Consider the following 576,716-nt stretch of genomic DNA (forward strand, 5'->3'; position numbering starts at 1 on the left):
CAGACATGCAGTCTCTAGGACCTGAAAGGCAGTGTTTTGGACTTGGTAGACAATCTGTAGGACCTGGGAGGCAGTCAACACTGAATGCAGGGCTGGCAGCCCTTTAAATATGGCACCAACACATGGTGTGGCATCAGCTGATGCCACTATGAATGCCTCGTTTGCTGCCACTGCACTGTGAATGAACGGCCCCCACAGCCCCCCTACAATGCCCCAATCTTAATTGGCCTGCCCCCATAAGATTGCGTGCGGCCAGCCTCTCAACGCCTGAACAAAGACAGCACCCACTTCTGATCCCAACATCAGGACCTGTGGCCTAGTTGCAAAATTCAGCCCCATATTCCTGAATGGTCAACAATATGGCTCTGAATGTTTAGTTAACAACTGAATGAAGATGCACAATTTTGGATTCCATTCTCAACCTATTGGCTGGTATGTATAATTTATTATACAATACCACTGCACCCTCCTCATCTGCTCTAAGGTCATTTCCGTCTTAAATCTGTTGCCAAAATAAATTAAGGAATCTTTTCTTATAATCTGTAACATTCCATTTTTGTTTCACAAACTTTTTGTAACCTCAGAAAAGATAAATTTATCTTTCTTGATTTGATGGTACTGCCTGCAGTGATGAGAGCAAATAGACAGAAAATAATGGAATTAATCCTTTTGCGGGTTAGCATTTCCTAGGGCTTTTATTGACCTTCATCTACTCATTTTTAATGCTCTATTTTGTAGGGGGATAACTAGAAATAAATGAGATAAACAGGCACAAAAACTGAGTGTATTAGTATTAAGATAATATGTGCCCACACAAGAGTGCGTATTCTAAAATAATGAGCACAGGTACTTTGCCTTTCCTAACCCCGTGACCAATCCGTTACTACTGCTCCACCTTCCTACTCTTCAAGCTTCCTTGGCTAAGCTGACATCCACTCTTTGCGCCTGTTACAGCCAGATGAGTGGGGAGGGGTCTCAGGCTCCCCTCTCGCCCTTCCTCTTATTTGACCACAACAGGTTTATTTCCTTTTTAAAAACAATGGTTGTGCTGACCACCTCAGTGAGTATTTTACCATTTCCTTTAATCTGATTGCAAAAGAACAAATCGGACAGGTTTTCTTGAGCATAAACAAGAAAGAGGTAAGTTTATTACACTTAACACGCCAAGCCGATTTAAAAATATTAGAAAATATGCTACATAGAAACATAGAAAATAGGAGCAGGAGTAGGCCATTTGGCCCTTCGAGCCTGCTCCGCCATTCATTATGATCATGGCTGATCATCCAACTCTGTAGCCTGTTCCCGCTTTTGCCCCATACCCTTTGATCCCTTTAGACCCAAGAGCTATATCTAACTCCTTCTTGAAAACATGCAATGTTTTGGCCTCAACTGCTTTCTGTGGTAGCGAATTCCACAGGCTCACCACTCTCTGGGTGAAGAAATTTCTCCTCATCTCAGTCCTGAAAGGTTTACCCCATATCCTGAGACTATGACCCCTGATTCTGGACTCCCCCATCATCAGGAACATCCTTCCTGCATCTTCTCTGTCACGTCCTGTTAGAATTTTACAGGTTTCTGTGAGATCCCCCCTCACTCTTCTGAACTCCAGCGAATATAATCCCAACCAACTCAATCTCTCCTCATACGTCAGGCCCGCCATCCCAGGAATCAGTCTGGTAAACCTTCGCTGCACTCCCTCTATAGCAAGAACATCCTTCCTCAGATAAGGAGACCAAAACCGTACACAATATTCCAGGTGTGGCCTCACCTTCTTCTTCTTTGGCCTCCTTGTCTTGAGAGACAATGGGTAAGCGCCTAGAGGGGGTCAGTGGTTTGTGAAGCAGCGCCTGGAGTGGCTATAAAGGCCAATTCTAGAGTGACAGACTCTTCCACAGGTGCTGCAGATAAAATTGATTGTCGGGGCTGTTACACAGTTGGCTCTCTCCTTGTGCTTCTGTCTTTTTTCCTGCCAACTGCTAAGTCTCTTCGACTTGCCACTCTTTACCCCCGCCTTTATGGCTGTCCGCCAGTGCTGGCGATCACTGGCAACTGACTCCCACGACTTGTGTCAATGTCACAAGACTTCGTGTCGTGTTTGCAGACGACTTTAAAGCCAACAAAATCGGAACTCAGTGATGCCATAGATTCTCTAGCCAGTGGAAAAGCTTCTGGAAAGGACGGCATTACCGCTGAAATAATCAAGAGTGCCAAGCCTGCTATACTCTCAGCACTCCATGAACTGCTTTGCCTGTGCTGGGATGAGGGAGCAGTACCTCAGGACATGTGCGATGCCAGTATCATCACCCTCTATAAGAGCAAGGGTGACTGTGGTGACTGCAACAACTACCGTGGAATCTCCCTGCTCAACAGTCTTCGCTCGAATGGTTTTAAAAAGTCTCCAGAAGCTGGCTGAGCGTGTCTACCCTGAGGCTCAGTGCGGCATTTGAGCAGAGAGATCCACCATTGACATGCTGTTCTCCCTTCGCCAGCTACAAGAGAAATGCTGTGGACAACAGATGCCCCTGAGGCTGTAAAGTGTCTAATCATGCTGACATTGAGCTTCATTGGAACAGTTAAGAGGCCGAGGACAGAAAGGTCAGAATGGGAGTGGGGCAGAAAATTAAAATGACAAGTGAGACAATGTCACAAATGACATCCTCTGTGACTGTGATCACAATACACGATTCTTCATGATCTTTCTCAACCTCTCTTCAGTCTTTAACCACAACATCCCCCTCTCAACTCTCAGCTCAGTGGGACTGTCCTCTCTTGGTTCCAATCTTACCTATCCGATCTTTGCTAGAGAATCTCTAGCAATGGTGCCATAAAGAACTGGGCCATTTTAACTTCCCACCTGCCCAGTTTCTGCTGAGCAGGTAGGGATACAATCACTCCTATAAACTCAAATGCCTTATTAACAAAAGTAAATAAATGCTAATAGAGCAGACAAATGACTAAACTATTGAATTTTATGAAGAGACTGTTACATGCATCTTGTGGGCTTTCAATTTTGAACCAATCAGTCAAATTGGGCAAGTAAAGACACCTTGGTGAAAAGTATATTAGTCAGGTTGTGTAAATGGTTTTCTGAGCAGTGTTTACCTTGACGTGATGTAATCTAAAAGCTTTTTCAAATACTGGACTCTCAGTGCTTAGTTGCTATTCATGCAATATACTCTAAATCAGGAAGTACAAGCCAGATCATCTCATATTTATATCCTAATAATGGTTGGAAATGAAGGTTGAATACGATAAATCTCTTTCGCATTAAGTTGTATCTCTGTGGAGCTTTCTAAAGAGAAATATGTCTGAACATATTGGAGATTATCTAAACCCAACATATTTGTTGTTTTTATAATTTAAAACTCTACTTTTATCCATATTTGTGTGTCTTTGCTGAAATTTCAGAATTCTTCCTCTAGTTTTATTTAATCAAAAACATTGCACTGCTGATAACTGTCAGCTGCAATATTGTTTAGTATTTAATTTGTACATATTTCCTCTGCATCCTCATAATCTCTATATGTTTACATGCAATACTTCCATCTGTGTTTTATTGATACATTTTCTCAATAATAACCTGGTGGAGAGGTGAAACTGCTTACAACTTTCCCAAGGCCAAAATCGCAGTTTTTTTAAGAACTGATAGGTACTGTGGATATTATTCTTCAGGCTTTCTTTGTGTTACTGTACAGATTTTTACGAATTTGATCTTAACATTGCATGACATGAAATAGAATTTGTCGGAAAAGACAAGAAGATAAGAAATAGGAGCAGGAGTAGGCCATTTGGCCCTTCAAGCCTGCTCTACGATTCAACAAGATCATGGCTGATCTTTATCTTAACTCCACCTTCCCGGACTATCCCGATATCCCTTAATTCCCTTGGTACCCAAAAATCTATCAACCTCTGTCTTGAATATACTCAATAGCTGAGTACCTGCAGCTCTCTGGGTAGAGAATTCCAAAGATTCACAACCCTTGAGTGAAGATTTCTCCTCAGCTCAGTCCTAAATGGGCCACCCTTTTTCTGAGACTGTGACCCTGTGTCCCAGCCAGGGGAAATATTTGCTCAGCATCCAGCCTGTCAAGCCCCTTAAAAATGTTGTATTTCAATTAGATCACCTCTAATTTCTTTAAACTCCAGGAAATATAGGTCTCTGCTCATGGGACAATCCCTCCCATCCCAGGAACCAGTTTAGAGAACCTTTATTGCACTCAGTCTAGGGCAAGTATGTCCTTCCTTAGGTAAGGAGACCAAAACTGCACACAGTACTCGCCAATGTCCTGTATTATTGTAGTAAGACATCCTTACTCTTATACTCCAATCCCTTTTGTAACACCATCTAGATTCCATTTACCTTCTTAATTGCTTGCTGTACCTGCATGTTAACTTTCTGTGATTCATGTACAAGGACACCCAGGTCCCACTGAATACCAAGATTTCTCAGTCTCTCAACATTCAAAAAATATTCTGCTTTTTCATTTTACCTACCAAAGTGGATAATTTCACAATTCACCACATTGTATTCCATCTGCCATGTTCTTGCATGCTCACCAACGTTCAGAATTTTCCCATGGGCATTGGGGGTCCCGAGCCTGAACTTGCCGACAGAGTGCCCACCAGCGCAATTTTACATGAGGCAGCCTCCTAGTTGGCCAACTCTACGTTCAAGGCCCAATAGGAGGGTCCACAGTGACGTCTGGCCGGCAGCCCCACCGGGAGAAGTGAGCAGTGCTGGAGAAGAGGAGACCTAGTGGTGCCTCAAATGGAGGCTCTCATGAAGGCCTCCTTCTTCAGCTGAAATACAACAAGGCACAGTACTGTGAGGCCTCAGAGTGGAGGGATAGCCTCTTTGGAAGAGAACCTGCAGCCACTCCTGGATCCCCATGAGCCTTGTGGCCTCCTGATGCAGCCATTTAATGCAGCCTGTGGTGGCCTGCCGACCTCCCAACAAGAGACCATCTCCAAGGAGCTGGCGGGCTCTGCACTCAGCAGGAGATCATTCTTGCCGTTGCCTTTGGAAAATAGCCCCTAATTAGGGCCTTAATTTGTCCAAATTTGCTGCCCGCCTCTGCGGAGCAGGCTGTTGACTTTGTTCCCAGCACACACCCGGGTAATTCTGTCGGAGCTGAGAAGGTGTCAGGGAGCTGTCCCGTTGCGGTTCCCCCCTATTTTCCCAACCCCCTCCGCCTCCAAACTCGTCTCCACGGGACCAGCAAAATTCCCCCAACCTGTCTATGTCCCTCTGCAGCCTTATTGCATCCTCCTCACGCTTATTTTCCCACCTAACATTATATCGTCAGAAAACCTGGATATGTTACACTCAGACCCTTCTCAAAGTCAATATTGATTGTAAATAACCGAGGCCCAAGTACTGATCCTTGCAGTAACCCACTAGTTACAGCCTGCCAACCTGAAAATGTCCCGTTTATTCCTACTCTGTCTTTTCTATCCATTAACCTATCATCAATCCATGCTAATATATTACCCCAATCCCATGAGTCCTAATTTTGTGTAATAACCTCTTCTGTTGAATGCTTTTTGAAAATCCAAATACACTACATCCACTGGCTCCTCTTCATCTATCTTACTAGTTACACCCTCAAAATACTCGAACAGATTTGTGAAAAATGATTTCCCTTTCATAAATCTGTGTTGACTCTGATTGATGATACTATGATTTTCGAAGTCCCTGTTACCATGTCTGTTATAATAGATTCTAGCATTTTGCCTACTATTGATGTGAGGCTAACTGGCCTATGGATCCTCATTTTTTCTACCTTCCAATCCTTGGGAACTGTTCTAGAATCTAAGGAATTCTGGAAAATTAAAACCAATGTATCCACTATTTCTGCAGCTACCTGTTTTAAAACCCTAGCATGCAGGTTGTCAGGTCCAGGAGATGTGTCACCACTTAAGCTCATTAATCTCTCCAGTACTATTTCTTTAATCATACTAATTTCTTTAAATTCCTCATTCTTGTTAGATGCTTGGTTCCCCATTATTTCTGGAATTTTTTGTGTTTTCTACCATGAAGACAGATACAAAGCATTTGTTTAATGTCGCCACCATTGCCTTCTTCCACATTATAATTTCACCTGTCTCTGCCCCAAATGGCCCACATTTACTTTCACTAATCTCTTCCTATTTACATACCTATAGAAAAATTTACAATCCGTTTTTTGTCTCTTGCTAGCCTACTCTCATATTCTCTTTTCTTATCAATTTCTTGGCCCTCCTTTGCTGAATTCTAAAATCCTCCCAATCCTCAGGCTTACTATCTTTTTGGCAACATTATAAGATTGGATAGGCTCGGGTTGTTTTCCTTAGAACAGAGGAGGCTGAGGGGTGACTTACTTGAGGAATACAAAATTATGTGTGGCCTAGATAGAGTAGACAGGAAGGACCTGTTTTCCCTAGCAGAGAGGTCCATTACCAGGGGACACAGAGTTAACGTGATTGGTAGAAGGATTAGAGGGGACATGAGGAAAAACTTTTTCACCCAGAGGGTGGTTGGTGTCTGGAATTCATTGCCAGGAATGGTGGTGGAGGCAGAAACCATCAATTCTTTTAAAAGGTACCTGGACATGCACCTGAAGTGCTGTGACCTGCAAGGCTACGGACCAGGTGCTGGAAGGTGGAATTAGATTGGGCCGCTAGATGTTTTGGCCGTCACGGACACAATGGGCTGAATGGCCACCTTCTGTGCTGTAATTTTTCTATGGATCTATGGTTCTAAGCCTCTTTCTTTGATCTAATACTATCATTAACTCCTCTTGTTAGCTGCGGTTGGACCAGGTTTTCTGTTGGGGTTTTTGTACCTTAAAAGAATGTATATTTGATGCAAATTATGTATTTTTAAATGCTAGCCATTGCTTGTTTACCATCATACCTTTTAATGCAGTTTCTCAATCCGCCTTACTCGACGCACCCTCCACACCTACGTAGTTTAGATTTAAGACCCTAGTTTCAGACTGAACTAAATCACCTTACTTTTACTGCAAGTGATTTCTTATGTGAAAATTATGATGCAACGTCTCAATAGTGAAACAGTTTAATGGGATTTACATTTTTTATTGTAGACAATAATTATTAAATATTGAACACACACTATAGATGATTCCTGCTGGGAGCAGGGGAATGTCATCGATGAAAATGCAACCAGTCACTGTTGAGTAAGATAAATTGTGATGTTTTATTACGTACTGGAAACTTTACTTGATTACCTTTGGTCTTTAGGGAGAAATATCAGTTTTATCTTCATTTTGGAGTATTACCTGTGGTTAAACAAGTCCACAATAACGCCAATTGTTCCATGGGTTAATAGAAGAAATGACTTTGAAGCCAGCATGCTTTTTTTACGTTGTCTATTTCCCTCACTGATACCATGTCATTGTCTTGTTAAGGTTTTGGTATTAATCCTTCCCAATACTCACATGTTCCATGGGGTAGGTGAGAGGGCACGGGGGGGTAGGGGGAGAGGGGTGGGTGCAGGTAATGATGTGGCATCATCTGCTTCCATTCTGAGCTTTCCTTGAATCATTAGGATTGTTCTGCAATGTCAACAGGCCATCTTGCACCTGAGGCTGCCTGCACATGGCAAGTGTCTATCCTTGGTTTTGGGTCCATTGCTGAATTTTATGGGTGCCCGGAGATGGGCTAGGATGATTGGGGCCCACAGAATTGTGATGGGAGGTGGGGGGTGGGGCCAGAAGGCCTGTTGCAGCGCAATTTAGTCGAGGTTGGGATAGGCTGATAATGGCCTTCCTGCCCAGAGGCCAATTGAGGCCCTTAAGAGGCCATATCAAATGACCTCCCTGCTGGCTTGGGGGGGCGGTCTCCTCCACAGGCAATCTGTGGCCCACGGAGGGCCTCCGCCAGCAAACAGCCCACCTCCCAACTCCCCCTTCCCCTTGTACTCAATGCCTACCCTACCCCCTCCATTGCCAGGGCCTGCTGAACTGGTCCTGGTGACACCACCCACCACCCCCCCCCAACTCTCACTTACCTCAGGTCTGGGTCGCCATCCCTGGCCTGGGTCCAATGCCTTGTGCAGTACTGGAAGTTGCCACTGCTCCCAGTGATTGGCCAGCAGCTCTTGGAGGCAGGATCCCCATGCTGTTAATTGGCCTGGTGCTGTAGTATCGAGCCGGGGGGACTCCGAATGGCTAAGGTGGGATTCGCCCCATCTTTTCAGCCGAGCGCTGGGAGCCCTGCTGGCACCACTAAATTCAACCCTTTGAATTGTCTTCAATAGAGATTCATCTTCACCATCAAAGAAAGTTTTCCACTCTTTCTTTTTCTTAATTCACTTGTCTTAGAATTTCATAACTGTCCTCATATAGTTTCTTCAAGAAACTTTGGAATTTCTTCTCAGATTTTCTAGCTCTCGAAACCATACAAAATACTCTTTAAACTGCTGTTGAAGATTCCCGTCCTTGCCCTCACTATGAGTTCTTGGTACCTTCCCACACCTATCTCCATCCAGCAGTATTTAATTTCCTAGATATATCAAATTATCCACATATGCTAATTGTAAATTCTCGATTGTATCAGGGTCTTATCAGATGCTTTTCTGTTCATAACCTTAATCTTCCTATTAATGACAGTAATCCAATCAAAAGAGCTAAATTCTAGAGGTGAAGTGAGAGTGGCTGCCCTTGATGGCAAGGCAGCATTTGACCGAATGTAGCATCAAGGAGCCTGAGTAAAATTGAATTCAACGGGAATCAGAGGACAACTCTCCACTGGTTAGAATCATACCTATCACAAAGGAAGATGGTTGTGATTGTCGGAGGCCAATCATTTCAGCCCCCAGGGCATCACTGCAGGAGTTCCTCAAGGCAGTGCCCTAGGTCCAACCATCTTCAGCTGCTTCATCAATAACCTTCACTCAATCATAAGGTCAGAAGTGGGGATGTTCACTAATAATTGCAAAGTGTTCCATGCCATTTGCAACTCCTCAAATAATGGAGCAGTTTGTGTCCACATAGACCTGGATAACATGAAGGCTTTGACTGATAACTGGCAAGTACAATTCCTGCCACACAAGTGCAAGGCAATGACCATCTCCAACAAGAGAGAATATAACCACTTCCGCTTGACATTCAACAGCATTACCAACATTAAATCCAACGATCAACATCCTTAGGGCTACCTTTGGCCAAAAACTGAACTGGATCAGCCACATAAAATACTGTGGCTTCAAGAGCAGGTCAGAGGCTAGATATTCTATGGCAAGTAAGTCACATCCTGACCCACCATCTGCAAGCCACAAGTCAGGAGTGTGATGGAATACTCTTCACTTGGCTAGATGAGTGCAGCTCTAACAACACTCAAGCAGCTCGACACCATCTAGGACAAAGCAGCCCATTTGATCAGCACTCCATCCACCACCTTCAGCATTCACTCCCTTCACCACCAATGCACCTTGGCTGCATTGTTTACGGTCGACAAGATGCATTACAGCAACTCAACAAGGCTCCTTCAGCAGCACCTTCCAAACCCATGACAGCTACTGCCTAGAAGATAAAGGGCAGCAGACACATGGGAGCACCACCCATGCAAGTTCCCCTCCAACCTACACACCAACCTGACTTGGAACTATATTGTCATTCCTTCATTGTTGCTGGGTCAAAATGTTGGAACTCCCTATCTAACAGCACTGTGGGTGTACCAACATCACATGGACTGCAGCGGTTCAAGAAGGTAGCTGACCACCACCTTCAAGGACAATTAGGGATGGGAAACCAATGCTGGCCTAGCCAGCGATGCCCACATCCCAAGGAAGAATAAAAGAACATTTTAAAATTACTGCAGGGAGCAGCGGAGAATTGGTGGGGAGAGAGGCACAGCTACATCACCTGATCCCTCTGGAAGAGCTGCTGCCCTGTATTATGGGGCTGGCTTAGATTGAGACCTTTGCTCACCACTGCCTTCTCAGGAGCAATTAGGGATGGGCAATAAATGCTGGCCTTGCCAAACATGCCCGATTTCATCCATAATCATGTAGGTTCCTCATCCTCAAGAACCTGTTCAACTCCCTTTTAAAATTATTTCTGGAATCAGCTTCCACCACCCTTCCAGGTACAGTATTCCAGATTCTGACAACTCTGCGTGAATAAAATTCTCCTCATCTCCCCTCTCGATCTTTCTACAATGATTTTGAATCCATGACCTCTAGTTGTTAACTCACTCACCAGAGGGAATATGTTTTATTTATTTTTTATTTTATTTTTATTTAGAGTTACAGCACTGAAACAGGCCCTTCGGCCCATCGAGTCTGTGCCGACCAACAACCACCCATTTATACTAACCCTACAGTAATCCCATATTCCCTACCACCTACCTACACTAGGGGCAATTTATAATGGCCAATTTACCTATCACCTGTAAGTCTTTGGCTGTGGGAAGAAACCGGAGCACCCGACGAAAACCCATGCGGTCACAGGGAGAACTTGCAAACTCCGCACAGGCAGTACCCAGAATTGAACCCGGGTCCCTGGAGCTGTGAGGCTGCGGTGCTAACCACTGCGCCACTGTGCCGCCCATCGCCACTGTGCCACCCATAACTCTAACTACTCTATCAAAACCTCTCATCATCTTAAAACCTCTCTTAAGTCACCTCTTATCTTCTCTGTTCCAAGGAGAACTGTTATAATTTTTTCAACCTCTCCTCATAACTGAAGTCATTCCTCCCTGGTAACATCCTTGTAAACCTTCTCTGTCCCCTTTCTAAGGCCTTTACATCTTTCTTGAAATGTGGTGTGCAGAATTGTCCAAAATACTCCAGCTGAGGCCAAACCAGTAATTTATAAAGTTCCAGCATGATCTCTTTGCTTTTATATCCTCTATTTATAAACCTAAATGACCTATATGCTTTTTAGTCACCTTATCAACTTGCCCTGCCACGTTTAAGGATTTGTCTTTTCAAAATCCTGTCATTTACAGGACACTATCTTACCCTATTAGTCCTCCCAAAGTGGATCACTTGACACTTCTCCACATTGAACTCCAACTGTCATGCTTCTGCCTATTTCACCATCCTGCCTGTGCCATCCTGAAGCCTATAACTATCCTCATCATGATCTATTACTTTGCCAAGTTTTATATCATCTGTGAACGTTATAATACTGCACCTGAATCTAGGTTGTTTATAAAAATTGATGAGTAATGGATCCAAATCTGACCCTTGATAATACCACTGCAAACCACCCCCCCCCCCTCCCCCAGTATGAAAAGCATCCATTCACCATGACCCATTTACTTCCTGTCAGTGAGCCAATTTTGTATCCACACCAAGACTTTCCCCTTAATTCCATGGGCTTCCATCTTCTTAATAAGCCTCCCGTGTGGCACTTTGTCAAATGCCATCTGAAAGTCCATATATACAACTGTTGCACTATTTGATTAAACTTCTCTGTTACCAAATCAAAGAATTCAATTCAGTTAGTCAGACACAATTTACCTTTAACAAATCCATGCTCGTTCTCCTTCATTAACCCATACCTTTCCAAATGGTAGTTTCAAATAGTAGTTTATTTTGTCTTTGATAATGGTTTCCAATAACTTCTCTACTACTGATGTTAGGCTCACTGGCCTGTAGTCACCGGGCTTATCACTCTTTCCATTCTTAAATAGAAGTAGAACATTAGCAACACTCTCGTCCTCCGATCCTACTCCTGTATCCAATGAGGATTGAAAGATTGTGACCAGTGCCTCTGCAACCTAGGATGCATTCCAACTGGGCCAGGTGACTTACCAAATTTCTGTAATGCTAATCTTCTTAGTAGATCTTCTCCATCTATTACTACCTTGTCCATAATTTCCCTCTCCTCTTTTAGTATAACCTTCGCATCATCTGCTTCCTTTGTGAAGACAGATGCAAAGTATTCATTTAGTACTTCAGCCATGACCTCTGCATCTACATGAAGATTTCCCATTGGGTCCTTAATAGGCCCAACTTCTTCCCTAGCTAGCCTCTCACACTTTCTATGTTTATAAAATGTCTTAGGGTTCACTTTAATGTTTTCTGCTAATCTTTTTTCATAACCTCTCTTTAATCCCGTATTATTTTTTTCAATTTCCTCCTGTACTTTTCATAATCTTCCAGGTTATTTATTGAATTTGCTCCTGACATTTGTCATAAGCTTCCTTTTTCTGTTTTCTTTCCTGTGTTATCAGGGTGCATTGACTTTGGATGCTCTACCTTTTCCCTTCAAAGAAAAGTTTGAAACTGAACTATCTGTTTCCTGAATGCCCTCCATTGCTCCGTTAATGCTTTATCTTGCAATCATCTTTTCCAATCTACCTGTGCTAGGTCCCTTCTTAAAATTGCTGAAATTAGCTATTCCCCAGTTGAGTATTTTATCCTTTGATATTTTCTGGTCTCTTTCCATAATTACTTTAAATGAAATTATGTTGTGGTCACTGTTGGCTTGATGATCTCCTACTCTGACACATTCCATTAGCCCTACTTCATTTCCCACAACCAGATCCAACACTACTTCCTTCCTTGTTGAACTGGAGACATGTTGATAGAGAAAGTTTTCCTGTGCACATATCAAAAATTCCTCTCCTTTCCTGTCCTTAGCATTATGTTTTTCCCAGCCTAAAGTCTCTTAATATTACTGGTCTATTTTTGTTCCATGCCTTTGAAATATGTCAACAAATGTACTCATCTATCTCCTGCTTGGGAGCGTGATAAAAACAATCCTAACAATATTAACAGCTGATCCTCAACAAGCAAAATAGATTCAGTCCTAGAACCATCTGGTATATCCTTTCGATTTAGAACTGTTACATCATCCTTAATAAATACTACCAAACCCCCTCCTCTTTCATCTTCCCTATCATTCCTGAGTACCATAAGGATTCTATTGACCTTCACGCAGTTCTCAATATTATTACAGAGCACTTTCACAGCACTAATCATTTACACAGGTATCCTATAACAATGCTAAATGTCCCAAAGTGCAGACTGGCGTACCAAGTCAATTTTTTCAAAGTCAACAAAGAGAAACAGGTTTCTGCAGTCCATTGTATTGGTCAATGACGTAACTGAGAATAAAATGATCTTATTCCTACTTCTGCATAGCAGATTACCAAGTGTACTTATAAAATGTGCCAAGTTAATCATTCATAACACTTTTCCCAGGAAATATGTTAACATTATGCTTCTTCAATTACTTGGCAAGTGACTCACCTCCTGACTCCCCATAGCCTGTCCACCATCAACAAGGTACAAGTCAAAAGTGTGATGGAATATTCTCCACTTTCCTGCATGGGTGCAGCCCCAACAACACTCAAGAAGCTCAACATCATCCAGTACAAAGCAGCTTGCTTGATTGGCACCCCACCTTAGACATTCACTCCCTGCACCACCAGTGGCAGCAGTGTGTACCATTTACAAGATGCAGTGTAACAACTCACCGAAGTTTTTACAACAGCACCTTCCAAACCCGCAATCTCTGCTACCTAAATGGAAAAGGGCAACAGACACACCACCAGCTGCAAGTTCCCCTAAGCCACACACAATGCTGACTTGGAAATATATTGTCATTCCTTCACTGTCACTGGGTCAAATTCCTGGAACTTCCTTCCTAACAGCACTGTGGGTGTACCTACACCAGATGGACTGCAGCAGTTCAAGAAGGCAGCTCACCATCACCTTCTCAAAAGCAATTAGGGATGGGCAACAAATGCTTGCCTTGCCAGCAGTGCTCACATTCCACAAATCACAGAATTACAGAATCATTACAGCGCTGAAGGAGGCCATTCAGCCCTTCATGTCCACACCAACTCTCTGAAAGAGCAACTCCCTCAGTTCCATTCCCCTGCCTTCTCCCCATAGCCTTGCACATTCCTCCTTTTCATATAACTGTCTAATTCCCTGTTGAATGCTTCAATTGTATCTGCCTCCACCACATTCTCAGGCAGCGCATTCCAGACCTTAACCACTCGCTGCGTAAAAAAGTTTTTCCTCATGTCACTTTTGCTTCTTTTACCAATGACTTTAAATTTGTGCCGTCTCGTTCTCAATCCCTCAGCCTTCTCTTCTCCAAGGAAAACAGTCCGAAATTCTCCAATCTATCTTCATAACTGAAGTTCCTCATCCCTGGAAACATTCTCGTGAATCTTTTCTGTACTCACTCCAATGTCCTCACGTCTTTCCTCAAGTGCAGCGCCCAGAATTGGACGCAATACTCCAGCTGAGGCCGAACTAGTGTCTTATATAAGTTCCACATAACTTCCTTGTTCTTGTACTCTGTGCCCCTATTAATAAAGCCCAGGATACTGTATGCTTTATTAACCACTCTCTGAACCTGTCCTGCCACCTTCAATGACTTATGCACATATGCACCTAGCTCCCTCTGCTCCCACACCCCCTTTAGAATTGTATCCTTTATTCTATATTGTCCCTCCATGTTCTTCCTACCAAAATGAATCACCTCACATTTCTCTGTATTGAACTTCATCTGCCACCTGTCTGCCCATTCCACCAACTTGTCTATGTCCTTTTGAAGTTCTACAATATCCTCCTTGCAGTTCACAATGATTCCAAGTTTTGTATCATCTGCAAACTTCGAAATTGTACCCTGTACACCAAGGGTCCCAATATTGATCCCTGCGGAACTCCACGACAATCCATACTCCAGCAGGAAAAACATCCATTAATCACTACCCTTTGTTTCCTAAAATAAAAGCAAAATACTGTGGATGCTGGAAATCTGAAATAAAAACAAGAAATGTTGGAACCACTCAGCAGGTCTGGCAGCATCTGTGAAAAGAGAAGCAGAGTTAACGTTTCGGGTCAGTGACCCTTCTTCGGAACTGACAAATATTAGAAAAGTCACAGGTTATAAGCAAGTGAGGTGGGGGTGGGGCAAGAGATAACAAAGGAGGTCTAGATTGGACTAGGCCACATAGCTGACCAAAAGGTCACGGAGCAAAGGCAAACAATATGTTAATGGTGTGTTGAAAGACAAAGCATTAGTACAGATTAGGTGTTAATACACTGAATATTGAACAGCAGCAAGTGCAAACCTGAAAAAAAACAGTGGGTAAGCAAACTGAACAAACTAAGATGAAATGAAATAAATGCAAAAAAAAGATTGTAAAAAAGAATGTAAACAAAAATGAAGAAAAAACAACTAAAAATGAAAGTAAAATGGGGGGCTGTCATGCTCTGAAATTATTGAACTCAATGTTCAGTCCGGCAGGCTGTAGTGTGCCTAATCGGTAGATGAGATGCTGTTCCTCGAGCTTGCGTTGATGTTCACTGGAACACTGCAGCAATCCCAGGACAGAGATGTGAGCATGAGAGCAGGGGGGAATGTTGAAATAGCAAGCAACCGGAAGCTCAGGGTCCTGCTTGCGGTTTCCTTTCACTCACCAATTTCATGTATCCATGTTGCTACCGTTCCTTTTATTCCATGAGCTACAAGTTTGCTTATGAGTCTGTTGTGTGGCACTGTATCAAACGCCTTTTGAAAGTCCATGTATACCACATCAACAGCATTGCCCTCAACAACCCTGTCTGTTACCTCTTGAAAAAACTCCAGCAAGTTAGTTAAACATGATTTTCCCTTAAGAAACCCATGCTGGCTTTCCTTAATTAACTCACATTTGTTCATGTGACAATTGATTATGTCCCAAATTATTTTTTCCAGAAGTTTTCCCACCACCAAAGTTAAACTGATTGGCCTATAGTTGCTGGGCTTATCTTTACACCCTTTTTTGAACAAAGGTGCAATATTTGAAATTCTGCAGTCCTCTGGCACCACTCCCAAGTCTAAGGAAGACTGAAAAATGATGGCCAATGCCTCTGCGATTTCCACCCTCACTTCCCTCGGTATGCTTGGATGCATCTCATCCGGCCCTGGTCCTTTATCCACTTTAAGTACAGACAGGCTATCTAATACTTCTTTATTAATTTTAAACCCCTATAGGTCTGACTTACCTCCTCTTTCAACATTGCCTGGGTTGACAAACGCAAAGTATTCATTTATTACCTCAGCTATGCCGTCTGCCTCCATGAGTAAATCTTCTTTATGGTCCCTAATCGGCCCCACGCCTCCTTTTACCACCTTTTTACTATTTATATGCCTATAGAAAATTTTGGGATTTCCTTTAATGCTAGCTGCCAGTCTCTTTTCATGCTCTCTCTTTGCTTCTCTTATTTGCTTTTTCACTTCCACTCTGGACCTTCTATATTCAGCCTGGTTCTGAATAGTATTTTCTACCTGGCATCTGTCATAAGAACACTTTTTCTTCTTTATTTTAATCGCTACATCTTTTGTCATCCAGGGAGCTCTGGATTTGTTTGCCTTACTTTTCCCCTTCGAGGGAGCATACCTTGACTGTGCCCTTTTTTTATTCATTCCTGGAATGTGGGCATCAATGGCTAGGCCAGCATTTATTGCCCATCTCTAATTGCCCTTGAGAAAGTGGTGGTGAGCTGCATTCTTTAACCGCTGCAGTCCATGCGAGGTAGGTACACCCACAGTACTGTTCGGAAGGGAGTTCCAGGATTTTGACCCTGTGACAGTGAAGGAACAGCAATATAGTTCCAAGTTAGGACAGTGTGTGACTTGGAGGGGAACTTGCAGGTGGTGGTGTTCCCATGCATTTGCTGCCCTTGTCCTTCTAGTTGGTAGAGGTCGTGGGTTTGGAAGGTGCTGTCTAAGGAGACTTGGTGCGTTGCTGCAGTGCATCTTGTAGATGGTACATACTGCTGCCACTGTGCGTCGGTGGTGGAGGGAGTGAATGTTTGTGGATGGGGTGCCAATCAAGCGGGCTGCTTTGTCCTGGATGGTGTCGAGCTTCTTGAGTGTTGTTGGAGCTGCACCCATCCGGGCAAGTGGAGAGTATTCCATCACACTCCTGACTTGTGCCTTGTAGATGGTGGACAGGCTTTGGGGAGTCAGGAGATGAGTTACTCACCTCAGGATTCCTAGCCTCTGACCTGCTCTTGTAGCCACGCTATTTATATGGCTACTCCAATTCAGTTTCTGGTCAATGGTAGCTCCTAGGATGTTGATAGTGGGGGATTCAGCGATGGTTTAGTTTAGTTTAGTTTAGAGATACAGCACTGAAACAGGCCCTTCGGCCCACCGAGTCTGTGCCGACAATCAACCACCCTTTTATACTAATGCTACACGAATCCCATATTCCTACCACATCCCCACCTGTCCCTATATTTCCCTACCACCTACCTACACTAGGGGCAATTGCTCATGGCCAATTTACCTATCAACCTGCAAGTCTTTGGCATGTGGGAGGAAACCGGAGGACCCGGAGGAAACCCACGCAGACACAGGGAGAACTTGCAAACTCTGCACAGGCAGTACCCGGAATTGAACCCGGGTCACTGGAGCTGTGAGGCTGCGGTGCTAACCACTGCGTCGCCCTCTGCCGGTTAGATTCTGTCTTGTTGGAGAAGGTCATTGCCTGGCACTTGTGTGGCGCAAATGTTACTTGTCACTTATCAGCCCAAGCCTGGATATTGTCCAGGTCTTGCTGCATTTCTACATGGACTGCTTCAGTATCTGAGGAGTCACGAATGGTGCTGAACATTGTGCAATCATCAACGAACATCCCCACTTCTGACCTTATGATTGAAGGAAGGTCATTGATTAAGCAACTGAAGATGGTTGGACCTAGGACACTACTGTGACGAGCTCCTGCAGCTCAGATGATTGACCTCCAATTACAACCATCTTCCTTTGCTCTAGGTATGACTCCAACGAGCGGAGAGCTTTCCCCCTGATTCCCATTGAGCTCAGTTTTGTTAGGGCTCCTTGATGCCATACTCGGTCAAATGCTGGCTTGATGTCAAGGGCAGTCACTCTCAGCTCCCCTCTTGAGTTCAGCTCTTTTGTCCATGTTCGAACCAAGTCTGTAATGAGGTCAGGAGCTGAGTGGCCCTGGAGGAACACAAACTGAGCATCGCTGAACAGGTTATTGCTAAGCAAGTACCACTTGATGGCACTGTTGATGACAGCTTCCATCACTTTACTGATGATTGAGAGTCGACTGATGGGGCGATAATTGGCCAGGTTGGATTTGTCCTGCTTTTTATGTACAGGACATACCTGGGCAATTTTCCACATTGCCGGGAAGATGCCAGTGTTGTAGCTGTACTGGAACAGCTTGGCTAAGGGTGCGGCAAGTTCTGGAGCACAGGTCTTCAGTCCTATTGCTGGAATATTGTCAGGGCCCATAGCCTTTGCAGTATCCAGTGCCTTCAGTTGTTTCTTGACATCAAGTGGAGTGAATCAAATTGGCTGAATTCTGGCATCTGTGATGCTGGGGACTTCAGGAGGAGGCCGAGATGGATCATCAACTCGGCATTTCTGGCTGAAGATTTTTGCAAATGCTTCAGCCTTATCTTTCGCACTGATGTGCTGGGCTCCCCCATCATTGAGGATGGGGATATTTGTGGAGCCACCTCCTCCAGTTAGTTGTTTAATTATCCACCACCATTCACGCCTGGATGTGGCAGGACTGCAGAGCTTAGATTGGAACCGTTGGTTATGGGATCGCTTAGCTCTTTCTATTGCATGCTGCTTACGCAGTTTGGCACGCAAGTAGTCCTGGTTGTAGCTTCACCAGGTTGACACCTCATTTTGAGGTACGCCTGGTGCTGCTCCTGGCATGCCCTTCTGCACTCTTCATTGAACCAGGGTTGGTCTCCTGGCTTGATGGTAATGGGAGAGTGGGGGATATGCTGGGCCATGAGGTTACAGATTGTGGTTGAGTACAATTCTACTGCTGCTGATGGCCCACAGCACCTCATGCATGCCTAGTTTTGCATTTCTAGAACTGTTTGAAATCTATCCCATTTAGCAAGGTGATAGTGCCACACAACATGTTGACTGTGCCCGAACTATCTCTTCATTGAAGCTAGCCCATCGTTCATCTACTGGTTTTCCTGCCAGCTTTTGTCTCCAATTTATTCACCCCAGCTCCATTCTTACCACATTGAAGTTAGCCTTCCCTCAGTTAATTATTCTTACCCTGATTGCTTTGTCCTTTTCCATAGTCAGTCTAAACATTATGATACAATGATCACTCTCCCCTAATTTCTCTCCAACTGATACCTGATCCACTTGGCCCACCTCATTCCCAAGAACCAGGTCTAGCAGTGCCTCCTTTCTCATTGGACTAGCAACATACTGTTGTAGAAAATTTTCCTGAACACACTCTAGGAACTCTTGCACCCCCCACCCCCCCCCCCCCCACTCCCTTTACACTACTATCATCCCAGTCTATGTTTGGATAATTAAAGTCCCCCATTATAACTACCCTCGAATTTTTGTATCTCTCTGTAACTTATTTGCAAATTTGTTCCTCCATGTCCTTCCCACCAGCTGGTGGCCTACAGACAACACCGAGCAATGTAACTGCACCTTTTTTGTTCCTTAGCTCTAGCCAAATTGATTCTGTCCTCGACCCCTCTGGGACATCCTTTTTCTCCAGCACTGTAATGCTCTCCTTAATCAATACTGCCACCCTTCCCCCTTTTTTCCCTGTGCTATCTTTACTGAACACCTTGTATCCAGGAATATTTAATACCCAGTCCTGCCCTTCTTTGAGCCAGGTCTTTGTTATTGCCGCAACATCATATTTCCACATGGAAATCTGCGCCTGTACCTCACTCATCTTATTAACCACACTCTGTGCATTCACATACATGCACATTAACCCTGATTCAGACTTTATTATTTTCTCCCTTACTCTGATCCCACCTAATAACATACTATTCCCTACTCTTGCACTATCTATCTCCCCCAGTATTCTGTACACCTTGATATTCCTCTCTAATACTTGGTCCTGGTTCCCACACCCCAAACAAGTTACCAGTTTTGCTTCTGTCCAATCTGAGCTCCCTCTCAGGTTCCCATCCCCCTAGCAACTTAGTTTAAACCCTCCCTAACGGCACTAGCAAATCTCCCTGCGAGGATATTCATCCTGGTTCTGCTAAGGTGCAACCCTTCCATCTTGTACAGGGCCTACCTGCCCCAGAACTGGTCTTAATGCCTCAGAAATCTGATGACCTCCCTCCTACACCAGTTCTCCAGCCACATGTTCAATTGCTCAGTTCTACTATTCTTATGTTTACTTACACGTGGGACTGCGAGTAATCCTGAGATTACTGCTTTTGAGGTCCTACTTTTTAATCTCCTTCTTTGCTCCCTAAAATCTGCTTTCAGGACCTCATCCCCCTTCTTACCTATGTCATCCAGTGTGGACCACGACCTTTGGCTGTTCACCCTCTCCCAAAAGAATATTCTGCAGCCTCTCTGAGACATCCTTGACTAGGGAGGCAGCACACCATCCTGGAGTCACGTTTCCTGCCACAGAAACACTTGTCTGTTCCCCTAACTAATGAATCCCCTATCACTAATGCTCTTCCTCCCGTCCTGTGCAGCTGAGCCACCTGTGGTGCCACAAATGTGGCTCTGACTGCACTCCTCTGAGAAACCATCCCCCTCACCAGTATCCAAAATGGAAAACTGATTAGCGAGTGAGATCAAATCATGGGACTCCTGCACCACCTGCCTAGTTCTCTTAGACTGCCTGGTGATCACCCATTCCCTATCTGCTTGCATGCTCCTAACCAGTGGTGTGGCCACCTCCCTAAGCGTGCTATCCACATAGTCCTCTGCCTCACGGATGCACACAGTGACTCCAGCCACCACTCGAGTTCCGAAACCCAGAGCTCAAGCTTCTGCAGGTGTTGACACTTCCTGCAGATGCGTTTGTCTAGGGAACAGAGTGCATCCATGACTTCCCACATGTCACAGGCTGTACATTCCATTCAGCAGAGTTGCCTGCCATACCTTAACTTTACAGACAATTTGTTATAAGTAGAAGAGCTTACCAGGTACTCACCAAACAGCTCCTTCCACTGAACCAAAGCAGGAACCAAATACTGGAGGGTTTAAAAAAAGTAGAAAAATGGAGCAACTCATCATTCACCAAACTCAAGTCTCTACACTTAGCTTGCAATCTGCACTGCGTTTGCAAGCTGTACTCAGACCTCTGTATTTATGCCTTTTGAAGCTGAAACTGCAGCAACCAGATTTGACTGGTCATCTACTTCACCACTCAGCTACTCTGCAGTAGAGCCTGTTAATCCCTGCCTAAGACTGTAAGAAATTTACTTTACTTTCTTAACCCTACTTTACTTTCTTAACCCTACTTTATCTAGAGCGTAAATCCCAGTAAAATGCTAACTGCAAACCAGACTTTTATAAAGATTAAACACTTAAAATCCCCACTCACCAAACTCGAATCTCCACATTCAGCTTGCAATCTGCACTTGCAGTTGTTGAAATCATTATTAAATACTCCATCAATTTACTTCAATCAAAACAAAGATTCTAAAAGATAAACCTTTTAAGCAAAGGCCTTGAAAATATAAAACGTCTGCTTTTTTCCACACATTTTTTCCCATTATGCATTGTGTTACGACCAGGTGAGAAAGGTGTCCAGGTGTCCCTTTTAGCCTTCCCTGGTCTTATTGTAACAGGGTTTAATTTTTAAACATACTGTGTTTTGAGCTCCCCCTTGGTGAATCCTTGTTCACTGCTTTCCAATTATAAGGCAAAGAAATTAGCACAAATAGTCCTTCTTAGGTTTAAAGAAGAAAAGTGAAATTTATTAAACTTAAACTCAAACTCTAAATTCAGCTAAAGCCTATGGATGCACGCCGCGCCCCACGCTAGCATGTGTACGCAATATGCACATGCAAATAAAGACAGAAAAGAGCAGAAGAAAAAGAGGTTTGAGACAATATCGGAAGAGTTTCTTGTTATTGTGCTTCAAGCTCACTGTAGTACTTTTGCAGGTAGTTCTTGCTTGTAGGTAATTCTTGCTTTTCGTTGGGGCCCAGTATTCTTCTGAAACCTTATCCACTGTAGGAGACTTTTCTTTCTTGGGGTTCATGTGTCTTCATTGGGTCTTCGGTTCCATGAGAAAGAGATAGGAGCAGACAGGAGAGATGTTCTTAGTCCAGGAGCAAAGAGTTTTCTGAGTTTTCAAACTCTATGGAAAGTTCAAATTCAAAAAACTCCCACAGCCAGTTAGTCATGTGATGAAATTTGTCTGACCACGTCTTCTGTGTATTGGGGGAGCAGGGACTGGTTCCTTTGTTCCAACACTGCCTGCTGGTATGCAAAAAAGGTCTTTCCGGCGAGGGGCCTGGCAATTCCTTGTGATAGGCCCTCTTTACTTCCCAGCAACAATTTTAAGTTTTAATGTTCATCAGGTGAAATATGTGTCTCATTCTTGGCAGGTGGGGGCCTGCATGACAATTGTCTCTTAGATGCAGTGATTGCTATTGTACATTTCCAAAATAACTAATATTTAGACTTAAATTAAATAATGCACCATGTTTATTTTCAAGAAATTGTTGCTTTTAGAAAAATTAAGTCTCACTTGTTTCTATGGTTACTTTCATGGAAAATATGTCATTGCATTTGAATTCTATTTGTTAATTTATGTAGCACTGACATGCTCATAGTTTAATACAAGCATTAGTTTGAATAGTAAAACCTTTATTTCCTGCCTCTTCTAATCTGATTTTCCAGCTCAGAAAGCTATGTAGAGCTGCTTGGTGACTTTTCACAATGTTGTGTTCATTTACAACAATGAACGATAACGAAACTTAATCTACTCAAAAGGATGATTTGGTCCGAGATATGACAGAGCAGATTTTTAGATTTAAACCATTTTACAAATGAGCAAATACAAATTCTAAAAGCATGAATAGAATATCCTGAAATAAAAACAGAAAATGCTGGAAATACTCAGCAGGTCTTGCAGCATCTGTGGAGAGAAAAACCGAGGGCTGCATTTTCAGGCCCCACCAAGGTTGGAAATGGAGGCGGATGGACCCGAAAATTGCAAGGCCAGACGCCTGGCGGCTTCTTGACCCTGTTCCTGACGTGGTCATTTTGGCATGAGACACGCAGGCAATTAGACTCGTTAAGAGCCTTGTTAAAAGTAAGTAATGGAGGCCGACTTAAATTTTCCAGTCAGCCCCTAGTTTCCTGACACAACGCGGGGCAGTTTAACTGCCTGGAAGCAGTTCCTTCCATTAGGAATCTGGTTCATGCAGTTTATCAGCAGGGAGATATTCACACACATTGAGCTTCTTGTGATTTGAGGGTTGTGCTTAGCTACCAGTATGTCCATGAATAAACCTACATTCTGTAATGAGCATGTTCATTCTCTGCAATCTTTTCATGCACAGATATGGAACTTAACTAGATCTGGCCAGATCGGGGATACCCACCCCAAGAACCAATCCACACTAATGTCCTTTCGGGAAGGAAATCTGCTGTCCTTACTTGGTCTGGCCGACATGTGACTCCAGACCCACAGCAATGTGATTGACTCTTAAATACCCTCTGAAATGGCCTAGCAAGCCACTCAGTTGTACCTAACTGCTACGAAGTCAATAAAAAGGAATGAAACTAGATGGACCACCCAGCATCGACCGAGGCACCGGAAACGACAACGGCAAACCCAGCCCTATCGACCCTGCAAAGTCCTCCTTACTAACATCTGGGGGCTTGTGCCAAAGTTGGAGAGCTGTCCCACAGACTAGTCAAGCAACAGCCTGACATAGTCATACTCACGGAATTATATCTTACAGACAATGTCCCAGACACTGCCATTACCATCCCCGGGTATGTCCTGTCCCACCGGCAGGACAGACCCACCAGAGGTGGTGGCACAGTGGTATATAGTAGGGAGGGAGTTGCTCTGGGAGTCCTGAACATCGACTCCGGACCCCATGAAGTCTCATGGCATCAGGCCAAACATGGGCAAGGTAATCTCCTACTGATTACCACCTACCGCCCTCCCTCAGCTGATGACTCAGTACTCCTCCATGTTGAACACCACTTGGAGGAAGCACGTAGGGTGGCAAGGGCACAAAATGTATTCTGGGTGGAAGATTTCAATGGCCATCACCAAGAGTGGCTCGGTAGTACCACTACTGACCGAGCTAGCTGAGTCCTAAAGGACATAGCTGCTAGACTGGGTCTGCGGCAGGTGGTGGGGGAACCAACACGAGGTAAAGACATACTTGACCTCGTCCTCACCAACCTGCCTGCCGCAGATGCTTCTGTCCATGACTGTATTGGTAGGAGCGACCACCGCACAGTCCTTGTGGAGACAAAGTCCCGCCTTCACATTGAGGATACCGTCCACCGTGTTGTGTGCTAAATGGGATAGATTTCGAACAGATCTAGCAATGCAAAACTGGGCATCCATGAGGCGCTGTGGGACATCAGCAGCAGCAGAATTGTACTCAACCACAATCTGTAATCTCATGGCCCGGCATATCCCCCACTCTACCATTACCATCAAGCCAGGAGACCAACCCTGGTTCAATGAAGGGTGCAGGAGGGCATGCCAGGTGCAGCACCAGACATACCTCAATATGAGGTGTCAACCTGGTGAAGCTACAACACAGGACTATCTGCGTGCCAAACTGCGTAAGCAGCATGCGATAGACAGAGCTAAGCGAACCCATAACCAACAGATCAGATCTAAGCTCTGCAGTCTTGCGACATCCAGCTGTGAATGGTGGTGGACAATTAAACAACTAACTGGAGGAGGTGGCTCCACAAATATCCCCATCCTCAATGATGGGGGATCCCGGCACATCAGTGCAAAAGCTAAGGCTGAAGCATTTGCAACAATCTTCAGCCAGAAGTGCCGAGTTGATGATCCATCTCGGCCTCCTCCTGAAGTCCCCAGCATCACAGATGCCAGACTTCAGCCAATTCCATTCACTCCGCGTGATATCAAGAAACGATTGAAGGCACTGGATACTGCAAAAGCTATGGGCCCTGACAATATTCCAGCAATAGTACTGAAGACCTGTGCTCCAGAACTTGCCATGCCCCGAGCCAAGCTGTTCCAGTACAGCTACAACACTGGCATCTACCATGCAAAGTGGAAAATTGCCCAGGTATGTCCTGTACACAAAAAGCAGGACAAATCCAACCCGGCCAATTACTGCCCCATCAGCCTACTCTCAATCATCAGTAAAGTGATGGAAGGTGTCATCAACAGTGCCATCAAGCTGCACTTGCTTAGCAATAACCTGCTCAGTGATGCTCAGTTTGTGTTCCGCCAGGGCCACTCAGCTCCTGACCTCATTACAGCCTTGGTTCAAACATGGACTAAAGAGCTGAACTCAAGAGGTGAGGTGAGAGTGACTGCCCTTGACATCAAGGCAGCATTTGACCGAGTATGGCATCAAGGAGCCCTAGCAAAACTGAGGTCAATGGGAATCAAGGGGAAAACCCTCCACTGGCTGGAGTCATACCTAGCGCAAATGAAGATGGTTGTGGTTGTTGGAGGTCAATCATCTGAGCTCCAGGACATCACTGCAGGAGTTCCTCAGGGTAGTGTCCTAGGCCCAACCATCTTCAGCTGCTTCATCAATGACCTCCTTCAATCATAAGGTCAGAAGTGGGGATGTTCGCTGATGATTGCACAATGTTCAGCACCATTCGTGACTCCTCAGACAATATCCAGGCTTGGGCTGATAAGTGGCAAGTAACATCCGTGCCACACAAGTGCCAGGCAATGACCATCTCCAACAAGAGAGAATCTAACCATCTACCCTTGACATTCAACGGCATTACCTTCGCTGAATCCCCCACTATCAACATCCTAGGGGCTACCATTGACCAGAAACTGAACTGGAGTAGCCAATTAAATACCGTGGCTACAAGAGCAGGTCAGAGGCGAGGAATCCTGAGGCGAGTAACTCACCTCCTGACTCCCCAAAGCCTGTTCAACATCTACAAGGCACAAGTCAGGAGTGTGATGGAATACTCTCCACTTGCCTCGATGGGTGCAGCTCCAACAACACTCAAGAAGCTCAACACCATCCAGGACAAAGCAGCCCGCTTGATTGGCACCCCATCTACAAACATTCACTCCCTCCACCACCGACGCACAGTGACAGCAGTGTGTACCATCCGCAAGATGCACTGCAGAAATGCATCAAGGTTCTTCAGACAGCACCTTCCAAACCCACGACCTCTACCAACTAGAACGACAACGGCAGCAAATGCATGGGAACACCAGCACCTGCAAGATCCCCTCCAAGTCACACACCATCCTGACTTGGAACTATATCACCGTTCCTTCACTGTCGCTGGGTCAAAATCCTGGAACTCCCTTCCTAACAGCACTGTGGGTATACCGACCCCAAATGGACTGCAGCGGTTAAAGAAGGCAGCTCACCACCACCTTCTCAAGGGCAATTAGGGATGGGCAATAAATGCTGGCCTAGCAAGCCATCCCTGAATGAATAAAAAAAAGAACTGCCTCCATTCCTAGTAGCTCTAGTGCAGCCATCCTCCATTACCAGCACATGTTGTCTGAAAAAATGGGAGAGGTAGTAATGATCTAAATTTGTTAAACTCAGTGTTAATGCCAGAAGGCTGTAGAAAGAAAGATGAGTTGCTGTTCCTTAAGCATCATTGGAACATTGTAGGAAGCCGAGGTCAGAGTGGGAGTTGGATAGACAATTAAAGTGGCAAGCAATCAAAATCTCAGGGTCATGCTCCAGGACTGAACAGCAAAGTGATCATCCAATCTGCGTTTGGCCTCCTCAGTGTAAAGGAAGCCAACAATAATCCATCCATTGCCTCTTTTGGCCTCCTTCCTCACATTCGTTCCTGAAGATTTATGGTCGCACGCAGTTCCACAGGGAACGGTATCCCTGTGGTACCTCAATGAGACACCCATCATGGTTGAACTTGGACAATATGGACGAGAGCACCACAACTGAACTGAGCTAACTCCTTGCCTAATCCAATATCCACACTTGCACAATTGTAATAAAGGGTCACTGGATAATGGCTAGGAGTAGAATGCTGCCTTCCCCAACCCAGAGACACCAAGATCACCAATGTTAGTAAAGACTCAGAGCCTAAATTACCATTATATTTTGGAGGCAAAAGTGGTGTTGGCTTGACTTGGTAGACTAGGGGGAAAGGAGTGATATGAAGCCCAGTTCTCTTTACCTGGGTCTCATTTAAATCAGTTAAGGGCGACTCTGGCCCGAGCTCGGCATCAATGATGTGGTGCTGGTGGGTGAACACGGCATGTGGTCATCAGTGGGAAGCAGAAGATAGCTGTGCCCGATTGCCCAGCTTCCAGTTAGTTTTTGAGATCTGCCCTCACTGTGCTGTATTTTCTGCTTTTACAAATGTTTTAATTGATTAAAGATTTTAATCTCCCCAAATTTTTTAATTGAATTTAGACTTAATCTGTAGCAAAAATTGAAATAATCAGGTAAGTTTTCTGAGACTGCCCTCCCACTGTAGAATCTCATTCAAAGGAGGAGAAATTCAACCTGGTTTTGCCCATTTTTGGAGAGATGAACTTCAGGTCATAATCTCTTGAATGGGACTCAAGTCATTGTCTTCAGACGTTCATTTGTATCATGCCACCCATTTATCCCCAAATAATATCACTGATCAGAGAATTGGTCACAGAGGTCAGCATCTTCAATTTACAGTTATTTATTTGTTTGGAAGAAGCTTCAGAAAATGTTTCAAGCAGAGCAAAGTAACATGTGCAGAAAGTAATAATTTCTACAGTGAAAGGTGAAAAATTATGAATAAATATGTAATTGTTGCAGCTGCGTTTCTAAAGGTGTTGGCAAGAGCAAGTAGAGATAAATAAGATAAATCTGTCCCCACAGATGCTGCCTGAGCTGCTGTTTCCAGAATGTTCTGTTTTTTATTTCAAATTTACAGCATCCACAGTATTTTGCTTTTGAAATAGATGATCCTTTGCACAATTGATACTGATTTTTTTTAATGCAGGAAAGGTTGTAATTGTGGAGCAAATTTAAATGTTTTTTTTACACATATCAGAGGAAAATTATGAATGATTCTCTGATACTAAAAGGTCACTTTCTTCAATTATGTTAGAAGGAGTGTATGGAGACAGAGCTAAAATAGTCACATGTTACTTTGTTCCAGAAATTAAATATTTATGAATGAATTTGCAGAGCACTAATGCTCAGTCAAATCCTCGGTGTTCTAATGTCCTCGACACAATGCCTGAGCAAGCACTACAACAGCTGGCAAACCTAACTAAAATAAATGTTTCTTCCACTGGGAATCTGGTTTCTGCAATTTATCAGCAGGGAGATATTCACACACATTGAGCTTCTTGTGATTTGAGGGCTGTGCTTACCTACCAATATGCCCATGAATAAACCTACGTTCTGTAATGAGCATGTTCATTCTCAGCAATCTTTTCATGCATACAGGTAGAACTTAAACAGATCGTAGTGCAATACAATATACATCGAAACATAGAAAATAGGAGCAGGAGTAGACCATTTGGCCCTTCGAGCCTGGTCCGCCATTCATTATGATTATGGCTGATCATCCAACTCAGTAACCTGTTCCCGCTTTCGCCCCATATTCTTTGATCCCTTTCAACCCAAGAGCCATATCTAACTCCTTCTTGAAAACATACAATGTTTTGGCCTCAACTGCTTTCTGTGGTAGCGAATTCCACAGGCTCACCACTCTCTGGGTGAAGAAATTCCTCCTCATCTCAGTCCTGAATGGTTTACCCCATATCCTGAGACTATGACCCCTGATTCTGGACTCCCCCACCATCGGGAACATCCTTCCTGCATCTACCCTGTCTGAACTCCAGCGAATATAATCCTTACCGATTCAATCTCTCCTCATACTCCTCAGTCTTATCAGTCCCGCCATCCCAGGAATCAGTTTAGTAAACCTTCGCTGCACTCCCTCAATAGCAAGAACATCCTTCCTCAGATAAGGAGACCAAAACTGCACACAATATTCCAGGTGTGGCCACACCAAGGCCCTGTATAATTGCAGCAAGACATCCCTGCTTCTGTACTCGAATCCTCTCGCTATGAAGGCCAACATACCATTTGCCTTTTTTACCGCCTGTTGCACCTGCATGTTTACCTTCAGCGACTGGTGTACGAGAACACCCAGGTCTCGCTGCATATTCCCCTCTCTCAGTTTATAGCCGTTCAGATAATAATCTGCCTTCCTGTTTTTGCTACCAAAGTGGATAATAACCTCACATTTATCCCTACTCTTTGTTTCCTGTCCGCCAACCAATTTTCTATCCATCACAATACATTACTCCCAATCCCATGCGCTTTAATTTTACATGCTAATCTCTTGTGTGGGACTTTGTCAAAAGCCTTCTGAAAGTCCAAGTAAACCACATCCACTGGCTCCCCCTCATCAACTCTACGAGTTACACCCTCAAAGAATTCTAGTAGATTTGTCAAGCATGATTTCCCTTTTGTAAATCCATGCTGACTCTGCTCGATTCTACCACTGTTCTCTAAGTGCTCTGCTATAAAATCTTTGATAATGGACTCGAGAATTTTCCCCACTACCGAAGTCAGGCTGACTGGTCTATAATTCCCTGCTTTCTCTCTACCTCCCTTTTTAAATAGTGGGGTTACATTAGCTACCCTCCAATCTGTAGAAACTGTTCCAGGGTCTATAGAATCTTGGAAGATAACCACCAATGCATCCACTATTTCTAGGGCCACTTCCTTAAGTACTCTGGGATGCAGACCATCAGGCCCTGGGGATTTATCGGCCTTCAATCCCATCAATTTCCACAAAAGCAACACAAACAATACAGTGTACACTAAAATAAAAGCAAAATACTGCGGATGCTGGAAATCTGAAATAAAAACAAGAAATGCTGGAACCACTCAGCAGGTCTGGCAGCATCTTCGGAAGTTCCGAAGAAGGGTCACTGACCCGAAACGTTAACTCTGCTTCTCTTTCCACAGATGCTGCCAGACCTGCTGAGTGGTTCCAGCACTTCTTGTTTCAATACAGTGTACAAATGGATCTGTGTGTTTATGAACAATTAAGTCTTATTTACTCTTTATACAGATGAAGGGGAGTTAAGTATATTCCAGGGGAAAACAAAGACCATCAAACAACTCAGCCGCTCCCATCACTGCCTTCATGAGCACCCTCCATACATTCGCCCAGGCATGCGCCATGGAGACACCTCCAGGCGCTTACCCATTGTCTCTCGAGATAAGGAGGCCAAAGAAAGGAAGAAAGAATTTAGGTCATGATGTAGTATAAGAATCAGCAGGTCAAGGGCCAAACATTTATGAGAAAGGATCAAGCCTTTGCAAAAGTGAGGTTTTGGGAGGAACAGGGAATGCTGCCAAGACCAACCTGCAGTATGTCTCTCATCAGTTAAGGGTGCAGACCTCAACGAGCAGCTTTCAATCAGAGGATAGTACATGTGGTTGTTGTTGCTGAATCACGAGATTCCATGAACGAGATTTTGGAAGATGATCTAGACACCAGATGGAGCCCTGTAGTGATCTCTTCCATCACTTACACCATAAATTAACAACACACCAGCACCTTTACTCACCCCAAGCAATGGCACTGCAGCAATTGACTAGCACTGCAGGACATTTAGGTAGTGATGATATATTTATTCTCAGCTCTCCTTCTGTAGGTACTGTGGCAATACTTTAAAATGTTGCATTCTATCATTCCAATTAAGTCCAGTTCAATATGTGAGCACAAAATTTATTGACCATTTATATGTTTGCCAGCATTTCCTTGTGATAAGTTGTTAATAATCCCTTAATAGGTTTTAACAAGCAATCGTTTCTATCTTTATTAATACCAGCACACGTTTGTTTAGAATGGATGGGCGGCACAGTGGCGCAGTGGTTAGCACTGCAGCCTCACAGCTCCAGGGACCCAGGTTCAATTCTGGGTACTGCCTGTGCGGAGTTTCCAAGTTCTCCCTGTAACTGTGTGGATTTTCGCCGGGTGCTCTGGTTTCCTCCCACCGCCAAAGACTTGCAGGTTGATAGGTAAATTGGCCATTGTAAATTGCCCCTAGTGTAGGTAGGTGGTAGGGATTATGGGATTACTGCAGAGTTAGTATAAATGGGTGGTTGTTGGCCAGCACAGACTGGGTGGGCTGAAGGGCCTGTTTCAGTGCTGTATCTCTAAATAAATAAAAAGTCTGAACACCAGTCATTATGGCAGGAGTAACCATTACCACTTCTCACCCAGTTTCTCTACGGTTGCTAAATTTAACCAGCAGAAAATACACCCCATTATCTTTTATCATGAAGAACATCCGTAGCACTTAAATCCACTCCCAGTTATTTAGTCTAAGGGATTAAATGCACTAGATCAGTTTTCTGTATCAAGCTTCTTAATGTGATCAGCGATTAATGGGTTTGGCTGCTTTTTCAAAGCTACTTTACTGTAACAAATACAGGAAGCCTGACCTGATGAGTATTTTCAGTGTTTTCTCTTTTTATTTACAATTTCCATACTCTGTTTGAACAAAGATAGAAATGCTATTATTCTTTGTAGCTCAGAAAATCTTGGAAAAGAATATTTACATATTCTAAGCAACCACCAAGTTAAAATTAATCAATAAGAAGTTAACTGTATACCAATAATTTAATCTGCATTTGCTGTTGCTCCAAGAGATTACTCTGAATGAAGGAATTAGAGCTATTAAATATTAACTGTAGAAATTCCCAGTCATCCAGTATAAATTGTTAATGAACAAACTTGTAGTGACTTCCTCGCCAATTTACCTGTCGCAGATGCATCTGCCCATGACAGCATTGCTAGGAGTGACTACCGCACAGTCCTTGTGGAGATGAAGTCCCATCTTCACAGTGAAGACACCCTCCAACTTGTTGTATGGCACTAAAATTGTGCTAAATGGGATAGATTAAGAACAGATCTAGCAGCTCAAAACTGGGCATCCATGAGGTATTGTGCACCATCAGCAGCAGCAGAATTGTATTCAACCACAATCTGTAACCTCATGGCCCAGCATATCCCCACTCTGCGATTACCATCAAGCCAAGGGATCAACCCTGGTTTAATAAAGTGTGCAGGAGAGCATGCCAGGAGCAGCACGAGTCATACCTCAAAATGAGATGTTAACCTGGTGAAGCTACAACACAGGACTCCTTGCATGCCAAACAGGGGAAACAGCATGCAATAGAGCGAGCTAAGCAATCCCACCACCCAATGGATCAGATCAAAGCTCTGCAGTCCTGCTACATCCAGTCGTTAATAGCGGTGGACAATTAAACAACTAACAGGAGGAAGAGGCTCCACAAATATCCCCATCCTCAATGATCAGGGAGCCCAGCACATCAGTGCAAAAGAAAAGGTAGTAGCATTTGCAACCATCTTCACCAGAAGTGCCAAGTGGATGATCCATCTGGGCCTCGTGCTGAGGTCTCTGGCATCACAGATGCTAATCTTTAGCCAATGCAATTAATTCCACATGATATCAAGAAATAGCTGAAAGCACTGGATACTGCAAAGGCCCTGACAACATCCTGACTGAAGTACTGAAGACTGGGCTGTAGAACTAGCCACACTCCGAGCCAAGTTGTCCCAGTACAGCTACAACAGCATCTACCTGACAATATGGAAAATTGCCCAGCAGTGTCCTGTCCACATAAAGTAGGACAAATCCAATCCGGCCAATTACCACCCCATGAGTCTACTCTCAATCATCAGCAAACTGATGGAAGGTGTCATCAACTGTGCTATCAAGCGCCACTTAAACAACAACAACCTGCTCAGTGACAATCAGTTTGGGTTCCGCCAAGGCCACCCAGCTCTTGACCTCCTTACAGCCTTGGTCCAACTATGGACAAAAGAACTGAACTCAAGAGGTAAGGTGAGAGTGATTGCCCTTGATATCAAGGCAGCATTTGACCGAATATGGCATCAAGGAGCTCTAGCGAAATTGAAGTCAATGGGAATCTCGACTGGTTGGAGCCACAGCTACACAAAGGAAGATGGTTGTGATTGTTGGAGGTCAATCATCTCAGCCCCAGAACATTGCTGCAGGAGTTCCTCAGGGTAGTGTCCTAGGCTCAACCATCTTCAACTGCTTCATCAATGCCCTTCCCTCCATCATAATGTCAGAAGTGTGGATGTTCGTTGATGTTTGGACGACGTTCAGTACCATTCGCAACTCCTTAGATACTAAAGCGGTCTGTGTCTATATGCAGCAAGATCTGGACAACATTCTGCCTTGTGCTGATAGTGGCACGTTACATGCGCGCCATACAAGTGCCAGGCAATGACAATCTCCAAAAAGGGAGAATATAACCATCTTACTGATTACTGTATCAGACGAAATTATAAACTGTGAGAATGAAACTTGAGTGGGTTTATATCTAGCTTGTGAACCCAAGATTCAGTTATATCTTGAAATTACTCCAGAATATCGAATATCTCTATATATGTTCAATGGCATTACCATCGCTGAATCCGCCACTATCAACATCCTGGGGGTTACCATTGACCAGAAACTGAACTGGAACAGCCAAGTAATTAGATTAGATTAGAGATACAGCACTGAAACAGGCCCTTCGGCCCACCGAGTCTGTGCCGACCATCAACCACCCATCTATACTAATCCTACACTAATCCCATATTCCCACCAAACATCCCCACCTGTCCCGAAATTTCCCTACCACCTACCTATACTAGTGACAATTTTTAATGGCCAATTTACCTACCAACCTGCAAGTCTTTTGGCTTGTGGGAGGAAACCGGAGCACCCGGAGAAAACCCACAGTTTTGGGTGGCAAATGGGGCACCTACAAGAGCAGGTCAGAGATTTGGAATTCTGTGGCGAGTAACCCAACTCCTGACTCCCCAAAGCCTGTCCACCATCCAGTCAGGAGTGTGATGGAATACTCTCCACTTGCCTAGATGAGTGCGACTCCAACAACACTCAGGAAGCTCAACACCATTCAGGACAAAGCAGCATGCTTGATTGACACCCCGTCCACTATCTTCAACATTCACTCCCTTCACCACCAATGCACAGTGGCAGCTGAGTGTACCATCTACAAGATGCACTGCAGCAACTCACCATGCCTCCTTCAACAAACCCAAGACCTCTACCACCTAGAAGGACAAGGGCAGCAGATGCATGGGAACACCACCACCTGAAAGTTCTCCTCCAAGCCACACACCATCCTGACTTGGAACTATATCGCCATTCCTTCACTGTCACTGGATCAAGATCCTGGAACTCCCTTCCGAACAGCACTGTGAGTGTACCCGCATCAGGTAGACTGCAATGATTCAAGAAGGAAATCACCACCACCTTCTCAAGGGCAATTAGGGATGGACAATAAATGCTGGCCTAGCCAGTGATGCCATATCCTATGAAACAAATTTTAAAAAATGCTATGGTATGAACATCATCACCACACATCAGTGACATCAGCAGTCAGCTTGAGCACAGTAACAGAAGTAGTCACAAATGTGAAGACAACCATCTCTTAAATGAATTATATAGAGATAGTAGATATTCTGGGGTAATTTCAAGGTACTAACCAAATCTTGGGTTCACAAGCTAGATATAAACAACTCAAGCTTCATTCTCACAGTTTATAATTTCATCTGAAACAGTAATCTAATCAAGGGTACAGAGGCTCACTTTACATATTTAACTACAAAACATAAAATGCTAGAAATACTGAGCAGGTCAACTGCGTCTGTGGAGAGAGCTGACCTTTCATCAGAACTGAACAATGTCACAGGTGAAAAGGGGGCAGGTAAAGAACAAAAAAGAAAGGTCTGTGATAGGGTGAGTCTTCTTTCTTCTTTGGGCTCCTTGTCTCGAGCGACAATGGACAAACGTGACAATGGGCAGCACAGTGGTGCAGTGGTTAGCACCGCAGCTTCACAGCTCCAGGGACCCGGGTTCGATTCTGGGTACTGCCTGTGCAGAGTTTGCAAGTTCTCTCTGTGACGGCGTGGGTTTTCGCCAGGTGCTCTGGTTTCCTCCCACAGCCAAAGACTTGCAGGTTGATAGGTAAATTGGCCATTGTAAATTGCCCCTAGTGTAGGTAGGTGGTAGGGAATATGGGATAACTGCAGGGTTAGTATAAATGGGTGGTTGTTGGTCGGCACAGACTCAGTGGGCCGAAGGGCCTGTTTCAGTGCTGTATCTCTAAATAGATGTGGTCAGTGGTTTGTGGAGCAGTGCCTGGAGTGGCTATAAAGGCCAATTCTAGAGCGACGGACTCTTCAGATGCTGCAGATAAAATTGGTTGTCGGGGCTGTTACACAGTTAGCTCTCTCCTTGCACTTCTGTCTTTTTTCCTGCCAACTGCTAAGTCTCTTCGGCCCGCCACTCTTTAGCCCCGCCTTTATAGCTGTCCACCAGCTCTGGCGATCACTGGCAGCTGACTCCCACAACTTGTGGTCGATGTCACAGGACTTCATGTCACGTTTGCAGACGTCTTTAAAGTGGAGGCATGGACGGCCGGTGTTTTAGTTTTTTTTTTAGTTTTAGAGATACAGCACTGAAACAGGCCCCTCGGCCCACCGAGTCTGTGCCGACCATCAACCACCCATTTATACTAATCCTACAATAATTCCATATTCCTACCACATCCCCACCTGTCCCTATATTTCCCTACCACCTACCTATACTGGGGGCAATTTTATAATGGCCAATTAACCTATCAACCAGCAAGTCTTTGGCATGTGGGAGGAAACCGGAGCACCCGGAGGAAACCCACGCAGACACAGGGAGAACCTGCAAACTCCACACAGGCAGTACCTAGAATTGAACCCGGGTCACTGAAGCTGTGAGGCTGCGGTGCTAACCACTGCGCCACTGTGCTGGTGGGTCTGATACCAGTGACGAGCTCGCTGTACAATGTGTCCTTGGTGAGTGATTCACTGGCAAAAGGGATGGTGATGCAAGACAGAATGAGGTATTAATAGGATAAGTATAGAAAAAGTGATGGATCCCATCTCTTTTCTGCCTGTGCAGGAAAGGATGGGTGACCACCAGGCGGAGTAGTAGGTGCAGGCAGGTAGTGCAGGAGTCCCATGTGGCCATCCCCCTATTAAACAGATATACCACTTTGGATACTGTTGGGGGGAATGACCTCCCAGGGGAAAGCAGCAACAGCCAAGTCCATAGCACCACGGAGGTCTCTGCTGCACAGCAGGGGAGGAAAAGTTATAGTGATAGGGGATTCTATCATAAGGGGTGCAGATAGGCATTTCTGTGGCTGCAAACAAGACTCCAGGATGGTTTGTTGCCTCCCTCGTGCTAGGGTCAAGGATGTCACGGAGCGGCTGCAGGACATTCTGAAGGGGGATGGTGAGCAGTCAGAGGTTGTGATACACATTGGTACCAACAACTTAGGTAGAAAAAGGAATGAGGTCCTGCAACAAGAATTTAGGGAGCTAGGTAGCAGATTAAAAAGCAGGACCTCAAAGGTTGTAATCTCTGGATTACTCCCTGTGCCACGTGCTAGCAAGTATGGGAATAGGAGGATAGAGCAGATGTATGCGTGGCTGAGGAGATGGTACAGGAGGGAGGGCTTTAGGTTCCTGGATCACTGGGTCTGTTTCTGGCGAAGGTGGGACCTGTACAAGTTGGATGGGTTGCACCTGAACCGGAACGGGACCAACATCCTTGCTGGGAGGTTTGCTAGTGCTGTTGGGGGGGGGGGGGGGTGGGGTTTAAACTAATTTGGCAGGGGGATGGGATACAGAGTGAAGTTACAGTAGGGGGTGAGGCAGAGCCAAATATGGAAGAGAAATTGAGTCAGTCTGGAAGGCAGAGCAAATATAGACATGTTAAGCACAAGTGAAAAATGCAAGGCTGGATTGCATTTACTTTAATGCAAGGAGTCTTACTAATAAGGCAGATGAATTAAGGGCATTGATTAGCACATGGGATTATGATATTATTGTTATCACAGAGACATGGCTGAGGGAGGGGCAGGACTGGCAACTCAATATTCCAGGGTATAGAATCTTCAGGTGTGATAGGGGAGGGGATAAAAGAGGAGGTGGCATTGCACTGTTGATCAAAGAGTCAATTACTGCAGGAAGGAGGGATGATGTCTTAGAAGGTTCCTCAAATGAGGCCATATGGGTAGAACTCAAGAACAAAAGGAGGGCAATCACTTGGCTGGGCATGTACTACCGACCTCCAAACAATCAGGGAGAGATTGAGGAGCAGACATGTAGGCAGATCTCAGAGAAATGTAAAAATAATTGGGTAATAATAGTAGGGGATTTCAACTTACCTAATATCAACTGGGATTGTCTTCGTGCAAAAGGCTTAAAGGTGGAGGAATTCTTAAAATGCATACAGGAGACCTTTTTGAGCCAGTACGTAGAAAGTCCTACAAGAGAAGGGGCAGTACTGGAGCTAATCCTAGGGAATGAAGCTGGACAAGTGGTAGAAGTATCAATGGGGGAGTATTTCGGGGATAGTGACCATAACTCTGTAAGATTTAAGGTAGTTATAGAAAAGGACAAAGACCGGCCAGAAATAAAGGTACTGAATTGGGGAAGGCCCATTTCAATTTGGGAGCAGTTACTTGTAGGAAAGTCTACATCAGGAGAGTGGGAGTCATTCAAAGAGGAAATAGTGAGGGTTCAGAGCCAACATGTACCCATTAAGGTGAAGGGTAAGACCATCAAGTCCAGGGAACCCTGGAGGTCAAGGGATATAGAGTATTGGATCAGGAAAAAAAAGGAGGCTTATGGCAGATTTGGAGCGCTGAAAACAGTGGAGGCATTACAGGAGTATAGAAAGGGTAGGGGGTACTTAAAAAAGTAATTAGGAGAGCAAAGAGGGGACATTGGCGGGCAGAATAAAGGAAAATCCTAAGGCATTTTATAAGTATGTTAAGGGCAAAAGGAAAACCAGGGAAAGAGTAGGGCCCATTAGGGCCCAAAGTGGCAATCTGTGTGTGGAGCTGGAGGACATAGGTGTCGTTTTAAATGATTACCTTTCATCTGTTTTCACTGTGGAGAACGACGATGCAGGTGTAGAGATCAGGGAGGGGGATTGCGATATACTTGAACATATTAACATTGAAAGGGAGGAAGTATTAGATGTTTTAGCAGGCTTAAAAGTGGGTAAATCCCCTGGCCCAGATGAGATGTAACCCAGGCTGTTATATGAGGCAAGGGAGGTGATAGCAGGGGCTCTGACACAAATTTGCAGATCCTCTCTGGCCACGGGAGTGGTGCCAGAGGACTGGAGGACAGCAAATGTGGTACCATTATTCAAGAAGGGTAGCAGGGATAAACCAGGTAATTACAGGCCGGTGAATCTAACATCAGTGGTTGGGAAACTATTGGAAAAATTTCTGAGTGGCAGGATTAATCTCCACTTGGAGAGGCAGGGATTAATCAGGGATAGTCAGCATGGCTTTGTCAGGGGGAGATCGTGTCTAACTAACTTGATTGAATTTTTCGAGGAGGTGACTAGATGTGTAGATGAGGGTAAAGCAGTTGATGTAGTCTACATGGACTTCAGTAAGGCTTTTGATAAGGTCCAGCATAAGAGATTGGTTAAGAAGGTAAGAGCCCATGGGATCCAGGGCAATTTGGCAAATTGGATCCAAAATTTTCTTAGCGCAGGAAACAGAGGGTGATGGTTGAGGGTTGTTTTTGCGAGTGGAAGCCTGTGACCAGTGGTGTACCATAGGGATCGGTGCTGGGACCCTCATTGTTTGTAGTGTACATTAATGAATTAGATGAGAATATAGGAGGTATGATCAGTAAGTTCGCAGATGACACGAAAATTGATGGTGTCGTAAATAGTGAGGAGGAAAGCCTTAGATTACAGGACGATATGGATGGGCTGGTAAGATGGGTGGAGCTGTGGCAAATGGAATTTAATCCTGAGAACTGTGAGGTGATGCATTTTGGGAGGACTAACAAGGCAAGGGAATATACAATGGATGGTAGGGCCCTAAGAAGTACAGAAGGTCAGAGGGACCTTGGTGTACTTGTCCATAGTTCACTGAAGGCAGGAGCACAGGTAGATAAGGTGTTAGGAAGGCATATGGGATACTTGCCTTTGTTAGCCGAGGCATAGAATATAAGAGCAGGGAGGTTATGATGGAGCTGTATAAAATGCTAGTTAGGCCACAGCTGGAGTACAATTCTGAGCACCACACTATAGGAAGGATGTGATTGCACTGGAGAGAGTGCAGAGGAGATTCACCAGGATGTTGCCTGGGCTGGAGCATTTCAGCTATGAAGAGAGACTGAAAAGACTAGGGTTGTTTTCCTTGGAACAGAGAAGGATGAGGGGGTACATGATTGAGGTATACAAAATGATGAGGGGCATTGATAGGTTAGATAGGAAGAAACTTTTTCCCTTAGCAGAGGAGTCAATAACCAGGGGGCATAGATTTAAGGTAAGGGGCAAGAGGTTTAGAGAGGATTTGAGGAAAACGTTTTTCACCCAGAGGGTGGTTGGAATCTGGAATACACTGCCTGAAGGGGTGGTAGAGGCAGGAACCCTCACAACATTTAAGAAGTATTTAGATGAGCACTTGAAATGCCATAGCATACAAGGCTACGGGCCAAGTGCTGGAAAATGGGACTAGAATAGTTAGGTGCTTGATGGCCGGCACAGACATGAAGGGCCGAAGGGCCTGTTTCTGTGCTGTATAACTCTATTACTCTATGACTCTATGACCAGAGCACCATGGGTGGCTCAGCTGGACGGGAGGAGAAAAGACAAGAGAGCAATAGTAGTAGGGAATTCTATAGTTAGGGAAACAGATAGGCATTTCTGTGGTCACAGACATGATTCCAGGATGGTATGTTGCCTCCCTGGTACAAGGGTTATGGATATCACCGAGTGGCTACAGAGCATTCTGGAGGGCAAGGGTGCACAGCCAGAGGTCATGGTCCACATTGGTACCAACAATATAGGAAGAAAGAGAGATGAGGCCCTGCAGGCTGAGTTTAGGGAGTTAGGAAAGAGATTAGCAAACAGGACCTCAAAGGTAGTAATCTCCGGATTACTCCCAAGCCCATGTGCTAGTGAGTATAGAAATTCTAAAATACACCAGATGAATGCGTGGCTGGAGAGATGGTGCAGGAGGGAGGGCTTCAGATTTCTGGAGCATTGGGACCAGTTCTGGGGAAGGTGGGACCTGTACAAGCCGGACAGTCTACATCTGAACAGGACTGAAACAAACATCCTTGCAGGAAGGTTTGCTAGTGCTGTTGGGGATGGTTTAAACAAGTTTGGCAGGAGGATGGGAACCTCAGTGCAGTCTCAGATAGGACAATTTCAGGGCAGGGAACGGGAGGCAGAAAATTAGTGAATGACTCTGAAAGACAGAAGAAGCAAAGGTTAAAAAGTGTGCGGCACAAGAATTTGGCAGCGTTAAAGGGTATTTATTTAAATGCAAGGAGTATAGTAAATAAAGCCAATGAGCTGAGGGCACAGATAGACACATGGCAACACAATATCATTACTATAACGGAAACTTGGCTTAAAGAGGGGCAACAGTGGAAGCTCAACATCCCTGGATATAGAGTTTTCAGGCGGGATGGCAAGGGTGATAAAAAAGGAGGGGGTGTAGCATTATTAGCTAAAGAATCAACAGCTGTGAGGAGGGATGATATGCTAAATGATTCATCAAATGAGGCCATATGGGTGGAGCTCAGAAATAAAAAAGGGGCAGTCACACTGCTAGGAGTGTATTATAAACCCTCAAATAGTGAGAGGAGATTGAAGAACAAATATGTGGGCAAATTTCTGAGTGCAAAAACTAAAGGGCAATAATACTTGGGGATTTCAACTATCCTGATATCAACTGGGATACAAACAGTGCAAAGGGCACAGAGGGCACAAAATTCTTGAACTGCATTAAACAGAATTTTTTAGCCAGCACGTAGCAAGCCCATCAGGAGGGGGCGCAATTTTAGATTTAGTCTTCGGTAATGAAGTTGGGCAAGTGGATAAAGTAACAGTGGGTGATCATTTTAGAGATTGTGACCATAATACAGTTAGCTTTAGCATAATCATGGTAAAGGACAAAGATAAAACAGGAGTAAAAGTTCTAAATTGGGGGAAAGCAAATTTTACGAAACTGAGAAGTGACCTGGTGAAAGACCTGGATACAGCTACTTGAAGGAAAATCAGTGGCAAACCAGTGGGAGGCATTCAAAAGCGAGTTACGACAGGCACAACATAAGCATGTCCCCACAAAGATAAAGGTGGTACTGCCAAATCTAGAGCCCCTGGTTATCTAGAACCTTACAGGGTAAGTTAAAGCAGAAAAAGAAAGCTTATGATGATCACAAAAATCTTAATACTTTAGAAAGCCTACAGGAGTATAGAAAGTGCAGAGTGAAGTAAAAAAAAAGAAATTAGAAAAGCAAAGAGAGGACATGAAAAATTATTGGCAAGTAAAATCAAGAAAAACCCAAAGATGTTTCATCAGTACATTAAGAGCAAGAGGATAATTAAGGAAAGGGTAGGGCTTATCAGAGATGTACAAGGGAACTTATGCGTGGATGCAGAAGATATGGGCAGGGTTCTTAATGAGTTTTTTGTCTCTGTCTTCACAAAGGAGAGGGATGATGCAGACATTGTAGTTAAAGAGGAGGAGTGTGAAATATTAGATACGATAAGGATAATGAGAGAGCAAGTACTAGAGGGTCTGACATCCTTGAAAGTGGATAAATCGCCAGGGCTGGATGGATTGCGTCCCAGGTTGTTAAAGGAAGCCAGGGAGGAAATACTGGATGCGCTGGGGATCATCTTCAAATCTTCACTGGATATGGGCGAGGTGCCAGAGGATTGGAGGTCTGCGAATGTTATACTATTGTTTAAAAAAGGTGCGAGGGATAGGTCAAATAATTATAGGCCAGTCAGTCTGATCTTAGTGGTGGGTAAATTATTAGAATCAACTCTGGCACTTAGAAAGGCATGGATTAATCATGGATAGTCAGCATGGTTTTGTTAAGGGAAGGTCATGTCTTACTAACTTGATTGTGTTTTTTGAGAAAGTAACAAGGAGGATTGATGAGGGTAGTGCAGTGGAAGTGGTCAACATGGATTTTAGTAAGGCATTTGACAAGATCCCGCATGGCAGACTGGTCAGTAAAATGAAAGCGCATGGGAGACAGGGGAATGTGGTAGGTTGGATCCAAAATTGGCTCAGTGACAGGAAACAAAGGGTAGTAGTCAATGGATGTTTTTGCGAATGGAAAATGGTTTCCAGTGGCGTTCTATAGGGCTCACTGTTGGGTCCCTTGCTGTTTGTGGTATATATTAATAATTTGGACTTAAATGTGGGAGGCATGATTGGGAAATTTGCTGATGACACAAAAATTGGTTGTGCAGTAAATAGTGAAGAGGATAGCTGTAGAGTCCAGAATGATATCAATGGTTCGGTTGAGTGGGTGGAAAAGTGGCAAATGGAATTCAATCCAGAGAAGTGTGGGGTATTGCATTTGGGGAGGGCAAACAAAGCGAGGGAATACACAATAAATAGGACGATATTGAGAGGTGTAGAAGAAGTGAGAGACCTTGGAGTGCATGTCCACAGCTCCCTGATGGTGGCAGGACAGGTAGATTGAGTGGTGAAGAAGGCATATGGAATGCTTTCCTTTATTGGCCGAGGTATAGAATACAAAAGCAGGGATGTAATGCTGAAATTGTACAAAACGCTGGTTAGGTCACAGCTGGAGTATTGTGTACAGTTCTGGTCACCACATTACAGGAAGGACATAATTGCTCTGGAGAGAGTACAGAGGAGATTTACAAGAATGTTGCCAAAGCTTGAAAGTTGCAGTTATGAGGAAAGAGTGGATCAGCTTGCGTTATTTTCCTGAGAACAGAGGAGGCTGAGGGGCTTAATTGAGGTGTACAAAATTATGAGGGGCCTAGATAGAGTAGACAGGAAGGACCTGTTTCGCCTAGTGGAGGTGAATTACCGGGAGCACAGATTTAAGGTGATTGCTAGAAGGATTAGAGGGAACATGAGAAAAAACTTTTTCACCCAGAGGCTGGTGGGTGTCTGGAATTCAGTGCCAGTGGTGGAGGCAGAAACCCTCAGCTCATTTAAAAGGTACCTGAACATGCACCTGAAGTGCTGTAACCTGCAAGGCTATGGACCAGGTGCTGGAAGGTGGGATTAGATTGGGTGGCTAGTTTTTTCGGCTGACGCAGACACGATCGGCTGAATGGCCTCCTTCTGTGCCGTAACTTTTCTACGGTTCTATGATTAAAGGACCGCAGCATGGGTTACAAGGGCTCACCAGCACATGGAATTTTGAGGCCGCAGCGACTTCAGGAATGGAGAGGAGACCTGGGAAGGATTCTCTCCGTGTCTCCCACTCTTACCTGGAGGTCCTGCTGCAGGATCCAAGGGGCTGAAGTGATGTTTCCCAAGGGCAGCCTCTCCAACCTCGCAGTCATGGGTGCAAGTGGCCGAGAAATTCAGCAGCAGGCGTATGGTCCCTCCAACCTGAAGACATTGCGCCAAGAGGATCCAGGACCTCAGAAGGGCGGGAAAAGTGAGTGGCATAACCTTTTCAAGTGCCAACCCCACACTCTGACTTCCCCAACATTCTCCTGCACAGCACTCCTCAGAACAGCACACCATGCAGCTCCATTCATTCCTCTCTCTCCAGGCACCTCTTCACATCCTCATCTGAGCAGCCAACACTCACGCTCACCCTTATCTCTTGCCCTCTCGCACCCACGCCTCATAGTGATCCTCCACAAATGTTGTCCTTCTCTCCTACTCACACAAGCCGTTGCTAACATAATTTACTGCGTTCTCTCCTTGCAGGAGCAGAGAGCACACAAGAAGGAGAGAGGCGGAGACCTTGGAGGAGGCGGGGGAGGTCCCTCTAGCAACCAGCACCTTGACAGTCACTGGCAATGCATGCCCACCTGGCCCACTGGGAAGGAGGTCTTGTTCCGGGAGGCTGAAAATACCAGCAACCACCTGCCATGAAAACTTGATCCTCCTGAGGCATTGGTGTTCAGATATGTCGACAGTTGATCCTCTGCCTGTGGACCCTGTTTTCGGGGATCTCAACTCCTTCCATCTGGATCTCTGTGTCCATCCTCTCTGCCCTGTGAAGGGGCATGCAGCTGAGGTGAAGGCAGCTGCTGCTGATGCTGCTGGTGTTACTGGTCCTCTTGTTCTTTATCAGAGGTTCAAGGTAGAGGTACATAAGTTGCTCCCATGTTGCAGTGAAGGCTGAGAGCAGGGAAGTGCAGCTGAAGTGAGACAGGTGAACTGACTTCCAAGAAGTTGACAATCACCTATCAAGTACTCAAGTAAGAAGGACTGCTGTGAGCAGCTGCCTCTCACCTGCCCATGGCTGGAGTTCTTCAGATTCACTGATCAAAGCTGTCCCGGCCAATCAGTTTCACAGAAGAAAAATGGACAACAAATGCTGGCCTTGCTAGTAACATCCACAGCCCATGAAAGAATTTAAAAAAACAACCAGAGGAGCCATATCCCAAGCCAGAATCCTTGGTTAAAAAACAAATTAGCGAGTTATTTGAATATTTTAATTACTTACCCGACAGCTGCACAGGGGGCTCCCCGCTCGCCTTCAAACAAACCCAGGCAAAATCTGGAAGTGGGCGGGATGATGTTGCGATATTGACATCACTTTTAGGGGATTTAGCTCCCTGCAAGCACTCAAACCTGCCTCCCCTTGTCTGGGAAAATTCCCCCCTTAATTGTTGTTTTTCAGAAAACTCAATTATCAGATTTGAATGAAGTACAAGGTTCAGTTGTAAAAATCACACCAGTTTATTGGCATAGTGCTTAGCTGGCAACTTGCAGTTTGTACAGCGCTATGGATTCTAATTTCAAGCAATTTTCTCTTAACACAATTTGACTTGCACATGACCTAGTCGGTAAATATTCTCAAACCCTATCTGTCATGCATCAGGTCTAACCTGATCAGTGTCATTTCTAGGGCTTATCTACTTTCATTTTGTATTTGTATTTGTATTTTGTCCAGGCGTAAAGAGGGAGTGAGGGAAAGAAATTCATCTTTATCTTCCATCTGTTCTTCTTCTCCAATTCATGTAGGCTTTGCAGGAAAGAAGATCAGCATATCAGCACTGCTAGAATGGTTACCAACCTAATTCAGTTCTTCACATTTCTGCATTAGCTGTTAGCCACAGCTAAAACAGAGGGTTTTCAATCCTCTCAGGTTGTCCTGGGGTCGCCCAGAATTTAAAAAAAAATTAGAAGTAGATTTTCCACTCATTTACACCAGAAATATCACACAATATGGGCAGGATGAGCTGAACCAGCGCAAAAGATCAGAACATTTTAAATATGAGTTACCATTTGTGTTTGTGTTTCCCCCAATACGTTAAACTGGTTTAAGATTAAATTTCCGAGATCAGGTCTCACCCACAAAACTGGCCACATTTTGAGTTTCTGCTTGTTAGGGAAGACTCTATAAATTGTGCAAATTTTCTTAGGCACGCAGGCAACAGTAGGTATGTTTTTACAGCTTTTTCATGTCAAAAAATACTTAATTTACTAAGAAGGATCTTCTACATAATTTAAGCTGTTTTTTAAATGCAGGAAAGGTTGTATTTGTGCAGCAAATTTAAATGGCTTTGTTTTTCACACAAATTAAAGAGGAAAAGTATGAATGATTATTGAATGCTAAAAGGCCATTGTTACAATTATGGTAAACATATTGTATGGAGACAGAGCTAACACAGACACATGTTGCTTTGTTCTAGAAATTAAATATTTAAGAATGAGTTTGCAGAGCAGCAATTCTCAGTCAAATCCTCAATGTTCTTATGTCCTAGATACGCTTGGCATAAAATGCATTAGCAAGCACTACAGCTGGCAAATCTAACAAAAAAAAAAATGGTGCTTCCATGAGGAATTTATCAGCCTAGGCACTGGAGTAAATACAGATCTGATGAAACATCATCAACTTGAAATGTTAATGCTATATTCTCTTTCCACAGATGTTGCCTGACCTACATTTTCTATTTTTATTAAATAAAGACCATTGTTTTTATATGAAATTGCACATGCAGACCATATTTTAATTATTTAAACAAAAAAGACAATATATTCTGCAACCACCAAAGCCATCATGACAGTTTTAATCTCACATCTTTAATTTCTTAGTGGTGGCAAGAGAAACTCCAGGGCTAAAATTGCGAATAACATCATTTGTTAACCTGAGTTGAGCAAAAATGTGCCAGTATCAGCATCCTCTTACCTACATGGGGAAGTGGAACAACTATCTAATGACAGCCTTTTTTGCTGCTGGTATTGTAATACAAAAAAATTTTGAGCAGACCAGTTTACCATACCTCAGTGCAATTTTACAATAATTGCTAAGTCGTGGTGCTTTAAAAAAAAAGAGCAGATTCTGATTGATCATTGTAGCTTCTAACTCTGTTATGTACTGTCAGGCCTTGTTCACTTATGTAAGATACAGCATATAACATTACCAAATCTATCCTATTGATGTCTCATCGGTGCCAGTGGACCATTCTCAGCTCCTGGATAGTTGTACACTGAAAATTCAAAGAAACCCATGTAACTAATAAAGGGCCTCCAAGATATCAACTATAAAAAGGTTGAATATTATTAATGTTTCTGAATAGCGGAAAACAAAAACCTTTTTCTGTGCAACGTACTAAAGAATCAAACATAGGCTATTGGACCAAAGGGCTTGATATGGTATTCTGTTCCTTTAGTTGAATATGTTGTACTAGGCTTCCTGGGCAGTGGTTGGTCATCCGTTATTGCTTTAATTTTTAATGGGATCAATAGTGTGATCTTTCTAATATATTTAAGTGAGGATTATATTCATTATAAGATTACAGAAGATTCAATCCATTTTCTCCCACATACTATTCTTAATAAAATACCACTTTGCACTGCAAATATTTCAATTCTAAGGGTAGTTTTTAAAAGGATATTTGCTGCAGGCAAAACATGGACAAGTACCTTTAGAATCATATTGTGATCAATATACTCTTAATTATCATAGCAGAGAGTGATTTGACCTAGTGTTTACATTGTTTTAGTTGTGACAGAAATGGAAAATGTTTTATTTTCAGTGTTATTGTTGAGTTCAGAGAAACTTTTTCAAATTACTTCTACACCTATTATTGAATGCTCAATGCCTGGCTTTTATGGAAAAGCCATGTATGATTATTTGAAGCCTGCTACCTTGAAGATAAAAGCTATGCAATAAACGAGTGTCCTGATAATGTACCTACAATAATCATTTCACAATTATAAAATTGTGCATTTGTGTTGATGGGCTAGCTGCCAGGATTTTGTTTGTTCTTTGCTGTGCCTTACTGAAGCAAACAGCCTAGGTTCAGAAAAGAAGAAAGTGAATGTGGCTTGTTCATAACAGTAGAATGCATGGTAACTGGCTGATACTGGAACAGCTCTAAGAATGTGCAAAGATATTTTTAGCCTTAAGTTATAAACCGGCCCAACAATGTGGAATATAAATGATGAAAAAGGTCTAAACATAAAAAACACATTAAAAAGTAAATATCAAATTGTAATATTATTGCAAATGTGTTCTATTATAACCCATGTGCATTTGGTAGGTCTAAATATATAATACTTTAATCTAAATTATCAGCTTAAATTAACTTTTTAGTACAATTTTGTTCAGGTCAATTTAACCAATATCTGCCTCTCTTTCCTTCTTCTGAAGCTGCAGACTCACCTTCAATTACTATTCAATGTGACAACATCCCTTGAAGTAGCCATTTTTCATATGGATGCCTAGACACTGGGTGCCAGTATGTTACACAATCATGGAGGACATTACTGACAGATCTACTCCTGTCCTCATATGATATCCACATACATAAGAACATAAGAAATAGGAGCAGGAGTAGGCCATTTGGCCCCTCAAGCCTGCCCCACCATTCAATAAGATCATGGCTGATCTGCCCCAGACCTCAACTCCTCTTTCATGCCAGCTCCTCACAGCTCTCAACTCCCCAATATTTCAAAAATCTATCTACCTCCTCGTTAAACACTTTCAGTGATCTAGTCTCCACAACTCTCTGGGGTAGAGAATTCCAGACATTTGCTACGCTCTGAGAGAAGAAATTCCTTTGCAACTCAGTTTTAAACGAGTATCCCCTTATTCTGTAACTATTTCCCTAGTTTGAGATTCCCCCACTAGTGGAAACATCTTCTCAACATCTACCCTGTCAAGCCTCCTCAGAATCTTGTACATTTCAATAAGATCACCCCTCATTCTTCTAAATGCTAATGAATAAAGATCTAACCTGTTTAGCCATTCTTGATAAATCAACCCCTTCATCCCAGGAATCAGTCTAATGAATCTCTTTTGAACTGCCTCCAATGCCAGTATATCATTTCTTAAATATGGGGACCAAAACTGTACACAATACTCCAGGTGCAGCCTCACCAACACCCTGTACAGTTGTAACAAGACTTCCCTATTTTTAAACTCCAACTCCCTAGCAATAAAGGCCACAATTCCATTTGCCTTCTTAATTACATGCTGCACCTGCATGCTAACTTTTTGTGTTTCATGCACAAGAACACCCAGATCTCTCTGTGCTGCGCGTTTTTGGAGTCTCTCTCCATTTAAATAATAGTCTGCCTTTTGATTTTTCCTACCAAAGTGCATGACCTCACACTTTCCTACATTAAACTCCATCTGCCAAGTTTTTGCCCACTCACAACCTATCTATATCCCCTTGCAGATTCCTTATGTCCTCATCACAACACGTATTTTTGTATCGTCAGCAAATTTGGATAGATTACACTCTGCCCCCTCCTCCAAGTCATTAATATAGATAGTAAATATTTGAAGCCGTAGGACTGATCTTTGTGGCACTCCACTAGTTAGGTCTTTCCAACCTGAAAAAGTCCCATTAATCCTGACTCTCTGTCTTCTGTGAGTTAACCAATCCTCAATCCATGCTAATACATTACCCCCAATACCATGAGCTCCTATCTTGTGCAATAATCTTTTATGTGGCACCTTATCGAATGCCTTCTGGAAATCCAAATACACTACATCTACCGGTTTCCCTTTATCAACTCTGCTTGTTATATCCTCAAAGAACTGTAGCAAATTTGTCAAACATGATTTCCCTTTCACAAAACCATGTTGACTGTGTTTGATTGTGTTAAGCTTTTCTAAATGTCCTGCTATTTCTTCCTTAATAATGGACTCTAGCATTTTCCCAACGACCGACGTTAGGCTGACTGGCCTATTGTTTCCTGCATTTTGTCTCCCTCCCTTCTTGAACAGGGGCATACATACTTTCCAGCAGGAGTCACTGGATAGCAATCAGGAGTGGGCGGCTGATTGATTTTCTTTTCCTTGATCCAAGGATGTTATGGTACCACTATTGCCAATCAGAGATTAGCTAACTCAAAACAGACCAGAAATGAAACTTAGAACTTTTCCAGTCCATATCGATCAATGCAATCCTGAATTGTAGGGTTATATATAACCAGGTGAGTTACAGAAAGAGTCCGAAACCCATTTTAATAATCTACTTCTTTTGTAATAATTATTTAATTAGTAAATACTTTAGTTGATGGTGCACAGACTTAATTAAAAATAATTTGGCAAGCTTTTGTTTCCTGACTGAGAGGAAAGCCTTATATCACTTTTGTCAAACAGTGATTTAAAAGTGAGTTCAATGATTATTTCCGTTAATTTTTTGTTATGCTATCATAAGAATAAAACATTTGTCATGAAGATAATGCCACTTTACAGTTTGTTAATCAGGTTAAGAGAATGAAAAATCACTAAAAACAGCAACCAGCATTTGTAGCTCTAGTATCATTTGGAAGTAATAGCTGAACTTCCATTAGTTACCATGACAAAACACATAAAACTAACACTGGAAGAATATCCCCTATTGTGCAATTTTCTAGTTTCACTTTGCATACAGTGGGTTGGATTTTAAAGCCCCACCATCATCGGGAACAGTAGCGGTGGGGGGGCAATGAAGATCGATGTGGCGGAGGCCCGCCACCGACCACAACAGGCCCCATGCCAATTTTACCAGTGGAGGCGAGGCCTCATGGCAGCAGCCCCACCACTCGGTGAAGGGACCCCCATTTCAATATGTAAACTAAATTACATACCTGATTTAGTGAGGGTCCCGTCACCACCTTAATCGTCACACCGATCTTCATTCAGGCAGCCGACAATGCTGCGCCTTCGAATCCCCGTTCAGGGAAATGTGGTACAACACCTGTGGGGAGGGAGGAGGAGGACTTTTCTCTGTGCGGCAGGGGTGGGGGGGGGAGAGAAGTTGAAATTTTGCGGACTGGTCGAGGACATGATGGGAAGGGGTAAAGGACAAAGGTGCTGAACTTTGGTGGGGCAGGGAGGTCAAATTTTAAATATCTGTATTCCAGGAGGGAAAAGGACAGGAATGTTGAGATTTACCATTGGAGGGTGGGAGAGTGCATGGTAAGTTTATTTTATTTAGTTTTAGGAAACTTAAACTTACCTAGCCCTTTAAATTTTAAATGTGCACGGAGGGCTGTAAGCCCTGTAAAATTGGCGCCGGACAGCATTGCCTGCGACGGCTCACCCGCCCCTCCACATCATTGTGGGAGGCAGGCGCCGCAGCCATGCAAATAAGCCGCTGCGTTTGAAATCACGGCGGCCCCGTGACGTGGTGCCCGCGTACGTGGGCCACGTTTTTTTATGTCTGCCACCTACTCCGGCAGCAAGCTGTTAAAATGCAGCCCACGTGTCTTTGATGGAAGTTCCAAGCGAGAGTGCCAAATTCTTAGTACAATGTTTTCAAATATGTTGCATATCTTATAGAACAGACATCTGTAGTCTGGTTCTTTCTGGATAGGGTGCTTTGAGGGAAACTCATTTACGCCTAAAATGAGCGCACAATCGTCAGGGCGACTGCTCCACATGCTGATCTGTACTAGGCTGAGGCCCAAACAAAACTTGCCTCTGGGCCTCATTTAAATGCCACTGGCAAACAGCTGGCAGGTTGGTTCTGGGTGATGGGCAAACTATTCAGGGGTGTGGGTCGGGGGTGGGGGCATGCAGGAGGGGGAGAATTTAAACTGTTTTTTAAATGCAGGAAAGGTTGTATTGTGGAGCAAATTCAAATGGCTTTGTTTTTCACACAAATCAAAGAGGAAAAGTATGAATGATTATTGAATACTGTAAGGCCATTTTTACAATTATGGTAAACATATTTAGTTTAGTTTAGAGATACAGCACTGAAACAGGCTCTGTGGCCCACCAAGTCTGTGCCGACCATCAACCACCCATTTATAACAATCCTACACTAATTCCATATCCCTGCCACATCCCCACCTGTCCCTATATTTCCCTACTACCTACTAGGGGCAATTGCTAATGGCCAATTTACCTCTCAACCTGCAAGTCTTTGGCATGTGGGAGGAAACCAGAGCACCCGGAGGAAACCCACACAGACACAGGGAGAACTTGCAACCTCCACACAGGCAGTACCCAGGATTGAACCCGGGTCACTGGAGCTGTGAGGCTCCAGTGAGATATTCCCAGGCACTGAAGTAAATACAAGTGGGCCAGGGGATTTCAGTGAAACACGGTACACTGCTATTTCTCCTGGGCCCACAAAAATAAAAAATGAAAATCTATGGGCCTTTTTTTGACCAGCTAGGCCACCCAAAACCTGGCATAGATAGGTGGAGAATGGGAAGCAAAAGTTCCATCTACTTGTATCTGAATTTCACAATTGGGTCCCAGAACTGGCTTAGGGCCTTGATTTAAATATTTAAAGAGTTTAATACCTGTTTCAGATGGGCAATCTAGAGAACTGAAAGTCTCTCTTCTCTCTTTGGCCTCCTTGTCTCGAGAGACAATGGGTAAGCGCCTGGAGGTGTTCAGTGGTTTGTGAAGCAGCGCCTGGAGTGACTATAAAGGCCAATTCTAGAGTGACAGACTCTTCCTCAGGCACTGCAGATAATATTGGTTGTCCGGGCTGTTACACAGTTGGCTCTCCCCTTGCGCTTCTGTCTTTTTTCCTGCCAACAGCTAAGTCTCTTCGACTCACCACTCTTTAGCCCAGTCTTTATGGCTGTCCACCAGCTCTGGTGACCACTGGCAACTGACTCCCATGACTTGTGATCAATGTCACAGGACTTCATGTCGCGTTTGCAGACGTCTTTAAAGCGGAGACATGGACAGCCGATGAGTCAGATGCCAGTGACGAGCTCGGTGTACAATGCGTCCTTGGGGATCCTGCCATCTTCCATGTGGCTCACATGGCCAAGCCATCTCAAGCGCCGCTGGCTCAGTAGTGTGTATATGCTGGGGATGTTGGCTGCCTCGAAGACTTCTGCGTTGGAGATACATCTGCGTTTCAGATGGGCAATCTAGAGAACTGAAAGTCACCAAAGCCAATATGCTATTGGCACACATCAGGCTGGATTTTGTGGTACCAGTGGGTCTCCGGCAGCTGAAAATGCAAGGGGAACCCTGCCTCGGCCTTTCCCAGCACCCTCCCCCACCCCACCCCCACGGCACCATCTTACATTGTCCCGGCACTTAAGTGCCCAGCACTGTGCACGCCATCCCTTTAAGGACAGGGATCCTTCCTCCAAAAGCCGCCGGCTGATCAGTGGGCGGACAGCTCAGCAGTATCAGCAGTGCCACCGGGAGCAGTGGTGAGGCCCAATGCTGGAGACCCAGATCAGAGGTAGGTGAGGCAGAGTCACCGGGGCCAGTCCAGAAGTCCCTGGTGAGGGGGATGTGCATTATGTGCAGGAGGAGGGGGGTCGAGGGAGATGGAGTTTTTCCCGGCAATGGTTCTCCATGGGCCTCAGATTGCCCACGGAGGAGGGATCCCCATCCCCACCAATCCCACCAAGCCCACAGGGAGGGTGCCTTGTATTACTGGGCAATCTCGCCGCATGGTGGAGGCAACACCTGCCGCTGGTTAAAAAAACTCTCAAGTAACAAAAGCAAGATATGGTATATGCAGTCACTATAAGCCTTGTTGATAAGGAACATAAGTCCCTTTGTTTATTCTCAGGAAGGCCCATTTTCCTTCTTCAAAATAGAATTGCAAAATAAAATCCCTAAAACAAGGATGAAAGTCCCATGTATTTGACTTATTGGAGGTGAAACTTAACTTCATTGGGAGCACAAAACAGTTGGTAGTGGATTAGTTGCCCATGATACACCCATACTAATTTTCTTTTCTATTACAGAGAATAACAGACTGTACAGCATCGAAACAGGCCATTAGGCCCAACTGGTCCATGCCGATGGTTATGCTCCACATGAGCCTCCTCCCACGACTCTTCATCAAACCCTATTAGCATAACTTTTGTCTTTCATATATTTATCTAGCTTTCCCTGAATGCATCTATGCTTTTTGCCTTAACTACTCATTGGGCAGAATTTTGTTCTGCCCTTGGAGGCTGGCATAGAGGCAGGGCGGCCAACTAAATGGCAGGGGGCACCATTCCCGACATTTCCCCGGCCCCCACTATTTTGTCCAGGACGGGGAAGGCTGAGAACAGCCTTCCCGCCCCAAGCCAATTGAGACCCTTAAGTGGCCACGGGGAGACACTGCTAGGTAAAGCCTGGCGGCCTCTGTACAGGATTAGGGGCCGGCTCTCCTTTGGGAGAAATTCAGGGCCCCCGAGGGGCACCTCTGGCAGTGATTCCGCTCCCCCCCCCACCCTCGGGAAGATACCCCACACCCTCACCAATCTCATCCCCCTACCTCCTTGTTGGGGCCTGCCTGAATGGCATCAGCAATCCCAACCCCACTCACCTTTCCCAGGATCTCCAGACATCTTCATACTGCAGGACCTCCTGCAGTATCGCAGTTGCCCCTGCTCCCAGTGGTGTGCTGGTATCGCAGAATTGCCAACCTTCCGAGTGGCCAACAGCTCTGGAGGCAAGATGGAATGAATTGAGACGACGCTCTTGGCTGACATACGTTGTCCAGAGCAAGGTACTGAGGACACAGACTTGATACACTCGGACTTTTGTGTTCCGTGTCAGTGCACTATTTTCCAACACTCTCTTGGCCAGTCTGGACATAGCAGTGGAAGCCTTTCCCATGCGCTTGTTTAATTCTGCATCGAGAGACAGGTTACTGGTGATAGTTGAGCCTAGGTAGGTGAAATCTTGAACCACTTCCAGAGCGTGGTCGCCGATATTGATGGATGGAGCATTTCTGACGTCCTGTCCCATGATGTTTGTTTTCTTGAGGCTGATGGTTAGGCCAAATTCGTTGCCTGCAGCCGCAAACCTGTCGATGAGACTCTGCAGACACTCTTCAGTATGAGATGTTAATGCAGCATCGTCAGCAAAGAGGAGTTCCCTGATGAGGACTTTCCGTACTTTGATCTTCACTCTTAGACGGGCAAGGTTGAACAACCTGCCACCTGATCTTGTGTGGAGGAAAATTCCTTCTTCTGAAGACTTGAACGCATGTGAGAGCAGCAGGGAGAAGAAAATCCCAAACAGTGTGGGTGCGAAAACACAGCCCTGTTTCACGCCACTCAGGATAGGAAAGGGGTCTGATGAGGCGCCGTTATGCTGAATTGTGCCTTTCATATTGTCATGGAATGAGGTGATGATACTTAGTAGCTTTGGTGGACATCCGATCTTTGCTAGTAGTCTGAAGAGACCACGTCTGCTGATGAGGTCAAAGGCTTTGGTGAGATCAATGAAAGCTACGTAGAGGGGCATCTGTTGTTCACGGCATTTTTCCTGTATCTGACGAAGGGAGAACAGCATGTCAATGGTCAATCTCTGTGCTCGAAAGCCACACTGTGCCTCAGGGTAGACATGCTCGGCCAGCTTCTGAAGCCTGTTTAAAGCGACTCGAGCGAAGACTTTCCCCACTATGCTGAGCAGGGAGATTCCACGGTAGTTGTTGCAGTCACCGCGGTCACCCTTGGTTTTATAGAGGGTGATGATATTGGCATCGCGCATGTCCTGTGGTACTGCTCCCTCGTCCCAGCACAGGCAAAGCAGTTCGTAGAGTGCTGAGAGTATAGCAGGCTTGGCACTCTTGATTATTTCAGGGGTAATCGGTACAATAGCTGCCAAGGAATGCACACTTTTTAGCTTATTGCTGCTTTAATAATTTTGACACTTAATGACTACTAAATTAAAACTTCAGTTTCCATTTTGGAGAAGTACAATGGCAGCAACTTGCACACCCACATTCAGAGCTCTCATAAAGCTGCTAAGGCTGCAGTTATTGTATTTTGAGAAATATTAATCCTCAAATCACCTGGCAAAATTCCAGAATTTCCTCCCACAACCAGCTCCTCAGAAGTGAAAATAAAAATCGGATACACTAAACCGGCACTGAGTAGAAGCAATAAATGTCTCTATGTCACTCAGCTGCTCATTTCACTCACCATTCTCTAAGTCAAACATTCCAAGAAGGTCCAAGGTTTAATTCAGCTTCAGCTGAATTGGCTGATCTGAACCAGACTAATTGGTAAAAGAGTACAATTTGCTTCAATGCCGTAAGCAAGGATGGGGTTGAAAACAAAATCACCAGTATTTATAGCTTTGATTTGGATTCAGTGACTTTTCCCCCAGTTTTTTCACGTACCTCCCTTCATTTTCAGTACTCACTTGAAGACACAACTTCAGACAGAGATGCAGTGCTGGCAATCTCCAATAGAATACTCAAATAGCTTAGACATTCATGTATTCACCCAGACAATAAAATTTTGCAGGGTTTTCCACTACAAATGCATCCTATCATGTCCTCATCCAATGTCCAGGAGGTCTACACATAATTTCCATAAGCAATCACTATTCTGCATCAAGAGTAGGACACTGACTAATTATCCTTTCCCTCCTGAGGACAATTGTATCAACACTATTGCCACCCTGGCTGACATCAGCTTCCCTTGGAACTTTATGATCTCTATGTCTCAGTTACGCATGGTGAACTGGCTTTTGTGCTGGAAGTCGAGCTCCCGGCACCGAGCTGAAAAGGTGGGGGGAGCCCCGTCTCTGCCTTTACATGCCTACCCGATGATCCTATGGTCTTTTTGAATCAAGGTTTTTGGAGGCAGGATCCCTGTCCCTTTAAAGACTTTAAAGGGATGGGGATCCTGCCTCCAAGAGCTGCTGCTCAATCAGAGGGCTGGCAGCTCAACAGTATTGGCAGCGGCACCAGAAACAGTGGCCACTGCCAATACTGCAGAGGCCTCAGGCCCAGACCCAGTGTGGGAGAACCTCGGATCAAAGATTGGGGAGGCGAGGTTGCCGGGGCCAGTCCAGAAGGCCCTGGTTTTGGCGGGGGGGTTGGGGGTTGGTGGTCATTCAGTCCAGGGAGGGGGATCCCAGGGGATAAAGTTGTTCCCAGTGGGGGTCATCCATGAGCCACAAATTGCCCATGATGGAGGGACCCCCTTCCCCAAAGCCCACAGGGAGGGTGCCTCGTTATACAAATTGTCCTTCCCATGCGGCGCAGGCCCCACACTGCCGCTAGTAAGACTCCAGCAGTGATGGGAAGAGGCCCTTAATAAACCACTTAAGGGCCTCAATTGGCCTCTGGGACCCAGGAAGCTCGCTCGGCAACGGGAAAGTGATAGGCCCTCCAACCTCCCCCAACCCACCACCCCCCCGCCCACCCTGCCACCTGTCGCAATACTCCATGCCCCCCTGCCTCCGACCCCACCTCAGGGGGGCCCATAAAAGCCCAGCCGGTATTTATCAACTGAGCCATGGAGGAAGTTCTATTCCATAACTTTTGCTGGGATGTGAACGTGTGGACATCAATAAGGATAGGATCAGAAATATTCTAGCTGGGTTGATGTCAAGGGATGTGGCTGACGAAGGATGCCAAAGTGGATGCTAAACAACTGATAAGCAAGTATATAAGTAACAATGATCAATGTAATTAAATATTTACAGAATACTTTTTTATTTGTTCTTGGTCTTTGAGCATTTCAGGAAAGGCCAGTGTTCACTGCCCATCCCTAATTGCCCTCGAGAAGGTAGTGGTGAGCCCCTGTGCTGTTATACCTTTTCCAGTGCTTTTTTTTTTCCTGTAGTAGTGGCTTGTTCCACCATTTCAAAGGGCAGTTAAGAGTCAACCACGTTACTGTGGATCTGAAGTCACATGTAGGCCAGACCAGGTAAGGACACAGCAGATTTCCACCCCTGAAGGACAGTAGTGAGCTTGATGGGTTTTTAACAACAATCCAGTAGCTTGTGATCCCATGATCATTATTAATGAGACTAGCATTTTAATTCCAGACTTATTACTTAACTGAATTTAAATCCTTCCAGCTGCCATGGTGGGATTTGAACTCATATCTTCAAAGCATTAGTCCAGATCTCTGGAATGCCAGTGTAGAAACTTTACTACAATACTGACCATCTCTCCATACAACCTGCCATTTAACTCTTCAAGTGGATACAGTGATGAAAAGAACACTAGTCTAAGAACTAAGCTAATCCTTTGTAATTAATTTTGAAAGAATACATTAGCCCAGATTTTCCTGAAGACTTGCAGCATTATAATGGTGCATCTATGTCGAAGGGCCAATTTACAGCATAAAATTTCCAGGAAATTATGGTGAAACTGCTTTACTCTGTGTCATATTTTCCTGGATATTTTAATGCACATTCAGTGCGCTGATGAAAATTAGATCCAAATAGTCTTTAATAACATCACTTTAGTAATGGAATGCTACTTTTCAAATGAACAATAACCAATTATTGATCTCTGTATACATGCAATCTTATTTTTATAAGAATTAGCTATTAACCTGATTAACAAAATCATATAAACTTGGTCAAAGAAAAGTGGATGAATAGAAATAAGAATTGGGTGGCTGTTTTTAAAATTTTTTTAATATTATCAGTTTTTGATATGTCTTTGGAGTCCAGAAATTAGAAACTGTGTTTTCAAAAATTCTGTGACATTTCTTACTGTAGTGCTACATTTTTAACCCAAATACATATATTAGGAAATTTTATTACTGATTAGTTATCTCACTTTATAATTTTTTTAGGGCTTTCTCAAGACATCTCCTGATAATAACTACAGTTATCAAATGATTTGGGAAAAGTCTCAGCTACAATGATGAAAGGGTTATCAAGCAGCCGAGGCCACCAGCATGCAACCAACTGTGACCCTTCATATGATTTACTGTCCCACCAACAGGAAAGGAAGCCATACATACTCAATCCAGTTGACTCCCACCCTGGAGATCATTCCTATTGCACCCAGCGGAACTCCTTTCACTCAGAATGCATGGTTCCATTTAATGACCAAATGTCCAGTAGTACTTTTCCCAGAAGACATTATAGTTCACAGCATGACCTTAAGGATGAATGTGACGTGGTGCCTGCACCCTCATCTAATAAAACCAACCGTATCCCTGCCAACCTCCTGGACCAGTTTGAGAGACAACTCCCAATCCGTCGTGATGGGTTCCACACCTTGCAGTATAAACGGACAGCGCTGGAGCAGCGAAGTGAAAGTCCAGGAAGGATCCGCCACTTGGTCCACTCAGTGCAAAAGCTGTTTACTAAGTCACATTCTCTGGAAGGTCCTTCCAAAGGTAACACGAATGGCAATAAAGCAAGTCCTGATGAGTTACATGCTACGAAACGTGGCAAACGCAGCAAGAGCAAAGATAGGAAGTCAGAACTGAAGAACAAATCTAATATTTCAGGGTGGTGGAGCTCAGATGATAACTTGGACGGTGATGTATGCATTTATCATGGGCCAACAAATGTGATGACCATGGGTCGATGCCCTGACCGTTCGACATCTCAGTACTTCATGGAAGCTTATAACACTATTAGTGAGCAGACCTTAAAAACTTCAAGGAGCAATAATGACATGAAATGCACAACTTGTGTAAATATCCCACTCAATGTTGATACACAAATCATGAAGAAGAGCTCATGGTCTTCAACATTAACTGTGAGCCGAGCCCATGAAGTTTATCAGAAATCTTCGGTGAATCTTGATAATAAAACTGTCATGAAATCGGAAACATGCCAGCAAGAACGTTCGTGCCAGTATCTCCAGGTATGCATCCAACGCATAGTAATGTCAGAGCATATTACTGCTGCAAAAATTGTTTACAAATTGAAAAGATTTTTAATACAAGTGCAATGGCTATGTTTTGTGGACTGTGCTGGAAACAACATAAAAACTGGAAAGATTCTGCTTTCCATTTATTACTTTGGAAAGAGAAGTTTCTTTAAGGGGCACTGATTTTACAAAATGTCTTTGGCAAGTTGCATCTTATTTGCTTACAAACACACAACAAAGTGACATAAATCACATGAAATGCATCTTGGCATCTTTGCATGTGATGCTTTCAAGAAATCCAAGATTGTGGAACTTAGGGATTACTACCAGCTGACCCGCAACCCTTTTTCCAGTTTCAACTTGTTTAACAATACATACTTGATGTATGTATACGTTATTGCATGACCTTACATTCCTGAATATTGTTTACTTTTGATATGTTCAGTTATTTAGAAGCAGTATTTTTTTTAAAGTCCCTGTCCTTGAATCCCTTCAAATTAATTCCCTATTCTTGAGATATCACATTTTCTAACAAAATCTTATGTCATCTGAAATCTTAGATATTCTGTTTACAATAGAATTTCCTAGAAAGTTTTGAGGCAAGTATATGTAAGAGTGAAATAAAAGCAAAATACTGCGGATGCTGGAAATCTGAAACAAAAACAAGAAATGCTGGAATCACTCAGCAGGTCTGGCAGCATCTGTGGAAAGAGAAGCAGAGTTAACGTTTCGGGTCAGTGACCCTTCTTCGGGTCACTGACCCGAAACGTTAACTCTGTTCCTCTTTCCACAGATGCTGCCAGACCTGCTGAGTGATTCCAGCATTTCTTGTTTTTGTTGTATATGTAAGAGTGGATTTGCGCCAATTTTTTCCAGGGAATTTGCACGTAACTGATTTATTCCAGTTTTACACCAACACATCACTATGTGAAAATTTTCTTTTCCCTTTCCTTGATCATTTGCACTGCCCCTGAGTTATGTACGCCAAAACCTCTGTAAGCTTATTAACGTAGTGCTGCCCCCATGCAAAAAACCAGGGAATGGGAGTTTCCAGCATTTATGCCAATTCTGAATTTACTTCCAGAAGTTTAGGCATAGCAAGGCTGGAAGTCACTTTTTCTGGTGTTTTATAGCATTTTTGTTTTATCCCTCCTTAATGGCATTCATTGTATTTTTAATATCTTTGATTTTTTTTATGGTATCAGAATCTGATAATTAAAAAGCTTCAAGCTGCCAAAATGGCAATTTTAAACACTCTGTACTTAATGTGCATGGTTTGACAGCTTCAAACTTTAATTTCATTGCATCAATGAGATAAAGATGGACTCAAAGAAGGTGAATGGAATATGCTTCACATCCCACTGCCCCAATTTTCATGTTTTATGCTTTTTTTTCATTCAGGAATTTGCTGATAAGATTCTCATGAAAGTTTAGTGTGATGGCATTGTGGTAACAGGTGTAATAACCCAAAAGCCCAAACTAGTGCTCTGGGAATATGGGTTCAAATCCCACAAAAGCAGGTGGTGAAATTTGAATTCAATTAATAAACAAATCTGGAATTAAAATGCTATGCTAATGGTGACCATGAAACAGTGTCAATTGAGATAGTTCAAGAGAAATTTGGGATTTGCAATAAATGCTTGTCTAGCCAGTGATGCCCACATCTCATGAACAAATTTTTAAAAATTGCCATTGGCAAGATCAGTGTAGAAACTAAAGTAAATTTTGATATAAATCAGATTGAGGAACTTCCAGCCAAATATCTTTATTCACATAATTAGAAATGATATGCCCAGGGGAGGGAGAGAACTAATACTGATCATTGTTACCTAATTACAGATACTACCATGACTACTGTTCAGCTTTAGCCAATTAATTATGCCTGACACTGACATCCTCAAAGAACAAGAATAAACTTGTTAAGCCTTTCACAAACCCATGTGGCTCACATAAGAGGGCATTGACAAGAACTGACAGAATGTTCATTCCTGCCACAACCAATCCATTCTGTTTTCCGGTCTGTTTTCCCTGGAGCGAAGGAAGCTGAGAGGGGACATGATAGAGGTATATAAAATTATGAGAGGCATAGATAGGGTAGATAGCCAGAGTCTGTTTCCCATGGTAGGGGTGACTAAAACTAGAGGGCATAGATTTAAGGTGAGAGGGAGGAGGTTTAAAGGGGATCAAAGGGGTAAATGTTTCACACAAAGAATAGCGGATATCTGGAATGAGCTGCCAGAGGAGGTAGTGGAGGCAGGAACAGAAGCAACATTTAAGAGGCATCTGGACAGGTACTTGAATGAGCAAGGCATAGAGGGACAAAAACAAGAAATGCTGGATTCACTCAGCAGGTCTGGCAGCATCTGTGGAAAGAGAAGCAGAGTTAACGTTTCGGGTCAGTGACCCTTCTTCGGGTCACTGACCCGAAACGTTAACTCTGCTTCTCTTTCCACAGATGCTGCCAGACCTGCTGAGTGAATCCAGCATTTCTTGTTTTTGTTTCAGATTTCCAGCATCCGCAGTATTTTGCTTTTATTTTAAGGCATAGAGGGATATGGAATTAATGCAGGCAGGTGGGATGAGTATAGATAGGCATTATGGTCGGCATGGACGCAGTGGGCCGAAGGGCCTGTTTCCATGCTGTACGACTCTATGACTCTATGACTCTACCACACTTTCTGGGGATAGTCATTCCTTACCTGCAAGGTAAATTAAGTATACCTCTGGAATATCTGTCTGACCTTACATGCCACATTCTAAATCCCTAGTGCCTTTACTTTTACTGAAAGTCTTTGAATTATCCCTTTGATACTCGACTCCACTAGTTTCTTTCTGCCAGAAATGTCAGACTAACAAGTCAAGAGTTCACAGAATCATGCTTCTAATCTTTTCAAAAGACCACAATGCTGTCTTACCATTGTTGTGTCCCATGATCTTTGCAAAATTTCCAAAATGGACTCCTTATTTCTATCCCCATTTCTTGAGGCTAATACTTTGTGAAACTTGTGGTGCTTCCCTTCACTAATGAGTATTTCATAATGATTCACCATCTCCAATGGATCTCTCACCACTTTATTTAGTTGTTTAGATGCACTATCAACATCATTAGTGAAAATTGTTGTGAAACAAATTATTTTAAAATCTGCAATATGTTTTACTATTCTTCATCATTTTATCTCTTTCATCCTCCACAAGTCCATTTGTTATTTTACATGTTTCTTCCTTCAATGAAATGGCCTAGCAAGCCACTCAGTTGTATCTCACCTCCACCTTCTCAAGGGCAATTAGGGATGGGCAATAAAGGCTGGCCTGGCCAGCAACACCCAAATCCCATGAATGAATAAAAAATGTTTCCTTCAATTATCTACATTAAGACTTTTTTGCCATTTCTGAGCCCATCTACTTAATTGGTCTAAGTCTCCCTGATTTTGCAGGTGTCCTTAATATTTGTGACTTGCCAAATCTCACCTCATCAACAGATTTTGCAATATTGTAAGAACTCTTCTCTAATTAAGTTATGAATAGAATGAACAAACAGCAGGAGATTTATAACTGGGTGCCTACAATAGTGTTCTGCAATGCTTGGCTAGTTACTGCCTCTAGACAAAGTTTTCTTCCCCATTTCTCATTGCCTTCTGCTTCCAATTGTCAAACTAAAATTCACAAAGCACCGAGAAATTTCCATTACTTCAATTAACCAGTACCTTGTTTACAAGTCTTGTAAAAATGTGCTGAACCCCATTTGAAAATTCAAGTAAATTATATTCATTGGATTTCCCATATTGTCAATGAAAAGGTATAAAAAAGCCAATTATATTCCATAGTTCAATATCAATGATCTCCACAACGCATAGATGGCACATCAGTGTACGGATAACCTCCACAAGTCAAAACTGTCTTCATCCTGTAAAAAGATTACTTCCCATGCATAATGTCTTCCTTCTTTAGTTCCAAAGTGAAAATATAAAACATTCAACACCAGCCTAGAATATAAATTAAACATGTCTTAGCTGGTGAAACTCATTACATAGCATTGCATGATGGAAGCTCCAATGTAGTAACTTCTGAATTGGGAAGCTTTAATTCTTTTTCCAACAAACTATCACAACACGTTTCCAAATTGTAATTTGGAAATGGCTCAGGCTCGGTGGATTACTAGAAAATACACCCCTTGTGAATCAGATCTCATAATTCAGTTTGCATGAAGAGACCGGGAGAGTTCATGCAGAGAAACAGCGAAAGCAGTGGACAGGAGTCCAGGCACGCTGGAGTTTGAAAACAAAGTGAACAGTGACATCACAGGAAAGCTGCAAAGTGATTGACTAGTGAGTAACTGCTGTTAGGGAGTATCAATAAATAGCAGGGTTCGTACACGACTGTTCGGGTGCGTGTATAAATAGTTGGGTTATCGCGTCTCAACAATTGGGAGACTTTAAAAAAGTATGAATTAAGTATTACTAATAAGGAACAAGTGAGTAGCTGGTGAGTATTATTTTTCATTGAGTAAGGTTTATTTTAACCAGTGAACTTTATTGATTTTTAGTAGGATTTATCAGTACCAGTTAAGTTTTAATTATTAATTCTAAGGTGTTGTAGTATTGGTAAGTTTTTTTTAGCAGTAGCAAAGGGTCACCTAATAAATAAAGGAATGGCAGGGGTGCTTCAACCTTGAGAGTGCATATCCTGTGCTATATGGGTGCTCCAGGTTCTTCCCATATCCTGGAGAACCATTTGTGCAGGAAGTGTCATCAATTGCGGCAGCCTGAGCTCCGGGTTTTGGAATTTGAGCGGCAGTTGGTGACACAGCGGTGTACTCATGAATCACTCCGCGTGATATCAAGAAACGACTGAAGGCACTGGATACTGCAAAGGCTATGGGCCCTGACAATATTCCAGCAATAGTACTGAAGACCTGTGCTCCAGAACTTGCCGCGCCCCAAGCCAAGCTGTTCCAGTACAGCTACAACTCTGGCATCGACCCGGCAATGTGGAAAATTGCCCAGGTATGTCCTGTACACAAAAAGCAGGACAAGTCGAACCCGGCCAATTACCGCCCCATCAGCCAACTCTCAATCATCAGTAAAGTGATGGAAGGTGTCATCAACAGTGCCATCAAGTGACATTTGCTTAGCAATAACCTGCTCAGTGATGCTCAGTTTGCATTCTGCCAGGGCCACTCAGCTCCTGACCTCATTACAGCCTTGGCTCAAACATGGACTAAAGAGCTGAACTCAAGAGGTGAGGTGAGAGTGACTGCCCTTGACAGCAAGGCAGCATTTGACTGAGTATGGCATCAAGGAGCCCGAGCAAAACTGAGGTCAATGGGAATCAAGGGAAAACACTCCGCTGGTTGGAGTCATACCTAGCACAAAGGAAAATGGTAGTGGTTGTTGGAGGTCAATCATCTGAACTCCAGGACATCACTGCAGGAGTTCCTCAGGGTAGTGTCCTAGGTCCAACCATCTTCAGCTGATTCATCAATGACCTTCCTTCAATCATAAGGTGAGAAGTGGGGATGTTCATTGATGATTGCATAATGTTCAGCACCATTCGTGACGCCTCAGATACTGAAGCAGTCCGTGTAGAAATGCAGCAAGACTTGGACAATATCCAGGCTTGGGCTGATAAGTGGCAAGTAACATTTGCGCCACACAAGTGACAGGCAATGACCATCTCAAACAAGAGAGAATCTAATCATCTCCCTTTGACATTCAATGGCATTACAATTGCTGAATCCCCCACTATCAACATCCTAGGGGCTACCATTGACCAGAAACTGAACTCGAGTAGCCATATAAATACCGTGGCTACAAAAGCAGGTCAGAGGCTAGGAATCCTGCGGCAAGTAATTCACCTCCTGACTCCCCAAAGCCTGTCCACCATCTACAAGGCACAAGTCAGGAATGTGATGGAATACTCTCCACTTGCCTGGATGGGTGCAGCTCCAACAACACTCAAGAAGCTCGACACCATCCAGGACAAAGCAGCCCGCTTGATTGGCACCCCATCCACAAACATTCACTCCCTCCACCACTGACACACAGTGGCAGCAGTGTGTACCATCTACAAGATGCACTACACCAGTGCACCAAGGCTCCTTAGACAGCACCTTCCAACCTCTACCAACTAAAAGGACAAGGGCAGCAAATGCATGGGAACACCACCACCTGCAAGTTCCACTCCAAGTCATACACCATCCTGACTTGGAACTATATCGCCGTTCCTTCACTGTCGCTAGGTCAAAATCCTGGAACTCCCGTCCTGACAGCACTGTGGGTGTACCTACCCCACATGGACTGCAACGGTTCAAGGCAGCTCACCACCACCTTCTCAAGGGCAATTAGGGATGGGCAATAAATGCTGGCCTGGCTAGCGACGCCCACATCCCATGAATGAATTTAAAAAAATTCATGAGGATGAGAGCTACGTGGATAGCACGTTTATAGGTGTGGTCATCCCACAGCTGAAGAGTATGCAGGGACAGAGGGAATGGGTGACCATCAAGCAGTCAAAAAGAATCAGGCAGGTAGCAGGAGACCCCTGAGTGCATCGCACTCTCTGAAAGGTATTCAGTTCTGAATACTGAGGACAGTCATATAGACAGTGAGTATAGAAATAGAAGGTAAGACAGATGATTGCGTGGCTGGAAAGATGGTGCAGGAGGGAGGGCTTTAGATTCCTGGGACATTGGGACCAGCTCTGGGGAAGATGGGACCTGTACAGGCCAGACTGGTGCACCTGAACAGAGCCGGGAGTGAGTTCCTTGCGGAACGTTTTGCTAGTGCTGTTGGGGAAGTTTTAAACTAGTTTGGCAGGGGAATGGGGACCTGAGGGTAGACTCAGTTGGGACAAAAATAAAAATGAAAATGGAAGGCAGGGAATTAATGGATGAGTCTGGGAGACAGAGGAAACAAAGGTTAGAAAATAAAAAAAAGAGTTTGGCAGTGCTCAAGGGTATCTATTTCAATGCAAGGAGAATAGCAAATAAAGCAGATGAGCTGAGGGCACAGATAGACACGTAGCAGTATGATATCATAGCTGTTACAGAAACATGGCTTAAGGAGGGACAGGAATGGCAGCTCAACATTCCTGGTTACAGGGTTTTTAAACAAGATAAAGAGGGAAATAAAAAGAGAGGGGGTGGCAGTTTGGTTCGAGAAGCAATTACAGCTGTGAGGAGGGATGATATGTTGGAAGGTTCATCAAATGAGGCCATATGGAGTGAGCTAAGGAACAAAAAAGGGGCAATCACACTGCTGGGAGTGTACTATAGACCCCCAGTCAGAGGGAGATAGAAGAACAGGTATGTAGGCAAATCTCTGAGAAGTGTAGTGCAAGAACAATAGGGCAGTAATAATAGGGGATTTTAACGACCCCAATATTAACTGGGATAGTTTTAGTGTGAAAGGAATTGAGGGAGCAGAATTCTTGAAGTGCATTCAGGAGAATTTTTTTGGCCAGTATGTAGCAAGTCCAACAAGAGATGGTGCAGTTTTAGACTTCGTTTTAGGAAATGAAGATGGGAAGGTGGAAGGAGTGGCAGTGGGAGAGCATTTAGGTAGTAGTGATCAGAATTCAGTCCGTTTTCACATAATGATGGAAAAGGACAGAGATAGAACAGGAGTTAGAGTTCTCAATTGGGAAAAGGCCAATTTTACTAAACTGAGGAGTGATTTAATGAAAGTGGACTGGAAACAGCTGCTTGAAGATAAATCAGTGTCAGAGCAGTGGGAGGCATTCAAAGGCGAGATTCAAGGGGTTCAGAGTAAACATGTTCCCACAAAGAAAAAGGGTAAGATGGCCAAATCTAGAGCCCCATGGATGTCAAGGAGTTTACAGGGTAAGATAAGGCAGAAAAGGAAAGAGTTCCGATGAAGGGTCACTGACCCGAAACGTTAACTCTGCTTCTCTTTCCACAGATGCTGCCAGACCTGCTGAGTGATTCCAGCATTTCTTGTTTTTATTAAAGGAAAGCTTAGGTCTGACACCGAGAACTCAATACTACAGAAAGCCGAGAGGAGTATAGAAAATGGAGGAGTGAAATCAAAAAGGAAATTAGTAAAGCAAAGACAGGGCATGAAAGAATATTGGCAAGCAAAATCAAGGTAAATCCAAAGATGTTTTATCAATACATTAAGAGGATAACTAAGGAGAGAGTATGGCCCATAAAAGACAAAATGGTAAGCAATGTGTAGGGGCGGAAGATGTTGGAATGGTTCTTAATGAATACTTTGTGTCTGTCTTCACAAAAGAGGGGGATGATGCAGGTATTTTAGGTAAGGAGGAGGGGTGTGAAGTATTGAATGTGATAAACATAGGCAGAGAGGAAGTATTAATGGGATTAGCATCCTTGAAAGTTGATAAATCACCAGGGCCAGATGAAATATACCCTATGCTGTTAAAAGAAGCAAGAAAGGAAATAGCAGAAGGTTTGACCATCATTTTCCAGTCCTCACTGGATACAGGTGTGGTGACGGAGGACTGGAGAACTATAACGTTGTACCTCTGTTGAAAAAGGGAGTGAGGGGTAGACCGAAAAATTACAGGCCAGTCAGTCTAACCTCAGTTTTGGGCAAATTATTGGAATCTATTCTGAGAGACAGGATAAACTGTCACTTAGAAAGGCACAAGTTAATCAAGGATAGTAAGCATGGATTTGTTAAGGTAAGATCTTGTTTGACCAACTTGATCGAATCTTTTGAAGAAGTAACAAGGAAGATAGATGAGGGTAGTGCAGTTGATGTGGTCTATGTGGATTTTTGCAAGGCTTTTGACAAGGTCCCACATGGTAGACTGGGTAAAAAAATAAAATCCCATGGGATCCAGGGAAATGCAGCAAGGTGGATACAAAATTGGCTCAGTGGTAGGAAACAAAGGGTAATTGTTGACGGGTGTTTTTGCAACTGGAGGGCTGTTTCCAGTGGCGTTCCGCAGGGCTCAGTACTGGGTCACCTGCTTTTTGTGGTATATTTTAATGATTTGGATGTAAATGTTGGGAGCATGATCGAGACATTTGCGGAAGACACAAAAATTGGCCGTGTGGTAGATAACGAGGAGGATAGCTGTAGATTGCTGGAAGATATTGATGGTCTGGTCAGATGGACAGAAAAGTGGCAAATGGAATTCAACCTGCAGAAGTGTGAGGTGATGCATTTTGGAAGGTCAAACAAGGCAAAGGAATACACAATTAATCGGAAAATACTGAGAAGCGTAGAGGAAGTAAGGGACCTTGGAGTGAATGTCCACAGATCCCTGAAGGTAGCAGGACAGGTCAATAAGGTGGTTAAGAAGGCATATGAAATCCTTTCCTTTATTAGCCGAGGTATAGAATATAAAAGCAGGGAGGTTATGCTGGAACTGTATAAATCATTGGTTAGGCCATAACTTGAGTACTGTGTGCAGTTCTGGTCACCTCATTACAGAAAGGATGTAATTGCACTAGAGAGGGTACAGAGGAGATTTACGAGGATGTTACCAGGACTGGAAAAATGTAGCTGTGAGGAAAGATTGGATAGGCTGGGGTTGTTCTCCTTGGAACAGAGAAAGCTGAGGGGAGATCTGATTGAAATGTACAAAATTTTGAGGGGCCTGGATAGAGTGGAGGTGGAGAGTCTATTCACTTCAGCAGAGAGGTCAGTGATGAGGGGGCATAGATTTAAAGTGATTGGTAGAAAAATTAGAGGGGAGATGAGGAAAAACCTTTCCACCCAGAGGGCAGTGGGGGTCTGGAATTCACTGCCTGAAAAGGTAGTTGAGGCAGAAACCCTCAACTCATTCAAAAGGAGTCTGGATATGCACCTCAAGTGCATCTGCAGGGCTACAGACCAAATGTTGGAAGGTGGGATTAGAATAGGCAGATCGTTTTTTGGCCGGCACAGGCACGATCGGCCAAGTGGCCTCTTTCTATGCCTTAAACTTTCTATGATTCTAAGTAGCCAGAAAACACAAAGCGTAAACACAAGTCAAAGCAGCCTCAAATTCATATTCAGACTTACTTTTCTTTGCGGATAAATTGAACCAAAGATTGTCAGACATGCTTGGCCTGCTGGTGTGAAGGATAAGAGCGGAGGCTATGACATGCTGTGGAGCTTACCATCACAAAACTAAAGCATTGCTTTGAAGACTACACTTGAAATTGACCCACTTAAAAATGTAAATTGCTTATTTATTTCTCAAAAAAGCTGCCCCCTGTAGCGTGCATGCTAATGTCAAAGAGAATTCTCAGGTGTAATCTTTCCTAGAGTATCAGTCTTCCATGGAAAACTACAAAGATTGGTTTATTGCTACCTCTGGGTGTATTTACATTTCCCTACTGTACCCAACCAACCAAAAATAAATTGAAAAAGCAGAGAATTCTTACATGAGCTTTTGAAGAAAAGCATTTTGTGAAACTGGTATACAGTGTGTGAAAATCTCCTGGTATGTAAAGTGAGCTGGAAGTTATTGACTTGGAATCAGCAGCTGGTTTCTGCAATTGTTTCTGTGATAGAGTCATAGAGTTTTACAGCACAGAAACAGGCCCTTTGGCCCTATGCGCCTGCGCCGACCATCAAGCACCCATCCTATCTAATCCCATTTCCCCGCACTTGGCCCGTAGCCTTGTATGTTATGGCGTTTCAAGTGCCCATCTAAATATTTCTTGAATGTCGTGAGCGTTCCTTCAGGCAGTGCGTTCCAGATTCCAACCACCCTCTGGGTGAAAAAATTCCTCCTCAACTCCCCTCTAAACCTCCTGCCCCTTACCTTAAATCTATGTCCCCTAGTTATTGACCTCTCCACTAAGGGAAAAAGTTTCTTCCTATCTATCCTATCTATGCCCCTCATAATTTTGTATACCTCAATCAGGTCCCCCCTCAGCCTTCTCCGCTCCAAGAAAAACAACCCCAGTCTATTTAGTCTGTCTTCATAACTGAAATGCTCCAGCCCAGGCAACATCCTGGTGAATCTCCTCTGCACCCTCTCCATTGCAATCACATCCTTCCTATAGTGTGGCGAGCAGAACTGTACACATTACTCCAACTGTGGCCTAACCAGCATTTTATACAGCTCCAGCATAACCCCCCTGCTCTTATATTCTATGCCTCGGCTAAGAAAGGCAAGTATCCCGTATGCCTTCCTAACCACCTTATCTACCTGTGCTGCTGCCTTCAGTGATCTATGGACAAGCACCCCAAGGTCCCTCTGACCCTCTGCACTTCCTAGGGTCCTACCATCCATTGTATATTCCATTGCCTTGTTAGACCTCCCAAAGTGCATCACCTCACACTTCTCAGGATTAAACTCCATTTGCCACTGCTCCACCCATCTCACCAGCCCATCTATATCATCCTGTAATCTAAGGCTTTCCTCCACACTATTTATGACACCAACAATTTTCGTGCTGTCTGCAAACTTACTGATCATACTTCCTATATTCACGTCTAAATTATTAATGTACACAACAAATAGTAAGGGGCCCAGCACCGATTCCTGCAGTACACCACTGGTCACAGGCTTCCACTCATAGAAACAGCACTCTACCATCACCCTCTGCCTCCTGCCACTAAGCCAATTTTGAATCCAATTTGCCAAATTACCTTGGATCCCATGGGTCTTTACTTTCTTAACCAATCTCCCATGTGGGACCTTATAAAAAGCCTTACTGAAGTTCATGTAGACTACATCAATTGCTTTACCCTCATCTACACCTCTAGTCACCTCCTCGAAAAGTTCAATCAAATTTGGGGCGGCACAGTGGCGCAGTGGTTAGCACCGCAGCCTCACAGCTCCAGTGACCCGGGTTCGATTCCGGGTCCTGCCTGTGTGGAGTTTGCAAGTTCTCCCTGTGTCTGCGTGGGTTTTCTCCGGGTGCTCCGGTTTCCTCCCACAAGCCAAAAGACTAGCAGATTGATAGGTAAATTGGCCATTATAAATTGTCACTAGTATAGGTAGGTGGTAGGGAAATATAGGGACAGGTGGAGATGTTTGGTAGGAATATGGGATTAGTCTAGGATTAGTATAAATGGGTGGTTGATGTTCGGCACAGACTTGGTGGGCCGAAGGGCCTGTTTCAGTGCTGTATCTCTAATCTAATCTAAATTTGTTAGACATGATCTCCCCTGACAAAGCCATGCTGACTATCCCTTATTAATCCCTGCCTCTCCAAGTGAAGATTAATCCTATCTCTCAGAAATTTTTCCAGTAATTTCCCTACCACTGATGTTAGACTCACCAGCCTGTAATTACCTGGTTTATCCCTGCTAACCTTCTTAAATAATGGTACCACATTCGCTGTCCTCCAATCCTCTGGTACCTCTCCTGTGGCCAGAAAGGATCTGAAAATTTGTGTCAGAGCCCCCCATTATCTCCTTTCTTGCCTCACATAGCAGCCTGGGGTACATCTCATCTGGGCCTGGGGATTTATCCACCTTCAAGCCCATTAATACAGCTAATACTTCCTCCTTTTCAATGCCCTTACCTGATCACTACACCTACATCTTCCCTCTTCATAGTGAACACAGATGAAAAGTAATCATTCAAAATCTCCACTATGTCCTCCAGTTCCACACACAGATTGCCTCTATGATCCTTAATGGGCCCCACTTTTTCCCTGGTTATCCTCTTGCCCATAACATACTTATAAAACGCCTTGGGATTTTCCTTTATCTTGTCTGACAGTGATTTTTCATGCCCCCTTTTCGCTCTCCTAATTACTTTTTTAAGTACTCCCCTACACTTTCTATACTCCTCTAGGGCCTCTGCTGTTTTCAGCACTCTGAATCTGCCATACGCCACCTTTTTTTTCCTTATCCAATCCTCTATATCCCTTGACATCCAGGGTTCCCTTGACCTGTTGGTCCTACCCTTCACCTTTACAGGAACATGCTGCATCTGAACCCTCACAATTTCCCTTCTAAGTGACTCCCACTTGTCTGATATAGACTTTCCTGTAAGAAGCTGCTCCCAGTTCACTTTGGCCGATCCTGTTTTATCATATTGAAATCTGCCTTCCCCCAATTCAGTACTCTTATTTCCGGTCCCTCTATGTCCTTTTCCATAACAATCTTAAATCTTACAGAGTTATGGTTACTATCCCTGAAATGCTCCCCCACTGACACTTCTACCACTTGTCCGGCTTCATTCCCTAGGATTAAGTCCAGTACCGCCCCTCCTCTTGTAGGAGTCTCTACGTGCTGGCTCAAAAAGCTCTCCTGAATACACTTGAAGAATTCCACCCCCTTTAAGCTTTTTGCACTAAGACTATCCCCTCTAATATAGGGAAAGTTGAAATCCCCTACTATTATTACCCTATTATTTTTGCACCTCTCTGAGATTTGCCTACATATCTGCTCCTCTATCACTGCCTGACTGTTTGGAGGCCTGTAGTACACTCCCAGCCAAGTGACTGCCCCCTTTTTGTTTTTAAGTTCCCAAGCTAAGGTTTTCCTTTTCTAGCCTCTCCCTGATCTGTGTGGATCAGACCTGTGCATTAACCACTAAAGCACCTGGCAAGCTCAAGCTAAGGAACCATGGCTATCTTGTCCATTGACACCATAACTGAATGGAAGGAAGTCATCTGTATATGTACTGAGACACAAACACAGGCTTTGCTCTGTAATGTCTGACTGTGGATGGATTTTTCAATAACTGATCCAGTCACTGGGCATGAAAAGAACAATGCTGTAACTGACCTGTGGGATTTGTTCTTTAAATGTTACGATTTCACATTTAAGAACCCTGTTGCACACTGACTGCAGTTACACTCTTCTTTGGCCTCCTTATCTCGAGAGACAATGGATAAGCGCTTGGAGGTGGTCAGTGGTTTGTGAAGCAGTGCCTGGAGTGGCTATAAAGGCCAATTCTAGAGTGACAGGCTGTTCCACAGGTGCTGCAGAGAAATTTGTTTGTCGGGGCTGTTACACAGTTGGCTCTCCCCTTGCGCCTCTGTCTTTTTTCCTGCCAACTACTAAGTCTCTTCGACTCACCACACTTTAGCCCCGCTTTTATGGCTGCCCGCCAGCTCTGGCGAACGCTGGCAACTGACTCCCACGACTTGTGATCAATGTCACAGGATTTCATGTTGCGTTTGCAGACGTCTTTAAAGCGGAGACATGGACGGCCGGTGGGTCTGATACCAGTGGCGAGCTCGCTGTACAATGTGTCTTTGGGGATCCTGCCATCTTCCATGCGGCTTACATGGCCAAGCCATCTCAAGCGCCGCTGACTCAGTAGTGTGTATAAGCTGGGGCTGTTGGCCGCCTCGAGGACTTCTGTGTTGGAGATACAGTCCTGCCACCTGATGCCAAGTATTCTCCGGAGGCAGCGAAGATGGAATGAATTGAGACGTCGCTCTTGGCTGACATACGTTGTCCAGGCCTCGCTGCCATAGAGCAAGGTACTGAGGACACAGGCTTGATACACTCGGACTTTTGTCTTCCGTGTCAGTGCGCCATTTTCCCACACTCTCTTGGCCAGTCTGGACATAGCAGCGGAAGCCTTTCCCATGCGCTTGTTGATTTCTGCATCTAGAGACAGGTTACTGGTGATAGTTGAGCCTAGGTAGGTGAACTCTTGAACCACTTCCAGAGCGTGGTCGCCAATATTGATGGATGGAGCATTTCTGACGTCCTGCCCCATGATGTTTGTTTTCTTGAGGCTGATGGTTAGGCCAAATTCATTGCAGGCAGCCGCAAACCTGTCGATGAGACTCTGCAGGCACTCTTCAGTGTGAGATGTTAAAGCAGCATCGTCAGCAAAGAGGAGTTCCCTGATGAGGACTTTCCGTACTTTGGACTTCGCTCTTAGACGGGCAAGGTTGAACAACCTGCCCCCTGATCTTGTGTGGAGGAAAATTCCTTCTTCAGAGGACTTGAACGCATGTGAAAGCAGCAGGGAGAAGAAAATCCCAAAAAGTGTGGGTGCGAGAACACAGCCCTGTTTCACACCACTCAGGATAGGAAAGGGCTCTGATGAGGATCCACCTTGTTGAATTGTGCCTTTCATATTGTCATGGAATGAGGTGATGATACTTAGTAGCTTTGGTGGTTACACTATTATATAGGAATACATCTGTCAAGCAGAGTTATTCCCCTGATGAATTAGTCTGTACTCCAGCTCCTGAAATCAAACACTGACAAAAATGCTCCACTCCAACACAAGGGCTGGGATTTTCTGCTCCGGTGCTCCAATCATTCCTTTCCCTTCTGTTTGTCAGCACTCACCCCCAGGATCTACCTGCGGGCTACTGCTAGAAACTCAGCAGCTCAAAATCCCATTCCAATTCACTAGTGGAGTGCTTGGGAATCCCAGTAGGTGTCTGCAACTCCATTTAAATGAGGCCAATATCCCAATAACAGGTGTCACTCAAGTCTACCCATTCCAGCACAGGGATCATTCCCTGCACCTAGCTCATGGCTGCTGTCTGCTCTTGTGCCCTCAATAACTGGCAATCAGTTGTAAAAGTACAAGGTCGATTTTAAAGTCTGCTCTCTAAACTAATTTATTTTATCTCATCTGATGTGTGCAGTTGGCAGCTGCCAAACTTTTGACAATGTGATAGATCACATCCAATAATGAAAGCTGCACAAAACAAAGCCAGTGTTGCAGGAGGATATTTTATAAATTTAATTTCACAGGCTAAGACTAGAACACCGAACAGTTAGCTGAGTAAACAAAGATATATTTCCCAGGCCACGCAGAATCTTTCCTCTGTGTGTGTTTTATCTTCCTCAGGACACACTGACTCTTTAAATATAGCTCAAATAATTGTCTGCTGCAGAAAATACATCTAAATCTAATTAAGAACCTGATGTATTGATTTCAGTTCATTTCACAACTCCAGCCAGGTGTCAGTCTTGGCTCAGTGGTAGTACTCTCACTTTTTAGTCAGGAAGATTGTGGGTTCTAGCCCCACTTCAGAAACCTAAGTGCTATAACAGTTCAGTATAGTACTATGGGAGTGCTGCTATCAATAATGTTATTTATTGGGATGAGATGTTAAGCTGTTTGCCCTTGCAGGTGGATATAAAAGGTCTTCTGCTCCTATTCAAGGAAGGGTAGGGAGGTGTCCTGGCTGACCAGCATCACTGAAAACAAAAACATGGATGACCTGGTTATTGATTTCATCGCTCTAAGTGGGGCCTTGCTGTGTTTCTGTCTGTTATAACCAGGGCCGTACCAAATGCACAGTCAAATTTCATGGTCATAGCATTTTAAGAATTGTGAATTTCCCGTATTTAAATAGTAAATTTCATGGTGTCGCAACGAACCATGAAAATGAAAATAAAGCAAAAAAGAGACAAAGGAGGTTTCTGGTATCAAATGGCATTTATTGTAATCTCAAAAACTAATGTAAAAAAAGCTGACTATAAACAGATCACATACTTTACTCACTGAAGTCAGTGGTTGAATGTGAGCATGGAGCTTTCAAAAGCATCCACAAGTTCCGTTGTAACCAACTGACAATTTTCTGAGTTCTCTGCTAACTTCTTAAAAATAGTTGAAATCATTGCTTTTTCCTTTTTGTGTGTTCGTTTGCCAGCACTGTGGTGTCGGATGCTCTCTTCCTGCTGTGATGGCTTTCAGACTCTAAGTGGCGCTGAACCATTGCTCGCCCTGTGTGATCCAACGAAACATTGCAGCTTGTACAAAACAGTATAATGGCATGCAGAATTTGGTTTCCAAATTCTTTCACTCGATGTGCTGCAGTTATGGTTGTAGCCATTTTTGATTTGTTCATTCTGGCATTCTCACTTGTCTGCTAACACCTGAGACTGTTTCTCTCAAAACTGCACCTGAAGCCCTCCCTCATCTACCAATCAGCAAGTTGAGCCTTGTGTCAGTCAGTAAAACGTGTGATGTTCGCAACATGCCCTGCAATCAGTGAGTTCAGCCTTGTGTCAATCCGTAAAATGCACAAAGTTCGTAAAATGGCTGATTTTACAGAGGACCCGAGATTTCACAGTCTGATGCATTTTTCACGGCCATGAATTTGGTTGGGACCTAATTATAACACTGGCTACAAATGTACTTCATTGACTGCAAAGTGCTTTGGGATATCCTAAAATTGTGGAAAGTTGTATATAAATGTAAGTTCTTTCTTTGATTGAAGGTGACATAGCCTTCTTATGCCAGAATTTTATGTACACCCCAACTCACGGGAGTGGGCTGGGAGGTGGGCAAGCGGGGGGGGGGGGGGAGGTGCATAATATCAGGTGGGATGGCAGGGGGCGCTATGCCTGTTGCCTACCCACCTCTGCTGGTATCTTACCAGTGGCAGGGTAGGTGTCGGGCAGCCCACCCTCCCTTGGGCCAATTGAGGCCTTAATTAAAGGCCACTTAAGGGCCTCGGGGTTGTGGTGGGGCGGGGGGGGGGATGGTTTCCCTCTTCCTCGTCCCATGGAGGGCCCCCCAGCAGAAAGGGCCATCCTGGCTTCATCTCACCCCCTCCCGGCCTCCCGACTGCCATCCCACTCTCCCCCCCGCACCCCCCACCTTACCAGCGCCAACTGGCCCTGGCGAGCCCATCCCACTTACTGAGCTAGCCTTCATCTGTGCCTAGGTCCAAGACTGGGTGCAGTTCTAGCAGTGGCCACCATTCCCAATGGTGCTGCTGGGACTGAACAGCTGCCAGCCCTCTGAATGGCCAGCAGATCTTGGAGACAGGACCTCCTGTCTCAGTGGGGCAGAAGCCACAACTTCAGGCAACTAATTGCCTGAGCCACTTAAAATTGTATTGTGGCTTCCCGGGCTGACTTTCCAGCCAGTGGATGGGGCTAGCACCTCCATGTTAAATCTCAGCCATAGTTTTAAAAAGGAAATATTACAGGTCTAACTGCAACATTGAAATATGTAGCATAGTACAACATGCAGATTGGATAGTACAGTAAGTAGGCACACTTTGTGGACCTAGGATTGAATCCAGCCCAAAAAAATGGGAGATAAACAGCCTTTCAGCTTTAAAGGTGCTGAGTGAAATGAGTTTGTGCTGTGTCTGTCCAGTTCCCCACGGGTATGGGCCAACAGCTCAAATATGCCCATAGTTCAGCATGAATTGTGATAAATGTCAATTGTTCAAGTGCCATGTTTCAGAGTAGTTAGATTTGGAGTCCTGAATTTCCTTCGACTATATGCCAATTATACAGTCGTACAGCATAGAAACAGGCACTTCGGCCCACCGCGTCCATACTGACTATAATGCCTATCTATACTAATCCCACCTGCCTGCATTAATTCCATATCCCTCTATGCCTTGCTCATTCAAGTACCTGTCCAGATGCCTCTTAAATGGGTGACTTCAATCTGTATATCGATTGGGCAAATCAAATTAGTCACAATACTGTAGAGGCGGAATTCTTGGATTGTATACGGGATGGTTTTCTGGACCAATGTGTTGAGGAACCAACTACAGAACAGGCCATCCTAGACTGGGTATTGTGTAATGAGAGAGGAATAATTGACAATCTAGTTGTGCGAGGCCCCTTGGGGATGACAGAATTCTTCATCAAGATGGAGAGTGACGTAGTTGATTCTGAGACGAGGGTCCTGAATCTTAGTAAAGGAAACTACAAAGGTATGAGGTGCGAGTTGGCTATGATGGATTGGGAAATGTTACTTAAAAGGGACAATGGTGGAAAGGTAATGGCAAACATTCAAAGAGCACATGGATGAACTGCAACAATTGTTTATTCCTGTCTGGTGCAGAAGTAAAACAGGAAAGGTAGCCAAACCATGGCTTACAAGGGAAATTAGAGATAGCATTAGATCCAAGGAAGAGGCATATAAATTCGGCAGAAAAAACAACTGACCTGAGAATTGGGAGCAGTTTAGAATTCAGCAAAGGAGGACCAAGGGATTGATTAAGAAGGGGAAAATAGAGTACGAGGGCAAGCTTGCAGGGAACATAAAAACTGACTGTAAAGGTTTCTATAGGTATGTGAAGAGAAAAAGATTGGTGAAGACAAATGTAGGTCCCTTACAGTCAGAAATAGGGGAATTTATTATGGGGAACAAAGAAATGGCTGAACAACTAAATGCATACTTTGGTTCTGTCTTCACAAAGGAAGACACATATATCATACCAGAACTGTTGGGGAACACAGGGTTTAGTGAGAGAGAGGAACTGAAGGAAATCAGTATTAGTAGAGAAATGGTGTTGGGGAAATTGATGGGATTGAAGGCCGATAAATCCCCAGGGCCTGGTGGTCTGCAACCCAGAGTACTTAAGGAAGTGGCTCTAGAAATAGTGGATGCATTGGTGGTCATCTTCCAAGATTCTATAGACTCTGGAACAGTTCCTACAGATTGGAGGGTAGCTAATGTAATCCCACTATTTAAAAAGGGAGGTAGAGAGAAATCAGGGAATTATAGACCAGTCAGCTTGACGTCGGTAGTGGGGGAAATTCTAGAGTCCAAAGATTTTATAGCAGAGCACTTGGAGAATAGTGGTAGAATCGGGCAGAATCAGCATGGATTTACGAAAGGGAAATCATGCTTGACAAATTTACTAGAGTTCTTCAAGGATGTAACTAGTAGGGTTGATGACGGTTAGCCAGTGGATGTAGTTTACTTGGACTTTCAGAAGGCTTTCGACAAAGTCCCACGTAAGAGATTAGCGTGTAAAATTAAAGCACTTGGGATTGGGGGTAGTGTATTGCGATGGATAGAAAATTGGTTGGCAGACAGGAAACAAAGAGTAGGGATAAATGTTTTTTTTTCCAAATAGCAGGCAGTGACTAGTGGGGTACCGCAGAGAGCGGTGCTGGGACCCCAGCTATTCACAATATATATTAATGATTTAGATGAGGGAACTAAATGTAATATCTCCAAATTTGCAGATGACAATTGTGTAGGAGGGTGAGTTGTGAGGAGGATGCAGAGAGGCTTCAGGGTGATTTGAACAAGTTGAGTGAGTGGGCAAATGCATGGCAGATGCAGTATAATGTGGATAAATGTGAGGTTATCCACTTTTGGTAGCAAAAACAAGAAGACAGATTATTATCTGAATGGCTATAAACTGAGAGAGGGGGACTATGCAACGAGACCTGGGTGTTCTCGTACACCAGTCGCTGAAGGTCAGCATGCAGGTCCAACAGGCGGTAAAAAAAGGCAAATGGTATGTTGGCCTTCATAGCGAGAGGATTCGAGTACAGAAGCAGGGATGTCTTGCTGCAATTATACAGGGCTTTGGTGAGGCCACACCTGGAATATGGTGTGCAGTTTTGGTCTCCTTATCTGAGGAAGGATGTTCTTGCTATAGAGGGAGTGCAGCAAAGGTTTACCAGACTGATTCCTGGGATGGCGGGACTGACGTAGGAGGAGAGATTGAGTCAGTTCGGATTATATTCGCTGGAGTTCAGAAGAGCGAGGGGGGATCTCATAGCAACCTATAAAATTCTAACAGGAGCCAGTGTAACTTAGTAAGTAGGGTTTCCATAGCATTTCCAATGAAGCTACAGCGATGCAGTGGCAGAAAGCCCAAGAAAATTCAAGACAACCAGGAGAGAACCAGTCAAAATCTTTGATGCATTGGAAATTATTGGGAGAAAGATGATAGGCTCAGGCAACATGTTAAATAGTGATAAATTGCTTCCAATGATCAACAACATGGTCATAAATTTAAAATAATCACAAAAGGAAGTTAATGGGAGATTAGAATGTGAACTTCCCCGCCACAAATCATTATTAAAACAAAGTCCATAAACACATTTAACAAAGAATTAGATAATTGTTTGAAAAAGGAATGTTAAAGAATATGAACAGGAAAGTCAGATTAGAAAATGTGTAGAAAACAAAACATTGGCACAGATTTAATGTGCCAAGTGACCTGCTTCTATACGGTAACATTCTTTAGCTGAGAATTTCTTATCACCATTAACTTAATGGCAGCATTAACCCATGTATCTTTAGCCCTGCCTGCTTACTGGATCCAGTAAAGTCGTAGGACAGTGGGATAACTGCAGCAGCAAGATTTTCTTCATGAAAGACGAAATCTCATCTTTCTCTAGTTCCATTTAGCCTTTGCTGGAAGCCTGCATGACCGTGTTTTGTGGGGGTCCATACATCATTGTAACAATGGCAAATTTGAAGCCCTTGTCCTTCGATCTCTCTATTCAGGCAAGCTGATTCAATAAGAAGGTTACACAACTGCCCAAGGCTTTATACTGTTTCAATCTAAACATTAAGAATGGTCTTTGCCAATAGGAGCTGTGCTGCAGGTGTCCCTGGAGATGCCTTCACTTCAAGCATCATTGCATACTTTAGAATCCTTGCAACAGCATCCCATACATGCTGCAGTTGGACTTCTCCATTCTATCTGCCATGTGCTGGAAGCTGGTAACTTCCTCCAAAGACTTCAACAATCTTCAGTACCCAGTATGCAATCTTCTTTTAAAGGCTGGTCCATAGAGATTAGGATGCTTGGCCACACCAGCTGTGGATAAAAGAAATCTTGTCCCCGAGAGAGGGGCCTTCTGTTCATATAATCATAGAAGGTTTATGGCACAGAAAGAGGTCCATTGTGTCTGTGCCAGCTGAAAAAAAAAGAGCCACCCAGCCTAATTCCACTTTCCAGCATTTGGTCCATAGCCTTGCAGGTTCAGGTGCACTTCAGGTGCACGTCCAGGCACCTTTTAAATGAGATGAGTTTTTCTGCACCCTTTCAGGCAATGAGTTCCAGACCCTCACCATCCTCTGGGTGAAAAATTGTTTCCTCATCTCCCCTCTAATCCTTCTACTTTAAATCTATGCCCCCTAGTCACTGACTCCTCTGCTAAGCTAAATAGACCCCTCCCATCCACTCTATTCAGGCCCCTTACAATTTTATACATCTCAATTAAATCTCCCCTCAGTCTTCTCTGTTCCAAGGAGAACAACCCCAGCCTATCCAATCTTTCCTAATAGCTCCAATTTTCCAGTCCTGTTAGCATCCTCGTAAGTCTCCTCTGTACCCTCTCTAGTGCAATTACATCCTTTCTGTAATGAGGTGATCAGAACTGCACACAGTACTCAAGTTGTGGCTGAACTAATGTTTTATATAGCATAACCTCCCTCTTTGGGTTAAATTCCATTTGCCATTTTTCTGCCCATCTGACCATTCCATTGATATCATCCTGCAGCCTACAGCTATCCTCCTCGCTATCAACCACACGGCCAATTTTTGTGTCATCTGCAAACTTCTTGATCATTCCCCCTACATTTACATCCAAATCATTAATATATACCACAAAAAGCAGGGGACCTAGTACTGAGCCCTGCAAAACCCCACCAGAAACAGCTTTCCAGTCGCAAAAACACCCAACAATTACCCTTTGTTTACCACCATGGAGCCAATTTTATATCCAGCTTGCTACATTCCCCTGGATCCCACAGGCTTCTATTTTTTTAATCAGTCTGCCATGTGGGACCTTGTCAAAAGTCTTATTAAAATCCATGTAGGCCACATCAACTGCACTACCCTCATCAATCCTCCTTGTTACTTTCTCAAAAAATTTAATCAAGTTAGTCAGACAAGATCTTCCCTTAACAAATCCATGCTGACTATCCTTGATTAATCCATGTTTTTTTAAGTGACAATTTATCCTGTCTCAAGTGATTCCAATAATTTGCCCATTACAGAGGTTAGACTTACTGGCATGTAATTATTTGGTCTATCCCTCGCTCCCTTTTAAAACAAAGTTACAATGTTAGCAGCCCTCCAACTCACCAGCACCACACCTGTATCCAGTGAGGATTGGAAAATGATGGTCAGACCCTCCTTTATTTCCTCCCTGGCTTCTTGTAACAGCCTGGGGTACATTTCATCCTGCCCTGGTGATTTATCCACTTTCAAGGATGCTAATCCCTTTAATACTTCCTCTCTCCCTATGTTTATCACATCCAACACTTCACACTCCTCCTTAACTACAATATCCGCATCATCCCCCTCTTTTGTGAAGACAGACGCAAAGTATTCATTAAGAACAATACCCACATCTTCTGCCTCCACGCAGAGGTTACCTTTTTGTCCTTTTATAGGTCCTACTCTTTCCTCCGTTATCGTCTTACTCTTAATTTATTGATAAAACATCTTTGAATTCACCTTGATTTTGCTTGCCAATATTCTTTCATGCCCTCTCTGCTTTCTGAATTTCCTTTTTGATTTCACCCCTCCACTTTCTGTACTCCTCTTGGCTTTTTGTAGTATTGAGTTCTCAGTGTCTGACATAAGCTTTCCTTTTTGCCTTATCTTACCCTGTAAGCTCCTTCATATGCAGTGTGCTCTAGATTTGGCCATCCCACCCTTTTCCTTTGTAGGAACATGTTTACTCTGAACCCCCTGAAACTCCCCTTTGAATGCCTCCCACTGCTCTAACACTGATTTACCTTCAAGTAGCTGTTTCCAGTCCACTTTTGCTAAATCACTTCTCAGCTTAGTAAAATTGGCCATACCCCAATTAAAGAACTCTAACTCTTGTTCAATCTCTGACCTTTTCCATAATTATGTTAAAACTATGTTAAACTATGTTAAAATGGGTGGCGCAGTGGTTAGCACCACAGCCGCACAGTTCCAGGGACCCAGGTTTGATTCTGGGTACTGCCTGTGTGGAGTTTGCAAGTTCGCCCTGTGTCTGCGTAGGTTTTCGCCGGGTGCTCCGGTTTCTTCCCACATCCAAAGATTTGCAGGTGATAGGTAAATTGGCTGTTGTAAATTGCCCCTAGTGTAGGGAGATGATAGGGAATATGGGATTACTGTAGGGTTAGTATAAATGGGTGGTTGTTGGTCGGCACAGACTCAGTGGGCCGAAGGGCCTGTTTCAGTGCTGTATCTCTAAAAAAAAATTTCTTTTAAATAAATAAAACTAACTGAATTCTGATCACTACCACCATAATGCTAACCCACTGCCAGTCTTTCCACCTGCCTAGCTTCATTACCTAAAACCAAGTCCAGAACCGTGCCCTCTCTTGTTGGACTTGCTACAACAAAAATGGGATGGGCAATAAATGCTGGCCGAGCCAGCAACACACACATCCCATGAACGAATGAAAAAAAACATACAAAAAAGTTCTGAATGCACCTCAAGATTCTGTTCCCTCCATTCCTTTCACACTAAAACTATCCCAGTTAATATTGGGGTAGTTAAAATCCCCTATTACTTTTGCACTTCAGAGATTTGCCTACATATTTGCTCTTCTATCTTTCTCTGACTTTTCAGGGGTCTATAGTACATTCCCAATAACGTGACTGCCCCTTTTTTGTTCCTAAAGATCAATCCATATGGCCTCAATTGATGATCTTTCTAACATATCATCCCTCCTCACAGCTGTAATTGCTTCTCGAACCAAACCGCCACCCCCGCCCTTTTTATTCCCCTCTTTACCTTGTTTAAAAACCCTGTAACCAGGAACATTGAGCTGTTATTCCTGTCCCTCTTCAAGCCAAGTTTCTGTAATAGCTATGATATCATACTGCCATGTTGCTATCTGTGCCCTCAGCTCATCTGCTTTATTTGCTATACTACTTGCATTGCAATATATACCTTTGAGCACTGCCAAACGTTTTTTTTCTATCCTTTGTTTCCTCGGCTTTCCAGACTCACTCAATAATTTTCTGCCTTCCATTTCCATTTCCAATATTGCCCCATCTAAGTCTACCCTCAGGTTCCCATCCTCCTGCCAAACTAGTTTAAACCCTTCCCAGCAGCACTACCAATGCTCCCAGCAAGGATATTGGTTCTGGCCCTATTGAGGTGCAAACCATCCGTCTTGTACAGGTCCCACCTCCACCAGAATCGGTCCCAATGTCCCAGAAATCTAAAGCCCTCCCTCCTGCACCATCTCTGCAGCCACGCATTCATCAGCTCTAACTGCCTATTTCCATGCTCACTAGCACGTGGCACTGGGAGTAATCCAGCAATTACTATCTCTAAGATGCTTTTTAATGTCTGAACTAGCTCCCTAAAATCTGCTTTCAGGACCTCATCCCTCTTCCTACCTATGTCGTTGGTATCAATGTGAACCACGTCCTCTGGCTGGTCATCCTCCCCCTTAAGAATGTCTTGTAGCCGCTCTGTGACATCCTTGACCCTGGCACCAGGGAGGCAACATACCATCCTGGAGTCACATCTACAGCTGCAGAAATGCCTGTCTGTTCCCCTAACTATCGAATCCTCTACCACTGTTTCTCTTCCATTCTACTTCCTTCCCGCCCGTGCAGCTGAGCCACCCATGGTGGCCCAAACTCAGCTATTGCTGGACACCTCTGAGGAACCATCGCCCTCACCAGCGTCCAAAATGGAAAACTAGTTCATGGAAAACCAGTCCTGTGTTATCCCTCTTTCATTTCCACCTCCTTCTTCTCATCTGTGCATGGTGAATTACCTACCGAACTGCTCTCAAACTGATTGGATGCCACAGTGGTAATGTTGCTGAGTTGGTGGTTGCGTGCAAGTGAGGTGAGGACAGCTCCTGTGAAGGATTTACCAGTTCTTCATGGGCCAAACATGTGAATATGTAAAGAGTTAACAGTTAAGAGAGATCATGCCGTTGGACTGAGGGCAGGCAGCTAGTGCATTGCATCAAATGGTTCTCAGCTTGTGTGATAGTGCCTGTGGTCAGAGCAATAAGCAGTAAACAAGTAATACCAAAACAAAATACTGGAAATCACAAATAAAAACAGAAAATGCTGGAAATACTCAGCAGGTCACGCAGCATCAAGCAAACAAGTAATGTTTTTTTAATAAAAACCCTGCAGATGAACATATCCTTCTGTTTCACCATCTATAGCTTCCTGAACGACATCATGGGCAGAATGCACTGAAATTTTTCTGCTGTCGGGTCTAAAAGCAGGTCCCAACCACAATGGTGTCAGCTGGCTGCATAGCGTTGCGATATTCTGGGATGCGGCCAATTAAGATGTCGCCTCTGTCGTTCAATTAAGTACAGCGGGTGGATTCCCGAGGCAGGAGGCTCAATTAGAGGGCATGAAGCTGTAGATAGCCAGCAGCCCCACCAGAAGAGGTGGGCACCGCTGACGTATGCAGGGGACAGCGAGGGTGCCTCAAGATGGAGGCACTTTCTGAAGATTCTGCAAATTTAAAAATAAAGAGTGATCACAGCTGTCAGGCCATCATTGTGGAGGGGGATTGAGAGGAGACGTCAGTAGCCACCCGGCATCAGTGACTAGCGAGATGCAATGGTGTGCAGCCACTAAGGTCCGCAGCTGATCCTTGTAATGAGCCAGAAGCGAATAAGTGCAAGGCAACAGTGATCTTGACCGCCACTGTCAGGGCATGGCGACCAGTGATCCGATGTACAAGGTCTTCAGCGATGAGGGCACAGATGTCTGTGACCAGCTGCTTGGAGAGTTGCAGTCTCCTGCGGCATTGGTTCCCGGTCATCTTCAGGTAGCTCCATCGTCTGTGGTATATCCTCTCCTGTCCCCTCCTGTTGCCTGGGGTTCTGCCCTTTCTGTGATTCCTGATGGCCTTGAATGAATCCATTTTCCCCTGGTGCCTTGGTACTTAATGTAGTGTTGAATATGTGTCCATTTAAGTGCTGGCCTGAGGTGTTTTATTGTCGTTGTGAGACACCATCATTAAAAGGTAATTTCTCTGACATCTTAGATGCACTGTGCCTTCCACTGACCACAGCTGAGAGGCTGACTGACTAACCTGCTTCTAGGCTTCCACCCATGGTGCTCTGTGTTTGAGAGACTTGTGGTTGATTCTCCCATTGACATCCCTTCCTCCCTTGGGGGAAATTCACAGAATCACAGAATTATTACAGGGCACAAGGAGGCCATTCAGCCCATCGTGTTTCCACCGGCTCTCCGAATGAGCAATTCACCTAATGCCATTCCCCCAACTTCTCCCTGTAACCCTGCACACTCTTCCTTTTCAGATAACAGTCTAGTTCCTTTTTGAAGGCCTCGATTGAACCTACCTGTACCACACTCTCAGTTTCTGCCCTCTGGCACGGCTGAGATCAGGAGCTAAACATGTGAACATGCTGGGGGGAATATCCTACGAGCAGGGGAGTAGGATGAATTGTCTAATATTCCTGCAAATTTTTTCTCGTCAAGTATTTATCCAATTCCTTTTTAAATGTTACTCTGAATCTGCTTCTGCCGACCTTTCAGACAGAGCATTCCAGATCACAACAACGTGCTGTGTAAAAAAAAAAATGCTTCCTCATGTCCTTTTGCCAATCACCTTAAATCTGAATCCCCTGGTTACTGACCCTCTGCCTCAAAACATTTTTTCATTATTTACTCTACCAAAATCATCCATGCTTTTGAATACCTCTATAAAATCTTCTCTTAACCTTCTCTACGCTAAGGAGAACAAGCCCAGCTTCACCAGTCTCTCCACATAACTGAAGTCCCTCATACCTGTTACCGTTCTAGTAAATCTCTGCCTCACCCTCTCTAAGGCCTTGACATCCTTCCTAAAGTGTGGTGCTCAGAATTGAGCACAATATTCCAGCTGAGGCCGAACCTGTGTTTTATAAATGAATAGCATAACTTCCTTGCTTTTGTACTCTATTGCTCTATTAATAATTCCAAGGATCCCATATGCATTTTTAACAGCCTTCTCAACTTGTACTGCCAACTTCAAAGATTTGTGTACAAACATTTCCAGGTTTCTCGGCTCCCACACCCCTTGAAAATTGTATCATTTAGTTCATATTGCCTCTTTTGATTCTTCCGACTAAAATGCATCACCACACTTTTCTGCATGAAATTTCAACTGCTTTGTGTCTTCCCATTTCATCAGTCTGTTTATGTCTTCCTGAAATCTGTTACTATCCTCCTCATTGGATAACTACATTTCCAAGTTTTGTATCATCTGCAACCTTTGAAATTATGTCCTGTATAGCCATGTGCAGGGCATTAATATATATCAAAATATATCAGCTGTACAGCTGAGGTATACATATCAGGAACAACATTGGTTTAGCTATCAATCACTCATCTGTTTTTAGATAAGGTAACATTTGGAACAGGATAATTAACTTTGATGTTCCTGGATTCGAAAAATTAGCCAGGATCCCTGTGCTAGAAAGTGCATAGAGCAGGCACTATGAAGCTAGGATCAGGCTTGAATGTTATGACACCTGCCCCTCCAACCACAACTCATGCTAGAGTAACCTACCAATACTCTCAGTTCATGCCTCAAGAACAAAATGACTAGGAGAGAAACTGAACCCATTTTCTGAGTAGAAAATGTAGGCAAAAGGAACCAATTTTACAGGGCTATGTTCCCACATCCCAAGGACACCTGAAAGATATCTGACCCCATGATGGAATAAATTAGTGCATTTCCATGCTCCTTAGCACCACAATGGGCTGCGATTGCTGCTACCTGCACTCAGCCCTCCTCCCATTCTCTTCCTCCCCAAACCCCTCACCAAAGTACTTAATTTGTGCCACAGCCAGTGAGACAGCTGCCTCTGGAACCTGTCTGAATTATTAAAATGAGATCCAAGGACCAATTTCAGGTGATCCTCAAGCCAGCCTCTTCTGATGCATGCGGTTTGCGCATTACCCAGTTTGTGCACCACCCAGTTCATGCCTGAAAGTGGCCCAAATGGATTTATCCCCCACTATTTCAGTGAGATACCAGAGATTTTCTGATGTACATGGAATGATTTGCCAGCATGTGTCACAGCCCAGGAAAAGAGGGGATGAGGAAACTGCAAATACATTTCTTTCTCTAATTCTAACCACAGACATGAGCCACTTGCCTACTAACCGGAACGGAGAAGATAGTCTTGGGGTCGGCTAAAAAAACATAGAGAATAGTGTCAGACCAACTTAAAGCTGGCTACTGTGAGTGTCAGCTGTGGCTCTGTTGGTAGCATGCTCACCTCCAAGTCACAAAGTTCTGGGTTCAAGTCCTACTGCTGAGCTTGAGAACACAAGTCAAACCTAACACTCTGGTGCAGTACCCAGGGAGTGTCTTGTACCCAGGAAATACTACACTGTTAGAGGTGCTGTCTTTCAAATTGAAATATTAAACTGAGGCCCCATCTACTTGTGTGGATATTAAAAGAAATCCTGCTGCACTATTTTGAAGAAGAGCAGGGGAGTTTTCCCTGGTATCCTTGCCAATATTTATCCCTCAATCAACATCACAAAAAAAAACAGATTAGCGGGTCATTATCACATTGCTATTTGTGGGAGTTTTCTGTGTGCAAATTGGCTGCTGTGTTTCCTACATTACAATAGTGACTACACTTCAAAAGTACTTCATTGGCTGTAAAATACTTTGAGATGTCTGGTGGTCGTGAAAGGTGCTATATAAATGCAAGTCTTTCATTTTTTTTATGTTAGCAACACCCAAAAGATGGCATAAAGATTTCTCCTGTTGACTCTTTCTACCCAAATTATAACAGTGTTCTAAAAGAATCCATTATAATTTTGTTAGAAATAGAGGAAATCTTCCTGCTGTATTTATGAAGACACTTGCACCAAACAATCAGTGGAAATCCACCCCAAGGTTTGAATTCCATTTGGCTAGCAGACGTAGTGGCAAGATTGTAAAACAAAAGCTAAACCTTCTATACTTGCCCAATTTCCACTAAGAACTACTTTCACAACACTCAGATATAATCACCAAGCAATCAAAAACATATAAATTACTTTCTATGAATTTATTTGCACATATGTAAAGTAGGTTGGTTTGAAATTTGACTTTCTGACATGGCTCAAAACATGTATGTTCTAATTTTACAAAAAATATCAACTATAACTATGATGCTACCAATACATTAATGCATATTATGGGTAAATTAAATATTTAAATTAGCTGATCTTATCTTTATAAAGTTTTGAAAATATAATCATACAACTATTGCTAATGCCATTAAAGGGAAATCTTTATCAAGACTAATTTAACTAACAAAATGTAGTTAACTAGAGCATAGCATGCTCCTATCAATCAAAAACTATCTGTGTACATGAACAAAATTTTAATTTATAATAATGTTCTTGAAGTAATTGGATCTATATTAAATTAATATTTTGAACAATATAATTTTAATGGCCTTCAGCACCAATACAAAACCAGCTTTTTCTAAGTACCTTCTCAAGGGCAATTAATGATGGGCAATAAATGCTGTCTGAGCCAGAGACGCCCACATCCCATGAATTAATAATTTTTAAAAAACAAGTCTACTCAGTGATTTAGAGAAATTTTGAAAATTTGTGGCTGTTTAGTAAGGTAAAATTTAAGTGGTAAAATTAGATCTTTGCCAGTTATTAAAAATTCTCCTAAACAACTCAAGAAAGTGTGTGGTATTTTTGGATGGGAAAAGATTACAAACTTTGATTGATCAATTCATTCCTTTATTTAATATCAGTCAGCTTAAATGAAAAAAAAAACTCTTGATCTTTAGTAGTGCTGTTTTTGCAGTATTAATGAGAAAAATAGCAGATACGGAAGTTAAATCATGGATAAGTGTGCAATTAAGAAATAACAGTCACTTGTGAGTTATGTAGCTAATTTCCACTGGGCAACCATTTACCCTTTGACTGTCAATAACTCCAACCAAAAGAAGGCAGCAGAGGCAGCACAGCGAAGCTTATTCCACCACTCTTCTGCCCCTTAGAAATATATCTATAATTTCTGCACACATCACCTTCCATGATAACGTTGGTACAGAGCGGAAGAAACACCAGAGAAGTGGAGGAAATGAGCATTTATACCATTTCTACATAGTTCCCATTAAGCTTCCATTGAAGTTACAGCAAAATATCTGGAGAATCTACAGCAATACCACCCCACAGTCACCATTATAATCATCAAATGAAATGGCACCACCAGAGAACCAGTGCTGATTAAAAATACATAACTATTTATAATTGTTTTATTAAAGACACCGAAACTAACAATAACTGAATACTTGTGTGAGCGTTTCCCTTTATACCTTTTCCCCCTTTAAGTAGCACCATTTTTTTTAATCAGCCCATGTGTTTCAAAAGCAGGGTGGCTTCTGTTAAGTTGCCTCATAATCTCTTGATGCTATGAGAGGCAATATTCAATTACCTTTCAATACCAGGCAACTTGCTGTCTGGTATCGGTCAGCAGTCCTTTGTAACCCTGTTGAACTACTAGTGAGAGGCTTTAATGAACAGAAGTCGCCATTTTATGCAACATTGTAAAGTTTCATTTCAGTGATATCACGAATACAGGTGCTTCCCTCAGTCCATTGCTCCTGTTATGAACTATCTGCTCGCAGAATCCCTCAGCCAACATTGTAAAATATTGTAACAAGGGACAAGCAAGAATCACTGGTACATGTCCAGGTATCTGCCTTTATACCATTTAGGATTATGCAGCAATTTAGTAAAATGAATTTACATTTCAAACAATAAGAGCAGTTAAACAGCTTTCTGGTGTTACTAGAGCAGGCTTCTCTTCCCCCCGCAATGTTACCTCTGGTATCTCCCAGGGATCTATCCTTGGCCTCATCCTATTTCTCATCTACATGCTGCCTTTCAGCAACATCATCCAAAAACACATAAGTTTCCACATGTACCGTGATGACACTGAGCTCTAACTCACCACACCTCTTTCAGCCCCTCCACTGTCCCTAAATTGTCAGATTGCTTTTTGATCATTCAGCAGTGGATGAGCAGAAATTTCCTCCAACAAAATATTGGGAAGAGTGAAGCCAATATCCCTGCCACAAACTCCATTCACTAGCCACTGACTCCATCCCTCTCCCTAGCAAATGTCCGAGGCTGAACCAGACTGTTCTCACCCTCGGTCATTTTTGACCCCGAGTTGAGCTTCCAACCACATATCCTCACCATCACGAAGACACCTACTTCCATTTCCTTAACATCGCCCAACTCCACCCTTGCCTCAGCTCAACTGCTGCTGAAACCCTCATCCACTCATTTGTTACCTCGAGACTTGACTATTCCAATCCACTCCTGGCTGGCCTCATACATTCTACCCTCCAGAAACTTGATGACATCCAAACCTCCGCTGCTCATGTCCTATCCTGCACTAAGACCCGTTCACCCATCACCCCTGTGCTCGCTGACCTACATTGGCTCCTGGTTAAACAACACCTCAATTTTTAAATTCTCACCCTTGGGCCAGATTCTTTGAGCTCGCCACTGATCTCGGCAGCGAGCTCAAAAAATGACTGCCCGCCTGTGTGGGCTGCACGCCAAAGAGCCACCGCAATCTTAAGCGCGGTGGTTCACTTAAATAGCAAAGTGACTCCTGGCAAAGCATCGGGTGCCCCGATGTCATCACAGCGCTCCCAGCTGCGCACACGCGCAAAACCGTCTCTTGCTGTCAGTAAGGTGCTGCGCATGCGTAGCTTACGTTCTTGCCAGGATTAATTCGCGCATGCACGCGAAAATGTCATCACATACCGGAACGTCATCCCGCTTCTCATCCCCACGCTGCCTCCCGCGCACCACTCGCTTCCGGCATTGCTGAAGCCTTCCCTCAGCCACATGCTCCCCACTTCAAACCCACACCCCCCACCCTGCACCACCTGTCGGCCACTTGCTCCCCCTTGCCGCTTCATGCTCCCCCTTGCCGCTTCATTCCCACAAGCCGCTCAATCCGCTCACTGCTTCAAATGCCACCCACCCCCCCACTCCCATCAACCACTTGCTCCAGGCCTCACCGCTTCACCCTCTCCCGCCGACTCCCTCCCACTTCCCCCTCTCCCCCAGTGTCTCACTCGCATTCTCCTTCCCCCCACCTGCCGAACCCCATCTTGCCACTCTCTGTCCCCTACTTCCGCTGTGGAGAGCAGGAGTGGGATTGGTGGGGGGGGGTGGTGGAGTAGCGGGAGGGAGCGGTGTGGGGGGGTGTGGGGGGGGGAGAAGCTGGGGGGTTGACGCAGCGAGTTCTGGAGAGAGTGGCTGATGAGGAGGGGTTTGAAGCAGTGAACAGACCGAGGGGCTGACGGGGATGTAGCAGCGAGTGGCTGACAAGTTGTGGGAAGGGGGGTTGAAGTGGGGAGCGTGTGGCTGAGGGAAGGTAGTGGCGAGGCCGGGAGCGAACGGCGAGCAGATGGGCGCAGGAGGCATTGCCCAGGAAGAGAAGCAAGATATTGTTGGGGTGGATTGGGATCACAGCGATTGCATTTAATTTGTTTTTTGTGATAAATTGAGCAGTGCCATCTTTAATCCTGGTAGCTGCCTAAAATGTCGCAGACAGTGACTCTTCAGTGCATGAGGCTGCATTTGTGCATGTGCAAGTACTGTACTACAACTTAGTGGTTGCATTGTCAGCAAACGCAGCCTTTAAATAGCTGGGGCAGCCTGACCCCCACAATCACATGGAGGGGGCAGGCTATCCGTCCACAGCAATGGTGACAGCTGCCTGTGCACAGGCGCTGACGCCGTTTTTAAAGGGCAGTCAGCCCTGCCGGCTTATTTAAATATTTAAAGACATATTCAATCAAATTAAATAAATATATTTCTTTTGCCCCTCACCCACATCCCCAATAACAATTACATTAACTATTTGCCCTTCCCCCTACCAAAACACTTACCTTAAACATCTGACCTTCCCCAACCCAAGCCGCCACCGGTAGGATCGGGCCGAGCCCTGTTGGCATTGAGGTCTGTGGCAGGGCTCATCCGGAGCCATCTTCAGGGCTCCCCCCACCCCCAGCGCCGCCATAGACCTCAACTTTGAGGGCTGCTTAAAATCCAGCCCCTGTTTTAAAGGGCTGGATTCTATGAGCTCGGCAGCGAGCTCAAAAACTGACAAACCAAAGAGCCGCCACTTTCTTAAGCACGGTGGCTCATTTAAATAGCTGGAGCAACCCGCACTCCACCCAATCACATGGAGGGGTCGGGTTGTCCGTCCCTGGCAATGGCATCACATGCCTGTGTGTAGGCGTGACGTCATTTTCAGAGAGGAATCAGCCCTGCCAGCTTATTTAAATAGATATATTTAATAAAATTTAATGAATAAATTTCTTTTGCCCCTCTCCCTCCCTTTTTCTTGTTTATTTGTTTTGTGGAATGTGGGCATTGCTGGCTGAGCCAGCATTTATTGCTCATCCCTAATTGCCCTTGAACAGAGTGGCTTGCTAGGTCATTTCAGAGGGCATATTTAAGAGTCAACCACATTGCTGTGGGTCTGAGGTCACATGTAGGCCTGACCAGGTAAAGATGGCAGATTTCTTTCCCAGAAGGACATGAGTGAACCAGATGGGTTTTTACAACAATGGACAATGTTTCATGGTCACCATTAGACTGGCTTTTTTAAATCCCAAATTTATTAATTGAGTTCAAATTGCACCATCTGCCATGGTGGGATTTGAACCCATGTCACCAGAGCATTAGCCTGGGCTCTGGATTACTAGGCTAGTGAAATTACCACGATGCCACCACCTCCCCATAACAATTACATTAACTAATTGCCCGACCCCATCAAAACATTTAGTTTTAATATCTGTCTGTCTCCCCCGCCCCCAAACTGCACAAAGTTTAAATTACAACCCTTCCCACCATCCCCTACACCCATGACGTTAATTTGACCCCGTTTCCACCCCCTCCAAGCACTGATAAACTTACCTCCTCCCCTGTCCCCACCAGTGTGGTGCCTCGTTTCCCTGGACAGGGATCCAAAGGCACGGGAGTGCCGGCTCACTGCACCAAAGATCACGGCGGGTCCTCATGATCTGAGGCCAGAATATGTAAATGTGTTCATTTTATTAATTTGAATATGGTGATTGTGGTCCCGTTGTCGAGCGGCGGGGGGGCTGCCACGATGCCCTGCCGCCACCGAGGAACATGGCAGGCCTCACCTGGAGCTATCCTCAGGCCCCCCCTGCCTCACAGAGAATCAATCGCAGAATCAAGTGCAGAATAATACAGTGCAGAAGAGGCCCTTCGGCCCATCGAGTCTGCACCGATGCATTAAAGACACCTGACCTGTCTACCAAATCCCAATTGCCAGCACTTGGCCCATAGCCTTGAATGTTATGACGTGCCAAGTGCTCATCCAGGTACTTTTTAAAGGATGTGAGGCAACCTGCCTCTACCACCCTCCCAGGCAGGGCACTCCAGACCGTCACCACCCTCTGGGTCAAAAAGTTCTTCCTCAAATCCCCCTTAAACCTCCCGCCCCTCACCTTAAACTTGTGACCCCTCGTAACTGACCCTTCAACTAAGGGGAACAGCTGCTCCCTATCCACCCTGTCCATGCCCCTCATAATCTTGTACACCTCGATCGGGTCACCCCTCAGTCTTCTCTGCTCCAGCAAAAAACAACCCAAGCCTATCCAACCTCTCTTCATAGCTTAAATGTTCCCTCTGCACCCCCTCCAATGTAATCACATCCTTCCTATAATGTGGCAACCAGAATTGCACACAGTACTCCAGCTGTGGCCTTTCCAAAGTCCTGTACAACTCCAAAATGACCTCCCTGCTTTTGTAATCTATGCCTCAATTGATAAAGGCACGTGTCCCATATGCCATTTTCGCCACCCTATTAACCTGCCCTTCTGCCTTCAGAGATCGATGGACAAACAAGGTCCCTTTGTTCCTCGGAACTTCCCAGTGTCAGGCCATTCATTGAATACTTCCGTGTCACATTTCTCCTTCCAAAGTGTATCACCTCACACTTTTCAGCGTTAAATTCCATCTGCCACTTTTCTGCCCATTTGACTATCCCATCTATATCTTCCTGTTACCTAAGACACTCCACCTCATTGTTAACCACTCGGCCAAACTTTGTGTCATCCGCGAACTTACTGATCCTACCCCCCACATAGTCATCTATGTCGTTTATATAAATGACAAACAATAGGGGACCCAGCACAGATCCCTGTGGTACACCACTGGACACTGGCTTCCAGTCACTAAAACAGCCATCTGTCATCACTCTGTCTCCTACAGCTAAGCCAATTTTGAATCCACCTTATCAAGTTACCCTGTAGCCCATGTGCATTTTCTTTCTTGATAAGTCTCCCATGTGGGACCTTGTGAAAGGCTTTGCTGAAATACATGTAAACTACATCAACTGCACTACCCTCATCTACACACCTGGTCACATGCTCAAAAAATTCAATCAAATTTGTTAGGCATGACCTCCCTCTCACAAAGCCATGCTGACTATTCCTAATCAAATTTTGCCTCTCCAAGTGGAGATAGATTCTCTCCTTCAAAATGTTCTCCAATAGTTTCCCTACCACTGATGTGAGACTCACTGGTCTGTAGTTCCCTGGCTTATCTCTACAACCTTTCTTAAATAGTGAGACTACATTAGCTGTTCTCCAGTCCTCTGACACCTCCCCCGTGGCCAGAGAGGAATTAAAACTTAGGGTCAGAGCCCCTGCAATCTCCACCCTCGCCTCCCACAGCATCCTGGGACACAAATCATCCAGACCTGGAGATTTGTCCACTTTTAAGCCTGCCAAAACCTCCAATACCTTTTCACTCCCTATGACAATTTGCTCAAGAACCTCACAGTCTCTCTCTCTAAGTTCCATATCTACATCCTCATTCTCTTGGGTGAAGACAGATGTGAAGTATTCGTTCAACACACTACCAATGTCCTCTGGCTCCACCCACAAATTTTCCCCTTGGTCCCTAATGGGTCCTACTCTTTCCCTGGTTATCCTCTTCCCATTGATATACTTATAGAATATCTTGGGATTTTCCCTACTTTTACCAGCCAGAGATTTCTCACATCCCCTCTTTGCTCTCCTAAATGCTTTCTTAAGCTCCATCCTACACTTTCTGTACTCCACTAATGCTTCTGTTGATTTGCTCTCCTTGTATTTGCTAAAAGCCTCTCTTTTCCTTCTCATCGTACCCTGAATGTTTCTGGTCATCCATGGTTCTCTGGGCTTGTTGCTCCTACCTATTACCCTAGAGGGAACATGTTGGGCCTGTACCCTCCCCATTTCCTTTTTGAATGCCCCCCACTGCTCTACTGTAGATTTCCCTGCAAGTAACTCTTTCCAGTCTACCTTGACCAGATCCTGCCTTATTTTACTAAAATTCACTCTCCCCCAATCGTAAACGTTTTTTTGCTACTTGGCTATTTCTTTCTCCATAAGAAGCTTAAATTGTACCATGTTATGATCGCTATCACCAAAATGCACCCCCACCAACACATCAACCACCTGTCCGGCTTCATTCCCCAGAATTAGGTCCAGCACTGCACCCTCCCTAGTTGGATCCTCTACATATTGAGCTAAAAAGTTCTCCTGTATACATTAAGAACTCCACTCCATCTAAGCCCTTAACACGATGACTATCCCAATTAATGTTGGGAAAGTTGAAATCACCCAATATAATTACCCTATTATTTTTGCACACTTCTGCAAATTGTGCATATAATTTTCTCCTCAATTTCCCGCTGACTATCTGGGGGTCTATTATAAACACCTAGCAATGTGGCTGTCCCTTTTTTATTCCTAAACTCTACCCATAAATCTTCATTTGATGCCCCTTCCAAGATATCATCTCTCCTTACTGCAGTAACTGACTCCTGAACAAATATTGCAATGCCCCCTCCTCTTTTACCCCCTCCTCTGTCTTGCCTGAAGATTCTATATCCCGGGATATTGAGCTGCCAATCCTGCCCCTCCCTCAACCATGTCTCCGTGATGGCTACTATATCACAGTTCCTTGCCCTTAACTCATCAGTTTTACCTGCAATACTTCTGGCATTAAAGTAGAGGCCTTCCATCCTGGTCTTACTCCCTTGAAACTTACTTCCACTGTATTCCCTCTGACTTGTTTGCTTTCCTGGGTTAAGCTGTGTCCCTATTCTGCTAGGAGTCTGCATCCCCTCCCCTGCCAAATTAGTTTAAACTTTTCCCAATAGCACTAGCAAACCCACCAGCAAGGATATTAGTCCCCCTCTGGTTCATATGTAGACCGTCCCACTTGTACAGGTCCCACCTTCCCCATAAACGGTCCCACTGGTCCAGCAATCTATAACCCTCCCTCCTGCACCAACTCTTAAGCCACGCATTCATCTGTGCTATTCTCCTATTTTTGTACTCGCTAGCACGTGACACTGGGAGTAATCCAGAGATTATAACCCGAGAGGTCCTGCTTTTTAGTCTACTGCCTAACTCCCTGAATTCTTGATGCAAGACCTCATCCCTCTTTCTACCTATGTCATTGGTACCAACATGTACCATGACCTCTGCTTCATCACCCTCCCCCTTCAGGATCCCCTGCAGCCGTTCAGTGACATTGCAGACACTGGCACCAGGGAGGCAACACACCATCCTGGAGTCACCTTGACAGCCACAGTAGCACCTATCTGTTCCCCTGACTATAGAATCCCCGCTTACTATTGCTCTTCCTCTCTTTCCCCCTTCCTGTACAGACAGGCTGCTTGCGGTGCCAGAAGCTTGGCTCTGTCCGCACTCACTGGAGGAACCAGCCTCATCAGCCTCCAAAATGGAATACCGATTTGCAAGCGGGACCCCAGGGGACTCCTGAACTACCTGCCTGTTTCTCTTGGACTGCCTGGTGGTTACCCATTCCCTTCCTTCCTCAAGTCCCTTCAGCTGCGGTGTGACCACCTCTCTATACGTGCTATCCACAATGCTCTCAGACTCACGGATGCTCCACAGTGTTTCCAGCCACCGTTCCAGCTCTGAAACCCGAGCTTCCAGGAGCTGTAGCTGGACACACTTCCTGCACACATGCTGGTCCCGGGGACTGGAAATGTTCCCAGATTCCCACATGCAGCAAGAGGAGCAAGCCATGGCTTTAAGCTCTCCTGTCATGACTAAACCCTTTAAATTTAAAACTTTAGAAGACTATTATAATTTAGAAAAACAACTAAGTCTTGCTCAAACAATGACTTACAATTCAATCCAGGATGAAAAATACCCACCAGGACTTATTTACCAGTCAGCTGTGCTCTTTGGAAACTCTCGGCTCCCCTCATGCTCTTTGAGAACAGGTAGGAAATGAAAGGAGCTCCTCACTCCCTCGTCACCGAACTTCCTCAGTCACCAAACTTCCATTTCAGCACTCTAATGCAATTCAAGTCAGCACTCCTGTACAAACAAGGTCAGCACTGTAAGACGGCCCACTTTTATACTGACTGACTCTAGCCCCTGAAAACTGGTTTAAGCCAATTCTCTAATTAACCAGGTGCAGCTGCAAGCAGAGCCTGAGTGAACCCTGTTTAAAGCTGGTTTAAAACTCACCTTCTCCAACCCAAACAGCAACTGTTAAGTTAATCTGCTGAATAAAAGACAGACTAGACTTAAGTTAAAAATTAACCCTTAATTACCCTCAGTCTCCAAACTTCTACTTCAGCACTCGAATGCAACCCAAATCAGCACTCCAGTGCAAACAAAATAGATCCATACTCCTCTGATTCCAGCCTCTTGAGTATCCCTGATTATAATCGTACCACCATTGGTAGCTGTGGTTCAGCTGCCTGGGCCCTAAGGTCTGGAATTTGCTCCATGAACCTCTTCTCACCTCTCAACCTTATGTTCCTCCTTTAAGATGCTCCTTGAAACCTAACCCTTTTTCCAAACTTTTGTCATCTGCCCTAATACTGTTTTATGTGGCTCAATGTCATATTTTTTGAACCACTTTGGGATGTTTTATTACATTAAAGGCATTTGTTACGATCGCCCGCTCAAGTCAAAGCCCCCAATCGAATATACGATACTGATTGATTGGGAGAAATGTACTGTTGATTCAGTCCCGTCCCTGCACAGATCGCCTAAAATATCATTTTTAAACTTTTCAAATTAAAGAAAGACCCAGCTAAATTGTGCCATCTAATAACCCCCGAATGCAGCTAACCAAACCAGGTGTCTTTTGATCAACAAATGAACTGTTTAATTAGAAAAATTAAATTGTTAAACACTACTAAAATATAAACAACATTTAAAATAGAAAAAAATTGGTGTCCTTGCATATTTACTCTCCTGACAAAGTGAAATCTTCCAATGTGGAATAGTTCAAGGTTGCTTGAAGCCCTCACTGCTATCCAATGGGAAAAATAGGGTTCTTCAACAGTAAAACAGTTCGTAGTCTAATTAAGCAATTGAATTGATGCTCTTTTTTTTTAGAGATACAGCACTGAAACAGGCCCTTCGGCCCACTGAGTCTGTGCCGACCATCAACCACCCATTTATACTAATCCTACTCTAATTCCATATTCCTACCACATCCCCACCTGTCCCTATCACCTACCTATACTAGGGGCAATTTATAATGGCCAATTGACCTATCAACCTGCAAGTCTTTGGCATGTGGGAGGAAACCAGAGCACCCGGAGGAAACCCACGCAGACACAGGGAGAACTTGCAAACTCCACACAGGCAGTACCCAGAATTGAACCCGGGTCACTGGAGCTGCGAGGCTGCGGTGCTAACCACTGCGCCACTGTGCCGCTCGTCTTTTCCAGCGATGAATTTCAGCAATTACAGTTCAGTAGTTAAAGGAATTTGGTTATTTTCTTTTAAGAAGTTAATCAGGCTTGACATCAGAATTCTGAGAGTATAATAAATAGGTTTTAAATAACCGAGAGAGAGCTCTCTTTCCTTCAGTACATGCTGGCAGATGGTCTGCATATCTCTGTTAACTGTGTCTCAAAAGGCAGTTTTTCAACTAGTTTCAAATGTCAATCGGCAACAATAGAACATAGAACAGTACAGCACAGTACAGGCCCTTCGGCCCACGATGTTGTGCTGACCCTTTAACCTACTCTAAGATCAAACTACCTACATACCCTTCATTCTACTATCATCCATGTACCTATGTATCTCTTGATTCTCAGTCTCTGAGTGGCTGTATCCTGGGGCAACCAGAATGCAAACTTTGAATCACAGTCTCTGGAGCTTGTTGCCATAAAGCAGTACTGCTCCTTTTCCAGCCTTAAAGGCACACTGCATTCTTCCGGAAATAAAAACTACAGGATCACAACACATTACATAAATACAAGTTGTTGTTGTTGTAGAGGGCAGATCTAACGTGATATTAATGTTACCAAAATGAATATAACAGGACAGTGAATTCCCTCTGGAGCTAAAAACAAAAAGTTAAAATGCTAATGAGAAAGACTTTGAAGTGGTTTCCCCAAAAGACTGCAAACAATAAGTAATTGATAAACACTTCATACACACTGTGTTCAGAAGTTCTTGGTTGCAGGCACTTTCTTTTATTCATTCATGGGATGTGGGCATCGGTGGCAAGGCGACCATTTATTGCCCATCCCTAATTGCCCTTGTGAAGGTGGTGGTAAGCTGCCTTCTTGAACCGCTGCAAGCCATGTGAGTTAGGGACATCCACAGTGCTGTTAGGAAGGGAGTTCCAGGATTTTGACCTAGCGACAGTGAAGGAACGGCAATATAGTTCCTTGTCAGGATGGTGTATGACTTGGAGGGGAACTTGCAGGTGGTGGTGTTCCCATGCATTTGCTGCCCTTGTCCTTCTAGTTGGTCGAGGTCGTGGGTTTGGAAGGTGCTGTCTAAGGAGCCTTGGTGCATTGCTGCAGTGCATCTTGTAGACGGTACACACTGCTGCCATTGTGTATTGGTGATGGAGGAAGTGAATGTTTGTGGGTGGGGTGTCAATCAAGCGGGCTGCTTTGTCCTGTATGGTGTCGAGCTTCTTGAGTGTTGTTGGAGCTGCACCCATCCAGGCAAGTGGAGAGTATTCCATCACATTCCTGACTTGTGCCTTGTAGATGGTGGACAGGCTTTGGGGAGTCAGGAGATGAGTTACTCGCCACAGGATTCCTAGCCTCTGACCTGCACTTGTAGCCATGGTATTTATATGGCTACTCCAGTTCAGTTTCTGGTCAATGGTAACCCCTAGGATGTTGATAGTGGGGGATTCAGCGATGGTAATGCCTTTGAATGTCAAGGGGAGATGGTTAGATTCTCTCTTGTTGGAGATGGCCTGGCACTTGTGTGGCACGAATGTTACTTGCCACTTATCAGCCCAAGCCTGGATATTGTCCAAGTCTTGCTGCATATCTACATTGAACATTGTGCAATCATCAGCGAACATCCCCACTTCTGACCTAATGATTGAAGGAAGGTCATTGATGAAGCAGCTGAAGATGGTTGGGCCTAGGACACTACCCTGAGGAGCTCCTACAGTAATGTCCAGGAGCTCAGATGATTGACCTCCAACAACCACAACCATCTTCCTTTGTGCTAGCTATGACTCCAACCAGCAGAGAGTTTTCCCTCTAAATCCCATTGACTTCAGTTTTGCTCGGGCTCCTTGATGCCATACTCGGTCAAATGCTGCCTTGATGTCAAGGGCAGTCACTCTCACCTCACCTCTTGAGTTCAGCTCTTTTGTCCATGTTTGAACCAAGGCTGTAATGAGGTCAGGAGCTGAGTGGCCCTGGCGGAACCCAAACTGAGCGTCACTGAGCAGGTTATTGCAAAGCAAGTGCTACTTGATGACACCTTCCATCACTTTACTGATGATTGAGAGTAGACTGGTGGGGCGATAATTTCCACATTGCCGGGTAGATGCCAGTGTTGTAGCTGTACTGGAACAGCTTGGCTAGGGGCGCGGCAAGTTCTGGAGCATCGGTCTTCAGTACTATTGCCGGAATATTGTCAGGGCCTATAGCTTTTGCAGTATCCAGTGCCTTCATTCGTTTCTTGATATCATGCGGTGTGAATCGAATTGGCTGAAGTCTGGCATCTGTGATGCTGGGAACTTCAGGAGGAGGCCGAGATAGATCATCAACGTGGCATTTCTGGCTGAAGGTTGTTGCAAGTGCTTCCACCTTATCTTTCACACTGATGTGCTGGGCTCCCCCATCATTGGGGATGGGGATATTTGTGGAGCCATCTCCTTGAGTTAGTTGTTTAATTGTCCACCACCATTCACGGCTGGATGTGGCAGGACTACAGAGCTTAGATCTGATCCGTTGGTTATGGGATCGCTTAGCTCTGTCTATCGCATGCTACTTATGCAGTATGGCACACAAGTAATCCTCTGTTGTAGCTTCACCAGGTTGACACCTCATTTTGAGGTATGCCTGGGTGCTGCTCCTGGCATGCCATTCAGCATTCTTCATTGAACCAGGGTTGGTCTCTTGGCTTGATGGTAATGGTAGAGTGGGGGAAATTCGGTCACAGATTGTGGTTGAGTACAATTCTGCTGCTGCTGATGGCTCATAGCGCCTCGTGGATGCTCAGTTTTGCATTGCTAGATCTGTTTGAAATCTATCCCATTTAGCACGGTGATAGTGCCACACAACACGATGGACTTAATCCTCAATGTGAAGGCGGGACGTTGTCTCCACAAGGACTCTGTGGTGGTCAATCCTACCAATACTGTCATGGACAGATGCATCTGCGGCAGGCTGATTGGTGAGGATGAGGTCAAGTATGTTTTTCCATCACCACATGCTGCAGTCCCAGTCTAGCAGCTATGTCCTTTATGACTCAGCCAGCAGTGGTGCCACTGCGCCACTCTTGGTGATGGACTTTGAAGTTCCCCACCCAGAGTACATTCTGCACCCTTGCCACTCTCAGTGCTTCCTCCAAGTCGTGTTCAACATGGAGGAGTACTGACTCAGCAGCTGAGGGAGGGCGGTAGGTGGTAATCAGCAGGAGGTTTCCTTGCCCATGTTTGGCTGGATGCCATGAGACTTCATGGGGTCCGGAGTCGATGTTGAGGACTCCCAGGGCAACTCCCTCCCTCCTGTATACCACTGTGCCGCCACCTCTGCTGGGTCTGTCCTGCCCGACAGGACATACCCAGGGATAGTGATGGCAGTGTCTGGGACATTGTCTGTCAGGTATGATTCCGTGAGTATGACGGTGTCAGGCTGTTGCTTGACTAGTCTGTGGGACAGCTCTCCCACCTTTGGCACAAGCCCCCAGATGTTAGTAAGGAGGACTTTGCAGGGTCGAAAGGGCTGAGTTTGCTGTAGTCATTTCCAGTGCCTAGGTCAATGCCGGGTAATCCATCTGGTTTCATTCCTTTTTATTGACTTCATAGCGATTAGATACAACTGCGTGGCTTGCTAGGCCATTTCAAGAGCCGTGGGTCTGGAGTCACATGTAGGCCAGACCAGGTGAGGACAGCAAATTTCTTTCTCCAAAGGACATTATTGAACCAGATGGGTTTTTATAACAACTGACAATGGTTTCATGGTCATCCTTAGATTAGCTTTTTAATTCCAGATTTTTTTTTATTAATTGAATTCAAATTCCACCTTCTGCTGTGGTGGGATTCAAACCCATGGCCCAGAGTAAGACCCTCGGTCTTTGATTTATTAATCCAGTGACAATACTACTACACCACCGCCTCCCCTTGTCAAGGGTTGTCTAACATAGGCCCTTCTTTCAGGTTGTGAATGTAGGAAGATAAATAAATAAGAACAGAGACACTCACTGACAGTCATATCTTTACACAGAAAGCAGTGAGGGCAAACATTCACCAGGCTCAGATCTTTAGAATGCAGAAAATTAGTCGGAAGCTATTTTAAGTCGAGCGAGATGGCCCATCAATGTGGGGAAGTGCAATGTACTCTTCTTTATTACATGAAGACAAGTTGTACTGATTGAATCAAGTGAGCCTGATAATAATAGTTGCTCTGTATATTCACCATCACTGAAATAAATCAGCTTAATGATTTATCCAAAAGCAAATTACTGTGAATGCTGGAAATCTGAAACACAAACAGAAAGTGCGGGAAATACTCAGCAGGTCAGGCAGCATCTGTGGAGAGAGAAACAAAGTTAACATTTCAGGTCGATGACCTTAGCTTAATGATTTGTACCTGGTCTCATCTTACCAAGTACTATAGAGAAAAAAATCTTCCTAGCTGAGTTCCAAGTGCAAACTTGAATACACTCCAATCTGTTCGCAAATCCAGATTGTTTACATATAGAATGAATTGCTGGAAATGGAGCACTGTATTGAACTATGCAACAACAACAGAAATTTGCATTAATATTGCACTTTTGACATATTAAAACATCCAAAGACACTTCACAGAAGCATTATGAATCAAAATTTGACACTAAGCCACATGAGGAATAGTTTTAAGGAGCATCTTAAAGGAGGAAAGAGAGGTTGAGAGATTTAGGGAGTGAATTCCAGAGTTTTTGGCCTAGGCATTCAGAGTTGTCACTTATATAGAGTCTACAGCCATGGCCGTCCAAATTGAAGCAAAGAAAATCGGGGATGCGCAAGAGACCAAAATTGGAGGAGAGCAGAGATCTTGGAGGGCTGTAGGGCTGGAGGAAATTACAGAGATAGGGAGGTGTGAGGCTATGGAGAAAACATGGAAGAAAATTTTAAAGTCAAGTCATTGCTTAACCAGGAGACAATGTAGGTCAGGGCTGATGTGTAAATGAGACTTGGTGCGAATTAGGATACAGGCAGAAGAGTTTTGGATAAGCTGAAGTTTCTGAAGGGTGGAAGATGGGATGCCAGTATTAGAATAGTTAAATCTAAAGATAACAAAGGCAAAGGTGAGGGTTTCATTAGCAGATGAACTGAAGCTTGGGTGGAGACAGGCGATGTTATGGAGGTGGAAGTAGATAGCCTTATTGATGAATAGAATGTGGCATTGGAAGCTAAGCTCAGGGTCAAATACAACTGGTTGCGAAAAAGGTTGCAAATAATCTGGTTCAGCCTCAGACAGTTGCCAGGAAAGGGATGGAGTTGATGGCTAAGGAACGAAGCTTGTGGCGAGGACTGAAGACAATGGCTTGGGTCTTCCCAATACATGTAACTGGAAGAAATTTCTATTCATCCAATACTGGTTGTTGGACAAGTAGCAGTGGAGGGGTTATGCGAGGTGGTGGTGGTGAGGTAGAACTGGGATTTATATATGTACATATGGAACCTGATGAGTTTTTGGATGATGTTGCCAAGAGGCAACATGTTGAAGAGAAATAGGAGCAGGTCAAGAATAACTCCTTTGGGGTCTCCAGAGGTAATGGTGAGGGGTGGGGGGGGGGGCAGTGGGAAGAGAGGCCATTGCAGAAGTTTTTCTAGCTACAATTGGATCGTTAAGAATGGAACAAGGGCAGTCCCACCCACCTGCATATTGCAGAAGGGGGTTTGGAGGAGGATGTCAACAAGTTGGGAAGGATGATGAAGGATAATTCACCCACGGTTACAATTACATAGGATATCTAGGATATCATTTGTGACTTTGGTAGGGCGGTTTCAGTGCTGTGCCAGGGGTGGAAACCTGATTGCAGTGGCTCAACCATGGAGTTGTGGGGAAGATGGGCACATTTTGGGAGGCAAAAACACTTTCCAGGACTTTGAATAGGAAAGGCAGACCAGAATGGTACCAGGTTTCATTCTGAGTCTGTGATGTGACAACTTGGTAAGGGCAATAGTTGGACCAATCTGAATCACCTCCATGCACCGGAGTTTGAGAAAAGAAAAGTTAGCCACAGTTCCTACTGCTGACTTCTCTAGTGGCTTCCGCTGAAAAATATGTATATGAGCAAATCAAGGACAGGACTGGGCTCAAAAATAACTTGTACTTATATAGTGCTGTTAACGTAGTAAAATGTCCCAATGCACTTCACAGGAACATTACAAAACAACATCTGACACCAAGCCACATAAGGAGATATTAGGACTAAAAGTTTAATCAAAGAAGTAAGTTTTAAGAAGTATCTTAAAGGAGGAAATAGAGGAAGTGAAGTGGTGAGGTTTAGGGAGGGAATTGTAGAGCTTAGGGGCTGGATTTTCAGCTCGGACCAGGCTTGGGATCGGAGGCGGGCAGGCATTAAAAATAGCCCTGCTGGCCAGCATGCCAGTTCCCGGGCTCTAACCCAGTCCTGAGCCATTTTGGCAGAGGAAGGATGCGGGGTGGGGGCAGGGGCAGCAGAGCTACCTACCCGCTGACTGGGACTTTACAGTCAGCCTCCAGATCCCTGCAGGCAGCGGGGGACAGTTCACTTGCCTGGAGGTCCGTTCCTTAGCCACCGACTCCATCCCTTTCCCCGGCAACTGTCTGAGGCTGAACCAGATTGTTCACCAACCGAAATTGGTGGTGGGTGAAAAAAGTGGCTGTCCGCCCATGTGGACCAGACGCCAAAGAGCTGCTGCAATTCCAAATGCGGCAGATCATTTAAATAACTGGGGCAGGCTGCCCCCACCCCTCACCCGTCCCCGGCAATGATGTCAGCTGCCTGTATGCAGGCACTGACACCATTTTTAAAGGGCTGTCAGCCCTACCAGGACATTTAAATATTTAAAGTTAAATGGAATTTAAAAAAATAAATACATTTTGTTCGCCCTTCTCCCACCTCACTAATAACAATTAATTATTTGCCCTTTTCCCACCCCACCCCCCACAACACTTACCTTTACCATCTGACTTTCCCCCCTCCACCCCCCGAATAATGCACAAACTTTCACCTGCAACCCTTCTCACGATCCCCTACACCCATGACGTTAATTTGACCCCGTTCCCCCACCCCCTCGCACAGATAAACTTACCTCCCCCCTCCCCACCAGTGTTGTGCCTCATTTCCCTGGATGGGGAAATGAAGGCAGGGCAGTGTCAGCCACCAGGGTGAAGATCGTGGCAGGACATCAGGAGGCGACGTGAACTTAATTTATTCAGGTTTTTAAAATTTAATTAACTATTTAAATTGCGGTCCCATCGCCGAGGAAGGGAAAACTGCCACGAGGTCTCGCCGCCACCGGTACTATCGGGCCGCGCCCTGCCAGCATCAAGGTACGTGGTTGGCCTCATCTAGGGCCATCTTCAGGCATTCCCCCACATCCCCGCCACGGATCTTGACGTCATGGACTTCTTAAAACCCAGCCCACTGTCTAGGTCCATACTTGGAGAATGTCCACTTGGCTGAGATTCTGGAGACAGCTATGGAAAATAATCCTTTCTTTAAATAAAAATCTGTTTTATAGCAAATGGTCAAATCCATGCAAAGTAAAATCTGCCAATGTCTTACCTGCATTTTAAACTGTTGGAAAAAGGAAAGGGCAATATTCTGCTGAATTTATTTACCAAACACTGAAATCTAACACACAAAAAATTATGTTTTACATTTCAATACCTTCCATTCAAAAACATATTCCAGCAGGAAGTGGAAACAAATATCTGGGGTTGGAAAATTATTTATTGCCAGTTATCCTCCATATCCCTTCTAATTACCTTTCTAAATACTTGTCAGAAATATACTGAACACTAATTGCCAGTACCACTGATAGGGTGCTCTTTTACATTTTGAATTACAGCCTCAGGTAGGCCAAGAAGCATACTCTTTCTTCGATAACTGATTCCACCGTATTTGAACATTAGTTTAGTCAAAATGATATAAATACACTGTCACTTATTGTTCCAATTGTTCAATATTTTGAAATCTTTTTCCACCAACCCAGAAATGCAATATGTCACATCACTGTGTTATATTTAATTAGGTTCCACAAGATGAATGGAGTGGTTATTCTCCACAAGGCAAAGAAGATGAAATTCCTTGTCGGCGAATGCGCAGTGGCAGCTACATTAAAGCAATGGGAGATGATGACAGTGGGGACTCAGACACCAGCCCTAAACCTTCTCCAAAGATTTCTGCACGACGTGAGAGCTATCTCAAGGCGACCCATCCATCCCTAACAGAGCTCAGCACACTCAAGTAAGTAACCGTGTATGTTACAACAGCACTGGCATCTTTATGGATTTTGTTATTCCTTCTCGGAAGGTGGGCACCATTGACAAGACTGGCATCTATTGCCGATCCCTACTTCCCCTGAGAAGTTGGTTACGGGCCTTTTTCTTGAACTGCTGCTGTGGTTTAATATAACTGAAAGGCTTGCTAGGCCACTCCAGAGTCAACCACACTGACGTAGGAGCAAAGTTACATATAGGCCACACCGGGGAAGTATGGCAAGTTTCCTCCTGAAGGGGCATTAATGAACCAGTTAGGTTGTTACAACAATCTGAAAGCTTCATAGTCATTTTTACTGATACCTGCTTTTCAGTTTCACATTTTTTTTTAAACTGAATATATCTTGATTTCTATCAATCTAGTGGGGACTAAAACAGAAATTAAACAGATTTGAGCGGAGATATTCTGAACCCAGTGCTGAAACTTCACAATAATTTTCCAGTGGTTAACAAGACATATTTAATACTTCCTTGTCTCTCATAAATTAGCCTTTTTAGAATGAAATTAAAGTATTGTTGTCCTTAAAGAAGCAGTTTGTGATAGATGAGTAATAAGTATTAACAAAATGTTTACATAAACTTTTTTGTTAAACATCTCTTTTTAATTGATTAAAAATTATGAATATGTGAACTTACAGTACTGGATATAGAAATCCCTTTTTACAAATACTCTGGATTTCTTACATTAAGTGGATAGAAGCAGTAGAAAATACTTTTTTTTAATTTTGTGTCAAATGGCTATAGCAATCATTGTGCAAACTCCCATCCCTTTTCTCATTACCTTCTGCACTAAAGAGACTACAGTATTTCAAGTGCAATTCTTTTGCTAAGAACCAACACCTTCAAGATAAAACCAATCAAGTCGCAGTAAATGGGACGTGCACCAGCTTTTGAAGCATGAGTGATATGGGATTCTTAAAAGCTACTTACTCATGTGGCACCAACACATTACGTAACACTATAGTAGTAAGCTAGGATAAGGAATGCTTGATTTATGCGTGGGAAAACTATATGCAAGTATACCATATGTAGAGATGTAAACTGTGGAAATAAAAGTATATCATCTCAAATAAGCCCTCAAAAATAGAACATTTTAAAGAAATAGAATAAAACTGAAAAGTGTTTTTTTACAGTGTTTTGGATTTACACAGCAACATCTTAAAGTTTGCACTTCACTTGCTGCCCTGAGTGAGAACAGTTAGCTGACCACTGACCAGGATCGAACCTGAGACCTTTCTGATCCATGTGGTTATGTCACTCTCATCTCTAAGAGACATAGGCTATTTTATAATACAGAGCTCCACGACTCAGTGATACCCAAAATGTGAGAAAGTAAAGGTTTTCACCCCAAGTGAAAATAAAATTAAATGCTCTCCTCATATTTCATGGACATTTCCTCTTAATTCGGAATTCTCCACACATCACTTGAATTGACTCTGGGTTTCTATAGGATTGGGAGTGGGTGGAAAAGGGAATCACTGTGGTGGCTGTTATCTAAAAAAAACTCCACAAGATCTCTCTTGCTAGGATGCAATTTAAAACAGTTCTGCAAAGTGGAGCTGTTCGCAAAACCAATAAATAACTATTGTCAGTGCTCCATAAAAGTCCACAGACCCAGGGCTGGATTTTATAGGGGCCTAGATGTCAGGATCTGTGGTGAGGGAGGCATGAAGATTGCCCCGGATGAGGCCCATCACGGACCTCGATGCCAGCGAGGCCCATCACGGACCTCGACGCCAGCAGGGCCCATCCCGATCTTGCCAGTGGCGGCAAGGCCTTGCGGTGGCCGCCCCCCCTCATGCTGCTGAGCAACGGGACCTCAATTTAAATATGTAAAATAATTAACTTACCTGCATTAATGAATTTCCCATCATCTCCTAATGTGCCGCCGCGCTCTTCATCCTGGTGGCCGGCACTGACGCGCTTTCAGATCCTCGTCCGGAGAAATGAGGCGCAACACCTGTGGGGAGGGAGGAGGTAAGTTTCTCAGTGTGGGACGGGGGGAGCGGGGTCAAACTTACTTGATTGATCCAGGGGGTGATGGGAAGGGGTAAAGGTAAAAGGTTATGAACTTTGCGGGGGGGGGGTGGGGCGAAGGTCATATATTCAAGGTAAGTACTTGGGGGAGGGCAGGAATGACATGAAATGCTGTTGGGAGGTGGAAGAGGGGCTGGGAATATTTCTGCAATTATTTTTAATAAGTTCACATGCGCTGTCCCTTTAATACTTTAAACTGTCAGTAAGGGCCCTTTAAAAATGGCGCAGTGGGGCCGGACGCCATTGCAAGGGACAGCTCTCCCACGTCCTCCATGTCATCTAGGGGTGGGGGGGGGGGGGGGTGCGATCCGCCCCGCACATGTTAATGAGCCGCCGCGTATAAGGTTGCGGCGGCTCCACGGAGTGAAACTCACACTGCAGGCCGCCACCTTTTACGGCCAGTACGGCGGCAGCAACATAGAATCCAGCCCATAGTCATACACAGTCCACTGTCACCATGCAAAGCAGCTAATCATGTAACACACCAGATATTGTGCATAACACTTCAGTTACTACACATCTTGAATACTGCTTTAAATTTTGGGCACTAAACCTCAGGATAGATATATTGGTATTGGAAAGGGGATAGGACAGGTTCACCGGAATTATATCAGGGTTTAAGAGGTTAAATTATGACCGGCATAAATTTGATTTGTATTTCCTTGGGCTTAGAAGGTACAGCAATTATCTTTTTGAGGTGTTTAAAATGATAAAAGGATTTGATTAGTGAGATACACATAAATTATTTCCTCTGCTAAGGGAATTTAGAGCAAGAGGGCATAACTTTAAAATTAGACTTAGGTCTTTTAGGAGTGAAATCAGGAAGCATCTTTCATGCAAAGGCAGGAGGAAATCTAGAATTCTTTCCCCAAAAGACTGGATGCTGTGTCAATTGAAATATTCAAGACTGTGATTGACAGATTTTTGTTGGGTAAGTATATTAAAGAATATAGAATAAAGACAGGTAAATGGAGTTAAGGTACAAATTACCATAATCTAATTGAATGGCAGAACAGGCTTGAGGGGCTGAATACCTTACACCTGTTCCTATGTTCCTATGATCTAGGAGTTCAAAGACATAATTCCCTGTGGCAGGTGTAGCCACAGAAAAGACTGTCAGCATTTTGGGTTATATGAATAGGGATATAGAGTACAAGAGTAAAGAAATCATAGATTCATGCAAAACATAGGTTAGGCCATAGTTTACTGCATGCACCTCATTATAGAAAAAAATTAAAGCCATAGAAGGACAATTTTAAATCTCCCAAGACTTTAGAGGCAATATTAAGTTGAAATTAATGTCTTGTACCGTAACTAAATTTTCTTAGCTAACAATAATGGACTAGCCTTGCTGATAAAATAACACATCTAAATAATGCACAATGTTATTAATGCACAACTCAGCCAGCAACTTCTAGCGAGGAAGAGATACCCCACGAATTCCAAATTGCTACAAGGTGCTGGCCATTAGCTTTGCCAAAACAACAGCTCACACTTAACCTCCTCGTGATTTTCGTGAAGTTGCTGTATTTGCACATTAGTTTCCCATTAAACTCGCACAGAAAGTTATGCCTATTAATTAACAGTATAAGCATCCTTTTAACGATGTGATAATTGTTAACTGCTGCCAATCAACCTCTTTTGCCCAGAAAGTAAATAATTATTAGTGTTGAGTCTCAATCCTTCAGGTTGTGAATTGTTTTAGGAGATTTCAAAAATGCCTTATTTTAAATTGTTCAAATATTTTTCTTACTTTTCCTTTCCGTCACTTTTTTTTCTCTCTCTTAATCCAATCTTTCTTTCCCTCTTTTTCTTTTTCGACACCTTTGACATTGAACTCACCCACTCTAATTCACTCTGCATCTCATTCCTCTGTTTATTTCTCAATCCTTTACTCTCATTAGTTAAGTAGATACACTGTTTGTCTTGTTGTTCAGCAAGATCCCAGATGCCCTGTTGCCCTTGCTATACTCTTATCAGCTCATATATCCAGTAGCAGGTTGTGGGCAAAAACTTTTCAAACCGAAACATGTCTAACTAACGGGGCCACTGTGAGATGCTCCATTCAAGCAAAATCTGGTCCATTAATTATGTTCTCTGATACTTAATGCAACAACTCTAGTTGCCTTATTTAGTATAATTCAACTTAAATTATCAAACCAGTTATGAGCAAGAAACTCAGAGTGCCAATTGTTGTGAGACAAACCCATGTCTTGCTCCCAGGCATTGCTCACATAAGTTATTCAGGTAGTTGTCTGCAGTGGTCACTACCAGAAAACCAGTACTCATAATTTAAATATTTGACCCAGTCTATAATCTCAGGTTGCACCAATGGCCGAAATTTTACAATGGGCAGGCAGGAGCCTTCTCTGACGTACATGTCGGTGACGAACCCGCTTCCGCCTAGCCCGGGGATTGTCCCGTATTTTACGGATCCCCGGGCTTTAATTGGCCCGAGGTGGGACTTCCACCCATTTGAGGGAGGAGGTCCCGCCTCAGTGAGCTGCCGGCCAATCAGCAGGCTGGCGGCTCTTAGGCTCACCAGGAGCCATGGCCACTGCTGGGACTGCAGCCCAGCCGACACTATGGACCCGAGAGAGTGGGTAAGTTTGGGTTGCCTCACCAGGGGGATCGGTCGTGCCCTGGTGAGGCTAGGGTGGTCATTTGGGGGGAGGGGGGTGTCTTGAAACCCTGGGGTGGGTTGGGAGGCGGGGGCGGTCCTCAATCAGGCACCCTGGCAGCTATTGCTGGGCGGCCTTTGACGTCCCCAGCACACCCGCTTGCCACGGGTTAAGTACCCGTGGAGGCGGGCGAGGGCCCTTAAGTGGCCATTAAGTGGCCTCTTAAGTGTTTTGATTGGCCTTGGGCGGGCAGGCCATTTTCCACCACCCCCCCCACCCCACCGCCTGACCTCCGTAAACTTGTCCGTTAGGCCTCCCAGAGCCTGCCGCTCAATTTTACGCCGCCCCCATGCCACCATCTGACCTGCTGGGGCAGCGTAAAATTCCAGCCAATGACTCTAACTCAGTTCAGACTCAAAAGCAGAGGAAATCAATGTTTTGAAATAACACATGTAAATATATCTACATATAGTGAATAGAAATTAATAAAGGTTAAGACAGGCTTACGTTGGTCTTTAGTTCCAGGTGAGATCATAGATGCTCATGTGATTTCTTTGGTCCAGTAGTGGAGGACTGTCATATTGCTCCAACAACAACTTGCATTTATAAAGCACCTTAAATATAGTACAACGTCCCAAGACACATCACAGGAATGTTATCAGACAAAATTTGATACTGAGTCACGTAAGAAGATGTGGCGGCACAGTGGTTAGCACCGCAGCCTCACAGCTCCAGCGTCCCGGGTTCAATTCTGGGTACTACCTGTGTGGAGTTTGCAAGTTCTCCCTGTGTCTGCGTGGGTTTCCTCCGGGTGCTCCGGTTTCCTCCCACATTCCAAAGACTTGCAGGTTGATAGGTAAATTGGCTATTATAAATTGCCCCGAGTATAGGTAGGTGGTAGGGAAATATAGGGACAGGTGGGGATGTGGTAGAAATATGGAATTAGTGTAGGATTAGTATAAATGGGTGGTTGATGGTCGGCACAGACTCGGTGGGCCGAAGGGCCTGTTTCAATGCTGTATCTCTAAACTAAACTAAAAGATATTAGGACAAGGTGACCAAAACCTTGGTCAAAGAGGTAGGTTTTAAAGAGCAATTTAAAGGAGGAGGGAGAGATTGAGAGGTGCAGAGGTTTAGGGGGGGCATTCCAGAGCTTAGGCCCTTGGCAGCTGAAGCAAAGGAAATTGTGGATGTGTAAGAGGCTGGAATTGCCAATAGTAATTGATACCCATATTGGTCCAGTTGTGATTGACAGTCAATAAACAAAGAGGAAGCTTTAATTCATACATTTATGCAGACACAAAACTTAGGAGATAACTAGGCCACATAAGAATGTCTTCAGTTTCTCAGTCTCACTGCCAACTGCAGTATAGCTCTTTTGGTGCCTCCTACATATTTTAGGTTTTTGCCAATCTTCTTCATCCCACTACCACTGAGTCATCTAACCACCCCCAGCTTTCCCACTGTGTTGGGAATGAGCAAGGCAGTTTTTGTCATGTATGGCACTATTAACAGGGATAGTAGCTTTCTATTTTAATAATTGGTAGATATTAAGCAAAACTGCCTGCAATTAATAGCTATTACTTCATTGTCACTATTTACATAGGGTCATGTAGAAAAATTGCATCAAGAAGAACTTCTTTTAGTTTGTATACAATTTGCACAGCTTCACTTATTTTACAAAGATAAGATCATACTAGTTATTTTTTTCATTAAAGAGAAAACAGTGGAGTGAAACTGAGAGATAAAGAAATTGAAAATGAGTGTTTGAAGAAAAATATTACAGCCTCAATCGAGCTGTTCTAGTTATGCAAAGTGAAATGGACATAATTAAGCTGATTAATTAAATTGATCTCATTTACCACTTCCTCCAAATGCAATTGTTCAATATCACATCCAATCACATACAAAGGATTTCTTTACAAATGGTTTTCAAATTCTTCCTCCCCCCAAAATAATTTTAATTCATTGATTTGTGGAAGGCTACATGTACATGCAACATTTTCGTGTAAACAGGAATAGCCCTTTCCCACACAACTCATACAAAATGTGACAAATTGCAGTGTTAGCCCTTGTCTTATCCTGCTCAAGCCTCTGGGCACTGCTGGAGCCAGATATCACTCTCTCTAACATGGTACTGAGTATTGCCTTTTGGCTCAAGTAAAATCCGAAAATGCTGTGAATTGACAGTTTATTTCTAACCGATGTGCTCCATGCATATAATGTGAATCCTATTTATTAGATCCCATATTCTCAGAATTCAGTTGTTTTCTTCATAGAATCATAAAATTTACAACCCAGAAGGAGGATATTCTGCCCGTTGAGACTGTGCCACTAGAGTTGATCCCTTCTCAAAAATATAGGTTAAATAAATCAATTAATGTGCCCTTTACAAATCCAGTGACTGTCCCAGATTAGCATGTCTTTCTAAGTGTTCATTAATTTCATCCCATCTAATGAATTTCTACAGGCAAATTTTACAAAAGAGCTATCTGAAATCTCTGTGCAATATTATTTATCCTTTGTAGCAAGTAGTGAATGTTTCTGATTCCTTCCTTCACTAAGATTGTCTGGGGAAGTGCTTTTATGGGTTTAGGATCCTTGTTCTGTGTGTCTTGTGGCATCAGAGTAATCACTGTTCATGGGGAGAATTGAGACATTTCTGAAAAATGTGATCACGTAGTACAGTATGTAAATGCAATATTCTTCTTGTAGCTGAATACTAATCACTCATGGCACAGACACTATCAGCCACTCTGCATTGACAGTCACTCCTCAGCATTAAGCCAGTGTCTTGACCAAGCCAGCAATCCTTAATCAAGGTACATGGAGGCTGGCAAAACTAGTGGAGTGTACCATAAAGGTAGAAGGTCTTAATGAACTCTGCGCTGCATTATCTACTTATGCTAGGGCAGCAAGTGTGGCTGGTATTCATTTCAAATTCTTAAAAGTTGCTCTCAGTTGTAATGATCTTGGAGCTGGCTGGTTCACTTCTTCACGGAGAGATCCTTTCTGAAGCTGGGGGAATATGATTCAGTTTGAGGCACAGTTGTGGTTTCTTCCAGAAGAAGGGGGATCCTAATGAGACTGAGGGCTACCAACAGAATCTTGCTGATCAGTAAAGTGGGTTGTCGGGACCAGAGCCTTAGTGAATGGTTGTTCTACAAATGTCAAGCTACAGTTATATATCGGCTTGAGCTCAGGGAATGGAGCGAAGATGTGCCTGGACCTAGAGCTGGAACTGGATCTGGAGTTGGGCTCAGAAGATGAATATAAGTGCGCCCAGGGCCAGATAGCAGAGTATATAGTCGTGTCATTCTCCACAAACGTTGTACACACTACAGCTGAAGTAACAACTCTTTCCACATTTAAGTCATTTGTTAATTACTTGAGAAATACTAAAGGACTATTCATGATTCATAGCTATTTTTGAATTACTACTGCAGTCTCAAGAGTCAAATGTTTCAAAACCATATGTTCTTGTGAATTCATTACTGCGTCATAAATTATGAAGAAAAACAGGCATTTATCTCCTTTTCAGAGGAAAATATAGCCCGTGATTATGTTAGTTGATCTTTGCTTTTCCTACCCACAACTAACAAACTGCGTATTTGATGAAAAGTTTCCTCGTTTTCCCTCAGGATATCAAGTGAACATTCTCCCAAACTTCAAATACGAAGCCACAGTTACTTACGGGCAGTCAGTGAAGTCTCAATTAATCGAAGTTTGGACAGCTTGGATCCCGCGGTGCTTCTTGCCTCGCCTAAATTCCGTTCTCGCAACGAGAGTTATATGAGAGCCATGAGTACCATCAGTCAGGTATGCCATCTGTGGTAATTTAGAACTAAGTTTTAAGTCGCCTGACTTACCCTGAACTAAATGGTACTTGGTGTAATCTCGTCTGTTCTGTAGGTGAGTGAAGTGGAAGTTAATGGACAATTCGAATCAGTTTGCCAGTCAGTATTTAGTGAACTGGAGTCCCAAGCGGTCGAAGCACTGGATCTGCCTATGCCAGGATGTTTCCGTATGCGAAGTCACAGCTATGTAAGGGCTATCGAACGTGGCTGCTCACAGGATGATGAAAGTTTGTCACTTAGGTCAGCATCACCACCACGAACAACCACTACAGTGAGGACCATCCAAAGCAGTACTGGTAGGTTCTTGGATGATCTTCCACTGCATCTACTTAATCCCATTATCCCTAAAGTGTGTGGGTGGATGTGGTGTGGAGGTGGGGAAAATAGTGGAAAAAGTGCATTGATTTTTCCATTAGTACACCCCTTTTCTCCATAATTACTAATAATCACGAACAAAATTTGAATTCTCAAGAAATGCACAGTTCAAAGCCACATGTGTTCAAAATATCATTACCAGACTGTTAATTATGGAGAAAAGCAATTATTCTCCCATTTTTCATTAGAAGAATTATAGGTCCAGAATATGCGAGCCATAAGAAGTAGATAACTTTTGTGGCAGTTTACTTGAATAGCATATGCAGGACCCCATGAATCATGAAATTTTCCAAGATTTTGCTCCTAGGCACTAAGAAATGGAAAATCCTGGGCCACTGCCTACAATTTTCGACATACATGGCTGTTGGATAAGGCTAACTGCCAATGCCACAAACTCAGAAAATTCTACCTGCTGTCCCACCCCACACCCCCCATCCCCACCACTCATGTTTTAACATGTCCTAAAGTGAAAAGTTTCTCGTCTTGCCTGCAGTATTATTAACAAATTAGCAAATGACAAAGATGCATCTTGTGTCTAACAGCTACACATTCAATAGGAGGATTAATGCTGTCTAAATGAAATTCATTTTATGTTCATTGGAAGTCTGAATTCTGGTATATCAATCTTTAGTAATGACAGACACTATCAAGAAGGTATTAATGTTTGTGCTTGTGGGAAAGTTGGCCATAATTTTTTTTCCATTAATCACTAATAATTATTTCTAGAAATGTCTGAATTGGATGTTTGGTTCAAAAAGGTGTCATGCTGTGTGACTTTCTGTAAATGAAAATCACATTAATTAGACAATGAAGGAGAACAGTGCAAAGAAAAAGAAAGCATAATAGCAACTGGATTAGTTTATTTAAACCTATGTGCAGGTTTGTGCTGGTGAAAGGTTAAATAGGTAACAATCTGTTGCATAAGGTTTCATAATACGAAGAGTAATTCAATAATCTGCACTCCTGAGGCTGAATTTTATAGGCCCCCCATCTTGGGGGGGCCCATAGAATTATGATGGGAGGCAGGGGACGGAGGGCCCATCGCAAAGCAATTTTGTTGGGGCGGGATAGGCCGACGACGGCCTTCCTGCCCAGAGGTCAACTGAGGCTCTTAGGTCTATAACAGCCACTTAAGGGCCTCTTCCCCCCACTACTGGCATTAAGCCACAAGCCGGTGGTGGGGGGGGGGGGGCAGCCGCCACATGGAGAGGTCGTCCAGTAAAACGAGATGACCTCCCAGTGGGCTTGGCGGGGGGGCCGACCTTCATGGGCAATCTGGGCCCACGGAGGGCCCTCACCAGCAAACAAAATACCTCCCTGTACCCCTATCCCCCTGTACTCCACGCCTATCCCTTTAAAGGGATGAGGATCCCAGTGCTGGGCTATTAATTGGCCCGGCACTGTAGAATCGCATCTGGGGCTCCAGCTGGCCAAGACGGGATTCCCCACGTCTTTTCGGCCCAGTGGTGGGAGCCCCACCGTGGGCACAAAATTCAGCCCCTGTTGTGGAGTTTTACTCAGTTGGAGTATGGGTTGAAGGATCGGCCCAATAATGCTGAGCGGCATATTTCAATCTGCACTTACATTATGCAACACTCCATGCCAGTGGTGCAGCATCATTCAACCTATACTCCAACATAGTTTAATGTTCATTCAGTTCTTCTTTCCTACCATTATCTTTAGATGTCTCTATGTAGATACTGTTACCTTGCATGATATAATGGGGACATGGAGAGACCACGCTCCCCTTTACCTTTCAACACTAAATTACAGTAAACTTGCAATACTTGGCATGCCAAGTTGCTCAGAGCAGAAATGTTTTTCATCCCAGTGGCTGGTTTTATGATATCAGCAAATTTGGAAAAATAAATGATTGTTGGATTTGTGTTTCTCAAGGTGAAGGATGTTATATGGGGAAAGGAACATTTTCCATTTTTCATGCATTAGCTGTGTAAGCAGTCCCATGTCAAGCATAGCATGACTTTGATCCAAGATAGCGCTATGTCCACACTTACTTAATGCCAGTTTCACAAGAATTGTCTACTTGCAAGGTGTTGACATTTTAATGTTTCAGAACTTGCATCCTTACAGAGGACTAAATTTTTACTGCCAGGGTTGCGGAGTGGAGGGTGGGGGGGTGGTTGGTGTGGGCAGTGGTGGGTGCACGTTTGGATGCAGGTGGGGAGTTAAAGCCCCGAGAAATGCAATGGGTTGGAACCTGACATGATCCCGTTCACTTGCGGGTTTTACCGGGGACTGTTTGGAGGTGAGCGGGAAACCCCCATAGAGTTGTTGTTTAAGTAATTCAAATATTTAAATAGTGAATTAATAGTGGATTTAACCCATGATTCTGGCTTTAAGCACCAGTGAATGGGTTTCCTGAGCTGTGTGAAATTTGCCAGGGTAAACAAGACAAGGCAAACAGCAGGGAGTAATTGTACAATGAAACTGACAGGCTTGAAAGCCCCTAAACAGTGAAATTGCATAGCTGCTGGACTGCCTGTGTAAAAGGCTTGTGCTCACGACACTTGTTCAGGCAGCCAGATTTCACTGCTTCACAGGTGATTTCCAACTTTTTGTAAGTCATTTCACCTCTCTTCAACTTTATTCACTTTGATCTGCACTTCCCTACTGTCAACCTTCACTGCAACATGGGAGTAGTTTATGTACCTCTACCTTGGGTCTCTGATGAAGAACAAGGTTATTGCAGAAAATAAAATTTCATGGTGTAGGGGGTAACATTTTGACATTTTAGAAGATTGGCTAGCCAACAGGAAACAGAGAGTAGGCATAATTGGGTCATTTTCTGGTTGGCAAGATGTAATGAGTGGTGTGCCACAGGGATCTGTGCTGGGGCCTCAACTTTTTACAATTTATATAAATGACTTGAATGAAGGGACCGAAAATATGGTTGCTAAATTTGCTGATGACACAAAGATAGGTAAGAAAGTAATTTGTGAAGAGGACATAAGGAGGCTACAAAGGGATATAGATAGGTTAAGTGAGTGGGCAAAGACGTGGCTAATGGAGTATAATGTGGGAAAGTGTGAAGTTGTCCACTTTGGCAGGAAGAATAAAAAAGAAGCATATTATCTAAATGGTGAGAGATTGCAAAGCTCTGAGATGCAAAGGGATCTGGGTGTCTTTGTGCATGAATCGCAAAAGGTTAGTATGAAGGTACAGCATGTAATTAGGAAAGCTAATTGAATGTTATCGTTTATTGTGAAGGGAATTGAATATAAAAGTAGGGAGGTTATGCTTCAGCTATACAGGGCATTGGTGAGACCACATCTGGAGTACTGTGTACAGTACTTATTTAAGGAAGGATGTAAATGCATTGGAGGCAGTACAGAGAAGGTTTACTAGACTAATAGCTGGAATGGGCAGGCTGTCTTATGAGGAAAGATTGGACAGGCTAGGCTTGTATCCGCTAGAATTTAGAAGAGTAAGGGGCGATTTGATTGAAACATGTAAGATCCTAAGGGGTCTTGACAGGGTGGATGTGGAAAGGATGTTTCCCCTTGTGGGAGAATTTAGAACTAGGAGGTCACCCATTTAAGACAGAGATGAGGAGAAATATTTTCTCTCTGAGGGTCGTGAGTCTTTGGAATTCTCTTCCTCAAAAGGCAATGGAAGCAGCATCTTTGAATATTTTTAAGGCAGAGATAGATAGATTCTTGATAAGCAAGGGGGTGGAAGGTTATCGGGGGTAGGTGGAAATGTGGAGTAATCAGTTCAGCCATGAACTTATTGAATGGCGGAGCAGGCTTGAAGGGTCGAGTGGCCTACTCCTGCTCCTAATTCGTATGTTCGTATAACAAGAGGAGCAGTAACAGCAACACCAACAGCTGCCTTCTCCTCAGCTGCATGCTGCACCACAGGACAGAGGGGATGGACAGATCCATCTCGAAGGAGGTGATACTCCCAATACAGGGTCTACAGGCAGAGGATCAGTTTTCTCAATATGTCTGAGGACCAGTGCTTCATGAGGCTCAGGCTGTCATGGCAGGTCATTGCTGACATCTGCCACCTCCTGGAGAAAGATCCCCTTCACCGTGAACCTGGTGGAACTGGTGGGCATGCATTGCCAGTAACTATCACTGGAGGGCCACCGCCAGATCTCTGTCTCTCCCTGCTGTTGTGTGCTGAGAAAGCAGGGAGTTATGAGTGTGATAAATGGATTGTGCGGAGGGTAACTGTGAGGCATGGGTGCAAGAGGGCAGTTAGGATGAGTGTAAGTGTCAGTGTTGGCTGTTCATATGGGAATGTGAGGATATGCCTGGAGAAAGAGTGGAGCTGCAAGATGTGTTGGTCTGAGGAGTGCTATGCAGGAGAATACTGAAGAAGTCAGGGATTTTGGCAACTGAAAGTGGTATGCCACTCATCGTTCTTGCCCTTATGAGGCAATTGAACCTCTTGGGGCACTGTATCCAGGTTGATGGACCACACATCTGCTGCACATTTCCTTGGTCACTTTCACCCACACCTGCTTTGTTTAAGATGCTGGTCTCTTTCTCCCGTCCATGGGAAACACCACTTCACTTCCGTCCCTCAAATCCCGCAGCAGAACCTCCAGGGAAGAGTCAGAGTCCTGGTTGGAGGTAGGGTGGGGAGCGGGCAGGTAGTGAGGTCAGTCATCCCATGTCTCCTTTCCATTCCTGTGGTTGCTGAAGCCTCAAGAAGTAATGTAGAAGTCATCATCATGTCTGCACTCTGTGATTGATCGGGAAACCCGGAAGTGGGATGCTAATGCTGTAGCTATGGCAAAGTCCACCACTGAATCAACGGTTCCTGACCCACTGTCGGTGATCTTTCGTCAGAGCTGGAAATGGAGGTGTATCAAAGGTAGAGAAAGGGACGAGGGAGGAAAGAACAAAAGGGAAGGTCTGTGATAGGGTGGAAGGCAAGCAAGATTAAATGACAAAAGAGATGATGGTGCAGGGCAAAATGGATGGCAATGGGACAAGTAAAGAAACAAAAGATGGATCTTTGGGAGGTGTAAATGGGAAATATCACTGACATCTACTGTCCAAAAGATGGGAGCAGAGGTTATGATCTGAAATTGTTGAACTCAGTGTTGAGTCTGGAAGGCTGCAAAGTGCCTAATTGAAAGATGAGGTGCTGTTCCTCAAGCTGCTGTTGAGCTTCATTGGACCAGTGTAGGAGGTCGAGAGCAGAGAGGTCAGAGTGGGAGTGGGGTAGAGAATTAAAATGACAGGTGATTGAAAGTTTGGAGTCACACTTGTGGACTGAATGGAACTGTTATGCAAAGTGGTCACCCAATCTGCCTTTGGTATCCCCAGTGTAGAGGACACTGCATCATGAGCAGTAGACTGCTGAGTATTTCCAACATTTTCTGTTTTTATTTCAGATTCTCAGCATCTGCAGTATTTTGCTTTTGGAACAGCATTAGTAGGTTGCGCTGATATCATTTTAACTCAAGTGAAATAATTTTATGCCACAATTGTGATGAATAATCTTGTGAAAATAGAGCTGGAACCACTCTTGCAAGATTGGAGTCTATGCATCCTCCCAAAAAGAAACTTAATAAGATGTCTTTTTTCCCAAGAGACAGACCAGGGAATAAATCTAAATCTAAGATAAGGTGACATAAATGAGATGGGATAGATGAGTAGTGAAGAATTCTGTGCAGCACTGGTCTGTCAGATTGAATGGATCTGAGGAAGAAATTGCCTCTTATCATTGTCTAGATTTTACTTATCCCTTCATCGGTATCAGCCTTGGCTCAGTTAGTTGCACTTCTGCCTTTAAGTCAGAAGGTTGTGGGTTCAAGTTTCACTCCAGTGATGCAGCACAAGAATCCAGTCTAACACTCCAGTACAGTAGTGGGGGAGTGTTGCAATGTTTAAGGTGCTGTCATTCAGATGTGATGTTAAACTGAGGCCCTGCCTGCTCCCTCAGGTGGATGCACAAAATTCCATGGTGCTATTTTGGAAAAAGAGCAAGGGAGTTATCACCAGTATCCTGACCTATTCCTCAATAAACATCACTAAAACAGATTATCTGGACTTTATCTCATTGCTGTTTGTAGGAGCATGATGTGTGCAAATTGGCTGCTGCATTTCCTACACATCAAAAGTACTTCATTGGCTGTTGATTGGATGGCCTAAGGTCATGAGAGGCACTATATAAATATAAGTCTTTTTTCTGATCAAATTTTCAGGAGGGTTTGTTTCTTTTTGGAAGGGAGCATGTTTGTTAAAGAGAGGGATCTCGTTGCTGGGAATTCAAAAATTTCATTGAGCACATTGAATTTTAACACAGCAGAGTTCAGTGCAGGTTGGGGCTCACTGTTCACAATCTCAGCAATTTTTTTTTTGAAAATAGGAGCAGGAGTAGGCCATTCGGCCCTTCGAGCCTGCTCCGCCATTCATTATGATCATGGCTGATAGCCCAACTCAGTAACCCCGCTTTCTCCCCATATCCTTTGATCCCTTTAGATCCAAGAGATATATCTAACTCCTTCTTGAAAACATACAATGTTTTGGCCTCAACTTCTTTCTGTGGTAGCGAATTCCACAGGCTCATCACTCTCTGGGTGAAGAAATTTCTCCTCATCTCAGTCCTGAAAGGTTTACCCCATATCCTTAGACAATGACCCCTGATTCTGGACTCCCCCACCATCGGAAACATCCTTCCTGCATCTACCCTGTCAAGTCCTGTTAGAATTTTATAGGTTTCTATGAGATCCCCCCTCACTCTTCTGAACTCCAGCGAATATAATCCTAACCGACTTAATCTCTCCTCATACATCAGTCCCGCCATCCCAGGAATCAGTTGGTAAAATTTCCCTCAATAGCAAGAACATCCTTCCTCAGATAAGGAGACCAAAACTGCACACAATATTCCAAAGTGTGGCCTCACCAAGACCCTGTATAATTGCAACAAGACATCCCTGCTCCTGTACTTGAATCCTCTCGCTATTGAGGCCAACATACCATTTGCCTTTTTTACCACCTGTTGCACCTGCATGCTTACCTTCAGCGACTGGTGTACGAGAACACCCAGGTCTCGCTGCATATTCCCCTCTCTCAGTTTATAGCCGTTCAGATAATAATCTGCCTTCTTGTTTTTGCTACCAAGGTGGATAACCTCACATTTATCCACATTATTCTGCATCTGCTATGCATTTGCCGACTCACTCAACTTGTCCAAATCACCCTGAAGCCTCTCTGTATCCTCCTCACAACTCACCCTCCCACCCAGTTTTGTATCATCTACAAATTTGGAGATATTACATTTAGTTCCCTCATCTAAATCATTAATATATATTGTGAATAGTTGGGGTCCTAGCACCGAACCCTGTGGTACCCCACTAGTCACTGCCTACCATTCGGAAAAAAAAACATTTATCCCTACTCTTTGTTTCCTGTCTGCCAACCAATTTTCTATCCATCGCAATACACTACCCCCAATCCCATGCGCTTTAATTTTACACGCTAATCTCTTATGTGGGACTTTGTCGAAAGCCTTCTGACAGTCCAAATAAACCACATCCACTGGCTCCCCCTCATCAACTCTACTAGTTACATCCTCAAAGAATTCTAGTAGATTTGTCAAGCACGATTTCCCTTTCGTAAGTCCATGCCAACTCTGCCCGATTCTACCACTGTTCTCTAAGTCCTCTGCTGTAAAATCTCTGATAATGGACTCTAGAAATTTCCCCACTCCTGACGTCAGGCTGACTGGTCTATAATTCCCTGCTTTCTCTCGACCTCCCTTTTTAAATAGTGGGGTTACATTAGCTAACCTCCAATCTGTAGGAACTGTTCCAGAGTCTACAGAATCTTGGAAGATGATCGCCAATGCATCCATTATGTCTAGGGCCACTTCCTTAAGTATTTCATGAGAAGCTGTAGCCACAGCTTCAAAAGAGCGGACTCTGCTGTATTGTTATGATCCATTGGAATGCAAGAGTCCAGTTAGTGCTACTTCCTGATAATTGTTCTTTGAAATCAGGTTTTTGTTTGAATTTGGCTTATCTTCTACCTCAGTGAATTGATTTTAAATCATCAACCATGTTCAGAGTCCTCCTCACATAGCTGGTTCCTGATAAATGTGTTATTTGTTGCCAAGAAATCTTCTGTTTTAATCAGGATTCTTTGTAACAGGACTGTTTGAATCATTCAACCATTCAGAGAACTAGTACACTGGGCTGGCTGTATTTTGAATGTTGTTGAAAAAGTTAATTGGGGAAGGCTTTGATGTACAAATCACGATTAATTATTGTGCTTGGATTAATTCTGTGCAATGGAGAGAATGTGAAGGTTTTAATCCACTGGGATTCAACACAATGTCAACTAAGAGGAAAACAATTTGATCCACTGGGATTCTATACAATTAGAATAAATGGAAAGAATTTGGATCCTTCTGAATTGCATACATGAAGAGTGAATGGAAACAATTCAGTTTATTTGAATTTGATAGAAGTGGTTTATTCCTTGAGGATTCAGTGTTTTTCATTTCACAACAAAAATGATTTGCATTTATGTGGTGCCTTTAATGTAGAAACACAAGCATATTACAGAGATGTAATGAAAACAAGACAAAGAAGGTTGAGAAAGAAAAGACAATAATAAGGTAATAAAATAAATACAATTTTAAAAACAGCTACGTTACTGTATGCCCAGCAAATAAGTGCTTCAACAGTATCTGGCATGAGAATGCTCAAATATGTTTCACATATGTTTCCAATAAGTTTAGTCATACAATCACCCAAAGTGGCCAGCTCCTGTTGATTGCATCCATTGTCCTTCCAACACTCGGTCAGGTTTTTCCTTCACGACTGTAATGCCGGTCTCTCACAACTGCAGTAAAAGTCTCCGATGTGTTAATCGTTTGATACCCTTTTGAGGAGATGGACCTTGGTAGCTATACTGACAGCACATAATGTCCTACGAAGTTTCTCTTAAAATCACATATTATATTCTGTGCTCTTTGTTTAAACCATTGGATTTGAACCTGCCTAGAAAGCTGTCTATCTTTCTGTCACTTTCTTCAGGAATTTTCCATCATGTGAAGCCTCTTGTCGTCAACCTTCCAGACAAAGATGTTTGTAGAATTATAGAAGAACACTTACGCCCCAACTTATCTAACTTGGACAGTGTTCAAGGTCTATCCAAATACCAATGTCACTTATATAAAAACAAGAAAATAAGTGACTCGAAGAAGGGTCACTGACCCGAAACGTTAACTCTGCTTCTCTTTCCACAGATGCTGCCAGACCTGCTAAGTGGGTCCAGCATTTCTTGTTTTTATTTCAGATTTCCAGCATCTGCAGTATTTTGCTTTTATTATACCAATGTCACTTCTTTGCTTGCACTATCTCTGTTTCTTTTCAATAGAATTTGTTTAGTTCCACTTTTTTTCCCAAAATATACTTTATTCATAAAAATCTGTAAAAATACATGACAGAAGAGTTCAAAACAGCACAAGTTGACATTCCAAAAAGTGCAAAGGAAATCGGTTTTCTTCAATACAGGAGTTAGTTGAATCACAACCCTTCCATTCCATGTTACCTGCCAGGTACATTTTACAGCAAATCCATATTTGGTGTCGACAGCCCGAGGGGTTTCCCATGGGTCCAGCCACTCAGTTCACTTTGTTGGGAGGACCTTACATAGTGGTCCTTCCCCATTGAGCCATTGTAGTGGCTGCCCCAAGCTTAAGTGCTTCCCTCAGCATGTAGTCCTGGACTTTGGAATGTGCCAGTCTGCAACTCTCGGTCTTGGACAACTCTTCGCGCTGGAAGACCAGCAAGTTTCGGGCAGACCAAAGAGCATCTTTCACCGAATTGATGGTCCTCCAGCAGCAGTTGATGTTTATCTCAGTGTGCATCCCTCGGAACAGCCCGTAGAGCACAGACTCCTGTGTTACAGAGCTGCTTGGGATGAACCTCGACAAAAACCACTGCATCTCTTTCCACACCTGCTTTGCAAAGACACATTCCAGAAGGAGGTGGGCAACTGTCTCTTCCCCACCGCAGTCACCTCGAGGGCAGCATGTGGAGAGGGTGAGACTCCGGGCATGCAGGAAGGATCAGACAGAGAGGGCCCTTCTCACCACCAACCAAGTTATGTCTTGGTGCTTGTTTGAAAGTTCTGTTGATGAGGCATTCTGCCAAATGACCTTGGCGGTCTGCTCGGGGAACCATCCGACAGGATCCACCATCTTCTTTTCCCGTAGGGCCTTGAGGACATTCCGTGCAGACCACTGCCTGATGGATTGGTGGTCAAAGGTGTTTTCCCGCAGAAACTTTCCCACCAAGGATAGGTGGTACGGCACGGTCCAACTGGATGGAGCATTCCTCGGCAATGTGACCAGACCCATCCTTCGCAACACTGGGGACAGATAGAACCTCGGCACGTAGTGACATTTGGTGTTTACGTACTGGGGCTCTACACACAGCTTGATGCAGCCACACACGAAGGTGGTCATCAGGATGAGGGCGACGTTGGGTATATTTTTCCTACCCTTATCCAGAGGATTGAACATCCTGTCCCTCCGGACCTGGTCCATTTTGGATCTCCAGATCAAGCGGAAAATGGCTCGGGTGACCACCACGGCACAGGAGTGGGGTATGGGCCAGACCTGCAGCACATACAGCAACAATGTGAGCGCCCCACAACTGATGACCAGGTTCTTACCCACAATGGAGAGAGATCGCTGCTCCCACATGCTCAGTTTATGGTGCACCCTGGCTACTTGCTCCTTCCAGGTTTTGGCGCACACCCCAGCCCTTCCGAACCATATCCCTGGCACCTTCAGGTAGTCTGACCTGACGGTGAAGGGGACAAAGGATCGGTCGGCCCAGTTCCCAAATAACATGGCCTCACTGTTGCCGTGGTTGACTTTGGCTCCCGAGGCCAGTTCAAACTGGTCGCAGATGCTCATCAATCTGCGAATGGACAGCAGATCAGAGAAGAAGATGGCGGCATCGTCCGCGTACAGGGAGGTTTTTACCTGACTGCCTCCGCTGCCTGGGATTGTCACCCCTCTCATGCCTGAATCCTTCCTAATGGACTCAGCAAAAGGTTTGATACAGCAAACAAACAAAACAGGAGAGAGAGGACACCCCTGTCTGACTCCAGATTGGATCGGGAAACTTTCTGATTCCCACCCATTGATTGAGACTGCGCTACTGATGTTTGTGTGGAGCAGTTTGATCCAATTGCAGATTCCCTCCCCAAACCCCATTTTGGAGAGCACATCCATCATGTAAGTGTGTGATATCCTGTCAAAAACCTTCACCTGATCCAAGCTGAAGAGGCAGGTGTCCACCCTCCTGTCCCGAACATAGGCGATCGTATCCCTGAATAGCACAAGACTATCAGAGATCTTCCTGCCGGATACAGTGCAGGTCTGATCAGGGTGAATCACCAACTCCAGAGCAGACGTAGCCTGACTGGCGATGACTTTGGACAGAATCTTGACGTCAACATTGAGCAGTGAGATGGGCCGCCAATTTCCGATTTACGCCCTCTCCCCCTTCCACTTGTAAATGAGGGTGATGATGCCTTTCCTCATGGATTCTGACATGCTGCCGGCCAGAAGCATACTCTCGTATACTTCTTGCAGGTCTGGGCTGATCCTGTCCCACAGAGCCAAATACAACTCAACCGGTAAGCCATCGCTTCCGGGTGTTTTACTCGTCTCGAAGGACCTGACGGCATTTGTCAGCTCATCCAGAGTTAGTGGTTTGTCCAGACTCTCCCTCATGCTGTCATCTAAGACCTCTGTGACAGATGACAGGAAGGACTGGGAAGCTCTGCTGTCTGTGGGCTTCATGTCGTACAGCCCAGCATAAAAGGATTTGCTGATCCTTAGTATGTTGGACTGCGAAGACGTTACCAAGCCACCCTCTTCCTTCAGGCTGCTGATCACAGAGCTCTCTCTGTGTACCTTTTGGAATAAGTAACATGAGCACATCTCATCCTGCTCAATGGAGCAGACTCTGGACCGGAAGATGATCTTGGTGGCCTCCATAGCAAAGGGTGAGGCCTGCTGGCTCTTCACCACTTGGACATCATCCTTGACCTCGACCCCCATCGACTGCAGTTGGAGCAGATTTTGCATTCTTTTCTGGGATTCGGGACATTTCACTTTGTCTCTCACTCGCCCTCTGAACACCTTTGAAGAGAGAGAACCTCCTGATGTTCTCCTTGATCGCCTCCTACCAGTGAACTGGAGACTCAAAGAGGAGTTTCACGGTTCTCCAACATTTGTAATCCCTTTTGAGCTCCTCAACGTTCTCTGGGGTTAGCAGTGTAGCATTGAGCTGCCATGTCCCCCTGCCAACCCACTGGTCAGTCTGTAAGTGACAGTCGGCCAGTAAGAGGCAGTGATCAGAGAAGAACACTGGCTTGACGTCAGTGGATCTGACCGTGACAGCACGGGACACAAACAGGAAGTCAATCCTAGAACGGGCAGACCCATCCGATCTTGACCAGGTATATCTACGCTGCGCTACGTATGCAGGTTTGCTGAAGACATTGTGCTACTTGGCATCTTTTACTGTTTCCATTAGGAATCCGGACGTAGCATCCAGTTTGCTGTCGTCACTGCCGGATCGTCCAGCTGCATCAATGATGCAGTTGAAGTCACCGCGTAGGATGACCGGCCAGGACGTCGCCAGCAGCAGTGGCAGCTGCTGGAAGACAGTCAGCCACTCGCTGCATTGAACTGGGGCGTACACATTGATCAACCGGAGTGGAGCATTGTTGTACATTACATCTGCTATGAGGAGGTGACTGCCCACCACTTCCTTAACTTCAGAGATGGTGAAGTTACCTCCCCACAGCAGAATACCCAGGCTGGAGAAACGGGAGTCTTTAGCCCATGACCAGATCGATGGCCCGTGGGACCACTATCACAACCATTGCTGTAGGTGCTGAGGTGTGGTATTCCACATTCCTGCAGAAACAGCAGATCGGCTTTGACCTTGGCGAGGTATTCCAAAGTTGAAACACATCGCGGGGTGGATTTAATGCTACGCACTTTAATTGAAGCAATCTTTAGACCCATTTTTAAGTTAGTTGTTGCTTCCCACACCAGTTGTCCTTGCTAGTCCCAGTCCTTGGGTATGTTCCTGCATACCCATAGTGTACAATTTAATTTATTCATTCATGGGATGTGGGCGTCACTGGCCAGGCCAGCATTTATTGCCCATCCCTAATTGCTCTTGAGAAGGTGGTGGTGAGCTGCCTTATTGAACTGCTGCAGTCCATTTGGGGTAGGTATACCCACAGTGCTGTTCGGAAGGGAGTTCTGGGAGTTTGACCCAGCGACAGTGAAGGAACAGCGATATAGTTCCAAGTCAGGATGGTGTGTGACTTGGAGGGGAACTTGCAGTGGTCCCATGCATTTGCTGCCCTTCTCCTTCTAGTTGGTAGAGGTCGCGGGTTTGGAAGGTGCTGTCTAAGGAGCTTTGGTGCATTGCTGCAGAGCATCTTGTAGATGGTACACACTGCTGCCACTGTGCGTCGGTGGTGGAGAGAGTGAATGTTTGCAGATGGGGTGCCAATCAAACGGGCTGCTTTGTCCTGGATGGTGTCGAGCTTCTTGAGTGTTGTTGGAGTTGCACCCATCCAGGCAAGTGGAGAGTATTCCATCACACTCCTGACTTGTGCCTTGTAGATGGTGGACAGGCTTTGGGAGTCAGGAGGTGAGTTACTCGCCGCAGGATTCCTAGCCTCTGACCTGCTCTTGTAGCCACAGTATTTATATGGCTACTCCAGTTCAGTTTCTGGTCAATGGTCGCCCCTAGGACGTTGATAGTGGGGGATTCAGCAACGGTAATGCCATTGAATGTCAAGAGCAGATGGTTAGATTCTCTCTTGTTGGAGATGGTCATTGCCTGGCACTTGTGTGGCGCGAATGTTACTTGCCACTTATCAACCCAAGCCTGGATATTGTCCAGGTCTTGCTGAATTTCGACATGGACTGCTTCAGTATCTGAGGAGTTATGAATGGTACTGAACATTGTGCAATCATCAGCGAACATTCCCACTTCTGACCTTATGATTGAAGGCAGGTCATTGATGAAGCAGCTGAAGATGGTTGGGCCTAGGACACTACCCTGAGGAACTCCTGCAGGGATGTCCTGGAGCTCAGATGATTGACCTCCAACAACCACAACCATCTTCCTTTGCGCTAGGTATGACTCCAGCCAGCAGAGGGTTTTCCCCCTGATTCCCATTGACTCCAGTTTTGCTAGGGCTCCTTGATGCCATACTCGGTCAATTGCTGCCTTGATGTCAAGGGCAGTCACTCTCACCTCACCTCTTGAGTTCAGCTCTTTTGTCCATGTTTGAACCAAGGCTGTAATGAGGTCAGGAGCTGAGTGGCCCTGGCGGAACCCAAACTGAGCGTCACTGAGCAGGTTATTGCTTAGCACGTGCTGCTTGATGGCACTGTTGATGACACCTTCCATCGCTTTACTGATGATTGAGAGCAGGCTGATGGGGCAGTAATTGGCTGGGTTGGACTTGTCCTGCTTTTTGTGTACAGGACATACCTGGGCAATTTTCCACATTGCAGGGTTGATGCCAGTGTTGTAGCTGCACTGGAACAGCTTGGCTAGGGACGCGGCAAGTTCTGGAGCAGCGGTCTTCAGTACTATTGCCGGAATATAGTCAGGGCCCATAGCTTTTGCAGTATCCAGTGCCTTCAGTCGTTTCTTGATATCTTGAGTGAATGGAATTGGCTGAAGTCTGGCATCTGTGATGCTGGGGACTTCAAGGAGGAGGCCGAGATGGATCATCAACTCAGCACTTCTGGCTGAAGATTGTTGCAAATGCTTCAGCCTTATCTTTTGCACTGATGTGCTGGGATCCCCCATCATTGAGGATGGGGATATTTGTGGAGCCACCTCCTCCAGTTAGTTGTTTAATTGTCCACCACCATTCACGGCTGGATGTGGCAGGACTGCAGAGCTTAGGTCTGATCCGTTGGTTATGGGATTGCTTAGCTCTGTCTATTGCATGCTGCTTACGCAGTTTGGCATGCAAGTAGTCCTGGATTGTAGCTTCACCAGGTTGACACCTCATTTTGAGGTATGCCTGGTGCTGCTCCTGGCATGTTCTCCTGTGCTCTTTATTGAACCAGGGTTGGTCTCCTGGCTTGATGGTAATGGTAGAGTGGGGGATATGCCGGGCCATGAGGTTACAGATTGTGGTTGAGTACAATTCTGCTGCTGCTGATGGCCCACAGCGCCTCATGGATGCCCAGTTTTGCATTGCTTGATCTGTTTGAAATTTATCCTATTTAGCACGGTGATAGTGCCACACAACACGATGGACGGTATCCTCAATGTGAAGGCGGGACTTCGTCTCCACAAGGACTGTGCGGTGGTCACTCCTACCAATGCTGTCATGGACAGAAGCATCTGCGGCAGGCAGATTGGTGAGGACGAAGTCAAGTATATTTTTCCCTCGTGTTGGTTCCCCCACCACCTGCCGCAGACCCAGTCTAGCAGCTATGTCCTTTAGGACGCGGCCAGCCCGGTCAGTAGTGGTGCTACCGAGCCACTCTTGGTGATGGACATTGAAGTCCCCCACTCAGAGTACATTTTGTGCCCTTGCCACCCTCAGTGCTTCCTCCAAGTGCTGTTCAACATGGAGGAGTACTGCGTCATCAGCTGAGGGAGGGCGGTAGGTGGTAATCAGTAGGAGGTTACCTTGCCCATGTTTGACCTGATGCCATGAGACTTCATGGGGTCCGGAGTTGATGTTGAGGACTCCCAGGGCAACTCCCTCCCTACTGTATACCACTGTGCCACCACCTCTGGTGGGTCTGTCCTGCCGGTGGGACAGGACATACCCGGGGATGGTGATGGCAGTGTCTGGGACATTGTCTGTAAGGTATGATTCCGTGAGTATGACTATGTCAGGCAGGTACGCAACCTGTTTTACATTCATTGGGCTCAGAAACTCCTCCTGGTTTCTCATGGGGGGTTTGTTCCGTTGGGGTAACATCGGTGGGGGTCTTGTGGGCAGCAAGGCTTGGGTTATCCTCTGCTGTTGGTGTCTTTCCCCTCTGTTGCTCCTCGAAGACATCACTGCTCCCGGCTTCCCGGAGCTGGAGTATGCCAGACGCTTCTTTGCTCTCGGTGTCCTGGAGCTGGATGCGTAGGGCATGTCACTAGGTTCGGCGCTTTGGATTTGGGGCATGCTGGGTCCATCACAGTTTCCAGTGCCCCGGAGCTGGGGGGCTTTATCTTCCAGCTCCTTTGAGTTCTGTCGCTTCTTTTGCAGGTGCCGTTGTTCCGGCCCTTCCTCATCCAATGAGGAGGAGCTGCCGTCGTCTGTCTCAGACGGTAGCCTCCTCTTGTCATTGGTTTGGGTGGTGGCCTGTTCCATTTTTGGAGGTTTTTTCTTTGTTGTTTTCCTTTCTACCACTTGCCACTGACCATCGTGTCCCTCACTTTTGTTTTCCTAAAAATATACTTTATTCATAAAAATCTGTAAAAGATGCATTACAAAACAGTTCAAAACAGCAGCACCATCATGCCCCTCACCTTTTTTTTATTTCCAAAATATACTTTATTCATAAAAGTCTATAAAAAATACATTACAAAACAGTTCCAAACTGCACCAAGTCAAAAAATACAAAGAGTGCAAAGTAGGTCCAGGAGTGTGTTGCCTCACAACCCTTCCATTTCATTTTTTATGCATTATACATTTTACAGCAAACAAAAATTTTCCGATACAGTTCGAGGGGTTTCCCATGGATCCAGCCCCTCAGCTCACCTTAGGGGGGGGGGGATCTTACACAGTGATCTTTCCCCAGTGAGCCTTTGCTGCGTCTGCCCCAAGCTTTAGCGCGTCCCTCAGCACGTCGTCCTGGACCTTGGAATGTGCCAGTCTGCAACATTCGGTCGTGGACAACTCTGCGCTGGAAGACTAGCAAGTTTCGGGCAGACCAAAGGGTGTCTTTCACTGAATTTATAGTCCTCCAGCAGCAGTTGATGTTTATCTCGATGTGCATCCCTGCGAACAGCCCATGGAGCACAGACTCCTGTATTACAGAGCTGCTTGGGATGAACCTCGACAAAATCTCTTTCCACACCTGCTTTGCAAAGACACATTCCAGAAGCAGGTGGGCAACCGTCTCTTCCCCACCACAGCTACCTCGCGGGCATTGTGTGGAGGGGGCGAGACTTCGGGCGTGCAGGATGGATCTGACGGGGAGGGCTCTTCTCACCACCAGCCAAGCTACATCTTGATGCTTGTTTGAACGTTCTGGTGATGAGGCATTCCGCCAAATGACTTTGGCGGTCTGCTCGGGGAACCATCCGACAGGATCCACCATCTCCTTTTCCCGTAGGGCCTTGAGGACATTCCGTGCAGACATCTGCCTGATGGATTGGTGGTCAAAGGTGTTTTTCCACAGAAACTGTTCCACGAAGGATAGGTGGTATGGCACGGTCCAACTGCATGGAGCGTTCCGCGGCAATGTGACCAGGCCCATCCTTCGCAACACCGGGGACAGATAGAACCTCAGCACATCGTGACACTTGGAGTTTGCGTACTGGAGGTCCACAAACAGCTTGATGCAGCCGCACACGAAGGTGGTCATCAGGATTAGGACCACGTGGGGTACATTTTTCCCGCCCTTGTCCAGAGATTTGAACATCGTGTCCCTCCGGACCCGGTCCATTTTAGATCTCCAGATGAAGAGGTAAATGGCTCGGGTGACCGCCACAGCGCAGGAGTGGGGTATGGGCCAGACCTGCGCCACGTACAGTAACCATGTGAGCGCCTCGCACCTGATGACCAGGTTCTTACCCACACTGGAGAGAGATCGCTGCCCCCACATGCTCAACTTTTGTTGTACCTTGGCTACTCGCTCCTCCCAGGTTTTGGTGCACGCCCCGGCCCTTCCGAACCATATCCCCAGCACCTTCAGGTAATCTGACCTGACGGTGAAGGGGACAAAGGATCGGTCAGCCCAGTTCCCAAAGAACATGGCCTCGCTCTTGCCGTGGTTAACTTTGGCTCCCGAGGCCAGTTCGAACTGGTCGCAGATGCTCATCAGTCTGCGCACGGACAGCGGATCCGAGCAGAAGACGGCGACGTCATCCATGTACAGGGAGGTTTTAACCTGAGTGCCTCCGCTGCCTGGGATTGTCACCCCACTTTTGCTCGCATCCTTCCTAATAGACTCAGCAAAGGGTTCAATACAGCAAACAAACAAGACCGGGGAGAGAGGACAGCCCTGTCTGACTCCAGACTTGCTCGGGAAACTTTCCGATTCCCACCCATTGATTGAGACTGCGCTACTGATGTTTGTGTGGATCAGTTGGATCCAATTGCAGATTCCCTCCCCAAACCCCATTTTGGAAAGCACGTCCATCATGTAGGTGTGCGATATCCTGTCAAAAGCCTTCTCCTGGTCCAGGCGGATGAGGCAGGTGTCTACCCTCCTGTCCCGTACATAGGCAATCGTATCCCTGAGTAGCGCGAGTCTATCAGAGATCTTCCTGCCGGGTACAGTGCAGGTCTGATCAGGGTGAATCACCAACTCCAGAGCAGATTTGACTCGACTGGTTATGACTTTGGACAGAATCTTGTTGTCAACATTAAGCAGTAAGATGGGCCGCCAATTTCTGATTTCTGCCCTCTCCCCCTTCCGCTTGTAAATGAAGTTGATGATGCCTTTCCTCATGGATTCTGACATGCTGCCAGCCAGGAGCATACTTTCGTATACTTCCAGCAGGTCCGGGCCGACCCAGTCCCACAGGGCCGAGTACAACTCGACCGGTAAGCCGTCGCTTCCGGGAGTTTTACTCGTCTCGAAGGACTCGACGGCCTTTGTCAGCTCGTCCAGAGTTGGCAGCTTGTCCAGTCTCTCCCTCCTGCTGTCATCTAAGACCTCTGTGATAGATGACAGGAAGGACTAGGAGGCTCTGCTGTCTGTGGGCTTCACGTCATACAGCCCAGCATAAAAGTATTTGCTGATCCTTAGTATGTCGGACTGCGAAGACGTTACCGAGCCATCTTCTTCCTTCAGGCTGCTGATAACAGAGCTCTCTCTGTGTACCTTTTGGAAGAAGTAACGCGAGCACGTCTCATCCTGCTCGATGGAGCGGACTCTGGACCGGAAGATGATCTTGGAGGCCTCCTTGGCAAAGAGCGAGGCCTGCTGGCTCTCCATCATGTCCCTCACTGCCTTTTTTTTTATTTCCAAAATATAATTTATTCATAAAAATCTGTAAAAATTGCATTCCCAAACAGTTTAAAACAGCATCAAGTCAAAAAATACAAACAGTGCAAAGGTGATCAGTTTCCTTCTATACAATTATGAGTTGCCTCACAACCCTTCCATTTCACATTTGTCCTGCCAGATACATTTTTACATTATACAGGAGACAGAAATTTTCCCGATACAGTTCGAGGGGTTTCCCATGGATCCAGCCCCTCAGTTATGCTTGGTGGGGGGAAACCTCCCTCACTGCCTTACCACAGCTCAGCAAGTTTAATTTTACAAGACTAAAAAATGAGCATTTCTTCCATCAGTGTAGTTTCCAGCTCATCACTTCATGGTTAATATGGTCAAACTAAAAATTATATTAATTTGTTTTTTTCCTTCTAAATCCATGGCACAATTTGAAGAAGAACTAGGGAGTTCTCCTGGTGTCCTGGCCAATATTGATTCCTCGTCCATAATCACCAAGAATAGATTAACTGGTTTTAATTTCATTGTTGTGTGGCACCATGCTGAGCAAAGATGGGGACATTTGCATTGTGGTAATATCAGAGCACTGTGCTGTTTCAATGATGGACAACAGGGCCAATGAGAACCTCAGTTTTACATCTTCTGCTTTCAATGGAGCAAACCGACCTCTTGAAGAATGTATGGTATGTGTTACATAGACATTTTTCTGCACTCACTCACCATTCATTCCTTTTTCAATCTCTCCATGTTACTATTAATAACATATTAGTAGATCTAGTGGAAACACTGGCAAGTTGTCTCCATACTTTAGGAGTTATAAATTAAGCAGCTTGAATCATGATAATATTTTCCTAACTTTAGGCTTGTACACAATTACAAAATGCACCAAAGCAGTAAACAGGGATATTGGAATTACTACACCAAAAAAAATGCCACAGGCTATTTAGTTTGCCCTCGACCATTTCAGGTCATCACAATAATAATACAATACAATAATAATGGAGTTGATGACTGATCATGGAGATCAATTTCTATCAATTAATCTACAACAGACTCAGACATGAGGCAAGGAAGCCCCCAGTGGTGGAAAGCTTTGAGAACCATGGCTCCAAACCACCTGCTTCTCCAAGGTATACTCCACTGAACTCACTTCATCTCGCAAATTACACATATACTGTATTCCAAAATATTATTTTCTGAAAGGAAGCTATCTAATTTATATTTGAAACTGCTTGCACTATCACTCAAGGAAGTCTGTTCCATAAATTTACTACTCACTCACCAAAATAATGGCCCAAATTTTACTGTCAAAGTAACAATGAGGCCAACAGCACTCGCCATTATTAAGCATAAATGCTACAGCAACTTCAGGCAACAGTACATGTGTAGTTAAAGGCAGAAATCCAAAAGTTTGCTGCGCTACTCTATATCAGCTTTGTTATAATACCATCTCACTGTCTGCTGCACCACTAAAATAGTGTGAGGCTGCTGTACATCTGTGATAGATACAAACTAAACTCATTACAGAAAGTTAAGTTTCATCCATTTCAGTTTATGTACCCTTTTAACAATGTGATAAGTCAACTTACCAGTCAACTTCTCTGGCACTGAAAATTAACTATTTCAAGTATGGAGTCTCATTCCTTCAGAGTCTAATTTTTGTTGGAGAATTAAAATGTGTAAAATTTAATTATTTTTAAAGTTTACTTATCTCTTTTGTCTCTTTTCTCTCTCTGTCTCCTAAATCCAATATTTCTTTCCCTCGCTTTATTTCGCTTTCAGTACCTGATTTGTCATTGAATTCACCTACTTTAATTTCCTCTTTCTTCTCTGCCCTTAATTTTACAACCCTTCAAGCTGATTGGTTAAGGAGTTACACAGTCAGTTGCCCTGTTCACTCACAGATGTCTGGTTTCCCTCCCTGTACTGTTATCAATTCACACTTTCAGCAACTTACCATGCAACAAATTTTAAAAACTTACACATGCAAAGGAAAGTCTAACTAAAAACAGACGCTGTTAGATTCAGTCCTACAGCAAGTGATGGGCAATCTTTCCACAGATTTATCTTGAATATGCCACTCTTCAAGCGTCCGCTGTGTCCTCTAGTTCTACTGTTATGGACAAATTGAAACAGCTCATTATGGTGTACATTATCCTTTAAAATGCCCTTTAAAATCCAAACAATGGCAATCATATCATCTCTCAACCTCCTATTTTCCAGTGAGAACATGCCCAATTTATGTAATCGCTCATCATAATTCAATTCCTCCATTCCCTTAATCATTCTGGTTGCCCTTTTCTGTATCCTTTCAATAGCTGTACAATATCTTTTCTGCACTGAGGCAACCAGAACTGTTCATGGTATCTCAAATCCAGTCACACCAAAGATTTATAAAGTGGCAAATTACGTCACTATTTCAGCCCAATATTGATGTTTTAATACATCCCAACATCTGATTTGCTTTACACAGTGCCACTGAGAATTGTTGTGATTTCTTCAAATTATTGTCAATTGGGACCTGCAGATCTCTTTTCATACACATTACTTTCCATTTAAGTAACAGTCCTTCCTGGATATTTTGTCCCCATATGAAGCATTTTGCAATTCTTAGCATTGAATTTCATCTACCACCTAACTGCCATATAAATAAGTTAATGGTATTGCTAACATTAGAAGCACTCAGTAACTGCAGCAACATGATAATGGTTAGTCATTATGTTCCACCATGTCATTATGTTACTTCATTTACTAAGCATTATCACTACAGGAAATAAAATGAGATCTCGAAATTTATGTCATCAGGCCTCAACTGTTTCCAATGATGTCAATACAAGACTATGAGCCTTGATTTTAACCTAGCTCAGCAAAGAGAATGGGGCAAGCGTTGATTAAAATAGCACTAGAGTACTTAGCGCATGTTCTGATGCTCTCCTGCTCGCTGCCATTTTAACCATGCAATTTTCAGAGATGGGAGAGGCACCCACAGCAGGAGAATGAGACCTCATGAAGATAATAAAATTGTCATCTTTTGATGCAGTTAGGACCTCAAAACAACATTAACAAAAAATGCAGCAGTCCAACCTAGTGCACCTTCCCTTTCAGTATAGCCTGTGGCAAGTGAATTCAGGGTCAGAAGAGGCCTGGAAAATTAAGCAATTTTTAATTTATTTTTAGTTTTCTTGTGGGCCATGGAGAAGCAGAGGTGCTCCTGCGAGTTCCACAAGAGAAACGTGTGCCTCCCATAGCCTGGGTTTCCTCTTCCGAATGTGTTGCCCTCTCAATTCCCCTTCCTAAGCACTTTCCTAACAGCGAGTGATTGTTTATCCGTGGCAGCTGTCTCATGCACTAGCAATTTCTTTCCCACTTGCCGGCCAGCTAACCCTACCCACTAGGTTTGGATGGGAGCCTGTTGGAGCCCATGCAGATGAGGCCCGTGACTTAAAACTTCACACTACTCACATTGGTTTCCTATCCATCTCTGCTCCTGCCTGTACAACTCCTGCCAGGATTTAAAATCCAGTCTTATCCTTCAGAAGAATATGAACAATGTTTTTGTTATTTTATCTTTTTATATATATTTATTACAAATCATGCTATGCACATTTAGTCAAATTACGTGTGATCTTTCATGCCTGACAACTGTCAATCATGTGACTTTCTTTCTTTTCAGTCTAACATTTGCCACTCAAGCCTAGGCAAAAAGGCTTGAAAACTAAGGTTCAACCTGATCCTTCACCTGATTTTTTCATTAAGCCTGACTCATTGAGCTGAATTTTACAAGCTCGCCGCCAATTCAAAAATGGTGTTGCAGAGCCGCCGCAATATTCAGCACGGTGGCTTATAACATGCCCAGGATGCACCGGTCCCCCAAATGGCGTGGAGGGGGCAGGCTTGATGCCGTTGTGACCGGCATTGGGTCACAAGAAAGCAGATGCTGACGTCCTAATAAAAGGCAGCCAGCCCTGCATTAGTTACAAATGATAAAAATACAACCTTGTTGCCGCAGCTGAGATTTGAAGACTGTGGAGTAACCTGTGGAGACCAAGGTCCGTTTGAAAATCCGAGGATGGCAGAGGAGTGCTCCAGGCTGGCCCCACAGTTCAGTGATGCCTCCCTGCTTCAGTCTCCTCCAGGCCACGCTAGCAAGGTGGGAGGTCCTTTTCCACAGCAACGGTAAGAAGCCACCCTCCCGCCTGGTTGGAGGTGGCAGAGGAGGTCAGTAGCCTTGGGCCATTTGGCGTGATTGGGTCCGGTGCTGCAAAAGGATGAACAATCTGTTGCACTGCGCAAAAGTAAGTGGCACTTTGCTTCATGGCTTCGCTGAACCTGGGTGCCCCCCCACAGAATGGGACATGTGTGCCACTGCTATGCCAAAGACAGGGAGGTTGGGCAGGGAGGAACGACGTGACATGAATTGATACATGTATGAAAGAACTCACCCTTATCTGACGCTCAGAGCATGGTACCTACATGACAGGCTCACGCCGTAGTGCACAACGAGCCTTCCCCAACGTTGGGCCCAGCACCCCTCTTGTGACATGTGTCGTGTTGTTGTTTTGCCATGCTTACTATCTGCCTCCTTGCTCCTCCAGGCAAAGAGGGCCCAGATAACACGTGAGGCAAATAGGACTGGTGGAGATGTGCCAGAGTTACGACCACTGACGAACGCTGTGGAGGAGGCCCTGGATCTCGCTGCTATCCATGTGGACCATTCCCTCGGTGACATTGAGCTCGGGGTCCTGGGTGAACAGACAGCCATTTGATATACACAATAATCACAGTGAAAATGGTATTGTTTGAGACGATGCTGTCATAATTGTTACATGTACACCATCATCTTTCTTTGGCCTCCTTATCTCGAGAGACAATGGGTAAGCGCCTGGAGGTGGTCAGTGGTGTGTGGAGCAGCGCCTGGAGTGGCTATAAAGGCCAATTCTAGAGTGACAGGCTCTTCCACAGGTGCTGCAGAAATATTTGTTTGTCGGGGCTGTTACACAGTTGGCTCTCCCCTTGCGCCTCTGTCTTTTTTCCTGCCAACAGCTAAGTCTCTTCGACTCGCCACACTTTAGCCCCGCCTTTATGGCTGGCCGCCAGCTCTGGCGATCGCTGGCAACTGACTCCCACGACTTGTGATCAATGTCACAGGATTTCATGTCGCGTTTGCAGACGTCTTTAAAGCGGAGACATGGACGGCCGATGGGTCTGATACCAATGGCGAGCTCGCTGTACAATGTGTCTTTGGGGATCCTGCCATCTTCCATGCGGCTCACATTGCCAAGCCATCTCAAGCGCCGTTGACTCAGTAGTATGTATAAGCTGGGGATGTTGGCTGCCTCGAGGACTTCTGTGTTGGAGATACGGTCCTGCCACCTGATGCCAAGTATTCTCCGGAGGCAGCGAAAATGGAATGAATTGAGACGTCGCTCTTGGCTGACATACGTTGTCATACATGCACACCATAAAGACTGACAAAGTGCTCTTCACATCGTATTTTGCAGGTCAATGCTCAGAATCCAACCCAGTGGCCCAGGACTCCTCCTGCACCTCTGAGGAAGAGACATCCTCAGAGGACGCAGCATCCCGTGACACTCCCGCACCTTCCACCAGCACAGCTATGCTCACCTTCGTAGGAATCCGATCGGATGTAGAGTCAGGGTCACAAGCTGGTGAGAGCACTGCACATGCACCCGAACAGTTGACTGAGGCTGAGACAACCGAGACCCCTGACAGTAGAACGGCTGTGGATGGCCAGGCCCATGCTGAGCCTCTGTTGTCGACAGCACAGGGTATATTGGAGCTGCAGCAGCAGTCATTACAACATCTGGTGGAGATGCCACAGGCCGTGCACCGCCTTGAGCGGATGATGGAGGAGTCCATCCAGGCCATGACAGCTGCAATGTCCCAGGCCTTTGAACATATGGCTTCATCCATGGAGAGGGCGGCAGCCCTCTTGGAGAGCCAGATTCCATTGATTTGCACTGACCTGCAATCCCTTGCCGCTGCCATGGCATCTGCGCAGCAGTGGCAAGGCGAGAGAGGGACCAGGGGCATGGAGACTGTCCCTGCCCCTGATTCTTTCCAGGAGAGCAGAGAGGTTCAAACTAGCCTTGAGATGGAGAAGGCAAGCTTGTGTGCCATATCTGGGGTCCCCTTTCAAGGGCCCTTTGGCCCGCCGCCAGTGAGTCTAGGTCCAGCAGCCATGACATCTAAGGAGAGTTCTGCACTGACAGCAGGAGCCCTCCAGGCCTCGTGTGCACAAAGGGCAACTGCCTAAGTTATCCACAGCCAGAGGGCACTCTGATCAGCAGCCTTCCTCCAGTCAGGCCACTAGCGCAGAAGTGGCACCGCGAATGAGCACCCGCAAACGTTGGAAAAAAACACCGTTACACAAATGAGTCTGCACGGGTGACACTGCACTGTAAACGTGTATTGCTTTTACTGTGTTAATGATGTGTGCCAACATGTGCTGATCGTGTCTCCTTCCGTTACATCATTGGCCTTTCAGAAGTGCCCAATATATGGAATAACATCATTGCCATGCCAACATTACTTATGTGCGTCTCCACGGATGCAGTAATATGGACAATGGCTCAGTCAGCTGCTGCCAGTAATGGTGGAAATAGAGATGTTGCAGATGTGGACGGCTGCACAGTAGGTGTTCAAGGGTGCTGTGTGGTGTGCAGCGCAGATGGTGAATTTCAGGGTCTGGAGAACCTTTGATCAATAAGGCATTGTTGTGCAACCCTTTCTCGCTGCTCACCCTGCATGCGCCGCCTGGATGCTCTCTGTCCTCCCATGCGCATTTCCTGCTGCAAGCCCTCTTCATCCTCATTGTCCGAGGAGGAGTCCTGCTCGCATCTCTCCTCCTGCAAGGCCTCCCCGCTATTGAGTGCGCAGTTGTGCACAGCACAGCAAACAGCAACGATACGAGTTACCCTTTCTGGTTTGTACTGCAGGGCACCACCCAATCTACTCAGGCAGCAAAAACGTATTTTCAGCATGCCGATTGCCTGCTCAATGATGGCTCTTGTAGTGTATCTCTCCCCTGCATGAATAGTGAGCTTTCGTACCGGCGTCAGGAGACATATCTGCAAGGGATAGCCCTTGTCTCCAAGAAGCCACCCCTCAATGTGAGAACAGCAAGGGCCTCTGGGACTGGCGCAGGATGAAGGTGTTTAGGCAGCTGCCTGGAAAGCGGGCACAGATTTGCATAAAGCACTTACAGTGGTCACATACTAGCTGCACCTTGAGTGAGTGGAAGCCCTTTCGGTTTATGTATTCAGCTGGTCGCCTGGCAGGAGCTTTGATGGCACATGGGTGCAGTCTATGACCCCTTGCACCTGTGGGAATCCCACGATGGAGCTAAATCCAATGGCCCTCTGGGCCTGGCTCTCAGGGTCTGTCCTGAAGCAGACATGTCACCGGCCCTCCGGTACAGGGCATCGGTGACCTCCCTGATGCAGTGGTGCACCGCTATGTGATCCCACACAGGTCGCCGGTGGGTCCCTGAAATTATGTAGAGGCGTAGAAGTTAAGAGATGCTGTCATTTTGAGAGCCACAGGCATAGGATATCCACCAAAGCCCATCGGCTGCAAGTCATCGTTGAGCAGGGCACAGAGATCTGTCACCGCCTCTCTCAACATCCGCAGCCACCTCTGACACTGGCGTTCAGACATCTGCAGGTATGTGATGCAGATATTCTATAGTGGCGGGTTCACCTTGGGGGCTGCTGCTGCTCATGGCCGGGGGCTTCCACGTGGGCTGCACCTGCCTGTTGGTTCTGCCTGCGGTGCATATGGCTCCTCACGACAAGCAGATCAATGAATACAGGGTGTACCATCCCCATTTCCAATTTGCAATTAAACTCGGTTCCTTCACCACTTCAAAGGCATCTAACAGAGCAAAGAATGATTGGTACATCAGCTGCTTTCATGCATCAACTATGTGGCATGGCACGGCATTGCCCATCTTAGCTTCCACTAAGAGTGGCGCAGCATGACCACATTCAGATTGTAGCAGTTGCATTGATTGGCCCACCAAGCAGATTACCTTTAAAGGCCTACCATTAATGGCACCCACCCCACACAAAGGATTCCAGGAGTGCCGTTGTTCCTTCACTCCCACAAACATTCAAGGGTTCAGAGTGCCCCCCTTTACGAAGGAAAAGTTCACGGTACCTCCCTTCATGCCTGCAGAGTTGTGCCCCTGGTAATACCATCCCCTCCTACCTCCCTTGATACCTGCAGAGTTGTGCCCCCGCTAATACCATCCCCCTCCCACCTCCATACACATGCCTGCAGAGCTGAGATCTGTCTCACAGGCTAACCTTCATAGGCTCCAAGCACTGCAACTTCAGTCCTGCCGGCTTTTATCAGTCGAAAACAGGAAGGTACGTGAGATACACCTATTCACCTGAATATTCAAAAGTATTTCTGTAGTGGCAGCGCAATGCATAATGCAGCAAGGTAAGTAACGCTTTACATATTTAAATTTGGCTCCTGTCGCCGAGCGGTGGGGTGGCTGCCACAAGGCCTTGCCACCGGCGACAATCTGTGGCCTGGCCTTCCCAGCATCGGGGAGCGTGGCGAGCCTCTCCCAGAGGCATTTTTCCGTCCCCCCCGCCATGATCCCCGACAGAAAAATTCAACTTCTACCCAAAACGGGCAAAAAATCAATGGAGCGTCCTTCGCACTGTCCAAGGCCAGTGTTTGAGGCTCTTTTAAATGCTGCCATTAGCTGCAGATGCCAAACCAGCAGCCCTGCCACTGCTGGTGAGTTGTGGGACAGTATGAAATCATTCAGCTCCCAGGCTGAGGTGACTAATAGTCAGATGTGGCAGGAAGGCAATTGTGGGAGTGGGTGGGCTCAAATAGGCTGTCATCGGGTTGGGCTCTTTTTGAAAGTGGCACGCTCTCTGTCCAACTGTACTTGAAATTTGCAATTTAGGAGCCAGATTTCTATATTTAAGCAGCTTGCTACCTGTTTCAGGCAGGTGGGATGCTCGACCATTTATAGGCCGGTCTGAAAATTGTATAGGGCAAGTGTTGGATGTCAGCGGGGTGGCCAAGGTGCTTGCATCCCCTAATTGTCAACTCCTGGCTGCCCATTTTTCAGGCAAGAAATGGGCAGTTGTGAGTTGACAATCTGCCTCAACATTTCTTTGGATTAGTCTAATTTGTTCTTCTATTAAACAACTGGATACTGAAATATGTTATTTACCAAGGCAGACAGCCTGTTATATTTTAAGATCCACTTTATCTGAATGCATCTTTCATATAGAATAAAGTGGATGTGCAAAGCTGCATGTTGTATGATCCTGAACTGAAAAGAAATTCCAAACATTTATTTTCTCTTTAAAGATAATCTGATTATTTCAGTTATAGCAAGTTACTAATCTCTGGCAGTTTTCAAAATCACCTCGCAGCATCTGCATAAGTGCCAATGATATCAGTCTCTGCTTGGAGATTTTTGCTTAGCTAATATAAAAAACGATGAAGCAAATCACTGCTTAGATGCGTCTTGATGTGTTTTCCAATATGTCATCCTTCCCTCTCCAGTCTAATAACAGCTTTATGAGGATGAAAATCACATCTCTGCTGTAATCATTTGTAATGTTGTGTTATTAATATTACAGATATATATGTCAAGTAAATATTACAAGGTTGCAGTTTTTATCATTTTTAATTTCCCTTTATCTCTTGTGATTATGCTTTAGATTAACCATGATCCTTCAGCAGTCACTGATTCATTGTAAGTCATTATACAAGCTAATATTCCATTTCTTGTAAGTGTGACTCCAGATAGATTTAATGTATTAGGCTATGTTTGCTGTTCATTTTTACTATAAGATACTTGGGTTGGAGTGGGTTATAATTATGGAAGTCACGATCATGGCCTAGAATATCCAAGGGGGAGCAACCTTGGTAATTATGCCTGGATTATACCTGCCAAGGAATTCCACTACTGGTTAGAATGCTTTCTGAGAGAGGTGAGATAGCAATATATTGTGTACAATTTATGCCACATAATACTGAGTGAGAACAAAAATAAAGTTCGCAATTAGAACAAAAAAAAAGCTTTTTGGCAAAGTGCCAAATATTCAAAACTCCATAATTGCTGAAGAGCCTATGGTAATCCCCTCAAAGATAGACAGCTCCCTCACATTGGGAGAGCTCCACCAGTACGTGCCCAATCACAGTGGCTGTTAACAGCAGTTCTCTGGAAGAACACACACATCATATCCACATATTAGAAATTGCCATGTATAGAAAGGGGCTGAAATTGATCATCGGCAAAAGCACAAAACAGGTAGTCGTGAATCAGCAGCCAGTTTTACACTGCACCAGATTTTATTCCGCATTGAATACCAAACTGGCTGTTGAGTTGCTATCACCTGTTTTGCACTTTCGTCGATGATTAATTTTACCTCAAAGAAGTCAATTCACTGAGCAGTCCACATCCCTGCTCCAATGCAGCAGACACATAGGGGTGAATTTTACACTTCCAAAAGTTGGGTTGGGGTCAGATCCGATGATAACATTTTTAACTCAACCGCAACCCGCCTACTCCCGGTTTTAATAGAGGTGGGATAAGAAGCTAGCAGCCAACCGAATTCCAGGAGGCAGGTGGCAATTTAAATATTTCAGTGAGGCTGGCAACCTCTGATTTAAACTGCTTTACAGGTTAAACAGTGGCTGGCCAAGTTTCCCAGATCTCAGGAAACCTGGCAGCTGGAGAGAGGCGAGCACAGCTTCGGAGAGAGGTAAATACCTTTACAGCAGTGATCGTCAGCCAAGAGGAGAAGTAGTCCTTCCCTTCGGCCTTCTAGCTGCCCCTCCCATCAGATCCTCCCCCCACACAAGAACCCAGTGTGATTGGACAACCTCCAAGGGTCGGGAATCGGAGCCACCCACCCACCCTAGTCCTGTGACTGCTCAAAGTTTTTTTTAATGCATTCATGGCATGTGAGCGTCGCTGGCTAGGTCTGCATTTATTACCCATCCCTAATTGCCCTTGAGAAGGTGGTGGTGAGCTGCCGTCTTGAACCGCTGCAGTCCATGTGAAGTAGGTACACCCACAGTGCTGTAAGGGAGGGAGTTCCAGGATTTTGACCTAGCGACAGTGAAGGAACGGCAATATAGTTCCAAGTCAAGAGAGTGTGTGGCTTGGAGGGGTACTTGCAGGGGTAGTGTTCCCATGCATCTGCTGCCCTTGTCCTTCTAGGTGTTAGAGGTCCCGGGTTTGGAAGGTGCTGGTGCATTGCTGCAGTGCATTTTGTAGATGGTACACACTGCTGCCACTGTGCGTTGGTGGTGGAGGGAGTGAATGTTTGTGAATGGGGTGCCAATCAAGCAGGCTGCTTTGTCCTGGATAGTGTCAAGCTTCTTGAGTGTTGTTGGAGCTGCACCATCCAGGCAAGTGGAGAGTAATTGATGTCCAACAACCACAAGCATCTTCATTTGTGCTAGGTATAACTCCAACCAGCGGAGAGCTTTCCCCCTATTCACATTGACTCCAGTTTTGCTAGGGCTCCTTGATGCCATACTCGGTCAAATGCTGCCTTGATCTCACCTCACCTAGAGTTTAGCTCTTTTGCCCATGTTTGAACCAAGGCTGTAATGAGTTCAGCAGCTGAGTGGCCCTGATGGAACTCAAACTGAGTGTCACTGAGCAGGGTATTGCTAAGCAGGTGTCACTTGATAGCACTGTCGACGACACCTTCCATCACGTTACTGATGATTGAGAGTAGGTTGATGGGGCAGTAATTGGCCGGGTTGGCCCTGTCCTGCTTTTTATGTGTAAGACATACCTGGGCAATTTTCCACATTGCCAGGTAGATGCCACTGTTGTAGCTGTACTGGAACAGCTTGGCTAACTGCGTGGAAAGTTCTGGAGCAGAGGTCTTCAGTACTATTGCCGGAATGTTGTCAGGGCCCATAGCCTTTGCAGTATCCAGTGCCTTCAGTTGTTTCTTGATATCACGCGGAGTAAATTCAATTGGCTGAAGACTGGCATCTGTGATGCTGGGGTCTTCAGGAGGAGGCCGCAATGAATCATCCACTTGGCACTTCTGGCTGAAAATTGTTGCAAATGCTTCAGCCTTATCTTTTGCACTGATGTGCAGGGGCTCCCCCATCATTGAGAGTGGGGATATTTGTGGAGCCACCTCCTCCAGTTAGTTGTTTAATTGTCCACCACCATTCCCGATTGGATGTGGCAGGACAACAGAGCTTCGATCTAATCTGTTGGTTTTGGGATCGCTTAGCTCTGTCCATCGCATGTTGCTTACGCTGTTTGGCACGCAAGTAGTCCTGTGTTGTAGCTTCATCAGGTTGACACCTCATTTTGAGGTATGCCTGGTGTTGCTTCTGGCATGCCTTCCTGCACTCTTCATTGAATCAGGCTTGATGGTAATTGTAGAGTGGGGGATATGCCAGGGTTACAGATTGTGGTTGAGTACAATTCTGCTGCTGTTGGTGGCCCACAGTTCCTCATGGATGCCCAGTTTCTAGATCTGTTTGAAATCTAACCCATTTAGCACAGCGGTAGTGCCACACAACATGATGGATGGTATCCTCAATGTGAAAACAGGACTTTGTCTCCACCAGGTGGTCACTCCTACCAATACTGTTGTGGACAGATGCATCTGCGGCAGGCAAATTGGTAAGGATGAAGTCAAGTATATTTCTCCCTCTTGTTGGTTCCCTCACCACCTTCGGCAGACCCAGTCTAGCAGCTATGTCCTTTAGGACTTGGCCAGCTCGGTCAGTAGAGGGGCTACCGAGCCACTCTTGGTGATGGACATTGAAGTCCCCCACCCAGAGTACATTCTGCGCCCTTGCCACCTTCAGTACTTCCTCCAAGTGCTGTTCAACATGAAGGAGTACTGATTGATCAGCTGAGGGGGGGGATGCAGTAGGTGGTAATCAGCAGGAGGTTTCCTTGCCCATGTTTGACCTGATGCCATGAGACTTCATGGGGTGCGAAGTGGATGTTGAGGACTCCCAGGTCAACTACCTCCTGAGTGTATACCACTGTGCCGCCATCTCTGCTGGGTCTGGCCTGCTGATAGGACAAGACCTACACGGGGATGGTGATGGTGGTATCTGGGACATTGTCTACAAGGTATGGTTCCATGAGTCTGACTATGTCAGGCTGTTGCTTGACTAGTGTGTGGGACAGTTCTCCCAACTTTGGCACAAGACCCCAGATGTTAGTAAGGAGGACTTTGCAGGGTTGACAGGGTTGGGTTTGTTGTGGTCGTTTCTGGTGCCTAGGTTGATGCCGGGTGGTCCATCCGGTTTCATTCCTTATTGACTTCATAGCGGTTAGATACAGCTGAGTGGCTTGCTAGACCATTTTAGAGGGCATTTAAGAGTCAACGACATTGCTGTGGGTCTGGAGTCACATGTCGGCCAGACCAGGTAAGGACAGCAGATTTCCTTCCCTAAAGGACATTCTTGAACCAGATGGGTTTTTACAACAATTGACAATGGTTTCATGGCCATCATTAGATGAGCTTTTTTCATTCCAGATTTATTAATTTGGAGACCTTGCTGCCTGACTGGAAGCCAGCCTATCAATCAGGCTGACTTCTGGGCAAGGAACCCAAAAAGGCCAAAGGATGCACATTGTTCAGTTAAAATGCCACAGTGTGCAGGGAATCCTGGACTTCCGGGTTTCAGATTCAAAAATTATGTGCCAACTTTCACACATGCACACACAGTAGAGGTTCACACATAATCAAATAAGTTACAGAGTGGGGAAAGATGGATTGGTCGAGTAAGAGACCATAGAAAAAGGGGTATACAGTCTGTGGAGTTTGGTGATTTGGCTGGCTTCTCGCTGAACTCTGTGGTCCTGAGGCTTTTAGTTTGAAGAGGTAGATGACTGAATCAAAGGGTCTCTTGGAGACAGCGATGCGGATGATTTCCTCCATAAAGGTTTCTGATTGTAGTCGGAATATGCAGCGGTGGTCAGTCAACAGGCAGGTTTCGAAGTTTGCAAGCTGGAACGGAGAGAGAGTGAAGAGGCCACCCCCCCCACTTGGATCTGCACATGGCAGAGTCCAGATGCTTCTCTTAGCTGCTGCAGATAAACACCAGCTTATGACCACAGATGGGGGGGGTGGGGGGTTTGGTGGGCTTCTTACTTGACAGTCACCCAGTGATTCAAGCATATTAGCAGTGAATTGCTTCTTGCTAAAAAGAACAGGCAGTTTCCTTAAACTTCCTGGGTCTTGGTTCTTGCTGGGATGAGCAGTCATTTCGTCTCCACCTCACAGGCCTTGCAATGTAGGATACAGTGTTGCAAATTAAGTGGCTATCTTAAGCTGCTGGCAAAGTCGTCTTTTATCTGTTACTTTTTACATTTCTTTAAAAAAATATATAAATTCAGATCTCCAGTCAGTGGATTAAAGAAAATTATCATTCAACAAAGTACGTTGGCGTGACACTTTTAAATGGTGAGACACTGACTTAGCAGATTTCATGCCTCTCAGTCAATCATGCTGCTAGCCAGACTCCCGGCACCTGGTTTTCATCCACATGGAGCCCACTAAAATGATGAGGAGGGGTTAGCCATGCAACATTTATGAGTCCAACCCTCTTTGCTGCGAGCAATGCTGGCCATGTGCCAGAAGAGTTCCAATTCTGCCAACAACGCAAGATTGTATCTATAATTTGATTTTTTATCTATTTCAGCATAACTTAAGCTTGAAGAATGGAGTGACATTGGGCATATGCCAATCACAAAAACATTTTATTCTTGATTCAAATAGAAATGCTATAAGTTTACAGAGAGGTGCCATTTTATTTCTATCCCATATGCAACTAATGAAAGGTGACAGATGGTTTGAAACTGCAGTACACTCATTTTTAGGTACAGAAGAAAGAAACATGAAAACATTTTATTCGAATATACATATTCTTTGATATAGAACATCACACCAACATTCAAATGCATTCTTCTTGGTACATCTTAATTTATTTGGTTTGAATTTTCTAATTATTTAGTGTATGCCAGCCTGTAACAAGAATATGAATGATGTAACTGAAAAGCTTCAACATGCTATGACTCCTGCATACAAAACTCTATTTAGTTCAGTTATTAAGCTTTATGTTCAAGAAACTTTGAGGGAAGAATTGCATCATTAAGTTATGTAGATCAAAGATTAAGAATGTCAATCTGGACACTTGTGGGTTCAAAGGAAACAGTGAGAGCAACATTTTCCTTACAGGAGCATTCACAATATGCTTGCGGACAGTGGTGTTTTTTTTTTTAAACTGTGTTTTGATTTGGGTACAAGCTACACTCAATTTTCAGACCTAACATACTCATATGAACAGATAATGCAAGAATTATAAACTAAATATATTTAAGTTGGCATATAATATTTTGTTGACTATGTCTCATCAATTGCTGTATATGTATGCACTTTTGGTCTGGGGGTGGGTGGTGTCTGTGGCCAGCCAGCACATAACAACAACAACTTATATTTATCTAGCACCTTTAATGTAATATAACATCCCATGGCGCTTCACAGGAGCATTATAAAACATAATTAACACTGAGCCACATAGGAGATATTAGATCAGATGACCAAAGAATTTGTAGGAGGTAGGTTTTAAGAAATGTCTTAAAGGAGGAAAACGAGGCAGAGAGGTGTAGGGAGGGAATTCCTGAGCTTAGGGCCAACGCAACCAATGGTGGAGTGATTAAAATCAGGGATGGACAAGAGGCCAGAATTACAGGAACACAGACATCTTGGAGGGTTGTGGGGCTGAAGGACATTACAGAGATAGGAAGAGGTACTTGAAAACAGGGATGAGAATCTGAAAATGAATATGTTTCTTGGGAGTCAATGTCGGTCAGCGAGAATAGGGGTGATAGGTGAACGGGACTTGATGCAAGTTAAGAGATGGACAGCAGAGTTTTGGATGACCTCAAGTTTATGGAGGGTAGAATGTGGGAGACCAGCCAAGAGTGCATTAGAATAATCAAGTCTAGAGGTAAGAAAGGCATAAATGAGGGTTTTAGCTGCAGATAAGCTGAGACAGGGATGAAGTCAGGCGACAATACAGAGGTGGAAATACAATCTTAGTGATGGTGCAAATACGTAGCATTACCTTGAGGTCAAATAAGAGACCAAGGTTGCAAACAGATTGGTTTCATCTCAGACTGTTGCCAAGTTGAAGGGTGGAGTCGTTAGCTAGAGAACAGAGTTTGGAGCGGGGTCCAAAAAACAATGGCTTCAGTCTTTCTAAAATTTAATTAGAGGAAACAGAATAAATATTTTTGAAAATGACATAGTTGTGCGATAACTGAGTTCCTATTCACCTTGGACTCTTTGGGGTAGTTATTGGACCCCACGTTGCTCCCATTTAGCCCAATAAGGGCTAAATTCAGGGAACACCGTCCTGCACTCCAAAGACATCCAATTCAATATTGGGTCGGGCCATTTTTAGCTGCCTGCAGTGGCCACCAAAAATAGGTTTTAGGCTGGTTGCATATGCTTCCAAGAGACCTAAAGTCTGCTTTAGGACACTGTCAGAAAAATTGGCTTGCCCTGAGTGGAGTCGGCTCAGGTTTTCAATGCTTGGATGTGGCCTAGAAAGCAGCTGCTGCGATAAAGGTCAGTGTTTTTTTATAATTTGATGTGGAGCCAGGAGGTGCAGGCGATCACCTCCCAGCTCCAATGCAATCCTAGGGTAGTATTTTATGCTCTCCCCTGTGGTCATAGAGTCATCGAGTTATATAGCACAGAAACAGGCCCTTCGGCCCACCGTGTCCATGCCAGCCATCAAGCACCTATCTATTCTAATCCCATTTTCCAGCACTTGGCCCGTAGCCTTGTATGGCGTTTGAAGTGCTCATCTAAATACTTCTTAAATGTTGTGAGGGTTCCTGCCTCTACCACCCCTTCAGGCAGTGTGTTCCAGATTCCAGACCACCCTCTGGGTGCAAACATTTTTCCTCAAATCCCCTCTAAATCTCCTGCCCCTTACCTTAAATCTATGCCCCTTGGTTATTGACACCTCCGCTAAGGGAAAGAATTTCTTCCTATCTACCCTATCTATGCCCCTCATCATTTTGTATACCTCAATCTGGTCCCCCCTCAGCCTTCACTGTTCTAAGGAAAACAACCCTAGCCAATCCAGTCTCTCTTCATTGCTGAAATGCTCCAGCCCAGGCAACATCCTCGTGAATCTCCTCTGCACCCTCCCCAGTGCAATCACATCCTTCCTATAGTGTGGTGACCAGAACTGTGTACTCCAACTGTGGCCTAACTAGCGTTTTATACAGCTCCATCATAACCTCCCTTCTCATATTCTATGCCTTGGCTAATAAAGGCAAGTATCCCATATGCCTTCCTAACCACCTTATCTACATGTGCCTTCAGTGATCTATGGACAAGTGCACCAAGGTCCCTCTGACCTTCTGTACTTCCTAGGGTCCTACCACCCATTGTATATTCCCTTGCCTTGTTAGTCCTCCCAAAATACATCACCTCACACTTTAAATTCCATTTTCCACTGCTCTGCCCACCTTACCAGCCCATCTATATCATCCTGTAATCTAAGGCTTTCCTCCTCTCTACTTACGACACCACCAATTTTCGTGTCATCTGCGAACTTACTGATCATACCTCCTATATTCACGTCTAAATCATTAATGTACACTACAAACAGCAAGAGTCCCAGCACCGATCCCTGTGGTACACCACCGGTCACAGGCTTCCAATCGCAAAAACAACCCTCGACCATCACCCTCTGCCTCCTGCCACTAAGCCAGTTTTGGATACAATTTGCCAAATTGCCCTGGATCCCATGGGCTCTTACCTTCTTAACCAATCTCCCATGCGGGACCTTATCAAAAGCCTTACTGAAGTCCATATAAACTACATCAATTGCTTTACCCTCATCTACACATCTAGTCACCTGCTCGAAAAAGTCAATCAAGTTTGTTAGACATGATCTCTCCCTGACAAAGCCATGCTGACTATCCTTGATTAATCCCTGCCCCTCCAAGTGGAGATTAATTCTGTCCCTCAGAATTTTTTCCAATAGCTTCACCACCACTGATGTTAGACTCACCGGCCTGTAATTACCTGGTTTATCCTTGCTACCCTTCTTGAATAATGGTACCACATTCACTGTCCTCCAGTCCTCTGGCACCTCTCCTATGGCCAGAGAGGATTGAAAATTTGTGTCAGAGCCCCTGCTGTCTCCTCCCTTGCCTCACATAACAGCCTGGGATACATCTCATCTGGGCCAGGGAATTTATCCACTTTTAAGCCCACTAAAACCGCTAATACCTCCTCTCTTTCAATGCTAATTTGTTTGAGTATATCACAATCCCCCTCCCTGATCTCTACACCTACATCATCCTTTTCCATAATGAACACAGATGAAAAGTAATAATTTAAAATGTCACCTACGTCCTCCAGCTCCACAGACAGATTGCCACTTTGGTCCCTAATGGGTCCTACTCTTTCCATGGTTATCCTCTGGCCCTTAATATACTATAAAACGCCTTAGGATTTTCCTTTATCTTGTTCGCCAGTGTTTTTACATGTCCCCTCTTTGTTCTCCTAATTTCTTTTTTAAGTACCACCACCCCCCCCCCCCCCCACACACACACACTTTCTGTACTCCTCTCAGGCCTCTGCTGTTTTCAGCCCTCTGAATCTGCCATAAGCCTCCTTTTTTTCCTTATCCAATCCTCTATATCCCTGAACATCTCGGGTTCCCTGGACCTGTTGGTCCTACCCTTCACCTTTACTGGAACATGTTGGCCCTGAACTCTCACTATTTCCTTTTTGAAAGACTCCCACTGATCTGATGTAGACTTTCCTACAAGTAGCTGCTCCCAGTCCAGTTTGGCCAGATCCTGTTTTATCACATTGAAATCGGCCTTTCCCCAATTCAGTACCTTTATTTCTAGTCCATCTTTGCCCTTTTCCATAACTACCATAAATCTTACAGAGTTATGGTCACTATCCCCGAAAGGTCCCCCCACTGACACTTCTACCACTTGTCTGGCTTCATTCCCTAAGATTAGGTCCAGTACTGCCCCTTCTCTTGTAGGACTTTCTACGCCCTGGCTCAAAAAGGTCTCCTGTATGCACTTTAAGAATTCCGCCCCCTTTAAGCCTTTTGCACTAAGATTATCCCAGTTAATATTGGAGAAGTTGAAATCCCCGACTATTATTACCCTATTATTTTTACACCTCTCTTGAGATTTGCCTACATATCTGCTCCTTTATCTCTCCCTGATAATTTGGAGGTCTGTAGTACACTCCCAGCCAAGTAATTGCCCCCTTTTTGTTTTTAAGTTCTACCCATATGGCCCCATTTGAGGAACCTTCTAAGATATCATCCCTCCTTACTGCAGTAATTGACTCCTTGATCAATAGTGCAATGCCCCCTCCTCTTTTACACCCCCACCCCCCACCTCTGTCACGCCTGAAGATTCTATATCCTGGAATGTTGAGCAGCCTGTCCTGCCCTTCCCTTCCCTCAACCATGTCTCTGTGATAGCAATAATATCATATTCCCATGTGTTAATCAATGCCCTCAATTCATCTGCAGGGTGCAGAGGCGGGGAAGGCAGCATCACCTTCCCACCTCCACGCCAATTAAGTCCGTGGCGGGAAGGCCTGTGGACAGCCTTCCTGCCCCATTGCCAATTGAAGCCCTTAAGGGGTAATAAATGCCCAATTCCTGCTGCAGCTCATATTAACCCAGCAGTGGGCGGGCCTGTTGCCAAGTAAGTAGCACGACATCCAAACCCATGTGGGGTTGCTTGTGCTTTTAACCTACAAGAAAACCTGTCATTTGTCTGATTATTCTAAAAACACTCAGGGGCTAACACACCCATTTTTAACAAAACACTAGCTGCGGTCAGTTGGGAGATGAAAGGTGGAAGCCACCCACACCACTTACAACCTGTCCGTAATAGTATGTTTAGTCATAACATGAATTTATTTTATTTGTGAATCAGTAAAACACCTAATCTAAAATGTGCAATTCTTTAGACTTGTAATAAATCATATTGTACACATGAACCCTTCCACAGTCAATTCATTATCTAAGCACATCAATGAAAATATCCACTTGGGCTGCTGGCAGTTAGAATCATAGAACGTTTACGGCACAGAAAGAGGCCATCATGTCTGTGCCAGATGAAAAACGTTCCATCCATTCTAATCCCACCTTCCAGCATTTGGTCCATAGCCCTGCAGATTACGGCAATTGAGCTGCATATCCAGACTCTTCTTGAATGAGTTGAGGGTTTCTGCCTCAACTACCCTTTCCAGACCCCCCCCACCCTCTGGGTGAAAAAACTTTTCCTCATCTTCCCTCTAATCTTTTTACCAATCACTTTAAATCTATGCTCCCTGGTCACTGACCACTCTGCTAAGGTAAATAGGTCCTTCACCTCCATTCTATCCAGGCCCCTCAAAATGTTGTACATTTCAATCAGATCTCCTCTCAGCCTTCTCTGTTCCAAGGAGAACAACCCCAGCCTATCCAATCTTTCCTCATAGCTGCATTATTCCAGTCCTGGCAACATTCTCGTAAATCTCCTCTGTACCCTCTCTAGTGCAATTACATCCTTTCTGTAATGAGGTAACCAGAACTGCACAGAGTACTCAGGTTGTGGCCTAACCAATGAGTTATACAGCTCCAGCATAACCTCCCTGCTCTTATATTCTATACCTTGGCTAATAAAAGAAAGGATTCCATATGCCTTTTTAACCACCTTATCGACCTGTCCTACTACCTTCAGGGATCTGTGGGTATTTACGCCAAAGTCGCTCACTTCCTCTGCACCTCTCAGTATTTTCCCATTAATCGTGTATTCCTTTGCCTTGTTTGACCTCCCAAAATGCATCACCTCACACTTTTCCAGGTTGAATTCCATTTGCCACTTTTCTGCCCATCAGACCAGACTATCAATATCTTCCTGCAGCCTACAGCTATTCTCCTCATTATCTACCAAACGGCCAACCTTCGTGTCATCTGAAAACCTCTTGATCACGCCCCCCCACCCCCCCCCCCCCCACATTTACATCCAAATCGTTAATATATACCACAAAAAGCAGTGGACCCAGTACTGAGCCCTGCAGAATGCCACTGGAAACAGCCCTCCAGTCATAAAAAAATCAACAATTCCCCTTTGTTTCCTGCCACTGAGCCAATTTGTTGCTCTGAGCAAGAAGGTCTTCAAAAGAGACCAGAAAAGGAAAGAAATGAAATAAAAGTAGAAATAAAAAGAACACCTAAAACATAAGGCAGGACCAATGAAATCACTGTTGTTTGTCTCTCGTTCAAAGGTGCTCAGTGCGAGAGACCCAGCATTGGGAAGGGGGACGGGGATCTGAGAGCCACCCCCTGCCCTTGCTGCTGACCCCCCTACAGCCCCCTCCCTCATGAGCCCTGACCTGCGAAACCCCTTCCACCATCACGTACCTCTGGCCGGGGTCATTTCCCCCATCTTGGGCCCCTAGTGGGTGTCGTTCCAGCAGCAGCCACTGCCTCCCCAGTGGCACTGCCAAGCAAAAGAGCTGCTGGCCTGTGATTGGCCGGCAGCACTCAGTGGGCAGGATGTCCCACACCCAGGGTCCTGATGCCAACAAAGGCCCACCGGTCGCCTCTCAAGTGCCTGATAGGCTTGTCATATGACAGGCCTTCCCCATAGGAGGCAACACAGATCTCTCGCTGGCTCTCCACCTGGTGGCTGAGATGCCCGTCACCTCCATAAAGTTGCCCCCCCACTCCCAACCCATGGTTAGACCCCTCCATTCTCCTGCCTCCCAAAGGGAATTATCTTTGGGCCTTATATTTTAGGTGTTCTTTTTATTTCTACTTTTATTTAATTTCTTTCCTATTCTGGTCTCTTTTGAAGACATCCTTGTGCAGGGCAAGACCGCGTAAGTGCTAGCTGCCCAAGTGACTATTTTTCATTGAAGTGCTTAGACAATGAATTGACTGTAGAAGGGTTCATGTACAGTATGACTTATCACAAGTCTAAAGAATTGCACATTTTAGATTAGATGTTTTACTGATTCACAAATAAAATAAATTCATGTTGTGACTAAATATACTGTTACAGACAAGTTGTAAGTGGTATGGGTAGCTTCCACTTTTCATCTCCCAATTGACCACAGATAGTGTTCTGTTAAAAATGGTGTGTTTGTCCCTGAGTGTTTTTAGGGTCAAATAAACAGACAAATGGCAGGTTTTCTTGTAGGTTAAAAAAAAAGAAAGTTTTTTAAACAATTCCCATAAAAAAGTTTTTAATCAACTGCACCCACACATGCATTTACGTGCATGCATACATAAGAATAGATAGAGAGAAAAGGGTAGGATGCAATTATGGTCCAAATTACTGTGCAGGAGTTTGTTGCTTAAAGAACCTTCAGAGTTTCTTTTGCGAGGAAATTTTATAATAATGTTGCAGGCCTGAATGTTCCTTGTGTTGGAGTTGCTGCAGTGCTGTAGTCTTCTTTGGTTAAAACTCAGGCCAAAGTTGGTGGTGTGAATCTGGTTTACTTTCACAGATGGAGAGTCTCAGAGTCACCTTGCAATTTCTCTGCTGCAGTGATTGTTCAAGTTGTTATTCAGCAGGGTTCTTGTGTTTAGCTGGACCGTATCTCACAGCCTCTGGCTGGAACTGGCTTTCTGTGGTCTTTTGTTGATCTCCCTTCTCTCTCCAGAGGGATACCTTTTAAGGTAAAAATCCATTACATTTGAGTCTCTTGTCAGGTGAGAAAGGCCCTCTCCTCCTGTGTGACCACACAATGGTCCCAGATATGGAAACCATTGCTATCTGTTGGTGTCTGGATGGGGACCATTCTGTTACAATGGTGCTACTTCTCACCCATTCATCTTGGTTTGGGCTGTGGAGTCAGTCTGTCTCCAGAACCTTTGTTCGTTCATTCCTGTAGATAGGAGTCATCAATATGTAATGGGCTCCTTTCAATTTCAATGGGTTCTTCCCAGTGCTAATTCATATGAGGTTAACAAGTTTCATCCTCAACAGAAGGATGTGTTTACTGACAGTACAGGAGGGGGTTACCTGACCTCTACTCCATTTTCTCTGTGGTGCAAATTTGCCCATTTTCTTATGGTTCAGTTCAACAGTTGACTTTATTTCATAATTCCTCCAGTCATTGTTTATTTCATCTTGGCTCCTTCCGAGCATGACAACACAGCCAAGCCTGTAATTGCCTGGTATTTACACATGCACACTCTCCACCAGGCCTCAATAGATAGTGATCATGAATGGAAATCCTAACTGGTTTACTCCTCCCTAGTTATGTACATGCCAACCTCTACCTTGGCTGAAATCTTTGCTGATATTGAACTGGAACCTTCTTGCATGTCTTAATATCACAGGTTTTGATTTGCATTTTGTGAGTTCTACTGTTTAAATATTATTGATGTGGCAATAAATTAGAAACAATATGCAGCGTAAAGCTACAGGTGCTTTGCAACTCACAGCCATTTTAGTGAAGGTGAAATTCCCACCAACATTTACAGAACTCTGCTTCATTGAAAAACACAATTAGTGAATTTCAGCCATTGGATCCATCAGGCCTGTGCTGGTTCTTTGAAAGAGCTATCACATTAGTCCCATTCCCCTTCAAGTACTTATTCAATTCCTTTTTATTGGATCTGCTTCCACCACCCTTTCAAGCAGTACATTCTAACTCACCGCTTAACAAAATTTTTCCTCATCTCACCTCGGGTTCTTTTGCCAATTACCTGAAATCTGTGTCCTCTGATTACTCGCTCGTCTTCCACTGGAGCTTGTAACAAAGGCAATGTCATTATTGCTGGGGACTTTAATCTTCATATAAACTGAACCAGTCAAATTGTCAAAGGTGTTCTGTAAGATGAGTTTGTAGAATTTTTGCATGACAGTTTTCTTGTACAGGACGTCACGGAACCAACTAGGTATAAAACTATTTTAGATCTAGTATTGGGCAATGAAGCAGGGTTAATTAGTAATCTCATAGTAAAAGATCGGCTACAAAAAAGTGATCACAATACAATTGAATTCCATATTAAGTTTGAAAATGACATACTCCAGTCCCAAACAAGAACCTTAAACTTAAAGAAAGCCAATTACACAGGTATGAGGGGCGAGCTGGATAAGATTGATTGGGTAAATAGACTAAAAGGTATGATGGTAAATAAACAGTGGGAAACATTTAAAGAAATAATTCGAAATGCTCAACAAAAATACATTCCATTAAGAAACAAAAACTCAGCAAGAAAGATCCATCTGTCGCTAACTACGCAAGTTAAGAATAGTATTAGTTTAAAAGAATTGGCTTATAATGTGGCAAAGAATAGTAGTAAGACATAGGATTGAGAGTGGTTTAGAAACTAGCAAAGGGTGGCCAAAAAGTTAATAAAAAGAGAAAAATAGAATATGAGAGTATACTAGCCAAGAATATAAAAACAGGTTGCAAAAGCTCTTACAAGTATATAAAAGGGTGGAGAGTAGGGAGAAAGGGAATGGGTGACCAAAAGGCAGAGAAAGAGCAGGAAGGCAGCGCAGGAGTCCCCTGCGGTCATCTCCCTCCAAAACAAGTATACCGTTTTGGATACTGTTGAGGGAGATGGCTCACCAGGGCAAGGCAGCAGTAGCCAGGTCCATGGCACCGTGGCTGGCTCTGCTGTTCCGAAGGGCGGGAAAAAGAGTGGAAGGGCTATAGTCGTAGGGGATTCGATTGTAAGGGGAGTAGATAGGCGGTTCTGTGGTCGAAAACGAGGCTCCCGAATGGTATGTTGCCTCCCAGGTGCACGGGTCAGGGACGTCTCAGATCGGCTGCAGAACATTCTAAAGGGGGAGGGTGAACAGCCAGTTGTCATTGTGCACATAGGCACTAATGATATAGGTAAAAAACGGGATGAGGTCCTACATGCAGAGTTTAGGGAGTTAGGAGCCAAGTTAAAAAGTAGGACCTCAAAGGTAGTAATCTCAGGATTACTACCAGTGCCACGTGATAGTCAGAGTAAAAATGAAAGAATAGTCAGGATGAATGCGTGGCTTGAGAGATGGTGCAGGAAGGAGGGGTTCAGATTTTTGGGACATTGGGACCGGTTCTGGGGGAGGTGGGACTATTACAAATTGGACGGTCTACACCTGGGCCGGACTGGAACCAATGTCCTTGGAGGTGCTTTTGCTAACGCTGTTGGGGAGGGTTTAAACTAATGTGGCAGGGGGATGGGAACCAATTGAGGTCAGTTGACAGTAAGGAGGTAGTAACAAAAGCCTGTAAGGAACTAGATAATGAAGTCAGTGTGACTAAGGGGAAGAGCAGGCATGGAGCAGATGATGAATATAAAGGGACTGGTGGTCTGAGGTGCATTTGTTTTAATGCAAGAAGTGTAGTAGGTAAGGCAGATGAACTTAGGGCTTGGATTAGTACCTGGGAGTATGATGTTGTTGCTATTACTGAGACTTGGTTGAGGGAAGGGCATGATTGGCAACTAAATATCCCAGGATATCGATGCTTCAGGCGGGATAGAGAGGGAGGTAAAAGGGGTGGAGGAGTTGCATTACTGGTCAAAGAGGATATCACAGCTGTGCTGAAGGAGGGCACTATGGAGGACTCGAGCAGTGAGGCAATATGGACAGAACTCAGAAATAGGAAGGGTGCGGTAACAATGTTGGGGCTGTACTACAGGCCTCCCAACAGCGAGCGTGAGATAGAGGTACAAATATGTAAACAGATTATGGAAAGATGTAGGAGCAACAGGGTGGTGGTGATAGGAGATTTTAACTTTCCCAACATTGACTGGGATTCGCTTAGTGTTAGAGGTCCAGATGGAGCAGAATTTGTAAGGAGCATCCAGGAGGGTTTTCTAGAGCAGTATGTAAATAGTCCAACTCGGGAAGGGGCCATACTGGACCTGGTGTTGGGGAATGAGCCCGGCCAGGTTGTTGAAGTTTCAGTAGGGGACTACTTTGGGAATAGTGATCACAATTCCGTAAGCTTTAAAATACTCATGGACAAAGATGAGAGTGGTCCAAAAGGGAGAGTGCTAAATTGGGGGAAGGCCAACTACACCAAAATTCGGCAGGAGCTGGGAAATGTAGATTGGGAGCAGCTGTTTGAAGGTAAATCCACATGTGATATGTGGGAGGCTTTTAAAGAGAGGTTGATTAGCGTGCAGGAGAGACATGTTCCTGTGAAAATGAGGGATAGAAATGGCAAGATTAGGGAACCATGGATGACAGGTGAAATTGTGAGACTAGCTAAGAGGAAAAAGGAAGCATACATAAGGTCTAGGCGGCTGATGAAAGACGAAGCTTTGAAAGAATATCGGGAATGTAGGACCAATCTGAAACGAGGAATTAAGAGGGCTAAAAGGGGTCATGAAATATCTTTAGCAAACAGGGTTAAGGAAAATCCCAAAGCCTTTTATTCATATATAAGGAGAAAGAGGGTAACTAGAGAAAGGATTGGCCCACTAAAGGACAAAGGAGGAATGTTATGCTTGGACTCAGAGAAAATGGGTGAGATTCTAAACGAGTACTTTGCATCGGTATTCACCGAGGAGAGGGACATGACGGATGTTGAGGTTAGGAACAGATGTTTGATTACTCTAGGTCAAGTCGGCATAAGGAGGGAGGATGTGTTGGGTATTCTAAAGGGCATTAAGGTGGACAAGTCCCCAGGTCCGGATGGGATCTATCCCAGGTTACTGAGGGAAGCGAGAGAGGAAATAGCTGGGGCCTTAACAGATATCTTTGCAGCATCCTTAAACACGGGTGAGGTCCCGGAGGACTGGAGAATTGCTAATGTTGTCCCCTTGTTTAAGAAGGGTAGCAGGGATAATCCAGGTAATTATAGACCGGTGAGCCTGACGTCAGTGGTAGGGAAGCTGCTGGAGAAGATACTGAGGGATAGGATCTATTCCCATTTGGAAGAAAATGGGCTTATCAGTGATAGGCAACATGGTTTTGTGCAGGGAAGGTCATGTCTTACCAACTTAATAGAATTCTTTGAGGAAGTGACAAAGTTGATTGATGACGGAAGGGCTGTCGATGTCATATACATGGACTTCAGTAAGGCGTTTGATAAGGTTCCCCATGGCAGGCTGATGGAGAAAGTGAAGGCGCTTGGGGTCCAAGGTGTACTAGCTAGATGGATAAAGAACTGGCTGGGCAACAGGAGACAGAGAGTAGCAGTAGAAGGGAGTTTCTCAAAATGGAGACGTGTGACCAGTGGTGTTCCACAGGGATCCGTGCTGGGACCACTGTTGTTTGTGATATACATTAATGATTTGGAGGAAAGTATAGGTGGACTGATTAGCAAATTTGCAGACGACACTAAGATTGGTGGAGTAGCAGATAGTGAAGGGGACTGTCAGAGAATACAGCAGAATATAGATAGATTGGAGAGTTGGGCAGAGAAATGGCAGATGGAGTTCAATCAGGGCAAATGCGAGGTGATGCATTTTGGAAGATCCAATTCAAGAGTGAACTATACAGTAAATGGAAAAGTCCTGGGGAAAATTGATGTCCAGAGAGATTTGGGTGTTCAGGTCCACTGTTCCCTGAAGGTGGCAACGCAGGTAAATAGAGTGGTCAAGAAGGCATACGGCATGCTTTCCTTCATCGGACGGGGCATTGAGTACAAGAGTTGGCAGGTCATGTTACAGTTGTATAGGACTTTGGTTCGGCCACATTTGGAATACTGCGTACAGTTCTGGTCGCCACATTATCAAAAGGATGTGGATGCTTTGGAGAGGGTGCAGAGGAGGTTCACCAGGATGTTGCCTGATATGGAGGGCGCTAGCTATGAAGAGAGGTTGAGCAGATTAGGATTATTTTCATTAGAAAGACGGAGGTTGAGGGGGGACCTGATTGAGGTGTACAAAATCATGAGAGGTATAGACAGGGTGGATAGCAAGAGGCTTTTTCCCAGAGTGGGGGTTTCAATTACTAGAGGACACGAGTTCAAAGTGAAAGGGGAAAAGTTTAGGGGGGATATGCGTGGAAAGTTCTTTACGCAGAGGGTGGTGGGCACCTGGAACGCATTGCCAGCGGAGGTGGTAGATGCGGGCACGATGGAGTCTTTTAAGATGTATCTAGACAGATACATGAATGGGCAGGAAGAAAAGAGATACAGAACCTTAGAAAATAGGCGACATGTTTAGAGAGAGGATCTGGATCGGCGCAGGCTTGGAGGGCCGAAGGGCCTGTTCCTGTGCTGTAATTATCTTTGTTCTTTGTTCTTTGTAACTGAAGTAAACGTTGGTCCCTTAGAGGCAGAGACAGGGGAAATTATTATGTGGAATGAGGAAATGGCACAGACATTGAACACATATTTTGTGTCTGTCTTCACAGTAGAAGACACAAATTACATCCCAGAAATAGAGGGTAACTAAAAGGCTAATAAAAGTGAGGAACTTACGGTAATTAATATCAGCAGAGAAAAATATTGGCGAAACTTAAGGAACTAAAAGCTAACAAATCCCCAGGACCTAATGGCCTACATCCCAGGGTTCTAAAAGAGGTATCTGCAAAGATAGTGGCTGCATTGGTTATGGTTTTCCAAAATTCCCTAGAGGATTGGAAGTTAGCAAATGTAACACCACTATTCAAGAAAGGAGGGAGAGAGAAAACAGGGAACTGCAGGCCAGTTAGCCTGACTTCAATCAATGGGAAAATGCTGCAATCTATTATTAAGGATGTCTTAACAACGCACTTCCAAAATCATAGTATGATCAGACAACGCCAACATAGTTTTACAAAAGGGAAATCCTGTTTGACAAATTTATTGGAGTTTTTTGAAGCTGTAACGGGTAGGGTAGGTAAAGGGGAACCAGTAGATGTAACATACTTGGATTTCCAAAAGGCATTTTGTTAAGTTGCCAAACAAAAGGTTAATGGCAAGATAAGGGCTCATGAAGTGGGTGGTAATGTATAAGCATGGATAGAGGATTGGTTAACAGACAAGAGGCAGAAAGTAGGGATAAACGGGGAATTTTCAAGTTGGCAGGCTATGACCAGTGGAGTGCCGCAAGGATCAGTGCTGGGGCCTCAGCTATTTACAATCAATATTAATCACTTAGATGAAGACACCAAGAATAATGTTTCTAAATTTGCTGATGATATTAAGCTCGGTGGGATTATGAAGAGGACACAAAGAGGCTGCAAAGAGATATAGACAGGTTAAGTAAGTGGGCAAAAAGGTGGCAGGTGGAGTATAATGTGGAAAAGTATGAGGTTATTCACTTTGGTAGCAAGAACAGAAAAGCAGAATATTTTTTTAAAAGGCATGAAACTTGTTGATGTTCAGAGATTCTGAAGGGACTTGACAGAGTAGATACTGAGAGGTTGTTTCCCCTAGCTGGGGAATCTAGAATACAGGGGCACAATCTCAGGATAAGGGACCGATCATTTAGGACTGAGATGAGGATAAATGTCTTCACTCAGAGAGTTGTGAATCTTTGGAATTCTCTACCAAGAGGGTTGTGGATGCTCCATCGTTGAATATATTTAAAGCTGAGATAGACAGATTTTTGGTTTCTCAGGGATTCAAGGAATATGGGGAGCGTGCGGGAAAGTGGAGTTGAGGCCGAGGATCAGGCTTAAGGGGCCGTATGGTCTACTCCTGCTCCTATTTCTTTTGTTCTTATGCTCTAATAAAAACAGTTTCTCCTTATTTAACTCTATCAAAACCCTTCATGATTTTGAATACCTCTATAAAATGTCCCTTTAACCTTCTCTGCTCTAAGGTGAACACCCCAGCTTCGCTAGTCTCTCCACATAACTGACGTCCCACATCCCTGCTAACATTCTAGTAGATCACTTCTAAGGCCTTGGCATTCTTCCTAAAGTGTGGTGCCCAGAATTGGGTACAATACCTCAGCTGGGGTTACAGGCTTTCCCGAGGTCCAAGTTTCATTGACCCATATCACCCTGCAGGTTCCTTCAAATGATACAAACAGGCTTTATGAATTGCAAATGTTCCCCTCCATTAAAATGCAACTGGTGTGTGATCACCAGCAACATATCCTACAGATCTGGGGTTTCAGTAGATCAAAACAAACCACATTTTCTGTTGGTGAACCTGGCTTTACAACTTCATGTGACAGGAAGAAAAATTCAATTTGATATTACCTCATAGACAAAAAGAATTAATTTTTGCTATACTATGTTAAACCATACAGACGAGGAGGTTCCAGATTTGATTCCTAGTTTGTGGTTGGGAGTGCTACAATTAACCTTAGTGCCCCTGTCTAGAGAAGGGAAAAATCAGCAACGGTTCCTACTCCTGACCACTATTCAGTGATGCCTCCCAGAATGTTTGCATATATGAACTGCAAGTGAAAACAGGATTGGGCTCAACTGTAATGTCTTCATGGTTCAGTGACCTGCTTCATTGTCTAGACTCACATATGAAGAGTAGCTACCGGTGCAAGGTACTGGAGGGTCATATCAGGTTTTATTAAGGGGACAATGGTAGAATATCAGAGGAGGGGAGAATGGAAACGCAGCTTATATACAACTGAAAAGAAATCAGCAAAATGTGATGCAGTACAGCAAAAATAAAATGTAGGCAGGAGAAAGAATAAGCTGAGGAATGTGAATATGCAAAGAGAAATGCTATGGAATTCTACCACATATATAATCAAAAGATGAAATCTATTATCAATATGTATTTATTAGAAACCTCTATTACGTGCAATATGTTAGACGGTCAAGAGAGGGCAGACAAATGTAGTTTATCAAATGTGGTTTTGAAGACTTAAAATTTGCATTCTTTTTAGAGGAACATTCTTCAATACACTTTACAAAAGAGTTTCAAAGCAACTGTAATATCCTATTTTCTTGAAAAGCTGGATTTTAAGTGTATTGCATGACTATTGCTAGCACTAGCAAAGAGCCAAACATGCTGTGCAACTCAAATATCTAACTTCATATTTGCGATGATGTCAGATAATCAACATAAATTGTCAAAATGTTTCAAATGCATCTATCGCAGGAGCTGAGGAAACTGCATGACTTTATTGAAAATTTAAACTTATTTTCTGCATTTTACAATAGTCTTTGTAGCAAGGAGGTGTAATTTGTTTCAAATATATGAAAAGGTGTTCTTGTATAAATACTCAGTAAGATGACCACTGCAGAACCTTATCCTGGACTATTCTTTCAATTCTGAGTGCTTTATACCCCATTTATTTTTCAGTTCGGTAATGTGCAGGATCTCTTGGCATTGTGGAATTCTTTCTGTTCAGTTATTTTGGTCAGATGGCTGTCTAACACACACAAAAATACATTGCAGGGCTTTGTTTTATTTGTTTCTTGAGACATGATGATTCCAGCAAGGCAATATTTATTTCCCATCCCATTGTACTAAGAGTATTAAGAGACAACCATGTAGTGTAGGAATCATATCAGTCAGACTAGATAGAAGGAGCATGTTGTCTTCCGTGAAGAGTATGAGCGAATTAGTTGGCGTTTTAAATAAAATCAGCAGCTTTCATGGTAATTTTCTCTGTTGCCAACCCACATATGACTGGAATTCGATTTTACAACTTGTCATATACAGGATTTGAACTCTTAACTTCTGGGCTTCTAATCTAATACCGTGACCACTAGGTTACCATTCTCTTCAAAGTATGCATACCAAGCTACTGAGAAATCGGTAGTGCTGATTTTAAATTCATACAAATGGGAGGAGTGAAAACTGGCAGCAATCTCGCCCAACCTTGGCATTGAGAGGCCTGGGAGATATTAACTCCTTTGCCTTATCTGCATAGGATCTATCATTCTCCTGCCGAAACCATTAAAGCAACAGGTGGGAATGAAATGTCAGGCTTCAAGACACCACTGCAAGGACCAAAGTAATGGTCCCCAAGACTCAGGTAAGTGGCCAGGAGTAGGGTTGGGAAGACTTTACGATTGGGGATGGCGTGGGGTTGGGGGAAACTCAAAGAGGAACAACCCTACACTTTCCCATGCAGTCCGCAATCGTGCTCCTCCTGTTCCCACAGGAAAGTAGAAAAAAGTAAACCACTTACCTTTTTAAGCTTTGTCTGGCCCTAACTCCTTTACCTGCATGGTTGGCCTGCGGGATGGCTTCTCTATACAGACCTCTGGTTAAAATAGCAGTTGGGCCTCCATGACACTATTGAAGCCCAATCTGCATATTTAAAGAAGAGCTTGCCATTTCCTACTGGCAGAAATGGATAGTGAAGAATCCAGACAGATTGAGTGATGCACAAAGGAGGTAAGAGACAACCTCATACTTACCTGTTTCTAGCCACCCTGATGTCCGCTCACAAGAGAGTCAAATAAAGACTCACCCTAAGCATGTACTCTGTCGCCTCCATTCTATTTGAGTTCCCTGACTTGCAAACAGCTGCAAGGCACACAAGTGCCCATGGGAGAATATATGTTAACAAGAGTTCGCATCACATTGGTATTGCACTAAGGGGGAAGTCAGTAGCTCACAATTAAGGCATAATAGAATATGGCTTTCCAACAATGATGGCTAATGATTTGAACAAAAGAACTTTTAATTAATCACTACATTACATGTTTGCTACACCCTTGAGACCAAAGTGTGGCTAGGTGGCCTGCTTAATGCATTTGTGAGAGCTCCTACATGGTGTGATGCCTGCAACAGAAGCTGGGCTGGAGTCAGGCTGCTGAGCAGTCTGCCCCTTGGTCTGTGATGTCTTTGGTGGGCATCCTCTGGCTGCCTGAGGGTGTCTTGCACTGCAGCAGGACTCTCCTCAGGCGTCGCGACTGCTGGAGCTGGGCGAACTGGCGGAGGGGCTGAGGACCCAATGTCCACACTCGGAACACCCTGACGGGAGCCTCCAGATGAGGATGGCAGCCTCTCCTCCTCCCTTTGAAGGCTCACTTGAACCTCCATACTGACCAGAGAAAGAAGAAGAGCGGGAGATGGCTCCAGGCTCCTGTTCCATTCTTGTCGTGCCACTCTGTGTTGAGCTCATGGCTAAGGTGATGGTCTGCAGATCTTATATTCTTTCATAGAATGTGGGCGTCACTGACAAGGCCAGCATTTGTTGCCCATCCTTAATTGTCCTTGACAACTGAATGGGTTTCTAGGCTTTTTCAGAGGGCAGTTAAGAGTCAACCACATTGCTGTGGGTCTGGAGTCACATGTAGGACAGACCAGGTAAAGATGACAAATTTCCTTCCCTAAAGGACATTAGTGAACCAGATGAGTTTTTACGACAATCAATCATAGTTTAATTGCACCATTACTGAGACTAGCTTTTAATTCCAGATTTTTATTAATTAATCAAATTTAAATTTCAACAGCTGCCATGGTGGGATTTGAACCTGTGTCCCCAGAGCATTAGCCTAGGCCTGCTGGATTACTCATTTAGTGACATTACCATTCCATCACCATCTCCCCTGCGTGCATCTGTGGGATCTGGCTCTCCATGATGGTCGCCAGCCTTTCGATGGAGGAAGCCATGCGCTCACATGCCTGGGACATGGTAGCTTGGATGGACTCCTCCATTGTCCACTCAAAGCTGCGCATGCCTCTGGCATCTCGAAAGATGCCTTCTCGCTGCATATTCTTTCTGTTGAGCAATTAACATTTCCCATTGTATAAAATAAACACAGGGGTTTTGCACCAGAAGCTGCACTGCCAGCTCATTTACTTTACATCACTGCTGTTGAAGCTGTTTGCGATCCAATGGCAGCACTATAAAATAAAGGGGCTATAAAGTTCTCTTCATTATTTATGTTAACCCTGTGTATATAACTTCTGAAAGCAAAACAAAAGATGATTTAGCAAATAATATGTACCTAATTAAATGGGTGCTGTTTATTGTCATTCTGACAGCCAAGCAGGCAAAGTATACTTGTAATGCTATTTACAGATTCTGGCAGAAATGCTGGATAGCTGATGAAATATGTTAAGATAATGTTACTCCTTTTTTTGGGTTAACCCTGAGATATAATTTTACTGTCTATACAATTAATTTTGTTAAATAATGCCTCAACTTATTTTTTTGACAGTAAATGGGATGGCTTAACTAGAAAATCATATAAATTACAGTTGCAAGACCATATTAGAATTACAGCCACTTGAGAATGAATCTTACTGCACGTACTGTAATATAGAAGACAATTTAGTTCATTTGAAAATTACTGCTGGACATGTTCATTCAGATATTAGTTTAAATGTTTAAAAATGAACAACCATAAAACTGAATCCTTGTTTCCCAGATGGCTCAACAAGTCATACAAGCCAGGAGGGTCTCAGACTTGATCCTTGATCTGTGATGTGAGCTGCCCTCAGCTGGAGCAGCAGGGAGCAGATGATGAAAGCAAAGGGACTGGTGGTCTGAGGTGCATTTGTTTTAATGCAAGAAGTGTAGTAGGTAAGGCAGATGAACTTAGGGCTTGGATTAGTACCTGGGAGTATGATGTTATTGCTATTACTGAGACTTGGTTGAGGGATGGGCATGATTGGCAACTAAATATCCCAGCACACCGATGCTTCAGACGGGATAGAGAGGGAGGTAAAAGGGGTGGAGGAGTTGCATTACTGGTCAAAGAGGATATCACAGCTGTGCTGAAGGAAGGCACTATGGAGGACTCGAGCTGTGAGGCAATATGGGCAGAACTCAGAAATAGGAAGGGTGCGGTAACAATGTTGGGGCTCCCAACAGCGAGCGTGAGATAGAGGTACAAATATGTAAACAGATTATGGAAAGATGTAGGAGCAACAGGGTGGTGGTGATAGGAGATTTTAATTTTCCCAACATTGACTGGGATTCACTTAGTGTTAGAGGTCTAGATGGAGCAGAATTTGTAAGGAGCATCCAGGAGGGTTTTCTAGAGCAGTATGTAAATAGTCCAACTCGGGAAGGGGCCATACTGGACCTGGTGTTGGGGAATGAGCCCGGCCAAGTGGTTGAAGTTTCAGTAGGGGACTACTTTGGGAATAGTGATCGCAATTCCGTACGTTTTAGAATACTCATGGACAAAGACGAGAGTGGTCCTAAAGGAAGCGTGCTAAATTTGGGGAAGGCCAACTATACCAAAATTCGGCAGGAGCTGGGGAATGTAGATTGGGAGCAGCTGTTTGAAGGGAAATCCACATGTGATATGTGGGAGGCTTTTAAAGAGAGGTTGATTAGCATGCAGGAGAGACATGTTCCTGTGAAAATGAGGGATAGAAATGGCAAGATTAGGGAACCATGGATGACAGGTGAAATTGTGAGACTAGCTAAGAGGAAAAAGGAAGCATACATAAGGTCTAGGCGTCTGAAGAAAGACAAAGCTTTGAAAGAATATCGGGATTGTAGGCGCAATCTGAAATGAGGAATTAAGAGCGCTAAAAGGGGTCATGAAATATCTTTAGCAAACAGGGTTAAGGAAAATCCCAAAGCCTTTTATTCATATATAAGGAGCAAGAGGGTAACTAGAGAAAGGATTGGCCCTCTCAAGGACAAAGAAGGAAAGTTATGCGTGGAGTCAGAGAAAATGGGTGAGAGTCTAAACGAGTACTTTGCATCGGTATTCACCGAGGAGAGGGACATGACGGATGTTGAGGTTAGGGACAGATGTTTGATTACTCTAGGTCAAGTCGGCATAAGGAGGGAGGAAGTGTTGGGTATTCTAAAAAGCATTAAGGTGGCCAAGTCCCCAGGTCCGGATGGGATCTATCCCAGGTTACTGTGGGAAGCAAGAGAGGAAATAGCTGGGGCCTTAACAGATATCTTTGCAACATCCTTAAACACGGGTGAAGTCCCGGAAGACTGGAGAATTGCTAATGTTGTCCCCTTGTTTAAGAAGGGTAGCAGGGATAATCCAGGTAATTATAGACCGGTGAGCCTGACGTCAGTGGTAGGGAAGCTGCTGGAGAAGATACTGAGGGATAGGATCTATTCCCATTTGGAAGAAAATGGGCTTATCAGTGATAGGCAACATGGTTTTGTGCAGGGAAGGTCATGTCTTACCAACTTAATAGGATTCTTTGAGGAAGTAACAAAGTTGATTGATGAGGGAAGGGCTGTCGATGTCATATACATGGACTTCAGTAAGGCGTTTGATAAGGTTCCCCATGGTAGGCTGATGGAGAAAGTGAAGGCGCATGGGGTCCAAGGTGTACTAGCTAGATGGATAAAGAACTGGCTGGGCAACAGGAGACAGAGAGTAGCAGTGGAAGGGAGTTTCTCAAAATGGAGACGTGTAACCAGTGGTGTTCCACAGGGTTCCGTGCTGGGACCACTGTTGTTTGTGATATACATAAATGATTTGGAGGAAAGTATAGGTGGTCTGATTAGCAAGTTTGCAGACGACACTAAGATTGGTGGAGTAGCAGACAGTGAAGGGGACTGTCAGAGAATACAGCAGAATATAGATAGATTGGAGAGTTGGGCAGAGAAATGGCAGATGGAGTTCAATCAGGGAAAATGCGAGGTGATGCATTTTGGAAGATCCAATTCAAGAGTGAACTATACAGTAAATGGAAAAGTCCTGGGGAAAATTGATGTACAGAGCGATTTGGGTGTTCAGGTCCATTGTTCCCTGAAGGTGGCAACGCAGGTAAATAGAGTGGTCAAGAAGGCATACGGCATGCTTTCCTTCATCGGACGGGGTATTGAGTACAAGAGTTGGCAGGTCATGTTACAGTTGTATAGGACTTTGGTTCGGCCACATTTGGAATACTGCGTGCAGTTCTGGTCGCCACATTACCAAAAGGATGTGGATGCTTTGGAGAGGGTGCAGAGGAGGTTCACCAGGATGTTGCCTGGTGTGGAGGGCGCTAGCTATGAAGAGAGGTTGAGTAGATTAGGATTATTTTCATTAGAAAGACGGAGGTTGAGGGGGGACCTGATTGAGGTGTACAAAATCATGAGAGGTATAGACAGGTTGGATAGCAAGAAGCTTTTTCCCCAGAGTGGGGGATTCAATTACAAGGGGACACGAGTTCAAAGTGAGAGGGGAAAAGTTTAGGGGGGATATGCATGGAAAGTTCTTTACGCAGAGGGTGGTGGGTGCCTGGAACGCGTTGCCAGCGGAGGTGGTAGACGCGGGCACGATAGCGTCTTTTAAGATGTATCTAGACAGATACATGAATGGGCAGGAAGTAAAGAGATACAGACCCTTAGAAAATAGGCGACAGGTTTAGATAGAGGATCTGGATCGGCGTAGGCTTGGAGGGCCGAAGGGCCTGTTCCTGTGCTGTAATTTTCTTTGTTCTTTGTTCTTTCTTTGTACCACTGCCTCCAGCTGTCCCGGGCAAGAAACAGGAAAAATTAGCCTGCATTAGCTGATCATGATTGCTACCCGTTGATTTATGCTGGAAAGTGTATGTGCAGATCTCAAGGGAGGACAGGGTGGGACACAGCCGTGATGCTCTCCGAAGCCTGCCAGCACTCACACTCTCGGCTCACACATAAAGAATGGCTACTTTAGCTAAAGTGCTGGTGGGTTACTGATGTGTGAAACCAATTGCCAACGAGAGACATTACCTTCAGGAAAGAAAGGAGAAAAGCAGGGCAACAAACAAAACTTTGTTCAAAGAGGAATTCTCAGTATTAGACTCTTTGTGTTTCATTACTTAAAATCTATTTTCCTTGCCCAGTTGCAATCTTTCTTCACCATAAACCAATGCCTCACTAAGAGAATGGACTCGCAACTCAGTGTTAATGCTAGATGTCAATCAAGTATTAATACTGTTGAAAGAAGGAAGCCAAGAGTTGTGAGTTTGAAGAATTTACTTCCAGGGTTCGTGGTTGAGGCAGAAACTATGGCTGGAACTTTACGCCACCCCAACGAGCAGGATGGTAGCAGGGGGCGTGGTGTAAAATGGAGCGGAAGGCTCCGGGAGGATTACCCAGCCCGCTCCCGGCTCTGCCGTCCTTTACGTAGGGCGGGGGGATGGGTGAAAAATGGCCTGCCCAGCCCAAGCCAATCAAGGCCCTTAAGTAGCCACTTAAGGACCTTCACCCGCCTTCACATGGATTTTACACATGGCAAGCGGGCGTCCTGGAGCCGGCAAAAGCCATCTGGGAAAACCAGGTGGCTGCTGATCGTCCTGGGCTGGGGGGCTGGGGGTGGGGGGTGGTGGCTGGAGCCCTGTTCATCGGGCACAACATGCCCCCTTTCCCCCTAAACGACCACTCTTGCCTCGCAGGGGCCCGACCGATTACCCCCGGCGAGGCAACCAAAACTTACCTTTCCTCCCAACTCCACATCTTATATCTTTGGCTGGGCTGCAGTCCCAGCAGTGGCCACCGCTCCCGGTGGCGCTGCTGGGACTAAGAGCTGCCAGCCCACTGATTGGCTGGCAGCTCAATGAAATGGGACTTCCTCCCTCAAGCGGTTGAAAGTCCCGCCTGGGAACAATTAAAGCCTGTGGACCCATAAAATACAGAACAGATCCCCAGGCGAGGCAGAAGCAGGTTCGACGCTGACTTTTACTTCAGAGGCCGGCTGCCATCTGCCCGCTGTAAAATTCTGGCCTATGTCAACATTTACCATTAGATAGGTGCATGAAGAAAAATTGATAAAGGGACATGAGAACAGAGCAGGTAATGTGATTAGGATTAACTGCTCATGTGGAATGGAAACACCAACACAGATTGATCGATACAAATGACCTGTTCCTGTTCTAACTTAGATTAGATTAGATATACAGCACTGAAACAGGCCCTTCGGCCCACCGAGTCTGTGCCGAATATCAACCACCCATTTATACTAATCCTACACTAATCCCATATTCCTACTAAACATCCCCACCTGTTCCTATATTTCCCTACCACCTACCTATACTAGTGACAATTTATAATGGCCAATTTACCTATCAACCTGCAATTCTTTTGGCTTGTGGGAGGAAACCAGAGCACCCGGAGAAAACCCACGCAGACACAGGGAGAACTTGCAAACACCACACAGGCAGTACCAGGAATCGAACCCGGGTCCCTGGAGCTGTGAGGCTGCGGTGCTAACCACTGCGCCACTGTGCCGCCCTTCTGTGTACATATTTCAATGTAAGTTCAATCTTAAGTTTAATAAATATGCACACAAAGCACAAAAAATAGAGAAGTATTATTCAACCTATACAATTCACTGGTTCGGTCACAGTAGAATAATCTGCCCAGTTTTAGGCACCTTCCTTTTGGAATGATGCCAATGTGATGAACAGGGTGAAGAAGAAATTCACTAAGCTGATTCTCATGGTGAGAGGCTTTAGTTATTAAAAAACTTGAGAAACCAGGGTTTCTTTCATTAGAGCAGAGAAGGTTAAGAGGAAATTTGAGAGAGGTATTGAGAATTTGAAGAGTTTGATATAAATACGGAAAAACTATTTACATCGGTTGGTGAGTGGTTAACTATAGGGATGAACTTAGATCATTATCAAAAGAACAGTGATTAGAAGATTTTTTTATGCACAGAGGCCAAGGACATAGACTATCCTACAGAAACAATGGTGGAAGCAGAATCTGTAATAGCTTTAAAAAGGAAGTGGATAAATATTTGAAAAGGCAAAATGTAAAATAGTATGGGGATAGGGCAGAAGAATGGGACCAAGTGGATAGATCTTCAAGAGCCAACACAGGCACATTGGACCAAATGTCTTCCTTCTGCACTGCAAAATTCTATGAATTGTATTTGTTTCCAAAACATGGAGCACTGGTGTGGATGTGCCTTCAGCGAACCAAAATACCAATACTAACTACATTCTGCAGCTGGTTTGGCTGATAACTCTGTGGTTAATCCCAAAGTAGCACAAATGCACAGAATTAAAAACACACTGGTTTGCTATCTGATCTATGCTAATCTCATGTTGCATTTGGCTCACCGTGCCAACATTGCTGACAGCCTTGATTTTAGCAAATGGCCTCCAAAGGAGCAAAACCTCACCTCAAAAAAGGGAAAATGTGAAATTGTCCACTTTGGCAGGAAGAATAAAAAAGAAGCATATTATCTAAATGGTGAGAGATTGCAGAGCTCTGAGATGCAGAGGGATCTGGGTGTCCTAGTGCATGAATCGCAGAAGGTTAGTATGCAGGTACAGCATGTAATTAGGAAAGCTAATAGAATGTTATTGTTTATCGCGAGGGGATTACAAAAGTAGGGAGGTTATGCTTCAGCTATACAGGGCATTCGTGAGACCACATCTGGAGTACTGTGTACAGTACTGGTCTCCTTGTTTAAGGAAGGATGTAAATGCATTGGAGACAGTACAGAGAAGGTTTACTAGACTAATACCTGAAATGGCTGGGCTGTCTTACGAGGAAAGATTGGACAAACTAGGCTTGTACCCGCTGGAATTTTGAAGAGTAAGAGGCGATTTGATTGAAACATATAAAATCCTGAGGGGTCTTGACAGGGTGGAGGTGGAAAGGATGTTTCCCCTTGTGGGAGAATCTCGAACTAGGGGTCACTGTTTAAAAAGAGGTCACCCATTTAAGACAGAGTTGAGGCGAAATTTTTACTCTGAGAGGGTTGTGAGTCTTTGGAATTCTCTTCCTCAAAAGGCAGTGGAAGCAGAGTCTTTGAATATTTTTAAGGCAGAGGTAGATAGATTCTTGATAAGCAAGGGGGTGGAAGGTTATCGGGGGTAGGTAGAAATGTGGAGTAATCAGTTCAGCCATGAACTTATTGAATGGCAGAGCAGGCTCGAGGAGCTGAGTGGCCTACTCCTGCTCCTAATTCGTATGTTCTTAGAGGCAACTCACCTGGAGCAGCAGAGTAAATGGGTGTCAGTACTGAATAGAAGCATAGAAACATAGAAAATAGCAGCAGGAGTAGGCCACTCGGCCCTTCGCGCCTGCTCCGCCATTCAAAAAAGATCATGGCTAATCGTCTAATTCAGTACCCTATTCCTACTTACTCCCCATACAATGCAAATTATGTGGATCCCATAATATGGGAATTCCAGCATATAAGAAAACCATTTCAAACAGAAGGAGTTCTGTAATCTTCACATTAGCTGGTTTAATTAGGAAGCTACAATTGACATCAATGCCTCTGGGCTAGAGAGAAGGGGGTCGAAAAATTGCCAAGATACTTTGTAAGTTGTTTGAGTGCTTAGCTTCTGACACAAAGCAGTGCGTGATGCTTTAACGCAGGGTGTGTTATGGCTCCTTTTAAAGAAAGAGTAAATAACATTTGAAGCAGGGGAAGGTATCGGGAGTTAGGGAATGAGGGGCAGTGGGATTAATTATGGATTGCTCCAGGAAAAATAAGGGACAAGACGATATTCAACAGACAAGCAACCTGTCAAGATTTAATTTGGACTCGTAAAGAAGAGGTACTTGGCCGGTAGTTCCAGAGGACTGCTGGCATCAGGGAACTAACTATACCTGAGCATGTATCAGCGACTTAAGAGGGAGCAAATGGAAGTTTGGAGGGGAATTTTAAAGGAAAAGAAAGCGTGAAAACCGAGATTAAGGGTAACAAAGGATGGATTCAAAGACAGCAAATTTTAATTTAAAAAATGGAGTCAGAGGCAAAATTTCCCCTCCCTGTAGTTTATACAAGAATTCAATATTGTAATGTCCCCAGTCACTGTTCTGCAAAAACCTCTTGCCCACCTTCTGCCTCAGCTTCGGGGTCTGTTCCGGGTGGCCGCATGACTCTGCCGCGTTGTTACCTAGCTACATGCTGTGTGGTTGCTGGGCAGCGCGCTTGTCAACCCCAGCACTGCAACGGTGATTGGCTGTAGGGCGAAGCGGCGGCAACCTTGTCCCGGCTTGAGCTGCTCGTGTCTCCTCCCCTCCCCAGGCTCTGCCTGCGTTTGAACCTTATGCGGAGTTGTATCCTCCCTCCACCAAAAAAAAACATATAGAGGGAACACATTATTCAATCACTTTCCTGATGGCAACAGTCATTAATCCAGGTGGGAATCATGTTTGTCTTGGTATTTGCTTCTCATAGTATTGAATAGCTATTAATTCAAATTGAGTATAGAGATGAAACGTTAAGTAAAATCTACCGACCGTATGTGAACTGCTGCTGCGGGACGACGTTGAGAAGCTGCGAATAGGGATTCAAAGAAAATGAAAGGTGATGGGAAAAGACACCGGTTTGGAATGTGTGAGCACTGTATACTGATCCATCTTTGGAAATATACTGAGGAAAGGGATCTAAAGAGCATAAAGGAAAATCCGACGATGAATCAAAATGTTGAGCCAGGATTAGTTTCAGGGCTAAGAAGAGCACAGTGAATTGTGAATCCAGGAGCGAGACAAAGAAGGTTGAGCATGATGCATAAAAAGCTAAGCAAAAAGTATGATTGCTGATTACCATCTGTGCATCACATTTCTAGATTAAACACGTACGGACAAAGAATAAAATTGGAATAAAGTTTTCTTATGCACATACGTGAGTATGCACGTTCCACTGTTTTAAAAATTATATCAGCGTATTCAGGTTTACAATAATAATTGAGAAAGATATAAGCAAGACAAAGACCAGAGTAGTAAAGTGGAAAGACGCTAATTTTGAGGGAACGCGAATGGAACGAGGGAACGAAACTAACCAATAATGATACCATGGATGAATAAAGAGTAATGTAAAAGGCATACACGAAGTACTCGGACAATAAAAGGAGGAGGACAAAAAGGAAAACAGAGGTTAGGAAACAGTCAAAAATTAGGAAAGCAGAGAAACTATATCATTAGCACTGCAGCCTCACAGCTCCAGGAACCCGGGTTCGATTCCGGGTACTGCCTGTGTGGAGTTTGCAAGTTCTCCCTGTGTCTGCGTGGGTTTCCTCCGGGTGCTCCGGTTTCCTCCCACAAGCCAAAAGACTTGCAGGTTGGTAGGTAAATTGGCCATTATAAATTGCCCGTAGTATAGGTAGGTGGTAGGGAAATATAGGGACAGGTGGGGATGTGGTAGGAATATGGGATTAGTGTAGGATTAATATAAATGGGTGGTTGATGGTCGGCGCAGACTCGGTGGGCCGAAGGGCCTGTTTCAGTGCTGTATCTCTAAACTAAACTAAACTAAGACCAGTTAACATTGTTAAAGAGCTCATAATGAGCTCGTTAAGGGGTATGTTCTGATTTTAATAGGGTCACAGGGGTTGCACGTGCAGTCTGGGGCAGATTTGCTGAATGGAGGTGGAACCACAGGGAAGAGCCACTCATGGGTTTGGGACATCTGCTCTGGGCTGGAAAGGAACTTGCAATAGGAGGGGGAGGATCCAGTGGTCCACATAGGTACTAATGACATAGGTGGAACTAGGAAAGCGGTTCTGCTGAGCAAGTATGAATAGCTAGGGTCTAAATTAAAAAGCAGAATCTCCAAAGGTAATCTCTGGATTATTACTTGAGCCACAAGCAAATTGGTATAGGGTAAATAAGATTAGAGAGTTAAACACATGGCTCAAAGATTGGTGTGGGAGCAATGGGTTTCAATTTGTGGGGCACTGGCACCAGTACGGGGGAAAGTGTGAGCTGTACCATTGGGACAGTTTTCACCTGAACCGTGCGAGGACTGGTGTTCTGGTGGGTCATATAACTAGGGCAGTAGAGAGGGCTTTAAACTAACTAGTGAGGGTGAGGGATCAGGAGTGAGAAGATGTGATAAATTAAGTCGAGAAGATAGGCAAGAAAGCAAGGTAGCAATAAGGGAAATGATGATCAGAGTGTGGCAGGAAGTGGCAGAGGGTAGAAATCTAAGAGTGCACCAGCAGATAAGATTAGAGGTTACAAAAATAGTTTTAAAAAAAGAACTAAAGGCTCTGTATCTGAATGCACGTAGCATTTGTTACAAAGCAGATAAATTGACAGTGCAATTGGTAATAAATAAGTATGATCTAAGAACCATTACAGAGACATGGCTGCAAGATGACAAAGACTGGGACCTGAATATTCAAGGGTACATGATATTTAGGAAGGACAGGAAGCTAGGTAGCTCTGTTAATTAAGGATGACATTGGTACAATAGAGAGAGATGACCTTAGTTCTGGAGTTCAAGATGTACAATCAGTTTGGGTAGAGATGAGAAATGGTAAAGGTAAGAAGTCACTCGTGGGAACGGTTTATAGGACCCCTAACAGTAACCACACTGTAGGACAAGGCATACAGGATGAAATAATGGGGGCTTTTGAGAAAGGTACAATGATAATCATGGGTGATTTTAATCTACATATCGATCAGACAAATTAGATTGGCAAAGGTAGCCTGGATGATGAGTTCATAGAGGTTTTGGGACAATTACTTGGAGCAGCACATTCTTGAGCCAACCAGAGAGCAGGCTAGACTAGATGTGGTACTGTGCAATGAGACAGGCTTAATTAATGACCTCATAGTGAAGGTGCCCATAGGTAGCAGTGATCATAATATGATTGAATTTCACATTCAGTTTGAGGGAGAGAAGGGCGAACCTAAGGCTAGTGTTTTAAACTTAAATAAGGGCAATTATGAGGGCATGAAGGCAGAGCTGGCTAAAGTAAACTGGAAAATTAGGTTAAGGGATAGGTCAGTACAGATGTAGTGGCTGGCATTTAAGGAGATATTTCAGAATACTCAGAAAAGATACATTCCAGTGAGAAAGAAAGACTGTAAGGGAAGGATGCTCCATCTATGGCTAACTGAAGAAGTTAAGATAGTCTCAAATTGAAAGAAAAATCATAAAATTCCATGAAAATGAGTGGCAGGTCAGGAGATTGGGCAGAATATAAAGAACGGCAAAGAATGACTAAAAGGTTAGTAAGGAGGGAGAAATTAGGGTATGAGAGAAAGCTAGCTAGAAATATAAAAGCAGGTAGGAGTTTCTAGAGGTATTTAAAAAGGAGGAGAGTAAGTAAAGTGAGCATTGGTCCTCGAGAGAATGATTCTGGGGAATTAATGATGGAAAATAAGGAGATGGTGGATGAATTGAACAGATATTTTGCATCTGTCTTCCCTTTAGAGGATACAAATAACATCCCAGAAATAATTGTGAATCAGGAGGTGAAGGGAGGGAGGAACTTAAAACAATTACAATCACCAGGGAAAAGGTACAAAAAAATTATTCGAACTAAAAGCTGACAAGTCTCTAGGTCCCGAAGGCCTGTATCCTAGGATCTTAAAAGAAGTAGCTGCTCAGATTGTAGATGCAATGGTTTAATTTTCCAAAATCCTTAGATTCTGGAAAGGTCCCATCAGATTGGAAAATAGCGAATGTGACTCCTCTATTCAAGAAAGGAGGGAGACAGAAAACAGGTAACTACAGGCCAGTTAGCGTAACATCTGTCATAGGGAAAATGCAGGAATCTATTATTAAGGAGGTTGTAGTGGGGCACTTAGAAAATCTCAATGCAATCAGGCAAAGTCAACATGGTTTTATGAAAGGGAAATAATTTTTGATGAATTATTGGAGTTCTTTGAGGAAATAACAAACAATGTAGATAAAGGGGACCTGTGGATGTGCTGTACTTAGATTTCCACAAGGCATTTGACAAGGTGCCATATCAAAGGTTACTAAGCAAAATAAGGGCTCATGGCGTTGGGGGTAACATATTAACATGGATAGAGGATTGATTAGCAAACAGGAAACAGAGAATAGGGATAAATGGGTCATTTTTAGGCTGGCAAGATGCGCTGAGTGGAGTGCCAGAGGGATCACTGCTGGGACCTCAACAATTTTTTTTATTCGTTCATGGGATACGGGCATTGCTGGCTAGACCAGCATTTATTGCCCATCCCTAATTGCCCTTGAGAAGGTGTTGATGAGCTGCCTTCTTGAACCGCTGCAGTCCTTGGGGTGTAGGTACACCAAAAGTACTGCTGGGAAGGGAGTTCCCGGATTTTGACCCAGCGACAGTGAAGGAACGGCGAAGTCAGGATGGTGTGTGGCTTGGAGGTGATGGTGTTCCCATGCACCTGCTGCCCTTGTCCTTCCAGGTAGTAGAGGTCACAGGTATGGAAATAAATTTACAATTTATATTAATGACTTGGCTGAAGTGACCGAATGTACGGTAGCTACATTTGCTGATGACACAAAGATAGGTAGGAAAGTACATTGTGAAGATGACATAAGGGGCTGTTGGGACCACCTGTCACAGAGCCGCCATGATATTTTACGTGGTGGCTCATTAATATGGAAGGGGCGGAACGACCACCCCCAATGACGTAGCAGGGACGGGTGCACCATTCCCGGTAGCGCCGCCCGATGCAATTTTTAAAGGGCTTCAATCCCTTCAGGGCCATTTAAATGTTTAAAGCGACAGGTTTGTCAAAAGATTAAAATAAAATTTTATTAACACTACCAATCCCCTCTCCCACCCCCCCAATGAATAATCATTTTATTATTAGTCCTATCCCCACCAAAAAAAGTAAATTTTCGATCACGACCTTTCCTCCCCGAACTTTCTTTCCTTTAAACTTCAACCCCTTCCCGCCATCCCCTTAACCAATTGCGTTCGTTTTTGCCACTGCCCCACCCCCGCCCTGAAAAATTCACTCCTTCCCCCTACCCACCAGTGTCATGACTTGGATCTCTGAATGGAGATCCAAAGGTACGGGAGTCCTGGCCACCGGCAGGAATATCAGCGTGGGACAGCCGGGACAAGGTTATGCATTGATTTAAATTTATTTAAATATTTAAATGAAGGCTCTGCCGCCGAGCGGTGGGGGGGGGGCCGCCCAATGGCCTCGTCGCTGCTGGTAAAATGGGGTGTGGCCTTCCCGGCATCAAGGCTTGTGGTGGGCCTCTCCTGGAAGTATTTTCCGGGTCCCCCTCAGCACAATTCCTGACGTTGAGGGGCTGGTAAAATTCAGCCCAAGGAGTTTGAAAAGGGATATAAACAGGTTAAGTGAGTGGTCAAAAATTTGGCAAATGGAGTATAATGTGGGAAAATGTGAACTTATCCACTTTAGTAGGAAGAATAGTAAAGCAGCATATTATTTAAATAGAGAGAGATTGCAGAATTCTTGTCCTGGTACATGAATCACAAAAAGTTGGTATGCGGATACAGCAAGTGATTAGGAAGGCAAATGGAATGTTGTTGTTTATTGCAAGGGGAATAGAATATAAAAGTAGGGCTGTTTTGCTACAGTTCTATAGGGTATTGGTGAGACCACATCTGCAGTACTGTGCACAGTTTTGGTCTCCTTTATTTAAGAAAGGATGTAAATCCTTTAGAGGCAGTTCAGAGAAGGTTCTCTCGACTGATACCTGGGAGCGGGTGGAGGGGTTATCTTTTGAAGAAAGGTTGGACAGGTTGGGTCTGTATCCATTGGAGTTTAGAAGCTGAACGCAGGAGGTCATTGACCCTCTTCCTGCATTGGACACACTTGCGTCGGGAGACCCCACGCCTGCTGACCTCCTCTGCGATCTCCACCCAGGCTTGCTTGATCAGGCAGGATAACCTCTTCTTGCCATTGCTGTGGGAAGAGAACCTGGCTTTCCCTTGCAACCTGAAGGAGAATCTGCAGGGAGGCATCACAAGCATGGGGCACCCTTGGTCTACCCTCGGCCATTCTGTCCACTCTTCCTAGGGGAGTTGGGTGGTGTAGAAAACAATGCTGCAAATTTTTATGCTTCACAGCACACAGAGCTTCTATTGGCTGCAAGGCAGGAGTGATTGCAGGGCTGCCAGGCTTTTAAAGATAATCCACTGATGAGCTGATGCTGTAATCGGCATCTCGCCATCCCCCACACCAGCCACGTGATTGGGAGAAACCAGCACCTCCATTATGCTAAATGGCCACCTGCCACGTAATCGTGGCAGTGCAGCTGCGCACGTGATGCACAGAAACGCCACCCATTTCCAGGCCCGCTGCCAGTCATTAAATTCAGCCCCTACAGTGCAAATTGAAAGGTGTTGTATGCTTTTGATGGAACCTGCACAGATGTTTAATTGAGGAAAGGAAGAAATCATGCTATGGATACTTCAAATAATTGACTGCTATAGTGCTGCCTATTTCTTGCCCTTCCATTTCTGCCCAGTCACTATTAATGTGTGCTCTTATGAAGTGTACCTGTGTCTCATGGGCTCCATTTCCTCACAGATTCAGCTTTGTTGCCATAAGAGAGGTTTCCGGCGAAGCTCGGAGCAATTTCACCCCATTCACTCTTCTTGCATTGGTCTAAGAAGAGTGAAGAAAACAATAATTGTTGCAAGCTGACTACACCAATGTAAATGCAAGATACGTACACAAACGCATAGGCCTGGAATTTTCCTTGAAATTTCTGCCGCTTCTCCACTAAAACTTCAATGGCAGTGCAGCGCACAGAAAATTAACGGCAGCAGAAAGTCCATGGAAATTCAGGGCCATATTTTAATGATATGCACAGGTTTGTTATTTTAACGCAAGAACATAAGCAATAGGAGCAGGAGTAAACCGTACGGCCCACTGAGCCTGCTCCGCCATTCAATATGATCATAGCTGATCTTAGGATTCAACACCACTTTCCCACCCGCTCGCCATATCCCTTGATTCCCTGAGAGACCAAAAACCTGTCTATCCCAGCCTTAAATGTATTCGATGATGGAGCATCCACAACCCTCTGGGCTAGACAATTTCAAAGATTCACAATCCTTTGAGTGAAGCAATTTCTCCTTATCTCAGTCCTAAATGATCAGCCCCTTATCCTGATCCTTGTAGTATAATGTACATAAGCTGTTGCTGGATAGATTATGTATATAGACTTAAGCATCACAGGATGTCACTAATCTGAACCTCAGTGTTCATTAGAGATAAGACCCCTGTAAGTAAACTATTACTTTTACCCAAAGTCTACTATCCTCATTTAATACTAACAGCACACTGACAATATCATATATGGTGGCAGTGGTAAAAATGACTTTTGTAGCATAGAAAACAGAAGAGATCGAAAACATCAAGGAAAGATGAAAAAGTCGATACCCTTACCAGAGAGCTTCGAGCGAGCAGTGGGGCCCTAGATGGATGTGAAGATCCGACAGGTACCATTCTGCATCAGATTTAACAGCACAATCGGACAGAGTACAGGTAAGTGTTTTGCTTTACACCATGGGAGACAGTGTGGATGACATTCTGATCACCCTGGGGATTGATGGTAAAGAAACTCCATATGACGAAGTCATTAAGGCATTGGAGGGATACTACTTTCAGATCAGAAAGAATGTAAATGTGGAAAGGATGATGTTCAACAAACGCACCCAAAAAGTTAGTGAAAGTATCGATTCATTTATTAATGATCTGTATAAAGTAGTGGGAAAAGTGGGGAGGCGGTGGCGAAGTGGTAATGTCACTGGACTAGTAGCCCAGAGGCCCAGGCTAGTACTCTGGGGACATGGGTTTGAATCCCACCATGGCAGATGGTGAAATTTGAATTCAATTAATAAATCTGGAATTTAAAAAAAACCTAGTCTAATGGTGACCATGAAACCATTGTTGATTTTTGTAAAAACACATCTGGTTCACTAATGTCCTTTAGGAAAGGAAATCTGCCGTCCTTACCTAGTCTGGCCTACACGTGACTCCAGATCCACAGCAATGTCGTTGACTCTTAAATTCCCTCTGAGATGGCCTAGCAAACCACTCAGTTCAAAGGCAATTAGGGATGGGCAATAAAATGTGAACCGAGCCAGTGATGCCCACATCCCATGAACGAATAAAGAAAAATAAAGCTGAGGATTGTGACTATGGGAGTCTGCGAAAGGAAATGATTCAGCACAGAATAGTAGTCGGGGGTGACAGATGAAGTGCTGTCAGACTAGCATCAGTTGAGAGAGGATTTGACTTTGAAAAATGCAGTTCTCTTGAGCAGAAGTACAAAAGTTTAATCAACTACTAGTTTGGGGGGATCCGGGGAGTCCAGCCTCAAATTCTGGAATCAAGTAAGTCCGTAGAGAAGACAGAGAATAATGGTCCCAGAAAGCCCAAGATGCGGGAAAGAAACCTACAGGCAGCAACACTGAATTGCAGTAAGTGTGGCCGGGAGCGGCACTGGTGGGAAAAAATTGCCCAGCCCAGGAAGCTGAACGTTTCTGGTGCAAGGAAAGGAGGGGGCACTTTCAGCAGGTCTGTCACTGCAGAAAGCAATGCTGTAGACTAGTAAACAGATAGAGGAAATAAAGGAGTGACAAACAAGGAAAGACTTAGAAAAACCAACAAGAAATTATACGGTCCAGAAGGGATTCAGTTGGAGGTTGTAGGAGAAATACAGACAACTTTAACACACAGAAATAACACCATTCCGGAAATCCTCTATGTTATTAGGAACCAAGCTTGATTGCTACTCAGTATGAAAGCTTGTCTAGCCTTACAGCTATTATGGAGGGTGGAAGAGATCAAGGGACAGGAGAAACAGCTCAGCAATTTTAGAACTGAATTCCCCAAACGATTGGCAAATTAAAAACAGAGTATCATATTACTCTCAACAAAGAGGCAGAACCGGTATTTTGCTCATATCGAGAAAGGTCCCATACCTGCTCCGAGAAAAGGCGAAGAAGGAAATTGATGTCATGCTAAACCAAGAAGTTATCTCCACAGTGAATAAATCCATTAGGTGGTGCTCTAGGATGGTTCCAGTAGGAAAATCAAATGTGTTTATTCGGAGTGTCGAGAGAGAGATTCACCCTATGGCGTCAATTGACGACAGCCTTGCAATTTGGGAAAAAGCTCCATATTCACCAAGTTGGATGCACATAGTGGGTTCTGGCAGTTGCCTTTAGATAAGGAGTCTAAATTGTTAACCATCTTTATCACACCCTTCAGCAGATACTGCTTCAACAGAGTGCCATTCGGTATTGCGTCAGCACCAGAGATATTCCAGCAGATGATATCAACAATCCTAGAGTCTTGGAGGGAATCATCTGCCACATGGATGATCTGATTCCTGGAGTAAACCAAGAAAAGCACAACACAAGGGTAAAAGCAGTATTGCACAGATTACAAGAGGTGGGGCTCACATTAAATGACAAGTGCGTATTCTCACAGTCGACAGTGAGGCCCCTTGGCCACATAATTGATGGATCTGGAATCACAATAGATCCACAGAAGACAAAAGCAATAAAAGATTTCCCAGAACCAAGGAATATAACAGATTTACAGTGATTCATGAGTATGGTTAACCAGGTAGGGAACTACCTACCAAATCTAGCAACTATTAACAAGCCTCGAAGGCAACTTCTAAAGAACAGCAATGCATGGTGCTGGGAAGACTGCCAGAAAAATTCTTCCGCGAAGATCAAGGAAATGTTAACTTCATCAGAAGTATTGGCGCATTATGACCCAGAGCAAGTGACCATTATTGCAGCAGACACATTGTCAACAGGATTAGGTGCAGCCCGATTCCAGATTCAAAAAGATGAACAACGCAGGCCGGTGTACTCTGCCTCTCGTCGCTGTCAGAGAGAGAATGAAGGTTGGCAGTGATTGAAAAGGAAGCATTAGCAGCAACATGGGCATGTAAAAATTTTTGGACTACGTACTGGGCCTCAAGATCAAGATCGAAACAGGCGGCAAGCCACCGGTAAAGTTATTTAATTCCAAGGAGTTAGAAAAATTACCCCAGGGTACAGAGATTTCAACTACGACTAATGAGATATGACACAACAACTGAATATGTCCCAGGGAAACATCAGGTGACAGCTGACACATTATCAAGAGCATCAATTGCTCTACCTGAAGCAGAAGATATCCCATTCCTGAGGAAGTGGAAGTCTTTGCTTCAGCTATAACAAAGATTTGCCAGCAACTCCTCAAAGATTACAGCAAATTAGAAACCTACAGAAAGAGGACAAGGTCTGCGAAAAAGTAAGACAGTTTTGCCAAGACGGTTGGCCAGAATATATGCCAAATAATCCAAACCTATGAAAGTATCATGAGCAATAAAGCCATCTTACTATTGTGGATGACTAACTAGTCTACGACGAAAGACTAGTTATTCCAAAGGCTTTAAGGTTAGACATCCAGGAGAAATTACACCAAGGGAACTTAGTAATTACCAAGTGTAGAACAAGAGCTAAGAACTCGGTATAGTGGCTGGGGGTTTCCAAGGAGAGTGAAGGCATGATTTCCAGGTGTATCACATACACTACTGTCAGACAGGTCTCTAGAGAGCCGCTGATGTGGTCTTCATTTCCGTCCAGGCCATGGGAGCACCTGGGAATGGACCTGTTTGAATATAAAGGAACAATTTTCCTTATTGTCATTGATTACTACTGTAGATGGGTTGAAGTCAAACCACTACATGGCCAGAATTCTGAAGTTGTAATCAAATCACTAAAAGAGATTTTTGCCACAAATGGCATTCCAAACCTAGTGATCCCTGATAATGGTCCACAATTTGCGAATGAAGCCTTCCAACATTTCACAGAAATGTATGGGTATGTCCATGTTACAAGTTCACTGAGGTATGCCCGGGGCAATGGAGAAGCGGAGAACGGCATTCGACCCATGAAAATGCTACTGAAAAAGAATGAGGATATCCTGCTGGCGCTATTAAACTATCGACCAATGCCACTCCAGAACGGCTTGGCTCCATGTGAGTTGCTAATGGGTAGGAGATTGAGGACACAATTACCCACACTCCCAAGCGCACTTCAGCCTCAAATCAATGCAGAGGACCAGGAAAGGGTGAGGGTGAGAGAAGAGAAAGAAAGGTCAACTCAAATGGAGAATCATGATAGACGCTACAGAGCAAAACAATCAAACAGACTTATGACCTGGAGATTTGGTTTGTATTAATGATCAGGGTCAATATGGAGAAGTGATGGAGAAATCTCCATTTTCTCGATACTACATAGTCCAGACAGACCAGGGAAGGAGAAATAGAAGATCTTTGGTACGAGCATGTCCGAACAAACAATTGGGGAAAGATCAAGAGAATCAGCTAACAGAGAGAGCTGATGAACTGGCAATACAACCAACAACAGATCACCCAGATGACAGTGAAAACAGAGAACATGAGTCATCCAATAGTTTCACTCACCCACAGGAAAGTGACGAAGAAGAACCAAAAGACCCAACACCCCAAACAAGTGACAGAAGAACACACTATGGCAGAATCGTGAGAACCTGATAGATGAAGTCAGAGGCTTGGGGGGGAGATGTAGTAAAATGTGCATTTTGAGATTATGTATATAGACCTTAAGCATCATCACAGGATGTGACATCAGGAATCTGAACCTCATATTGCTCAGTGTTCATGTAGATAGCTTAGAGATAAAACTCCTGTAAGTAAACTCCTGTTACTTTGACCTGATGTCTACTATCCTCATTTAATATTAACAGCACACTGACAATATAGTACAATCCTGAAACTGTGCCCCCCCCACCCCACCCCCACCCCCCCCCATCCCCGTGTTTTAGATTCCTCAACTAGCGGAAATAATCTCTCAGTGTCTACCCTATCAAGCCCCTTCAGAATCTTGTATGTTTCAATGAGATCGCCTCTCATTCTTCTAAACTTCAGAGAACATAGGCCCAATTTACTCAGTCTCTCATCATAAGACAACCCCCTCATCCCTGGGGGCTTTATTCCAAAAAGCGAGAGAATTCAAGTCATGTAGATCCCATAAAAACTGCAAGAGGCAGGTAGGTAAGGCAACACTGATTAACTATATAAACTTTTTGTGAAGTTGATACTCATCCTTGAGGAATGGTTCAAAATATCAGCCAAAGAAAACTTACTCTTTCTTTAAAAAAGCAGTTATTTATCTTGATACCAGTTATTAGTGAGAAATGGCAGCCAAATCCATTACTGACTATTTTTTGTTGTTGATTTGGTTCCTTTGAATCACTGTAATGAGATATAGGGCATGACTGTAACTGACTGTAAAGGATAGTTTTATAGTAAACAGCCTATTGCTGTATTGCTTTTGATGGCAGACAGGCACAGCTGACCTTTTCACTCCAGGGGCTCTCTCGGCTAGAATGGCAGTGACAGCTGGAGATAAATGCAGAAGGGATACATTCATTCCAGGCAGACCACAGCGCAATACTATGCCAGACTTGGTGTCTCCCAAATTAAGACTGTAATATAACACAAACTACCAGAAGGGCAGGTCTTTTCGACGCCTGTTATCTCCAACTTAAAAGAAAATCAGTGTAAGTTTCCTGAGACTGTTGCACGATAGCTTTTTAAATCAGAATAAAAATTTTACATATTTTAATTTACATATTAAAAGGACTCTGGTATGAGTTTTTGGGAATGGCTTTTTCTCTTTTTTTTGCTGTGCCTCATAGTGATTCATGCAGGAGCATGTTTCCGTGAGTACCGTCAGTTTTCTGTACTTTGCCTAAGTTATTGCCATACTTCAAATATGAACATAGATGGTGGATGATAGTTGGCTATTTTATCATAACAAGCATGGCTGCTGAGTTCAGTCCTGTTCTCACCTAATGTCCATACATGTGCACTTGCCGGTGGAGGTCAATGGACATCAAATGGGAATGAAAATCTCGGTGACTTTCTTTTTACCTCAATATTGACTTCCACCCTGGTTGAGATCAGCGAAATTGGCACAGACTAGATATTGAAGCTGGAAATTTCTTGTGTGGCACAATAATAGACCACATTTTATGTTTACCCATTTTCTGTAAGATCTACCTTCAGTTTTGGGGATCCCACCTTTGGAAGGATACATTGATGTTTTAGAATATCACTGGGATAATATTTGAGATGAAAGGGCTGGAGTGTGATGACAAACTGGGCAACCTTGGAGGATATTCCCTGGCGATTGATTTAGGTGTAATGTGACTGAAATGTTTAAAATAATGAAGCGAATTAGCAGCTGTAACAATCCTGAAATTCTGAACTGTTTAAGGTGGCATTGTGGCTCCATGGGGAAGAGGAGAGGAAGTAGAGCATAAAAATGAGAAGGTTCAAGATGGAACGTGAAATTTTGTAGCAGTTGCTGTCTTGTATTTATCAGTACCGATTATTACTATCTGTCCTATATGCATAACTGTTTGGAGCTTTTTTTTTAATTCATTCAGGGATGTGGGCGTCGCTGGCCAGGCCAGCATTTATTGCCCATTCCTAATCAGCCTTGAGAAGGTGGTGGTGAGCTTCCTTCTTGAACCGCTGCAGTCCATTTGGAGTAGGTACACCCACAGTGCTGTTGGGAAGGGAGTTCCAGGATTTTGACCCAGCGACAGTGAAGGAACGGCGATATAGTTCCAAGTCAGGATGGTGTGTGACTTGGAGGGGAACTTGCAGGTGGTGGTGTTCCCAATCATTTGCTGCCCTTCTCCTTCTAGTTGGTAGAGGTCGTGGGTTTGGAAGGTGCTGTCTAAGGAGCCTTGGTGCATTGCTGCAGAGCATCTTGTAGATGGTACACACTGCTGCCACTGTGCATCGGTGGTGGAGGGAGCGAATGTTTGTAGATGGGGCGCCAATCAAGCGGGTTGCTTTGTCCTGGATGGTGTCGAGCTTCTTGAGTCTTGTTGGAGCTGCACCCATCCAGGCAAGTGGAGAGTATTCCATCACACTCCTGACTTGTGCCTTGTAGATGGTGGACAGGCTTTGGGGAGTCAGGAGGTGAGTTACTCGCCTCAGGAATCCTAGCCTCTAACCTGCTCTTGTCGCCACGGTATTTATATGGCTACTCCAGTTCAGTTTCTGGTCAATGGTAGCCCCTAGGATGTTGATAGTGGGGGATTCAGTGATGGTAATGCCGTTGAATGTCAAGGGGAGATGGTTAGAATCTCTCTTGTTGGAGATGGTCATTGCCTGACACTTGTGTGGCGCGAATGTTACTTGCCACTTATGAGCCCAAGCCTGGATATTGTCCAGGTCTTGCTGCATTTCTACATGGACTTTGTCCTGAGAAGCTCAAAACCTTATATTTAACTTTTGTGGATCTTCACACAGGATTGATAAGAAACCATTCTGCCCTCTCATAAGGGAATCTTGAACAACAATACATAATATTAGAACTGGATCTAAGTCAGTCATAAGACAATCCAGAAAAATGTCTCTGCATAAAAGCCTAGATGTTAAATCAGCATTATTTTAAAGATGACCATTACTTCCAATTCAAACAAAGCCTATCAGAAAATCTAGGCTAAAGAATTATGTCCATGTGGAATACACTGCCCCAGATGCAAAGTCAATTCGAATCATAGAGGACAACAGCATAGAAAGTGGTCATCGACCCATCATTTCTGTGTCAGCTATTTGATAGAGCAATCCAAAACTGATCTGTCTGCTACATTCCCTCCTATGCCAGTATATCCTTTCTGAGATGGTTCTGCCTCAACCACTCCCTGTGACAAAGAATTCCATGTACTAACAACTCTCTGCGTGATTATATTGCTTCTAACCTTTCTCCGTGTCCTTTCAGTGTTAATTTTAAATTGATGACCCCTTGTCCCTGACTCCCAAACCAAATGAAGTAGTATTTCCCAATTCAACGCTGAAAAATCCATTATGTGATATGGAGAAAAGACAAGGAATTTGGAATTTAAAAGACTGAACTGTTGCAGTTGACAAAATAGCTTGCTGGTATTCCCATGTTCCCCACAACAACATAACATTAATGAAAGCATTTAATGGATGATCAGTAATTGGTCATTTTTGAACTCAACTTCAATTATTGTCTTGTGTGCAGAAGCAACATTTGTGATTTATGTGCCTGGGAAGAATCGAGACAGTACTTTCATTTTGATCACTTTAACTATGTGGGAAGGATTGTTCAGAGGATTCTATTTGGATGAGGGAGATTTGCAAATTTTGAGAAGTATAAAGACTTGTAATCCTTCAAGTGTGACTTTCAACAGCAGGGGGAGCAGTTGTAGCATCTGAATTACCTGAGTCAATACAGGAAATGTGCAATAATAACTGAAAATGCTGGAAATACTCAGCTGGTCTGGCAGCATCTATGGAGAGAAAAACAGAGTTAACATTTCAGGTCAATGACCCTCTGTCATAACTCAAAAGTTAGAGCTGTCACAGGTTTTAAGCAAGTACAGAGGCAGGGAAAGGGGATGGAGTGAGAGGAATGAACAAAGGGAAGGTCTGTGACAGGATGGAGGGCAAGAGAGGTTAAATGACAAGAAGGATGATGGTGCAAGGCAAAAGGCAATGGTAATACACAAAAGATGGGTCCAAAGGGAGTATAAATGGGAAAACAGAATCACCACCAACAGCTGCCAGCTAAAAATAAAAAGAACAAAAATAATGATATCAGGGGTTATGATCTGAAATTGCTGAACTCAATTTTGAGTCCAGAAGGCTGTGAAATGCTTAAATCGAAAGACAAAATGCTGTTCCTCGAGCTTACACTGAATTTCATTGGAACAGTATAGGAGGCCGAGGACATAGAGTGGGAGTGGGACACAGAATTAATGACAGGCAACAGGAAGCTCAGGATCACACTTGTGGACTTAACGGAGGTGTTCCCCAAAGCAGTCACCCAATCTGTGTTTGATCCTCCCAATATAGAAGAGACCATATCGTGAGCAACCAATACAGTATACAAAATTGACAGAAATACAAGTAAATTGCTGTTTCACCTGGAAGGAGCGTTTGGGACAGTGGGGTGGGTGAAGGTAAAAAAGCAGATGTTACACCTCCTACGCTTATTTGGGAAGGAGAGAAGGTGACTGAGGACTGGACCAGGATGTCAAAGATGAAACAGCCCCTTTGGAATGCTGAAAGGGGAGGGAAGTTGGCATCATGCTGGAGGTGGCGGAAATGGTGGAGGATGATCTGTTGAATGTGGAGGCTGGTGGTTGAAAGGTTAGGATAAAGGAACTGTGTAATGGTTCTGGGAGGGAGGGAAAGGGGTGAGAGCAGGTGCAAGAAATGGAATGGAGACAGCCAAGAGTCTTGTCAACCACGATGGGAGGGAATCCTCGATTGAGGAAAAAGACATACCAGGAGCACTGGAAAGGAAAATGGCATTGTCAGAACAGATAAGATGGAGATGGAGAAAGAGGGAGAATGAAATAGTGGGCTGGATTTTATGCAGGAGGCGGGGCTCCCGGCACCAGGCTGAAAAGTCAGGGGGAACCCGGCCTCTTCATTTTTTCATTGTCATTGAATTGCTTATGGAACTGAACCCATGTCCGCCTCACCATGCTGCAGCTGCTGACTTCATTTGCCACCTGTAGCCAGGCCTGCTTGATCTGGCTGAATGGCATTCTCCAGGATCAGCACATTTCTCCGATCTCCCACCACCTCCAAAAGCATCAGTAAATCTTGGGGCTGCCTTAGCATGGTTGGCTGACCCGTGGCATTCTTGCTCCTCTCGTCTCTCTGCTATTGCTGGCTGAAACGGCAACCGCAGTAATGGCTTCCGTTGGCACTTTAAATCCAGCCCACACAATTATACCCCTGCCTCCTCACCTTGCCTACTGCCTTCCTGAGGGCTATTAGGTTGGGCAACAAATGCTGGCCTTGCCAGCGACGCTCACATCCCATGAAAGACCTCAAACCAATTGATGGCAAAAGTGAAGAAAATTGCATCTCCTCACTCTTCCCAACGTGGTGTGAGGTCGGGACAAGAAAATGATCCTGACATCAAGGTCCTGACTGCAGACCGAAAATCCAGCCCTTGTCTCCATATTACAAAAAGGATTCAGAGGTACTGGAGATGGTGCAAAACAGATTTACATGGATGATTACCAGGCAGGGGGCTAATAACCATCAGGAAAGACTGAATAGTCTGGGAAGAAAAACAGTTAACATTTCAGGTCTGACCTTTCATCAGAACTGAAAAAAGTTAGAAATGTTTTGAGAAAGGTTTTGAGCAAGTGAAATAGGGAGAGGGAGGAAGAGGAACAAATGTAGGTCTGTGATAGGGTGGAGGGCAAGAGAGATTAAATGACAAAAGTTTTCATGGTACAAAGTCAAGGGGTGTGGTAATGGGACAAATAAAGAAACAAAAGATGTGTCTGGATGAGGTCTAAATGGCAGGATTGCAGTCATCCAAACACAAAGTAAAGGGATTAAAAATGAAACAAGGGAAGGGGGAAAGAAACTAGCAAAAAAAAGCTCTGCGCATGCTCTGCGTTGTCAGGAAAAACAGTGGCAAAAGAAAAGAAAAAATGGCGGCAGAGGTTATGATCTAAAGTTATTGAACTCAATGTAAAGTGGAGTATTGAAATGACAAGCGACAGGAAGCTCGGGGTCACACTTGCGAACTGAACGAAGATTTTCTGCAAAGCCTTTCTGCGTTTAGTCTCCCCAATGTAGAGGAGACCACATTTTGATATACTGCATGACTGCTTTTGTGTCTGAATAGTCTGGGGCTCTTTTATCTAGAAAAGAGAAGACTGAGTAGTGATTAATTGAGATTTTTTAAATTGTGAAGGGGCTTGATAGGTGAGATTTGGAGAAGAATTGTGGGGGTGTCCAAAACTAGGGTCATGCATATAATATGATCATTAATAAATCCAATAAGGAATTCAGGAGAAAGATTTTTACCCAGAGTGTGGTTAGAATGTGGAACTTGCTACCATGTGGAGTAATTGAAGCAAATAGCATATATACATTTAAGGGAAAGCAAGATACGTACATGAAGGGGAAAGGAATAAAGGATATACTGATTGGGTTAGATGAATTATGGTAGGAAGACGCCATTATGGTGGAGCATGAACACTGGCCAGTTGGGCCAAAAGGCGTTTTTCTGTGCTGTAAATTCTGTGTAATATCACCCTTTGTAATGATGCTTGTCACTGTGGGTTCACCACAGTGTGTGCATGAACAAGATAAAGCACTGTTGTCATTTCTGCCTAACTGACAGAGTGTAGGCATTTGTTTTTTTTAAAAAACATAAAAGCTTTACTAAGTATAAATTCCTAAGGGAATTGTTTATGTTGTGATGATTACTATTATCTTGTAATAAATACCATTAAACCAGAGGATCAAACCTGGTTCAATTAGGAATGTAGAAGAGCATGCTAGGAGCAGCATCAGGTGTACCTAAAAATGAGGTGTCAATTGGTGAAGCTATAAACAGAGGTAAGCAATCACATGACCAACGGATCAGATCAAAGCTCTTTAGTCCTACCATATCCAGCCATGCATGGTGGTAGATAATTAAACAACTAACCGGAGGAGGGGGCTCCATGAACATCCCCGTCCTCAATGATGGCGAAGTCCAGTACGTCAAAGACTGAAATAATTGCAACAATCTTCAACCAGAAGTGCTGAGTGGATCCATTCCAGCCTCCTACTGAGTTACACGTCATCACAGAAGCCAGCCTTCAGCTAATTCAATTCACTCCATGTGATATCAAGAAAGGCTGAACACACTGGATACAGCAAAGGCCATGGGCCTCGACAACATCCCAGCTGTCGTGTGCTTCAGAGCTAGCCGTGTCCCTAATCAGGCTGTTCCAGTACAACTAAAACATTGGCATTTACCCGACAAAATGGAAAATTGCCCTGGTATTTTGAGTTCACCAAAAGCAGGACAAATCCAATCTGGTTAATTACTGCTCCATCAGCAAAATGATGGAATGTGTCATTGACAGTGCGTCAAGGAGCACTTACTGAACAATTGTTAATTGTGTATCAATTGTGTTTAATTATATGCAGGTGAAGGGTGTTAACTGGAGTTTCACTTGACAGCATATAAAGGGCCACTTGTTGAAACTTTGGTGTGGTTGAGTGAGGGGTATGCTTGTAATGTTTCACTCGCTAAATAAATGTAGGACTGAGTAAAGATTGGCTCCAATACCATCTTTCACCAGCTGGCTTTCCGGAGTAGAACACCAATAACTTGTCCAACAATGCTCAGTTTGGGTGCCACCAGAGCAACTCAGTTCCAGACCTCGTTACAACCTTGGTCCAAACATGGAAAAAAGAACTGAATTTCAGGGATGAGGTGAGGGTGGCTGCTCTTAACATCAAGGCAGCATTTAACCAATTGTGGTATCAAAGAGCCGTAGTAAAATTGAAGGAATTGGTAATCATGGTTGCGGGGTGGCATGTGCAGAGCTCTCTGCTGGCTGGAGTCATACCTAACACAAAGGAAGATTGTTGGAGGACAAGCATCTCAGCCCCAGGACATTGCTAAAGGGGTTTCTCAGGGCTGTGTCCTAGGCCCAACCATCTTCAGCTGCTCCGTCATAAGGTCAGAAGTGGGGATGTTTGCTGATGATTGCACAGTGTCCAGTTCCTTAGATGAGGAAGCAGTTCATGTCTGCATGCAGCAAGACCTTGACAAAATTCAGGCTTGGGCTGATAAGTTGCAAGTAACATTCATGCACACAAGTGCCGGGTAATGACCATCTCCAACAAGAGAGAGTCTAACCACGTCTCCTTGACATTCAATGGCATTACAATTGCTGAATTCCCCCACTATCAACATCCTGAGAGTCACCATTGTCAAGCACCTTCCAAATCCGTGACCTCTGCCACCTAGAAGGACAAAGGCAGCAGATGCATGGGAACACCACCACCTGCAAGTTCCCCTCCAAGCCACACACCAAGCTGACTTGGAACTATATCGCCGTTCCTTCACTGTCGTTGGGTCAAAATCCTGGAACTCCTTAAAAGCCCTGCTTGATGCAGCAGTTCAAGAAGGCAGCTCACCACCACCTTCTCAAGGGCAATTAGGAATGGGCAATAAATGCTGGTCTAGCCAGTGACACCCACATCCCATAAATGAATAATATATTAAAGAAATAAAAATTAACTGGACCAGCCACATAAATACTGTGGCTCAAAAGCAGGTCAGAAGCTGGCTGTTCTCTGGCGAGTGACTCACCTGCTGACTCCCCAAAGCCTTTCCACTATCTACAAAGCTCAAGTCAGGAGTGTGATGGAATACACTCCACTTCTCTGGATGATGGCAGCTCAAACAACACTCAAGGACACAATCCAGGACAAAGCTGGCCACTTAATTGGCATCCCACCCACCATCCACATTCACTCCTTCCACCACTAGCACACCGTGGCTGCAGTGTGTGCCATCTACAAGATACACCGCCAAAGCATCTTCGGCAGCATTTTCCAAACCTTCGACCTTGACCACTTGGAAGGACAAGAGCAGCAGACATGGGAACACCACCACCTGCAAGATCCCCTCAAGTCACACACCATCCTGACTTGGAAATATGTCGCTGTTCCTTCATCGATGCTGAGTCAAAATCCGGGAACTCCTTTCCTAACAGCACTGTGGGAGTAACTACACCACACGGATTTTAGCGATTTCAAGAATGCGGCTCGCCACCACCTTCTCAGAGGAAATTAGAGATGGGCAATAAATGCTGACTGTGCTAGTGACACCCACATCCCATGAATGAATATAAAAATTGTCTATGTTTTACTGGTTTCTACAATAAAAATGACAGGCATGAGAAAGTAACTGTAAATTCATATCGAATTGAAGCTTAATTCTGTGATAGATGCAGCTATCTCTGGGAACTGAAAAAGAAAATACAGTACTTTTGACATCCTCAGGGTATTCCAAGGCCCTTCAGTTGATGAATTACTTTTCTTTGTAGTACAGTTACTGTTGTTTTGTAGATGAGTATGTAAGATAGGAAATTATAAAGAAAAGTCTAGTCCAGAGCACTAAAGCTAAATCCTAACAGTTGTAGAAAGGGCCACAGTATCAAACTAATAATTAAACACTTTTAGAAGTGATTTTACAAGGTACTTCACACAACTGGCATCGGTTAGGGAAGGGCGAACCAGCTAAGACAGGCCCAGTTTTCACTGCTAGCAAGTGGCTTGAGATGGAAAGCATAAGAAATTCGAGCAGGAGCCTGTTCCACCATTCAATAGGATATGGCTGATGCTCTACATCAGGGCTGTCCAACTTACAGCCCGTGGGCTAGGATCCAGCCCGCCAAAGGTTTCCATCTGGCCCATAGGTGTAAACTGTATCTGGGTCGTTCCTCGCCAAGGTTCCATAACTGGAGATGGGAAATTTCCCATTGTCTTCTTTTTAAAAAGATCATGCTGTCAGTTTCACAGCTGACAGCTGCTGAAGCAGAAACATGCTTCCCAACATCGGACAGATTTGGGGTTTTCTGTCTTTTTTTAAAAGCTGGCCAGAAACTCAGCGCGATATTTATAAACAAACTGACCATCCACAAAGCTGCTGTGCTGGTACTCCCGCTCAGTGCAACCATCAGAGAGAAGGAGGGAGGTGGGGGAAACAAAGAGAGAGAGGGTAACAGAGAGAGGAACAGAGAGAAAGAGGGGAAACAGAGTAAGAGAAGGGGAACAGAGAGAGGGAATAAAAAAGATGGAACAGAAAGGGGGGGAGCAGAGAGACGGGGGGGGGGGGGGGGGCAGCGACAGAAAGTGGGGGAGCACAGGGAGAGAGAGAGACAGAGGGCTGCATTTTACATGTCTGCTGCCGGTGGTGGTCTGCCCGTGCGGACCACATGTTGTGGAGCCATTGCGATATTCGGCCTGCCCACCCCGATGACATGAAGGGGGCAGGCTGTCCGTCCCTGGCAATGGAGTCAGGCGCCATTGCGCACGCGCTGACCATTTTTAAAGGGCTTTGAGCCCTTCCATTTAACTATTTAAAGACAAAGTCATTTTAAATTGATTCAACAAAATTAAATAAATGTTTCTAGCCCCTCTTCCTCCCTGCCCAATAACTATACAATTCATTCCTTGCCCTCCCCCCCCCCCACCCCTGAAATACTTACCTTATGCATCTGACCTCCCCACCCCCCCACCATAGTTCATGGCAGGCCTCTGCCGGAGCCATGTTCTGGCTCCCCCCGCCCCCCACTTGTGGCAGCTGCCCTACCGCTCAGTGACAGGACCCCCATTTCAATTTGTAAACTAATTTACATACCTGATTTAATGAGGGTTCCGTCGCCTCCTTATTCGCCACACCGATCTTCATTCAGGTGGCCGACAGCGCCACTTCTTCGAATCCCAATTCGGGGAAACGTGGCGCGAAACGTGGCACGACACCTGTGGTGTGGGGGGAGGAATCTGTGTAGGAGGGGGAGAGCGGCGTGACAACACTGCGGATTGGTCGATGGGGAGTTGAAGGGAAGGGGTAAAGGCATAGCTGCCGAAATTTGTTGGGCGGGTGGGGGGTGCGGTGTGGGAGGTCAAATTCTCAATATAGGAATTCCGTGGGGGAAAAGGGCAGGAATGTAGGAATGTTTTGAAATGCCATTGGGGTGGCGGGGGCGGCCGGGGAATGTGTGGAAAGATCATTTAATTCTTTTCTGTGAATCTTTAACTTACCTGGCCCTTTAAATTTTAAATGTTCATTGAGGGCTGTAAGTCTTTTCAAAATGGCACCAGCGCCTGCGTGGGGTGCATGTGCCGCGGCCATGCAAATAACCCGCCGCGTTAGAAATCGCGGTGGCTCCGTGACGTGATGCCAGTGCGCAAGGGCCGCATTTTTTTACATCCACTGCCTACCTTGGCGGTGGAGTCTTAAAATGCAGTCCATTATCTTTGAGTCACTGGGATGGCTCACAAATTAGAGTGTTAAGCACCAATATTACTTTAAAACTGAAATTAAAAACTTGGAGCAAAGCTTTTTTCTTTTGTGCTTTTACATTGTGCAAGTCCATGCTAGTACCGCCAGGTGCCCCAGTCCAAAACTAGTGCAGCTGCCTGCATGAGTCCCATCCATGCTTGGGAACCTGTCAATATACAATCTGCTTTGTAAATATTTTTTAAATACTATTGTTTTAGCTGCTAAGCAAAGAACCTTTCTCAGACGTCTTGTGAGAGGAGGAAATAGTATTTGAAAGGCAGATTACAGTATACACAAACAACAGGCATGTTAGGGCAGGGTACTGACTGTAGATGTTTAGATAAAAGCTGCTAAAAGCATTTGCCAGTCTGTGATGTGGTTTGACCAAAAGCAGAATACTTGAATGGCAGACTCCCAAAAGTATTTAGTTAGACTTCCAGGCAGACAAGTTGACATTCTTGATTTTTTTTTTTAAGTATGGCACATTTCTCATTTCTCCCTCCAGATAGTAGTGTAATACATATACTACTTTCAGTAATTTGACTGTTAAAGATTAAAAATAAACTACTGGGGTTGGTTCACACTCTTTCTATGTTACATTATTGTTATGTGACCTCATTACAAAGCAGCAATCCTACTCCAATAAAGAAGAACTCACCTTTGGGTTCTCATTGGCTGGACTACCATCTGATACTGTTCAGAGCATGCACACAACTTTATCCACCCAGCTCCGTTCAAAAATGGAAATCAGAGCCCTGTGTGCATCCAAGTACTCCACTGAGCATTTTAAACAGGCATTTCATGGAGCCACTCTGGACATTCAGCTGTAGGGCTGAGGTAACAATACCACAGCCACAATGATGGCCAACAACGGAGTAATAGATTGTTGCTTACCATTTTCGGGTTGCCCCTGTCCCGTTTCTGCCAGGCAGGAGACTGTCTTTCGGATGAGATGTTAAAATGAGGCTGTCAGGTGAACATAAAAGTTCTCCTGGCATTATTTGAAAAAGAGTAGGGATGTTCTGCTGTCACCATTTAACCCATACTTAATGTCAATATCAGATTATCTGGAAGACCTTACTATACACAAAAGTTATGTCAGGCTATTTGACTGCAAGGGTCATCACAATTGAGCCCAATCCTGTCCTCATTCAACACCCATAGATGTGGCTCTGATGGCACCACTCTTGCCTCTGAGTCAGAAGCTTGTGTGTTCAGGTTCCACTCCAGGATTTGTGCACTAAAGTCAAGGTTGATACTCCAATGCAATACTGAGAGGGTACTGCACTGTGGGATGTGCTGTCTTTCCATTGAGACTTTGAACTGAGGCCCTATCTACTCTCTCAGATGGATGTAAAAGATCCCAGGCACTATTTTGAAGAAGAGCCTGGCTAATATTTATCCCTCAATCACAGAAACAGATTATCTAGTCATTACCACATTGCTGTTGTCGGTGCTTGCTGTTTTCAAATTGGCTGTTGTGTTTCTTACATTACAACAGTGATTACACTTCATCAGTACTTCATTGGTTGTAAAGTATTTTGAGACATCCTGAGTTCGTCCTGAAACTCCTTATTTAACAGCCTCTCAGCAAAGCTACTGAGAAAATCACACAGGTAGAGTTTCTGTCTGCCTGATGTGGAATGCACACTCTTCAAGCGATACACCCCATTTACCTAAATCTAGAGAATTTAGGTAGGGTTGAGTCAACATTTAGGGACTGCCAAATAGCTACTGGATTATTGCTGGAGTTTAGCTAACGACGCGTTGCTAAATCTGTTGCTGCATGTCTGGCCAGGAGCACCCAATCCGTTGGAGACAATAGTCGGCAGGGTTCTCTGGAGCCAAGTGGAAAGAGTGCCAGCTCCTAGTGATAGATCTACTTCTCCATTTCTATTACTGAGCCAGTTCGACTGGCCAATCATCAACAATGCCCTGGATTTCTCACATATCGGTTCCTGACTTAACTAAAAAGGTTAACATAGGTCTAAATTTTCATCGTTAGGCATGTCCCTTGGTGTCACATTGAGCCCAAGACACACTGCTATCCCCTGACTGGTGGCAGTTTGATTGGTTTGAGCCCATGCCAACATCTCCAGGTACCAGGAACTGCTCTTGAGTGACATGAGTCACCATAAATATTTAAAATCATTGTTACAGTTTTCAAACAGGCTTCCAGATAATGCCTTCCAGCAACTTGTGACTCTAGTTGCTCCCTTATAAGAGATTATGTAATACATTTAGTCAATGTCGTTAATAAAATCAAAGATTCTGGACAGTATTTTTACTGACCTGACCTGCAGGGAGCAGGTCGGTCAGAAAGTCATGGGGGATTCACCCACATGCTGTAGAGTTTTAATTCACAGCGGGTCACTGACTGGTTCCCTGCCTCCAGTAGGTCAGGGAGCTGGTCAGTGAAGGCTGCTGCAGCAGGTAAGTCTGTGCTGGGTCAAGGTGGCAGGGTGCTGCTTTGGGCAGTGGGTGGGGAGGGGTCAGCCGACACGGGTGGTGCAGGGTTGGGGTGGTTGATCAGATGGGGTTGATTAAGTGGGCTGTCAACCCTGGGGGAGCTCGGAAGCCTCATGGTATAATGGGAAACGGAGGCCACGGAGGGGGGGGGGGGGGGTGGGGGGAGGGGGTGGTGGTGGGTGGGGGTTGGAAACCAGAGTCCTGGTAGTGGTAGTGAGGAAATTGGGGCCTGGCAGTGGTGGGGCGATCGGGGCCAATTGGGGTGACAGGGAGTCGTGGTTAGAGGCATTATGGTGGTGTTGGAGGTTTTTGGGAAAGTCGTTGTTGGTGGGCGGTACCCATTAGCGGAGGCTTCATAGACATGCACCTGGATCCTGGAGGTAGGTGTAAAGGCACTTACCTCCTGAATCCACCGAGCCCTCATCTCGATTAAAGTTTCCAAGTTACCCGACATTCGGGAAACGCGGCCAACAGAATTGAAGTTGAAAACCCGCATGACAGTGAGGCTCACAGCAAATTCCAGCCTTCTCTTGTGCTGAATTTATGAATTATGCAAAAAAACTAAGGTAAGGTTGAAAGTGATGTGAGGGTGTTAGTACACTTGATGCTTTAACACACCATGTGTACTGTGAATGCAATCAACAAAGTGAACAATTGGTTAAATCTTTGGAGTATAAGTCAGAAATTGCTCTACTCAAATTGTTTAGAGTTCTGATCAGACTTCACTTTGAGTGTTGTGTCCAGTTTTCATCACCAAGATGTAGGGTGAAACATTCAAGTTTTGGTGATGATGCAAAGAAGAGCCACAAGGATAATCTTGGGTTTGAAGACTGCAAGGAAAAACTAGAGAAACAAGGACATAAACAGAAAACACTGGAGACACTCTGCAGATCAATCCTCTTTTGATTAGCAAACAGATGTTAAAATTTCAAGTATAACTTTATCAGAACGTCACCAGCACTTTTGTTTCAGATTTCCAATGTTGGTATTTTTTTACACTTTACTGCATCAGGTTTGTCACGCTGCTTGTCCAACATCCAGTATTAAAAAGAAGCTCTTGAATTTATATAGCATCTTTCACAACCACAGGATTATCTCCCAAAGTCCTTTATAACCAATGAAGCACTTTTAAAGTGTAATCACTGTTGTAATGTAGGAAATGCAGCAGCCAATTTGCACACAAGAAGCACCCACAAACAGCAATGTGATAATGACCAGATAATCTGTTTTCATGATGTTGATTGAGGGATAAATATTGGCCAGGACACTAGGGATAACTCCCCTGCTCTTCTTTGAAATAAGACCATGGGAGCTTTGACAGTCACCTGAGAGGGAAGACAGAGTCTCGATTTAACATCTTATCCAAAGCACTACACATCTGACAGTGTAACACACCCTCACTACTGCACACGAGTGTCACCTAGATTTTTGTGCTCAGGTTCTGGAGTGGGACTTAAACCCACAATCTTCTGACTTACAGGTAGGAGTGCTACCAACTAAGCCACAGCTGCCAATCATTGAATGAGCCATTGTGCTGGATTTTGTCCTGCCCTTGGATTTGGAAATGAGGCTGGGGGAGGCACGCAAAATGGCATGGGGTGGCATAGGTGCCTGTCAGATTCGTAACACCATTTAATTTAGTCGGGGCGGGGAAGGCCAAGGACAGCCTTCCCGCCCAGAGGCCAATTGAGGCCCTTAAGTGGCCAATTAATGGCCATTTAAGGGCAGTTTCCCACCTCCACTCGCAATTCCCTAACATCGGAGGGAACCGCCGCTGCATGGAGATACCTCCAGATGAGACCTGGCAGCCTCCGAGCAGGCTCCGGGGGTTTTCTTTTCTCATGGAGGACGCCCCCCCCCCCCCCACCCGCTGGTGGCAATGGCCGACCCTGCGGCAAGACGCCCCCGCCCTCACCAAGCCCCCCACCCCCATCACTGGGACCTGCCTGACTGGCCCCGGCGACCCCGACCCCACTTATCTGCATCCCAGTGTCTCCTCCATCTTTGCCACTGCAGGCCTCCTACAATACCGGCAGTGACCACTGCTCCTGGTGGGGCTGCAGGTACTGTTGAGCTTCCAGCCCTCTGATTGACTGACAGCTCTGGAGGCGGGCACTTGTCCCTTAAGGGGACATTTAATTGGCTGCCCGCCATGGAATTCCACCGGGGGTCCGACAGAGGGCCAAGGCGGGGCTCGCCTGACCCCCCTCCACCACCTTCTGGCCTGCTGCCAGGATCTGCGTCACCAGAATAAAATTTCGGCCATTATCTTTGACCACCGTCACTAACTCTGTTCTGTAGCCACTGATTCCATTCCTCTCCCTGGTCGCTGTCTGAAGCTGAACCAGACTGTTTACAACCACGATATCCTATTTGATCCTGAGCTGAGATTTCGATCCCACATCCTCTCCATCACCAAGACTACCTATTTTTACCTCTGTAATATCACCTGCCCCCATCCCTCCCCCAGCCTATCTGCTGCTGAAACTCTCATGTATGCTTTTGTTATATCTAAACTCAACTATTCCAATGCTCCAGGACCCATGCATTTGCACGGGCTGCACAGCCCTGTGGCCGGGGAGGGGGATGAAATCAGTAGCAACAGTACTGAGTTTGTGGAGGGGGTTGAACATTTAACTACTAGAATATAAACAGGAGCACATATTCAAATTTATGAAAGGCAGAAATTCTTCATGCAAAGAATAATCAACACTTGAAATAGACGTTTTGGGTACAGTAGAGAAGGTGGCATTTCAAGCAAAAAGCAAGATTCTCCAGATGCTGAAAATGTGAAACAAAAAAAGAAAAATCTGGAAACACACAGGAGGTCAGTCAGCATCTGTGGAGAGAACATACAGTCCAAATTTCAGGTGCATATGTCTCTTCAAATTTCTGTGTGCCATTAGAAGCAACCACAGAAACTTTTGATGGTGTATGCAAACATCAACCATTAACCTAACTTGTTTACTGCATTGTTACTGATAGCAGGGCTGCTGCCAGTGGTAATATGGTAAAATAGGCAGGCTGTTATTGTTTTACTGGTGCATTCCATCGTAGGTGCTGATGCTTTACTGAGTGAAGCACTTCGTGTCTGTTGTGATTTTTGTATAATTGCTGTACTCCAGACCCTGAAACATACTTGACTGAAGAGTGAATTGAACTAAAAGTGCAATGCTTTAGTACTCCCACATGTGATACCACAAAATAGTATGACAATGATTTTTCTTGCCAGTCCTTAGAGGTTAAGTTAGGATCACATTTTTACTAAGGCTAGCCACAGTTTTAGTGATTTGCTACTGCATTGAAAAATCGCATACATATTTTAGCAAGCTGCTTTTATCATTATCTTTATTGTACACAGGTATTAACATTTTACATTTCATCAGTTTTCCTGCACTTACAAATCTAAAACTGACATTCTTGATATGTCAGATTCACTGTTAAGTCCAACAATACTGTACCTGCCATCTCATGAATAGAAATCTGGCTGTTATCTTACCTGTTCATTCTCTCTCTAGTGGCCACTTTCTCTCATTATCACAGAATAATACAGTGCAGAAGAGGCCCTTCGGCCCATCGAGTCTGCACCAATGCATTAAAACACCTGACCTGTCTACCAAATCCCAATTGCCAGCACTTGGCCCATAGCCTTGAATGTTATGACGTGCCAAGTGCTCATCCAGGTACTTTTTAAAGGATGTGAGGCAACCTGCCTCTACCACCCTCCCAGGCAGGGCATTCCAGACCATCACCACCCTCTGGGTAAAAAAGTTCTTCCTCAAATCCCCCTTAAACCTCCCGCCCCTCACCTTAAACTTGTGACCCCTCGTAACTGACCCTTCAACTAAGGGGAACAGCTTCTCCCTATCCACCCTGTCCATGCCCCTCATAATCTTGTACACCTTGATCAAGTCACCCCAGTCTTCTCTGCTCCAGCGAAAACAACCCAAGCCTATCCAACCTCTCCTCATTGCTTAAATGTTCCATCCCAGGCACCATCCTGTGAATCGCCTCTGCACCCCCTCCAATGCAATCACATCCTTCCTATAATGTGGCGACCAGAATTGCACACAGTACTCCAGCTGTGGGCCTTACCAAAGTTCTGTACAACTCCAACATGACCTCCCTGCTTTTGTAATCTATGCCTCAATTGATAAAGGCGTCCCATATGCCTTTTTCACCACCCTATTAACCTTCCCTTCTGCCTTCAGAAATCTATGGACAAACATGCCAAGGTCCCTTTGTTCCTCAGAACTTCCCAGTGTCAGGCCATTCATTGAATACTTCCGTGTCACATCACTCCTTCCAAAGAGTATCACCACACACTTTTCAGCGTTAAATTCCATCTGCCACTTTTCTGCCCATTTGACCATCCCGTCGATATCTTCCTGTAACAGGATGCAGCAGGATCTTCTGACATCTGGACTGGTGAAGGGGGACTGGCAGAAAAAAAGATCTTACATTTTCAAAAAGCAAAGTTTTAAATAAAAGACATCAGTCATTGTACAACTTTGAGCTATGTGCATCTGCCAGCAAACAAGTAGCATGCGTTGTTGATTTTTTTCTTGAACTTTGATTCAGTTGTTTCCTGGGCAGAAACCAAAAGAATTGGGGGGAGAGGGTATATGAATTGGTCATGGGAGCAACAGCCACCATGCTATCTTTTGCTTTTTAGAATTGAGGTATATTCAATGTTAAGGATACTAGGTTATTTAATAAAGAAAAATAATTTCATTTATAAAGCACCTTGTCACAGCCTCAGATTGTCCCAAAATACTTCATATCGAATCTATCACTCTTATTATGTAAGCAAACAGGCAGCTCATTTTCTCACAGCAAGATGAATAACTGGATAATCTGCTTTTATTCTTGGTTTTGCTTAAAAGCTCCGATCTTCTTCAAATAGTGCTATGGGATCCTAACTTACAGGAGCAAGCAAGTATGGCCTCAGTTTAACATCTCATGTCCCTCTGACAATGCAGAATTTCTGAAGTAATGCAATGGTATGTCAGCCCAGATTATAAACTCCAGACCTAGAGTGGGACTTGAATCCAGAACCCTCTGGGTCAGAGTCAAGAATTTACCATAGTGCTTTTACTTTACTTGAATGATGTTGACTCCTGAACTGTGGCTCTTGTACAATTGTGAGGAACCAACTAGAGAACAGGCCATCCTAGAGTGGGTATTGTGTAATGAGAGAGGAATAATTAATCTAGTGGTGCGAGACCCCTTGGGAACCAGCGACCATAATATGATAGAATTCTTCATCAAGTTGGACAGTGACGTAGTTGATTCTGAGACAAGGGTCCTAAATCTTAGTAAAGGAAACTACGAACGTATGAGGCACGAGTTGGCTATGACGGTTTGGGAAATGTTACTTAAAAGGATGACAGTAGATAGGCAATGGCAAACATTTAAAGAGCGCATGGATGAACTGCAACAGTTGTTTATCCCTGTCTGGCACAAAAGTAAAACGGGAAAAGTAGCCAAACCATGGCTTACAAGGGAAATTAGAGATAGCATTCGATCCAAGGAAGAGACATATATATTTGCCAGGAAAAACAACAGACCTGAGGATTGGGAGCAGTTTAGAATTCAGCAAAGGAGGACCAAGGGATTGATTAAGAAGGGGAAAATAAAGTACGAGAGCAAGCTTGCAGGGAACATAAAAACTGACTGTAAAAGTTTCTATAGGTATGTGAAGAGAAAAAGATTGGTGAAGACAAATGTAGGTCCCTTACAGTCAGAAACAGGGGAATTTATTATGGAGAAGAAAGAAATGTCTGACCAACTTAATGCATACTTTGGTTCTGTCTCCACAAAGGAGAACACAAATATCATACCAGAAATGTTGGGGAACACAGAGCTTAGTGAGAGAGAGGAACTAAAATAAATCAGTATTAGTAGAGAAAAGGTGTTGGGGAAATTGATGGGTTTGAAGGCCGATAAATCACCAGGGCCTGATGGTATGCATCCCAGAGTACTTAAGGAAGTGGCCCTAGAAATAGTGGATGCATTGGTGGTCATCTTCCAAGATGCTATAGACTCTGTAACAGTCCCTACAGATTGGAGGGTGGCTATTGTAAACCCACTATTTAAAAAGGGAGGTCGAGAGAAAGCAGGGAATTATAGACCAGTCAGCCTGACGTCAGTAGTGGGGAAAATTCTAGAGTCCATTATCAAAGATTTTACAGCAGAGCACTTAGAGAACAGTGGTAGAATCGGGCAGAGTCAGCACGTATTTTCAAAAGGGAAATCATGCTTGACAATTCTACTAAAATTCTTCGAGGATGTAACTAGTAGAGTTGATGAGGGGGAGCCAGTGGATGTGGTTTATTTGGACTTTCAGAAGGCTTTCGACAAAGTCCCACATAAGAGATTAACATGCAAAATTAAAGTGCGTGGGATTGGGGATAGTGTATTGAAATGGATAGAAAATTGGTTGGTCGACAGGAAACAAAGAGTAGGGATAAATGGGTCTTTTTTCGAATGGCAGGCAGTGACTAGTGGGGTACTGCAGGGATAGGTGCTAGGATCCCAGCTATTCACAATATGTATTAATGATTTAGATGAGGGAACTAAATGTAATATCTCCAAATTTGCAGATGACACAAAACTGGGTGGGAGGTTGAGTTGTGAGGAGGATGCAGAGAGGTTGATTTGGACAAGTTGAGTGAGTGGGCAAATGCATGGCAGATGCTGTATAATGTGGATAAATGTGAGGTTATCCACTTTGGTAGCAAAAACAGAAAGGCAGATTATTATCTGAATGGCTATAAACTGAGAGAGGGGAATATGCAGCGAGACCTGGGTGTTCTCATACGCCAGTCGCTGAAGGTAAGCATGCAGGTGCAACAGGCGGTTAGAAAGGCAAATGGTATGTTGGCCTTCATAGCGAGAGGATTGGAATACAGGAGCAGAGATGTCTTGCTGCAATTATACAGGGCCTTGGTGAGGCCACACCTGGAATATTGTGTGCAATTTTGGTCTCCTTATCTGAGGAAAGATGTTCTTGCTATTGAGGGAATGCAGCGAAGGTTTACCAGACTGATTCCTGGGATGGCGGGATTGACTTAAGAGGAGAGATTGAGTCGGATAGGATTATATTCACTGGAGTTCAGAAGAGTGAGGGGGGATCTCATAGAAACCTATAAAATTCTAACAGGACTTGACAGGGTAGATGCAGGAAGGATGTTCTCGATGTGGGGGAGTCCAGAACCAGGGGTCATAGTCTAAGGATACGGGGTAAACCTTTTGAGGACTGAGATGAGGAGAAATTTCTTCACCCAGACAGTGGTGAGCCTGTGGAATTCGTTACCACAGATAGCAGTTGAGGCCAAAACATTGTATGTTTTCAGGAAGGAGTTAGATATAGCTCTTGGGTCTAAAGGGATCAAAGGGTATGGGGCGAAAGCAAGAACAGACTACTGAGTTGGATGATCAGCCATGATCATAATGAATGGCGGAGCAGGCTCTAAGGGCTGAATGGCCTACTCCTGCTCCTATTTTCTATGTTTCTATGTGATGGTGCTGCAGTGGCTCAGGTCACTTCTGCAGCACCAGTAGATTTGGTCCAACATTTAAAGAGGGTCGGGGAAGGAAAGAGCACTGAGAGGATTCTATAAATTTTTTTAGCCATCAGCTGAGACCATGGCCTAAAGAAGTACAGTATTAGGACCTGAGTGGAAGCAGAGGATTTCTGCACTGGGTCCTTTCTCATCATTAGTAGCATGTTGTAGCCTAACTACCCCAGACTGACTATCCAAATTTTCCCAGCAACCGTGGGGAGCAACAGTAAGAGGGGCCTGGAGCAACAGTGAGAGAAGCAGATATCAGCACAATCAGCCAAGAAGCCAGACCATCCCCTCCCCTTCCCCTTGCCAGTATTTGCAAACAGTGGACAGGAAGCGGTGGCTGCCAAAAGTCCCAGCAGAATATTGAAGGAAAATCCAGCCCAATTTTTTATTTTACCAGCAATTTTAAACTTGCTGATTGCTTTTCACAAGATTGGAAGCAGCAGAGGCATGTTTTTTCATAGGTCTCACAATCTGACTTCAGAACAACAACCCCTTCCTTTCTTGTTGGCCCATTTAACACATTGTGCACGTTAATGAACCAGCATGTTTGCATTGTTACAAAAAAATTCTGTTGTTGCAAGAAGATTTGACTTAGTCGGCTGATTCATTGTATTTTTTAAGATGAATCATCATCTCTGTTATCCTTCACCTCCACTCTTCCATATGCCCATTGGAGACCAATTCACAAAGTTGAGTTTTTTGTATGTGCCGAAGACTGCATCTTTATTTTCCAAATCTATAGGTGGGCAAAGATAAAGAATAATATAACCATGGGAGTGTAAGATACAGTGGTTAATGGAATAAACTCTCCCACAAGTGAAATGTACCGCAGCTGTTTTTATATTAGATTAGCACCATAGTAGTCCTGGCCAACATGTATCCTTCAACCAACATCACTAAAAATAGATTATCTGGGCATTTGTCTCATTACTGTTTCTGGGAGCTTCCTGTGTGGAAATTGGCTGCTGAGTTTCCTACATTCTAAAGTATTTAATTGGGTGCAAAGCACTTTGGTACATCCTGCTGTTGTGAAAAGTACTATAAAAATGGATGCCTTTTACTGTTTTGGCGTCATGACATGGGGTAGGCGGTGGCGTAGTGGTATTATCACTGGACTAGTAACCCAGAGACCCTGGGTATTTCTCTGGGGACATGGGTTCGAATCCCACCACAGCAGAAGGTGGCATTTGAGTTTAATTACTAAATCTGGAATTAAAAGCTAGTCTAATGATGGCCATGAAACCATTGTCGATTGTTGTAAAAACCCATCTGGTTCACGAATGACCTTCAGGGAAGGAAATCTGCTGTCCTTACCTGGTCTGGCCTTCATGTGACTCCAGACCCACAGCAATGTGGTTAACTCTTACATGCCCTCTGAAATGGTCTAGCAAGCCACTCAGTTGTACCTAACTGCTACCAAGTCAATAAAAAGGAATCAAACAGGACGGACCACCCGGCATCGATCTAGGCACCGGAAACGACAAAGGCAAACCCAGCCCTGTCGACTCTGCAAAGTCCTCCTTACTAACTCACTTACTTTGGCTTGTGCCAAAGTTGGGAGAGCTGTCCCACAGACTAGTCAAGCAACAGCCTGACATAGTTATACTCACGGAATCATACCTTAACAGACAATGTCCCAGACACTGCCATCACCATCCCTGGGTATGTCCTGTCCCATCGGCAGGACAGACCCAGCAGAGGTGGTGGCACAGTGGTATACAGTAGGGAGGGAGTTGCCCTGGGAGTCCTCAACATCGACTCTGGACCCCATGAAGTCTCATGGCATCAGGTCAAACATGGGCAAGGTAACCTCCTACTGATTACCACCTACCGCCCTCCCTCAGCTGATGACTCAGTACACCTCCATGTTTAACAACACTTGGAGGAAGCACTGAGGGTGGCAAGGGCACAAAATGTACTCTGGGTGGTGGACTTCAATGTCCATCACCAAGAGTGGATCGGTAGCACCACTACTGACTGAGCTGGCCGAGTCCTAAAGGATATAGCTGCTAGACTGGGTCTGCGGCAGGTGATGGGGGAACGAACACGAGGGAAGAACATACTTGACCTCATCCTCACCAATCTGCCTGCCGCAGATGCTTCTGTCCATGACAGTATTGGTAGGAGTGACCACCGCACAGTCCTTGTGGAGACAAAGTCCCGCCTTCACATTGAGGATACCGTCCATCGTGTTGTGTGGCACTATCACCATGCTAAATGGGATAGATTTACAACAGATCTAGCAATGCAAAACTGGGCATCCATGAGGTGCTGTGGGCCATCAGCAGCAGCAGAATTGTACTCAACCACAATCTGTAACCTCATGGCCCGGCATATCCCCCACTCTACCATTACCATCAAGCCAGGAGACCAACTCTGGTTCAATGAAGAGTGCAGGAGGGCATGCCAGGAGCAGCACCAGGCATACCTCAAAATGAGGTGTCAACCTGATGAAGCTACAACACAGGACTACTTGCATGCCAAACTGCGTAAGCAGCATGCGATAGACAGAGCTAAGCGATCCCATAACCACCGGATCAGATCTAAGCTTTGCAGTCCTGCCACATCCAGCCGTGAATGGTTGTGGACAATTAAACAACTAACTGGAGGAGGTGGCTCCACAAATATCCCCATCCTCAATGATGGGGGAGCCCAGCACATCAGTGCGAAAGATAAGGCTGAAGCATTTGCAACAATCTTCAGCCAGAAGTGTCGAGTTGATGATCCATCTCGGCCTCCTCCTGAAGCCCCCAGACTTCAGCCAATTCGATTCACTCCGCGTGATATCAAGAAACGACTGAAGGCACTGGATACTGCAAAAGCTATGGGCCCTGACAATATTCCGGCAATAGTACTGAAGACCTGTGCTCCAGAACTTGCCGCGCCCCATGCCAAGCTGTTCCAGTCCAGCTACAACACTGGCATCTACCCTGCAATGTGGAAAATTGCCCGGGTATGTCCTGCACACAAAAAGCAGGACCAGTCCAACCCGGCCAACTACCGCCCCATCAGACTATTCTCAATCATTAGCAAAGTGATGGAAGGTGTCATCAACAGTGCCATCAAGCGGCACTTGCTTAGCAATAACCTGGTCAGTGACGCTCAGTTTGGGTTCCGCCAAGGCCACTCAGCTCCTGACCTCATTACAGCCTTGGTTCAAACATGGACAAAAGAGCTGAACTCAAGAGGTGAGGTGAGAGTGACTGCCCTTGACATCAAGGCAGCATTTGACCGAGTATGGCATCAAGGAGCCCTAGCAAAACTGAGGTCAATGGGAATCAGGGGGAAACCCTCTGCTGGCTGGTGTCAAACCTAGCACAGAGGAAGATGGTTGTGGTTGTTGGAGGTCAATCATCTGAGCTCCAGGACATCACTGCAGGAATTCCTCAGTGTAGTGTCCTAGGCCCAACCATCTTCAGCTGCTTCATCAGTGACTTTCCTTCAATCATAAGGTCAGAAGTGGGGATGTTCGCTGATGATTGCACAACGTTCAGCACCATTCGTGACTCCTCAGATACTGAAGCAGTCTGTGTAGAAATGCAACAAGACCTGGACAATATCCAAGCTTGGACTGATAAGTGGCAAGTAACATTCGCGCCACACAAGTGCCAGGCAATGACCATCTCCAACAAGAGAGAATCTAACCATCTCCCCTTGACATTCAACGGCATTACCATCACTGAATCCCCCACTATCAACATCCTAGGGGCTACCATTGACCAGAAACTGAACTGGAGTAGCCATATAAATACCGTGGCTACAAGAGCAGGTCAGAGGCTAGGAATCCTGAGGCGAGTAACTCACCTCCTGACTCCCCAAAGCCTGTCCACCATCTACAAGGCACAAGTCAGGAGTGTGATGGAATACTCTCCACTTGCCTGGATGGGTGCAGCTCCAACAAGACTCAAGAAGCTCGACACCATCCAGGACAAAGCAGCCCGCTTAATTGGCACCCCATCCACAAACATTCGCTCCCTCTACCATCTACAAGATGCACTGCAGCAATGCACCAAGGCTCCTTAGACAGCACCTTCCAAACCCATGACCTCTACCAACTAGAAGGACAAGGGCAGCAAATGCATGGGAACACCACCACCTGCAAGTTCCCCTCCAAGTCACACACCATCCTGACTTGGAACTATATCGTCGTTCCTTCACTGTCGCTGGGTCAAAATCCTGGAACTCCCTTCCTAACAGCACTGTGGGTGTACCTACCCCACATGGACTGCAGTGGTTCAAGAAGGCAGCTCACCACCACCTTCTCAAGGGCCATTAGGGATGGGCAATAAATGCTGGCCTGGCCAGCGACGCCCACATCCCACGAATGAATAAAAAAAAAACAGACAGCCTTATCTAATCTGGCAAATTTACCTTGGTGTTGCTACTTGCTGTGCAAGAACCACATGTTAGGATCCAGCAGTCCTGCTGTGCTGATAAAGTCATACAAAAATAGCTATAAACCTGTCCTTTATAAACTTAAAAGAGCTCCAAAACTCAGTTGCCAGTGTTCTAACTCACACAAAATCCCGTTCGCCCATCGCCCCTGTGCTCGCTGACCTACACTGGCTCATGGGTAAACAACATATCAATTTTAAATAAAAGCAAAATACTGCGGATGCTGGAAATCTGAAATAAAAACAAGAAATGCTGGAACCACTCAGCAGGTCTGGCAGCATCTGTGGAAAGAGAAGCAGAGTTAACGTTTCGGGTCAGTGACCCTTCTTCGGAACTGACAAATATTTAAAATGTCACATGTTATAAGCAAGTGAGGTGGGGGTGGGGCACGAGAGCTCCTTCTCCTTTGTTATCTCTTGCCCCACCCCCACCTCACTTGCTTATAACCTGTGACACTTTTAATATTTGTCAGCTCCGAAGAAGGGTCACTGACCCGAAACGTTAACTCTGCTTCTCTTTCCACAGATGCTGCCAGACCTGCTGAGTGGTTCCAGCATTTCTTGTTTTTCTATCAATTTTAAATCCTTGTTTTCAAATCCTGGAACTTTCCTTGCTCTGTGTCAGTAAGGTACTTATTGGATAGAACTCAGGCAAACTTCAGAATTTTGAATATGAATTTTGGAAAACAAAACTTTTATTTCATAGGATAATCACACAAAAGCAAGTGTATTCCGCCCAAATTTGTTGAATCATTCAAAAGCACATTACAGTTCCCTCTTTACACTGTCTAATTGTTTTTTAAATGGATCTCGGGTTTACACCTCCATCATTCTGTTCGGATGTTCATTCAAAGTATTGTTCACACAGAGTGTACACTGTCAAATTTTCATCCCCCAAGAAAAACAGAATTGCACATTTGAGAGATGAGATCTCTCTTTTGTCACTTAATACAGGATTCTTTATCAACATAATTATTTCTCTTTACAAATCAAACCAGAGAAAAGTTACTGAAGTGGTTGCCTGGATTGCTACAATCCTGGCACAAACCAGACGTTCCTGATCTGCAACTAACCAGTAAGGCAGTGAATGACACTTCAGAAGACTTTATGCAAGGAAGTAGGCTGTATCCTTAACATCATTCAAAGAAGCAGATCATGTTACATTATGGTCTAATTGTCCACATAGTTGTGTGACTTGTTTCTAAAAGAACTCCAGTTCTTCCTTCTTGTACTTACGGGAAACTTTTAAAGTGGTGAGTTATTAGAAATGAGCAGGCTGAAATGGAAAACAGTTTGTGTTGTCAATAAATTGGTAATTCTCATTCCTCCACCCAAATTGAAAAAGGATTGAAAGGATGTAATGCTGTAGCAGATTTTATGTCGAAGGTGTGAAGATGCTGAATAGCAGAAGAAGGAGAAAGAATCCTAATTTAGCAGGAGATGAGGAATTGCATTGTAATTGCACTGTTGGGGCTAGATTAACATTGTTGAGGGAAGCAGCACAAGAATTTAATATGTCACATTCTCAAACCATTCACAATCCTCATGAAGTCAGACTTGGATTTTTTTTAAACAGTCTTGCCTGTTTTCTCCCCTTCTCTACTCTGAAGTAGCTGAGCTTCCAACCGCATATTCACATCATCAATAATACTGCTTACTTCCATCTCGGTAAACATCATCCAACTCCAGCCGCATCTCAGCTTTTGTTACCTCTAGACTTGACTATTCCAATATATTCCTGGCCGACCTCCCATTTTCCACCCTCCCTGGATTGAATTTAGTGAGCCTGTTGCGGTTCCCAGCAGCAGATCCGGAATTGGGCGCTGTCCCCACAAGTCACGTGTGCGGCTGGCCCACCGCAATCACGCAGTGGGTGGCCAAGTATCATAATGAAAGCGCGGGGCTCAGCCAATTGCGTGATGGGCCAGGATTCGAGGTGCCGAATATGGCGTTAGATGACCCTGGAGCAGATGCTGGTGCCATGTTTAAAGCCTTGCCAGCCCTGCTTGCATTCCTGACTTAGACTCATTTGCAGTGCTCTCTGCTGAAGCCATTGCAGTAGTGAGTCCTGGACCACCCACCCTTGGTGAAGAATGCCGCAGGATGGCATGAGGCAAGACACAGGGTGGTCCCACAATTTAATGATGCCTCCCTTGAGATTCTCCTCCAGGCTACAAAGGAAAGGCAGGAGGTCCTCTTCCCCAGCGATGGCAAGAAGAGATCCTCCAGCTTGACCAAGCAAACCTGGATGGAGATCGCTGAGGAGGTCAGCAGCCGCGGGGTCAGCCCCCCGGACATGGGTACTGTGCTGCAAGAGGGTTAATGATCTCCTTTGTTCTGCCAAGGTGACTGCTCCATACCTCTCTCCTTTTTAGGGATTGCATGTGGCTACAAACGAGGAAGCAGGACTTGGGGAGAGAGGCACCTTAAAGGTGCTGGCAAGGGGCTAAGCATCACCTCATCCTGACAGATGTATGACTGCATCACGGCCTCAGGCCACCTTCTTTCACAGCTCACCTCCATTACCCCTGAGAGCTGACAGGAGCATGAGCTATATAGGATACCCCAGTAGGGGACGAGGGGCTGACGCTACCAGAACAGTCATGTTGATCGCTCTAAGTATGATTATCTCCCTCTCTTCACTTGCAGGATAAGAGGGACCATAACAGCAGGGAGACATCCTGGACTGGCGGAGGCATCACAGACATCTGGCCTCTCTCAACAGCTCAGGAGGGGGCACTGGACTTAGTAGGGACCCAGGGCGGCCATTCAATACCTGATGATGAGACTGGAGTCTTTGCACAAGAGAGTGAGGATTGTCTTCAAACGACATGCAGTTCACTTCTGGAAATCCACATTACGCATGGTTAGCATGACAAGATCTGCACAGCCTGACCCACACATTTGTGTTCTCTCGTGCAGGTCGGCATTGGCAGGAGACTCCAGAAGAAGGGTGATATCATTCAACCTCTGAGGAGGAGGAGCAGTCAGGGGATGCATCATCACATGACTCTCCTGCACCTTCCACCAGCGCAGATACTTTCACCTCGGTGGGTTTCTGCTCGGCTTTAGATTCAGGATCACCAACTGGTGAGAGCACCACACATGCGCCTGATCAGCTGGCTGAGGCTGAGACAGCCAAGGCCTCTGACAGTCAGAGGACTGTGGGTGTCCAGGCCTATACTGAGTCGTGGTGTTGACAGCACAGGGGCATGCTAGAGTTGCAGAGAGGGGTAAGGCAGCATCTGGTGGAGCTGCCAGAGGCCATGAGGCCACAGCCATGAGCGGATGATGGAGGAGTCCAACCATGCCTTGAGTGCTGCTATGTTTCAGGCTTGTGATTGCATGGCATCCTCCATCGAGGGGTTGGTGACCCTCATGGAGAGCCAGATCCCACAAATGCACACAGACCTGTACACCATCACCTTGGCCATGAGCTCAACGCAGCAGTGGCAAGGCGAGAAAAGGATGAGGTGCCTGGAGTCCTTCTCTGGTCAGCAGTGGGGTTCAAGTGAGATAAAAGCAAACTACTGTGGATGCCGGAAATCTGAAATAAAAACAGCAACTGCTGGAAATACTCAGCAGGTCTGGCAGCATCTGTGGAGAAAGAAACAGAGTTAATGTTTCACAGATGCTGCCAGACCTGCTGAGTATTTCCAGCACTTTCTGTATTAATTTTAGGTTCAAGTGAGCCTTGAAAGAGAGAGAGGGTGACGTCTACAGCTGGGGGCTCCCCTCAGATTGCTCTGAATTGGACAGTGGCTCCTCAGCCCCTCTGCCAGTGAGCCCAGCTCCTGTAGCCACGACTCCTGAGGAGAGTCCTGCACCTCTGCAGGAAACCCTCAGGCAGCTTGGGCCCACTAGGCCTAAGGCAGCCAGAGGACGGTTGCTGAAGTCATCACAGACCAAGGGGCAGCTTGATCAGCAGTCTGCCTCCAGCCCAGCTTCTAGAACAGAGGTTATACCTCGTAGAAGCACTTTCAAATGTACAAATAAAACCAACTAGAGACACTTAAGGTTTCAGGGGTGTTTGAAATTTGCCATTTGTTTTGTCTTATAAAGGTGTTTCATTTTTGAAGTTAACTTTAATTGCAGAAAATGCTTATTCTACCATGCCTTAATTGTGAGGTGCTGACTTCACCCTTCCCCTTTATTGGCTGCCAGTGTAGTCACAGCCCTCATTTAATTAGTGTCTCACATGGGCCATAGCACATGGTTAAGCTGGGCGCTAGGCATGGAACATAAATAGGAAGGAGGAGATAGACTGAATGCATTGAGGTGAGTCTTTATCAATTTCACTCTGAAAGGTTATCATGATGGCTGGAAGCGAGTAAACATAAGATTGTCTCTTGCCTCCTTGGCATGTCCTTGAATGTGCCTGGCCTCCGGTGCAAGGAGTTCAAGATCCAGTGCTCCCTGCTCATTAGCCTCCTCCACATCCTCCTCATCGGTTGAGGACTGGCAGTCAATCATGCCCTCATCATGCAAGGCCTCCCCCTCTGCAGAACTAGATTATGCAGTGCACAGCAGCCACCGCAATACGTAAGACCCTTGATGGGGCATGATGCAGTGCTCCACCAAATCGATCGGAATCTCATCTTCAGCAGCCCAATGGCCTGATCGATGGTTGCACGGGTGGAGTCGGGGGGAAGAGTTGCACCGCTTCTCTGCTGCATTGCAAGGGTTCCTCATAGGCATCAGGAACCATGTCTTCAGTGGGTAACCCTTGTCCCCGAGAATCCATCCCTGATGGTGAACGAGGGGCTGGAAAAGCTATGGCACCTGGGACTGTTGAAATATGTAGGCGTCATCGTTGCCTCCTGGGGAGTGGGCACACACCTGCAGGAAACACTTTCAATGGTCGCAGACCAACTGAACATTGATGGAATGGAAACCCTTCCTGTTGATGAAGGCGGCTGGCTGGTCCATTGGAGCCTTGATGGTCACATGCATGCAGCCTCTCACATCATGCACCTGGGGGAATCCAGCGATGGTCCCAAGTCCGATTGTCTTCTCGACCTGATTGTCAGGTTCAGTCTGGTAGCGCACATAGTCACCAACCCTCTAGAATAGGGCATTGTTCACATTCTTTATGCAGTGTTGGGCTGCTGCCTGAGAGATGCCACACATGTCGCCAGTGGATCTTTGGAATCATCCAGATATGTAAAAGTTTAGTGTCACAGTGATCTTCAAAGCCACAGGCATTGGGTGGCCACCGAATCCCATAGGTTGCAACTCATCCTGCAGCAAGAAGCATAAGTCAGTGACAGCCTCCTGGAGAGAGGTAATCTTTGCTGACGATGCCGCTCGGACATTTGGAGGTAGCTGAATTGAGTCCGGTACACTCTCTGGCACAGGGGTGGGCCCTTCTTGGCATGGCCAGCTGCTGCTGCTGTCATCGTGGAGCTTCAGGGACTGGTGCAGCTGCCTCCTGGTTCAGGCCAGCTCGAGTCTGCAAATGAAACCCGAACCAAGCCTGACAGAACCATATCTGACCCCGAGCCCAACCCGGCCCGGCCCGAGTCCTTCCATTTTTTTCCCTTGCCAGACCCGACCTGACCCGACCCGACCATCAGTTAACCTACCTTCCATTTTTCACTTTGTTGCTTATCTGCACAAGCTTAAAATAACTGTAACAAAACCACCTTTCAAGTCCAAAAAGTACATGAACATTGGAGGCACTTACCGGAGCTGGTGATAGAACGTGACCTACATTGGCTCCCAGTTGATTAACACCTCGATTTTAAAATTTCCATCCTTGCTTTCAAATCCTCCCATGGCTTTGCTGCTCCCTGTGTGTAACTTCCTCCAGCCTTACAACGTTCTGAGATAATTGCGCACTCCTCCAATTCTGGCCTCTTGCACATCCCAATTTTAATCACTGCACCATTGGCAGCTGTGCCTTCAGCTGACTGGCCAGCGAGCTCAGGAATTTCCTCCTGAAACCTCTTCCCCTCTTTATCTTTCTTTCCACCTTTATAACCTACCTCTTTGACCAAGCTTGGTCATCTGTCCTAATATCTCCTTTTGTGGCTCGGTGTCAAATTTTGTTTGACAATGCTCCTGTGAAGCAACTTGGGACATTTTACTATGTTAAAGACACTACATAAATGTAAGTTGTTTTAGTCATTGATTATTTGCGGGAAGTAATGACCCATGGTGCTAGTTGGCCTCCAGTACTTTATCAGATTATGAGTATCTGTGTCTGATCCTTACTGAGGTATGTTGAGTGCATCATAGCCAAGTGAGACATGTGCATACACATGTGTGTATGTGCTCATGCACTCTCACACACAATCATACTTCGAAGCAGCAATTACTGAATACCAACTGAGCAGGAGCAAGAACCCTGGCTTATTTTCTTCTGTTTTCCTTCCTTTCTCCAACTTTGGAGTACTAGCTGGTCAATTGCAACACCAGCAAAGACTGAGCCTAACTACTTTTTATGGTCCAGTACTTCCTGGATAAGCTTGTTGAGCTATGGAGGAGCTTAGTGAGAAAGTTTTATTTACATGTCCAACTAATTATGCTCATGGAGTGCTCCCTGTCATAATCAAGGTTACTGGTTTTCTGTTTTCACAGAATAATGGAATGTAGTTGTTCTCCAGAATATTGAATTTGGGAGCAGAATTGTGAAATTCAGGCAACAGCAGCACCACAAAACTGCCATATTAACTGAGAAACTTACTTTAAATGCTGATTGTTTTTGCCTGTATTACCAGCCCTGAACTGTTGTTGCCACTACTGTTTTACATCCATTCCTGCAATTCTTGGTTATATAACTGTGCTTTGTAAATTTGCATCCGGCTGAGCTTCCCTTTATTACTGCATCCATTTCTTCTTCCAGATAGCAGGAGCCAGAGCGCAGGCTAATTTCCCATCGCCCACCCAAGGTTTTTGAACTCGATAACAGCAACTGCTTATATTTATACAGCATTTTTAGTGTAATAAAACATTCCAAGACACTTCACAGGAGCATTATAAAACAAAATATGACACCGAGCTACAGCAGGAGAAATTAGGTCCGATGGCCAAAGGTTTGGTCAAAGAGGTAGGCTTTAAGGAGCGTCTTAAAGGAAGAATGTGAGGCGGAGAGGTGTAGGGAGGGAATTCCAGAGCTTAGGTGTCGGGCAACTGAAAGTGGGGCCATCAATGGTGGAGCGATTAAAATTGGGGCTGTTCAAGGGGTCAGAGTTAGATGAGCACAGATATCTCTGAGGGTTGTGGGGCAGGAGGAGATTACAGAGATAGGGAGAGGTGAGGCCATGGAGGGAATTGAAAACAAGGATGAGAATTTTAAAATCAAGATGTTTCTTGACCAATGTAGGTCAGCAAGCACAGTGGCGATAGGTGGACTTTTATTTTTTATTTAGAGATACAGCACTGAAACAGGCTCTTCAGCCCACCGAGTCTGTGCCGACCAACAACCACCCATTTATACTAATCCTACATTAACCCCATAGTCTATTCCACATCCCCACCATTCTCCTACCACCTACCTATTCTAGGGACAATTTACAATGGCCAATTTACCTATCAACCTGCAAGTCTTTGGAGGTGGGAGGAAACCGGAGCACCCGGCGGAAACCCACACAGACACAAGGAGAGCTTGCAAACTCCGCACAGGCAGTACCCTGAATCAAACCCGGGTCGCTTGAGCTGTGAGGCTGCAATGCTAACCACTGCGCCACCGACTTGGTGCGAGTTAAGACACAGGCAACAGAGCTTTGGATGATCTCAAGTTCATGGAGGGTATAATGTGGCAGACCAGACAGGCATGTGTTGGAATAGTCAACAATAGTAATAAGAGTATGACTGCGGATTTCAGCAGAAGATGAGCTTAGAGGAGCTGAAGTTGGACAATGTTACGGAAGTGGAAAGAGGTGGGCTTTTCGATAGAGTAATTAAGGAGAACCTGTTTCCAGGGTCAGTAATCAGAGGACACAGGTTTAAGGTGATTAGCAAAAGAACCAGAAACATCATGAGGAAGCAATTCTTTATCCAGTGGGTTGCTGTGATCAGGAATACACTTCCTGAAAGATTGGTGGAAGCCATATCAATAGTAACATCCAAAAGGCAATTGGATAAATACTTGAAGAGAAAAAAATTGCAGGGCTATGGGGAAAGAGCTTGGGGAGTAGGACGAGTAGGCTAACTCTGCCAAAGAGCATCACAAGCATGATGGACCAAATGGCTTCTTTCTGTGCTATATTTCGTTCTTTGATTTTTGAACATAACTTACCAAAATGACCTCCTGACCGGCCTGCCATCTTCCATCCTCCACAAACTTAAATGTATCCAAAACTCTGCTGCCCGTGTCTTAGCTCACACCAAGTCCTGTTCACCCATCACCCCGAGCTCACAGCTAAGCAGCGCCTCGATTTAAAAATTTTCCTTGTTTTCAAATTCCTCCATGGCCTCACCCCTCCATATCTCTATATTCTCCTCCAGCCCCACAATCCTCCAGGATATCTGCACTCCTCTAATTCTGGCCTCTTGAGCATCCCCAATTTTAATCACTCTGCCATTGGAGAGCTCTTGCTGAAGCATATCCTGAGGCAAAAAATAGCCTACACTCTCCGTTCACTGCACTAGGTGGCAGTTTATTTCACAAGTTAACAACTCAACTTGAGAAGTTGCTCATTTAGAAAGCATGCCTCCTTTTCCCACATTTCCAATTTATTTTTCAAGGAATTTTGCTGGCTTTTACTTTTTTTCTGTTTATTTCATGATTTTAAAAAATATCAACTCTACCTTCTATTACTACTTGTTACTTTAGCTGCACTTTGTTTTGTCTTTATTATCACCAATTTTCTCCCTCTCTCCTCTTGCAAATCTGACTGTTTGCTGGGTTATGGTTCCAAGGACACCTCATGGTATTTTTCTTTTGTGAACCTAAACAGTAAGGCCAGAACTTCCACTTTTGGAAAACTGGGGTATATCCATGAATAGAGGGGTTTTTGCTTCCACAAAGATGCACCCCTGGCCCCAGCAATCTTCCAGCCTCGGGATCATTTTCTTGGGGTCCGAGACTTAACCAAAATGTCTGCCGGTAGTGAGAATGAACATTTGCTTCTGCAACATTGCAGGCCAACCAGTAAAACTTCATAAATCTTTTTGATAAATTGGATCTGTGCTGTGCGATCAATTGCACAGGAATTCTACAGCATAAAATTTTACTTCACTGCAATGCTGGATGCCAGCAACAAACAGGCACCCCTTGCATTCAGTTTTGTTTCAGGTCAAATAATGGAAAATGCATTGAATTTCATATTGCCGTTATTTGAATGTTATTTCAATATTCCCAGTCATATAACAAGACCAACTTATATTTATACAGTGTCTTTAAGTAATAAATTGTCTGAAGGTGCTCCATGGGAGCATTGTAAAACAAAATATGACACCGAGCTACAGAAGGAGATATTAGGTCAGATGACCAAAAGCTTGGTCAAAGAGGGAGGTTCTAAGGAGTGTTTTAAAGGAGGAAAGCGAGGCAGAGAGGTGTAGGGTGGAAATTCCAGAGCTTATAACCTAGGCAGCAGAAGGCTTGGCCACCAATGGTGAAGCGATTAAAATTGGGGTTGCTGCCACAGTCTATAGATCAAACCTGGAGCGTACCTAGTCTGAACGGCTAAATAACCCAATGCAATGCGGTGCATGATTTGTGTAATCTATTCAGAATTGTACCTCTTTTAAAAGACTATGGGAGTGAAATTGACCTTAGGCAGTTACCCAAAGTGGATGCCATTTAATCGGCAGCATGATTTACACCCTGCTCAGTTTTCTTTTCCATTGAAGTCAATGATTTGTGCTGCTGCCCAAAACCAGTTTAACCCGGCACCCTTTCCCCCCCCCCCCCACCACCCCACCACCATCCCTTAAGCCCATAAGGATAAAAAAGACTCGTTTTAATATCTTTTTAGGCATTCCCTCAGGATTGAGGATGACTTACTTCCACACCAATGTCCAATGCATGATTTGCAGACTTTGTCACATGAGGGGTAGGCGGTGCTTGAAGGGCCAGGTAGATGAGTAATTTGGAGGTTTATGCACTCCCTCTGATGCTTCAACATTACCTCCACATGTTCCTGACAAAGTCCCTCAAGGTGTACAAGGCCTTCCTGAATGAGCTTTCTCCATTGAGGATGGTCACGAGCCAGGGACTCCCATGAATCGACGAGGATGTTTGATCTCTTCAGGGATGCTTTGAGGTTATCTCTAAAGCATTTCCGCTGTCCTGGGAGTCTTCTGCCACGACCAAATTCTGAATAGAACAGCTGCTTTGGGAGTCTAGTTCTGGTAGAATTTCAAGAATAATTTTAATATTTGCCTCTACCAACTACTAATCAGATGTCATGGTCATTACAGGCTACATTGTTTTGAGTAGGAGCTGTCTTGTCTCATGGCCAATGATACAACCTGTGAAACTGAGATAATCTCCTTTGTTTATCTTCCTGCTGCTTCAGGCTTTCTCAACCTTCATGTCTCTCACCTATGTTAATTGCATTTCTTTGAGACAATGTAGTAACTGAAATTTGTGAAGCTAAAGCAGACAATGGGCTACTGTATTGGCAGATTGAACTGCTGGTTTAATATTTTGTCAATTCTCAGTGCAACATTCACATTTCTTTTGGTTTCACGGGGTGTAAAGGCTGCTGATGTGGTGGAATTAATTCAGGTTTACATTGCAGGTGGATTTCAAAGAATGGACAGCAGCACTGCTTTCAGGCATTTTCCAAATCAAGCTGGAAAGGGCTGTACAAGATGGCATAGTGAACACTGATATAGGCCAGCTAAGCACTCCATCCAGCTGCTGCTACAGCCAAATGGTAACACAAGGCATTCAGCAGCTCTACTGGTAGCCCCTGCTTATAGTTTGAACAGAAAGATTTGGCTTCTGGTTGTGCTAGAGGCAATGGACCTGAGGTGGCTCCTGATGCCAGTAGACACACTAGCTCAGACTTGCACTGCTGCCAGAAATTTGCTTCTACTTTTTACACTTTTTTTGAAAGCTATGTTTTTACAAATGTTTTTTTCGTAGCAGTCAAGGTAAGGTGCAGTAGATGGAAGACAGATTTTCATTTTTGCTATCTTGCTCCCTTTTTCTCTACCCCATTTTCCTGACTTTTTAGAGGCTGTTCCAAGCATGCTGGTCACTCTATGGTGTGCTGACCAAGCAGCCATTCCTCATGCAAAAGCAAAACACTGCAGATGCTGGAAATCTGAGATAAAAATAGAAAATGTTGGAAATAATGTAGGCAGCATCTGTGGAGAGAGGAAACAGAGTTAACATTTTAGATCAATGACCTTCTATTCTTCATATGTGAGTCTAAACATGAGGCTATTCTACCATAGGGACATGAGATTCTAGTCCTGTTGTATCTTTGCCCCAAAACTTACACATCTACACTCATTCACAAGTAGCAATAGACAGCAAGAGTGGAAAGTCTTCACAGACATGCGTTAATTGTAGTGCCTACTGTCTGGCTGTCAGCTAACTCAGCATAGACCAACAACAAGAACTTGCATTTATATTGCACCATTAATGTAGAAGAACATAACTAGTTTTAAAGACTAGAATCAAATCATATATGTGATGCTCTGGTCTGTATGGCTCAGCTGCATACTGCCTTTACAAGCTGAGCATTAGGAGGGTAATCTGTATGCCTTTTCAGTGTGAAAGTTCAACTTGGATTGGTTCTCAGATCAAGTTTTGAGGTTGGGCTAAAAACAGAAAATGCTGGAAATACGCAGCAAGTCAGGCAGCATCTGTGGAGAGAGAAACAGAGTTAGTGCTTCAGGTCAATGACCTTTCATCAGAACCAGGAAAAGTTAGATTTTAAAGTTAGGTTTTAAGCAAGTGAAAGGGGAGAGGGTGATAAAAGAACAAAAGGGAAGGTCTGTGATAGGGCAGGGGGTATGAGAGATTAATAGCAAAAGAGTTGGTGGTGCAGTGCAAAAGGGAGTGGTGATGAGACAAATAAACCATAGATGTGTCTAGAGGAGGTATGAATGGCAGAATGAGTCTGCCGGAGTGTGTCTGCTGTCCAAAATTAAAAACAAAGGAAAAACAAGACTAAAACCAAAACCTGCAGAAACCTTTGGTCTCCATTCAGCACCACCCTCCTATTCCTGGACAAACTTGTTCTCACATTAAACAACTTCTTCTTTAACTCCACTCACTTCCTCCAAATAAAAGGTGTTGCTATGGGTACCCACATGGGTCCAAGTTATCCTGGCCTTTTTGTGGGATATGCAGAACATTCATTGTTCCAGCCATACACAGGCCCCTTTGCTCACTTCTTTTTATGGTACATTGAGGCCTTGCAATTGTCCAACAGGTTTGGATGACAGCGAGGGCTGCAGGGTGGATGAGTGAACTGACCATTGCACTGTGGTACAGGAAGCCGTTCAAGCGTGGGAAGTAATTAGGAATGTAGTGGTAGTAGGAGACAGTATAGTCAGGAGGATAGACACATTCTCTGCAGCCAAGAGTGAGAGTCCAGAAGGCTGTGTTGCCTGCCCTGTGCCAGGGTTCGAGCCATCTGCTCTGGGCTGGAGAGGAACTTGCAGTGGGAGGGCGAGGATCCAGTTGTCATGGTCCACGTGGCTACCAAAGACATAAATAGGACTAGGAAACAGGCTTTGCATAACGAGTATAAGCAGATAGGGACTAAATTAATAAACAGAACCTCAAAGGTTACTACATGAGCCACCAGCAAATTGGAGTAGTGTAAATAAGATTAGAGAGTTAAATGCATAGCTGAAAGATTGGTGTGGAAAATATGGGTTTCGGTTCATAGTACTGGGGAAAGTGGGAGCTGTACCATTGAGATGGCCTTCACCTGATCTGTGCTTTTTTTTATTTGTTCGGATTAAGTGTGCATTCCTGGCTATGCCAGAATTTATTGTCTATCCCTACTTGCCCTTGAGAAGGTGGTGGTGTGCTGCATTCTTGAACTGCTGCCTTGGGGTGAAGGTACACCAACAGTGCTGTTAGGAAAGGAGTTCTAGAATTTTGACCTAGTGACAGTGAAGAAACGGCAATATAGTTCCAAGTCAGGATGGTGTATGGCTTGGAGGGGAACTTGGAAATGGTGGTGTTCCCATGCATCTGCTGCCCTTGTCCTTCTAGGTGGTAGCGGTCATAGGTTTGGAAGGTGCTGTTGAAGGAGCCTTGGTGATTTGCTGCAATGCATCTTGTAGATGGTAAACACTGCTGCCACTGTGTACAGTGGTGGAGGGAGTGAATGTTGAAGTACTGGATGGGGTGCCAATCAAGCGGGCTGCTTTGTCCTGGATGGTATCGAGCTTCTTGAGTGTTGTAGGAGCTGCACCAATCCAGGCAAGTGGAGAGCACTCCACACACACTCCTGACTTGTGCCTTGTAGATGGTGGACAAGCATTGGGAAGTCAGGAGGTGAATTACTCACCGCAGAATTCCTAGCCTCTGACTTGCTCTTGTAGCCACAGCATTTATGTGGCTGGTCCAGTTCAGTTTCTGGTCAATGGTGACTCACAGGAGGTTGATAGTGGAGGATTCAGCAATGGTAACGCCAGTGAATGTCATGGGGAAATGGTTAGATTCTCTCTTGTTTGAGATGGTCATTGCCTGGCACTTGTATGGCGCAAATGTTACTTGCCACTTATCAGCCCAAGCCTGGATGTTGTCCAGGTCTTGCTGCATATGGACATGGGCTGCTTCAGTATCTGCGGAGTCGGGAATGGTGCTGAACATTGTGCAATCATCAGTGAACATCCCCATTTCTGACCTTATGATGGAGGGAAGGCCATTGATGAAGCAGCTGAAGATGGTTGGGCCTAGGCCACTACCCTGAGGAACTCCTGCAGTAATGTCCTGGGACTGAGATGATTGACCTCCAACAACCACAACCATCTTCATTTGAGCTAGGTATGACTCCAACCAGCAGAAAGTTTTCCCCCTGATTCCCATTGACTTTAATTTTCCTAGGGCTCTTGATGCCATGCTGCCTTGATGTCAACTCTCACCTCACCTCACCTCACCTCTGGCGTTCAGCTCTTTTGTCGTGTTTGGACCAAGGCTGTAATGCGGTCAGGAGCTGAGTGGCCCTGGCAGAACCCAAATTGAGCGTCAGGGAGCAGGTTATTGCTGAGCAAATGCTGCTTGATAGCATTGACGATGACCCCTTCCATCACTTTGCTGATGATTGGGAGAAGACTGATAGGGCGGTAATTGGCCAGGTCGGATTTGTGCTGCTTTTTTGAACAGGACATACCTGGGTAATTTTCCACATTGCCAGGTAGATGCCAGTGTTGTAGCTGTCCTGGAACAGGTTGGCTAGTTCTGGAGCACGTCTTCAGTACTATTGCCAGAATGTTGTCATGTCCCATAGCCTTTGCAGTATCCAGTGCCTTCAGCCTTTTCTTGATATTAAGTGGGGTAAATCGGATGGGCTGAAGACTGGCAATTGTGATGCTGGGGACCTCAGGAGGAGGCTGGGATGGATTATCCACTCGGCACTTCTGGCTGAAGATGGATGCAAATGCTTCAGCCTTGTCTTTTGCACTGATGTGCTGGGCTCCCCCATCATTGAGGATAGGGATGTTTGTGGAGCCTCCTCCTCCTGTCAGTTATTTAATTGTCCACCAATATTCACAACTGGATGTGGCAGGACTGCAGAGCTTAGATCTGATCCGTTGGTTGTCAGATTGCTTAGCCCTGTCTATTGCACGCCGCTTCTGCTGTTTGGCATGCAGGTAGTCCTGGGTTGTATCTTCACCAGGTTGACACCTCATTTTTAGGTATGCCTGCTGCTGCTCCTGGCATGCCCACCTGCACTCTTCACTGTACCAGAATTGGTCCCCCAGCTTGATTGTAATGGTAGAGTGGGGGATATGCTGGGCCATAAGGTTACATATTGTGGTTGCATACAATTCTGCTGATGGCCCACAGCACCTCACAGACGCCTAGTTTTGAGTTGCTGGATCTGTTCGAAATCTATCTCATTTAGCACGGTGGTAATGCCACACAACATGATGTGGTTACCCTCATGAATTCGGGACTTGGTCTCCAAAAGGACTATGCGGTGGTCACTCCTACCAGTACTGTCATGGACAGATGCATCTGCATCAGGTAGATTGGTGAGGACAAGGTTAAGTATGTTTTTCCCTCGTTGGTTCCCTAACCATGTGCCGCAGACCCAGTCTAGCAGCTATGTCCTTCAGGACTCGGCCAGCTCAGTCAGTAGTGGTGCGACGAACCACTTTTGGTGATGGACATTGAAGTCCCCCACCCAGAGTACATTCTGTGCCCTTGCTACCCGCAGTGCTTCTTCCAATTGGTGTTAAACATGGAGAAGCACTGATGCACCAACCAAGAGCGGGGTGGTAGGTGGTAATCAGCAGGAGGTTTCCTTAACCATGTTTGACCTGATGCCGTGAGATTTCATGGGGTCTGGAGTCAATGTTGAGGACTCGCAGGGCAACTCCCTCCCGACTATATACCATTGTGCCGCCACCTCTGCTAGGTATGTCCTATCGGTGGGACAGGACATACCCAGGGATGGTGATGGTGGTGTCTGGGACATTGTCTGCAAGGTATGATTCCAGGAATATGTCTATGTCAGGCTGTTGCTTGACTAGTCTGTGGGACAGCTCTCCCAACTTTGGCACAAGCCTCCAGATGTTAGTCAGGAGGACTTTGCAGGATCGACAGGGTTGGGTTTGCCATTGTCGTTTCCAGCGCCTGGGTCGATGCCGGGTTGTCCGTCTGGTTTAATTCCTTTTCTTACACATTGTACTGGTTTGATATAACTGAGTGGCTTGCTAGGCCATTTCAGAGTCAACCACATTGCTATGGGTCTGGAGACACATGTAGGTCAGACCAGGTAAGGACGGCAGATTTCTTTCCTGAATGGATATTAGTGAACCAGATGGGTTTTTACAACAGTCGACAATGGTTTCATGATCACCACTAGACTAACTTTTTAATTCCAGGGATATTAATTGAATTCAAATTCCACCATCTGCGTTGGTGGGAATCGAACCCATGTCTCCAAAGCATTAGTTTGGGACTCTGGGTTACTAGTCCAGTGGCATTACCATGATGCCACCACCTCCCCAAGGGACCAGTGTCCTGGTGAGTAATGTAACTAGGGAGGTAGAGAGGGCTTTAAGCTAAATAGTAGGGGGGGGTGCGAGGGATCATGTGAGGGAAGTTGTGATAATTTAAAGAGAGAAGAGAAGGCAAGACAGCAAGGTAGCAATAAGGGTAATGATAATCAGAGTGTGGCAGGAAGGGAGAGAGCGTACAAAGTTAGAAACTAAAGAGTGTGCCAGTAGATAAAGCTAGAAGTTGTGAACTAACGGGGGCGCAGGAGGGAGGGAGGGTTCGGGTGAAGGGAGATTTAGAAATCCAACGAGAAAGGTCAAGGCATCAGAACGGTATAGCGTTGTAGGTAAAGGCAAGCAGAATGGGACAGGGAGGGACAGAGAGTTTAACAAAAATTGTACATCAGTGAATAAGGTCATTGCAGGGAAGAGAAGTAAAAAAATGGAATTAGACGTTCTTTATCTGAATGCGCGAAGCATCTGCATTAAGATAGATAAACTAGTGTCACAAGTAGAGGTAAATGATTTAGGTCTAATCGCCTTTACAGAGGTATGGTTGGAAGGTGATCAAATAAATATTCCAGGGTACACAATATTTTGGGAAGACAGAATGGCAAAGGAGGAGGGGTAGTTCTCATTGTAAAAGATGACATAAGGGCATTAGTGAGAATAGATCTGGTCTCAGAGGATCATGAAGTAGAATCAGTTTGGGTGGAAATTAAGAATAGCAAGTATCAGTAAACACTGGTGGGAGTAGTTTATAGGCCCCCTAACAGTAGTTATACCATTGGACAGAGCATTAAACAAGAAATTATTGGAGCTTCTAACAGAGGTGATGTAATAATTGTGGGGGACGTTAATCATCTTATAGACTGGGACAATGAAATTGGCAACAGTGATCTAGAAGATGAGTTTGTAGAATGTTTTCGGAACAGTTTCTTGGAGCAATACATTGTGGAATCGACTAGCAATAAAGTTATCTTAGATCTAGTATTGTGTAATGAAACAATGTTAATTAGTGATGTCATAGTCGAAGAACCAGTAGGAAATAGTGATCATAATACCATTAAATTCCATGTTAAGTTTGAAAGTGACATATGGCAATCATAAACAAGAATCTTAAACTTAAACAAAGCCAATTACACAGGTATGAGGGGAGAACTGGCTCAGGTAAATTGGATAAATGGACTAAAAGGACTGGTGGTAAATGTGGAAACAGTGGAAAACCTTTAAAGAAACAATTCAAAATGTTCAACAAAAGTACATTCCATTGAAAACAAAAACTCAGCAAGAAAGACCCATCCATGGCTCACTCAGGAAGTTAAGGATCATATTAGATTAAAAGAGGCTTGCAATGTTGCAAAAGTGTAAGCAAGTCTGAGGATTGAGAATGTTTATAAACCAGCAAAGGGCCGCCAAAAAGTTGATAAAAAAGGAAAAAATAGAATGAGAGTAAACTAGTCAGTAATATAAAAACAGATTGTAAGAGCTTTTATAGATATATAAAAAGGAAGAGAGTAACTAAAGTAAATGTTGGTCCCTTAGAAGCACAGACAAGAGAAATCATCATGGGGAATGAGGAAATGGCAGAGGCATTGAACAAATATTTTGTGTCTGTCTTCACAATAGAGACACAAGTTCCATACCAGAAATAGATGGTAACCTCGGGGCAATAAAGAGTGAGGAAATTAAGGAAATTAATATCAGCAGAGAAAAAGTATTGGAGAAACTTAAGGGACTAAAATCCAACAAATCTCCGAGACTTAATAGCCTACACCCTAGGGTTCTAATAGAGATAGCTGCAGAGACAGTGGATAGGCTAGTTATGATTTTCTTAGATTCAAGAACACTCCCATTAGATTGGAAGTTGCCAAATATTACACCACTTTTCAAGAAAGGAGGGAGAGAGAAAACAGTTAGGCCAGCTAGCCTAACATCAGATGTTGGGAAAATGCTGGAATATAGTATTAAGGAAGGCTTAACAATGCACTTCGAAAAGCACAGTATGATTAGAACAAGTCATCAAGGTTTTACTAAAGGGAAATCTGGTTTGACAAATTTATTAGAGTTTTTTTGAGGATGTAACTAGTAGGGTAGATAAAGGGGAACCAGTAGATTTAGTATACCTGGATTTCCAAAAGGCATTCGATAAGGTACCACACAAAAGGTTAATAGGCAAGATAAGGCTCATGAAGTTGGGGTAAAATATTAGTATGGATACAGGATTGGTTAATGGACAGGAAGCAAAGAGTGGGCATAAATGGGACATTTTCAAGTTGTCAGGCAGTGAATAGTGGGGCGCCGCAAGGTTCAGTGCTGGGGCCTCGGCTATTTACAATCTATATTAATGACTTAGATGAAGAGACAAAAAGTAATGTGTCTAAGTTTGCTGATGATACAAAAGTTAGGTGGAAAAGTAAGCTGTGGGGAGGACAGAGAGAGATTGAAAAGAGATATAGACACGTTAAGTGAGTGGCAACAAGATAGCAAATGAAGTATAATGTAGGGAAGTATGAAGTTATTCACTTTGGTCATAAGAATAGAAAAGCAGAATATTTCTTAAAAAGTGTGAAACTTGTCAGTGTTGATGTTCAAGAGACTTGGGTGTGTTTGTACAAGAAATACAAAAAGTTACCATGTAGGTACAGCAAGCAATTAGGAAGACAAATGGCATGTTGGGCCTTATTGAATGGCGGAGTGGGCTCAAAGGGCTGAATGGCCTACTCTTGCTCCTATTTCTTATATTCTTATTGCAAGGGGATTGATTTGTGTATAGGAATAAAGAATAGTTTCTGCAATTGTACAGGGTTTTGGAGAGACCATATCTGGAATATTGTGTACAGTTTTGGTCTCCACATTTAAGAAAAGATATACTTGCAATGGCAGTGGTACAGCGCAGCTTCACTGTATTGGTCCCTGGGTTGAGGATGTTGTTCTACGATGAGAGGCTGAGTATATTGGGACTATATTCACTGGAGTTTAGAAGAATGAGAAGTGATCTCATTGAAACATGCATGATTTTGAAGGGAATGGATAGGATAGACACTGAGAGATTGTTTCCACTGGTCAAGGAATCTAGAACACAGGGGCACATTCTTAGGATAAGGGGCCATTTAGGACTGAGATGAGGAGAAATTACTTCACGCAAAGTGTTGTGAATCTTTGGAATTCTCTACCCCAGAGGGTTGTGGATACTCCATCATTGAATATATTTAAGGCTGGAATAGACAGATTTTTGGCCTCTCAAGGAATCAAGGGATATGGCGAACGGGCGGGAAAGTACAGTTGAAGCCTAAGATCAGCTATGATCGTATTGGGCCACATGATCTACTCCTGCTCCTATTTCTTGTGTGCCATTTTATGCCGTTGCCCTGAACTGGAAAATTTCATCAACTTTGCTTCTAATTTCCACTCTTCTGTCATCTTCGCATGGTCCAACTCCAACTCTTTACTTCCCTTCTTCAACTTCTCTGTCTCCATTTCTGAGATAGGCCGATTGCCTAAGAAGAAGAAGAGATGCATCCATTTATTTGTCCCATTATTATTATTGACTATCCCTCACAGGCGATAATAATTGTATTCCATGAGTCCGAAGATCGCTGATGAGGCCGATTCAGGATCTACAGACTTATGGCACATAGGGCATTTGTTGTCAGGTAGGATGCCTGGTCATATTTTATTAGTTCAGGTCATGGCTTTTCGCGCTTTCACTTTTCCTCTTCATTTTATCATTGTTGGGTCTCAAAATGCTGGGATCCTTCCCACAGACTCTGCCTCCATCTGGTTCGGGCCAGGGTGATGGTCTCCCGGAAGTTGATGCCAATGTTGCATTTCTTCATGTTGGCTTTCATAACATCCTTGAAACACTTCTGTCCTCCTCTGGTGCATCTGCCCTGACTGAGCTGGGAGAAGAAGACCTGTTTTAGGAGCCTGGTATCTGACATCCGAACTACATGACCAATCCAACGAAGCTGATGGTGGATAATCATAGCGTCGATGCTTCTGCTGCCTGTATGTGAGAGGACACTGATGTTGGTGCACCTGGCCTCCCACTGGACATGTAGGATCTTCCGCAGGCAGCGTTGATGAAATGACTCCAGTGCTTTGAGGTGCCTCCTGTAAGTTGTCCATCTTTCAGCCCCTTACTGTAAGGTAGGGATCATGACCGCATTGTAGACCATGAGCTTGTTTTCAGTTTTAATGTTGCGATCTTCAAACACTCTCTTCCTCAGGCGGACAAAGGCTGCACCAGCAGATTTCAGGTGATGCTGGATTTCATCGTCAATGTCAGCCTTCTGTGAAAGATAAGTTCCAAGATACTGGAAGTGTTCCACATTTTCCAGGTACTCATCATGAATCCTAATCAATGGGGCTGGGGTGTGTGCATTTGGAGATTGTTGATGGGACTTTGGTCTTCTGAATGTTGAGTGAAAGTCCCATCTTCTCATTTGCCTCAATAAAGACATCGACGATTCTCTGAAGATCTGTTTCCGACACAGCACTTACTGCAGCATCATCAGCGTTGGAGCTCAATGACTGAAGTCGGGATGGTCTTAGTTTTTGATTGGAGTCGTCTTAGATTAAATAGTTTACAGCCCATTCGATAAATAAGCTGCAGTCCTTCAGGGAGCTTGTTTCTAGTCAGACAGAGCATGGCAACTAGGAAGATTGAAAAAAGAGTTGGGGTGATGACACAACCCTGTTTAACTCCTGACATAACTTCAAAGGGTCTGTAATGGATCCGTTGCACCACCAGCTCTTCTGTCGTTTAATCTCGACTGTCTTTCAGCTTATCACAGATCTTCTCTTCTGATCCTTTCCCACCCTCCCCGCCAACACTTGCTCAAAACCTGTTACATTTCTAACTTTTCCCAGTTCTGATGAAAGGTCATCAACCCGAAATATTAGAGAAGAAAACTGCTGCGGATGCTGGAAATCTGATATAAAACCAGAAAGTGCTGGAAATATCCAACAGGTCTGGCTGGATCTGTGGAGAGATAAACAGAGTTAACAATTCAGGTCAATGAAAACTCACAGACATGAAACATTAACTCTGTTTCTCTTTCCAAAGATGCTACCAGACCTAAAACAATGGGCTGAATTTTATCAGCCCTCTAGTCATGGGCAGGGTGACGTAAAATAGCGAGGAAGGGCGGGAGTTGAGTGCCAAGAGTGGCCTTCCCATCCAGAGACTAACTGAGGCCCTTCAGAGGCAACTTGCATTTCAACAGCAGTGGGGGGGAGGGCAGGGGGGCCTTCAGTCACATGGGGAGGCCACCTAGTTACACCAGGCTGCACTTCTTAATTCTCTTTCATTACTTCCTAAGCAGTGTTGTCCCTGTGCTGGCCGCTGAGGTGGAGGCTGCCTGTTGACCTTGCTGCCCCATTGCTAGGCATGACCTTGGCGGTCGTCCTCTGGATGAAACATAGAAACAAAGAAAATAGGAGCAGGAGTAGGCCATTCGGCCCTTCAAGCCTGCTCCACCATTCATTATGATCATGGCTGATCATCCAACTCAGTAACCTGTTCCCGCTTTCCCCCCATATCCTTTGATCCCTTTAAACCCAAGAGCTATATCTAAATCCTTGAAAACATACAATATTTTGGCCTCAACTGCTTTCTGTGATAGTGAATTCCACAGGCTCACCACTCTCTGGATGAAGTAATTTCTCCTCATCTCAGTCCTGAAAGGTTTACCCCGTAACCTTAGACTATGACCCCTGGTTCTGGAATCCCCCACCATCGGGAACATCCTTTCTGCATCTACCCTGTCAAGTCCTGTTAGAATTTTATAGGTTTCTATGAGATCCCCCCTCATTTTTCTGGACTCCAGCGAATATAATCCGAACCAACTCAATCTCTCCTCATACGTCAGTCCCGCAATCCCAGGAATCAGTCGGTAAACTTTCGCTGCACTTCCTCTATAGCAAGAACGTCCTTCCTCAGATAAGGAGACCAAAACTGCACACAATATTCCAGGTGTGGCCTCACCAAGGCCCTGTATAATTGCAGCAAGACATCCCTGCTCCTGTACTAGAATACTCTCCCTATGAAGACCAGCATTCCATTTGCCTTTTTTACAGTCTGTTTCAACTGCATGCTTACCTTCAGCGACTTGTGTACGAGAACACCCAGGTCTCGTTGCATATTCCGTTCTCTCAGTTTATAGCCATTCAGATAATAATTTGCCTTCCTGTTTTTGCACCAAAGTGGATAACCTCATGTTTATCCACATTATACTGCATCTGTCATGCATTTGCCCGCTCACTCAACTTGTCGAAATCACCCTGAAGCTTCTCTGTGTCCTCCTCACAACTCACCCTCCCACCCAGTTTGCGCCATCTGCAAATTTGGAGATATTCCATTTCGTTCCTTCATCTTTATATTATTATAAACCGTGAATAGCTGGGGGCCTAGCACCAATCCCTGTGGTACCCCACTAGTCACTGCCTGCCAGTCGGAAAAAGACCCATTTATTCCCACTGTTTGTTTCCTGTCTGCCAACCAATTTTCTATCCATCGTAATACACTACCCACAATCCCATGTGCTTTAATTTGACGCGCTAATCTCTTATGTGGGACTTTGTCAAAAGCCTTCTGAAAGTCCAAATAAACCACATCCACTGGCTGTCCCTCATCAACTCTACTGGTTACATCCTCAAATTCTAGTAGATTTGTCAGGCATGATTTCTCTTTCATAAATCCATGCTGACTCTGTCCGATTCTACCACTGTTCTCCAAGTGCTGTGCTATAAAATCTTTGATAATGGACTCTAGAATTTTCCCCACTACTGATGTCAGGCTGACTGGTCTATAATTCCCTGCTTTCTCTCTACCTCCCTTTTTAAATAGTGGGGTTACATTAGCTACCATCCAATCTGTAGGAACTGTTCCAGAGTCTATAGAATCTTGGAAGATGACCACCAATGCATCCACTATTTCTAGGGCCACTTCCTTAAGTACTCTGGGATGTAGATTATCAGACCCTGCGGATTTATGGGCCTTCAAACCCATCAATTTACCCAACACCATTTCTCTACTAATACTGATTTCCTTCAGTTCCTCCCTGTCACTAAACCCTGTGTTCCCCAACATTTCTGGCATGATATTTGTGTCCTCCTTTGTGAAGACGGAACCAAAGCATGCATTTAGTTGGTCAGCCATTTCTTTGTTCCCCATAATAAATTCCCCTGTTTCTGACTGTAGGGGACCTACATTTGTCTTCACCAATCTTTTTCTCTTCACATACCTATGGAAACGTTTACAGTCAGTTTTTTTGGAGGGCCCCGGCATGCTGAGGCCTTCTGCAGAAAAACAGTATGGCCCTCTGTTGGCAGGGATGTTGAATAAACTTGCGATACTGGCGGAGGAGAAGAGGAACAGGTGCCTGCCCCATGCGCACCCTGAGAGGAGCCCCCAGCTGCGGGAAGCAGCCGCTGCTCCTCCCTACCAAGGCAGAATTTTGCTTTTCTGTTGATCTGAGAGTGCAGTGGACCTGGTAGTGAATCGAGGTCCCCTGTCCCCCTCTTACCTTGCCACTGCTGCCTTGTGCCCATGGTCAGGATGAGGATATGCATGTCTGCACACATTTCCTGCAGACACAGTGCTCTGCTGGATGCGGCTCTCCGGGAGAACCACCAATCTCTCAATGGAGGACATCTCCATTGTCCATGCTTGGGCATGCATAGCCTATGTGGTATCCCTGCCAGATGTTACCAGACCTATTGCTGAAGCTGCAGCATTTCACATGATGCTACCGAAGCCAGAGGCACATTATGAGTGGGGCTCAGCATGGGCCTGGCCTCCCAGAGTCGTCAGACTGTTAGAGACCAGGGTTGTCCCAGCCTCCGTCAGCTGCTCGGGCATGTGCATGCTGTGCTCACCAGCTTGTGTGACAAGATCTAGACTAGAAGGCAAACCCACCGAGTTCCAAGTATCTGGGCTGGTGGAGGGTACAGGAATATGAGGTTCCAATGGACCCTCTGAGGCTCCTTCGCCCCCTCAGAGGTGTCTGGTTCCCCCGCAGGTCTGCAGGCCTGCAGGAGATAATGGAGCGATGTCAGAGTCGGGAGCCTTCCCTCCCGCCATAGCAAACTCCCCTATGATGCAGACCCCTGTGTGCATCAGATGCCTAATGAGCAGCATTTTTTAAAAAATTTTTTATTCATATATGGGATGTGGGTGTCGCTGGCCAGGCCAGCATTTATTGCCCATCCCTAATTGCCCTTGAGAAGGTGGTGTTGAGCTGCCTTCTTGAACCGCTGCAGTCCATGTGGGGTAGGTACACCCACAGTGCTGTTAGGAAGGAAGTTCCAGGATTTTGACCCAGTGATGATGAAGGAACGGCGATATAGTTCCAAGTCAGGATGTTGTGTGACTTGGAGGGGAACTTGCAGGTGGTGGTGTTCCCATGCATTTGCTGCCATCGTCCTTCTAGCTGGTAGTGGCCGTGGGTTTGGAAGGTGCTGTCTAAGGAGCTTTGGTGCATTGCTGCAGTGCATCTTGTAGATGGTACACGCTGCTGCCACTGTGCGTCGGTGATGGAGGGAGTCAATGTTTATTGATGGGGTGCCAATCAAGTAGGCTGCTTTGTACTTGATGGTGTCAAGCTTCTTGAGTCTTGTTGGAGCTGTACCCATCCAAGAAAGTGGAGAGTATTCCATCACACTCCTGACTTGTACCTTGTAGATGGTGGACAGGCTTTGGGGAGTCAGGAGGTGAGTTACTTGCCGCAGGATTCCTAGCCTCTGACCTACTCTTGTAGCCACGCTATTTATATGGCTACTCCAGTTCAGTTTCTGGTCAATGGTAGCCCCTAGGATGTTGATAGTGGGGGATTCAGCGATCATAATGCCATTGAATGTCAAGGGAAGATGGCTAGATTCTCTCTTGTTTGAGATGGTCATTGCCTGGCACGTGTGGCGCGAATGTTACTTGCCACTTATCAGCCCAAGCCTCGATATTGTCCAAGTCTTGCTGCATTTCTACACAGAGTGTTTCAGTATCTGAGGAGTCACGAATGGTGCTGAACATTGTGCAATCATCAGCGAACATCCCCACTTCTGACCTTATGATTGAAGGAAGGTCATTGATGAAGCAGCTGAAGATGACTGGGCCTAGGACACTACCTTGAGGAACTCCTGCAGTGATGTCCTGGAGCTCAGATGATTGACCTCCAACAACCACAACCATCTTCCTTTGTGCTAGGTATGACTCCAGCCAGCAGAGGGTTTTCCCCCTGATTCCCATTGACCTCAGTTTTGCTGGGGCTCCTTGATGCCATACTCAGTCAAATGCTGCCTTGATGTCAAGGGCAGTCACTCTCACCTCACCTCTTGAGTTCAGCTCTTTTGTCCATGTTTGAACCAAGGCTGTAATGAGGTCAGGAGCTGAGTGGCCCTGGCGGAACCCAAACTGAGCATCAGTGAGCAGGTTATTGCTAAGCAAGTGCCGCTTGATTACACTGTTGATGACACCTTCCATCACTTTACTGATGATTGAGAGTAGGCTGATGGGGCGGTAATTGGCCGGGTTGGACTTGTCCTGCTTTTTGTGTACAGGACATACCTGGGCAATTTTCCACATTGCCAGGTAGATGCCAGTGTTGTAGCTGTACCGGAACAGCTTGGCTAGGGGTGCGGCAAGTTCTGGAGCACAGGTCTTCAGTACTATTGCCGGAATATTGTCAGGGCCCATAGCCTTTGCAGTATCCAGTGCCTTCAGTCATTTCTTGATATCACGCGGAGTGAATCGAATTGGCTGAAATCTGGCATCTGTGATGCTGGGGACTTCAAGAGGAGGCTGAGATGGATCATCAACTCGGCACTTCTGGCTGAATATTGTTGCAAATGCTTCAGCCTTATCTTTCGCCTTGATGTGCTGGGCTCCCCCCATCATTGAGGATGGGGATATTTGTGGAGCCACCTCCTCCAGTTAGTTGTTTAATTGTCCACCACCATTCATGGCTAGATGTGGCAGGTTCTGGGTACTGCCTGTGCGGTGTTTGCAAGTTCTCCTTGTGACCACGTGGGTTTCTGCCGGGTGCTCTGGTTTCCTCCCACAGCCAAAGACTTGCAGGTTGATAGGTAAATTGGCCATTATAAACCCTACTGTAGGTAGGAGAATGGTAGGGATGTGGTAGGGAATATGGGATTAATGTAGGATTAGTATAAATGGGTGGTTGTTGGTCAGCACAGACTTGGTGGGCCGAAGGGCCTGTTTCAGTGCTGTATCACTCTGTGACTCTATGACTGCAGAGCTTAGATCTGATCCGTTGGTTACGTGGTCGCTTAGCTCTGTCTATCGCGTGCTGCTTACGCAGTTTGGCACGCAGATAGTCCTGTGTTGTAGCTTCATCAGGTTGACACCTCATTTTGAGGTATGCCTGCTGCTGCTCCTGGCATGTCATCCCGCACTCTTCATTGAACCAGGGTTAGTCTCCTGGCTTGATGGTAATGGTAGATTGGGGGATATGCCGGGCCATGAGGTTACAGATTGTGGTTGAGTACAATTTTGCTGCTGCTGATGGCCCACAGCGCCTCATGGATGCCCAGTTTTGCATTGCCAGATCTGTTTGAAATCTATCCCATTTAGCAGGGTGGTAGTCCCACACAACACGAAGGATGGTATCCTCAATGTGAAGGCGGAACTTGGTATCCACAAGGACTGTGCAGTGGTCACTCCTACCAATACTGTCATGGACAGATGCATCTGCGGCAGGCAGATTGGTGAGGACGAGGTCAAGTATGTTTTCCCCTCTTGTTGGTTCCCTCACCACCTGCCGCATTCCCAGTCTAGCAGATATCTCCTTTAGGACTCGGTCAGTAGTGGTGCTACCGAGCCACTCTTGGTGATGGACATTGAAGTCCCCCACCCAGAGTACTTTCTGTGCCCTTGCCACCCTCAGTGCTTCCTCCAAGTGTTGTTCAACATGGAGGAGTACTGACTCATCAGCTGAGGGAGAGCGGTAGGTGGTAATCAGCAGGACGTTTCCTTGTCCATGTTTGACCTAATGCCATGAGACTTCATGGGGTCCAGAGTCGATGTTGAAGACTCCCAGGGCAACTCCCTCCCTACTGTTTACCACTGTGCTGCCACCTCTTCTGGGTCTGTCCTGCCGGTGGGACAGGACATACCCGGGGATGGCGATGGCAGTGTTGTGGGACATTGTCTGTCAGATATGATTCCGTGAGTATGATTGTGTCAGGCTGTTGCTTGACTAGTCTGTGGGACAGCTCTCCCAACTTTGACACAATTCCCCAGATGTTAGTAAGGAGGACTTTGCAGGGTCAACAGGGCTGGGTTTGCCGTTGTCGTTTCCAGTGCCTCAGTCGATGCTGGGTGGTCTGTCCTGTTTCATTCCTTTTTATTGACTTCATAGTGGTTAGATACAACTGAGTCGCTTGCTAGGCCATTTCAGAGGGCATGTAAGAGTCAACTGCATTGCTGTGGGTCTGGAGTCACATATAGGCCAGACTAGGTAAGGACAGCAGATTTCCTTCCCTAAAGTCGCCACATTATAGGAAGGATGTGATTGCATTGGAGGGGGTGTAGAGGCAATTCACCATGATGTTGCCTGCATGATGGAACATTTAAGCTATGAAGAGAGGTTGGATAGGCTTGGGTTGTTTTCGCTGGAGCAGAGAAGACTGGGGTGACTTGATCAAGGTGTACAAGATTATGAGGGGCATGGACAGGGTGGATAGGGAGAAGCTGTTCCCCTTAGTTGAAGGGTCAGTTACGAGGGGTCACAAGTTTAAGGTGAGGGGCGGGAGGTTTAAGGGGGATTTGAGGAAGAACTTTTTTACCCAGAGGGTGGTGATGGTCTGGAATGCCCTGCCTGGGAGGGTGGTAGAGGCAGGTTGCCTCACATCCTTTAAAAAGTATCTGGATGAGCACTTAGCACGTCATAACATTCAAGGCTATGGGCCAAGTGCTGGCAAATGGGATTAGGTAGACAGGTCAGGTGTTTTAATGCATCGGTGCAGACTCGATGGGCCGAAGGGCCTCTTCTGCACTGTATTATTCTGTGATTTTGTGATTCTGTAAAGGACATTAGTGAACCAGATGGATTTTTACAACAATCAACAATGGTTTCATGGCCATCATTAGACTCGCTTTTTTAAAATTCCAGATTTATTAACTGAATTCAAATTCCACCTTCTACTGTGGTGGGATTCGAACCCCTGTCCCCAGAGCAATGCCCTGGGTCTCTGGGTTACTAGTCCAGCGACAATACCACGATGCCACCGCCTCCCCTGTGGCTCCATCGCTGCAGATGCACCCTTCGGGCCAAAGGCAGCCTTACTCACTGTCTGGGAAGGTGCTCCTGCCCCCTCTCCATCTGTCATGCTCCAGCTGTCCTGTGGTCCAGCCAGCTCCATGGCATCCTCCTCCAGCAGTATTAACACATGTAGAAGTGGCAGCCCACTGTTGGTCCTGGCCTGCTCTCGATAATTATGTGCTATCTTCTCCTGCAGACAGAGGGAAAGTAGATATGAGTCTCCAGGTGAGATCAATCCCAAGGCACAGGCTGCAGGCAGTGCAGCTCCCACTGACAGGGGCACACAGACGACGCCTGCATGTGTCCCCTTTCCAGGGACCTTGCCATGCCGCTGTCAGTCATCTTGCATCCCCATGACTTATTGCCCACGTCTGGTGGGGTGGGGGAGGGGACGGGGGGTGGGGGGGGCGGTTGATCCCTCTCCTCCCAAAGCACCGTCCTGCTTCGCCAGATGCAAGGCCCAAGGATGAGGACGTTAAAAGGTACTGCCTTTCACAGCCCGGATGAAGTCACTGAGCCACTAGTGGCACTGTATCCACGTTTGTGGAGTGACCCCATGACTGCTAACCTCCTCCATGATCTGGAGCCAGGTCGGCTTGGTTTGGTTCCAGGTCTCCATCTCACGTCCCTCGGAAACAATATCACCCTCCTCTCCCTTACAGCCTCCAAAGGCACCTGGAAGGAGGCATCAGGGAAGCGTGGGGCTACCCGGGGTCTCATCTCAGACATCTCCTCACTTTATGCAAGCAACTCCTCCTCTCCCAGGCCTTCATAGGGCAGAGTTCAATGCAGGGCTGGCAGCCCTTTTAAAATGGGGCCAGCACCTGCAGAGGCATCACCTGACACCATGCTCTATGCCTCCGGTCCCGACCACGCAATTGGTCACGGTTCATGGCTCATTTAGCTTAATTGGCTGGCTACCACTGAATCGCGTGCAGCCAGCCGCTCCTGCCCCCGATATGCCTTGTGCCCGCTTCTGATCCCAACTGCGGGACTGGCATCTCCATTATAAAATTCAGCCCTTAGGTTTTGAACTTTTGAGCTTCTCAGGGATCATTTACTAGTAGCAGCCCGGGTAGCCTAGGAACCCTCTTAGACTTGTGCTCTTCCTGTGGGGGAATAGGCAGAAAGTTTTCCTATGTACCTCCTTCCCTACCACGAGAAAATAAATAACTTAAAAAATATAGGTGGAAATGGGATCCACCCCATTTTCTGGCCCATGTCCAGGAATTCCACCAGGATTCTGTCTTTGATCAGAATTTCAGCATTCAGATGTGTAGCAGGAATGTTATTTAAACGTACTTCAGTCTCTGCCGTTGTAAACAATGTTTAGTTATGATTTACATTTACTTTTGATCTCTGCTAAGGTGAAACTGTTGTTGATTGTTTTAACCAATAAGCTATAATGACATTGTTCAGATAAACAAATGCCATTTCCTGTCAAAACCTGTTGACTCATGTGTAAGTGAGCACTTCTTTATATTCATTGCATTGACTGTCAGCTGAGATTTGTTCCTGTACTCCCACAGATGAAGCGGCCCTGCTGCAGGCTTGGTTGACAGCCAGACGATTGCAACTGACAAGTTCCTCATCAGTTATCAGACAGTTTATCTGAACTCAAAATGCTATTTAGTTACCCTCAAGTTGCTTCATCTTGTCTCCTGAGGTGCTTTATGTCTCGCTGCTATCAGGCACATTATACTATGATTCTTATTTACTGTACTGACTCAACAAAGCTCTGAATAAGGTTTTGAATTTCGCATTTCCCATCAAAAGGGACATATTGAATAACATTTAATCATCACTTTTCACCTTGAGTTGCTTGAGTGCTGCAGTGATGGTTGTCAGGTTTTTGTTTCTGTCATACTGCTTACTGCATGCGTTATTGTCTAATATCGGGGAGGTGGTGGGGGTGGATGTGGGGTGGTGTTTTCATGCCTGCTGAAAACCAATCTGATAGATATTCCTCTGTGATCCTGCCTGAAATGGATTGAGATCACGGCAGGGAGATGATGCAAAATTCTGGCGGTAAAGCCTGCTGTCACGTCACCACCCGCCCCCCCCCCACCCAGCTCCGTTTTCCTGCGTCGTCCCCGCCTAACAGAGAGGGTGGTTCTGGACTTCGTTTTAGGGAATGAAGCTGGGCAGTGGAAGGGGTATCAGTTGGGGAACACATTGGTGGAAGTAATCTTAATTCTGTTAGATTTAGGAAATTTATGGTAAAGGGCAAAGACAGATCAGGAATAAAAGTTCTCAACTGGGGCAGCTAATTTTACTAAGCTCCGATGTGATTTAGCTAAAGTGAATTGGAAACAGCTACTTGAAGGTAAATCAGTGCTAAATCAGTGGGAGGCATTCAAGGAAGAGATAGTGAGGGTCTGTCTAACATGATTGAATTTTTTGAGGTAGTAATAAGGAGGGTCAGGAGAGTAATACATTTTATGTAGTCTATATGAATTTTAGCAAGGCTTTTGATAAGGTCCCACATGGCAGACTGGTTATGAAAGTAAAAAGCAATGAGATCCAAGGCAAAGAGCCAAAATTGGCTCAGAGTCAGAGAGCAAAGAGTAATGGTCGATGGGTGTTTTTGTGACTGGAAGGCTGTTTCCTCTGGTTTCAGTACTAGGTCCCTTTCTTTTTGTGGTTTATATTTGGACTTGAATGCAGCGGGTATGATTAAGACGTTTGCGGACTGGCAGATGATACAAAACTTGGAAGCATTGTGAACTGTGAGGAGGATAGAGAGAACTTCAAAAAGACATAGACAATTTGGTGGAATGGGTGGTCAAGTGGCAGATGAAGTTCAATGTGGAGAAATGTGAAGTGATTAATTTTGGTAGGAAGAATATGGAGAGTCAATGTAAGATAAAGGATGCAATTCTAAAGGGGGTGCAGGAGCAGAGGGACCTAGGTGTATATGTGCATAAGTCATTGAAGGTGGCAGGACAGATTGAGAGAGCAATTAATAAAGCATACAGTATCCTGGGCTTTATTAATAGTGGCATAGAGTAAAAAAGCAAGGAAGTTATGTTGAACTTGTATAAGACACTAATTTGGCCTCAGCTGGAGTATTGCATCCCGTTCTGGGCGCCACACTTTAGGAAAGCTGTGAAAGCACTGGAAAGAGTACAGAAAAGATTCACGAGAATGGTTTCAGGGATGAAGAACTTCAGTTATGAAGATAGATTGGAGAATTTGGGACTGTTTTCCTTGGAGAAGAGAAGGCAGAGCAGTGATTTGATGGAGGTATTCAAAATCATGAGGGGTCTGGATAGAGTAGATAGGGAGAAACTTCACACTCATGAAAGGATCGAGAACGAGAGGGCACAGATTTAAAGTAATTGGCAAGAGAAGCAAAAGTGACATGAGGGAAAAGCTTTTTCATGCAGCGAGTGGTTAAGGTCTGGAATGCACTGCCTGAGAGTGTAGTGGAGGCAGGTTCAATTGAAGCATTCAAAAGGGAATTAGACTGTTATATGAAAAGGAAGAATGTGCAGGGTTACAGGGAGAAGGTGGGGGAATGGCACTATGTGAATTAGCTGTTCGGAGAGCCGGTGCAGACATGATGAGTCAAATGGTCGCCTTCTGTGCTGTAATAATTCTGTGAATCTGTGATTCGATACAAAAATTGACCGTGTGTTTGATAATGAAGAAGAGGGGGCTAGACTGCAGGAAGATATCAATGGACTAGGCAGGTGGGCGGAATAGTGGCAAATGGAGTTCAATCCGGAGCAGGGTGAGGTAATGCATTTTGGGAAGGCTAACAAGGAACGAGAATACATAATAAATGGTAGGGTACTGAGAAGTTTGGAGGAACAGAGGGACCTTGCTGTGCATGTCCACAGATCCCTGAAGGTGGCTGGGTAGGTAGATATGAAACATATATATGCCTCTGAGCCAATTTTGGCTCTTTGAAACATGTAGGATCATGAGGGATCTTGACAAGGTGGATGTGGAAAGTATGTTGTCCCTTGTGGGAGAATCTTGAACTGGGGGTCACTATTTAAAAATAAGGGGTCACCTATTTAAGACAGAGATGAGGAGAAATGTTTTCTCTCAGAAGGTCGTGAGCCTTTGGAACTCTCTTCCACAAAAGGCAGGGGAAGCAGAGTCTTTAAATATATTTAGGGCAGAGTTAGATAGATTCTTGATAAGCAAGGGGGTGAAAGGTATGTTTGTATGTTCGTAAGGTGGTCAAGAAGGCATATTCTCCCACAAGGGGCAACATCCTTTCCACATCCACCCTGGCAAGATCCCTCAGGATCCTATATGAGATACTTGCCTTTATTAGCTGAGGCATAGAATAGAAGAGCTGGAAGGTTATGCTGAAACTGTATAAAACACAAGTTAGGCCACAGCTGGAGTACTGCTTGCACTTCTGGTCACTGCAGTATAGGAAAGATGCGATTGCACTAGAGAGGGTGCAGAGGAGATTTATGAGTATGTTACCAAACTGGAGAATTTTGGTTATGAGGAAGATTGGATAAACTAGGGTTGTTTTCTTTGGAACCGAGGAGGCTGAGGGGAGATCTGATTGAAGTATATAAAATTATGAGAGGTCTAGAAAGAGGGGAGGCCCTATTCCCCATCGTTGAGGGGTCCATAACCAGGGAACATAGATTTAGGGTAAGAGTTAAGAGATTTCAAGGGGAAATTATTTCAGCCAGAGGGTGGTGGGGGTCTGGAAGTCACTGCCTGAAAGGGTGGTGGAGGCAGAAACACTCAACATATGAAAAGTACTTGGATATGCACCTGAAGTGTCGTAATATACAAGCTACAAACCAAGAGCTGGAGAGCGGGATTAGGCTGGATGACTACTTATTGCATGGTGTAGAAACGATGGACCAAATGGCCTGCTTCTGTGCTGAAAACGTTTATGGTTCTATCTCGGGGTCAAACGTGACACCAAGATGGCAAACTGACTGGTTGCATATCATAATTTAACAGAAATTCTACCAATTTGTCTTGTAGAAGTTTAGAGAGAAAGAAAATGAGAAAAAGAGAAGACAGAGATGCAATTAACACATCAAGGGAAAGTGCATTAGACCCACAGGTCAGAAAACCGTACCATGGGCGAATTTTACAACCCCTCCCCCACTCCCCACCCCCCCACAGAGCAGGCTAGTTGGCAGGAGGCGTAAAATCAGTTAGGATGGCAGGGGGTACCATGCCTGTCAGCTACTCACCCCCGCTGGTATTTTACCAGTAGCGGGGGAGGTGGCAGGCAGCCACCACCACCAACCCCCACCCCCCCCAACCCCTCCACCCTTAGGCCAATTGAGGCCCTTAAGAAGCCAATTAATGGCCACTTAAAGGTTCTCTTCCCACCGTTACTGGTATTTTACCAGCAGCAGATAGGCACTTTGCCACTTAGGGAGGCTGGCCAATTAAACCTGGTGGCCTTGTGGGCTCTGGGATGCTCTCCTGACTGGGCACCTGTACACCACAGAGGGCTCCCAGCAGCATGAGCCGCCCTGCTGGAACGCCCACCCCACCCTCCCCATGGCACTGCTGGGACTGAAGAGCTGCCAGCCCTCTGATTGGCCGTCAACTCTTGGAGGTGGGACATCCTGCTTCAGATGGGTAGAAGCCACAACTGCCTGAGGGCCATAAAATATGGTTGTGGCTTCCAGGGCCAGTGGAGACGGGCTTGTCTTTGGCTTCCCAGCCAGTAGGCAGGGCCATCACCTCCTTGTAAAATCCCAGCCCAATTTTATACTTAACTATTCTGGTGCCCTGCTCATTGACGTCCAACCTTTGTAAACTCTAACACGTCTGACTGAAACTTCACTGCTGGCATCTGGTCCTACCCTAAGTCTTGCTCACCCATCACTCCAATTTTCAATGACCTACCCTAGCTTAATCTCCCCCAAAATGATGAATTTAAAATATTCTTTCATATCTATAGATTCCTCAATGGTCTCACCCCACCTTACCTCCACAAGCTCTACCAGCCTCACCTTCCCTCTCAATTCTCTGATTCGCTGAATCTAGCCTTCTGTGCACCCCTCTGGCACTGTTCAGTGGTTGGTAGCAGAGTCTTCAGGTGTCTCAGGCCTATCCTCTGGAATTCCCTCCCTAAGCCACTCCTGTCTTTCGACTCCCAAACCCTTCTAAAACATCTTTTCAATCAAGCCTTCAATTGCCTCTCTTAAAAAGTTCCTTACTGCTCCGGTCAAAGCCCCCAATCAAAATATACGATTCTGATTGTGGTGGGAGAAACGCACTGTTAATTCAATCCCATCCCTCCACCGATCACCTAACACATAATTTTTAACTTTCCAAATTAAAGAAAGACTCAGCCAAATTGTACCATCTAATAACCCCCAAATGAGGCTAACCAAACAAGGTGTCTTTAAATCAACAAATTAACTGTTTAATTAGAAAACTAAATTCTTAAACACAACTAAGATATAAACAGCATTTAAAATAGAAAAAAATAGAGTCTTTGCAGATTTACGCTCTGCGTAAGAGTCCAAGGTTGCTTGAAGTCCTCACAGCTGTCTGATGGGGGAAAAAAATGTTCTTCAACAGTAGAACGGTCCATAGTCTAATTCAGAAGTTGAAATAGTTGCTCCTTCTTCACTGATGAATTTCAACAATTAACAACTTGCGAACACTTTTTTTAATGAATCATTAAAGCCATTCAGAGACCAAGGACTGGATATACAATGTTGCAATTATCTTTTGAACTGGCTTTTTAGTTGAGACAGACTGTTCCAACAGGAAAAAAAACAGACAACTGTGTGTTAGCACCTGAAAGGCATCCTCTTAGACCATTTAAACTGAAGGAAGAGAATGTAGTCTGTTTTTTTTTATTATTCTCTCTCAAAATTCTAAAAAGTCAAGCCAAAACAGAGATCTCTGATAATTTAAACTGAAGGAAGGGAAGTTAGACTGTGACAATCTTTTATCCCCCAAAAATTCTAAAGCTAAATTGTATATCCAATCCTTGGTCTCTGAATGGCTTTAATGATTCATTTAAAAAAAGTGTTCGCAAGTTGTTAATTGTTGAAATTCATCGCTGGAGAAGGAGCAACTATTTCGACTTCTGAATTAGTTGCCGGGTAACCAGGATGCATTCTTTGAAACTGGTTGGTTTCCTCTCCGTATGCTTGTATCCAATGGCAAGCAAAATGCTCTTTCTGTAACTCCTGAGGCTTGCTGGTTCTTAAAGCAGTACGGCTCCTTTTCCAGCCTTAAAGGCACACCGCATTCTTCCCGAAAAACAAAATTACAGTATCATAACACTATCTTAAAAAGTTCCTTTCTGCCTCGGTTCAGTTGGTAGCTCTTCTATCTCTGAATTAGAATATTGTGAGTTCAAGCCCTACTCTAGAGAGTTGAATACATAATCTAGAGTGTGAGTGCTGCACTGTAAATGGTGCCATTTTTTGGATGGGGTGTTAATCTAAGACCCTGTTTGCCCTTTCAAGTGGACATGAAAGATTCCACGATTTGAACAAAAGCAGATGATGTATCCTGGTGAACATTTATCCCTCAGTCAATGACTAAAAACAGATTATTTGATCATTTATCTCATTGCTGCTTGAGGGACCTTGCTGTGCATATTTGCCTACATTGGAATATTAACTGCACTTTCAAAGTATTTCACTGGCTATGAAGCACTTTGTGATGTTCTGAGGAAAGGACAGGCACTATATAAATAGAAATTAGATATGTGTGTGTATATATATATATATATAGGTATATATACTGTTCTCTCTCTTTTTCCTGGGCCTGGTATTGAGTTCAAAAGCAGGGAGGTTATGCTGAACCTTTATAAAGCTTTGGTTGGGCCACTTAGAGTATTGCATCCAGTTCTGGTCACCACACTTTAGGTAGGATATGAGGGTTCTTGACATGATGCAGAGGAGATTTACCAGAATGGTTCCAGGGATGAGGGATTTTACCTACAAGGTTAGATTAGAGAAGCTGAGGTTATTTTCCTTGGAGAAAAGGAAATTGAGCGAAGATTTGATAGCGGTATACAAGATTATGACAGGTTTAGATCAGGTAGACCAGGAAAAGCTGGTCCCATTAGCTGATGGTACAAGGATTAGGGGATACAGATTTAAGGTTGTGGGCAAGAGATGCAGGGGGATGTGAGGAAGAGCATTTTTACACAGCGGGTGGTAATGACCTGGAAGTTGCTGCCTACAAGGGTGGTGGAAGCAGAGACCATGAATGATTTCAGAAGGAAATTGGATGGGCATTTGAGGGAAATAAACTTACAGGGCTTCGGGGATACAGCGGTGGAATAGGACTGAATGGATTGCTCTACAGAGAGGACATGGACTCGATGGGCCCCCTCCTTCTGTGCCATAATGCCTTTGTGACTCGAGGGATTGAATTTTTTGCAGAACTTGAAGTCCCAGCGCCAGGACGAAAGCGGGAGGCGACCCCACTCTGGCAGGCAGCAGGATCCTGGGGTGACATTTTGCTGGTGGCAGCCAATCAACAGGCCGCCATCCAATTGAGGACGGTGGCCTGCTTCCTAGATGTGCCGGCACAATCAGAGGGCTGGCAGCTCAGCAGTCTCAGCAGTGCCACCACTAGCGCAGGCTACTGCTGAGGCTGCAACACCAGGGAGAGGGCACCTCAATAGCAAGGCACCATTGAAAAACAGGTAAGTTTAGGGAGGAAGTGGGGCCAGGCAGGCCCTAGTGATCGGGGCAGGGAATGGAATGACGTCCTTGTGCATCGCTGATGCATTGTGGTGGGGGTAGCCATTGCCATCGGGATACCCCTCTGTAGGTCATGGAGTGCTTGTCAAGGAGGGGCCCTCCTCCAGGAAAGTGCTGGGAAGCTGCCAGGGTTTGCCTGGCAGTCTACCCACACTGTGGCGGGCCCTCCTGACACGGGTAAAATGTGGGGGCAGGAAGTGGCCCTTAATTGGGCCCTTAAGTGGCTCAATTTGCTGCCCAGTGGGCCGCCAAGCCCCTGAGGTCCCCACCGCTGGCAATATGGCATGGCAGTGGGGAGACGTCAGGCCGTATTGCCAGCCCTCCCACCTCCGAACCCAACTCCAAAGGGCCAGGAAAATTCAGCCCTATGTCTCTATGTATCTCTTGTTGGCCAGAAGGTTCTGCTGCAGAAAAGAGTATTTATGACTGAGACGCCTGCAGAATGTTGCAGGATATGTCCCTTTATAGATGCTGCATTGGAGATGCTTTTCCAAGAATTGCAGGAGAGGAGAATTTCCCTGTATGCCTCTCTAGGGATACTTTCTTATGAGAATTGCGTTCAGCTTGGGAGGAAGTGGCATATGAGTCTGGAACACCCCAAGGATAAGCCAACACTAGAGGAACAAGTTTAAAACCCTTAGGAATTCTATCAAGGTAGGGTAAAAGCTAATCTTTATTCATACCAAGTAGTTTGGCAAAGTACACGTGCCACTATTCTCTCTTAATGTTTTGCACCATGTCCAAGGCTATATGATTCATGCTAAGAAAACATTACAGCTTTATCAAAACTTCACATGCACATATTGCAGTTGGGCACACCTTCACTGTCATTTAAAATGGAAGCTATATTGCATTTGCCTTTGGAAAGGTGAGTCCACAAAGCATGCTTACAACATAACCGAGGTGCATAACACTTGGGTCTCTGCCTCCCCTGTTCAAGCTCCTAACATTTCAGCACTCTTTGTCTGCTTTCCAGACAAGGTGATTCTTAACAGACAGGAACAAAACAGAACAGAAGAGCATGTAATTTTATAGCCTTAAGTACTTTTGAACAATTCTTGCTGAACGTTCTGGTTCTGAAGACATTTGAGGGACTGCGCAAAGGTAAAATCCAGAAACCACCTGAAAGCTGAATGCTAGTATCATCTTCAATCAGTTATTCATTCCCCACTCATTCACATACACACACTACGTCTTCATACAAATGCTCTCACAATGTGAACACTGTTCAATGGGGTATATTGCAGCTAACATTCTCACTTATGCCACTCTTCTGTTACTATAGATTACCTCTAAGGACCAGCCTTAACTGTCCAAGGTGGACAGCATCTCACAGCATCTTAGATCAAACACTCCACCCAGAGCAAGCACCAGCTCAGTTACGTCTACCTCTGGAGATCTAGGCAATCAGTTCAGGAGAGTGCAGCAGGTGAATGAAAATGTATGAATGAGCAGGAGTTTTGCAGCAGAGAAGCAGAAGTGTGTTTGACCTCAGCTGCAGAACCTTGGGGATTGAACATCACAGGGCCTGCATATAAAAGGAGGATGCTATCAGTGGACTAAATGCTTATTGCTGACGCTAATGATTGAGGAGGAGCCCAAAATCCTGCTCCCACCAGCCAGCCAGTTAGTGATTTCCGCTGGGTTAGGGCAGGAGACTTATCCAACATAGTAATGAGGTCCAGGAGTTAAAATCTCTCTGGGACCATGGCATTGTCATGCAAGCTTGCCACTCACCCTGCCCACCGGATGCCACACTCATGCCGCGATTTAAAATCAGGACTTAAGTTTACAGGGTTACTACACGTAATGATGACATCTCTAAAGCCAACCATCAATTGCTGTCAGCCATGACACCTTGTGGCAAAAAGAAAAATTAGTAAACTATAAAAAAGGATGTAATAAGTTTACACCACATAAAATAACAGCTGACTGAAGTGAGTTCTAAGTCTAAAAGATAAGAGATGTCTGAGATGGTGTTGATAAGCCTTGCAGTTTGTGATGTCATCTCAAGCTATCAATACGTTACTGACTTGTGAGACACGACAAATTGTCTTTTCTGAGATAAAGTAAGTGATACTGTTTATGGGACTCACAACAGTTTGCTTAAAAGTGCTTTGTACAACACGTTGCATATAAATTTACATTTTAAAGTAAAGTGGGTCAGTGTACTCTATAAAAAAGATTTGCAAATTTTTACTACTTTCTATAATAAGTCAAAACAAAGGACACTCGAAACACTTTTGTTAAGCATTTACCTTGCCTTTAGTAAGGGCATTTTAATTGTAATGCAGCTGTTTTTTTTTGTTACTTGCCTCATGCTTGAGTAATGAATGTGTTTCAAAGGCAACTATAAAGCCTGTCCTCCAGCAGTAGCAGCTCCCTTGATGTTTGTTTGACAAACACTATTTGCGGATTAGTGAAGTGAGTTGATAAAATGCCTATAAAATGGGAGGGGGAAATTCTATGACAAGGTTGCTAAACAACACCATAATGGTTGATCCACTTGGTATCTGTTACAAACTACTGGACAATGCAGGAATAGGATTTTTTTTTTCACCAGCTGCAATTCTGAGATCATGTGGGTAGCAGACTATTGAAGGTTTTGAAAACAAATCCTGACTTACTGCCCCAAAGTTATTTCATGCTCTGTGACTCAACAGTGGGAGTGGTAGTTCTAATACTTTCTTGTGTAATTTGTCAACTTTGGTATTTGCCGCCAAGGCTGTCTGGAAGTTGAGGGTCACTGGTGTTTCAAAGTTGCCTTGTGCGTCTGGCAGAAAACAAACAGAAACTAATGAAAAGCTTTACTGTTTCTCCTCTTAACTGCTGGAGCATACCATGGGAAATCATTGATACAAATTCTGCACATCTATCTGTGCTACAAGCAGGAACCCGAGCCAAATTCTTGAAACGCCGCCCGTGTTACAGGTGTCTGTGGCTGCACCCTGTTGTTAAAATGTATCACTGTGTGGTTTAGTAGGACTGGCACTGCAATATCACCATGGCAATTTTCTAACAGTTGTTGGAGGAACATTAAAAGAGAACTTGGAGGTCAAAATAAGTAAAACTCCATGTATATCTGTGCGTATGTTATACTATCCTGCTTGAGTTCACAGCAGCTTGACAGGATGAGAAACAAAGTTCAAGTTACTTGATGCTTGACTGTAACTAAAGCACAGAACATTGAGATCTTCTGCAATATCACCTTAGAGCCTTGCTTCGTGTGAAACCAGAAGCCACGTGGATTTGACTTACCCATTTCTGTTACTTTGGAACATAGCCAGGCCCATCTGTTGCTATTCCAGCCTTTGTCTAGTGAACAAACAAGTAAACTTTGCAAAGTGCAGGTTGTCCTCAGGAAACTTTTTTGGTAGTTCAATTACTATAATCAGGAGTTTATGGAAACATCAATCTTTGAAAAGAAAAGAAAATTGTTTATGAGAATTCTTTTTTAATTCTTTGTCAATTTTTGCTCCGTATAAAGAGGCAGGCTGTGCATTTTCAGCCCTGTATACTTTTTACATAAAGGGAAGTGTTGATAGGCAGATGAATTTATGTGAAGACAAACAAAGTGACTAATATTCAATATTACTGAATTGAGACCGATTAGAAACAACCTCCTTGATCCTAAATCATCTCTTGGATCTTGTTTGTGTATTTGCCCATTATCTAGTGAGGCTAATTTTTGTTGCTTGTTTGGTCTTACTGACTAGATACTAGCACCTGTCATTGGCTCAAGTAGAGAATAAAAATGTATCCATGCAGCAAAAAACGTTTGTTATCACAAATAATCCTCTGTCCCAAAAATGAGTAGAAATTAAGCCACATCAATAGGACTGTAATTTAAGGGAACTGCTGTTCCAAGCCATTTGATAATAAATATTAAGGAACACTTTGTAAACCTGCCTAAGAGCAGTATTGCCAAGATCAGACCATTAGAAACAATGAGGTTTTATTCATGTTTTGTTTTAGATGGGGGACGGGAAATGCACCATTGATTTCAAACCAACTGAAATTAATTGAGATCAAGTTATTTTTCCAGTGAGGAATGCAGAAAGATTTACTTTTTTTTTTACATGTTTTATATATTTCTATATATATATATATATATATATACACACATATGTACACAAGACACACACCAGAATTAGCTGTCACTGGGAATGAGGGGAATTTGACAGTTTTGTAAGTGTGCTGGTTTGTTTTGAACAGGGCGTGGCAGCCCACATGGTTTCTAGTTATAAAAAGCCTGGGGTGGTTTACTGACTTGTTGCTTGTATGTCTGAGCTTATCTGAAGGGAGTAACAGCTCACACAATACAAAGACCTGTAACAACTTGTCTCGGGCTGCAGCTGTTCAATCTAGCTCTGGGACCAAGAAACGAATTGAGGCATTATGTGTTTTATTGAGTAACACACAGCCCTGTCTGTGTGTGGCCAGCATGATCAGGTATGCTTCTAATTTTCAGCAAGTGGATAGAGTCCCTTAAGTCACAAGTCAGTATCTGTAGTGCCATTTTTGTCCCGCCCAAATGGCGGGATTGTGGGAATTTTGCGAGTGGGGGGTTTAAGATAGCGGGGTGGGCTTACTTTACGTGCAAAAGCCAAGGCCGAATGACATCATTGGTGCCGCAGCCCCATTTTACCAAAATCCCTAGGGTTCCTGGCATCCTCAGGCTCCTGACCCAATTTCCATTCCAGCCTGCCCAGCCTAGCATCCCTCTTGCCAGTTCTGGGGGGAGACAGAGCTGCAGCATTTAAATGAGGCCTATGAGTTAAAATGACCTAGGCCTTACACTGAACTATCCATGGGGCATGTTGGGGGTGGAGGGGGGGAACTCCTACCACACCCCCACCTCCCTCCCTCCCCCACCCCCCAGCCCTGTATATGCCACAAGTTAAAATTAAGAATTTTATGTCTGTTGTAAAGTTTGTACTTTAGATAATTTGTGCATGCTAACTCTGGAAAAATATCTGCCCTTTTCCTGTACAATTCGAGTGGAGTTGCTTATGTAAAGACAGCAATAAACTACTTCACTATTTCACATTGCATTGACTGAAAATTATCGTCTACGGATTCTTTAAATTCCTATGGTGCAGCTGACAGCAAATATGCAATTCTCCTGCAGTTGGCTGCACTTGGAAATCTAAAATGGCTGCCTTGTGAACAGCTGCTGAATTTTCCACCTGTGGTGTGGTAAAATAAATGGGACATTTACCTAGAACTTCCATGGTAGTGTAACAGTGTCCTACAGATCTGCCAAGCAATATCGCTTGAGAGTGCTGGTAGACTCTGCAGTTGTGCAAACAAAATCTCTGCATGTTCATATGCAAATTAGCCCATATTATATTGTGGAAATCAAAGTGGAACTGTGCAAACAGGTTCACTGACAGTTAAGAGGGAATTATGACTCCTTTCATCCAGCTGGAACCTCATGAGTATACTTAAGTCAGATCCTGCGATACACATAGGGTCCCAATGGCAATTTAATGGCCTACTGGGCAGACAACTGTCACCCATGCCCTATTCAATAAAACCTGTCAGACCCAAAGCAGAGATTTTCACAAGTAGGTGTAAAAATTATCTTTGTGTGGCCATGAACAGCAGGTGTACCCGCTTCCCAGCTACTCCTCACCTCATTCCCATCCCTCTGCGTTTGTGATATACATTCCTGAGCTCCCGACTAATTAACTGAGTGGCAGCTGGGTAGCCTCTGAACGCCCATTTTGGGTGGGTAGCTCACAACTTCTATGTTAAAGAGGCTCAGCCACTAAAATAGACTGAACCTCTCGCCTGTTGCACTGGCCCACCACTCGGGAGTTAAAATTTCCAACAAATTTTCCACAACAGAGTTCACAGTAAAGATTCCTTTGCATAAGTATGCTGACTATTTCATGCAATTGTTTATTAAGCAGTTGACAACTTGTGGAATATCAAGACGTAAATAAAAGCAAAATACTGCAGATGCTGGAAATCTGAAATAAAAACAAGAAATGCTGGAACCACTCAGCAGGTCTGGCAGCATCTGTGGAAAGAGAAGCAGAGTTAACGTTTCCGAAGAAGGGTCACTGACCCGAAACGTTAACTCTGCTTCTCTTTCCACAGATGCTGCCAGACCTGCTGAGTGGTTCCAGCATTTCTTGAATATCAAGACGTAATGGACTTCCTTATATTATTAAGTTCATAAGAAAGAAACTCGATTCATTTTTTAAAAACTATCCGGTTTCATATTATATATAATGAAAGCAAAATATTGCAGATGCTAGAAATCTGAAATAAAAACAGAAAGTCCTGGAAATACTCAGCAGGTCAGGCAGCATCTGTGGAGAGAGAAGCAGAGTTAACGTTTCAGGTTCTGATGAAAGGTTACATAATTCATATTATATATGTCAACTTGGTTCAGTGGTAGGACTCACCTGAGAGTCAGAGGTTTGAGGGTCAAGCCCCACTATGAACCTGATTACATAATCTCGGTTGACATTTAGCACAGTACTGAGGGAGTGCTGTATTTTTGCTGAATCTGTTTTTACAATGAGATAGTAAATTGAGTCCATGGGGAGAGTTTTCCCAGACAAGGGGAGACGGGTTGGGTGCATGCGGGGAGTTAAATCCCGCAAAGTGATGTCAACAACATCCTGCCCTCTGCAGGCTTTCACCTGGGTGGGTTTGAAGGTGAGCAGGGAACCCCTATGCAGCCATCAGTTAAGAGATTTAAATATTCTAATAAGCAATTAAGTTCTGTTTTAATAAGAGATTCTGGATTTAACAGGCAGTGGGCCTATTTCCTAAGCTGTGCAGAACTCTCCAGGGTCATTGAAGCGAGTGCACAGCGGGAGTGCTATTTCAGTGAAATAGACAGGCTGGGAAACCTTTAATCAGTGAAACTGAAGGACGACAGCCATGGTCAGGTGAGAGCTGGTGCTTACAGCACTCTTTCTCAGTGTGCTTTCAGTATTTGACAGGTGATTACCAACTTCGTGGAAGTCAGTTCACTTGTCTTCTACTTCACTCACCTTCAGCTGCACTTCCCAGCTACCAGCCTTCACCACAGCATGAGAGTAGCTTATGCAGCTCCACACTGCACCTCTGACAGAGAACAAGAGGAGCACCAGCACCAGCAGCAGCAGGACGAACACCACAAACAGCACCAGCTGCCTTCTCCTCAGCCACATGCTCCTCCATAGGACAGAGGGGATGGACACAGAGATCCAACTCCAAGGAGGCAAGATCCCAACACAGAGGATCAGCTCTCTAGACATGCCTGAGAACAAGTGCCTCAGGAGGCCCAGGTTTTCACAGCAAGTGAATGCTGATATTTGCAGCCTCCTGGAACAAGACTTCCTTCCCAGTGGGCCCGGTGGACATACATTGCCAGTGACTGTCAAGGTGCCCGTCACCGGAGGGCTAACTGCTCCCACCCCTGGGTCTCTGCCCGTCCTGAGATTGTGTACTGTCTTCTCCTGCAAGAACAGAAAACAGAGAGTTATGAGTGTTAGCAGTGGTTTGTGTGGCGAAGAGGGAAGGACAACATTTGTGGAGGGTGACTGTGAGGCATGGGCGCAAGAGACCAATTGACGAGGGTGAGTGTGAGTGTTAGCTGCTCAGATGGGGATGTGAAGTGCCTGGAGAGAAAGAAATGAGTGCAGCTGCAAAGTATGTTGCCCTGAGACATGCTGTGCAGAGAATGCTAGGAAAGTAAGAGTGTGGGGCTTGGCACCTGAAAGTGTTACGCCACTCACCTTTCTTGCCCTCCTGAGATCCTGGATCCTTTTGGTGCACTATATCCAGGTTAGAGGAACCACACTTCTGCTGCTGACTTCCACAGCTACTTCCATCCATGCTTGCTTGGTTGGAGAGGTTGTCCTCTTCCTCCCATCCTTGGGAGATCTTACCTCACTGCAACCCCTCAGATCCCACAGCAGTAAGAGTGAGAGATCCGGGCAGCAGCCTTCCCAGGTCCCCTCTCCATTCCTCTGGTTGGTGCGGCCTCAAAAATCCATGTCAGTTGAGCCATTCTATCCCATGCCAGGCTCCCTTTAATTAGAAATCCTTCCTTTGACGTAATCGATGCGTCATCCCACCCACCTTCCCTGATTGGTTGGGGAACCCGGAAGTGGGAAGTTAAAACGCCTTGGCAAAGCTGCTAAAGAGTTCAGTGGATTCCCGACCCATTAATGGTACCGCTGTTTCGTTAGGGACTAATGTCAGAAAATTCCTTCCCATCTGAGTCCATTATTAAGGAAGAAATAGCAGGACATTTAGAAAAGCTTAACACAATCAAACAGAGTCAACATGGTTTTGTGAAAGGGAAATTTGCTAGAGTTCTTTGAGGATATAACAAGCAGAGTAGATATAGTGTATTTAGATTTCCAGAAGGCATTCGATAAGGCACAATGTAACTGGAAGTATTTATATGAAGTAACCTAATTTGTCTTATAAATAGTGTCATGCTCACAAAGGGACAGTTATGAACTAAAGTGAACAGGGCCAATTATGAACTGAAAAAATGAACTGATGAACTAAACTCCAAAAAATGGACACAATCTTGCTGCAGACAAGATGGAGTAAGAGGTCAGGCTACCTCTGCAAATATGCAGAGGGACTGTTGGAGATTAAACCCATCATCACATCTGGACTAGTCCTGGGGAAGGCACATTAAATACTAAACAGCCCATTCAATGCTAATGGCTCCTATCTCCAAGAAATGGGTTGACAAAGGCCTTCATAGACAGGAAGACTCCAGATTCAAAGCCAAGAAAATAGGTAGTACATACCACTTTATCAAGTTAAGCCACATTCAAACTCCGTTGTGTAACAATGGCCCCACGTTCAAAGACATTGTATGAACACACTAGGGGAGGGCATCTATTGTCATCTGACCAAAACCAATCCTGATAAGATATTTTCTTAAAAAAAGAGACTTCTCTGAAAGCCAGATCAGAAAGCCAGACAGCCAGGAAGCAGAAGATTCATTCCAGCCAAGAAGAAGACCCTGCCTGCAACATCTTTAGACCACAGAGGCGGAGACACTGAAAGGTGATTTTGAAAAGACCTCACCTGAAAAATCATAACAGGCTTCTCACGATTGACTTTGACTGAATCTTAATCAGAGGAGCCTTCAATGCTTCAGTAAACCAAGAAAAGGAACACCAGGCCTGCACTGCTGTTCAAAATTCCCTCCCGGAAAACCAAGAAGGTTTAAAAGTGAACTCTTTTCACAACAATCAGACTTAAATGCATGCTATCCTATAATCGCTATCTCTTTTTGTGTGTGTGCAAGTGTGAGAGTGGGTGAGGTTGCAATATTTTTTGGATATTGTTTAGTAAATAATTTATCTTTCTTTTAATCCTACATGAAAACCTATCGTTTGACTGTTTATTTGACCTCTGAAACACTCAGGGACTAAAACAATTTTGTTTTAAAACACTGTCTATGGTTAGTTGAGAGGTGAAAAGTGGAAGTCATCCACATCATCTCCCCTCTGTTCGTAACACTAGAGAAATATAGTGGTAGTCAGGATTGATATTTTTTTTCTCTGATGAAAGGTCACAGACCTGAAACGTTAACTCTATTTCTCTCTCCACAGATGCTGCCAGACCTACTGAGTATTTCCAGCACTTTGTTTTTATTTCAAATTTCCAGCATCTGCAATATTTTGCTTTTTTTTGCTTTAATTTCTTCTCTTTCCTGACAGTATTTTTTTCGCATTCCTTTCCTGAAAGTTTTGCGTCCTTGTTGAGGTATAGCTCCATAACAAATGTTCATCCTTTGATATCTCGTTCAAGTGGTCACATAAGCCTAGAGAGCTATGGAAGTAACACCTGGGGAATTGTGCCAAAATTTGGAGAGCTGCCTCACAAACTAGTCAAGCAACAACCTGACTCTCTGAAGCATACCTTACAGCCAATATCCCAATATCAAGGCTAATTAACCACGGGAAACAGCGCAGCAAACCTAATCCTGTTCACAATCATACACTTCCTTGGGAATGGTAGCATAGTGATGATGTTACTGGATTAGGAATCGAGAAGCCTGGGCTAATGCTCCGGAGCCATGAGTACAAATCCCACCATGGCAGCAGATGGAATTTAAATTCAATAATTCAGAATATCTGGAATTTTAAAAATCGAGTCTCAGTAATGGTGACCATGAACCTACTGGTTTGTCAGGAAAAACCCATCTGGTTCACTAATGACCTTTAGGGAAGGAAATCTGCTATCCTTATCCAAGCTGGCCTACAGCAATGTGGTTAACTCTTAACTGCCCTCTGAAATGGTCCAGCAAGGCACCCAGTTGTATCAAACAGCTGCAGAAAAGCTCAAGAAGAATAAAACCGGATGGACTATGCTGCATTGATCAAGGCTATGGAAGTAACACCTGGGGAATTGTGCCAAAATTTGGAGAGCTGCCTCACAAACTAGCCAAGCAACAACCTGACTCTCTGAAGCATACCTTACAGCCAATATCGCAAACGTATACATCACCATCCCTGTTGGAGATGATCATTGCCTGGCACTTGTGGTGCAAATGTTAATTGTTACTTATAAGCCCAAGCCTGAATGTTGTCCAGGTCTTGTTTCATGTGGGCACAGACTGCCAGAGGAAGCGACACAGTGGTATACAGTCAGGAGAGAGTGGCCCTTGGGACTTTTCATCATTGACTCCGGACCCAATGAAGTCTCATGGCATCCCAAACATGGGCAAGGAAACTACCTACTGCCCTCCCTACGCTGCTGAATCAGTACTCCTTCGTGCTGAATACCACTTGGAAGAAGCACTGAGAGTAGCAAAGGCACAGAATGTACTCTGAATGGGGGACTTCAATGTCGATCACCAGGAGTGGCTCAGTAGTACCACAGCTGACCGAGTCCTAAAGGACATAGCTGCTAGACTGGGTCTGTAGCAGGTGGTGGGAGAAACCTACTTGACCTCGTCCTCACCAATCTACCTGTCGCAGATGCATTTGTCCATGACAGTATTGATAGGAGTAACCACTGTAGAGTCCTAGTGGAGACGTGGTCCCGTCTTCACACTGAGAATACCCCCCATCGTTTTGTGTGGCCTCCTTGTCTCAAGAGACAATGGGTCAGCGCCTGGAGGTGGTCAGTGGATTGTGAAGCAGCGCCTGGAGTGGCTATAAAGGACAATTCTAGAGTGGCAGACTCTTCCACAGGTGCTACAGATAAAATTGGTTGTTGGGGCTGTTACACTGTTGGCTCTCCCCTTGCGCTTCTGTCTTTTTTCCTGCCAACTGCTAAGTCTCTTCGACTCGCCACATTTTAGCCCCGCCTTTATGGCTGCCCGCCAGCTCTGGCGATCGCTGGCAACTGACTCCCACGAATTGTGATCAATGTCACAGGACTTCATGTCACGTTTGCAGACATCTTTAAAGTGGAGACATGGGCGGCCGGTGGGTCTGATACCAGTGACGAGCTCGCTGTACAATGTGTCCTTGGGGATCCTGCCATCTTCCATGCGGCTCACATGGCCAAGCCATCTCAAGCGCCGCTGGCTCAGTAGGGTGTATATGCTGGGGATGTTGGCCGCCTCGAGGACTTCACTATGCTAAATGGGAAAGATTCAGAACAGATCTAACAGTTCAAAACTGAGCATCCATGAGGCACTGTGGGCCATCAGCAGCAGCAGAATTGTATTCAACCACAATCTGTAACCTCATGGCATGGCATATCCTTCATTCTACCATTACCATCAAGCCAGAGGATCAATCAGGAGTGCAGGAGAGCATGCCAGGAACAGCACCAGGCATACCTAAAAATGAACTGCCAACCTGGTGAAGCTACAACACAGGACTCCATGCATGCAAAGCAGCAGCAGCATGCTATAGACAGAGCTAAGCGATTCCACAACCAACGGATCAGATCAAAGCACTGCAGTCCTGCCACATGCAGTCGTGAATGGTGGTGGACAATAAAACAACTGATGAGAGGAGGAGACTCCACGAACATTCCCATCCTCAATGATGGCAGAGCCCAACACCTCAGTGCAAAAAGCAAGGCTGAAGCATTTGTAAACATCTTGAGCCAGAAGTGCCAAGTGGGTGATCCATCTCAGCTCCCTCCTGTGACCCCTCCCAGCATCACAGATGCCTTTCTTCAGCCAATTCAATCCACTCCACGTGATAGCAAGAAATGGCTGAAGACACTGGATACTGCAAAGGCTGTGGGACCTGACAACATTCTGGCTGTGCTGCAGACCAGCCAATGTTTTACCCGACAATGTAGAAAATTGCCCAAGTATGTCCTGTCCACAAAAAGCAGGACAAATCCAATCCAGCCAATTACCACCCCATAAGTCTACATCAGCAAAGTGTGAGAAGCATTGTTAGCAGTGCTATCAAGCCCCACTTACTCAGCAACAACCTGCTCACAAATGTTAATTTTGGGTTCTGCCAGGGACACGGCTTCAGACCTCAATAAAGACTTGGTCCAAACATGGAAGAAGAGCTGAATTCAAGAGGTGAGAGTGGCTTCCATTGACATCAATACAGCATTGACTCAAGGAGCCCTAGCAAAATTAAAATCAATAGGAATCAAGAGAAAACGCTCGACTAGTTGGAGTCATACCTAACACAATGGAAGATGGTTATGGTTGTTGGAAGTCACTCATGTCAGTCCCAGGACATCCCTGTAGGTGTTTCTCAGGGTAATGTCCTGGGCCCAACCATCTTCAGCTGCTTCATCAATGGCCTTCCCTCCATCATAAGATCAGAAGTGGGGATGTTCCCTGATGATTGCACAATTTTTAGCACCATTCACAACTCCTCAGTTGCTGAAGCAGTCCATACCCACATGCACCAAGACCTGGGCAAGCTAAGTGGCAAGCAACATTCATACCACACAAGTGCTTTGCAATGACCATTTCCAACAAGAGAGAATCTAACCATATCTGCTTAATGTTCCACAGCATTACCATCACTGAATCTCTCACCATTAATATCCTGGGGCTTACCATTGACCAAAAATTTAACTGGACCAGCCATATAAATACTGTGGTTACAAGACAGGTCACAGGCTGGGAATTCTACAACAAGTAACTCACCTGCTGACTCCCCAAAGCCTATCCACCATTTACAAGGCAAAAATCAGAAATGTGATGGAATACTCTGCATTTGTGCAGATGATTGCAACTCCAACAACATTCAAGCAGATCAGTACCATCCAGGACAAATCAGCCCACTTGATTAGCACCCCATCCACCACCTTAAACATTAACTCCTCCACCACCGGCGCACCATGGTTGCAGTGTGTACCATAGGCAAGATGCACTGCAGCAACTCACCAAGCCTTTGTTGATAGCACCTTCCAAACCCACGACCTCTACCACCTAGAAGAACAAGGGCAGCAGATGCACAGGAACACCACCACCTGCAAGTTCCTCTCCAAGTCACAAACCATTCTGACTTGTAACAATATCACCGTTCCTTCATCGTCACTGGGTCAAAATCCTGGAACTCCCTCCCTTAACAGCACTGGTGGACTAGCTACACCACATGCAGCTGTTCAAGAAGGCGCTCACCACCACCTTCTCAAGGGCAATTATGGATGGATAACAAATACTAGCCTTTCCAGAGATGCTTACATCCCGTGAATGAATTAAAAAAAAGGAGGGGTTGCAGGATAGTGATCAAGAATACGGACCATACCCAGTTTTCCCACCTAGTCCAGAGGTGATGAAGTCAGTTGTACTGCCCATTGTCCAATTTAAGATCAGTTAAATCGGCGCAAATCAAGGATTAAACTTGCGGCCTCGTCATCTATAAGGCTTGGTTATTCATTGATAAACTCAGCAAAACCATTGATGAATATCCTAAATTTATGATTTTCAAATTTTGTACATTGTTCAGAATCATTGTGTATAGGGGAATCGAGGCATTTTAACACCGGTGATCTTAATAAACTTAGTGGAGCTTTTTTTGTCATATCCGCAGCAGCGCCCTTTCCCCCACCGATCATAAATAAAAGAAAGAATTTTCAGTTATAAGATATCCTAAAGCATCTCATAGTCACTTATATACGTAGGTACATCAGCCAATTTGGACACAGCATGGTCCACAAAGAGAAAATGAGATGATCTGTTTCTGACTGAGGATGGAAATTCGGTTAGGACATCAGGGGAATTGTTTGATATACAAATAATGCCAAGCAAACATTTTACATCCACCTGAACCAGGAGATGAGCCCTCAGTTTTGTCTGATTCAAAAGAGAGCGGCCTAGATATTCAGTCACTAAACGGTCTCCTAAGATTTCAGTATGGTGCGTAGGTAGTGCATGCTTTCATTACGAGTTGGAAATGCATCGCTTGTCTTATTGGTAAAGACCAAAAAGTTGGGGGGCAGTGCCCATGCCTGAAACAGGCATTAGGCCTGTTGTATATGCAAATAAGGAGCCTAACAACTGTTTGAGGCCTCCACTGCAAGATTGGATTGCTCTATGAAAAACCTGGTCTACATGCAGCCTAAAAACTTAAAGCTAAAGTGGGATGCTCACTTGGCACCTGCAGCTCACAGAATTAAATTTTAATGTAATACACCTTTATGCACAGCTTTTTAAGTGATTTTCAGTGGAACTTTACTGGTGCACAGCACCATGCTGCACATTGTGACATCATGTGTGGTTCTGTTTCTGCCTGTTGTTGAGTTTTAGGTTTGAGGTTGGAGCTTAAGATGTTTAAGATGGAGCTTAAAATTTTGCAAATTAATCCAAGTAATTATTTTAGCTTTCTTATTATGGAAGAGAGCTTACTTGCAAGCTAATGTATTCTGTTTGAACTATAGGTAAAGAGAATTATCTGAAACAATTTTAGCTATAATTGTGTGAAGTGTTTTGGCGATAAGTTTTTATCAGGGGAGGACGAAGAGCTGTTCATCATTTTTGTCATGGTTATAGCATATGTGAGTGACATGACAATGCTTCATGGCATAGTTTGACAAGACTTTTTTTTTCACTTACACTTTTTGATAAAGACAGTAAGTGCTTTTAAATTTATCACAGTTACTTTAAAATTTGGAAGTTAAATACTAAAACTGGTTATGAGTTTTATAGTGCATCCAATATCTGGAGCTTGGAAGAAATATTTGACATTTTGTTTTTGTCTATCTAACCAGTGTCATCATGTATTACTACATATAAGAAGAATCCTCCTCCAGTTCCACCACGGACCACAATTAAACCATTCATCTCGATCACTGCCCAGAGCAGCACAGAATCTGCTCAAGATGCATATTTGGATGGCCACACCCAGAGGGGTGATCTAAACAGCCAGTCAGGGCTAAGTAACTCTACAGAAAGTTTGGACAGTGTCAAAGCCTTAAATGCTGCTATTGAAGCTGCAAATGCACAGATTCATGGGCCTTCTAACAGTCAACAGCACATTGACAGCACACCAGTAAATGACATGGGAATCCTGCCAGCAGAGGAATCAAAAAGGGATGTTTTGAGGAAAAACAGATGTTCTTCTGTTGGAATACAGGTGGAGTATCCCTTGCTACTTATAATAATTGTAGACTGGAAGTTATTGTAGTCAATGTTAATGTTAAGTGGGCTAGCACTTCCATTAAAGCAGTAGAGAGAGGAATTTAGTTTATGTATGTTTAAAGCATTTGTACTATAACATCACTGCAAGTAATAATAATATCAATTCTCTTAATTTACAAGCTATGTTTATATGTAAAGTGACCAGTGCAAGACTCTTGGATCTACAGGTGGGTATCTCAAAACTCAGACCATTGACTTCCATTGTAGAGGCACCCAGAAAGGAAAAGTATGCTTGGCACCATCACATTCCATTGACATCTTCTGTTGCTTCAAAACATGTAATAAAAATCTCTTTGCTGACTTCCAGTAAACTTCACCAGCAACAGTGTTGTAAAGTACTTTTAGATTCACGTTATACTCCTGGAAATGCAGCAAGACCTGGACAATATCCAGGCTTGGGCTGATAAGTGGCAAGTAACATTCGTGCCACACAAGTGCCAGGCAATGACCACCTCCAACAAGAGAGAATCTAACCATCTCCCCTTGGCATTCAACAGCATTACCATCGCTGAATCCCCCACTATCAACATCCTAGGGGCTACCATTGACCAGAAACTGAACTGGAGTAGCCATATAAATACCATGGCTACAAGAGCAGGTCAGAGGTTAGGAATCCTGAGGCAAGTAACTCACCTCCTGACTCCCCAAAGCCTGTCCACCATCTACAAGGCACAAGTCAGGAGTGTGATGGAATACTCTCCACTTGCCTGGATGGGTGCAGCTCCAACAACACTCAAGAAGCTCAACACCATCCAGGACAAAGCAGCCCACTTGATTGACACCCCATCCACAAACATTCACTCCCTCCACCACCGACGCATAGTGGCAGCAGTGTGTACCATCTACAAGATGTACTGCAGCAATGCACCAAGGCTCCTTAGACAGCACCTTCCAAACCCGCAACCTCTACCAACTAGAAGGACAAGGGCAGCACATACATGGGAACACCACCACCTGCAAGTTCCCCTCCAAGTCACACACCATCCTGACTTGGAACTATATCACAGTTCCTTCACTGTCGCTGGGTCAAAATCCTGGAACTCCCTTCCTAACAGCACTGTGGGTGTACCTACCCCACATGGACTGCAGTGGTTCAAGAAGGCAGCTCACCACCACCTTCTCAAGGGCAATTAGGGATGGGCAATAAATGCTGGCCTGGCCAGCGACGCCCACATCCCATGAATGAATTTTTAAAAATTGGCACTCTTCCTCCCCTCCTGTCTGCAGATCACAAACTGAGACCTGTGATTGATAGAAGACAATAGACTCGGACTGACACATTTGGAGACATTGCGGCTTGTAGGACCCACAAAAATGAGTCTCTATGCTGAAAAGACTATGGCCCTTGCTTTGCATTAGAGTGGAATGAACATTGAGGCTATCAGACAACAAAGAACAAAGAAAATTACAGCACAGGAACAGGCCCTTCGGCCCTCCAAGCCTGCGCCGATCCAGATCCTCTATCTAAACATGTCGCCTATTTTCTAAGGGTCTGTATCTCTTTGCTTCCTGCCCATTCATGTATCTGTCTAGATACATCTTAAAAGACGCTATCGTGCCCGCGTCTACCACCTCCGCTGGCAACGCGTTCCAGGCACCCACCACCCTCTGCGTAAAGAACTTTCCACGCATATCCCCCCTAAACTTTTCCCCTCTCACTTTGAACTTGTGACCCCTAGTAATTGAATCCCCCACTCTGGGAAAAAGCTTCTTGCTATCCACCCTGTCTATACCTCTCATGATTTTGTACACCTCAATCGGGTCCCCCCTCAACCTCCGTCTTTCTAATGAAAATAATCCTAATCTGCTCAACTTCTCTTCATAGCTAGCGCCCTCCATACCAGGCAACATCCTGGTGAACCTCCTCTGCACCCTCTCCAAAGCATCTACATCCTTTTGGTAATGTGGCGACCAGAACTGCACGCAGTATTCCAAATGTGGCCGAGCCAAACTGTTGCCATCACATCTTCACTGTAAAAGTGCCTATGCAAATTGTGAAATTATGGTCAGAAGGTTAATGGGCTAAAGTTGAATGAAGATACACAGACTAGATTTCTATTCAGTCCCGATCATGAAAAAAATTAGTCTTTGTGCATTAGAAATGTCAAATCTGTGTTTATATATAAAGGCAAATTTACTGAGGCCATGTTTCCCAACTGAGAACTGCACTACAGTATTGTAGACCTATCCAGATCTCTGTTCCCATCAATACAAAACTAATAATCGCCTGGTAGTATAGAACGTGAGTATCGCTGATAAGCACCCTTTTCTCATGCAGTATAAATTGTAGTTCCTTTTGAAATTAGGTATTCTTGCGTCTGTCCTGTTGAGTGCAAGATGAAGATCTTCGACAGCATGTCTCTTTTTTTCAGCAATACAAGACTAGAGAATTTGTCCTACATTTAAACACAAATCATAGGAATTACAGTACAGAAGGAAACCATTCATTCAGTGTTGCCTTTGCAAGTTTTTTATATATTCTCAGGATGTGGGCATCCCTAGTTGCCATTTAGAAAGTAATAGTGGGTCTTCTTGAACCACTGCAGTCGTGCGGCGAAGGTGTTTTCACAGTGCTGTTCTGTATGGAATTCCAGGATTTTAGCCCATTGCTAGCTGTTTAACTGGAGTTGTTTACTTGGTCTTCAAACCCTTTAATATATTTTCAATATTATGCAGTTTCATTTTAAATGATATTATGGAGTCAATAATATAGCCTTCAGCACTAATAAAGACAGAACATCAGGCACCATCTTCTTACCTTATAGATCCCTGAAGCCTGATACCCTGATCAGTACCCCATGCACTTGGTCTTATATTATCCAATATGGAAGTGCCATGCCAGTAACACCAGCAGTCTTCACACCATCATGTGCCAAGCTCATTAAGAGAAAAATATTGTAATTTAGGCCTAGGCCCCATTATGTGGCTATGTCATCTAAACAGTCACTGAAGACCATATGAAAATAGCTTCTACAAAGGTGACCCATGTTGGATCACTACTCTTAAAGTGCCCTGATTTCTTTTGGCATACTGCAACTACTGAATGTAAGTGTATGCACCTATTTTAGTGCTTCTTTGCTGTTCAGCTAGTTTGAGTTTTTTTTCTTTTTGCTTCAATATGGCAAATCTGAACGAAGTCAAAATGTTTTGTATAAAATCATGATGTTGGTGTCCCTGGAGAACCTGGAGTTGCTGTGATATATAACTTATAGTCTTCTGCACTTGAATCACAGTTCCTGCAACTACACATATTTATATACTGTGTGAGAACTCATGCCACTTTTTTGCCAGCTCAGTTTGTTTGTTTGAGATGTTGATTTGCTTACGTACATAACATGAACACAGACACGATTTTTCATGATCAGTGACCAAAGGGCTGTTTAGATGTGCTAAGTGTGCTCTTTAATCCATTCAAAGTTCTGTCGTGTATTCAGTTAAATACGGCCTGAACAATCTGAAATATCACGTCGCCACAGTAAGCTTTTCTGCTGCCTGGATACTTTAGACTGACTTCAGGTCTCCATGTACGCAATTCTGAATTCATTCCAAAGCAACCTGTTTTTGTATATGAGTGAAGTCATAATCATCACTTGCATTGGGATATTTACTTTGTAGTTGAAATGACTGACAACAAAGTCATGTTTTTGTGATTTGATAGATGTTGACCTAAAGCTAACTTGCTTGTTTAAAGTAGACTGGTGTTTCTAATCTATTGTATATCTGTTGCACCTATACAGTTTGATTGCTACACTATTTGCTAAATGTAGCTCTGGGAAATGTAGATTTCTCAGAATTCTCAAGAGATAAAGAAAACTCGTGGTTTTACCTTTTTCTTCTTGAATGGCAGAGACATGATTTTCTGTGATACATTTGAAGCTCGATTAAAGTACTTTACAGGCTAACATTTTCAGCTTTTGTAGAAACCATGGTTGTTTAATCACTTCAGAAGGGTTCTTTTACTAATTCATGAAGAATGATGATGCTGTTAACTCTATTTATATGAATGCAGTTGAATGCATTGTGGTAAATTATGCTTTCAATTAGGTATTCCTTTGCTTATTATTTTACAAATGAGTTTGTGATGTGGCAATATTTTATTTCCTTTTCCCCTCAATCACAGAGTAGATACCTATTTCTGAAATAGTGAAAATTAGCTACTAAGATATTAACAAAGCATGGATATAATCAAATTAAAATGACTGGCTAAATTTTTCTTTGTCTTTTTCTTCTTCTCTTAGGTTGATGGGCCTGAACAGTCTGCTTTAGCAGATTTGAATACAAACAAATTCCAATCAGTAGGAGTTCAAGTGGAGACGGAGAAGTGGTAAGTAATTTCTGTCTTGTTTCACACACTGGAAATCAAACTTCTTTATTCCAGTGCAAACTTCTGAGCACTGCATGTTGCTTGATAGCTCTGTGGTAAACTATTGAACTGTATCCAATCACATGCTAAATATGGATGCAGAAGGTCATTTGCCCATCACAGCTCATCCATCTAGGAAAGCCCAGCACATCATTCAGTTGCTAAATTATCCCAAAATGTTTGCCTCCATCGCTCAACCTCATCCATCTTGTGAAATGTGTCAGCATTCTGCGCAAGTATTATCCGACAGAGGAAAGTGGTATGATATGTGACTGAAAACAATATAGATGTTTTGGAACTGCAAAAAACCCTCAGTACTCTAAATTTGCCACTGTATTTATTAATTCTCTAATTGTTTATACTAAATTAACAATAATGTACTGCAACATATTTGGTGTATAGTTGTCCCTTTAATAAAAAAGCTGAAAGTGAATTTTAACTGGATGATTGCTGTTTCCTTCATTTGGCTGCTCACCTTATGAAATGTTATTGTTAATCCAGTTTAATATCTCCATTTTTACTGCACTATTTGATTTGAAAGAAGAGGTAAAAAAGTGTATTTTATATCAAAAGCTTCCACCTCCACGCTGGAAGAGTTAAATCTAACTGCTCACAACATGCTCAATTACAGGGTGAAAGTTTATGGATTTTGTGACCTTCTCCTGCTAGTTGCACAGTTGCTTATTAACAAAATTTGTTTACAATGAAACATTTCCAGACAGTCAACGTTTTTTTTTCAAAGTTCTCACATAACTGCACTATCCTTAAAACTGCTTGAAAATACTTTATTTGCCTCAAAGGGAATACAACTTGGATATCTTGCACAATTAGTAGTACAGTTTCTACATACTGAAAAGAAATCTTATTCAATTACATTATACGGAACACTTATGAGCATTTCATGTCACGGGATGTCTGTGAGCCGTTACTAACTATTGTTTCACCAGTTGCATTATTTAAAAGAATTCAAGATCATAATAGTTCTGACTGCTTTTGCTGCTCCAAAAGCAAACTATCCTGAGTGGTGTGAAACAGGGCTGTGTTCTCGCACCCACACTTTTTGGGATTTTCTTCTCCCTGCTGCTTTCACATGCGTTCAAATCCTCTGAAGAAGGAATTTTCCTCCACACAAGATCAGGGGGCAGGTTGTTCAACCTTGCCCGTCTAAGAGCGAAGTCCAAAGTACGGAAAGTCCTCATCAGAGAACTCCTCTTTGCTGACGATGCTGCTTTAACATCTCACACTGAAGAGTGCCTGCAGAGTCTCATCGACAGGTTTGCGTCTGCCTGCAATGAATTTGGCCTAACCATCAGCCTCAAGAAAACGAACATCATGGGGCAGGATGTCAGAAATGCTCCATCCATCAATATTGGCGACCACGCTCTGGAAGTGGTTCAAGAGTTCACCTACCTAGGCTCAACTATCACCAGTAACCTGTCTCTAGATGCAGAAATCAACAAGCGCATGGGTAAGGCTTCCACTGCTATGTCCAGACTGGCCAAGAGAGTGTGGGAAAATGGCGCACTGACACGGAACACAAAAGTCCGAGTGTATCAGGCCTGTGTCCTCAGTACCTTGCTCTACGGCAGCGAGGCCTGGACAACGTATGCCAGCCAAGAGCGATGTCTCAATTCATTCCATCTTCGCTGCCTTCGGAGAATACTTGGCATCAGGTGGCAGGACTATATCTCCAACACAGAAGTCCTTGAAGCGGCCAACGCCCCCAGCTTATACACACTACTGAGTCAGCGGCGCTTGAGATGGCTTGGCCATGTGAGCCGCATGGAAGATGGCAGGATCCCCAAAGACACATTGTACAGCGAGCTCGCCACTGGTATCAGACCCACCGGCCGTCCATGTCTCCGTTATAAAGACGTCTGCAAACGCGACATGAAATCGTGTGACATTGATCACAAGTCGTGGGAGTCAGTTGCCAGCATTCGCCAGAGCTGGCGGGCAGCCATAAAGACAGGGCTAAATTGTGGCGAGTCGAAGAGACTTAGTAGTTGGCAGGAAAAAAGACAGAGGCGCAAGGGGAGAGCCAACTGTGCAACAGCCCCAACAAACAAATTTCTCTGCAGCACCTGTGGAAGAGCCTGTCACTCCAGAATTGGCCTTTATAGCCACTCCAGGCGCTGCTTCACAAACCACTGACCACCTCCAGGCGCGTATCCATTGTCTCTCGAGATAAGGAGGCCCAAAGAATACAAAGAAAGCAAACTATGGCCAGAAAAAAAGCAGAACATCTGCTTGTAAAAGAAGTGAAGTGGATATTAAGTTATGCAGAGGGATCAAAGAGCTAAACTTGCTTTCTTTGGGAAAAAGAAGGTTGAGAACAGGTATATCGTAGGTTGTTCAAGTGCTGGGGAAATAGGTAAATTCAATTATTTAACTTGACTGTGAGCACAGAGGTAGAGGACACAGGGATTAAGATAACAGCAGAAAATAAGATTAGATACTAGAAGAATGTTTCCTTTCACAGAGTTGTGTGGAATAGACTGCCATCAAAAGTGTTGTATTGCTGTAGTGATTAACTGCTTTAAAAAGGTGTAGGGAGATGTTAGACTGAATTGATTAGCTCCCCCTGAGATCTTTTGAATCTGTATGACTCACCACACCACATGATGTATATATGACTCACCACAGCACATGGTGTGTATTCTCACTGAGACATCACAGAAGCTATTGTGGTGAAGTTCAAAGTCCAGTCCATTCGGCAATCCCGACAAAAGAATGTGTGGTAGCAACTAGCTTGCAATTGGTTAGCAACCTCATGTTCTGTATCAAAGGAATCTGATCTCTATTGCACTTTCCAAAATGTCAAATTTGAACTGTTTTGTAATGTATTTTAAAACAAACTTTTATGAATAAAGTATATTTTTGTGTAAAGAATTATAGTGCAAATCAATGTAAAAGTGTGCTGTAGGACCCACCTTACTGTCTTTGAGATTCCCCCCATCAAAATAACAAACAACATACAAAGGAGGATTCATTTGACAATTTCCAGTTTCCTGGTCCTAACCACCTCCTCTTCACTATGGATATCGAATTTCTCTATCCCTCCATCCCCCACCAGGGCAGTCTGAGGGCTCTCCATTACTTCCTTGAACAGAGGCCCCACAGTCCCCATCCACTACCACCCTCCTCCACCTGGATGAACTTGTTCTCACTTTGAACAACTTCTCCTTCAACTCCACTCACTTCCTCCAAATAAAAGGTGTTGCTGTGGGTACCCGCATGGGTCCCAGTTATCAAAGCAAAAATTTGAAAGGTCACAGACCTGAAGCATTAACTCTGTATCTCCCTCCATGGATGCTGCCAGACATGCAGAGTATTTCCAGCAGTCTGTATTTATTTCTGGGTCCTAGTTGTGCCTGTCTTTTTGTGAGGTATGTCGAACATTCCTTGTTCCAGTCCTACTCAGGCCCCCTCCCCAACCCTTTTTCCAGTAAAATGATGACTGTATTGGTTGGTGCTGTTTCCTGCTCCTGCTCCGAACTGGAAAACTTCATCAACTTTGCTTCCAATTTCCACCCTTCTCTCACCTTCACATGGTCCATCTCCGACACTTCCTTTCCCTTCCTCAACTTCTCTGTCTCCATCTCTGGGGATAGGCTGTCCACTAATATTCAACACCAATATCCCACACCTATCTCGACTACACTTCCTCACACCCTGCCCCCTGTAAGAACTCCATTCCATTTTCCCAGTTTCTCCGTCTCTGTCGCCTCTGCTCTGATGATGCTACCTGCGACAACAGCGCTTCTGATATATCTTCCTTTCTCTTCAACCGAGGATTACCCCCCACTGTGGTTGACAGGGCTCTCAACCGTGTCTGACCCATTTCCTGCACTTCTGCCCTCACCCCTTCCCCTCCCTCCCAGAACTGCAACAGTCCTTGTCCTCCCTTGTCCTCACTTCCCACCCCACCAGCCTCCACATCCAAAGGATCATCCTCCGACATTTCCACCACCTCCAGTGTGATGCCACCACCAAACACATCTTCCCCTCCCCTTCCCTGTCAGCATTCCGAAGGGATCATTCCCTCCGCGACAGCCTTGTCCACTCCTGCATCACCCCCGATGCCTTATCCCCTTCCCATGACACCGTCCCATGCAATCACAGGAGGTGTAACACCGGCTCTTTTACTTCCTCTCTCCTCACCATCCAAGGCCCCAAATACTCCTTCCAGGTGAAGCAGTGATTTACTTGTACTTCTTTAAATTTAGTATACTGTATTCACTGGTCACAATGTGGTCTTCTCTACACTGGGTAGACCAAATGCAGATCAGGTGACTGTTTTGCAGAACACCTCCACTCAGTCTACAAGCATGACCCTGAGCTTCTGGTTGCTTGCCTTTTTAATTCACCACCCTGCTCCCATGCTAACTTTTCTGTCCTTGGCCTGCTGCAGTGTTGCACTGAACCTCAACGCAAACTCAAGGAACGGCACCTCACCTTTCGAATTTGTAGTTTACAGCCTTCTACATTCAACACTGAGTTCAATAATTTCAGAGCATGGCTGCCTTTTTTTTAAATTTTATTTAATTTTCTTTTATTTTTTAACCATTTGCCTGTCTTAAACTTGTTTTTCAGGTTTATGCTTTTGGACAGAGCTGTTCATTATTCTCCCATCAACACTCACTTTGGACTATTGCTTTGTCTTTTAATACAACTATTAGCACTCCCTTTGCCTTCGTTCCGTGACATCTTTGTGATTTAATCTCTTCTGCCCTCTGCTCGATCACACATCTTCCCTTTTGTTCTTCTTCCCCCCCCCCCTCCCCCTTTTCAGTTGCTCAAAGCCTAGGACATTTCTAACCTTTGCCAGTTCTGATGAAAGGTCACAGGCCTGAAATGTTATCTCTCGTTCTCTCTCCACAGATGCTGCCAGACCTCCTGAGTATTTTCAGCACGTTCTGTTTTTATTTCAGATTTCCAATATCATACAAAGGAGAATATTCATATTTGGCGAAGAGTCCATGTGATGCAGAGTAACATAAAATTGTTTTAAGGTTGCAGTTTAACATTTATTGCATTTCTATTTGTTGGACCTTGTTGCCACATTTGTCTACATAAACAAAATTAATTCAGTGTCTGCAAAATGCTTTGGATCTTTTCTGAGAAACATGATTTTAATTTTCTTTATTGTGTGTGTATGAAAAATTCTAAGTAGATAAATGAAATATATTTTTATTACGAATGAGAGAATCCATGGGCTGAATTTTCACCATGGAGGAGGGAAACAGGAGCCGGGTCTGTTTTTGCATCAGAAACCTGCCTTCAGTGGGAAACTGATTGAAGTTCAGATTTTCATGCGAGTGAATCCTTATTTGTTATGGAAATGGGTTTCTTGTCCACTTAATGTGGGTGGGAATGGAGGTGGGCCAGGCAAAGTGTGGGACTCATTTAGACCCCCACGGCAGCCATCAATGAGGCTGCTGGTTGTCCTGAGGGAGAGATCTGCAATTTGTGCCAAAGCCTTTCACATCACCAGAGGGAAGCGAGATGTCACAGGGGAGCCAGAGGCCTGGCACCTGGGGGAGGCCTGCTCCTCGCTTCATCGATGCTGACCTGAATCTAATGCTGGAGGCCTTGAGGAAAACGAAGGAGGTCCTTTTCCTGGAGGGTGGCAGGAGAAGGCCACCTCATTGTGCAGCAGGGGCACCTCTCTGTTCAATGTCAACTCCCTACAATTCCATTTCTTCCTCTTTTGCCTCCTGCTCCTGCTCCTGCCCTAATGTGCTGTCTCCTTCCACGGCCTCCCCATCCTCAAGGTCCACACCTCTCTGGAGGGCCATTTTACAAGAGTGCAGCAGCCCATCACAATGACTGACACCCTTGCAGGAGGGCATTGGAGGATACCACCCGACCAATCCAGGCACTGGAATCACATCTTCAGAAACCCGATGGCCTGCTCAGTGGTTGTCCTGCTGAACAGGTGGCATTGGTTGTATTGCCTCTGTGCCTCCATCTGGGGTTCCTTTGGAAGAGTCAGTATCCATCTCTTCAAGGGATTTCTTTTGTACCCCAAGGATCCATTCATGCACTTTGGGGTTTGGACATAAGAACATCATTTGGCATCAGACAGGAACTCTCAAAAGTTAAATGGGAGAGGCTGTTTACAGGTAAAGGGACGTCTGGCAAGTGGAAGGCTTTTAAAAGTGAGATAGGAAGAGTTTAGGGCCGGCATGTTCCTGTTAGATTGAAGGGCAAGGCTGGCAAGTTTAGGGAACCTTGGTTGATGACGGATATTGAGGGTCTGGTCAGGACAAAGAAGGAGGCATATATCAGGTATAGGCAGCTGGAATCGAGCGAGTCCCTCGAGGAGTATAGGGGATGTAGGAATACACTTAAGAAGGAAATTAGGAGGGCAAAAAGGGGCCATGAGATTTCCCTGGCAGATAAGATAAAGGAGAATCCTAAAAGATTCTATAGGTATATTAAGAGTAAAAGAGTAGCTAGGGAGAGAGTAGGTCCCCTTAAGGATCAGTGTGGCAATCTATGTGTGGAGCCACGGGAAATGGGCGAGGTCTTAAATGAATACTTCTCGACTCTATTTACCATGGAGAAGGTCATGGAAGCCAGTGAGTTCAAGGGAGGGAACAGCGATATCCTGGAGCATATCAACATCAACATTACAAAGGAGGAGGTATTGGAGGTTTTGAAGCGCATTAAGGTGGATAAATCCCCAGGGCCTGACCAGGTGTATCCTAGTTTGCTATGGGAAGCAAGGGAGCAGATTGCTGGGGCCCAGGCAGAGACTTTTGTATCATCATTAGCCACGGGTGAGGTACAGGAAGATTGGAGGATAGCTAATGTTGTGCCTTTATTTAAGAAGAGCACCAGGGATAAGCCAAGGAACTACAGGCTAGTGAGCCTTACATCAGTGGTGGAAAAGTTATTGGAAGGGATTCTGAGAGACAGGATTTATATGCATTTGGAAAGGCATGGTCTGATTCGGGATAGTCAGCATGGCTTTGTGCGTGGGAAATCATGTCTCACGAATTTGATTGAGTTTTTTGAGGAAGTGACCAAGAGGATTGACGAGGGCAGGGCGATGGACGTTGTCTACGTGGACTTTAGCAAGGCCTTTGACAAGGTCCCGCGTGGTAGGCTGGTCCGGAAGGTTCGAACACATGGGATCCAGGGTGAGTTAGCCAATTGGATATAAAATTGACTTGGTGATAGGAGGCAGAGGATGGTAGTGGAGGGTTGTTTTTCAGATTGGAGGCCGGTGACCAGTGGTGTACCGCAGGGATCAGTGCTGGGCCCTCTGTTGTTTGTCATATATATTAATGACTTGGATGTGAATGTAGGGGGCATGATTAGTAAGTTTGCAGATGACACCAAAATTGGTGGTATAGTGGAAAGTGAAGAAGGTTGTCTAAGGTTACAACAGGATATAGATCAACTGGGAAAGTGGGCAAGGGATTGGCAAATGGAATTTAACGTAGACAAGTGCGAAGTGATGCATTTTGGGAAGTTAAACCCAGGCAGGACATATACACTGAATGGCAGGGCCCTGGGGAGTGTTGTTGAGCAGAGAGACCTTGGGGTGCAAGTAGATAGTTCCCTGAAAGTGGCAACACAGGTGGACAGGGTGGTGAAGAAGGCGTATGGCATGCTTGCTTTCATCGGCCGTAGGACGTCGTGTTACAGTTGTACATAATGTTGGTTAGGCCGCATTTGGAGTACTGTGTGCCGTTCTGGTTGCCGGACTACAGGAAAGATGTGATTAAGCTAGAGAGGGTGCAGAAAAGATTCACAAGGGTGTTGCCTGGTTTGGAGGGCTTGAGTTATAAAGAGAGATTGGATAGGCTGGGTCTGTTTTCCCTGAAGCGAAGGAGGCTGAGAGGGGACATGATAGAGGTATATAAAATAATGAGAGGCATAGATAGGGTAGATAGCCAGAGTCTGTTTCCCATGGTAGAGGTGACTAAAAATAGATTTAAGGTGAGAGGGAGGAGGTTTAAAGGGGATCAAAGGGATAAAATGTTCACACAAAGAATAATGGGTATCTGGAATGAGCTGCCAGAGGAGGTGGTGGAGGCAGTAACAGTAGCAACGTTTAAGAGGCCTCTGGACAGGTATTTGAATGAGCAAGGCATAGAGGGATATGGAATTAATGCAGGCAGGTGGGATTAGTATAGATAGGCATTATGGTCAGCATGGACGCGGTGGGCCGAAGGGCCTGTTTCTATGCTGTACGACTCTATGACTATAAGAAACAGGAGCAGGTATAGGCCATTCGGCCCCTCGAACCTGCTGCACCATTCAATAAGATCATGACTGATCTGATTGCGGCCTTAACTCTGCTTTCCTGCCTTCCCCCCATAACCCTTGACACCCTTGTAGATCAAAAATCTGTCTAACTCAGACTTGAATATATTCAATGACCCAGCTCCCACTGCTGTCTGGGGAAGATAGTTCCAAAGATTAACAACCCTCTGAGAGAGGAAATTCCTCCTCATTTCCAATGTAAATGAGAGACCCCTTATTTTGAAACTGTTCCCCCTAGTCCTAGATTCCCCCACGAGGGGAAATATCCCCTCAGCATCTACCCTGTCAAGCCCCCTCAGAATCTTATATGTTTTGATATGATCACCTCTCATTGTTCTAAACTCCAATGAGTATAGGCCCGACCTGCTCAACTTTCCCTCATCAGACGATCCCTGCATCCCAAGAATCAACCTAGTGAACCATCTCTGAACTGCCTCCAATGCAAATATATCCCTCCTTAAATAAGGAGGCCAAAACTGTACGCAGTACTCTCGGTGTGGTATCACCAATGCCCTGTACAGTTGTAGCAAGAATTCTGTACTTTTATCCTCCATTCCCCTTGCAATAAAGTTGGAGTGAAGATATGAGGCAGCCTGGACTGCCAGAGGATGAAGGAGACATGGCAACTGCCAGGAAAGCAAGGGCACACCTGAAGGCACCTCTTGTTGGTTGCAGACCAGTTGAACGTTGAGGGAGTGGATGCCCTTCCTGTTGATGGATCCTACTTGCCAGTCCCTGGGTACTTTGATGGTCACATGGGTGCAATCAATCATGCCCTGCACTTGGGGGAATCCAGCAATAGAGTCAATACCCAATGCCCTTTGTGTCTGCAAGGACATGTCTGACATTAAATGAATGTGCTGTCCAGCTCTGGCAAAGAGGGCATCAGTGACCAGTGAGATGTTCAGCTGTTTTTGAGGTGCCACTAAGGTCCGCAGCTGATCTTTGGCAGGAGCCAGAAGCAGAGGTGTGGAAGGCCACAGTGACTTTGACAGTCACTGGCGGGGCAGAGTGAGCAGTGCTGCGAGGTGCGAGGTCTTCAGCGATGAGGGCACAGATCTCTGTGACCATCTGTCTGGAGAGTTGCAGTCTCCTGCAACACTGGTTCTTGATTATCTCCAGGTAGCTCCATATTCGATGGTCGTTCCTGTGTTGAGGGTTTGGCCTCCGTTGCCTTCCTGCCCTTCTTTCCTCTCCCGTGCCCTCCTGATGCCCAGGGTTCTACCCTTCCTGTGAAGGGTGTTGCCCCTCATCGGCACTGGGGCCAAAATCTGACACCCATGCGCCCATTGCCAGGCACTGAGTGCCAGGCACTGAGTGCCCACTCTCCCTGCCATCTGTACCGCACCCTCTTACCAACTACCCTGTCCCTTTTTGCCCTGCTGACTCTCTTATAGGGCCAGTGTGATGCCTTGGCCCAGCTATGACTGGCTTCTCACTGTGTACAATCTCTCCTCAGCGGTTCTGAAATTGACAGCTTCTGAAGCTCATGGGCCCTTTTAAATATTGCACCCGCCCCCTTGAACAAGCTCCAAACCAGCTTTTTTACAAGTTTATAAAAGCAAAATACTGCGGATGCTGGAAATCTGAAATAAAAACAAGAAATGCTGGAACCACTCAGCATCTGTGGAAAGAGAAGCAGAGTTAACGTTTCGGGTCAGTGACCCTTCTTTGGAACTGACAAATATTAAAAATGTCACAGGTTATAAGCAAGTGAGGTGGGGGTGGGGCAAGAGATAACAAAGGAGAAGGTGTAGATTGGACAAGGCCACATAGCTGACCAAAAGGTCATGCAGCAAAGGCAAACAATATGTTAATGGTGTGTTGAAAGACAAAGCATTAGTACAGAAAAGGTGTTAATGGACTGAATATTGAACAGCAGCAAGTGCAAACATGAAAAAAAAACAGTGGGTAAGCAAACTGAACAAACTAAGATGAAATGAAATAAATGCAAATAAAGGTTGTAAAAAAGAAAAAAAGAAAAAACAACTAAAAATGAAAGTAAAATGGGGGGCTGTCATGCTCTGAAATTATTGAACTCAATGTTCAGTCCGGCAGGCTGTAGTGTGCCTAATCGGTAGATGAGATGCTGTTCCTCGAGCTTGCGTTGATGTTCACTGGAACACTTCAGCAATCCCAGGACAGAAATGTGAGCATGAAAGCACGGCGGAATGTTGAAATGGCAAGCAACCGGAAGCTCAGGGTCCTGCTTGCGGACTGAGCGGAGGTGTTCCGCAAAGCAGTCACCCAGTCTGCGCTTGGTCTCCCCAATGTAGAGGAGACCGCATTGTGAGCAGCGAATACAGTATACTACATTGAAAGAAGTACAAGTAAATCGCTGCTTCACCTGAAAGGAGTTTTTGGGGCCTGGGATAGTGAGGAGAGAGAAGGTAAATTGGCAGGTACCTCCATTTCATCTTAGTTTGTTCAGTTTGCTTACCCACTGTTTTTTTTTCATGTTTGCACTTGCTGCTGGTCAATATTCAGTCCATTAACACCTTTTCTGTACTAATGCTTTGTCTTTCACCTCACCATTAACATATTGTTTGCCTTTGCTCCATGACCTTTTGGTCAGCTATATGGCCTTGTCCAATCTACACCTTCTCCTTTGTTATCTCTTGCCCCACCCCCACCTCACTTCTTTATAACCTGTGAAATTTTTAATATTTGTCAGTTCCCAAGAAGTGTCACTGACCCAAAACGTTAACTCTGCTTCTCTTTCCACAGATGCTGCCAGACCTGCTGAGTGGTTCCAGCATTTCTTGTTTTTACTAGTTTAATTGGCTACATTGGGGAGGAGAGCAGGATTCCAGTCTCGCCCTCCCTCCGCCTTGGTGAATATTGCCAGAGCTGCGATCGGCGCCTTGAAATTAACACACCGCCTGCGCCAGTATTCTCAGCCCCCCCGCCCCCGTTCCCGATTTTGGGGGCCCCTAAAATTCAGCCCCATGTTGGTTGAAAGTGAATTGTGACGGTTGTCATTGCAAGTGAAATAGCATTATTGTAGTGTTACGACCCGGTGAGAAAGAGGTCTAGCGTTCCCTTTCAGCCTTCACCTGGTCTTATTGTAACAGGATTTAATTTTAAACACACCCAGTTTTTAGCTCCCCCTTGGTGAATCCTTGTTCACCGCTTTTCAATAATCAGGCAAAGAAACCAACAGGTTTTCTCAGGTTTAAAGAAAAAAAGTGAAATTTATTAAACTTAAACTAAAACTCAAATGCAGTTATTGCCTATGGATACACGACATGCCCACGCTACCATGCATATGTGATACACACATGCAGGTAGGCACAGAAAGAGCAGAAGAAAAATAAAGTGGAAAAGTTTGAGGCAATCTCTGAAGAGGGTTTTTTGTTACTGTGCTTCGAGATGACTGTAGAGTCCTTGATTGCTTTTCGTTGGGGCCCAGTATTCTTCTTAAACCTTGTTCACTGTAGGAGACTTTTCTCTCGTGGGGTTCATGTGTCTTCAGTGGGTTTTGGAGTTCTGTGAGAAAGAGATGGGAGCAGACAGGAGAGGCTGTGGCAAGCCAGCCAGGAGAGGTGTTTTCAGTCCAGGAGCAAACAGCTTTCTGCGGACTCTCAGTTCAAACTGTACAATTCAGAAAAAAATCCAGACTGCCAAGCAGGTTAGTCATGTGACTAACTAGTTTGACCACATCTGTTTGTGGATAGTATTGGAGCAGGGGATAGCTCCTTTTTTTCAAACACTGTCTGTTAATAGCCTAAAATGTCTTTCCAGCCAGGGGCTTGGCAACCCCTTGTCACAGGCCTTCTCTTCTTCCCAGCAAAAATTTGAAATTTAATGCCCATGTGGCAAAATTAATGTATCTCAATAATGGCAGGTGGGGGCCTGCATGACAGTATTTACTCACTATGTATTGTTACTTATGTATTTATAATGTATAAAGCTTTTGTTAAATCTCTTTATATAATTTTAATAGTGGCTATAAATTTTGATCCAAGTAACTTCAATTTATGTAAGACATAAGCTGTAAGGCAAATGAGAAAGCTCCTGATGCAAGTATCACATCATGTTCCTTTTCTCTCCTATGAAGTGTGCTCTCCCGATTCCATCCATGACTTACTCCCCGTCCACCCCACCCCGCCCAAGTTTATCCCACCATCTGTGAGATGGGAATGGGAAGACAGATAGTTGGCTTATATGAGAATAGCTTTAATCTGTGGAAAAAGGGAACTCATCTGGATCTATATTTTATTTGCCTGGCAATGAGCAGATTTCCTACTGTAGACCTGAAATTGTACATGTTGAGCATTAGAGGGTTAAATCAAGGTTTCTGTTCATTCATTCTTTTGTTCCTTTTATTTTTGGTCATTTTATTTCTAAAACGCATTCTAAATGATCACTTTTCCAGATGGTTCTTCATAGCCACTGTAATAACTCTCTTTAAAACCATCCCACTATAATTTTAGTTATATAACTCGGCTAACATTATGGTGCGATAATCCTTATTTCAGGGTGTATTACTACTTTCAAAGAAGCTAACTTGAATAGATTCTAATAACTGTTGTTTTATCAGAACACTTCTATGCATATGTGTGTTTTTCAATTTAAGTTGCTTGCTTTGTCTTTGTGAAAGACATATTTTGAAGATATGTTTGAATTTAGAATTTCTACTCTTCGATATATTTTAAACTCTTGATGGCTTTCTTCATTGATTTGCATAACATCCACAAAAGATTACACAATTTGATTTTTTAATATTTTTTAATAAAGCTGCGCCATGTTTATATGTTATCAACAAAATATATATACGAAATGTAATATTCCATCACAACATACATTGAAAATTCCAAAGTCAAGCTTCGTCAATGGGTAAATCCATTTTAAAAGTGTCAATATTTACCGTCAGTACCAGTTACATGTGTTGGTGATGCTGTAAATGGCTGATTTACATTTTAAATCTTTCATTCAAGATTAGTTGAGTGTTACCCTCCAGTTTTTCTTAAATGCCCAGGAATCTGTTTGCCCATATCACAGTGTCTCTGGGTCAAAGTAAAACTTTGCCAAAGTGTAACATTGTGGTAAAAGGGAAATACTTAAAATTAATATTTTTCACCTTAAAATTAGATTTCTTACCTCTAAATAAAGTTTTTTTTTTAAGAGTTACAGCACTGAAACAGGCCCTTCAGCCCACCGAGTCTGTGCCGACCATCAACCACCCACTTATACTAATCCTACACTAATCCCATATTCCTACCACATCCCCATCTGTCCCTATATTTTCCCTACCACCTACCTATACTAGGGGCAATTTATAATGGCCAATTTACCTATCACCTGCAAGTCTTTGGCATGTGGGAGGAAACCGGAGCACCCGGAGGAAACCCACGCAGACACAGGGAGAACTTGCAAACTCCACACAGGCAGTACCCGGAATTGAACCCGGGTCGCTGGAGCTGTGAGGCTGCGGTGCTAACCACTGCGCCACTGTGCCGCCCTGTGCTGGAATAGACTGGACATCTATATTAAGAGGCCCACCACAGATAAGTCAGCTACTGGTCGATAATAATTCCGTCCATAACCTATCAATGCTGTGTAAGTACTCAGATTTTAGGTCCTGAGGCGGGAGGGAATGGAGTCAGGGAATCGCGCCGCCGGCCAGTTTCACGTCACCATTCCTGCTGCTGGCAATTTTCCTAAGGACAGGGGAAGGTGGTCCCCAGAAACCTGTCCAATTTGGGAATGAGGCCAATTAATCCTGTTAACGATCTCATTGTCAGCTCGTTAAAGGCCAGTTTGAGATTTTGGTGGGGGCGTGTGAGTTGCACACTGATTCAGGGACAGATCAGGTGCATGAAGGTGGCAGCAGTGCCGAGTCAGTCATAGTTGCACCATGATATTAGGTGGGCCCATTAAAGGTAGCATGGCTGAGAAGAACGCTCAGCCAGTGGCACAGAGGTGCCATCAAGTGTGCAGAGGTTGCAGTGAGAGTGGTCTGTACACGCTCAGGCTGTGCAGGGGGTCATGACCCACTTGGCATAAGAGGAGGGGGTTAGGGTTCCAGACATGATTGTGAGTGCAGCCGAAATGCTCAGCAACAGAGGCAGAGCCCTGGGCATGAGGAAGGCAGAGAAGAAAGATGAAGGCCAGGAAGGCAATGGAGGCCATACCCTCAGCATAGGATCTACCACCAGAGACGGAACTACCTGGACATGTCAGAGAACCAGTGCAGCAGGAGACTGTGTCTATCCAGGCAGATGGTCAATGAGATTTGTGCCCTTGTCGCAGCACTGATCGCCATGCACTGCCAGTAGCCATCAAAGTCACTGTAGCCTTGAGCTTCCTCACCTCTGGCTCCTTCCAAGGATCAACTACAGACCTTGGTGGCATCTAACAAGATGCCTTTTTGCAAGAGCTGAGCAGTATATACTATTTCAAACAGATTGGGCCTCGCAGGTACAGAGGACAATGGGATTTGCCTCCATCACTAGATTCCAGCAGTTGCAGGGCATAATCAATTGGACCCATGTGACCATTAAGACACCGACTGACCAGCCAGTGAGATTCATGAACAGCAAGGGCTTCCACTCCCTCAGCGTTCAGCTGGTCTGTGACCACAGCAAGAGCTTCAAACATGCGTGCGCTTGCCTTCCTGGCAGCTTCCATGACTACTTCATCCTCTGGCAGTCCAGGGTGCTGCAGCTCTTCATTCCACCCCACACCCCCAAACTATGTGGATGGATTCTTGGGGACAAGGGTTATCTATTGAAAAGATGGCTACTCACTCCTTGACGTGATCCTGAGATGGCGCCACAGAGACAGTACAACCGAAGCCATCTGTCCATCGAACAGGCCATCGGGCTTCTGAAGATGCGGATCCAGACCCTGGACCGGTCAGGTGGCCCCTGCAGTACACTGCTGCAAGGGTCTCGTTCATTTGGTGGTCTGCTGTACTCTCCATGACATGGCCCATCAGTGAGGTGTGGACATTGAAGAGGGTGAGGCCCTGGAACACCACTGCTCATCAGAGGAAGAGGAGGAGCAGGGGGTAGAAGAGGAGGAGGAGGCAGATGCAGAACAGAGAGGTGGCCGGACCCAGCACAGGACTTGAGGTTCTCGTCAGGATGCCGTCAACATCATGGATCATTTGATCCAGGAATGTTTTAGCTGATCCCTCCTAACCCAAGAGGATGGCATGGTCTGGAACTCACTTTCAGCTGCCTTTGAGAACACTTTCATTAAAGATGTAGCCTGAAATGGATCCATTCTTATCGCCAATGAATGATGCACATCTGTCCAGCGGTCTCACTGTCCCCCTTCAAAGAACTTTGCTTCCCTTCACCATTTCATTTCTTTTTTCCAGTCTCACCATTAAAGAATGGAAGCTCACCTGTCTGGCATCATGCCAATATTTACAGCATCTTCCAAAAGTTACAAAGTGCACATTTACAAGTGAAGCAAACCCCAGTGAGCCACTCAGTGCTCTGCCTGCGCACTCCACTCCCCACCACTTCTACGTAGTGCTCCCCTTTTGGCCTCGGATGAGGTGGAGGCACCCTGCTCGTTTGTCCCTGCTTGGAGATGCATAGGGTAGTCATCGTTGTTGTGGAGGTGGCAGTGGGGGCAACTCCAGAGGCTGCTGCACCAACATCAGTGCAGGGCAGCCTCTGTCACTAGGTCCTGCTGCATAGATGGTCCCTCTGTCAGAGGGGCCAAGAGATATTATGATGATGATGGCTCTCTGTGAGGGGTGGTACCCTCATTCCCATCAGTGACTGCCTCAACTCTTTGCTGGTGCTCCAGGTGGCTGGAGGGGAGCACCAGTTGAGGCACATGTGCTCAAAGCCCTGACTCCTCCATTTACAGCCCATGACACCACACTGCCTCAGGGAATTCTGATATGTGACTACACATCTGTTGCTGCTGTTCTCAGTGGAGCGTTGTTTCTTGTGATTCCCGAGGCCAGCTGAGCAGGGCTGTGTCTGTCCTCCATCCTCTGAGGGGGACTGCCCACAGCTGCCTCTGCTTCTCTTACCTCCTTCTACTCACTAATCCCATGATCTTCACACAATGTCACCCTTTGTACTCGTGTGCAAGAAGCCACTGATGTGAATGTATCTGCGCTGGTAGAGGGCATGCTTGTATCACATGAATCACATGATGATGTGATGGTGCTGGCTTTGCTGATATGATTTCTTGCGAGGGCCCCGGTGCCATCATAGGATTCAAGTATATCCCCCCCCCACGTCAGAATCTGTGGTAGACACAAGAAGAGATCATGAAAACAAGCCTTTTACAGCAGAGGCCTCGGCAGTGCTGAGGCTTCCCAATCCAGCTAAGTCTTTGCATGCTGATGGGTGGAGGAGGAGTGAACTCCACCTGCTTCATCTACAGATTGCAATATCTTTTCACCCTCTCCAGCAGGTATACCCATCTCTCCTTCCCCGACTTGCTCCTGTGGGGCCACCCTTGTGATTTCCATGGCTCCATCGTCCATGGCAGTGATGATGTGGAGATGGGCATTCCTCTGCCTGTCAGTATCCTTTCGCAGGCATTATGAGCACTCTTCTCCTGCAAGCACGAAAGAGAGTGAGATGATAAGGTACTGTTGGCCTTTCTGACCAATGCCAGTGCTTTATATACATAAGAGAATGCATCAGTGCTGACATCTCCTCAACAGCGCAAGGGCTCTGAGCCTTACAGAGGAGTCGGTAGGTACCCTGGGTACACATTACTCCCATGTTCAGGAGCAGCACACACACTCATGCTCCTCAGCTGGTGTGTCTGCTTTAGTTTCAATACCCAGAGGCCTGTCATCAGGGTTTGGCATTGCACTCACCTTGCCAGAACGAATAAGTTCATTGAACTTTTTGCTGCACTGCACCCAATTTCTCTACACGACAATCCTGCTGATAGTATCAACCACCTGCAGCCATACCTGTTTTGTTTGGCTGGATGTCCTTCTCCTTCCACCCTCTGGAAAGCGGACCTCCCTCCTCTCCCTCACAGCCTCCAGGAGGACCTCAATGTCAGCATCAGGGAAGTGAGGGGCAGCCCTGCCCTGGGCGCCAGGTCTCTGCCACTTCTTCTGAATCCCTGGTGCTTGCATTTTGTCATTCAAACGTCAGCTACAGACAGCAATGGCTGCTGTGATGTCTTTATATGGGGCCCGCACATGCGAAGTCCGGCATCGACTCCCTCACCCATGGCTGCTAATTGGCTGCGCAACCCGCCCTCCAACCAATTAGCAGCCTGCCTCAGAAAAAATCACAGGCTGTGACTGCTTCCCCATCAGGATGGGGTCCCGATGTTGCTTTTCTGATTCCAGAAGGGAAATCCTGCCCAGAATGTCTGCAATTCCCCCTTAGCCTTTGTGAAGAATCAACCAACCCAATCCCAACAGCAGTGATTTCTCCGAGCTTGTCAAGCACTCCACACAGTTTGAGTGATTTCAGGAAGCTGTGTGACACCACCCCATGATCCACCCGCAGCCCACAATCAGTTGAGCAATGTCTGAAAACCGCTGGCCTCCTCCTTCAACTGAGCAATTTCAGAGACTCACCCCTCCCGCTATCCCACTCCCAACATGAGAGTTTCTGCAAAATTGCTTGTGATGCAATGACCCTCCCTCTGCCACCGCTGGACTTCTGCCACTAATCATTACTGTCTTCTGCTTCAGAGCCACTGAGCAGCAAATACATCTGAACCTGTATGTACCCCCATTGCTCCTAGTGTTTGCAGTTTCGCACCATGCAACGTTGAAATGTTCACACTTCAAAGAAGTGTAGCTCAATACCTCACCACCACCCCCCCAACAATGCCCCCACCTCCACAAGAAAGATATCCTGGTCATGTGAAAGGAAGTGTGTTTCATACCCACCCCATGCTGAGGAGGTTATGTGATAGTGGAATGAAACCGGACGGACCACCTGGCATCGACCTAGGCACTGGAAACGACAATGGCAAACCCAGCCCTGTAGACCCTGCAGAGTCCTCCTTGGTAACATCTGGGGGCTTGTGCCAAAGTTGGGAGATCTGTCCCACAACAGCCTGACATAGTCATACTCACGGAATCATACCTTACAGACAATGTCCCAGACACCACCATCACCATCCCTGGGTACACCCTGTTCCACCAGCAGGACAGACCCAGCAGAGGTGGCAGCACACTGGTATATAGGTGGGAGGGAGCTGCCCTGGTTGTCCTCAACAGTGACTCCAGAACCCATGAGGTCTCATGGCATCAGGTCAAACATGGGCAAGGAAACCTCCTGCTGATTACCACCTACTGCCCCCGCGCCCCCCCCCCACCCACCACTGCCCCCCACCCATGCCGGCTGATGAATCCGTGCTTCTCCATGTTTCATACCAATTGGAAGATGCTCTGAGGGAACAAGGGCACAGAATCTACTCCAGGTGGGGGACTTCAATGTCCATCACCAAGTCTGGCGCGGTAGCACCACGACTGACTGAGCTGATTGAGTCCTAAAGGACATAGCTGCTAGACTGGGTCTGTGGCAGGTGGTGAGGAAACCAACAAGAGAGAAAAATCTATTTCACCTCGTCCTCGCCAATCTTTCTGTCGCTGATGCATCTGTCCATGACAGTATTGGTAAGAGTGTCCACTGCACAGTTCTTGAAAATAAATCCTGACTTCACACTGAGGGCACCAACCATCATATTGTGTGGCACTACCACCGTGCTAAATGGTATAGATTTCGAACAGATCTAGCAACTCAAAACTGGGCATCCATGAGGGTCTGTAGGCCATCAGCAGCAGCAGAATTGTATTTGACCACAATCTGTAACCTCATGGCCCAGCATATCCTGCACTCTACCATTACCATCAAGCCAGGGGGGCTAACCCTGGTTCAATGAAGAGTGCAGGAGGGCATGCCAGGAGCAGCACCAGGTATACCTAAAAATGGTGACAGTCTAGTGAAGTTACAACACAGGACTACTTGCATGCCAAACAGTGGAAGCAGCATGCAATAGACAGGGCTAAACGATCCCACAACCAATGGAACAGATCTAAGCTCTGCAGACCTGCCACATCCAGTCATGAATGGTGGTGGACAATTAAACAACTGATAGGAGGAGGAGGCTCCACAAATATCATCCTCAATGATGGGGGAGCACAGCACATCAGTGCAAAATACAAAGCTCAAGCATTTGCATTCATCTTCAGCCAGAAGTGCTGAGTTGATGATTCATCTTGGCCTCCTCCTAAAGTCCCCAGCATCACAGATGCCAGTCTTCAGCCAATCCAATTCACTTTACGTGATATCATGAAACTGCTGAAGGCACTGGATACTGCAAAAGCTATAGGCCCTGACAACATTCCGGCAATTGTACTGAAGATTTGTCCTCCAGATCTAGCCCTGCCGCTAGCCAAGCTGTTCCAGTACAGCTACAGCACTGGCATCTACCCGGCAATGAGGAAAATTGCCCAGGTATGCCCTGTGTACAAAAAGCAGGCCAATTCCAACCCGGCCAATTATCGCCCAATCAGTCTACTTCCAATCATCCGCAAAGTGATGGAAGAGGTCCTTAACAGTGCTATCAAGCGGCACTTGCTCAGCAATAATCTGCTCACTGACGCTCAGTTTGGGTTCTGCCAGGGCAGTCCAAACATGGACAAAACAGCTGAACTCCAGAGGTGAGGTGAGAGTTACTGCCCTTGACATCAAGGCAGCATTTAACCGGGTATGGCATCAAGGTGCCCTAGCAAAACTGGAGTCAATGGGAATTGGGGGAAAATGACCACAAGAACACAAGAAATATGTGCAGAAGTCGACCATATGGCCTATCAAGCCTGCTCCGCCATTCAATATGATCATGGCTGATCTTAGGCTTCAATTTCATTTTACTGCGTGCTTCCCATATCCCTTGATTCCCTGCAAGACAAAAATCTATGTATCCCAGTCTTAAATATATTCAATGATGGAGCATCCACAACCCTCTGGGGTAGAGAATTCCAAAGATTCACAACCCTTTGAGTGAAGTAATTTCTCGTCATCTCAGTCCTGAATGATTGACCCCTTATCCTGAGACTGTGTCCCCATGTTCTGGATTCCGTGACTAGTGGGAACAATCTCTCAGCTTCTACCCTATCAAGCCCTTTCACAATCTTGCAAGTCTCAATTAGATCGCCTCTCATTCTTCTAAACTCCAGAGAATATAGGCCCAATTTACTCAGCCTCTCATCATAGGAGATCCCCCTCATCCCAGGGACCAATTTGGTAAATCTTCGCTGCACTGCCTCCAGTGCAAGTATATCCTTTCTTAAATGTGGAGACCAAAATTGCACACAGTATTTCAGGTGCCGTCTCACCAAAGCCCTGCACAATTTTAGTAAGACTTCTTTATTCCTGTACTCCAATCCCCTTGCGATAAGGGCCAACATGCCATTTGCCTTCGTAATAGCCTGCTGCACCTGTATGAGTACCCCCTTTTATGAGTACCCCCAAGTCTCTCTGAAACATCAACACTTACCAGTTTCACATCTCTACATCCTCCCCACACTCACCTTTCCACCGAGCTTTGTATCATCTTTACTTCTGTCTCTTCATCCAAGTCATTAATATAGACTGTAAATAGCTGAGGCCCCAGCACTGATCCTTGTGGCACCCCACTATTCACTGCCTGCCAACTTGAAAATGCCCCATTTATGCCCACTCTCTACTTCCTGTTTGTTAACCAATCCTCTATCCATATTAACATATTGCCCCCAACACCATGAGCCCTTATCTTGCCTATTAATCTTTTATGTGGTACTTTATCGAATGCCTTTTCAAAATCCAGGTATACTACATCCACTGGTTCCCCTTTATTTAGCCTAGTAGTTACATCCTCAAAAAACTCTGATAAATTTGTCAAACAGGATCTCCCTTTAGTAAAACCATGCTGACTTGTTCTAATCATACTATGCTTTTCCAAGTGCAATGTTAAGACTTCTTTAATAATAGTTTCCAGCATCTCTGTTGGTTGGAGTCATACCTAGCACAAAGGAAGATAGTTGTGGTTGCTGGCGGTCAATCATCACAGTCCCAGGACATCACTGCAGGAGTTCCTCAGGGTAGTGTCCTAGGCCCAACCATCTTCAGGTGCTTCATCAATGCCCTTCCATCCATCATAACGTCAGATGTGGGGATGTTCGCTGATGATTGCACAATGTTCAGCACCATTCGTGACTCCTCAGATACTGAAGCAGCCTTGTCCATATGCAGCAAGACCTGGACAATATTTAGGCTAGGGCTGATAAGTAGCAAGTAACATTCGTGCCACACAACTGCCAGTCAATGACTATTTCAAACAAGAGAGAATCTAACCATTTCCCTTTGATGTATATGAGCATTACCATCGCTGAATCCCCCACTATCAACATCCTGGGGGTCACCATTGACCAGAAACTAAACTGGACCAGCCACATAAAGCTGTGGCTACAAGAGCAGGTCAGAGGCTGGGAATTCTGCAGTGAGTAACTCACCTCCTGTCTCCCTAGTTCCTGTCCACCATCTACAAGGCACAAGTCAGGAGTGTGATGGAATACTCTCCACTTGCCTGGATGGGTGCAGCTCCAACAACACTCAAGAAGCTCAACATCATCCAGGACAAAGCAGCCCGCTTGATTGGCACCCTATCCACAAACATTCACTCCCTCCACCACTGACATACAGTAGCAGCAGTGTATACCATATACAAGATGCACTGCAGCAACTCACCTAGGCTCTTTCGACAACACCTTCCAAACCCACGACCTCTACCACCTAGAAGGACAAGGGCAGCAGATGCATGGGAACACCACCACCTGCAAGTTCCCCTCCAAGTCACACACCATCCTGACTTGGAACTATATCGCTGTTGCTTCACTGTCACTCAGTCAAAATCCTAGAACTCCCTTCCTAACAACACTGTACCTACGCCCCAAGGACTGCAATGGTTCAAGAAGGCAACTCACCACCACCTTCTCAAGGGCAATTAGGGACAGGCAGTAAATGCTGGCCTAGCCAGCGATGCGCATATCCCCCGAACAAATAAAAAAAAGTTACTGGTGCACAGAAGGGCAGCTTATTGTAACTGCCCCTCTTAAGAAGCAAATCCAAGATGGTGGAAAAGCATACCTGACCCCACTTCTCTCACACACCCCCATCCCAACTGCCCCAAGATAATGTTGGTAAACCAGAGGGAATCATAGGATTCTGTCTTCACCCAGAATTCACATGCTATCACTCAGTGACAATCAAGAGTGGGAAGTCTTTTTTTTTGCACCCCTCTAGTGTATAGTCCTTACCACGGTTGCCGCTGAGAATCAGGTAACCTGGGATGGTCCCATTTTGTGTAGTTCAAACTTGGCAGTGTACTGAACCACTGGGTCCACTTTACGACCAGTTTACTACTATCAGCTGTGTCATTTTCCCCCTTTTATTAGCAGTATAATGTATTCAAGCACCATAAAAATCATCTCTATATTAACCTGTTTTTTTATAGCTTAATTTTTATTCTATTGTAGCTTTCGAAGATTTACACGGTCGAACAGTGTGACAGCAGCAGTACAGGCAGATCTGGATGATCAGGAAAATTCAGAAGATTCATTGGGATGCCAGAATGTGGCTTCAGGTCCATTGCTAAGGCAGTTCTCCAAAGATGCAAGTACATCCACAGCTAACATTCTTGGAGCGGAGGGGAACCATTTGCAGGCCTGTGCACAGGAGAATGACTTTGACTCAGATTTTGATCCTTCTTTTCTGCCACCTCCTGCACCCTGGATCGACTCTACATCAGATGCTGAAGTAGAAACAGGCCAGAGGTCAGTGTGTCAAAGGGATGGACTGTGGTTTATGAAGTTGCTGCAAGCTGAAAAAGAGCGAATGGATGCCTGGTGTCAACAGATGGAAAAAGAAGAACGAGATAATGACCTTTCTGAGGAAAGTAAGTGCACATAGACTTTGATAGAAAATCTGCATTAGATAACAAACTCCGTCTTCATGTGAAACAAACATATCTTACAGCTAGTTTATAACATTATTTTATTTTATTTTTTTAACCATGTGCCTGTTTCCATGTTGTGCTTGTGGACAGAGCTGTTCATTATTCTGCCATTAACACTGTCTCTGGAACAATGCTTTGTCGTTTACCACAACCATTAACACTCTCTTTGCCTTTGTCCCGTGACATCTTTGTTATTTAATCTCTCCAGCCCTCTGCCCAATCACACACCTTCCCTTTTGTTCTCTTCCCCATCACCACCCACCCCCCAACCGCTTTCACAAATTCTTTTCTAACCTTTGCCAGTTCTGATCAAAGGTCATAGACCTGAAACATTAACTCTGCTTCTCTCTCCACTGTTGCTGTCTGACCTGCTGAGTATTTCCAGCACTTTCTGTTTTTATTTCACATCTGCAGTATTTTGCTTTTACTTTAATGCCTCCTTCCTCGTTGGGCCAGAAACATACTGATCAAGAAAATTCTCCTAAACAAGCCTGAGAAACCCTTCCCCCCTCTGCCCTTTACACTATTACTATCCCCGTCTAGATTAGGATAATTAAAGTCCCCCACTATCACTGTAGTTTTTGCACCTCTCTGTAATAACCTTCCAAATTTATTCCTCTATATCTTTCCCACTATTTGGTGGCCTAAAGAGTACACCCAATAGTGTAATGATACCTCTATTCCTTAACTCTAACCAAATAGATTCTGTCCTTGACTGTTCCAGAACATCTCTCTCCAACACTGTAATATTCTCCTTAATCAATACTGCCACTCCTCCTCCTTTCTTTTCTTCCCTATTTTCCTGAATACCTTGTAGACAGGAATATGTATGCCCAGTTCTACCTTTTTTTGAGCCAGGTTTCTGTTGTTGCCACATCATTGACATCATATTCCCAAATGGCTATCTGCACCTGCAGCTCACCAACCTTATTTACCATGCTTTGTGTGTTTACAAACATGTATTAACATACATTAACATAGTAAAATGTCCCAGAGCATTATCAAACAAAATCTGACACTGAAGCACAAAAGGAGATGTTAGGGCAGATGACCAAATGCTTTGTCAAAGAGATAGGTTTTAAGAGTAACTTAAAGAAGGAAGAGGACAGGTTTAGAGAGGGAATTCCAGAGCTTAGGGCCTTGGTAGCTAAAGGCACAGCCACCAAAGTAGAATGATTAAAATCGGGATTCTCAAGAGGCCAAAATTGGAGAAGCGCAGATATCTCAAAGGGTTGTCGAGCTGAAGGACGTTACATAGATAGGGAGGGACATGTCCATGAAAGGATTTAAAAACAAGGATGAGAATTTTAAAATCAAAGCATTGCTTAACCAGGAGCCAATGTAGATCAGCAAGCACTGGGTTGATAGGTGAACGGAACTAAATACAAGTTAGGACAAAGGCAGCAGAGTTTTTACTGAGGCCAGCTGGGAGTGCACTGGAATAGTCAAGTCTCGAGGTAACAAAGGCATGGATGAGGGATTCAACAGCAGATGAGCTGAGACAGGGGCGGAGTCGGACAATGTTACACGGGTGGAAATAGGCCGCCTTAGTGATGGTGCAGATACGTAGTTGGAAGCTGATCTCGAGATCGGATGTGACACCAAACTTGTCCAGCCTCAGACAGTTGTCAGGGAGAGGGATGAAGTTGGTAGCTAGAATTGGAGGAATTTTGTGCTCATCCAGTACTGGATGTTAAACAAGCGTTCTGACAGTGGAGAGGTCGAGAAATAGAGCTGGGTGTCGTCATTATACATGTGCAAACTGACACAGTAATTTCACATGATGTCGCTACAGGGCAGTATGTAGATGATAAATAGCAAAAGGAAAATTAAACAGAATGAAAAGCAAATACAGCATATTTCATTAGTTTATAATACCTTATGTCTTTTTCAAAACATTGACAGTCGAGGAGCTTTAGCAATTCTTTGGATTGCTTTAAACAATTTCACCAGTAATTTCCAAGTCAGTTCTCCTAGTCCCTGCCACAATTTCAGCAGAAAATGGGTGGAAACCCCCCAAAAATGGCAATCTTATCCAAAGTTATGATAGATCAGGGAACTCCTGTGGAAATTGTACCCCTTTGTGTCCTTGATGAAAGCGCTTTCACCTGAGAAAGGCAAAGTCCTCTGTTCACCTTTACCCATGTGACAGTCCAGCAAAAAGGGAACTGCCGAATTGGGAGAAGGTTCCAGTAATTATTTCTTTTGTCAGTTGGCCTGTAAGCACAGAGCTGTCAATCAACACCACCATCAGATATCCTGACTGAGATATCAACTACAACAGACTCACACCCCCTGGTGGGCCAGCAATCCCAAAGCATTCGATCTTCCACTTTCTCATAGCCCAGTAATTGAGTTTTCAAACAATTGTACCTTTGTGGAGAGAGAGCATTAATGACTGACTGTTAATCTTCTATCCCTTAACTGATTATTTGCCAGATCAAATAACCTTGTTTAAACATTGTATCCTGCCTTGTCTTCACCATTCCGTTTTAAACCTTAACGCATAAAAGCTTTCATCCCCCCCCACCGTAGCTTGTATTTTGGGCATGATTTTGTTCCAAAATTTAATTCAATGCACCAGAGAAACAGTGGAACTCAAAGCCACACTATTTATGCAACTATATATATATATATATTCTTTTGGGCCTCCTTATCTCGAGAGACAATGGATACGCGCCTGGAGGTGGTCAGTGGTTTGTGAAGCAGCGCCTGGAGTGGCTATAAAGGCCAATTCTGGAGTGACAGGCTCTTCCACAGGTGCTGCAGAGAAATTTGTTTGTTGGGGCTGTTGCACAGTTGGCTCTCCCCTTGCGCCTCTGTCTTTTTTCCTGCCAACTACTAAGTCTCTTCGACTCGCCACAATTTAGCCCTGTCTTTATGGCTGCCCGCCAGCTCTGGCGAATGCTGGCAACTGACTCCCACGACTTGTGATCAATGTCACACGATTTCATGTCGCGTTTGCAGACGTCTTTATAACGGAGACATGGACGGCCGGTGGGTCTGATACCAGTGGCGAGCTCGCTGTACAATGTGTCTTTGGGGATCCTGCCATCTTCCATGCGGCTCACATGGCCAAGCCATCTCAAGCGCCGCTGACTCAGTAGTGTGTATAAGCTGGGGATGTTGGCCGCTTCAAGGACTTCTGTGTTGGAGATATAGTCCTGCCACCTGATGCCAAGTATTCTCCGAAGGCAGCGAAGATGGAATGAATTGAGACGTCGCTCTTGGCTGGCATACGTTGTCCAGGCCTCGCTGCCGTACAGCAAGGTACTGAGGACACAGGCCTGATACACTCGGACTTTTGTGTTCCGTGTCAGTGCGCCATTTTCCCACACTCTCTTGGCCAGTCTGAACATAGCAGTGGAAGCCTTACCCATGCGCTTGTTGATTTCTGCATCTAGAGACAGGTTACTGGTGATAGTTGAGCCTAGGTAGGTGAACTCTTGAACCACTTCCAGAGCGTGGTCGCCAATATTGATGGATGGAGCATTTCTGACATCCTGCCCCATGATGTTCGTTTTCTTGAGGCTGATGGTTAGGCCAAATTCATTGCAGGCAGACGCAAACCTGTCGATGAGACTCTGCAGGCATTCTTCAGTGTGAGATGTTAAAGCAGCATCGTCAGCAAAGAGGAGTTCTCTGATGAGGACTTTCCGTACTTTGGACTTCGCTCTTAGACGGGCAAGGTTGAACAACCTGCCCCCTGATCTTGTGTGGAGGAAAATTCCTTCTTCAGAGGATTTGAACGCATGTGAAAGCAGCTGTTACAAAAATTTCTAAATTCACTTGTAACAGCCCTTCAAAACACTCCCACAGGGGATGCTGAGACCAAGTGGGCCCACATCAGAGACGCCATCTATGAGTCAGCTTTGACCACCTACGGCAAAAGTGCGAAGAGAAATGCAGACTGGTTTCAATCTCATAGTGAAGAGCTGGAACCTGTCATAGCCGCTAAGCGCATTGCACTTTTGAACTACAAGAAAGCCCCCAGCGATTTAACATCCGCAGCACTTAAAGCAGCCAGAAGTACTGCACAAAGAACAGCTAGGCGTTGCGCAAACGACTACTGGCAACACCTATGCAGTCATATTCAGCTGGCCTCAGACACCGGAAACATCAGAGGAATGTATGATGGCATGAAGAGAGCTCTTGGGCCAACCATCAAGAAGATCACCCCCCTCAAATCTAAATCGGGGGACATAATCACTGACCAACGCAAACAGATGGACCGCTGGGTTGAGCACTACCTAGAACTGTACTCCAGGGAGAATGCTGTCACTGAGACTGCCCTCAATGCAGCCCAGCCTCTACCAGTCATGGATGAGCTGGACATACAGCCAACCAAATCGGAACTCAGTGATGCCATTGATTCCCTAGCCAGCGGAAAAGCCCCTGGGAAGGACAGCATTACCCCTGAAATAATCAGGAGTGCCAAGCCTGCTATACTCTCAGCACTACATGAACTGCTATGCCTGTGCTGGGACGAGGGAGCAGTACCCCAGGACATGCGCGATGCCAACATCATCACCCTCTATAAAAACAAAGGTGACCGCGGTGACTGCAACAACTACCGTGGAATCTCCCTGCTCAGCATAGTGGGGAAAGTCTTTGCTCGAGTCGCTCTGAACAGGCTCCAGAAGCTGGCCGAGCGCGTCTACCCTGAGGCACAGTGTGGCTTTCGTGCAGAGAGATCGACTATTGACATGCTGTTCTCCCTTCGTCAGATACAGGAGAAATGCCGTGAACAACAGATGCCCCTCTACATTGCTTTCATTGATCTCACCAAAGCCTTTGACCTCGTCAGCAGACGTGGTCTCTTCAGACTACTAGAAAAGATCGGATGTCCACCAAAGCTACTAAGTATCATCACCTCATTCCATGACAATATGAAAGGCACAATTCAACATGGTGGCTCCTCATCAGAGCCCTTTCCTATCCTGAGTGGTGTGAAACAGGGCTGTGTTCTCGCACCCACACTTTTTGGGATATATATATATATATATATATATATATATATATATATATATATATATAGCTATGTGTCATAGCCCTTAGAGACCAAAATGTCATCCACAGCGCACATGCGCAGTTATGGTGCGAGTCACAATGGATGTCATATTGGTGAAGCCGATTAGTGCACATGCAGTCAGCATCTGCCAGAAGTCTACAGAGTAGGCAGATCATGATGTCAATCAGTGTGTAATAATGATTAGATGCCAGCGTTGCCATTTTGGAGATCAGTGCTCCTGCTAATGCCATGTCTCATGGCTAGACATGCGTCAACATGAGGAAGGACCCCCAACACCCCCCAACCCCTGCACCAGTCATATTTAAAGGGATCATCAACTACTTCCAGGTTAGTTGCTGATTGATTTCTACTTGCTGTTGCTATGATTGTACAAGTGTTTGGTGCTTTCTAGATTTCTTTAAAGTTGCTAAAGTCAACAGGGGGTGGTGTGACAGATGCTGAATGTCTTTGTCCAGACTTCAAGGCTTCTGCAGACACCAGTTGCTCGCAGATATGGGTGCAGTAGTAAGCATTCCCCTTTGAATACAGCAATATTGGGAGGATGAGCAAAGGGCACACAGAGCAGGAGAAGCTGCTTAAAGGTGGAATGCGGGAGAAGGGCTCTCAGCAGAAGCCACATATGTCCATGGTGTTCACGCGGCAATTCTGCTACCTGAACCTCAGCAAAGAACAGCGTGTGAGAGATGTCTACACTTGACTAAGGACATCCTCATTGAAATCTGCCACCTGCTGCAGCCTCAGAGCAGGGCGAGAACAGCATTGTCAGTGGTTGTGAAGGTGGCCATGACCTTTTACGAGCAGGCTCCTTCCAGGCTGGAGCTGGAGATATTTGCAGCATCTCACACTTCACCATCCACTGTTGCGTAATGGAGGTCATTGATGCTCTCTATTCAAAGAGATTTGACTACATTTAATTCTGTCTTGCCAGAAAGCAGCAGGCGGAACGGGCATGTGACGTCGTGAGGATTGCAATTCCTCATGTTGCAGGGTCTCATTAAGTGCACACACATCGCTTTGTGGGCACCACACATCAACTCTGAAATGTAATGCAACTGAAAGGGATTCCACTCCCTCAATATCCAACTGGTGTGCAACCGTACACAACATATAATGTAGGTCAATGCCCAGTATCCTGGCAGCAGTCATGATGCCTTAATTCTGTGGCGGTCCGCTGTGCAAACTGCATTTGAGCCACCACAGCAAATCAAAGGGTGGCTACTGTGAACAAGGGCTATCCGCTGGCAACATGGTTCATGACTGCGGTGCGCAACTCATGCACACATGGGCAGCTTGCATACAATGAAAGCCATGCTGCCATGTGGAATATGATAGAGCAGACCATTGGCATGCTGAAATAACACTGCCGCTGCCTGGACCATTCTGGAGGAGCCCTGCAGTACTCGGCAGAGCGGGTGTCAAGATTCATCTTGGGCTGCATGCTGCACAACCTCAGCATTGTGAGGACACATCCCTTGCCACCAGGTATTTGGTGAGCAGCAGGAGAAAGAGGAAGGGAGGAGGCCGTGAACAACTCCTTCGACTGTGCTACAAGTGAATGCAACCCCAATTCCCCAACAGCCCCACAGTTTACATTCCCTCTGTTACTGACCATCACAGCTTCCACTTGGCCACAATGCTTAAAAAAAAAAGCCAATGCAAAATAAACATTCCAAACTAAATTTGTAAAACAAATCATGCCATATTGAATACAAATTGCAACTAGTTACTCTTGTGCATTTTCTTAGTGTCTGTCTTCCGTGTGCCTTTGCCTGTCCTGGTGCTTCTACACGCTGCTACCCCAGTGGCTGCAGCATGGCTTGTGGAAAGTTGCTGACTTTCAATGGAGGAGACTGCAAATGGTCTTGAAGGATGACCTTGAGCAGCTCTGGGCCTAGAAGGCCTGGCTCAGACTGCACCTTCTCAGCATGGCAGCAGTGGTATGGGCTGGCTGGCTGACCAGCAAGGACACTAGTGGAGTGGCAGTGATGGGAGGACGAATGCTGTCATCCTGAGAGAGGGCAGGAGGTTGGAGGACAGATTACTGGACTGTTGTGACACTGTGGAAGCCACTTTGAACATTGTAATCCACAGCCCAGATGGCAGTCGTCTGACCTTACATGGCAGCAGTCTGAGCTGCCACTGCAGTGCCAAGAAATTGGGTGACTTCTGTTTGTGCTGCAATGGAAGCAGAGACATTGGCCATCGGAAGCTGCATCATGGTTGGGTCCCACAATTGTGCTAATGGAAATGCTGCCACTTCCATGTTGCAAAGGATGAGCTCCAAGCTCTGTGCAAAGCCCTACGCACAGTTGGTGACGTACTCCTCTATGCTCCTTGACAGTGAGCCCAGGCTTTCTGGCGGGCCTGCCAATGCACCAAGCATTTCATTGTGCATATTCATCAGCTTCATTCTGTAGCCTGCCCAATCGCAGTGGTCACCTGAGTCCTCTGTAGCAGAACTGTTGTGCAACCTCAGCCTCTGGAGAGCTGGCCAGTCATGCCCTATGTCTCTCACCACGTGCAGATCCTGCCTCTAAGTTGTCAAGTATCTGAGCAGGTAGCTGCGAGACATAGAGTCATTTACTGCATAAAAGGAGCTAATTCGGCCCATCGAGTCCATGCCAACTCTCTGTGAAGCAATCCAGTCAATCCCACTCCCACGCTCGATCCCCGTAGCCACTTTCCACAAGTGCCCATCCAATTTCCTTTTGAATTCATTGATTGTCTCCGCTTCCACCACCCTTGTGGCAGCAAGTTCCGGGTCATTACCATTCGCTGCATATAAAAGGTCTTCCTCTCATTCCCCTGTATCTCTTGCCCAAGATTTTCAATCTGTGTCCCCTAGTCTTTGTACCATCAGTACCATCTAACTTATCTAAACCTGTCATAATCTTGTGCACCTCAACAAATCTCCCCTCAATTGCCTTTGCTCCAGGGAGAACAACCCCAGCTTTTCCAACCTAACCTTGGAACTAAAATTGCCCATCCCTGGAATCATTCTGGTAAATCTCTTCTGCATCCTCTCCAGGACCTGCACATCCTTCCTAAAGTGTGGTGACCAGAACTGGACACAATACTCTATTTGGGACCTAACACAGCTTTATAAAGGTTTGGCATAACTTCCCTGCTTTTGTACTCTATGCCTCTATTTATGAAGCCCAAGATCCCTTATATAAGAGCAAAATACTGCAGATGCTAGAACTCTGAAATGAGAATAGAAAGTGCCGGAAATACTCAGCAGGTCTGGCAGCGTCTGTGGAGAGGGAAACAGAGTTAACGTTTAAGGTTCTGATGAAGACCTGAAATGTTAACTCTGTTTCTCTCTCCATAGATGCTACCAGACTGCTGAGTATTTCCAAGATCCCTTATGCTTTGCTAACCACTCTCTGTATACCATGCCACCTTCAAAGATAGATGCACACGTCCCCTCAGGCCCCTCTGTTCCTGCACACTGTTTAGAACTGTGTCATTAAGTCTATATTGCCTCACCCTATCCCTTCTGCCAAAATGCATCATCTCACACTGGTCCGTATTCAATTCCATCTGCCACTTGTCTGTCCATTCTGCTAGCCTATCTATATGCTGTTACAGGCAGTTCGTATCATCCTCACTGTTTGCCAGTCCTCCAAGTTTAGTATCATTGGCAAATTTTGAACTTCTACTCTGTATTCCAAGATCCAAGTCATTTATACATAGCAAAACAAAAATCAGTGGTCCCAGCACTGACCCTTGGGAAACACCATTGTCTACCATCTTCCAGTCTGAAAAACAACTCACTGTTTTCTGTCCTTAAGACAATTTTTTATCCAGTCGGACACTGACCCTCCTATTCCATGAGCCTGAGTTTTGAATTTTGTTAACCAGCCTTTTATGTGGTACTTTATCAAACAATTTCTTGAAACCCATATAGACAACATCCACCGTATTCCCTTCTTCAACCTTCTCTGTTACTTCATCAAAAAAAGTGTGCGATCGAATGACTGTGTTTTCTCATCATCACTGTCTTCTTGCTGTTCCACCTCTGCCTGGTCAACTTGCAGTTCATGGATATCTGAAAGGAGAAAGGCACAAGGGCAGGGTGGTTGTGCTGAGGAGAGAGGAGGAAAGTAAGAAGAGCATGCTTTCACCATCTGCAGCTTGTAAATCAGAGAGATTGTGGGATGTCGGGGTGTGGGATATGAGAAGGTGGATTAGGTATATGAAAAACCATTGCCTTCTATTGTTTCAGCCCTACTGCTGGCCATAGCCTCAGAAATGGCCACTCAAATGTTTCTCCTCCATGGGGTAAGGACATACAGCCATGCCTGTCCCATGCCAGTTAGCACCTTCTGCCTCTGGCTGTGTGCCACTTTGTCCTGTAAGAGAGAGGGTAGTTTGCCGGTGAGTGTGATACATTCTGGGTGATGTGGCTGTTATGGTTGAAGAGCTGGCAGTATGTGCAAGCTGTGAAATGTGGGTGTGAGGCTCACAGCCGTGTGTGAGGGTGAGATGAAGCTATGAATGTTAGGTATGAGTCCTGATTGATAGAAATTGTTGGTAGGTGAGTGATGAGCGTGTATTGCATTGAGCAATGTATGAGGCTAGTGGTGCAGCTGGTAGAATATGGCATTTGAAAATGCATTTATTGACCAGGACCACTCATCTGAGGTCATTGACCTTTTTTTCGGCACTTCATCCAGATCCTCGGGACTACATTTCTGCCATTCATCACCACAGTTGTCTTATCCCACTTCCTTCTGAAAGTTTGGCTGGAGGGCCTCCTGGCCCCCTGTGAATTAAAGCACATCACTCCTGCTCTGCACCTTCTCAACCAAGGCCTGCAGTGCAGTGTCGAAAAATCTTGGAGCCCGCTCTCTCCCATGTTGTGCCATTATTTCATCTTTTTCCACATAAGAATGACTTCTAGCACCTGCTCCAGCCACAATGCACCTCCTCCTAACGAAGTGTAAACTGGTGCAGGTTAGCTTTAATTGGTGCTAGTCTCTCACGATTTTGGGACGCCTGCTAAGGCATGCAGCCACTCAACAGCACGGTTAGCTCTGGTTGCGTGCTGCAATCACATTAATTAACAGACAGCACAAAGTTAGTGTGTTGCCTGTGTTAGAAGCAATGGCGCAACCCCTGCACTGCTTACAGAGATGATTCAATTTAGCCCCCTTTATGTATTCCACTGGGCTGGCTGTTCCCAGTTTAAAGTGTTTGCCATATAGGCAAGGCGCACACAAAAAATGTTCCCAAAAAAAGCATCATGTGTAATTCAGAACAACACAGGTCTTCAAACTCATCACAGCATTGAGATCTGTTTGAAGAGCTGTTCTATGGTGCTCCCTGTAACTCTCCTTTTCTCCAAATTTTCTATCTGTTACACTCAGCCTTAACCCTCTGTTACTCTCTTTTTTGTTTTTCTCTTCTTGTTCTTCTCTTCTTGTTCTTCTCTTAGTATGACCCGAGCTCTAGGGCAGGGATAGCGAGAGACCGGAGAACGCACTATAGCTAGAACGAGCACCAGAGGCATGGGTTGATAAACATGCCTTTGGTCCACTGCACATGTGCTTGCATTCATCACAATAGGTCTTTGAACACAGAGATAGGATGGGTCCTCAAATACAGGAGGAGCAGGGCCACACTGAGAATTCTTGAAGCCTTATCTCCGCACCTGCTCGCACAACACCCCACTCTGGAAAACCCTCCCCCCCCCATCCTTTAAAATACAAATGTGTAATAAAAGATCTAAAGATTAAATATCCAACCATACAAAGAACTGCAGAGGCTTCTAGAGGTTCTTCCACTACACCTTCCTGCCCAGCTGTGAGGCTCTGACAGTATCTTTCACTTGTCCCGATATGTTCACCAGATTGTTCAACCACATCTTCCTGCCACTGGGACAGTGTGCGAGCCACATAGCACAAGAGTAACCACAGTCAGTTATTTGAACCCCGCCCCCCTCACTCCACACTCCAATTCCAGTCACTGCTTGCCATGCATTAAAATAAAGACAACCGGCAGGCAGCACTGTTTAAATTTATAATGGGCTGTGTTCACAGGGCTCCTGGGTACAGACACCATAGTTCCTGTGGAGGAGGACTATATAGCCAGATATAAGACCATTGATTAGGGGAGAGGTGGGGAGAAGCTCTGGAGTGGCTGGAAGGTGGGATGGGATTGTACATTATTACAGATGTAATTTTTCTCATACATAGATTAACTTTTATTTCCTTTGTAATGATGGTAAAATATAAATATATACATTGCATCTGAATATAACGTTATTTTATACAATGTGAACACAATGCTAAGAATATCAGTGGCTGTGGTCAAACTGTCAACTTTTACATGTTTCATTGTCTTTTATGAAACATTGAAACATTTTCTGTACAATAATGTATTATGGCTTTAGCAGTCCAATTGTTTGCATCATCAGTTTTGTTTTATGTATAAATTTTAATTTCACAATCAAATTATGAGCCATGGAGGCTTTAATGAAATGCTTGCATTTCCTCTATCTTCTTCCACTAAAAATGCTCTAATCTGCCTATTGGTGTGTTGACAGAGATCTTTACGGGAAGAGTTGATTATATGGCAAAATAATGACAGCGCACATTGTAATTTGTACAAGAGGGATCATATGGAGCTGAGATGGGTGGTCAGACCTGGGAGAAGAAAAGTAGCAGAGAATTAAAAATTGTTTCTCAGCTACAATGTACCCTTGTTATATCAAGGGTTTGGCTGGCTCCCAAATGCTGTTATGATATAAAAAGTAACAACAGCAAATGCTGGAAATCGAAATGAAAACAGGCAGTGTTAGAAGTATGGAAAGGGTCAAACAACATCTGTAAAGAGGAAAGACATGACATATTTTGCTGTTTTGAGTGTACATAACTTCATTCATCCCTCTTATTTCTTTACAGATGCTGACTGAGCTGTATATTTCTAGCATTTTTTGTTTTTGTCATAATATATCAATGGCTTATCACACTTCAAACCTTTTAATGAGCAGAAAAGTCAAAACTGTTGATAGCAGCCTGAGCATGTGAAAAGCCTACTGGAAAGCTTTTGTTGAGCTGTTTTTCACAAAAATTGCATGCTCTGCAGTTGGATCAACAAAGTTTGTGTCATTTACACTGGGCAAGTGGTTCTGTGAGGCAGATTAAAGATTCGATGCTACAGGTGCAGGAAAAGTCTACTCGAGGTTTTTTTTTACTGCTGTTATTGTATATAAGCTTTTGCTGTATTATATGTGTCTTACTTGCTTAATTTTTCCAAATATATCATGTTAGTTAACTCAGAATCGGAGCCCAGCTCAAGGATGGTGTGTTGATAATGCAGTCTTCCAGATAGCCTGGAGAGAAACAAGGGTAAAATTGGTTATGGCCCATTTTTACACCAAAGGTGTAAAGACTACAGCGAACCAGCCCTAAACTCACTCTAAATTGAGCTTTGGGCCACATTTGAATATTTTGCGCGAGCTGCTGATACCAGTTGCACGTCCAGAGGCAGCTCACCCATTTCCAAGGGATCAGTTTCAAGCACGTGCACCTTTCCAACAGCAGCCCCCGTTTAGTCCTGGGTTGGCAGGGGAATTAACAAGAAGGGGCCAACCATGCAGCCCTAAGGAGTGTTGTGGAGCCAAATGGTGTAGTCTTGTTAATCCCAACTCCTAATCAAGCTGTAAAAAAAAATTATTTCCTCTTTTGGTGGCAGCCACTTCTTGGACCGCATCCATGATAGGAAAGGCTGAGTGGATACCTGTTGTTCAAGGCAACCTAAATTAGCAGAGCAGTCCAAAAACAAACATTTGATGCCTCACTAACATATGCAAAGAACCTAACACCTTATTTCGGCGGCCACCAGGGATGCCTTTGAATTCGCTTGACTCAACATTGGGTCAGATGTATTTCAAGCTTCCTTGTGGCATGGGACATTGCCCACAAAGCTGATACTTTTTGCATAATTTATAGCTGGAAATCCGCACAATGAGGACCAATTTCCAACTCATAGAAGGCAGCAAGTACTATGTTCTAGGATTATGTGATTCCTAAACCATAGAGTGCTTCTGCAACATACGAACATACAATCATACGAATTAGGAGCAGGAGTAGGTGACTCAGCCCCTCGAGCCTGCTCCGCCATTCAATAAGTTCATGGTTGAACTGATTACTCCACATGTGCACCTACCCCCAATAACCTTTCACCCCCTTGCTTATCAAGAATCTATCTACCTATACCTTAAAAATTTTCAAAGATTCTGCTTCCACCACTTTTTGAGGAAGAGAATTCCAAAGACTCATGAGCCTCTGAGAGAAAATATTTCTCCTCATCTCTGTCTTAAATGTGCGACCCCTTATTTTTAAACAGTGACCCCTAATTCTAGATTCTCCCACAAGGGTAAACATCCTTTCCACATCCACCTTGTCAAGACCCCTCAGGATCTTATATGTTTCAATCAAGTCACCCCTTACTCTTCTAAATTCCAGCGGATACAAGCCTAACCTGTCCGATCTTACCTTGTAAGACAGGCCACCCATTCCAGGTATTAGTCTAGTAAACCTTCTCTGTACTGCCTCCAACACATTTACATCCATCCTTAAATAAGGAGACCAGTACTGTACACAGTACTCCAGATGTGGTCTCACCAATGCCCTGTATAGCTGAAGCAAAACCTCCCTACTCTTGTATTCAATTTTGCTCGCAATAAGCACTAACATTCTATTAGCTTTCCTAATTATGTGCTGTACCTGCATACAAACCTTTTGTGATTCACGCACTAAGACACCCAGATCCCTTTGTATCTCAGAGCTCTGCAATCTCTCATCCATGCCAATATGTTACTCCCTACACTATGAGCTTTTATTTTCTGCAATAACCTTTGATGTGGCACCTTATCAAATGCCTTCTGGAAATCTAAGTACAATACATCCACCAGTTCCCCTTTATCCACAGCATATGTAACTCCCTCAAAGAACTCCAATAAATTGGTTAAACATGATTTCCCTTTCACAAACCCATGTTGACTCTTCCTGATTACCTTGAATTTTTCTAAATGCCCTGCTATAACGTCTTTAATAGCTTCTAACATTTTCACCAAGACAGATGTTAAGCTAACTGGCCTGTAGTTTCCTGCTTTCTGTCTCCTTCCCTTTTTGAATAAAGGAGTTACATTCACTATTTTCCAATCTAACGGAACCTTCCCCGAATCTAGGGAATTTTGGAAAATTAAAATTAACGCATCAACTATTTCACTAGCCACCTCTTTTAACAAACTAGGATGAAGTCCATCAGGACCCAGGGAGTTGTCAGCCCGCAGCTCCAACAATTTGTTCAGTACCACTTCCCTGGTGATTGTAATTTTCTTGAGTTCTTCCCTCCCTTCCATTTCCTGACTTACAGCTAATACTGGGATGTTATTTGTATCCTCAATAGTGAAGACTGATGCAAAAATCTGTTCAATTTATCTGCCATCTCCTTATTATCCATTATTAATTCCCCAGACTCACTTTCTATAGGACCAACGCTCACCTTGTTAGCTCTTTTCTTTTTAAAATATCTATAGCAACTCTTACTATCTGTGTTTATAGTTCTAGCTAGCTTTCTCTCGTACTCTAATTTTACCTTCCTTATCAACCTTTTAATCATTCTTTGCTATTTTTTATATTTTGTCCAATTTTCTGACCTGCCTCCCATCTTTGCACAATTATAGGCTTTTCTTTAAGTTTGATACTATCTTTAACTGTTTTAGTTAACCACGGATGGCATTTTGGAATTTTTCTTTCTCGTTGAAATGTATCTATTCTGTGTATTCTGAAATATCCCCTTAAATATCAGCCACTGCATCTCTATTGACCTATCCCTTAACCTGATTTGCCAGTTCACTTTAGCTAGCTCTGCTTTCATTCCCTCATAATTACCCTTATTTAAGTTTAAAATACGAGGGCTGAATTTTATGAGTGCGCCGTAGTTCGCGGCGGCGCACTATATAAACGGCGTGCATCCCGCGCAGATGCACTGTCCCTGAGCCTCTGCGATATTACGTGCGGGGGCTCATTTAAATAGAGGGGGCGGATTGAACGCTCCCGATGACGTAAGGGGGCGGTCGCCGCGTCCCCGGCAATGGTAAGCGCTTTAAGCCCTTACAATGTAGTGTTAATTTTTAAAGGTGCAGTCATCGAGAAGTTTTATTAGCAATGAATAAAGATGTTGAGGCCCTTCCCCAACCCCCCAATGGTCAATTAAGTGGCAGTTATTCTCCAAAAATAATTTATTCCCTTCCCAAACTTTCCCTCGAACCTTCGAACATTTGGCCTCGAACCCCTTCCCACCATCCCCACATCCAATAAAAATTGGTTTCCCAGATCCTCCACCCCTCCCACTCAGACAATTTTATTACTCCCCCCTCTCCACCAGGTTCTCGCCCGGAACTCCGTATGGAGTTCCGAAGGTGCGCAGAGCATGAACGGCGGCTGTAATATCAGAGTGGGACGGCCACCGCCTGCAGGTAGGTGAATTTGCATTTCATTATGCCTAATTTTAATATGGAGATGAAGGGCCCGCTGCCTGGCAGCAGGGGGGCCACACCGAGGTCCCACCGCCACCGGTAATATGCGGCAGGCTCTTCTTAACATTATGGGTCGGGGCGGGCCTCTCCCCGCAGCATTTTACCAGCTCCCACGACCCACTCATCAAGGGGCCGGTAAAATTCAGCCCCTCGTCTTGGACCCACTTTTCTCTCCCTCAAACTGAATGTAAAATTCAATCATATTATGATCGCTGTTACCTAGGGGCACCTTAACTATGAGGTCATTAATTAATCCTATCTCGTTGCACAATACCGGGTCTAGTATAGCCTGCTCCCTGGTTGGCTCCAGAATGTATTGTTCCAAGAAATTATCCCCAAAACATTCTATGTACTCCTCATCTAGGTTACCTCTGCTCATCTGATTTTTCCAGTCTATATGTAGGTTACAATCCCCCATAATTATTGCTGTACCATTCTGACAAGCTGCCATTATTTCTTTCTTTATGCCCCCTCCTACAGTGTGGTTAATGTTAGGTGGCCTGTACACCACTCTCACAAGTGACGTCTTGCCTTTATAATTTCTAATCTCTACCCAAACTGCTTCTACATCCTGGTCTCCTGAACTTAGGTCATCCCTCTCTTTTGCGCTAATACCATCATTAATTAACAGAGCTACCCCCTCCACCTTTTCCTCGTTTCCTGTCCTTCCTAAATACCATGTACCCTTCAATATTCAGGTCCCATTCTATGTCATCCTGCAGCCATGTCTCTGTAATGGCTATCAGATCATACTTATTTATTTCTATTTGCACTCTCGGTTCATCTGTTTTGTTTCGAATGCTACGTGCATTCAGATACAGAGCCTTTAGTTTTGTCCTTTTATTATTTTTGTAACCTCTAGCCTTATCTGTTGATTTACTCTTAGATTTGTACACTCTGTCCCTTCCTGTCACAGTCTGTTTATCATTTCCCATAGAAATACCTTTCTCTCTTGCCTTGTCTCTAATCCTGATTTACCACATCTTCCCAAATTTGATCCCTTGCCCCCACTATTCAGTTTAAAACCCTCTCCACTTGCAAGAACAAAAAAACTGCAGGGCTGAAACTTCTGGTTCATAAGGGATGTGAAGTTGCTTATAGGAAATGTGGCAAGACCACTGCAAGAAGAAAAGGCTTATTAAAATACATTAAAAGTTGCATTGAACTGATTGTAAATTGTGAAAGATAACTTGTCCTTTCAAGAATGCACTACAAAGCAACAATCACCTCCTGAATATAAATGTGAATAAAATTAACTGAGTGTCCACAACTGAATTAACTTGCAATTTTAATAATTTTAATAAAATTATTTTTAATAATTTTAATATTTCTCTTCTCACTCTGAACCTTCTGACAATATTTTACAGAGGAACCCAAGATAATTGGTGCATTAGAAATTGGTAAGGAGCAGGTGGGGTACATCATTCAAAGAATAGATTTGAACATTGATGAGCCTAAGGTCTTTTCTTACTTTATTCACATGTTTGGCCTTTAAATTATTTTATCTGCACAGCTACTTCATCTAACTCATTCTAAACCTGCTAAATCTTATGCTCCTTCTCATAGGGAACAATCACAGCTTCTACCCCAAAGATATCTTTCATAATGGCAAAAAACATTGGAGATTCTGTGCATTTTGTTTCTTGCAATTTTCTCTTGTGAAGGTGTGAGGAGCAGGGAGCACTTCACCGCTGGCAAAGTGCCGTCAGGCCCAAAGAAATTACCCTAATTGGATCTTTAAATATTTAAATTGGTTGCCTACCTCCACTGTGTGGGCAGCCAATCCAGGACCTGGCCCACTACTAGGAAGCTTACCCAGTGGCGGGATATGTGTCAGGGAGCCAGCCCACGCACCTCCCTGTTATTTTGCTGCCCCCAGCACTCCCCCTCCCCCCCCCCCCCCACTTCCATTTCTACTGGCAAGGGGCTGGTAAAATTTTGTCCCAAGAATCAAATAGGGCTCTGAGCTCTGGTAAATTATGCATATGGGAAAAGGCATTAATCATCACAGAGATACCTGATCAGATTTGCTTAATAATAATTGTCTATAAATTGCTGATTTCAAGACTGCAAGGAATATTTTTCCCACTTAGCATTACAGACATTACAGACTGGCTAAATCCTGCCAAATTCTGATTTTTTTCCTTCTAATTTCTAATAATAGACAATGATATTATAGACAGCAAGAAGATTTTTCCTTTCTCTTCTCCCTTCCCCCAAATAAGCTGTTGGTGTGGCTGACAAGATACCAAAGATTCATACAATTCAGCTTCACATCATGCATCTCATAGAAGAATGCAGATGGTAAATTTTTGCATTTGAGGTGTCTGCATTTTGCATCCAGGGATGTTAGTTTTGAATCAAAATTTGCAATATTGAAATATTACTGGGATCTGAATGTTTTCATTAAGTCCATAATTAGTCCTGAAAATGTAACAGCCTAAAATACTTTATCAAAATCCTTAGATCACTTAAAATAAGGAAAATAATAATAGGTGGAACTAAAGAATTGATTAGTCCAAGAACAAATGAAACACAGAACGAAAAGTGTATTTCCAGTACTTTTTTTAATTTCAGACTTCCAATTTTTGAGAAATTCATTTTAAAACTAATAATATCACATGATGTTTAATGCAACACATGTGGTATAACTATATTGATAAACCTTCCAGCTCCATTAATATAGGAACATAGGAAAAGCTGTAAGCTATTCAGATCCCCGCCTATTCCTATCTAACAAAAAATCTATTGGTCTCAGTCTTGAAAATTTAATTTGACCCAGCAACCACAGCCTTTTGGGAGACAGAGTTCCAGATTTCCACTAACATTTTTATGAAACAGTACTTTCTGATTTCACTCCTAAATGGCCCAGCTCAAATTTTAAGATTATGCTCTTCTTTTCTGGATTTCCCCCACCAGAGGAAATAATTTCTCTGTTTCTACCCTATTGAATGTATTATATTAATTTAGGTAATCCTGAAGGTCTGTGAAAAACTGTCTTTTCACATGCCTTTTTGAACACCTGATTTTGTGGGGGGAAACTGTTGAGCTAAGTTGATATCAGATTTTCTCAATCAATGAGGCCTTGTTTGTAGTAGCTGTCTCCAGAAAAGAGTTCTGTCCTATCTCATATTTTGAAATGTTTATGGTTCTAAAACATCACTAGATGGGAGTAAAAGGAGGCTGATGGATATTATATCCTCTAGTTCACTTGCAAAGTTGTTTCTGAAAGCTCCATGTAGCATGATCATTATGCATTTTGCAGCTGTTACACATGTTTAATTACAGCCTCTATGCTGGGAGTATCTCATCCCTGTACATCTCATCTGAGAAATTGTACCTTGATGTTTTCAACTTATTCTTCCCGATATGTTTAGTGGCACTTTTATATTGGAATACCATGTATTAGAAGCAGTTCCCCTGTGTGTTCAGTCTACTACTGCACCTTCAGGTGTCTCAGGTAAGTCAGATGTTTTCTTCATGTTCAGTGCTAAAGATTGCTCCTGTAAGCAAGTCTTTGCTCCCTATCAACCACGGTGATATGCCCAATATCTGGTAATGTTCCAATCTCTTGTCCTCGCATTTAGCTTAATCAAATCACAAATCCTTGTGTGACCTCTTAGATTTGAAAATATCACAGGTAAGTAATGCGAAAGATGATATAATAGTTTGCACGATTTTTACAAAACTTTTATCTCATGCTTCTTCCTACGATGTAAAATAACAACAAAAAAGACCTCAGGATCTGGAAATGCACTTCCTAGAATATACTCCTAGTACCCTTTGAAATTTTACCGGAAACAACAAAAATCTAAGTGTATCTCTCAAAATCAAGACAAAACCGCCGAACAAATATATACTTAAAGACACAGGGGGTAGTTTTAACACTTTTCTCTAAGTACTCCATCCATAAGGAATCCCTTGAACCCTCAGCTACAATGAGCTAAAAACTCTTCAAATAACATGTAAAATATGTTAACAAATCTAGTAAAGCATTTAACTTCTGAAGACATGCCTAACCAGTCACAATAATTTAAAAACATACCTATTGAAATAATTTCTCGTGGAACTACCTAACAGCTCTATCGCTAGCTTTTTTGGATTTCAAGATGCCATCTTTATTAAATACTTTCCCATATCTTTTGTAAAGGGGAATTTTCTTTTAAAATAAAACAACTTTCTAAAAGCATTGTAATGATCACTGGTTGGCAAGTGGTTGATCCATTTCCACTCTCTTAACCTGTTTGGCAAGTTAAACCAAAACCAAATTATGGTGTTCTTTTGTATATATAAAATGTAATTTAAACAAATCCATGTGTGTAGGATCACGTCACAATAAAAAGTACAAACCTCAATTCTCCACATAAAGAACTCCTGTCTGTATTTGTAGGTAGAACCTGTCTGCTGCCAGAGCAAGGGAAAGCCTATCTACAACAGGATTTAGTGGAACATTAGTCTTTTGCTTTCCCCAATTATTTCTAGAGGCTGGTTTAAGCTTTCAGAAAAATTAAATTACTCCACAGTTTCCCAGGTGCAAATTGTCTCTTTGCCTCTGGCAAATTTGAATTTTGATAACAAAAAGGTGGATGTCAAATCATAACTTAACATTTTGCCTCCATACAGAAAAATTGAGAATAAGTTACTAAATTCACACTGACACACAAAGAGCCCTTTTTGTGACTGGGTGTCAGTTTCCTATGAAATGGATAGTGTATCATGCATTCTCAATCGGGTCATTTCACAGAATCATGAAACACATCCTATTAAGATAAGGGCCAGGGAGAATCGAATTTGGAGCAGGGCAGGGTCCTTAACATAAACAGAAACCTAACAGACTGGGCTTCGGCAGCATGCAGATACACAGGTATTCGAAATGCATGAATAACATCTCAACTACCAGCTGGTCCGCTTTGGTTTACTTTAGAGAAGTTTTTAAGTTTGAAATAATTTTAATTTATTCTTATGATATTTGGAGTTTTTTAATAGATAAATTAAATTAACTATTACTGAATTCCCTGATTACAGTTCAGACCTGTCTCTGACCCACAAGAAATGAACGTACACAGGCATATTGACACATACCAGAATGGCGAAGTACTTTTCTCCTTGGTTGTTAGCACCCATGTCCAGGAGATCAATCTTCCACTCCTGGAGACTCCTGGGCAATTCAAAAGGATTGTCAACCCTATGCCAATGCGTTAAATCGACTGTTCAAATCCTATAGTGGCCTAGTGGGTGATGACTGATAGCGCAGTCAACAAGGGCAGTTTTGAGAAAGGTTTTGAAGGTGCTCAGGCAGGTAACAAGGGAAAGCTATTTGGAAAAGCATCCCAGAGTGCAGTCTGAATGCTCTGCTTGAATGAAAAGGGTGGGGGCAGGGTTGCTGAAAAGCAGAATTCAGAATGCAGGATATGAGCTTGGGCATAAAAAGATTACTAAGATCAGGGTAAGCAGGGCAATAAAGGAAATTGGAGATGAGAGTGAGAATTTTAAAGGTGATTCTGTGGGGGATGGGAAGACAGTGGAGAAGTGGGATATTACAATCTTTGTACAGATAGGAAATGGACCATAGAATGCTGGATGAATTTGTGTTCGTATAGGGCACAACTGGGGAGGCAGGTGAGAACAAAATAGGAGAAATTGGCGTGAGGGAGGCAATGGATGACTCTTTTAGTGGTGGAGGTGATGAATCAAGAACGTAGGTGGGCTTTGTTCCAAAGATGAAATTAATTCGTCTTAACAGTGGATCAAATAAGGCCTTTGAAATTCAAGGTCAAATAAGATTGTGCACCTGCAAATTTAGTCTGAGAAAGGAGTTGGCGAGTGAATAGAAATGGGGATTTGCAGGCGATAAATAGGTCTTGCGATGTCAGAATGGAGGAAGCCCTGGCTCATCCAAAAATTGAGATCAGGCAAGCATTGATACAACACAGCATTATCTGTATGGATGATATGGGTCCCATTGAAGGCCACAGCTGAACCCCTTATTGTCCTAATCCAATGATTTATATTCGCACTTTCATCAGGATTTCTTGAATAGCAGATAGGAGTGGGAACACAAGCTGGTTTTTCCTTATTATAATCCAATGACAGCTGTAGCTGTTACCTCAATTCAGTAACCTCAGATAAGACTAGGGATTCTATGTGGCTCTGCTGCTCACTGGATAAACTCACTGAACCACTGGGGGAGCTGCAAATTGTTCTTTTAGCCTAATGAGCAAATCTATTTTGTTTTGCTTCATACTTTACAGAATAAAGATGAATAGAGATATAATGCTACACAGCACCTTGCATTTCCTGTGTATGACAATATGTTATTTGGTGGTGCAATTTAACCATTGATTCAACAGCTGCCATCATTAATAATCAACAGGAAATTTTTAAAATCTGTAACCATTAGTTGATCGTTATGTGTAGTCAATACAAAATAAGAAAACCATAATTATGTACCTTGTGCTCTTCTGAAGGTAGAAAGAAGTAATTGCACATCTTGTCAAGCTAGTAGGCAAAAAGATACTGGTAGACATTCCCACTAGAAAATACACTGTATGCTATTAACAATGTGGCTCTGAACTTGGCTTAAATCACTGTAATATGCAATATAATCCTTGCAAACAATATCCACGGGCACAGGAGGGTGATGTTAACCCTACCTGCTTGGGAGAAACGGAGCAGGCAGTTAAATTTGCCCATAGGATTCACCCACCAACATCCCACATCGACCCAGGTTCAAATTTTAACCTGCTTTTCAAAGCAATTGAAGGGGACACCTACCGTAAACCAGAGAGGGTCTTTCTTTAAATATGCTGCTGGATGCCAATGAAGGCGTCAGAACCCAATGGCTATTTTAACTGAGGGGCTGAGTGGAGAAGTTGAGGCTTTCCCACCAGAAACACCTAGCAGGAAGCAGAAGGAATATCACAAAAGGCCCTAAAGGGAAGTATCTTTTCCTATTCTTGACTTTCCTTGTGGGTCTAGCAGGAGGCAGGTGATCCCATTTCCCTCTACCCATTCAACTTACCATTGCTTTAGTCCCTGGCAGTGACCCCCACCGGCCTAAATTGATCCTGCCGTCTGCTGCCGGTTTCAGGTGGAAAAGTGGCCGGAGGCATGTAGTTGATAGTTTGCTGCCCGCCACGATCGCCACCTGTCCAATTCCCACCACAACTTCAGATCAGTATTTGTGAAACTATTATTGCACTTTGAAAGGGGGTGAAATTTTAACTCTCAAGGACAGGTGGGTTGGGAGCAGGTAGAAAGCTAAAAGTTGTAAAATTCTCAATCCTGACCCCAACATGTCCATTTTCAGTTTTAGCGATGGCGAGTTTAGCTATGTCTAAGTAATCTGTTCACTGGAGGCAGAGTCATCATTATCACATGCTGATGTGGTGAATTTGAAGAGGTTTTAACAAGGATTTGAATGTAATTCCTCCGGCATGGGTTTCCTGGGGAAATTTGCCAGTGAAATAAAGGTGAGATTAAGCAACATTTTTATCGACATGTTTAAACTTCTCATTGCCCAATGTGAAGAAAGGCTTATCGTGCATAGCTACCTTCTCAGTTCCCTCTGGCAAACATTATACTGAGAGTTCTTGTCAGAGTGTTAATTGTATTTAACTGTTACACAGGTGGTGGGCATTAACTGGGGATTCACTTGTGCCCCTATAAAAAGGAACAGACTGAAATGTAGTGGTTGGATTAGAAGGTACATGTTTGGAATGTGCATCTCTGTAAATAAAAGTCGATAAAAGAGTGTGAAGATTGGCTCCAATTCTATCCTTCACAACCAGGCTTTCTGGAATTTATCAGTGTTGCATAACTTTGGAAGCTTTCAAATGGATAAAATCAGGATAGGGGCCACCGTGGATACTTTCAAGACAGGAAGCAAAGATTAGGGGCATTTTCAAGTTGACAGGCTGTAACTAGTAGAGTGCCGCAAGCATCAGTGCTGGGGCCTCAGCTATTTATATTCTATATTAATGACTTAGACGAAAAGACTTAAGAGTAATGTATCCATGTTTGTTGATGGTATAAAACTAGGTGGGAATGTAAACTGTGAGGAGGGAACAAAGATGCTGCAAAGAGATATAGACAGGTTAAGTGAGTGGGCAACAAGGTGACAGATGAACTATAAAGTGGGGAAGCTTGAGGTTATTCACTTTGGTAGTAAGAATATAAAAGCAGAATATTTTTCAAAAGGTGTGATGTTCAGAGAGACTTGGGTGTATTCGTACAAGGAACACAGAAAGTTAGTATGCAGGTACAGCAAGCAATTAGGAAGACAAATGGCATGTTGGCCTTTATTACAAAGGGATTGGAGTTGGAGTACAAGAATAAGGATATCTTGATACAATTGTATAAGGCTTTGGTAAGATCACATCTGTAGTATTGTGTGCAGTTTTGATCTCCATACCTAAGGAAGGATATACTTGCCTTGGAGGTGGTACAGTGAAGTTTCACTAGATTGGTTCCTGAGATGAGTGAGTTGTCATGTGATGAGAGACTTAGTAAGTTGGGCCTATACTTTCTGGAGTTTAGAAAAATGAGAGGTGATCTCATTGAAACATTCAAGATTCTGAAGGGGCTTGACTGGGTAGACATTGAGAGATGGTTTCCCCCGGCTGAGGAATCTAGAACACGAGGGCACAACCTCAGGATAAGGGATTGATAATTTGGGACTGGGATGAGGAGAAATTTCTTCACTTAGTGTTGTGAATCTTGGAATTGTCTACTCCAGAAGGTTGTGGATGCTCCATCATTTAATATATTCAATATATTGAAATCTTTGGATTTTTGATCTTGGGGTTCTCTCACAATGGTCTGTTTGCCAAAGAATTGTAGTGTCAGCTGTGGCTTAGTTGGTAGTACTCTTGCCTTTGTGTCAGAAGGTTATAGGTGGTGCTGTCTTTCAGATGAGATGTTAAACTGAGGCTCTGTCTGCCCTCCCAAGTGGATGTAAAGATCCCAGGGTATTATTTTGAAGAAGAACAGGGGAGCTATCCCTGGTGTCCTGGCCAATATTTATCCCTCAATCAACATCAGAAAAACAGATTTTCTGTTTGTTATCATATTGCTGTTTGTGGGACCGTGCTGTGGGAAAATTGGCTGTCATGTTTCCTACATTACAACAGTGACTACACTTCAAGTATTTCATTGGCTGTAAAGTGCTTTGGGACATCCTGAGTTTGTTAAATGCACTATATAAATGCAAGTCTTTTTAATTTTAGCTTCACCTGTGCTGACAATAACTAGAATGAGCAGGCACTTGGATTGGCCTCTCTGGCTGGCTTCCAACAGGTACAGGGTGTCATCAGTTTCACACATGGCAATACAAAGATCATTAGATCAACCAAGAGGTTTTATCTAACGCAACGGATTCCATCCCATCCATGTACAGTTGGTGTGCAATTATAGGAAGAGGTGCATGCAGGTCTGCATCAGATTCCGCGGGTCCTGTCATGATTTTTTTATGCTGCAGCAGTCCAACATTCCAAACCTCTTCATACCAGGGAACAGAAATAAGGGCTGGCTCATCGGAGACAGGGGGTACTTCCTTCACACTTGGCTCATGACACCTCAGGAACCCCACATGTGAGGCACAGGAATCCTACAACAAATGTCATTGAGAAAGCCATTGGCATGTTGAAGATAGCACTTCAGATGCCTAGGTAGGTCTGGAGCTCTTCAGTACTCACCAGCGAGGGTGTTAGGAATCACAGTGGTGTCCGTTTTCAAGCATAACATTGCACAGCTGAGAGGATTAAATGTGGAGGATGACTGAGACACTCATCGAGCATCTCCTGATGGGGAGAGCATAGAAGAGGAGGAGGAGGAGGAGGATAAGGCTGACAAACATGTACATTCCTGCCAGGGATGACCTATTGGCTCAATCGTTCAACTAGTGGTGATTCACACAAGCCTGTTCCCCCTTCCTTTGCACAAAACAGTGCTTCAACCACTCAAACACCCACTGCAAAGCTACCCAGTATGTACTGTCATGAAACAAATGGAAGGGTGAGTTGGATGCAGTAATGGGCAAGACGTAGAAGTGGTTCTCAACAATAAATTTCATGTGCCATTTTATAAAAAAAAAAGCTTAACAGCATAATATTTTGTCAAACACCCATCTGCATATGCTTAGTGAATTAAAATTCCTTTAACTTGCACATTCTATTGCTTTTATGTGGTGTATCACGGTTTCAGCAGAGATAGAGTCAGGCTGCACAGATGCTTTTGGCCTATGGCCTCTGGGTTTTGGAGCCCCTAAGGGCCCCATCAAAGACTGCTGCACCTGTGCAGTCGCAGACTTGGCCACAAAGAGACAAGTCAGCATGTTGGGTACTGGCTGAGGGCGGGAGGTAACACATGGCAAACTCCACACTTCAGTCGGGATATTGTGAGGCCCTGAGATCTTTTGAGGAGCGGGATAGGTCGACAATGGCCTTCCCAGATTGAGGCCCTTAAGTAGCCTATTAATGGCCAATTAAGGGCTCTTCCCTCCACCGCTGGGATCTTACCAACGGTGGGGGTGATGCCTTGGAAAACGAGGCACCTTCACTGTGGGCTTGGGGGGAGGGATCCCTCTTTCATGGGCAATTGTGGCCCACAGAGGACCCCCACTAGGAACCAATTCACTCCCGGAACCCCCCTCCCCCAGGACTGAATGGCCACCCACCCAACCCCCCTCACTAGGGCCTTCCGGACTGGCCCCGATGACCCCACCTCACCTACCTCTGTTACAGGGTTCTACTGCTGGGCCTGGATCCACGCCCTCTGCAGTACTGACAGTGACCACCGCTCCCGGTGGCGCTGCTGATACTACTGAGGTGCCGGCCCTCTGATTGGCCAGCAGCTCTTGGAGGCAGGATTCCGCTTCCGAAAAATTTGATTCAAAAAGACCGGAGGATCGCACCAGGATGGCATGAAAAGGCAGAGTGAGGTTACCCCAACTTTTCGACCTGGTGCTGGGAGCCCTGCCTCCTACACAAAATCCAGCCCTTTGGGTGGAGTTCCTACTTCCATGTTTTCTTTTGCCATCATTACTCTCCTGGGCCAGCGTTCCTACCACTTTGATGGAGAACAGCTTGCTGAAGGTCAGTGACACATTGTAAGCTCATGGATAAGGAATCTGCCATCTTGTTTAAGGTGGCAGTTACCTCCTGCATCGGTTCATTTAAGAGTCGTGTTTGAAGCTCCACGAAGATGGCCATTCTGTCCGTAGCAGACATTCTTGCACCACCAATGCAGTACTGTTGTTGGACTCTTCCATCTTATCTGCTATTGTGGAGAGTGTGCATGGCATGTCTTTCAGAACCTCACAAAGTTGCTGCAGTACCTCGATCATTCTACTTCTCAATGTTGGCCTCCAGGATTCAGCATCTATGTCCAACTGAGGATAGCTTGGAGAGGATTGTGTCCCCTGATGCAGACTCATCACAGCTGTCCCTGCTATCAGGTCTGCTTGTGAATTGTGAATCACCAGGTGAAAACACAATTAACTGACTTAAGTGCCCTCACTGAAGTGAGAGTATGCGTGTTGGTGCATGGCTGTATGTCCTGTGACGGTGCACCCGCAAAAGAAATGACGTCTTCAGGGGATTCATCATTATGAATGTCCAGCAACTCTTGTTTGTAGTGTGAAGGCTCTGGAAAACAAAAGAGAGGGATATGAATCAGTCATGAGGAAGTAACAATCTTGCTAGTCAGCATACTCAGGCTTCTAGTAGTTCAGTCATTGATGAAAATAAAATCAGAATACGTGTCAGAGATATTTGTAATTCTGTCGCCAGGCATCTGTGAGCTCCCTGTCTCTCCATCTCCAATTATCAGGGATGAAGATGTGCCACTTATCTCCATGGTCTTCCCCTCTGTATCTGTGAGCTGCACAATTTGTGGCTGGCCATTTCCAGTACTGTCCCTTCCAATATGTTTTACACTCTCTTCTCCGACAAGGAGCAAAGAAACATACCTGACTGCCAGTCACCTATTCACCCTATAGATGCAGTATATTCATCGAGGATAACTATCCGACAGTTCCATCACATTGCATCGGGATTCGGGTGAGTGACAGAGGTGCGTGGATACATGGGGAAGTGAGGAAGTGCATAGAAAGTGAAGGCTGGCTGTGGCTGAAACATTAGTGGATATTAGGAGTGATGTGATGGGGCATGCTTGACCAGACAGATTGAGGGGTTGGAGGGGATTTACACCATAGGATGTAGGCAAATCAGCAAATGTACTTACATTTCCTTGCTTTTCAGGAAATCGCTTCCTACACGGCATCATGCCCGGGGCACAATTCTCCTGCTTACCTCCTCACCCACCTTGAACCACGCCTTCTTTGTAACAGCAGCAGGTTTCGTCCTCCTATTGCTGAAGAAGAGTATGGGCCTCCAATTCCTCACTGCAGCCACCACCATTTCAAAGAAAGCATCATTGAATCTGAGTGTTGGACTTGTTCTTTGTGAATCCATGCTAAATACCTCTAAGCTCCTCCAAACTCCATTTTTCCATTGGCCAATTACGTAGTCAACTTGAGATCACATCATGCAGGTGCGCATCACACCTGCTGTGCAACCTGGAGATGCAAAACACAGATGGAGAAGTATAATCAGTCAATCAAGTTGAAATTGGAAAATCCAAGCCATTAAGTTTTCCAGTTTTCAGACAGGCAATCCCAACACTACCTCGACCACCCACCCACAAACTCCCCCACCCCCCACCCCACACAACCTGCTTTTGCATTAATATCAGAGCCTCTGTCCTTGGAACCTACTTCCAGATGTCGTGGAGTTGCCACTTGTTTCATATAAACTTCAGATATATGAATTCCTTGCACATTGCTCCACTGATGTATGAGCTGCAATTCTGTGTAGATAGATTATTCTTCATCTCAGACCTGCTGTTGATGGTATTTGCAAACAGCAAATGACTATTGCTCACTGGTGGAAGTAAAGCCGACCTGATATTCCAGGCCAGAGAAGTGAATTACGGTTGATTTTTTTGTTTTAATACCTGCATGCTGTAGCTTTATGAATGAGGATGGCATATTATACAGTCTTCTGAGTTCCCTGATGCCTCCCACCCCAACCCCAGAAATGCCTAATGCCACATTTTGTGATCTCCTGGAGCAAGCGTGTGTCCCTTGTACTATGGACATCTGCCATAAATTAGGGCACCTGGGTCAGTGATAGAGGTGACTGGTGGATACAATGTCATATAATTTCCAGGATTCACCCCTGCAGATTTTCTAGACAAGTATTTTGAAGAAAATGATGGTCCAATAGCTCAGATGATTTGTCCAGTGAGTAGCTGTGCCAACCAGGAAGGGCTCCCGCCATCTCTTTGCTGTCAGCCGAACTCAGCTAAGGCTGAGGTACAGGAGCTACAGTTGGCCTCAGAATCGTTGGGTTAGGAAAGGAAAATAGCTGTTCCTGATTACCGTTCAGCAATAATTGCTAGAAATTCACACGTCTTTGGATGTTGGGTGAAGATAGTATCAGGTGGAAACCAGTAACTGCCTGAAAATTTGCTTATAAAGATTTGGAATCAAAACTCAGTTTAACTCTCCAGGACTCAACAAAAGCAAGCTATTCAGATATTTCTTTAATAGAAAATGTAATTGATTTCAGATACTCTGAAAATTAGTAGAATAATAGTTTCTTTAATGTTGCTTAAATGTTTTTTAATATCCAAAGCATTTAATCACTTAACTGAGTACATGTTTTCTTATTGCTCTGACATAGATGGCTTATTTTCATGCAACACTGACTTAGGTATTGAGTTAAAATATTACTGTGTAGTGTACTATTTGTTTGAAGTTCACTGAATATCACTTCCTTCTCCTATTGCTTTACTTTAGTTTTGGGGAAAATCCGAAGTGCAATTGGAAGTGCTCAGCTCTTAATATCCCAGAAGTTCCAACAATTCAGTGGACTATGTGAAGAAAACATGGTATGTGAATATTGCATTAATCTGCATTCCATCACACATCTTCTGGCCAAGTTACTGTAACCATGACAGCACTGACTCATCGCAAGTGTTTGATCTGAATCGTTTAATCTCCTATTAGTTTTCTTTTTACTGATCTAGCAAAATCCATCAGAACAAGGATCTAATAGAAACAAAAATGCATACATGTGTGTGTGTGTGTGTGTGTGTGTCTGTGCATGCATTCTTAGAAAATAAAATAAGTGCCAAGATAACACATTCTTTTCCTGCTGTGTACAGAATCCGAATGCTTGTCCTCAACTGACCTCCCAAGACTTGGCAGGATTTTGGGACATGTTGCAGTTGTCTATTGAGAATGTCAGCATGAAATTTGATGAGCTACATCAACTGAAGGCAAACAATTGGAATCAGGTGGAACTTCCTGAAAAGAAGGTACCCTGGATATTCCAGAAATAAACCAACAAAAAAATGCATTTCGCTAATCTGCAGTGTTGTCGAGTTGAATATATTTCTGTAATGTTTGGTATTTTCTTAGATCTGTTTTGGGTGGCAATTGAAATAGACGCCATATAATCAGAAAAACTCCTGTGCCCAATGATTCCACGAAATGAATTGTATTTCAAGCTCCATCTTGTTAAGTAATGCTGTAAAATGGAATTTTAAAAAACATTTTGGAGTTCTTCCACTACTGTATGGGCTCAGTTAGCTCAGTACATAGCACAAATCAAATTTCACTGCAAGGGATATCAATAGAATGAAATACAGACAGGTTTTACATGAGCATGCGAAATGCTCAGCCAGATTACTACCTATGCAGCAAAGACTTATTCTTATAATTAGTAATGGATTGAAGGGTTATGGAGAATGGGCAGGAAAGTGGAGTTGAGGCCAAGATGAGATCAGCTATGATCGTATTGAATGGCGGAGCAGGCTCTAGGGGCTGAATTGCCTACTCCTGCTCCTAGTTCTTATGTTCTTAAAGACAAAAATTTATCCTGGTATCTTCTGGAGTTTTTCAAGGAGCACTGGAGCCTAAGAAAAGGCTGCCATCAAAAAGCAAGGTTTTTTTAAAATACAAAAATTGTAATTTCTTGCTTTCCTGAGTCCACACCACTCATAGTTGCCCCCTGCCCCAACAACCCCAGTTGCTGTTTCACCCCCTCCACCATTGCCAGTGAGGAATGAGGCCCAATATTGAGGACCAATGTCCTATGCCCAGAGGATGTCTAAAAGATGTCTGACCAAATATTGAGTTGTCATTTGTCATGTGTCCCCGGTGACACCTAAAACCGTGTTAGGCCTCTTACATATGTAAATGAGGGCATAACACCTGTTTATGCATCCGTGTTAAAATCGGAGTGTGATGAGTGGAGCAGGCAGTGCAAAGCCCTAATACATGCTTTTATCACCTTGCACTGGATTCCACCACTGCTCTCTTTATCGGCCTGCCTAATTTTACCAGACATAAAGAACAATTATTTTTAATTAATTCATTTGATCTGTGTGTTGCTGACAAGACTAGCATTTATTACCCATCCCTAGCTGTCCTTGAGAAGGTGGTGCTGAGCTGCTTTCTTGAACTGTTGCAGTCCCTGTGGTGAAAGTACTCCCAAAGTGCTGTTAAGTTCAGAGTTCCAGGATTTTGACCCAGCAAGGAAAGAACTGCAATATATGTCCAGTCAGGGTGGTGTATGACTTGGTGATAGTGTTCTATGCGCCTGCTGCCCTTGTTTCTAGGCGGTAGAATTCTTGTGTTGGGAAGGTGCTGTCAAAGAACTGTTGTTAAGTTGTTTCAGTGCATCTTGTAGATGGTATACACTTCAGCCATAGTGCATCGGTGGTGGAGACAGTGAATGTTTAAGTTGGTGGATGGGGTACCAATCAAGTGGGCTGCTTTGTCCTGAATAGTGTTGAGCTCCCTGAGTGTTGTTGGAGCTGCAGCCATCCATGCAAGTGGTGAGTATTCCAACACACTTCTGACTTGTGCCTTGTAGGTGGTAGAAAGATTTTGGGTAGTCAGAATTCCCAGCCTCTTACCTGCTGTTTTAACCACAGTATTTGTGTGGCTGGCCCAATTAATTTTCAGGTCAGTGGTGACCTCCAGGTTGTTGATAGTGGGTGATTTGACAATGGTAACTAAATTGAAAATCAATGGGAAGGGTTTAGATTCTCTCTTGTGGGAGATGGTCATAGTCTGGCACTTGTATGGTATAATTGTTACTTATCAGCATAAGCCTGGATGTTGTCCAGGTCTTGCTTATGCAAGCACAGATTGCTTCATTATCTAAGGAATTGCAAATGGAACTGAACCATGCAATCATCAGCAAGCATCCCAGCTTCTGACCTTATGTTGGAGAGAAGGTCATTGACAAAGCAGCTGAAGATGGTTGGGCTTAGGACACTACTCTTTGGAATTCCTGCAGTGATGTCCTGGGACTGATGATTGACCTTCAATAACCACAACCATCTTCCTTTTTGCGAGGTATGACTCCAACCAGTGGAGCATTCCTCCTGATCCCAATATCTGAGGCTGCTAGATGCCACATTTGGTAACACACTGCCTTGATGTCAAGTGCAATCACTCTCACCTTACCTCTGGAATTCAGCTTTTTGTCCATTTTTGGATCAAGGCTGTAATGAGGTCTGGAGCCAGGTAATCCTAGCAGGACCCAAATTGAGCAACGGTGAGCACATTATTCGTGAGTAAGTACTGCTTGGTAGCACAGTCAACAACACGTCCATCACTTCGCTGATGATTGAGAGTAGACTGATGGGTTGTAATTGACCAGATTGGATTTATCCTGCTTTTTGTGTTGTCAGGACATAGCTGACGACACCCAGCTTTACCTCACCATCACTGCACTTGATCCCACCACTGCCTCTCCATTGTCAGACTGCTTGTCTGGGATCCAGTACTGGATGAGCAGAAAGTTACTTCAATTAAATATTGGGAAGACCGAAGCCATTGTCTTCAGTCCCCATGACAAACTCCATTCCCTCACCATCGACTCCATCCCTCTCCCGGGCAACTGTCTCTGAAGCTGAACCAGACTGTTCATAACCTTGTTGTCACAATTCACCCACAATGAGCTTCCACGCTATCATTAGGACTACCTGTTTCCACCTTTGTAATATAACCTGACTGCGCCCCTGCCTCAGCTCATCTGTTGAAACCCTCAGCCATGCCTTTTTTTTAATTCATTCATGGGATGTGGGCGTCACTGGCCAGGCCAGCATTTATTGCCCATCCCTAATTGCCCTTGAGAAGGTGGTGGTGAGCTGCCTTCTTGAACCGCTGCAGTCCATGTGAGGTAGGTACACCCACAGTGCTGTTAGGAAGGGAGTTCCAGGATTTTGACCCAGCGACAGTGAAGGAACGGCGATATAGTTCCAAGTCAGGATGGTGTGTGACTTGGACGGGAACTTGCAGGTGGTGATGTTCCCATGTATCTGCTGCTCTTGTCCTTCGAGGTGGTAGAGGTCGCGGGTTTGGAAGGTGCTGTCTAAGGAGCCTTGGTGCGTTGCTGCAGTGCATCTTGTAGATGGTACACACTGCTGCCACTGTGTGTCGGTGGTGGGGGGATTGAATGTTTGTGCATGGTGTGCCAATCAAGCAGGCTGCTTTGTTCTGGATGGTGTCGAACTTCTTGAGTGTTGTTGGAGCTGCACCCATCCAGGCAAGTGGAGAGTATTCCATCACACTGCTGACTTGTGCTTTGTAGTTGGTGGGCAGGCTTTGGGGAGTCAGGAGATGAGTTACTCGCCACAGGATTCCTAGCCTCTGACCTGCTCTTGTAGCCACGGTATTTATATGACTACTCCAGTTCAGTTTCTGGTCAATGGTAGCCCCTAGGATGTTGATAGTGGGGGATTCAGCGATGGTAATGCCATTGAATGTCAAGGGGAGATGGTTAGACTCTCTCTTGTTGGAGATGGTTATTGCCTGGCACTTCTGTGGGGCAAATGTTACTTGCCACTTATCAGCCCAAGCCTGGATATTGCCTTGCTGCATTTTACACAGACTGCTTCAGTATTTGAGGAGTTGCGAATGGTGCTGAACATTGTGCAATCATCAGCGAGCATCCCCACTTCTGACCTTATGATTGAAGGAAGGTCATTGATGAAGCAGCTGAAGATGGTTGGGCCTAGGACACTACCCTGAGGAACTCCTGCAGTGATGTTCTGGAACTCAGATGATTGACCTCCAACAACCAAAACCACAACTTTATTACCTCTAGACTATTCTAAAGCACTCCTGGCTGGCCTCCCACATTCTGCCCACCATAAACTTGAGGTCATCCAAAAGTCTGCTGCCCATTTCCAAATAAGCACCAAGTCCCGTTCACCCATCACGCCTGTGCTCGCTGACCTACATTGGCTCCCGGTTAAGCAATGCTTCAATTTTAAAATTCTCATCCTTGTTTTCAAATCCCTTCATGGCCTCATCCCTCCCTATCTCTGTAATCTCTTGCAGTCCCGCAAACCTCCTAAATATCTATACTCCTCTGAATTTTGGCCTCTTGAAAATACCCAATTTTAATTGTTCCACCATTGGTGGCCATGCCTTCAGCTGCCTGGGCCCTAAGCTCTGGAATTCCCTCACTAAATCGCTCTGTTGCTTTACCTTTCCATCCACCTTTAAGATGCTCCATAAAACCTACTGTTTGAGCAAGCAGTAAAGTGTTCAGAAGTGTTTCTTTGTATGTAAAGAGTGATGAAGAATTGTAAATAATTATTATACATTCCTCTACAACCTTTGCAAGCCCATCCAGAACTGCTGAAAACCACTAAATGTCCAAACCTGACAATACGCACAGAAATACCAGCTAGGATTTTCATTTATTTAGAAGATTACTAAAGATAGTTACGTGATTCACAGACTTGTTAAAGACTTGCCTCATTTATTATTTTAGTTTTATGGCTGTCCTACATGTCAAGATTATTGTAGCCTTTCTATGCCTATGTTTAAATTGCTGTGCTGCCTAGCAATGATGGACAAAGAGTTTCCCTCCTGCAAATTCAGTACCGATCAAAGATCTTAATTAAAATAAACTGTTATTATACTTGTGTGCTGACCTCCCATACATCTGTAAAGCTCATAAATATGATCAAATATAACCTGTTTAACACAGTTGCTTGTAACTAATACATTTATGTCTACTCATGTAAGTGTTAAATTACCCTGCCATCCTTGTGATAACCTATGTTTCACAAACATAAAAACTACTGCGAAAAATATTTATTTTACGAATCAGAGGCACAAGCACTGGCAGCGGAGAATAAAACAGAGTGCGGGGGAACAGCGCAGACCTGACTGGAGGCACCAGCGGTGGCAGAGAATGAAAGAGAGAGCGCGGGGGAATAACGTGGACCTGATCTGAGGCACCCACAGTAGCAGCGGAGAATAAATCAGAGAGCGGAGAAACAGCTTTTTTTATTCATTTGGTGTATGTGTGCATCGCTGGCTAGGTCAGGATTTATTGCCCATCCTTAATTGCCCTTGAGAACGTGGTGGTGAGCTGCCTTCTTGAACCGCTACAGTCCAAGTCTTGTAGGTACACCAACAGTGCTTTTAGGAAGGGAGTTCCAGGATTTTGACCCAGCGACAGTGAAGGAACGGCGATATAGTTCCAAGTCTTAGGAATAAACGGGTCTTTTACCGAATGGCAGGTATTGACTAGTGGGGTACCGCAGGGATCGGTGCGAGGACCCCAGCTATTCACAATATATATTAATGATTTAGATGAGGGAACTAAATGTAATATCTCCAAATTTGCATTTGACACAAAACTGGGTGGGAGGTTGAGTTGTGAGTAGGATGCAGAGAGGCTTCAGGGTGATTTGGACAAGTTAAGTGAGTGGACAAATGCATGGCAGATGCAGTATAATGTGGATAAATGTGAGGTTATCCACTTTGGTAGCAAAAACAGGAAGGTAGATTATTATCTGAACAGCTATAAACTGAGAGAGGGGAATATGCAATGAGACTTGGGTGTTCTCGTACACCAGTCACTGAAGGTAAGCATGCAGGTGCAACAGGTGGTAAAAAAGGTAAATGATATGTTAGCCTTCATAGCGAGAGGATTAGAGTACAGGAGCAGAGATCCTGTTTGCTGCAATTATACAGGGCCTTGGTGAGGACATACCTGGAATATTGTGTGCAGTTTTGGTCTCCATACCTGAGGAAAATGTTCTTGCTACAGAGGGAGTGCAGCAAAGGTTTACCAGACTGATACCTGGGATGGCAGGACTGACGTATGAGGAGAGATTGAGTCGGTTAGGACTATATTTGCTGGAGTCAGAAAAGTGAGGGGGGATCTCATAGAAACCTATAAAATTCGAATAGGACTTGACAGGGTGGATGCAGGAAGGATGTTTCCGATGGCGAGGGAGTCCAGAACCAGGGGTCATAGTCTAAGGATACGGGGTAAACCTTTCAGGACTGAGATGAGGAGAAATTACTTCACCCAGAGAGTGGTGAGCCTGTGGAATTCGCTACCACAGAAAGCAGTTGAGGCCAAAACATTGTATGTTTTCAAGAAGGAGTTAGATATAGCTCTTGGGGCGAAAGGGATCAAAGGATATGGGGAGAAAGCGGGAACAGGTTACTCAGTTGGATGATCAGCCATGATCATAATGAATGGCGGAGCAGGCTCGAAGGGCCGAATGGCCTACTCCCGCTCCTATTTTCTATGTTATGTAAGTCAGGATGGTGTGTGGCTTGGAGGGGAACTTGCAGGTGGTGGTGTTCCCATACATCTGCCATGCTTGTCCTTCAAGATGGTAGAGGTAGTGGGTTTGGAAGGTGCTGTCTAAGGAGCCTTGGTGCGTTGCTGCAGTGCATCTTGTAGATGGTACACACTTTTGCCACTGTACCTCGCAGTGGAAGGAATGAATGTTTGTGGATGGGGTGCCATCAAGCGGACTGCTTTTCCTGGATGGTGTCAAGCTTCTTGACAGTTGTTGGAGCTGCATCCATCCATGCAAGTGGAGAGTATTCCATCACACTCCTGACTTGTGCCTTGTAGATGGTGGACAGGCTTTGGGGAGTCAGGAGGTGAATTACTTGCCACAGAATTTCCAGCCTCTGACCTGCTCTTGTAGCCACGGTATTTATATGACTACTCCAGTTCAGTTTCTGGTCAATGGTAACCCCCAGGATGTTGATAGCGGGGGATTCAGCGATGGTAATGCCATTGAACATCAAGGGGAGATGGTTAGATTCTCTCTTGTTTGAGATGGTCATTGCCTGGCGCTTATGTGGCGCAAATGTTACTTGTCACTTATCAGCCCAAGCCTGGCTATTGTCCTGGTCTTGCCGCATCTGGACACAGGCTGCTTCATTATCTGAGGAGTCACGAATGGTGTTGAACATTGTGCAACCATCAGCGAACATCCCCTCTTCTACCCTTATTATTGAAGGAAGGTCATTGATGAAGCAGCTGAAGATGATTGAGCCTGGGACACTACCCTGAGGAACTCCTGCAGCGATGACCTGGGACTGAGATGATTGACCTCCAACAACTACAACCATTTTCCTTTGTGCCAGGTATGACTCCAGCCAGCAGACCTGATCGACAGCACCACCAGCAGCGGCGGAGAATAAAACAGAGAGCAGGGAAACAGCATGGACCTGATCAGAGGCACCAACAGCGGCAGTGGAAAATAAATCAGAGAGGGGGGAAAGAACGCCAACCTGATAGGAAGCACTAGCAGTGGCAGCGCAGAATAAATCGGAAGGCGGGGGATCAGAGTGGACCTGAACAGAGGCACCAGCAGTGGCAGCGGAGAATAACTCGGAGAGCAGGGGAACAGAGCGGACCTGATCGGAGGCAGCAGCAGCGGTCTACCTTCCATGGTGTATTTCCAAAAGAAAATAAGTGATGTCACAGGACAGCAGGTAGGTGATTGATTGGTGAGTATTGAGGGTTTTTTTTCTAAACTAGGGTAGTGGTTTGAATTGGGACCAGGAAACTATAAAGTACTGAATTAAATTTTTAGCTTAACTAGTTAAACTAATTAATATAACTAAATCATTGAATAATTGGACAAAAGGATGGTCTCAGGAGCAAAGTAACACTGAATGTGAGTCTGAATCGAACGGGAGTTAAAAAAACAATAGTATCACGAAGTGACATCACAGGTCAGGGAGTCACATGGATGAGTACACTGGTAAGCTTTATTTTAATTTAAGTTAATCAACTATAAAGTAAGACCAGATCAATCAATTAGTATAAAAACTAAAGCCAAATAGTTAATTTATCAAATAATTACAATCAGTGTTCAATTAATTAATCAAGTCTAGGGGATAAACCTAAATTAAATAACAAGGGATAGTGACACTAAAAGGGTTCTAAATTTTTCAGTAAATTAAAATCTGAGGTATATAAATCATAAGAATTAAGTAAAACATTTAAGTATTGCTGAAAATAGAGATATGTTGTCGAAGCTTTTGTCTTGCCCTCATCAGGACAATCCGCAAGAATACCAATATAAGGGAAAACAACAACTTTATACTGTATGAGAAGAGAGTGATGATTGGTTGGCATGTCTGCTCAGATTGGTAGAGGCACCAATTGGAGAATGCACCAGTATACAGTGACTGACAGTTAACTGCAAGGCTTTGTTTGAAATTTAAACCAGGCAGCTTGGCTCTGATTGGTCAAGGCGTTGCCTTGAGGAATGAACCAGCGAATGGCTATCACTTATTTTGTTTAGCTGAAACAAGCACAATGTTTGTACTTATTTTTTCTGTCTGCAAATATTAGAGCCCTGTGTATTAATATATGTAGCTTCCGGTATGCACAAATATGCCACACTGCGAGCCCTACTGGCAATCTTAAATTGGTTGTCAGCGTAATTCTTAGCACACTCCGGATTATTTAGCAAATGTTGTCCAATTGCAGAATCATATCTAATGTTGGACACTGTGTTTTGAATTTTGCAAGCATGGGCTGGTTGAGTGCGGCCTGTACCTTGCCTGTTGCCAAAAGCAGAAGGGACATGTTGTTTGATACGATCTGCCAGTCTTTGGGACGTATGGTCTATATACTTAGCATCACACGGGCATTGAAATTCATATATCACATTACTCATTTGTGATTGACAGAACGTCTTTTTGGCTGCTTGGCAGCATCCTGTTAGTGGCGAACACCACATGTGTTGCTACTACATAGTAGCAGTGTGAAACAGCTAACTTCACCTGTTGCTCAAATTTTTGGGATACATTACCCTTACAGGGTAATTTGAGGTAGACTGGGCACTTTTCAGGGCTGAAAATGACAGCCTTTGGCCCGTTCATAAGTTTGCACGATATACAGCGAGAAATGATCTGATCAGGGTAGCCATTGTCACACAGGATGTCTTTGATTCGCCCTATTTCAGCATCATGAGGAAAAACTTTTTCTTGCAGCGAGTGGTTAAGGTCTGGAATACGCTGCCTGAGAATGTGGTGGAGGCAGGTTCAATTGAAGCATTCAAAAGTTATATGAAAAGGAAGAATGTGCAGGGTTCTGGGGAGAAGGCAGGGGAATGGAACTGAGGGAATTGCTCTTTTGAACAGCCGGTGCAGACATGATGGGCCAAATACTTCTGCACTGTAACGATTCTATGATTCTGTGATCAAGCTTGCATGGTGAGCAAATGGCTCAGGCCCTATTTACGAGGTTGCCCATAAGGCCAATCATATAATGCATAGAACTTTAAGAATCCCAACACGTGTATTGACCAGTGAAGGTAGGTTTGCAGTAGACTGTGGCAGAGAACCCATTAGCAGATTTCTCAAATAGTACGTCAAGGAAAGGGAGTTCATTTGACTGCTCCATTTCAACGGTGAATTTGAGCTCAGGATGGAGCCCATTAAGATGTGTAAGGAAATTATTGCATGCAGCTGCGGATTTAAATATAGCAAATGTATCATTTACATATCGGAAATATGCAAGAGGTAGGAGATTAGGTGTCATTCCCTCGAAGACACATTTCTCATGGAAGCCAACAAGGATGTTTGCGAAAGCTGGGCCTAGAGGAGATCCCACGGCAACACCATCTATTTGGGCATACAGAGTGTCATTGAAACTGAACTCAACTGCGCGGGTTGCCGAGTTCATAAGTTCAATGAGTACTGATTCACACAATGGTGGCAGGTTTAGATCGCCATGATATTGCGCTGCAGCGCAAATATCTACGGCTTCCTTAAGTGGTACATTGGTGAATAGGCTAGCAATGTCAAATGAGCACATGGACACGGCATTGCTATCGATATGCAAGTCCTGTATGGTCTTTGTAAATGTGAAGGAATCCTTTGTGGTGTATGTGGAGAACTTGCTCAAAACTGGTTGTAACAATTCGCCCAACCATTTGGCCAATCCATGTTGTGCAGAACCAGTCATAGATAAGATAGGGCAAAGAGGGACATTACTTTTGTGTGTCTTGGGCAGCCCATACATATGCAGATACAGCAAGCTGTGAGGACAAACCCTGTCATACATATCACCCGGCAACTCATTGCTCTTACACAAATTTGAGCAACAGGTGAAGCTAGCTGTTTCACGTGGCTACTGAGGATTACTATGGGCTTGATTGCTCCACTCAAGGGGTATAGGATTACTGTCCCTTCAAACATAAAACCCTGATAACCTTCAAGAATTCTACTAAATTTTCCTGCACTTGCAGCGGTAGACTTCCTGGGTCTCACTCTTACTGCAGTTAAAGCCATAGCTTGTTCTGCTGCGCTTTCCGTCAGGGTCCTGTCTTCACTGAGCGGGTGTGCCCTAATTAACCCTACAGGTTTTCCCTTTAGTTTCCAGCAGTCAGCTCTTAAATGCCCTGCTTTATTACAATGGAAGCACACAGGTCTCCGGGTCTCACCCCTACTTACAGCACCTTCCTTTTTAGCTGAAGAAGGGCGCACTTTGTCTCCTGCTTTTCTTCCCCTCCCAGGACAGCCCAGGCCTCTATCACCTTCCCACCCTTTGTCCTTTTTGGATTTTTGGGGGTGATTAGAAAAGGTCTTCCCCTGGGAAACTGACTTATAAATGAGAGCAAACTCAACAGCCAGGACTGCAGCCTGCCGGGCTTTATGAGTCTTTTGTTCCTCCACATGTGTCTTTATGGAGATCGGGAGAGAGTTTTTAAATTCCTCTAACAAAATTACTTCTCTGAAATTTTCATAGCTGAGCTGCACTTTAAGAGCCCTCAGCCTATGGTCAAAATCCAGCTGTTATGTCTGTCAAAATCCAGGTAGGTTTTGATCAGCTTGCTTCTGAAGGGTTCTAAACTTTTGGCAATAGGCTTCTGGTACTAACTCATGCCCCGAGGATAGCATTTATTGTCAGTTCATAATTTGATGAACTCTCATCTGGCAACATGGAATAAACCTCATGGGCTTTTCCTACTAATTTACTCTGTAATAGCAGAGTCCAAGCCTCAGCTGGCCACTTTAACTGCCTTGCTAGTTTTTCAAAAGACACAAAAAACGCTTCCATGTCTCCCTCATTGAATTTTGGGATCAGTTGGGAGAGTTTTAATAATTGTGTACCCAGCCCTGAATTACGCTGTTCCATATTGGCCATGCTTTCTCTAGGGTTACTCTGTCGCCCCCTAGTTAACTCAACCCGCTTTAGCTCTCTTTCTTCGCATTCTTTCTGGAAAGTTCTTTCTCTTTCTGTCTCCTCTCTTTCTATTTCTCTTTCCCTATCTTCTAATTCCAGTTTCATCTGTTCCAATTGTATCTTTGCTTGCAATACCCTGTCAGAGTCTATTTCTAACCCTGTTTCTGATTCTTCAGATTCAAGGGAAAATGGTTGGCCACCAGCCTTAGGAGTTCAGATTTCCTAGCCTTGCCATGTATAGTAATGCCACACTGCTCCATAGACAGTGCTTTTAACTTATCCCAAGTTATTTCACCCTGCCTTGGGGAACTACTAGCTTCAGTCACAGATATGCTAGCATTCTAGCACACAACCACAAGAAAACCTGTATTGAAATCTTTTCTCTTTTTTGTTTGGGAACAATTTGGCTTCCCACTTCCAATTTCTCATTTGTCTGTGAGTAAAATCTCAGATGCTAGCCCCCAAATTTCTGTTACGACAAGGTAGGAGGGGTCTAGGGGTTCCCTCTCACCCTTTGCCTGGTTTAACCGTAACAGGGTTTAATTTTAAAACACCGTGTTTTTTGCTCCCCCTCAGTGAATCCTTGTTCACTCCTCCAATTGTAAGGCAAGAAATCAAACAGGTTTCCTTAGATTTAAACAAGAAAGGTAGAAATTTATTAATTTTAAACTCTAATCCAGTTAACGACTACGAATAAGCAATGCGACCACGCTAGCATGCATACGAGATAAATACACACAGGCAGATAGAGACAGAAAAAGTAGGAGGAATAAAGGGGAAATGTTTGAGGCAATAACTGGTAGTTACAGTCCTTTAAGTTCGATGTGGAGTCTTTGGTTGCTGGTAGGTCTTGCAATTCGTTGGGGCCCAGTTCAGGCTTCAACTTGTTCCAATGTAGGAGTCTTTTCTCTCTTGAGGTTTGCGTGTCTTCCGTGGGTCCGGTGGCTTGGGAGAAAGTGAGAGAGAGACAACCAGGAGAGCGACTTGCTTGTTTCAGCTTCAGTTGCACACTGTCTTCTGAATTCAAACTGTCCTGTGGCTAGTTCAAAAAACCTGGATCAGCCAGTTAGTCATGTGATCAACTGGTTTAACCAGTCTTGGCTCTGTGGATTGTATTATCTTAGCAGGGCCTGGAATGTGCTTCCTTACACCTTCAATGTCTGGTGATCAAAATCCATTTGGGTTAATTGGAGCAGAGAATAGTCCTTTATCTTCACAAGCAGCATCTCTTAGTATGTAAATATCTTCCAGCCCAGTGTCTGGTGATCTTCAAACAAGTCTTTTCTTCACTCCAGCAACAGTTTAAAAATCAATGTTCATATGACAAAATTAATATGCCTCATTCTTGGCAAGTGGGGGTCTGCATGACACAATTAATAGTCTAATAAACAGAGGTATGACAGGGCATCACAGTCCCGTGGAATGCACATCCTGTTCCATATGGGAATTCCAGGACGCTTCTTGTGACCCACACTACCACATGTTAGGAAGTGTTGTCAGCTGGAGCAGCTTTTGGAGCTTGAGCAGCAGCTGGCAATACTGTGGTGTATCCATGAGGTTGAGAGTTTCATAGAGAGCATATTTCTGCATGTAGTCACCCTGCAGCTTAAGGATGTACAAGCAGAGAGGGAATGGGTGATGGCCAGGCACCCAAGGAGGACCAGGCAGATAGTGCAGGAGTTCCCAGAGTGCATCTTGCTCTCCAACCAGTATTTTGTTCTGAATACTGGTGAGATGGTTTCTCTGGGGAGCGCAGCCAGAGCCAAGTCCACAGCACCACTTCTGACTCAGCTTTACAGGGTGGGGTCCAGGAGGAAAATTGGAAAAGAAATATCAATAGGGGAATAGACAGGAGTTTCTGCAGACCTGAATTCAGGATGGTATGTTGCCTCGCTGTGCCAGGGTCAAGGATATCATTGAGCATATGCAGGTCACATTGAGGGGGGAGGGTGACAAGTCAACGACCGTAGTCCATATCAGTACCGATGACATAGGTAGAAAGAGGGATAAGGTCCTGCAGGCAGATTTTAGGGAGTTAAGAAAGAAACTAGTAAACAAGACCTCAGAGCTAGTAATCTCCGAATTATTCCCAGTAGCAAACACAAGTGAGGATAGAAATAGGAGGATAGAGCAGATGAAAGCATGGCTGGAGAGATGGTGCAGGAAGAAGGGCTTTAGATTCCTGGGATATTGGGACCAGTTCTGGGGGAGGTGGGGCCTGTACAGGCTGGAACCGAACCTGAACAGAGCCAGAACCAATGCCCTTGCAGGGCAATTTGCTAGTGCTATTGGGGAGGGTTTAACCTAACATGGGAGGCAGATGGGAACAAGGAGGTAACTTTGGAGAGGCGGAGAAAAGCTTCTCAAAGAATTGGGAGAGACAGATAGCCCTAGAGTAGGAAGTAGTAAGTCATTAGGTGGGGTCAGAGTAAGAGGGAAGTATTAAGGTCTAAATTAGGTTTTCAGTACATGTATGTACTGCATGGAGTGTGGTAAATTAAGGTTAGTGAGCTGCGGGCGCAGATAGCAACCTCGGAGTATGATATTGTGGCAATAATGGAGACCTGGCTCAAAAAAGGGAAGGATACTAAATATTCCTGGATACAAGCTGTTCAAGAAAGGGAAGGAACAAAAGGATGAGGGGGTGAAAGTATTGATGAAGGAGAATATTACAGTTGTGGAGAGAGAGGATGTTCTGGAGGGATCAAGGACAGAATCTACTCAGCAGGTATGGCAGCATCTGTGGAGAGAGAAACAGAGTTAATGTTTCAGATCTGCGACCCTTCATCATTCTCTCTCCACCGATGCTGCCAAACCTGATGAGTATTTCCGGCACTTTCTATTCTCATTTCAGTGTTCCAGCATCTGCATATTTTGCTCTTATTAAGGGTAGAATCTATTTGGTTAGAGCTCAGAAGCAACGGAGGTACCATTACATCACTGGGTATATTCTATGAGCCTCCAACCGGTGGGAAAGATATAGAGCAAGGGTGTCCAACCTTTTCACATGAGGGGCCACATTACAATTTTAGTCCTACAGAGGAGCCCAGTGAGCAAATTTCAGACAGATATAGGCATTAGATAATTATCTTATTAATCAAAACAACATAAATGTGCATTTTTGTGAACAAACTTTAAATGAGAAGACTCATTTATTAACTTACTTGCTCATCATTATGTTGAACATTGATTTAGTGAGATACCTGCTTGCACAAGTGGTCCATGTCTGCCTGCAGACTTGATGTAGCGATGCGGAATATTCCGGATAGATGTCTATCTGTCAGGAGTGATCTTGAATTTGTTTTGATGCTTTTCATTCTTGAAAAAAGCTGTTTGCAGCAACATGTGCTGCCAAACAGTGCAATGAATCAAAGGGCATGTTTTGATAGATTTGAATAAGACACTGTGGGCACATACTGACTATAAAATGTGAAAGCTCTCTTCATGTCACTGTCATTTTGGACGAGACAGTAGCAACATGGCGCCATACTTATACTTTCCCCATTAGTTTTTAAAGAGCAGTTTATTGTGCAAACATGGTCATTTTCGTAATCAACGTATGGTTAATTTGTATCATGGGTAGAGAGTAAAGCTCCCTGAAAAATTGATAAGAGCTGTGGAAATTAAATGATTATTTTGAACAGTACAATAAAGTTACCCACAAAGGGTGGCATTTTTGATTTTCATTTCTGTATAATGTGTCAAACTTTTTGCTTTCAGTGCAAAGTTTTCAAGAGAGGAGAAAGAAATAATAGCAGGATATAAATATGTAATTTTGGGGGTGGTGTCGGGCCAGCATTTTTGCACATATTCTATTTGTGCCTATTGAATATAAAATTAAATGTCAATAAATACATTAGCGATTTTTTTCTGTTCTGATACAAACATGATTTAGACAGCTAGTTGAGGGAACATGGCTAAATTTATAGTTTTCCACTGTGTCAGAATTAGTCAATTCAGCATTATATAGAATTACAACAAATGTGTCAAATTACCGTAATAACAGAACTCAAAATAAGCATGGTTTCCAAATTTAACAGGGGATGTGTAAAAACAGCAATAATATAAACTGGAGAAAATGTATTTAACAGGCAGTAAGGATGGGTACACAAGGAGACTGAATCCACAGGCCATGGGTCAGCGGTGCTGTTATGACCAGGTGAGGAAGGGTTCTCTGGCTCCCCTCTTGCCCCTTCTTTGGTTTGGCCATAACAGGGTTTAACTTTTAAAACACAATGATTTTAGCTTACCACCTCAGTGAGCCCTTGCTCACTGCACTCTCATTACAATTGCAAATGAACCAATCAGACAGGTTTTCTTAAGTTTAAGCAAGAAAAATCTAAGTTTCTTCTTCTTCTTCTTTGGCCTCCTTGTCTTGGGAGACAATGGGTAAGCGCCTGGAGGTGGTCAGAGGTTTGTGGAGCAGCGCCTGGAGTGGCTATAAAGGCCAATACTAGAGTGACAGACTCTTCCACAGGTGCTGCAGATAAAATTGGTTGTCAGGGCTGTTTCGCAGTTGGCTCTCCCCTTGCGCTTCTGTCTTTTTTCCTGCCAACTGCTAAGTCTCTTCGACTCGCCACACTTTTGCCCCACCTTTATGGCTGCCCGCCAGCTCTGGCGATCGCCAGCAACTGACTCCCACGACTTGTGATCAATGTCACAGGACTTTCGTGTTGCGTTTGCAGACGTCTTTAAAGTGAAGACATGGACGGCTGGTGGGTCTGATACCAGTGGCGAGCTCGCTGTACAATATGTCCTTGGGGATCCTGCCATCTTCCATGCGGCTCACATGGCCAAGCCAACTCAAGCGCCGCTGACTCAGTAGGGTGTATAAGCTGGGGATGTTGGCTGCCTCGAGGAGTTCTGTGTTGGAGATACGGTCCTGCCACCTGATGCTAAGGATTCTCCGGAGGCAGCGAAGATGGAATAAATTGAGATGTCGCTCTTGGCTGACATACGTTGTCCAGGCCTCGCTGCCATAGAGCAAGGTACTGAGGACACAGGCTTGATACACTCAGACTTTTGTCTTCCATGTCTGTGCGCCATTTTCCCACACTCGCTTGGCCAGTCTGGACATAGCAGTGGAAGCCTTTCCCGTGCGCTTGTTGATCGAGAGACAGGTTACTGGTGATAGTTGAGCCTAGGTAGGTGAACTCTTGAACCACTTCCAGAGCGTGGTCGCCGATATTGATGGATGAAGCATCACTGACATCCTGTCCCATGATGTTCATTTTCTTGAGGCTGATGGTTAGGCCAAATTCGTTGCAGGCAGCCGCAAACCTGTCGATAAGATTCTGCAGACACTCTTCAGTGTGAGATGTTAATGCAGCATCGTCAGAAAAGAGAAGTTCCCTGATGAGGACTTTCCGTACTTTGGTCTTCGCTCTTAGACGCGCAAGGTTGAACAACCTGCCACCTGATGTTGCGTGGAGGAAAATTCCTTCTTCTGAAGACTTGAACGCATGTGAGAGCAGCAGGGAGAAGAAAATGCCAAAGACTTGCAGGTTGATAGGTAAATTGGCCATTATAAATTGCCCCTAGTATAGGTAGGTGGTAGGGAAATATAGGGACAGGTGGGGATGTGGTAGGAATATGGAATTAGTGTAGGATTAGTATAAATGGGTGGTTGATGGTCGGCACAGACTCGGTATGCCGAAGGGCCTGTTTCAGTGCTGTATCTCTATACATACATATACAAAATCCCAAACTGTGTAGGTGCTAGAACACAGTCCTGTTTCACGCCAGTCAGGATAGGAAAGGGGTCTGATGAGGCGCCGCTATGCTGAATTGTGCCTTTCATATTTTCATGGAATGAGGTGATGATACTTAGTAGCTGTGGTGGACATACGATCTTTTCTAGTAGTCTGAAGAGACCATGTCTGCTGACGACGTCATAGGCTTTGGTGAGATCAATGAAAGCAACGTGAGGGGCATCTGTTGTTCGCGGTATTTCTCCTGTAGCTGACGCAGGGAGAACAGCATGTCAATGGTCGATCTCTCTGCTCGAAAGCCACACTGTGCCTCAGGGTAGACACGCTCGGCCAGCTTCTGGAGCCTGTTTAAAATGACTCGAGCAAAGACTTTCCCCACTATGCTGAGCAGGGAGATTCCACGGTAGTTGTTGCAGTCACCGCGGTCACCTTTGTTTTTATAGAGGGTGATGATAGTGACATCGCGCATGTCCTGTGGTACTGCTCCCTCGTCCCAGCACAGGCAAAGCAGATCATGTAGTGCTGAGAGTATAGCAGGCTTAGCACTCTTAATTATTTCAGGGGTAATGCCGTCCTTGCCAGGGGCTTTTCCGCTGGCTAGAAAATCAATGGCATTACTGAGTTCCGATTTTGTTGGCTGTACGTCCAGCTCATCCATGACTGGCAGAGGCTGGGCTGCATTGAAACTTTTGGCGGGCCGAGTTCTGGTCCGCGGGCTGTATGTTGGACAAGCCAGATATAGGGGAACAAATTTGCAAGGAAATTACAGAGAGGTGCAAAATCTATGGGGCTGAGTTCGCAGTGGCGCACTCTAAATACGGCATGCATCCTGCGCAGATGCGCCGTCCCTGAGCCCCTGCCATATTACACGCAGGGGCTCATTTAAATAGAGGGGGCGGAGCGGCCGCCCCCGATAACGTAGAGGGGGTGGCCACCATGTCCCCGGCAACGGCGTCCGGCACCACCGCAGAGGCGCTGGCACCATTTTTAAAGAGCTTTAAGCCCTTACAAAGTAATTTTAATTTTTAAAGGTGCAGTCATCGGGAAGTTTTATTGGCAATGAATAAAGATGTTGAGGCCCTTCCCCAACAACACCCTACCCCCCGCCAATGTACTCTTAAGTGGCATTAATTCTCAAAAAATAATTTGTTCCCTTCCCGAACTTTCCCCCCAAACCTTTGAGCATTTGGCCTGTAATCCCTTCCCACCATCCCCACATTCAATCAAGTTTGTTCTCTCCACTCCTCCACCCCTCCCGCCCTGACAATTTTATTACTCCCCCCTCCCCACCAGGTGCTTGCCTGGAACTCCGTATGGAGTTCCGAAGGCGCGTAGAGCACAAATGGCAGCTGTAATATCGAAGTGGGACGGCCACCACCTGCAGGTAGGTGAATTTGCATATCATTATGGGGGAGCTGTGGCAAATGGAATTTAATCCTGAGAAGTGTGAGGTGATGCATTTTGGAAGGACTAACAAGGCAAGGGAATATACAATGGATGGTAGGACCCTAGGAAGTACAGATGGTCAGAGGGATCTTGGTGTACTTGTCCATAGATCACTGAAGGCAGCAGCACAGGTAGATAAGGTGGTTAGGAAAACATATGGGGTACTTACCTTTATTAGCCGAGGCATAGAACATAAGAGCAGGGAGGTTACGATGGAGCTGTATAAAACGCTAGTTAGGCCACAGCTGGAGTACTGTGTACAGTTCTGGGCACCACACTACAGAAAGGATGTGATTGCACTGGAGAGGGTGCAGAGGAGATTCACCAGGATGTTGCCTGAGCTGGAGCATTTCAGCTATGAAGAGAGACTGAAAAGGCTGGAGTTGTTTTCCTTAGAGCAGAGAAGGCTGAGAGGGACATGTTTGAGGTATACAAGACTATGAGGGCCATTGATAGGTTAGATAGGAAGAAGCTTTCTCCCTTAGCGGAGGGGTCAAAAACCAGGGGGCATAGATTTAAGGTAAGGTGCAGGAGGTTTAGAGGGGATTTGAGGAAAAAATTTTTCACCCAGAGGGTGGTTGGATTCTGGAACGCACTGCCTGAAGAGATGTTAGAGGCAGGAATCATCACAACATTTAAGAAGTATTTAGATGAGCACTTGAAACGCCATAGCATACAAGGCTACGGGCCAAGTGCTGGAAAATGGGATTAGGATAGTTAGGTGCTTGATGGCTGGCACAGACATGATGGGCCGAAGGGCCTGTTTCTGTGCTGTATAAGTCTATGATTAGGTCTTATTTTAATATGGAGATGAAGGGCCCGCCGCCTGGAGGCGGGGGAGCCACACCAAGGCCCCGCCACCGCCCCTAATATGTGGTGGGCTCTTCTCGATGTCGTGGGTTGAGGCGGGCCTCAAACCAGGCTGAGCATGGAAAGTTCAGAACGGAAGTGAAAAAAGAAATAAGAGCAGCAAAAAAAGAGTATGAGAAACGACTGACAGCCAACATGAAAGGGAATCCACAAGACATCTATAGGCAATTAAATAACAAAAAGGAGGAAAAATGGTGGAACCCAAACTGAGCTTCAGTGAGCAGGTTATTGCTGAGCAAGTCCCGCTTGATAGCACTGTTTATGACCCTTTCCATCACTTTAATTAATTTGATTAAGTTTTCTGATGAATAAACAGAGAGGGATGATGAAAGTAATGCAGTTGATATGTTGTACATGCACTTCCAAAAGTCGTTGGTTAAGGTGCCACATAGTGGCGAACGGTTTTTTCTCGGACTGGAGAAAGGTATACAGTGGGGTTCCCCAGGTGTCAGTATTAGGAACACTGCTTTTCATCATCTGTGTTAATGACCTAGACTTGGGTGTGCAAGACACAATCTCAAAATTTGCAGATGACACAAAACTTGGAAGTATTATGAACTGTGAGGAGGATGATGATAGACTTCAAGAGGACATAAATGGTTGGACATGTAGCAGATGAAATTTAATGCAAAGAAGTGTGAAGTGATACATTTTGGTAGGAAGAATGAGGAGCGGCAATATAAAATAAAGGATACAATTCTAAAGAAGGTGCAGAAGAAGAGGGACCTCGGGTATATGTGCACAAATCATGGAATGTGGCAGGGCAGTTTGAGAAAGCTGTTCATAAGGCATATGGTATCCTGGTTTTTATAAACAGAGGCATGAGTACAAAAGCAAAGAAGTTATGGTGAATCTTTATAAGGCACTGGTTCGGCCTCAACTGGAGTATTGTGTCCAGTTCTGGCCACCACACTTTAGGAAGGATGTGCAGACATTGGAGTGGGGCAGAAAAGATTTATGACAATGGTTCCGGGGATGAGAGACTTCAGTTACACGGATAGGTTGGTAAAGCTGGGGCTGTTCTCCTTAGAGGAGAAAAAGTTGAGAGGAGATTAGATAGAGATGTTCAAAATCATGAGGGGTCTAGACAGAGTAGATCGGGAGAAACTGTTCCCATTGGTGGAAGTGTCAAGAACCAGAGGGCATTGATTTAAGGTGATTGGCAAAAGCACCAGAGGCAACATCATGAAAAACCTTTTCATGCAGCAAGTGACTAGGATCTGGAATGCACTGCCTGAGAGTGTGATGGAGGTAGACTCAATCATGGCTTTCAAAAGGGAATTGAAGAGAAAAAATTTGCAGGGCTATGGGAAAAAAGCAGGAGAGTGGGCCTTGCTCAGTAGCTCTTACTGAAAGCTGGCATGGAAATGACAGGCTGAATGGCCTTCTCTGTACTGTTACCATTCTATGATTCTATGATATTCATGCGAGGATATTGTAATTGTTGCTGTAATTTCTGTGGCAATGAAGCATGCAGACCAAGAAGCACCAAGCCTCAACTGTCATCTATGCTGAGTTAGCTATGAAGCTAGTGAGATGCTCCAAAAGGCCCTAATCTCCCTGGGCTTGGCCGGGGAAAGATTAGTCAAGGCTCCTGCTTCAGATCGCTAACCAATGCTCCTGGTGGAAAGTGATATCAGGATATTGAGTAAGAATAGAATTGGGCTGAACTGTAATGCTCCCCATGGTTGAATGCTTTTCCAACACTAATAAATATTCAGACTGAGATATTTAAATGAAATGTTATGTGTATGTGGGACATTATCCTGGCATGATCTATTGATAATGGTGAGGATGGAGGCAGGGAAGGAGGAGAAATAATGGTGGGAATAATTCGCTTTTAACAAAAGTTTAGAAAATTGTTTCTTTTAATGTCAGATTTCTTCAGCCAAAACCAAAAAAGGATTTGACACCAGTCAAACATGAATAGTTAGCGAATAGTATTAAACTGAGCTATTTAAATGAACAATAAAACAGGGCTATTTAGATGTCAATGTACTGTAATTTACATGAACACATTCGCATCTCAAAACATAAGATCTGGGACCAATTGTTTACCTCGTGAGAAGGAAATGGCATTGTTAAGTACTTTGAATATACTTTTAGATGTAAAGTACTTACCCCAAGATGGTTCATGTATTTGAAAAATAGAAATGTCCTTTTGTTGCTCTGGATCCCACCCCAAAACGATGTTCTCTGACCAGTCAACAGCAGAAAAGCAAAAGTGGCATTTGTCTCTCTCTGCACAGTATGATTTAAGCTTATTTTATGTTGATTCTTAACATCGTTCATATTGTCAGATCCTGACATGCACCTGTTCCGTAGCTGAATTTTCAAAAGCTGAGCAGAAGTAGCTACTACAAAAAGCAAAGCGCTGAAGACATGAATAAGCTGATGAGCTGAGTCCAGAGCTGTGTAGGGCAACGTTAGAGGTGGAAATAGGTGGTCTTCGTGATGGCGCGGATACGTGGTCGGAAGCTCATCTCGGGGTCAAACACTCTGGTTCAGACTCAGAAGGTTGCCAGGGTAAGGGATGGAGTCGGTGACTAGGGAATGGAGCTTGTGACAGGGACCAAAAACATTGGCTTCTGTCTTCTCAATGTTTAGTTGGAGGAAATTTCTGCTCATCCAATACTGGACACCAGACAAACAACCAAGAGAGGTGGTGAGTTGGAGCTGAATGTCATCAGCGTGCGTGTGGAAACTACCACTGTGTTTTTGGATGATGTTGCTGAGACACAGTATGTAGATGGGAAATAGGAGGAAACCAGGGATAGATCCCTGGCGGGACACCAGAGGTAAAGGTTCAGGAGTGGGAAGAGAAGCCTTTGTTCCTCACTCCACAGATGCTGCCTGGACGGTTGAACCTGAATCTTCTGTTTTTATTTGTAGGGGTACAGTACTACAGTTAGCCACATCATCTCCTAGGCCTGGAGAAGGGAAGAATCGGTTAGTGTTCCTACACTTGATTGTGATCCAGTGGCTGGTGTTGAAACATGTTTGGTTGTAGACAGATGAAGGAGACAACATAAGGTTGAGCTGTGATTTCCCCCATCTCTCGAATGATCAAATAGCCTGCCAACAGTCAGATTGTAGGTTGACACCTGGGGAATAGCCATTTTGGCAAGGTACCATAGAGTTGGCAGTACCCATGGAACCATATCAAGTTTAGGAGAGGAAAGAAATTAAGCCTACAGAATGAATCCTAGTGCTATAGACCTGAAGCTCTAAAGCGACACTTCTGAAACGGAAACAAAAGAACAAATGTCTATTTATACATCTCATTTCTCAATCCCAGGACATCCCAGTGTATGTTACAGCTTATTAACTACTTTTGAAATGCAATCACAGTTGTAATGTAGCAGCAGTCAATTTGTGCACAGCAAGATCTCACAAGGATAAACGAATAAATGATTGGTAAATCTGTTTTAGTAATATTAGTTGAGGGAAAAAGGTTGGCCAGGATACTGGGAGAACTCCTTTCCTCTTCTTCCAATAGTGCCAAGGGTTCTTTTACATCCATCTGAGACAAACAAGGCCTTGGTTTACTCAGAGAGTAGTAGGGGCGTGGAACGCCCTGCCTGCAACAGTAGTAGACTCGCCAACTTTAAGGGCATTTAAGTGGTCATTGGATAGACATATAGATGAAAATGGAATAGTGTAGGTCAGATGGTTTCACAGGTCGGCGCAACATCGAGGGCCGAAGGGCCTGTACTGCGCTGTAATGTTCTAATTCTAATTCTAATGTCTTCTGATAAATGAGACCTTCAACAAATTGTGGAGCTTGAAACCATAATCTTATGACTCAGAGACTGCTACCACTGACCTAAGGTTGAGCTTAAACACTCAAGAAACAAGACAAATAGGTTGGTTGGGTAATATTCAGGTTCGTTTGCTTAACTGTAAAATACTGTTTCTGATTTAACTATTGCTTCCCGAGAATCTAAAGTTGAGTACAAGGCTGCAGAGCTACAAGAACATTCTGTTCTTTATTCTTCCTCCCTTTCTTGAGATATCATATTGATACTGTGTAGCTGGGCACCAGAGAGAAAGATAATTGCTGTGTGAATTGGTGATATGGCGGTGTCAATTATTGCTCCATAACGCTTGAGTAATTTTGATAAAGATTTGATACGTTCCCTTAAAAACTATAGCAACAATGTTGCCAGGTGTTATATGCATCTACAAATGGTGTGAAATAGTATTGTGCTTTGCCACACCTAACTGACAAACAGAACCGTTTCTTAGCCACTCACATACTATTGTATTTCTTGCTGCAGGAGAAAAGAATTCCCCCTCCCGTGCCAAAGAAACCACCAAAGGGTCAGATACCCCTCAAACATGAAAAATCGCTGGAAGTCACAGAGAAGCAAAGGCAGGAGGCACGGAAACGCCTGATGGCTGCCAAACGAGCTGCATCTGTGAGACAGAACTCCGCCACAGAGAGTGCGGACAGCATTGAGATCTACATCCCAGAGGCCCAGACCAGACTATAAGCCACACCGGAGAGTAACTGTGATAACATTATAATCACAGAGTGGGTTGTTTGTAACATATTTATGTTACAGGCTCATTAGAGATATAAACAAGTGTTTGTATCCCTTAAAGCCCCATCAGAGCATTAAAAATCAGTACAGTAATGAGCAGGTGTGGCATTCTGAATAAACCCAGGAAAAAGATTGTAAACTATTCGAACATATTCTACCATTAATGTTTAGCTACATAAAATACTTGCTGACTGCCATGTCATTTGCATGGCTTCACACTAACTGTCGTTGCTGTTGCATTTTTGTAATTTCTGTATTCTGGCTCCATTGATTCATCCATTTATGTAGTTAAGTTTCAAGTACCAACAATAGTTTAAATAAAATTAAGAAAAAACATGAACATTTATGTGTGCACAGCAATAGAAACACCAGAACTTTAATACTGCTGAAAGGTCTTTTGGGAAATTGATGTCTTCCTAATTGTAGATGTTAGGATTTAGGACCAAGATTATTTATTTCAGAGTAGATGAGTGCATAACACTTAACATCTCACACTTTTGCAACTGGATTTCGACAGCAGTGAACCATAAATGTGCTAACAGCATTAAGAGCAAAAGGCAAGGAACATTATCTTTGTCTTGTTCTTTGAAGTGCATAACCTTCAGAAGCTACATGCATTCACAAGCACAGGGAGGGGTTAACAGCGATGAAATCTTGAGTGACATATTTTAAAGATGTCCCATGGATTGTCCATCTGCACAAGCAGTTAGGTATAAAAGGGCAGTAATGGCTGGGAAAGAGAATCTTCTTATAATGAGCAAAATGGGATAGTTGCAGGCAACTCTATAGATAAATTGAGTAAATGAAAGCCATGTGCTAAATGGGCTTCCTAATCTTTGTGTTCTCTACTTCCATATATATTCAAGAAAAGCACTGGAGAGTTTCTTACTCCGCCTTTTAGTGGTTTGGGAAGAGCATATCGAAATGGGAAAATTTATGAACTAAACATGTCACTGTAGATGAGCCGTTTGGGTGATGCAGTGAATATATGGTATATACTTTTGAAAGGTATTGTCAATCATGTTTATGATGCTTATTTACAGAGGAGAGAGTCTGCTTCTGAAATTCACCAGATAAGGGCTAGTGATTCTTTGTCGTACCTTGAGGACAAACTGGTCTGATCGTATCAGGTGTCTGACTTTTTTTTAACTGCGTCTTTTATCAATTCCCTTTGATCTACAAACCCAATATTCTTATTCACTGTTACCGTTTGTACATGCTTTTGATTGAAATGTGTCCAATGATGTGTCTGCTAGAGTAAAATTACCAGTTATAAGTAATGTACTTTTGTCAGTGTGCTAAGCTCTTTCATTTTCTATTATTACACTTTAAAGAACTTGGAGATCTGGGCTGTTAATGCATTTACCTAAATGCATTAATCTGTGTCTATAATACATATGATATGAAAATTAATTCCTTTAAAAAAACAAAATATGTGTTTTTGTCTAGGCAGAAATGTTTCCCTCAGTACCGCTGTCCTCCACCCCCACCCACCCCCCCACAACCCCCTCACCCACTTATGAGAATACATACTTTGCTCAGAGTTATTGGGTAACTGGAGTATTGTGTCCAATTCTGGGCACACGCTTTAGGAAGGATATGAAGACATTAGACTGCATGCAGAAAAGATTTACGAGAATGGTTCCAGGAATGAAGGACTTCAGTTAGGTGGTTAGATTTGAGAAGCTTTTTCCTTAGAGCAGAGAAGATTAAGAGGAGATTTAATAAAGGTGTTCAAAATCATAAGGTGGCTGGACAGAGTAGATAGTGAGAAACTGTTCCCATTGGTGGAAGGGTTGAGAACGAGAGGACACCAATTTAAGGTGATTGGCAAAAGAAACAATGGCGAAATGAAGAAAAACTTTTTATGCAGCGAGTGTTTAGGATCTGGACTGCACTGCCTGAGAGTGTGGGGGAGGCAGATTCAATCATAGCTTTCAAAAGGGAATTGGATAGTTATCTGAAAAGAAAAGATTTGCAAGGCTTCGAGGAAAAGGTGGGGGAGTGGAACTAACTGAGTTGCTCTTGCAGAGAGCGAGAGCCAGCATGGACACAAAAGGCTGAATGGCCTCCTTCTGTGCTGTAACCATTCTATGATTCCATAAGAGAATCTATGTTAAATGTACATTATGCTACATCACTGTTTAAGCACCAGGAAACATTCATTTGAAATTTCAAAAATTATGTTCATAAGTGGTGAACTTTTACTGTGAATTTGGAGGACAACAAAGCTGAGCAATTTGTTGGAAAATGTTACTTTCTGTATCTCTGTCCAGTTGGTGGCATTTCCTTGTTCTCCGCACTTGTAACCTAGATAATTGGCTTTAGCCTCTCTCACAACTTTGTATCCACCTGGGCTGAATGGGGCAATATGTGGATGTCACCCTGCACTCCTTTTTAATACAAATACGAATCTGTAGAACTGTTCTACCAGAATACATAAACTGCTTGTGAAAATCAGTAACTGTGAATAATGTTACTTCCTACAGCATATCGAAAGAAAAAAGTTAATTGTTTGCGCGACCAAGATTAAAATTTGTGGCATTTGGCGGTTGATCAAAAATAAAGGAAAAATGGTTCCAATAAAACTCCCTATTCAAGTAACCTGCCATTGGTCAGATTTCAAGATGAATGTTGTAATATTATGCTAGATTATTCTATATTGTTTATTTGAAAGTTGTTAACTTTTTGTTACCTCATTTGTATTTATTGTTTAAATGTAAATGGAATCCTTAACATACCGATGACAAAAGATTTCACTGTAGACTGCAATTCACATTAATAGTATTACAGGATACTGAACAGAAAGCAAATTCCCGGAGAAGCCTCAAATGGATTCCCACTCTAATTTCAAAATAGTTTATGCATTGAGTTTAATTATTCAAATAAAAGTTTTCTGTAAATAATTGAATGTTTTCCATTATGTAAAGAAAATTAAATTACTACATTAAAATGATGTACACTTACACTTCTGAGTTATGTGTTGTCTGAAATCCTTTTTCATTCTGATTTTCTGCCCTGTTCTGAAGGTGCAGCCTCCTGCTGGGGTAATACTACAGGAACTGGCAGCCCTTCAGATCCTCCACTAAGTGAGCATTCTTCATGTACATCCCAAGATAATGATTATCAGCAGGCTATTTAACCAAGAATGGCAAGGCAACCGAGCCCCTTCCTGACATCCAAACAAATACTTTCCAGCAGGCATCAGAGGAAAGCAATCAGAAAGGAGTACTCATACTGGTTTTCCCCTTCCTTTGCTAAAAGGTACCAATGCAAATTGCAGCACTGTGGATCCTGACCCATATGAGTTAAGATAATGCATTTTGATCTCTTGATCGTACTTGGTCTGTGTGTCTTAGTACTACACCAGGCAGGACATTCACCCCTTAAGGTACGGGGAGAAAGGGGTGCTGACATTTAATTTATCCACTCTGCCCCCCGGCCCCCATTCTTCACCTGAGGTGGTGACCCCTTTGAATGGTTTCCGTGATGGCAGGCACCTTTGTTATCACACTCAGATGGCTATTTTTCACAAGTGAGCCTTGACAATCAATGCCAGCATGCCACCCATCCAAGGAGCATAATGTCTTTCGATGTCCACACATGCACGCTTAAGCAGGGAGTGTTCATGGCGACTTTTCCCCTTCCTAACTCGGGGACATTAAGGGCAACCTTCATTGAGATCAGCACAGAGAAGGAGTATAAACTGAAACTCGGGGCCTATGGATGTTAAAGTTCAAAACTGTATTTCCTTCTTCAAAATGCTGCCCTCTTCCTGTGAGCATTATTGTGCGCAGTCCAAAAAATGTTACATTTTTCGCTAATACTGCAACATTCTCATATATTTTAGAACTTGTTAGTCTTTAATTTGTCACACTGCTTGACTTGCAATTGTTTTTATTCTTTCATGGGATGTGGGCATCACTGGCAAGGCCAGCATTTGTTGCCCATCCCTAATTGCTGAACTGAGTGCTTGCTAGGCCATTTCAGAGGGCAGTTAAGAGTCAACCACATTGCTGCAGGTCTGGAGTCACATGTAGGCCAGACCAGGTAAGGACAGCAGATTAATCACTAAAATAAAAGCAAAATACTGCAGATGCTGAAAACTGAAATAAAAACAAAAAAATGCTGGAAATACTCCACCAGACCTGCTGAGTATTTCAAGCATTTTTTATTGTTATTAAGGACAGCAGATTTCCTTCCCTAAAGGTCATTAATGAATCAGATGGGTTTTGACAACAATTGATGATAGTTTTGTGGCACCATTACTGAGAATACCTTTCAATTCCAGATTTTTTAATTAGTTGAACTTATTAATTAATTGAATTTAAATTCCAGCAGCTGCCATGGTGGGATTTGAATCCGTGTCCCCAGAGCATTAGCCTGGGTCTCTGGATTTAGCCTAGTGATATTACTACTTCCTCCACTACTGGATAAGTACAAATGTCTTTCAATTAAATATTGGGAAGGTGGACGCCATTGTCTTCGATTCCTCTGCCAGAAACTCCATTTCCTTGTTACCAACTCTATCGCTTTTCCTGGTAGCAGTCTGAGGCTGAACCAGACCAACCCCAAGATGATCCTCTGACCACATATCCACTCCATCACTAAAACCACCTAGTTCAACCTTCATAACATTACTCGACTCCACCCATGCCACGCTTCACCTGTTGCTGAAAACCTTATCCGTGCCTTTGTTATCTCGAGACTTGACTATTCCAGTGATCTGCAGGTCAGTCACCCATCTCCCACCCCTCTTAAACTTGAGCTCATCTAAAACTCTGCTGCTGTATCCTAACTTGCACCAAGTCCAATTCTCCCATCACTCCTGTGCTCACTGACTTACATTGGCTTCTGATACAGCAATGCCTCAAGTTTAAAACTCTCATACTTTCTTTCAAATTCCTTCACGGCCCTGCCCCTCCCGATCTGTAACATCCTTAAACCCCAAAGCCCTCCAAGATATCAGCACATCCAATTCCGGCTCTCACAGATCTCCAATTTTAATTGCCAGCCATGCCTTCTGCTGCCTAGACTTTAAGCTCTGGAATTCCCTCCCTAAACTTGTCTACCTCCATAGTTCTTTCTCTTCCTTTAAGATGTTCTTTAAAACCTAGCTTTTGGTCCTCTGTCCTAATATCTCCTTATGTGGCTCGGCATCAAATTTTGTTTGATAACACTCCATTGAAGCATCACGGGCCCTTTAACTGTGTTAAAGTTGCTTTATAAATACCAGTTTTTATGTTTCAAAGTTGATAAGGTTTTAATCCAAAGAAAAATGCAGAATCAAATTATGTGAAGTTGGTCATTAGTAGCTTGGATCAAACAATCAGCATTATAAAAAGATGAAAGATCACAGACCTGAAATGGGAACTATTTTTCTCCACAGATGCTGCTAGACCTGCTGAGTTTTTCAGCATTTTCTGTTTTTAGTTCAGATTTCCAGTATCCACAATATGCTGCTTTTGTATATTATGAACAGAAAGGACATTTTTGTCAATAGGTTGAAAAGAGGCAGAGAACAGAACACACAATAGATGCAATAATTTTTTTAAAAAACAAAGACTTAGGCTATTGCAAATTTTAACATAAGAACATATGAACATAAAAATAGGAGCAGGAGTAGGCCATTCGGCCCCTCGAGCCTGCTCCGCCATTCAATAAAATCATGGTTGATCTGATTGTATCATTAACTCCATTTCCTGCCTGCCCCATAACCCCTGACTCTGTTGTCTTGAATAATTTGTGTTAAGTGTGAGGTGGTGCATTTTGGCAGGATGAACAAGAATGTCACATATTCCTTGGATAATAAGTGTCTGCATGGGGTAGAGCAGCAAATGTGTACAGTTAAACATTACTGAAAGTATTTCTTCTTTTTTTCTTTCTTTTCTTTTGGGCCTCCTTATCTCGAGAGACAATGGATACGCGCCTGGAGGTGGTCAGTGGTTTGTGAAGCAGCGCCTGGAGTGGCTATAAAGGCCAATTCTGGAGTGACAGGCTCTTCCACAGGTGCTGCAGAGAAATTTGTTTGTTGGGGCTGTTGCACAGTTGGCTCTCCCCTTGCGCCTCTGTCATTTTTCCTGCCAACTACTAAGTCTCTTCGACTCGCCACAATTTAGCCCTGTCTTTATGGCTGCCCGCCAGCTCTGGCGAATGCTGGCAACTGACTCCCACGACTTGTGATCAATGTCACACGATTTCATGTCGCGTTTGCAGACGTCTTTATAACGGAGACATGGACGGCCGGTGGGTCTGATACCAGTGGCGAGCTCGCTGTACAATGTGTCTTTGGGGATCCTGCCATCTTCCATGCGGCTCACATGGCCAAGCCATCTCAAGCGCCGCTGACTCAGTAGTGTGTATAAGCTGGGGGTGTTGGCCGCTTCAAGGACTTCTGTGTTGGAGATATAGTCCTGCCACCTGATGCCAATTATTCTCCGAAGGCAGCGAAGATGGAATGAATTGAGACGTCGCTCTTGGCTGGCATACGTTGTCCAGGCCTCGCTGCCGTAGAGCAAGGTACTGAGGACACAGGCCTGATACACTCGGACTTTTGTGTTCCGTGTCAGTGCGCCATTTTCCCACGCTCTCTTGGCCAGTCTGGACATAGCAGTGGAAGCCTTACCCATGCGCTTGTTGATTTCTGCATCTAGAGACAGGTTACTGGTGATAGTTGAGCCTAGGTAGGTGAACTCTTGAACCACTTCCAGAGCGTGGTCGCCAATATTGATGGATGGAGCATTTCTGACATCCTGCCCCATGATGTTCGTTTTCTTGAGGCTGATGGTTAGGCCAAATTCATTGCAGGCAGACGCAAACCTGTCGATGAGACTCTGCAGGCATTCTTCAGTGTGAGATGTTAAAGCAGCATCGTCAGCAAAGAGGAGTTCTCCCTTCGTCAGATACAGGAGAAATGCCGTGAACAACAGATGCCCCTCTACATTGCTTTCATTGATCTCACCAAAGCCTTTGACCTCGTCAGCAGACGTGGTCTCTTCAGACTACTAGAAAAGATCGGATGTCCACCAAAGCTACTAAGTATCATCACCTCATTCCATGACAATATGAAAGGCACAATTCAACATGGTGGCTCCTCATCAGAGCCCTTTCCTATCCTGAGTGGTGTGAAACAGGGCTGTGTTCTCGCACCCACACTTTTTGGGATTTTCTTCTCCCTGCTGCTTTCACATGCGTTCAAATCCTCTGAAGAAGGAATTTTCCTCCACACAAGATCAGGGGGCAGGTTGTTCAACCTTGCCCGTCTAAGAGCGAAGTCCAAAGTACGGAAAGTCCTCATCAGAGAACTCCTCTTTGCTGACGATGCTGCTTTAACATCTGAAAGTATTAATGCAAATTAATAAGGCCATTTTAAAAAAGCAAACCAAGCACTGACATTCCATTTCTAGAGAGATAGAACTGAAAAGCATGCAAGTTATATTAAACTTACATTGAACCTTGGTTAGACAACTCGTGGATTATTGTGAACAGTTCTGGTCTCCATATTATAAAGAGGATATAGAGGCATTGGAGAAGCACAGAAAAAAATTTAAAAGGATGATACCAGAACTGACAGAATATACTTAGCAAGAAAGGCTGAACAGGTTTATTTATTTTTTTATTTAGAGATACAGCACTGAAACAGGCCCTTCGGCCCACCGAGTCTGTGCCGACCAACAACCACCCATTTATACTAACCCTACAGTAATCCCATATTCCCTATCACCTACCTATACTAGGGGCAATTTATAACAGCCAATTTACCTATCACCTGCAAGTCTTTGGATGTGGGAGGAAACCGGAGCACCCGGAGAAAAGCCACGCAGACACAGGGAGAACTTGCAAACTCCACACAGACAGTACCCAGAATCGAACCCAGGTCCCTGGAGCTGTGAGGCTGCGGTGCTAACCACTGCACCACTGTGCCGCCAGGTTGCGGCTCTATTCTCTAGAAAAGAGAAGGCTGAGGGATGACCTGAAAGAGGTCTTTAGATAATGGAAGTGCTTGATGGGGTCGATGTAGAGAAAATATTTCCACTTATGTGGGAGTCCAAAACTAAAGGTCATAAATATAAGGTATTTGCTAATAAATTCAATAGGGAATTCAAGAAAAAACTCTTCACCCAAAGAGTGGTAAGAATGTGGAAGACACTACCACAAGGAGTACTTGAAGCAAATAGCACAGATGCATTTAAGGGGAAACTAGACAAGCACATGAGGGAGAAAAGAATGGAAGGATATGCTGATAGGGCTGGATGAAATAGGGTGGAGAGGTTTTTATGCAGCAGAAACACTGGCATAGACCATTGTGGCCAAATTGCCTGTTTCTGTTTCGGGTTGATGGTAAACGTTAGAAGCAAGTGGAAGGGGGCATGGTGGGAAAAAAAAACAAAGTCTGTAATATGGTGGAGGGCAGGAGAGATTAATTGACAAAAGGGTTGGTAGTGCAAGGCCAAAGGGAGTGGTAATGGGGGAAGTAAAGACTTTTCCTAGTTCTGAAGAAAGGTCATCGACCTGTAATGTTAACTCTGACCTGTTACCATTCCCTTTGGCCTTGCACCACCAACTCTTTTTATCATTTTTGTTAGTTTTGCAAACTATAGCTCCAACTCCAACCTCCCTTTCCTCTCCAAAGTCCTTGAACATGTTGTCACCTTCCAAATCCATTCCCATCGTTCCTGGAACTCCATGTTTGAAACTCTCCAATCAGGTTTCTGCTACTGCCACTGTACCGAAACAGTTCTTATCAAAGTCACAAATGACATCCTATATGACTCTAACAGGGGTAAACTTTCCTTTCTCATCCTTCTCGACCTGTCTAAAGCCTTTAACATGGTTGACCACACCATCCACCTCCAATGCTTCTCCACTGTCATCAAACTGGGTGGGACTGCTCTCACCTGGTTCCATTCTTATCTTTCTAATTGGAGCCAGAGAATCACTAGCAATGGCTTCTCTTCCTGCTCCCACACCATTACCTCTGGTGTCCCTCAAGGATCTATCCTTGGCCCCCTTCTATTTCTCATCTACATGCTGCCACTCGGTGACATTATCCAAAAGCACAGCATGTATGCTGACAACACCCAGCTCTACCACACTACCACCTCTCTTGACTCCTCCACTGTTGCTACATTATCATAATGCTTATCCAACATCCAGTACTGGATGAGCAGAAATTTCCTGCAATTAAATATTGGGAAGACTGAAACCATCATTTTTGGTCCCTACTGCAAACTCTGTCTCCCAGCTACAGACTCCATCCCTCTCCCTTAACATTCTGAAATTAAGCCAGTCTGTTTGCAATCTTGGTGTCATATTTGACCTTGAGATGGACTTCCAACCTCATATTCGTACCATCACTAAGACTGACTTTTTCCACCTTTGAAACATCACCAATTTCACCCTGTTCAGCTCATCTTCCGCTGAAACCTTCATTTATGCCTTTGTTACTTCTAGACTTGACCATTCCAATGCACTCCTGGCTGATCTCCCACATTCTACTCTCTGTAGAAATCACCTATTACCCCTCTGCTCAGAGACCTGCATTGGCTCCCAGTCAAGCACCATCTTGATTTTAAAATTCTCATACTTTTTTTTATGTATTTCATGGGATGTGAGTGTTCCTGGCAAAGCCAGCTTTTGTTGCCCATCCCTAATTGCCCTAGAGAAGGTGGTGGTGAGCTGCCTTCTTGAATCGCTGTAGTCCAGCTGGCATGGGTACACCCCCAGTGCTGTTGGGGAGGGACTTGTTTTCAAATCCCCCCATAGCTTCACCCCTCCCTATCTGTGTAATCTCCTCCAGCTCCACAATCCTCTGAAATACCTGTGCTCCTCTAATTCTGGCCTCTTGTGCATCCCGATTTTAATAGCTCCAGCACTGGTGGCTATGCCTACTGTTACCTAGGCCTAAGCTCTGGAATACCCTCCCTACATCTCTCCACCTTGCTTTCCTCCTTTAAGACACTCCTTAAAACCTACCTCTGACCATGCTTTTGGTCTTCTGGCCTAATATCACCTTATGTGGCTCTGTCATATTTTGTTTTATAATGCTCCTGTGAAGGGCCTTAGGACATTTTGTTATGTTAAAGATGCTATATAAATATAAGTTGTTGTTATTTAATCTCTCCTGCCTTCAACCCTATCACAGACCTTCCCTTTTGTTCTGTTTCCCACCCTCCCCTCTTTCACTTGCTTAAATTTTATTACATCTCTAAGTTTTCCCAGTTCTGATGTAAGGTCACAGACCTGAAACATTAACTCTGTTTCTCTCTCCACAGATGCTGCCAGACCTGCTGAGTATTTCCAGCATTTTCTTTGAGATTTCCAGCATCCACAGTATGTTGCTTTTGCTTGTTTCTGTTGTGCGCACTGGATGTAATTAAGGGTCTAGAAGAGGTCCCTGGAGAGCAAAAGAAAAATAACTAACGCAGTGGTAATGTTCTGTTCTATTAACAGTGCAGGGGTTATTCAAACTTTTTGATCTTGGGTGCCCTTAAAGTTTTGAATCCCCAATTTGACATGGAGAATATTTAAAACAATTAAGGCAAAATAAGTTACAAGTACGACTCTATGACTCTCTATGACTCTACGACTATATATTTCCCATCAATAAATTACTAGGGAAGGAACTTTTAAACTTTTAAAACTTGAAAACTGAGTGAAAAGCACCTTCATTCTTTTAAAAAGATCTTTAGCTCGGTGCGCATGTAAGATCTAATGTAGACTAATCTCTTTCATTTGGTCTTTAAATTCTTTCCTTCAGTAGCAGAAAATGCTAGTGTTTTATTTTAAAAATCGATATTAGAAAATCAGGATATGAACAATAATTTTACGTCTGCATAATTTCAGCTCCCTATTTGGTGTTAGTTTTCAATTGAAAAGATTTTTTTGCAAAAAAAAACGTAAACAATTATATTTCAAAAATGTACAGGTTGGACTTTGAAGGCTTTAGCTGGGAGTTTCTACCTCAGATCCGTCAGTGCGAATCAAGACATACAAGGAAATTCCCCACCCCCAGTGCATGATCTTGTAAAAGGACACAGACAAGTTGGTGGAATGGGCAGATAGGTGGCAGATTAAATTCAATGCACAAAAATGTGAAGTGATTCATTTTGGTAGGAAGAACATGGAGAGACAATCTAAAGCAGTTGCAGGAGCAGAGGGGCCTGCATGTGTATGTGCATAAGTCATTGAAGGTGGCAGGACAGGTTGAGAGAGTGGTTAAAAAGCACACAGTATTTATTAATAAGCTTTATTAATAGAGGCATAGAGTAAAAGAGCTAGGAGGTTAGGTTGAATCTATATGTTACGACCAGGTGAGAAAGGGGTCTAGGGTTCCCTCTCAGCCTTCACCTGGTCTTACCATAACAGGGTTTTTTTTAAACTACCGGTTTTTTAGCTTCCCCTTAGTGAATCCTTGCTCACTAACTTCCAATTATAAGGCAAATAAACTAGCCAAACAGGTTTTCTTTGGTTTAAAGAAAAAAGGTTGAACTTTATTAAACTTAAACTCTAATTCAGTTAACGCCTCTGGATAAGTGACAAGACCATGCTAACATTCATATGTGATACACACATGCAGATAGAGACAGAAAAGAGCAAAAGAAATAAAGTGAAAAAGTTTGAGGCAATAGCTGAAGATGGTTTTCGTTATTGTTCTTCGAACTCACTGTGAAGCCCTTGATTGAAAGTAGGTCTTGCTTTTCATTGGGGCCCAGTATTTTTCTTAAACCTTGTTCGATGTAGGAGAATTTTCTCTCCTGAAGTTCATGTGTCCTCAGTGGGCCCAGAGGCTTGTGAGAAAGAGATGGGGGCAACAGGAGAGGTCTTCTCACTCCAGGAGCAAACAGTCTTTTTCTGAGTTCAAACTCTCTGTACAATTCAAAAAAACCCAGGTTGCCAAGCAGGTTAGTCATGTGATTAGCTGGGGTCTGTTTGTGGATTCTCTTATCTTAGCTGTCCCCAGAATGTCTTCTTACACACAATACCTGGTGCTCAAAGTCCATTGTGGGTTAAATTGGATGAGGGAATAGCCCCTTTGTCCCTCCAAGCACTGTCTGTTAGTATGCAAATGTTTTTTCCAGCCATGGCTGATCTGTTTAACAAGTCATTCCCTCACTCCAGCAACAGTTTAAAATCAATGTTCCTATGACAAAATTAATATGCAGGTGGGGGGGGGGGGGGGGGTCTGCATGACACAAGTTCGGCCTCAGCTGGAGTATTGCATCCAGTTCTGGGCGCAGCACTTCAGGAAAGATGTGAAGGCATTGGAGAGAGTATAGAAAAGATTCACGAGAATGGTTCCAGAGATGAGGAACTTCAGTTATGAAGATAGATTGGAGAAGTTAAGACTGATTTCCCTGGAGGAGAAGGCTGAGAGATCTTCAAAATCATGAGGAGTCTGGACAGAGTAGATAGGGAGAAACTGTTCCCAATTGTGACAGGATTGGGAATGAGAGGGCACAGATTTAAAGTAATTGGTAAAAGAAGCAAAAGTGACATGAGGAAAAACTTTTCACACAGCGAGCGGTTAAGGTCTGGAATGCACTGCCTGAGAACCTGGTGGAGGCAGGTTCAATTGAAGCATTCAAAAGGGAATTAGACAGTTATATGTAAAGGAAGAAAGTACAGGGTGAGGGGAGAAGGTGGGGGAATGGCACTAAGTGAATTGTTCTTTCGGAAAGCAGGTGCAGTCATGATGGGCCGAATGGCCTCCCTCTGCGCTGTAACAATTCTGTGATCTTCCAGCCATTAAAAGTAATGGACAGAAAACCAAGAATTGAAGTGCAAAGTTTTCCCAAATGTGCTCCCAGTGTGCACTGAGTATTAAAGCAAAACAAAAAGCCAGCCACTGTCTTAGTATTTTTGCAGCTTTCAAAACCTAGAGTTTAAAAATAGACCTTCAAATGGCAATGAGGCAGCGGATCCTAGTTTGCGTTAAACACATACTCCAAGAGCTAGAATTTAGGTGGGGCGGAGCGGCCAGAAGGTGAGAGAGTGCAGAGAGGGAACAGGGAGCACCAGAGAGTGACTGAAGCACAACACGACTGAATAAAGAATTAATGACAGGCAAGTGCTTTCTCCCCTCCCCCTCTCTCCCCTGAAACCAAGATCTCTCAAGGAGGTAAATCAGCTGTTGCAGTAAGAGCCAATTTATCAGGCTTAAGGGAAAATAGTTGTGCCTACCTCCTTACATCGGTTCAGGTACTTTCCGACTCTGTGTAAATCACAGTGGCACAGTGGCCAGCACCGCTCCAGCGACCCGGGTTCAATTCTGGGTACTGCCTGTGTGGAGTTTGCAAGTTCTCCCTGTGTCCGTGTGGGTTTCCTCCGGGTGCTCCGGTTTCCTCCCACATGCCAAAGACTTGCAGGTTGATAGGTAAATTGGCCATTAGCAATTGCCCCTAGTATAGGTAGGTGGTAGGAGAATTGAGGGAAGGTGGGGATGTGGTAGGGAATATGGGATTAAATGTAGGATTAGTATAAATGGGTGGTTGTTGGTCGGCCCAGACTTGGTGGGCCGAAGGGCCTGTTTCAGTGCTGTATCTCTCTTTGACAGGTTCCAGCTCTTCAAAGTGAGATTGAAACCAGCCTGCGTTCTGCTTCACGCGTTTGCCATAGGTGGTCATTGCTGAGTCACAGATGGCATCTCTGGTGTGAGCCCACTTGGTCTCTGCATCCCCTGTTGGAGTGTTTTGAAGGGCATTTTCAAGTGAATTTAGAAACTAATGTAACAGCATGTAACCCTCATGCCAAAAGACTTGCAGGTTGATAGGTAAATTGGCCATTATAAATTGCCCCTAGTATAGGTAGGTGGTAGGGAAATATAGGGACAGATGGGTATGTGGTAGGAATATGGAATTAGTGTAGGATTAGTATAAATGGGTGGTTGATGGTCGGCATAGACTCGATGGGCCGAAGGGCCTGTTTCAGTGCTGTATCTCTAAACTAAACTAAACTGCTTACTGGATAAACTCAACAAACTGCCTGGGGAGCATTTCTTAAACTCCCCTGAAACAAAAGACATACAATTATTACTGTGAATGCTAGATGGAATGTTCTAAACCATTACGTTCGATCACAACCCTTCATAAATCAGCCCATCGGAGTTGAAACATGCCATGAGGTTGCCGGAGGTCAAGTTAAAACGCAAAGCGCCGTGGTGTAAAGTAAGCGCTGCATTTCTCCCTCAGAGTGCCAACCCTTCGCTAATGTTTTACTGCTGCCTGTGACACATTGTGCACTGTTCAAACTCTTCCTTCTTCACTAATAATTTATAGGTTACAGGCATTTTTATTATTGTTACTATTCATTTCCCCTGTTTGATCATTCAGCATGTAGCAAGTGATTGATTTAGGAGAGTTTCATTTGTTTAAAAATGTTCCTATTCAGCAGTTCCTGTGCTTTTGTGGCACTTTCGCAGTTTGAGCCGTCCCCACTGCAGTGAAGAGCCACCTTAACAGATGCAGCGCCCGGTCTGAGACTGTGGACCCCAGCGGACGGTTAATGGGCGAAAGTACACTTTTTTTCCTTTGGCTCAATCTCCGGTTTACCGAAAGATAGTCATTTGTATTTTACAATCTTCAAAACGGCGTAAGGTGCGCTTGATGTCCGTAACACATTCAGTATTAAGACTGGCATTACTGCCGTTTATTCACAGTAAGCTGGTGTTAAACCTGCAAAACTACCGCCTCCTTTGTTAATATTTAGTTGCCTTTTGTGATGTTAAAACCTGAGACGAGTCTCAATGACCCATCCCTCTGTGGAATTCAGGGAATGTGTCACAAAACACCGCACACACTTGTTTCTTTGCATTTTAAGATTTTCTTAGCTCCAGTTGCTAGAGGCACTTTATTCCACTTGCGGCCAAATTAGCAATTGGATGCCGTGAAATAAGGAATAATTCAAAACCAATCCAATTTACAGATGTCCATTGATATCAAAAGCAGGCAAATGCTGGTTGCTGATGCCAATTAAAAGAAGCTGTCAGCAGGGGCTAGCACACGAACAGTGTTAAAAATCATTGTATCCTGTTCTATTCAGCACCCCCGCTCCACCACACACATAGATAAGCACACACACAAACACAGGCACTTATATTACACACACACCTAGACCTTCACGTATCACACCTTTCTTTTGGGCCTCCTTATCTCGAGAGACAATGGATACGCGCCTGGAGGTGGTCAGTGGTTTGTGAAGCAGCGCCTGGAGTGGCTATAAAGGCCAATTCTGGAGTGACAGGCTCTTCCACAGGTGCTGCAGAGAAATTTGTTTGTTGGGGCTGTTGCACAGTTGGCTCTCTCCTTGCGCCTCTGTCTTTTTTCCTGCCAACTACTAAGTCTCTTCGACTCGCCACAATTTAGCCCTGTCTTTATGGCTGCCCGCCAGCTCTGGCGAATGCTGGCAACTGACTCCCACGACTTGTGATCAATGTCACACGATTTCATGTCGCGTTTGCAGACGTCTTTATAACGGAGACATGGACGGCCGGTGGGTCTGATACCAGTGGCGAGCTCGCTGTACAATGTGTCTTTGGGGATCCTGCCATCTTCCATGCGGCTCACATGGCCAAGCCATCTCAAGCGCCGCTGACTCAGTAGTGTGTATAAGCTGGGGATGTTGGCCGCTTCAAGGACTTCTGTGTTGGAGATATAGTCCTGCCACCTGATGCCAAGTATTCTCCGAAGGCAGCGAAGATGGAATGAATTGAGACGTCGCTCTTGGCTGGCATACGTTGTCCAGGCCTCGCTGCCGTAGAGCAAGGTACTGAGGACACAGGCCTGATACACTCGGACTTTTGTGTTCCGTGTCAGTGCGCCATTTTCCCACACTCTCTTGGCCAGTCTGAACATAGCAGTGGAAGCCTTACCCATGCGCTTGTTGATTTCTGCATCTAGAGACAGGTTACTGGTGATAGTTGAGCCTAGGTAGGTGAACTCTTGAACCACTTCCAGAGCGTGGTCGCCAATATTGATGGATGGAGCATTTCTGACATCCTGCCCCATGATGTTCGTTTTCTTGAGGCTGATGGTTAGGCCAAATTCATTGCAGGCAGACGCAAACCTGTCGATGAGACTCTGCAGGCATTCTTCAGTGTGAGATGTTAAAGCAGCATCGTCAGCAAAGAGGAGTTCTCTGATGAGGACTTTCCGTACTTTGGACTTCGCTCTTAGACGGGCAAGGTTGAACAACCTGCCCCCTGATCTTGTGTGGAGGAAAATTCCTTCTTCAGAGGATTTGAACGCATCACACCACACACATAAAAACTTACGATTACACTGACAGAGAGCCGCAGAACCACTGAAATGGCTGAAGAATCATCTTAGTACTGGATAGAACAGTGTGAGGACATAGTGCCAACAGATTAATTGCCCAGACTTAGTACAGCATCCTTACACCGATAATAATGGCAAAAAGCAACAACAATTTAACTCCATAATGCCTTAACAAAATAATTAACGATGAAGAATATTCTGTGGCACGAGAACTGCATCAAAAAAAGTGTTCTAATGCACTCTTGGTCAGACCTGGGCTCAGAGTTTAAAACAATGAATGCTACAGTAACATTTTGGTTTCTTCCCATCTTTATGCTACTTTGACTGTATTATGTACTCCACAGATTAATTTTTGGACTTTATAAAATTTATGGAGGCTCAAGTGGCTCATTAATTGCTTCAGAAGATCTGCAGCTCCACCAGGGTTAGCTGGCACTTCATTGTTGGGGTTTTAAAAAGTTGCAATTGCTGAAAGTAGACATTTTGTCAAAGCTTTTCATCTTGCACTCATCAGGACAAGTCGCAAGAATACCAATGTAAGAGAAACAACAAATTTATGCATAATATAAAAGCAAAATACAGTTCTGTATAACTTCTGTACTACCCGACAACTAAATGTTGCAATGTTGCATTCCTGCAATGTTGTTGGGAATTCAGTAATATGGGTTGCAAACATGCTTTTCATTCATTTTCATTCAGAAGAATGACCCACTGGAGGATCAAACTGTGAGCACACAGAATAAAAGCAAAATACTGCGGATGCTGGAAATATGAAATAAAAACAGAAAATGCTGGAAATACTCAACAGGTCTGGCAGTATCTATGGAGAGAGAAGCAGAGTTAATGGGCTGAATTTTATGAGCCCTCCGGCACAGGAGTTGTGGTGGGGAGCCCATAAAATTCTTCCAGGAGAGGCCCGCCATGACTTCCAGCATCGAGAAGACCCCGCCGCATTTTACCAGTGGCGGCGAGGCCTCGGTGCGGCCCCCCCCCCCTTCATTTTAATATTAAAATCAATGAAAAAACATACAAATCAACTTACCTTGGGTGGCACAGTGGTTAGCACTGCAGCCTCACAGCTCCAGCGACCCAGGTTCAGTTCTGGGTACTGCCTGTGTGGAGTTTGCAAGTTCTCCCTGTGACCACGTGGGTTTCTGCCGGGTACTCTGGTTTCCTCCCACAGCCAAAGACTTGCAGGTTGATAGGTAAATTGGCCATTGTAAATTGCCCCGAGTATAGGTAGGTGGTAGGAGAATTGAGGGAAGGTGGGGATGTGGTAGGGAATATGGGATTAAAGGTAGGATTAGTATAAATGGGTGGTTGTTGGTCGGCCCAGACTTGGTGGGCCGAAGGGCCTGTTTCAGTGCTGTATCTCTCTTTGACCTTGTCCCGGCAGCCGTCCAAGGTATGACACTAGTGGGGAGCGGGGAGGAGTGAAAATTTCAGGGCGGGAAGGTGGGGGAGGGGAGCAAGGGAAACCACTCCGATTGGTTGTGGGAAGGGGTTTAGGGTCAAAGGGAATAAAGTTCAGGGGGGAAAGGTCGTGATCAAAAACTCACTTTTTTGGGGGGATAGGGCAAAAAATCAACAGATTATTCATTGGGGGTGTGGGACAGAGAATTGAAAATGTGAATAAATGTATGTCTGCATTTTTAAGCATTCTGTCACTTTAAAACTTTTAATGAGACCGAAGGGCCTGAAGCCCTTTAAAAATGGTGCCGGCACCTGCGCGGTGGCACCGGAAGCTGTCGTTGGGGACGAAACAACTACCCGCTCTATGTCATCGGGGGCTGCCGCTCCGTCCCCTCCATTTAAATGAGCCCCTGCGCAAAATATTGCGGGGGCTCAGCGATGGCGCATCCGCGCCTGAAGGCTGCCAATTTCTAAGCACACCACCACGATGTGCGACGTGCTAATAAAATTCAACTCAACGTTTCCGGTCTGTGACCTTTCATCAGAACATTCTGAATATTTCCAGCATTTTCTGTTTTTATTGTGTGAGCATGCAGAACTGCTTTCCATAGTTTTACACTGTGTTCAAAGTGCTGTAAACATGCTTCACACCACTTCATGTTTCAGCCAAAGGACATTACTTCTGAACAAATATCTATGCCTTTTCTCAGTTTGGATACTTAAGTCAAAGCTGTCTGAGAGAAAAAATGAACAGGCTAGAGCAGAGTAACTCCAATTTGCTTTGGTGAAATTAAAATTGTAGTAGAATATTGATAGATCCGTGCAGTACTTCCACTCAGCATACTTTCTTGTTGTCAGAGTTCAAACAACAACAACACCTTACTTTTATATCGTGCCTTTATGAAGAATTTACAGCACAGGAACAGGTCATGCCAGTGTTTAAACTGCACATGGCCTTCCTATCATCCTACTTCATCTAACCCTGTCAGCATATCTGATGAAAGGTCACCAATCTGAAACATTAACTCTGCTTCTCTCCCCACAGATGCTGCCAGACCTGTTGAGTATTTCCAGCACTTTTTGTTTTTATTCCTGTCAGCAGATCCTTCTGTTTCTTTCTCCCTCACGTATCTATCTACATCACATTAATGTATTTTTCTACACTACAACAGTGAGTATATTTCAAAAGTTCTTTATTGACTGGATAGCAGTTTGGGACATCCTGAGGTCATGAAAGGTGCTTTATGAATGCAAGTCTTTCTTACTATTGAGCCTTTCCTTAAATTGCCTTGAGTCATAGAGTCATTGGGCTGAAATTTATACTCCCGCCGCTGAAATCAGTGGCGGTGAAAGCAATGGCGGCCCGCCCGTGCGGGCTGCATATCGTGGAGCCGCTGCGATCCTAAGCGCAGTGGCTCATTTAAATAGTCAGGGCAGACCCCCCCACCCCCCCACCCCCCCACCAATGACATGGAGGGGGTGGGCTGTCCATTCCCGCTAATGGCCTCATTTGCCTGCGGGCAGGTGTTGATGCCATTTTAAAGGGCTTCAAGCCCTACCATTAAATGTAACTATTTGAAGAAACACTTAATAAAACAATTAAATACATTTATTTTGTCCCTCTCCCTCCTCCCCCAATAACCATAAAATTAATTACTTGCCCTCTTCTCCCAAACCACTGACCTTGACCACCTGACTCCCCCCCCCCCGCCTCAAAGTGCATAAACTTTAACCTTAAACCCTTGCCACCATCCCCAACACCAATGATGTTTCTTTGATCCTGTTCGCCACCCCACCCCCCAGCACTGAGAAACTAACCACCACCCCTCTCTCAACCAGTGTGCTGCCTCGTTTCCCCGGACAGGGATCCGAAGGCACGGGACTGCCAGCCATCGGCACGGACATCGCACTGGGACTGATGGCAGGAACGTAAATATAATTAATTCATTGATTTTAATTTATTTTAATATTTAAATAGCGGTCCTGTCGTCGAGCTGTGGGGCGTGGGGGGTTGGTGTTGGTGGCCACCACGAGGCCTCGCCGCTGCCGGCAATATCGGGCTGGGCCCTCCTGGTGTCGGGGTGTGTGGCGGCCCTCTTCCGGAGGCATTTTCCGGCAGCCTCCACCAGGACCCCCCGATGTCAAGGGGTCTTCAGCCATTAGAGGCATAGAGTCATTACGCATAGAAGGAGGTCATTCGGCCCATCAAGTCCATGTCAGCTTGGACAAATTCAGTCAGTCCCATTCCCCTCCTCTATCCCCGTAGCCCTGCAAGTTTATTTCCCTTAAGTGCCCATCCAATTTCCTTTTGAAATCATTCACCGTCTCTGCTTCCACCACCCTTATAGGCAGCGAGTTCCACGTCATTACCACTCGCTGCATAAAAAGGTTCTTCCTTATATACTCCCTGCAAATCTTACCAAAAACTTCAAATATGTGACCCATAGTCCTTGTACCATCAGCTAATGGGAACAGCTTTTCTTCATCTAACTTATCTAAACCTGTCATAATCTTGTACACCTCCATCAAATCTTGCCCGAATCTCCTTTGCTCCAAGGAGAACAACCCCAGCTTCTCCAACCTAACCTTGCAGCTAAAATCCCTCATCCTTGGAACCATTCTGGTAAATCTCCTTTGCATCGTCTCATGGACCCTCACATCCTTCCTAAAGTGTGGTGACCAGAACTGGATGCAATACTTTACTTGTGGCCTAATCAGAGCTTTAGAAAGGTTCATCATAACAACAATTTTTAATAAAGTTTCAACATTTCAGATCATAACATCTGCCCCTGTTTTTTCAGCTGGCAGCTGTTAGTGATGATTCTGCGATTCTCATTCACACCTCCTTTAGATCCATCTTTTACTTCTTTACTTATCCTATTATCATTTCTTTCTGCCTTGGACCACATTCCTTCTGTCATTTAATCTTTCCTGCCTTCCATCTTATCACAGACTTTTCCTTTACTTCTTACATCACCCCACCCCAACCACTTTCCCTGCCTCTGTACTTGCTGAAAACCTGTTACATCTCAAATCTTTCCCAGTTCTGATGATAAGTCATCCACCTGAAACGTTAACTCTGTTTCTCTTTCAATAGATGCTGCCAGACCTGCTGAGTATTTCCAGTATTGTCTGTCTTTATTTATGAATAGAATTAAGTTTGTTGTCCCAGTGATTTTGTAAATATGATACAAAAATGCTTCTAAAATGGCTACACTATCCATCGACCTGATTAATATAAATATCCAGTTTGATTAAATATAAATGTAATTTGGAATTTACAGCATGATTCTACAAATTTTAATTTCTACTAACCTGTAAATAACCTACTTCATGACATTAAGTAGCTTTAGCAAATCATCTTTGGCCTCCTTGTCTCGAGAGACAGTGGGTAAGCACCTGGAGGTGGTCAGTGGTTTGTGAAGCAGCGCCTGGAGTGGCTATAAAGGCCAATTCTAAAGTGACAGACTCTTCCACAGGTGCTGCAGATAAAATTGGTTGTCGGGGCTGTTACACAGTTGGCTCTCCCCTTGCGCTTCTGTCTTTTATCCTGCCAACTGCTAAGTTTCTTCGACTCATCACTCTTTAGCCCCGCCTTTATTGCTGTCCGCCAGCTCTGGCGATCGCTGGCAACTGACTCCCACGACTTGTGATCAATGTCACAGGACTTCATGTCGCATTTGCAGACGTCTTTAAAGCAGAGACATGGACAGCCGGTGAGTCTGATACCAGTGACGAGCTCACTGTACAATGTGTCCTTGGGAATCCTGCCATCTTCCATGTGGCTCACATGGCCAAGCCATCTCAAGCGCCGCTGGCTCAGTAGGGTGTATATGCTGGGGATGTTGGCAGCCTCGAGGACTTCTGCGTTGGAGATACGGTCCTGCCACCTGATGCCAAGGATTCTCCGGAGGCAGCGAAGATGGAATGAATTCAGACGTCGCTCTTGGCTGACATACATTGTCCAGGCCTCACTGCCGTAGAGCAAGGTACTGAGGACACAGGCTTGATACACTCGGACCTTTGTGTTCCGTGTCAGTGCGCCATTTTCCCACACCCTCTTGGCCAGTCTGGACATAGCAGCGGACACCTTTCCCATGTGATTGTTGATTTCTGCATCGAGAGACAGGTTACTGGTGATAGTTGAGCCTAGGTAGGTGAACTCTTGAACCACTTCCAGAGCGTGGTCGTCGATATTGATGGATGGAGCACTTCTTACGTCCTGTCCCATGATGTTCATTTTCTTGAGGCTGATGGTTAGGCCAAATTCATTGCAGTCAGCCACAATCCTGTCGATGAGTCTCTGCAGACACTCTTCTGTGTGGGATGTTACTGCAGCAACATCAGCAAAGAGGAGTTCCCTGATGAGGACCTTCCGGACTTTGGTCTTCGCTCTTAGACGGGCAAGGTTGAACAACCTGCCCCCTGATCTTGTGTGGAGGAAAGTTCCTTCTTCTGAAGACTTGAATGCATGTGAGAGCAGCAGGGAGAAGAAGATCCCAAACAGTGTAGGTGCGAGAACACAGTCCTGTTTCACACCACTCAGGATAGGAAAAGGGTCTGATGAGGCACCGTTATGCTGAATTGTGCCTTTCATATTGTCATGGAATGAGGTGATGATACTTAGTAGCTTTGGTGGACATCCGATCTTTGCTAGTAGTCTGAAGAGACCACGTCTGCTGACGAGGTCAAAGGCGTTGGTGAGATCAATGAAAGCAACGTAGAGGGGCATCTGTTGTTCGCGGCATTTCTCCTTTAGCTGGCGAAGGGAGAACAGCATGTCAATGGTGGATCTCTCTGCTCGAAAGCCACACTGTGCCTCAGGGTAGACACGCTCAGCCAACTTCTGGAGTCTGTTTAAAATGACTCGAGCGAAGCCTTTTCCCACTATGCAGAGCAGGGAGATTCCACGGTAGTTGTTGCAGTCACCGCGGTCACCCTTGTTCTTATAGAGGGTGATGATATTGGCATCGCGCATGTCCTGTGGTACTGCTCCCTCATACCAGCACAGGCAAAGCATAGCAGGCTTGGCACTCTTGATTATTTCAGGGGTAATGCTGTCCTTCCCAGGGGCTTTTCCACTGGCTACAGAATCAATGGCATCACTGAGTTCTGATTTTGTTGGCTGTTCGTCCAGCTCATCATGACTGGCAGAGACTGGACTGCATTGAGGGCAGTTTCAGTGACAACATTTTCCCTGGAGTACAGTTCTAGGTAGTGCTCCACACAACGGTCCATTTGCTTGTGTTAGTCAGTGATCGTAACCCCTGATTTAGATTTGAGGGAGGCGATGTTCCTGATGGTTGGCCCAAAGCTCTCTTAATGCCATCATACATTCCTCTGATGTTGCCAGTGTCGGAGGCCAACTGAATATGACTGCATGGGGGTTGCCAGTGGTCATTTGCGCAGCACCTGGCTGTTCTTTGTGAAGTGCTTCTGGCTGCTTTAAGTGCTACGAATGTTAACTCGCTGGGGGCTTTCTTGTAGTTCAACAGTGCAATGCGCTTAGCGGCTATGACAGGTTCCAGCTCTTCAAAGTGAGATTGAAACCAGCCTGCGTTCTGCTTCACGCGTTTGCCATAGGTGGTCATTGCTGAGTCACAGATGGCATCTCTGGTGTGAGCCCACTTGGTCTCTGCATCCCCTGTTGGAGTGTTTTGAAGGGCATTTTCAAGTGAATTTAGAAACTTATGTAACAACATGTAACCCTCATGCCAAAAGACTTGCAGGTTGATAGGTAAATTGGCCATTATAAATTGCCCCTAGTATAGGTAGGTGGTAGGGAAATAGAGGGACAGGTGGGGATGTGGTAGGAATATGGAATTAGTGTAGGATTAGTATAAATGGGTGGTTGATGGTCGGCACAGACTCGGTGGGCCGAAGGGCCTGTTTCAGTGCTGTATCTCTAACTAACTAACTAACTAGCTGTGGATAAGAAATTCTGTTAGTGTTGATGCGCGGGTGGCCCTTCTGCTTGGAGTGATGCAGCTTCTTTAGTTTGAGTCTAACCTTGCTGCACACCAGGAAGTGGTCGGTGTCACTGTGGAAGCTGCATGTGATTTGAACGCTGTTTAAAGAGGCTCGCCTTGTGACGATGAGGTCCAGCTGGTGCCAATGACGTGATCTTGGGTGCCTCCATGAAACCTGGTGACAGGGTTTAGTATGAAAGAACGAGTTGGTGATGCAGAGGTTGTGATAGGTACACAACTCAAGCAGTCTCTGTCCATTCTCATTCATCCTTCCAATGCCATAGCGCCCAAGGCAGGAGGGCCATGAGTCATGGTCGGCCCCAACCCTGGCGATAATGTCCCCCAGCAGGAACAAATGTTCGGTATTGGGAATGCTATTAATGATATTATGGAGTTCCTCATAGAACTGGTCTTTAACTTCAGGTGGGGAGTCGAGTGTTGAAGCATAGATGCTGAGTAGGTGTACTGGACCAGAGGCAGTGAGCATTCGGATGGACAGTATGCGTTCCGAGCCATTTGAAGGTGGCTCTATCATGCTGAGCAAAGAGTTTCTGATGGCGAAGCCCACTCCATGCTGTCTTGGTTCTTCAGGATCCCTACCTTGCCAGAAGAAGGTGCAGTCTTGCTCTCTTAGAGATCTGCTCGCATGGAAGCGTGTCTCCTGAAGTGCTGCAATGTCCACATTGAGTCTACTGAGCTCGTTGTTAATGATGGTGGTCTTCCGAGAATCGTTGATTTGTGTAAGGTCTTCCGACAGGCCAGGACACATAGTTCTGATATTCCAGCTTGCAAAATGAAGGGCTGGTACCTTCTTTCCTTTTCTTGTCGTGCTGTTTGGTGCGGTGTTACAGTCCACTTGTTGGGCAATGACCCTGAGCTCCAAGCACCCATTGAAGCAGGTGGACTGTGGCGGGACAGAACCTTACTGACCGGGGGCTGCCCGGTTTGAGGTGGGCGGTAGCTGTCCAGTGAGATGCGATGACCTCTCCCACCGACAAAGGCAACCCGTGGCGTCTGATCTCTACGCCAATTGAGCTGGACTTATAACCCTTAACTGCTGCCTTCTGTATTATTTTGGTCGCTGTGAGGCGACTTTGGAGTGACCTCTCCATGGCGCATACCTGGGCGGATGTATGGAGGTTGTGAGTTGCCCAAGCGTCAAAACCCCTTTCTCGGCCTTCCTGGTGGGGTCCAAAGGAGTGCAGAGCACGACTTTTGGCACCGGTATGGCTGCAGGAACTGCCGGAAACATGCCTAAGGTGACACATGACCGCTTTCGGTGTTCCGCTCCAGATTTTCTGTTATGGTTTACTCCCTTAGCCTTGGTCTCTCCCGAGACGTCCACAAGGCAGTGGGTCCTGATTTATATCCTGATTTATATAGTCTTGTTCTACATCCAAGTAAACCTCACTAAAGTTTGGAAACATTTCCATGCTATGCCACTTCAGTTTTTAACAGCTAATTTAAATGACCATAAGTTCTTCTGCATACTTGTAAAATGGTTCTATTATTGGTTCTTTAAATGTATTAGCACGTGAATGGTACTAACTCTAGAGCTAATCCCTTTTTAACAACTTCCACAGCTTTCTTTTTATTTCTTTACCTTCTTGTTTATGCCACACCTGAGTATTCAGAGTCAAAAGACCCAACATTGTAATAAATAATAGCTCAAACAACATTTTCAGCTCTTTTTTTGTCCTATTTATTCATTCTTTCCCTCGCCCCTTTTCTCATGGAAGCACTGGCTCTTACTAGATTACAATTCCATTGGCACCAACAACTCTCTAGTACTTCATCCAAATGGCCATTCTTCACATGTTCATGTCTCACCCACTGAGATCACACAAAGAGTACACAGATGAGTCATTGGTCAAACACTGGGAAGACTGACTGAAATTCCACTCTGTTGCCTGGAGTTACTGACACCAATTGTAGAGCCCCAACTATCTTCATGGCAGACGTCAGTTAACTTGGCAGAGTCCAGGGGATTACACCTGGGACCCACAGTCTATGTGGCTTACTTGGTCCATTTGTAACTCTGTGCAGCTGCTGGATACAGCCCCTACAATAGTTGGAAGCACTGTAATATAAACGACGCAGCACAAGTACCTCCAGTTGCATGAAGTACAACCACCTCAACCGATAATCTCATTTGATGCTATTGGCCAGTCAGAAAGTTATGGGTTCAAGTCCCATTCCAGAGACCTGAGCACAGACTTCAGGCTGACACTTCAGTGCATTTCTGAGAGAGTACTGCACTGTCAGGTGTAGTCTTTTAGATGAGATGTTAAAATGAAGCCCTGTCTGTCCTCTCAAGTAAAATATTCGTAGTACCATTTGAAGAAAGATCACTAAACAGAAACAGATTATCTGTTCATTATCTCATTGCTCTTTGTGGACCTTGCTGTGGGTAAATTGGCTGTCGTATTTCTCTACATTACAGCAGTGACTGCATTGCAAAAGTACTTAATTATCTATAAAGCACTTTGGGACATCCCAAGGTAATAAAAGGCACGATATAAATGCAAATTCTTTCTTGTCTTTGCTATTTCAACTGAGTTCTGAGCATGCATCTACAGTCCAGTTCGATAGCTTTGACACTGCTGGCCAGTATTAGCCTTGCTCCGCATTGTGAAAGGTCATAATCCAAGACCTTAAGGTCACAATTGCAAATTTTGAACAACCACACATATACAATCTTGAAAATGCACGCTGATTCAGTGTTGCTGGTGCTCTGAAATCCACCCAGAAAAACAAAAGCACCAAGAGCTCACATTTTAATGTGAATTTGCTACTATAAAGTGAAACGATTCCAGATGTGCCACTCACCAATCAATATAGGCTGGAATTTTATGGTGGATGGACGGGAGCCGGACTCCGATGTGAAAGTCGGTGGTGAACCCGCTTCCGCCTAGCCCGGGGATCCGTCCCATATTTTACGGGTCCTCAGGCATTAATTGTCCCGAGGCGGGACTTCCACCCACTTGAGGGAGAAAGTCCCGCCTCCGAGAGCTGCCAGCCAATCAGCAGGCTGGCAGCTCTTAGTTCCAGCAGTTCCACCAGGAGCGGTGGCCACTGCTGGGACTGCAGCTCAGCTGACGCCATGGATCGAAGAGGGAAGGTAAGTAGGGGCATGCCTCACCAGGGGGATCGGTCCTTCCCTGGTGAGGCTGGAGTGGTCGCTTGGGTGTCTTGGGTCCCGGGAGTGGGTTGGGAGGCGGGCACGGCCCTCAATCGGGCACCCTGTGCCCGACTGCCATGCCCCCCCCCCCACCGGGGCGTGGAAAGGTCGGCAGCTATCACTGGGCGGTAGGGTAAAATACCCATGGAGGCAGGCGAGGACCCTGAAGTGGCCGTTAAGTGGCCACTTAAGGGCCTTGAATGGCCTCGGGCGGGCGGGACATTTCCCACCCTCCGCCCCCCCGCCTGACCACCATAAACTTGTCCAGAGGCGGAACAGGGGCAGGTAGGCCTCCTGGAGCCTGCCGCTCAATTTTATGCCGCCCCCACGCCACCATCCAACCCGGCCATAGTGTGGATTTTCTCAATCTCTCTTTAAACATCTAGGGCTAGAAATTGGATAGCCCTGTTTTTTGGGCACGGAATTCACAATTTGCGACCTATCTGCAACCATTCAGATCAAGGTGGCAACACATGAATTTGATGTACCCAGCTCATCTCAATGATTGTTGCATTGTCCTGAGTGGCTCCTGTGCTGCTCATCTCTCCAAAACACGGTCTGTGGCCTCTGAGCTCAACAGTGGGGCAGACAGAGGCAGGCGGCATTGTTTAGATATCATGTGGTGCAGCCAGCCTTCCCTTCTTAAAGACAGGCTGTCTCTCTTAAAGTGAAGCTGCACTGAAGAAAATTGCTGCAATTTGAAACATCTGAAAATTGAATGCTAGGGCAGAGTGAGAGAGAGTTCAAGGGTGACAAATGCGATGCTGGAGGCATTAGTGGTGGAGCTGGGCAGGAGGTGAGATGTCATATTTCCGTGGGGCGTCATGAGAACCTACCCTCGGAAAGGAGTAGAGCAGATAGCCAGAAAGGACAATTCCCTGATTCTGGACTTGAGGACCCGAGGACAAGGCAACAGTATCACAAGAGGTCTAATAATCTCATGTGTGGTCAACATCAGGAAATGCATTTTCATAGATTGCCTATCCACCACACCATCAGCCTCTCACATTGCTCAATGCACCACACCTCCATCACTCAACCAGCAGCATCCCCTGGCACTCAGGACTCATGCCAAACATCCAGATACTCCACCTCACCCTCACACACCTAACAAAGCTGTCAGCCTCACACGCACTTCTCGTTGCCCCTACATACCTCCAGCTACTCAGCTACGGCAGGCACATCACCCAAGCATGGCATGACACAATTACTGACATTCTGCCCTCTCTCTTGCAGGACAAGGTGGCACACATGCCAAAGACTTGCAGGTTGATAGGTAAATTGGCCATTAGCAATTGCCCCTAGTATAGGTAGGTGGCAGGGAAATATAGGGACAGGTGGGGATGTGGTAGGAATATGGAATTAGTGTAGGATTAGTATAAATAGGTGGTTGATGGTCGGCACAGACTCGGTGGACCGTAGGGCCTGTTTCAGTGCTGTATCTCTAAACTAAACTAAACTAAACAATAGAAGGGAGCAGAGCCGAGTCAGCAGGGGACAGGGATACCTGCAACTCCTGACCCTTATAGAGAATATATAGATATATAGAGCACCATCGGCTGGCTGCATCAGGGATTCTGGCATCCGGTGTTGGTAACAACATTGAAGATGATGGTATGTTCCTGCCTTATGCCCCTTCTCTACTCCAAGAATACCCTCATCCTGTTATCTGGCATGATGAGTGAGTTGCTGATGTTGTGACCATGGATCTCTTGCTTTACACACCACCCTCCTTCCTACACACCAACCTTCCCCTTCTGATTTCCTGCTTTCAACTTCCGCCTGCCCAGCAACAAAAGCCCAGGAGGAGGAACAGAGAGAGCAGCAGCACAGCACTGATGAAGAGGACCTGTCACTTGACCTGACACTCACAGTCACCAGCTCAGATTCTGGCACTGCATGTACTCTGGAGGCAAATATAGAGTTGGGATCAGCACATGGTGAGTCATCCAGGGCTGCAGCCAGGGCATGGGTTAAAGATGGTATGTTTGCCAACTCCTTGGAGGATGAGATGGCAGCTAGGTACTCCTGCAGAGGACTCATGACGATCTCGAAGGGATGGCATAAGGAGAGGACTGATGGGCATACACACTGAGATCCTGGGTGCAATTGGCTGGCCTGCCAGACAGTCTCCTGTCACGGTCAAGGAGCATGGAGGTGTCTGGCTCCAACTTGGCAGAGGGCATTGCACAAAGCTTGCCCTCTCTGCAGCCTCTGCTCCATCTCCCTGCCATTCTGCAGACCCAGAGGGACTGCCACTGCTGCCCCGACCTGCTGCAGCCTTTGTATGAATGGGTCACTTAATCCTGTGCCATTCTTGTGAGGATGCAGCAGCACTCTGCAGCAAATCCAGGAGCTCAATGGAAAAGATCTCCAGAAACACTCAAGATTCCAGACACTTTGCAATAGTAAAAGTTGCCAGAAATTACCTTACCTGCAATTTGAGTGTGTGGCCCTTTAAGAAACACAAGTGCATTTTACAGTCTCATGCCAGATCTTTGAAGAGTGAATGAATATGTACACAGGCCATGTGTAGTCCAAATTTGGAATCCTGGCATCACATCAGCTGGTTGGGCTGTGTGACATCAGGATAGCACTGATTTAAAGCCTTCTGGTGCATGTAGAGGACGCCCTGTGTGTGGCCTTCTTTTGCTGCAACACTATGTGGCTGCGCAGGAAGTGACCAACTGTGCATTGCATCCCGGGAAGTGGCAGTAGACCTCCTTTGCTCAAGGGGGCACTATGCAATTGAATTTCAAGCACCGAAAGTTATGTTCCAAGAATTCAAAAGAGGCCAAAGACAAAAAAGAAACACACTTCATGCTCGCTAAACATGTTTAACGTCAGATTCTATCCTGAGTCTGTCTTAAGTTAATGTCCTTTTTTATGTTGCCATGGGGGAATGATCTCATCTTGTCACTTGTCCTCTTTTTTTCTCTTCAGGTGCCAGTCTCCAGAGACACGTGCTGGGCTCCACAGTAATATGCAAGTGCAAACCTGTGTGCATCTCCCCATATTTACTTTGCAGAACCATGAGGCTCTCTGCAGATCCAGCTGTTTTCACTTGGGAGTGCAGCCCAAGGCATCAGGACCATAAGTCAGCTACATCCTGAAACGTAAAAAGAACTTTAGCTATTCTTCTCAGTTAGGCAGCAAGAAAGAAACTGCAAATTACCGCCAACTCCCTTAGGCTAGGAGGGGACCATCAGCCAGGATTCCTGCTCTCATTTGGGATGCAGTGATATGGGATCTTCCAGGCCAGTATTGTTCTGTAGCATTCAACGAATTCAACAAAGCACATTTACCTACTGAATCGTAAAAGTAGAAGTATTATTAATATTATTCATATATTTTAATTGTAGTACAGCCTTTGCTGCAATGATAAAGTCATAGAATCTTACAGCACAAAAGGAGGCCATTTCACCCATCGGGCCTGTGCCAGTTCTTTAAAAGACCTGCTCTTTCCTCAAAGCACTGCTTTTTTCCCATTCAGTATTTATCCAATTCCCTTTTGAAAGTTACTATTGAATCTGCTTCCACCACCCTTTGAGGCAATGCATTCCAGATCATAATAACTTGCTGTGTAAAACATAGTCTCCTCACCGCACCTCTGGCTCTTTTGCCAATTACCAAAAACCTGTGTCCTCTGGTTACCAAGACTTCCACCACTGGAAACAGTTTCTCCTTATTTAGTAGGCATCTGTCTTCTTTGGGAGACAATGGACTGCGCCCGGGGTGTATGTCACTTCTCGATTGAATATCACCTGTTGTGGCTGTAGAGGCAGACTTGTGAGTGGAAATCCCTTCCACAGCTGGCACAGATCAATACCTTTGGCCCGAGGCCGACTGATGTTTTTCCTTCTGCTGTACTTTGTTTTCCACCATATGATTGTTTCTTTTGATCTCTGATTTTTCCACGCCTTCCTGATTGCTTGTCTCCAGGCACTCTGATCAGCAGAAAGGACTTTCCATGCATCGACTCCAATCCCAGGCAACTTGAGGTCTTGCTTGCAGATGTTGTTATATCGCAGATGTGAATGACCTGTGGTCTCGTGCCGATAAAAAGCTCGCCATAGAGCATGTCTTTGGGGATGCGGCTGTCATCCATTCAGCTCATATGACCCAGCCAATGGAATTGCCACTGGCTCAAGAGGGCAAACATGCTGGGGATCTCTGCATACTGCTGTACTTCCATATTCAGCACTTTGTTCTGCCAGGAGATGCCCAATATTTGTCTGAGGCAGTGGAGGTGGAAGCTGTTCAGCCATTTTTCTTGGCTTGCGTAAGTTGTCCATGCTTCGCTACAGGAAAGGAGGATGCTGAGAACACAAGCCTGGTACATGCAGTGCTTTGTATTTTTGGTTAGTTTGCTATTGGTTCACACCCGTCTTCTCAACTTTGATATGACAGCTGCGACCTCGGCAACCCTGGTGTTGATTTCAGCATCAAAGGACAGGTTGCTGGTGATTGTTGATCCCAGGTATGTGAGGCTGTTGACAACCTCCAAAGTGAGGTTTTCAGTGTTGATGGAAGGTGTAGTCTCTACGTCCTGGTCCGTAACCTTGGTCTTCCTGATGCTGATTGTCAGTCCAAACTCCTTGCAGGCCCGGAAGAACAGATCTACAAACTGCTGCAAATGAACTTCATTATAGGATGTCAGCACAGCGTCATCAGCAAACAGTAACTCATGGACTAGGACATTACTCACTTTGGTCTTGGCAAGGAATTGCCACTGGCTCAAGAGGGCAAACATGCTGGGATCCCTGCATGCTGGTGCACTTCCGTATTCAGCACTCTGTCCTGCTAGGAGATGCTCTGGTATGCAGGTGGCACCCTCATTTGAGTTGACGAAAGCATACAGTAGCAACATGGAGAAGAATATGCTAAAGAGAGTTGGGGCCAGGACGCAACTCTGCTTCACCCCGCTGCTGATCTTGTCTGTGTCGGATGTTGCTCCATTGTAACTGACGGAACTGTGCATGTTCTCGTGGAAAGAAGAAATGACGCCCATGAGGGTAGCCTATTTTCCACAGCAGTTTGAAGAGTTCATCTCTGCTAATGAGTTCAAAGGCCTTGGTAAGGTCTATCAGACAATGTAGAGTGGTCTGTGCTGTTTATGGCACTTCTCCTGTAACTGCCAAATTGAAAAAATTCATGTTGACTCAATCTGCCAGCTCTGAAGCCACACTGAGATTCAGGATGTGACGCCAGTGTCTGCAGTCTGGTCAGAGCGATGTGAACAAAGACCTTCTCTACAATACTTAGCAAGGAGATGCCTCGGCAATTGTTGCAGTCATTCATGTGTTGAGGCACACATCTTTCCTTCCAACAGAGACACAAAAATACATGGAGATGCTGCAGCAGTGCTGGTTTTCAACTTTGAATCATTTCAGGTGGAATGCCATCATTTCCTGGGGCTTTACCACAAGCGAGATGGTCAATGACCTTGTTGAGCTCTACTATGGTGGGCTCGCTGTCCAGCTCCTCCATGACAGGGAAGTCTGGAATGGTGCTGAGAGCTTCTTCAATGACAACGTTCTCCGTTGCATAGAGTTCGAGGTAATTCTCCACCCTCCTTTCCATCTGCTTGTAGGTTCAGTGATGATTACCCCTGTCTTTGTCTTCAAGGGAGCTGATTTGGTTACTGCTAGGCCTGTTGCTTTCTTGATTCCTTAATACATTCTTCTAGCATCCCTGGATTCAGCAGCAGATTATATGCTGTTGCAGAGTTTCAACCAGTATTGGTTGGCATAGTGCTGAGCTGTCTGCTGAGACTTGTTTCTGGTAGCTCTGAGAGCATCGAGATTTTGTTTGCTGGGGACTTGCTTGTAGTTCTTGAGGGCTCTCCTCTTGGTTGCAGTAACTGACTCCATTTCAGTCCAATAAGCCTCGAACCAGTCAGCATTCCTCTGATCTCTTTTCCTGTACACAGTGAGTTCAGAGTTACACATCATAGAATCAAAGAAAGTTTATGGCACAGAAAGACTCCACTTGGCCAGCCAAAAAAACGAGTCACCCAGTCTAATTCCAGCTTCCAGACCTTGGCTAGCCCTGCAGATTAAGGCACTTGCGATGCATATCCAGACACCTTTTAAATGAGTTGAGAGTTTCTGCCTCTACTACACTTTCAGGCAGTGAGTTCCAGACCCCCACCAGCCTCTGGGTGAAAAAATGTCTTCCTCATCTCCCCTCTAATCTTTCTACCAATCACTTTAAATCTATGCCCCCTAGTCACTGACTTCTCTGCTAAGGTAAATAGACCCTTCACCTGCACTCTATCCAGGCCCCTCATAATTTTGTACATTTTAATCAGATCTCCCCTCAGTCTTCTCTATTGAACACGATTGTCCAGTTGAGGTCTAGCCAGTGATTTATAAAGGTTTACAACAACAACAACAACAACTTGTATTTATATAACACCTTTAATATAATGAAGAAGTCCCAAGGCACCTCACAGTTATAAAGCAAAATTTGGTACAGAGCCAAATAAGGAATATTAGAGCAGGTGACCAAGTGTTTGGTCAAAGAGATAGGTTTTAATGAATGTCTTAAAGGAGGAAAGAGAAGAAGAGGGGCAGAGAGGATTTAGGAGGGAACTCTAGAGTTGAGGGCCTTGGCAGCTGAAGGCATGACCACCAATGGTGGAGTGATTAAAATTGGGGATGCTTAGATGTGCACAGATACCTCAGAGGACTGTGGAATTAGAGGAGATTAGAGTGATAGGGAGGGGTGAGGTCATGGAGGGATTTGAAAACAAGGTTGAGAATTTTAAAATTGAGGCATTGCTTAACCGGGAGTCAGTGTAGGTCAACGAACACAGGGTGATGGGTGAATAAGACGGTGCGAGTTAAGACACTGGCAGCAGAGTTTTCAGAGAGTAGAATGTGGGAGGCCGGACAGGTGTCCATTGGCTTTGTCCAGTCTAGAGGTAACAAAGGCATGGATGATACGATGTGACGTTCAAAGTCACAAAGGACGTCCTATGTTACTGCGACAAAGGGAAACTTTCCCCTCTCATCCTTCTTGACCTGTCTGCAGCCTTTGACACAGTTGACCACACCATCTTCCTCCAATGCCTCTCCACTGTCGTCCAGCTGGGTGGAACTGCTCTCACCTGATTCCATTTTTATCTATCTAATCGGAGCCAGAGAATTACTTGCAATGACTTCTCTTCCTGCTCCTGCACTGGTGTCCCTCAAGGATCTATCCTTGGCCCCCTCCAATTTCTTATCTACATGCTGCCCCTGGGTGACATCAACCAAAAGCACAGCGTTAGATTTCATATGTACACTGACAACACCAGCTCTACCTCACCACCATCTCTCTTGACTCCTCCAGTGTTGCTAAATTATCAGAGTGCTTATCCGACATCTAATACTGGATGAGCAGAAATTTCCTTCAATTAAATATTGGGAAAACTTAAGTCATTGTCTTCAGTCCTTGCTCCAAGCTGTGTTCCCTAGCCACCGATTCCATTCCTCTCCCTGGCAACAGTCTGAGACTAAACCAGACTGTTCGCAACCTCTGTGTTTTGTTTGGCCCTGAGTTGGGTTCCGACCACATATCCACGCCATCACCAAGGACCAACTATTTCCACCTCTGTAACATTGCCCGACTTCACCGCTGCCTCATCTCATCTGCTGCAGAAACCCTCATTCATGCCTTCATTACCTCTAGACTTGACTATTCTAATGCTCTCCTGGCTGATATCCCACACTCTACCCTTCATGAATTTGAGATCATCCAAAAATCTGCTACCCATGTTCTAACTCACACCAAGTCCCTTTCACTGATTATCCCTGTGCTCGCTGGCCTACGTTGGTTCCCAGTTAAGCAACGATTTGACTTTAAAATCCCTCCTTGGCCTTGCCCCTCCCTCTTTCTACAATTTACAGCCGCACAACCCTCTGAGATATCAGCTCTCATCTAGTTCTGGCCACTTCAGCACCCCAAATTTTTATTGTTCCACCATTGGTGGCTGTGCCTTCAGCTGTCTAAGTCCTAAGCTCTGGAATTCCCTCCCTAAACCTCTCTGCCTCTCTATTTCTCTTTCTTTCTTTAATTGCTCCTTAAAACCTACCTCTTTAATCAAGCTTTGGCCATTTGCCCTAATGTGGCTCAGAGTCTAATTTTGTTTCTGTTCTGACGAAAGGTCACAGACCTGAAACGTTAACTCTGTTTTTCTCTGCACAGATGCTGCCAGACCTGCTGAGTATTTCCAACACTTGTTGTTTTTATTTCAGATTCCCAGCTCCGCAGTACTTTGCTTTTATTTGAGTTGCAATAAGGGGCAGAGAGGTTTAGGAAGGGGCATGGGGCATAGGTGGTTGAAGGTAGGGCTGCCAATAGTTGGGCAAAGGGAGAGGGGGATGCACAAGAGGCTAGAGTTAGAAGATTGCAGAGTTCTGGTGGTTGTACAGCTGGAAGAGGTTATAGTGATAGGGAGGGACGAGGCTATGAATGGATTTATAACATGAGGATGAGAATAGGTCAGCAAAGATAGGGGCGGTTGTTGAGTAAGATTTAATGTGTTCCCTAACCTGTGATGATATTAGTTAATGTTAGTTGGAGTGGTAGTAAGAGCTCTATTATTGCATCAGTCCCATTGGTTAGGAAGACTCAGGTAGAGCTCTCCCTACTGATTGCCATCCAACTCATACATGAACAATAGCCACTTGATTGAACATGCAATGATGCCCACATCCCATGAAAGAATTTTAAAAAACTGCTTGAAATAGTGTAGTGGTAGGAAGAAGATAGGTTGAGAGTGACACAAATAAAGCAGTTTCACAAATCTGTTAGCAATATCCTGGAATGTTTCACATCCGAACTGAAACATTCAAGACTTTTATCTCATATACTTATCAATCAGATAATTTGTTCTCAATTTTAGTTTTTAAAAAAATCTTTCATGGGGAAGATCATTGTTTTCAGACTGGAGGGTGGTAGATAGTGGTGTTCCCTAAGCGTCAGTGGTAGGACCACTTCCCAGTGCTTTTTTTGCTATATATAAATAACTTGGATATTGGAATACAGAGTAGAATTTCAAACTTTTCCGATGATACCAAACTTGGAGGAGTGACAAACTGTGAGGATGATACGAACCGCCTGCAACAAGACATAGATAAGTTAGCGAATGGGCAGACAAGTGACAGATGGAATGTGAGACGAGTGTGAGGTGATGCATTTTGACAGAAGGGATAGAATGAGGCAATATAGACAATGTCGGAGTTCTAAAGAGTGTGCAGGTACAGAGGGATTTGAGGGTACATGTGCATTGATCTATGAAGGTAGCAGGACACATTGAGAGAGTGGTTAGCAAAGCATATGTGATCTTGGGCTTCATAGAATCACAGAGTCACAGAATTGGTAAAGTGCAGAAGGAGGCCATTCAGCCCATCATGTTCTCACTGGCACTCCAAATGAACAATTTACCTAATGCCTTTCCCCTGCCTTCTCCCCGTAACCCTGCACATTCGTCTTCTTCAGATAACAATCTAATTCCCTTTTGAATGCCTCAATTGAACCTGTCCCCACCAGACTCTCAAGCAGTGCATTCCAGACCTTAACCACATGCTGCATGATAAAAGTTTTTAACCACATGTCGCTTTTGCTACTTTTGCCAATTACTTTAAATCTGTGCCCTCTCATTCTCGATCCTTTCACGAGTGGGAACAGTTTTTCCCTATCCACTCTGACCAGACCCCTCATGATTTTGAATACCTCTATCAAATATCCTCTCAGCCTTCTCTTCTCCAAGGAAAACAGTCCCAACTTCTCCAATCTATCTTCATAATTGAAGTTCCTCATCCCCGGAATCATTCTCGTGAATCTTTTTTATACTCTCACCAATGCCTTCACATCTTTCCTAAATTGTGGCACCCAGAACTGGCAATACTCCAGCTGATGCCAATCTAGTGTCTTATACAAGTTCAACATAACCTCCTTGCTCTTGTACTCGATGCCCCTATTAGTAAAGCCTAGGATATTGTATGCTTTATTATTCACTCTCTCAACCTGTCCTGCCACCTTCAATGACTTATGCACATATACCCTTAGGTTCCTCTGCTCCTGCACCCCCTTTACAGTTGTACCCTATATGTTATATTGTCTCTCCATGTTCTTCTTTCCAAAATGAATCACTTCACATTTCTCCGCATTAATCTTCATCTGCCACTTGTCCGCCCAGTCCACCAACTTGTTTGTGTCCTTTTGAAGTTCTACACTATCCTGCTCACAGTTCACAATGCTTCCAAGTTTTGTATCATCTGCAAATTTTGAAATTGTGTCCTGTACACCAAGGTCTAGGTCATTAATATATATCAGCAAGAACAGGGGTCCCGACACTGACCTCTGGGGAACTCCACGACAAACCTTCCTCCAGCCCAAAAACGTTCATTAACCATACTCTTTGCTTCCTGTCACTTAACCAATTTTGTATCCATGTTGCTACTGTCCCTTTTATTCCAGGAGCTATAACTTTGCTCACAAGTCTATTGTGCAGCATCGTATCAAATGCCTTCTGGAAGTCCATGTACACCACATCAACAGCACTGCCCTCATCAAAGCTCTCTATATCCTCTTCAAAAGAATCCAGCAAGTTAGTTAAACATGATTTACCCTTAACAAATCTGTGCAGGCTTTCCTTAATTAACCCACATTTGTCCATGTGATTATTAATTTGGTCCCGAATTACTGTTTCTAGAAGTTTCCCCACCACCGAAGTTAAACTGACTGGCTTGTATTTGCTGAGCTTAACTTTACATCCTTTTTTGAACAAGGCTGCAACATTTGCAATTCTCCAGTCCTTTGGCACCACCCCTGAGTCTAAGGAAGACTGGAAAATTATGGCAAGTGCCTCCACAATTTCTTCTGTCACGTCGCTCAGTATTCTAGGATGCACCTCATCCGGCCCTGGTGCTTTATCAACTTTAAGTATAGACAGCTGTCTAATACCTCCTCCTTATCAATTTTAAAGCCTTCTAGTGTATTAATTACCTCCTCTTTCACTGTGGCCTGGGTAAAGACAGATGCAAAGTATTCATTTAATACCTCAGCTATTCCTCCTGCCTCCATGCGTAAATCCCCCTTTTGGTCCCTAATCAACCCTACTCCAACTTTTACCCCCCTTTTGCTATTTATATGCCTATATAAGACTTTTGGATTCCCTTTTATGTGAGCTAACGGTCTCTTTTCATACTCTCTCTTTGCTGCTCTTATTTGCGTTTTCACTTTTCCTCTGAACCTTCTATATTCAGCCTAGTTCTCCATTGTATTATCTATCTGACACCTGTCATAAGCACACTTTTTCTTCTTCATCTTCATCTCTATCTCTTTCGTCATCCAGGGAGCTATGGATTTGTTTGCCCTACCTTTCCCCTTCAAGTGAATATACTTTGACTGTGCCCAAATTATCTCTTCTTTGAAGGTAGCCCATTGCTTAGCATTGTTTACCATTTTTCCTGCCAACCTTTGATTCCAATTTATTTGGTCCAGATCCATTCTTACCCCATTGAAGTTGGCTTTCCCCTAGTTAATTATTCTTACTCTAGATTGTTCTTTGTCTTTTTCCATAACTAATTTCAACCTTATGATAAAATGATCACTGTCCCCTAAGTGTTCTCTTACTGATAAATGATCCACTTGGCCCACCTCATTCCCAAGAACCAGGTCTAGCAGTGCCTCCCCTCTTGGACTGAAACATACTGCTGTAGAAAATTTTCCTGAACACACTCTGCGAATTTTTGCCCCTATCTGCCCTTTATACTACTACTATCCCAGTCATATTAGGATAATTAAAGTCTCCCATTATAACTACTCTATAATTATTGCGCCTCTCTGTAATTTCCTTGCAAATTTGTTCCTCTTCATCCTTTCCACTGCATCTTTATTGTTCCTTAGCTCTAGCTAAATAGATTCTGTCCTTGCCCCCTCTGGGACATCCTCTCCCTCCAGCACTGCAATGCTCTCCTTAATCAATACCCCCATTCCTCCCCCTATTCTTCCTTTTCTATCTGTTCTAAACACCTGGGCCGAAATTTTATGGCCCCCAAACGAGAGGGCTGGTGGCGGGGGGTAGGAGGCATAAAATTGAGTGGGAGGCGGGAGGAAGGGGGGGCCATTCCCAACTCCCTCTCGCCCCCCCGCTGCAATTTTACGTGGGGTGGTGGTGGTGAGGAATGGTCTGCCCACCCAAGGCCAATCAAGGCCGTTAAGTGGCCAATTAACTGGCACTTAAGGGACTCCTCCCGCCGCCGCAGGTATTTTAAAAACCAGGTGGCCTTCTTGCGGGCTGGGGGGGGCCTTCCTGCTCGGGACCCTGTGCGCTAGGGAAGGCCTTCCCTGAAGCCCCAACTGCCCCCAACTCACAACACTCTCCTCACCGCACCCCCCCCCCTTCCCCAACTGACCCCCATTGCCTCGCCGGGACCCGGCCGATTGTCCTCGATGAGGCCCTCATAACTTACCTTCTACCGGGGCTATCCTTCACTTTGCTTGCGATGGGCTGGGTGTAGTCGCAGCAGTGGCCACCGCTCCTGGTGGTACTGCTGGGCCTAAGAGCTGCTGGCCTGCTGATTGGCCGGCAGCTCCATTGGGCGGGACTTCCTGCCTCAAGGAGATGGAAGTCCGCCCAAGACCAATTCGGGGCCTGAGGAGTGAAAAATCCCGGCCTGGCTCCCTACGCTGGTGGAGGCTGGCCCGCCCCTAACTTTTCGATCGATTTGTGAGGACTCCCGCCCAACAAAAAATTCTGGTCCTTGTCTCCAGCAATATGTCATATCCAGTCGCCTTTCTTTGAGCCAAGTCTCAGTTATAACCACATCATATTTCTATATGGCTATCTGCACCTGTAGCTCACCAATCTTATTTGCCCCACTCCGTGGCATTCACATACATGCACATTACCCCTGATTTAGACGTTATTACTTTCTCCCTTACTCTGACCCCACCTAATAACTTACTATTCCCTTCTGTAATGCTATCTATCTCTCCCAGTATACTGTGCACCTTGGTATTCTTCTCTGATATTTCCTCCTGTTCCCACACCCCTGTCAAGTTAGTTTAAACCCTCCCCAATATTACTAGCAAATCGCCTCGCAAGGAAATTTGTCCCAGCTCTGTAGAGGCACAACCCGTTCTACCTGTGCAGGTCCCACCTTCTTCCGAACTGGTCCCAGTATCCCAGGAATCTAAAGCCCTCCCTTCTGCACCATCTTTCCAGCCACGCATTCATCTGCACTATCCTCCTATTTCTACACTTGCGCGTGGCACTGGGAGTAATCTGGAGATTACTACTTTTGATGTCCTGCTTGCTAATTTCTTACCTAGCTCCCTAAATTCTGCCAGTAGGACTACATCCCTCTTCCTACCTATGACTGCTGGCTGTTGACCCTCCTCTCTCAGGGTGCTCTGCAGCCGTTCAGTGATATCCTTGACCCTGATACCAGGGAGGCAACACACCATCCTGGATTCAAGTCTGCAGTCACAGACACACCCAACTTTCGAATCTCCTATGACAATTGTTATTCCAGTCTTCCTTGTGCCCCTTTGTACAGCTGGGCCACCCTTGGTGCCATGTCCTTGATTCTGGCTGCACTCTGCAGATGAACCATCATTTTCCTCAGTATTCAGAACTGAATACCAGTTGGAGAGTGAAATGCACTCAGGGGTCCCCTGCACCACCTGCTTGTTTCTTCTTGACTCTCTGGTAGTCACCATTTCCCTCTCTTCCTGCATACTCTTAAGATGCAGGGTGACTACATTTATAAACATGCTTTCGACAAAGCTCTCAACCTCATGGATGCACCACAGTGACAACAGCTGCTGCTCAAGTTCTGAAACCCAGAGCTCAGGCTGCTGCAACTGACGATACTTCTTGCATATATGGCTATCCAGGACATGAGAAAAGTCTTGGAGTTCCCACATAGCGCCGGATGTGCACTGCAGAGGTTGGAGCAGCCCTGACATTCCTCTAACCATTCGGCAATAAACATAGAATCATTGAATCCTAGAAAATTTACAGAACAGAAAGAGGCCACTTGGCCTATCATGTCTGCACCGGCCAAGAAAACCCCCCCAACTAATCCCAGTTTCTAGCATTTGGTGCATTGTCCTGCAGGTTAGAAATTTCAGGTGCACATCCAGGCACCTTTCAAATGAGATGAGATTTTCTGCCTCTACTACCCTTTCAGGCAGTGAGTTCCAGACCCCACCACTCTCTGGGTGAAAAACTTCTTCCTCATCTTCCCTCTAATTCTTCTACCAATCACTTTAAATCTTTGTCCCCAGTCACTAACCGCTCTGCTAAGGTAAATAAGCCCTTCCCATCACTCTATCCAAGCCCCTCTCAATTTTATACATCTCAATTAAATCTCCCCTCAGCCTCCTCTGTTCCAAGGAGAACAACCCCAGCCTATCCAATCTTTCCTCTTAGCTGCATTTTTCAGGTCCTGGTGACATTCTCGTAAATCTCCTCTGTACCCTCTCTAGTGCAATTATATCCTTTCAGTAATGACATGACCAGAACTGCACACAGTACTCAAGTTGTGGCCGAGCTACTGTTTTATACAATTCCAGCATAACCTCCCTACCGTTATACTCTCTGCATCGGCTCATAGAGGAAAGTATTCCATGTGCCTTCGTAACCTGTCCTGCTACCTTCAGGGTTCTGTGAACTTGCACGCTAAGGTCCCTCACTTCCTCTACACCTCTCAGTATCCTCCCATTTATTCTGTATTCCTTTGCCTTGTTTGACCTCCCCAAATGCATCACCTCACACTTCTCTGGGTTAAATTCCATTTGCCACTTTTCTGCCTTTTTGACCAGTTCATTGATATCGTCCTGCAGCCTATAGCTATTCTCCTCGCTTTCAACCGCGCAGCCAATTTTTGTGTTGGCTGCAAACTGCTTGATCGTTCCCCCTACATTTATGTCCAAATCGTTAATATATACCACAAAAAGCAGGGGACCTAGTACTGAGCCCTGCGGAACCCCACTGGAAACAGCCTTCCAGTCGCAAAAATACCTGTCAACAATTACCCTTTGTTTCCTGCTACTGAGTCAATTTTGTATCTAACTTGCTACATTCCCTTGGATCCCACGGGCTTTTATTTTTTTAACCGGTCTGCCATGTGGGACCTTGTCAAAAGCCTTGGCATTACAACTAAACCCTGCTACTAATAAGCCCTGTTACTACTAATACTAATAAATCCTACCAATAGTAATAAAACTTATCATTAGTAATAATAACCTTACTACTGCTAAAACTAAACTCGACTAATACTAATCTATCTTATTACTATTAATACACCCGACCAATACTAAAACATTACCAAAAGTAGTAACAACTTCACCAGCTACCCACTTGTTACTGTGATTAATACTTAATATTTTTAAACTCCCAGTTGATTAGACTCAGTCCCTAAGCAACAATACTCACCAGCCAATCAACTCACCGCTTTCCTGTGATGTTACAGTTTGATTTTTTTTCAAACTCCAGCGCGTGGCGGTAGTTGGTTCCTGGGAGGTCCGTTAATGCTCCTAACTCCCTCCAGGTAAGTGGATGGCCCAAGCCTGGATCTGGATTTATTCTCCCCAGAGGATCTTCAGAGGTCCACTGCTGTTGCCGCATCTCTCGACTCAGTATGTGAAGATAAAAAGATTGGTGAAGACAGATGTAGGTCCTTTACATTCAGAAACAGGGGAATTTATTATGGGGAACAAAAAAATGGCTCACCAACTAAATGCATACTTTGGTTCTGTCTTCACAAAGGAGGACACAAATATCATACCAGAAATGTTGGGGAACACAGGACTTAGTGAGAGAGGAACTGAAAGAAATCAGTATTAGTAGAGAAATGGTATTGGGGAGATTGATGGGATTGAAGGCTGATAAATCCCCAGGGCCTGATGGTCTGCGTCCCAGAGTACTTAAGGAAGTGGCCCGAGAAATAGTGGATGCATTGGTGGTCATCTTCCAAGATTCTATAGACTCTGAAACAGTTCCTACAGATTGGAGGGTAGCTAATGTAACCCCACTATTTAAAAAGGGAGGTAGAAAGAAAGCAGGGAATTATAGACCAGTCAGCCTGACGTCGGTAGTGGGGAAAATTCTAGAGTGCATTATCAAAGATTTTATAGCAGAGCACTTAGAGAACAGTGGTAGAATTGGGCAGAGTCAGCATGGATTTACAAAAGGGAAATCATGCTTGACAAATCTACTAGAATTCTTCGAGGATGTAACTAGTAGAGTTGATGAGGAACAGCCAGTGGATGTGGTTTATTTGGACTTTCAGAAGGCTTTCGACATCAGAGATCAGCGTGTAAAATTAAAGTGCATGGGATTGGGGATAGTGTATCGCGATGGATAGAAAATTGGTTGGCGGACAGGAAACAAAGAGTAGGGATAAATGGGTCTTTTTCCAAATGGCAGGCAGTGACTAGTGGGGTACCACAGGGATCGGTGCTAGGACCCCAGCTATTCACAATATACATTAATGATTTAGATGAGTGAACTAAATGTAATATCTGCAGATTTGCAGATGACACAAAACTGGGTGGGAGGGTGAGTTGTGAGGAGGATGCAGAGAGGCTTCAGGGTGATTTGGACAAGTTGAGTGAGTAGGCTAATGCATGGCAGATGCAATATAATGTGGATAAATGTGAGGTTATCCGCTTTGGTAGCAAAAACCGGAAGGCAGATTATTATCTGAATGGCGATAAACTGAGAGGTAAATATGCAGCGAGACCTGGGTGTTCTTGTACACCAGTCACTGAAGGTAAGCATGCAGGTGCAACAGGCTATAAAAAAGGCAAATGGTATGTTGGCCTTCATAGCGAGAGGATTGGAGTACGGGAGCAGGGATGTCTTGCTGCAATTATACAGGGCCTTGGTGAGGCCACACCTGGAATATTGTGTGCAATTTTGGTCTCCTTATCTGAGGAAGGATGTTCTTGCAATTGAGGGAGGGCAGCGAAGGTTTACCAGACTGATTCCTGGGATGGTGGGACTGACATATGAGGAGAGATTGAGTCGGTTAGGATTATATTCACCTGAGTTTAGAAGAATGAGGGGGGATCTCATAGAAACCTGTAAAATTCTAACAGGACATGACAGGGTAGATGCAGGAAGGATGTTCCCAATGGTGAGGGAGTCCAGAACCAGGGGTCATAGTCTAAGGATACAGGGTAAATCTTTCAGGACTGAAATGAGGAGAAATTTCTTCACCCAGAGAGTGGTGAGCCTGTGGAATTCGCTACCACAGGAAGCAGTTGAGGCCAAAAGATTGTATGTTTTCAAGAAGGAGTTAGATACAGCTCTTGGGTCTAAAGGGATCAAAGGGTATGGGGCGAAAGCAGGAACAGGCTACTGAGTTGGATCATCAGCCATGATCATAATAAATGGCAGAGCAGGCTCAAAGTGCCGAATGGCCTACTCCTGCTCCTATTTTCTATCTTTCTATGACTCCCTCTAGGTAAATTGAGGCACTGAGTACTAAAGCAGGTGCTTTTCTGAATGGAGGGATGTGACTAGTGGTGTTCCACAGGGATCAGTGCTGGGACCTTTGCTCTTTGTAGTATATATAAATGATTTGGAGGAAAATGTAGCTGGTTTGATTAGTAAGTTTGCAGACGACACAAAGGTTGGTGGAGTTGCGGATAGTAATGAGGATTGTCAGAGGATACAGCAGGATATAGATCGGTTGGAGACTTGGGCAGAGAAATGGCAGATGGAGTTTAATCCGGACAAATGTATGGTAATGCATTTTGGAAGGTCAAATGCAGGTGGGAAGTATACAGTAAATGGCAGAACCCTTAGGAGTATTGACAGGCAGAGAGATCTGGGCGTACAAGTCCACAGGTCACTGAAAGTGGCAACGCAGGGTGAATAAGGTAGTTAAGAAGGCATACTGCATGCTTGCCTTCATCGGTCGGGGCATAGAGTATAAAAATTGGCAAGTCATGCTGCAGCTGTACAGAACTTTAGTTAGGCCACACTTAGAATATTGCGTGCAATTCTGGTTGCCACACTACCAGAAGGAGGTGGATGCTGTGGAGAGGGTACAGAATAGGTTTACCAGGATGTTGCCTGGTCTGGAGGGCATTAGCTATGAGGAGAGGTTGGATAAACTCGGATTGTTTTCACTGGAACGACGGAGGTGGAGGGGCGACATGATAGAGGTTTACAAAGTTATGAGTGGCATGGACAGAGTGGATAGTCAGAAGCTTTTTCCCAGGGTGGAAGAGTCAGTTACTAGGGGACATAGGTTTAAGGTGAGAGGGGCAAAGTTTAGAGGGGATGTGCGAGGCAAGTTCTTTACACAGAGGATGGTGAGTGCCTGGAACTTGCTACTGGGGGAGGTGGTGGAAGCAGGTACGATCGTGACGTTTAAGAGGCATCTTGACAAATACATGAATCGGATGGGAATAGAGAGATACGGTCCCCGGAAGTGCAGAAGGTTTTAGTTTAGGCAGGCATCAAGGCAGGCGCAGGCTTGGAGGGCCGAATGGCCTGTTCCTGTGCTGTACTGTTCTTTGTTCTTTGTTATGCTGAACCTTTATAAAGCTGTGGTTAGACCCCAACTAGAGTATTGCATCCAATCCTGGTCACCACACTTTAGGAAGGATGTGAGGATCCTTGAGAGGTTGCAGAGGAGATTTACCAGAATAGTTCCAGGGATGGGGATTTTAATTACAAGGTTAGGGTGGTAAAGCTGAGGTTGTTCTCGCTGGAGCAAAGGCAATTGAGGGCAGATTTTATAGAGGTGTTCAAGGTTATGATAGGCCTATATAAGTTAGCCAAGGAAAAGCAGTTCCCATTAACTGATGTACAAGGACTAGGGGACACTGACTGAAGGTTTTGGGCAAGAGATGCAGGGGGAATATGAGGAAGAACTTTTTTACGCAGCGGGTGGTAATGACCTGAAACTCGCTGCCCACAAGGGTGGTGGAAGCGGAGACAATCAATGATTTCAAAAGCAAATTGGATGGGCACTTGAAGGAAATAAACATGCAGGGCTATGGAGATCGAGCGGGAGAATGGATTGCCGAGATTATTCCGGGGAGAGCCGGCATGGACTCAATCGGCCGAATAGCCTCATTCTTTGCTGTAAATGACTCTGACTTTGTTAGTGTCGCTGAGAAAGCCAGCATTTGTTATCCATTCTAATTGCTTTTGAGAAGGTGTTAGTGATATATACACTGATATATTGTATACAATGTATACACACACAAATAAACAAATCCGTCCGTCTGTCTAGTGCCATACAATATTCTCCATTTATAACATTCACTGGCTCAGGGACATCAGCAATTTAAGTTTTCTATAGTGCCCGTCACATTGCGAACAATGGGAGAAAAGTTGGATAAGGCCAAAAAATGGCACAGGAATCGCGATGCACAATTAATCTGTGCCTGTTAGTTGCAATGCAGGCAGCACGCAAATTTTGTGTTGCCTACTAATTTAAATGATAGTCGCAAGCAAAGTGCTAAACATGCTGCTGAGGGGCTGCAAGCTTCAGCAAGAGGCCCAGGTTCCTGCGAGGCTAACAGCTCTCTTGCACTACTTAAAGCTACCTCTTAAAGGAGAGGTGCATTCTGGCTGCAGCAGGTACTGGAAGTGGCTGGGGAAGACTGTTTGACCTGAAAGAACAGTGAAAATGGCTCAACAAAGGAGGGAGCGTGCTCCAAGCAGCACTGAAGACCTTGAATGAATGCCACTGAATGCCATCTTGTCCTGCAGGAGGGAGAGAAGTGTGTCAGTGAGTGTGATGCAATGTGTTTGGGTAATGTGTCTGGGTAATGTGTCTGTCATAGTTGAATAGCTAGCAATGTATGCAAGCTGAGAGATGTGGGTGTGAAGCTTATAGTAGTGCTAAATGTGTGAGGTTGAGGTAGGCTATGAATTTGAAATATGAACCATGCTTGATAGAGAATGTTGGTAGGTGAGTGAAGGGGGGGTGGTGAATGGAGCATTGTCTGAGACTACTGGTTCATTTGTAAGGATATGGCATTTGAAGGTTGACACTGATTAAATACATCTGGGCTTACAGAAGAGGACCAAAGGGATCTGAAGAAAATCTGGACAACTCTAGAAGACCAGTTAAGAGTCCAAGTTAATTTTCACATGCATAGACTAGAGTTTATGGCATTTTGTCAGCAACCCCAGGAGTCCATTGATCACATAATTAGTAGGTGCAGGGAAAAGGTGCATATTGTGACTTTTCAGACACCAAGCTTGCAGAAAGTATCGCCGAGCTGGTGGTTGCATCCATACTGATTGATACATTTCTAAAAGACCTGCTAGATAAACCCAAAGGTTGTAGGATTGATGAACTGCTTAAGGACGGATGCAAAAACAAAGCCACAATTGTGGGCCAACATGGTCTACAAGGTCAATGTACAACCTCGCTGGTGAACACACTGACGAGAGTATCCAAGCCTGGGAAGCTGTGTAAGAGATGTGGATTTCTACATCCGCCAAAGAATTGCAGCATAAAGGGTCACTGGCAGATACAATGCAGAATAGTAAAGGCTGATGGAGCTGCGAGAAGTCATGCAAAGGTTCCAGTGGATCACAAACAGCCAGTACCTTCAAGCAGCAATAAAGACCCGAGCAGATTCGGCAGGAAAAGCATATACTAGGTAACGGAAAAAGCGGACAGTGGCAATGAAGAACAGGCTGATGCAAGACAAGGTGAGTACACTTTCCATACCATCGGTATCACAGAATGCATTGATATTGCACCATCTGAAGTATTTGCCATGATCCAGGTCATCTGTCCACAAAAAGTTGGCAAACATTCATTATTGGCCAAAATAGATACAAAGGGCGAGCGCAAACATACTCCCTCTGCGGATTCTACAAGAAATGTACCCGAACAAATGAAAGACCATGGCGAAACCAGCTGCTGTAAAATTGTCTGCATACAACAGATCAGCCATTCCATACTTAGGATCCATCATGATAGAGTGTACATATAACCAGTCACCCTGGACGTTGCAAATGTTTTATATCGTAGAGACATAAGGTCCAGTGATTGCAAGTCTACCGGCATGCAGAGATCTAACCTTGGTAACAATACATGGGTTCAACCAGGTGCCGGAAGGCAAACCAGTATCAGAAGATACACCCATCACTTCAGTCAGTGATGGAACAGCACAGTACCCAGATTGCTTTGATCAAATTGGCAGCTTCAAGGGAGCAGCAACTTTACCTTTAAGAGAGGATGGTGTACTGTCAACCAACCCATCATGCAAATACAGCATCCACATTCAGTTCAAGTTGAAAGGCGAACTGGACAAAATGGAAACTGATGGGATCATCAGAAAGGTATAAGAACACACAGATTGGTGGAGCTCAGTCATGAGTGCAGTCAAGAAAGATGGGTCACTTAGAGTCTGCCTGGATCCGAGAAGGTTGAACAAAGCGCTCAAGCATTGTCCACACAAGATTCCCACAGTGGAAGAGCTTAACCTGAAATTCACAGGAGCCAAATTTTTCTCAAAACTGGACACAAAATATGGTTATTGGTCAGTACATTTGGCTAGAAGTCTCAAGAGCTGACTACATTCCATACCCCATTCGGCAGGTATTGTTTTCAACGTTTTCCTTTTGGGCTATCAATTAGCTAAAATCTCTTTCAGGCCCATATGGATTGTATTACTTGTACAGTACCAGGTTGCATATGCAAAGCAGATGACATTGCTGTAGTAGGAAGGACAAAACAAGAGCATGACATAAATCTACATCTCCTGATCCAAGCAGCATGCAAAGAAGGGCTAGTATTAACAGTCACAAATGTGAGATCAGTGTACAACAAATAAACTTTTTTGGGTCAATATGCTCAAGTGCAGGTATTCATCCTGACCCCAGCTAGCTGGAGGATGTTCATACTATGCCAACACCCCAAGATAAGGAGGATCTCCAACATTGTTTGGGTCTCTTCAACATTTTAATCTCCATATATCCCAAATTTGTGCAGAAAGCATCATTTTTAAAGGAATTATTGAAGAAGGAGGTGCCTTTTCTTTGGCATGAAGACCACCAACATATTTTCTAGGAACTGAAGAAATCGATATTGGAAGTATTGTTATAGTTTTATGACCCCCAAAGAGGTGACAGCTTTCAAAGTGGACACATCCCAGGAAGGATTAGGAGCATGTATCTTGCAGAAAGGCAAGCCCATTGCATCAAAATCTTTGCTGCATAGTCAAACTACTCAAGCATCGAGAGAAAAACGTTAACCTTGGTATTTTAAATTATGCATTTTCACACATACCTATTTGGGAAGAGATTTGTGCTCGAAATCGACACAAACTGCTGCAGATGATTTGGAAGGAGCCATTGATTAATGTGCCACCAAGATTGCAACGCCTATTGGTAAAAATATAGGATAATGACTGCGATGTGCAGTACAAATCTGGCAATCTGATGGTTATGTCCAACACGCTAAGCAGGTTACTCAATCTGGTGAAGACTGCAGAAGTAAACATCGCTTTACCAGTCAGTTTGAGCTAGAGGATGTACTCCATGTGGATCTGATGAACGTCGTGCAGCAAAAATGGTGTCAACAATTGCAGGTTGAGACAGCGAAGGCTCCAACATTACAGCTTCTTTGGAATACGATTATAAAGGGTGGCCAGACTCAATTGAGGATGGCCTCGAGCACGGGAGATAGTTTTGGACTTTCCAAGATGAACTTGGTATATCCAGGGGAGTTATTTTTAAAGGTAAACAGGTCATCATACTGGAAGCATTGAGACATGAAACACTACAACAATTGCACCAATCTCATATGGGTATTGATTAGACCAAAGTCTAGCCAAAGCAACAGTCTATTGGCCAGGCATCCATGATGACACTGAGGTCACAGTGAAGCAGTGCGAGGCATGCCAAGAAAACATGCCAAGTAAGTAAAAGGAACAGCTCAGTCCTCACGAGGAGCTCAGTACATCCAGTGGAGCAACTGTGAGAGGAAACATAGGGAAAATCAGAGAAGTATCTCACTCCCAACATCCAGGAAACTCCATTGCATCGAGGACAAGATTCAAGACCACATTCCGTGCAACATCCAAACATACGACTCCCACAGAATATTGGATGGTTTATTTGGTAAAGTTGTTTTGGAATGGTGTTTTGAGGTGACCGTTAGTCCCCTTGGTGCGAGCACCCCGGAGGGTGCGGTCTCTCAAACGTTCTGCTGCTGAGGGCTCATATGAGGACGTCGATGGGGAGGCCTACAGAAAAATGCTGATGGATATGCACAATGAAACACTTTGTACATTTAGTCTGCCAGAAGGCCTGTGGTCACTGTCAAGGAGCATGGAGGAGTCAGGCTCCAACTTGGCACAGGGCTTTGCGCAGACCTTAGAGTCCATCCTTTCCAGCATGGAATTAGTAGCCAATTCCATGAAAAAGCTTGTGGACCCAAACATGATGCAACATCTGATGGCCAATGTCTGAGCTTCCATTGCAGCACAAGCAGAAGCCACCTAATATCTGAGTGCTGCAGTGGAAGATCAGAATAAGGTCATGCAATCTCAATTTGTTGCCAAGCGAACTGAGCCTGCTGCCATGCAAGTTCAGACTGCTGCCATTGCGGCTGCAGGTACCAGTGCTCAAAGGGGCTTGCAGGCTGTCACAGCAATCCTGCAATCTGTCATCCAACAAATTTCTAGAATTGCTGAGGCACAGCACTGGGGGAGTTGCAGTCACTCCATGGAGCACGAAGCTGCCATGCTCTCAGGATGACAGCATTAATGGTCCCACCACTGCCACTCCACCAGTGCCCTTGTTGAAAGTAGTAAGCCAGCAATCCCAGACTACTACCAACCATCCCGAGATGGTGCAGTCCATAGCTAGGCCTTCTAGGGCCAGAGCTGCTTGAGATGAGGTTGTCCTGCAAGGCTAACAGCTGTACCCCCTACTGAAAGTCAATGGCCTTCCACTAGCCCTACAGTGGGCTGGCACAGTGTAGGAGCACTAGGAAAGGCAAGGGGAGATGGTGTTGCAGTGGTAATGTCACTGGATTAGTAATCCAGAGGCCCACCCCACCCCTTCTCACAGCACCTTCTGATGCAAGCACAGGAGATGCAACACCTGCCCTTTTATCTCTTCCCTTCCAAAGCCCCAAACACTCCTTCTAGGTAAAACAGCAATTTATTTGTACTTCTTTCAACTTAGTATATATTATTCACTGCTCATGATATGGTCTCTACATTGGAGAGACCAAACATAGGTTGGTCGCCTGTTATTTTAATTCTCTTCATCATTCCCACTCTGACCTCTCTGTCCTCGGCCTCCTACTCAGTTCCAACAAAGCTCAACATAAACATGAGGAATAGCACTTTTTTGCCTTCCAAACTTAACACTGAGTTCAACAATTTTGGATCATAACCACTGCTTCCAATTTTTCAAACAGCAACAGTTGGTAATGATTCTGCTATTTCCCATTTACTCCTTTTCTTGACCCATATTTTTTTCTTTATTTGTTCCATTACCATCTCCTTTTGCTTTGCACCATCATCCCTTTTGCCATCTAATCTCTCCAGCCTTCCATCCTGTTAGAGACCTTCCCTTTTGTTTTCTCCACCTCCCTTATCTCCTCATCTCTGTATTTGCTTGAAACCTGTTAGATCTATAACCTTTTCCAGATCTGACGAAAGGTCATCGACCTGAAATGTTAACACTGTTTCTCTCTCCGCAGATTCTGCCTGACCTACTATCTTCAAAACATTTTAATATGTATGCATGTAGTGCATTGCATAAAATTCAGTCTAACATACACTCTGGACCTCCAGTGAATTGGTCGATGAATTGGTCTTTTCTTAGGAGGAGAGATTATGCTTAGTTGTAACTCAGCCACAGAATGTAACTCAGTATCATTTGGAAGTCATTGAAAACTAAGTCTAACAAAGCACTGCTGTTCTGTCTGGTGAAGCTCAGTATAGTGTTGAGTGGCTGAACTTAGGAAATCTACAATGCCGATAAACTAACAGGACAAAAAGCGAAGCCACTGAATGAAACAGTGGTACTCGATAACTGATATGTCATATGCATCAAGTATTAATTTCTAGCTTTCAAAGTCCTCTACCCTTTTTGCTTTAATCTACTCTTCCATACCTTCTTGCTTATGGTATATTATAATTATTTCATATTCTTAGCCATAGTCCTTTCTCCCCATCTCTGCCAAAGTCATTGTCTTTTGCTGGACGAATGTTCCACACATGCTTAGTTGCCTTTCAGTACTTTGTCCAAATGACCAGTCTTCACATAACACCAAATGGTGAGTATTGGCAGGTTATTCAACTGTGGAGAGCATCACATGAACTCTGGCTGTTTTTTTTCCTGCAGCACTGTTGCAGTGCCCCACAAGCTATCCCATCTGATATCAACAAAGTCAAGACAGATCAGAGATTTCATACCACAAAAAAGCAGATTGTTTATCCACTAAACCATCACTGGAATAAAATTTAGGGATTAATTAAAAAAACAGATTACAATAGTTAGTTAATTCAGCAGTCTAGATGATGTAGTGCTCATCAATCACACAAGGCTTCCAGTAATCTAACAAACATCATCAACCTGCACTTCAAGGTCACATGGTTAAATGCCAGTGGTCAAAATATGGGCAAGCATCCAGTGCCACAGTAATCTACAAATTTATCCATCCTCCTTGACTTGTGAATGGCAGATATGGCTAAATTCAGGAACAACCCACTAGGTTCTCTGACCAGGTCTTCAGGATAAATTTAACAGCATTTTTAGTCTTCAAGCTTTTTGGAAATCCTTTGAATCTATGATTACTCATTGGAGAAAATTTTCCCAAATTATTATTACAAATCTTAACTTTATTTTCTTTGCTGACCTCGTGAACAGTTGTACATTACATTTGTTGAACTAAGCAGTTTTCCCATTTCGGAACAGGTTAAACTGGCCCCATAAAAATTTTTTCCAACCCTAATTGCAAACCTGATGAAATGCAACCTGCATATTCAACTTGCCAATGTGATAGAAACTACCCTAGCCATTGGATTTTCTCTTGTTTTCTTCTCCCTGGCACATGAGTTAAGCTTATTTAAAAATACAGAACTGGGGTAACTGGTGGAGTAACTGCTCTGGTCCTGCACTCCTTCTGTGCTGTCAGACTGTTCAGGATGTTTCTCTACATTAAAAGTGATATGTAAGTGCCAGTTGTTATTGTTATATCCAAATGATTTTGATCTGATCTGAATGTGATCCAAGAACTTCTGTTTACTTCAATTGAGTCAATGATTCAATTGACTGGTGCACATTGACCCTACTGATATATTGGCAACCCTTTCTACTCATAAAGTAATTTGATTCAGTTTTTCAAGAATACAGTCTGCATTGTACTCAAGGACAGTACGCATCAGAAAACAGATGCATAAGGAGGCTTGAAGACAGGGACACGATATAGGACATCTGGGACATAAATTCTTTTAACTGTAAAGATTGAATCATTTACTTATTTACATTTACTTATTGTAAGGTTAACCAAACTTTTGTTGACAGCAAAATAGCTCTTAATTACAAACCAATCCCTACTTTATGATATCACCAGCAATATTGATACAAAGAGGCATTATCCAATTGGACCAATGATCAGAGCCATTGTTTTATAGTGACTGGATAAGTCTAATTTCATTTTTATAGCATAGGAATTTTACCAGTGGTTTGATGATTGTATTCAGCGATTCAAGACATAGTTGTGAAAATTTACTAATGCTTCTTGGATGCAACCAGGGACAGTCTTTGTTTTAATTTGTGATGAGGCATTCACAAGAGTAGTGTGAAATGGACTATATAAGTTCTTCTGTCCCAGGGTGCTGTGTAATAGTAAATATATATTAATAGTGCTGTGCCTGTGTCCATTTATTTTCCTTGTCAATCTTCTCTCCCACTTCACACTCCAATATGATTCCATAGGCTCTGATCACTGTTTAGTACCACACGTAAGTGACCATTATACTGTGTGATTCTTGACACTCAGCAAGCTATTCAATTTGAGATCCAGGCTGGTTATCCTCTTCCTAACCAAGAGGCAGAGATACAAATGGCTTTGCAAGCACCACATCTAAGTGCAGAGATGTACCACAACTAAAAGGGTTCCACATCCTGAATGGGTAGCTGGTGTGTGACCATACTCAGCACACCATGCAGATGAATGCCATCACCTCAAACCGGAGGGTGGCTGTTGGGCAACAAGGGCTAACCACTGACATAAATAAAGACAAGAAATGCTGGAAATATCAGTAGGTCTGGCAGCATATGTGGAGAGAGAAGCAGAGTTAACGTTTCAGGTTAGTGACCCTTCTTCAGAACTGACAAATATTAGAAATGTAAAAGGTTTTAAGCAAGTAAAGCAGGGGGTGGGGCAAGAGATAACAAAAGAGAAGGTGTTGATAGGACAGAGGGTCACAGAGAATAACTGACCAGAAGGTCATGGAACGATGGCAAATGGTATGTTAATGGTGTGCTGAAAGACAAAGCGTTAGTACAGAGAGGGTGTGAATTGACTGGAAAGCACAAAGCATTCCAAGCACGAACATTAAAAAAAATTTAAAAACAGAAACAGTGGGTAGGCACAGTAGAAGCAAACCAACCAAACTAAAAAAAAACTAAAATAAAATAGCTAAATAAAAAAGAAAAAAGAAAACAAAAAAATTTCTTCTTTACTTCTTTGGCCTCCTTATCTCGAGAGACAATGGGTAAGCGCCTGGAGGTGGTCAGTGGTGTGTGGAGCAGCGCCTGGAGTGGCTATAAAGGCCAATTCCAGAGTGACAGGCTCTTCCACAGGTGCTGCAGAAAAATTTGATTGTCGGGGCTGTTACACAGTTGGTTCTTCCCTTGCGCCTCTGACTTTTTTCCTGCCAACTGCTAAGTCTCTTCGACTCGCCACATTTTAGCCCCGCCTTTATGGCTGTCTGCCAGCTCTGGCGAACGCTGGCAACTGACTCCCACGACTTGTGATCAATGTCACAGGATTTCATGTCGCGTTTGCAGACGTCTTTAAAGCGGAGACATGGACGGCCGATGGGTCTGATACCAGTGGCGAGCTCGCTGTACAATGTGTCTTTGGGGATCCTGCCATCTTCCATGTGGCTCACATGGCCAAGCCATCTCAAGCGCCGCTGACTCAGTAGTGTGTATAAGCTGGGGATGTTGGCCGCCTTGAGGACTTCTGTGTTGGAGATACGGTCCTGCCATCTGATGCCAAGTATTCTCCGGAGGCAGCGAAGATGGAATGAATTGAGACGTCGCTCTTGGCTGACATACGTTGTCCAGGCCTCGCTGCCATAGAGCAAGATACTGAGGACACAGGCTTGATACACTCGGACTTTTGTGTTCCGTGTCAGTGCACCATTTTCCCACACTCTCTTGGCCAGTCTGAACATAGCAGTGGAAGCCTTTCCCATGCGCTTGTTGATTTCTGCATCTAGAGACAGGTTACTGGTGATAATTGAGCCTAGGTAGGTGAACTCTTGAACCACTTCCAGAGCGTGGTCGCCAATATTGATGGATGGAGCATTTCTGACGTCCTGCCCCATGATGTTCGTTTTCTTGAGGCTGATGGTTAGGCCAAATTCATTGCAGGCAGCCGCAAACCTGTCGATGAGACTCTGCAGGCACTCTTCAGAGTGTGATGTTAAAGCAGCATCGTCAGCAAAGAGGAGTTCCCTGATGAGGACTTTCCGTACTTTGGACTTCACTCTTAGACGGGCAAGGTTGAACAACCTGCCCCCTGATCTTGTGTGGAGGAAAATTCCTTCTTCCGAGGACTTGAACGCATGTGAAAGCAGTAGGGAGAAGAAAATCCCAAAAAGTGTGGGTGCGAGAACACAGCCCTGTTTCACGCCACTCAGGATAGGAAAGGGGTCTGATGAGGAGCCACCATGTTGAATTGTGCCTTTCATATTGTCATGGAATGAGGTGATGATACTTAGTAGCTTTGGTGGGCATCCAATCTTTTCTAGTAAAAGAAAAAAAAAATAACTAAACATAGAAAGGGATGGTCTGTCATGCTCTGAAATTATTGAATTCAATGTTCAGTCCGGCAGGCTGTAGGGTGCCTGATTGGTAAATGAGATGCAGTTCCTCGAGCTTAGTTGATGTTCACTGGAACACTGCAGCAATCCCAGAACAGAGATGTGGGCATGAGAGCAGGGGGGTGTTGAAATGGCCAGCAACCGGAAACTCTGGGTCATGCTTACAGATTGAGTGGAGGTGTTCCGCAAAGCGGATTCCCAATCTGCGTTTGGTCTCTTCAATGTTGAGGAGACCACATTGTGAGCAGCGAATACAGTATACTAAATTAAAAGAAATACAAGTAAATCACTGCTTCACCTGAAAGGAGTGTTTGGGGCCTTGGAAAGAAGATGCTGCCCAAGTCATGGTGAAAGAGGAGTTAGTTGAGATGCTGGATGGGTTAAAAATTAATCAAGAGGAGATACTAGGTAGGCTGACTGTAGTTAAAGTTGATAAGTCAACAGGATCGGACGAAATGCATCCAAGGATACAGAGAGAAACAAGGGTGAAAATTGCAGAGGCACTGACCATAATCTTCTAATTCTCCTTAGATACGGGGGTGGTGCCAGTGGACTGGAGAATTGCAAATGTTACACCTTTGTTCAAAAAACGATGTAAGAACAAGCCCAGCAACTGCAGGCCAGTCAGTTTAACCTTGGTGGTGGGAAAGAATCATAGAATAGAATCATAGAATTGTTACAGCACAGAAGGCCATGCAACCCATCGTGTCTGTGCTGGCCCTCCAAAGGAGCAATTCACATACTGCCACTCCCCCACCCTCTCCCCACATCCCTGCAAGTTCCTCCTCTTCAGATATTTAGGATATTTAGAAAATGTAGAAAAATTTACAGCACAGAAGGAGGCCAATCTGCCTATCATGTCCTCTGAGCGAAAACATTTTCCCTCATCTCCACACTAATCCTTCTACCAATTACTTTAAATCTATGGCCCTTAGGCACTCCATCTGCTAAGGGAAATAGGTCCTTCCCATCCAGGTCCCTCACAACCTTGTACACCTCAATCAAATCCCCCCTCAGCCTCCTGTGTTCCAAGGAAAACAACCCCAGCCTATCCAATCTTTCCTCATTGCCACAATTTTCCAGTCCTGGCATCATCCTCGTAAATCTTCTCTGTACCCTCTCTCGTGCAATTACATTCTTTCTGTAATGAGGTGACCAGAACTGCACATAGTATTCAAGTTGTGGTCTAATTAGTGTTTTATATAGCTCCAGCATAACCTCCCTGCTCTGGTATTCTAAGCCTCGGCTAATAAAGGAAAGTATTCCATATGCCTTCTTAACCACCTTATCAACCTGTCTTGCTACCTTCAGGGATACATGGACATGCATTCCAAGGTTCCTCACTTCCTCTACACCTCTCAGTATCCTCCCAATTATTCTATATTCCTTTGGCTTGTTTGACCTCCCAAAATGCATAACCTCACACTTCTCTGGGTTAAATTCCATTTGCCACTTTTCTGTTCACCTGACCAGTCCATTGATATCTTCCTGCAGTCTACAGCTTCCCTCCTCACTATCAACCACGCGGCCAATTTTTGTGTCGTCTGCAAACTTCTTGATCATGCTCCCTACATTTAAGTCCAAATCATTAATATATACCACAAAAAGCAGAGGACCTCAGTACTGAACCCTAAGGAACCCCATTGGAAACAGCCTTCCAGTTGCAAAAACACCCATTAACCATTCACCTTTGTTTCCAGCCATTGATCAATTATATATCCAAATTCTATAGACTCTGGAGCAGTTCCTACAGATTGGAGGGGAACAAATGTAACCCCGCTATGTAACTAATAGAATGGATAAAGAAGAACCAGTGGATGTGGTGTATCTGAATTTTCAGAAGGCTTTTGATAAGGTCCCATAAAAGAGGTTAGTGTGTAAAATTAAAGCACATGAGATTGGGGGTAATATACTGGCATGGATTGAGAATTGGTTGACAAACAGGAAACAGAGAGTAGGAATAAACGGGTCTTTTTCCGGGTGGCAGGCAGTGACTAGTGGGGTACCGCAGGGATCAGTGCTTGGGCCCCAGCTATTCACAATATATATGAATGACTTGGGTGAGGGAACTAAATGTAACATTTCCAAGTTTGCAGATGACACAAAGCTGGGGGGGAATGTGAGCTGTGTGGAGGATGCAAAGAGGCTCCAATGTGATTTGGACAAGTTGGGTGAGTGGGCAAATGCATGGCAGATGCAGTATAACGTGGATAAATGTGAGGTTATCCACTTTGGTTGTAAAAACAGAAAGTCAGATTATTATCTGAATGGTGGTAGATTGGGAAAGGGGGAGGTGCAATGAGACCTGGGTGTCCTAGTACGCAAGTCACTGAAAGCAAGCATTCATGTATGTTGGCCTTCATTGCAAGAGGATTTGAGTACAGGAGCAAGGACGTCTTACTGCAGTTATACAGGGTCATGGTGAGACCACTTTTGGAGTATTGTGTGCAGTTTTGGTCTCCTTATCTGAGGAAGGATGTTCTTGCCATGGAGGGAGTGCAAAGAAGATTTACTAGGCTAATTCCTGGGATGGCAGGATTGACATATAAGGAGAGATTGGGTCGACTAGGCATATATTCACTGGAGTTTAGAAGAATGAGAGGGGATCTCATAGAAACCTATAAAATTCTAACAGGACTGGACAGGCTAGATGCAGGGAGGATGTTCCCGATGGCTGGGGTGTCCAGTATCAGGGGTCACAGTCTCAGGATATGGAGTATGCCATTTAGAACCGAGATGAAGAGAAATTTTTTCACTCAGAGAGCGGTGAACCTGTGGAATTCGCTACCGCAGGAAGAGGCCAAGAAATTAAATATATTCAAGAAGGAGATAGATATATTTCTTAATGCCAAAGAAATCAAGGGATATGAGGAGAAAGCAGGAATAGGGTACTGAATTAGACCATCAACCATGATCTTTGAATGGTGGAGCAGGCCCAAAGGGCCGAATGGCCTACTCCTGTTCCTATTCTATGTTTCTATGTTATTCCCCTGGATCCCATAGCCTTATTTTTTTTTCTAAAGATTATAGAAATGATAATAATGGACAAAATTAACATTCATTTGGACAAATGTGGATTAATTAAGGAAATCCTGCAAGAATTTGTTAAAGGCAAATCAAGTTTAACTAATGCGCTTGAGTTTTTTGATGAGGCAAGGGAGAGGATAATGTGGTTGGTGTGGTATACATGGAAATTCAAAAGGTATTTGATAAAGTGCTACATAACAGCCTTGTCAGCAAATTTAGAGCCCATGAAATAAAAGAGATAGTAGCAGCAAAGATATAAATTGGCTGAGTGACAGGAAACAGAGAGTAGTGGTGAATGGTTGTTTTTCAGACTGGAGGAAGGTATATAATAGGGTCGAAGCTAGGGCCCTCGCTTTTCTTGGTATCTGTTAATGACTTGGGCATACAGGGCACAATTTAAACATTGGCAGATGACACAAAACTTGGAAGTATTATGAAATGTGAGGAGGATAATAATAAACTTAAAGAGGATATAGATAGGCAGGTGGATTGGGCAGACAAGTGGCTGATGAAATTTAATGTAGAAAAGTGTGAAGTGATTCATTTTGGTAGCAAGAGTGATGGAATGCAATATAAATTAAAGGGTACAGTTCTAAATGGGGTGCAGGAGCAGAGGGACCTGGGGCCTATATGTACATAAGTCATTGAAGGTTGCGGGGCAGGTTGAGAAAGTGGTTAATAAAGCATACAGGATCCTGGGCTTTATAAATAGAGGCATAGAGAACAAGAACAAGAACAAGGAGGTTATTATAAACCTGAAAAAACTCTGGCTCGGTGTCCAGTTCTGGGAACCACACTTTAGGAAGGATGTTAAGGCATTAAAGGGGGTGCAGGAAAGATTCACAAGAATGGTTCCAGGGATGAGGAACTTGAGTTATGTGGATAGGTTAGAGAAGCTGGGTCTGTTCTCCTTGGAGAAGAGAAGATTAAGAGGAGATTTGATAGAGGGGTCTGGACAGGGTAGATAGGGAGAATGTGAAGGGTCCAGAGGAGAGGACACTGGTTCAAGGTGATTGGCAAAAGATCCAGAGGCGACAAGAGGAAAAACATTTTTACGCAGTGAGTGGTTAATATCTGGAATGCTCTGCCTGAAAATGTGATGGAGGCAGATTCAGTTGAGGCCTTTAAAAGAGAATTGGACAATTATCTGAAGAGAAAATATATTCAAGGCTGTGGGGAAAAGGCCAGGGAGTGGGACTAGGTGAGTTGCTCTTGCAGAGAGCTGACACAGACATGACAGGCCGAATGGCCTCTTTCTGTGCTGTAGGCATTCTAAGATTCAAAATTACAGCAAGAGCGAAGGCCATGTTCTTTGGGAACTGGGACGACCAGTCCTTTGCCCCCTTCACCATCAGGTCAGACTACCTGAATGAACTGGGGATATGGTTCGGGTTGGATTTGTCTTGCTTTTTGTGTACAGGACATATCTGTGTGCAGTTTTGGTCTCCGTATTTAAGGAAGGATGTGAATGCGTTGGAGGCAGTTCAAAGGAGGTTTACTAGATTGGACAGACTGGGTTTGTTTTCACTGGAGTTTAGAAGAGTGAGAGGAGACTTGATTGAAGTTTATAAGATCCTGAACAGTCTTGACAAAGTGGATGTGGAAAGGATGTTTCCTCTTGGGTGAGTCCAGACATAGAGGACACTGTTTTAAAATTAGGGATCCCCCTTTTAGGACAGAGATGAGGAGCAATTTTTTCTCTCAGAGAGTTGTGCGACTTTGGAACTCCCTGTCTCAGAAGGTCGTGGAAGCGGGGTCATTGAATATTCTTAAAACGGAGGTAGATAGATTCTAGTTAGGCAAGGGAATGAAAGGTTATTGGGGAAAGATGGGAATGTGGAATTCGAGACACAAACAGGTCAGCCATGATCTTATTAAATGGCGAAGCAGGCTAGAGGGGCCAAATGGTCTACTTCTGCTCCTAATTTTTATGTTCGTATATATCTGGGCAATTTTCCACATTGCCGAGTAGATGTTCAGCCAGAAGTGCCGAGTTGATGATCCATCTCGGCCTCTTCCTGAAGTCCCCAGCATCACAGATGCCAGACTTCAGCCAATTCGATTCACTCCGCGTGATATCAAGAAACGTCTGAAGGCACTGGATACTGCAAAGGCCATGGGCCCTGACAATATTCCGGCAATAGTACTGAAGACCTGTGCTCCAGAACTTGCTGCGCCATTAGCCAAGCTGTTCCAATAGAGCTACAACACTGGCATCTACCATGCAAAGTGGAAAATTGCCCAGATATGTCCTGTACACAAAAAGCTGGACAAGTCCAACCTGGCCAATTACCACCCCATCAGGCTACTCTCAATCACCAGTAAAGCGATGGAAGGTGTCATAAACAGTGCCATCAAGCAGCACTTGCTTAGCAATAACCTGCTCAGTGACGCTCAGTTTGGGTTCCGCCAGGGCCACTCAGCTCCTGACCTCATTACAGCCTTGGTTCAAACATGGACAAAAGAGCTGAACTCAAGAGGTGAGGTGAAAGTGACTGCCCTTGACATCAAGGCAGCATTTGACCAAGTATGGCATCAAGGAGCCCCAGCAAAACTGGGGTCAATGGGAATCAGGGGGAAAACCCTCTGCTGGTTGGAGTCATACCTAGCACAAAGGAAGATGGTTGTGGTTGTTGGAGATCAATCATCTGAGCTCCAGGACATCACTGCAGGAGTTGCTTAGGGTAGTGTCCTAGGCCCAACCATCTTCAGCTGCTTCATCAATGACCTTCCTTCAATCATAAGGTTAGAAGTGGGGATGTTCACTGATGATTGCACAATGTTCAGCACCATTCGTGACTCCTCAGATACTGAAGCAGTCCGTGTAGAAATACAGCAAGACTTAGACAATATCCAGGCTTGGGCTCATAAGTGGCAAGTAACATTCGCACCACACAAGTGCCAGGCAATGACTGTATCCAACAAGAGAGAATCTAACCATCTCCCCATGACATTCAATGGCATTACCATCGCTGAATCCCCCACTTTCAACTTCCGAGGGGCTACCATTGACCAGAAACTGAACTGGAGTAGCCATATAAATACCGTGGCTATAAGAGCAGGTCAGAGGCTAGGAATCCTGCAGCGAGTAACTCACCTCCTGACTCCCCAAAGTCTGTCCACCATCTACAAAGCCCACGTCAGGAGTGCCTGGATGGGTGCAGCTCCAACAGCACTCAAGAAGCTCGACACCATCCAGGACAAAGCAGCCCACTTAATTGGCACTCCATCTACAAACATTCACTCTCTCCACGACCGACGCACAGTGGCAGCAGTATGTACCATCTACAAGATGCACTGCAGCAATGCACCAAGGCTCCTTAGACCTTCCAAACCTGCGACCTCTACCAACTAGAAGGACAAGGGCAGCAAATGCATGGGAACACCACCACCTGCAAGTTCCCCTCCAAGCCACACACCATCCTGACTTGGAACTATATCACCGTTCCTTCACTGTCGCTGGGTCAAATTCCTGGAACTCCCTTCCTAACAGCACTGTAGGTGTACCTACCCCACATAAACTGCAGCGGTTCAAGAAGGCAGCTCACCACCACCTTCTCAAGGGCAATTAGGGATGGGCAGTAAATACTGGCCTAGCCAGCGTCATCCACATCCAAGGAGCAAATAAAAAAAGCTCTTCCAACTTTTGAGGTTATTAGTCCTCACAACACATTAACACATTCTGCCTCCACTGCTTCCCTTTCTCTTAGTAGCCATACTGCCACCACCATCCTCCTCTAACGAGAGCCTCAATCCACAGTAATTCTCTAGCTTCAATCCCATTATCCACACCTTTTCCAAACCCAGGATACCTATCTCCCAAAACCTAGATCCATTCCCAATAAAAAGTCATCCACAAAATGTCCTTTCCTGCTCTCCATACCATCCTCAGATATTATTCCCCCCCCCCCCACTTCCATTTCAAAACCACCATTACCTCTCTCTTCAAAAACAACTCATCCTTTAACACCTCTGTCATGAACTACAGCTCCATTTTCAACCTTCCTTTCCAAGATCATTGACTGTTTTGCCACCTCCCAACTCTCTGCCATCTCTGCTGCAACTCCATTTGAATCCATCCAATACAGTTTCTGCCCTGACTGAAAACAATCCTGAAAAAACTCATGAATGATTTTCTCAGTGCCTATTCTGCTCTCTCTGTAGCCTTTGACACAGGGCACTATCCTCCACCCCATTATCAATTGTAGCCAAGGCAATCTCTTCCCACTCACATCTAAAGTCCCCCAAGGGTACACAGTTGGCATTATCCTCTTGTCATTAGCCCTTTGACTAATCTCATTCATGGGTCAGCTTCATATGTACACTGATAAGACCCAACTTTACCTCTCCACTACCTCCTTCAACCCTTCCACTATATTTGTGCTGCCACTTTTCTGACATCCAGTCTTGGATTAGTCTTGACTTCCTTCAGCCAAGCTATCATCTTTGGCCACCCACCAGAAACTCTGTTCCAGATTACTGACTCAATTCCCCTCCCCACTTCCTAGCCCATTATCGCAGGCTGGATCACACTGTTTACAACCTCTGCATCTTGTTTGACCCAGAATTGACTTCTTACCCAAAGATTGCCTACTTTCACCTCTACCACTGCTCACCTCTGTTTTCACACCAGGCCCTCTGCTGCTGAAACCCTAATTCATGTCTGGTAGTTCCAAAGACAACTTCCAATTTTCTCCTGGTTGGCTTCCCATCCTCCACCATCCATAAACTACAGCTCATGCAAAACTCTTCCTGTATCCTATCCTTAGGTAAGTCCTGGTCAGCCATCAGTCCCATCATTGCTAATCTGCATTAGTTCCCAGTCTCTAAATTTTGCAAATTAAAAATTCTCCTCACCTTCAGATCCTCTGTTGCCAAGGAAGCCCATCTCTGTCACCTTGTCCAGTCTTACAGCTCTCACTGAAGCTCTCAGCCCTCCAAATTTATATGCATTTCCTCCTCCCTTCATCCCACCATTGGTGGCTATGTCTTCAGTCACATGGGTCCCAGTCTCAAGAATTCTCCTTGCAAACTCCTCCACCCTTCTCTCTTTAAGGCCCTTGTTAAACATACCTTTTCATCAAGCTTTTGGTCACAGCTCCTAATATCTGTTTTACTGGTTAGGCATCCATTTTCCTACAGCTCTGAAGTGTGCTGGGACATTCTTCACATTAAAAAAGTACTATAAAAGTTATCAGTGCTGTTGCCAGCAAGGATCACTGAATAGCGATCAGGAGCAAGAAAAAGGCTAATTTTACCCTTCTCTCTATCACAGGGGCATTGCTGCCCTAGCGGAGATCAGCTAACATGGCACAGTTCACAGATGGAACTCAAATTTTCTAGTCAGTATGTCTTAATACCACAATATATGATGAACCATCATGAGTTATTAGCAAAACTGGCATGCTTTAAAAAAAAAGCCTGGTCAAAATGGATTGCTACATTGAGTTATGATGAAAATAACTGCACCACTAAAGAAAAGCCAAGGATGATAAACTATACTCAACCCATCAAAGCTCATCCCCCTAACAACCCACCTCTCCATAACATCCAGCTGCATTTTAACATCTCAAATTTCTTGGGCTTAAGTAGGCCACTTTGTAGATGATTTTGATTCCGACTTTTCCAGTTTAATTTGAAGCAATACTTAATCTCTTTCTCTCCTTCCTAACTGTTTCATTATATTGTATTGTTAAAATAAATCTTATTTGATTTTGGATTCCAAACAGTTGAGATTATTGATGTGATTCTACATTGTCTGGCAGAGAAGTTTGGAGATAGGGCACAACAGCTTGGCCCCAATTCTCCAATTATACACTCCTTACGAGTGTAGTTCCCTCATTAGAAGTTTCAAATCATCTTTACCCCTCACATATCATAAGAACATAAGAAATAAGAGCAGGAGTAGGCCATTTGGTCCCTCAAGCATTCAATAAGTTCATGGCTGATCTGATTGTGGCCTTAACTCCACTTTGTCCAGATTAGTCTTGAATATATTCAATAACCCAGCCTCCACTGCTCTCTGGGGAAGAGAATTCCAAAGATTAACGACCCCCGAGGGAAGAAATTCTTCTTCATCTCTGTCTTAAATGGGAGACCCCTTATTTTGAAACTGTGCCCACAAGTTCTACGTTTCCCCATCTACCCTAAGAATCTTATGTTTCAATAATATCACCTCATTCTTCTAAACTCCAATGAATATAGGCCCAACCTGCTCAACTTTTCCTCTTAAGGAAACCCCTTCATCCCAGGAATCGACTTAGCGTATCTTCTCTGAACTGCCTCCAATGCAAGGATAGCCCTCCTTAAATAAGGATAGCAAAACTATACACAGTACTCTAGGTGTGGTCTCACCAACGCCCTGTACAGTTGTAACAAGGTTTCCTCATTCTAATACTCCATCCCCCTTGCAATAAAGGCCAACATTCTATTTGCCTTAGTAATTACTTGCTGTACTTGCATGCTAATGTTTTGTGATTCATGCATCAGGGTACCCAGATCCCTCTGTACCACAGCGTTCTGCAGTCTCTCTCCATTTAAATACTATTCAGCTTTTCTATTACTCCTACCAAAGTGGACAACCTCATATTTTCCCCACATAATAATCCATCTGCCAAATTTATGCTCACTCACTTAACCTATCCTTTTGCAGTCTCTTGTGCCCTCCTCACAACTTGCTTTTCTACCTATCTTTGTATCATCAGCAAATTTGGTTACAATACACTTGGTCCTTTCATCCAAGTCATTAATATTGATTGTAAATAGTTCAGGCCCCAGCACTGATAACTGTGCCACCTCACTAGTTAAGTTTACCAACCTGAAAGTGACCCACTATCCCAACTTTGTTTCCTCTATCCATACTAATATATTACCCCTAACACCAAGAGCTCTTATCTTGTGCAGTAATCTTTTATGTGGCACCTTATCAATCGCCTTCTGGAAATCCAAATACATTATATTTACTGGATCCCCTTTATCGCCGAAGGAACTATATCGCCGTTCCTTCACTGTCGCTGGATCAAAATCCTGGAACTCCCTTCCTAACAGCGCTGTTGGTATACCTACCCCAAATGGACTGCAGCGGTTCAGGAAGGCAGCTCAGCACCGCCTTCTCAAGGGCAATTAGGGATGGGCAATAAATACTGGCCTGGCCAGCGTTGCCCACATCCCATGAATGAATTAAAAAAAAATCCACCCTGCTTGTTACATCTTCAAAGAACTAATAAATTTGTCAAACACTATTTTCCTTTCATGTTGACTCTGCTTGATTGTATTATGATTTTCTAAATTTCCTGCCAGTTTGCTTATTATTCATTTCATGGGATGCAGGCATCGCTGTCCAGACCAGTATTTATTGCCCATCCCTAACTGCCCATGAGAAGGTGGTGGTGAGCCACCTTCTTGAACCGCTGCAGTCCATGTGGGGTAGGCACACCCACAGTGCTATTAGGAAGGGAGGTCCAGGATTTTGACCCAGCGACTGTAAATGAACGGCGATATAGTTCCAGTACTTCCTTAATAATGGATTCCCACATTTTCCCAATGACAGATGTTAGGCTAACTGGCCTATAGCTTCTTGTCTCCCTCATTTCTTGAATAGAGGTGTTACATTTGCAGTTTTCCAATGCACTGGGACCATTATAGAATCTAGAGAATTTTGGAAGATTACAACCAATGCATCCACTATCTCTGCAGCTGCTTCTTGGGATGCAGGCCATCAGGTCCAGGGGACTTGTAAACCTTTAGTCCCATTAGTTTTCCTAGTACAACAATCACTATCACTGGAGAAAAAGTAAGTTCCTCTCTCCATTTTGCCCCTTGATTTTCTACTATTCTTGGGATTTTTTTTTTTTTTTTTAAAAGGTGTTTTCTTCCATGAAGCCAGATACAAAATACTTGTTCAAAATCTCTGCCTTTTCCTTATTTCCCATTATAAATTCCTCAGTATCATCCTCTATGGGATCAACGTTTACTTAGCTACTCTCTTCCTTTTTATATACTTGAAGCTCTTACTGTCTGTTTTTATATTTCTTGCTGGTTTACTCTCATATTCTAGTTTCTCCCTCTATTTTTTTTTAAGTCATCCATGGTTTCTGAAATTTTCCAAATCTTCTGGCCTACCATTAACCTTTGCAGCATTGTATGACAGTTCTTTCAATTTGATACTATCCTTAACTCCCTTAGGCATCCTTCTGTTAGACATATACCTTTGAGAAAGACTTTGTTGAATTATGAAATATCGCCTTAAATTTCCGCCACTGCTTATCTACTGTGTTACCTTTTAACCTATTTTCCCAGTCCACTGTAGCCAACTGTCTTCATGCCTTTGTAATTGCCTTTATTTAACTTTAAGACAACAGTTTCAGACCCAACTTTCTCACCCTCAAACTGAATGTGAAATTCTATCACGTTATGATCACTCTTGCCTAGAGGATCCTTTATTGTGAGATTAATTAATCCTGTCTCATTACACATTACCAAGTCTAAAATAGCCTGTTCCCTGGTTGGTTCCATGATATATTGTTCTAAGAAACTGTCTTGAATATACTCTTATGAATTCATCCGCCAGGCTACCCTTGCCAATTTGATTTGTCCATCAATATGAAGATTAAAATTGCCCATGGTTATTGCAGTACCATTCTTACAAGCCCCTATTATTTCTTGATTTATACTCTGTTTTACAGTGTAGCTACCGTTACATTGCTTATAAACTATTCCCACCAGTGACTTCTTTCCCCCCAAACGGATTCTATATCTTGATCTTCTGAACCAAATAATTTCGCACTGCTATACTAATGTCATCTTTTAGTAATAGAGCTACCCCATCTCCTTTTCCTTTCTTCCTATCCGTTTGAAATGTCAAATACCCTTGAATATTCAGTTCCCAGCCTTGGTCACTCTGCAACCATGTCTCAGAAATTGCTATATCATATACCCATTTATTTATATTTGGGCTATCAATTCATCCATCTTGTTACAAATGCTGCATGCATTCAGACAGAATTAACAGCTCTGTATCTTTCACCATTTTCCCTGATTGTATTTGCAGGTGCACGCTCTTATATTTGGACGCTCTGTCCCTTCCTAGTCATCATTACCCATATCGCTACCCTGCACTATTGCCTTGTCTTTTCTCATTAACTTTCTAAATCTCCCCTCATGTGAACCCTTCCCCCCACTGTGTCATCATGGGATGAGAAAATCAAACCCTGCTCAGTGCCGTTCTCTTTGACAGTTTTGACCAACAAGACAGTTCAGCTACGAACTGGGGTGTGGGAGTGGGGTAATGGTCCATAGTGACAGTGACTATGTGAAGGCCTATTCACTACCCACAAAAGTGTTCTCATGGTTGCTGTGCAAAGCCCTATCCTGTCTTCTCCCAAAGATCATGGGCTGAATGGCCTCCTTCTGTGCTGCAAAAGACTTTATAACTCGATGATGTGGCAAACAGATGTAGAGAAGAAATAGAACCAGAATTAGGAAGGAATAAAGTAATTTATTATTTTTAAATCAAAATTGGATACATTGTGAAACTGCATTCTGTTGCCCCCACCCTATAATTAGGAAGTGAGAAGAACCCTGCCTGCAGAATCCAGTGGCAAGGCAAAGAGGAATACTGCAGCTTTTTAGTCAGTCTTTACAGGCCTTTGCAACCTGACTAATCAATAAGGCAAACATCAATGCAAAAAATGGACCAGGTTCATTCAGTACAGTCTGACTTCACTCAGCTTTACAATGTAAGATGACCACAGTGATGCAAACTGTACAAATACCTTCTCGGTTGAAGGGTTAAAAAAAAATCTAGTTTTAAAAGTAGGAAACTTCACTAATTCTTTTTTTTAAATTAAAGAATTATGATTAATTTTAGTCACACAGTCACCAACTAGAAAAGGAATTGTGAATTGAATTATAAATCAGTAATGACAATCAATAATTTGGAACGCTTCAGTGATTGTGTCACTTTAACAGTGTGTTAAAACAGCAACGGCAACTCAGTGCCCGTCAGGTCATCAGCATCCACAGTATAATAAATTATACAAAAAAAGCCACAGAACTAGAGCCCATCCAAAAAAAAGTTGATCATAATTCTTTATAAGATTATGGAGGCCAGACTCCCTTTTGAAAGTGAGATTTAAATCATTTTTGCTGGATCTTTGGCTTTATCAGGACAAGATCCAGCCCTATACATTTGTAGACATTGGGACCTGGAGCAAACTTACAAACTGCATGATCCTTCGTCAGGAGGTAGGATACAATTCCAGCATCTGTGCCCATAGGCTCTGTGGGAGGGTTCCCCCACCTCCCGCTGCAACTTTAGTGGGAGCCCCAGTCAAATAGCATAAAATGATGAAAACGGCAATTGTTGCTGTTCCTTTGGGGGATTTTGCTGGGCTCCCAAAGTTACAGCAAGAACTCCCGAGAAATTTCAGGGCCTACAGTCTTCTTCCCATAACCTGCTTTGCTATAATGCTGAAAGAGACACAGCAAGCCAGTCTGCTGCATTATGGCAGTAGAAAAAGTTTCATATGTTGTGTAACCAGTATGGAAATCACCCAACTACACAAGAGTGATAACTCTTTCTCCAACATATAAAATTGCTTGGGAAAAGTTTGCATGCAAAAGATTGGAAATGAACAGCATTGCATATTCACTTCATGAGTTAGGCACTTATCTGCTGATAATGCAGACAGGTTAACAGGAGCACCAGCCAAGTATTGCAAACTAGATTTTAAAAAAATAAACAGGATTAGGGGTGGGGTGGGGGAAGGAAGAAAAAAATTACTACAACCAGGTACAGTGTAAATAATCTTAAATTTTCTCCAGCTAAAAGATCCCCCCCCCCAAAAAAAAATCACTCACAGACCTACATCCAGCTACCAATTTTGCATTTATTTTTAAACTAGCTGCTAAAGCAGTCACACTACAATTTCCAAATCTCAAGCTACATAATATCTTGAGATGGAAACTGATTTTTTAAAATTACGCATTCTTTCTCCTCCCTGTCTGCCTAACCCTAACCCTTAAGAAAAGTAAATGAGTTGTAGAGTACATTCTACTAGTCCTCGGCGTCATCCCAGAAAAACTGCTCTCCAATGATTAAAGGTCAGCAGCCAAGCTTAGTACTTAAAAAAATTAGTGAACATTGCCAGGGGTCACTTTATGTTAGAGATCCTCTCCTCTGGCACTACTGCGAAACTGGAAAAGGAAAGCAACAGGGCCTGGTCTTTGGGATAAGGTGCATTGTCAGGGTGACAGAAACCAAAACCGGCACTGGCATGGCAACATAGTATATCCACTAATCTCTATGCCTACTAGTAAATTTAGTCATATATTTGAACTTACGTCCTGAAATTCTGTAGCAGTTCACCCACACTCTTGCCATTACTCAGGCAGGAGACTGCCAGAATCCCCCACAGATAAATGGTGTAAACAACAAGAGTTACAGTGGGAGACCAGAAAAGCCCTATGGAATTTCAGGGCCTTAACTATTTATGTAACAGCAGTTATAGAAGCATAGCAACATCCTTCACTTAAGTCAGCCTCAACTTCATTTTGAATCACAACCTAGAAAATTCAGAGAGCAAAATGGCACAGCCATCATGGATGATTTTCAACAACATCCAAGACATTGACGGTGGAAAGTGACAAACCAATAATATATGAGCTCCATCAGTAACCTACCCAGACCTCAATACCAGTTACAAAAGGCACTGTTCCAGGAAGCTATGGCATCTCCACCACTAATGGAAGAGGATGACCTGGGTAGACCCAAACTTCTGATCCAGTGCCTCCATGTGAAATATGCACAAGAGAAACCAAAACCATAACTATCAATATAGGAGATGTACATTCAAGCCTTTTTGTGTTACACTCAGATTTTGGCCACCCCAGCCAAGTCTGAAATCACAAAATTGGTAATTAGGTTATTAACTAAGTAACCAAAGTATTTTAAACATGGTGGTTTAAGTCTCACTGTCTGCATTGGGCATCACTATTTATACAGATGCAGCAGCTAACCTTTAAGGTTGGGTAACCATGCCACCATAACAAAAGCAGCATACCAGTGATGGCAGCCACAGGTAAAGCAATATTGCAGGGGTGGTAAATCCTGTGCACAGGTCATGCTGTAATAACTGGAACTTTAAAGCCAAGGAAAGGTCTGCACAATAAACAAACAGGCAAAGTACATTAAAGTTCTGTTCCCCAGGTCCATGGTTTGCTGCCTTACACTGAAATAAAGACTGAAGTAATAAATCAAAAATCAAGTTTAGAAACAAGCCCCAGTGATAATACATAATTACATATAAAAACCATTGCTCTAAACAATGCATGGGCCACATAACTTTTCCATGCAGGAATGATAAGAGTGATAAGAAGGCTGTTTATCTAAATATTGCACAGATTGAAAGTAAAGAATCACATAATCATGGGAAAATTCTCACATTATCAGCAACTACAAAACAAAGAATCTCTATCTATAGTAGTCATGAGTTCTTCGGTCTCCATGCGAGCAGTTTGTTAAGACAATTCCGTGATAGGAAGCCATGTTTTGGGATTCCCTTGTGCAAATAAGAATAAGGCGGCATCATGCTGCATAAAGCATCTGTTTTCCACATGAAACAAGTTTTTGCTTTAGTGTTTTTCTTCCCTCAAGAAAGTTTGGCAGCCAGAGTGAGTAGGATTTAAGCCATAAGCTTGGACTGGGATTCCATTTCCGCAGCTCGTTTGAGCGCAACATCTACCAGCAGCTGAAATCCACTGAAATCTTGATTGAGGTCTGGAGGAGTGGGTGGAGGAGTGTTAAATAGTCCACTCTGGGGGGTTGGGTTTGACCCCACCTGAACAGCATCTTTGGAGCATCCAGGGTTGGTATCCACTAAACCTGCACGTGACAAAAGATCCATTTTAGACATTCCCTCTATGCTGGCAGGTGGGCAGTAGTGTAAAGGCATGTCATTCGGTGTGGAGACAGTAGTGTGGCATATGACCGAAGGTCTTGGCAGGAATGCTCCTGCAGAAGAGGTACTACATGGAGAAGTCTCCCTATTATCTGGGAGGGAGCTTGTGGATCCGAATGATCTTTCGTCAAAGTCTGGAACATAGCTGTTAGAAGTCATTGAGGTCTGTACTGAGGTGTGTTCTGCACTTTTACTCCCTCGGCGAGAGATGGTGAAATTATTGGGATCCTTGCCGTCCTTTCTCAGCATGTCAGGCAGAAGTCTGCGGCGTGCATTAATGAACCAGTTACAGACCTGGAATTCAACAGGAAAGACAATTAGCATGTGTACATCTTTTTAATTAAATGATTTTAACTAAGCCACTCAAAGTACTACACATAAACATAGCTAAACTCTAATCTAACCAATATCATGAAAACAATACTCACAAATCAATATAAATGATCAGAAAGCAGATCATTCTAAACATAAAAAGCCCAGCCACTTTTTTGTATGTTTATTTGGATTACAAGGAAGTTAATTCTGCAATTCCCTACTTGTAAGGTCTCTAAGTCAGAGTATTGGGCCATGTTTTGTAACCCTATCTCCAATCCTCATTCCTTTATGGTATGGTTTTCCACGCCCACCCCACAGGGTGCAATTAATCCTTAGCCTAAGAAAACATATAGTTAGAATACAATTTGAATCAAAATCAGCCCCCAGTTGATACCACATTTATAAATAGCAATGCTGCTGAAAGTAGCTCCACCTATGGCGCTAGTTCTAAAAGATAAACAAGATCAGCAAGATACCTACTGCTAGCATCAAACAACTGCTGCTGGGTATTATTGGCCAAACTCAACTCTACTGATACAGATCAGCAGTAAACATTTTACATTACTTGCTTGTACAAAACTAGACAGTCAGGAAGTTCACAACCAGAAACTTGAGGCCATGGCTGCAATTGTAAACAAGTGCAAATATGAACTGTGTGGCACAATTTCCTTTAACCTTTGTGATTTGTCTAGTGGAATGATGTTCTCCTCACCTCTAACAGTTATAACAGTCCTACATGAATTTAGATGGTAGGTGCTGAAATAGAAAAATGCCACGCTTTGAGTAGGGGCTACTATGACACATTGTTGGCATAGGGTAGTTGGAGTTTTAGGGCTGAATTTTATTAGCACGCCGCAAATCACAGTGGCATGCTTTGAAGTAGGTGGTCTTCAGATACGAATGCGCCGGCGCTGAGCCCCTGTGATATTTCGCACGGTGGCTCATTTAAATGGAGGGGGCGGAGCGGCCACCCCAGATGACGTAGCGTGGGTGGCTGCTCCATCCCCAGCAACGGCATCCGGCGCCACCGGCGCCATTTTTAAAGGGCTTCAAGCCCTGCAGTTTAATTTACATTTTTAAAAGGTCCCGCTGGACGAAAATTGTACATAAAATTTTATTTAAACTTTGAATCCGCTTTCACACCCCTGCCCACTGAGTTCACCACAAATAAAATGACCTATCACCCCTGAAAATCACATTTTAATATGCCGACCTTTCACCCCCAACCTTAAGCACCTTTGACCCTCAACCCCTTCCCAACATCCCTACAGCCAATTACAATAGTTCTCCTCTCTTTCTCCCCCCCCACCACCCGCCCTGAAATTTTCACTCCTCCCGCCCTCCCTACCAGTGTCACACCTTGGAACTCTGAACGGAGTTCCGAAGGCATGGGAGTTCCGGCTGGCATCCGGAATATCGGCGTGGGGCAGCCATCGCTGCCAGGTAGGTAATTATTCTTTCATTATAATCTAACTTGCATATTAAGATGAAGGCCCCGCCGCTTGGCGATGGTGGGGCCACACCAAGGCCTCGCCGCCACCAGTAAAATACGGCGGGGCCTTCTTGGCATCGGAGGTTGTGACAGGCCTTTCCCGAAAGAATTTTCCGGGGCCCCCCCCTGCCACAACCCCCGACACGGAGGGCTCATAAAATTCAGTCCTTAGTCTCTATCTGGATATGCCATCCTTGATCCAGGAGTGCATGATGCTACACAGGATCTGAAATAGGAAGCGTTCTATTCTCCAGTATTAAAACCTTTCAAAACTATTTTTCAAATTTCAATAGTAACTTTCAATGGGGAATTGTATATATACTTGAAAAGGAAAAACAAAATGCAGGGTGGGGAAAGAGCTGGAAAGTGGGACTAATTGGATAGCTCTTTCAAAGAGCCGGTACAGATACAATGGGCTAAATGGTCTCTTTTTATGACGTTAGATTTTATAACCGAACCACACATTTTATGTAAACTGAGTCAAATTACTACAGATATTCAGCAATAAGCATTATTTTAAAAAGCATCAAAAGACAAAGATTTCAAGTGGAAAAAGAATCTGTTTAGTATTTTCATTGCAATAAAACTGATTTCATTTTCTCCTGCTGAAAACAGTTGCTTGCTCCCATCTGTATTATTCAGGTGCATTCTGAAGTGTTGCAATACAGGCAGGATGCTTTATGAAGATGCTTGGAATGTATCACTCAACGAGTTTTACATAAAATGTGAAGCTGATCTTGATCTAGAGTGTACTTTTAATACTCTACTGTACATTTGGGGGGTCCAAATTGCCCAGAACCTGACCTCCACATGCAACATAATCCATTTGAATTACAGATTCTACATCACTGTACTGTCAACCAGATCCACCTTAGGGAATGGTTTCATACAGGCATTAATTCAAGCAGCCATTAAAGCACTCAGTTCACTGGAAGTTTCAATAATCTATATTCAGCACTTAAAGATACCCGGTTTCAGTACAACCGACGTACAGAAGACTTTTTACAATCTTTGATGATTTCAGCTATTAAAAATATCACACTCCTTTTCCTTAGCTCTTCTCATTAGGTACTTTACAGTCATATTGGGGGAGTGGGATAGCTCACTAACAGCAGTGCTCAAGCAGAAACATGCGACCTTCAAGGGTCAACCCCCCTCCCCCCCACCCCCCCCGCTTTTACTGAATTAGCATTAGAAAACCAAAAAAAGAGGCCTTTGTTTTCCACACTCTATTCTCAGGACCCTGGAAAAGTAGGAGGCGTGAATGTATTTACAGTATGGTCTGCAGTCAGTAACTGCTGTACAGTAACACTGAGAGCACAGTATCAAATGTAAAAGTGCCCATAGATATTGCAGACCACCCTATAAAGTTTAGCTAGCAACGTCCTTTTAGTTGCATTTCATGTAGCACAAGTAAACCTAATTAAATTTATTGCTCACTATCTAGTTCAGAAACACCTTCAAAATGCTGTAGGATGTTTGCAAAATTCTCAATCTAGCTGTACTGCTACAGCATTTTGTTTGGCCACCACGTAGTTTAAATGTCTTTCTGTACAGGTCATGAGGGACATATGACAATATGACACTGTGATGGTCTCATGTTTCCTCTGGATGAATGTGGCCGAAACTAGCATTTCCTGCAAAATATCCAACAAAGTTTACTTTTAAGTTATAGTACTGCCCATACTAAATCAAAATAATTTTTCATTTATCAGGAGTTTTTTCCACCTCTACCTCAAAATACATAAAGAGTGGATATTCTATGAGCACATACACTTCAGAGAAGCTTTCCTGTTGATTCAGTGGTTAAAAAAAAATATCCAGTATAGAACTGATCACCATGGACCAGGATGGCCCACGTTTTTAATCAACGTCTGTGTAGCGGACACTAACTAGGTACCTTTTAAGAGCTTTGAAAAATTAAAAAAGTTAATTTACTAAGAAACTGACTACTGTACAACAGTGAAGTTAATAAATGGTTCTATATAGTTTTTTCTTAAAAAGACATTTTCAGTTATTTAAAATCAGGTAAAATAAGATGGTGGACGAGATACTTTTTTTATTCTTTCATGGGATGTGAGCGTCGCTGGCGAGGTCAGCATTTGTTGCCCATCCCTAATTGCCCTTGACAACTGAGTGGCTTGCCAGACCATTTCCGAGGGCAGTTAAGAGTGAACGACATTGCTGTGCGTCCGGAGTCATGTGTAGGCCAGACCAGGTAAGGACAGCAGATCTCCTTCCCGAAAGGAAATTAGTGAACCAGATGGGCTTTTACAACAATCGATGATAGTAATGGTGCCATAAAACTGAGACTAGCTTTCAATTCCAGATTTATATTAATTAATCGAATTTATTAATTAATTGAATTTGAATTCTGCCAACTGCCGTGGTGGAATTTGAATTCATGTCCCCAGGACATTAGCCTGACCCTCTGGATTAGTAGTTCAGTGACATTACCACTATGCCGCCATCTCTCCATTTAAAATGTTTATGTTTTGTGATAAACCCATTTCAGCTTTATTAATGAAACAAATATAAATATATCAAGGATTTTTTTTCATGCAAGAGAAAAAACTAATACATTCAAATTGCTGCCAATTGTGCTGGTTTATGAAAGATTTTACATTTGGAAATATGCAAGAGTTTGAGCGGAAACTTGAGCAGAAATTTCAGAAAGCTAACGCAATTTGTACCCAAAGCAGAAACTCTACCCCGTGATGTTTACGATTTGACAAGACAGGTTTGTGATACACGAAAGAACTTGTAGTATTGACAACACATAATCTAGGACAATATTTTGGTGTAGCACTGAAGTACTGCACTGACAGAAATGCTAAACAGTCCTCATCTGTCCATTTGGGTGGATGTAAAAGATTCCACGGCACTATTCAAAAATGAGCAGAGTTCTGTGTTCTAGTCAACATTTCTCTTTCAACCAACACTAGAGTAAATGGTCATTTCTCATTTACTAGTTGGACCTTCTGCATGCTAATTAGCTCCCTTATTTGCTTACTTACCAATGGCTATATTTAAACAGCAACAAATTATATACAAAGTATTTGGGATGCAATAAGGCATTATATAAATGATGAATGAATCCCGATTTATGGTGCATTCACAACTGGGAAGTGATTTCATGGTGGTCTGCATACACATTGTGTTTATATTCCGAACCAACTTCCTGCATACCAACCGGCATGTGCCCTAATGCTTTACAACTTCTGCCAAGTTTGTTAAAACAATTTACTTACTTTCTTCCTCTGCACACTACTTTAAGATGTGAAAATAAACTCAAATATTGCATAGTCTTTACACCCAACCCTGCAGACTAATAATAAAATTTAAATTGATCCGCTAAAGGCCAATGTCTCTTAACAAGTGCTTATTAGGAGGCATGCTGCAATTCTACTGAAGTCACCCAAAGACATGTTACACTGTTACAAGACTTCTCTGCTTTACTATCACAATGTAGTTTTTATTATGGTAAAGAAAATACTTCACAACAAACTACTTTTGTACAAGCAGAATTGATGAAAAGCTCACCAATAACAGCTTAAAGTCTGCATGATATCCAACTGGTTGATGAGCTATTTGAACAATGCATCACAGCATTAGACAGAATACCCCCTTTACATACAATTAACATTGTTAAGCGAGCAATTAAACTGCATAATTTGTCGGTATTCCCAGCAGAGAGAGCAGATAGTCACAGTTATTAACATCCAATCATCATCACAACCCCAGCACAATGCTTCTGGAGTTCTTCATGGCAGCATCCTTGGCTCAACCACCTAGAGCTGCTTTGTTAATGACTTGTCGTCATGTCAGAGGGTTAGAAGTGGGATTGTTCACTGAGGACTCCAGTATTCATTTCCATTCACAACTCCTCCAATAATTCTGCAGCCCATTCCAATCTACAGCAGGACCTGAACAACCTCTCAGCTTTGGCTGACAAGAGTCAGGCAACATGCATGCTGCATAAGTGCCAAGGAACAACTATCTCCAACAAGGTGAACATACCTTCCCATGATCTTCAACAGCACCACTGTTGCTTATTTCCTACATTAACATCTATGGGGAGTGGGTGAAAAGATGTCACATTGGCCAGAATGTTAACTGAACAAGTCAAATCAACGTCATGGCAGGAAGAGCTGGGCACTCAGTGTCTCACCTTCTGATCACCCAACACCATCTACAAGCTCAAGTCAGGAGTGTGACAGAATAATACAATACTTCCCTAGATGCAGTCTTAACAACAAAAAAAGCCTACCATCATCCAGGAAAAAAATAGTTTGCTTAATTGGCACTGGATTCAATAACGACTTGTTCCATATTTGGTGCACAATGGCAACAGCAACTTGCAATCTTTACTTTGACAGCGCCTTGCAGCCCATCCTCCTTGACCACCAAGAAGCACAAGAGCAGCAGTATCATAGTATCATGATATGCAGGCTCCCCTTCAAGTCACTAACCAACCTGAACATCGCATGACTGCCCACTATGGTTATAGGATCAATATCCTAGAATTTCTTACCTAACAGCATTGTGGTAACACAATTACCATTAAGGGCTCAGTAGTTCAAGGTGAAGGCCCAACACCAGCTTTTCAGGGCAACTAGGAGTTGGGAATAAATGTGGCCTTGCCCACAATGGCTACAACCTGATAACGTTGTAAGAAGGAAACTGGCACAGCCAATTCGTCCCCCTCCCCCACCACATGGTTTGGGGGCTACTTGTCTATAAAGGGGGAGATTAAGTCTATTGATATTCTGAAATTTATGAATTTGGATCATTGTGTGGCGCAGTTAGCTGAGCAGTCATGTGAAACAACAGCTAGCTAGTCTCACTTACTATCAAGGCGACATTACATGATTGAGGAACAGCATCGCATTTATCGATTAGGCACGCTACAGCCTGCCGGACTGAACAAGGAGTTCAATAATTTCAGAGCATGATGAGCCTCCCTTTCTATTTGTAGTTATTTTTTCATTTTTATTTTATTTTAGTTTGTTTCATGTTCCTTTTTTACCATGTGCCTGCCCACTGTTTTTTTTTCATGTTTGTGCTTGGGGCCAGGGCTGTTCATTTTTCTATCCATTAACACCCTCTGCACTAATGCTTTGTCTTTCAGCACACCATTAACATACCATTTGCCTTTGCTCCATGACCTTCTGGTCAATTATTCTCTGTGACCCTCTGTCCTATCAACACCTTCTCTTTTGTTAACTCTTGCCCCACCCCCCACATTATTTGCTTAAAACCTATTACATTTCTAGCCGTTGCCAGTTCTGATAAAAGGTCACTGACCTGAAACGTTAACTCTGCTTCTCTCTCCACAGATGCTGCCAGATCTGAATATTTCCAGCATTTCTTGTTTTTATTTCTACTAATATTCATTATAAGCCCACCGACTCCCACAGCTACCTCGACTACACTTCTTCACACCCTGCCTCCTGTAAGGACTCCATTCCATTCTCACAGTTTCTCTGTCTCCAACGCATCTGCTCTGATGATGCAACCTTCCACAACAGCGTTTCTGATAGGTCTTCCTTTTCCCTCAACCGAGGATTCCCCCCACTGTGGTTGACAGGGCCCTCAACCGTGTCTGGCTCATTTCCCGCACCTCCACCATCACCCCTTCCCCTCCTCCCAGAACTGCGACGGGGTACCCCTGCTCTCACTTTCCACCCCACCAGCCTCCACATCCAAAGCATCATCCTCCACTATTTCCGCCACGTCCAGCGTGATGCCACTACCAAACACATCTTCCCCTCCCTGTCAGCATTCTGAAGGGATTGTTCCCTCTGCGACACCTTGGTCCACTCCTCCATTACCACCAACACCTCGTCCCCTTTTCATGCAATCGCAGGATGTGCAATACCTGCCCTTTTACCTCCTTTCTCCTCACTACCCAAGGCCCCAAACACTCCTTTCAGGTGAAGCAGTGATTTACTTGTACTTCCTTCAATTTAGTATACTGTATTCGTTGCTCACAATGCGGTCTCCTCTATATTGGGGAGACCAAGCGCAGATTGGGTGACCACTTTACGGAACACCTCTGCAAGCAGCCTCTGCAAATACAGTCCAAAAGCATGACCCTGAGCTTCTGGTAGCTTGCCATTTCAGCACCATCCCCCCCCCCCCCCGCTCCCCCCAACCTGCTCTCATGCCCACATATAGTCCTGGGATTGCTGCGGTGTTCCAGTGAACATCAAAGCAAGCTCGAGGAACGGCATCTCATTTACCAATTAGGCATGCTACAGCCTGCCGAGTGAACATTGAGTTCAATAATGTCAGCACGACGGACCTCCCTTTTTATCTGTAGTTATAGAACATTACAGCGCAGTACAGGCCCTTCGGCCCTCGATGTTGCGCCGACCTGTGAAACCATCTGACCTACACTATTCCATTTTCATCCATATGTCTATCCAATGACCACTTAAATGCCCTTAAAGTTGGCGAGTCTACTACTGTTGCAGGCAGGGCGTTCCACGCCCCTACCACTCTCTGAGTAAAGAAACTACCTCTGACATCTGTCCTATATCTATCACCCCTCAACTTAAAGCTATGTCTCCTCGTGTTTGCCATCACCATCCGAGGAAAAAGACTCTCACTATCCACCCTATCTAACCTTCTGATTATCTTATATGTCTCTATTTCATCTTTCTTTTTATTTTATTTTAGTTTGTTTCATCAATTTTTTTTTAACCATGTGCCTGCCCACTGTTTTTTTCATGTTTTTGCTTTGGGCCAGGGCTGTTCATTATTCTGTCCATTAACACCCTCTCTTGCACTAATGCTTTGTCTTTCAGCACACCATTAACCTACCATTTGCCTTTGCTCTATGATCTTCTGGTCAGTTATTCTCTGTGACCCTCTGTCCTATCAACATCTTCCCTTTTGTTATCTCTTGTTCCACCCCCGCTTTATTTGCTTAAAACCTATTACATTTCTAACCTTTGCCAGTTCTAATGAAGGGTCACTGATTTGAAACGTTAACTCTGTTTCTCTCTCCACAGATGCTGCCAGACCTGAGTATTTCCAGCATTTCTTGTTTTTATTTCAGATTTCCAGCATCTTCAGTAGGTTGTTTTTATATTACGAGTGACACTGTGTAAATTCATCTAGAATGCTCGACTACATGTAAAATCCAAGAAAATAACAAAACAAAGACTGACTGCAGGTTCCAGGGAGCACAGTAAATTTATGATCTGATCTGCACCACTGAACGAAGTGCTCAAACCTGCAATAATTCCCTCAGCCTTCTGTTTGGGTTATTCAACACACAGGCCACTGCTGCAATTCCAGTCACTACTACCAGCTAACGTCACCAATTTACAGACTAGCAGCTCCAGCATTGGGTGGAGGCAAGAATTGGATTTTGTAGCTAACTGTTCTTTGTCAATATCTGTGATGGGTAGAAAACACTACATATGACGTATATTACAGGTCTTAATTATCAAGTCTTGGCTGAAGTCTTTTATGATGGTCTAACCAGCAGCGACTTTCAACAGCTTATCTCGAAGTGTTTAGACTCACTCACCTGCAGTACAGACAGCTGTGCCTGCCTCGACAGCTGGGTTTTCTCCTGCTCAGATGGATATGCCTTATAGCGATGCTCGTACAGCCAATCTCGCAGGATGCGCACAGACTCCTTGGGCAGGTTCCCCCGTCTCCGGCGCTTCCCTGAATGAGAGAGGTCGAGAGGTACCTCCAGACTGTCATCCTCGTCAGACTCACTGCCGTACACCGGCCCCATCGCTGTAAATGAGGAGGAGATGTTGAAATGAAATGGTATGAATGGAGATATCCGATCAGCCAGCACGTATACCCTTAACACATTCCCTCACTGTCAACTCTGCGCCTACACCACAAGGTTCTCAGCTCCAGCATTTTAATCCCGGCTGTTATACTGCTCATTATGAAATATGTTAAACTTTCTACATGCCTTCCCATTTGAATAGATTTTATCTCGCTTAATGTTTTCCAGAAATTGTATTGTTTCCGCTTCATTGGGCCTCCTATACTGGATCCGACTACTTTGCCACGGGAAGGATCTGATCACGGATCTAATGGGTTGCGCAGTTATTTTCAATTAGAATACAAGTTTTTGGAAACAAAAACAGATCATACAATTCACTGAGCGCATTTTAAAAAAAAACTTGGAAGAAGATAGAACTGCTCATGACCTACAGGCAGTAATGTTTAAAACATACGCCACCCCTCGTTGTCCTCAAACTACCTCATTAACCTCTCAGAGTTTTCAATCGACCAGCCCATTTTCGGACAAATCCGCTAAAACTCGCCCCCTACTCAAGGAAACCTCTGGTTGGCTGAGTTTGAATTTATGAACCCGATCCGACTGTCAGTTTGTAAAGTGATACCTGCTCTTTTCCAGCACTTACAGCAGCCATTATCTGCTTGACCCAGAACAAAAGAACAGAAATCACCCAAAATACCTCAAGTGCTTCTCCATTCCGCTTAAAGCGCCGAGCCCCAAAAGAAAGGGGACCCATTTGTAAAGCGACATTAGTTCGGTAGTTTCGGCCGCATCTAATTTTTTCTGCCCTGGTCTGTCTTGAAAATCAAACATTATGCCCTCGCCAAACACGTGCTATTAACTTTGTGTGTTCCATTAAATGGAAATGTATTCAAATTATATAAACAACTCCCATCCTGACTCGGGAAGCTGTCCTCATTGAGAATCTTAGTTTGCGGTAGCGGTAAACAATTAAAAAGTGTGTACAAGATTTCTAAAATAATCGAGTTTGACTTCAACACGGACAAAAAAGGGAGAAAATGTTCCTTTAATACCTTCCATATCAACAGGATCTGAAAACGCCTCACCTTACCAAGCACCTTGTAATGACAATTCCACTAATATATAAAAATGCTAAATTACTATCTAAACAGACAGCAAAGATAGTGCACACTGGGACCTGTCACAAACATTCTTCTACTTGGCTACAGTTCAAGGAAAGGAGGGGGAAGGGAGTAAAGAACTTTACATTCCAGCATATTCCAGACAAGGAAAACATCCTCCAGAAACCAATCCACAAAACTAACACAATGTACCCGATCCTACACTCCGTAAAATGGTAACTATACTTGGCGGTGCCGTGTCCTTTGAAATTCCGGAGTCCTGCCACTTTAATGAAGCAAATGACGGGAAAACACAAAAGTACGTTCTGCACGGCTGGCTGTTTAATAAGTGGTTTCGCCGACCAACAGAAAATAACCGTCCCTGTAAATCATTCCACACATTCCGCCCACCTATAATGGGGAGTTTTTAAGCTGTCTTTTTTTAAGTCTGCGGGTTAATGCTAAAAAAAAATCAGTGAGTGTGTTTGAGTCCACACAGCTTTTCAAATTAATAGGAAATCCCCCAAAAGTTTGAAGCCCCTGGGATCCATTGTATTCACTCTCTTTTCATAAACTTTCAACGAGGAACACCAGCTGTAGGAGGGAAAGAACAATTATACTTTCCAAGTTTAAACCCCATCGTGAGAAACTTCAAATCGATCTGAACGGTTTGTGTAAAGAAATGCAAGTTTTCCCCGGAAAGGCAAAAAAAACATTTCTCCACGAGGTGTGACACCAAACAAAGCCTTTAAACTCACAACACCCTCCTCTTTTCAAAAAGTCACTCTTCCTATTTCCCCTCAGCGACCAATCGATCGCACCCAGCCCCTTTCCAACTTCATTGATAAAACAATTAAAATAAAATAGTAAATTAAACAAAAATTCCAGACAGAAACGTAGAGTCAAGAAGGCCACTGAACACGATTTGACAACGTGCCAGCAGCATGGAGGAAGCAACAACTGCCTTCACCTACCTTTCTTAGCTTTCATTCTGCTCCAGAAATGTGTCTCCAGGCGCACCAGCGAGATTCACAGAGGAGGGGAGGGAGGGGGGAGGAGAGGAGGAAACGACCAACAAAATCAAAACAATCTTTTCGACTATGTTTCCAGATAAAAACGAAGCAGCAAGTGAGGACGAGGAAAGTACTTAATATAAATATATGTAAACGCCAACTTGTTGTGGCTACGCGGCTGCAGTGTTGTGAGCGCACGGTGAGTGCTCTCTACTCGCTCTGCCCCAACGTGTTGCTCGCTGGAGGATTCAAACAAAAGGTAAACACATCACTGCTACCTGGCGCTCGGAACTAGTCGGATTGGATCGGGTCGGATCGCCTCCCTCAACTGCCTCCTCAGGAGCTGACAGCTCTCCCTGACAGCTGCTTCCTCAGCCCTGGATCCGCCCCCAGACCACGGGGGAGGGTAGAGAAAAAAAAATCCCTGCTCTGACATCAGCACAAACCCATTCAAAAAAAAGTTTACGATTTGCATAGAGCAGGGGAATCCAATCCAGACTTGTTTTTTTAAAAGTATTTTTATCAAATTTATTTTACATATATAAAAAGAAGAAACTTGATACTCAATGCTTCTGGAGCTAGTTGGAAGTAAATCAAATGAAAGTGTTTATAATTGGAGTCATTGTTTCTTTGTGCTTTGCTGGTTAATATCCGGTGAAAGCAATGTGGCGAGACGCTTTGATGACGGTTGGTAGTCCTCCCCCTTGGAGCAGTGAAAAAGATCAGATTTTTTAAAAAAACAACTTTTATTTTAAGCGTCTGAGTTAAACATTAAACTTTGCAGCACTGCCAATGCGCCATGATCGAGCAGATTTTATTGTTATTTTTAAAATAAGTGTGTGTTTAAAGTTTTAAGCATATATTTTTGCTTCACTTCCGCACTCGGCTGCTCTTTTGTTTCCACATGTTTGACTGCCTGGCTTCTGCGTGTTCTTTGTGCTTCGATGATCCACCAGTTAATCAAAATAGTTTCCATTTTTTTTAAACTTCCACACTCAGGATTGATGCTTTTTACCGATCATTAAAGTAAAAACAGCGGATGCCGTTGTGCAAATGTTGCCTTAATTTTCGGCGTAACAGGATTTTAAAAACGTGCTAATTAACCAATAATACGGTTGTGTATGGAACCATGGCAGGATCACTACGCCACATAGGGGGAGGGTGAATCCATCTGTTTGTCAATAAAAATGTCCTCGAGTCCACACATTCAGATTCCGGCGTAGTAATATATTGTGTAGTTTTCTTCAGGAAGTCATTTATCGTCTCAACAACTTTTTAAAATAAGGTTTCCCAAGACGGGGCAACCAAATCTTCATATATTACCTTGCAAGGACGCATTAAGATTTTTTTTTAAAGCAACTTAATCCAACCAACCTGCACTTTTTCTGACACTAACTGTAGGGAAATCAGTTCAAATCTACTGTGGAGAGAAAGTTTGTTAAAAAAAGCCAAGATATAACTAACTCTAACTGATATTGTACAAACGGCTCGATGAGAACAAAGCAGGTTTGCATGAACCAGTTCATGTAATTTGTAACTGGATGATTCCTTGTTGTCTTGCCTCAACCAAGGGTTGAGAATACCCATAGAGAAGGAACCGATTGTGAGGTGCTTGATCCTATTGTCCTGTGTAAATTAGGTTGTTTTCAACAATTGTCACACCTTCATCAGTAGCTCTCAAGCAGAATGAGAGCTGTTAACACATTACTGTTAGGCCAATTGTACTGACAAAGTGTCGCTTATTTAAACATTCTCTGACAAACGGTTCAATGTTACATTCAAAAGAGACGGGCAAAACGGCGTGACACTAAATCATACAGGCCAAAAAATCCCAGGTTTAAATTAGATGATTTTGGCTAAGAGATTAACCATGTGTTGAAGGCAGTAAGAACAGCTACTCTAGTTCCTGCTCCTAATCCTAACTCTGACATAAATAAAGGATGGCCATTTGGCAAAGTGCTGGAAAGCTGCCAGTCTCCCTGGAACTATATCAAAAGATGTTTTCAGGAGAGGAGGGGAGAATGGGGAAAAAAAATTGTAAAAAAAAAATGTAGTAGAGTACAATAACAGATTGGTCATTAAATTAAGGACAAATCCTAGAACATACCCATCTCTGAAAATGCAACACTACTACAGCTCATTTGGAAAAAATACTTAGGAATACAATTTTTAAAAATGTTTCAAAGGACACTCATTTTTTCCTGATATTGATGCCAAAATAACCACACTATGCAAAAACAAAGGAGACTTCAACAACTTGATGTGAAAGATGTGATTAAGCTAGAGAGGGTGCAGAAAAGATTCACAAGGATGTTGCCTGGTTTGGAGGGCTTGAGTTATATATTGGATAGGCTGGGTCTGTTTTCCCTGGAGCGAAGGAGGCTGAGAGGGGACATGATAGAGGTATATAAAATTATGATCCATAGATAGGGTAGATAGCCAGAGTCTGTTTCCCATGATAGGGGTGACTAAAACTAGAGGGCTTAGATTTAAGGTGAGAGGGAGGAGGTTTAAAGGGGATCAAACGAGTAAATTTTTCACACAAAGAGTAGTGGGTGTCTGGAATGAGCTGCCTGAGGAGGTGGTGGAGGCAGGAACAGTAGCAACATTTAAGATCTGGACAGGTACTTGAATGAGCAAGGCATGTAGGGATATGGAATTAATAATAAAAGCAAAATACTGCGGATGCTGGAAATCTGAAACAAGAAATGCTGGAACCACTCAGCAGGTCTGGCAGCATCTGTGAAAAGAGAAGCAGAGTTAACGTTTCGGGTCAGTGACCCTTCTTCAGAACTGACAAATATTAGAAAAGTCACAGGTTATATGGAATTAATGCAGGCAGGTGGGAATAGTATAGATAGGCAACATGGTCTGCATGGACGCGATGGGCTGAAGGGCCTGTTTCTGTGCTGTCGGACTCTCTGACTCTATAACTTAGCATCACGGGGAAGGCCTTTGCTAGGTCTTTACATACTTAAAAGATTCCATTTAGATTTTTTAGATTTAGATTTAGATATACAGCAGTGAAACAGGCCCTTCGGCCCACCGAGTCTGTGCCGACCGTTAACCACCCATTTTATACTAATCCTACACTAATCCCATATTCCTACCACATCCTCACCTGTCCCTATATTCCCCTACCACCTACCTATACTAGGGGCAATTTATAATGGCCAATTTACCTATCAACCTGCAAGTCTTTTGGCTGTGGGAGGAAATCGGAGCACCCGGAGGAAACCCACGCAGACACAGGGAGAACTTGCAAACTCCACACAGGCAGTACCCAGAATTGAACCCGGGTCGCTGGAGCTGTGAGGCTGCGGTGCTAACCATTGCGCCACTGTGCAGACCGAATGTACCCGGAAGTGCAGTGTGGTTTCCGTGCTGGCAGATCTACTGTGGATATGATCTTCTCCATATGCCAGCTACAAGAGAAATGTAGGGAACAGAGTATACCCCTTTACCTTACTTTTGTAGACCTCACTAAGGCAGTCAACACCATCAGCAGAGCAGGGCTCTACAAGATTTTGGAAAAAATCGGTTGTCCACCAAAGTGGCGGCACAGTGGTGCAGTGGTTAGCACCGCAGCCTCACAGCTCCAGCGACCCGGGTTCAATTCTGGGTACTGCCTGTGTGGAGTTTGCAAGTTCTCCCTGTGTCTGCATGGGTTTCCTCCGGGTGCTCCGGTTTCCTCCCACATGCCAAAGACTTGCTGGTTGATAGGTTAATTGGCCATTATAAATTGCCCCTAGTATAGGTAGGTGGTAGGGAAATATAGGGACAGGTGGGGATGTGGTAGGAATATGGAATTAGTGTAAGATTAGTATAAATGGGTGGTTGATGGTCGGCACAGACTCGGTGGGCCGAAGGGCCTGTTTCAGTGCTGTATCTCTAAACTAAAAAACTAAACAAAGCTTCAGTCTCATTCATTCCTTCCATGACAACATGCACTGCACTGGACAGTTTGATGGCTCCACTTCTGACAGTTTTGGAGTGAAATAGATTGTGTCCTAGCCCCAACTGTTTGGCATCGTCTTCTCCATGCTCCTGATCTTCGCCTTCCCTGCAGATATGGAAGGGACACTAGACCTGCACACTAGGTCAGACGGCAAGCTCTACATTCTATCAAGGCTGAAAGCGAAGACAAAAACACATCACATCCTGATCAGAGAACTCCTCTAAGCTGATGATGCTGCACTAGTCGCTCACAAGGAAACTCAGCTATAAAGACTATCTCTCCAGTGTCTGTAACTTGTTCTGCTTGACTATAAGCATCAATAAAACTGTTTTCATGGGACAAGGTGTTGCATCTCCGCCCCTGATCATACAAACTAACACCCCTCTGGAAGTGGTTAGCAAATTCTGCTACCTTGGGTCCACAATGACAGACAATCAATTTAGACGTGAATATAGGAGGTATGATCAGTAAATTCATAGATGACACAAAAATTGGTAGTGCCGTAAATAGTGAGGAGGAAAGCCTTAGATTACAGGACGATATAGATGGGGGCTGGTAAGATGGGCGGAGCAGTGGCAAATGGAATTTAATCCTGAGAAGTGTGAGGTGATGCATTTTAGGAGGACTAACAAGGGAATATACAATGGCTAGTAGGACCCTAGGAAGTACAGAGGGTCAGAGGGACTTTGGTGTACTTGTCCATAGATCACTGAAGGCAGCAGCACAGATAGATTAAGGTGGTTAGGAAGGCATATGGGATACTTGCCTTTATTAGACGAGGCACAGAATATAAGAGCAGGGAGGTTATGATGGAGCTGTATAAAATGCTAGTTAGGCCACAGCTGGAGTACTATGTACAGTTCTGGTCACCACACTATAGGAAGGATGTGATTGCATTGGAGAGGGTGCAGAGGAGATTCACCAGGATGTTGCCTGGGCTGGAGCATTTTAGCTATGAAGAGAGACTGGATAGGTGAGGGTTGTTTTCCTCAGAAGAGAGAAGGCTGAGCGGGGACCCGACTGAGGCATACAAAATTATGAGGGGCGTTGATAGGATAGGTAGGAAATAACCTTTTCCCTTAGTGGAGGGGTCAGTAACCAGGAGGCATAGATTTAAGGTAAGGAGCAGAAGGTTTAGAGGGGATTTGAGGAAAAAATTTTCACCCAGAGGGTGGTTGGAATCTGGAACACACTGCCTGAAGGGCTGGTAGAGGCAGGAACCCTCACAACATTTAAGAAGTATTTAGATGAGCACTTGAAACCCCATAGCATACAAAGCTACAGGCCAAGTGCTGGAAAATGGGATTAGAATAGATAGGTGCTTGATGACCGGCATGGACACGATGGGCCGAAGGGCCTGTTTCTGTGCTGTATAACTCTATGACTCTATCTGTCCCTTGATGCAGAGCTCGATGCATACATAGGGAAAGCAGCTACCCCCTTTGGCTGACTAGCGTAACGCATATGGGATAACACCAAGCTGACCCTTAAAAACAGGCTGATGGTTTATAAGGTCTGTGTTCTCAGCACCTTGCTGTATGGCTGTGAAACATGGGGTGACTTACAGCTACCAGGAAAAGAAGCTCAATAATTTCCATTCTTCACTGTCTGCGACATATTATGGGTATATCCCAGCAGAATAAAATCACAAATGTGGCAGTCCTCTCAACCACAGAGCTCCCAAGTGTGTTGGCACTAATCAAACAGAGGCAGCTTCAGTGGATTGGACACGTCTGCAGGATGGGAGACAGTCGCATACCCAAGGACCTTCTGTATGGTGAGGTAGCTGGGTATATTTTTATTCATATATAAGGAGCAAGAGGGTAACTAGAGAAAGGATTGGCCCACTCAAGGACAAAGGAGGAAAGTTATGCGTGGAGTCAGAGAAAATGGGTGAGATTCTAAACGAGTACTTTGCACCGGTATTCACCGAGGAGAGGGACATGACGGATGTTGAGGTTAGGGACAGATGTTTGATTACTCTAGGTCAAGTCGGCATAAGGAGGGAGGAAGTGTTGGGTATTCTAAAAGGCATTAAGGTGGACAAGACCCCAGGTCCGGATGGGATCTATCCCAGGTTACTGTGGGAAGCGAGAGAGGAAATAGCTGGGTCCTTAACAGATATTTTTGCAACATCCTTAAACACGGGTGAGGTCCCGGAGGACTGGAGAATTGCTAATGTTGTCCCCTTATTTAAGAAGGGTAGCAGGGATAATCCAGGTAATTATAGACCGGTGAGCCTGACGTCAGTGGTAGGGAAGCTGCTGGAGAAGATACTGAGGGATAGGATCTATTCCCATTTGGAAGAAAATGGGCTTATCAGTGATAGGCAACACGGTTTTGTGCAGGGAAGGTCATGTCTTACCAACTTAATAGAATTCTTTGAGGAAGTGACCAAGTTGATTGATGAGGGAAGGGCTATAGATGTCGTATACATGGACTTCAGTAAGGCGCTTGATAAGGTTCCCCATGGTAGGCTGATGGAGAAAGTGAAGTCGCATGGGGTCCAGGGTGTACTAGCTAGATGGATAAAGAACTAGCTGGGCAACAGGAGACAGAGAGTAGTAGTGGAAGGGAGTTTCTCAAAATGGAGACGTGTGACCAGTGGTGTTCCACAGGGATCCGTGCTGGGACCACTGTTGTTTGTGATATACATAAATGATTTGGAGGAATGTATAGGTGGTCTGATTAGCAAGTTTGCAGACGACACTAAGATTGGTGGAGTAGCAGATAGTGAAGGGGACTGTCAGAGAATACAGCAGAATATAGATATATTGGAGAGTTGGGCAGAGAAATGGCAGATGGAGTTCAATCAGGGCAAATGCGAGGTGATGCATTTTGGAAGATCCAATTCAAGAGTGAACTAAACAGTAAATGGAAAAGTCCTAGGGAAAATTGATGTACAGAGAGATTTGGGTGTTCAGGTCCATTGTTCCCTGAAGGTGGCAACGCAGGTCAATAGAGTGGTCAAGAAGGCATACGGCATGCTTTCCTTCATCGGACGGGGTATTGAGTACAAGAGTTGGCAGGTCATGTTACAGTTGTATAGGACTTTGGTTCGGCCACATTTGGAATACTGCGTGCAGTTCTGGTCGCCACATTACCAAAAGGATGTGGATGCTTTGGAGAGGGTGCAGAGGAGGTTCACCAGGATGTTGCCTGGTATGGAGGGCGCTAGCTATGAAGAGAGGTTGAGTAGATTAGGATTATTTTCATTAGAAAGATGGAGGTTGAGGGGGGACCTGATTGAGTTGTACAAAATCATGAGAGGTATAGACAGGGTGGATAGCAAGAAGCTTTTTCCCAGAGTGGGGGATTCAATTACAAGGGGACACGAGTTCAAAGTGAAAGGGGAAAAGTTTAGGGGGGATATGCGTGGAAAGTTCTTTACGCAGAGGGTGGTGGGTGCCTGGAACGCATTGCCAGTGGAGGTGGTAGACGCGGGCACGATAGCGTCTTTTAAGATGTATCTAGACAGATACATGAATGGGCAGGAAGTAAAGAGATACAGACCCTTAGAAAATAGGCGACAGGTTTAGATAGAGGATTTGGATCAGCGTAGGCTTGGAGGGCCGAAGGGCCTGTTCCTGTGCTGTAATTTTCTTTGTTCTTCTTTGTTCTTTGAATAGATGAACAGTGGGGTGCCCAAAGCTCTGCTTCAAGGATGCTTGCAAGCTTGACATGAGGCCCTAAATGTCGACTATCGCACCTGGGAGTCACTAGCTGGCGAAAGAGGGAAATGGCGACTCATCTTGTGGACTGGTGTGCACCACCACGATGACCAGTTGCTACAGCAGCTTGGCAACAGACGCCAACATCAATAACAACAATTCACAGTGTCACTTGGCAGCTTCATGAGGAGCACTTGAGGCAGAACCTGCCTCTCAAGGATTGACCTTCACAGCCATCAACACAGGTACACCAAGAGAAGATATCCCACCTAAATGGATTGTTTGCTGCATGTCCATCATCTTTCGTAGATGGAAAGATGTCAACCATAGAATCATAGAATGGTTACAGCACAGAACGAGGCCAGTTGGCCTGTTGTGTCTGTACTGGGTCTCTGCAAATGCAACTCACCTAGTCCCACTCCCCTGTCTTTTCCCCATTTTGGCTGGCATCCTTCCATCTACAAAAGATAATGGACACGCAGCAAACAATTGATTTAGGTGGGGTGTCTGTTGTTGATGGCAGTGAAGGCCAACCTTTGAGAAGCAGGTTCTGTCACAAGTGCTGTACGTGAAGCTGCCAAGTGACACTGTGAGTTGTTGTTTTTGATGTTGCCGCCTGTTGCCAAGCTGCTGTAGCAACTGGTCGTCGTGGAAATGCACACCAATCCACAGGATGTGTCTCCACTTCCCTCTTTCGTCAGCTCGTGACACCCAGGTGCGACAGTCAACACTTAGGGCCTTCATGTCACACGTGCAAGCATCCTTGAAGCAGAGCTTTGGGCACCCCACTGGTCCTCTGGCCCAGGCTATCTCACCATACAGAAGTTCTTGGGTATGTGAATGTCTTCCATCCTTTTCCCCGTAGCCCTGCAAATTGTTTCTCTTCAGATAATTATCCAGTTCTCTTTACAAGGCCGCTATTGAATCTGCCTCCACCACACTCTCAGGCAGTGCATTCCAGATCCTAACGACTCACTGTGTAAAATGTTTTTCCTCATGTACCCTGTTGCTTCTTTTGCCAATCATCTTCAATCAGTGTCCTCTGATTCTGGATCCTTCAGCTAATGGGAATAATTTCTCCCTACCTACTCTGTTCAGACCCATCATGAATTTGAACACCTCGATTAAATCTTCTCTTCTCCAAGAAGAACAGACCCAGCTTCTCCAAACTATCCCCATAACTGAAGTTCCTCATCCCTGGAATCATTCTCGTGAATCTTTTCTGCACCCTCTCTAATGCCTTACCATCCTTCCAAAAATGTGATGCCTAGAAGTGAACACAATACACCAGTTGAGGCCAAACCAGTGTTTTATACAGGCTTATCATAACTTTATTAAAGCCCATGATCCCCTATTAATAACAGAAATGCTTTATTAACCACTTTCTCAACCTGCCCTGCAACCTTCAGTGATTTGTGCACATATACCCCCAGGTCTCTCTGCTCCTGTACCCCCTTTAGAATTGTACCCTTTAATTAACCTCTCCTCATTTTTCCTACCAAAATGAATCATTTCACACTTTTCTGCATTAGATTTCATCTGCCACTTGTCCGCCCATTCCACTAGACTGTCTATGTCCTCTTGAAGTTTATCACTGTCCTCCTCACAATTCACAATACTTGCTAGTTTTGTGTCATCTGCAAATTATGAAATTGTGCCCTGTACACCCAAGTCTAGGTCATTAATATATATCAAGAAAAGCAGGGGTCCCAACGCCGACTCCCGGGAAACCCCACTATATACCCTCCTGCAGTCCGAAAAATGACCATTCACAACTACTCTGTTTCCTGTCACTCAGCCAATTCCATACCTCCTCATTTAAAAGTTTTAAATTTTATTGCATTATCATTTGTTTTGAAGTTTGAAGGTATCTTTGAAGACTTGTTTAGGTTCTGTGGGATAATTACTAAAAGCATTGGTAATGTACTTAATAAAAAACTTTCCTCAACTCTGTGAGTTCTTCTAGTTAGTGGCTGAGTCATGTATACCGGGCAAATCCCAGGTTCAATGTCTAGTTATGCTGATTTAGCTGATCTCAGCTGAAGCATCGGTAGGAGCACTACAATTAATCTTAGCAATAGGATTGCCAACTTCGGTTGGATGTATTGCAGCAGGTTTTATTATGACCACCTGCTTCCAACTTTGTTGATTCACAACTTATTGCAGACTGCAATTAATATTTTCTGCGTACTGTGAAACCGTGAAGCCCTCCTTTTGTGAGATGGCTTATTTGGAGGTAAATAATGAGCAGCAACCACAAGGCACCTTGATAGCTGCTAAAGAAAATCATCTGGGCCTCTCATTGGAACATAGGAAATAGGAGCAGGAGTAGGGCATTCGGCCCCTCGAGGCTGCTGCACCATTCAATGAGATAGATCATGGCTGATCTTCTACCTCAATGCCATTTTCCCGCACTATCACCATATCCCTTGATATCTTTAATATCTAGAAATCTATCGATTTCTGTCTTCAATATACTCAATGACTGAGCCTCTACAGCCCTCTGGGATAGAGAATTCCAAAGATTCACCACCCTCTGAGTGAAGAAATTCCTCCTCATCTCAGTCTTAAATGGCCTATCTCTTATTCTGAGACTGTGTCCCCATGGTTCTAGACCACCGCCCCATCCCCACCAGGGAAACATCCTTCCTGTATCCACCCTGTAGAGCTCTGTAAGAATTTTGTATGCTTCAATGAGATCACTTCTCATTCTTCTAAACTCTAGAGAATATAGGTCCAGTCTTCTCAATCTCTTCTCATAGACAATTGTGCCATCCCAGGGACTAGTCAGGTGAACCTTTGTTGCATTCCCTCTATGGAGGTTCACCAGACTCTCCTGAGCCACGAACAATTGTTTCCTCACGCCAGAGTAGTGATCCTCTTTCTCTTTGTGCACTTGCTGCATCCCACCTGGGAAACAAAGATTCACAGTCTGTCCATAACCATCCTCCTATTCCCACACTGACATTCTTCATACCCAGACTTGTTTCCCTGTTCCTCCACCTACTGCCCAGTAGAACTGTGCCATTGCCTTATTATTGTATGATCGCTTTAAGAGTGATGTCCCTTTAAGAACTCAGTATGTTAATGAGCTGAGTGCCAGGATGTAGTCATGTGACTACAAGCCATAGTCATTCTGAAACTGTAACACCTAGATAAAGGTTCTGTAAATAGTTTGTTCTGTACTGTATATAATAATTTAGCTGTTAATAAACCTGTTAGACATCTTCAGTAAAATAGACCCTACGCATCTCAGTTATGTTGCATAAGACAACATAAAGAACTCATTTCATGGTGGCAGCTGTGGTGAAAAGACAAAATCTAAGATTGAAGACCACAGGTAAAATAGCTGTGAAAACAACCTTTCCGACAGCCAAAAGAGAGAAAGTTCAAAAGAAATACTGGCCCAAACAGTGGAAAGAAAACTGAACTTGCCTCCAACTGTAGAAAACAGAGCTCAGAACGATAGGCTGCAAGTAAATTTCACAATCCCTATCCTCATACCTGTAAATTTTATAATCTATATCCCGTATAACTAATTTTGATGTTATCTAATATGTGTTTTTACTTGCATACGAGACTTATCTTTGGAAAGAAAGGGGATGTTGTATGATAGTTTTAAGAGTGATATCCCTATAAGAACTCGGTATGCTAATGAGCTAAGTACCAGGATGTAGTCATGTGACTAAAATCCACAGTCACCCTACAGCTGTAACACCCAGATGAAGGTTCTGTAAATAGTTTGCTCTGTACTGTTTCTAATAGTTTAGCTGTGAATAAACCTGTTAGAGATCTTCAGCAAACTGGACTCTACGCATCTCATTTATGTGGCATAAGACAACATAAAGAACTCATTACACTAATCAGGCCCTTTCACTGTAGACTGAAAAGGAACCCAGATTCCCAACCATGGCATAGCAGCACAGACTTATTGACAGCGGACGGAGCCTTTGTATAAATGTAAAGGTGATCAAAAAGCATATTGCAGCTTCTAGCAGGCAACATTTAAATTAAAAACTTATACAGAAGCTGCACTATAAAAGTCTGCACCATTATTTTTAAAACATGAAGATCTTCTGAGTCTTTCACGGGGCTTCCATTTGACCCACTCCTTTAATGTTGCAGCTGTCTTTCTTGTCCAGGTGGTGCCAAGACTTCCCCTCACTTTCCTGAGTGCACCCAATATAGTTTGTGCAGCATCAGTGCCCCAAAGTCCACCCTTCCTTTTTCTCCACACAATACCAAGAAACAGCTGAGTGCATTGCATACAACAAAGGCTATGGGCCCTGACAATATTTTAACTGCAATGCTGAAGAGTTGTGCTCCAGAAATAGCAGGGATTCTAGCCAAGTTATTCCAGTACAGCTACAACACCATCATCTACCCAACAAAGTGGAAAATTGCACAGATATGTCCCATCCGCAAAATGCAGGCCAAATACAATCTGGTCAATTACCACCCCATCAGCCTACTCTCAATCATCAGCAAAGTGATGGAGAGTGTTGTCGACAGTGCTATCAAGTGGCACTTAGTCACCAATAACCTGCTCATTGATGTTCAGTTTGGGTTCCACCAGGACCACTTATCTCCAGACCTCATTACAGTCTTTGTCCAAACATGAACAAAAGAGCTGAATTCCAGAGGTGAGGTGACATCAAGGCAGCATTTGACCAAATGCGGCAGGGAGTCCTAGTAAAACTGAAGTCAATGAGAATCAGGGAAAAACTCTTCACTGATTGGAGTCATACCTAGCACAAAATGAGATGGTTGTGGTTGTTGGAGGCGAATCATCTCAGCTCTAGGACATTGCTTCAGGGGTTCCTCAGGGCAGCATTCGTGGCCCAACCATCTTCAGCTTCTCCATCAATAACCTTCTCTCCATCATCAGATCAAAATTGGGGATGTTTATTGATGATTGCACAGTGTTCAGTTCCATTCACAACTTCTCAGATAATGAATCCATCCTTGCTCGCAAGCAGCAAGGCCTGTACAACATTCAGGCTTAGGATGATAAGTGGCAACTGACATTCAAGCCACACAAATGCCAGGCAATGACTATCCCCAACAAAAGAGAGACTAACCACCTCTGCTTGATGTTAAAGCTTTTAACATTGTGGAACCACCACCACCCCCCCCCCACCCCCCAACCTCCCACCATCAATATCCTGAGGGTCACCATTGACCAGAAAGTTAACTAGGAAAGCTGCATAAATGCTGTGGTTACAAGGGTAGGCCAGAAGCTTGGTTTTCTTTGGCGAGTTACTCATTTTCTGACTCCCCAGTGCCTGTCCACCATCTAGAAGGCACAGGTCAGGAGTGTGATGGAATACTCTCCACTTGCTTGGATGAGTGCGGCTCCAACAACTCATCCAGGACAAAACAGCCTGCTTGATTGGCACCCCATCCACCACCTTCAACATTCACTCCCTTCACCACTGGCTTACCATGGCTGCACTGTGTACCATCTACAAGATGCGCTGCAACAACTCGCCAAGGCTTCTTTGACAGCATTTCCCAAACTCGTGACCTCTACCACCTAGAAGGACAAGGGCAGCCAAGGCATAGGAACATCACTCCCTCCAAGTTCTCCCCTAAGTTACGCGCAACCCTAACTTGGAAATGTATCACCGTTCCTTCATCATCGCTGGGTCAAAGTCCTGAAACTCCCTAAGGCAGCTCACCATCATCTTTTCAAGGGCAATTAGGGATGGATAATAAAAATGATGTCCTTGCCAGTGACTCCCACATCCTGTAAATGAATTTTTAAAAATGAGGACCTCCTGGAAAATCAAACTCCGGTTCAGCGCCAAAATCTGGTGTGCTGCACCCCTGTTGCTCCCAAACAGCACTTGCCCATGAAAATTTGCCTTACTCTTTTAATGGTATTAGAATAAATAGGTGCTCAATGACCGGCATGGACACGATGGGCCGAAGGGCCTGTTTCTGTGCTGTATTTTAATAGTGAGCAAATTTGTGGCGATTAAATAGGAATCATTAATCTGGCAGTATGAACAGCATCATGCATTAAATGTATTATCATTGGTGTCTTCTGGACACCCACTGAAAAAAAAGCCCCTTAAAAGTCAGAATCACCCTACAAATATCACAGACCATATCATCTTAAAAATAACCCTTGGCTTGTGCTGCATTTGCCTATCTCAGGAAAGTGTAAAGGACAATAGAGGAAGCTTCAGTGCTACATCATTGGGAAGGGGAAACCTTAACCTGTTCCTGGATGCTATCCTGTTATACTTGCTGGAGGTACATTCATGTGCGCGTGAGATAATGGTGGAGTTGGATTCAACTCTGCAGGTGATACAGTTAAATGACTGTGCTAGCCAACACTTATGTTCTGGGCTCACTTGGATGAGATATCACAGGGCAAGTGGCATATATGGGAGTATAATCCAGCATGTGTCCCCACCTTCAGGACATACATAGAAGTTACAACATGGAAAAAGGCCATTTGGCCCGACCAATCTATGTCAGCAACCACCATCCATGCAAACAAACAGTTTACATCACATTTCAAAAAACATAAAAAAAGACATTAAAATTGCATTATGTGCCATATTATTAATAAATTCATTAAAAATACCATAATTCATAGTAGTGCACCACAGCTTGATAGGATCATGTGTATTGACCCTCATATAGCAAGTTCTTTAGCCTGGGTCACCAGTAAAGTAAGAAACCAAAGGTCTTTTACATTGCGTTAAAACATGGTGCCAGCTTCTGACAGGCAGGTACTGGGTGGTTCTCTGCAACTCAAAACTAAACTTGCCAAGTCTCATTAAAGCTGGAAACTGGGAAGACCACTTCTTACTGGATCTGCCCAGCCACTGACCTAAGTGAATCCAGCAGGTTTACTTTCAGTTTGCAGGCAGCAGTATGGGACCCATGAGTCAGGAATCAGCAGTGCTTGCATGAGTCTAACATAACATAAAAATGGCTCAAGCCATGTTCCTTTTTGTACACTTGTCGCTAACTAGCAGTCTGAGAGTATGGCATGTGGTTTATGTGAAATAATTGAATGGAGGCTTTATTTGAATAAGAATAAAAAATGTTTGATTTGATAAAGTTGATAAGATCAGAAAAGGGATGCTTCCCAGCAACAAAAAATGATACTGTGGTATAAGATAATGATTTACAAAGATCTGTTTATCCAGTTATACCTGATTACAGTACAAATATCCCATACTTAGTCTGATTTGGGTTTAACTCCAGAGTAAACCCTGCATTGAAATCAATACATAATCATTCCAGTATAAGAGAAGGCTCACTTGGGTATGAGATTGGCAATGTTAGAATAGAAGAAATTGGTTCGGAATCTAGACATTTTTGAAGAGGTATTATATTAAATTGTTTGTCCTCTTTCTCTGTTTGTTAAAGGACATTGGGAAAAGCAAGAAACATTTCATTTGTGATATTCAGGCATCATGGGATGCCTGAAAATCCCGACACTATGGGATTTTCATCCTAAAACCATCTGCCTTGCTGCATTGCTTCCCACTTTCAAAGCTTCCTCAAAACCTACCTCTTGAACTATGCCTTCAGTCATCTCCCCGAACTCTTCTCCTAGGGAGAACAACTTACATTTATACAGTGCCTTTCATAGCCTCAAGACATCCCACAGCACTTCACAGCCAATTAATTACCTCTGAATAATAGTCAATGTAATGCTGTCATTGTGGCAGCCACTTTACACATAGTTAGATCCCACAAACAGCACAGAGATTAATGACTAAATAATCTACTGCAGTAATGTTAGTAGTTGGCAGGAAAAAAGACAGAGGCGCAAGGGGAGAGCCAACTGTCCAACAGCCCCAACAAACAAATTTCTCTGCAGCACCTGTGGAAGAGCCTGTTACTCCAGAATTGGCCTTTATAGCCACTCCAGGCGCTGCTTCACAAACCACTGACCACCTCCAGGCGCGTATCCATTGTCTCTCGAGATAAGGAGGCCCAAAAGAATGTTGGTTGAGGGATACATTTTTGGCAGGGCACCAGGAGAACTCCTGGTTCTTCAAATAATGGCATAGGATCCAATATGTCCTTCTGAGAGGGTATTCAGAAAGAGTAATGTTAATGTAGCAGATGGGGAGTACAGGAGGGTAAGGCAACAATACAAAAGAGCGTATCATGGTCATAGTATATCACAGTATAGTCATACTTACGGAATCCTACCTTTCAGTCAACATCCCAGACTCGTCTATCACCATCCCTGGGTACGTGTTATCACAACGGCAGGACAGACTCACCAAAGGTGGCAGCACAGGATATTTAGCTGAGAGGGAGTGGCCCTCAGAGTCCTCAACATTGACACTGTCTCATGGCATCAGGTCAAATATGGGCATTGAAACCTCCAGCTGATTACCATCTACCACTCTCTGTCAGCTGATGAATCAGTACTTCTCCATATTGAACACCAATTGGAAGAAGCACTGAGGCCACCAAGGGCACAGAATATACTCTGGGTGGGGGAATTCAATATCCATCACTAAGAGTGGCTCAGTAGCACCACTACTGACTATGTTGGTCAGTATCCTGACGGATATTGCTGCCAGATTGGGCCTGAGGCAGGTGATGAGAAAGCCAACACAAGGGAAAAACCTACTTGACCTCATTGACTGCAGCGGTTCAAGAAGGCAGCTGACCACCAACTTCTCAAGGGCAATTAGGGATGGGCAATAAATGCTGGCATAGCCAGTGACGCCCACATCCCATGAATGAATATAAAAAAAAATCACCACCAATCTACCTGTCGTAGATGCATCAGTCCATGATAGTGTTGGTAGGAATGACCACAGCACAGTTCATGTGGAGATGAAATCCCATCTTCACAGTGAAGAAACACTCCATCATGTTGCGTGGCACTACCAGCCTGCTAAATAGGACAGATTCAGAACAGATCTAGCAGCTCAAAACTGGGCATCCATAAAGCACTATGGGCCATCAGAAGCTGCAGAATTGAATTCAACCACAATCTGTAATCTCATGGCCGGCATATCCTTCACTCTATCATTATCATTAAGGCAGTGACCAATTCTGTTGCAATGAGTAGTGTAGAACAGCATGCCAAGAGCAGCACTAGCCATACCGATAAAATGAGGTGCCAACCTGGTGAAGCTGCAACACATGACTACATGCATGCTAAACAGTAGAAGCAGTAGGCTACAGACAAAGCTAAGCGAACCCACAACCAAAGGATCAGATCAAAGCTCTGTAGTCCTGCCACAAACAGTCTTGGATTAAACAACTAACAGAAGGAGGATGAGACTCCATGAACATCCCCATTCTCATTGATGACGGAGACCAGCATATCAGTGGAAAAGATAAGGCTGAAGTGTTTGCAACTATCTTCAACCAGACGGACTGAGAAGATGTTCCAGCTTGGTTTCATGCTGAGGTCTCCACCATCTTCCACCAGTCTTCAACCAATTCAATTCATGCCATTTGATATCAAGAGACAGCTGAGCGCATGGGACACAGCTAAGGCTATGGGACCTGACAAGATTCTGCTTGTGGAAGACTTGTGCTCCAGAAGTAGGTACGCCTCTAGCCAAGCTATTTCAATACAGCTACAGCACGAACATTACGTGACAATGTGGAAAATTGCCCAGGTATGTCCTGTCTATAGAAAGTAGGACAAATCCTAATTACCACCCCATCAGTCTTTAGTTTTAGTTTTAGAGATACAGCACTGAAACAGGCCCTTCGGTCCACTGAGTCTGTGCCGACCATCAACCACCCATTTATACTAATCCTACACTAATCCCATATTCCTACCACATCCCCACCTGACCCTATATTTCCCTACCACCTACCTATACTAGGGACAATTTATAATGGCCAATTTACCTACCAACCTGCAAGTCTTTTGGCTTGTGGGAGGAAACCGGAGCACCCGGAGAAAACCCACGCAGACACAGGGAGAACTTGCAAACTCCACACAGGCAGTACCCAGAATTGAACCCGGGTCGCTGGAGCTGTGAGGCTGCGGTGCTAACCACTGCGCCACTGTGCCGCCTGATCATCAACAAAGTGATGGACAGTGGCACCGACAGTGCTTCAAGTGGCATTTACGCAGCAATAAACTGCTCATCGATGCTCCGGTTTTAGTCCGCCATGGGCACTCGGCTTCAGAGCTCATTACAGCCTTGGTCCAAACATGGACAAAAGAGCTGAATTCCAGAGGTGAGATGAGAGTGACTGCCATTGACATCAAGGTGGCATTTGACCAAGTGTGATATCAAGGAGTCCTAGTAAAATTGCAGTCAATGGGAATCAGGTTGGTGTCATACCTAATACAAAGAAAGATGTTTGTGGTTGTTGGAGGCCAATCATCTCAGCTCTAGGATAGGTCTAGGTAGTGTCCTAGGCCCAACCATCTTCATCTGTTTCTTCATGGTCCTTCCCTCTATCATAAGGTCAGAAATGTAGATGTTCACTGATGATTGCACAGTGTTCAGTTCCATTTGCAACTCCTCAGATAATGAAGCTATTGTTGCCTGTAAACAGTTTGGGCTGATAGATGGCAAGTAACATTTGTGACATACATGTATCAGGCAATGACGATCTCCAACAAGACTAACTACCTCCCCTTGACATTTAATGGCATTATCATTGCTGAATCCCCCACGATCAACATCCTGACCAGAAATCTAACCAAACTAGCCACACAAACACTGTAGCTACAATAACTGATCAGAAGCTGGGTATTCTCCCCAAAGTCGTTTCATCATCTGCAAGGCACAAGTCGGGACTGTGATGGAATACTCTCCACTGGCCTGGATGGGTGCAGCTCCAACAACACTCAAGAGGCTCGACAACATCTAGGACAAAGCAGCCCACTTGATTGGCACCCCATTCACCACCTTAAATATTCACTCCCGTCACCACCAGTGCCCTATGACTGCAGTATGTACCATCTACAAGATGTACAGCCTCAACTCACCAAAGCTTCTTCAACAGCACCTCCCAAACCCACGACCTCTACCACCAAGATGGACAAGGGCAGCAGGCACATGGGAACACTACCACCTGAAAATTTCCCTCCAAATTATACACTATCTGTCTTTGAAATAAATTGCTGTTCCTTCAACAATGCTGAGTCAAAATCCTGGAGCTCCCTCCCTAATAGCATTGTGGGAGTACCTTCTCCACATGGACTGCACTGTTATAAGATGGTGGCTCAGCACTATTTTCTCAATGGCATTTAGGGATGGGCAAGAAATATTGGCCTTGCCAGCTATGCCCACATCCTGTGAAAGAATAAGAAAAAAAGCAAGGATGTAGGAGAAGGGAATCTAAATGGGAAAGGCACAGAGGCAGAGTAGAAGAACGAGAAGAAGGGACTTTGGGTTGGCAGTGACAATTAAATAGTGGGGATTCATAGCAGGAAATGAAAGATTAGTCATTGAGGACAGAAGCAGCAGAGGAAAGAAGGAGGGCAAGTGTAGGATGAAGAAGATAGTGATTATGGAAAGGAAACTACAATGGGGAGAACAGAGCAGCAATGCAGGAGAGGAGGAATTCTACAAGAGTGCATGTGAATACATAGGCAGGTGGTGGTGATATGAGAGTGGGGGATAATGGTAGGTGATAATGGGATTTGGATCTTGAGTTCACCCATTGGTGTCTGCATGTGTCCGAATTGAATGCCAGTGGTGTGAATGTCAATTCAGCTAGTTTTAATGGGAGGAGGTAGATCTGGGTTTTTCATTTCTACAGTTACTAACCCACAATTTTCTGCCTATTCACTTTAATGGACAAAAAATCATGGGCTGGCGAGCGCCAACGAACAAAGCCACTGCCTGACTTTCAGCATTAGTCAGGCCACCATTTACCAATACTAATGGGCCTAAACTTCAGACTGAATTAATTCCCACTATTAATACTATAGACTGTGGTCTGGAATGCTGGATTTTTAGAACAAATGCATACTTCCAACTGCAGTGTTAGCAGTGCCTTTGAAAAGACCAGTATGAATGTATGATGACTCCTATATTTTTCAGCCAGTCTACTTTTCTTGTGACACAACAAACCACTCCACACACTTTCCCATGTGTAGGAGGATGGATGGTATCAGCCACGCAAAGCTTTAGGTATGCAAACTATGTAATGACATCACCCATGCTGTACAGTTCAGGCACATTAGAGCTGCTTGAACTCAAACACAAACATTGAAGCTCAAAATTAAAATAGATGGCATACCAAAAATATAACTTTAGCCATGTTTTTTTTCACAATCCTTTGATTTTTTAAAAATATATTTTATAATTAGCTTTTCTATTCATTGTGCCACACATCATTTTCAGTTCAGAGGGCAGCAGACAGATAACCTCCTAAAATGGAAAATTTCATCGACTATATTTCAAAATTCCACCCCTCCTTCGTCTTCACGTGGTCCATAGGTGACTCTCTCCTTCCATTTTTTGACTTCTTTATCTCCATTTCTGGCTATCAACCAATATCCACTATAAGCCCATTGACACCCACAGCTACACTGATTACACTTCTTCCCACCCTGCTTCTGTAAACACTCTATTCCATTATTTCTCCATCTCAGTCGCATCTGTTCTGATGGTGCCACCTTGCATCCCAGTGCTTCCAATATAGCTTCCTTTTTCTTCAACTGAGGATGCCCAACCACTGTACTAGACAGGGCCCTCGACCGTGTCCGTCCCATTTCTCACACTTCTGTCCTCACCTCTTCTCCTTCCTGAAGCACAACAGAGTTTCCCTTACCCTCACCTTCCAGCCCATGGGCTTCCACAATTAACAGATCATCCTCCACCATTTCCGCCACCTCCAGCTTGATGCCACCACCAAACACATCTTCCCCTCCCCTTTCAGCAGTCTGAAGGGACTGTTCTCTCCACGTTACCCTAGTCCACTATTCCTCACTCCCAACAACAGCTTCCCTTCCCATGGCACCTTCCCGAGCAAGCACAGGGGATGCAGCACCTGCCCTTTCATGTCCTCTTTTCCCACTATCCAGGCCCTGAACACTCCTTCCAGGAAAAACAGCAATTTACTTGTACTTCTTTCAAATTAGTATCATGTATTCGCTGCTCATGATGTTGTCTCCTCTACATTGAGGAAGACCTTACACAGATTGGGTGATTGCTTTGCGGAACACCTCCATTCAGTCCACAAAAGTGATTCTAAGCTTGCGAGACAATGAAGGGGATGAGGTGCACTGAGCAGCCTGAGAGGTTGGTGGTGCAGTGGGTAGGAGATGTAATGTGAATATGCATTCACTGATGTTAACTACCTGCATGAGGTCATTAGACTTCTTTGATGCTCCTGCAAGGCCCTTGGTTCCAGGCTCTGGGAGTTGTCCTCCCTGGCCACCTCTCCCATTCACTCTGAGGGTGGTCTTTGAGGGCCTCCTGACCTACCCTGCTGAACCATGGCATCTTGCCTCCTGCCCACCTCCACTAATAGTGCCTCCAGTACTGAACTTGTCCCCCTGGAACCCTCTCTCTGTCCTGGTGTTCCATTTTCCATCTGTTACATTTCATTCCAGCAATATTATTCAGTGCAGCGTCCCTCCAAGTGAGACTGCCTTTAATAACAGAGTGCTGGCTGCATCATAAGGAAATGGCGAATGAAATGAACAAACATTTTGCTTCTGTCTTCACAATAGAGGATACAAAAAACATTCCAGTAATAGCTGTAAATCAGGTGGTGGAAGGAAGAGAGGAACTTGGTAAAATTACAATCACCAGGGAAGCGGTACTGAGAAAACTGATGGAGCTGCGGGCTGACAAGTCCCCGGGTCCTGATGGACTTCATCCTAAGGTCTTAAAAGAGGTGGCGAATGAGGTAGTAGATGCATTGGTGTTAATTTTTCAAAATTCGCTGGATTCTGGAAAGGTTCCATCAGACTAGAAAGTAGTAAATATAACCCCTCTATTCAAAAAGGGTGGGAGGCAGAAAACAGGCAGCTATAGGCCAGTTAGCTTGTCGTCTGTCATGGGGAAGCTGTTAGGATAGATCATTAAGGAGGTTATAGCTGGGCACTTAGAAAAATTCAAGGTAATCGGGAATAGTCAGCATGAAATCATGTTTAACCAATTTATTGGAGGTCTTTGAAGGAGTAACATACACTGGATAAAGGGGAGCCCGTTGATGTACTGTACTGGGATTTCCAGAATGCATTTGACAAGGTGCCACATAAAAGGTTATTGCGCAAAGATGAGCTCATGGTGTAGGGGGTAACATATTAGCATGGATAGAAGATTGGCTGGCTGGCAGAAAACAGAGAGTATGCATAAATGGGTCCTTTTATGATTGGCAGGATGTGACAAGTGGAGTCCTGCAGTGGTCTGTGCTGGGGCTTCAACATTTTACAATTTATATCAATGACTTCGATGAGGGGAGTGATGGCATGGTACCTAAATTTGCAGATGATACAAAGATAGGTAGGAAAGTATGTTGTGAAGAGGACACAAGAAGGTTGCAGACTGACCAGAGGTGGTGGCACAGTGGTATACAGTAGTGAGGGAGTTGCCCTGGGGGTCCTCAACATCGACTCCAGACCCCATGAAGTCTCATGGCATCAGGTCAAACATGGGCAAGGTAACCTCCTTCTGATTACCACCTACCGCCCTCCCTCAGCTGATGACTCAGTGCTCCTCCATGTTGAACACCACTTGGAGGAAGCACTGAGGGTGGCAAGGGCACAAAATGTACTCTGAGTGGGGGACTTCAATGTCCATCACCAAGAGTGGCTCGGTAGCACCACTACTGACCGAGCGGGCCGAGTCCTAAAGGACATAGCTGCTAGACTGGGTCTGCAGCAGGTGGTGAGGGAACCAACACGAGGGAAAAACATACTTGACCTCGTCCTCACCAATCTGCCTGCCACAGATGCTTCTGTCCATGGCTGTATTGGTAGGAGTGACCACCGCACAGTCCTTGTGGAGACGAAGTCCTGCGTTCACATTGAGGATACCATCCATCGTGTTGTGTGGCACTATCACCATGCCAAATGGGATAGATTTTGAACAGATCCAGCAATGCAAAACTGGGCATCCATGAGGCGCTGTGGGCCATCAGCAGCAGCAGAATTGTACTCAACCACAATCTGTAACCTCATGGCTCGGCATATCCCCCACTCTAACATTACCATCAAGCCAGGAGACCAACCCTGGTTCAATGAAGAGTGCAGGAGGGCATGCCAGGAGCAGCACCAAGTATACCTCAAAATGAGGTGTCAACCTGGTGAAGCTACAACACAGGACTACTTGCATGCCAAACTGCGTAAGCAGCATGCGATAGACAGAGCTAAGCGATTCCATAACCAATGGATCAGATCTAAGCTCTGCAGTCCTGCCACATCCAGCCGTGAATGGTTGTGGACAATTAAACAACTAACTGGAGGAGGTGGCTCCACAAATATCCCCATCCTCAATGATGGAGGAGCCCAGCACATCAGTGCGAAAGATAAGGCTGAAGCATTTGCAACAATTTTCAGTAAGAAGTGCTGAGTTGATGATCCATCTCGGCCTCCTCCTGAAGTCCCCAGCATTACAGATGCCAGTCTTCAGCCAATTCGATTCACTCCGCGTGATATCAAGAAATGACTGAAGGCACTGGATACTGCAAAAGCTATGGGCTCTGACAATATTCCGGCAATAGCACTGAAGATCTGTGCTCCAGAACTTGCTGCGCCCCTAGCCAAGCTGTTCCAGTGCAGCTACAACTCTGGCATCTACCCTGTGGAAAGTTGCCCAGGTATGTCCTGTACACAAAAAGCAGGACAGGTCCAACCCGACCAATTACTGCCCATCAGCCTACTCTCAATCATCAGTAAAGTGATGGAAGGTGTCATCAACAGTGCCATCAAGTGGCACTTGCTTAGCAATAACTTGCTTAGTGACGCTCAGTTTGGGTTCCCCCAGGGCCACTCAGCTCCTGACCTCATTACAGCCTTGGTTCAAACATGGACAAAAGAGCTGAACTCAAGAGGTGAGGTGAGAGTGACTGTCCTTGACATCACGGCAGCATTTGACTACGTATGGCATCAAGGAGCCCTAGCAAAACTGAGGTCAATGGGAATCAGGTGGAAAACCCTCCGCTGGCTGGAGTCATACCTAGCGCAAAGGAAGATGGTTGTGCTTGTTGGAGGGCAATCATCTCAGCTCCAGGACATCACTGCAGGAGTTCCTCAGGGTAGTGGCCTAGGCCCAATCATAAGGTCAGAAGTGGGGATATTCGCTGATGATTGCACAATGTTCAGCACCATTCGTGACGCCACACATACTGAAGCAGTCCGTGTCAAAATGCAGCAAGATCTGGACAATATCCAGGCTTGGGCTGATAAGTGGCAAGTAACATTCGCGCCACACAAGTGCCAGGCAATGCCCATCTCCGACAAGAGAGAATTTAACCATCTCCCCTTGACATTCAATGGCATTACCATCGCTGAATCCCCCACTTTCAACATCCTAGGGCCTACCATTGACCAGAAACTGAACTGGAGTAGCCATATAAATACCGTGGCTACAAGAGCAGGTCAGAGGCTAGGAATTCTGAGGCGAGTAACTCACCTCCTGACTCCCCAAAGCCTGTCCACCATCTACAAGGCACAAGTCAGGAGTAGGATGGAATACTCTCCACTTGCCTGGATCGGTGCAGTTCCAACAACACTCAAGAAGCTCGACACCATCCAGGACAAAGCAGCCCGCTTGATTGGCACCCCATCTACAAACATTCACTCCCTCCACCACTGATGCACAGTGGCAGCAGGGTGTACCATCTACAAGATGCACTGCAGCAATGCACCAAGGCTCCTTAGACAGCACCTTCCAAACCCGCGACCTCGACCAACTAGAAAGACAAGGGCAGCAAATACATGGGAACACCACCACCTCCAAGTTCCCCTCCAAGTCACACACCATCCTGACTTGGAACTATATCGCCGTTCCTTCACTGTCGCTGGGTCAAAATCCTGGAACTCCCTTCCTAACAGCACTGTGGGTATACCTACCCCAAATGGACTGATGCGGTTCAAGAAGGCAGCTCACCACCACCTTCTCAAGGCAATTAGGGATAGGCACTAAATGCTGGCCTAACCAGTGACGCCCACATCCCATGAATGAGTAAAAAAAAAATAGATGGGTTGAGTGAGTGGGCAAAAATCTGACAAATAGCATACAATGTGGGAAAATGTGAAGTTGTTCACTCTGGCAGGAAGAATAAAAAAGCAGAATATTACTTAAACGGAGAATGACTGCAGAATTCCAGGGTGCAGAAGGATCTAGGTGTTGTATTGCAGGAGTCACAAAAAGTTAATATACAGGTACAGCAAATCATAAAGTAGGCTAATGGAATGCTATCTTTTATTACGAGAGGAATTGAAAATAAAAGTAAATATGTGATGCTTCAGTTGTTCAGGGCATTGGTGAGACCACATCTCCAATATTGTGGGCAGTTTTGGTCTCATTATTTAAGGAAGGATATAAATGTGTTGGAGGCAGTTCAGAGGAGGTTTACCAGATTGATATCTGGAATGAGTGGGTTGTCTTATGAGGAAAGGTTGGACAGACTGGGTTTATTTTTACTGGAGTTTAGAAGAGTGAGAGGAGACTTGATTGAAGTTTATAAGATCCTGAACGGTAGATACTGGGACTATTTCCATTGAAGCAGAGGAAATTTAATGGAAGTTTTAAAAATTATGATGGGTTTTGATAGGATAAATAGGGAAGGACCTTTTCCTTTGATTCAGAATCTGACAAAGGTTCATCAATTTAAAATTGTCACTAAGAGGAGAGAAATTAGGAGGAATTTCTTTTTGCAGCGCTTATGTTGTAAGAACATGGAATATTTTGCCACAGAGCATGTTGAGGCAGAAATCATTGGATCATTTAAGGAACATGTAGATAAATATATGAAGCAGAGGAAGACCAAGGACAATGGGGAAAGATCAGCTGGCAGTGGGACTAGTCTTAGATTGCACTCGCAAAGAGTTAGCACAGTCACTGTGGGCCAAATGACTACCTTCTGTGCTGTAAGTTTCTATAGTGCTGTTCCACATCTCACCTGAAATTCCTGCCATTATTTTAAACACTTCAATCAGTTTACCCTTAACCTCCTCATGCCTTGGACATATAATCCAAGATTATCTAGTGTCTCATTATAGCCAAGTCCCTTCATTCTGAAGAACTGTTTGTCGGCTTTCTCCAAGGCCAGTATTTTCTTCCTGCAGGGCAGGGGGTGCCCAGAACTGAGCTCACCAACCAGTGAAAATAGTTTTTCCCTAGTTACCTGATCAAAACCCTTCACAATTTTAAACAGCTCTATCAGATCTCTTGTTAACCTTCTTTGCTTTGATAAAACAAGTACCATTGTTCCTTTAGTTTCTCTTTATAACTTAAGTCCCTCATCCCGGTATCCCCTGAAAAAAATCCTTCTCTACCCTCTCCAGAGCCTTCCTAGAGTAGGGCACCCAAACTGACCACAATATTCTATCTGCTGCCAAACCAATCGTTTGTATCAGTTTAGCAATAGGCTAAAATTATTTTGCAATATGAGTTGTATTCCATGAATCCTATGACCCCATATATTTGTTTTTAAACAGCTTTATCAAATTGTCCTCCCATTTTGAACATTTGCGTATCTCTCTGCTTTCCTACTTTCCAAGTTTTACTGTTTAGTATATATTTCCTCTCATTCGTCTGGGCCTGGAAATCCTATCAATCCTATGACAGTTTTTCAATTTTACTAATTTCTGTAAATTTCTTCCCTTCACTGATCCCCAGTCTTTCCTTTATCTCTGGTGTCATATCCTCTTTCTCCCCTGTGAAGCAAATACATGCTCAGCTCAGAAAGTGGCCAGTTGACCCGATAAGGCTCTCTTCCTAGTACAGGTGATGGATAGGGCAGCTTAAACCTTGCTTCATGTTCCATTATTCATCTGGATGGAGAGTCATGTGGTCTGCTTGTGACTTCACACACCTCTTCTCAACAGGAAAGGCTACTTACACTGCTGCTTACCAGTAGAAGGCACTCACTTATTTTTTGTTTATATTCATCCTTGTAAAGAATTGCCTTGCCTCTAGTCAGCGCCACATCCTAACAGTGCAACCATGATCAGAAGCTTATTATATGAAAAATTGCAGATGTAGAATTATTTTAATTTTTCTATCCAATATAAATATTTATTCTGTGTCTGAGTTTACAATATCACATAATAGCAATGCTCCCAGCCATGAAGCCAGGATCAATGTCACATTGATTTGTGAAATATGACTCAGTTATTCATAAGCACAGGTGCACATAAGAAATACTAATCTCCAAGAGAAAAATACATGCCTTGCCTTGCTAGATATAAATCAGTCTTGACTCATGTAAACAGATTAATATTAAATCCTAATTGTTTCTCCCTCCTTTGCCACATCATGTGTTGGAACTGAAATTGGACACCATATGATATGTGCTTAACTTTGGCTCCAAGGTGACATTGATGAAAGATGAAGTCCAGTTTACTTCAACAGGATCAAAACAGATTCAATCTATTACAAAAGCAAAATACTGCAGATGCTGGAAATCTGAAACAAAATCAGAAAAACAGGAAATACTCAACAGGTCAGGCAGCATCTATAGAGAGAAAAGCAGAGTTAAAGTTTCAGGTCAATGACGTTTCATCAGAATCGTTGCTGTTGTAGACTTGACCTAATATATAAGTAAAATAATATTATGTGCTGCAATGGCAAACAAAAACAACTTGCATTTATATAACACCTATAATGTAGCAAAACGTTCGAAAGAAAGAATTTACAGGAATGTTGGAACACAGAAGATCAGTAAATACAATTGCAGTACATCTGGATGGTCCCAGTTCAGCAAATACCATATTTCATGATGTCTTTTGTGTGCCGTTTACATTTTTTTTTCACCAGGTACTTATCCAACTGTACAACAGACTGTATCTCCAACACAGAAGTCCTCGAGGCGGCCAACATCCCGAGCATATACACCCTACTAAGCCAGTGGCGCCTGAGATGGCTTGGCCATGTGAGCCGCATGGAAGATGGCAGGATCCCCAAGGACACATTGTACAGCGAGCTCGTCACTGGTATCAGACCCACCGGCCGTCCTTGTCTCTGCTTTAAAGACGTCTGAAAACGCGACATGAAGTCCTGTGACATTGATCACAAGTCGTGGGAGTCAGTTGCCAGCGATCGCCAGAGCTGGCAGCCAACCATAAAGGCGGGGCTAAAGCATGGTGAGTTGAAGAGACTTAGCAGTTGGCAGGAAAAAAGACAGAAGCGCAAGGCGAGAGCCAACTGTGTAACAGCCCCGACAGCCAATTTTATCTGCAGCACCTGTGGAAGTTTCTGTCACTCTAGAATTGGCCTTTATAGCCACTCCAGGCGCTGCTTCACAAACCACTGACCACCTCCAGGCGCTTACCCATTGTCTCTCGAGACAAGGAGGCCAAAGAAGAAGAAGAAGAAGAAGAAGACAACAGTCCCAAACCCTGATTACCCCGGGCCTTCTCTTCTCCAGTATTCTGCAGCCTCCTTTCAACTTGTATAAACATAGCATCCTTTCATATACTCAGAACATCCCAAACTGCTTCATAGCCAAGACATCACTTTTAAGGTGCAATCACTGTTGTCAGCAAATGCGATAACCAGTTTGTTCATAACAGGATCTCTCAAACACCAAATGAATGACAAGTTGATCTGCTTTCGTGGTATTAATTCAAGGACAAACGTGCATCGGCGCACTGGGAGAAATTTCTTTGACGAGTGCCATGGGATCTTTTAAGCCCACCGGAACCACAAGAACAGGCAAACAGAGCCTTAGGGTTGGATTTTGTAGTGGCAGCGGGTGCAGAACATGGCGGCCATCCCCTACGGGACCTGCACCACTGCTTAATCATGGTGGGCGGCCACGTAACATATGGATGGTGGCCACACCCACCCCCCCACAAATCACATGGCGGGGGAGGCATTGGTGATGCCGTTCAGGAACAGGTGTTGGCACCATTTTTAAAAGACTGCCAGCACTGCACGCAGCACAACATATTGCAGAGTTTAGTTTGTTATAACTGACCACTCAAGTCAAAGATCCCAAACAAAATATGAGATTCTGATTGAGGTGGGAGAAACAAACTGTTGATTCAGTCCCGTCCCTCCACAGATCGCCTAACATATCTTTAAACTTTCCAAATTAAAGAAAGACCCAGCCAAATTGTACCATCCATTAACACCTGAATGAGGCTAACCAAACCAGGTGTCTTTAGATCAACAAATTAACTGTTTAATTAGAAAAACTCAATTCTTAAGCACTGCTAAGATATAAATAACATTTAAAATAGAAAAATTAGAGTCTTTGCATATTTACGCTCCTGTCAAAGTGAAACCTTCCAATGTGGAATAGTCCAAGGTTGCTTGAAGTCCTCAGAGCCTTCCGATGGGGATAAAAAAGGTCTTCAACAGTAGGATAGTCAGTGGTCTAGTTCAGAAGTTGAAATGATTCTCTTCTTCCACCGATGAATTCAACAATTACAGTTCAGTAGTTAAAGGAATTTGGTTATTTTCTTTTAAGAAATTAATCTGGCTTGACATCAGAATTCTGAGAGTGTAATAAATAGGGTTTAAATAAACCAAGGGAGAGCACTCATTTCCTTCAGTACATGCTGGTCCAGCTGTCTGTTTCTCTGAGTTAGAACAGTCTGTTTCCACTATAAGCCAGTTCAAAATTAAATTGTAACAATGTATCTCTCGATCTCTGGTCCTGAATGGCTGTATCCTGGGCAACGAGAATGCATTCTTTGACTCAGCTTTTAGAGCTATTTGCCTTAAAGCAGTACTGCTCCCTTTGCAGCCTTAAAGGCACACCGCATTCTTCCCAGAAAAAAAACTACAGGATCATAACAAGTTATACACTAAATCATGCAGAGTTGCCCCCTTCCCACCACACAATAAATCATGCAGAGTTGCCCCCCTCCGCCATACTCTAAATCATGTAGAGTTGCCCCCTTCCCCCTATATACTAAATCATGCAGAGTTGCCCCCTTCCCCCCTATACACTAAATCATGCAGAGTTGCCCCCTTCCCCACCTCAGTGGTGCTAGCTTCTCCTGCATGGGTAAATGAATGCGCATCAGTGCCACACAACGAACTCAGGATTGGGAACTGAAAGTAAGATTGCTGCGGATTATATGTAAATGAATGCAAAGAGATAATTACCATATGGAAAGCAGGGTCCTGTTGCAGAGAGGCAGAGAAGCCACCACAGAACCTTGCTGCTGCTAGATCTGTTCTGAATCTATTGCATTTCGCATGGTTAATGCCACATAACATAATGGAGGGTGTCCTTGGTGTGAAGACAGGACTTGATCTCCACAAGGACTGTGCGGTGATAACTTCTAACATCACCGTCATGGACTGATGCATCTGCGAAAGGTTGATTGGCGAAGACGAGGTCAAGTAAGTTTTTCCCTCTTGTTGGTTCACTCAACACCTGCCACAGGTCTAATCTGGAAGCTATGTCTTTGAGGACTTGGCCAACTTGGTCAGTAGTGGTGCCATCGAGCCACTTTTGGTGATGGGCATTGAAGTACACCACACAGAATACATTCTGTGCTGGCTGAAAAAGTCAACCACATTATCAATTTTTGTAACATCTGCAAACATCTTAATCATGCCCCCTACATTTAAATCTAAATCATTGATATATACCATGAAAAGCAAATGATCTAGTGCTGAGCCCTGCGGAACCCCACTGGAAATAGCTTGACAATCACAAAAACACCTGTCGATCATTAGCCTTTGCTTTCGACCACTCAGCTGATTTTGGATCTAACTTGCCTTGGATCCCATGGTCTCTTACTGTTCTGACCAGTCTGCGATTTGGACCTTGTCAAATGCCTTGCTAAAATCCATCAAATGTGCAACCTGCAGTGACTCTCCTTGTTATCGCCTCAGAAAATTCAATCAAGGTTGTCAGACACGACCTTCCCGTATCAAATCCATTCTGACTGGCCTTGATTAATCTGTGCCTTTCTAAATGATGATTTATGCTGCCTGTCAGAATTTTTTACAGTAATTTTCGTACCACCAAAGTTAGGTTGACCGGCCTGTAATTACTTGGTCTATCCCTTTCTCCCTTTTTAAACAATGGCATAACAACAGCAGTTCTCCAGTCTTCTGGCACCATGCCTGTAGCCAGAGAGGATTGCAAAATGATGGTCAGAGCTTCCATTATGTCCTCCCACGCTTCTCTTAACAGCCTGAGATACATTTCATCTGGGTCTAGCAGTTTATCTTCTTTCAAAGGGCTAAACCCCTGTCACTATGTTTATCCCATCCAATATCTCCAATATCCAATCCCATCCTCTTCCTTAACCACAATGTCTGCATTGTTCCCCTCTTTTGTGAAAACAGGCAGAAGTATTCATTGAGAACCATACTCAAGCTTCTGCCTCCACATGCAAGTTACATTTTTGGTCTCTAATTGGCCCTACTCTTTCCTTTGTTATCCTCTGGCTCTTTATGTATTTATAAAACATCTTTGGGTTTTCCCTGGTTTTACTTCCCAATAGTTTTTCATTTTCTCCCTTTGCTTTCTTAATTTCCTTTTTAATTTCACCCCTGAACTTTCTATACACCTCTAGACTTTCTGCAGCATTGACATTTAACATAAGCTTCTCTTTTTTGCCTTATCCTACCCTGTATGCTCTTTGACATTCAGGAGATCTAGATTTGTGAGTCCTACCCTTTTTCTCTGTGGGAATATACTTGTTCTGAACCCTCTGTATCTCCTCTTTGAACACCTTGCACTGCTCTGACACTTCTTTGGCCTCCTTGTCTCGAGAGACAATGGGTAAGCGCCTGAAGGTGGTCAGTGGTTTGTGCAGCAGCTCCTGGAGTGGCTATAAAGGCCAATTCTAGAGTGACAGGCTCTTCCACAGGTGCTGCAGATAAAATTGGTTGTCGGGGCTGTTACACAGTTGGTTCTCTCCTTGCGTTTCTGTCTTTTTTCCTGCCAACTGCTAAGTCTCTTCGACTCGCCATGCTTTAGCCCCGCCTTTATGGTTGCCCGCCAGCTCTGGCGATCGCTGGCAACTGACTCCCATGACTTGTGATCAATGTCACAGGACTTCATGTCGCGTTTGCAGGCGTCTTTAAAGCGGAGCCATGGACAGCCGGTGGGTCTGGTACCAGTGACGAGCTCGCTGTACAATGTGTCCTTGGGGATCCTGCCATCTTCCATGCGGCTCACATGGCCAAGCCATCTCAGGCGCCGCTGGCTTAGTAGGGTGTATATGCTGGGGATGTTGGCCGCCTCGAGGACTTCTGTGTTGGAGATACGGTCCTGCCACCTGATGCCAAGGATTTTCCAGAGGCAGCGAAGATGGAATGAATTGAGACGTCGCTCTTGGCTGGCATACGTTGTCCAGGCCTCGCTGCTGTAGAGCAAGGTACTGAGGACACAACCTTGATACACTCGGACTTTTGTGTTCTGTGTCAGTGCGCCATTTTCCCACACTCTCTTGGCCAGTCTGGACATAGCAGAGGAAGCCTTTCCCATGCGCTTGTTTAATTCTGCATCGAGAGACATGTTACTGGTGATATTTGAGCCTAGGTAGGTGAACTCTGGAACCACTTCCAGAGTGGGTTGCCGATATTGATAGATGGGGCATTTCTAACGTCCTGTCCCATGATGTTCGTTTTCTTGAGGCTGATGGTTAGGCCAAATTCACTGATTTACCTGCAAGTAGCTGTTTCCTGTTCACATTTGCCAAATTAAATCTCAGCCCAGTAAAATTGGCCTTTCCCCAATTTAGAACTTTTACTCCTGGTCTAACTTTGTCCTTTTCCATAACTGAATTATGATCACCACCACAAGTTGCTCTCCCATTGATATCCCTTCCACCTGCCCAGCTTCATCCCCTGAAACTAACCCAGAAGCACCCTTCTCTTGTTGGACTTGCTATGTACTGGCATAAAATTCTCCTGAATATGTTTTAATAATTCTGTGCTTTCTATATATTTTATACTGGTTCTAACCCAGTTAATATCAGGATGGTTGAAATCCCCTATTCCTCTATTGTTTCAGAATTTCACAGAAATTTGCCGACATATTTGCTCTTCTATCTCCCTCTGACTGTTTGGGGGTCTATAGTATACTCCCAGCAGTATGATTGCCCCTTTTTGTTCTTCAGTTCAACCCAAAAGGCCTCATTTGATGATCCTTTAGTGTATCATCCATCCGCATAGCTGTGATTGTTTCTTTAATCAATATTGCAACCTTTCGCTTTTTTATCCCTCTCTCTATCCCACCTGAAAACCCTGTCACCAGGAATGCTGCCATTCCTGTCCTTCTTTAAGCCACATTTCAGTAGTAGCTATAATTTCATCCTTCCAAGTGTCTATCTGTGCCCTCACCTCATCTGCCTTACTCACTGGACGCCTTGTAAATACCACTGATCATTGTATGATTTCTTTGTTGTCTATTTTCTAGCCTTTCCTCTACCTTCCTTATTCATTAATTTTCTGTCTTCATTTTCCAGCTTTGCTTCGCTCCCTTCTGAATCCATGCTCAGATTCCCATCCCCCACCAACCTAATTTAAACTCTCCCCAATGGCACTAGCAAACCTCCCCACCATGATATTGGTCCCGGCCCTTTTGAGGTGCAACCTGTCTAGATTGTAAAGGTCCCATCTCCCCCAGAATTGATCTGAATGCCAGGACTCTAAAGCCCTCCCTCCTGCACCATCTCTCCAGCCATGCATTTATCTGCAGTAACCTCCTATTTCTGTACTCACTAGCACATGGCACTCTGAGTGATCCAGAGATTATTACCTTTGAGGTCCTACTTCTTAATTTCTTTCTTAGCTTCCTAAAATCTGCCTGCAGGACCTCATCACTCTAGAGCAGTTTCGATGGGCCATATGGTCTACTCATGTTCCTATTTCTTGTGTTCTTGTGTGTTTTACCTATGTCACTGATGCTGATGTGGACCACGACTTTGGGCTGTTTATCCTCCCACCTTAGAATGCTCTATAACCACTGAATGATATCCTTGACCCTAGCGCCAGTGAGGCAATATATAATCTTGGAATTAAGTCTGCGACCACAGAAATGCCTGTCTATTCCCCTAGCTATTGAATCCTCTGTCAATATTGCTTTTCTGTCCTTCCTCCTTGGCATCCCCACATACAGTTGAGTCACCTATCGTGCTGTAGACTTGGTTCTGGCTGTATTCCCCAGAGGAACCATTGTCCTCACCACTATGAGCTAAATACTGGTTAGTGAGCAAGATTCACTCATGGGACTCCTGCATTACCTGCCTGGTTCCCCGAGTCTGTCTGACCTTACTGAGCCTGTTCATGTCCCAACTAAGCCATCAGTCGAGCATAGGTAATTGTATTTTCTTCCAGTTATCTCTTTCTTTTCTGATTCATAATGTAGTACGGTCCTACACGAGCCACGCTCTGAAAATTGGGGTAACAAATGGTTTACATCAAAATAAGTAATACTTTTAAAGTAAAGTGACTAACTGACTCTCCTGAAGCAGATGTGCCTTATGATAAACAATAATTTCTTGTGTGTTTCCGTTATCTGTCTGGTTTCATTCCAGTTCTCTTCCATTCCTGAATGTATTAGAAGCTGTCCCACTCATCATTGTTAATCCACTTTCCTTGGTCCTTTGCAAAGCTGTTAGCATCAGGAAATATTAGGAGTCAGTTACGATGAACAAGAATAATTCAGGTTACAAAACTGTTTCATCATGTATATAAGGAAATGAATACTTGTATATATGTAGCGCCTTATCATATCTCTAAGAAACTGCTTCATACACATAGAACCCTTTTGAAGTGCACAAACTGTTGCTTTGTAATTGTGTTTGCTTTGAAAAATATTAGTTAGCTCCAGAGCTGTTCAGATGGCCTGAAGATAAAGGTTCTTTGCTAGAATTTGGATAGCCCCACGTTTTGGGCAATCTGCAGCCTGCCCATGCCCGTTCAGATTGAGCTGGGCAACATGCAAGCTTGGTGTACTCATGTAATCTGAATGTTTGCAGTGTTGGCCTGAGCAGGTCCCATGCTGCTTTTTACCCCTGAACGTTGCTTGTGGCCTCTGCACACAGCAGGGGGACTGGCAGCACTGTTTGCAGACCACTCTCAGAAGGGAATGGAGCAGATGGCCAGGCAGGTCAATTCCAGAGTCTGTACCCAAGGATCTGGTAACAGTGCCGCAGGAAATCTAATGACCTCACAGAAGTGATCAAGGTCAGTGAATGCTCTTCACATGACATCTCAAACCCACAACACTAGCCTCTCAGACTGCTCAATTCACCAAAACTGCATCACTCACACAGCACCACTACCTGGCACTCAGGAGTCATGCCTAACATCCAGATACTCCACCTTATCCTCTCACACTTATCAATGCTGCCAGCCTCACACCCACCTCTCGCTGCCTCCACATATCTCCAGCTATTCAGCTGTGATATACACATCACCCAAACAAATTGCTATACAATCACTGACATTCCGCCCTGTCTCTTGCAAGACAAGGTGGTGCACAATAGAAAGGAGGAGAGCAGAACCAGTTGGGGACGAGGAAGCCTGCATCTCCTGATCCCTACAGAGGAAATGGTTCTTAGCATTATGGGGCTAGCTGCGATGAGGTCTAGGACATCTGACATCACTGAGAACATTGTGGATGATGGTATGTTCCTGCCTTATGCCCCTTCTCAACTCCCATCTCACCTTCATCCTGCTAGCTGGCATGATGAGGAAGCTGTTGTTGGTGTGACCATGAACCTCTTGCTTCACATCAACCTTCCCCTTCAGATTTCCTGTTGCCTGCCCATCCACAGCAGCCGAAGGAAGAAGAGAGAGCTAGAGCACAGCACTGATGAAGAGGCCCCATCACTTGATCTGACACTCACAGCCACATGCTCATATATTGGCACTGCATATACCTTGGAGGCTAGTATAGATTTGGGATCTGCATGTGTGAGTCACTAGGCCAGAGGTAAAGGATGGTTCATTTGCCAGCTCACCAGAGGACAAGGTCATAGGCAAGTTCTCAGATGAGGACCTCAATGGGGTGATGGTGTAGTGGTAATGTCATTGGGCTAGTAATCCAGAGCCCAGGCTAATGCTCCAGGGGGTATGGGTTCAAATCCCACCATGGCAGATGAATTCAATTAATAAATCTGGAATTAAAAAACTAGTCTAACAGTGACCATGAAACCATTGTTGATTATTGTAAAAACCCATCTGGTTCACTAATGTCCTTTAGGGAAGGAAATCTGTTGTCCTTGCCTGGTCTGGCCTACATGTGACTCCAGACCCACAGCAATGTGGTTGACTCTTAAATGCCCTCTGAAATGGCCTAGCAAGCCACTCAGTTCAGGGGCAATTAGGGATGGGCAATAAATGTTGGCCTAGTCAGCACTGCCCACATCCCACAAATGAATAAAAAAAACATACAGGAGACCGCTGATGGGCATGCATACCAAGATACTGGGTGCATTGCCTGGCCTGCCAGACAGCCTCCTGTCACTGTCAAGGAGCATGGAGGAGCCTGGCTCCAACTTGGCAGAGGGCAAGGCATAGAGCTTGTCCTATCTGCAGCCTCTGCTCCATCTCCTTGTCATCCTGCAGACCCAGAGACCCTGCCCCATACCTACTGCTGCCTTTGTTTGAACAGGGCACCTACTCTGGCTCCCCGATGAGGATGCAACAACACTCTCTGGCAAATTCAGGAACTCACCAAAACACCTCCAAAAAAAAACTCCAGAGTACTTTCAGACACTTTGCAATGGAAAAAGTTCCAAAGAATTACCTTAACTGCAAGTTGGAAGACTAGCACTTTAAATAATGTTAGTGCAGGGCCCATCTTGCAGTTTCATGCTGTTGTTTGCAGAGTGAAGAACAAAGAGGTCGACCAAATTTGGGATCCTGATGTCACATGTGACAGTTGGGCTGTGTGGCATCAGGATAGCCTTCATTGAAGCTCTTCTGGCTCACATGGATGCACTTGTGCGTGCCCTTCTCCTCCAGCAGCATCATGCTGGCTGCGCAGGAAGTAGCCGGTGGGGCAGGGCAGACAAGTAGCGTGGCGCCAGGCCTGCTACATGAGGCAGTTTTGCTTCTTCTATGTGACATGCAAACCAGAACTGGATCTTAGGTTTAATGGGAGGACTGTACTTAGTTAGTTGACCTCAGCCAGAGTATAGTGTTGCTCCAATTGGCTACAGTGATCCTGTTTAAGGAAGTGTTAAACCACCACAGATCCTTCCCCCAATCACTGTATAACAGCCCTTAGCAGAAGTGGTTGAGTCTGATGTCAGGTGGGGATAGGAACAGCTTGTTTATAATGTCATATGCAGTTGGGTAGCTTATAGCAACTGAAGGCTCACACATGAATAATAGGCACAACAGGAGGGCAAATGTCACCAGGCTAATTTGACAAAACATTTGATCATCTGCACTGACAGATAGCGTGGCAGTGAAGAGTGCCCTTCGAGTCATATCATTCATCCACAGCCAAGAACACCCCAGCACAGCATGGCATGCTGTCCTTGAAACAAATGGCTGCTGTGGGGAAGAGATTGTTTACAAGCCTTAAGGAATGCAAGTTTTGGACAGAAATTCTGAAGAAAATGTAATTGGCTGTTACTGAAGTCTATCCGTAACAACTCTATAATGGTCTGTTCCCGTGAATACATTCTTGAGATTGTGGCTGGCAAATCATCAATACAGGTCAAAGACTCCTTACCATCTATCTGAATTTTGCTGCTTTTTGAACTCAACAGCATATCAGATTGCCTGTTACAGACTTGCACGTGTCATGACCTGCGGCTAAGTGCTATGGCTTGATTCAAATATTGCAAGAACAAAATAGGCTGGATTCTGTATGTGCAATAACAGAAATGTCCATGCAAATACCTTTCTGATTAAAATATGTGTTACAATTTGTGGTAGTTATCAAACAGCAAACAAGTTATGTTGCTCACATCCTATAAATGACTATAAAATGTTTTTGAACCACAGGAACATCTTGTTCTACTGTATCATACACAATTTTTATTGATGACCTTCTGGTTGAAAATCATCAAATAACAAAACACTATGGTTTAATTGGCACAGGGTGAAGGACTGTAAGACTGTAAGATGTTTTATGAAACAGTCCCATGAATGCAGGGCCAGATTAAGGCATAGAAAAACTAGGAAGGAGGGACACCAAAATTCAACTTGTGCAAATTTCAATCTAATAGTATTGAAACATAGAAAACAGGAGTAAGAGTAGACTATTCAGACCTTCGAGCCTACACCGCCAGTCAATACGATCATGGCTGATCGTCCAAACTCAGTACCCTGTTCCCGCTTTCTTCTCGTATCCCTTGATCCCTTTAGCCCTAAGAACTATATAACTCTTTCTTGAATATATTTAATGATTTGGCCTCAACTGCTTTCTGTGGTAGAGAATTCCAGAGGTTCACCATTCTCTGGGTGAAGAAATCTCTCCTCATCTCAATCCTAAATGGCTTACCCCTTATCCTTAGACTGTGACCCCTGGTCCTGGACTCCCCCGCCATCGGGAACATCCTTCCTGCATCTAGTCTGTCTAGTCCTGTTAGAATTTTGTAGGTTTCTATGAGATCCCCTCTCATTCTTCTAAACTCTAGCGAATACAAGCTTAATCAACCCAATCTCTCTTCATATGTCAGTCCTGCCATCCCAGGAATCAGTCTGGTGAACCATCACTGCACTCCCTCCATAGCAAGATCATCCTTCCTCAGATAAGGAGACCAAAAGTGAACACAATACTCCGGATGTGGTCTCACCAAGGCCTTGTATAATTGCAGCAAGACATCCTTGCTCCTGTACTCGAATCCTCTCGCTATGAAAACCAACATACCATTTGCCTTCTTAACTGCCTGCTGCACCTGCATGCTTACTTGCAGCGACTCGTGTATAAGGACACCCAGGTCTCGCTGCACCTCCCCCTTTCCCAATCTATCGCCGTTCAGATAATAATCTGCCTTTCTGTGTTTGCCACCAAAGTGGATAACCTCACATTTATCCACATTATACTGCATCTTCCATGTATTTGCCCACTCACTCAACCTGCCCAAATCACACTGGAGCTTCTCTGCATTCTCCTCACAGCTCACACTCCCACCCAGCTTTGTGTCGTCTGCAAACTTGGATATATTACATTTAATTCCCTCATCTATATCATTAATGTATATTGTGAATAGCTGGGGTCCCAGCACCGATCCCTGTGGTACCCCACTAGTCACTGCCTGCCACTCGGAAAAAGACCTGTTTATTCCTACTCTTTGTTTCCTGTCTGCCAACCAGTTCTCTATCCATGACAGTACCTTACCCCCAATCCCATGTGCTTTAATTTTGCACGCTAATCTCTTATGTGGGACCTTATCGAAAGCCTTCTGAAAGTCCAAATACACCATATACACTGGTTCTCCCTTATCTATTCTACTAGTTTTATCCTCAAAAAATTCCAGTAGATTTGCCAAGCATGATTTCCCTTTCGTAAATCCATGTTGACTTTGTCCGATCATGTCATTGTTTTCCAAGTGCTCTGCTATTACATCTTTTATAATGGACTCTAGCATTTTCCCCACTACTGATGTCAGGCTAACTGGTCTATAACTCCCTGTTTTCTCTCTGCCTCCTTTTTTAAATAGTGGGGTCACATTAGCTACCCTCCATTCCATTGGAACTGTTCCAGAGTCTATAGAATTTTGAAAAATGGCCAGCAATGCATCTACTATTTCAAGGGCCACTTCCTTAAGTACTCTGGGATGTAGATAATCAGACCCTGGGGATTTATCGGCCTTCAATCCCATCAATTTCCCTAACAGCATTTCCCTACTAATACTGATCTCATACAGTTCCTCTTTCTCACTAGACCCTATGTTCCCCAACATTTCTGGGAGGTAATTTGTGTCCTCCTTTATGAAGACAGAACCAAAGTATGTATTTAATTGGTCTCCCATTTCTTTGTTCCCCATTATAAATTCCCCTGTTTCTGACTGCAAGGGACCCACATTTGTCTTCACTAATCTTTTTCTCTTCACATATCTATAGAAGTTTTTACAGTCAGTTTTTATGTTCTCTGCAAGCTTACTCTCATACTCTATTTTCCCAGTCTTAATCAATCCCTTTGTCCTCCTTTGCTGAATTCTAAACTGCTCCCAATCCTCAGGTTTGCTGCTTGTTCTGACCATTTTATATTTCTCCTCCTTGGATCTAATACTATCCCTTTCTATCTAATATTATTAGATGTACTGCCGTAATCAAACCTTGCTTTTATGGGGCTGTTATTTAACACTTCATACATTCCCTCAATTTGTGCCAGTTAAGAAGCAGAGACCAAAAATCCATAATCCCACCCTGTCGTGGAGGAAATCACACCTGCAATTATTACCTCAGCGGATCCCTGGGTCAGGCAATTTACATATTCCCCAAGCGCCCATGCCATGCCATCCTGAGCACCTGTAAAGTGGGAGGGGGGATGTGGGTGAGATGGAAGCAGTGGGAATTCTGTTTGACTATTCCACCAGATGCCTTTTGATTTGTGAGGCTGCAAAGGGGGCAATTTCAACTGCTACCCACCTCCAACCCCAGAAGAAACATCTTTGGGGAAGAGACCTGACATTACGGTGTTCCATCCCATTTCCTGCCTCACCTGTCCTTTACCTTGATTATGCTTCTAGTTCATTCCAGATCTCAAGGAAATTCTGTTTCCTTTTCTTATTTGCCCTATTTTTGGGCCCAGCAGACATAATGCTTTGCCAGCAATTTTTTGGTTTTCATTTAAGACTTCCGACACTTTAATTTTTTTCCAATTTCCAATATTTTCTCACATTTTTATTTGTGTGAACCTTCACCATGTTATTGAACCCTTTTAGTTACTTAAATGTCTTTAGCTCTATTAATGTTTTTCCATTTCCTTATTGAGATGACCTAACTCATCCTACAGTTTTCTATTAAGCAGTTTGCAGGTCATTCAACCGTTAGCTCCCTCTCTATGATTGAAGTATTTGTTTTGCACCCTCTCTATTTTTCTTTCCTATTTCCAATTTGCTTCAGTTAAAATCTCCAACATTTGGAGTTGTTCCTTTTTTTATTTCTCAGAGCAAACTTATTTATCACTAATGCCCTTCACTGGAATACAAATTTAAAAGGAAATTGGATAATTATTTGAAAAGGAGGAATATAAAAAGATACTGGGTATTGAATTAGTGTAGATAGCTCCAACTAAAGAGTTAGCAGCAGCAGAAGCATGATGGGTTGAATGGTCCCCTTTTGTTGTAATTTCTATTAATTTTATAGAAGAGCAGATATGAATGGCAAAATGAATTCAATATAAGCAAATGCAATGAAATGAAATGAGAGAAAGAGAGCAAACACTGGAACTATAAACTAAATGGTGTTAGTCGACAGGATACAGTATCAGGAAAAATAATTTTTGAGTATTGGTGGACTGCCTTTGCTACCTCAACCAAGTGGTCATTTATAAAGCACGACTGTGATTGCAACCAACCATTCGACCCAGGTGTCAAATAATATCTCATCTTTAACTGATATGTACACATGAGGGGTCACTGGATTGTGATCAGGAGTTCAGGAACATTAAGGCTAATTATTCTGCCGCCACTGCCACTCTCATTGAGAGCAGTAATTTAGCACAACTGAGGATGGAATCTGAGAACTTGCTGGTCCTCATGGCTGAGAAACATCGGCGGGCACTGATATTATGAAGATCAATATTGCAACTTTTATTTTTGTGCTATTTTTCTCTCCCTCCCCCCTCATTTCTTGAAAGTATTTGGCATGCTGCTTGCATGTGCATACAACGTCACTGGACACCCGGTGTTTGCCCAAGTGGTCATTATTGATCCAAGTGAGTACTGGCATGCTATTTGACCATAAAAGCATTTTAGCCACATCTGATTGCCCTCTCCCAATGTCCATGCTAGCGTATTTCCAGGAGCAGTTTCTGAATAGCAGTCTGAAATTAATGGCTGCGTTAAGGCTGTGTAACCTGTGCAATGGCTCAGGGCCCCCAGTCAGAGACTGTGTAGAATCAGGAGACAGAGCATAATGTTGGGATTGTTATCAAACAGCTGGAGACGGAGGCAGAGCTTCCATAGCCAGCTGGGTCAGTGGCTTTGTCTCTAAGCTGCAGGCAGAGGATGGGTACAATCCAGAGCCATAAGTACACAAACTGCATGTGCTTCAGCCGGCGAGGTGAGTGCTGTGGAGGTTCAGCAATAGAGATGACAAAACCTATAAAACTGAGTAACCAAAACAGAAAACTAGAAGAGAAAAGTTAAGGGAAAACAATACATGAAGATAAACTCTATGAGCCTGGTGTAGTGCATTTCTGTCTCAGTGGGAAGTGTCATGCTAGGGCCCACCTGCCAAGAATGAGGCACATGAATTTTGTCATGAACATTGATTTTAAACTGTTACTGGAGTGAAGAAAGGACTTGTAAAACAGATCAGCCGTGGCTGGAAAGACATTTGCATATTAACAGGCAGTGTTTGGAAGTACAAAGCAGCCATTCCCTGTCACATTCAACCCACAATGGGCTTTTGATCACCAGACATTGAAGGTGGGGGAGCTCACATTCCAGGTTGACTGCTAAGAGGTCGACTACACAAATGGACATGGACAAACCAGCTAGTCACATGTCCAACCTGCTGGGCAACCTGAGTTTTTTGAATCTGTACAAACAGTTTGGGCAAAAAGCAAAATGCTCCTGAACTGAGAAGATCTCTCCTGGCCGACTCGCCACATCCTCTCCTGTCTGCTTGCTCCCATCTCTTTCTAACAAGCCTCTGAATCCACTGAAGACATATGAACCCCAAGAGACAAAAGTCTCCTGCAGCGAACAAGGTTTAAAAAGAATACTGGGCCCCAACGAAAAGCAAGATCTACCTACAATCAAGGACTCTACAATGAACTCTTCAGATATTGCCTCAAACATTTCCACTTTATTTTTCTTCTGCTCTTTTCTGTCTCTATTTGCATGTGTGTATCGCATATGCATGCTAGCATGGAGCACAGCATGTATCCATAGGCATTAAACTCTAATTCAGTTAAGTTTGATAAATGTAAACTTTTCTTCTTTAAACCTAAGAAAGCTTGTTTGTTCTGCTTTCTTTGCCTTATAATTGGAAAGCGATGAACAAGGATTCACGAAGGGGGAGCTAAAAACAGAGTGTGTTTAAAATTAAACCCTGTTACAGTAAGACCAGGTGAAGGCTGAAAGGGACCCCTAGACCTCTATCTCACCTGGTCGTAACAGAAGAAAAATCGAGCAAGGTGTCAGATGGATAGCTGACACACCACTGTCTGTTTCCTGCCTGTGGGAACAACTAAAATCTATGGCCTAATGTGTTTTTCTCGAATATCTTCATCTGCTAGTTTAACTGGACCATCAGCCCATTTCTATTAACTAGGTTAAACAAAGGGCTGAATTTTATGGGCCACCCAGAGACGAGAAAGAAGGCATGGGGACCATAAAATTGCATGGGAAGGAGTGCCTGTTGCCTTCCCGGCGCCTCCCAATTTAGTCCTGGGTGAGGAAGGCCAGCCTTCCCACCCAGGTCAATTGAGGCTCTTAAGTGGACAATTAATGGTCACTTAAGGGCCTCTTCCCACTTCCATCTCAATTTATTAGAAGACAGAGTGGCCCGCCGCCACAGGGAGGCACCGCCAGATAAAAGCTGCCTCCTAGCAGGGTCGGGGGTGGGGGAGTCCCTTCCTGGGGGCAATCCAGGGGATTCCCCCCCACGGGAAGGCCCCCTCCCCCACCCTCACTGACACCCCAACACCACCCCCTAAATGGCCCCAGCAACCCTGATCTGTCCCGCGGTCTTCATTAATCTTCTTCTCTGCAAGGCCTCCTGTAGTACTAGCAGTAGCCAGCACTCCTAGTGGTGCTGCCGGAACTGCAGAGTTGCCAGCCTTCCAATTGGCCGGTAGCTCTGGAGGTGGGAATTCGTCCCTTAAAGGGATGGTGTCCCCGACAAATAGCACTTTAGTTCCAACGGAGGGCTAAGGCAGTCTTGCCCCGCCTTCTGGCCCATCACCAAGAACATCCCTCACCAGAATTAAATCCGGCCCAAACAATCCGACACCAATAGATTTCACACCTTTGTGCCAACTTACACAATAGCAAATAACAACAGAAAATGCTAGAAATACTTTGCAGGAGAGGCAGCATCAGTGTGGAGTGAAATGCAGTTGATGGGTGAGATTTTAACTCATTCAAAACCCATCCACTTACACAGAGTTAAAATCAGGCATAATGTTTCAGGTTTGTAGAGAGAGAACTCCTTGCTCAGCATGATAGAGCCTCCCTCAAATGGCTCGGAACGCATACTGTCCATCCGACTGCTCACCACCTCTGGTCCAGTACACCTACTCAGCATCTATGCTCCAACACTCTGCTCCCCACCTGAAGCTAAAGACCAGTTCTATGAACAACTCCATAACATCATTAGCAGCATCCCCAACACCGAACACCTATTCCTGCTGGGGGACTTTAATGCCAGGGTTGGGGCCGACCATGACTCATGGCCCTCCTGCCTTGGGCGCTATGGCGTTGAAAGGATGAATGAGAACGGGCAGAGACTGCTTGAGTTGTGTACCTATCATAACCTCTGCATCACCAACTCGTTCTTTCACACTAAACCCTGTCACCAGGTTTCGTGGAGGCACCCAAGATCGCGTTGTTGGCACCAGCTAGACCTCATTGTCACAAGGCGAGCCGCCTTAAACAGTGTTCAAATCACACGCAGCTTCCACAGTGCGGACTGCGACACCGACCACTCCCTGGTGTGCAGCAAGGTTAGACTCAGACCAAAGAAGTTGCATCATTCCAAGCAGAAGGGCCACCCGCGCATCAACACGAGCAGAATTTCTCACCCACAGCTGTTACAAAAAATTCTAAATTCACTTGTAACAGCCCTTCAAAACACTCCCACAGGGGATGCTGAGACCAAGTGGGCCCACATCAGAGACGCCATCTATGAGTCAGCTTTGACCACCTACGGCAAAAGTGCGAAGAGAAATGCAGACTGGTTTCAATCACATAATGAAGAGCTGGAACCTGTCATAGCTGCAAAGCGCATTGCACTGTTGAACTACAAGAAAGCCCCCAGCGATTTAACATCCGCAGCACTTAAAGCAGCCAGAAGCACTGCACAAAGAACAGCTAGGCGTTGCGCAAACGACTACTGGCAACACCTATGCAGTCATATTCAGCTGGCCTCAGTCACCGGAAACATCAGAGGAATGTATGATGGCACGAAGAGAGCTCTTGGGCCAACCATCAAGAAGATCGCCCCCCTCAAATCTAAATCGGGGGACATAATCACTGACCAATGCAAACAGATGGACTGCTGGGTTGAGCACTACCTAGAACTGTACTCCAGGGAGAATGCTGTCCCTGAGACTGCCCTCAATGCAGCCCAGCCTCTACCAGTCATGGATGAGCTGGACATACAGCCAACCAAATCAGAACTCAGTGATGCCATTGATTCTCTAGCCAGCGGAAAAGCCCCTGGGAAGGACAGCATTACCCCTGAAATAATCAAGAGTGCCAAGCCTGCTATACTCTCAGCACTACATGAACTGCTATGCCTGTGCTGGGACGAGGGAGCAGTACCCCAGGACATGCGCGATGCCAATATCATCACCCTCCATAAAAACAAAGGTGACCGCGGTGACTGCAACAACTACCGTGGAATCTCCCTGCTCAGCATAGTGGGGAAAGTCTTTGCTCGAGTCGCTCTGAACAGGCTCCAGAAGCTGGCCGAGCGCGTCTACCCTGAGGCACAGTGTGGCTTTCGTGCAGAGAGATTGACCATTGACATGCTGTTCTCCCTTCGTCAGATACAGGAGAAATGCCGTGAACAACAGATGCCCCTCTACATTGCTTTCATTGATCTCACCAAAGCCTTTGACCTCGTCAGCAGACGTGGTCTCTTCAGACTACTAGAAAAGATCGGATGTCCACCAAAGCTACTAAGTATCATCACCTCATTCCATGACAATATGAAAGGCACAATTCAACATGGTGGCTCCTCATCAGAGCCCTTTCCTATCCTGAGTGGTGTGAAACAGGGCTGTGTTCTCGTACCCACACTTTTTGGGATTTTCTTCTCCCTGCTGCTTTCACATGCGTTCAAATCCTCTGAAGAAGGAATTTTCCTCCACACAAGATCAGGGGGCAGGTTGTTCAACCTTGCCCGTCTAAGAGCGAAGTCCAAAGTACGGAAAATCCTCATCAGAGAACTCCTCTTTGCTGACGATGCTGCTTTAACATCTCACACTGAAGAGTGCCTGCAGAGTCTCATCGACAGGTTTGCGGCTGCCTGCAATGAATTTGGCCTAACCATCAGCCTCAAGAAAACGAACATCATGGGGCAGGACGTCAGAAATGCTCCATCCATCAATATTGGCGACCACGCTCTGGAAGTGGTTCAAGAGTTCACCTACCTAGGCTCAACTATCACCAGTAACCTGTCTCTAGATGCAGAAATCAACAAGCGCATGGGTAAGGCTTCCACTGCTATGTCCAGACTGGCCAAGAGAGTGTGGGAAAATGGCGCACTGACACGGAACACAAAAGTCTGAGTGTATCAAGCCTGTGTCCTCAGTACCTTGCTCTATGGCAGCGAGGCCTGGACAATGTATGCCAGCCAAGAGCGACGTCTCAATTCATTCCATCTTCGCTGCCTTCGGAGAATACTTGGCATCAGGTGGCAGGACCGTATCTCCAACACAGAAGTCCTTGAAGCGGCCAACACCCCCAGCTTATACACACTACTGAGTCAGCGGCGCTTGAGATGGCTTGGCCATGTGAGCCGCATGGAAGATGGCAGGATCCCCAAAGACACATTGTACAGCGAGCTCGCCACTGGTATCAGACCCACCGGCCGTCCTTGTCTCCGCTATAAAGACGTCTGCAAACGCGACATGAAATCGTGTGACATTGATCACAAGCCGTGGGAGTCAGTTGCCAGCGTTCGCCAGAGCTGGCGGGCAGCCATAAAGACAGGGCTAAATTGTGGCGAGTCGAAGAGACTTAGTAGTTGGCAGGAAAAAAGACAGAGGCGCAAGGGGAGAGCCAACTGTGCAACAGCCCCGACAAACAAATTTCTCTGCAGCACCTGTGGAAGAGCCTGTCACTCCAGAATTGGCCTTTATAGCCACTCCAGGCGCTGCTTCACAAACCACTGACCACCTCCAGGCGCGTATCCATTGTCTCTCGAGATAAGGAGGCCCAAAAGAAGAGAGAGAAACAGAGTTAATGGGACGAATCCTCTGGACTTAGTCCTTGCCGGAACGATGGGACCATTTTCGGATCAAGAAACTAATTTACAAATGGACGGGCTTTGCCGAGGTTCTTTAACTTGGTCACGGAATTAGCATCCCGCTTCTGGGTTCTCCAACTAATCATGTCACGGACGTGTATTAAAACAATGTGCCTTTAAGACTCTGTTAAAAACAGTGCGCTTTAAGACAGGGAGAGAAGTGTTGGATTTCTGGGGCACTGGGTGCCACAGCTGCATTTTGTTACCCTAGGCCACAGCAGGAGAGAGAGGTCACATGGTATAATGTTTTGATTTGACTGTGTGTAAAACTGGCAAAAACCAGTCTGAACCACTTTGTTTTGGGAGAGACTTTCCAGTGAGGCATGCTACTGAAGATCTGTCTGTTTTCTCTCAGAAAAATTCTACAGGGAGCTACGGGCTGAGCTAATTGCCTAAAGAAAACAAAAGCCTTCTTTTTTCAAGAGACCATTTGTATTGCTGAAGGTAGTGCAACTGCTTTTCTTTATTTCTAAGCCAGGAAGTATTTGCTTCAAGATTGAATCTCTCTTGACTGATTTATTTTCAGGAATTCGGCAGCATTTGATGCGTGTTGCAGCCTAAGTGTTTTGAATGCCTATTAAGAACAGACAATTTAATCAAATCCACGTGGAGACTTTAAATAGCCTTTGATTATTTCCACACTAGAATACCTCACCCATTGGGAACATAACCCACAAAGACTTCCTTATTTACTTATTCTTACGAAACAGCTAATTTTAAAAAACACTACTTTTAAAATCGATTAACTACTGTTATTTTTGAGTATATGTGTGTGAATGGGGAAGTTAGATTAAAATAAGAAGGTATAAGGTCTTTCGACATAGGTTTATCTTAATAATGTTTAAGATTTCATTGTAATAAGTAGTTAATTTGTTGTTGTCTAAAGACACTTGGTTTGGTCTGTTTTATTCCGGGGGTTACTAGAATGTTTAATTTGGCTGTTTTCCGGTTGGGTGGGAAAACTTTAATTCTGTACTGCAGCCTGTGGAGTGACGGGACGCCGTGGTCGTAACAATCAAGGATGGTGGGGGAATGATGCGTCCATGAATGTAGAGGAGACCTGTGAAGGCTGCCAACAAACCCCCTCCCCACCCCCACCGACCCTAGGTGGCTCACTCTTAACTGAAGGTCCCACTGCGGGATCTGAGGGGTTGCAGTGAGGTGAGCTCTTCCGATGATGGAGTTGACCCTCCAGTGACAGCACCTTATTGTCACTAGCAATGTGTACCCATCTGCTCCACTGAGAAGGAGGCCTTGTTCCAGGAGACTGCAGATGTAAGCAGCAACCTGCCCTGAGAGCGTGAACCTCCTGAGGTACAGATGCTTAGACACTTTGGGAGAGCTAATCCTCTGCCTGCAGACCAGTGTTGGGGGATAAGCATCCTTCCAGCTGGACCTCAGTGATACGCGTTTTGCAAGTCGGCCAAAGGCGGTAGCTGCTTTCCTTATGCGTGTATCGAGCTCTGCATCAAGGGACAGATTGTCTGTCACCATGGTCTCAAGGCAGCAGAATTTGCTAACCACTTGCAGTGGGGTGTTATTTAGCTGCGGAGATGCAACACCTTATCCCCAACCACGGTTTTCTTGACACTTATAGTCAAGCAGAACAAGTTACAGGCACGGAAGAGACAGCCCATGAGCCTCTGTAACTGAGTTTCCTTGTGAGTGACTAGTGCAGCATCATCAGCATAAAGGAGTTCTCTGATCAGGATGTGATGTGTTTTTGTCTTTGCTTTCAGCCTTGATAGATTGTAGAGCTTGCCGTCTGACCTACTGTGCAAGTAGACTCCTTCCATATCTGCAGGGAAGGCGAAACACAGGAGCATGGAGACGGAGATTCTAGACAGTGGGGGCTAGGACACAACCCTGTTTCACTCCATTCTTCACTCCGAAACTGCTGGAGGTGGAGCCATCAAACTGTACAGTGCAGTGCATGTTGTCATGGAAGGAGCGGATGAGACTGAGGAGATTTGGTGGACAACCAATTTTTCCAAAATCTTGTAGAGCCCTGCCCTGCTGACGGTATTGAATGCCTTAGTGAGGTCTACAAAAGTAAGGTAAAGGGGTATACTATGTTCCCTACATTTCTCTTGTAGCTGGTATATGGAGAAGCTCATATCCACAGTAGATCTGCTGGCACAGAAACCGCACTGCACTTCCGGGTACATTCGGTCTGCAAGTAAATGGAGTCTTTTAAGTATGTAAGGGCCTTCCTGTGTTGCTAAGGAGTGAGATGCCCTTGTAGTTGTTGCAGTCCCCTCTGTCATCTTTGTTTTTGTACAGTGTGTGATGATTTTGGCATCACACATCTCGTGTGGAGCAGAGCTTGCTTTCCAGCAGAGAAGGAGAAGGTCATAAAGGTGTGGCAATAGATGAGACATTCCGTGCTTGAGCAGTGTGGCTGGGATTCCATCCTTGCCTAGTGCCCTTCTCTTTGCAAGATGGTCTATGGCCTTCTCGAGCTCCAGTTATGAGGGTTCTTCATCTAACTCATCCATAACAGGAAGTTGCGGGACAGCATCGAGCGCAGACTGGGAGATGTCTGACTCACAGCTTGGTATGGACATTGTTGCTCTACAAGAAAACAGATTAGCTGACACAGGCTCTCTTCAAGAGGCTAATTCACAGAATCACAGAATAATACAGTGCAGAAGAGGCCCTTTGGCCCATCGAGTCTGCACCAATGCATTAAAGACACTTGACCTGTCTACCTAATCCCATTTGCCAGCACTTGGCCCATAGCCTTGAATGTCATAACGTGCCAAGTGCTCATCCAGGTACTTTTTAAAGGATGTGAGGCAACCTGCCTCTACCACCCTCCCAGGCAGGGCATTCCAGACCGTCACCACCCTCTGGGTAAAAAAATTCTTCTTCAAATCCCCCTTAAACCTCCCGCCCCTCACCTTAAACTTGTGACCCCTCGTAACTGACCCTTCAACTAAGGGGAACAACTGCTCCTTAGCCACCCTGTCCATGCCCCTTATAATCTTGTACACCTCGATCAGGTCACCCCTCAGTCTTCTCTGCTCCAGCGAAAACAACCCAAGCCGATCCAAGCTCTCTTCATAGCTTAAATGTTCCATCCCAGGCAACATCCTGGTGAATTGTCTCTGCAACCCCTCCAATGCAATCACATACTTCCTATAATGTGGCGACCAGAATTGTACACAATATTCCAGCTGTGGCCTTACCAAAGTTCTGTACAACTCCAACATGACCTCCCTGCTTTTGTAATCTATGCCTCGATTGATAAAGGCAAGAGTCCCATATGCCTATTTCACCACCCTATTAACCTGCCCTTCTGCCTTCAGAGATCTATGGACAAACACGCCAAGGTCCCTTTGTTCCTCGGAACTTCCCAGTGTCAGGCCATTCATTGAATACTTCCGTGTCACATTACTCCTTCCAAAGTGTATCACCTCACACTTTTCAGCGTTAAATTCCATCTGCCACTTTTCTGCCCATTTGACCATCCCGTCTATATCTTCTTGTAACCTAAGACACTCCACCTCACTGTTAACCACTCGGCCAATCTTTGTGTCATCCGCAAACTTACTGATCCTACCCCGCACATAGTCATCTATGTCGTTTATATAAATGACAAACAATAGGGGACCCAGCACAGATCCCTGTGGTACACCACTGGACACTGGCTTCCAGTCACTAAAACAGCCGTCTGTCAACACTCTCTGTCACCTACAGCTAAGCCAATTTTGAATCCACCTTATCAAGTTACCCTGTATCCCATGTGCATTTGCTTTCTTGATAAGTCTCCCATGTGGGACCTTGTCAAAGGCTTTACTGACATCTATGTAAACTACATCAACTGCACTACCCTCATCTACACACCTGGTCATATGCTCACAAAATTCAATCAAACTTGTTAGGCATGACCTCCCTCTGACAAAGCCATGCTAACTATTCCTAATCAAATTTTGCCTCTCCAAGTGGAGATAGATTCTCTCCTTCAGAATTTTCTCCAATAGTTTCCCTACCACTGACATGAGACTCACTGGTCTGTAGTTCCCTGGCTTATCTCTACAACTTTTCTTAAATAGTAGGACCACATTAGCTGTTCTCCAGTCCTCTGGCACCACCCCCGTGGCTAGAGAGGAATTAAAAATTAGGGTCAGAGCCCCTGCAATCTCTACCCTCGCCTCCCACAGCATCCTGGGACACAAATCGTCCGGACCTGGAGATTTGTCCACTTTTAAGCCTTCCAAAACCTCCAATACCTTGTCTCTCCCTATGACAATTTGCTCAAGAACCTCACAGTCTCTCTCTCTGAGTTCCATATCTACATGCTCATTCTCTTGGGTGAAGACAGATATGAAGTATTTGTTCAACACCTACCAATGTCCTCTGGCTCCACCCACAAATTTCCCCCTTGGTCCCTAATGGGTCCTACTCTTTCCCTGGTTATCCTCTTCCCATTGATATATTTATAGAATATCTTGAGATTTCCCCTACTTTTCCCTACTAATTACACCATCGACTGGCATGGAAAGAGTGCTGAAGATATCCATGAGCATCGTGTCGGCTTTGCAGTGAGAAACCTGCTGACACAGTCAATTGAGACACCAGTAGCAACCTCGGAGTGCCTCATCTCCCTTTGGTAATAATCTGACAGAGGCACAGTCAACATCATATGCATCTACACATCAACTCTGAAGGCCAGCATCTCAGATAAAGAGCATTTCTATGACTCGCTACGTGACATTCTGAGGAATATCCCAAACGGCGAGAGGCTATTCATCCTGGATGATTTTAACGCAGGTGTTGAGGCAGACAATGATTCATGGCCAACATGCCTTGGTTGTCATGGGGTGGGCACAATCAACGATAACTGACAACGCTTTCTTGAGCTTTGTGCCCTGAATAAACTCTGCATCACCAACACCTTCTTCCAGGGCAGATATCACCACAAGGTATCATGGCATCACCCAAGTGCTAGTCATTGGCACCAACTAGACCTAGTCATCATGAGGAGGTGGGATCTGCCCAGTGTTCTTCACAACCGCACCTACCATAGTGTAAATTACGACACCGACCACTCTCTTATCAGCAGCAGAGTGAAGCTGAACCCCCGAAAGTTCCACAGCTCCAAATGTGACGGTCCACCACGCATCAACATCCCTTGCATAAGGAATGATGCCAAATACCAACACTTTGCACTGTTGCTAGAATGCTTGCTACCAACCAAAGCCTTAACAGGAATCATCAATGCTGGCATTAATGAAGCTTGGAAGTCACTAAGCTCTATGAAGCAGCAGAAGCATCATTTGGTAAAGGCGGAACCTGCAACAAGGGCTGGTTTGATATCTGTCATTGATGCAAAAAATAAAGCCTACATGATGCACAACATAAACCCAACAGCTGAGACACTGCATGACCTGAAAGTAGCCAAGACAGCTGTGCAAAGGCGAGAGGGGTACTAAACAAACAAACACTGGATCAGCTTATGTCAAGAAATCCAAACTGCATGTGACAAAGAAAATCTATGATCTATGTACGAAGGAATCAAGAGGGCGCTTGGCCCTGCCATCACCAGCTGTACTCCGGTTGGGTGAAGGTCGTGATATTGATCATCCAGCTGCGCCTTTGCCTTTCAGCATCCCAAGTCGTTGTGAGACAGACTTCGGAGAGCAGTGAGTGTGACTCTTACAATCGGCTTATTAAATAAAATGATTAATTCCTGATTGTGTCAGAGCGATTAGATTAGATTAGATTAGAGATACAGCACTGAAACAGGCCCTTCGGCCCACCGAGTTTGTGCCGAACATCAACCGCCCATTTATACTAATCCTACACTAATCCCATATTCCTACCAAACATCCCCACCTGTCCCTATATTTCCCTACCACCTACCTATACTAGTGACAATTTATAATGGCCAATTTACCTATCAACCTGCAAGTCTTTTGGCTTGTGGGAGGAAACCGGAGCACCCGGAGAAAACCCACGCAGACACAGGGAGAACTTGCAAACTCCACACAGGCAGTACCCGGAATCGAACCCGGGTCCCTGGAGCTGTGAGGCTGCAGTGCTAACCACTGCGCCACTGTGACGCCCCAAGCGATGCAAAGGGAATCACAGAGCATCTTACTCTGACATGTGCAGTTATTGTTTTTGTGCGTGTTTTTGCAACCTATTTCATTTTAATTCTACATGCTAGCCTAATGGTCATGAAATGATTTGCCAGTCAGTCTTGCTTGGCTTTAAATAGGATTGTGAATGCCAGGGTTATTGATCTTATCAGGACAGCTTGACAGACATTGGTGTGCGATCTGTTTAATCTCTCTCTGGAGATGCAGCCTATGTAAAAATATGTTTCATCTGAAATAACGGCATCGCATTTGTTGATATTATGACCATTGATTAAATGGTTAAATAAGCAACAGCAACAGGCTGAAATCATTAAATTATAATTTTCTGCTTTAAAGCCACAAACCGCCTCCTCGAATGGGCAATCCTACTTTTGCATCATCCCGTTTAGTTTTCAAATAGTAACATTGAATGTTGAGATATTTGGTTCGGCTGGTTAGGTGTTTCAGCAAGCTTTCAGACGTGAGAAGTGTGATCCCAATTTATCATTGTGAGACAAGTGCAAAGCGTGGAGATTTAAACATTTATCTACTTGGGAAAGAAGATGTGACAATCATATTGTAGTTACCAACCATTTTAAAGTTGTAAATGACTGATATACATAACATGCATGTTTTATCTGAGTAACACTGCTGCTGTTATGTTTACAAAGACGAGTGAATTTATTAAAGACATCAGTTGCTTTTCTGACATATTCTTAGTAAATAAACACAACCATTAAGAATCCTGCCAAAAATGTTAGCACAACCTTTTGCTTTTACTGAAGAAAATATACTTGCGTTGTTACAGGGGGTCCGTGGAATTTTTATAACATGGGAGTGGGGCCTCAGAAGCAAAAAATCAAGAACCCTTGATATACAAGATGTACTGCAGCAACTCATTAAGGGTTCTTCAACAGTACTTCCCAAACTCATGACCTCTACCATCCAGAAGGACGACGACAGCAGGCACATGGGAACACCACCATCTCCAAGTTCCCCTCCCAGTGACACACCATACTGACTTGGAAATATATCGCAGTTCCTTCATCGTAGCTGGGTCAAAATCCTGGAACTCCATACCCTACAACACAGCGGGATTACTTTGACAGACTCTGCAGTGGTTCAAGAGAGTGGCTCACCAGCACTTTCTCAAGGGTGATTACTGATGGGCAGTAAATGCTGACCTTGCCAGCGATTCCCACATCCTGTATATGAATAAAAAGGCTAGGAATTCTGGTCTCTGCTGTGTAATGTGTGGGGACTGGCACCCCATGTTTGCTCCACAATAACCAGCAGCCTTAACCCAACAATACATTATCAGACCAACATATTTTGTGGATGCATGACGTGATTTGTTCTCCAAGCCTCAGCTTATTCATACACTGCTGAAAGAAAGAAAACTGCAACTCTCTCTCTGAATGCAGTGCTATAATGTAAAACTACCTAAAAGAAATCAGAATCAGGATACCAGATGGATGCAGCACCAGGCCTAATAATCCCTTTAAAAGAGATAAGATTGTGTATTCTCCTTAATTACCTTCTGGTTATTCATTCTGTCTGAAGTTGGTGACTCAGTAGGTAGAAACATTGATTCCAGTTATTGAAGGAATTAAAGCAAAAGAACATAGCTATAAGACTAAATGTAAGAGACTTAAGACAGAAAACAGGAGAAATTTTCTTTTACATTGAGGAATGTTGTGGACTACACTATTGGAGTTAGTGATTGAAGCAGAGGCTATGGAAACCTTTAAGAGTAGATTAGATAGGTGGTTGAAGGAAAAGAGAGTGAAAGGATATGGACACTTAGGATTAGGGCTACTGCTGATACGGATGAGAAAGAGTAGCACAGATCTATTGGGCTGAACTTCCTGTTTCCGTGTTGTAATTAGGAAAGCTAATAAAATGTTATCATTTATCGCGAGGGGAATTGAATACAAAAGTAGGGAAGTTATGCTTCAGCTATACAGGACATTGGTGAGACCACATCTGGAGTACCGTGTACAGTACTGGTCTCCTTATTTAAGGAAGGATGCAAATGCATTGGAGACATAACAGAGAAGGTTTACTAGACTAATACTTGGAATGGGCGGGCTGTCTTACGAGGAAAGATTGGACAGGCAATGCTTGTATCCGCTGGAATTTAGAAGAGTAAGAAGTGACTTGATTGAAACATATAAGATCCTGAGGGGTCCTGACAGGGTGGATGTGGAAAGGATGTTTCCCCTTGTGGGAGAATCTAGAACTAGAGGTCACTGTTTAAAAATAAGGGGTCGCCCATTTAAGACAGAGATGAGGAGAAATTTTTTCTCTCAGAGGGTCGTGAGTCTTTGGAATTCTCTTCCTCAAAAGGCAGTGGAAGCAGAGTCTTTGAACATTTTTAAGGCAGAGGTAGATAGATTCTTGATGAGCAAGGGGGTGAAAGGTTATCGGGGGTAGGTGGAAATATGGAGTAATCAGTTCAGCCACAAACTTATTGAATGGCGGAGCAGGCTTGAAGGGCCGAGTGGCCTACTCCTGCTCCTAATTCGTATGTTCATATGTTCATACGCTAGCCAGGAAAGTAGCAGAGTTGTTAAGTCTGGAAGTAACAAAACCATGAATGAGGTCTTAGCAGCAGATGGGCTGAAGTAGGGGCTGTACTGGGCGATATTACGGAAGTGGAAGTAAGCGATCCTTGTGTTGTAGAAAATATGTAGAGAAGCTCAACTAAGATTGTAAACTGTCTGGTTCAGCCTGCCACAGTAGCCAGGGAGGGGGATTCAATCAGTGGCTATGGAATGGGGCTTGTGGCGGGGGCCAAAGACAATGGCGTCGGTGTTCCTAACTTCTAATCAAAGGAAATTTCACCTCAACGAGGACTAGATATTGGACAAGCAGTGTGACAACACACAGGCAGTGGAGGGATTGAGAGAGGTGATGGTGAGGTAGAACTCGGTAGCATCAATGGACATGTAGAACCTGACATTGTGTGTTGTCGAAGGGCAGCAAGTGGATAAGAAATAGGAGTAGACCCAGCCATACTGGGTTTCCCAGGAGTTGCATATCTCCAGAATCATTGCCTTCCTGTGTGAGCCTGCACACTGGGTGTACAAGGTACGATCATCACCCCATAGCTCCATGTGCTAGGGTAGGTGTGTGTCTGGACAATGGGCAAGATCTGGCCCTGTGGTTAAACAGTCTGCATCAGACACCCATGAATAATGGCTTCTTGTTTGTATTATCTAAGTGTTGCCATCTTTTGCAGACCCATGTACCATCAATGTTCTCCCTTTCGGGCCTCTCGTGAAGTCATCTACTCCTTGCTGCTGTACCATTCTGCAGGCATTTCTAGTATTTCATTGAGGTACCTATTATTCATTAATCTGATTGGACAGTGAATAGTGACAACTGAACCCAATCCAGCTGTCACCAATTCATACAGATGCACATCCAGCTTGGGATAGCAGTCAGCGGCAGAAATCCAGGCCGAATTTCTTCACCCTACTGCAGGAATGCCAAAGTCAATTGTATTGCCTGTACTGCCACCCCTACTGAAATCAGTTAATAGAACAGATGGGATCAAATGTAAGACATATCTCATCTTCTGACAAACAGTCTTTCATTATGAAGATGCCCATTTAATTGTTGAATAACTTGTGTGTGTTAATAACTGTTATGAACTGTAACCACAGCACAACTGGAGTCAGTGTTGTTAGCAATAAGTTGAATTGAAAGCTGAATGTCAGGTCTGTATGTGTATTGTAAAAGAGATTGTCCCCAAGGTGCCAGGCAAGGCATACACTCATAAACAGCATTAATTGAATTGAAATTTGATCTATCACTGATCCTTTTTAATTTAAAACTGGTCTGTTATCAATGTTCCTGCAAACAAGAAAATCAGAGAATCCCTTTCTCACTGTATACTGCATCAGTCAACAAAACAGAACCCATCGTTTATCTTGTATTCTTAGACACAAATTTACTCACTAAATGTTTAAAATGAATCAAACACAATCTTCTACCAACACCTCCAAATTGAAATTCTCAAATTTGTGATTAAATCCCTTCTTGGCCTTGCCCCTTCCTCTCTACGTAACCACCTCCAGCCTTAAAATACGCTCAGAACTCTGTTATGCTTAACTCCCACCCCTCCTCCTAGAAATGCAACATTGAGAGAGTGAAAGTGCTTGTCTTTAAACAGGACACAGTTTAATTTATCCCTATTAATAGCTGTACCTTATGCTGTCCTCATTGCATCAGGAACAGATTCCATAGGCACTGGATGTCCTTTCCTATCCTGAGTGGCGTGAAACAGGGCTGTGTTCTCGCACCTACACTGTTTGGGATTTTCTTCTCCCTGCTGCTTTCACATGCGTTCAAGTCTTCAGAAGAAGGAATTTTCCTCCACACAAGATCAGATGGCAGGTTGTTCAACCTTGCCCGTCTAAGAGCGAAGGCCAAAGTACGGAAAGTCCTTATCAGGGAACTCCTCTTTGCTGATGATGCTGCATTAACATCTCACACTGAAGAGTATCTGCAGAGACTCATCGAGAGGATTGCGGCTGCCTGCAACGAATTTGGCCTAACCATCAGCCTCAAGAAAACGAACATCATGGGACAGGACGTCAGAAATGCTCCATCCATCAATATTGGTGACCACGCTCTGGAAGTGGTTCAAGAGTTCACCTACCTAGGCTCAACTATCACCAGTAACCTGTCTCTCAATGCAGAAATCAAGCGCATGGGAAAGGCATTCGCTGTTATGTCCAGACTGGCCAAGAGGGTGTGGGAAAATGGCATACTGACACAGAACACAAAAGTCCGAGTGTTTCAAGCCTGTGTCCTCAGTACCTTGCTCTACGACAGCGAGGCCTGGCCTCAGCCAAGAACGACGTCTCAATTCACTCCATCTTCGCTGCCTCCGGAGAATCATTGGCATCAGGTGGCAGGACCGTATCTCCAAGACAGAAGTCCTCGAGGCAGCCAACATCCCCAGCATATAAACCCTACTGAGCCAGCGGCGCTTGAGATGGCTTGGCCATGTGAGCCGCATGGAAGATGGCAGGATCCCCAAGGACACATTGTACAGCGAGCTCGTCACTGGTATCAGACCCACCGGCCATCCATGTCTCCGCTTTAAAGACGTCTGTAAATGCGACATGACGTCCTGTGACATTGATCACAAGTCGTGGGAGTCAGTTGCCAGTGATCGCCAGAGCTGGCAGACAGCCATAAAGGCGGGGCTAAAGTGTGGCGAATCGAAGAGACATCAGTTGGCAGGAAAAAAGACAGAAGTGCAAGGCGAGAGCCAACTGTGTAACAGCCCCAGCAACCAATTTTATCTGCAGCGCCTGTGGAAGAGTCTGTCACTCTAGAATTGGACTTTACAGCCACTCCAGGTGCTGCTTCACAAATCACTGACCACCTCCAGGCGCTTACCCATTGTCACTCTAGACAAGGAGACCAAAGAAGAAGATTAATGGCTGTATCTTATGCTGTCCTCATTGCATCAGGAGCAGATTCCACAGGCACTGGATGTCCACTGGTATCCCCTTACATATAAACACACATGTCAATTATATGTCAGCTTGGTTCAGTAGTTGCACTCTCACCTCTGAGTCAGTAGGTCCTTCAAATTTTGTTATGGACACATAATCTACTTCAGTATTGAATTACTGCCACCTTGTCGTAGATGCCACTTTTCGAATGAGATGTTCAAATGAGTTATACTCAACCTGTTCAGGTGATAGAAGCAATTTCAATACATTATTTAAAGAACAATGAACAATTTGTATTTATTCTTTTTTCTTTTGGGCCTCCTTATCTCGAGAGACAATGGATACGCGCCTGGAGGTGGTCAGTGGTTTGTGAAGCAGCGCCTGGAGTGGCTATAAAGGCCAATTCTGGAGTGACAGGCTCTTCCACAGGTGCTGCAGAGAAATTTGTTTGTTGGGGCTGTTGCACAGTTGGCTCTCCCCTTGCGCCTCTGTCTTTTTTCCTGCCAACTACTAAGTCTCTTCGACTCGCCACAATTTAGCCCTGTCTTTATGGCTGCCCGCCAGCTCTGGCGAATGCTGGCAACTGACTCCCACGACTTGTGATCAATGTCACACGATTTCATGTCACGTTTGCAGACGTCTTTATAACGGAGACATGGACGGCCGGTGGGTCTGATACCAGTGGCGAGCTCGCTGTACAATGTGTCTTTGGGGATCCTGCCATCTTCCATGCGGCTCACATGGCCAAGCCATCTCAAGCGCCGCTGACTCAGTAGTGTGTATAAGCTGGGGGTGTTGGCCGCTTCAAGGACTTCTGTGTTGGAGATATAGTCCTGCCACCTGATGCCAAGTATTCTCCGAAGGCAGCGAAGATGGAATGAATTGAGACGTCGCTCTTGGCTGGCATACGTTGTCCAGGCCTCGCTGCCGTAGAGCAAGGTACTGAGGACACAGGCCTGATACACTCGGACTTTTGTGTTCCGTGTCAGTGCGCCATTTTCCCACACTCTCTTGGCCAGTCTGGACATAGCAGTGGAAGCCTTACCCATGCGCTTGTTGATTTCTGCATCTAGAGACAGGTTACTGGTGATAGTTGAGCCTAGGTAGGTGAACTCTTGAACCACTTCCAGAGCGTGGTCGCCAATATTGATGGATGGAGCATTTCTGACATCCTGCCCCATGATGTTCGTTTTCTTGAGGCTGATGGTTAGGCCAAATTCATTGCAGGCAGACGCAAACCTGTCGATGAGACTCTGCAGGCATTCTTCAGTGTGAGATGTTAAAGCAGCATCGTCAGCAAAGAGGAGTTCTCTGATGAGGACTTTCCGTACTTTGGACTTCGCTCTTAGACGGGCAAGGTTGAACAACCTGCCCCCTGATCTTGTGTGGAGGAAAATTCCTTCTTCAGAGGATTTGAACGCATGTGAAAGCAGCAGGGAGAAGAAAATCCCAAAAAGTGTGGGTGCGAGAACACAGCCCTGTTTCACACCACTCAGGATAGGAAAGGGCTCTGATGAGGAGCCACCATGTTGAATTGTGCCTTTCATATTGTCATGGAATGAGGTGATGATACTTAGTAGCTTTGGTGGACATCCGATCTTTTCTAGTAGTCTGAAGAGACCACGTCTGCTGACGAGGTCAAAGGCTTTGGTGAGATCAATGAAAGCAATGTAGAGGGGCATCTGTTGTTCACGGCATTTCTCCTGTATCTGACGAAGGGAGAACAGCATGTCAATAGTCGATCTCTCTGCACGAAAGCCACACTGTGCCTCAGGGTAGACGCGCTCGGCCAGCTTCTGGAGCCTGTTCAGAGCGACTCGAGCAAAGACTTTCCCCACTATGCTGAGCAGGGAGATTCCACGGTAGTTGTTGCAGTCACCGCGGTCACCTTTGTTTTTATAGAGGGTGATGATGTTGGCATCGCGCATGTCCTGGGGTACTGCTCCCTCGTCCCAGCACAGGCATAGCAGTTCATGTAGTGCTGAGAGTATAGCAGGCTTGGCACTCTTGATTATTTCAGGGGTAATGCTGTCCTTCCCAGGGGCATTTCCGCTCGCTAGGGAATCAATGGCATCACTGAGTTCCGATTTGGTTGGCTGTATGTCCAGCTCATCCATGACTGGTAGAGGCTGGGCTGCATTGAGGGCAGTCTCAGTGACAGCATTCTCCCTGGAGTACAGTTCTAGGTAGTGCTCAACCCAGCGGTCCATCTGTTTGCGTTGGTCAGTGATTATGTCCCCCGATTTAGATTTGAGGGGGGTGATCTTCTTGATGGTTGGCCCAAGAGCTCTCTTCATGCCATCATACATTCCTCTGATGTTTCCAGTGTCTGAGGCCAGCTGAATATGACTGCATAGGTGTTGCCAGTAGTCGTTTGCGCAACGCCTAGCTGTTCTTTGTGCAGTACTTCTGGCTGCTTTAAGTGCTGCGGATGTTAAATCGCTGGGGGCTTTCTTGTAGTTCAAAAGTGCAATGCGCTTAGCGGCTATGACAGGTTCCAGCTCTTCATTATGAGATTGAAACCAGTCTGCATTTCTCTTCGCACTTTTGCCGTAGGTGGTCAAAGCTGACTCATAGATGGTGTCTCTGATGTGGGCCCAATTTGTATTTATACAGTGCCTTTAATATCGTAAAATGTCCCTTGTCACTTCGCAGAAGCATAATCATGCAAAAATGGATATCAAGAAGAAAACAGAAAATATTAAGAGGGATGACTAAAAGTTTGATCAGTGGTGGGTTTTAAGGAGAACAAGTTGGAAAGGCTAATAGGTTTAAGGTAGGAACTCCAAAGTTTAGATCCTGGATGACTGAAAGCATGGCTGCCAGTGATGGGGCGAAGGGAGTGATTAATGCACAGGAGAACCAAGTTGGAGAGTTGTCGTAAAAACAGAAAGTGCTGGGAATACTTCCAAGGAAGTGCTGAGTGTTTGGAAGAGTTGCTGCTCCACGGAGCTGCTCATGGGCTGTATGCACTTTTTTAGGGCTGCACAGTGGTTAGCACCGCAGCCTCACAGCTCCAGCAACCCGGGCTCGGTTCTGGGTACTGCCTGTGCGGAGTTTGCAAGTTCTCCCTGTGACTGCGTGGGTTTCCGCCGGGTGCTCTGGTTTCCTCCCACAGCCAAAGACTGGCAGGTTAATAGGTAAATTGGCCTTTGTAAATTGCCCCTAGTGTAGGTAGGTGGTAGGAGAATTGTGGGGATGTGGTAGGGAGTATGGGATTAACGTAGGATTAGTATAAATGGGTGGTTGATGGTCGGCACAGACTCGGTGGGCCGAAGGGCCTGTTTCAGTGCTGTATCACTCTATGTCTATGTACTCAGCAGGTCTGACAGCATCTGTGGAGAGAGAAGCAGAGCTAACATTTCAGGTCTGTGACCTTTCCTCAGAGCAAGAGGATGAGAATTTTAAATTGGAGGCAATGGGGGGACTGGAAGTTAATATAGGTCAGTGCACACAGGGATGGTAGATGAATGGGGCTTGGTGCAGGATAGGATACGGACAGAAGAAATTTGGAACAGCTGAAGTTTATAGAAGATGGAGGATGAGAAGCTGGCAAGGAGAGAATGGGAATAGTCAAGTCTAGAGGTGAAAAAACAAGAATGAGGATTTTGGCAGCAGATGGATTGAAGTGGAGAGGGGACTGGTGATATTACAGTAGTGGAAGTAGGTGGTCTTTCTGATAGAAATGATATGAGGTCAGAAGCTCAACTTGTGATCAAATAGGGTACTGAGTTTGTGAATAGTCAGGTTCAATCTGAGACTATGGCTGGGTAGGAGGATGCAATCAGTAGCTAGGGCTTGGAGCTTGTGGTCTGAATCCAAGACTATGAGTGTGAAATTCATTCATCCTGATTTTTGGGAAGTGTGTCTGCATCCATTGGAACTTGGGTGGGTAAGACATACAATTCATCTAGCCATTTCATTTCCATGATTGTGGGACGGAAAGGTGTAATCCTTACGCAGCCCCAGTCTCCATTTCAGCGCAGACATCTTCTGAAAACTCCAGGGAGCTGAGCAGTGTTCTTTAGAAAACACCTGTTCTGGGTAGCCTCCGCTTTTTAATGGCACAGGCCCTATAAAAGGGAAGCTACAACAATGCACTGCAAGCTGCTGGATAATTGCTCGTAGCCACTGACAGAGAAACCATATCACACCAAGAGAAGGAGCGGGCTCCCAGATTTAACACTGCTGCTCTGGACTCATTCTGCTGAGAGGTTGAAACCAGGAAGAAGACCATGGTTCTGGCAGGGGACAAGAAGCACTTCAGAGTGACCCTGAGAAGGGAGTGGGTGCATGTTACAAGGGTAGTGAATGCCCAGAGCATGGCACCATGGACCAGGCAGCAGAGCCATAAAAAAATAATGACCTCACTTGGGTGAGTGAATGCATCTGCACATCAAATCTCATGGTGAGAGAGAGAGAGGGGAGCAGCAGCCTTCGATTCTGTACATTCAGTTACTGCCTGTCTGCTTGTCTGTGTAACAAAACTTGTTTCTTCAGAGATGAACAGGTGGTCACATGGTTCTTCTCAATTCCCTTTGTTTCCTTACACTTTCCAATTAATGGATTGTTTTTTGAGTACAATCATGTAAGCTAGCATAGCAGCCAATTTGCAGACAGGAAAATCCTGCAAATAGCAAATAAGTGAATGACCAGTTTATGGTGGTGGTGGTTGAGGGATAAATGTTAGGTAGGACACCTGGAGATCTCATCGACTCTCCTTCAAATAGTCACTTACAATTGCACTTTCAAGATGTCCAAATCACTCCGGAATGTCCAGTCTTTGGCACTCAATTTGACACAATATGTATGCAATCTGTATATTGACTCCCTCACCTCCATCAATGATACCTTTGTGTCCAGTAAGACATTCAATTTTCCCATCCTACTTGATCCTTGTGTTATTGTCCCCATCTTTTCTCCGTCAAGTCGAAGAGATGCGGGCGCGAGTGCTTCTGACATATAACTGGTTCAGTCATCCATCGCCAGATCTGGCTAGACCATTCTGTGCTCTAGGATCTTCTTGGAAAGATAACCCCTGGCTGCATACCTCAACTACAAACTGCCTCATCAGACACCTCTCTCCTGCCCTCCAATAACAAGTGTGAGGATCTCATGGATTTCTATGCCACTAACATTGAGACTATCTATTCACAGAATCACAGAATATTCACAGTGCAGAAGAAGGCCATTCAGCCCATCATGTCTGCACCAGCTCTCCGAATGAGCAATTCACTCAGTTCCATTCCCCTGCCTTCTCCCTTTAACCCTGCCCATACTTCCTTTTCATATAACAGTCTAATTCCCTTTCTAATGCTTCAATTGAACCTGCCTCCACCACAATCTCAGGCAATGCATTCCAGACCTTAACCACTCTCTGCATGAAAAAGTTTTTCTCATGTAACTTTTGTTTCTCTTACCAAATACTTTAAATCTGTGCCCTCTCGTTCTCGATCCTTTCACAAATGGGAACAATTTCTCTGCATCTACCAGACCCCTCATGATTTTGAACACCTCTATCAAATCACCTGTCAGCCTTCTTTTCTCCAAGGAAAACAATCCTAACTTCTCCAATCTATCTTCATAACTGAAATTCCTCATCCCTGGAACCATTTTCGTGAATCTTTTCTGTACTCTCTCCAATGCCCTCACGTCTTTCCTAAAGTGCGGCGCCCAGAGCTGGACACAATATTCCAGCTGAGATTGAACTAGTATCTTATATTAGTTTAACATAACCTCCTTGCTCTTATGCCCCTATTAATAAAGCCCAGGATACTGTATCCTTTATTAACTGTGCTCTCAATCTGTCCTGCCACCTTCAATGACTCATGCATATATACCTGCAGGACCCTCTCCTTTTGCATCCCCTTTAGGGTTGTACCCTTTATTTTATATTGTCTCTCCATGTTCTTCCTACCAAAATGAATGACTTCACATTTCTCCACTTTGAACTTCATCTGCCACTTGTCTGCTCATTCCACCAACTTTTTAAAGTCCTTTTGAAGTTCTACACCAGCGTTGTCCAAGCTTTTCATGTTGTGGTGGGGGGGGGGGGGGGGGACACATTGCAATTTTTGTCTTACATAGAGAGCCAGTGAGATAATTTTGGAAAGATAAAGGCATTAAAAATGTATCTTATTATTCATGAAAACAACAACAAATGACTATTTTTTGTGAAAAAGTTTTTAATGAGATTAATTTATTGACTTACTTTCTCATCACTATGTTGGACACTGATTTAGTGAGATGCCTGACATATATTTGTTTGCACAAGTCGTCAATGTTTGCCTGCACACTTCTTGTAGTTTTTTTTTAGAGATACAGCACTGAAACAGGCCCTTCGGCCCACCGAGTCTGTGCCGACCAACAACCACCCATTTATACTAACCCTACAATAATCCCATATTCCCTATCACCTACCTACACTAGGGGCAATTTACAACGGCCAATTTACCTATCACCTGCAAGTCTTTTGGATGTGGGAGGAAACCGGAGCATCCGGCGAAAACCCACGCAGACACAGGGAGAACTTGCAAACTCCGCACAGGCAGTACCCAGAATCGAACCCGGGTCCCTGGAGCTGTGAGGCTGTGGTGCTAACCACTGCACCACTGTCCATCTGTCAGGAATGATCTTGATCACGCTCTCTCCCTCTCTCTTTCTCTCTGTCTCTCTCTCTGTCACTCTCTCTCCCGGTGTCCGCCCTCTCTCTGTTTCCCCCTCTCTGTTTTGTACCCTCCTCTCTGTGTCATCCTTGCTTTCAGTGGTCCCCTGCTCTGTGTGTCCCCCTCTTTTTCATTCTGTCCCCTCTCTTTCTGTCCTCTCTCTCTCTCTCTCTCTGTCTTGTTCTCTCTCTTTGCACCTCTTGCTCTCTCTGTCTCTCCCTTCTCTCTCTCTGTCCCCCCCTCTCTCCCTGCTCCGTCTCTCTCTCTCTGCCCCTCTCTCTCTGTCCCCTCTCTCTGTTCCCCACTCTCTCTCTCTTTTCCCCTCTCTTTCTCTCTGACCCCCTCTCTCCCTCTCTGTCCCCCCTCTCTCTCTGTCCCTCCTCTCTCCCTGTTCCCCACTTTCTGTTCCCCATTCTCTCCCTCTCTCTCGGACAGTTGCAGAGAGCAGGAACATTCAGCAAAGCAGCTTTGTGTTTGGTCAGTTTGAAAAAAATCGCAAGTCAGTTTCACAGCTGACAGGTGCTGGGAGTGGGAACAGCAGTTTCTGAAGTTTGGACAGTTTTGGGGATTTCTGGCAGATTCTGACATTTTTTTTAAAAACCCGCCAGAAAACCATGCATCTGTTCAAAGTTCAGAAACTGCTGTTCCTGATCCCAGCACCTGGATCTGGCAGGATCTGGCCCGTCAAAGGTTTCCGTCTGGCCCGTGGATGTACTTCAGAGATGAAAATTTCTCATTGGCCTCTTCTTCCAGTCAGGCTTTTAAAAAAAAATCGCAATATCAGTTTCACAGCTAACAGGTGCTGGGAGTGGGAACAGCAGTTTCTGAAGTTTGGACAGTTTCGGGCTTTTCTGGCAGATTCTGACATTTTTTTTAAAAACCCGCCGGAAAACCATGCATCTGGTGCTTTATCAACTTTAAGTATAGACAGCCTATTTAATACCTTCTCCTTATCAATTTTAAAGCCTTCAAATGTATCAATTACTTTCTCTTTTACTGTGGCCTGGGTAGCATCTTCTTCCTTGGTAAAGACTGATGCAAAGTATTCATTTAAAAATACCTCAGCTATTCCCCCTGCCTCCATGTATAAATCCCCGTTTTTGTCCCTAATCGGTCCTACTCCACCTTTTACTACCCTTTTCCTATTTCTATGCCTATATGAACTGCTATGCCTGTGCTGGGACGAGGGAGCAGTACCCCAGGACATGCGCGATGCCAACATCATCACCCTCTATAAAAACAAAGGTGACCGCGGTGACTGCAACAACTACCGTGGAATCTCCCTGCTCAGCATAGCGGGGAAAGTCTTTGCTCGAGTCGCTCTGAACAGGCTCCAGAAGCTGGCCGAGCGCGTCTACCCTGAGGCACAGTGTGGCTTTCGTGCAGAGAGATCGACTATTGACATGCTGTTCTCCCTTCGTCAGATACAGGAGAAATGCCGTGAACAACAGATGCCCCTCTACATTGCTTTCATTGATCTCACCAAAGCCTTTGACCTCGTCAGCAGACGTGGTCTCTTCAGACTACTAGAAAAGATCGGATGTCCACCAAAGCTACTAAGTATCATCACCTCATTCCATGACAATATGAAAGGCACAATTCAACATGGTGGCTCCTCATCAGAGCCCTTTCCTATCCTGAGTGGTGTGAAACAGGGCTGTGTTCTCGCACCCACACTTTTTGGGATTTTCTTCTCCCTGCTGCTTTCACATGCGTTCAAATCCTCTGAAGAAGGAATTTTCCTCCACACAAGATCAGGGGGCAGGTTGTTCAACCTTGCCCGTCTAAGAGCGAAGTCCAAAGTACGGAAAGTCCTCATCAGAGAACTCCTCTTTGCTGACGATGCTGCTTTAACATCTCACACTGAAGAATGCCTGCAGAGTCTCATCGACAGGTTTGCGTCTGCCTGCAATGAATTTGGCCTAACCATCAGCCTCAAGAAAACGAACATCATGGGGCAGGATGTCAGAAATGCTCCATCCATCAATATTGGCGACCACGCTCTGGAAGTGGTTCAAGAGTTCACCTACCTAGGCTCAACTATCACCAGTAACCTGTCTCTAGATGCAGAAATCAACAAGCGCATGGGTAAGGCTTCCACTGCTATGTTCAGACTGGCCAAGAGAGCGTGGGAAAATGGCGCACTGACACGGAACACAAAAGTCCGAGTGTATCAGGCCTGTGTCCTCAGTACCTTGCTCTACGGCAGCGAGGCCTGGACAACGTATGCCAGCCAAGAGCGACGTCTCAATTCATTCCATCTTCGCTGCCTTCGGAGAATACTTGGCATCAGGTGGCAGGACTATATCTCCAACACAGAAGTCCTTGAAGCGGCCAACATCCCCAGCTTATACACACTACTGAGTCAGCGGCGCTTGAGATGGCTTGGCCATGTGAGCCGCATGGAAGATGGCAGGATCCCCAAAGACACATTGTACAGCGAGCTCGCCACTGGTATCAGACCCACCGGCCGTCCATATCTCCGTTATAAAGACGTCTGCAAACGCGACATGAAATCGTGTGACATTGATCACAAGTCGTGGGAGTCAGTTGCCAGCATTCGCCAGAGCTGGCGGGCAGCCATAAAGACAGGGCTAAATTGTGGCGAGTCGAAGAGACTTAGTAGTTGGCAGGAAAAAAGACAGAGGCGCAAGGGGAGAGCCAACTGTGCAACAGCCCCAACAAACAAATTTCTCTGCAGCACCTGTGGAAGAGCCTGTCACTCCAGAATTGGCCTTTATAGCCACTCCAGGCGCTGCTTCACAAACCACTGACCACCTCCAGGCGCGTATCCATTGTCTCTCGAGATAAGGAGGCCCAAAAGAATGCCTATAGAAGAATTTGGGATACCCTTTTATGTTAGCTGCCAGTCTCTTTTCATACTCTCTCTTTGTTACTCTTATTTGCCTTTTCACTTCCCCTCTGAATCTTTTATATTCAGCCTGGTTCTCCATTGTATTATCTGCCTGACATCTGTCATAAATACACTTTTTCTTCTTCATCTTCATCTCTAACTCTTTCATCATCCAGGGAGCTCTAGATTTATTTGCCCTACCTTTTCCTTTCAAGGAAATATAGCTTGACTGTGCCCAAACTATTATTAGTTGGCAACTTTCATCTATGAAAGATGATGGACACACATCAAATAATCCATTCAGGTGGGGTGTCTTCTCTTGGTGCACCTTTGTTGATGGCTGTGAAGGTCAATCCTTGAGAGGCAGGTTCTGCCACAAGTGCTGCTCGTGCAACTGCCCAGTGACACTTTGAGTTGTTGTTTCTGATGTTGGTACCTGCAAGGGGTCGTCGTGGTAGTGCACATGAGTCCACAGGATGTGCCGCCGTTTCCTTCTTTTGCTAGCTAGTGACTCCCAGATGCAATAGTCGACATTTAGAGGCTTCATGTCACACTTGCAAGCATCCTTGAAGTGGTGCTTTGGGCACCCCACTGTTGCCACTTAAAATGCTGGCTATTTCAGGCAATTCAATAAATTCTTTGGTACATAGCAATTTACACACTTTGTAACACTCCTCTGTGCAATGTTCATGTTTCATGTTTTAGGGATCTCTGTGCCAAACTGTTCCAAATTAAACTGGAGTATGTTTGCAGAAATGAAGATATTGGGGATTAAAATATCTAAAAGAATGGTTAGAATTTTGCAGGTTCCAAAAGCCATACTTGTAGATTGGAGCATATATCCTAGTTACTTGATCTAGCCATTTTAGAATATATGAAGATGAATAAAAACACATTAGTTTTTTAAGTTTGATTGGCTTAAACTACACGTGTTCTGCTGTTGGTCTCAAACATGAGGTACCAGTAATCAGTTTTTATATAATGAGGCAGACGTTTGTCCAACCACTACATATGGTGCATATAAATCGTGTTAACATTAACATGCATGCTACAAGTGGTGGGTACTGTTTATAAATGTAAGTTGTTTTTGATGCAAAATCTTAAATGCTTCCTACATAAACAGGTCTATGATTTTGTTACACCTGGCATGCAGGTGAGATCTTCTGCCCAATATTCAGATTTTTCTGCCTAATGTCAAATGAAGACAAACTATTCTGTGAATAATGAAAAAAGTAAGTTTTGACAACTCTTCAGCTGTTGTATACATTTCCTCAGGTTCTGTACTTTCTGCACCTACATACTCTGTGTTCACCATGAGATTATCCTTGCCAATTCAAAACCAGACACACTCATCACCTAGGTGCTTCCCATTAGAGAAGAATTGCTAATTAATGAGAATCAGCTTTAATGAAGTGCTGTTGAGAGGTGACAGTCAGAACCAAGCATAAACTAACAAGGACTAGCACAGATTACACATTCTTATTTCTCAGCCAGGTTCAGCACTAGGTATCCCTTAAGAAAGAATTGTGCATAGAATCTTTTTCATTCAAATGTATCAAGTAATTAGCAAAGAGTATCTTTTTATAACATTTTGTTAAAAGGTGCCTGTAGAATGTTGCAAATGGAAGCATTTTTGTGTGAATTTATGAACAATTTGTGTTATTTTCCAATGCGTGGGTCACCCTTTAAAGTGCATATCACTCTTCATGGTGCAAGATTTAACTTGCAGTCCCCACTCCTGCCTGTGATATGAGTTTCTGATGATGTATTCATAGAACTTGAAAGAAAAGGATCACCAGTGTACTTTCTTTTAGAAAAAAAATAGGATTGAGCATAGGCCTTTCATTTCGGCAATTAAGTAAAGTGAATTGGAAGGAAAATAATTGAATGGCAGACCATGACTGTCAACAGTCTACTTGAACATGGGGTGGGGCAGTGGGGAGCAGGGTGGTTATCAGAGCTAAACCTGGCACTGTCCTCATATATAACAGCAAACACGAAGAATAGGATCCTGGGTTGGGACCTTAGTGGCAAATGTTGCATCTGCACTGTCATCCTGGCAAGTAGAGGCCAAACCTGGGCCCTTCCAGTAGCATAACATGGAGTGTATTTTCCTGCTGTCCCATTGAGGGATCTCTCCATCACAGGTTTAAATCTGCAGCCATTAGCCTAGATCAGGGGTTGGCAAACTTAATAACGAGAAGAGCCATTTCTTATATTTAGTCAAAAATGCAATATCTTAAGAGCCACAATGCTGTTACTCAAATGCCAATAATAACAAAAAACAAGACAGAGAGGGGAGATTGGCATATTAATATATATAAGCTATGTGAACAGTAGGCTATCGTTTTCATTTTCAAGCAGGACAGTAAATGTCCACTGTTCAACCGCCTTCTCAACTTGCTTTTTATGAAATTCATTTGCTCACATAGCTAAATAGATTCCAAGATTGACAGTATGCGATGCATGAACATCTTCACTTCGTCCAAATAGGTTGAAAAACATATTTGATTAATCAAGGTCAGGAGCCACATCTGAGTCCTTAATGAACCGCAGAGATGCAGGTTGCTGACCACGGCCCAGATTATTTTATAGCTATTCTTGTCTGGTACATTTCCTTCAAGAAGTGCATGTGCTAATTTCCTGCTCACATCAATGGAAGGGGAGTAGAAATTACAATTGTCAAAAATGCAGCAATATAACAGATTCAAACAAATTGCAGCAAATATTAGGGTTGAAATTTTTATTGGCTAATCTCATAACGAGCATTTAATTTCCTTGCACATTATTGTGTGCATTACTTTTTACACAGTTTAAAAAAAAACTTACATTTATAGAATGCCTTTAATGTAATAAAATATCCCAAGGCAATTCACAGGAGCATTATCAAACAAAGGTTGACGCCAAGCTACATACGGGGATATTAGAACAAAAGCACAATATTGTGGATGTTCTGAAATGAAAACAGAAAATTCTGGAAATGCTCAGCAGATCAAGCAGCCTCTGCAGAGAGAGAGAAACAATTAACACTTCAGTTCAACCGAACTGGAAAAAGTTAAAAACGTAACAAGATCAGAGAGTCAAACAGCAATATTACGTCAGGTTAGTAAATACTTGGTCAAAGAGATTGTAAGATCATAAGAAATAGAATCATAGAGTCATTTATGGAACAGAAGGAGGCCATTCGGCCCATCAAGTCCATGGCAGCTCTCCACTGAGCTCTGCAGTCAGTCTCACCCACTGGCTCGATTCCCATATTCCTGCAAGTTACAACCAGGTGAGGAAGAGGTCTCAGGCTCCCCTCTCGCCCCTTTCCTGGATTGCCGTAACGGAGATTAACTTTTTAAAACACAGTGTCCTAACCTTCACGTCAATGAGTGCTTGCTCACTGTTTTCTAATTGTAATTGTAAATGAACCAATCAGACAGGCTTTCTTAGGTTTAAACAGGAAAGATGTACGTTTATTAACCTTAACACTCCAACTCAGTTAAAATTACTAAAAATACGCGATGCAACCATGCTAGCATGCGATTAAACACACACATAAATAAGATACAGAGGAGGAGAAGGAATTAAAGGGGCAGGGTTTGGAGTAGTGGATGGAATTCAGTTACTGTTTTTGGTTTGGATGTAAAGACCTTGATTGAAGTTAAGTCTTGCAGTTCTCGTTGGGGCCCAGTGCACACTTTCAACTTGTTTCACTGGTACCAGAAGGATGAAGAAGTCCTCTTAAGCTGCTTCCTTGGGTCCATGGATCTTTGCTAGAGAGAGAGAGACAGGGAGAGAGCAGTGCTTTCTTCTTGAAGTTCAATTGCAGTCTGCCCCAAACCTTTCTGTGAGGCACAATTCAATCAATTGTCAGGTTGGCCAGCAGGTTAGTCATGTGACCAACTCTTTATTTGAGACAGCATCGCCTGCAAGGGTTGTTGATTCTTCAAAGCTTACTAGACACACTTGGTGGGGGAAGGGGGTTCGGTGGGGGAGTGCTAGCTCTTACACAAACAAGATGTGGATCATCACTGTTACCCAGCCCAGTCTTGCTAATTGAATCAGGGAGCACTCCCATTGTCTCTCTATTCAACTGTCTCTCAGAATGCAAATGTGCAGCCATGTTTTCAGCCATTCAGCTCTGTGGTCTATTTAAACAAGTTATGTTCAATGTCCAGTAAAAGTTCAAATAGTGTTCCATATAATGAAATTGATATGTTTCCATTTGGCAGGTGTAGTTTTGTCACAAGGCAGAGAGCTGGCTAAGATTGATTGAAACTAAAAGTAATGGTGGGAAATAAACAGTGGAAAACATTAAAAGAAATAATTCAAAATGTTCAAAAACAAAGTTTCATTAAAAAACAAAAACTCAGCAAGAAAGATCCATCTGTGGCTTACTGGGGAGGTTATTGATAGTGTTAGAATAAAGGAAGAGGCTTATATTGTTGTGAAGAGTAATAGTAAGTCAATGGATTGGTAGCATTTAGAAACCATCAAAGGGCGACCAAAAAGTGGATTAAAAAGGGAGAAAATAAAATGAGAGTAAACTAGCCAGGGATATTAAAATGTATTGTGAGAGCTTTTACAAGTATATATTGTTATGCAGGCCCCCACCTGCCAAGAATGAGGCATATAAATTTCGCCACATGGACATTAAATTTCAAATTGTTGCTGGGAAGAAGAGAAGGCCTGTTACAAGGACTGCCAGGCTTTGGCTGGAAAAAAACATTTACATACTAGCAGACATTGAAGGCAGGGAAGCACATTCCATTCCCTGCTAAGAAGATACAATACACAGAGCCAAGACATGGCCAGACCAGTGAGTCACATGACTAACCTGCTTGGCAACCTGGGGGTTTCTGAATTGTACAGTTTGAACTGAGAGCCTGCAGAAAGCTGTTTGCTCCTGGATTGAAAAGACCTCTCCTGGCTGGCCCGCCACAGCCTCTTCTGACTGCTCCTTTCTTTTTCTCACAGAACTTCAAAACCCACTGAAGCCATATGAACCACATGAGAGAAAAGTCTCCTACAGTGAACAAGGTTTAAGAAGAATACTGGGTGCCAATGAAAAGCAAGATCGACCTAAAATCAAGGACTCTACAGTGAGCTCGAAGAACCGTAACAATAATTCTTCAGATATTGCCTCAAACTTTTCCACTTTATTTTTCTTCTGCTCTTTTCTGTCTCTATTTGCATGTGTGTAATGCATATGCATGCTAGCATGGGCGCGTTGTGTATCCGTAGGCACCAACCGAATTAGAGTTTAAGTTTAATAAAATTTCACCTTTCTTCAATAAACCTAAGAAAGCCTGCTTGTGCTGGTTTCTTTGCCTTATAATTTGGAAAGTGGTGAACAAGGATTCACCAAGGAGCTAAAAACAAAGTGTGTTTAAAAATAAAACCCTATTACATTAAGACCAGGTGAAGGCTGAAAGGGAACCCTAGGCCTCTTTCACACCTGGACATAACAATATAAAGGGGGAGAGTAGCTGAAGTAAAAGTTGGAACATTGGTGCCTTAGATGCAGAGACAGGAGAAATTATCATGGGAATGAGAAAATAACAGAGAAATTGAACAAATATTTTGTGTCTGGCTTCACAATAGAAGATGTAAATAATGCAGGGCTGATAAGAGTGAGGAACCTAAAGTAACTAATATCTGCAGAGAAAAAGTATGAGAGAAACTTAAGGGACTAAAACTCAACAAATCCCCAGGACCTGATGGCCTACACCTTAGGCTTCTAAAACAAGTAGTTGCTGAGATAGTGGATGCACTGGTTATGATTTTCCAAAATTTCCTAGGTTCTAGAATGACCCTGTTGATTAGAAGTTAGCAAATGTAACACTGCTATTCAAGAAAGGAGGGAGAGAGATAACAGAGAACTACAGGCCAGTTAACCTGACATCAGTTATTGGACAAATGCTGGAATCTATTGTTAACGGTGTCTTAAAAAATTGCACTGAGAAAATAATAGTATCATCAGACAGAGTCAACATGATCTTCAGAAAGAGAAATCATATTTCACAAATTTATTACAGTTTTTTGAGGATGTAAATAGTATAGTACGACGATAACAGCTCATGACTGAATGCAGCTCGAAACAGAGAGTGAGCTTGGGAATTTGGTAAGCATGGGAATTTTAAGGGTTACCCTCGTTCTAAAAGCTAGTCAAGTTTGCGTTTAAGATTTTACTACAATTTACTGTTAAAGTTACATTTCTTTCAGTCTTAGTCAGGGATAAACAAGCTCCCTGCTGGAGAGGCAGCCAGAGTTAGTTAATTAGGTAGGTAGTTAAAACTGGTTTCTCCAGCAAGCAATACATGACTCAGCTCTGAGAATTTCTGCAAATATAAATAAAGGTGGAATAAAAACAAGAAATGCTGGAACCACTCAGCAGGTCTGGCAGCATCTGTGGAAAGAGAAGCAGAGTTAACGTTTCGAGTCAGTGACCCTTCTTCAGAACTAACAAATATTAGAAATGTCAAAGGTTATAAGCAAGTGAGGCCGGGATGGGGCAAGGGATAACAAAGGAGAAGGTGTAGATTGGACAAGGCCACATAGCTGACCAAAAGGTCATGGAGCAAAGGCAAACAATATGTTAATGGTGTGTTGAAAGACAAAGCATTAGTACAGATAGGGTGTTAACGGACTGAAGATTGAACAGCAGCAAGTACAAACATGAAAAAAAACAGTGGGTAAGCAAACTGAACAAACTAAGATGAAATGAAATAAACACAACAAAAAAGATTGTAAAAAATGCAAAAAAGAAAAAAAAGAGAAAAAGTAACTAAAAATAAAAGTAAAATGGGGGGCCCGTCATGCTCTGAAATGATTGAACTCAATGTTCAGTTCGGCAGGCTGTAATGTGCCTAATCGGTAAATGAGATGCTGTTCTTCGAGCTTGCGTTGATGTTCACTGGAACACTGCAGCAATCCCAGGACAGAGATGTGAGCATGAGAGCAGGGGGGAGTGTTGAAATGGCAAGCAACCGGAAGCTCAGGGTCCTGCTTGCGGACTGAGTGGAGGTGTTCACCCAGTCTGCGTTTGGTCTCCCCAATGTAGAGGAGACCACATTGTGAGCAGCAAATACAGTATACTACATTGAAAGAAGTACAAGTAAATTGCTGCTTCACCTGAAAGGAGTGTTTGGGGCCTGGGATAGTGAGGAGAGAGGAGGTAAATGGGCAGGTATTACACCTCCTGCGATTGCAGGGGAAGGTGCCATGGGACGGGACGAGGCGGTGGGGGTAATGGAGGAGTGGACCAGGGTGTCGCGGAGGGAACGATCCCTTTGGAATGCTGACAGGGGAAGGGAGGGGAAGATGCGTTTGGTAGTGGCATCACGCTGGAGGTGGCGGAAATGGCGGAGGATGATCCTTTGGACATGGAGGCTGACGGGGTGGAAAGTGAGGACAAGGGGAACCCTGTCACGGTTCTGGGAGGGAAGGGAAGGTGTGAGGGTAGAGGTGCGGGAAATGGGCCGGACACGGTTGAGGGCCCTGTCAACAACAGTGGGGGGGAATCCTCGGTTGAGGAAAAAGGAGGTCATATCAGAAGCACTGTCATGGAAGGTAGCATCATCAGAGCAGATGCGTCGGATACGGAGAAACTGGGAGAATGGAATGGAGGCCTTACAGGAGGTAGGGTGTGAAGAAGTGTAGTCGAGATAGCAGTGGGAGTCGGTGGGCTTATAATGGATATTAGTAGACAACCTATCCCCAGAGATGGAGACAGAGAAGTTGAGGAAGGGAAGGGGAGTGTCAGAGATGGACCATGTAATGGTGAGAGAAGGGTGGAAATTGGAAGCAAAGTTGATAAAGTTTTCCAGTTTGGGGCGGGAACAGGAAACGGCACCGATACAGTCATCAGTGTACCGGAGAAAGAGTTGGGGGAGGGGGCCTGAGTAGGTCTGGAACAAAGAATGCTCAACATATCCCACAAAAAGACAGGCATAACTAGGACCCATGCAGGTACCCATAGCAACACCTTTTACTTGAAGGAAGTGGGTGGAGTTGAAGGAGAAGTTGTTCAATGTGAGAACAAGTTCAGCCAGGCGGAGGAGGGTGGTGGTGGATGGGGACTGGTTGGGCCTCTGTTCAAGGAAGAAGCAGAGAGCCCTTAAACCATCCTGATGGGGGATGGAGGTGTAGAGTGATTGGATGTCCATAGTGAAGAGGAGGCGGTTGGGACCAGGAAACTGTAAATTGTCAAAATGACGTAGGGCGTCAGAAGAGTCACGGATGTAGGTGGGAAGAGACCGGACCAGCGGAGAAAAGATAGAGTCAAGATAGGAAGAAATAAGTTCAGTGGGGCAGGACCAGGCTGACCCAATGGGTCTGCTGGGACAGTCCCGTTTGTGGATTTTGGGAAGGAGGTAGCAGCGGGCTGTCTGGGGTTGCGGGACTATGAGGTTGGAAGCTGTAGAGGGAAGATCTCCAGAGGAGATGAGGTCAGTGACAGTCCTTTGGACAGTGGCCTGATGTTCGGTGGTGGGGTCATGGTCCAGAGGGAGATAGGAAGAAGTGTCTGTGAGTTGGCGTTGAGCTTCTGCAAGGTAGAGGTCAGTACGCCATACAACAACAGCACCACCCTTGTCTGCAGGTTTGATGACCATGTCGGGGTTAGACCTGAGAGAACGGAGTGCCTCAAGTTCAGAGGGGGACAGGTTAGAGTGAGTGAGGGGGGCAGAGAAATTGAGATGACCAATGTCTCACCGACAGTTTTCAATGAAGAGATCAAGAGCGGGTAAGAGGCCAGGGGGAGGGGTCCAGGTAGAGGGCGAATGCAGGAGGCGGGTGAATGGGTCTGCTGGGTGGGGGGAGGATTCCTGGTCAAAGAAGTGAGCCCGGAGGCGGAGGCGACGGAAGAAGAGCTCAACGTCATGCCGAGCGCAAAATTCATTCCTGCAAGCAGGAACCTGAGCTTCCGGTTGCTTGCCATTTCAACACTCCCCCCTGCTCTCATGCTCACATCTCTGTCCTGGGATTGCTGCAGTGTTCCAGTGAACATCAACGCAAGCTCGAGGAACAGCATCTCATTTACCGATTAGGCACACTACAGCCTGCCGAACTGAACATTGAGTTCAATCATTTCAGAGCATGATGGGCCCTCCATTTTACTTTTATTTTTAGTTATTTTTTTTCTTTTTTACATATTTGACAATCTTTTTTTTGTGTTTATTTCATTTCATCTTAATTTGTTCAGTTTGCTTACCCACTGTTTTTTTTTCATGTTTGTACTTGCTGCTGTTCAATCTTCAGTCCGTTAACACCCTATCTGTACTAATGCCTTGTCTTTCAACACACCATTAACATATTGTTTGCCTTTGCTCCATGACCTTTTGGTCAGCTATGTGGCCTTGTCCAATCTACACCTTCTCCTTTGTTATCTCTTGCCCCACCCCCACCTCACTTGCTTATAATCTTTGACATTTCTAATATTTGCTAGTTCTGAAGAAGGGTCACTGACCCGAAACGTTAACTCTGCTTCTCTTTCCACAGATGTTGCCAGACCTGCTGAGTGGTTCCAGCATTTCTTGTTTTTATTTCAGATCTCCAGCATCCGCAGTATTTTGCTTTTATATAAATAAAGGTGGTCTTGCTAAGTGCACAAAGTAAACAGGCATGAAGGTAGCAGCTCGTGACTGAGTGTGAGCTTGGGAATTTGGTAAGTGAGGAAATTTGGTGCAGTGAGGGAGGAGATGCTGCTCTGATAGAGCTGAAGCCCGGAAGCATTAATTAGGTGGGCAGGTAGGTGAGAGCGTACCAGAAATAGAGTGTAACCTAGAGACATGGCGAGAGTTTGAAGAGCTGGGAGGGCGGGGGAAGAGTCTGTGGATTCAGAACATTCTAAAGAAAATTGAGGTGTGATATAACTGGAAAGAAGGTAAGTGATTGCTTGGTGAATATTTTTTCTTTTTCTCTTATCCAAACCAGGGAATTTTAATCAGGGTAAGTATAACATTAATTGAAATAATAATAGTTAGAACATAAGCACAAGCAGGATGAGAGGCATTAATTAATTAATCAATTTAAACACAATAAGGATGGCAGGGCAGGTGATATATTGCAGTTGTAGTATGTGGGACCTGGTGGACATCAGTGTGATCACATCTGCAGTAAGTATAAGTGGTTCGAGGAACTTTGGCTCAGAGTTAATGAGCTGGAGGCTGCGCTTTGGACGTTGCGATGCATCAGGGAGGGGAAAAGTTACCTGGACACTTTGGGCTGGATCTTGTTGTCCTCTTGATGATGGGTTCCATGCCCTTGGGGGGCCAGAGAATTGGAATGGCAGTGGCCACCAATGAACCCGACACCGGGATTGTCGGACCCGATCTTCCTGGGGGTGGGGAAGCTCCGCGGTGGCATCTCCACCACTCTGTGACGGGGTCCTAGTAACGTTAAGTAACTTTTTGCATATATCTCAATGTAATCTGCTGTGATCTTCCATCCATTCCCAATCTTGAGCTTGACGTGCAGCACTCACGCAACTACACTTTCCCGTCCACGAGAAGCTGGCACCACCAAGTGGGGAAGTGGGCAACTCTACATTTTGTTTGGCAGCCTTTTAAAAACGGCACCAGCAGCCGCTCTTGCATCAGGTGATGCTGTGAATGGCATCGCCAATACCGCCCCGCCGCATGACTGGGGCGGCGGCCACCATCATTATGTTAAGTGGACACCCGCTGCGTAATCGTGGCGGCACGGCCACGTGGGTCCCATGCAGCACGGCTGCCATGTTCCACAACCGCTGCCAGGAGCAACGACAGGACTACAAAATCCAGCCCTTTGTTCCAGAAGGCAGTCACACCCCTTAGGATAGGGTCTTCTGATTTGGTCTGTTGCCAGGGACAGGAAGGTGTGACTGTGAGTGAGGCAGATATGGGGATCAAGAAGGTAGAAGTGGAGGAGCCTCAGCCCTTGCAATTGTCCAACAGGTTCGAGGTTCTTGCAGCCTGTATAAATGAAAGCGGGGCTATGGGGTGGATGAGCGAACTGACTGCGGCACCGTGGTACAGGAATGCATTCAAGCGGGGTGGAGTAAATAGAAACCTAGTGGTAGTAGGGGACAGTATAATCAGGGGGTTAGACACAGTAGCTGAGAGTGTGAGTCCAGAAGGCTGTGTCGCCTGCCCAGTGCCAGGGTTTGGATATTTCTTGGGGCTGGAGAGGAACTTGCAGCGGGAGAGGGAGGAGCCGGTTGTCATGGTCCATGTGGGTCCCAACAATATAAATAGGACTAGGAAAGAGGTTCTGCTTAGGGATTATGAGCAGCTAGAGGCTAAATTAAAAAGCAGAACCACAAAGGCAATAATCGCTCGATTACTACCTGAGCCACAAGCAAATTGGTGTAGTGTAAATAAGTTTAGAGAGTTGAATGAGTGGCTCGAAGATTGGTGTGGGAGAAATGAGTTTCAACTCATGGGGCACTGGCACCAGTACTGGGGAAAGTGGGAGCTGTACCATTAGGACCAGTGTTTTGGTGAGTCGTACAACTAGGGCAATAGAGAGGGCTTGAAACTAAATAGTTTTGGGGGAAAGGGATCACTTGAGTGGAGATGTAGTATGTTAAAGGGAAAGGACAAGGCAATAAAGCAGGGTAGCGATATGGGTAATGATAACCAGAGTGTGGCAGGGAGTTTTAGAATGTGTAAACTGAACTGTGCAGCTGCAGATAAGGAGAGTGTTTGCAAGAATGATAAAAAGACAGAATTAAAGGCACTGTTTCTGAATGCGCACAGCACTCATAACAAAATAGATGAACTGATAGCACAAATAGAAATAAATATGTATGACCTGATAGCTATTTCAGAGATGTGGTTGCAAGGTAACCAAGTCATGGATCTAAACATTCAAGGGCATTTGACATTTTGGAAGGACAGGAAGCTAGGAAAAGATGGTGGAGTAGCTCTGTTAATTAAAGATGATGTTAGTAGAATAGTGTGAGATGACCTTAGTTCAGAAGAACAAGATGTAGGGCTGAAATCTATAGGCCCACCGCCAAAATCGGCCAGGTGAAAGAAATGTTGGCCCGCACACCTGGGCTGCAAGCCAAAGAACCGCCACGATTCCAAGTGCAGTGGCTCATTTAAATAGCCAGGGCAGGCTGCACCCCCCAATCACATGGTGGGGGGGGGGGGGGGCGGCCTGTCCATCACTGGCAATGGCGTCAGCTATTTTAAAGGGCTTTGAGCACTTCTGGGATTTTTTAAGAAAGCAGTAAACATTTATTAAAAATATTAAAGCTAGGATTTTTGCACCTCTCCCCCCGCCCCCCCAATAACCACAGTATTAAATACTCTCCAGCCCAAAACACTTTCCTTTTCCAAATGACCATTCCCCCCCCATCAAAGTGCATCAACTATAAACTTTACCCCTTCCCACCATCCCTTCCACCAATGAGAAGACGTTATCACTGCCCCCCACCCCACAGAAAAATTGACCTGCTCCCCCCTGCCAACCAGTGTGGGGCCTTGATTCGCTTGACAGAGATCAGAAGGTGCGGGAGTGCCGGCCAGTGGCACGAAGATTGCAATGGGACTGGAGGCGGAGACAGACTTGCAATTAAGTCAGGTATGTAGATTTATTTAAATATTTAGTTGCAGGGCCCATCGACAAGTGGCGGGGGTGGGGGGGGGGGTGGTGGGCAGAGCTGCCACAAGGCTCTACGCCTCCGTGGAGATTGGGCCGGGCCCTGCCGGCATCCAGGTCCGTGGCGGGCCTCAACTGGGGCAATCTCCATGTGCACCCCCACCCCCCCACCACAGATCCTGACATCGAGGCCTCTATAAAATCCTGCCTGTAGAATCAGTTTCAAGGGAGACGGTGGTGTAGTGTAATGTCACTGAACAATAATCCAGAGGCCCAGGCCAATGCCCAGGGGCCACGGGTTTAAATCCCACCATGGCAGCTGGTGGAATTTAACTTCAATTAATTAGGAAATTCAATTAATTAATTAAAAAAATCATGAATTGAAAACTAGGACTGGATTTTACCAATCCCCTGATGTTGGGGGTCATGGCAGGGGACTCGGAAAATACTTCCGGGAGAGGCCCACTATGCTCCCTGAAGCCAGGAAGGCCCCGCTCCATTTTATTGGTGGCAGCGGGGCCTCAGAGGGGTTCACCCGCCGCTTGGTGATGGCTATTTAATTTAAATATTTAAATACATTTTAATGAAGGCACAATTACTTACCTCGCCATGATGGCCAATATTTCGGGCGGTTGCCAGAACTCCTGCAGATCTGAGATGGCACACTGGTGGGGAGGGGGGAGGAGTGAAGTTTTGAGGGTGGGAGAAGGGGGCGCAGGGAAACTCTTGCTATGGGTTGAGGGGATGGTGGGAAAGGGTTGAAGATCAAAGCTACTAAAGTTCAGGAGGGTAAGTTCGGGATCAGAAGAAAGGTTTTTTTTTGTGGGGTGGGAAGGCAATTAATAAACTGATTAGTCATTGGGGGAGGGGATTGGAACTTTGAATAAAATTTTTATTTTAATTTTTGAAAAACGGTGCCTTTAAAAATTTAAATGCCTTGGAAGGATCTGAAGCCCTTTAAAAATGGCGGCGGCGCCTGCACGATGGCACTGGACGCTGTTGCCGGGGATGAAGCGTCTGCCCCCACGTAAATGACCCACTGTACTCAATATTGCAGCAGTTCAGCAGCGTACATCTCGCACCATACCATTTTTGAAGCTGTAAAAATTCAGCCCCTAGTCTCAGTAATAGTGCCATGAAACTATCATCGATTGTCATAAAAACCCATCTGGTTCACTAATGCCCTTGAGGGAAGGAAATCTGCCATCCTTACCTGGTCTGGCCTACATGTGATTCCAGATCCACAGAAATGTGGTTGACTCTTAACTGCACTCTGAAATAGCCTAGCAAGCCATTCAGTTGTCAAGGACAATTAGGGATGGGCAACAAATGCTGGCCTTGCCAGTGACACCCACATCTCATGAAAGAATAAAAAAAAGTTTGGGTAGAGATAAGAAACAGCAAAGGTAAGAAGTCAGTTGTGGGAGTAGTTTATAGGTCCACTAATGCTAGCTACACTGTAGGACAGAGTATACAGGAAGAAATAATGGCGGCTTGTAAAAAAGGTACAGCAATAATCATGGGTGATTTTAATCTTCATATAGATTGGACAAATCAGATTGGCAAAGGTAGCCCGCAAAATGAGTTCATAGACTGTATTCAGGACAATTGTTTTTACAGCAATACGTTCTAGTGCCAACCAGGGAGCTGGGTATTTTAGACCTGGTAATGTGCAATGAGATAGGATTAATTAATGACCTTATAGTAAAGGAGCCTCTAGGCAACAGTGATCATAACATGATAGAAATTCACATTCAGTTTGAGGGTGAGAAGTGTGGGTCTAAGACTAGTGTCTTAACATAAATAAAGGCAATTGCAAGGGTATAAGGACAGAGTTGGCTAATGTGAACCGGGAAAATAGATTAAAAAGTAGGACAGTAGAGAAGCAGTGGCAGACATTTAAGGCGATATTTCATAACTCTCAGCAAAGATATGTTCTATTGAGAAAGAAAGACTCAATGAGAAGGATACACCATCCGTGGCTAACTAAGGAAGTTAAGGATAGTATCAAAGTGAAAGAAAAAGTGTACAATACTGTGAAGATTAGTGGTAGGTCAGAAGATTGGACAGATTTTAGAAAGCAGCGAAGAAGGACCAAAAAAAAGGGTAAGAAATTAGAGTATGAGAGAAAGCTAGCTAGAAATATAAAAACAGATATTAAGAGTTTCCACAAGTATTTAAAATGAAAAGAGTAACTAAAGTGAGTGTTGGTCCCTTAGAGATTGAGGCTGGGAAATTAATAATGGGAAACAAAGAAATGGCAGAAGTATTGAACAGGTATTTTGTGTCTGTCTTCACTGTCAAAGACACAAAAAAATCCCAAGAAAACTTGAAAATCAAGAGGTAAAAGGGAGGGAGGAACTTAAAACAATCATATTCACTAGGGAAAAGGTATTGGGAAAACTATTAGAACTAAAGTCTGACAAATCCCCTGGACCTGATGTTTGCATCCTAGGGTCTTAAAGAAGTGGCTGCAGAGATATTCGATGCATAGGTTGTGATCTTCCAAAATTCCCTAGATTCTGGAAAGGCCCCAGCAGATTGGAAATTTGCAAATGTAACAGATCTATTCAAGAAAGGAGGGAAACAGAAAGCAGGAAACTATAGGCCAGTTAGCCTTAACATCTGTCAGAGAAAATGCTAGAATCCATTATTAAGGAGGTTATAGCAGGACACTTAGAAAATTATAATACAATCAGGCAGAGTAGACATGGTTTTGTGAAAAGGAAATCGTGTTTGACTAATTTATAAGTGTTCTTTGAGGAGGTAACAAGCAACGTGGATAAAGGAGAATCTGTAGATGTCATGTACTTGGATTTCCAAAAGGCATTCGATAAGGTGCCAAATCAAAGGTTACTACACAAAAAAAGAGCTCATGGTGTTGGGGGTAACATATTAGCATGGATAGGGGATTGGTTAGCTAACAGGAAGCAGAGAGGAGGGATAAATGGGTCATTTTGGGATTGACAAGCCATTAATCGTGGACTGCTGCAGGGATCAGTGCTGGGGCCTTAACTATTTACGATCTATATCAATGACTTGGATACACAAAGATAAGTAGGAAAGTAAGCTGTCAGGAGGAAATAAAGAGTCTACAAAGGGATTTAGATAGGTCAAATGAGTGGGGAAATGTGAACTTGTCCACTTTGGTAGGAAGAATAGAAAAGCAATGGAGAGAGACTGCAGAATTCTACAGTACAGTGGGATCTGGGAGTCTTGGTACACGCATCACAAAAAGTTAGTATGCAGGTACAGCAAGTGATTAGGAAGGCAAATGGAATGCTGGTGTTTATTTCAAGGGGAATCGAGTATAAAAGTAGGGAAATGTTGATACAGCTGTACAGGGCCTTAGTTAAACTGCATCTGGAGTACTGCATACAGTTTTGGTCTCCTTACTTGAGAAAGGATATAATTGCAGTAGAAGTGGTTCAGAGAAGGTTCATTTGACTGATTCCTACAATGAAGGGGTCATCTTATAAGGAAAGATTTAGCAGGTTGGGCTTATATCTATTGGAATTTAGAAGAATGAGAGGTCATCTTATTGAAACATGTAAGATTCTGAGGGTATTTGAAAGGGTGGATGCTGAGAGGATGTTTCCCTTGTGAGGGAGACTCGAACTGGGGGACACAGTTTAAAAGACTGAAATGAGGAGGAATTATCTCTCTCAGAGGGTCATTAGCCTATGGAATTCTCTTCCCAGAGATCAGTCAAGGCTGGGTCATTGAATATATTCAAGGCTGAGTCAGATAGATTTTTGATCAACAAAAGAGTCAAGGGTTATGGGGCAGCAAGTGGAATTGAGGCCACTAACGTATCAGCCATGATCTTATTGAATGGTGGAGCAGGCTCGAAGGGCCGAATGGCCTACTCCTGCTCCTAATTTTTGTGTTCTTGCAAAGGAGAGCCAGTAGATGTTGTATACTTAGATTTCCAAAATTCATTTAATAAGCTGGCACACATGAGGCTAATATGCAAGATAAGGGTTCATGGAGTTGGGATAATATATTACCATGGTTGAAGATTTGGTTGACAGACAGGAAGCAGAGAATAGGGATAAATATAGCAGTTACAAGTTGGTAGGCTGTAATTTGTGGAGTGCTGAAGGATCAGTGCTAGACCTCAGCCATTTACAATCTATATTAATGTATTCAAGTTTGCTGACCATACAAAGTTAGGTGGGAATGTATGGTGTGAGGAGGACACAAAGTGGCTGCAAAGGGATACAGACAAGTTAAGTGAGTGAACATAAGAAATAGGAGCAGGAGTAAGCCAGTCAGGCCTTTGGGCCTGCTCTGCCATGGCTGATCATCTACCACTACGCCATTTTTCCCCACTCTCCACATACCCCTTGATGTCATTAGTATCCAGAAATCTATTGATTTCTGTCTTGAAGATGCTCAATGATTGAGGTTCCACAGCCCTCTAGGGTAGAGAATTCCAAAGATTCACCACCCTCTGAGTAAAGAAATCCCTCCTCATTTCAGTCTTAAATGGTCGGCCCCTTATTCTGAAACCGTGTCACCTGGTTCTAGGCTCACCAGCCAGGGGAAACATCCTATCCACATCTACCCAGTCGCGCCATGTAAGAATTTTGTAAGTTTCAATGAGGTCACCTCTCATTCTTCTAAATTCCAGAGAATAAAGGCCCAGTCTATTTAATCTTTCCTCACAGGGCAATCCCTCCATCCAGGAATTAGTTTGGTGAACCATTGTTGCACTCCCTCTCTGGCAAGTATATCTTAGAGTCATAAAGTCATAGAGTTATACAGCACAGAAGCAGGCCCTTCGGCCCATCGTGTCCATGCCAGCCATCGAGCACCTATCTATTCTAATCTCATTTTCCAGCACTTGGCCCATTGCCTTGTATGCTATTGCATTTCAAGTGCTCATCTAAATACTACTTAAATGTTGTGAGGGCTCCTGCCTCTACCACCCCGTCAGGCAGTGTGTTCCAGATTCCAACCACCCTCTGGGTGAAAAATGTTTTCCTCAAATCCCCTCTAGACCTTCTGCCCCTTACCTTAAATCTATGCCACTTGGTTATTGACACCCCTGCTAAGGGAAAAAGTTTCTTCCTATCTACCCTATCTATGCCCCTCATAATTTTGTATACCTCAGTCAAGTCCCCCCTCAGCCTTCTCTGCTCTAAGGAAAACAACCCTAGCCTATCCAGTCTCTCTTCATAGCTGAAATGCTCAGTCCAGGCAACATCCTGGTGAATCGCCTTTGCATCCTCTCCAGTGCAATCACATCTTTCCTATAGTGTAGTGACCAGAACTGTACACAGTACTCCAGCAATGGCCTAACTAGCGTTTTATACAGCTCCATCATAACCTCCCTGCTCTTATATTCTATGCCTCGGCTAATAAAGTCAAGTTTCCCATATGCCTTCCTAACCACCTTATCTATCTGTGCTGCTGCCTTCAGTGATCTATGGACAAGTACACCAAGGTCCCTCTGACCCTCTGTACTTCGTAGGGTCCTACCATCCATTGTATATTCCCTTGCCTTGTTAGTCCTCCCAAAATTGATCACCTCACAGTTCTCAGGATTAAATTCCATTTGCCACAGCTCCGCCCATCTTACCAGCCCATCTATATCATCCTGTAATCTAAGGCTTTCCTCCTCACTATTTACGACACCACCAATTTTTGTGTCATCTGCGAACTTACTGATCATACCTCCTATATTCACGTCTATCTTTCCTTAGGAAAGGAGACCGAAACTGCACATAATATTCCTGGTGCGGTCTCACCAAGGTTCTACATAATTGCAGTAAGACATCTTTTCTCTTATACTCAAATCCTCTTGTAACATGCTCTACCTGCATGTTAGCTTTCAGTGACTCATGAACAAGGACAGCCAACTCCCTTTGAAATTCAACACTTCCCAGCCTCTCACGATTTAATAAATATTCTGTATTTCTGTTTTTTGTACCAAAGTAGATATATTCACATTTCTCCACATTGTATTCCATTGCCAAATTTTTGCTCACTCACTCAGCCTCTCTAAATCCCCTTGAAGCATCTTTGCATCCTCCTCACAACTCACACTTCCACCTAGTTTTGTCATCTGCAAACTTGGAAATATTACATTTAATTCCCACATCCAAATCATTGTGTATAGCTGGGGCCCAAGCACTGAACCTTGTGATACCCCATTAGTCACAACCTGTGAACCTAAAGATGACCCATATATTCCTACTCTCTGTTTTCTGTCCATTAATCAATTCTCAATCCATGCCAGTATATTCCCCCCGAATCCCATGTGCTCTAATTTTGTTTACTGACCTCTTGTGTGGGACCTTATCAAAAGCTTTCTGAAAATCTAAATATACCACATCGACCAGTTTCCTCTTATTTTCTTTGCTAGTTACATCCTCAAAAAACTCCAACAGGTTTGTTAAACATGATTTCCATATGAACATACAGACATATGAATTAGGAGCAGGAGTAGGCCACTCAGCCCCTCAAGCCTGCTCCGCCATTCAACAAGATCATGGCTATCTGATTGTACTCTAAACTCCACATTTCCGCCTACCCCCAATAACCTTTCACCCCATTGCTTGGGGCGGCACAGTGGCGCAGTGGTTAGCACCGCAGCCTCACAGCTCCAGGGACCAGAGTTCAATTCTTGGTACTGCCTGTGCGGAGTTTGCAAGTTCTCCCTGTGACCGTGTGGGTTTTCGCCAGGTGCTCCGGTTTCCTCCCACTGCTAAAGACTTGCAGGTGATAGGTAAATTGGCCATTGTAAATTGCCCCTAGTGTAGGTAGGTGGTAGGGAATATGGGATTACTGTAGGGTTAGTATAAATGGGTGATTCTTGGTCGGCACAGACTCGGTGGGCCGAAGGGCCTGTTTCAGTGCTGTATCTCTAAAATAAAAAAAAAAGAATCTATCTACCTCTACCTTAAAAATATTCAAAGACTGCTTCCACTGCCTTTTGAGGAAAATATTTCCCTTTCATAAATCCATGTTGAATCTGCCCAATCCTACCATTATTTTCGAAGTGTCCAGCTATCACATCCTTTATTATAGATTCAACAAGTTGGCAAATAGAGTATAATGTGGGAAAGTGTGAGACTATTTACTTAGTAGTATGAATACAAAAGCAGAATATTTTTTTAAATGCAGGAAACTTCAAAATGTTGATGTTCAGAGAGGCTTGGCAGTATTCGTACAAGGAATACAGAAAGTTAGTATGCAGGTAGAGCAAGCAATTAGGAAGGCAAATGGCATGATGGCCTTTATTGCAAGGGGATTGGAGTACAAGAATGAGGAAGACTTGCTACAATTGTATAGGGCTTTGGTGAGACCACACCTGGAGTACTGTGCGCAGTTTTGGTCTCCATATTTAAGGAAGGATATATTTGCCTTGGAGGCGGTACAGTGAAGGTTCACTAGATTGATTCGTGGGATGAGAGGGTTGTCATATGATGAGAGACTGAGTAAATTGGGCCTATATTCGCTGACATTTAGGAAAATGAGAGGTAATCTCATTGAAACATACATGATTCTGAAGAGGCTTGACAGAATTAGACACTGAGAGGTTGTTTCCTTGAGCTGGCTGGGGAACCTAGGACATGAAGGCACAGCCAGGGGTCAGCAACATATCTGTACCTGAACACCAGTGTCCATGGTAAAAGATTTTGAGATCCAAGACTGGTAATTGTAGGGACACAAAATTTCCCATTGGCTCTTCTTTCTGACCAGAGCAACAGTTTCACCGCTGACAGCTGACAGGTGCTGAGAGCAGAAACAGCGCTTCTGAACTTCAGACAACTTCGGGGTCTTCCGGTGGGTTCTGATTGTTTTTTTAAAAGCCCGCCGGAAAACTCCAAATGTGTCCGAAGTTCAGAAAGTGCTGTTCCCACTCTCAGCAATGGTAGGCAGGGGTGGGGAAGGGTCTGGGGGGAGAGGGAGGAAGAGAGAATGAGAGGGTGACAGAGAGGGATGGGGGAATGGAGAAAGAGAGAGGGGAGAGAGAGCGAGAGAGAGAGGGGGAGGCAGAAAGAGAGATGGGGGGATGGAGAGAGAGAGGCAGAGAGGGGAGATGGGCAGAAAGGGAGAGAGAGAGAGGGGGCACAGAGAGACAGAGGGGGGAGACAGCAAGGGGGGACACAGAGATGGGCAGACAAGGAGGGGGGGAGGGAATGACACAGAGAGGGGAGGGAATGACATAGAGGGGGGGTCAACACAGATGGGGGACACAAAGAGGGGGATCACAGAGAGGGAGGGGAAGAGAGAGAGGCAGAGAGAGAGGCAGAGAGAGACAGACAGACAGAGAGAGAGGAGGGACAGAAAGCGATCAAGATCATTCCTGACAGATGAACATCTATCCAGAATACTCTGCATCCCTACAAGAAGTGTGTGAGCAGACATTGACTACTTGTGCAAGCAAAACAAAAAGCTAGGTATCTCACTAAATCAGTGTCCAACATAATGATGAGAAAGTAAGTCAATAAATTAGTCTTCTCATTTAAAACGTCTTCACAAAAATGAACATTTGTTGTTGTTTTGATTAATAGTAAGCTAAATGGTAAATGCCTTTATCCTTCTGAAATTGTCTCCGCTGCCCCTTATGTAAGACAAAAATTGTAATGTGGCCCCCCACGCAAAAAGGTTAGCTACCTCTCTGCCCCCTCTCTCTCTGCCCCCTCTCTCTCTGTGTCCACCTTCTCTCTCTCTGTCCCGATCACTCTCTATCTGTCCCTTTTCTCTTGCTCTCTCTCCCCCCTCTCTCTCCCTCCTCTCTCTCTCTCTATGTACTCCTCTCTCTATATCTCTCCCCCACTCCCTAGCCGCTAGGTTATTTTAAAGTACAAGCTTAAAGGCTTGTGTTATGTAAATCCATTTTACAATGGCTAAAGTCACTTAGGAATGTCTCAATTTCTATGCTCTGGCACGCATTACTTTCACTTGGGACACAAGTTCAGTGACATGTTGAAAGTTGCTGCACATTTACTTCTATATAAATGTCACAATTCCACTTCTATCCATTTGGAATCACATTGTTCCAGAACTTGTATTGAGGGTAAAACAGGCAAGAAAATCCAAGGAATCTCCAGAGGTAGCACTGTAAGTTCCCCATGAATACAAGAGTATGCTGTAATGGGGCTGAGTGATATTGGCAGGATGCTGCTGACCCATATACAATAGTTAGTAAATTCAATGTAATGGATAGCTTTAATAAACCTTAATCTATGATGAACTGGCTATGATTCCTTAACAAAATCCATGATGCGTTTGCAGTTTTAAAAATGAGCATCAGTTTGAAGGCCAATGTTATTTGAAAGCTGTCTGTAAGATATAATTAAATCACGTTAAAAGTGCACCTTGTCAGAGCTGAATTGGAATCGACAGTGAAAAACTGAGATATAGACAGAAGTGAATTTAAGACAATTGCTTAATTGGAGGAACTGAAGGGCGCTCTTTGCTTGTAATTGCGTTTATCTAATTTTGTCACTAGCTTTGGTGAATAAATTATATTTTGTCCATGAGAGATGCTGTTGTTTCTTGTAATGGTCTAGTGAGGAGGGGTCGAAGGGCTTCCCTCTTTACCTTCTACTAGTTTGACCTCAACAGGTTTAATTCTTTCTTAAAGTAGATGTACTGGCCATTTCAGTAGGTGTTTGATTACTTACTTGCTATGATCATAACAAGAACCAATTGGACAGGTTTTCTTGAGTTAACAACGAAAGAGGTTAACTTTATTGTACCTAAACCAAATTAATCAAATAATAACCAATGCCCCAACTTTTACTCACACACACACTGGAGGTTTACGCATACACAAATAAGTTACAGAGTGGGGGAAGGTAGATTGGTTGAGTTAGAGTTCATAAAAAAGTATACAGTCTGTGAAGTTTGATGATTCGACTGGCTTCGAGCAGAATTTAGTGGTCCTGAGGCTTTAAGTTTGAAGAGGTAGATGACTGGTTCAGTGGGTCTCTTGGAGATAGCGATGCAGATGATTTCCTCCAACGGTGTTTCTGATTGTAGCCGGAGTATGCAAAGGTCAGTCAACAAGCAGAATTTGAAAGCTTTCAAGCTGGAATAGAGAGAGAGAGAGAAAGAGAGGGGGTGGGGGGAGGACCCCACTTAGGATCTGCTCATGTCGGAGTCTGGTTGCTTCTCCTCTGCTGCAGGGAAAACATCAGCCTAAAACCATAGATGGGGAGGGGTTTGTCACATGACAGGATACAGTGTAGCAAACTAGGTGACCATCTTAAGCTGAAAGGATGACTTTGCTGGCAGCTTGTCTTTTAACAAATATAAATTCAGATCTCCAGTCAGTGGATTAAAGAAGATTATCGTTCAACAAAACACATTGATGTAATATTCTGCACTTTAGAATCCAGGACTTGGTTTAACAACCTGTCAAGTAGAATAAACTAGTCTTGGCTACCTATCCTTAATCTCTCTGTCCTTTTCTGTCCAACTCTGCTTTTCTGTTTTACATGACTCTTGTGAAGTACTATCTATTCCATCCTATAAAATTCTCCTAATTTGGAGATCACTGCCCTTTTGTTGGCTGCCCTGTCTTCAGACACATATTACAAGCAGGTGGAAAGCTTTCACAAACATTGCCCATCATAGGTTAAATTGAATTGTGACAACAGCAGTGTGAGAAATGCTCTGTCTTCCTTTTGTTGATTTTTCTACTGTCTCACCTCAATAACCACAATAACAATACTCTCCTTGAGTTTCATGGTTTATTGAATGAATTTACATCCCTGAAACAGTGTGAATACACCGAGGTCATCCGATAAGCTCTATCTACTGCCCCATGACATGGTGACATGCTCTATTCTATCAACAAAAGTAATTTGCATTGGCATTGCATACTATTTTGCTTGCTAGCTTGCTAATACAGTTCTGCTGCCCACCACTGATGTTTGTATGCTTAACTACTTTATTAATAGAGAGAAATGTGTTTTATGTGGACTGTATTTTGATGGCATTAGATTGGCTATACACTTTATATATAGATTAATTGCCCCCATGTCCATGACTGAGTGAATAATTTTGTCAAATGTCTGAGGTGCAACATTGTTGTTCGCCTATAGACCATAGAACCATAGAAAAGTTACGGCACAAAAAGAGGCCATTCAGCCAGCAGTAAAAACTAGCCTCCTATTCTAATCCCACCTTCCAGCACCTGGTCTGTAGCCTTGCAGGTTACAGGACCTCAGGTGCAGGTCCAGGTACCTTTTAAATGAGTTGAGGGTTTCTGCCTCCACCCCCGATCCGGGCAGCGAATTCCAGACACCCACCACTGTCTGGGTGAAAAGGTTACCTCATGGCCCCTCTAATCCTTCTACCAATCACTTTAAATCTGTGCCACCTGGTAATTGACCTCTCCGCTAGGGGAAACAGGTCCTTCCTGTCTACTCTATCAAGGCCCCTCTGGGCGGCACAGTGGCGCAGTAGTTAGCACCGCAGCCTCACAGCTCCAGCGACCCGGGTTCAATTCTGGGTGCTGCCTGTGTGGAGTTTGCAAGTTCTCCCTGTGTCTGCGTGGGTTTCCTCCGGGTGCTCCGGTTTCCTGCCAAAAGACTTGCAGGTTGATAGGTAAATTGGCCATTATAAATTGCCCCTAGTATAGGTAGGTGGTAGGGAAATATAGGGACAGGTAGGGATGCGGTAGGAATATGGGATTAGTGTAGGATTAGTATAAAAATGGGTGGTTGATGGTCGGCACAGACTCGGTGGGCCGAAGGGCCTGTTTCAGTGCTGTATCTCTAAACTAAACATAATTTTGTACACTTTAATTGTCACCCCTCAGCCTCCTCTGTTCCAAGAAAAACAACCCTAGCCTATCCAATCTTTCCTCATAATTGCAATGTTCAAACCCTGGCAACATTTTGGTATATCTCCTCAGTACTCTCTTCGGAACAATTATGTCCTTCCTGTAATGTGGTGACCAGAACTGTACGCAATACTCCAGCTGTGGCCTAACCAGTGTTTTATACAGTTCCAGCATTACATCCCTGTTTTTGTATTCTATACCTTGGCCAATAAAGGAGAGCATTCTCATATGCCTTCTTTACCACGTTATCTACCTGTCCTGCCACCTTATGGGACCTGTGGACATGCACTCAACCTTCTCTCCCATCGGTACTCAGAACTGAATACCGGTTAGAAAGTGGGATGCCCTCTTGCACCATCTGCCTTGTCCTTCTTGTCGGTCTGGCAGCCACCCAGTCCCTCTCTGCCTGTGCTCTCTTAAGCTGTGGGGTGTCCACCTCCTGAAAGGTGCTATCCACGTATCCCTCATGCTCGTGAATGCACCTCAGTGACACCCAACTGCTCCTCATGTTCCAAGATTTGGCGCTCAAGTTTTTGCATTTGTTGGCACTTCCTGCACATGTAGTTGTCCAAGACATGGGTAGGGTCCTGGAGTCCCCATATGGAACAGGATCTGCATTTGACAGGTGTGCGCAGCCCTGCCATGCCTCAAATTATTTATCTACTGCACTAAAATTGGAAGTTAAATAAACACAATAAAATGGTTCTAAGTAGAATGAACAAACGAGTAACCAGCTCACTGACTACCGGTATTTTAGCTTCTGCATAATAGATAGACTTAAATGTTAGAGAAGAAATGAAAATCAGCAGAAAAAAGAAAATAAGCAAGTTAGAAAATACCCACCAGTCACACACCGAGCTCCCTGTGCCTCGCCACTCTCTCTCCCCTCTCGTTTTGTTTGTAGCTCTGAGGTCTCACCCAGCCAATCACCTACCTGCTTCCCTGTGATGTCACACCTGGATTTTTCTTTCCAATTGCCAGCAGACTAGCAGCAGTGGCAGCAGCAGTTAGCCCTGCTCCTCTCTCGCTGTCGCCCTGTGAACTCTCCTGCCCTCTTTCTCTCTCTCAATTAAATTAAATTGATTTTTCTTAATTACTTTATAGTTCCCCTCCTTACTGAACTCCCTCACTTACCAAACTCCCTTCTTCACACTCTGTGCACTCAAGCAGCTCTCAGAGACCCCTGAAATTATACTCTCTGAAAAGAATGATGAACCAGCTTTGCTAGAGCTTAGAACCCAGTTTAAGATAGCGAGCAAGATGACCTCCCAGTAGCATACATTGAAATCCATTTGCCACAGTTTTGGCCATTCACTTAATCTATTGAGATCTCTTTATAATTTTATGCTTCTACACTGCTTATCTTTGTGTCTTTAGCAAATTTGAATATGCATCTTTCTATTGCATCATTTAACTCATTAATAAATTTGGTGAATAGTTAATGCCCCAACACAAATCCTTGCGGAACATCACTAGTTACATCCTGCCAATAAGAGCACCTCCCATTATCCCTACTCTCTGTCTTCTGCAGCTCAGCCAATTTCCTAACCAGCTCAATAATTTGCCTTCAATTCCATGAGCTTCAACTTTAGCTGTCTCTCATGAAGTACTTACCAAATGCCTTCTGGAAGTCCATATAAATAACATCCATAGATATTCCCCTGTCCACTACATCAGTCACCTCTTCAAAAAAAATTAAATCAGGTTCATCAGGCATGGCCTAACCTTTACAAATCCATGTTGGCTCTCTCTGATCAGCTGAACATTTAAGGTGTTCAGTCACTCTATCCTTAATTATAAACTCTAGCAATTTCCTGACAACAGATGTTAGCCTAACTGGTCTATAATTCTTTGGTTTCCCTCTCTCACTTCTCAAATCGTGGTGTGACATGCACAATTTTCCACACTAAAGGTGCTGTTTCCGAATCAAGAGAACTTTGGAAGATTATAATTAGGGCATTGGCGATGTTCTGACCTACTTCCTTTAAAATCCTTTGATGGAAAGTATCTGGACCTGGGGATTTGTCACTCTTTAGTGCCATTATTTTCTCCATTACCGTTATTTTGCTTTCATTAATTTTTGTGTAATTCTGCCTCAGATTCCATATTATTTTCCTCGGGATTTCTTGCATGCTGATATCTTCCTCTACTGTAAATATTGATGCAAAGTAATGATTTAGCATGTCTGCCACTCCCTTATTTTCATTGACAATATCACCATTATCAGTTTTTGATCTTGACTACTCTCTTTTTCCTAATATAATTGTAAAAATGTTTCGTGTTGATTTTGATACTCTTTTCATACTCTATTTCTGTAGCTCTTACTATCTGTTTTGCCACCCTTTGTTGCTCTGTGTATCTTTCCCATTCACCAGGATCTGTGCAATTTTTACATTTTTGTGTGCGTTTTCTTTTAACTTTATGCTGTCTCTTACCTCTTTAGTTGTCCATGGTTTTTTTTTAGCAAGTGGAGCGCTTGCCCCTTAGGAGTATAAGTTGGTTTTGTATCATGTTACATTCCTTTTTGAACACCTCTCACTACTCTTCTGTCATTTTACCCATTAACAGTTTTGCCCGGTTTACTGTGGACAGTCTTTGTTTCATCACATTGAAGTCAGCCTTATCTAAATCTAGAATCTTAGTAGCTGTTTTGCATTTCTCCCTTATTATTATGATTGCTATTAGATAAATATTCACGCACCAGTTGGCTGTTAACTAAATCTGGCTCATTACTAAATGTAATATGGCTTCCCCTTTGTTGGTTCTCTTGGCATTTCTTCACGGATAAAGATTTTGGGAAGGTTGTACTCATCTGTTACAGGCCCGCTGGTGGCTAGTCAGGCCTATCTGTGACCAGCAGATTTCCCACAGCAGGTGCAAGTGAAGGTGTAGTCGCTGCTGGGGTAATTGGATCTATTCTTCTCCTCCTTTTCTCTTTCATGCTGGTGCTTTGCTCAGTCTCAATAGTGTCTGTAGCACTCCTGATGTAGCATCTCCAGGCATCACAATCTATGGCCTGCACTTCCCATTGGTGATGGTCGATGTGGCACACAGAGAGGGACTTCTTCAGGGAGTCCTTGATACGTTTGCATGGGTCCCCTCTGTTCCTTTTACCAGTGGTCAGCTCTCCATACAACACCATCTTGGGCAGGCGACTGTCGTCCATCTGGGCAATGTGACCCACCCAACGCAGTTGGCTTTGCAGGAGGATGGCCTCGATGCTGGTGATGTTGGCTGTTTCCAGGATTCAAAGTTTGTGATGTGGTCCTGCCAGTGGATCTTGAGGCTGCTGCGGAGGCAGCGCTAATGGAAGCGCTCTAGAAGGCATACATGATGGCGGTATAGGACCCATTGACTCGGCACCATACAGAAGGGTGGTGAGGACTACGGCTTTGTACACTTTGAGTTTGGTCTGTGCTCTGAGGCTGTGGTTGCTCCACACTCTTTTGTAGAGTCTGCCGAATGTACTGTTTGCTTTTGAGAGCCTATTGTCCACTTCCTTGTCTAAGGTGGCACCAAAGGAGATGATGTTCCCGAAATAGGTAAATTGCTTGACAGCATTCAGCTCGGTTCCCTTGATGACAATGCTTGGTGGTCTATATTCTTCTTGGGTTTCAGGCTGATGCAGGACTTCAGTTTTCTTTAAACTGATTTTTAGTCTGAAGATTTGTGCCTCCTCAGAAAAACATGTTGTTAAAGGTTGCAGATCTGACTAATTATGGACCAGGACAGCACAGTCATCGGCAAAAAGAAGTTCACGGATGAGTTGGTTCTAGTTCATACTGTTTCACAAAATTATCCCAGACACACTCCAGAAATTCACTACCTTTCTGCTTATTGCAATCTATATGAAAGTTGAAATCCCCCATTAAAACCACCTTACGTTTGTGACAGCCTTATCTAATCTCTGCATTTATACAATCTTCCACTTCACAACTGCTACCAGGGGCACAACTCCCACTGCAGTCTTGAATCCTTTCCTACTTCTCAATTCTACCCATAAAGTCTCTACTGCCTGCCTACCTCTTGTTATATCTGCTCTTATCATTGAGGTTTCATCATCCTTACTCACTAAGGTTATTCCTCCCCCTTCTACTATTTTTCCTGTAGACCTTATTACCTAGTATATTTAGTTCCAGGTCCTGATTCTCTTGCAGCCATGTCTCAGTAATGGCTATCATGTCATATGGTCACTCATGCAAGGAACAATTATGAACTATAAAAATGAACTGATGAATTAACCTCCCAAAAATGGACTCACTTTTGCTATCAGACAAAATGGAGTAAGACGTCAGATGACCTCTCCTCTACTGCAAATATACATAGTGACTGCTGGTGACTGAACCCATCATCATGTCTGGACCAGCCTTGAAGAAAGCATTAGAAATGCTAATGGCCCTATTTACTGTTAATGGCGACCTTTTTCAACCAGTTGGACTAACAATGACCTTTGCAGGCCGGCTGAATTTTACCAGCTCCCCGACATCGGGGGTGTGGTGGGGAAGCCCAGAAAATACTTCTGGGAGAGGCCCACCACAGGCCTCAATGCCAGGAAGGCTCCGCCCCATTTTACTTGTGGCAGCGAGGCCTCAGGGCAGCCCTCCCACCACTCAAAGGCTGAGCCTTCATTTAAATATTTAAATAAATTTAAATCAATGCATTAACAGTTACCTTGCCCCGACAGCCGTCCCACACCGATATTCCGGCCAGTGGCCAGAACCCCCGTGCCTTCAAATCTCCATTCGATCTGAGGCATGACAGTGGTGGGGAAAGGGGAGGAGTGAATTTTTCAGGGTGGGTGGAGGGAGGGTTCGCGGAAAACTATTGGCTGAGGGGATGGTGGGAAGGGGTTGAAGGGTAGAGGTAACAAAGTTCGGGGGGCAAAGTTCGGGTTGGGAAGAATAGTTTTTTTTGTGTGGAGAGGGCCATACATAAATTGTGTGGTCATTGGGGTGGGTGGGAAAAGGGCTTCGATGTTTTATTAAATTTATAAATCTTACTATTTCCTCCATGTCACTTTAAAAATTAAAATTACCAGTTTTAGAGATCTATTCCAGCTAAGAAGATCCTGCTGAATATCAACTTTAAAAACTACCTAGCGGCAGAGATGCAGAGGTGATCTTTGAAAACACCCCATCTGAGAGACTGAAACATGGGGCTGAAATTTATGGTGCTGCTGCCATAATTGGTGAGGGACGTAAACGGAGAGCCGCCGTGATATTAAACGCGGAGGCTCATTTAAATGGCCGGGCCAGACTGCCCACCCCTCAACAACGTGGAGGGGGCAAGTGGTCCTTCCCTGGCAATGGCGTCAGCTGCCTTTGGTCAGGTGCTGATGTGATTTTTAAAGGGTTGCAAGCCCTAACTTGCAATTTAAATATTTAAAGGAGAAATGATTGTAAAAAATTAATTACATTGATCTTGACCCTCTCCCACCCACCACCCCTCCAATAACCATAGAATTATGTACCTGCCCTCTCCCCGCACCGTCCCAAAACACTTACTGGTGCACCTGACCTTCCCCCCCAAGGTTGATAAACTTTAAACTTTACCCCTTCCCACCATCCCCTGGACCAATAAAATTATTCTGACACCACTCCCTCCCCCCACCAACACACCCCCCCAACTGAAAAACTTACCTGCTGCCCGCTCCCCACCAGTGTTCCACTTCAGATCCCCGGACAGTGATCCAAAGGCATGGGAATGCCGGCCACTGGCACCAATATTGCCCTGGAACGGACGGTGGAAGCGGGTAAGTAATTTATTCAATCATTTATGTTATTTAACATATGTAAATTTGGCTTCTGTCACCGAGTGGTACAGGGGGGTGGGGGGTGGTTGTGCCGCCATGAAGCCTCGCCACCACCGGCAATATTGGGGTGGGCCTTCCTGGCATCGAGGTCCATGGCAGGCCTTTGCCAGAGGCACTTTCCAGCCTCCACGCCACAACCTCCAATGTCAGGTGGGCCTGTAAAATTCAGCCCAGTATCTTTGTCATTAGACTGTAACTGACATTTAACCTAAGAAATCTGGAGCAAAGCATCTGTCCACCTGAAACTCTCCAAAGCTTGACTCCAGGGAACCAGAAAACAAAAGGAAGAACAGGCCTGCATTATTTACATTTTCTTCCTGGGAAAATAAACAAGGTTTCTCAATGAACTCGACCTAAATGCATGCTATCTTCTAATCGCTATCTTTTCTCATATGTGTGCGTGTGCGCATGTGTGTGTGGGTGAAGTTGCAAATTTTCAGGTTTTTTTGTTTAATAAACATTTATCTTTCTTTAAACCTATGAGAAAGCCTGTCATTTGTCTGTTAATTGACCAAAAAACTGCTCAAGGGTTGAAACAGAATTCTAATGAAAACACTATCTGCGGTTAGTTAAGAGGTGAAAAGTGAAACCACCCCTATAATTTCCTACCTGTCCATAACAATATCCGTTAATTGAATGTTTGTTCCTTATACTCCTTGTGTTTGTATAAAGAGCGCTCATTTGGGCTACACACTTTAACCTTTCTTACTGCTCTAATGTTTTACTCAGATACTTCTTATTTTTCTTCCCTGGTTTAATTAATTTATATCTTTTAGTTTACTCTTTGGGCTGAATTTTGTTGAGCTCCAGACATCGGGCTCTGCAGCGAGGTACGGAGGGAGGAAGGCGTGTTGGGGGGCCAGAAGACCACAGTGGCAGCAGCCTGCCATGGAGCCCGGCACTGAGATTGCTGCGCACGATCATCCGGAGGTGGCGAGGCTCCGAAGTGGCCCCCCACCGCTCGGGGACAGGACCCGAATTTAAATATTGAAATTAACTTTACACATACATTTAAATCCAATTCCCAGTGATCTTACCATTGGATCCGGATCTTCAGTGCGATGGGGGCCACTCATGCATCTTCACTTGCCGTTCCAGGGAAGGCTGGCACCACCGAAGTGTGGAAGGGGGATCAGAACATTTTTAATGTAGTGGGGATGGGGGCAACTCTGCAGTTTCAGTGCATGGGGAGGGGAACAGGCCAAACATTTATTTTTAGTGTAGTGGGGGCAGAGGGAACAGGGGCGACTCTGCATTCTTTGAGCAGGGCTGGCAGCCCAATAAAAATGGCACCAGCACCTGAGCTGACGCCATTCAGGGCATTGCCCAGGCTGCCCCCACCAGGTGTTTGGCGGGGGTGGGGGGGTGGGTGGCCGCTCTGCATATTTAAATGAGCTGTCGCGCTCAAGATTGTGGCGGTGTGGTGGCGTGCAGCCCTTTTTTTCGCATGCTGTTGCTCCTGGCAGTGGGAAAATAAAATCCAGCCTTTTATCTGTAGTGGCTAAAGCACAATTTCTACCTGTAATTCTGCTCTCTTCCTTTTTGTTTATTTTAGAACTATTATTTATACTATCTTTTCCACCAGAGCCCTCATTCCCTCCTCCATTGACTAGCTTAAAATCCTTGTGACCACCCTATTTATCCTTACTGCTATCACCCTAATCCCAGCTTTGTCAGGTGGAGACCGTCCCAAAGGTACAATCCTTCCTGTCTGAGTACTGGTGCTAATGTCCCATGAAATGTCATGTGTTCACCTTAATAATCTGTTTATCCCAATTTCCTGAGATTATAACACTTGAATTCCTGTTCCTTATTTTAGCTCCTACTTTGTTCCACTCTCCAAACGGGACCTCATGTCTACTCTCACCCAAGTTGTTGGTCCCAACATGGATCACAATGATTGAATCCTCCCCTCCCTCTTCAATATCCTTTAGAGAGAGTGCGAGGTGTCCCTCACCCTGGCATCAGGTAGGCAATATACCATCTGGAACTCTCAATCCTGCTTACAAAAGATACTAGCTGTCCCCCTAATTATCAAATCCCCCATAACTACCACATTACATCATTACACTTTCCCTCCTCCTTCCCCATTTGGACAGCACCCCGCTCCAGTTGCCATGTTCCATATTCTGGCCGTTTATCTGCCAGTTTTATCCTCATCCTCACAGGTAGCAAGTGCATTTCACCTGTTGATTCAGATCAGTTTCAATGGATCCTCATTCTCTATCTCTATCTAAGGTTTTCCTTACTCTGCACACTAATGGTCACACCAACCTTGTTGTAAACCTGCACCTCTCCAAGAGATGTGACTGCAGTTTAGAACAAACTGTCCTGATGCTGCTGCCCCTCCCGTACGTGTCAGAGTGTCTCAAACTTGCACTTCAGCTCAATGACGCTGAGCCACAGAGATTTGAGATAGTGACATCGTGCTGAATTTAGTGAGCCCGTTACGAGTCCTGGCAGCAGACCTGGAAGTGGGCATTGTCCTTACTAGTCATGTGTGCAGCCAGCCCACTACAATCACGCAGTGGGTAGCCAATTATAATAATGGAGGCACGGGGCCTGGCCAATCATGAGACACGGGTAGGATTCAAGGTGCTGAATATGGCATCTGATGACTTGGGAGCAGGTGTTGGTGCCACATTTAAAGCCCTGTCAGCCCTGCTTGCATTGCTGACAAAGAACAAAGAACAGTACAGCACAGGAACAGGCCATTCGACCCTCCAAGCCTGCGCCGATCTTGATGCCTGTCTATTCTAAAACCTTCTGCACTTCTGGGGACCGTCTCCCTCTATTCCCATCCTATTCATGTATTTGTCAAGATGCCTCTTAAATGTCTCTATCGTACCTGCTTCCACCACCTGCCCTGGCAGCAAGTTCCAGGCACTCACCACCCTCTGTGTAAAGAGGCGGTGGCGTATTGGTATTGTCACTGGACTAGTAACCCAAAGACCCAGGTATTGCTCTGGGGACATGGGTTCGAATCACACCACAGCAGAAGATGGAATTTGAATTCAATTAATAAATCTGGAATTTAAAGCTAGTCTAATGATGGCCATGAAACCATTGTTGATTGTTGTAAAAACCCATCTGGTTCACTAATGTCCTTTAGGGAAGGAAATCGTCTGGCCTACATGTGACTCCAGATCCACAGCAATGTGGTTGACTCTTACATGCCCTCGAAATGGCCTAGCAAGCCACTCAGTTCAAGGGCAATTAGGGATGGGCAATAAATGCTGGCCTGGCCTGCGATGCCCACATCCCATGAAAGAATAAAAAAAAAAGAACTTGCCTTGCACATCCCCTCTAAACTTTGTCCCTCGCACCTTAAACCTATGTGTCCTAGTAACTGACTCTTCCACCCTGGGATAAAGCTTCTGACTATCCACTCTGTCCATGCCACTCATAACTTTGTAAACCTCTATCATGTCGCGCCTCCACCTCCGTCGTTCCAGTGAAAACAATCCGAGTTTATCCAACCTCTCCTCATAGCTAATGCCCTTCAGGCCAGGCAACATCCTGGTAAACCTCTTCTGTACCCTCTCCAAAGCCTCCACGTCCTTCTGGTAGTGTGGCGACCAGAATTGCACGCAATATTCTAAGTGCGGCCTAACTAAGCTTCTGTACAGCTGCAGCATGACTTGCCAATTTTTATACTCTATGCCCCAACCGATGAAGGCAAGCATGCCGTATGCCTTCTTGACTACCTTATCCACCTGCGTTGCCACTTTCAGTGACCTGTGGACATGTACGTCCAGATCTCTTTGCCTGTCAATACTCCTAAGGGTTCTGCCATTTACTGTATACTTCCCACCTGTATTAGATCTTCCAAAATGCATTACCTCACATTTGTCCGGATTAAACTCCATCTGCCCTTTCTCCACCCAAGTCTCCAACCGATCTATATCCTGCTGCATCCTCTGACAAGCCTCATCACTGTTCGCAACTCCACCAATCTTTGAGTGTCCGCAAACTTACTAATCAGACCAGCTACATTTTCCTCCAAATCATTTATATATAATACAAACAGCAAAGGTCCCAGCACTGAATCCTGCAGAACACCACTAGTCTCAGCCCTCCATTCAGAAAAGCACCCTTCCGCTGCTACCCTCTGTCTTCTATGACCAAGCCAGTTCTGTATCCATCTTGCCAGCTCATCTCTGATCCTGTGTGACTTCACCTTTGATACCAGTCTGCCATGAGGGACCTTGTCAAAGGCAGAGAGAGAGACAGAGACGGAGGCAGAGAGACAGGGAGGCAAAGAGAAATTTAGGCTCATTTGCTGTTTTGCGATCTCTGCTGAAGCTGTTATTGTAGTAACTCCTGGACCGTCACCACCACCCCACCTGCGCCCTCCACCCCAAACTCTGGTGAAGGACGCCACATGATGGCAGAGGCAAGACACAGGGTGGCCCCACAGTTTAGTGATGCCTCCCTCAAGATTCTCCTCCAGACTGAAAGGGAAGGGCCTCTTCCCCAGTGATGATCTGTTGGAGCCTAAATGGCCACATGTGTGCAATCCATCACACCCTGCACCTGGGGAAATCCAGCAATGGCCCCAAACCCGAGTGCCCTCTCTGTCTGACTGTCAGGGTCAGTGCGGTAGCACACATAGTCACCGGCCCTCTTAAATAGGACACTGGTCACCTACATACACGCACCTCAAATCGCACCCCTGGTCACATGATTATGTCAGGCCCTGCACCTCCATTATTATAACTGGCCATCCGCTGTGTGATTGTGGTGGGCTGGTCGCACACATGATGAGCGGGAATGGCATCCACTTCCGGGTCTGCCACCGGGACCCGTGACAGGCTCACTAAATTCAGCCCAATGTCACTGTCTCGAATCTCTCCAGCTCAGAGTCATTGAGCTGAAGTGCAAGTTCGAGACATTGATGCAGTAGTGGGCCTCTGCCTGGGAGACACCACACACGTCCCCAGTGGATCCCTGAAATGATCCAGAAATATAAAAGTTCAATGCCACATTGAGCTCCAAGGCCCTGGGCATAGGGTCGCAACTTGTCCTGCAGCATGGCGTGTAAGTCAGTGACGGCCTCCCTGGAGAGCTGCAGTCTTCACTGACAATGCTGCTCTAACATTTTGGAGGTAGTTGAGTCGAGTCTGGTACCCTCTCTGGCGTAGGTGGGCCCTTCTTGGCATGGCTGGCAGCTGTTGCTCTCGTTGTGGAACTTCATGGGCAGCTGCCTCCTGGCCCTCCTTCCATTGGAGGGACTGCATCATGCCACTGGGGTCCAAAAATACAGGTGTATGAGATCCATTGCCAAGTGATCAGTGGGCCTGCAGAGCACTGTCCTTGCAGAGACGAACCTGCCTTGGCAGCTTTCCCTTTGCTACTCCTCTCGGATGTCTTGGTAATGGTCCTCAGTGCACACCCTTGCTGATAGCTAAGCATCTCACCCGATGGTATGGTCACCTGACCTTCTCATCCAGCAGCATGGCCAACTGACCATCTGACCCAAGAACAAGCCCCACCCTGTGCTGACCACCCGAGATCAAACCCCTGCTACTGCCATCCAAGTCCAATCCGCCTTGCCAATGCCACCCAAGACCAATCCCTCTCATGCAGAGTTCACAGCACTGCAGGCCAACAACGGCCTCCACACCTTCCTCTTCCCCTGTGCAGTGCTGGTCATGGCGGCCTACCCATCACAGCATGGGTGCCAGCTTTCAATGGCCGAAGATCCGAAGGTACGTGAGTGCCACCCGTCGTCCACTTAATTCCAAGCCCCCTTGAATTATGATTACACGTTAATGGTTTTTTTTGATTTGTTTGTGGGATGTGGGCGTCACTGGCTAGGCCAGCATTTATGCCCATTCCTAATTGCCCTTGAGAAAATTGTGGTGAGCTGCCTTCTTGCACTGCTGCAGTCCTTGGGGTGTAGGTACACCCACAGTGCTGTTAGGAAGGGAGTTCCAGGATTTTGACCAAGTGACAGTGAAGGAATGGCGATATAGTTTCAAGTCAGGATGGTGTGTGGCTTGCAGGTGGTGGTGTTCTCATGCATCTGCTGCCCTTGTCCTTTTAGGTGGTAGAGGTCATGGATTTGGAAACTGCTGTCTTGGTGAGTTGCTGCAGTGCATCTTGTAGATGGTACACACTGTTGCCACTGTGCGCTGGTGGTGGAGGGAGTAAATGTTTAGAGTGGTGGATGGCGTGCCAATCAAGTGGGCTGCTTTGTCCTGGATGGTGTTGAGCTTCTTGAGTGTTGTTGGAGCTGCACCCATCCAGGCAAGTGGAGAGTATTCCATCACACTCCTGACTTGTGCATGGTAGATGGTGGACAAGCATTGGGGAGACAGGAGGTGTGTTACCTGCCACAAAATTCTCAGCTTCTGACCTGCTCTTGTAGCCACAGCATTTATGTGGCTACTCCAGTTCAGTTTCTGGTCAATGGTAACCCTGAGGATGTTGATAGTGGGGGATTCAGCTGTGGCAATGCTATTGAATGTCAAGAGGAGATGGTTAGATTCTCTCCTGTTTGAGATGGTCATTGCCTGGCACTTATGTGGCGCGAATGTTACTTGCCACTTATTAGCCCAAGTCTGCATGTTGTCCAGGTCTTGCTGCATATGGACATGGGCTGCTTCAGTATCTGAGGAGTTGCGAATGGTGCCAAACACTGTGCAATCATCAGCGAACATCCCCACTTATGTTGGAGGGAAGGTCATTGATGAAGCAGCTGAAGATGGTTGGGCCTAGGGCACTACCCTGAGGAACTCCTGCAGTGATGCCCTGGACTAAAACTAACTGTTCTACAATTTAAATTTCAGCCCCATCGCATTGTGGCAGCGATACCGCTTTGGTGCTTTCTCGCTGCTGACTAATCTGGAACAGATGTCACGATGTCAGATTTCCGGGCGGACGCGTCCGATGCTATTCTCCGGCCCTCCAACACCTCCATTCCCATTCCAAATGGCCTCACTAAATCTAGCCCATCTAATGCAGATGTTTTCACTCTGGACAGTCTCACTGTCCACAAGCTTCTATACACTGCAGCCCTAAAACATAATCTACTCTGCTATATCTTAATCTAGATTATTTATATATTTACTTCTAATTTTTTTTCCTTTTTCTACACACCAGGTTGCACTAAGCACTAAAACACTGGAATTTATTTTAATGCCTCTTATTTATTAAATTACTATTGAAACTTACAGAAATCATCGAATCATAGAAATTTACAGCACAGAAAGCCATTCTGCCCATCGTTTCCATGCTGGCTGACAAGTAGCCATTCAGCCTAATCCCACTTTCCAGCTCTTGGTCCATTTGTAGGTTATAGCACTTCAAGTGCATATCCAAGTTCTTTTGAAATGTTATGAGGGTTTCTGCCTCTACCACCCATTCCAGATCCCCTCCACTGTCTGGATGAAAAAATTTCCTCTTTAATCCCCTCTAAACCTCCTACCTTTGCCCTAAATCTATGTCCCTTGGTTATGGATCCTTCAACCAAGGGGAATAGGGCCTTCCTATCCACTCTATCTAGACCCCTCATAATTTTGTACACTTCAATTAGGTCTCCTCTCAGCCTGCTCTGTTCCAAAGAAAACAATCTGGCCTATCCAATCTTTCCTCATAACTAAAATTCTCCAGTCCAGGCAACATCTTCTCTAAATCTCCTCTGTACCTTCTCTAGTGCAATCACATCTTTCCTACAGTGCAGTGACCTGAACTGCATGCAGTACTCCAGCTGTGGCCGACTAGTGTTTTATACAGTTCCAGCATAATCTCCCAGCCCTTGTACTCTATGCTTCGGCTAACGAAGGCAAGTATCCCATATGCCTTCTTGACCACCTTACCTACCTGTTCAGCCACATTCAGGGATCTGTTGACATGCACTCCAAAGTCCCTCTGTTCCTCCACACTTCTCATATCCTACGATTCATTGTGTATTTTCTCACCTTGTTAGCCTTCCCCAAATGCATTACCTCACACTTCTCTGGATTGAACTCCATTTGCCACTGTTCACTGCCTGACTAGTACATTGATATCTTCCCCCGACTTGTCCCTGATATGATCTGGAAATAAACCATTCACCAGCTACATACCAATCAGCTCCTTCCCTGGTGCTGACATCAATTTAGGTGTTTTTACCTCTCTTCTTGATGCTCGCACTCCCTTACTCCCTAGCTCTCCGATTCTTGAACTAATGGATCAGTTGCTAAAAATATAAACAAACATGTATAGTATAATTATATAATTAACTGAAATACTTACCTGAAAACTCTCTTATGCTGCTGCTCCCTCTGTGTTGTAAAATGACATCACTTTTTTACTTTTCACAACCTGTTTTTGCTGTATGATTGCCTAGAGTGATGTCCCTTTAAGAACTCAGAATGCTAATGAGCTAAGTACCAGGATGCAGTCATGTGACTACAAGTCAGAGCCACTCTGCAATTGTAACACCCAGACGAAAGTTTTGTAAATAGTTTTCTCTGTACTGTATATACTTGTTAGCTGTTAATAAACCTGTTAGAGATCTTCAGTATAACTGGACTCCACACATCTCATTTATGTTGCATCAGACAACATAAAGAGCTCATTACAGTTTTGATCTCTGCTTTGTTGCAGTGTTACTGCTGTCTGGTTTTTGTGTTGCTTTTAAACACTCCGCTCTCCTGTGTTTTGTTGCCCTGTCGCTAGGTTCCCATCAACTTCTCTGTTCTCTCCCTGCATACTGCCTAACCTGCTGATTGAAAAACAGAAAATTCTGGAAACGGATTTCCACCATCTTCAGTTTCTTGCTTTTTGTTTGCAATATCATGCAGCTTTCTTTGGGGCCACCTAGTGCTAGAAATACAACTAAACAAGCGAATTACATACAGGAATTGCAGACTAATTTTATTTCACCATAACCACTTAAAAATACATTTACATAGATAAATTCACAAACTTAGTAAATTTAACTACTTTTCCCCAACCCCACCTTCCCATCTGAAAGCTTTGACTCCTAATGCTGTACAGTTGTATGGATGCCTGATCCTTCCAGTACCTGGCCATTTATTTATTTATTTAGAGATACAGCACTGAAACAGGCCCTTCAACCCACCGAGTCTGTGCCAACCAACAACCACCCATTTATACTAATCCTACATTAATCCCATATTCTCTGCCACATCCCCACCATTCTCCACTTACCTACACTAGGGGAAATTTACAATGGCCAATTTACCTATCAACCTGCAAGTCTTTTGGAGGTGGGAGGAAACCAGAGCACCTGGCGGAAACCCACGCAGAGACAGGGAGAACTTGCAAACTCCGCACAGGCAGTACCCAGAACTGAACCCAGGTTGCTGGAGCGGTGAGGCTGCGGTGCTAACCACTACGCCACTGTGCCGTCATTCTTAGTGAATGTTAGTGATTTATTTAACCACGGAGGCATCAAAGCCCTGATCCTGTCCTTCAACTGGGATCTGATGGATTGTATTCCCAGTACTACACAAGGCTGGAGATTTGCACATGAATCTACCTGAAAGACCTTATGTATAAAAGAACTTGCAATGAAAATGAGCGCATTCATGGAAAACTTGAATTTCTTGAAATCCAATTACCTAGCCTATTTAAAAGGTCAGTATGCTGCCCTGATGGCTGAGGCAGTCCCTAAGCTATATAGGTTTAATCCCTGGTTTGTGCTGGACCGCTGATGTCCCTTGAAAAAGGGAACGTCTCCATAGTGCAGGAACACCAAAATCAAAGAGACATCAGTTTTTACAAGGATGCAAGAAAATGTATGTAGCCTGACTGATACATCATGTTCAAATATTCTGAACTTGAAAGAGGCTCACATGTAAATCATGCTTTCAGAACAGGAAGAGTTTTGTGCTGAAGGTTTGGTGCTGTAAAAATGTTCTTGATTCTTCAAACTAGTGCAGCTGGCTGAAAGCCGATTCATTTCATGTGCTATCTTCTGCTAGATTGCACAATTTTAATGAAATTATGCATTGCCCTTAAAGATGTAGACTCGAATTTTCAGACAGGCTTTGGCATATTCTTTTTTTTTTTTTTAAAGGGCAAGACCTTTTTGTTCCCAAATTGAAAATACTTTTGTGAAAGGCATTTGTTAAATGGAAAACCTGAGAATGTAAAACTTTGCATCATAATTAACTTGCCAGCAGGCATGTCTTCATACCTCACCTGAATTTTCCCTTTCATAACCTCAAGGGCATCACAAGCCTAGTGTTACCTTTGCAAAGATTAACATACTCAGATCTTCATATGGCTCAGAGATAAATTATACAATTAACTTTCTCCTGTACTCTGAACGAGTCAGAATGATCTTATAAACAAGTATTATTAAATTTTATTACATTACACAGTACTCCACAGCACAACTTTCAAAATATTTCATTACAGATTCTTAAAAACTTTAGATTTTGGTGAGTCTTATGTTCTTATTCTTCACCACCTTGAGTGCAAGAAACAGGTGCAGGAGTCGGCCATTTGGCCTCTCGAGCCTGCTCCACCATTCAATAAGATTACGGCTGATCTGATTGTTGCCTCAACTCCACTCTACTCCCTTGTAGATCAAAAATCTGTCTCAGTTTCAATATATTCAACGACCCACCCTCCACTGCTCTCTGGGGAAGAGAATTCCAAAGATTAATAACCCTCACAGAAGAAATTCCTCTGCATTTCCATCTTAAATGAAAGATTCCTGATTCTGAAAAAGCGCCCCCAAGTTTTCCCACAAGGGGAAACATCCTCTCAGCATTTACCTGGTCAAACTCCCTCAGAATCTTGTTTCAATAAGATCACCTCTCATTCTTCTAAACTCCAATGAGTATAGGCCTAACTTGTTTAACCTTTCCTCATAACACAAACCCTTCATCCCAGGAATCAACCTAATGTACCTTCTCAGAACTGCCTCCAATGCAAGCATATCTGCCCTTAAATAAGGAGACTAAAACTGTCCACAGTACTCTAGGTGTGGTCTCACTAATATCCTGTACAGTTGTAGCAAGACCCACCTACTTTTATACTCCATTTTCCCCGTGCAATAAAGGCCAATACTATACTTGCCTTCCTAGTTACTTGCTGTACCTGCATACTAACTTTTTGCGATTCGTGTACGAGGACACCCAGATTCCTCTGTACACCATTCTGTAATCTCCCTCCATTTATATGATTTTCTGCTTTTCTATTCTTCCTACCAAAGTGGATAAACACATTTTCCCACATTATACTCCATCTGCCCATTTTTTTTCCCCCACTCACTTAACCTATCTACATCTCTTTGCAGACTCTGTTCTCCTCCCAACTTGTTTTCCCACCTATCTTTGTATCAGCAAATTTGTCTACAGTACACTCAGTTCCTTCATCCAAGGCATGAATATAAATAGTCGAGACCCGAGCACTGATCCCTGTGGCACCCTGCTAATTAGTTTGCCAAACTGAAAATGCCCTATTTATCCCAACTCTCAGTTTCCTGTTAGTTAGCCAATCCTCTATCCATCCTAATATATTACCCCAACACCATGAGCTCTTACCTTGTGCAGTAACCTTTCATGTGACACCTTATTGAAAGCCTTTTGGAAATCCAAATACGCTACTTCTACTGGTTCCCCTTTATCCACCCTGCTCATTACATCCTCAAAGAACTCTAACAAATTTGTCAAACATGATTTTCCTTTCATAAAGTCATTTACAACATAGGAGGTCATTCGTCCCATCAAGTCTATGCTGGCTCTTCACAGAGCAATCCAGCCAGTCCCATTCCCCTGCTCAATCCCCGTAGCCCTGCGAGTTTACTTCCCTCAAATGGCCATTCAATTTCCTTTTGAAATCATGGTCTCCACTTCCACCACCCTCATAGGCAGAGTGTTCCAGGTCATTTCCTGCTACGTAAAAAAAGGTCATCCTCACATCCCTCTGCATCGCTTGCCTAATACCTTCAATCTGTGTCCCCCAGTCCTTGTACCATTTGTTAATGACAACAGTTTTTCCTTGTCTAACTTAACCAAGCCTGTCATAATCTTGTACACCTCTACCTACACCTCTCCCCTCAATCTCCTTTGCGCCAGGGAAAACAACCCCAGCTTTTCCAACCTAACCTTGTAACTAAAATCCCCCATCTCTGGAACCACTGATAAATTTCTTTTGTACCCTCTCAAGGATTCTCATATCGTTCTTAAAGTGTGGTGACCAAAACTGGGTGCAATACTAGTTGGGGCCTAACCAGAGCTTTATAAAAGGTTCAGTATAACTTCCCTGCTATTGTACTCTATGCCTCTGTTTATGAAGCCCAAGATCCCATATGCTTTGCGAACCACTCTCTCGATGTCAGCCACCTTCAAAGATAGATGCATATGCACCCCAGGTCCCTCTGTTCCTATACTATAGAACTGTGCCATTAAATCTATATTACCTCACCCTACCCCTTCTGCCACAATGCATTATCTCACACTTCAGTATTAAATTCCACCTGCAACTTTTCTGCCAATTTTGCTAACCTATTTCCTGTTGCAGGCAGTTCACATCATCCTCACTGTTTGCCACTCCTCCAAGTTTGGCATCATTGGCAAATTTTGAAATTCTACTCTATTCTAAGATCCAAGTAATTTATTTACCACGATTCATTTTCTGTCCCTAAGCCAATGTTTTATCCAATTGGACACTGACTCTCCTATTCCAAGAGCCTCAATTTTGTTAACCAGCCTTTCATAAAACCTTGTTGACTCTGCTTGCATTATTTTCTAAACATCCTGCTACTACCTCCTTAGCAATAGATCCCAGCATTTTACAAGTGACAGATGTTAGGCTAACTGGCCTATAGTTTCCTGCTTTCTGTTGCCCTCCTTTCTTGAATAGGGATGTTACACATGAGGTTTTCCAATCCCCTGGGACCTTTCCAGAATCTAGGGAATTTTGGAAGATTACAACCAATGCATCATTATCTCTTCAGCCACTTCCTTCAGGACCCTAGGATGCAGCCTTTTAGTCCCATTAGTTTTCCTAGTACTTTTTCCTCAAGTGATAGCCCTTATTACAAGCTCCTCTCTCCCTTTTCCCCCCTGATTTTCTATTCTTGCGAGGCTTTCAGTGTCTTCTACCATGAAGACTGATACAAAAATATTTGTTCAAAGTCTCTGCCATTTCCTTGTTTTGCATTACTTTCCCAGTCTCATCCTGTAAGGGATCAATGTTTACTTTGTGAATAGATAAAAAGTTAAATTTCTCAGCATGTGTTGAGCAAAGAACAGTACAGCACAGGAACAGGCCATTTGGCCCTCCAAGCCAGCACTGATCTAGATGCCTGATTAAAAAGTAAAAAAACAAATTCAGAATAAAGTTTATGCAGCAGCAAACTTTAAAAAAAACATTGGGTTAATACATGGCTTGAATGTTTAAAAGGTTAACTTTTGTACTGACAAGATTTGTCGTCACAGGTGGTAGTCTATGGAAGACCTAATTCAAGGGAGCAAATGTCACTGCGATGCAACATGAATTTCTTTACGCAGTTACTTGGATACACTTTGGAACCGTCCAATCTTTCAGACCCTGATTTTGCAGTCGGCAGCCAAGCAAGGACACACGCTACTGTCCTCCAAGAAAGCTGCCCAGAAATCTAGCAATCTGTAGCATGGTTTATCCCTTTCCCAGCAGTTTAAACCTGGCACCAAGTCAAGGGCAAATGTTGGTGTGCAGCAGCAGGGATGTCAGCAAGTAGGCAGGCAGTCATATTTAAGTATCCATAAACAGCAAACCAGGAAGTTAAAAACAAATTAAAAAGGACCAAGTATTCAGATACAAAATAAATGATAGAAAGAACAATCTAAAGTAGAAAGAGGATACATGCTAAGGAAATTTAAAAATGTAGAATTGAGAAATGACATTCCATAAATAAAGTTAGTTTTTCAGGGTCAGCGAGAGTGTTTAGCAGCGATTATTTAGTAGGGTCTAATTTTTTTTTCCCCCCACAGGTTTTTACAGCGAGACTAATAGAAATGGAAGTTCTTGTCAATACCATTAATTTCCAAGATTGCAGTTTGGGTGGGGTAGCTCAACAGCATACCTGGAGAAACGTAACACAGCAACTTCTGGATTTCTGCATTATTCTGTATAGGTGCAGACTCCAGAACTTGGTCAGTTTCGGGAGTGAGAGTGAAACTTTTAACAGTCATTACTACTGAAAAATTTGGGCCCTTCTCTAGTTACTGCTTACTGTTCATTAGTTGAATCTCTTTCCCCCAACCCACAGCCCAAATCTTGACCTTGCTAGCTGACTTTTGATAAAGAGCCCAAACAGGGTGGCCAACAGTGCACTACTGCTCCCTTCAACCTAGAGGTTGGTTTGTTTATATATATGTTTTTAAAAAGCCAGTGCTTCCACTCCTGAATACTATTGAAAAAAAGTGCAATGATCATTTATTCAGTAACTTTCACAAGCTCAAGATGCACCAAAGTGCTTTACAACCAGTGAAATATATTCAAAGTGTAGTTACTGTTTTAATGTTGGAATTGATTCACCAGTGTAACACAGCCAAGATACACTTTCTAGGTTTAACAACTTTTATTTATTTAAGGTTTAACAACCTTTAGTGTAATGATAGGGCCCAAGGCGCTTGACAAGAGCAAAACAAAAGACACCAACCCACATAGGTGATCTTATGACCAATATCATGATCAATCAGGTAGGTTTTAAGGAGAATCTTAAAAAAAGAGTTAAGCAAGGCAGAGGGGCTTATGGAGGGATTTCCAGAGCTCAAGAATGGCCAGTCAGAGGAGGAAACAGAGCTGCTATAGCTGCAGTCCATACCAGTAAGTCACTTACAGGGAAACTAATTTTTTTTTAAATGGTAGAATAAAAATTTTTCCTGTTAATTTTTCAATTACTATTCATACAGGATTTGTAGGGCTGTTTTTGTTTGGTAGATATTTGGTGCACATTGAACATTAGAAAAGCCAATGGTCACATTGCTGAATGGCTCACAACTGTAATAAGTCATCCCAATGGAATGCTGAGACCAGCCCCATGTTTTGTGCAATTACTGATTTTTTTTCACAATGAACTCAAGCAAATTAGATCAATGTGGCACATTTTAACTTTTAAATTGATAATGGAACACAATTAAAACTGCTAGTTATTTTTGCTGTAAAGAACATGTGAAAATTGTTTCATGGTTACAATTCTTTTTCCAATCTATGTTGTAAATTTGGTTTTCCTACTCAATTTGTACATCCCTGACCCTTCTTTTCAGCCTCTGGCAATCCTGAGTGCCAGAGGCATCCTACCTCAGGTCAATCCTTCAGCCTTCATTTTAAGTTACTTGTGGACTTAATTTGGTATATTTGCAGCTAAATTACTGCTAGAGTGTACCCACCAAATAGGAATGAAAGCAAAAACAAGCAAGCAATCTTCAAATCTTCCATTGGATCCTACAACATTTGTGCTTTAGCAATTCACTAAAGAGACTGCTCAGGGAACACAAACAGCCAAGGATACCAAGTCATCAGAAAGCTTAATTTTCTGCAAGATTGGAGACACCCTCCACCACTGCCCCCTCCCACACCCAACCTTTAAAGTCCTGCTTGATTTCACCGTCAAAACCTGGTACTGAAAGTCCACATTTGATTCCTGATCAATGCCAGGCCAGGTGAACTCTGACTCTAGTTAACATACAAGCTTCCTGCTTCTGGCTACTATGCTGGGACTTGCAAAAGTGAGGAATTGAAAGAAATTAGTATCAAAGAGGTAGCACCCAAAAAATTAACTGGATTGAAGGTTGATAAATCCTCTGCACCAGATGAGCTACATTCCAGAGTGTTGAAGGAGGTGGCTATAGAGATAGCAATGTATTGGTGGCTATCTTTCAAAATTCTATAGATTCTGGAAAGGTTCTTGCAGACTGGAAAATAGCAAATGTAAGCCCATTATTTAGGAAAGAGCAACAGGGAACTACGGACTTGTTAGTTTGATGTTAGTAGGGTAAATGTTAAAAATTATAAAGGATGTGATGACTTCTTTTGGGCCTCCTTATCTCGAGAGACAATGGATACGCGCCTGGAGGTGGTCAGGGAACTACGGACTTGTTAGTTTGATGTTAGTAGGGTAAATGTTAAAAATTATAAAGGATGTGATGACTAGACACTTAGAAAATGTTAAGGATTTATGTAATGGAAATCAGTCATAGAGAGATACAGCACTGAAACAGGCCCTTCAGCCCAGAGTCTGTGCCGACTAACCACCCATTTATACTAATCCTACATTAACCCCATATTCCCTACCACATCCCCACCTTCCCTCAATTCTACCACCTACCTACACTAGGGGAAATTTACAATGGCCAATTCACCTATCAACCTGCAAGTCTTTGGCTGTGGGAGGGAACCGGAGCACCCGGCGGAAACCCACACGGTCACAGGCAGAACTTGCAAACTTCGCACAGGCAGTACCCAGAACTGAAGCCAGATCGCTGGAGCTGTGAGGCTGCAGTGTGAACCACTGCGCTGTCCATGTTTGACAAATCTGTCAGAGTTTGAGGAGATTACTTGTAACAGAAAACCGGTGGATGCGGTGTATTTGGATTTTCAGAAGGCTTTTGATAAACACAGGTTAGTAAACAAAATTAGAGCACATGGGATTGGGGGTAATATACTGCTATGGATTGAGAATTGGTTAACAGGCAGGAAACAGTAGGAATAAATGGATCAGGATAACAGGCTGTTACAAGTGGGGCACAAGGATCAGTGCTGGGGGGCACAGCTGTTCACAATCTGAGGAATTTGGATGTGGGGACCAAATGTAATATTTCCAAATTTTCTGACACTCGTTGGGAATGGAAGCTGTGAGGATGCAGCAAGGAGATTTCAAGGGGATTTAGACAGGCCAAGAATAGGCAACAACATGGCAGATGGAATACAGTGTGAAGTTATCCAGTTTGGTAGAAAGAAAGTATTTCTTAAATGGTGAGAGGTTGGCAAGTGATGAAGTCCAAAGGGAGCTGTGTGGCCTTGTTCATGAGTCACTAAAAGCAAACATGCAGGTGCAGCAAGTAATTAGGAAGGCTAATGGTATGTTGGCTTTCATCGCAAAGGGTTTTGAATGCAGAAAATGTCTTGCTGCAATTGTATAGAGCCTTGGTGAGACCACACTTGGAGTATTACGTAGTTTTGGTCTCATCTAAGGATGGATTTACTTGCCACAGAAGGCATGAAACAGAGGTTCACCAGACTAATTACTGGGATGGCAGGATTAAAACATAGAACAGTACAGCACAGGCCCTTCGGCCCACGATGTTGTGCCGAACCTTTAACCTACTCGAAGATCTAAGTAACTACCTACCCTTCATTCTACTATCATCCATGTACCTATCCAAGAGTCGCTTAAATGCCCCTAATTATCTGCTTCTACCACCGCTGGCAGCGCATTCCACGCACCCACCACTCTCTGTGTAAAGAACCTACCTCTGACATCTCCCTGAAACCTTCCTCCAATCACCTTAAAATTATGCCCCCTGGTGATAGCCCTTTCCACCCTGGGAAAAAGTCTCTTGGCTATCCACTCTATCTATGCCTCTCATCATCTTGTACCCCTCTATCAAGTCACCTCTCATCCTTCTTCACTCCAATGAGAAAAGCCCTAGCTCCCTCAATCTTTCTTCGTAGGATATGCCCTCCAGTCCAGGCAGCATCCTGGTAAATCTCCTCTGCACCCTCTCTAAAGCTTCCACATCCTTCCTATAATGAGGCAACCAGAACTGAACACAATATTCCAAGTGTGGTCGAACCAGGGCCTTACAGAGCTGCAGCATAACCTCGCGGCTCTTAAACTCAATCCCCCTGTTAATGAAAGCCAACACACCATACGCCTTCTTAACAACCCTATCAACTTGGGTGGCAACTTTGAGCGATCTATGGACATGGACCCCAAGATCCCTCTATTCCTCCACACTACCAAGAATCCTGTCTTTAAGCCTGTATTCCGCATTCAAATTCGACCTTCCAAAATGAATCACTTCACACTTTTCCAGGTTGAACTCCATCTGCCACTTCTCAGCCCAGCTCTGCATCCTGTCAATGTCCCGTTGCAACCTACAACAGCCTTCCACACTATCCACAACTCCAGCAACCTTCGTGTCATCGGCAAACTTGCTAACCCAGCCTTCCACTTCCTCATCCAAGTCATTTATAAAAATCACAAAGAGCAGAGGTCCCAGAACAGATCCTTGTGGAACACCACTGGTCACCGAGCTCCATGCTGAATACTTTCCATCTACTACCACCCTCTGACTTCTATGGGCCAGCTAATTCTGTATCCAGACAGCCAAATTTCCCTGTATCCCATGCCCCCTTACTTTCTGAATGAGCCTACCATGGGGAACCTTATCAAACACCTTGCTAAAATCCATATACACCACATCCACTGCTCTTCCTTCATCAATGTGTTTTGTCACATCTTCAAAGAATTCAATAAGGCTTGTGAGGCATGACCTGCCCCTCACAAAGCTATGCTGACGGTCTCTAATCAAACCATGCTTTTCCAAGTAATCATAAATCCTGTCTCTCAGAATCCTCTCCAATAATTTGCCCACTACCGACGTAAGACTGACTGGTCTATAATTCCCAGGGTTATCCCTATTCCCTTTCTTGAACAAGGGAACAACATTTGCCACCCTCCAATCATCCGGTACTACTCCAGTGGATAGTGAAGACGCAAAGATCATCGCCAAAGGCGCGGCAATCTCTTCCCTCGCTTCCCGTAATATCCTTGGGTATATCCCGTCTGGCCCCGGGGACTTATCTGTCCTCATGTCTTTCAAAATTTCCAGCACATCCTCCCTCTTAACCTCAACCTGTTCAAGCATCTCAGCCTGTTCCACACTGTCCTCACAAACGACCAGGTTCCTCACCAGTGAATACTGAAGCAAAGTATTCATTTAGGACCTCACCCGACTCCAGGCACAAGTTCCCTCCACTATCCCTGATCGGCCCTACCCTCACTCTGGCCATCCTCTTGTTCCTCACACAAGTGTAGAACGCCTTGGGATTTTCCTTAATCCTACCCAAGACTTTTTCATGTTCCCTTCTAGCTCTCCTAAGTCCATTCTTCAGTTCCTTCCTGGCTACCTTGTAACCCTCTAGAGCCCTGTCTGATCCTTGCTTCCTCAACCTCAAGTAAGCTTCCTTCTTCCTCTTGACTAGCTGTACCACATCTCGTCATCCAAGGTTCCTTCACCCTACCATCCCTTCCCTGCCTCATCGGAACAAACCTATCCAGCAGTCGCAGCAAGTGCGCCCTAAACAACCTCCACATTTCTGTCGTGCATTTCCCTGAGAACATCTGTTCCCAATTTATGCTCCCTAGTTCCTGCCTAATAGCATTGTAATTCCCCCTCCCCCAATTAAATATTTTCCCATCCCGTCTGCTCCTGTCCCTCTCGATGACTATAGTAAAGGTCAGGGAGTTGTGATCACCATCACCGAAATGCTCTCCCACTGAGAAATCTGCCACCTGGCCTGGTTCATTGCCAAGCACCAAATCCAACATGGTCTCCCCTCTAGTCAGCCTAACTACATATTGAGTCAGAAAACCTTCCTGGACACACCTGACAAAAACTGCTCCATCCAAACTATTTGCACTAAGGAGGTTCCAATCAATAGTAGGGAAGTTGAAGTCACCCATGACAACAACTCTGTTACTTCTGCACCTTCCCAAAATCTGCCTCCCAATCTGTTCCTCCATGTGTCTGCTGCTATTGGAGGGTCTACAAGTGACTGCTCCTTTCCTGTTTCTGACTTCCACCCATAATGACTCAATAGACAAACCCTCCTCGACGACCTCCCTTTCTGCAGCTGTGATACTATCCCTGATTAACAATGCCACTCCCCCACCTCTTTTACCTCCCTCCCTATTCCTTTTGAAACATCTAAACCCGGGAACATCCAACATCCATTCCTGCCCCTGTAATATCCACGTCTCCGTAATGGCCACAACATCGTAGCTCCAAGTACAGATCCATGCTCTAAGCTCATCACCCTTATTCCTGACACTTCTTGCGTTAAAATAGACACACTTCAACCCATCATACTGGCTGCAACTTTACCCTGTCAACTGTCTAACCTTCCTCACAGACTCTCTGCACTGTATCAGCCTGTTCAACAGCTACCCCATCCACTGGTCCGTGACTCCGGTTCCCATCCCCCTGCCAAACTAGTTTAAACCCTCCCGAAGAGCTCTAGCAAACCTCCCGCCCAGGATATTGGTGCCCCTCCAGTTCAGATGCAACCCGTCCTTCTTGTACAGGTCCCACCTTCCCCAGAAGGTATCCCAATGATCCACTTATCTGAATCCCTCCCTCCTACACCAGTTCTGTAGCCCCGTGTTCAGCTGCACTCGCTCCGTTTCTAGCCTCACTAGCACGTGGCACCAGTAACAATCCTGAGATTACTACTCGGCTCGTCCTGCCTTTCAGCTTCCAACCTAACTCCTTATATTCACTTTTCAGGTCCTCAACCCCTTTCCTAGCTATGTCATTGGTACCGATATGAACCACGACCTCTGGCTGCTCCCCCTCCCCCTTAAGAATCCTATAGACTCGATCAGAGACATCCCTGACCCTGGCACCCGGGAGGCAACATACCATCCGGGAGTCTCGTTGGCGACCACAGAATCTCCTGTCTGTTCCTCTAACCATTGAATCTCATCACTTTGCTCTCCTATTCTCCCCCCTTCCCTTCTGAGCCACTGAGCCAGGCTCAGTGCCAGTGACCTGGCCACTGTGGCTTTCCTCTGGTAGGTCGTCCCCCACAACCGTATCCAAAACGGTATACATATTATTGAGGGGAACAGCCACAGGGGATCCCTGCACTGTGCGCCTATTCCCTTTCCCTCCCCTGATGGTCACCCAGCTATCTTTATCCTGTAACTTAGGTGTCACTACTTCCCTATAACTGCTCTCGATCACCCCCTCAGCCTCCTGAATGATCCGAAGTTCATCCAGCTCCAGTTCCCTAACGCGGTCTGCAAGGAGCTGGAGTTGGGTGCACTTCTCAGGTGAAGTCAGCAGGGACACAAGTGGTGACCCTCACCTCCCACATCCTGCAAGAGGAGCATGCAACTGCCCTAGCTTCCATCCCCTCCGCACTAAATGGACAACAGAGATTTAAAAAAAAAAAAGGAAAACCTTACCAAACCCTCCACACAAGAGTCCTTTTTTTTTGGTTAGAGGAGGAGGATGGGTGGGAGACACTACACTTGTAGTGTTTCGGGTTTAGCCACTGCCCAAATATATAGGTTTACTTACCCAGCAGTCCCCTGGTCCGCCGAAACAAAAGGTAATTTACTTTAATCTGAAACTCACCTTCCCAGCTGATACCTCGCTCGCACCATCGCTGCTTCAGAAAAAGCTGCTGCAACAAAAGGATTGTCATGAGATTGAGGAAACTGGGTCAGTACTCTAGAATTTTGAAGCATGAGGGGTGATCTCACTGAAACTTAGCAAATTCTTACAGGGTGAATGTAGATAGGATGCATCCCCTGGCTGGTGAGTCTAGAACTAGGGGAAAGTCTGAGTAAGGGGCAGACTATGTAAAAGGGAGATGGAGGAATTTCTGCACTCAGGGTGGTACATGTGAAATTCTCTACCCCAGGGGGCTGTGAAAGCTCATGAGTATGTTCAAGACAGAAATCGATAGATAGCTGGATACAGGGATAGCCTGGGAAAGTGGCATTGAGGTAGATCAGCCATAATCTAACAGAATGGAAGATGTCCCATATTCTGGCAAAACTGGGCAGTGTCAGGCATTTTCTACCACTACTCCCTCGAATGGCCAGAATCCTTTAGATTAGATTTTCCATTTGTAATGTTCATAATAGTTTGTTACATTGAAGTACGTATGATCAGCATTCTGATCAAAAACTTATGCCAAAAATGGACATTTGGGCAAAGCATCAGAAGGCTGCTATGAAATTGTACTCTGTCCCAAAGCAGAAAAGGGACCATCCCACTGTCTTTAAACTATGATGCTGTGGTCCATTTTGTCAGTTGTCAAATTGAGGTGGTAAACCTTATTCTAGGTTACAATCAACCTACAATAAAGGTTGTGTGTCTCACCTTGTAAAATCTTTTCACCTATAATCAAATCCTTTAATGAAGCTACAGCAGCTATTTCAATAGAGTAAACTTCATTAATATAAAAGCAAAATACTGCGGATGCTGGAAATCTGAAATAAAAATAAGAAATGCTGGAACCATTCAGCAGGTCTGGCAGCATCTGTGAAAAGAGAAGCAGAGTTAATGTTTCGGGTCAGTGACCCTTCTTCGGAACTCACTTCAGAGTCTACTTCATTGTCCATTAAAACTACAAGTTAAAATTAGTTTATATTTAGAAGTAGGATGAGATTATCCTAGATGACAAATATTTCATGGTCTAAATTCTCTTGCACTACTTATGAGATTCGAAAAGTCAAAGGGTTATACAAACCCTTGTTCATAAATATAAAATTAGAAACATGCAGATCTTTGAACAGAGGCTATAGTTGTAGGAAAATTGTTCTAATTTACACCAATATATTACAGGCCCATTCCTTTTATTTTGCCCACCCCTCAATGTCTCCTGAAGGTACCAAAAGTTGGGAAATATTTCTCTAAGCATTGACTGCCCTCCAGTATTCTTTCCAACATCCACTCTCCAGCTGAGATTAAATCATTTTACTGTAGCATGGCTGATGTCTGCTAGTGCAGCATGACTCAGAATAAACCAGGGACTCTCCTATTCTATGCTACCAGCGAATCAGTAGTGTTCACTTTTGTGAAATTAGTGAGAATAGGTTGCCGCCAAGAACTTAACGCAGGCATCTCAAGTATGACTCAGCGGCTGCAAGTACAGAAAGACATTGGGCTGAGAAATTTGTTAACTATTAGTACAAGTACATCCTTTCAGCCCACACACTGAACCAAGATTGTAAGAGGTGGTAAATGTGCCTTTATAATGCATTCAAAAGATTAAAATTCCAATGTGTTGTAGACGAGGGTTGTACAGACTTGATTTCTTAAGTAGTTGCGAACAAATAACAGGTCTTTATCCAAATTCAGACAGATCTCAAAACAGGTTGTGGCTACAAAAATCTACACAATTCACATTTTATACTTCTCCCAAGCAGTAGGTTGTAGGTTTTCCAAAATCCTGTTCCCATTGCTGGAGGAGTCTTTTTTTTTTAAAAGAAAAATTAAGGAGATATCCAATATACTAAATATATAGATTGTGGAACTTGAAGATTCTCATTAATTGAACTTCAAAAAAAGGTTCAATGGATACTGTTTCATAGTCAATGGGCAGCTTTGCAATCAGACACCCAACTGACTGTACTGCAGACAAGCAACTATAACAATGGCAGCAAACTGCTGTTTGCAATTCCTTCTGCCATGTTCAGGCCTGCCCCAATTGAAGTTTTACAGCAAGTCGCTAGCTGGCAATCAAGCAGGAACCTTAGTGGTTTTCCTTTTAACACTTAATATTGAAACCTATTGTTGTGGTGCTCTCCCACTTCCTGGCTGAAGTTAAGCCAACTCCACCCAAATCAGGAAGTGTAAATAAAATCAGTAGAGCCAGAAATAAATGCATGGGGGAAGAAGTGATTACACCAAATTCTAGTCTGTTTCAGATCCACATGATCAGATTATAATGTCATTTAAAAATTGACTCAAACTCTTCAAGTATCTACTACTAAATGAAACAACAAACATTCAAATTTCGAACTTTATTTTGTCAAAATTTTGATAACAAGGACACTCAAATCAGAACAGGATGTAAAGTATGATCAAGAATAAGGCAGAACAGATCTACACCAATCTGCATAGTCACCAGGGACACTTTGGTGCTACCTTAGGACGGAAAGCTTCTGAATAAAGTCTGTGCATTAAACTGAAATCATGTCCTTTAGATAGTGAAAAACTATCTCAAGATATATCTTACTACTCTTTCCATACCCTTTATAATTATCCACAAGTATTGCCAAATATCTGATTAGATTAGCATCTTATTGACATTTATATATTTAAGCAAATATAGCTCCGAGAATGGAAAGCCAAACACATGAAACAGCTCAGGCTCAAACCTACATATCAAGCTTACCATCACCACTATACCATGATCTCTAACCAAACCAACCTTTTATAGGACAGACCCTCATTTAGTCTAAAAAGTATACTCAATGTTTTAGTTGGACATAAACCAGGTATATATGGACTGTGTGGTATGTTTTCTCTTCAGTACTGCAAAATCACACATTAGATGACAATGAATTTTAAAAAGTGTATGTTTAAAAAACCTGAAACATCAGGAATTCTGACATGGCATTTTACTTAATGATGTCTTCCTATACTTTTGTTCCCTGCCATTAATCAAGTGTTCTGTGTCTATACTTTTGTTCCCTGCCATTAATCTTCCACTTATGCCAAATGTGTGCAAAGTATGCCAACATGACTGGAAAAATATAAATATGAAAAAAGCAATGTTTATTAGAGAGCCAAGGCATGCAATGTTCCAATAGGTATAAATTCTGCAAAGTAAAAGAACAGCAGCTTTTTTCATAGTTTACATTCCATTAGTCATCTTTGTCCTTAGCACCATGTTTCAGTATGCGGGTAAACTCAATATAGTTGAAGTTGCTCTTGCTATCAATTGGTGCTTCACGGAAAAGTTCATCCACCTCCTCATCAGTAAACCGATCCCCCATTGTCGTCAACAGATCTCTCAGGTAGTCTTCCTGGATATAGCCTGCAAAAGAGAAAAGTTGCAATAAAGGCTTCCATTGAAACTCCATTGATTCCAAGAAATGCTTCCTTGAACAGAAAAGAAACTGCACAAGAATCACAAGTGAATGGTTAGAAACAGAACTTTCTGCACACTGGTCAAAAACCTACAAGTAAAATGGACGTCAATACAACACAAGGGACCATATGTTTATAATCCAATAAGAGACAGATTGCTCCGAATGATGTTATAAAGCAATATTGTCAGAAGCTTAGATGCAGAGTATGGCAGGAAGATTTACAGTGCATATCCACAGAGATGCCAGGGCATGCAAGGTGAAAAGAAATGCTCACTCAACAGTAGGCTTTTATACTGAAAATTTAGGGTCCTGGAAAATTACAGGCACATGAAAATACAAAGATGACACTTACCCAGAATTTGCTTTAATCTTATCCCTATCCCCTTCCAAATTTTATCTTTCTCTCCCCACCTGACTGAAGGCAGATCCTTTTGCCAGTGTATAGCCTCTAAGTATTCAAAAGGTCATCCTGTACTTGAGCTCAGTGGGAGTCAGAAGGCTATGTGATTCATGATCAAATCTAAACCTCACCCCACCCAAGGCTAATCTTTGACTTGTGAATGAAGATGGGGCATGAATTCCATCCACCATGGAGATGCCGTTGACTGCAGCTGTCTGTCCAGCTCCAGGGTATTTACATGTTACAACTCGAGTTCACTCGCCACATCTCAGCCAGGGGGTTGTTTTAGACTGGAGGCCTCTGTTGGGGATGGGGCAAGGTTGCCACAGTGAGAGGATGCCAGTGACAGCAACTGCTGAGCTGCCTGAATAAAAAAGTCTTCCTAGTACTGGGCTCAGAAATTTGACCCATGAGGGCCCTTATGTTTACTTTGAAGTGGATAGATAGCCCATATAACATTCAAACTGGAAATATGCCAGGAAATAGGATGTAATTTGGATGTACCCACCCATATATAAACAGGCAAAGCTGCCAGGACTGCCCTGTGGACAGAATGAGAAACAGGAAGATGGGGCATGGGGCCAGAAGGCCTACACCCCAATATCTACATATCAGAATGCTTCAGCAGGGAAAGGGGGCTCACTGATGACAAAAACGTGTGAAAATCTACAAAGCTTCTGCCTGGTTCCAACATGCTGAGGTCAATTGTAGCAATCACTGCCCCTCCTGCAGTTTTATCACTTTCTCACCTGTTCCTTCTTCATCAAAGCATGCAAAGGCATTTCTGATTACATCTTCAGGGTCTGTCCCATTCAGTTTTTCACCAAACATGGTCAAGAACATGGTAAAGTTGATCGGCCCTGGGGCTTCATTCATCATTGCTTCTAGGTATTCATCAGTTGGGTTTTTTCCTGTAGGGAATTCAGATATTCAAAATGTTTTGCTACTTTACATTAGAAACATGGAGAGAAACAGATTTATGCATAAATTGGTGTAAGTTTACAAACTTGCACTGGAGGAAGAGGACAAAGATCAGCCAAACCTCATCCTGTCCAGGCATTGCAGTATAACAACTTACTCAGGGATGCAGAGACTAATTGGAGTATTCCATTAGCTCCTCACCTGAAATCATTAACAATACAGGAATCTTACTAATCTGCATGACTCAAATTACTCATTGGAGAAACTAAGCTCCTGGAAGAACAAAACCAAAGATTTCTATGTGGAATGCTTTGAGCACTAGCTGGATGCAATATTTGAGGGGAAAAAACGCATTGTAAACCTGATAAGTAAACCTGTGGAATGAAACAGTTATAACTTTACAACATTAGTATTGCTGAAAATAGAGAAATGCCGAAGCTTTTCATCTTGCACTCATCAGGACAATCTGCAAGAATACCAATGTAAGGGAAAATAACTTTATACTGAGGAGTGCGCTGATTGGTTGGCAAGTGAACTCTGGTAGAGACGCCGTCATGGAGAATGCACCACTCTATGGTGACTGACAGTTAATTGCCAGGCTTTGTTTGAAATTTAAACCGGGCAGCTTGACTGATTCCTCAGAGCAATGCCTTGACCAATGAACCAGCTTTCACTGTTTAGCTAGAACAGGCGCATTGTATGTAAATGTTCTGACTGCAAACAGGGCCCTGTTTAATATATGTAGCTTCCAGTAAGCGCAAATGCACCACACTGCAAGCCCTACTGAATCTTAAATTGGTTAGCATAATTCTTTGCATAATAATTTAGCAAATCTTGTCCAATTGTGGAATCACATCTAATGTTGGACACTGTTGAGTTTTGCAAGCATGGGCTGCTTGGGTACGGTCCGTACCTTGCCCATTGCCAACAGCAGAAGGGACATACATGTTTGATACGATCCACCTGTCTTATTTATTTTATTTAGAGATACAGCACTGAAAAAGGCCCTTCGGCTCACTGAGTCTGTGCCGACCAACAACCACCCATTTATACTAACCCTACAGTAATCCCATATTCCCTATCACCTCCCTACACTAGGGGCAATTTACAACGGCCAATTTACCCATCACCTGCAAGTCTTTGGATGTGGGAGGAAACCGGAGCACCCGGCGAAAACCCACGCAGACATAGGGAGAACTTGCAAACTCCGCACAGGCAGTACCCAGAATCGAACCAGAGTCCCTGGAGCTGTGAGGCTGCGGTGCTAACCACTGCGCCACTGTGCTGCCCATATGTCTTGGCAACACATGGACTATATACCTAGCATCACACTGGCATTGAAATTCATATCTCATTACTCATTTGTGATACAGGCAGGATGTCTTTTTGGCTTAACTGCAGCATCTGGTTAGTGGCGAACACCACACATAGTAGCAGTGTCAAACAGCTAGCTTCATTTGTTGGATACATTACTTTCCAAGGTACTTTGAGGTAGACTGGGCACTTTTCAGGGCCAAAAATGACAGCCTTAGGCCCATAAGTTTGCACAATATACAGTGAGAAGTGATCAGGGTAGCCATTGTCACACAGGATGTCTTTGATTTGCCCTATTTCAGCATCAAGCTTACATGGTGAACAAATGGCTTGGGCCCTATTTACGAGGTTGCCGATAAGACCAATCTTTATAGCACACGGAACTGTAAGAATCGCAACGTGTGTATTGACCAGTGAAGGTAGGTTTGCGGTAGACTGTGGTCGAGAACCCCCAAGCAGATTTCTCAACTAGTACATCAAGGAAAGGGAGCTCATCTGACTGCTCCATTTCAAAAGGTAAATTTGAGCACAGGATGGCGCTCATTAAGACATGTAAGGAAATTATTGCATGCAGCTGCAGATTGAAATATAGGAAACATATCGGAAAAATGCAAGAGGTAGGAGGTTAGGTGTCATTCCCTTAGACATTTCTCAGAACCCAAAGATGTTTGAGAGCTGGGCCTAGAGGGGATCCCATGGCAACACCATCTATTCAGGCATACACGATTATTAAATCTGAACTCAACTGCACGAGTTGCCAAATCAAGTTCAATGAATACTGTTTCACGCAATGGTGGAGGATCTAGACCACAATGATGTTTTGCTGCAGTGCAAATATCTATGGATTTCCTCAAGTGGTACACTGAATAGGCTAGCAATGTCAAATAAGCACTGAGCACATTGGACACAGCATTGCTATCGATATGCAAGCCCTGTATGGTCTTCGCAAATGTAAAGTAATCCTTTACTGTGCATGTGGAGAACTTGCTCAAAACTGATTGCAACAATTTACCCAATCATTTGGCCAATTCATGTTGTGCAGAACCAGTCAGGGATAAGATAGAGCGTAGAGGGAAATGACGTGTCTTGGGCAGTCCATACATATGTGAATGCAGCAAGCTGTGAGGATGAACCCTGTCATATATATCACCCAGCAGCTCATTACTCTTACCCAAGTCTCTATTTTCAGCAATACTCAAGTCCTGTACTACTGAACTATTTACAACTTGAAGGAAGGAGGAAGGTGGAAAGCATTGTAAAGTATCTTCATTTTTAAGTTGCCATAGTACATTTGTTATCTTTGACATACATATTTACCAGTAAAAGTAAAAACTAATTACCAAGTGAAGCCAACATGTCATGCAAATCCTCCTTATCAATGAAACCATCACGGTTCTGATCAATCATGTTGAAGGCCTCCTTGAATTCCTGAATCTGTGACTGATCAAACATTGCAAATACATTGGAGGTTGCGCGCTGAGGGCGCTTCTTGGTGGCCTTTCCCTTGGCTCTTTTGCTCGACATGGTGGCTAGGTATTGTATCTAAGAGAAAAACAGTTGAGATTACACAGAGTTCTGATGAAAGGTCATTGACCTGAATTGCTCCAGATTCTGCCAGACCCGAGTGTTTCCATCATTGCTTTTATTTTTAGATATAAATTAGGGACTTAAATTTGAACTGGAGCCAGATATTTTCCAAGTCAAAATATGCACGCTTTCCTTACTTAGAAAGTTAATATATTTGATTTAGATAGAATAAAACTGACATCTTATTTGTTAAAGAAAGAATGCCAAAAAAAGCCAACAGTTTTGCCTCCTTTCACTGAAGGAGGCACAAGGAAAGTGAGAAATGGGACAAAGTACAAGGAAGCAAATGCACACCCTGTCCCCTCAACCAGCTTTCTTTTATTTATTTTATTTATTTAGAGATACAGCACTGAAACAGACCCTTCGGCCTACCCAGTCTGTGCCGACCAACCACCCATTCATACTAATCCCCTACCGTATCCCCACCTTCCCTCAATTCCCCTACCACCTACCTATACTAGGGGTAATTTACAATGGCCAATTCACCCATCAGCTTGCAAGTCTTTGGCTGTGGGGAGGAAACCAAAGCACCCAGCAAAAACCCACGCAGTCACAGGGAGTACTTGCAAACTCCACACAAGCAGTACCCAGAATTGAACCCGGGTCGCTGAAGCGGTGAGGCTGCAGTGCTAACCACTGCACCACTGTGCTGCCCGAACTGGGGGATAGCGTGTGGCGCAAGACAAGTCTAAAAAAAAAAGCTCAAGCTTATCAGATTAGATTTATTAGGTTTGAAGTCAGTTTTGTTCTATAAATATAAAATCTGGCTTACCCAAAATTTTACTAGCACAGATGGCCTGAGATTGAAAAAGCACAAACTATCAGAAATGCAAAAACAAATTCTGGAATGTAGGAAGATGTTATGCAACCTTGGTTCTGTCCCATATTAGATTATTCAGACTTGAATAAATTATCTGGACATGAAATCTCGATCGTTCATATAGTACTTCACAACCAACACCTTGTCATTAGTTACAGGCAAACACCAGGCAACTTTCTCTGAACAAGTGTCCCAAAACTGTAAATTGCTTCTCATGTATAGCTGGTCTGATGTTAACAGCACTGAAAAAACAAGGTGTGGGTGGGTGGGGAGAAAGGCCCCACTCATCAGAAGCAGTATCTATAGAAATGGTATTTTCTGCATATGCTTTAGGTATGAGTTTAACCACTAGTTGTACAACCATCAGCCACACAAGCAGCTTTGTATTACTGGCCTGTTCAGACTTAGCAAGTCGGGCCAGCTCTAGTTACAACAGCCAGTTTTGAAGCATCTGAAGAAAGTGGATACAGGAATTACAACATAACAGCTGCAAGAGCAGGCGCAATAGCCAATAAAAGCATTAAATTCTTCATGCACACCTTATTACTAGAGGAAGGCCTACTACCTGCCCAGCTCAGCCTCCTAGTAGCAAGAAAATTAAATGCATGCAGATTTCAACACAATTTTGGTTCCACAGTATATTTCTACACTTAACATTAATAGCTGGCACTATCAAAGCTATAACTTGGAGTGAAGAGGAGCTTCCCATGTATTGCAGTTTACCCATCCTCAGGCAGAACAGAGTATGAACACTTAATACTCATTTAAACGAAGCTAAAGCAAGACTAAATCTTAAAGCAAGTTTTATCTAAAGAAATGTATGCTGTAGAATATAGTCTTACTCTAGAATCTGCCGGAAAGTAAAATCTTAGTTGGCCTTACATCAAGTAGCTTTAAAAGTAGCATTAAAGATACAATGTTTTGGCTTAATAGTAGAAACTGTTCTTTGCCAAAGAAAAGCAAAAAGCTTCACTATGTGAAGCAATCACAGCTGAGTTGAAGTAACTGAAAAAGGGAGAATATGTAAGCTAACAAAAACAGACTGTAAAAGCTTCAATATGTACACAAAAAGGAAACGTCTGGCTAAGACAAATGTGGGTCAATTACAGGCAGAGTCAGGAGAATTTATAATAGGGAATAGAAAAATGGCAGAGAAGTTAAATGATTACTTTGTCTGTCTTCAATGAGAAAGATACAAGAAATCTCCCAGAACTAAAGATCCAAGGGATTAGGGAGGAGAACGAGGAATTAAAGGAAATTAGTATTTATAAGACTGTTGTATTGGAGAAATTAATGGGGCTGAAGGTTGAGAAGTCCCCAAGACTGGATATTACACCCCAGAGTGCTGAAAGAGGTCTATGGAGATAGTGGATGCACTGGTGATCTTCCAAAATTCTAGAGATGCTAGAATCTATTCGAAAAGGATGTGATAAATGGACACTTGGATAATAACAATTTGATTGGGCATAGTCAACATGTGAGCCTGGAGTTTTGAGGATGTTACCAACTATTGATAAAAGGGGAGTCGGTGGACATGGTATACTTGGATTTTCAGAAGGCTTTTGATAAAGGTCCCCCACAGGAGGTTAGTTAGCAAAATTAAATCACATGGGATAGGAAGGAATATACTGGCATGGATTAAGAATTGGTTAACAGGCAGAAACCAGACAGTAGGAATAAACAGGTCATTCTTGCGTTGGCAGGCTGTGATGAGTGGAGTACCTGAGGGATCAGTGCTTAGGCCCCAGCTGTTCACAATATATAGGATTTGGATGTGGGGACCAAATGGAATATTTCCAAGTTCACGGATGACAAAACTAGATGTGTGTGTGTTGAGGAAGATGCAAGGTGGCTTGAAGGGGATTTGGATAGACTTAGCAAGTGGGAAAGAACGTGGCAGATGGAATGTCATGTGGAAAAATGTGAGCTTATCCATTTTGGTATGAGGCACAAACGTGCAAAATATTTAAATAAGATTAGAAAGTGTAGATGTAGAAAAGGGACCTGGGTATCAGTAAGTCACTGAAAGCCAACATGTAGGTGCAGCAAGGAATTAAAGGTGGCTAATGGTATGTTAGGCTTCATCACAAGAGGATGCGAGTACAGGAGTAGTGAAGTCTTGCTTCAATTGTATCTTTTCTTTTGGGCCTCCTTATCTCGAGAGACAATGGATACGCGCCTGGAGGTGGTCAGTGGTTTGTGAAGCAGCGCCCGGAGTGGCTATAAAGGCCAATTCTAGAGTGACAGGCTTTTCCACAGGTGCTGCAGAGAAATTTGTTTGTCGGGGCTGTTGCACAGTTGGCTCTCCCCTTGCGCCTCTGTCTTTTTTCCTGCCAACTACTAAGTCTCTTCGACTCACCACATTTTAGCCCCGTCTTTATGGCTGCCCGCCAGCTCTGGCGAACGCTGGCAACTGACTCCCACGACTTGTGATCAATGTCACAGGATTTCATGTCGCGTTTGCAGACGTCTTTAAAGCGGAGACATGGACAGCCAGTGGGTCTGATACCAGTGGCGAGCTCGCTGTACAATGTGTCTTTGGGAATCCTGCCATCTTCCATGCGGCTCACATGGCCAAGCCATCTCAAGCGCCGCTGACTCAGTAGTGTGTACAAGCTGGGGATGTTGGCCGCCTCGAGGACTTCTGTGTTGGAGATACGGTCCTGCCACCTGATGCCAAGTATTCTCCGGAGGCAGCGAAGATGGAATGAATTGAGACGTCGCTCTTGGCTGACATACGTTGTCCAGGCCTCGCTGCCATAGAGCAAGGTACTGAGGACACAGGCCTGATACACTCGGACTTTTGTGTTCCATGTCAGTGCGCCATTTTCCCACACTCTCTTGGCCAGTCTGGACATAGCAGTGGAAGCCTTTCCCATGCACTTGTTGATTTCTGCATCTAGAGACAGGTTACTGGTGATAGTTGAGCCTAGGTAGGTGAACTCTTGAACCACTTCCAGAGCGTGGTCACCAATATTGATGGATGGAGCATTTCTGACATCCTGCCCCATGATGTTTGTTTTCTTGAGGCTGATGGTTAGGCCAAATTCATTGCAGGCAGCCGCAAACCTGTCGATGAGACTCTGCAGGCACTCTTCAGTGTGAGATGTTAAAGCAGCATCGTCAGCAAAGAGGAGTTCCCTGATGAGGACTTTCCGTACTTTGGACTTCGCTCTTAGACGGGCAAGGTTGAACAACCTGCCCCCTGATCTTGTGTGGAGGAAAATTCCTTGTTCAGGAGGACTTTAACGCATGTGAAAGCAGCAGGGAGAAGAAAATCCCAAAAAGTGTGGGTGCGAGAACACAGCCCTGTTTCACGCCACTCAGGATAGGAAAGGGCTCTGAGGAGGAGCCACCATGTTGAATTGCGCCTTTCATATTGTCATGGAATGAGGTGATGATACTTAGTAGCTTTGGTGGGCATCCAAGCTTTTCTAGTAGTCTGAAGAGACCACGTCTGCTGACGAGGTCAGAGGCTTTGGTGAGATCAATGAAAGCAATGTAGAGGGGCATCTGTTGTTCACGGCATTTCTCCTGTATCTGACGAAGGGAGAACAGCATGTCACCGGTCGATCTCTCTGCACGAAAGCCACACTGTGCCTCAGGGTAGACGCGCTCGGAGTCTAGGAGTACATGAGTAGTGAAGTCTTGCTTCAATTGTATAGAACCTTGGTTAGACCACACCTGGAGTACTGCGTACAGTTTTGGTCCCCTTACCTTAGGAAGGATATTGCCATAGAGGGAGTGCAACCAAGGTTCCCCAGACTTGTTCCTGGGATGACAGGACTGTCCTAAGATAGATAGATTGGGGAAACTGGGCCTGTATTCTCTAGAGTTTCGAAGAATGAGAAGCGATCTCTGAAACTTACAAAATGCTTAACTGCATTTACCCTTTTAAAGATGTTTCCCCTGGTTAGGGAGTCTAGAACCAGGGGACACAATTTGAAAATAAGGGGGAAGCCACTTAGGACAGAGATGAGGAGAAATGTCTTTACTCAGAGGGTTGTGAATCTTTGGAATTCTCTCCCCCAGAGGGCTGTAATTGAGTATGTTTAAAGCAGAGATTGACAGATTACTAAATACCAATGACAAAAGGATATGGGGATAGTGTGGGAAAAAGGCATTGAAGTGGATGATCAGCCATGATTGTATTAATGGCAGGGCAGCCTCGATGGGCTGAATGGCCTGCTCCTGTTCCCATGCTCCTATGTTAAAGATGGATTCCAATGTATAAATGATGTACATTGCCACTTCTATTTTATGTAGAATTTACCAGAGTTGAAATTGTCATGGTGCTATACTAGGAAAGACACTCAGAAGAAAACCAGAACTGAACACAAATCTGATTAACTACATGATGTTTACAACACAAGACTATTTGGCTGATCCTATCAGCTGGCCCTCTGCTAAAGTTAATTCTACTGCTAATAAAACCCACAGTCTCAACTTCTGATTCAAATATTTATCTAATTTTCCCAAAAACATGCAATTGTTCTGGAATCAGCTTTTCAATTAAAAAGCAATGTTCCTACAAGATGAAAAATACATTTGTATGAAAAGGATAAAACTTGCTTTTATATAAAACTTTCAAACGTTTTATATAGCATTTGATTAATTTTCATAGATTTGCTGTGGCATTTTGCAGCCAATTAATTGCCTATGAAATTCAGTAATCAGTTTCATCACTGTATGAAACAGCAAATTCAGAGCAAATTGGGAGGGGGGGGGGGGGGGGGGGGGGCGCAGCAACAGGTAATTAGAGTTGAGACCACAACCAGATCAGCCATGATTTTATTGAATGGCAGAGCAGGCTCAAAGGGCTGAATGGCCTACTCCTAGGTCCTATGTTCCAAAGGTCGCACAATTAGAGAAAATGAACAAGTGGTGGGATTAATGTTGGCCAGACATTAGGCAAATTTGTTCAATGAATAGTACCAACTAATCTTTATATCTTTACATATGATACAGTACCTTGATTTGTTTATTCAAAAATTGCAGCACTCCCTCAAAACTGCCAGCTTGGATTCTGTGCTCAAGTCCTAAAGTGGAGCTAGAGTCCACAACCTTTTGGTTGTGGGATATTACTAGCATCGACCCAAGATTTGCCAGTTTACTTCTTCCACTAAAAATATCCCACTTCTACTTTAAAAAAAGGCCACGAGGTAGAACTCAGTAGCCAGTATGTTTTTTCCAAGTAAACTCTTATAAGCTATGAAACAGCAAGCAATTAGGAAGATTTGAATGCATGTTTTACTGAGTCTAATAAACACGGGCATAGAGTACAAGAGTAAGGAAGTTATGATAAGCCTATCTAAAATACTGGTTCGGCCTCAACTGGAGAACTGCATCTAGTTCTGTACACCACACTTCAGAATGTGACGAGTGCTGAGAAGATTCATGAAAATGAATCCAGCGATGAGATGCTGCGTATGTTCCCTTAAAGAGATTAAGAGGACATTTGATAGAGATGTTCAAAGCCATGAGGGTTCTGTATAGACTAGAAAGAAACTTCCCATTGGCAAAAGGATGCAGAACCAGTGGACTCTGATTTGGTGAGACATGATTTTTTTTTTTTTTAAATGCAGCGAGTGGTTAGGATCTGGAATGCACTGCCTGAGTGAGATGGAGGCAGATTCAATTGTGGCTTTCAAAGGAGACTTGGATAATTATCTGAAGAGAAAACTTGCAGGGCTACAGGAAAAAGGCAGCACAGTGGGAGTAGGCAAGTTGCTTTTGGAGAGCGAGCAGACAACAGATTGGTTACAGCCTTCTGTGCTGTAACCAATCCATGATCTTGTACTGTCACAACATCTGTAGACATTGAAACAAGTGGAAAACCCAACTGATTTTATTCACTCTTTCTAGCCTGGGGAAGGCCAACTGTAGCATGCAAGACATCAGCTAACAAGCATTCCATGGTTAATGCCAACAGGAAAATATCTTCCACCAAATGGCCTGCAGAGATCATTGTCCAAATATTAAAATCTACATCAATTACTTCTCAACCAGAAAACTCCCTTTGAAAGTGGTTTGCTGTGTACATTACCTATGTTACAGTCATTGAAGTACTTTTGAAGTGTAGTCACACAGGAAATACAGCAATTTGCAAGTAGAGAATAAAATAAATGACCAGATAATCTGTTTTAGTGATGTTAGTGGAGGGATCATTGGTCAGGACACCAGGGAGAGGACTCTGCCATGCAAAAGTACAGATCTTTTACATTGACCAATGGGATGAAAACTGCTTAGCTTAACATCTTATCTATTAAATGGCAGACATCTTCCAGTGAAGCACTCCCTCACTAAACTGAACAGTCACCTTGACTGAACATTAGTAGTACTATTTCTGGAGCCAGAGTCAATGGGACAAGGATGACCAAAGTCTAAGTTTCACCTGGAAAAAAAAAATCAGGAAGTTAACTAAAGCTAATCAAAAGCAACACTAAAAACGGTCTACAATAAGATTTGCACTAGTACTAAAAATCAATTCCAATTCCCATGTTGCAAACTATGCCTATTTTATTTATTGCATTGATCTAGTGGTTATGGTCATGAGGTTTTTTCAAATGGTTCATACAGCAGTAAGTGTCAAGATTGCAGGGTATATGGATTGAGTAAGGATTAAACAAAATTGCAAAACTGGAGACATATTGCATTTTTCAAATTCCTTTTTATTTCTGCTGGATCAAAAACTTGCCATAAAGCAGAGCACAAAAAAAGATAAGCTACCTATGAACGAGTGACCAAGCCAAAAGCTCTTTTCCAGAGAAGGTATTCATTTTCACTTTGCTACTCCAAACTATATTATTGATCAACTAACACCATCTATTTCTTAAATGACAATGTTACCAAATAGGCATCTGTTGAGAACTGGAAGGTACATGACAACTAATAAAGTTAGAAATGCTATAAAAGTGCAAGCATGTCATTGCACACTGGGTTCAGTGGAAGGTATGTTAAGATTGGCATTGTCAAAGCTTTTGGCAGAAGACTGATCTCTGGAACAGGCACTTGCAAGTAAGCCTATTTACTAGGTCCCAAGGGCATAGGAAAACAAATGAAGTTAAATTCTTCAGTTTTGAGATCCTTCCTCCTAGTCTAGATTGACATTTCAGTGCTATAGTGAACATTGAGTATTGCTGAAAATAGAGACATATCAAAGCTTTTCGGCTTGCACTCATTAGGACAATATGCAAGAATGACCAATGTAAGGTCAAACATACCACAAGAGGAGAATGCTGATTGGTTGAGGCATTGCCATGGAGAATGCTACGGTTTGCAGTGACTGAGTTAATTGCCAAGCCTTTTGAAATTTAAACCAGGTAGCTTGACTGATTGCTCAGGCCAATGCCTTGACCAATGAGCCAGCGAATGGCTGTCACATTTTGTTCAGCTGAAACAGGCGCAATGTTTGTGCATATTCTGTTTGCAAAGAACAGGGCCATGTGTATAAATATATGTAGCTCCCAGTAGGCGTAAATGTGCCACACTGCCAGCCCAACTGTATCTTAAATTGGTTATCAGCATAATTCTTGTAGACTGGATTTAGAAAATGTTGTCCAATCACAATCTAATGTTCGACACTTGAGTTTTGCAAACATGGGCTGGTTAGTACAGTCTGTACCTTGCCCGTTGCAAACAGAAGGGACATGTTTGATATGATCCGCCAGTACTTCTAAACAACTACAGCGAAGACTTGAAGTTGCATCATTTGAATGAAAGCAAATGGGCCAGATTTAATCTTTCAACTGGCTGAAAAGATTCCATGGCAAATGAGTTAAGAGCAGAAAGGTTCTCTTGTCCAAACATTTATCCCTCAACCATTAACTGATTTCTCAATTGTTATGAGATATCTTGCTTTACACAACCAGCTGCTGTCTTAGATTGCAAATACATCTCCACTCAAAGCAAACTTGCTCTTTTACCTCCCCCTTCAACACCAATTAAGAGCTTGGGTCAGTTACCATTAGACCACTCCTTTACATTTAAAAAGGATTCTCATTTAACAAATTAATTGCAGTCACTATTTCCATTCAAAATCAGATCGCAATCTGCTTCTAGATCTGTCGATGCCAGGTGTAGTCAGAGTAGGAAGTGTGACCCAGGTCAATTTGCCTAATTTTTCTTGGAAACACTGACCCATGTGATCCAACTATAGTTACAACCTTTGTGTGTATATTGGAGACCTTTAACAGTCTACTTCCTAATTTTCTAACTGTCTCAGTAACAGTGGAAAAAAATTAATCTGGCAGCAGAAACTGAAATTGGCAGCCTAGGGAACTGGGAAATAGAGCAGACATGCAAAAAATAAGCTATACAGAGAATGAGAGAAATAGGGATTCTGGGTGATTATAGTACCATGCTAGAGATAATTTACAGTTTATATGAACAAAATATACAATGACTAATTTTTACATACAAGCTTGGCAAGCGTTACAGGCCAACACAGCCAAGCTCAAAGTTGTCTTCACCCACTGCTCACATTTCTGAGTTCGCTTGATACAAACATTAAGTCATAACCTTGGCTACTGTTCTTCCAGTTGGAGAAATGTTAAGGCATAACAACCAGTTTCAAAAGACCTTCCCTTTCATATTAAGCCACTGAATTACAGTGTTCAGCTCCATTCACAACTCCCAGTCATGAAGCAGACCATACCAGCCTACATCTAGGTAGGAGCTGACAAGTACATGTAACATTCACACTGAAGTGCCAGGCAATGAGCAAGGCAGTCTAACCGTCTCATAGGTTGGCAGCACCATTGCTGAACTCCACCATCATGGACCAGAAGCTAAACTGGACTAGCCACAATACATGCAGAGCAGGGGCTGGGTACCTGACTCATGAGGGCATCTGCACAATTTAACTAATTAGAAACGTGGTGGAATGCTCACCACTTGCCTGAACATGTTCAACTGCAACACTCAAATCTTACAACATCCAGGACAGTTGTCTTGATCTGTACCTCTGCCACTAAACTCAAAATTCACCATCCGTGCAATGTGTCTGCTGTATATTGTGTATATAAAAGGATGCACTGCAGTAATTCAAGCTTACTTTAACACTTTTAGCTGTACAACTTCTGCTGCAAAGAGCAGCAAGATCACCTTCAAGTGCTCAAAGAACATTACATATTGACTTGGGAGAATACCATTCCTTCATTATGAGGGCTAAATTCTGAATTTCTGTAGCGGTCACCATTGTGTGAGCACCATCACGAGCACTGCAACAGTTCAACACAACAGCACACCACCACGGTAGGGCAACTTGGGACAAATGTCAGTACCGTCCATAGAACAAAGCCATTTTGAAAACTGCTTAACCTACAAGAGGAATAAAGCCTGGATGTTCCCAATAAAGCAAATACATTAATCTATTGAGCCAGAGATGGAGTACAGCAAAATTTAGTTATGCTCGTGATCAGTTTGTAGGATGACACTTATTGTTAACACCTTAAGTGAGCAAATCTGGATAAATTAATTTCATCCAAAACTCATGTATCCAAGTCCTGTTCAGCACCCAAAGCCAATGACCTACACTGCTTCTCAGTTGGACAATAGCTCTATTTTAAAATTGTTAAACCGGTTTTCAAAACCCCTCCATGCCTTGCCCTCCTCTCCCCTATCTCTAACCTGCTCCAGATATACAACCTTCGAGATCTACACTCCTCCAATTCTGGTCTCTTCTACCTTCAATTTTAAATGCTGCACTTCCAGCTGCATAGGCCCTAGAATTGCCTCCATAAACTTCTCCCTCTTTCCTCCTTTTAGATACTCCATAAAGCCTACTTCTGACCAAGTTTTCAATCACTTGTCTTAACAGCAACCTTAGAGTACAAGCTATAAAAGGAGCTCTAAGAACTTGCAGGTCAACTGCTACTTGCTGATTCATGTGCTCTTGTGGCCCACTCTCAATGATTTGCAAACAATGAACCAGCTTACAACAGCTTTCCAGAATTTGGCATCAGAATTATCCTGAAGACGATAGCGCTACTCTTCCACCGAGCTTAGGGCAAGGATTACACCCCAACCAGCATGATTGGTGAGCCGACATTTCAGACAGTGAACAAGTTCCCAGCTGGCTAGCACCCTGTCTAGACAAGTCTATATCTGTACAAGAGCATTGTGCAGGACTGGTATAGCCTGCTTAAATTTTGGCAAACTCAGAGCTGCTCTGCAGCACAAGAGGCATCAGCCTGTAGACTAAGTTGAAAGACTTCAGGGCTGTTATTCCAAAAAACCTGCTTTATGCCTGTGAAACAAGACAATACTTGCACACCACATTAACAGAATTACTTCACCCAAGCCGCCTCAGACAACCAATGACGAGACAAGATCTTTGTCACTGAAACTATAAAAAAATGCTGCATAGGTGCTGGGATGAAGGAGGCTCGGCTAAATTGGTAGGATCATGTGATGTTAAATTTTGCTGGCAACAGTAAAACATTGAGGTGCTTCAATGTTAAAGGTGCAATCTAATACAAGTTGTTTGCCCAAAAATCAAAAACAATCATGCAATTTGGACTAGCGGCACACAGGATCTGCTGAGTAATTGATAATCAGCATTGGTGACAGTTTGACATTTTGTCAGCAGCTCAACTAGCTTTAGATGATGCACAGATGGGATGTTGGAGAAAGAGAAAACAATTCTGTGGAAAAAAAGGGCATTTGGTTTTGAGGTTTAATTTTATAATATTGTTAATTTTATGAAGTATTACATTCTCCAAGGGGAGATTCAAGAAAACTTGCATTTGTGACATACTGGAGTGGTGGGGTTTTATTAGTTGTGCAGTACACCATTGAGCTAGTTGTTGGTTTTGATTTCCTGCTTGAGCAGTGAAAATATGAAGGGGCTTTAAATCAAGACAACTGCACATGTCTCCAATATTTTAGAGATACAGCAATGAAACAGGCCCTTCGGCCCACCGAGTCTGTGCCGACCAACCACCCATTTATACTAATCCTACATTAATCCCATATTCCTACCACATACCCACCTTCCCTCAAATCCCATACCTATACTAGGGACAATTTATAATGGCCAATTTACCTATCAACCTGCAAGTCTTTGGCTGTGGGAGGAAACCGGAGCACCCGGCAAAAACCCACAAGGTCACAGGGAGAACTTGCAAACTTTGCACAGGCAGTACCCAGAATCGAACGCGGGTCGCTGGAGCGGTGAGGCTGCGGTGCTAACCACTGCGCCGCTCCCCAAAAAACTATTACTTCATTACAAATCATGAAGTAATTTAACTCAACATAAAGGTCAACTGGAGTAATTGCTTCCCTCCACCACCACCTCCCCACCACCACCCCCCCCCCCCCCCCCACCCCGCCAACAGCTGCTTTGGCTTCATTTTATATTTGTTGTGGACTTCCAGAAGAATCTTCCCCCCGCCACTCAAACAAGCGTGTTAAACTAAAGTTCTGGCTACATTATACCATTTGTCGAGGCAAGTCCCTGCAGATACCAACCAACGAATGCTGAATTTTGAATGAAGAAACTTACAGGATTTACAACAACTTGTTTGAACAGTTATTTAAAACTGTAAGTAGACTTTTCAATTAACAATACAATGTCTGTAACTGAAAGGATTCTCTAGTATTTTGGAGAGCAGTGAAGAAATTAAAGCCACATTTATGGCAGGGTTTAATTTATGTCCTTCATGATTCTGCCACACTATTCTTTTAAACTTCAGACTTAAAAAGGGATTTTTTGTTTGTTGCAGATTACATAGCGTGTCACATCACAAGGGGGGGGATGGAAAAAGTTAAGCAAGCATACAGAACTCCAAGACATGCAATTATTTAAGCGAGTCAAGCTCATAACCTGCATTTATCGGACCCAAAGGGTGAAAAACACAAGGACAGAAGTTTTAGCTTTAAAACAGCACAATTTTCACTTTTCTACCATTTCTTGAACATTTTAAATCCCAAATAAAGCATGCACATCAGCACTGTGATAGGTATGCAAAATAGTATTAGAACATAGTTCATATTTCTACACCACATGCTTTGCATGCCCATTAATTCAAATCAAGTCTAAACTCATCACTTCCCTCCTTTCAATGCTGTAAAGGTTCACATTTCTCCCATTACCCAGTTGCTTCTCCTAATTCAAGTTACTTCTGCTCTCTTCACTTCCCCAATGCAGAACCACCAGATTCACAAAACTCATTGGATGCAAATATGCCCAAAGTATGCCCTTAGTCAGAAACCAAACAAGTTGTAATGAGTATTAAAACATGTTAAGAATGATTATTAAATACCAAGGAACGATCTAACATTTTCACTGGTAGAAAAGGGATGCAGTTTCAACTTCATAAACCTGAATAAATTCAAAAATTCTAGTCATGTTGTAAGAGTCATACAGCACAGGACGACATTCAGCCCATCGTGTAAATGCTGACTCAGCATAGCACTGCATACATTTAAGTATATATCCAATTCCGTATAGAAAGGGCTGTTAAATTTGTTTTCACTGTCCTTGTAGGCAGTGCCTTCATTGTGCTTTGTGCTGCCAAATGTTTTCTGCTAAAGCTGCCATCCTAGTGACTGAAGGTTCTCAGAAACATTATACTCAAACATTCTCATGAGTATCTAATACCCATCATCCTAATTTAAATGTGAACACATCCTGGAAGAATCACTATGCGTAATGCCAAACTTTTCCAGCAGCGACATATAATTTGCTGTATTGGCTCAGTTTCTTTTCTAGTCCTCTGTACTGGACAAAAATCTGGCTATTAAATATTCTATCTGCCAGCTTATAGATATAGTTAGCAAATCCACTCAAACAGTTAATGCAAGTTCACAACATTTTTACATTCAAATACAAGACCATAAAGTTTAAGTACCCTGTATCACATTTCCACAAAATTAGAATAAAGCCAAGTAATCCCTCTAACTGGTAACCACATACAGAATTGAAGACTGCAACTACAATCCAAGAGCATTAGAAAAGGATAAACTTTGACACACTCAAACCACCCCAAAGTCATTTTCTCACCCCCTCCTTAAAGACAGATTCTCAGCTGGGCACTTGTAAGTCTTCAGTGCCTCATCAAAGTGGTCATTTTTCAAAAAAGAGACTGGAAAGTAAATGTTAGCAAATGATTTAACTATCGCTCAACTGACATCAGCTAACTGCACTGACTAAAAAACACCAATGCAGCCAAAGTTCATTCTTATGTTAATCAAACACACAAAACACCCATAAACAGACACAAATAGCATAGAGTACAGCAAGTAGCCATGGTACAGTATAATCAAGAGACAGCAATTTACAGCACAGAAGGGGCCATTTGGCATATCGAGGCCATGCCAGCTTATGTTAATTTGAAGTTGGTATTCATATTTCAAATGAATAAAAACTTTCACTGTTTGCTAAAAAGGATACAGAACAATGCTAGTACTGGTTTGAAACATGGGTCAGGAATTTCCATAGAGCTGCTCCTGTTCCACCACTATTACATTGCTGCAAGTGCACTGGAAAAACCATTTGGCATCCAAATGGATTTGCAGTGAAGTTGCAGTGATCGGTCAGCAACAACTCCAAGGAAATACCAGCTTGATCAGGTAGTTTACAAACTCCAACACCAGGAGACAAGGGAATTTCTCTTTTCATTAGAAGTTCTCTCTCCAGCATGTTAGCCGTACTCTCGGAAAGGGCACATGGAATTTCCTCGTGTAACTGGCCCAGTAACTAGCCAGACAGCTATCATTAACATTTTTGTGCCAACCTTAGTTACTGCTTCAGCACTATCTACAGCAGTGAGGCTTCCCCTGTCCCCTTACAATAATTAAAATTGCACATTCTAATGTAGGTAGAATTCAAGAAATAGCCAAACAAATTTGGATTTGTAAAGCATATCACCACATTTAAGTGGTGGCACAGTGGCGCAGTGGTTAGCACCGCAGCCTCACAGCTCCAGCGACCCGGGTTCAATTCTGGGTACTGCCTGTGTGGAGTTTGCAAGTTCTCCCTGTGTCTGCGTGGGTTTCCTCCGGTTTCCTCCCACATGCCAAAAGACTTGCGGGTTGATAGGTTAATTGGCCATTATAAATTGCCCCTAGTGTAGGTAGGTGGTAGGGAATATGGGATTACTGTAGGGTTAGTATAAATGGGTGGTTGATGGTCGGCATAGACTCGGTGGGCCGAAGGGCCTGTTTCAGTGCTGTATCTCTAAAAGAAAAAGTGCTTTGGTAGAGCATATGCACAGTTATAGACATATTCAGCAGATACGACCTTAGAAAGGCCCCAAAAACAGCAAATAGGCTGACAGATGTGTGTAATAAGAGTTCTTGATGCCCAAAACTCATGGAGCTCCATGGGATTTTTACTTCACTTAAAACAAACTGACCAGGCCTGGAATTAAAGCATATAAGCAAAAGACAGCAACTAGCTTTTAAGTAGCATCTTTGATGCCAGAAAAGCAACACAAGGCACTGCACAGAACCATAATCAAAAACGAACACCAAGCCCAGGGAGGAGCAATGAAAGCTCAGTGAAAGGTGATATTTAAGTACGGTCTTGGAGAGAATGAGGGAGATATTTGGGGACAAAATTCTATGGCTTCGGGCCGAAAGTCAAAAGCAGATGCCAACTGTCAGGTGTGGAGAATACACAAGAGGCCAGAATTATACAGAGAGTTGAGGTTTATAGGGTTTGAGAATGTTAGGCATAGGAAAAAGACTGGAGATTTGAAGTGACCATTTTACATTCATTTGGGATGAACAGCCAACGTAGGACAAAGAGGCTACACCTTCAACAATGCTACCTTTTGTAGTACCGTCAACCAGGATTATAACAGCAGTACCAATAAATACCAAAATTCATTCCAGGCACAGTTATTGCTTTTGTAAACAGTAGACAATAAAAACTTGAATTTACATAGAATCTTCCACAACCTAAGGGCATCCCAAAGCACTTTACAGCCAATGAAGTGCAGAGGCTGGGAATCCTGCAGTCAGTAACTCACCTCCTGACTCCCCAAAGCCTGTCCACAATCTTCAATGCAAAAGTCAGGAGTGCATTGGAATACTCACGATTTGCCTGGTTGAGTGCAGCTCCAACATTCAAGAAACTCACCACCATCCAGGACAAAGCACCCCATCTACCACCTTAAACATTTACACCCCCTGGCACAGTGTATACCATATATAAGATGCATTGCAGCAACTCAAAACCTCTTCAACAGAACATTCCAAATCCATGACCGCTACCAAGAACAAGGGCAGTAGATACATGGCAACACCACCTGCAAGATCCCCTCCAAGCCACACACCACCCTGACTTGGAACTATATCACCATTCCTTCACTTAATACCTACACTAGATAGACTGCAGCAATTCAAGGCAGCAACACAGAACCACCTTCTCCAGCACAACTAGGCATAAGTAACAGACACTGGCCTTGCCAGCACTTATCCCACAAAATAAACTTTTGAAGTATCAATGCAGGTAACAATGTAAAACTGGCAACACTCTAGGCAAGACAGCAGTATTTGGCTCTTTAGGCAACCTGAAACAGCTGCATACCATAATTTCTACATAGCAAATTTCAGCCTTATCCATCATTTAAGATATCTTACATATTTGCAATCATGTCTGAAAACAGTCACCCAAACATTTAAGTTTTCAAACACCAAAATTAGAGATAAATTAACATTGCAGCAGTCTGCTGGCACTTCAATTAGTTTTTTCAAATATCGTTCCTACGTTGTACGAAATGACAGCCCCTCCCAGAATACAATGTAATGGCGTCGTTGCAGCAGGAAATACCAATTTGCAGAATAGCTTAAAATCTTCATTAAGTTACGACACCCACCTTCGTAATAAAAAAATTACACAGGTTAGAAAATACAACCTGGTTAAGACCTACATTGCAACGCCAGGCCAATGTTTGTAGGCCAAGTGTGATATAACTGACTTGAGCACCGACCGGTTAACGGTAGCCCTTTCTGCAACGATTCCTTCCCTGGGCCTCGCACTGCCCGCCGCAACGCTCCATCCACAGGCTTCCAGCGAGGCCTCGCTCCCTCCCCGCACTCACAGCCCAGCTACCACCGCGCTTCTACTGCGTCACAAGCCGGCACCTCCAGCTTTCAGTCACCATGGGGAAAACGGCGAGAGCCGACGACTTACCTGACAAACACAGAACACTGCAAAACTCAGATACTCTTCGACCCGATTAACGCCACCGCCCCACTTCCCTGATAACTATCAACCCCCCGGGCAACCGCCGGAAATAAACCCAACCTCTTTCATCACATACCCCTCTCGAAAAGAGGGGGGAATCACTTACATAAAGACGGCTCAAACAGAATGATACTGTACCAGAGGCCGATTCCTACATGAAAGAATATTGGTTATGATATAATTATTTCACTGTACACGCTTTTAAAGTGTTATAATTAATGGCGCCGTTTGGTTTTTGACAAATGTTACAGATTACCCCCCCACCTAGTTCTGTCACTATTGAAAGTGGTACAGTCGATGACGGACCGGTTCCACATTCCTTTGGTATCACGTGTGCGCTATGGAGTGCGCGACATACCCTTATAAGGCGGTGGAGAGGAGGATTTCCTGTGCGTCACCCG

At 44.4% G+C, this 576,716-nt stretch overlaps 3 protein-coding genes across 12 annotated transcripts; 1 reads left to right on the top strand and 2 right to left on the bottom strand.

Moving 5' to 3' along the window:
- The first annotated feature begins 58,011 nt into the window (after window positions 1-58,011).
- On the top strand, window positions 58,012-351,271 carry dlgap1a (discs, large (Drosophila) homolog-associated protein 1a). Of its 2 annotated transcripts, XM_068031686.1 has the most exons (11): window positions 58,012-58,968; window positions 107,318-107,532; window positions 115,864-116,041; window positions 116,135-116,375; window positions 266,627-266,991; window positions 271,295-271,380; window positions 294,182-294,600; window positions 324,106-324,197; window positions 324,474-324,626; window positions 331,249-331,251; window positions 348,111-351,271. In XM_068031686.1, exons 1-11 carry the CDS (start codon window positions 58,012-58,014, stop codon window positions 348,324-348,326), a joined length of 2,925 nt encoding a protein of 974 aa, XP_067887787.1. In that variant the 3' UTR covers window positions 348,327-351,271. The 2 variants fall into 2 exon arrangements, with proteins under 2 accessions (XP_067887787.1, XP_067887786.1); XM_068031685.1 differs by lacking the exon at window positions 331,249-331,251 and having other exon boundaries at window positions 348,111-351,270.
- Window positions 351,272-416,787: 65,516 nt separating this feature from the next.
- On the bottom strand, window positions 416,788-432,339 carry LOC137369936 (homeobox protein AKR-like). Of its 9 annotated transcripts, none has more exons than XM_068031691.1 (3): window positions 432,231-432,339; window positions 429,621-429,838; window positions 416,788-420,564 (listed from the first exon to the last, which is right to left on the bottom strand). In XM_068031691.1, exons 2-3 carry the CDS (start codon window positions 429,834-429,836, stop codon window positions 419,995-419,997), a joined length of 786 nt encoding a protein of 261 aa, XP_067887792.1. In that variant the 5' UTR covers window positions 429,837-429,838; window positions 432,231-432,339; the 3' UTR covers window positions 416,788-419,994. The 9 variants fall into 9 exon arrangements, with proteins under 9 accessions (XP_067887792.1, XP_067887788.1, XP_067887797.1 ...); XM_068031687.1 differs by having other exon boundaries at window positions 431,914-432,339; XM_068031696.1 differs by lacking the exon at window positions 432,231-432,339 and adding an exon at window positions 431,153-431,355.
- A 121,647-nt stretch (window positions 432,340-553,986) lies between these two features.
- Window positions 553,987-576,371, bottom strand: LOC137369937 (myosin regulatory light chain 2, smooth muscle minor isoform). Its single transcript, XM_068031697.1, has 4 exons — window positions 576,262-576,371; window positions 559,051-559,252; window positions 556,225-556,386; window positions 553,987-555,020 (listed from the first exon to the last, which is right to left on the bottom strand). The coding sequence occupies exons 2-4, from the start codon at window positions 559,232-559,234 to the stop codon at window positions 554,848-554,850; spliced, it is 519 nt and encodes a 172-aa protein (XP_067887798.1). The 5' UTR covers window positions 559,235-559,252; window positions 576,262-576,371; the 3' UTR covers window positions 553,987-554,847.
- Between the last annotated feature and the right edge of the window lie 345 nt (window positions 576,372-576,716).

Source organism: Heterodontus francisci, chromosome 5 (assembly GCF_036365525.1).
Source record: "Heterodontus francisci isolate sHetFra1 chromosome 5, sHetFra1.hap1, whole genome shotgun sequence".
In the NCBI taxonomy this organism is placed as follows: domain Eukaryota; kingdom Metazoa; phylum Chordata; class Chondrichthyes; order Heterodontiformes; family Heterodontidae; genus Heterodontus; species Heterodontus francisci.

What these genes read in the sequence shown, in the direction of transcription:
- LOC137369937 (XM_068031697.1), bottom strand. Translation starts at nt 559,234, where the DNA reads ATGTCGAGCAAAAGAGCCAAGGGAAAGGCCACCAAGAAGCGCCCTCAG. An exon ending in TGACATGTTGGCTTCACTTG is followed by an intron (nt 556,387 to 559,050) that starts GTAATTAGTTTT and finishes AATTCCCTACAG; the next exon opens with GAAAAAACCCAACTGATGAA. An exon ending in CTTTGATGAAGAAGGAACAG is followed by an intron (nt 555,021 to 556,224) that starts GTGAGAAAGTGA and finishes TCTCTTTTGCAG; the next exon opens with GCTATATCCAGGAAGACTAC.
- LOC137369936 (XM_068031687.1), bottom strand. An exon ending in CACAGCTGTCTGTACTGCAG is followed by an intron (nt 420,565 to 429,620) that starts GTGAGTGAGTCT and finishes GTTGAATTCCAG; the next exon opens with GTCTGTAACTGGTTCATTAA.
- dlgap1a (XM_068031686.1), top strand. Translation starts at nt 58,012, where the DNA reads ATGAAAGGGTTATCAAGCAGCCGAGGCCACCAGCATGCAACCAACTGT. An exon ending in TAATGACCTTTCTGAGGAAA is followed by an intron (nt 294,601 to 324,105) that starts GTAAGTGCACAT and finishes GCTTTACTTTAG; the next exon opens with TTTTGGGGAAAATCCGAAGT. An exon ending in GACTATGTGAAGAAAACATG is followed by an intron (nt 324,198 to 324,473) that starts GTATGTGAATAT and finishes TGCTGTGTACAG; the next exon opens with AATCCGAATGCTTGTCCTCA.